This window comes from Sceloporus occidentalis, unplaced genomic scaffold (genome assembly GCF_023333645.1).
Source record: "Sceloporus occidentalis isolate IW3139 unplaced genomic scaffold, rSceOcc1.0.p SCAF_20, whole genome shotgun sequence".
NCBI classification, from domain to species: Eukaryota; Metazoa; Chordata; class Lepidosauria; order Squamata; family Phrynosomatidae; genus Sceloporus; species Sceloporus occidentalis.
The window spans coordinates 9,670,262-10,205,446 of record NW_028317000.1 but is presented as its reverse complement, the minus strand read 5'-3'; the positions used below and the strand labels follow the sequence as shown (position 1 = coordinate 10,205,446).

The following is a 535,185-nucleotide window of genomic DNA, read 5'->3' as shown; positions in this document are numbered from 1 at the left end:
AGCGGTATCAAACTGCATTCTTTTTTTGCAATGTAGATGCAGTCCAGAACTTTCTCCTGACATCGAACATTGTATTACAAACACATCTTACAAATTATCTCAAGTATCTTCATCATTACCTAAAACATAATATGGGAAAGACAGGACTGCTTATTTTCCCTTCAAAACCTTCTTTACAACAGCCATTCTCCATCACTGTTAATAATGTTCCCATTTATCCAGTAAAGGACTTTATTTTTTATTCTTTAGCTTTTGTTCATGTTGAGATTGTAGCAGTCATGCCAATTTATGGTGAACACAAACATTATGCCTGCCAGAATTTTGCCAGTTCTTTGGCATAATTTCCCTTTGCTTCATTGTTTGCATCCTTTGTTACAGTCCTCTAAGTTTTACCCTTGACTTCTCCACGGGTCATATCAAATTCCTTAATTTTGACTCCAAAACCTGCCCTTGTCTTATTTGTTTTTTTGTTTGTTTTTTTATTTATATACCGCTATTCCAAAGATCATAGCGGTGAACAGCAAGTAAGCTAATTTGCCCCCAACAGTCTGGGTACTCATTTTAGCGACCTCGGAAGGATGCAAGCCTGAGTCGAGCTTGGGCCCTTTTTATACATGACACCAACTTATAATCGCGTATATACGATATATGTATTTGTTAGTTTGCTTTATTTTTTGTATTTTTATTTGTCTGTGTTTTGTATTTCATCCAGATAATTTGCTTTCAATTGTATATAGTTTTGTGCTTCCTTCCATCCTTCCTTCTGTATGTGTGTGTACACACATGCACACACACATATATATACACACACTTTAGATTGTAAACCTTTGGCAGGACCCACTCTTTTTGGAAGTTTTACTTGGAAACATTTACATCAATTGCACTATATAAACAATAGTAATATTTCCCCTTATTTGAGCATACCTTTACTATTTACTCCTAAATGACACCTACCTCTTGTGTGTTGTGTATATTTTACCTTTCTTGGTGTAAATAATTTGCAGGGTTTGAGATACAGGTGTATAAACAGTATACACATCTTCAGGGGTTCCATTCTGGACGCCCATGCAGATGCCATAAACAGGAGACCTCAATTCCCATGGTTTGTAATGATGGCATGCTATGTGTACAGCTGCATGCAAACACTGCCATTAGGGACAATGGGGCAGGGCCATCCATAAGTGTTCAAATTGGGATGTATATATTTCCAAATAAATAAGCCTGTGAAGTAGATAAAGCCAGGCTGTGAAAAAGCTCACTCTGTTTCATGGCTCATCATAGACTAGCATCTGGATCTCAGAAGTTCCTATGTAACCTCATAGACCATTTGGTGCAGATGATTACACTGGAAGATCTATCCATGTAGTTTGAGACTAAGATGTTTCAAGATTACTCTTCCTTCCCTACTTCATGATGCTACCCACCCAATTAATATAATATTGGAAACATAGGGCAAGATCTTTTCAGTTACAGCACCTAAAATATGAAATTCCTTATTGGAGGAGGCCCAGTTAGCCCCTTCTAGGTATAAAAAGAATAATATTCTAGGTAGGCTGCTTTGTGACTCAGTACATTTGTTCTGTTACTTTACATTGCAGTTGTTATGCTCTCTGTTATTTATCTGATTTGTTTTAAGCACCTGTTTTAATTTACTGATATTTGTTGTTTTTAAAATCTGATTTCTGTAAATTGCCTTCAGGACCAAAAGGAAGGATATAAATATTTTAACAAGTACACAATTAAAAAAAAAACCCCTCTGGGAAAAGCAAAGGATACTTAAAATGCAATTATTTTGTACCCCTTTTACAAAACAGGCATTACTTTCATGGTTTGAAGAGAGCAAAAGTTTATTAAACTATCTTTATGGTATTATAAATACTTGTAATAGGCATGTCAAGGAGGTGAAAGGAAGAGTAAATGCTGGCAAGCACTTTCTTTGTTTGCATCAGATTATTCATCATTTTCATAATCGGCGGGGTTCTTTCTTTTCAGACGCTCAAATTCTTGGGTTCCCCAGGAATAAACAACATAGGCGATGACAAATGCTTAAAAGGTTAAAAAGAAGAAGAAGAGTTAGCTATTTTAAAAGCAGGAAGAGTTTTGTATGTTCAGTTACTTCCATTAATTCCCTCCTCAAAATCCATGTTTTTCCTATCAGTCCTTTATTAAACCAAGTTATGAGGGCTTAAGAATTGTTCCAATGTCTAAATACTAGAATATTCTTTTGTTGAGTATTCTTACACCAAATATTTATAGTTAAACTGTTTCTTTTAACAAGAGATGTGGAATCTATAGTCACAAGTCCCTGCTTTATAAGATCCCATCATTTATACATATTAGTTTTATTAGAAGAATAGCCTGAAATATTGTAAGTGCTCTGACAGCCATTCTCCTTAAGATCTATTACTAAAAAGCAAAATTACCAGAAATTTCAAAGCCATGAGAAAAATGTCCAATTTTTAAACATTTTCAGAAAAAAAATGAATAATGCAGTGTTAGCACCCTTTTAGAGACTGAAAAATCATTCTGCTTCTTTAGAAGCATAAAATACAGTATATATAATTTGGTTTTCCATAAAGTTATCATACAGATTGTATCAGTTAATTCAGAATATAATGATGAATTTAACATATTTTTGTTATAAATGAAGCTACAAGGTCATGAACAGGAAAGAACATCTGAACAATATATAACCTCTTTGGTTTTGCTAGTTTAAAAAGTAAACCCTGTATATAAAAGAGCCATCAGTTCAGGCCACCACAGACAATAGTGACAGATGATGGGAACTGCAATACAACATTTCGAGGACTTCAAGTTGTCCATCTGAATTTAAAATATCCCACTCTGCTTGAACTAACTTCAAAGGAATTAAAACACACCACATAATGTACAGAAAAATGGAATCATAGAATCAGAGTTGGAAGAGAACCCAAGGGCCATCCAGTCCAACCCCATTGTGCCATGCAGGAAATCACAATCAAAACATCCCTGACAGATGGCCATCCAGCCTCTGTTTGAAGACCTCTAAGGAAGGAGAGTCCACTACACTCCGAGGGAATTTGTTCCACTGTCGAACAGCCCTTACTGTCAAGAAGTTCTTCCTAATGTTTAGGAAGGAATCTCTCCTCCTGTAGTTTGCATCCATTGTTCTGTGTTCTAGTCTTTGGAGCAGCAAAAAACAACCTTATTCCATCCTCAATATGACACCCCTGCAAGTACTTAAACAGGGCTATCATATCACCTCTGAACCATCTCTTCTCCAGGCTAAACATATCCAGCTCCCTAAGGCGGGATACAAACCGCCATATAGTACGTCTTCTATACGTACTAGGGTTAGGAAGGGGCGGTGCTTCCGCACCCCCCTAACCCTAGTACATATAGAATACGTACAACATGGCGGCGCCCCTTCCACATGGGGGCCGCCATGTTTACGTACTGGACGCATAGCGTCCAGACGTGTCGCGGCGCCTATGACGTCGCGAATGCGCCAGCGGCGCCTCGTGACGTCATAAAGGCGCCGCAAAAAGAAGCTCCGAAATGGAGCTTCTTTTTTGCTCCGCGCGGGAGCCGCGCAGTTTGGCTGCTGCGGCTCCCTCGTGGAGCAAATGGCGCCGGCGGGAGACCACCGCAAAGCGGCGGTCTGTATCCCACCTAAGTTTTTCCTCATAGGACACGATTTCCAGACGCTTCACCATTTTAGTCGCCCTCCTTTGGACACGCTCCAATTTGTCAACATCCTTTTTGAACTGTGGTGCCCAGAACTGGACACAGTCTTCCAGGTGAGGCCTGACTAAAGCCGAATAGAGTGGCACTATTATTTCCCTTAATCTCAACACTATACTTCTGTTGATGCAACCTAAAATCGCATTGGCCTTTTTAGCTGCCACATTGCACTGTTGACTCATGTTCAACTTGTGGTCTACTTGGACTCCCAAATCTCTTTCACACGTAGCTTCATTCAGCCAGGTGTCCCCCATCCTATATCTCTGCATTTCATTTTTTCTACTTAAGTGCAGTATCTTACATTTTTCCCTGTTGAGGTTCATTTTGTTAGTTTTCTAGTCTATTAAGGTCATGTGAATTTTGACCTTTTACTCTGGAGTATTAGCTACTCCTCTTAATTTGGTGTCATCTGCAAATTTGATAAGCATGCCAGTATTCTTTCATCCAGGTCATTGATAAAGATGTTGACTAGCACTGGGCTCAGGACAGAACCCTGTGAGACCCCACTGGTCACTTCTCTCCAGGATGAAGAGGAGCCATTGCTGAGCTCCCTTTGGGTTTGGACAGTCAGCCAATTATAAATCTATCTAATTTAAGTATTGTATAAGAAAGTAGAATTGTTGTTATTTTGTTGTGAACAGCAGCTTCTTACAATTGTCTTCTGAATTCATGATGTATTTTTCTCTTGAATATTTCAAGATAAGGAGAGACTGACCTAGCAGCATATAACCAAGTCAGATTCAGCTTTCCCAATAAGTCTTTGACCCAAAACTTAGTCCAAATAGTATGCTGCACAAGAGAGCAAAGTGCAGCTCTCTACCTGTCGTTTGGACTACTACTACTGAAGCTAGGGCTGATGGAAAATGCTCAACATCTGGAAAGTTGCACTTTGTCCATCTCTGTGCTACTATAACTTAAACATAATTATGTAAGTTAAATAACTGCACATTTTTCTCTTTTTTATCAGGACCTCCCTGGTACAGAGAAATAGCCCCGTGGGAAAAATGGGTGTCATGAACGGGGAACTATTTATTTGTTGTGATTTTGTTTCTTAAAGTCTTGAAGAGAGAGGTAGATGTGAGACCATGTGCCAAAATAACTTCACCAGATTAGCATACAGTTCAGGTCCAGGTTATCTGAAGGACTGCATTTTCCCATTCCTAAGGTTGTTAGAATTTCAGAGTAGGTCCTCCTCTTTGTCCCACCACCTTCATTGGTATATCTGATGGGAATGCAGAAAAAGGTCTTGGTGGCTGCTCCCATGCTTTGGATGTCCCTTGCTAGAGAGGCTAAACTGGAATTTCCCAAGGTGTCCTTCTGGTGACAGGTGAAGATTTTCTTATTTTGACAGGCTTTTGGGAAAGGATTTTTAACAATTGTGCTGTACTGTACTGTACTGTACTTATTTATTATTTTTAATGGATACATTACTAATTACAAGTTTAACCGATAGCTTAATTGTTTTATTTTACTGATAAAAGATTTGATCTGATATCATTTTCGTATTAAGCTCCAAGGTTCTGTCGCCTACGGTTGCAAGGAATACTGCGGCAACTCATGAAGTACTTTGAATACTTGGAACACAACTATCATCATCGCCATCTATGCTAATGACTTATTGATAACACAGCCTCAATTGCAGTAAGATTATAATCAGCCAGAGAGAAGCAGCATAGGTGCAACCAGCTCACCTATCAAAAATGGGCAAGAAAGTAATCGATAGCTGCAAGGAATTGATGCTGATTGTCTATCAACCAGTAATCGATATATTAATCACTTTCAGTATTATTTTATTTCAATTATTTTAAATATACAGTGGTCCCTCCACATTGACTGGGGTTAGCAGTTCTGGGCACCACAATTCAAAAAGGACATTGAGAAACTGGAGCGTGTCCAAAGGAGGGTGACTAAAATAGTGAAGGGGCTGGAAACCTTGCCCTATGAGGAGCGCCTTAGGGAGCTGGGGATGTTTAGTCTGGAGAAAAGAAGGTTAAGAGGTGATATGATAGCCCTGTTTAAATATTTGAAGGGATGTCATATTGAGGAGGGAGCAAGCTTGTTTTCTGCTGCTCCAGAGACTAGGACCCGGAGCAATGGATGCAAGCTGCTGGGATTCTACCTCAACATTAGAAGGAACTTCCTGACAGTAAGGGCTGTTCGACAGTGGAACAAACTCCCTCGAAGTGTAGTGGAGTCTCCCTCCTTGGAGGTCTTCAAACGGAGGCTGGATGGCCATCTGTCGGGGATGCTTTGATCTGGATTTCCTGCATGGCAGGGGGTTGGACTGGATGGCCCTTGCAGTCTCTTCCAACTCTATGATTCTATGATTCAGTAAAGAATCCCTGTGAATGTGGAAAAACTGCAAATAAAAAAACCACTATTCTTTTTACCTAGGAGAACACCTCTCTAGGAATCTCCTGGTCCTCCAGTGCAACTCTATGGCCAACATCTGCCACAGGTTGATCATAGAGTCATGCTGGAGGACCTACAAATGCCTAGATAAGTGTTTTCTCGAGGCATGTCTAGGTTCTCCAGCACAACTCCATGGCAAACGTCTGGCAGAGTTGCGCTAGACTAGACGACTTAGAGATTCCTAGAAGAAACATATTTATCAAAACCACAAATAATCAAATTCGCAGAAGTCAAAGCTGCACATAAGGAGGGACAACTGTATATACAATATGTCTTAATTTGCTTCTGTTTTAATTTTTCAGGTATGGAATGCAGCTTGTGGAATTCCTTCCCTTCAGAGTCCCAACTGGCACTGGCTCTGCCTTCATTTCAGTGCCAATTTCTAACATACTTTTAAATTAAAACCTTTGGGGTCGAAATATTTTGCCAGATTTGTACAGGTACTGCTTAACTGATTGTAAATGTGTACGTGAGTAACTGTTATACAGTTTAATATGCTTTCAGATACAAATTATCTTTTACAGTTTTACTATTTTAAATTGTCATGGATTTTAATGTATGCTATCATGAAGTCTTTGGATATAGGGTAGGGAAAAGTGAGTTCACATTGGAAACCCACCTGAGATAATATTATGAAAGGTGGAATATAAATGTCTTATACAGTACTATTAAGCATTTATCTATTGCTATTCATAATATTTATCACAGGGCAGGTTACAAGACAAATAAAACAAATAAGGAATATGTGGAAGAGAGCAGCCTACAAAAAACATGCCTTGTTGTTCTTGTTGTCTGCCCTTCAAGTCGTTTTTGACTTATGGCGACCCTAAGGGTTTTCTTGGCAAGATTTGTTCAGAGGTGATTTGCCATTGCCTTCCCCTGAGATTAAAGACCACATCTACTGATTTAGAGAGATTAAACCTATTCTGCTTTCTTGATCCATCTTCTAGTGCTTCCATTGTGCAGCAAGAGGCTTGTCTTTTATGAACAAACTAAACAAATCGAGACCTCTTACTCTGTACAATGTGATGGCAAATTTGAAGATCACAGCTTCCGCCTTTCTCCCTTGTATATGTTGCTCCAGTTCCTTAAATATATGTGCACACTCATCTTAGGCCTGTTACAGACTGCCCAAATAAAGCTGCTTCGTGTCTCTCTGGAGGTATGCTGTTTAAATGATGCATGGGTCCGAAGAGTCCGGAGGTCACGCCAAAGCCACACACCATTCCTAAGCATCGGAGTGCAGCTTTGGTGCAGCTTCCGGATTCTTAGGATGCATGCATCATTTAAACAGCATACCTCCAAAGAGACCCCAAGCAGCTTTATTTTGGCAGTCTGTAACAGGCCTTAGAGACCTAACCCACCAGTCCTCAAGAGTAACAGCTATGTCTGCTGTCAGCATTATCCTGTCTTGTCATGAGCTTGCACTGAGAAAGTATGATACCGATGTATTGTTTTTTTCTTACTGATATGGTACCAATGGGTGTTTTTTTCATTCTGTATGTAAGTTCTTGTCATTTTGTTATATGACACTTTTTGTAATTGATAAATTTTAATAAAAATAACAGTTTTTAAAAGACAGTTACAGCTTGAAAGAGCAAGCTAGCATTTTTCACTTACGCGGTGCCACACGCAAGACTTGGGAGCTAAACCGCCTCCAAACATTAAGAATCCCCTTTGAGAAGTAGTTGGGGAAAGCCTTTTGTTCGAATGGAGACAAGCTGTAGGTGATCACATGTCTCATCCGTTCCAAGTTCCCAAAATGGATGCCCATCTCGGCAAGTAGTTCTGAAAAAGCGAAAAGGGAATGAGCAAAACAGTGCAATGAGGCATTTAAAAGTGAGATGAATCCTCATAAAAGGCTTGTTATCTGAAGAGCATCTGGAGAACCCTTGCAATTTAGATTAGATTAAGCCTCTTACAGCCTGCTTGAATACCCTAAAGGCATCACATCCCTCTGATCTTGGAAGCTAAGCAGGGTCAGCGCTGGTTATTACTTGAATGGGAGGCCAAAAATGATTATTAGGTGCTGTAAGCTATATTTCAGAGGAAGAAACTTGCAAAACCACCTCTGAGTACAATGGGCCTCTGGTATTTGCTGGGGTTTGGTTCCAGGACCATGGCTGCATCTGCACTGGAGAAATAACCCGGTTTGGCGCCGCTTTAACTTGTCTGGCTCAAGGCTATGGAATTCTGGGAGCTGGAGTATGTTGTGGGGTCCAGGGCTGGCCTACAGCAAACTCCAACTCTCAGAATCCCACAGCCTTGAGCCAGACAAGTTAAAGCGGTGCCAAACTGGGTTATTCCTCCAGTGTGGACGCAGCCTCAGTGTTCGGGAACCCTGGGGATTGTAGTTCGTTGTGGCACTAGACCTCTCTGACAGCTAAGGCTACATGTCTGACAAAGCTACAGTTGCCAGAATTCTCCAGCATTGAGACACAGCAGTTAAAGCGGTCTCAAAGTGGGTTATGTCTGCAGTGCGGAGGCACAGGCCCAGGAGGAGCCCCAAGGCTACTACCCACCCGCCCGGCGGCGTCCTCCAAAAAGGTCAGCGCTCCTCAATCCAAACGCAGCCAAAGGACGCCAGTACTTCCGTTTCTACGTCACTTCCTGTAGAGCGGTTCAAATCGCCACGGAGCTGCTGCCTCAGTTTGAACCCGCCCCTTAATGACGCCACAGTTTAAAGTCTACAGCCGGGCGCTGTGGCGCATGCGCAATAGACACCGGAAGAAAAAAGCGAATGTTCTCATGAACAAACCAAGGTGATCTGTGCGCATGCGCAACAGCCGTCGCGAGCCTGACGCCGACCGCCCTCGCGAAGGCCCGGGTGAGGGCGCCGATGCCCACACTCATCATGGCGGCGTCGGAGTGACGCGCGGCCTTGACGTCAGCCGGCGCCGGAAAAGAAGATGGCGGCGCTCAGGTCCTTGTGGCGATGCAGGGCACCTTCAGGGTCATGGCTGCAGAGGATGGCGCTGGGGGCAGCGCCCAGCAGGTAACGCGGGCCCTCCTCGCCCTGGCAGGGAGCGTGCTCCGGGGGGGTTGTCCTTCCCTGCCTACGCAGATACAGCCCTTGCAGAACCAGAGAGCAATACGACGCTCCGTCAGGCCAGGGGTTACTAACCAGACATGCAGGAACTCCCTATCAAAGCACCCCCGTTGACAGAGGGCCATCCAGCCTCTGCTTAAAGGCCTCCAAAGAAGGAGACTCCACTGCACTCCCAGGGAGCACCTTCCACTGTTGAACAGATGAGCTTACTCTCAGCAAGTTCCCCCGGAACAATTAAATATGTGTATAATAAAACCCTCCCTTGTGTTTAAAGTATCCTCAATCCCTTGCCTAGCCTCCTCATCTGGGAAGGAAGCCTAAAGGGAATCAACATCCTTTATCATTAAGACTAGGCAATGCCACTGCTTTATGCAAACCTTTTAGAGCTTTATGCTCCTTCCAAGACAAATGTCACCAACGGCGGGGATTGTTCTCTTCAAGTTTTTGGGTGTCTCTTAATACTACATTCTCAAAAGTAGAGATGTGATGTGATTTAAAGGGAATAAGAACATCATCATAAACCCTGCAAATAAAGGAGGGCTATAGTTCTCTTTGGCCTGTTACAGACTGCCAAAATAAAGCTGCATCGGGTCTCTTTGGAGGTATGCTGTTTAAATGATGCCTGGGTCCTAAGAGTCTGGAGGTCGTGCCAAAGCCACACTCCATTCCTAAGCACTGGAGTGCAGCTTTGGTGCAGCTTCTGGAGTCTTAGGATGCATGCATCATTTAAACAGCATACCTCCAAAGAGACCCCAAGCAGCTTTATTTTGGCAGTCTGTAACAGGCCAAAGTGAAGTATACCAACGGCTAAATGATACTTCTGGTTATGTTCATCTGAAGCAGGATCCACCCAAGGCTATTCGATTTATTAGCAAAGTTACAATATCCGTTTTGCTGCTTCTATATGAAATTTCCAGGTCCCATTATAAGAAAATGTATACCCAGATATTAAAAACAGTAACATATTCAATAAAATGATCATCTAAATGCCATATATATATATATATATATATATATATATATAATGAATGTGTTCCTTCATCATGAGCTGCTTGCTGGGTCCTCATTCCCTCTTCTTTTCTTCAGAGGAAAGCAGTGGCAGCCTGATGTGGAGTATGTCCAGCAGTATGGAGGTGCTGTCATGTACCCCAGCAAAGACACAGAGAAATGGGTTCCTCCTCCATGGAACGGTGAGTTTCTTACTTGGAGAGATCCTGAAATAGTTACTGTATAAATGGGTTGGATATGGAGGTAGTAATAGTCTGTCAATGTTGTGCTATTACAGTTTGAGAAGTACAGTGATAGGAACCAGGACAGACAGCCATTGTAATGTGGTGGTTAGAGCCCCCTTCTCCAGCCTAGTGCCCTCCATATGTTCTACACTGCAGTTCCCATTGGTCCCACCTATTATCCAATTTTCAGTGACAGTACAAGTTCCAATCTAAAGCATGGAGGGCACTGCATTAAGAAGGGTTGGACAGAATATTGGGCTAGGAAAACCTGAGCACTAGGTAAACTTTGAGTCGACAAGTCTCTTTCTCTCTCATACTAACCTAGGGCCCGAACAGACAGGCCAAAATAAAGCTGCTTCAGGTCACTTTGAAGGTATGCTGTTTAAATGGTGCATGTGTCCTAAGACACATAACCATCCATTATGAAGCCAAGCCCTCCCTCCAGCCCATCTGCCTTGGTCCAGGCCTCAGAGGCAGAGAGTAACTGCTGAACCTCATCCCCTTTCCCTCCACCGCTCCCTTCTCCTTTTGTGTCATGTCTTTTTAGATTGTAAGCCCAAGGGCAGGGAACCATCTAATTAAAAAGATTGTATGTACAGCGCTGTGTAAATTTACAGCGCTTCATAAATAAAGGTTAATAATAATAATAAGAGGCTGGAAGCTGTGCCAAAGTCACACTCCAGTCCTAAGGATTGAAGCACAGCTTTGGTGCAGCTTCTGGCCTTGTAACATGCATATGTCATTTATATAGCATACTTCCAAAGTGACCCGAAGCAACTTTATTTTGGCCTGTCTGTTCAGGCCCCTACTGAACTTGGGTTTATTATTAATTTACCTATATTTGTTGGTTACATTTATATCCTACTGTTTCTCCATTGAGGCTCTCCTCTTCCCTACTTTTTCCTTGTAAGAAACTCGTGAGGTAGGTCAAGATAAGCGAGAGATCCCCTGAGTCCCAGGACAATATTCTAATCACTATATCAGCCTGATTCATCACAGAATATTCTCTTATTCCAAACAAAGGAGGTATTTCTCTCTTTGATTTATAACTGTCAAAGGAGAAAAGAGAATGAGGAAATGGACAATGGACACATATACAGTATAACTGCCCACTTTCTTTGAACTGGGAAAAGTTGCTTTCCTGAACTCCCTGGTCCTGATGGCAGGGGATCCTGAGGGTTTTAATCCAGAGTAATAACTTTCTCAAATTCACCTCTTCCTGCATTCCTTACAAGCAGTTTGACTTACCTGTTCTCTTCTGGACTAAACAGACAAAGATCCTCCATTCGAAAAGCAGGTTTCCAACCTGACTATCAATTTTGGGCCACAGCATCCTGCAGCTCATGGCGTCTTGCGCTTGGTGATGGAGCTGAGCGGGGAGAGTGTGAAGAAATGTGACCCCCACATTGGCTTACTTCATCGGGGCACAGAGAAACTGATAGAGTATAAGACCTACCTCCAGGTAACTCCGTTGGGTGGTTTTCATGAAGTAAAAGAAAAGCCAGTGTGGTGTAATAGTTACAGAGTATTTGACTGAACTTGGGATTTCCAAGTTAAAGCCCCTCACTGAGCCATAACACTCAATCCATGACCCTGGGTCATTCCTTCTCAGTCTGCCCAACCTCATGAAGGTATTGTACAATGAAGAGAAATAGAGTCATGTATGCCACCTTGATCTACCTGGAGGAAAGCCACAACGATGGCTGCCTTCAAGTTGTTTTTGACTTACGGTGACTCTGAGGCAAAATTATCATGGGGTTTCTTTGGCAAGATTTGTTCCGAGGAGATTTGCCTTTGCCTTCCTCTGAGGCTAAGAGAGTGTTACTTGTCCAAGGTCATCCAGTGGGTTTCCATGGCTGAGCAGGAATTCAAATCCTGGCTTCCCGAGCCATAGTCCCATGCTCAAACCAATACACCACACTGATTCTCACAGCCACAGTACAACTGTAAAAAATAAATTGGTGCTTTAAAAAATTACAGTAGTCGATGGATGAGTGCAGTTTGTTTAATCTGCCACAATTTTGTAGCTCTTCTGTAATCTTTTTTTCCCTTTTCCAGAGTGCATATCTATATCATGTTTTGCTTCTAGAAACAGTGTAGTGCTTAGTGTTTAAAAATGGGAGCATTTTCTTTATTTAAAAAAAAATCTCATCAAACGCTATTACCACATGATTCTTGGTCTTGTCTCTATCGGTATTAAACTAATCATTTCTATTTTAGGCTCTACCATATTTTGACCGGCTTGATTATGTCTCTATGATGTGCAATGAACAAGCCTACTCTTTAGCAGTGGAGAAGCTGCTCAACATCCGTCCGCCCCTGAGAGCTCAATGGATCCGAGGTATGCAAACAAACTATCATGGGCCAGTTAGCTTAGGAAGCTGTGATTGAGTCTCCTTCTTTGGAGGACTTTAAACAGAGGCTGGATGGAGATCTCTTGGGGGTGTTTTGGTTGTGAGTTCCTGCATGGCAGGAGCTTGTGATTTCTCCCAACTCTATGATTCTATGAAATCTATGCAACACATGTTGTGAACAATCATCGTACTGATGCATGCAGACTGTTTATTCCACTCTTTAGACAAACAGACAAATAAGACAAGAATGGATAGGTTTTCCTGATGCCCTGCTCCAGAATTATAAGATGTGTCTAGACAAGATGAAATTGATTAATTAACAACAAACCAGTAAGAGACTCAATGTGCTTAGGATGCTGGATTAAGCTTTAGATAAACGATGAAATGCACGGGATGAGCTTGAGCCAGGCATTTTCACTCAAACTGACTTTGGGCAAGTCTTAGGAGGAAAGCTAAAATACAAATGTGACAAATGAATTAATGAAACCCTGGTTTAGCGCTGGTCTATGATCCTGGTTTGTACAAGTTTACTATAATATCACAGAAGCCTGATTCTTAGTGTAAGTGAGTTTGCTTACTCACTCACTCACTAACACCAGGGGTAAAGAGAGTGTGCACTGACATGGTTTGGGGAGATCTTTTTTTTGGGGGGGGGGGCACAATAAAAGACTCTTCTCTCCATTTTCAATTTTCATCATTGATTAAATATGATATATAAGAATAAGCTTCCATTTCCTGTGACATCCTCCCAACAAACTTTTGTTCAGATCACTGACCTGTGTTAGCTTTTCTGTCTTGCATTTTAAGCAGTTTACAGTAATTAATTTCACATCAACTGAATTTCCTCTTAGAATCATGGAATCATAGAGTTGGAAGAGACCACAAGGGCCATCCAGTCCAACCCCATTCTTCCCAATCAAAGCATACACAACAGGTGGCCATCCAGCCTCTGTTTAAAGACCTCCAAGGAAGGAGACTCCACTACACTCTGAGGAAGGAGTGTGTTCCACTGTCGAACAGCACTTACTGTCAGGAAGTTCCTCCTAATGTTGAGCTGGAATCTCTTTTCCAGTAGCTTGCATCCATTGCTCCATTGTGTCCTAGTCTCTGGAGCAGCAGAAAACAAGCTTGCTCCCTCCTCAATGTGACATCCCTTCAATTATTTAAACAGGGCTATCATATCGCCTCTTAACCTTCTCTTCTCCAGGCTAAACATCCCCAGCTCTCTTATGGTATAGTGTTTAAAAGGAAACAAAATGAGGAAAAGAAATAAAATACGAATGCAGTGATAACAAAGGTGCCTTACAGGGATACCCAAAATCTGCTCTTTGAGACATTGTCTCACACTGCCTAATGGTAGGGCCAGCCCTAAGAGGACCCTGTCCTCAATTCAAAGTTAGCAATCTATATGCATCCAGCCAGTGTATGTGAAGTGGTTTTTAAGTGTCTGAAATGCTCTGTGAACAGAAAGCAACAGTATTATGCTGAAATCTTAAGCCACTTAGTGTAGAATGTATTAGCGTATACATCTTATCTCATTCTTCCACACAAAAATGAAAAAATATTGGCACTTTTCCCCATGCTAGTGATGAAGAGAATTTTTGTATGTTTTCTGAAGGGTTTTTCATAGAATCATCGACTCATATAACTGGAAGGGGTCTTATAGGCCATAGAGTCCAGCCCCCAGTGCAGGATCTCCAACTAAAGCATCCCCATAAGGTAGCTTTCCAGCCTCTTTTTGAAGATATCCAGAAAAGGAGACCCCACCACCTCTCCAGGCATTTGGTTTAATTGCCCAAAAGCTCTTACTGTCAAGAAGTTCCCTCTAATGTTTAATCAACCTGATCTTATCTCTGAAGCAGCAGAGAACAGACTACCGGTAGTGTAATTTTTTTTATTAAAAAAAATTGGAGCATTGGATGGGTAGTTTGCATCTTTTGGGTCCATAATGCTGGCCTTTTGTACTTGTTGGATGTATTTGATTTAATTGGGGGGGGGGGGCGGATTCATTTTGTACAGAGTCTTCTTGCACAAACTGAGCAAACTTTCACATGTTATTGCTTGTGTCTGGGACAGAAATTATTGCCAGTTTGTTTGATGGGATACCCCTTTTCTTGACAAGGATAAATTGGCAAACATTCTATGCCTCCCTAAAATGTCCCTTTGATCACTTTTTAGTAGATATGCTTAGTATTGTGTTGTTGAACATGTTTCTGATTCCCAGTCTTCCTTCTCCTTCCTGCAGCATCCCTGGTTTCTGTATTTCTTTAGCTGTCATGATTCCAGGGCCCTAATCCATGCAGTTTCTAGGCCAGCTGGGGCTCAAGGCTACATCAAAATGGAACATGATCACATGTTCACCCAAACATCAGTTTATTGATTACATGGGGACATTGAGCAGTATGCAACAATAAAACCAAAGCAAAGGCTAGGTTAGTTCACGTCTCTTAGCTCAGGGATGGGCAAAGTGCAGTCCATGGGTTGCATGCAGCCACCCAGGGCCTAATTTTGTGGCCTCCAGAACCCTCAAGGATGAAAAAAAGTTTTGTTCCAAAAACATTTTTGCTCTGAAATGCCCAAGAATTAGTTTTCACCATCTTTGGAGCTCCAGACTCAAATGAAACTTTGCAAAATGTTCCCAAAATCTTTTTTCCCCTCTAATGGCCACACAATGCCCTCTAGCAGCCCAGGAAATCCCAAAAACATTCTCCAATGTTCCTTTCAAGGCATTTGGGAGCCAAAAAAACATTGTTTTTACTTTTGTGGAAGCAGGTGAAGGGGGGTGCAGCCCTCCAATGTCTCCTGGAGGGTTAATGTCTTCTACCTCTTCATCTTAGCTGATCAAAGTAGCCCTTCATCTCAGCTGCTGCCCACTATGGCCCCCACAATGAATTAGATTCTTCCCCAACAGGCCAGTTCACTAGACTATAAAGGATGACTGAATTCACCTCACCAAGATGAGACCAAAGAATCTGATGTTTCCTGAGCTTTAAATATTCTTTCTCCCTTGTTCTGGAAAGTGATGGCATTGTAACAGGCCAAACAGGAGAAGATCACCCCATCCTAACTAACAAAGGAACAGTTTCCAAGCATTCTAAGATGGAAACATTCTTATCTATCCCTCAGTATGAGCTGACCTTGCACAGCCTATAAAGAAAGTGAAACAACTAAAAGCTACATTATTATACAATCAGCCCTCCTTATCCACGGATTTAAGCATCCACAGCTTGAAAATACTAAAAAAAAGTATAAATTCCAAATAGCAAACCTTGACTTTGCTATTTTATATAAGAGACATCATTTTACTATGCCGTTGTGTTTAATGGGACTTGAGCATCCATCGATTTTGTCATCCACCGGGGGGGGGGGTGTCCTGGAACCAAACCCCAGTGGATAACAAGGGCCTACTGTATTACTGGCTAAATACCTGCATCCTTAACTAGTAAATGTGTCAAGCAGACGGGGCAAAAGGAGTGGGCAGAGGCTGCTCCCACCCCAATTGCTGCAGGACCGCAGCAACTGCATGCACCTGGTCCCAATCCGGGTTGCCACTGTAGTCTTGGGCGAGACCACCGAAAAGGAACTGAGTTTTTTTCCTGTTTAATAAATAAAATAAATAATAATAAAAGTTTTATTTTTATACCACCCTTCTTGTAATCAGGGCGGTGTACAGCATAATAAACAGATACACAATACAATACAATATGCAATAAGAAAAAATACATTAAAATTTACATTAAAAGTACATTCTGGCCAGCTCGCCATTGCCGTCAGAGGGGGGGAGACTAACTGGAGCTTATATCGGGGAATGCTAACTTGAACAGGAAGGTTTTTAGTTCCTTCCTGAACTGTGCCAGGGAGGTGTTTCTTTTTGGTCCAGTTCTTCTGGGTTGAGATGGGCTCCGTGTGGCTTCCAGCCATGTGCATAGTATAAATGCCATATCCCCCTCAATGCAGCTCTTTCACCCACGTGTTTCAAGCCTATATTATGCATCCCTTAAGCTTAAAAAAAAGGTGTATAGAGTGAATATGAGAGCTAAATATACTTGTCATCAACTCTTTTGGAGATTCTAAACACCTACAGTACTAATCCTTGTCTCTGCCTTCTTGCCAGTTCTCTTTGCTGAAATTACACGCCTCTTGAACCACATCATGGCCATTACTACACATGCCCTGGATATTGGGGCCATGACTCCCTTCTTCTGGATGTTTGAGGAAAGAGAAAAGGTAAGAAAAGAAGTCTGTAAAACTAATGATTCATAAGACACAGGCATAGGAATGATGGACATTGACAGGAGCTCTATCTTGTCTGTCCAGCTCTATAAAATTAGTAGCCCAAGTCCAGATATTATAATCTCAGTCTGATGAAATTATTCCCCAACAAAAAATGAGCACTATCTTTCTCCTTCCTTTTCTCTGAGGCAATCTGGTGCCCACAGATTTTTTGGACTGGAATTTGCATCAGCCCAGCCACCATGGCCAATAGCAAGGGGACATGAAAATTGTAATTCAAACTGTATGGAGGGCCACTGGGTTGCTTTTCCTTTATTGCAATTGTTAAACTATTGTTTCTCTGTCTGCACTCTGATTTCAAATCAGGATCAAACTGTGTTTGAGGTGGTAAAAGTCTAAGAGGCAGCAAAGAAGATTGTATCAGTCTCGATAACTAGATCCCTTTTCTCAGGCCCACCATTAAGATAAGTTAGATCTTTAATGATAGATAGCAGGTACAGGGCCATCTCCATAATGGCCCAATTCTTGTGGTATTCCTGGGACTGTGCTAAAATATTTTCTTTCTCTTCTATCTTTTTCTCCCTACAGATGTTTGAATTCTATGAGCGGGTTTCTGGTGCTCGGATGCATGCTGCTTATGTCCGCCCAGGAGGAGTCCATCAGGTAAGAAGATTGCTATGGAGACTAGACAGGTGATCAGCAAAGTAGAAGGAGATGGGGCATCCTACAATTAGCGGACGAATGGGAAGAGGGAAAGATCTGTACCTGTCACTGCACAGGGAGTATGGGGAAGAGGAAAGTTGGAGTGAGATACATCCATTTTGAAGGTCATCTCCACTGTGGTTATCTGCCTGACCACAGTCAAGTGTGAGGACCTAAAAATGCAATGTGCAGTGTGGGGCAGATTCAGATGGACAAAGGCATTCCTTCAAGTACTCAGCTCCTAAGATTAGTTGGGTTCATGAAATTAAGCACCATTGTTTTGAACTACACTTCAAAATTAATCAAGAAAGGAGATAATCCCTCTTTACCTCTATTCCAGCACTGACAATAGTAGTTCATGCTGACCCATCTTCTGTGTCTACCTACAATTGAGGGAGAAGAGAACAAAGTACAAGACAGAACAGCAGTGTTCAGCAGGCTACCTGTGGGAGGTTAATGTTCAGCTGTAAACCAACCTTCTCACTTTTTTCCTTGACTTTCTTCAATGATTACTCCAAGTCTTTGCTATTTTCTGCTAGTAGTATGCTGTCATCTGCATATCCTGACAATTGATGTTCATTGCTTCAGTTTTCAATCCGATACATTCAGCATACCAGTTAAACAGATAGGGTGATAAAATGTAGCCTTACCTAATCCCCTTGCCCATTGGAAACCATTCATTTCTCCACATTCTGTCCTGAGGGTAGTCTCTTGTCCTGAGTACAGATTATGCATCAGGACAATCAAATGTTGTGACACAAACATTTCTTTTTAAGAGTGAGCCATAGTTTTTCGTTATCTACACAGTAAAAGGCTTTGCTGTAATCTCTACAGCATAAATTAATTATTTTCTGAAATTCTTTGGTGGGCTATATTATATAACATATATTTGCAATATGATCCCAAGTGCCTCTTCCTCTTCTAAAACCATCTTGGATATCTGGCATTTCTTGCTCCATAAGTCTTTATGATAGAATTTTGAGCACCACTTTGTTTGCATAGGAGATTAATGCAATGGTCCTGTGGTTACTATACTCTCTGGTGCACCTTTCTTGGGGACTGGAATATATTTTGAGTGTTTCCAATCTGTGTACCATTTTTTTTGTTTGTTTTCCATATTTGTTGGCAGATTTTAGTTAGAACTAGAGTAAATTCCATCTGACTAGCTTGAACCAGCTCTGTTGGTATGCCATCAGTGGAGATTTATTTCTCCCACATGCCCTGAATTCAACTTTCACTTCACTTTGTAGGTTCATTTTCAAATGGTTCTTCCTTCAATTAATTTTCACCTTTTTTACATAGTTCTTCAGTGTATTGTTTCCATCAGCTTTTTATTTCTATTTCATCATGTAATGCGTTTCCCTGCTGGCTGTAGAGTATCCCCATTCTTGGTTTCAATTTCCTTTTTATTTTTTGGATCTTGTGGAAGAGATCTCTTATTCTTCCTTTTTTGTTGTCATCTTCTATTTTTCTGCATTTATTATTATAGTAGTTCTGTTTGTCCTTGCAGATATGTTGCTGAACATTCAGGGTTCTGGCTCTATTTCTGTCACTTTTTACTTTTGCCTTCTCAAATGTACAAAGGTAGCACCAGTGTAGAAGCGTAAATCATGAATATAAAAGTTAAAGAGAAATGGAACAAGGATATAGCCCTGTGAACCCCTTTTTAAGTGGAAATTTCATTAGTGTGTGATTCATTCCAGTTCAGACTCTTACCATATTTCCTCACTACACTCTTATAGTGCTGCTATTCCACTGTTAGTGTTCTGGCTGCCTCCTGTTGCAGTCTGGGATTTACAGTTGAGTGAGGGGCATTTACAATTATCAGCCAGGGAGCTGTAAGGCCTCATTGAATTACCAACCTCAGAATGCAACAGGAGGCAAACAGGGCAGTAATAGTGGAATAGCAGTACTATAAGAGTGGAGTACAGAAATGTGGTTAATCAAGTGTCTATATATAACACCTTTATAAGAAAAAGAAATTACCAGTCAATATTTGTTTTAGCCAGTTTTGCCCATAACAGATTTCTATTTATAGAGTCATATGCAGGACTTAACTCCAATGAAGGCAGTAACAAGCTGACATTCAGTTGTTGATTTTGAAACCAGAAGGGAGAGGATGAAACAGTTATTTATAATTGAACTGATTCATCTGTCTTTAACTGCTTGAAGAATTTCATCTGTCATTTCTGGGTCATGGAACATGGCAACATGTGATCTCCTTTAATGCCAGCCACAGAAGAGAGGGAAGTAGGATGCAGCAATTGCCACTTCTTGGAAAAGAGAGGAGAAAAGTGTCCCCCTGGCATAGGGAGTGTTCACCAAGCATAGCGAAACGGAAGGAGATTCCCTAAGACTGCAAATTCCCATTTTGGCAACTGAATTCCAACTTAGGGGCCATCTAAGTGAGGCAAGAAGGAAGATTAGAGACTGCCAGCAAGACAGTCCACATTTCTACCTTGCAAGTGTGTTGGGGATCGCAAGCAAATGCTGACCAAGTGGCTCTCTTAAACTAACTTTTAAGTTATATTGGCTAAAGAAGATTTCCTTTTAAAAGTTGAAAAGAAATTTCTTGCAGAGTTACTTCTACTGATGACTAAGTGATAATTCATATAAATGTGTCAAACTCTGCAACTTACTGCAAAGGGAATTAGTGAGAAGGGAGAAACTGAGTTCTGATTGCATTCAGTTTAAATGACTACAAATGATTCCCTCTATTGTTTAATTCAAATGCTGAAACAAACTTATTTTTCTAAAGCCTTAAAGTCTTGAGTAAATAGAAGAAATAAACTGCATATAGAAAATCCCTTGGAGTGTGGTGAAGTCTCCTTCTTTGGAGGTCTTTAATCAGAGGCTGCTTGGAGAGCTCTCAGGGGTGTTTTGATTGTGAGTTCCTGCATGGCAGGGGTCTGGACTGGATGGCCCTTGGGGTTTCTTCCAACTCTATGATTCTATAAAATATAGTACAAGAATTGGGTAAGAAAGAAAAGAATATAAGAATGGAAAGAGTTCATAGTGGGGTCTGTTTCTCTGGACATCTTCAGAAAGAAGATAGAAAGCTACCTGCTTGAGGTGCTGTAGCTGGATTTCTTGCACTGAATAGGAAATTGGACTTGATAGTCTTGGAGGCCCCTTCCAACTCTGTGGTTCTATGAATTAAAATGAAGGGGCCACCTAATCCAGCCTGCTAGAGAGTGGGGGAACCACTGCTTTTCCAAACCCCTGTACTATATTTTCAATTTATTCTCATCTTGCCTTCCTTTTTCTCCAACACTCAGGACATGCCCCTGGGCCTGATGGACGATATCTACGAATTTGTGAAGAATTTCTCCATCCGGATAGATGAGGTGGAAGAGGTGAGGCTCTCTTGACAAACAGGACTGGCTCTCCATGTGTTATGTTTTTGTGTGACTTCTCCAGCAACTGCTAAACAGCTGTATTTTTGGTCGCTTTCTAAGGCTGGAAAGAATATTCATTCTTATTTGCCTCCCAGTCAAAACAGATGTGTTCTGACAATCAAGAAAACCAGTTGGGATGGAAAAGGGACGTGAACATTTCCATAGGAAAGGCTAGATAGACAAAAATCTGGTTTCAAGAATTACTTTTTTCAACTTCTGCAGCAACTTAACTTAGTATATGGATGGTACTCCATGGCATCTCAGCCAAAAAACAACAACAACAAAAACCCCACACTGTTGGAGATGTAAACAAGAAGTAGTTGCATGCCTTCATATGTGGTGGTTGTACCCTGCTACCAATCAATATTGAAGCTCAGTTTTTAAAGAAATCTCTAAAATCATGGATCAGAAAGTAATTTCACTGCCTAGTTTAACACTGTTGTACATTTTCAGGGGAGAAAAGGAGAACTTGCCAAATGAAAAACTAATTTGCTCCCTGTATTTAGCAATTAGTATAGTTACAGCCAGATTTTAGAAAGACTATTAAATTCCTACAATCTTAGGTTCTGATCAGATGGGCCAGAATAGCATGGACTTGTACTATCTTGGCGCAGGTCTCAACCCGGATCTCCCTGGGCTGGAATGCGGACGGGTGGGTGTTTATATGCCTACCCATCCCTCTGGCATGGACTGACTACCGCCACGCACCCCTTACCTCCTTCCGCCATTGCCACTAGTGAGAAGACCTCCGTCACATGTCTGATGTGGAAATGGGGCACCTGGCTGCACCCATGTGGCAAGGTGCCTTGTTTCCACATCAGACACTGAGATGGGTGTCTTCTCACTAGCAGCTTACCACTTACTAGTGGTAAGAAGACTCTGGGGCAGTCTGATCTGCCAGGGTTTGCCACTGAGGAGTTTTATGGCAAACAGCGGGTCATTTTGATCCAGGCTAAGGCCTCTTTGGGATTGGACTTGCTCCACCTCCAGTCTCTCCAATCCCAGCCTGGGGCTAATGGCGCTTGCATCATCCAAACAGGATGATGCAAAGCCAGGGAGAAGATGGGCTTTTTGGCCTGTGTGATTAAATAAACTTTGAGGTATAACACTCATGGAGCAACTAACAGCATGCATCAGAAAATCTAGAAATAATCAAATAGACAATTTTACAAAAGCTGGTATCCTTTTGTTTTTTGTGGGGTTTTCAGGCTATGTGGCCATGTTCTAGAAGAGTTTCTTCCTGATGTTACTAGACTAAACTCTTCTAGAACAGGGCCACATAGCCCAAAAACCCCACAAAAAACTATGGATGCCGGCCATGAAAGCCTTCAACTCCACACTGGTATCCTTTTGTTAGGTGCTGCAGTAATAAATAATAGTCATGTTTACCACTCTCTAGCTATAAATTACAATAATAATAGTCATGGTTGCCACTCTCTAACTATGAATTTCAATCTCTGAAAATATCTGATGTTGGGATGTATCTTGTGGATTTAATGTCGTTAACGGTTCTCTGTGTGCATCTTTGTTTTCCGCATTTAGTTTCTCTCAAAATTGTTTCTGATTTATTTCTCTTACACTGTGGTGTGCCTTGCTTTCTCTTTGTATTTTTGGTGACTTAAATAAAATATTAATACATTCGGGGCAGGGAGGGAACCCATCCTTACTGCTTCCTTTCTGAAGTTCAGCCCACCTTTTGAAGATCAATTATTTATTTACTTTGGGTATTTATACCCAGTGGGCCTTAAAGGCTCTCAGAACAGTTTAGAGGTAGTTAATCTGACAGTTCCCAGACTTACAGTCTAAATAAGATATGACACACAAGGAAAAGGGAAGGGGGGTTATGTGCAGCAGATACTGCCAGTTTTCGCCAGGGCAGTGACCGTTGGGATGGATGGAGGGCCTTTCATCTGCTCCTGAGCATAGACATGACAGAGCTGTTCCTGCCTCATCTTTAACTCCACAGCCAGGGCAGTGGCAGTAGAGATGGAAAGAAGGACTTTCATCTGCTCCTGGGCCTAGGTTTGATGGAATTGTTCCAGCCTCTTCCCTCTGAGGACAGGGCAGTGGCATTTGCGATGGTGATCTGGTGGTGATAAAACTGCTCATTTGGGGCTTTTTTTCCTTTCTCACTCTGTTGCAAGACTAAACTTATGTCTTCTTTTCCCTCTGCAGATGCTCACTAACAATCGAATCTGGAAGAACCGAACTGTCGATATTGGAGTGGTGACCTCAGAGGAAGCCCTCAATTATGGCTTTAGGTAGAAAACTCAACATTCAAAGTGGGCCTCTGGGGTTAAGCTGTGAAACGGCAGGCAGGAATGATGACTTGCCGGAGATGAGTGGGCTCAAAGGAAAAAAGGGTGAAACCAAATACTAATATATATTTACTTTAGATGTTTCTTTCATCAGTTAAGCCTTAGGGATGCATTTCATCTTTTTAAAAATAGAGTATATAGAGCGGGAAACCATCAAATAACAGTGCCACGGTAAAGAGGGTGTAGCCATCCTCTAAGGCAGGGGTGGGCAAAATGTAGCCCCTCCAGTGGGTCAAAGAAAAATTTCCACCCACCCACCCCCCAAAAGCATGCGGTATAAAGGACATTTCCACCACATTCCACCCCCCCCCAGGGAAATTTAGGCCCATGAGAGATCTTTTGTTAAAACAGGAAGTGACTTCTGCTTCCTTCCTGTTATTAAAGAGATTTCTCCCAGGCATAAAATATCCCAGAAAGACCTCAGAACGTGATGGAAATGCCCTCCATGCCTTTTATAAAGCATTTGAGAGCATGTATGTATGTATGTATGTATGTATGTTTTAAGGGAGTGATGTCCTCAAGGCCTCCTTGACATATGCTTGGACTGGATGGCCCTTGTGGTCTCTTCCAACTCTGTGCTTCTATGAATCTATAGAGCATTTGAGAGCATACACGCACGCACGCACGCACATATATTATAAGGGAGTGCTGCTCTCAAGTCCTCCTGGGAGGCTAATGTGGCTCCCTGGTCTTCCACGGTTTCCCACCCTGAAGCCTGAGGTTCTCCACCTTCGTATATAGCAGTGGTTCCCAACCTTTGGGTCGGGACCCCTTTGGGGGTCGAATGACCATTTCATGGGCGTTGCCAGAGACCATTGGAAAACACCTATTTAATTATAGTTGTGAAGTAGCAATGAAAATAATTTCATGGGTTTGGGTCACCACAACATGAGGAATTGTATTAAAGGGTCGCGGCATTAGGAAGGTTGGGAACCACTGGTATATAGATATGGTTTATTATGTTCTGCAAATATGGGCACTTCTTATGTCATATAAATGTGGAGGCATGGCTTTTTTTAAGTTTGATAATTTTTATACTAAATTACTTTCAAATGTCACCTTACCCTGGCCAAGATCCCAGATTTACAGTGAACCTGTTGCTGGCCTTGCCAGGCTAACCAACGTGCCCTGCGGGCATGTAAAGAAAGAGGCTAATGTACATGTGGACAGTTGTGGCCTCTAGCTGTTTTTTAAGCTGCAACACTTTTGATGGGAGTTGATGGGAACTGCTGATGGGAAGTGCAGACTGCAAACATTTAGTACACCAGAATAGCCCCTACCTCTGGCTAAATATGGTTCCCTTGTCAACTTGCAAGCAAAAGCTGGAGAAATTGGGAGCTGACCTGAGCCTTGGTTTTCTCAGTGCAGCTTAAGTACCATCAACTCGAGCTGTGGTTCTGAAACACATGGTTGTACAAACTGATTTGCAGAAAATCACTGGCTATTAGGTGTTTAGACATAACAATGAATAACTTGAACAAGACTCTGGTTGTGTGTTAGTATTTGTATGAGTTCTGAGAAGCTCAGTTCAATGGTTGCATACTCCAGGCTTCAAGATTGTGGGTAAACAACATAGAACTTAAAGGGGGAAACATGATAGAGTGATGGAAGAGAGAATGAGTTTTTTGGGAATACAGTTTAGTTTAATTTTCATTCTGGCCCGCAGTGAGCACTGTAGTTTAGTGCTCTGTGCCATGTCCAGGAGACAATCCATCTGGGAATAATTTATCTAAAACACCTACTGTATCATCTTTTGAGTCAGCGTTGTATAACTGTTAGAGTGCTGGACTGAGACTCAAAAGATCAAGAGTCTCACTGAACCATGAAACTCAGTAGGTGACCTTGAGCCAGTTACTCCCTGTCAGCCTGACCACAATCATGGATGGGGTACTTTTCAGGATATAGTAAGAGGAAAATCATGTACATCTTCTTGAACTCATGAATGGAAATGCAGAATATATGTAACTACACAATAGGCAGAAAATCATTTGAACCTGGCTTTGGGGCAAAAGTTATTCCTTCCTTCACATCATGTCTCTTTCCTTGGCAGTGGAGTAATGCTTCGTGGCTCAGGGATTCACTGGGATCTTCGTAAAACCCAGCCTTACGATGTCTATGATCAGGTGGAATTTGATGTCCCGATTGGGTCACGGGGTGACTGCTACGACAGGTGCGATTCTGATTCAGGGAGGGAAGGGGAATTTACATCCATATATGCTACTCACTCTGAAAATCTGTGTCAGATTTCTTTGTTGTTTGTCATTGTTCATTGCTGTCAAATCAGCCAAATAATGCAACCCTATGAAAGAAAGGCCTCCAAGACACCCTTTCATCAACTGTCCTGTTCAGGTCCTGCACACTTTGATTGAGTCTATCCACTTATAATAGGGTCTTCCTCTGTTCTTACAACCTCCCTCTTTATGGAAGTATTATCTTTAGTCATATTGTCTCATGATATAGCCATAATATCTTTTGTAATTTTGGCTTCTGGGGAGTGTTCAGGGTTCATTTGCTCTAGGACCTATATATTGATCATTTTGGCACTCCATGGTATTTATAGAACTCTCCTCCAATATGACATTTAAAAGAAATAGATTCTTACCATAGTATGAAAATCAGAAATACTATGGTAGATCATTCAAAGTCTCCTCCATCCCTGTGTCCCTCCTCCTTTGGAACGACTATCTGTACTCTCTGTTTCGATGATGATGATGATGATGATGATGATGATGATGATGATGATGATGATGATGATGATGATAGGATTTATTTATATGCTGCCCAATCACTGGGAATCCAGGCTGCTTACAACAGAGGGGATAATAGACGGTTCCCTGCCCTCAGGCTTACAATCTAAAAAGACACGACACAAAAGGAGAAGGGAATGGTGAGGGGGGCAGGGGATCAGGTCCAGCATTCTTCTCTCCCTCTGAGGCCTGGACCATGGCAGATGGACCGGAGGGAGGGCTCTTCTTCTTCAGGCTAGCCCTGGTGGAGCTGGGCCTGCCTGGTCAACTCCCTCACAAGCCAGAAGATGGCAGTTATGAAGGGAGGAGTCTCTTCTTCCAGGCTAGCCCTGATGGAGCTGGGCCTGCCTGGTCAACTCCCTCGCAGGCCAGAGGATGGCAGTTATGTTCTTGCCATTCCAAATGACATCAAGCTTGCTTTATTTTTGAATTGTAACTAGGCAGTAACATTTTCTAGTGACTTAACAAAAACATTAAATTGTACTTTTGAGTTGAATACAGTATTTAATTTTTTTATGCCATCTTTTAATCTTAAGGTGTGATTTTAAATATACAAGTACGGCCTAAAATTCTATGCAATTAACATTAATGTGACACATTAATGTTAATTGCATAGATGTGAAGTCAAAGGCTTTCATGGCCGGCATCTATAGTTTTTTTGTGGGTTTTTCGGGCTATCTGGCCATGTACTAGAAAAGTTAGTTCCTGATGTTTCGCCAGCATCTATGGCTGGCATTTCTGAAGATGGATCTGTGGCTGGCTTCAGTCAGTTCTGTGGCACTCCACATAGCATGCAATGTCATGACGCTTCTCTGGCACTGCATCCATATGACACAGTGCTGAAGGAGCACCACCAAGCCATGGCTATGGTGCCCTGTCCAGGACGCAAAAAAGAGCTGCTTTTTGTGGCTCCATTTTGGGTCCTGGAAAGACTGGATCGGGGCTGCTGTGTGAGGTTGCCATGGCTCCATCCAGCTGAAACGGGCAGCTCCATGATGCCCCTTTGGGGCTGTATGTACAGCCCCTAAATTGGGGTTGTTGTACTTTGGTCACATCGAAGGCATGGTCATTAGAAAAGACATTGAGTAGAAGGAGAGGAAGACCACATGCCGCGTGGTTGGATTCAGCCAGATTGGCCATAGGTCTGAACCTGCAAGACCTGAGCAGAGAAGTGGAGGACGGAGTCCTGGAGATGTCTCATCTGCAGGGTAGCCATGAGTTGAGATCTATTCAAGGGCAGTTAACAACAACACATTAGTTATGTAACAAACTATTTTCAGTAAATACCATTCCAAGTTCTGTACTGTCCTATGATGTGGACTGGGTTTATTTGAAGTTTCCAGGATTCAAGGTACAACTTCTATAGTGTTTGCAAGGGCCCAGAGATTTTTGCTTGGCTTCCTAGTCAGAAAAGCAATTGCGGTCATCACCACTGCTCTCTCTCTTCCCTGGTCTGTGAATGAACATGTGCCAGGTTTTTCTAGAAGATACCTCCTACAAAAACCTAATCATGAGGTAAAGCAAGCACCCCTTCTTTTCTCAATGTATAGCCCTTTATGCATTATTGGCATTCACGCCCTGGACCCCTAAGCAATAGGATCTGTGGTAAGTGTTGGCAAAAATTCAGCTTTTTTGCCCCCAAATAATTCCTGCGGATTTGAAGAGCATTTCTGGGCTGTTTTGGGACAAGATGAGACCCTTTTCCAACAAGAAATGACCAGGAAGTCTATTTCTAGGTTACCTATTAGATAAAAGGCTTCTCCTGGGCCTAAAATGGCCAGAGAGGAAATGGGGAACTCTCTCTTAATGGGCAAATATATAGAAACCTGGCCAACTACATCCTTACAGTCTATCTTAGATTTACGTAGCAAGTTGCATGTGAAATTTTACTCTGTTCCTACCTAGTTCCTACAACCAGCCACATACCTGCCTTTCTCTCAATAGGTACCTGTGTCGCGTTGAAGAGATGCGCCAGTCACTCCGCATCATCTTGCAAGCTCTTAACAAGATGCCTGAGGGGGAGATCAAGGTGGATGATGCCAAGATCTCTCCTCCAAAAAGAGCAGAGATGAAGGTAAAATTGAGCTGCCAGGAGGGCAGCACCCCCAACTGTTGAACTGAGGGATTTTTCAATTAATCAATCAATCTTTATTTACAGTCAATAGGCCCGACAAGCCATGCTATGACGTAAAACTATATAAATAGAAAGATTACATATAACTTAAAATCATATAAAATAGAAAGCTTACATAAAAATATGGGAAGCTTACATAAAATTAAATTATTAAATTGGGTTACAACATTGGAGATTATTTTGAGTAAATACTCAAATTACAGATCTACAGTATGTTGCCATTGGCCTGACCCCTTTTTGATAATTTGATCTCTCTAATTTTTACAGTTAAAGACAACATTTCTGCAACAAACAAGGTAGTAGTCATGCATTTGTAAGTTTGAAGAGAAGACATTGCATCTCACCTTAGTGAACAAGATGCAATATCTTGGAACAGTTAGATTTTTAAGGTTGGAAAGGTGACAGAAAGTTCTTGCATAATAAGTGTTTAGGGCATTGGGTGAGTAAGAGGTAATAGAATTTTCTCTTTTCATCTCCTTTTCCCTTTTCATCTCCACTCTTGTGAGAGGCATAATTTGCCTTCTGTCTAAATTCTATACTAGAGCCATTTCCCCCCTCTTCTTTCCAGACTTCCATGGAAGCCCTTATCCACCACTTCAAGCTGTACACAGAAGGCTATCAGGTACCCCCTGGAGCTACTTACACTGCCATTGAGGCCCCAAAGGTAAGCAGTCTTCAGTTACACAAAGAGCAGTGGCGGCAATGCTGTGAATTCCCCCAGGTGTTGGTGAAATATAGCTTCCAGAATACTTCCCACTTGACCATGTTGTCTAGGTTTCTCGAAGCTAAAGTCCAATAACATCTGTGTACCCAATCTATGAAGCACCAAATTACAGGAAACAAATGGGACTTTAACAAAATGCTGTAGTGTGGAAGCATGCTTTCTTCCAGGATATGCCATTTGACTGTCATCCCTGCATACATCTTTGGCATTCCCAATAAGGCTCTCTGCAGGTTTCCTCCCTAAAGATTTTTTCCCTTAGTCAAGAAAAATAATAAGTCAGAAGGGATGTGACTACACCTGAGATGGGAAGTGGAATAGGAGGGGAAATATAGGAGCGTACACAAGGGACATTTTTTCTCCCTCTTCCACTTCACATTTCAGGTGTAGGCAAATTTATATCAGGAAAACTGCAACCTTTAACAGCGTTAAATTTGATCAAGGACAGAGAGGAGTACTTCTAAGGCCCACAGAACTTTGGCCAGCCCTTCCCTGAAGAGACTTTTCTATAAAGCAGGGATGAGGAACTATTGTCCCTCAGATATTTCTAGTCTACAGCTTCCAGAAATTATAGCAGTAAAGGATTAAGGGAAGTGTGTTCCAAAATAATGTGATGGGTCACAGATTTCTGTATAGCATGTGCATGTCTGCTGCAGATCAAATCCCACAATCCTTGGCAACTGTTGTGGCCAACACTTGTCAGAGTTCAGAAACTGAACCTAACTTGACATTTATACCTGCCAACTCCTCTCCTCCTTAGCTGTTAATTTTGTTCTCTTCTCTGCTTCAGGGAGAGTTTGGTGTATATTTGGTCTCTGACGGAAGCAGCAGGCCCTACCGCTGTAAGATTAAGGCTCCTGGTTTTGCTCATCTGGTAAGATAAAAGAGTATTTCTGGGTTAGATATGTGACCAAGAGAAGGAGGAAGGGGGATGTGGACTTGAGCTTGCCATGGGTCTTGAACTGGTGGCCTGAGGAATAAAGAAGAGAGATGCTGTCTGTATACCACCACCCAGACAAAAGGAGGAAACTGTGAGAAATGTTCAATTACAGTGTCACTGGATTCCAGTTCCCATGATCTCTGACCATTGGCTATGTTAGCTAGGGCTGATGGGAGTTGCAGTCCAACAACTTCTCTAAGGTGACAAGTGGGGTCCATACCTGCTGTCAGGAAACGAGTCATTAGGCCATAATGGGCCAGATGTTAATGAACTCTGACACTTTAAGTTTTCTAACATACCTGTCTCATCAATTTGAGCCAGAGATACGCAGATTCCTACTTTTCAAATGAATTGGCCTTCATCTCCCACCAGCTTCGGGTTACAAGATCTGAGATTATTAAATATGTAACCCTTATGGGAGCAAAGCATGGGAAGGCATACTTCCAGATGACAGGATCCATTTTGTTGTTATTTCTATTATTTTACTAGAACACCAAGGTCCACCAACCAGAGCCAGGTGCGGCATATGAGTCAGCAGCCTCAGGCACAAAATGGTGATTTGGCCCAGAGTCAGTTACCAGCTGCATTCTTTGAACTGTACACTGAGATGATCTGACATTGCAATGCAAAGGGGGGAATAGTTCCCTTTTTTGGTCTACATTTCCCCCAAAGTTTCTAGCCAGCCTGGCCAGTGGGAGTTGTAGTACAAAAAAAATAACATTTCCAAGTTGGTTTACATATTTATTTATTTATGTATTTATTTACATAATTTATACCCCGCTTTTCAGCCAGAAAGTTTCTCAGAGCAGTTTACAGATAGACATTTCCCTGCCCCCAGGCTTACAGTCTAAAAAAGACATGACACAAAAGGAGAAGGGAATGACAGTGGGAAGGAGAATAAGTCCAGCAGTTCTTCTCTCCCTCTGAGGCCTGGACCATGGCAGATGTACTGGAGGGAGGGCTTTTCTTCTTACTTTAAGCCAGGCCTAATGATGCTGGCTGGCCTTTCTCTCCTTCTGAGGCCGGATGATGGTATCTGCATTATTGTAGATCAGGCATCCAACTGCCTAATCTAGAAGCAGGGAGACAGACTGCAGTTCTGAATCCAGGTATGTCTCACGCACAAGTAGGAGTCGACTGAACATGATGAACAGTGATCAGGTTGAAGCTTCAGCATTTCAACTAGCTCTAAGCAAACTACCTAGTCTACTGAGATATGGAGGCCAACTGAAACTTTTATTTTGTTCTGGCCAGATTAACCCTGAGATTCTGGCTCCTCACTGAGAGCCTTAAATAGGCAGTCTTTAAATCTTTATTTATTTATTTATTTATTTATTTATACATACCCTGCCTCTCCAGTGAGATCGAGACGGCTTACAACAATATGAAAAAGCATTAAAATACAATGCCCCATAAACCACCCACCCACCATAACCAATAAAAGGATAGCCTAGCACAGGAACATAGGAAGCTGCTGGGTTTGACCATTAATCGGCTTAGCCCAGTATTGTCAACTGATTGGCCAGCCATGACTCTCCAGGGGCAAAGGCAAGGTTCTTTCCTAGTTCTACTTGGAGATTCCTGATATTCCCTGGTGACTTCCTTCCAACTGGTAAGCATGACTGATCAAATTTAGCTTCAAAAATCTGATGAGATTAGATATATTCAGGGTGGGGAGGGTGGCATACTCTGTTATCATTTTTCATGCATTTGCATGTTCTGTGGTGGAAGGAGGCATGGGACAGGAGAGTGTAAGGAGACTATTTCCTGGGGTAAATCTAGCTTAGATTGCGGTTTCCACAGTCTTTCCCCTTGTTCCTCTCTTGTTCTCTCTGAACGGGTTCCTCCGTGCTAGTCTCCAGCTTTAAGACCTGTATGGAGGGATTGGGCCTGGATTTCACAGCCCTAGCAGCTGATTCTCTTGATCTAATCAATAGTCCTTGTCTGTGTTTGAGGTCTGGTTGCTGCTCAGCCTTAGCGTTCTGGAAAGGTTTGCCTTTGCCCTCGGTGTCACAGGATGACAGTCTATAGCACAGAGCCTGAAGAAGTTTGCATTTTGGGGACTGTACTTTCCAGAATCCCCTGTGCTGAGTGAGGGATTATGGGAGATGCATTTTAAAAAAAGTAAACATTCCCAAGTTCTGACACAGCGTCTCATCTCCAGAACTTCATTGGAAAGAGCACTCCTTGTTTCAGAGCAGCAGCACAGGAAATGTTTACTCATGGGGCGGAGAGAAATTTCCCAGCTTGCCTCAATCCTGTTTTTGTTAGTCATTCTTCCTTTTGGGTTAAGAGAGTACAGTATAGCAAGCCAAAGGGCACCATCATTTGACAGTGTGTTTGGCTGGAGGGATGCTTCCTTTCTTTATCATGTTCCTCTTCTTCTGTTCCTCAATCGTTGATAGTATCTGCCTTTCTGCAAATGCCTTAGGTTTCTGCTATAGTCTGGGTGCAGATCCAGAGAGAGTGGTGGTTGCTCTGTGCCTAAGAAACAAACAGGAATAGAAAACTTGGCCTCATGTTATTATTATTATTATTATTATTATTAAACTTTATTTCTATAGCGCTGTAATTATACACAGCTCTGTACAAAGTCGGTAAAATTAGGAGTAAATAAAAGCCTGTCCAAGGCGTACATTCTAAGATAATAACAATTAAAAGAGAAATAGATAAAATTACCATATAGAAAGGAAAAAAACAGATTAACAACATCAAATATCAAACAAATCACATCACATCAAATATTGTCAGACAGCCAGATAACAATCACAAATTCCCTGAGAACGCTTCCCTAAACAATATGGTTTTCAGCTCAGCTTTAAAGCTGGTTAGGGAAGTGATGAGCCGTGCATGCAGAGGAAGAAGGTTCCAGGAATGAGGGGCAGCTAGAGAGAAGGGACGGATCCGGGACGGGGCAGAGGAGATCCTGGGTTGAGAGAGGAGATTTTGGCTACCAGAGCGGAGAGTGCGAGTAGGGATGTAGGGAGAGAGAAGATCAGTCAAATAAAGAGGGGCCAGCCCATGCAGGGCTTTAAAGGTGAGTAGCAAAAGTTTGTACCTGATGCGGAAAGGAAGAGGGAGCCAGTGAAGGGAAGACAACAGAGGGGAGACATGATCATAACGGCGAGCGAGTGAAATAATGCGTGCAGCTGAATGCTGAACAGAAATTAATGGGTGGAGGTGAGAGAGAGGAAGCCCTGCCAGGAGGAGGTTACAGTAGTCTAATCGTGAGACCACTAGGGCATGGACCAGTGTCTTTGCGGTAGAAGCTGAGAGATATGGACGGATTTTGGCGATATTATAGAGAAAAAATCTACAGACTTTGGCTGTAGTCTGGATCTGAGGGATAAACGACAAAGAGGAGTCAAAGATGAAACCGAGACTGCGGGCTTCCTGGACCGGCTGGATCGAGATGTTATTGACGGAAATAGAAAAGGAATAGTGAAGGGTGGGCTTAGGAGGGAAAACAAGAAGCTCAGTCTTGGACATATTGAGCTTCAAACGCCGATGGTGCATCCAGTGGGAGACAGCTGTTAAACAGGATGACACTTGCTGCTCTAGCTCTGGTGAAAGATTAGGGGTGGAAAGGTACAGCTGGGTATCATCGGCGTAAAGATGGTAGGAGAAACCAAAAGAACTGATAAGTTTGCCAAGGGAGAGTGTGTATAAAGAGAACAGAAGGGGACCCAAAACAGAGCCCTGAGGAACTCCAACAGATAAGGGGACAGAAGACGAGGTCTGACCACCTGAGACCACTGAAAAAGATCGATCTGACAAGTAAGATGTGAACCAATCGAGAACAAGGCCCGAGAAACCAAGGTCAGAGAGTACATCTATTAGGAGACAGTGGTCCACGGTGTCGAAGGCCGCAGACAGATCGAGTAGGACAAGGATAGAATAAAGGCCATTCGCCTTGGCCCGCAAAAGGTCATTTGAGATCTTAGTAAGGGTTGCCGTGGGCGAAAACCAGACTGGAAGGGATCCAGAATGGAGTTGGTTTCAAGAAACTCAAGACAGCGTGAATAGACGACTCGTTCCAACACCTTGGAGAGAAAAGGAAGAAGAGAGATTGGACGATAGCTAGCCAAGGAAGAGGGGTCGAGAGAGGGTTTTTTCAGGATAGGGGAAACTAAGGCATGTTTGAAGACTGAGGGGAAGGAACCCGAAGAGAGAGAGAGATTAAAGATATAGAGGAGGGAGGGTAACAAAGAGGGGGCTATAGAGATTAGAAGACGAGAAGGAAGTGGGTCAAGAGAACAGGTGGTAGGTTTGGATGAGTTCAGCAGCGAAGAGAGTTCTTCCAAAGAAACAGGAGGAAACACAGAGAGTTTATTAGTAGGAGGGGCGAGGAGATTAGTGGTGGGAGCCAAATCAAGAAGAGTTAACTCAGAACGAATGGTAGTGATCTTTGTAATGAAGTAGTTGGCGAAGTCGGAGGGAGAAAATAGTGGAGAGACGGAGGGAGGAGAGGGTTTTAACAGTGTGTTGAAACAGGAGAACAAGCGCTGCGGGCGCCTCTCGTTGGCGCAGATCAATGATTTGAAGTAGTCTTGTTTTGCCATCGACAGGGCGCGTGAAAAGGATAAAAGAACGAACTTAAAATGACTTTATCCATTTTATGGATGGCAAAAGAACTCAACTTGTGTCAATCCAAAAAAAAAAAAAAACCCAAAAAACAAAAACCCTGAATTCTATGAATCCTCTCTTTCAGTTAAGCAGATTCACTTCCTCTGTTTTTGCATTATTCAGTTCGTCTGAAAACACAGAGTGGCAAAGCAACCTCTCTGAGGTTAAATCCTCAGATGATGAATCCTCTTATCCCCTTGAAACTTTATACCAACTTTATTTATCGCCCTTGCATCAGATGATTTCACCAGACATTGCTCACATACTGTATGTGCATTTTCTTTTTATTTAAAGCAAGTTTGTAGAATTTATGAAATGTACCTAAGTCAAGCTTAGATAAAGATAAATTTGGTTTCCAGTATTACTTACCCCCAGCCCTACAGACACATGTGTAATGAGAAATAGTTCTTTAGATGCTGCTGGACAACAACTAAGACTTGGATGTCACTTCTGTAGCACTGGCCTGGTGGCAGCAAGGCTTTTGTGTCCATTTCCCTTCTCGTAGTTGTAAACATAAATAAAAACCATTTTGATAATGTATCCAGGAAAGGATGCTCTAACCACCCCTGATCAGTCCTCCTGCCATTCCATACCAACACTGGACTCTTCCAGACTATTGGAAAAAACTTTGGCAACAGAGACCCTCACTTAGTACCTGTTGATGTGTCTTTTCTCTTGTCTCCAGATCCAAATTGATTTTAGTTCCTATGTAAAGCTGCAGGCATTACAGACATCTTAGCCAAACATCATTCAGCAATCATGACACTTTGGGCAGATTGGTGTGTTGGCATGTAGATCTCTTCAGAATCTTTGCTCACTGCTCTGGATGTTGAGAATATGGGCATGCCTTCTTTTTTTAAAGGCACGATGTTTGGAAAATCTTAATGAAAATGTAAGGAACGACTGTTCCTCCCCTCTAAGCAGTGAGGAAGAGGAATGGTCAAGGAACACAGTACAAAATGCAAGTATACAGTCCCTATTGCGGCTGGTTCTGGGAATTGCCACTGAATGACTGGAGACAACAGAAACTTTGTCTGATGGTTTTAAAAGAAAGAGAGAACTTCAGCAACAAATTCAGCAACTATCTGCAACATTTACTCTGTGCGCTTACCTCCATTATTTATGATTAATATAATTAAAAATTAAAACCATCAGTGATTTTAAAACATTTGTTGTCTTCTTCCACCCCATTTCCTCCCCATTCACTTCTGCAGGCTGGCTTGGATAAGATGTCACAAGGTCACATGCTGGCAGATGTAGTGGCCATCATAGGTAGGTTTGCTTTCTCAATTCCCTTCTGCTGCCTTTTGGAAGCCTTATGTAGCTTACTGTGAGCAAACAGGAGAGTATTGCTCCGGGAGGTAGGTGAGGGGTTTGTTAATAAGCCATGTAACTTTTTACAGAACTTCAGAGTGACTTTTTAATTTTTTAATTTTATTTATTTTTATTTTTGCTACATCTCCCAAATGATATAGCCATTGCACATGCCAGCTCGAGGGGTTTTAGGAGCTGTGTCCTGGAAAAATAACTTTTCTAAGCTCTGCCTTTCCAAACCTGATTCTCTCCGGTTGCACAATGGTAGAATTCCCATCATCCCCAATTAGCATGAAACGCCTGCCATTCCTACATTGCTGATCTTTGAACAGTCCCCAAAGCTGTCTTTGGATCGCACCTGGATGGACATAAGCAGCATGCATCTGACCATACCTGCTGAGGATACTGGGAGTTGTGGTCCAAAAAGATAACTTTGTCAAGCCTTGTTTTATTATCAAGACCAGTGGCAGAGGAGAACTATAACTTTCTATATAGAATTCCTGAATGTTAAAGAAAAGGTCCTCAGTGGCAGTGTCCTCCCGTCTTGGATCCCCTTTGTATTTTTTGAACTTCAGCTCCCATCACTTCCACAGTACAGAAAGTGGTTGGGAATAATGGAGGCTACAATCCAAACTATGTAGAGGGGCCCACACCACCAAAGGCTAGTCTACTTTCAGCAGTGTTACACTTAGCAAACTGAAGTTTCTGTACTTAATTTGAAATGTGGAGAATGGTCCTTAGCTACAAGTTTGTGTTATCACATTTAGTTTAAAGCTTAGTAAGCCAGGCTTCCAGACCGTGCTGGTTGGGGATGAAGAGGACTGGGTAGGAGACTCATATTTAACAATAACAATTTCTGTCTCTCCTTCACTTCCACAGGAACCCAGGATATTGTCTTTGGTGAAGTGGACAGATAAATGTTGAACGCTCTTAGGCTGTGTCAGCTGAACTGAAGTCATGGGTAATACCCAGAGAATATATTTCCTTCTGCTCTGGACACTGGCTCTACCCACTGAAGAATGTAAATTCTGCCATCTTTTCTGAGACTATCTGTCTGTACAGTCCTGTGTGACTCTCCTTGTGGCAAACACAGTGCTTGCTAAAAATTAAAAAAGAATACTCTTGGCAAACCTGTGCAGTGTAAGCAATCTATGTGTGTATGGTTAAGCAAGTGTGTTGCTGTCGGGGCTTACTGTTTTCTTCCCTTCCAGCTTGTATTGGTCTCTTGTGGCTTCCTCTTCCTTTGGTTAGACTGTCATTCTCAAGTTCTCCTCCTCTTTCTCTCTTGGCCCTGGGTCCCCGTTTTAATTTTTCTTTCTCTTGCAGTAAATCTGTCTTTGGGAGCAGCTACTCTTCTTTTCAGTGTGTGTGTGTGTATAAAAATGACACTTTCGCTGCTTGTGACATCTGACTATTTTCTCTGCTGTGTCTGAAAGTCTGTGAGAAATTTGTTGGGGTGGGGGAGAACTGTGTTTCCCATGGATCACATTTGGTCTACCAAACTCAGCATCCTGAGCATCTCATTAGCCCCCAAATGGAAAACCACACTCCCCAAAAGTGTATAACTCTTCATTGTTAAGTCTTATGTTCCCTCTGTCCCACAGAACTTTTGAGGCCCAGAAATAACCTTCCATTCCACACCAAAATGGATCACTTTTGGTTTTGAAAAAATGGGTGGACCTACAGGGGACTAGAAAATGGTATGGGTGCAGCTGCCTAATTTTGTCTTGTTTGATGCAGAATTAAAAATCATACAGTCTCCTGGGGTGCAAAAACTTTCGCTGAGCAGTTTTGCTGACATATATTCTAGATACTCAGCAGGTATTTGCACAGGCTCTTTATCAAAGCCTGGCTTCCCAAAAAAACTGAGGAGCTGAGGCTAGTCTTCATTAGACTAGTGTTCTAATTCCCTACAACACAGCTTCATATGTTCTTGTGTTTAAATCAGCCCTTTATTCAGAACCCTGAGGAGAGACTCTTTATTTTTACTAAAAGGGTTAAAGTAGAAAACGCTGTGTTTCACTTGGAGAATGCCCTATGTTCTCCACTTGGCATCTCCAGGCACAGTTGGTGAAAGGCTCCTGTTTGAAACTCTGGCAAGCCACTCCTCATCTTCACCTCTTTTCTGAGCTCAGGGCTGTACAACTGCCTGTCTGCCAAAGCCAAATACAGCTCCCAAAGGTCTTGATAAAAAAGGTTTGGGAAACCTGTGCTCTTTCAAATGTTCTGATTTCCATCAGCTGTAGCCAGCCTGGTCAGCCTACAGTCGCATTGGCCTTTTTAGCTGCTGCATCACAGTGTTGACTTGTGTTCCTTTTGTTAGTTTTGGCCCAGCTTCCTAATCTATTAAGTTCATTTTGAATTGTGACCCTCTCCTATGGGATATTAGCTACTACTCCTAATTTGGTGTCATCTGAAAATCTGATAAACATGCTCTCTAGCACTGGGCCCAGGACAGAACCCTGAGGGACCCCACTGGTCACTTCTTTCCAGGATGAAAAGGAGTGCTCAACATATGATGGAGCTGTAGTTCATCTGCATCTGGAGAACAGAAGGTTCCCTCATTCTGTCAGATAGCTCCCTACTTCACCCTTTGCTCAGCACTGCTATAATGAAGTCAAGTCTACCTGGAGGAACACAATATGTGGCTATTGGTTTGGTAGCTCCTCTGACAAACTGTGATTTTGTGATGATAGCATAGGCTCACTAGGCTTGGGATGCTTTTACGACGGCTCCCAGAATCCACCAGCCAGAATGACTGTCATGCTAGCTGGTGGATTCTGGGAAATGTACTCCAGCAAAGTAATTTTTTCTAAACTCTGATTCAGACATAACATCAATTAACGCATCTTCACTGCATTTGTGCTTCAGTTGTGATCTCATATGACAGTATTATTTATGCCACCCTTTTTGTTCCACCTCATGCTCTATGATTGGTGTTTTAAAACCTTTTCCATAGAGTCTTGCCTGCATGTTTTTAAAAGTCATCTCATGGCCTAGAAGCATATACCCCAGTTTTAATTTAAAAGTGAAAAATACAGCAACTAGAGGTAATCTTTGAGAACTCCTGGAGACCAGGAGAAGTCCCAGCAGACTAGAGGAGGGCCAATGTTGTCCCCATCTTCAAAAAGGAAAGAAAAGAGGATACCACCAATTATCGCCCAGTTAGTCTGACATCTATATCAGAAAAGATTCTGGGGCAGATCATTAAACAGAGAGTCTGTGAACATTTAGAAGGGAATGCTATTATCACAAACTGTTAGTATGTGTTTCTGAAAAACATGTCATGCCAGACTAATCTGATCTCTCTTTTTGATCAAATTAGCAGCTTGGTAGATACAGCATATCTTGATTTCAGTAAGTCCCCATGAGATTCTTGCAAACAAGCTTGAAATATGGGCTAGACAAAGTAACTGTTACATGGATTTGATTGGTTAACTGGCTGAACCCAAAGGGTGCTCAGCAATGGCACCTCTTCATCTTGGAGATAAGTGACCAGTGGGGTCCCACAGGGCTCTGTCCTGTGTCCAATGCTAGAGAGCATGCTTATCAGATTTTCAGATGACGCCAAATTAGGAGTAGCTAACACCCCAAAGGAGAGGATCAATATTCAAAATTCTTAGGATGCATGCATCATTTAAACAGCATACCTCCAAAGAGACCCCAAGCAGCTTTATTTTGGCAGTCTGTAACAGGCCAGAGTTTCTGGGGGAAGTGCTTTCCAGTTCTAATCCCCCCTGTGCTGCTCAGTTCCCTGAATCAAATGGAAGAAAGGGGAACTTGAAGCTGTGCCGACTGGCTATTGCTGAGTGAGGAGTGTAAGGCCCCAAGTGCAGGAAAGCATGTGCTTTGTGGTTGTGGGCAGTCCTTCTGCCAGATCAAGTACAGCGGAATAGACGCTAAGCTCAAACACTGGACACTACCTTGGGGGGAAGGCATAGGCAGAACAGATTTCGCTCATTTTTCCCCATTTGCATCGCCCAGCCTGGTCCTTTTGGGAAAAGATTCAGAGCTGGACTGGTTGGCACCACCGTAATCTCCAGGATGAAGTGGTCTCTTTGGATAGCTCTGGTTCTCCTAGAGGTTGAAGAAGCAGGTAAAAGACATGGGGTAGGAGTGATGAAAATGTGGGTCTAGAGCAGTGGTTCTCAACCGTCCTAATGTCGCGACCCTTTAATTAATGTTGTGAACTCATGTTCTTCATGTTTTGGTGACCCCCAACCATAAAATTATTTTCATCTTGGTTCCTAAGACCATTGGAAATATTTGTTTTCCCATGGTCTTAGGCAACCCCTGTAAAAGGGTCATTCGACCCCCAAAGGGGTCACGACCCACAGGTTGTGAACCACTGATCTAGAGGCTTTGGGTCCATAAGGATCGCACTGAAGGAAATTTAACACGTCATCTTTCCACGTCCTATTGAAACAGACCTCAATTTATTCCAATCAAGAGTCCATGATCTTCCATAACATGTAGCTATCTATCCCCCCCCCCCCCCTCATTTATATATATTTTTCACAAATCACAGTGAGTTACCTGGCTCTCCTCCATTTTTTCTGTCCAACAACCCAGCGAGGTAGGCAAGAAAGAGAATGAATGGCTCAAGGTCACTCAGGGAACTCCATGGCCGACTGGGCATTTGAACCTGCATCTCCCAGTTTTAATCCAGTTCTCTTGGCGCTGTCACTTTTAACTGGAAGTTGAAGTGAGGAATGCTCCAGATGGTTGCTTTGTAAGACTGTCATTTGGAAAAAAAAACACATGTGGCCAGATGGTCATTTCTTTTTTTAAGATTATACAATAAATAGAACAATAAAAGATGGCACCAAAAAAACCCCCCTACAAACTATTACAACTATAAAAATTGACATTCGATAGCGCCACACATATATAATCCTATACAGACTGAATTGTTTGAAAAACATCAGGCCGTAATGACAAATGGTGGGACGGTGGGTGGCCAGTTCTATAATGTGTGTAAGTTACATTTCATTTTCTCCGATAGCTTCCCCTTTAGCCATCGGTCCCAGACTCTTGAACGGTTGGTTATTTCTAAGGTTATTTTTATTCTAGGATATCACACTGAGACATTGAAAAGCATGAACGTTGCTTTTTGAAAAAGAAGTGCTAGATTCTTTTAACAGTTCTCTCTGCTGTTCTCAAAAATGTACATCCATGGAGGTCAGGTTTAGTATTGTGGAATTTAATCTATCTGAATGTAATAAATTTGTAAAGGAGATATTGATCTGCTTCATAATTCTGTAAATAGCTGGGCTTCTTCGCTTCTTACCTGCGCATGAGATCCTCCGAGGAGACGTGTACAGAACTGCATCGATCGCTTTGTAGTTTGGTGAGACATTGGCACTCCATCTTGGTGGAAAATTCTCAATACCACACAAAACTGTAGATACCAGGTTTCCATAGAATGAAGCAATGGCAGTAAACGTGTAACGAAAGTGCTGTAATTGTGTGAAACCAGCCCTGTTTAATTAGATCTGAATCTGGATCCCAATATTTTTAATCCAATAAACAAACAAACAAATAAAATCTCTACTGTTCAGTTCTGTGTGTGAGGAACGCTGGCCAAATAACTACAGATATGCAACTAATTTTTACCTGTTTCTGACACTAACAAAATACTTTCTCAGGGTTATCAGTGGAATATTTAATGGAAGATTGGAACCCACATATTACCAGCCTAATGGCCAATTTTCTGGTGGAAGCAACAAAATATGGCTTAAGCTTTATAATAATGATCCTGAAGTTTTATTGTAAATGTATTTTGTTGTATGCCTAATAAAGGTGGAATGAATGAATGCATGAACAAAATACTTTTTTCCCCACTTCTGACAAAAACTAAAAAAAAGACAGAATCATCATGGGATAAAGATTTGGGTGGAAGCCCACTTCATCTACACTCCAACTCCCTTTTATAGTAATTTTGGTTGCATTTAAGATATCTCCACTTCCATTTTGTCTTTGCTCTACATTTGTTGCCTCTTTGCAATTTCATTGTTTTTATTTCTGACATTTACACCTCAGCCTAGGACGTATCCGAGTGATATGTGGGGTTTTTAAAAAATACTTTATTTGTTGGTGTTATGTCCCATAATACCATACAACATAGGTAACAAATTAAATATTATCATTATTATACCACAGACTTTTCTGATGGAATTAGTCAAACTAACGCCATCAGAAAACCTCTTTTCAGATCCAGCCACATTCTCTCCCTCCTCCTCTTCCAATGGCTATAACAAAGTAAGTTAGTATGCAGTACCTACAATGTGGAATATTTTATTACTAGTGTCCCTAACTTCATTGAACCCCTTTTCAACTTTGACTTTCTTGATCCAAAAATCCCACTTGTCCCACCAGATTATTTCCTTTATTTGACCATTATATTTTCTTTTCCTGACATTTGCAGTACAATGTGACCAGTTTCCCCCTCAGCTTTGCTTTTCTGTCCCATTGCTATTACAGCATGTGCCGCTCTTTAAAAAGATTTTTTAAATCACACAATCTTTTGTCTTATTCAATCCCAATTTTTTTTTAAATTCAACACTAAATAATTCTCCTTATCAAATTGGAGGTTTCTCCCCACCATTATATTTCTCTCTTGTATGACTTTCCCCCCCAAGTTTTGATAAGAATTTAGGTGGATTATTCTTCTTGATTTCTTTTTTTCTTCTTCTAATGGTGGACAGGATAATAAAAAATTGCTAGGATACTGATGTGTGTAAAAGTATTTGCAGTTCTGTGAAGGCAATGACAATCCTCTCTTTGGAATAAATCTCGCCAAGAAAATCCTAGGACAGGATTGCCATAAATCAGAATCAATCTGAAAGCACCTAAGAAAAAAATAACTTCCTCCTTTAAAAAATAAAGTCTAAATTTCATTTACCATCTGTCCTGATTTAGCAAAGATAAGCCTGTTACAGACTGCGAAAATAAAGCTGCTTTGGGTCTCTTTGGAGGTATGCTATTTAAATGATGCATGGATCCTAAGAGTCCGGAGGTCGCGCCAAAGCCACACTCCATTCCTAAGCACTGGAGGGCAGCTTTGGAGCAGCTTCTGGATTCTTAGGACCCATGCATCATTTAAACAGCATGCCTCCAAAGAGACCCGAAGCAGCTTTATTTTGGCAGTCTGTAATAGGCCACAGTCTGATTAATACTCTTTCATCCCACTTTTTCAGCTGCTTTTTAAATGTTTGTTTTTTCTCCTCCAACTTTCTTCAACTGCATAATTCAAAGTAGAAAAGTAGTTTGCATCCAGTTCATTCAGCAGCAGCAGAGAGAAATCTTTCCCTTCCCAGAAGGCTCAGAGAAAGCAAACTGCTGCAGGCCCTGCTAGAACATGCGTGCTTCTTCTTACATACATAATTTATTATGGTCCATAAACCCAAAGTTTAAACATTCAGTCAAAATATACATGCCATCAGTTTCCCCAAAAATAACATTTCCCACACTACGAGAATCATGGAAGTTGCTCAACTCTGAGGGCCCCTTTCTACACAGAGGGTTCTAATCCTAGCTGCCTCAGAGAGAAATCTGGCATTCAGGGATATATCTTCCAGCAAGAATCTTACATTAAAAATGTCTGATCTTTCTTTCATCTTACTTAATAATTATTAGATTTTGGCTTGTTGAATCTGATTATAAAGACTACAGTGCAATAAAATATGTATCATAGACTCTACATCCAAGTTATTACGTGGGCATTTTCTTTCGGCATAAAGATCTGCCGTGAAGTAGTTCTATGGAATATACATTGCAGCTTGCCTTAGGAGTTTATCACATGGTGGGAAATTAGAACTTTAAATCATACAACTGACATTAAAATGTGATTAAAATGAGTTTAACACAAGAGCCATTCTCCTGTGAAGAACCAGGGAATAACCAGGCAATAAACAACAAAAAGTTATCCATGAGAAAATCTCATGAATGGTTTGCTGTTGTTTCTTGCCTGATTATCCACGGGTTAATGGCACTTTAATCACATTTCAACTTGACGTCATGTGAAAACCATTAGCGCAATTGCGTGGTAATAATAGTTTATTCACAGGATAATATCACTTTGAACATGGATGTCATGTGGAAACCATTAGTGCAATTGTGGGATTATCACGGGTTAATCACCATTTTATACTTCCAATTGTTCCCTGTGTGATAAACATCTTAGAGAAAAACCAGCGATACTTGCCTAGAAACAGGCTCACCGATACTGCATGAGAATATGGCAATATGGGAATGTATGTGCATCATACTGGGGGAACAAGAGACGTAAGAACATGAATGCAATTCACAGAAAGCTATCTCCAGCAGCCTTAGTTTAACAGACTTAGGAGCAATATCTGAGCCCAGATGTGAAAGAAGAGATGAGGAGAGGCTAATAGATGCAGCTTTCTTTGCTGGACATTTGGACCAAGAACTAACATAATTATCTTGTGCCAGATGTTTCTCTTCTCAGATGTTTTGCTTCTCGGCCTTTTGGCTAAAGTTAAGTGTAGTACTTCATAGAATCATAGAATCATAGAGTTGGAAGAGACCCCAAGGGCCATCCAGTCCAACCCCATTCTGTCATTCAGGAAATCTAAATCAAAGCATCCCTGACAGATGGCCATCCAGCCTCTGTTTAAAGACCTCTAAGGAAGGAGACTCCACTACACTCCGAGGAAGGAGTTTGTTCCACTGTCGAACAGCCCTTACTGTCAGGAAGTGCCTCCTAATGTTGAGGTGGAATCTCTTTTCCTGGAGCTTGCATCCATTATTCCAGGTCTTGTTCTCTGGAGCAGCAGAGAACAAGCTTGCTCCTTCCTCAATATGACATGCCTTCAAGTATTTAAACAGGGCTATCATATCACCTCTTAACCTTCTCTTCTCCCGGCTAAACATCCCCAGCTTCCAAGTCGTTCCTCATAGGACATGGTTTCCAGACCCTGGACTATTTTAGTTGCCCTCCTTTGGACACGCTCCAGTTTCTCAGTGTCCTTTTTTAATTGTGCCGCCCAGAACTGGACACAATATTCCAGGTGGGGCCTGACCAAAGCAGAATAGAGTGGCACTATTACTTCTCTTGATCTAGACACTATACTTTTATTGATGCAACCTAAAATTGCATTGGCCTTTTTAGCTGCCGCATTACACTGTTGACTCATGTTCAACTTGTGGTCTACTTGGACTCCTAGATCCCTTTCACACATAGTTTCATTCAGCCAGGTGTCCCCCATCCTATATCTGTGCATTTAATTTTTCCACCCAAAGTGCAGTGCCTTACATTTCTCCCTGTTGAATTTCATTTTGTTAGCTTTGGCACAGCTTTCTTGTCTATTCAGGTCATTTTGAATTTCTTCATTAATAACTTTTGCTATCTTTATGTTGCTGTTGTGTGCTTCCAAGTCAGATTTACGGAAACCCTATGGGGGTTATCTTGCCAAGATTTGTTCAGAGGAGGTTTGCTACTGCCTTCCTCTGAGGCTGAGAGAGTGTCACTTGCCCAAGTTCATCCAGTGGGTTTCATGGCTGAGCAAGAAATCAAATCCTGGCCTCAAAAGTCGTAGCCAACACTCAAAACAATATTGCACCATCCTAACTACACTCTATTGTTGCTTGGCCACACATGTGCATCATTTGCATCAAAGAGCAAAATATCTTGGGTCTGCCCTGGGAACACAGCTAGTGGCCAGATCACAGAAAATGAATAGCCTCTCTGCTTTTTTTGGTCTCGTTTTAGAAAGCGTTTTCGCACTTAGGTCCTATCAGCTGCATCATTTTCGTTCCCTGTGGTTTAGCCGAGCCTTTGCTAATCTGATGATTTTGCAGCAGAGGCAAAGGCGATAAGAGCTATTTTCTGGCCCCGCTCTGTATCCATATCCATATCTGTATCTGTATCTCTAACTCTGGTCTGGAATCAGTTATTTAAAAAAATATTTTGCTATGTTACTATCAGTTCCAAACACAGTCAAACAGCTTAATGTTTGAGAAGAGGCCAAATATAAATTATAGCTAATATATTTTAACTTTGGGGCTACATTTGCACACAAAGGAAGTTGTTCTTTATTCGATAGCAGCAGCCAGACCTTAGTGTTTTTGGGTTGGGTTTTTGTACGACAGCCTCCATAATCTTGCCACTTTTTTCAGAGCTTGGCCAAGTTACTTTACAACATGACAGCCATCAGAAACCACTTCAAGCTTGGGCAGTAAGTACGCTGGCTGGGGGGTTCTGGGACCTGGCTGGGGGATTCTGGGATTCTGGACTTCCCCATAAATGGTTTGTTGCTGGAGCGTTCCTGGATCTGCATGGGTTAAGTGATGGATAAGTGTGACGTCAACTAAAATCTTCATCACAACTTTGGTTATAATATACAGATGGACCAGTGGGAAAATATGTGATAAAGAGGATTGAAATTTACATTATGTTATAATATTAATGAGAATTTTTATAAGATGATGTATCGGTGCTATATGAGACCAGAGGGATTGTCTAGAATGTATAAAGGTGTTTGCCATGTATGCTGGAAATGTGAGCAATGTGAAGGGGACATTTTATCATGTGTGGTGGACATGTGAATTTCTGTTTTAATTGGATACAAATACACATATGCTGACGCGGAAGAGTTTAAAAATTAATATTCTATTAAAACCAAAACTGTTTCTTTAGGCGTTGTTGGATCTAGAGATGGAGAAGATCCATGGAAGATTATTTTAATATATAGCCACAACAGCAAGATTAATATATGAGCAAAGATGGAATAATATTGCAACAATTTAATTCTGTTATAATGCATGACTTTTCTGTTTTTAATTGCGTTATTCTTTTAATGTTGTGAGCTGCTCTGGGTCCCAGTTCTGGGAAAAGAACGGGATATAAATAAATATTAAAACTTGAATATATATAGATTATATATTAGAAGGAACCTCAAGGCCATGTAGTCCAACCCTCCTGCCTTACAGAAATACACAAGTAAAGCTCTTGTGAAAGATACTCATCCCAAGCTCTCTTTAAAGGCCTCCAAAAAAGAGAGCTCCAGCCTCCAAGACAGTCTGTTCTATTGTTGAACACCTCTTAGAGTAAACAAGATGTTCCACTCTTCCCATATGAGCCTGCCCAAGGTTTAAACATTTTCACAGGAAGATTTCTGTCTATCTCACCAATCTCACCACCTTCACAGCTATGTTTGAACAAGGAAGAGCACCTTCTCTATGGCTGCTTCTAGACTTTGCGGCTCCTTCCTAGAAAGTCAGGATGGCTCCTTTGTTTTCTTTTCAGTGGCAGGTTGAGACCTTTCTTTTCCAGTGAGCCTCAAGGACATTGTTAACAAGAAAAGGGCTTTTTATGGTGTTGTACTGTTTTATAGGGGATGTGGTGTGGCTCAGTGATTAAGATGCCAATTCTGACGATTGCATGACTGGAAGGTTGGCAGTTCGAGGCCCAAGTGCCACAGAATGGAGTGAGCTCCTATCACTAGTCCCAGCTTCTGCCAACCCAGCAGTTCGAAAGCATGCAAATGCAAGTAGATAAATAGACTTTGGCAGGAAGGTAACAGCATCCAGTGCAGTCATGCTGGCCATATGACCACTAGAGTAGTCCTCTGACAATGCTGGCTCTTTGGCTTAGTAACAGAGATCACAGAATCATAGGATTGTAGAGTTGGGAAAGACCGCAAGGGCCATCCAGTCCAACCCCATTCTGCCATGCAGGAACTCTCAATCAAAGTATCCCCAAAAGATGGCCATCCAGCCTCTGTTTAAAGACTTCTAAGGCAGGACACTCTGCCATACTCTGAGGAAGGAGTGTGTTCCACTGTCAAACAGCCCTTACTGTCAGGAAGTTCCTCCTAATGTTGAGGTATAATCTCTTTTCCCGAGATGAGCACTTTTACCAAGATGAGCACTTTTCTCGAGATGAGCACTACCTCCTACAGTCAGTCACAACTAGACATTAATATCAAGGGCAAACTTTTACCTTTACCTTTACTGTTTTCAACCTTTGTTTTAAATAATACTTTAAATGGTTTTAATTCTATTGTTAGTTTAATACTCTTTTAAGCTGAATCTTTGTATGTTTTAAACTATAGGATTGTCTGCACAGGCCAAAAAGCCCAAGTTCCCCTAGCTTTGTGTTGTTTACTTCAGACGATGTAGACCAAAACCCCAGGGGCAAAATCAGGCCCGACTCTACCTGTCCAGACACAGCCTTGGGGGATCCGGTCTGACCCCAGGGTAAACCACCTTTAAAGGTTGTTAAGTCGACTATAGGGGCCGGTGCTCATCTCTGTTACTAAGCCAAAAAGCATTGTCAGAGACTACTCTGTGATCCTGGGACCAGCATGACTGCACAGAATGCTGTTTTCCTTCCCACCGGAGTGGTACCTATTTATCTACTTGCATTTGCATGATTTCGAACTGCTAGGTTGGCAGGAGCTGGGGCTAGTGACAGGAGCTCACCCCATCATATGGCATCCAGGCCTCAAACCGCCAACCTGCCGATCTTGTAATCAACAGAGTCAGCGTCTTAACCACTTGAGCCACTGCATCCCGCAAGCCACCTTTACCCCAGGGTAATGTAACCTCTGTTTTTACTCCGAGGCAAATCCATGCTGTTTTGAGCTCCTTACTTTACTGGTTGTCACTTTCACTCATCTCCGTGTCTGATGTGGAAATGGGATACCTGTTTGCATCCACCTGGCCAGGCACCCATATGTGTTCTTCTGTACTTTTCTGCCTTTTTATAATTCACCTCGAGTTTCAGTCTGGAAAAAAGATGGGATATAAATAAAGGATGGATGAAGAAGTCACAAATGATACATCTCCTCCCATTGCAGATGCTTTGCAGGCACCAGAGCTCTGTTACGTCTTGGATGGAATCCTCTTTGTCTACGGTATTGTTCTCACACTCCTGTACTGCAGACTTAAGGTAAGCCTTTATAGATCTGGCATCTCTTTTACACTACATAATCACTGCACTTTGGTCCCACTTTAACGGTACAGTACTGTATTTATTATTACAGCCTATAGACCCATCCATACAAACAAACAACAGACAGAAATTGTACAATATAAATTGACATTCCATAAACACAATGAAAGCCAGAGTGGTGTAATGCTTTGAGTGATGGATTACAACTCTGGAGACCACAGTTTGAATCCCAGCTCAGCCATGTAAAAACCCATTGAGTGACCATGGGTAAATCACATTCTCTCAGCCTTAGATGATGGCAATGGCAAACACCCTCTGAAGAGGGGTTGCCATAGGTTGGAAATGACTCGAAGGCAAACAACAACAACAACACAATAAAATTGACATGCTGAATATAAACTTTTTAGATTAGCTGGCCAATTTTAGGAATTTCTTTCTCTCTAATCTAAATTATCAAAAGCATGAACTTAGAAACCGACGGGGTGACATTAGAACATCTATCCTCTTAGAGCACTCTAACATAAAACCTATCGGATAGCCAGGTACATGGCTTAACAGAAGAGGGATCATCTGTTTGCAACCCTGGTGATTCTATGTTCATGGTACTCTACAAAAATCCCTGCTCCTTTCCTGATTTAAACCATGGAATCATAGGGCTGGAAGAGACCTCAAGGGACAACCAGTCCAACACCCTGCCATGCAGGAATACACAATCAAAGCACCCCCAATAATAATAATATTTATTATTATTATTATTATTATTATTATTATTATTATTATTATTATTATTATTTCTACCCCACCTCTCCAACAAAATCAAGGCGGCTTACATCAATAAAATCCATACAATACAATAAAATAATTTTAAAAATTAAATAAGAAAATAAAATACTGTAACAATAAATGGTCATCCAGCCTCTGTTTGAAAACTACTCAGCCCAAGAAAAAAGTTCTGGAGAATCTTATACCTTCCACATTCCTCCAAAGTGTTAGTTGGTCCCTGTAAAGGTATTTTGTGCCTGTTGGTTTTGGATTTTGAATTTGTTCTCATGAACTAACAAAGCTAACTTTCTTGTGAAGAAACGTTATCTTATAGCTGCTTTTGTTTTTAAAAACATATTTTTTAAAATACAGAAAAGGCCATAAATGATCTCCTTCCCCCAAGCAACATTTTTAGACGAACAAGTAATTGTTGCTAATTGTACTGAATATGTTTTCTACGTTATGCTGAAAAAGAAATCAAGCAATTTCTCCTTGTCGCTTGAAAAAGTAATGCATTACTGGTTGTATTGTCACTGTACCATGTTAACTACAAGTTCTGCTTGAGTTCATGCCCATCCTTATCCCAAAATGCAAATTATTTCTTTATTTTGTTCCATCTTCAGATCCGGTACCGAAAGAAACTGAAATATCTTTCTGCTAACACTCCTGAGGTATGCTATTAGTGAGTTCATGTCACCATCATTATACTGAGGTGGTAGAATTCAAATACATGGCTGTGTTAGTCTGGAAAATCAGTATACAAAGGGATCTTGTTATTCTTGTAGCATTTTCAAGACTAACTGAAAGAAAGATGCTGGGAGCATGAGCTTTCGTAGACTTGAGCCTCCTTCCTCAGATACATGCTTAAGATACATCTCAGATGCATCTCAGGAAGTAGACTTAAATTTACGAAAGCTCATGCTGCCAACATCTATCTTTCAGTTAGTCTCAAAGGTGCTACAAGATCCCTTTGCTATCGTACTATTGATTATATTGTTGTAAAAAGGGTTCAGATGGGAGCACTTGTTTGGGGTGGTATCTATTCTGTTTCCTGAGACAAAAATAGCAAATGGTGCCATCTCCCTTTATAAAAAATTATTGTTACCCAAACTTGGCTGGTGTTATTTTGGCACCTGAAGCAGAAGCCACTTTTCCCCAGAAGCAAAAATACAATAAATAAATTAATTTACTGTTGATAAGGTCAGCCCACAACACTTTATTGCTGCTAGTATTATACCAAGTTATACATATATATTCCTTTTTAACAAAAGTTCTCGCCATATTTCATATCATGTTTTCTTCTACATTTTTAACATCAAGAAACTGAAAATTAAATCTATAAATCCCTCCCTACCACGATCTTCTGTTTATCATTTTGGATTAAATATGATTTACAGCAGTCTTTACTGTACTTCTCTCCATTGAATCTATATTCTCCTTCTACCACCTTCATCTAAAAAACATGTTAAACTCTTGTTATCATTTGTTCTCCATCCGGTACTTTTCCCTTTATTTCTCTCCGCTTTCTCTATGCCACTGCTTCTGCTTATTTATATACCTATATTGTTTTCTGATCTCTAAGATCTCTCCCTTTTTAGAGACTGGTTTGTTTTTAGCATGAATTTTTGTGGCTATGAATCTACTTCTTTGGGCAGGGGACGTAATGGCGGTTTTTCCTCCTTCATTTATGTTACTCCTTGGCTTCTTTCTCCTAACTAAAACTATAACACCATCCCCTTTTCTGTGTTCTTTTTCAGAAAGCAGAAGGAATCTATACAGTGAGTGTCTCTACACTTTTGGAACAGGGTTGGCAGCAGCTCCAAGCATCCCTTGGCATTCAAATACTCTTGTGTCTGATTTGGTTATTCTAGATTTCTGAAATTTCAAAACTACATTGATCTGTTTAATTTTAAAAAATTGCTCAAAGCCAATGCTCAACAGGAGTAAAAAGCTCAGATGGGGAGGAGAATATAAAAGAGGATGCAATTTAACAGGGTGGGACTTCAGGCCTTCAGTATCTATTTTGTGATGGTTGTTTTCTCACCAGCACAACATCTATCGCCTGTAAGGATGTGCAAATTAGTGATTGTAGTTACATGTTATGTGTTGTTATGGATGATGATAGAATGTATATTTTTATATATTTGTTTTAATATGCATTAATAAAAATTACATTAAAAAGATGTGCAAATTAATATTTAAAGTGGATAGGCAGATATTTTTCAAATTAATCTGTTTTAGGACCAGAACAGGGAGCTCATAATACTGCAATACACATCCACTCCAGGAATTTTCTTACCTGTAAGCTTTCTTCAGTCTTTTTACGTTGAACAATTGTTCAACTTAGAATCATAGAATCACAAGAATTTATCACTCTAGCGAGATCCCGCGGGCAAACAGGATTTAAGTGCGATATAATGCGAAGGAAACCCAGAAATGCCCAAAGTTTTTCACACGACGTCGCAGTTAACATGACATAATGCAAAGTTAATCTGCAGTTAAAGTGGAGGAAACCAGCAGCTTTTTAAATTCTGTTGAGTTCCGAATTCGAAAAGCTGCTGCTTCCCTCCACTTTAACTGCGGATTAACTTCACGCTATTGCACTTTGCGTTATTTTCCTGTGACAAACTAACCGAGTTTACAAGTCTTATTTAAATTTGAATGTAGTTTAACTCCTGTTTGCCCATGGAAACTCACTAGTGTGATAAACTCCATAGAGGATTTACTTATCTTCCTCCTTCTTCCTCCTTCAACCTCAGCTCTGCTCTGCAAGCAATCCACCTTCTGACTAGAAGCAAAAAGTAGAGATTAAATATTTCTTATTCTGTTTCTCCCAAGAATGTGAGAAAGAATAATCCCTTCATTTCATCTTGATCTGGGATCAGCCGCTTTAGCTCAGATTTCTGTCTTAATTTCCAAACAATAATTGTTTGTGTGTTTGAAGCACTGAGAAACTGTAATAGGAATTTGTGCTTAATGACATTGGTGGAGCTGATCCTAGGTTTACAGTTTTGGCCCAAAGATCTCAGGGCTGGAGACAATCCTGAACTGGCTACCCTACTTGGCAAGGCTGAGGAATCATCAGACTTGTCCCAAAGCAGTTTTCTAGTGGCCATGCTGGCTACTTCTGCAACTGAAGTAAGTTAGAGACTAAGGGACAAAGTGAGAGGAAGAAGGAAAGAGACTTGGACATTTTAACAGCTGCTGATAAAATGGGATGACAGAGGATTATTTGGGACTGTCTCTGCCAAACTGGGCAAATGGAAAGGTGTGGAGTTAAAGGGGATTATCAGATGTCCTTGTCCTGTCCTTATGGCGCAACCATTGCACTTATCCAGTCAGTGTCCCATCATTGAACTGCAATTGACCATTATTGCGCGAAAGATTTTCATACGACGTTGCGCTTATGCTGTCATTGTCCCATCATTGAAGTGGAATTGTCCTGTCATTTTGTATTAACAGGAGTCTGCGTTAATACAGTTCCACTTCAAGGACAGGAAAATGACAGGATAAGCACAACGTCTATAAAATACTTTCATGCGATTGTGATGAGGACGGGATAAGGACGGGAGAGCGATCCCATCCCTGTCCTGCCTCCGTCTGAAAATTTCCAAAGGCTCTGCAGTTTTAGTTTTATTCTTCTTTTTGTATAAAGTAATTTTATTGTAGAAGATCAATCAAGACAGTATAAATGAATGAAATAAGAACAAACTTGGCAATTCCACCAACAAACTACAACGCAACAAACTGTAGAAGTTGTATTTCAAAGGCCAAATTAAAAGTTAGAAGGAGAAATTAAAGGCCTTCTATTACTGTCTCGGAGTATGATTCTTTTATGAAACCTCTTGTATAACATCCTTCCAGAAACCCAAGGGATGAGCTGGCGGGTTCAGACATAGGCTCTGCAGTTTTCTGTGTCAAAATGTCTGCATAATTCTTCCAGAAGTAGAAAGTTTAGGTAATTATTTTGACCAGAAATGAATAATTATAAATCCCAGTGGCTTGTGACTGGGAGAGTTGCTGCTAACTTCATTCTTGCCTTGACCTTCTGTTGTATTTTTCTTTCCCGCAGGGCCTGGTTGCTTGTGAGTCTGAAACTTACACAACCCTTGAGCTCCCCAAGCTTAATCCGCAAGAGGAGCCTCCGAAACAGGACTCCTTGGTGGGATAGATGAATTCTTTGTGGATGCTTCCTAATACATGCTCCTCTATAATCTCACAACTGCATCTGAGGCTAGAAGTCAGAATATTTTTAAACCCATCCTTTGCTGGTTCTGCAGGGAAGACTCTGCCTAACTGACAGCAGATCAGCTAAGCAGAAATGATGGTGCTTTGGGTCTTGCCCATTGTATTCACGCCCTTTGCTTGCGCATTGCAGCCCCTGGTTTCCAGGGTGGGATGGCTGGGAGACGGGAGGGACAGAAGGAAGGACTCAGACCTGTGTTTATGCCTCTCTTAATACTGTCAGTCATAGTCCATTTTGCTAATTGATTGCATTGTTTTCTGAGTTCTTATTTTTAAATAATGGGTTTGCCCAGTGGCTTCACTAGGGTTTGCGTCACTCGGTGCGGAAACTCATGGTGCCATCCCTCCTCACTGACCTCCTCCCGTCCCACACCATCCAGAATCCTTAGGAATGTTTTTTGTATAGTTGTTACTCATAAATTGCAATTCCTGTCTTATCTCTGAATGTAACGGTAATAGCCGTGACCTAAAACAACTGCCAACATTAAAAACACACCTTCAAATGTATTTACATGTGCGTAGTTTCATGTGGTTAAAGTGAACATTTGGTAAGATGTAATTTTTTAAAAGAAAAATTAAAAATGAAATTTTAAAAATTAAAAATGCAATTTAAAAAACCTGGGGCCTTTCCTTTTTCCTCCCACTGAGTCTCGCCCCGTTCACGCCATCTCTTCAGCATTTTAAAGGGACGCAGGAGAATGCCACGGCCTCTTTCTGCCAAAAGGCAGATGTCTGGGAAGAAGTGGTGTCAACCCACACTTCAGAGGGTCATCTGGTGCAGTCCAACCCCCCTGCAGCCTCTAGTGATGCTTCCCAGGTTTGCCTGAAATGTAAACATAGGCCTGTTACAGACTGCCAAAATAAAGCTGCTTCAGGTCTCTTTGGAGGTATGCTGTTTAAATGATGCATGGCTCCTAAGAGTCCGGAGGTCGCACCAAAGCCACACTCCATTCCTAAGCACTGGAGTGCAGCTTTGGTGCAGCTTCCGGATTCTTAGGATGCATGCATCATTTAAACAGAATACCTCCAAAGAGACCCAAAGCCGCTTTATTTTGGCAGTTTGTAACAGGCCTTACTTCAGTGATTTGCACAATAATAGACAAAATGGATTAGTGTATTAGTATGCTAGTCAGTTATTTTGGGCCATTCTGTGTGGAAACCACTTTTGCTGTACCTGCAAAGATAGCAGCAGAATGGGAGTGCATTGTTTTAATCCATCTCTGCACTTGCGCATCAACAGCATTAGTTCTTCTGTTTGCTCTTTCGCGTTTGAAATATGACAATACAGTTTACTCTAGCCTGTTTGTTCTGCCTCCTGTTTTGTGATTAGTGTTATTTTTAAAAGGGAAACCATAATTGTGCAATTACAGAATTACACAATATCACTATTATGGATTGGAAAGGTGAACACACTAAGCCACTTCCTCAATTTTTTTTCTGTCCCCCTCCATCAACCAACATTTGCCTAATTTTGCTTACTCTTTAAACTTTTGTATAGCTACACTAATTTTTCTCTGAATCCCGTGTTTTCTCTGGGCTTAAACACAAAACTGTGCCTTTGCATTTATTTCTTTTAATATAGTGGTTTTTTGTTATCAGCTGGGGTTTGGTTCCAGGATCCCCCATCGATACCAACATCCATGAAGGTTCAAGTCCCATTAAATACAACAATAAAAATTTATTTTCCCCTGCCTCTCCAATAGGATTGAGTCAGTCATAAAATACAATATAAAACAAATCATACATTATAAAAACACAACCCATTGTCCCCTCCTTCAATGGCATAGCAAAGCGGTGTCCCTTATATAATATAGAAAATGAAGGTTTGCTACTTGGAATTTATACTTTTTTTCCCAGTATTTTCAAACTCTAGATACTTGAATCCATGGATAAAAAATCCATGGATAAGGAGGGTTGATTATAATGCAAAAATCAATGTCAGAGAGTGAATGTAGCAATAGCACCTATAACATCTATACAGTTCCGGACACAAACACACACACACCCTCTCCCCACGTAAAGCAAAAAACGAGTATGTTTGAACCCCATTATATCCAATGGGGCTTGTGCTTGGTGCGTGGATATGCACCCGCCCCGTGACCACGCACACCATTCGCGAGCCCCATTTGATATAATGGGGCTCGTGCTCGCTGTGCAGCTGTGTGCACATTCTGAAAGCCGCCTATAAGGAGCCTGCATATGGTGCGGGCTCACTGTATTTCTATACCACTTCATAATGAACTATGCATTCTCTAAACAGTTTACAATGTGTAAGCCACTGGCCCCCAACAAGCTGGGGATTCATTTTAGTGACCTATGAAAGGATGGAAGGCTGAGTCAACCTTGGGGCCCCGGAATCGAACTCACAACTTTGTGGCTGCAGGACCAGCATTTAACCATTGCATCACTAGGGCTCCTGGTGACATAGGAATGTACAGGGGAATGTACACTGGAACTTTTGGGATTCCTGGTGTCTGAGTCTTCCCTGCTGGAAATCTCTGGGTCATCCTAAAGGGAGGAACAATGACACCACCCCCACACTATGCCCCTCTGCTCCTATTATTGCCATAAAGCTGAATGAGACGCCAGCACCCAAAGTGATCATTAAATCATAGCAGGTCACTAGCACTGTGCAATTGTGGTATAACAGTGTCCCTTGATAAGCTCCAAAGTAAACCAATAATTGGAGGTGTTGGATTAGGGTGGGGAGGCCCAAATTCAAATTCCTGCAGAGTCTTGACATTCATTGGGTTGTCTTGTCCCAGTCACAATTTTTCAGTATGACCAACTTCACCGGACTTTTTGGGAGGACAAAAAAGGGATGCCCTGAGGTTCCCAAACAAGAGTTGGGATATAAATATAGCAAATATACCGCATATACTTGACTATAGGTCCACCTCATGTGTATGTCAAGGTGAGATTTTGGGGCCAAAATTACAAATTCTGAAATGATCTGTAGATAAATCAAAGATAAAACTTAGCGGCAAGCAAAGGATTTAAAGGACGAAGCAAAGGAAAACATAACCCAGAAAATGTGTATTGGGCAAACAGTAGCATGATTGAAGAAAAAGTGGACTGGACAGGGCTCTTATAAAAAGACTTTGCAAAAAGAAGCCTCTTTGTCAGATGCTTTTTAAATTGAGGTACTGTATATGTTCATGTATAAGTTGAAAAATCTGACGGTAGTCAAAAAATTGACCCCAAAATATCTGAGTCAACTTATCCATGGGCAAGTACTGTTCTTTAACTCTTATTAAGTCAGGAACCATCCCCAGGTAAAAGGCAAGAATAGACTCTGTTTTGGAAGCACTGACCTCCCCTCAGTTCTCTCATCCATCCAGATTTTAGGGTGAGCACAAACAGTTATGTCTGCTGGAATTTTGTAAGTGCTTTGGCATTGTTTCCTTTCCTTCATCCTTTCGATCCTTTGCTACATGCTCCTCAATTTATCCACAAGTCATATCAAAATCCATACTTTTGCACCCAAAACCTGCTCTCAACTTTTACATGAGGTCAACTTATAGTCAAGTATGTTATATACAGTATGCCTGCACTTTATTCCATATTATGTCTGGATGGGATATTTAGGTCTAATAAAAAGAATATTAATTGAAAGTTGCAAGGAAGTATCTGTTAGTACTATATGTACAATTTATGCGAAGACCCAAACAAAATAGTGTGCTGGAGGTTGTCTTCTCAGCTACAGACATGGTGAGTTTGTGGTCAAAACAAAAGCTTCCTGGGCCGTGTTTTCTACTGTAGAGGACTGCCCTGGACAGGAAAGTAGCACCACATACGCTGCAGCTCCCTTTACCATTAATTTACGACAGAACATTCACCATAATCAGGTCTGAATGGGTGTGTCTATACATATATATGTATAATTTCCCAGCCTTCAATCATGATAAAGAACATTGACAGGAAGGGCTGCATGTGTTGTGGAGGTGGTGCAAAGGAATGGCTGAATGTGAGTCACTTCCCTTGATTTCACAGCTTAGGTTTATTTTTGCACCATGTCCTTATAACTCACCCTGAAAAGCAGAGATGCTCACCATATAGACAGCCCAGCCCTAGGCCTATATTTCTTTATTTCAATGTGCTTCAATGAGTAGGAAGAGACCTCAAGGGCCATCAGGTCCAACCCCATCCATGAGGGCTTAGACAATCAAAGAACCGCGACCATCCAACCTCGGTTTAAAGATCTCCAAAGGAGGAGACTCCACCACTCTTTGAGGGAGCAATGTGTTCCACTGTCAAACAGCCCTTACTGTCAGGAAGTTCCTCCTAATGTTGAGGTGGAATCTCTTTCCCTGGAGCTTGCATCCATTGTTCCGGATCCTAGTCTCTGGAGCAGCATAAAACAAGCTTGCTCCCTCTTCAATATGACTTCCCTTCAGATATTTAAACAGGGCTATCATATCACCTCTTAACCTTCTCTTCTCCAGGCTAAACATCCCCAGCTCCCTAAAAGCTCCTCCCTCTTTCAACTGTCATCTTGGCCTCAGAGGGAGCGACCAGGCAAACCCGGCTCCATCAGGAAATTTACATTGCGCAGGTCAGTTTTTACTCTTCTACGAACTGATTTCTAATTTTATGCAACACACTTTGAGTTTTTAGTAACCCTATGCCAGCTCCCACCCTATCATTCTATCCACTGGAGTTTGTTTCCAGGACTTCCCATGGTACCAAAATCCATGGGAGCTCCAGTCCTCCCTGGAAGCTCCAGTTTCTTCTCTCCTGGGAAATCTCGACCCCAGTCTTCATCCTGGAACTTCACACACGTTTAGCTATATAGCGAAGGATGTAAGGAGCCCTATTTGCTGTTCTTTCTTCCTCTGGCTGTGTTTGCACTGCAGAATTAAAGCAGTTTGACACTGCTTCAACTGCCATACTTCAATGCTATGGCAGTTTTGGGAGACATTTATCCTTTTTGGTCAGAGACCACTGGTGCCAAAATAAACTACAATTCCAGAGCCGTGGAGGTTAAAGTGGTGTCCAACTGACAATTTTTCAAATTTAATTTAATTTAATTTAATTTAATTAATTAATTTAATTTCAAGCCAATTAAGTCTGGTTTACGGCAATGAGAGAATCCCAGCCTATTTCAGCACAATGCAGCAGTGTATACAGTGCGCATGGAAGCACAATCCCACACCTTAAGCCACCCACAATCTCTAGGCCCCAAGATCAAGGCTGTGTCCACAAGGGCCAAATAACAGGCCCCTTGCCTGTCCTCATGGCGATCAGTCCAGATGACGCAGGGCCCAGAGTCCATGTCCATCTTCTGGGAGCATGGCATGACGTCTTTTTCTGTCTTCTTCTTTTCCCTCTTGGACAGGGCTTTGGCATACAACACTCCCAGGTTCCCCCCTTTTACCGGGATATGAGCAGGGAGGAATATGCACATAGGCTGGTCCGGATCTCCGGAGAATTAGAGGACTTCACAAGGATGGTCCAGGGCAAGGTGAGGAAAGCCCTGGGGCACATGGAAGAAGTCACATATATTATGGAAGGCCTTGAGGATTTTACCACCCAGAAGCGGCGATGCACCAGAGAGGAGCCATTGCAAAGGCCTCCAGTTGAGATGCCATCAGACCCTCCAAGAACGGAGGAGAAGCCACCTGTGATGCAGTTGATCATCTGAAAAGATGCCCAGACGTAAGAGCAGATATCGGAACAGAAGCCAGATTCCCATCAGGGCCAGAAGCGGTGATGCACCAGAGAGGAGCCATTGCGAAGGCCTCGGGTTGAGTTGCCTTCAGATAGGGTTGCCATAAGCCGGCTGGGGGCGGGACAATCCCGGGTTTTGACCACTAGGGGGCGTCCCTGCACGGTTTCCTCCTTGTCCCGGGTGGATGAGGTTGCCTTTGCTGGCCCTTGCAGAGCTGTGCGCAGGGCTAATGAGGAGGACTTCCTCCTCCTGAGGCTGGGTTCTCCAGGCCTCAGCCTGTGAGGGCTGGCAGGGGGCGGGGCTGTTCCAGCCCTAGTCTGCCCCCATTGGCCAGCCAGACTCAGGAGGAGGAGTTCCTGCTCTGTTGGGCTGGGCTGCAGCCAGAGGGGAAAGGAAAGGGCCATTTCCTTTGCCCTTTTTTGGTGCCAGGGAGGAGGAGGAGGAGGAGGAGGATGAAGAGGAAGAGAAGGAGAAGGAGAAGGAGGAAGTACTGTATGTGTTTTTTAAACTGTATTTTAAAGTGCATTTTAAAGCTGTATTTTTAAAGTGCATTTTTAAGGTGTATTTTTAAACTGTATTTTAAAGTGCATTTTAAGCTGTATTTTTTAAACTGTATTTTAAAGTGCATTTTAAAGCTGTATTTTTAAAGTGCATTTTTAAGGTGTATTTTTAAACTGTATTTTTAAAGTGCATTTTAAGCTGTATTTTTTAAACTGTATTTTAAAGTGCATTTTAAAGCTGTATTTTTAAAGTGCATTTTTAAGGTGTATTTTTAAAGTGCATTTTTAAGGTGTATTTTTAAACTGTATTTTTAAAGTGCATTTTTAAGCTGTATTTTTTAAACTGTATTTTTAAAGTGCATTTTAAAGTGCCTTTTCTGTGTATTTTTGATGCTTTTAATGCTAACAATTGTCCCTTGCTTCGACAATGATAGTGTGGTAATGATGTGATTTGAGTCAGCTTCTGAAGTTGAGAGAGTGTCACCTTCCAAAGTGTGGTTTTGGTGTATTTTTTGTGCTTTTAATGCTAACAAGTCTCCCTTGTTGTGACAATGATGGTGATGATGATGATGATGGTGATGGTGATATTGATATCAGCAAGCCTCTCAGGCATGGCCAATGTTAGCTGCTCTGATTTTTACAAACTCATGTGCAGTGAAAAAAAATCAAAGTCCCTTGACTAAGTACACACTTCTGAGAAGTAGAGTTGGTGCAAGAAACCTGAAACGGCAAATCCACTTCTTGTGAAACCACCTTGACATGTTCAATATGCATAGCCATGTTAAACCATGCTAAGTGTTAAACTCAAGGGGTTTGATTATGGAATAAGCCTCTGAACTATGCAAGACGCCATGTTAAGTAAAGCCACGGGAAGTGCCCAAATGGTGCTGTTGTGTGTGTTTTGGAATGGAGGGGGGTGGTTTGGGCAGAAAAGGAAGTCCATTTCTGCCATCTGACTAGGAATAATGCCCAAATGTCCTCCATTTTGATCATGCCTAAGAAACATGCATTTATATTAATATTTTTAAAAAGCATCAATTTTTTCCGCATGTCCTCCATTTTTATAAAATGTGCCCTACATTTGAAAAGGTTGTCCTACATTTGTCCCGGTTTGGAGGTCCTGACTTATGGCAACCCTACCTTCAGACCCCTCAAGAACGGAGGAGATCCCACCTGTGATGCAGTTGATCATCTGAAAAGATGCCCAGACGTAAGAGCAGATGTCGGAACAGAAGCCAGATTCCCATCAGGGCCAGAAGCGGCGATGCACCAGAGAGGAGCCATTGCAAAGGCCTCTGGTTGAGTTGCCATCAGACCCTCCAAGAACGGAGGAGAAGCCACCTGTGATGCAGTTGATCATCTGAAAAGATGCCCAGAATTCGGAGCAGATGTCAGAACAGAAGCCGGATTCCCCTCAGGGCCAGAAGCAGCGATGCACCAGAGAGGAGCCATTGCGAAGGCCTCCGGTTGAGTTGCCGTCAGACCCTCCAAGAACGGAGGAGAAGCCACCTGTGATGCAGTTGATCATCTGAAAAGATGCCCAGACGTAAGAGCAGATGTCGGAACAGAAGCCAGATTCCCATCAGGGCCAGAAGCGGCGATGCACCAGAGAGGAGCCATTGCAAAGGCCTCTGGTTGAGTTGCCATCAGACCCTCCAAGAACGGAGGAGAAGCCACCTGTGATGCAGTTGATCATCTGAAAAGATGTCCAGAAGTCGGAGCAGATGTCGGAACAGAAGCTGGAGTCCCATCAGGGCCGGAAGCGGTGATGCACCAACCGCAAGTGCCAATAAACTCTGCAAAGAGAGATAGACAGTGGCATGTTAGTTTAGAAAGGAAGGCGCTTGAAAAGACCCAAGGATCATCCTTGTCCTACATCCTTCTTCTTTTCCAAAACTATTTAGATATTATCATTTAAATATTATTATTATTAATTATTATTAAAAATTAATTTAGAAAAAGACTGCATCCTTCTTTCCTAAGACTGTTGTCGCCGTGTGCTTTCAAGCCGTTTCCAACTTACGGCATCTCTAAGGCGGTGAACCTATCCCAGGGTTTTCTCTGATCAAATTTCTTCAGAGCCAAGTCACACTCTCTCAGCTTCAAAGGAAGACTGACAGATGCATCTGGGGTTCCCTTGGCAGGATTTCAGAGGAGTTTCCCCACTGCCTTCCCCTGAAGCTGAGAGAGTGTGACTTCTTGCCCAGTGGGTTTAGATGGCCGAACCCTCTCCAGAGTCGCAGCCCAGCACTCCAGCAGCCACTATGCCATTAAGCTGGCTCTCTGCAGCGGGCACAGTGCAGAAGGCACCGGATCCTTGCCTCCCCAGCCCCTATGTCCAGAGCTGAAGGAGTTTTCCCAGCATCCCCCACAGCATGCCAGCTTGCAGGTTCTCCATTTCTGTGGTGCCTTGGCCTCTTTTGAGGTGAGGTGAGGACATCTGGTCACCCTGGCAAGGGAGGCAGTGGCACTCTGCCCATGCCCAGAGGGGTCCCTTTTCTGCTCTGCTCTCTGCCTTTGCAAAAGGGGGTGCAATTCACGCCAATGTCCAGCAGAGGGCAGGACGAGACAAGGCTTTTCCTGGTATGTGCCAATCTATATATATTACTCCGCCTTTTGGGGGCTCAACAGCAAGCCAGATCCTTCTCTGGAACAGGGATCCTCCTAACAACCCAAGCTGTGCTTTGCAGGTAAGCATTTGGCTATGAAGGCTGATGCATGGAACTGGGGGGGCAGGAGGGACCCCCAAAAGGAAGGGGAAAGCAGTGGGGTCTAGTGGCTAGAGCAGAGCCCGGGAGGGGAGGCTTTGTGGGGGGGAGGGTGATTCAAGACCATCTTTGCTTCCCAAAATGCAGATTCTGCTCTAATCTGCACTGCACAATTAATGCAGTTTGCCCCCCCCCCTTTGCTATGGATCCCTGGGATTTGTAGAGCTCTCTGAGAGAGGAGTCTGAGCATCGTCACCAAACTAGAAATCCCAGCATCCCACAGCATGGAGCCATGGCAGTTGCAGCAGTGTCAAGATGCATTTGTTCCTGCAGTGCGAGTCTGTTGCTTGCAAGAGACTGAGAGAGAGGAAATAAAAGGGTTCTCCTCCATTCCCCTCCCAACTCTCTTAGGACCCATCCACGCTGCAGAAACAATCCAGTTTGAGACCGCTTTAACTGCCCTGGTTTAGTGCCACAGAATCCTGGCACCAGAACTCTGTGACAGAGGAGGTTAAAAATTTCTCACAACATTACAGATCCCAGGATCGCATAGCATGGAGTCATGGCACTCAAAGTGGGCTCAAACTGCATTTATTCTGCAGTGTAGATGCAGCCCTAGTCTTACAATGAATTTCCAAAGGTCAGATAGATAGATAGATAGATAGATAGATAGATAGATAGATATGGGAGGGAGGGAGGGAGGGAGATAGATAGATAGATAGATAGATAGATAGATAGATAGATAGATAGATGGATGTAGATTTGCTGCCCAAGGCAAAGGACAAAATGGTACCCAGGCTTCCCATCCAGAAGAGCAACTGGGGATGATGGGATGGCATCCCCCACCATCCCTGGAAGGGGAAAAGAGACTGGTTCAAAGGGGTGGCATTGCCCGCAGGGGCACCCACAAGTCTTCTCTGCCAGCCAGGGTCGGCCACACGAAGACGAAGACTTTGCCCAAAGCAAAGGTCCCTTTCAACAGCTCTGGGTGTGTTTTTGAGTTCTCCAAGGAGAGGAGGCTGTGTGACCAGCTTCCACGATCAGTTCTTTTCTTGGGAGCTGGCATCATTCAGTGTCCTGGTTGTTTGGGAGAGTCCAGAGAGTGCCAAAAAAGTGCCCTCCTAGGGCACACGCCTGCGCTGCTGCAAACTCAGTTTTGCAAGTGTGTTTGTGTTGTATTTTGAGCCCTGAATGCAAATGCGGCCCTGGCAAAACAGAGGCCAAGGATCCAGATGTCTTCTTGGTGCCTCAGACTTCCTCCGTTGCTTCATGGTTAGGACATCCCTGCGGTGCGGTCCTTTCCCTGCCGGCTACAGCTTTGCCTTTAACGAAAAATAAACTATAGTTTCGTTTTGTGCTAAAGTGTCACTTGCGTAGATAAATATACTGTATAGAGGCAGGGAATTTCAGATTAAAGTACCTTGAATTAATAGGGAAGTAAGGGCTTCAGGAAGCCATCCGTTAAAAAGCCAAGGACAGTAAAGTGCAGCAACCCACTGCTTAAAAAGCCAATGTTCGCAATGTACAAGAAGCTTCTAATAAAAGAGCCAACGTCAGCCGCATGCAGGAAACCATAAACTAAAAGGCCAGTGTCCACCAAAGCCCTCCCTCTTCAATCTTGGCTCCATCTCTCAATCGACATCAAGATTTCTATTTCCTGGGGTCCCTTCCCCTCTGACTTCCAGACTTTGGGAGTCTTACATTGTGGTTTTCAAATGCACCTTTTCCCAGCTCTTTGCATGCTCTTCTCCAGCAAGCTGTGGGATGAAATGACACCAAGATCATTGGGAGAACAACTGAGGTGCACATTTGCACACAACTCTTGAACCAAGGATATATATCTCCCGCATCCGGGGAGCAGCCACCAAGAAGGCCTTCCACCACCCATTTCTTCACTCAGAGTGGTCTGCATGGAAGATTGTAGCACCTTGGAGTGGGCATTTCCATCTTCCAGGCCTTTGGTCCAGCCTTCAGAACCGGAGAGCTGGGAGGCTTCGGGGGCCACTCTGGAACCGGCCAAAAGCGAAGCATCACTGTGCGGCTAAAGCAGTGCCATTCCACTTTGACGTCCCTCCGAAAAATGGCCTGCAAGAACCCCAGGCCTTGGCTACGATCTGTGAGGGTACCAACTTAGAATGCCACCGTCCGTCGGGGGTCCATGCGCCCACCAGGAGCACCCAGGGACCCAGTTGCCTTCCTGACCATTTGGTCTCTGGGTCATCGACTTGCTCCTCGCTGGCTGGGTCCTTGCAAGAGTCAGATGAGGTCTTCAGCGATGCGGAAAAGAGCCCCTCGGAGAGAAAGCGGGTCTTGAGGAAGGTAAGATTTGGGGGATTAAGATGGCGAGGAAGGGAATCGGGAGCCATGCCTTCCGGAAATGGGGTGCTTTCTTTGGAAAGGAAATCCTGACATTTACTAGGAGGCTGCCCTGAGATAGTTCAGTGGAATCATTGCACTATAATGATGAAACCTATTGGATGACCCTGGGTGAGTCACACTCTCTCAGCCCCAGAGGAAGGCAAAGGCAAATCTCCTCTGAACAAATTGTGCCAGCGGTAAAGAGATTGTCACAGGCTCTCTCTCAGCTTTGTGCATTGTATACCTGTGGATCTATGGACTGCGAAAGAGTCCCCCACTTGACTCCATTGCTTCATGCCACCATTTTGTAACATCGCCTCTCTTGGTTTTCCTCCTAGACCAAATCCTGGAAGACCTTCTTCACCATGGTGCACTGGTCCCTGAGGAGACGCAGCTCTTGGGTGCAGTTGGCTGGCCACGAAGGTCCGAGTACGAAATATGAAGGGCAGAATGGCGTGGGGCTGTTTCGCTTTTCCCTTAGGCAGAGCAAAATGCTGGGCCTCTGGGAATCAAGTTCAAGACTGCTTTAAAGGGTCTTGCCTCTGAGGATGCGCAGAGTGTAAGCCCCCTCGAATGTATTGGAAAGCGGGGTAGAAATAATAATAATAATAATAATAATAATAATAATAATAATTATTATTATTATTATTATTTCCTTCTTCCTCTCCCTGTTTCCAGACAAGGTTGAACCTTTTTATAAAAAGAAGGGAGTTTGAGATACAGTGAGCAGAATGATAAGGGACCTGTTTCTGTTCTGCATCTAGATTCCTCATGGTGCATTTTCCTTCCTTCCTTCCTTCCTTCCTTCCTTCCTTCCTTCCTTCCTTCCAGGGAATTTCAAACCCAGTGAACGGGGACAAATCCTGAAGCAGAGAGGGAGGCCACATGGCAGATGGAGGATGGACTCTGTTAAGGAGGTCACGATGGGTTTTATGGGGCTGCAGGGATTAAGCAGAGCAGGGGAAGACAGGGTTCTTGGAGATTCTCATCCATAGGGTTGCCGTGAGTCGAGATAGACCCGAGGGCAGTTGACAACAATATATTATATTATAGCAAGGGGTCTTCTTTGGAGAGGTGTGAGGCCTCACCGATTCCCTTTGCCTTTGCAGAGCACCTACCTTTCCCGCCTGGAGAGCATGTGCACAGCCCTGGAGGAGTCCACCTTCTTCAAGACCCACGAGGTGAGAGGAGCCTTGGGAACGCCCTTCCGCTTGCTTCTTTTCCAAAGGGCAGGCAGACATAGGAGAAGCTCCGGTGAGGAAGCTGGGGGCAAGCAGATCCACATTTGAGGTCATCCCATGGAACAGCCCTCCCAACCTATGATATGGTGGCGGAGGTGGTGCGCACCTTCGAGTCCTTTCCGACTTGTGGCGACTCTAAGGCAAGATTGGTTCAGAGGGATCCTGCCATGGCCTTCCCCTGAGGCTGAGAAAGTGTGTCTTGCCCCTGTGCGTTTCTATGGCCGAGCTGGGATTCAAACCCTGGTCTCCAGAATCATAGTCCGACATGCAAACCACTGGATCCAGTTTGATCCCTATTTCATTGCCATGGCTCAATGCTGGGGGATTCTGGGGACTGTAGTTTGGCAAGACATGTAGCTTTCCCACAAACTACAAATCCTAGGAGTTCATGGAATGGAGCCGCTGCAGTTAAAGCAGTAACAAATTGGATTATTTCTGCAGTGCGGATGCAGCCTAGTAACTTTTATCAATGCCTTTGAGGAAAGGAATTCAGACCCACAAAAACTCAAAATAGAAATCAGTCGTTTTGGAGACCCTGGATGCGTCTGCGCTGTAGAAATAATGCAGTTTGGCACTGTTTTAAATGGTGTAGGTCCATCTGTGGCATCCTGAGATTTGTAGTTTTGCAGCCGCCAAGCTATATACTATATTAATTTATTTTATTCCCTGCCAATTTCTGCTGATTTTTGCTGCAAGAGACTCTGAACTTTTCCATTCCTGCCAGGAAATGACGCCCTTCCTTTCTGGTTTCCATTTTGCAAGCTTGCCAAGGACTTCACTGGGGAAGGCACATTTTACAGCAAGGGGGGGCTGGAAACCCACCCACTCCAGGTGATATTGGGCTACAAGTCCCATCATCCCCTGGCTAGGTCTGACGGGAGCTGGAGTCCAGCCATACCTTAAGGCCTGCGAATTACATTGTCCCTATTTTAGGGAGCTTTTAGAGCTTCTGGTTTATCTGGAAATGACTTGGCTTTCTTAAATGAGGAACCATCTCCCAGGAGACATAAATAGAGCCAACTCACTGGAAACCCCAATGTTTTGCAGAAGTACAAACCGCACTGCTGAATATCAACTTGTTGTTGGACTCCAGATCCCATCAGCCACAGCCTTGAATGCTGGGAGATGCAACCCAATAACGCCTGCAGAGCATACATGATTCCTCATTGTCCCCTAGGGTCTTGTTCTACACAAAACAGGATTAACAATTGAATTCAGGGCTTTGGTTTTATATTACAGGAGTGGTTCTTGGACTGCAGGTCCTAGCCTTCCTCAGGCTGGCCAGGGCTGCTGGGAGCTGCAGTCCTATAACATTTGGAAAGGTGCGCATTTCCCCACCAAGTTAAAACGTTTGTGCCCCTTTCCCAGTTTCCCATCTGCGTACTCAGTTTGCACTTTCCATTCTCAATCATGTGCATCATGGCCATGCTACCTAGGGGATGCTGGGAGCTGCAGTTGCTTAAAAAAGAAACATTCCCAGACTCTGCAGCCATTTCCCAACTCTTGGCGCCAGCCATCCTAAACACCTTTCGTGTTTTGATCGCCCAGGTGATCGGCAGTTCCTTGCTTTTCCTCCACGACCGGAAGGGACACACCAGCGTCTGGATGATCGATTTCGGGAAGACGCTACCCACCCCTGGCGGGCTTCACCTCCACCACGACACGGCCTGGAGCCACGGAAACCACGAGGATGGCTACCTCGTCGGCATGCGGCACCTCACCGACACGGTGCAAGCCTCCCTGCGCAAGGCGGAAGAAGGGTGAGAGTCAGAGGTGACCCATTCTTGAGGTTGCTAGCCCTTCGTCCGGGAGGCGAAGTAGGAGGAGATGCCACCAAGGAGACCCTGCAATGCCCAAGGCTGTGCCAACCATGATGACCAGCATTCAGAAGATGGAGAGAGATCTATGGAGACGTGACGCTCCAGGGCTTTGCAAACTCTGTGCGTGTTGATGCCGGTTTGGACCTAGCGTCCATGTCTTGCCATGATGGAGAAGGCAACCGGTAGCCTTTAGGGACCAAGGGAGACCCCAACTGTGTGTCATGTTTTGTCCAAAGACAGCATAGGAAAGTGGATTTAGAGGAACGTTTGGATGTGGTGTGTCTTTTAACCGCTGTGGGATTGTGAAGGGCGAGTTGTGAGTTCAAATGCCGTTCAGCAAGGGTGCATCCCTCTCCGCCGGCCAAACTGACCACTGGTTTCCCTGTTTCGTTCTGGTTTCTCTATAGCAGGGATGGATGAATGCAGGAGGCCAGGGAAAAAGCCTTGGAGGGTCACCTTCTCATTGCAAAAATAAAACATTTTTGCCCCCAAATGCCCATGTGGAGCCCTTTTCTACGTTTTTGCCTGCTTGCAATGGCTGAGGGGAGTCGGACGCCTGCCCTCTGCCCATCCTTAGGGTCATTCAAAGGGACAGGGATGGATGCAAGCATAGCCTTGCTCTTCATCCTTTGGACATGTTGGTTTGCAACAGAGAAGCCGGGCACAAACATGCCCATTCCCAGGCCAAAGAGGCAAGCTCCTCCTTTGCCCGCTACACCCCTTTTATAGCATTGAGCCATGGCAGTTAAAGCGGTATCAAACTGGATTATTTCTGCAGTGTGTATACAGCCTCTGATAGCTTACGAATTGGTCTGAACAGCCAACAAAAGCAAGAAAAGATGTATAGATGGTCTGGCAGCTTTTTGGAAAATAATGCTTAGGTTACATCGTAACATTTTAAGAGGCAATAAGAATACAAGATGCAATATGAAGGTTCCTATGGAATTTTGCTTTTTTGATTATAAGGATGCTGAGAGTGTTTTGAGACAATATTGTAATGAAAATCCTCTGAGGGGGAATAAATACATTGCATTTCACCATGCAGTTTGAATCACTACAATGCTAGAAATGGAGGGCTTAATAAAAATAGAACTGAGGGACAGTTGTTGTACTGTTTTTAATTGTATTGTTTTATACATGTTGTTCACCACCTTGAGTCTTTACGTTGGGAGAAAGGCGAGATATAAGGAAATAACAACAACAACAACAATAATAATAATGGGCCTGAACAGACACCCAAAACAAGCTTGCTCCCTCCTCAATATGACTTCCCTTCAGATATTTAAACAGGGCTATCATATCACCTCATAACCTTCTCTTCTCCAGGCTAAACATCCCCAGCTCCCTAAATCTCTCCTGATAAGGCATGGTTTCCAGGCCCTTCACCATTTTAGTCGCCCTCATTTGGACACACTCCAGTTTCTCAACATCCTTTTTGAATTGTGGGGCCCAGAGCTGGACACAGTATTCCAGGTGGGTCCTGACCAAAGCAGAATAGACTGCCACTATTACTTCCCTTGATCCAGATACTATACTTCTATTGATGCAGCCTAAAATTGCATTGGCCTTGTTAGCTGCCACATCGCACTCTTGACTCATCACTCTGTTGTTCTTGTTCTTCTGTGCCTTCAAGTAATTTCCAATGCATAGTGACCCTAAGGTGAATCTATAATGGGGTTTTCTTGGCAGGTTTCTTCAGAGGGGGTTTGCTATTGCCATCCTCTGAAGCTGAGAGCATGTGACTTGTTCAAAGTCTCCCAGTGGGTTTATGTGGCTGAGCCAGGATTCAAACCTTGGTCTCCAAAGTCCTAATCTAATGCTCAAACCACCATGCCATGCTGTCTCTCTAGCTCCCCTTTTATGCGCAGTCACATCATGTTTGAAATAAACTGTTTCCAAATGTTTTTGGATCAAAAATTGTGCAGTGCTCCCTTAAATTTTTATCGCTTATGGCCAGGCAAGGGAGAGATAAACAGCTGGACATTTACTTATTTGTACTGATAGATCTAAATAAAAAGTATCAGGAGTGAAATTAAAACTTCTTTATTTTTCTTAGCTGTTTTTCCAGATGATGCTAACAATGGTGATGATAGCCTCATGTTTATTGTATGTCCCATGTATCCTGAATTGGAGGAAGCAGAGAATGGGAAGCATAGGGTTGCCATAATTCTCTACCACAAAACTGGTACACAAATATATGGACTGGATTGGGAGGCTTATTGACAACACAAACACAGCCAAACACACACACACACCACATTTTGACATTTAACATTGTTTTATTGCATATTTCAGTTATTGTTGTCAATAGTTTCATTTTTGCTTTGAGGAATCTAGGATCTGCGGCTTCAACTGGACCATCTGGCCAGGGCACTTTTCAGATGTTCCAATTCGGGATTTTCCTCCCAGGTCAGAAGATGACAGATGGAAGGAGGGAGGGGAGGGTTCTTCCTCTTCAGGCCCTTTGGCGTTGGGCCTGTCCTTTCGCTCCCTCCCAGGCCAGAAGAGGACAGTTGGAAGGAGGGAGGGGAAGACTCTTCCTCTTCAGGCCCTTTGGCGTTGGGCCTGTCCTTTCGCTCCCTCCCAGGCCAGAAGAGGACAGATGGAAGGAGGGAGGGGAAGACTCTTCCTCTTCAGGCCCTTTGGCGTTGGGCCTGTCCTTTCGCTCCCTCCCAGGCCAGAAGAGGACAGATGGAAGGAGGGAGGGGAAGACTCTTCCTCTTCAGGTCCGATGGCGTTGGGCCTGTCCTTTCGCTCCCTCCCAGGCCAGAAGATGACAGTTGGAAGGAGGGAGGGGAAGACTCTTCCTCTTCAGGCCCTTTGGCGTTGGGCCTGTCCTTTCGCTCCCTCCCAGGCCAGAAGAGGACAGATGGAAGGAGGGAGGGGAAGACTCTTCCTCTTCAGGTCCGATGGCGTTGGGCCTGTCCTTTTGCTCCCTCCCAGGCCAGAAGAGGACAGATGGAAGGAGGGAGGGGAGGACTCTTCCTCTTCAGGTCCGATAGCGTTGGGCCTGTCCTTTTGCTCCCTCCCAGGCCAGAAGATGACAGTTGGAAGGAGGGAGGGGTGGGCTCTTCCTCTTCAGGCCCTTTGGCGTTGGGCCTGTCCTTTCGCTCCCTCCCAAGCCAGAAGAGGACAGATGGAAGGAGAGAGGGGAAGGCTCTTCCTCTTCAGGCCCGATGGCGTTGGGCCTGTCCTTTCACTCCCTCCCAGGCCAGAAGATGACAGTTGGAAGGAGGGAGGGGAGGGTTCTTCCTCTTCAGGCCCTTTGGCGTTGGGCCTGTCCTTTCGCTCCCTCCCAGGCCAGAAGAGGACAGATGGAAGGAGGGAGGGGAAGACTCTTCCTCTTCAGGTCCGATAGCGTTGGGCCTGTCCTTTTGCTCCCTCCCAGGCCAGAAGATGACAGTTGGAAGGAGGGAGGGGAGGGTTCTTCCTCTTCAGGCCCTTTGGCGTTGGGCCTGTCCTTTCGCTCCCTCCCAGGTCAGAAGATGACAGATGGAAGGAGGGAGGGGAGGGTTCTTCCTCTTCAGGCCCTTTGGCGTTGGGCCTGTCCTTTCGCTCCCTCCCAGGTCAGAAGATGACAGTTGGAAGGAGGGAGGGGAGGGTTCTTCCTCTTCAGGCCCTTTGGCGTTGGGCCTGTCCTTTCGCTCCCTCCCAGGCCAGAAGAGGACAGATGGAAGGAGGGAATGGAAGACTCTTCCTCTTCAGGTCCGATAGCGTTGGGCCTGTCCTTTTGCTCCCTCCCAGGCCAGAAGAGGACAGATGGAAGGAGGGAGGGGAGGACTCTTCCTCTTCAGGTCCGATAGCGTTGGGCCTGTCCTTTTGCTCCCTCCCAGGTCAGAAGATGACAGTTGGAAGGAGGGAGGGGTGGGCTCTTCCTCTTCAGGCCCTTTGGCGTTGGGCCTGTCCTTTCGCTCCCTCCCAGGTCAGAAGATGACAGATGGAAGGAGGGAGGGGAAGACTCTTCCTCTTCAGGCCCGATGGCGTTGGGTCTGTCCTTTCACTCCCTCCCAGGCCAGAAAATGACAGTTGGAAGGAGGGAGGGGAGGGTTCTTCCTCTTCAGGCCCTTTGGCGTTGGGCCTGTCCTTTTGCTCCCTCCCAGGCCAGAAGAGGACAGATGGAAGGAGGGAGGGGAAGACTCTTCCTCTTCAGGTCCGATGGCGTTGGGCCTGTCCTTTCGCTCCCTCCCAGGCCAGAAGATGACAGTTGGAAGGAGGGAGGGGAGGGTTCTTCCTCTTCAGGCCCTTTGGCGTTGGGCCTGTCCTTTCGCTCCCTCCCAGGTCAGAAGATGACAGATGGAAGGAGGGAGGGGAAGACTCTTCCTCTTCAGGCCCGATGGCGTTGGGTCTGTCCTTTCACTCCCTCCCAGGCCAGAAGATGACAGTTGGAAGGAGGGAGGGGAGGGTTCTTCCTCTTCAGGCCCTTTGGCGTTGGGCCTGTCCTTTCGCTCCCTCCCAGGCCAGAAGAGGACAGATGGAAGGAGGGAGGGGAGGGCTCTTCCTCTTCAGGCCCGATGGCGTTGGGCCTGTCCTTTTGCTCCCTCCCAGGCCAGAAGAGGACAGATGGAAGGAGGGAGGGGAGGACTCTTCCTCTTCAGGCCCGATGGCGTTGGGCCTGTCCTTTTGCTCCCTACACACACACACACACACATATATACACGCATATATGCACATGTCCCTCTACATTTGCTGTGGTGAGGGGCACAGGACCCTTGTGAATGTGGGAAAACTGCAAATTACAAAAACACCATGTTTCTACCTGAGAGGACACCTCTCTAGGAATCTCTAGGTCCTCCAGTGCAACTCTATGGTCAACGTCTTCCAGAAATTAACCATAGAAGTGCATCAGAGGAGCTAGAAAGGCCTAGTAGAGTATTCTCTCTCTAGGAAGAACCTCTAGGTCTCTCAATGCAACCTTTAGTTACAGTTGACCATAGAGTTGCGCTGGAGGACCTAGAGGTTCCTAGAGAGACCATTATCAAAGTAGCAGCAAAGATGGAGGGAAGAGTGTATATATAATGAATAAATGTTTGTATCTATGAATCTATCTCTATGTATCTCTGGGAGATAAGGAAGGGCTCCCTCTCCCTTGGGCAGCCTCTCTCTCTTTCTGCCCAGCGACCCAAAGGGGGAAAGAATCCCGGAAACTCCGGATAGAATCGCCGTTCTATACTTTCCTCTCTCTGTGTTTCCTTCTTCCGGAGTTTATTTCCCTCCCCCTCTGACGTCGCCACAGCAACAACCGGAAGTTACGTCTTCGGAAGGCGGAAGTAGCGTCGGGAAGGAGGGAGGGCGAAGCTTCTCGGGGGCGGCTGTGGCGGAGGCCTAAGCGGCTTGAGAGAGCCATGTCAGCGGGCGGCGGCGCCGGGCAGCGCGAACCGGGAGCTTCGGGAGGGTGAGGCGGGAAGGGAAGGGAATGCGGCGGCGGAGGAGCAGCAGCTGCAGCTAGGCATGGGCCTTGAGGCCGAGAAGGGCCTGGAGAGGAAGAGGGCTCTCCTGGGGCCTAGGCCCGCCTGGCCCTGGCCGCCTCCTCTGGGGACTACACTTCCCATCAGCCCCCAGGCGGCCTCAGGGGAGGGGGAGCAGCCAGCCCAGCCCTTTCCATCCGGTGTTCGTCTACAGCAGTGGTTCCCAACCTTTTGGTTCTCCATACGTGTTGGACTTCATTTCCCATAATGCCTTCCTCCTGGATAAACTGGCTGGGGCCTCTGGGAGTTGAAGTCCAAAGCACCTGGAGGACCAAAGGTCGGGAACTATTGGTCTACAGGGTCGGTAGGCAGAGACCTTGTGGCGCCCTGGAGGCTCACTGGAAGAACGAACTCGGCTGCAGCAGCTGTTCCAAGGCATCTGGGGAAGGAGACCTGGGAAATCAGTGCTGTGGGCCTATGTTTGATGTTGCCTTCGAGTCAGTTCTGTGACCCTGTCTATGGCGGGGTGTTCTTGGCAAGGTTTGCCCGGAGGGTGCTTGCCATTGCCTTCCTCTGAGGCTGAGAGAGTGTGACCTGCTCAATGCCTCCCAGTCGGTTTCCATGGGACCTACTAAAACAAATGACTGTACTTGCCCATAGGGCAATGGTGGCAAACCTATGGCACGCGTGCCAGAGGTGGCACTCAGAGCCCTCTCTGTGGGCACGCATGCTGTTGCTCCAGCACAGAGTTTGCCAGAGTTCGTTACTAGAAAGCCAGAGGGACGTGGCACTTTGCAATAAATAAGCGGGGTCTGGGTTGAAGTTTGGGCACTTGGTCTGCAAAAGGTTCTCCATCACTGCCATAGGGAAACCATAGTTGCTTATAGAGAATCATTGGAGAACACTTGTCCATAGGAAACCATTTATGGATTCCTTTGTTGTTGGTGAATGTTTTAGAAACCCAGAAGACGGGGAAAGTATTCTCTTATTATTCCCTATGCACAAGTATCCTATGTATCTCCATGGGCAAGTATGGTTTCCCTATGGGCAAGTACTGTCGTTTGTTTAAGTACGTCCCAGTTTCCACGGCTGAGCGGGATTTGAACCCTGGCCCACAGAGTCCTAGTCCAGCACCCAAAGCATTATACCAGGCTAGCTCTCTCAGCCCTATAGATACCGTAGTCTTTTGTGTTCCCTTTCTTTTTTTGTGAGTGGTGATGTATAGGCCTGTTACAGACTGCCAAAATAAAGCTGCTTGGGGTCTCTTTGGAGGTATGCTCTTTAAATGATGCATGGGTCCTACGAATCTGGAGGTTGCGCCAAAACCACACTCCATTCCTAAGCACCGGAGTGCAGCTTTTGATGCAGCTTCCGGATTCTTAGGATGCATGCATCATTTAAACAGCATACCTCCACAGAGACCCCAATCAGCTTTATTTTGACAGTCTGTAACAGGCCATATTTATCCTTTTCACTCTTGGCCGCCATTTTGCTTTCCAGACTTGACATATTTTAGTTAACGCTGGAGTTGATGCTGTCTGTGGATTGTAGCAGTCCAATTGGAATATCATTTGTTCCTGGTGATTTATTCTCCCCAATGTGTCTTTCGCTTCGCCTTCTGGAATTTAGGATTCATCTTCCTATGAATCTTCTTTCATCCATTTCATCTCGTTTATCTAGCTCTTCCATGTATTTCTTCCACTGTCTTTATAGCTTCTTGGTCATGTAGTATGTTCTTCTAATCATAGAGTATCCCTACCCATTGTTTCTTGCAGTCTTTGCAACAACCCTGTAAGGTAGTATCTGAAATGTACAGGGTTAAGTGACTGTTTGGATAGCTTGTTCTCTGAGCTCAAGTCTTTGGAGATATGTTGAGTTGTGTTTACTTTAGGATGAAGAGAATGCATACTGTTAATGCTCAGAAAGCCTTTGTATTTCAGCCATAGCCATGTTAGGACCATTGCAGATCAAAGCAGATGCTTGTTTTTCCTGGGTGTGTGTGTGTTTAAATTTCCTTTCAGTCTCTTAAAGATGGTTGACCAAACTTTTCTATCACTTGCTCTTCATCCTTTTAAGCCAGGAGTGAGGAACTCAGACCCTCCAGCTGTGTTTTACACTGGAGTTCTCCTAATCTTGTACCATTGGTTATATTAGTTGGGATTGCTGCAGATTGAAAGCAAAAAAACAATTGGAGGGCCACTGGAAGCACCAGTTTTGTATCACTGTTTTAAATGGAGATGTTTGGGGTTAAATTTAGGACCTTTTATCTGTTCTCTACAACTTAGCTGTAGACCTGCCCTCTTAGTCTGTCCCAAGTAAGATAAAATGCCACTGTAAATATGTGCCTTAAAATGTTGCAGAAAATCTACTACATGCTTTGCCACATTTTTGTTGCTTTGATATCAGGTGCTGTGTATGAGCTTACAGCAGATGTGGGCAAAATGTGACCCGCATGCCCTAAAGCAGTGATGGCAAACCTTTTGCAGACCGAGTGCTCAAACTGCAACCCAGACACCACTTATTTATTGCAAAGTGCCACGTCCCTCTGGCTTTCTAGCAATGAACTCTGGCAAACACTGTGCTGGGGCAACATCATGCATGCCCACAGAGAAGGCTCTGAGTGCCACATTTGGCACGCGTGCCATAGGTTCGCCACCACTAAAGTTTCTTTTTATTGAAAAAGGCTCTTTACACACTGACACTTCTGTTTGGGAAAAATAGACTCTTCCTTTGGCATGAAGCACTTCGGGGGGACAGAGGAAGTGGTGAAATTGTCCTATGTTTCTTAGAGATCCAAAGGTCTTACTGAGTATAACTGAACAAAAATGATAGGGGGATGTGCGTGGGCTCCTAGGTCCCCCTGAGGGTTTGCGTGTGTGGCCCCCAGACCTTCTCCATCCAACTATGAGAGTGATGTACAATTCTATAAGTCCTCTGTTTCACTGTAGACTCATCAGCACCCTAAGAAAGGCCGTTGCTTAACTTTTAGCCCCCTGTCTGCCATACATAGTAATTACGTCTGCTGTGCAGGGCTCAGGTTACAAGAATCAGGTGAATAGGATGCACTTCAGAACCCTCAAAATGATGAACAAATGCCATGTTAAGTATTACAGATTCCAAGATCCAGCCGCATTGTAAAACAGTAGGTAATGCTGTGCTCAAGAATATTCCCCATTCAGTTTTTTTAAACTATTAACTAGGCTACTACTTTCTTTTTCTGCACTCGGATCTGCTTGAGGGGACAGTGGTACAGTATATGGTTTGGATTTCCTATGTTTAATATCTGTACTTATAGTAGTAAGAAGCCTGATAGCATGAATGATCCCCTGCCTGAGAACCTAGAGAGTCAGTGCTATTACTAGCTGGAGTTCTGCCTTATATTTCCTCCAAAGAGGCCTGGCTATCATATAAGGTTCTCTCCTCCTTGTTTTGTTGTTAGAATCACCCTGGGAGGAAAGTTAGGCTGGGACAGTGTGAGTGAGTGTGTGATTTGAGATCACCCATTAGGGGAGTTGGAATCTTGATTTCCCTGGGCCTTCCTCACACTGGTTCCCTTCATCATAGCAGGCAATGTTTGCCTTTATCAGAGATGGAGAGGCTTTGCCTTTCCAAATGTTTTGCCTCGACCAAGATGGCTGGGGGATTGTGGAAATTAAAATCCAACAATAATGTGGGACCAAAGATTCCCCATCCTCAGTCACTTTGATTTTTGATAGCAGGAGACTGCTACTTAAGGAGGACATATAGGCCTGTTACAGACTGTCAAAATAAAGCTGCTTGGGGTCTCTTTGGAGGTATGCTGTTTAAATGATGCATGCATCCTAAGAATCCGGAAGCTGCACCAAAGCTGCCCTCCAGTGCTTAGGAATGGAGTGTGGCTTTGGCGTGACCTCCGGACTCTTAGGACCCATGCATCATTTAAAGAGCATACCTCCAAAGAGACCCGAAGCAGCTTTATTTTGGCAGTCCATACTTTACATAAAGATTAGGCAGCTTCTGGTAGCCCTACATGTGTTTCGATGCCAGTCCAAGCTATGATGGCCAACAGTGTAGATGAAGAATGTTGTAATCCTAAACATCTGGAGAGCTCCAGGTTGCCTACACCTGTTTTGCATGCTGAAGATGCTATTATCAGTTCCTCACATCTGTAGCACAGTCAGGTGGGGACTATGATTTTGATGACTTGAAACAGCCCTGCCAACTCAGCGTGGTGCTGCCTTCCACAGCAGAGCAGTCAAAATCCAAGTCCCGAAGATCTTTCAGAAGCATTAGATGATCTACCAGTTGAGACTAGCCGCCTCTTGATATTTCATATCACTGGTTGTACCATCAGGCAGGATGAGGCAGCCAATTTGAGGAGCATCAAGAAGCACCATATTCTTGAGCAATTCATTTTGCTGTGATTGTGTCTTTACTAGGGGTAGGAGCTGCTTTTGCAGGATTTTCTTTTACTTGATGTGCCAAAATAACTTGGCCGGTTTTCAGGGCACCTGGACTCGATTGGTGGTGGTCTGTGCTATTTGCTGTTCTGCCTCCGGTAGCAAAATGCCTTTGGCTGGGGTTGGCACTCAGAGTTAAGTTGAGAGAGGGTGCATGGACTTAATGGATTATGATTGAGTTGTGTTTTTTGCTGAGGCCTATCAATTGGGCTGGGCTCTGAATCTCACTTAAATGATATATTCTGGGTTGCCCAGATGCTGTAACAATTAAAGAGGCAACAAATGTGGAAGTGGCTTGAGCTGTTAAAACGTGGCACCATAACCAGCGCTTAGAAAAGTTACTTTTTGGTCCATCATGCTGTGGAATTTGTAGTGCAGAAAAGTAACTTTCCCAAGCTCTGGTTGTAGCTTTTATTAATTGTCTTACAATTGAGTGATGTAAGCAGCAGTTGCAGTGGGATCTCAAATTCTTTTTCAATTTTTCAGGCGTCGCAGCAAGTGGGATCAGCCTGGGCCATCTCCAGCTCTCTTCCTTCTTCCTGCTACCACCCCTGTAGCTGGCCGCCACGTCCAGGGCAATGGAGACGGCGTATCCGGGATATCGGGATCTGAGGGTTCAGCAGCCCCTCTGGGTGCTCTAGATGCAGCAGCTGCTGTGGCAGCCAAAATAAATGCCATGTTAATGGCCAAAGGGAAACTGAAACCAACAACAAATTCAACCGACAAGGTCAGTGGCCAGCTAGATAAAGGCAGTAGATGAAGTCAAATGAGACTAGATTGCAAGACAAAGGAAAGTTTCAATGGAAGCACCCTGTATATGCTGAGGGATAGACCTAATGCCTAATCCTCAGAGAATATGCATGAGACTTGGAAGATTCAGCACATGGAATGGCCTCTGCCAAATCTCAGAGAGTTCAGAGGTGGTGGTAGTTGCTGAGAGGTACAGAATCAGTAGTTTGTGGGCCTGACAAAATATCTTGAGAGGTGTACTCTCTTTCTGATGTTACATCCATGATGTAACAGAGGGGCTGAAAAGACTCATTGAGCCCACTGACTGTTAGTATCCCTTCCTTTTGATCCACATGGGCACCTGGACTTTCAGAATATTACAGTGGATTATGTGGATCTCGGTAGGAAGCTGAAGGATATGGATAGGGGTTTTTTTTTTGTGTGTGTGTGTCCTTCCAGTGGAAAGGTATGGCCCAGAAAGGGGGACAAAAATAGTGGACATGAATAATTGGCTCTGTGCATTCTGAAAGATCTGATTAGAAGAGCTTTAAACTGAGTTAAGTCAGGGAGGGAGATAGTATTCTTGAAGGCAGGTGTTCATCTGGAAAATAGTCCAAATATTATACAGAGAAGAAATAGCACAGGAACACAACAGTAAGAGCTGCTCAACAGTGAAACACAACAGTGAAACACAATGATAAGAGTCTCCGCCTTTGTTAAATGAACATGAAAAGATTAGTGAAAAAAAGTATTGCTTTTTAAAAAGAAAATGATTGTAGTTATTGGCATTAATAACTCTGAAACTAAAACACTGCAAAAATGTCACAGAATTTTAGCAGGTCAAACAATACCACTCTCTTGAAGTAGTTTTATGAGTTGTGGCTTTTAAGCTACACGAATGAATTCATGTTTCATTACTAATGGGGTGGGGGCAGAAATTGGTTGTACATCTCACAGGAGGCTTATTAAGATCTAACACTACTTATGCAATTAGAGCAAAGGTAGGCATTGAAGCATGCCACAGTCAAATACATTTGGTATGTTTGCATTTTGGTGTAGTATATACAGTGAGCCCTTTTTATCTACTGAGCAAATCATGGCAAGAAAATCCTGTGATAGGTCACCCTTAGGGTCTGCCGTGTATCAGAAATGACTTGAAGGCACAGGACCATAAAGTGGAACAGGACTGGATCCAGAAGGTTCTGGAATGCTGTGAGAAGACTAAGACCACCAGAAAACACATATTTCCGATGGTCTTAGGAACTGAGACACCACTCCAATATGGTTGGATGTCACCGCAACACGAGGAACTGTATTAAAGGGTCACGGCATTAGAAAGGTTGGAAACCACTGTTCTATTGCAATTATTGTTGCGTTTTATATTTTTAACTGTCTGTACACTTGACAGAGAGCTTTGGTTAGTGAACAATTTAAAAATACAATAAAAATAAATATAAAAATGAGATGGGATCGCTATAATTGTCAAAACAAAGTATACACTAATATCAGTCATATTGTGAGGAAAAAAGAATGGGAATGGATTAAACCTTGTCAGTGAATGTCTGCCCATCTCTTTGGGTTCTGGGCTGAACCAATAAAAGAAACTAATTTCCTACTCTTTGCCACCAAAAGGCACAAAAACTTGTTTGTGTGTTCTGAGTTTAGTTGCTAGGATTATAGTGTACTTTCATTCTTCTCTCTAGCTTCAGGCTCCCGGTAAAAGTCCAGCAGCCAGCAAAAGCAAAGATGACCTTGTCGTAGCAGAAGTGGAAATCAATGATGTGCCCCTAACATGTAGAAACCTGTTGACCAGAGGACAAACACAGGATGAGGTCTGACCTGTTTGTATTTCCTAATTCTTTGCATCTCGGAATAACCTCTATGTGACCTTTTTAGTTCACACAAAGCATGGTGTTTGCAGACACCTCAGACCTCTGTTTCTTTACTTTGGCAGCACCTTAGCTTTCCTAACCAATGCAGTTTCTGTCTCATCCCTGTCTGCAGATAAGTAAGCTGAGTGGTGCAGCAGTCTCAACTCGAGGGAGGTACATGACTGCAGAGGAAAAAGCAAAAGTTGGACCGGGGTGTGTATCTCAGTTTTATCACTTCCTTGATCATTCTAGAACAGAACAGTTTTCTGAATATCCTTGTCAAATTATGATGTTTTATTTTTAGCAGATAACAAACTTGTCCTTTTTAAATATAAGATGTTGTCTAATATTGAATCCCCACCATTTCCTTGCCTTTAGGCAGCTGATTTCTAGCTTATTGGGGGCTAGGCTTTATTCCCTGCTGTACTCTTTGAGCTCTTTTAACCTGACATGCTGAACTTTGTGTTTGCATTTTTCAAGTCCTCCCCACTTGAACTGCGGTGCCACGTGAGTGGAACTGATACTTTGGAAAGAGATTAGTATTAGAAATTCAAGTAGTCTTCTTTTGGACTACACCACCCAGTAACCCTTATCTTTGGTCATGTTGGCAGACTTTGATATGGGTTGGTCCTTCATAGAATCATAGAGTTGGAAGAGACCGCAAGGGCCATCCAGTCCAACCTCCTGCCATACAGGAAATCAAAATCAAAGCATTCCCGACAGATGGCCATCTAGCCTCTGCTTAAAGACCTCCAAGGAAGGAGACTCCACTACACTCCAAGGGAGTGTGTTCCACTGTCGAACAGCCCTTACTGTCAGGAAGTTCCTCCTAAAGTTGAGCTGGAATCTCTTTTCCTGGAGCTTGCATCCATTGCTCCAGGTCCTAGTCTCTGGAGCAGCAGAAAACAAGCAAGCTCCCTCCTCAATATGACATCCCTTCAAATATTTAAACAGGGCTATCATATCACCCCTTAACCTTCTCTTCCCCTGGCTAAACATCCCCAGCTCCCTAAGTCGTTCCTTATAGGACATGGTTTCCAGACCCTTCACCATTTTGGTTGCTCTTCTTTGGACACGCTCCAGTTTCTCAGTGTCCTTTTTGAATTGTGGTGCCCAGAACTGGACACAATATTCCAGGTGGGGCCTGACCAGAGCAGAATAGAGTGGCACTATTGCTTCCCTTGATCTATACTTTTATTGATGCAGCCTAAAATCTCATTGGAGAGAAATGCATAAAACTTAATTAAATAGTAAAGTTGATAAAAATAAATTGCAAGATGAAACAGGGTGAATGAGGTAACAAATATAAAAAATTCAATTGGAGTATTTAAATAATCTCGTCGCCATGACAAGTTAACAGCTTTTATAATTGTATTTTAAATGTTTTAATTGGATTATTTGGTGGTTTTGAATATTGTTTTAGCTACTTTGTTTTAATTTATACTGTAATATAAGTATATTGGTTTAATGCCGAATGGGCAGATATTTTGAAGGAAATTCGGACCCTGTTGAAATTATCTAATAATGAATGAGTTATATTTGCTCTTCTACTGTTAAATTTTTATTTTGATTTAGAGATAAGATGTTTTGCTAGAACTTTAAATCACCTTTTTGATTAGAGTTAGTCAATTAGAAAGTGATGTAAGAATTCAAACTCTGTTAATCATGTTTGAATAATTTAGTGTTAAGATGTTCAGTTTAACTGAATCGGATGAGTTGCAGTTCAGTAATTATAAACTCTTTATACAAAGTTATTTTATAACATGAATATCCGCTAAGGATGAGGTCCTTGGAAGTCCTGGTTTTTTTAACAGTTTATTTTTGTCTCTCTTCTGTTTTTGTATCTGCTGTTTGTTTATCTTTTGCTTGTTTTTTATGATATATAATAAAAATTGGAAAAAAGTATATTGGGAGAAAGGTAGTATATAAATTGCATAAATAAATATTTGTCTGTGCCTGAAACAGTGAGAGAGAAAAAGAGAGAGAAGGAGAAGGTGAGATTGGTGGACCTGATGGGAAGATAGTGCTCTTTAAATCTGTTCCTAAATTAGTCAGAGACAGTGCTAATTTTATTAAGTATTGTCCCTGATTAGGAATGTTTGATTTGAATGTGTATTCCCAGAGTAGGTATGTTATCTCAACTGGCAATCTTGGTTTCAAGGTGAAAAAACAAAAGTTATTTGTTTCTTTTAAAACAGAGATCGTCCATTGTACTTGCATGTTCAGGGGCAGACACGAGAACTGGTTGATAGTAAGTAAATTCTGATTTAATACCATTGATGGGAGTGTTATACAAAATATCTTGTTTCAGTTGAATCTATCAGGCGGTCTTACTCTTACAGGCACATGGTGGTTGTGAAATCAAACTGCACCACTGCTGTCTGTTAACTGTTATTTATTATTTGCTTAAGCAGTCTCTTTTGCCATTTGTGAAGATGTAGTAGTTGCATCATCATGGTAAATACTTCCAAAAGTAAGGATCTAATCTAAGGCTGCATCCACACTACAGAACTAATCTGAGTTGACATCATTTTAACTGTCATGACTTAGTGTTAAGGAATTCTGGGGATAGTAGTTTGTTCTCATGCGAAAACAAACTACTATTCTTAACTGAATGAATGAATATTTATTACGGTGCACAGCCAGCACAATTCTTAATTAAAGTGATGTCAACCCAGATTATTTCTGCTGTGTGGGTGCAGCCTGTGTCTAGAATTCTGTGTTTCTATATGCTGTCATTCATATACATGGCGCTTCTCAAAAAATTACAGGATAATTTGCTACCACATGACCTCTTCTATTCAGTTAGGGGTACAAGAACAATGGTACAATGGACCCTTAGTATCTACTGGGGTTTGGTTCCAGGATTCCCCATAGATTCCAAAATCCATGGCTCCTCCACCGCCATTAAATACAGTGGCATAGTAAAATGGTGTCTCTTATGTAAAATAGCAAAATCAAGGCTTGCTTTTTGGAATTTATATCTTTTAGGAATATTTTCAAACCGCAGATTGTTGCATCCGTGGATAAAGAATCCATGGATCTGGAGGGCTGACTGTACAGTTGTACTGTACAGAGTCTTTACTGTACAGTATAATGACTTGTACTGAATCATACCGTTAGTCTAGCAATCATTGACTAGCTTATTTTGATTTTATATTCATCTGCCTTTTAAAAAAAGGGTAATAATTTGCTTTTTAACATTCTGATGAGCCTCTCAAAGAGCCCCCAGGTTTTGAAAAAGTGAGATACAGATGCTCAGCAATAAATTAAAATGTAATCAAATACAATTCATCTGCCTGACATAACCCTGCCTGGTCACAGCCTAGCATTTGCTACTTGAGTTTCCTCTAGCAGGGTTCTGAACCCAGGACAGATGCTATTGGCTTAATTTCCATTGAAACATACAATACCATTTCAAGAAAGAAGGTCTTTCTATTTTGGGCTTAACATATTATAGATTTTCAGAGGCTCATTTGCACATTATGTTGAATAGTGGTTTGTTGCTTAAGCAATTGCATGGTAAACTGGTTTATCTTGCCCGTTTATAGTTTTATTCTTTTCCACCTTTTTGTCAATTCTGGTTTTCAGGATGGGCATCTGTGGAATTAAGGCCTGATTGCCAGTCTGAATGTAACAGTAAACCATGGTTTAAACAAGCCAGACTTTGCAGTGCACCAGGAAACCCTGAGTTCAGATTGTGATTTCCAGCTACTTTGCAAACCATGGTTTTATAGCCAGTTTGTACATTGCAGCAAACTGGACCTCAACAGACCACATGTTATTAGGCATGAACAGAGTTGATATGTGTTCTTCTGTGTGTGCCTGTTTAAATTTTCACAGTGAAAACCTGCATTATCCTCAGTGAATCAGGACTGAGATACACTTGTCCTTTGTTGTGGCAATTGGGTCCCTTCTAATGTGTCTCTTCACAAGTGCTTTTTAATTTTCCCCACAGGAGCTGTAAACCGAATCAAAGAAATAATTACTAATGGTGTTGTAAAAGCTGCTACTGGGTCCAGTCCAACATTTAATGGAGCTACAGTTACTGTTTACCACCAACCTGCTCCCATCGCTCAGCTGCCTCCAGCTGTTGGCCAGAAGCCCCCGTTCCAGTCAGGAGGAGTATGTATTGATGACAAGGGCACTGAGTATAGTCTTAGTCTCAGCTTTATGGTGCTGTACTTGGATTTCTTAATAGCTTTCTGCTTTTATTGCATGGGACATTACACCTGTTGATGATTATGCTTGAATTTTGTGTGTATTGGGTCACTTTGGCCCCATATGTAGAGGACTAAGAAGGCATAATCTGTTGAGCAAGATTCTGCTGATACCATCCTCTTAGAGAAATGGGATGGAGAGAGGGGTCCAGTTTGCAGAAGAGCAAAGACCTCACTGTGCTATCCAACAAAGCTTATGCCAGCCTTCCCCAGTATGGTGTCATAGACTGTAATTGTCATTAGTCCCAGCTTCTATGGCCAATGGTGAGGAATAGTGAAAGTTGTAGAACCAAGGGTTGAGGAAAGCTAGCCTAGACATTGCTGCATTGCAGACTCAACTGGTCTATTCCAGGACTGTAGTTTGTACACTGGAGATGGGGGATCCTGTCTGGCAAAACTCTTTGAATTTTCTCCTTGTCATGCTCCACTTCCTCACTCACCAAGTCCAGCTCTGATTCACTGAAATCTCCCAGTCACAGCCTTTCTTCTTAGTAATACTTGGTCTGCCTCTACTTTGGTGATCAAATTATAAGCATGGGATGAATAGTGCTTCCAACCCATGTAAGTAAACAAATGCAAAACTAGCTGGAGTGAGAAATATAACATTTCTGAGACCTGCAGTTGTTAGCTATATGCCATTTGGGGGTTATAGTTTTTGGATGGTAGTACTGTCTTGAGGGTTGAATTGTAGGGTGGAATCTACATCCATAGAATCATGGAATAATAGTTGGAAGGGGCTTGTGAGCCATCAGATCCAGCCCCCTGCTCAATACAGGATCTCCAGCTAGAGCACCCCCAGCAGGTAACTGTCCAGCCTCTTTCTGAAGATAACCAGAGAAGCAGACTAAGCAATTGGTTCCATTGCTAACTGCTCTCACTGTCAAGATGTTCCTTCTAATGTTCAATCAAAATCTACCCTCCTCTAACTTAAAACCATTAGATTGAGTTGAGTGCTGCACCCTCCTCTTTCTGGCAGCCCTTGAGGTGTTTAAAGAGTATGATCATGTTTACCCCTTTGATCTTTTTTTTCACCAAGCAAGTTCAGTGGGGCTTACTCTTGGGTAAGTGAGAATAGGGTGGGTAAAGTAGAGGCTGCATGCAGGCCCTAGACCCTATTGATGATGATGATGATGATGATGATGATGATGATGATGATGATGATATATTTATGTTTCCCCGCCTCTCCCATTGGATCGAAGCGGGGTTACAGACTAAATAAAAACACAGAGTATTTATATAAAAATTCAATTAAAAGCAGCTAAAACAATTATTATTCTGGCCCCTAAATTCCCCCAACCCTCCCCCCAAAGTTTTTTTTAATTCAGTATGATTTTTTAACTGTTTTTGCCCCAACACCATGCAACCATCTCCCCTGAATGTGTGAAAGCACACAAAAATACCCCACATTGTCCACAAGCAATCATGAACCCCATACTATCAATTCTGCCTTTCTCTGCAGTCCCCAAAATGACAACAAGAAGTGCTGAAGTGTCACTTGCCATTTTGAGGGGGTCCGCAGAGGAAACAGGTATTAGGGTTACTGGGTGGGGGGGTATACCATCTGGGGCATGTGTGTACAGTCTAGTGGGGAATTGGGCCCTGGCCAACACATCATTGGTCTCTCATGGAGTATAGAACTTAGCCTTCACCCCACTCAAGTGGCAGAGTTCAATGAAAGTTTATTTCTTTGGAGCTGGGTATAAATGTGGTATGTAGATATAGCAGAATAGACACATCTAGGAGTGGAGAGGAGGGCAAACCTCTAATCCATTCCTGCATTTTTGGTGATGTAAAAAGCCTGAAAATGCTTGCCTGCATGTATACACAGATGCACTACGTCCAAGACAAGTTGTTTGTTGGCTTGGAACATGCTGTACCTACCTTCAATGTAAAAGAGAAAGTGGAAGGCCCAGGCTGCTCCTACCTGCAGCATATCCAGATTGAGACCGGTGCCAAGGTGTTCCTCCGAGGGAAGGGCTCTGGCTGTATTGAACCTGCCTCTGGTCGAGAAGCTTTTGAGCCTATGTACATTTATATCAGGTAGGGAATTTTCTTGCTTGGGTGACTTGTCTTTAGACATAATGGTTCTATGCCATCCTAAATGTGGAGTTGTGGTGTTAAAGTGATAGCGTATTTCAGATTAAATAAACCAGGTATTCCCAATAAATTTGTCAGCAGGTTTTTATTTTTGTTTTTTTTTTTTAAGGGATATGTTTACAGTACAGGACACTACTGGCTATTTTTTCTGATACACATTTATGTGCCTTTCTTGCTTTGGACTGCTGATAAGAGGGTGGATTACTCTTGTAAGAGATCTGGTACTTGTTGGTTGCAGACAGTTTTGAAATTAGGGTAAGGACACCATGGCCTGTTACAGACTACCAAAATAAAGCTGCTTCGGGTCTCTTTGGAGGTATGCTGTTCAAAGGATGCATGCATCTTAAGAATCCGGAAGCTGCACCAAAGCTGCACTCCAATGCTTAGGAATGGTGTGTGGCTTTGGCGTGACCTCCGGACTCTTAGGACCCATGCATCATTTGAATAGCATACCTCCAAAGAGACCCCAAGCAGCTTTATTTTGGCAGTCTGTAACAGGCCCATGGAATGGACATAAGTATCTCAGGGATACAAACTACTCATCCCAGAATGCTCTCTTTTGGCAATTCCACAAAAATTTGATGCTAGTGGCTTTTTTTTACAGCCATCCCAAACCAGAAGGCCTTGCAGCTGCCAAAAAACTCTGTGAAAACTTATTACAAACTGTAAGTAAAAACACTTATTTTGACTCAGATCACATACAGTTTATTCGATTCTTGTTGGAAAATATTCAGTTCTCCCATTGAGGTTTTACTTTGTCACTTGTTTTGAGAAAATTGGCTTATTTGAAAGTAGAGAAGTTAGATATTCAAAGTAAGCAAATGCATAGAGACAAGCAGTTGCTTAGGCTGGGAGGGACACAGGCCACTATCTGATGCCATTGGTTCAGGAGGAAGCTTTTCTGTGCTGCTCAAGCAGCAGTCAATATAGCATAGCCTCCTGCATTTGTAGTGCAGGAAAGCAACTCAGAGCATTATGGTTTTAATAATGTTTGCTAAACCAGATACATTTAAGCAAGGCCTTTCATTTTCTCATTAGAATAGTATCCCATTCATCCAATAATTGGTATCTGACCCTGCTTGATTTCTTCTAAGGTTCATGCTGAATACTCGCGGTTCGTGAACCAAATAACCACGGCAGTGCCCTTAACAGGTATGTATTAACAGTGTGAACTTCCTCACGGTATTCAGTTTTAGATTTGATGATGTGTATGTGTTGAAGGACAAAAATGATAGATCAAAATCCTCATGAAAGAGGTGGTTTTGAAGAGAATTTGGAGGACATTACATAAGAATTAAGGTAAGAGATTAAAGTAAGCACTGTTTGACACATTATTCCTCCTTTCTTTTTTGTCTGAACAAGGATTTGCACAGCCTGCAACTGTGACGACGGTTCCCCCTCAACCTCCATATTATCCACCCAGTGGCTTCCAGGCAGGCTATCCTGTGGTTCCACCGCCTCAGCAACCGGTACAGCCTCCTTATGGTGTGCCAGGTATTGTGCCTCCTGCTGTACCATTGGCGCCAGGAGTACTGGCTCTCCCAACTGGAGTCCCACCAGTACCCACCCAGTACCCAATTACACAAGTGCAACCACCAGCTAGCACTGGCCAGGTAAGGCAGCAGGTTGCCTAGCTGACAACTAATGAATTCTTTTTGTATATGTGTGTTCCTGCACGACCAGTAGTCTGTTGTTGTGTGAATGGGAGAATTGTGGGTTTAATTATTTCTTCCTTTAAAGTGACTGGGTATATATCTTGGAAACCAGGGTTCAGATCCTGGCTTGACCAGGTAAATCCATTGGGTGACCTTGAGGAAGTAACACACTCTCAGCCTCACAGGATGGCAATAGCTCCCCCCCTCAAGAAACTTCCAAGAAAACCTCTTTATAGATTTTCCTTATGATTGCCATAAGTTGGAAATGACTTGAAGGCACAAAACAACAGCAGTATATATCTTGGTGTCTATTGTAAGAATGTGATGATTTTTGTGATATCCTTAAATTGCTGTGATATAGCATAAAAAGGCATTGCTTAATTCTCTTTGTGCGTAAGTAACTCAAGGATGGGGAATACATGGTCTTGTATGCATTGTACATCTCCCATCATCCCTCCCTATTGGTTATGCTGGCTTTGTAGTTGCAGTCCTGCAATATTTGGTGGGCTAAATAATCTGCTAATCACCAGTGTAATTTACTTGTGGTGGGTGAATGTTTGTCTCTCTGACTGGTATGTCACACTGGGCTGCAAGATGGCTGTGACCTTGCTTGTATGGCTCATGTCTAGCTAGCCTTTACTTGATGGCACCTTTACTCTGATGTTTGCCTCCTGACCCAGTTCTTATGCTTATGCTGTATAGCTTGGATTCATTTATTACTTCATTACTACAGAGCTGTTGAGAAGGGAATCTTCTCTGTTGCTCAAATAATGGGTGGAAAAGAGACCCAATGAAATTCACAAGCCCCATGCTTGGATTGCTTCCTGTACTTGAGGCTGTCACAAAAGGTGTCCTTGTAATTCAAACACTTGAATTCCAGAGGAACATCCAAACACTGAAGGAGAGAGCTTCTCTGGGAAATTAGAATGAATATATGTACAGAGTAAACCAGTAAATGCTGATCCATTAAGGGAAAAGGACCACTGTCTTCACCCCAAATCAAACTGTTGCCAGCTAAACCACTCCTTCATGTTAGCTTCCCACTTACTCTCTTAGTCCTTTCTTTGCACATTTCAACAGGCAATAATTGGTTGATTAACTGAGAAACAGGAGTGGCTGGGAATGGTAGAGAGGTCAATAACAACAACAACAACAACAACAACAACAACAACAACCACCTAAAAGTCAGCTTTAGGGGCAGTCTCAAAAACAGCGTTCGAGCCCCCACATCCCATCCAATATTAAGGGATTGTACAAGTGTGGTCCTGCATGGTAAGCAGAATTGGACAAAATCAGAATTACTTCCCTCCATCTTGAGCTCTCCACCAGTCTTGATAGCCACTGATGTAAGCGTAGCAGAACTGAAATGAACTGCACGACTGAATACCTTCTACAACCTTGGCAGAAAGATTCAGGCAGTGAGGTTTGATGAGAGGGTGCTGGGTTACAGGTAATGGCCCAAACAATGATACACTTGAAAGAGTAGCAGTGGAGGTCTTTCACAAAAAAGAGGATGAGTGCCTCCCTCTCATTCAAACACTTTTCTTCCAGCCCAGTACTTACAGCAGTGATTTGCGAGTTTGTCTTGTACTAATGTGCCTTCAGATATTTCAGCATGCTTTTCTTGTTTTTTTTAACTTCTTCTATGTGCTTTCTAGGCACCGCTCAGCACCCCTCTTCTTCCAGCTGCCCCTGTAAAGACAACCTTGCCAGCCAATACACAGTTGCCAATCCAGCCCCAGCCTGGCCAGAAGAGGCGCTTCACAGAAGAGCTGCCAGATGAGCATGAATCTGGGCTGCTAGGATACCAGGTGACACACAGTCATTTTATTGCCTGTTTCCCAATCTTCTTTCAGTTGCTAGGTGGCTGATGCCATTCGTAAACTTCCACTTCATAGATCGTTGTAGCTGATTTTTCTTACAAAAGTGAGCTTGTATCATGTCAGTTTGGAGATGCGCATAGGGGAGGGAACTCCCTTTCTACTGAAGAAGAGTCTATTTTCACTTCTAATGCTTGGTATAGATGGAATAGTTCCCTTGCAGAGCATTATTTGCTTCATTATGGCATCTGAAGATGAGAAATGTCCCTTATAAATGTGTCCTAGGCCTTTAAAGAAGTTCCCACCCTGCTTTTATTGGATTTTGATAGCCTAGTTGAGAGGTGGAGATGCTTTCTTTCCCTGGGGATTAATCAAAAACCCTCATTCCCAAATGTGGAGCCCCTCCAGAAATTGTGTACAACAACTGGGACTAGTGGGGGTTGCATCAAAACCAGGTGTCCTCAAGTTTCTGGGTTAACAACAGACTTCAGGTGAGGTAGCCTGGTGTGTAGTGAGTTGAGTATTGGATCATGAGTCTAGAGACCAGGGTTCAAATTCTAACTCAGCCATGGAAACCCACTGGATGATTTTGGGCAAGTTACACTCTCTCAGCCTCAGATGGAAGCAAAGGCAACCCCCCCCCCCCCCCTCTGAACAAGTCTTGCCTAGAAAAACTTGTGAGTTTTCTTTCAACCCTATAAGTTGGAAATGACTTGAAGGCACAGAAGCATACTTCACTAATTACCTTTCTAGTAATTGCTTTTAAGGGCAGATTCACAAGATTCCCCCCCCCCCCCAAAAAAAAAAAGATTCTAGATACTAGGTAGTTTGATGATGATGATGATGATGATGATGATGATAATTACTTATACCCCGCTCTTCAGCCAAAAGGCTATCAGAGCGGCTTACAAATTGTTAATTGGACATTTTCCTGCCCTCAGGCTTACAATCTAAAGAGACAAGACACAAAAGGAGAAGGGAATGGCAGTGGGGAAGGTGAAAAGTCCAGCAGATCTTCTCTCCCTCTGAGCCCCGGACCATGGCAAATGGACTGGAGGGAGAGCCCTTCTTCTTACTCTGATTGGGACCGATTAGGGAAGGCGTTGGCCTACCTTTCTCTCCCTCAGAGGCCAGGATGGAGTCAGATGCCTTCTGGGAGGGCTCAGTTCCTTTAGGGAGGCCTGATGGCATTGGGCCTACCTCCTCTTTAAGTTAGGCGTGGATGAAGGATTTCATTGCTAAATTAGAAAATAATGCCATTTAGGCTTCAGTGGGAGGATGACCACATTCCACGTTGTATTCATTGGCAATCAACATTCAGGCCACTACATTTCAGGAACATTATGAGAGATCAGAATTGCTTCCCACACTCTTCTGTCCTCCCCCCCCCCCCCCAAAGAAAGCAGCAGTTAAATCATTTCCAAACTATCTTGAGTTACATAAGCTTATTAATGGCTAAGCCTACTCACAAATGATTTTTTGTCTCCTTCTCACTCTAATCACAGCAACAACCTAGCTATAGGAAACCTAGCTATAGGGTAAAGATCTTAAGATTTTTAATAACATACTTTTCAGAATTCTTTACCTATTTGAGAGAACAAAATGTATGCCATGTGTTTGAAGAATTTTCTTCCTTTTCAAGAAGCCCTCTGTTTATTTCCTTACACTTGCATTCCCACTTTCTTCCATAACGGAACCCAGGACAGCTCAGTGTGTTCTCCTGCTTGACTTCAGCAAAGGTGGCTCTGTAACAGCCTTTTTCAGACTGTGATCTTGTGAGCAAAAAGAACTGTTTTATTTCATTTAAAAGTATTTATAGCCTGCCTTCCACCCAAAACAGATCAATCGGATAGCTGTGCATTGACAGGGAAAAGTGGGGGAAAGTGCAAGATAGAGTAATTGAGCTATTGAATCACAGTACCAGTAAGATTAAAATAAGCATAGTGGAGAAGGAGTGGTCTTCCAGATACTTTGTGTACAAATCCGGAGTCCCTCCCAGCATGGAAAATGGTAAAAGATTGTATTTTAACAACACCAGGCAAGCCAAAGATTCCTTTCTCCCTGAAGTGCAGCAAGACAGTTACTTATCTGCAATCCTGAATTGTCCATCATCGGCTTAAATTCCTTTCTGAACTGGCCCAATTTACACCCTCATTTCTTTGAGATGTTGAGGCTTTGTGATTAAGGAGGGAGCAAGGGAGTTCTTATATTCTGAGCTTTATGGGACCATTTTGTTTTTGCTTCTTTAAATTGCTTTATATTTGTTCTATTTTGAATGGGTAAATCAGCCTTCCAACGAAATTTTAAAAAGTGTTTGGAGTGTCTTCGCATGGGATAGACCATAGTTCAGTAGCAGAACATATCCTCTAAATTAGAACGAAAGGTCCTACGTTCAATACCTATTTCCTTCACTTAAGAAGATCAGGCTTACGCTCCTGGACAGCTGCTGCCAGATAGAACAGAAAGTATAAGGCAAGATGGACAAATACATATTTACCTATTTACCTAACAGGTTCTAGAAAAGTTACTTTTAATTGTAACTTCCAGAATCTCAGAGTTTAACTCTCATAGGTACTGTTAAAAAAGTATATTTTCCAAGTTCTGGACCTCATACATAGGGCAGCTTCTGATATTTCTACATTCATATGCTTAGGTGAGCTATGATGTATGAATAGCATGAGGAGTGAAGTGATCAACTCTGATCATTCATTCAGTTCTGGCCATATGAAATATGAGGGCTCAAAGCAGGGCACAGAAAAAGGAGATAAAAGCAGTTGGTAAGGAATCTTAATGTTCCACACATTAAACTGAAACTCGAATGCAAGGTGGAATGAATGATATGGTGGGGAGAAAAAGCATGAATTACAAAATGAAAAGATGTCAATCTCAGATGTGAATTCACTGGGATTTTCCATAAGAAGCTGTAGATTTTCTTGCCCTTACTCTTCCCATTTGCAGTATGGAGCTAATAGCACTGAAAAATGTTTTAGGGCTTTTGAAAGGCTTTATTATACCACTGTTAGTTTTTACTAGACGGGTTTATCATTGGCATGTAACAGGCCAATGTGTCAATGTTCGCATGCAAATACAGTGCGCCCATGTCATACGCGGACGCACCATACGTGGCTGAAAGCCACTAGGGAGCCCGTGGGAGCAGGCGGGGTGCAAGGGGCGGTGCGTCCCATTAAGAATAATGGGACGTGCGTCCGCCACTGCACCATCCATGAGCTCCATTATTTTCAACGGGGCTCGAGCATACGCCTTTTTTACGTGGGGTTTTTTTCCAGAATGGATCCCCCACGTAAAAAAAGGGCGCATTGTACGGCCTCTTTGTGGACTCAGAAAAAGAAAGCATAATGATGTGTAGTATATAGGACACTTTAAAAAAAAAAGAGGAAGAGAGGTTGGGCTCTCCTGCAAATTTTCATTAAGGAGCTAATAGTTTGTATCATAGTTTTAGATTTGCTAATGCCACTGTGTTTTTCTGCTCATAGCATGGACCCATTCATATGACTAATTTAGGTACAGGCTTCTCCAATCAGACCGAGATGGAAGGAGCAGGTTCGAAACCAGCAGGTTCCTCAGGAAAGGAGAGAGAGAGGGACAGGTAAGTTCTGGATCCTATAGTGTGGTTTATTCTAAACAAAATTAAGCATGGCATGGTAGTGGCGAAGAGAGGTAGAGTAAAATGTTTCTTGCTTTCCTATAATCCTAAAATGCTAGAATAGTATTTCCCAGTTCCCCAGGGCATTGAACTGGGTGGCCCTTGTGATCCCTTCCAACTCTAGGATTCCGTGAACTCAGTACTATCTAAATATGTTGTACTACAACTTCCAATCTCTGTTATGAGTAGTCAGTGATTGGGGGATATGGAGATTGTAGTCCAGCCTCCTGAGAGACTTGGAAGCCAAAGCTTCCCCTCATCTGTTTCTCTGTGAGTAGATATATCTTCTGAGGGATGACTTTGAATGTTCATGGCCCTTGGAGCTTCTGAAATGCCAGTTGGTAACCACCTTCTTCCTTTGCAGGCAGCTGATGCCTCCGCCGGCTTTACCAGTAACCGGAATGAAAACTGAACCTGAAGACAGAAATGGGTCCTTAGGTGGCAACGGTGAGCGTGTACAGATGGGAGATGTGGTTTGTGCTTGCACTGTACCAGCGCTGACCCTGCAAAGTTATGACATGAGCAGCCTCCCCCCCCCCCCCCCCCCGTTCTTCCCAATGTTGTCTTCTGGTGCTAAGTCAAAAGATGCCCCCAGTTCTCTTTCAGTTCTCATGTGCAGTTTCAGTTCCTGTCCTCTTGTGATCCCAGGTTACAGTAGTGAATAGGAAGAACACACACACAGCACTAAAGTGAAGGTACAGTTTGTCTCCTGACATTTGCCTTTTGGGAAACAAAATCTGAGCTGCTGGATAAACAGCCAGACCTCTGAACAGGAGTTCCAAGATGCTCTGTATATTTACTTCTCATTCCCATTATTCACAGTTCTGCAGAGAGAAGCCCTTTTTCTTAAGAGACCAAATACTGCCTTCTGGCTTGTATGTCCTTTCCATGATGACTAGGTTTTTCACTACTGCCTGTCTCTTCCATGAGTTCCTGCCTGAAGACCTTTGATTTTTTAAGGCCATTTAGGAACAATTAACTTTTAAAACATGGCAACTGGTCATGTGCAATGGCAAGGCTTCTTGGTCGAGCAGAAAAGTAGAAGGTACAGGTACAGCCAAAGGGGGTGAGATTTTAAAATCAAGGAGAATCTCACATTAAGGCTGAGAGAGTGGGGAGGACAACAATGACAGAACAACATTTCCTTTTGACTAGGTGAGAATGATCCAAAAGAACAGTGACTCCTGTGTAAAACTGAACTAGGTAGTATTCAGGTTTTAATTCAGTTGTATGTGGCCCTGGCCTTCCAAGCCTTTCCTTTTTATCAAGTCCCCCTTTCTTCCTTCTCCCTGGCACTGTGTCATACGGTTTCCTCCATTATGTGTCCCGGAAGTACAGATATTTTTTTTAATTCATTTTATTGCATTTTTGGCAGGAGGTGTAGTTTATGCAAGCTGGACAATATGTATGCTTACTTGAATTCCCCTCCCTACTTAGCTGTGAAGCTTGCCTTTACTTTTGTCAGAATTAAGCCTGCATTTTGGTGCTTCTCAGACTTCTGAAGAAACCTGTACTTTTAGTTAAGATTTCTTTTAAAAAACCAGAAAACAAAAACCCTAAAACCCATTACCTGTAGTTGGATTTCCCCCCCTTTTTTCATGCATTCTTTAACGGAGAACTTCTTGTAGTCTCTTTTTGCTAACTTTACTTTTTTTTCTTTTTTGTGTCTTTCTTTTTTTCTCTCTTCTCTGTTCTCTTACATGGTTCTGATGGATCACACTTGTGCCGTTGCTGATGCTGTGTGACGTGACCTCCTACCTGGGGTGACTGTTGGCTCTGACCTCGAAATGGTGTCCAACTAACAATATTTTTATAATGTTGAATTAACATATTTGAGGGATTTTTATTTTTTTATCTTTCTCTTCTGGGGTGGGATGTTTTTTCTCTCTCTCTCTCTCTCTTTTTCCTCTTTAGATCACCCAGCTAAGAAGATGAAAACCAGTGAAAAAGGGTTTGGCCTGGTGGCTTATACTGGTGACTCCTCGGATGAAGAGGAAGACCATGGTGGTCATAAAAACGCAGGTAGCTACTCACAGACATGGAGTTTAGGATACCAGTACCCTTCATCACAGCAACGGGCAAAGCAACAGATGCCATTCTGGATGGCTCCTTAGCTGCTTGCAGCCGACACCTCCATCTTTCGTCTCTCTCCAAGCAATAATGCATGTATATTATGAAAACAATCTCTGCAAAATGTGCGCTATCCCTGACATCTTTGCACAAGCTTTTGAGATGCAGTATGCCCTTTCCGTGGCTGGGCTGTTTTTCTTCTTGATTTTTTTTCTTTTTAAACTCATTGTTTCTACAGTGGACTTGTCCATCAAAAACAAGTTTTGGATCACAGGCTTATCAGAACACAGTTGCAGATATCTGTTATTGTGTTACACTTACAGGGAATGTCTTCTCTCCTCCTTTTTCTTCTTCCTCCTCTCCTCTCCTCCCCCTCCACCTTACCATGCACTTGTTTCTTCACTTTAAAAGTGGAGATAGCCAGCTGAGCTTGTGACTTTATCCTGCTGGAGTTCCACTTGTATTTCTGTTTATAACTGGATTTTACTCTTGTGTGTGATGCTTAGATTCTGACTAGGATGGGAGGTTGGGGGGAACCTTTGCTAGCAATCTTATTCTGAGAATCATCACCTACAAAAAATATATATCTTATTTCCGTTAGCCCATCCCGCTTTTAAATTTAAATATTCAGTTTTCATAGCTGCAAATACAGTTGGCTCTGTTTAGAGTTGTTTTTGTATGACAGGTAGATGTTTGATTTTCTTTTTCTCCGTTTCCCTGCAATTTTGTAACTTCAGTTAGGGAACCATGTACAGCTTCCATGTGGGGGATTTGGGAGTAAGTATTCATCCTGAATTGTCCCCTTACTTGGATCTCCACATTTTACATCCTTGTGTACTTGGATCTCTGACTTGTCAGCACACAGCTTTTGCAGTGACAGCAGCGTTACAATCTTTGCCCCATACCCAAATCCAGCTCTGAACAAACTTTGCTTTGTGGCCGTGTTAACTGGAAGAGATGGATTGAGCTTGTAGCTTCAGATGCTGGAGAAGTGATGTCACAGCTGAAGAAATACGTTAAAAACTTTTGTGATTGTTTTATAGTGACTCAAAGCTCTGGCAGGCCCTCTTGAGAGGCTCTAAGGCGACTATTTCTGCACCGTTCAATGTGCAACAGCAGCAGGGAGCACCCAGGATTTATGCTCCTTGTATTAAAACAATAAGTAAAGGTTTGGAATAAATGTCAGATTTTTCCTCCTGCAGAAATGATCTGGCAGGCTTTTCCTAAGCAAGCCCCACTCACTTGTTCTACATGCTTTTCTACATGTAAATAAATTAATCCATCATTTTGTGATATGTGTACAAATATTCTGCTTCCTTCTCTCCTGTTTTTATTTTCAGTTAGCCTCTCAGTGTGAACAAGAGTTACTAGGCAGCGTATAGTTTTAGCTTTGTTAAATGCAGCATTTGGAGGATCTCAGCTTTCTCACATCTGCCTTGAACATTTTGTAGGTGACGTTCACTAGCAGGTACCGTATATTCTCAACTAGAAGTAGACCTCATGTATAAGTCGAGGGCAGGTTTTGGGTTCAAAATTATGGATTTTGATATGACCAGTGGATAAGTCGAAGGTAAAACTTAGGGACATGTAACAAAGGATGTAAAGGATGATGCAAAGGAAAATGATGCCAAAGAACTTAGAAAATTCTGGCAGGCATAACTGTCTGTTCTCTTCCTAAAGGCTGATGGATGAGAGAATAGAGATCTGTGCTGCTTTTTGGTGCTCCCAGGATGGACTAAGCTCTTGCCTTTTACCACTCTATTCAGAGAAAGGGGATGGCTCCTTTCTCTCTCTCTCTCTCTCTCTCTCTCTCTCTCTCTCTCTCTCTATATATATATATATATATATATGAGTTAAAGTACAGTATTTCCATTGACCCATGGAAAAGTTGACCCAGGTTTTTTTTGGATCAATTTTTTGACTAAACTTTCTAGACTTATACACAAGTATATACAGTATGTTGAGCTAGTTTACTAGGTTTTTGTTATATTTTGTATTTTATTAAGTATGTATTTGATTGTCCTGATGTGTAGTCTGTACTCAGGACAAGAGGCCGCAGTCAGAACTAAATATGGAGAAACAGAATGGTTCCCGTTCAGCAAAGGGGTCAGGCAAGGCTGCATACTATCACCGTATTTATTCAACCTATATGCAGGAAATATTGTATGCAGGCTTAGAGACAAGAGGAGTAGAGGAATGAACATAAACCTAAGATATGCAGACAATACTATACTAATAGCAGAAGCCAACAAAGATCTGGAGCAATTATTGAAGAAGGTCAAGGAGGGAACTGCAGTGGACAAGATGGAACTGAGGGCTTAGGCAGGAAGCTGTCTGGTGGGTTGCTGAGGATTCCATGGACAGCCACAAAGACAAAGAAATGGGCCCTTGAAATGGAAGCCAAGATGCTAAAAGTTGAAGTGCTTTGGACGCATCATGAGAAGGCAGGACCCATTGGAAAAAAACAATAATGCTGAGAAAGGTGGAGGGATGCAGAAAGAGAGGAGGGCCAGGTGTTAAATGGATGGACTCTTAAGGAGATCACGGATATGGCTTTGCAAGACAGAGCAGTGGAAGACAGGGGGGTCTTGGAGATGTCTCATCCACAGGGCTGCCATTAGTTGAAATCGATTCAAGGGCGGTTAACAGGAAACAAATCTATTTTATTGGATCATAAATATATTAGATTATTCTTTTTTAAAAAAAGCATTTGAGGCCTTAGATGTGGAAGCCAAGGGGCTCCAGGCGAGAGAAGTGGCAGGAATGCAGGAGGCCATTGCCCCCGACTGGAAGGAAGCCAACTTGGAGACTCTGCTATTTAATAATAGCCATAGAAAACAAGTCAGGCCGGGGAAACTGCCGTTGCCATTTGACTTTAACAAATGTGACTCTCGCTTAAGATGGATGCGATTGTTGGCCTACAAAAGACAATGCGCTCCCACCCACCTACAGGGCCAGTGTGAGGAGAAAGGGACGGGGAGAGCCATGGGCGCCATCTTGAGCTCCTGGGAAGTTGGGTGGCACAAGGAATACGGCTGTGCTGGCAAAATAATCCAGGTGGTTTACAGACTGCCCTTTTTGGGCAGCCTGTTCCCACTCCTTTCCCCACTGGATGGGGGCTTCAGCTGCCACAGCGGCACCCTCTGAGGCCCCGATCCGGTGCTTTCCAGGCTGCGGGGGAACGGAATGGGCGCCGCCATTTTGTCCATACATACTAGGTACATTACTTGGGTTAGGGCGTCCGGAAAAGATGCCCTTTCCTAACCCTAGTATGTACTTTTTGCCCGTCTGGAACGGGCCCCAGTCTGACACCACTTTAACTGCCATGGCTGCATGCCATGGAATCCTGGGCATTGTAGTTGGTTGTTGTGGCGGCAGAGTATCTGCTGGGGTTTGGTTCCAGGAGCACCTCTGGAGAGCAAAACCCATGAGGCTCACATCCCATTAAATACAAGGGCATAGTGCAATGGCGTCCCTTATGGAAAACGGCAAAAACAAGCTTTGCTTTTGGAATCGATACACAATCGGCCCTCCTTTTACACGGACTTTTTATACACGGATTCAGGCATCCGAGGGGGAGGGGCTGGGGGCGTGGCCAGCGTTCATGGCTCCTCCCCTTGAGGCTCCCTCACAATTTTGACCAGCGGCCGCCATTTTGTCAGAGATGGGCGGGAAGGGGAGGAAGCAGCGGCGGCCAAGGGGGAGGGGTGGGGGCGTGGCCAGAGCTCGTGGCTCCTCCCGCTTTAAGGCGGGCTCCGAACTTTGCCGCTCGGCCGCCATTTTGCCGAGGAGGACGAACTGGGGGCGTGACCAGCTCTCGTGGCTCCTCCTCCTTGAGGCGGGCTCCGAACTTTGCCCCGCGGCCGCCATTTTACTGGAAGTGGGCGGGAAGATGAGAAAGGCAGGGGCTGGGGCGGGGCCAGCGGCGATGGCTCCTCCCCCTTGAGGCGGCCTCGGGCCCTTAGGGCTTGGCGGCCATTTTGTCGGAGGTGGGCGGGAAGATGAGGAAGCAGCGGTTGCGAGGAGGAGGAGGAGGAGGAGGAGGGAGAAGGAGAAGGAGAAGGAGAGCGCTGTCGCCGAGGGAGGCGGGAATGGCGTCCTTCAGGGAGGGAGGCCTGTGCTAAAGCCGAGGGCCGAGGCGCGATGGAGGCCAAGGGCCTGAAGGGGCCCGGCGGCGTGGTCTCCGGCGGGACCCCCCTTCCCCCCGGGCAGCCCCGCGAGTACAAGTTGGTCATGCTGGGGGCCGGAGGCGTCGGCAAAAGCGGTACGTCGGCGCTCCCTGCCTCCCTTCCTGGCTCCTCCTCGGGCGGACGGAAACATTTGCACTCCTGAGCCGAAACCATGTCGGTGGCCGCACTGCCTTCTTATCGCGCTGCCGTTCCGCTTCAACGGCCCTGGCTGCCTCCTGTTGCATCCTGGGCTTTGCAGGAGTGCGGCGATGCGGCAGGCCTTTTGAGGAGGGGCTCAGGGAGCCCGGAGAAGAGAGGGCTCAGACGGGACAGGAGAGCCCTGTTCAAGGCTTAAGCTGGAAGGGCCCCCAAGGGCCCTGATCCAGTCCATTCCCATTCTGCCATGCAGGAACTCTCAGTCGGAGCAGCCTCCAAGGAAGGAGACTCCGCCACTCTGAGTCTGAGGCAACATAGCTATGGCCTTTAGGCTGGAGATCAGAGTCCCAATCCCCACTCAGCCATGGAAGGAAGCCTTCTCTCTCAGCCTCAGAGAAGGGCAAAAACCATCTCCCTCTGGACAGATCATGCCAAGGAAACAGCATAATAGACTTGCCTTAGGGCTGCCATGAATCGGAAACACAATAATGATGTGTCTGTTTGTATATGCAACACAGGGAGCACTGAATAAGAGTCCGGAGGCCATGGTTTGGTTCCCGCTCAGGAAAATTACCTTCAGGAGATGAATTAAAGTTATAAGGATGAGAATGGCTGCAGGGAAGGGGTGCACTGAGGGGTAAAGAGTGATAGAAACCTTCAGTTGGTTCAGGGTGCTATGGCTCAGTTGTTGGCTAGCCTTGATTACAAAGAGCATAGGACTTTCTGTTGCCTGTTCACAATTCAAAGGGCTGCTCAATGACCTTGTCCTTTCAAGTAAAACCATTTGCTTAGGAGCCTGTCTAGACTTGGGCATCGGAGGAGGCTGTTCCCTTGGTCCCACTGCCCTGGGAGACTCTGTCAGCTTTCTTCACATAGAATCACAGAGTTGGAAGAGACCCCAAGGGCCCTGATCCAGTCCATCCCCATTCTGCCATGCAGGAAATCCAAATCAAAGCATCCCTGACAGATGTCAGGAAGGTCCTCCTAATGTTGAGCTGGAATCTCTTTTCCTGGAGCTTACATCCATTGCTCCTTGTCCTATTCTCTGGAGCAGCAGAAAACAAGCTTGCTCCCTCCCCAATATGACATCCCTTCAAGTATTTAAACAGGGCTATCATATCACCCCTTAACCTTCTCTTCCCCCGGCTAAACATCCCCAGCTCCCTAAGTCGTTCCTCATAGGACATGGTTTCCAGACCCTTCACCATTTTAGTTGCCCTCCTTTGGACATGCTCCAGTTTCTCAATGTCCTCAATGTCCAGCTTCTGTTTAGAAGCCTCCAAAGAAGGAGAGTCCACTCTTGCTGAAAGGAAGTTCTTCATAATGTTGACCTGGAATCACTTTTCTTGTAGTTTGAATCTATTATTCTTGGTCTTATTCTCTGGAGTAGCAGAAAACAAGCTTGCTCCAGCCTCAATATGACCAGCAGAAAACAAGCATCTCTTTTTTCCCCTTGTTTAAAAGTGGGCAGGTTCTGTTTTATCATGTTTACATTCCATTGAGTATCTGGCAGTTTTTCTAGCCTGAAAAGTGAAGTCACTTTTTTTACCATTCTGAGTGATACAGACACACACTCTCACCAAGCAAATTGCTTAAATAAGGTCTTTGGGTCTATGTTCTACAGAATATCTGTTGGGTTGTATTTTATGTTTGTATGTGCCTTCCAGTCACCTATCAACCTATAGCGACCCCATGAATTCGATAGCTTAGCTTCCACAATCAGTCAGGATCTGTACTTAAATGTCATATGAGCAGGCCAAGATGTTTGACCTGTAATGGTCTGCCCCCCTCCCCTGGGTCAATTTTGAGAAATGGGAGTACAGTATTTGAATTTACACTTTATATTATTGACTGTCTTTCTGGTGCGGAGTCTTCTGCTGCTCCAGACTAGGACCCAGAGCAATGGATGCAAACTGCAGGAAAAGAGATTCCAGCTCAACATTAGGAGGAACTTGCTCACAGTGAGGGCTGTTCGACAGTGGAACAAACTCCCTTGGAGTGTGGTGGAGTCTCCTTCCTTGGAGGTCTTTAAGCAGAGGCTGGATGGCCATCTGTCAGGGATGCTTTGATTTGGATTTCCTGCATGGCAGAATGGGGTTGGACTGGATGGCCCTTGCAGTCTCTTCCAACTCTACGATTCTCTGATTCTGGAGCTTTTCTCTTTATCAGATGCAGCTGTCATCTGGAATTCTCTTGCTGCTGCCATGATGCCTGTTTAGTTTCAGTTCTTGGATGCCGGAGACGTACATTGTTGAAGGAATGGTTTCATTGTCTATTCCTGCATGACATGAGGTTGGACTGAATGGCTTTGTAGTCTCTTCCAACTCTGTGATTCAAAGGAGGAATGCCTCCCATGACTCCTCAGAGGTGACACCTGAAACAGGCATGCTTTTCCCACCTCTTATACTTTATTTATATAGCGCTGTAGACAAATCTTATCTCTTAGACAGGGATTGAGGATCCTGGCCACTTGTCAGATAATCTGGATTCTGTCTTGGGTTACCTCTATCAATTTCTGGTCACCTGAGTGCCCAGCTCATAAGACTGATTAAACCTGACAGTCCAGGTTGAACACTCCACTTGAACATTGCATCTAAGGCATCATCCCTGTCAATACATTACAGGATATGACTATTAGAATGTTACTCTTTCATAGGGACTTATATAAGGACTGGACCTTGATTTCTCTGTATCTCTTTAACAGGCTTGGTAATCGTTACCACATGTAAGAACATTATCCTTCTAAGTCATTGAACATAGTCTTTTATCCATAATTATAGTCTATATTTTAATGTTATACGATCAGGCCTAGAAGAATCTACTTAGCTCAGGCATGGGGAATGTGTGGCCAGCTTGATGTTGTTGGATTGGGTAGCATAGCCAGTTGGCAAGGGGTGATGGGAGTTGCAGTTCATCAGGCCCTGTAGCCCCTGGACTTGTTCTTGGAGATGGGATGCTTGACTTGGGGTTGGGTCCAAGAGTTCTTAGGCTTGTAAGTCATATCATTCAAATGACTTATTTTGCAGCCCATCTGGAGTCTGGTTGATTTTTTAAAAAACCCTTCGTAATGCAGGACAACACATGTAGCTATATTACTTTGCAGTTGAGAGAATGTTCCCCAGGATTTGTTGTTGTTGCTGTCCTTAAGTAAGCCCTGACTGATGAGACATCTCCAACTCCCATATCCTTCACTGTTCTGTTTAAGTCTTGTAGATTCATGCCCGCAACCTCCCTGATTGAGTCTGTCCATCTGGCGGTCTCCCTCTCTTTCTGCTGCCCTCCACCTTTCCTTATGTTATTGTCTTTTTAAATGAATCATGCCTTTTCATGATCTGGCCAAAGTATGACAGCCTTAATTTGATCAACTATGCAAATGGCCTTTGGCTTAAGCATTAATAAACTTATATTATTATTATTATTATTATTATTTGATCAACTTGGCTTCCAGGGAAATTTCTGGCTTTACCTGCTCAAGAACCCACTTGCCTTTTTGGCTGTCCCCTTGCCAATTGGGAACCACTCGGTTTCTCCATATTCTGTTCTAACAGTAGTCTCCTGTCCTATGTACAGATTTCTTATCAGGACTAGCAGATATGGTGGCACTTCCATGTCTTTACACGTCATCCATAGTTTTTCATGTTCTATGCAGTCTAATGCTTTCTATAGTCCTCAAAGAATTCTATATGGAATTCTTTGGTGCATTCCATTAACCATTGTACGTTTGCAATATGGTTCCTAGTGCCTCTTCCTTTCCTGAATCCCACTTGGACCTCTGGGTTTTCTCTCTCTGTATGTGATTGGAGTCTGTGCTGCGGAATTTTGAACATGATTTTGAACGTCTGGGAAATTAATGTGATGGTCTTTTAGCTGCTGCAATCTTTTGTGTCTCCTTTATTTGTGGAAGGGAATGTATACTGATTGTTTCCAATCTGTTGGCCATTGTTTTGTTTTCCATACTTGCTGATACATTTTAGTTAGTCCTGGGTTGATTCTGTCTGTGTGGATTTAATAATTCTGTCTGTGTGGATTTAATAATTCTGTCTGTGTGGATTTAGTAATTTATTTTGAATGTTGTTTTTCCTGTTGATTTATTCTTCCCTATTTTTTTCATTTCAGCTTCTTCCTCATTTTCTAGAATTTGGGCTCTTCACATGGATCCTCATTCCTTGTATCATTAATTTTTTCATCTCATTTATATAACCCTTCTGTGTATTGAATCCAATGTCTTTTAATACTTTGGATGATTTTGGATTCTGTGGAATACAATGGAATGAAACAAGTGGAACTGAAGTATGGAGAGATTAGGATAGGAATGATAAGGTGGGAAAAGAGATGCAGTTTGTAAAATAAGTATGTATAGCACTGGTTGGAATATGGCAGGAACAAAGTGGTGAGGAAAATGGTAGGGAAATAAAAGAGAAGGGGTTGTTTTATGGTGCCATAAAATTGAAATACTGCTACCAAAATACAGAAGCTATATCCTATGTGTGCAAAAGCGTATGATCAGTTGGAGGGCAGACTGTCTTACTTGTCATTGCTTGTATTTTGAAACAGAGCAACAGTCTTAAAGGTAAACTGTTCTGGGCAATAAGACTAATGATTTTAATTGAGCTTAGAAATTAACTGGTAGTGCTACAGTTTCTTGGAAAATCAGGTGGTGCGGTGATCAAATTTCTAAAAAACAAACTGTGGGCAACCAGGCGCCTCTCCAATTTCCCATCAGAGAAGGGGCCGAACATCCTAACTTCGGCTCCTGATAGGCAGAGAAGAAAGACAAAAGACCAGAGGCCTGCATAGTCAGAGCTGACTCAATCCTTCTCAGGCCTGACCCAACCTTCATTCCCAAGGTGAACTAGGTGTTCCATACATCCCAAGACATCGTGCTACCTTCCTTCTGCCTGCGTCCTTCCAAGGACTTGGAAAAGATCTGACACACCCTGGATGTTCGTAGGGCCATCAAGATTTACCTCAAGAGGACTTTGGCCTTCAGGAAGTCAGAAGCCCTCTTCATATCCTTTCGACCAGGTTCAAAGGGGAAAAAAGTGTCAACATCCACACTAGCAAGATGGATAAAACAATGCATTGTCGCATGTTACAGAGCTCTCAACCTTAATCCTCCACAGGGCATCACTGCCCATTCAACTAGGAGTGCTGCAACGTCAGCAGCCCTGACCACTAACGTTCCCCTGGCCGGAATTTGTAGAGCGGCCACTTGGAAGTCACCATCCACATTTGTCAGACATTATAAATTGGATCTCTTCCAATCAGCTGAGGCGACCTTCAACAAATTGTCCCTAACTCGCCCTCCGCGCCAACCGGCCCTCCCTAAAATTCGGTGGCTTTTCTAAATCCCAAAGTCAGGATGCTCGGCCCCTTCTCTAATGGGAAATGGAATGTTAGACTTAGCTGAGATACGTCCCTTTCCATCAGAGAAGGTCCGAGCATCTTCCTCACCTTGTGTTTTTGCCTACTGGGTGGGTGAACTATATTTTTCTCTAGGATGATCATGGCTAGTCATTGACTGAGGTTCCTTGGGGGTGGGGCTAGGTCCCTGGTTTTTTGTCTGTCTTCTCTGCCTATCAGGAGCCGAAGTGGGTGGAGCCACCCAAACTTAGGATGCTCGGACCTTCTCTGATGGAAAGGGATGCATCTCAGGTAAGTCTGATGTTCCATTCCTAAAACAGAGAAAGGGCATAGCAAAGAGGAAGCTTCTTTGGAGATGAAATTGGGGAAAATTCCATTCCATGGATGATGGTATTGGAGGTTGAAAAACAAATGAAAGGTCAAAAATAGCTCTGCCATTGCTTACATTTTTCTAAATACTCCATGTTCAACTGCTTAAATTCTTGGAGAGCTGTTCTTGTATGCATTTAGACCTGTGGTTCTCAACCCTTGGTTGTCTAGATTTGTGGGAGGTTCATCTCTAAGAAGGTCCAGCGATCAGAGATCCTGGTATGGGAGCTGAAGACCAAAACATCTTGAGGGCAAAATCTTGAAAACCACTGCCCCAGAACTTGAGTTTAGGGTTTTGTTTTGTTTAATGCAAGTATTTATAAAAACTTAAGCAATGGCAGAACTGTTTTTGACCTTTCAGTTGTTTTGGAATCTCCACACAATCATTCATGGAGTGGAATTTTCCCGAGTGGCTACATATTGCAAGTTTCTTCCCACCTTCAACTTATGGGAATTAGCCCTTCCTGTTGCATGGCAAGCTGTATTTTCCTACCACTTCACTTCTGCAGTATTTTCATGGTTTCTTATTTGTCCATGTTTCTGTTTTGAAACAAAAAAGCAGTGCTACAAGTAAGCTTTTCAGGGCTTCAGTACCTGTGTTTTTAATTGTGCTCAGAGACGAACTGGGATGTATTACAGCTTCTTTTAAAAATGGTTGAGATAAATTCCAGATGTTTGGTTTAGGGAGATTTCCAGCCTATTATTCCATAGGCAGTCATCCCAGGGGCTCATCCTATATTTCTATGTAGTTTAGAATTCCTCTTCAGTTCTTTTGGGCCATACTAATATACATCTGTCTGCTTTTTAGCTATGACCATGCAGTTCATTAGTCATCGTTTCCCAGAAGACCATGACCCTACGATTGGTGAGTGTCCCTCCCGTTTCCTCCTCCTGCCACTGATGTGCTGGCTGTGCATAATGGTAGTAGGGTAGATAGAAGCCTTAAGTTTTAAAAACCACTGAGAAGCCCCACTGCTACTGAGAGTTTATCTTTCATATCTGTTTTGCAGATCATGTGTTTTAAAACTAAACACAATTGTTGTTGCAGAGCTTGAAACAGTAATGTTTTTGGATTGCAACTCCCTTGATCACGCTCTTTTGAGGGATGCTGGCAGAAACTGGAACTTTTGCAGGCTCATTATTGCTAGTGGTAACTAACATCTGTAGAATTACAGCCTTTCTCCTCCTCCTCCTAATCCTCTCCCATTCATAAGGCACACTATCTTACTCTCTTCACCATAAAAAACAGACAAACAACAACAAAAACCTTGAATGTTTGGTTCCCCAAGATTTTTGTTAGGGGTGGTGATGTGAGTGATTGGAAATCTGGGTCATTGTATCACCCCCCTGAACTTTAATGAGCAATGTGCTGTCTGGGAAAATGACTATCCCTGGTGCTTTCTTACATGACAAAATATGTTATATATTTTCCTGCATTGTTTGCAGCAGGAGTAGGGAAGTGGATTGGATCCAAGAGGTGGATAGTCCCCTAGAACCTAGCTGGAGGGTGTAATTGGGATGGGACTGTGTCCCCTAAACCCTGCCCTCCTTCTGACATCGTTTAACCCTATTTCCTCCCACTTAGCCATTTGTCTTTCTCTGTGCATCAAGGCATGAAGTTCTGCAGAGAAAATGCCACTGCTGATAACGGGGGCCTACCTACCCTGAGTTATTCTGGGTTTTTTATTTCATTATCCAGTTTAAAGGATAATTTCATTTCCAATTTACAGTTTCATTTGTTAAAGTACACTTTGATCCTCAAAGAAATATATTTACTATTGGTGACTGCTGCCCCCCACTCATATTCCCATTTGAAATACATGTGAGGTACAAGCCCAGTTCTATTTCTTTCTGAAGTATGATGGTGAGAGAGAGATGATGGGGAAGTACATAAGATATGAACATTAATACAAGCTGATAATACTTCCAAAAATATATTTTCTTGAAGTTGGCATCTATTAAATACACAGTCATGTATAGATAAAGCATGAAGAGTTTCTGAGTGTTGAAAGATATCTGGGGATGTTTATTTTTCCAACCCCAGAGCATAAGTCCTTTAGGACTCATAAAAGTATAACCATGTTGACCTTCAGTTACTCTCAGCTTTACAAGAATTCTAAATTAAAAGAATATATGGAATTTCAACTGCAAAGATATTTCTATTACAAAATTAATATGTTGAAATACATCTAAATGAAAAAAAGGATAATCTTTGAACACACCCACATTGTATGTCACAAGAAATCACTTCAGAAAGGAAAATGAATAGACAGGGTAAAGAGAAATGAGGATAAGGCAGGATTGGAAGCACATCACAGAAAACAGAAATTTCCCCAGATTGTTAATACCTCAGTTGTCTTATTTAAGTGTTGCTTGTGAGCCATGTGTTGAAGTCCTTAGCTAGTCTCAGTGTTTTTGCATATTATGAAGGTATGTGAATGATTGCACATTGCATATGTAGATGTTAATAAATAGGCTATACTGAATACTGAATTTCTCTTTCTCTAGAGGATGCTTACAAAATGCGAATAAGGATTGATGATGAGCCTGCTAATCTGGATATTTTGGACACAGCTGGCCAAGTATGTACTAACACTTAGAATTTCACGCATTGATTTGTTGTGTTCAGTGCACTTTGGTACATTACCTTGCAGTATTTGTTAAAACAGTCTTCAAGGCCGGTCAGTATAATCTCTCTGTTTCATATGGGCAACTGAGAGAGTGTCTTGCCTTCTAATAAATTCACAGTTTAATTCAATCAAAGGATTTGTCAATACACAGTTTGGCCTATCACATACCTCATGGTTCTATGAGCTGTGAACAGCCACTTTACAATACATTTACCTGCTTAGCCATCCAGACTGTTCAGTAACCCTTATGGTTGTGTATATTGCTTCAAAAACAGGGTTGAGGACAGTGGATTCTAACTAGAAACTCCTTTAGTCATACAAGAGCTGACTCTAATTCCTTCCTCTCCCCATTCCCAGGCAGAATTTACTGCCATGAGAGACCAGTACATGAGGGCAGGTGAAGGATTTATCCTGTGTTACTCCATCACGGACTGGCGAAGCTTCCATGAGGTGCGCGAGTTCAAGCAATTGATTTATCGTGTGCGGCGCACAGATGAAACTCCAGTTGTTCTGGTGGGGAACAAGTCTGATCTAGGCAAACTGAGGCAGGTAAGAAATTCTTTAAAATGCTACGTTGTATGAGAAGGTAGGAGAAAGGAGTAGGATGAGAAGAAATAGAGGTAAGAAGGATAGAGGGGAAGGAATGGGAGGGAAGGAGCAAAGTAAGAAAGGAGAGGTAATGGGAGAAAAGGAATGTAGAATTGAGGTAAAGAAAGGAATTTAGAAGAGAAGGTAATAAGAGAAAGGGTAATAAAAGAAACGGTGAGAAAAGTAGGAGTAGAAGTGAAGAAGAGAAAGATTAAGAAATAAGGAAAATAGATTGGATGGGGGTGGTTGATGCTTAGTAACTATGATAACTATAATATTGACATAGAACATGATTAGATTTAATGTAATTTCTTTAATATAAGAAATTAAGACAAAGAATAATTATAATTACTATGTCTAATATATGTGGTAGGTTTTTTATTATTGATAAGTGTATTGTGTGTGATGAATTTTAAATTTATTCAATAATTTTCCTTTTAAAAATAAAAAAATGTATATATATTTTATATCTGATAGGCAAAGGAAGGGTGCTGCCTTGCTCCTTTTGAAAAGGAAGCAAATACACTTATCACTTCAGTGAAGTTATTTGCATTTACCAGAAAAACAGTGAAGGCTTAAAACAGAAGTAGGCAATCGCCTTGGGCTTGGGGACTGTTTTCCAGCTACACCAAAACTTCCAGCCCTGCAGTTCAGGCACAATTCAAAGGGCTAGTCAGGGTTATAAAGTTCTGTATTGACTGGGTCCAGACTATCTGAAAAACTGTATCTCCCTATATGAGCCTGCCTAAACCTTAAAATCTTTGGGCGAATTCTTTCTGTGGTTCCCCTCTCCATAGGTATAGGGGCCTTTTAACAATGGTGCTGTGTATGTATAATTATATGTATTTTAAACTGTTATGAGTATTTTATTATATGGTCTATTTAATTGGTTTTAAAAGAAATATGCTACATAATATTTTAATTGTATTTTGTGTAATCTTTTACTGTAAGACGCCATTATGGGAGAAAAGAGGGATACATATTTACATACCAAACCCTCCAATTTTTTGATAAAAGCATTGGAATGTGCAGCTTGTTTTGGAGAAAAATTGTGTCCCCTAAAATGACATTGATGGGAATTGTCCCTTAAATTTCAGATAGGAAACTGCTCAGAAAATTAGGTGAAAGATGGATGTTGAAGATGAGCACAGGAACTGAAGTTCGGGTACTATATTCCCAGAGTTCTGAGGCTATATGAATTTCAAGGATTTAAAATTAGATATGCTAATGTAAAAGAAACATCCAGTTCTCTCATTGCTCTAACCAATATGTGCTTTCTTGTGGCAAGGTCTCCAAGGAAGAAGGCTCAGCTTTGGCACAAGAGTTTGGCTGCCCGTTCTTTGAAACCTCAGCTGCTTTTCGCTACTATATCGATGATGTCTTCCATACGCTTGTCCGAGAAATCCGAAGGAAGGAGAAGGAAGCTGTTATAGCACTGGGAAAGAAAGTGAAGCCCCAAACAAGTGTCTGGAAAAGGTTGAAATCTCGGTTTTGGAAGAAGAAGAATTCTGTCACCTGAATAGGTGACATCCTTCAGTTGAACTCCATGTGCACAAGAGAGCCAAAACAGTGCAGAAGTCTTTCAGCCTTGTGTGCTTGTTTCTTCTGCTCACTGTGTTCCTTGAAATATTACCTTGTGTTAAAACGTTGTGAAGGCTATTCCACTGCAGAATATTTTTACCCTGGTGCTGAGAGTTGTTGCATTGCAGTGTGTGTGTTTCAAATTTCATCTCTCTCTCCCCCTCCCTTCCTGGATAAGACTTAACAAAAAGTAATTGACTCAGATGCCTATAAGTGAGTTTTGCAAATCATTACAGAATAGCAAGCCAACTTGCCTGCCCACATTTACTTTGTGCCTCACGTGGTGGTATCACTAGCTGGTCTGATATTTGTTGCTCATACTAGTGCTAAGGATCCTTTTAGCATTTGACTCTTATTTCAATAGAACGGTGTTTCAGAGGATTATAAACTGGGATTTCAGTTGTGAGGAAGCTGCAAAAGAAGACACAGCTGACCAAATCTTTATCCTCGTGTATTTTTCCATATTTTTGTGGGGGCAGGGATGGTGGAATTTAAGCAAAATAGGCAGAATTTTAACCCTCGGGTGATGACACAGTTATGCAACTATATGCCTGTTGCAAAGGTTTCTAGCATCTACAGTTTCTCCTGTTGGTGTATTAATATGCGCCACTATTTTGTTTTGAAACATTCCTTATTCTTTTAGTATCAACAACAAATGTTATTCTTTTAACCTTTAATTTCACCACTCCTGTGTAGTGTTTACAGTTTTCCCCACACTTATTGGGCTGTGACCCAGTTTTGTAACTGAAGCCTACACATGGGAATTGTCTGTTAGGAAATTCCCTTTCTATTGGATGCTGTTACGTGTTAGGGGACAGTTGGATTGCTGTAGGAGTGGTACTGTGAAGTGTAAGAGTGATGGAGTCAAGTGGTTAAAGCGTGGCCAGTGAAGGACACAAGGTCAGTGAGACAAGTTGGTGGTAAATGAAGTATGGATGGATTGTGGTTGGTGACTGATCTCCTGACCCTCACAAGGTAAGGGGAGATTTTGTAGCGTAGGAGCACACCACACCACTCCGACAGAGAAAGCAGGTGCCACAGCCTAACTTGGAGAAGAGAAGGTTAAGGGGTAATATGATAGTCCTGTTTAAATATTTGAAGGGATGTCATATTGAGGATGAAGCAAGCTTGTTTTCTGATGCTCCAGATAACGGGACACAGAGCAATGGATTCAAATTACAGGAAAAGAAATTTTACCTAAACATTAGGTGGAACTTCCTGACAGTAAGAGCTGTTCGACCATGAAACACATTCCATCGGAGTGCACTTAAAAACCTTTGGAGGTTTTTAAACAGAGGTTGGATGGCCATCTGTCAGGAATGCTTTGATGGTGAGTTCCTGCATGGCAGAATGGGGTTGAACTGGATGGCCCTTGAGGTCTCTTCCAACTCTGTGATTCTTACAAAACTACAATTCACAGAATTCCATAGCATTGAGCCATGGCAGCTGTATCAGTCTGGATAATTTCTGTAGTGCAGATGCAGCCCTCATGGATTTCTTGTGGCTTCTCTACCACAAGAGGAGAATGTGCCTCAAAACATTACCATTGTTTGGACACTTAGATACAGTTTTTAAAGTTTTAAATACAGATTTGGTGTTAAAAGTAACCCAATTCAGCTTGAGTTAACTTTGAAAGCCAAGTGTATTCCGGATTTCATAAAGCCATCTGTTGCCTAGAATAACTTTCTTCTATTGGAAACATATTCAGGGCAGTTTCTTGGTCATGCAACAAAATCCACAAAATGGTGGTACCTTTATTGGCTAGCCAAAATGCACAAAATACATCATGCAAGTTTTCAAAGCTTCCCTGGCTTCTTTATCAGGCAAGGATATTAAAAATCATACAGAAGAAAAGTGACAGAGTTACAGGCCTACGTTTTGTCAGAGATGTTACTTCTGTTGTCAGTTAAGATGCTCTGGAGGGATCTGAACATAGGCAGAGGCCCCGTCTTGGCCTTGTGGGGACTGGTATCACAGTGAGGACAAAATGTATAGCAGTTTCATAGGTGTTGGACTCCCCTTCTAGTGGGAATCAGGTCTGGAACCTCTCTTCCTCACTGTGAGTCATGATGCCATTGTGCACTAATTTCTGTAGATCAAAGTTGTGCATTAGAACGAAAAAGAAAGTGAGGTAAGTGTGAAAGCAGCCTGCTGAATGTGTCAGCTCATTGTAGTAGTTCTAAGTTTTCAATGACTTCATAGGCAATTAAGACATGTTCAAAGTTAGCCATATAGTCGATTTTTCTAGCTTCATATTTTTTATTGTTCTTGGATTACCAACTTTCCTAAATATATCTTATTCTCATTACAGAATTCTACTGAAAAGTTGAGAGGGGAGAGAAAATCATGCATTCCATTTATTGAGAAATTTTTTGACTGTATCAGTGTAAGGTGAATTTATATTGGTAAATTTAACTTCATGAATAATGTACCTCTCCATAGGTACTAATTTAGTACAGATTAAAACTGTAATACATTTTACTTAGTGTTGAATCAGTTACTGTTGGAGTGTGGTGAATATTTTTATGACGCTATTTCAGTCATAACCAACATTAGAAGGTGGGTGCACAATTTCAACTGTTGATTTGCTTTAATTTTCCAACTCCCGAGTTTCCCAACTTGAAAAGAGATGCTTCTAAGAGGTGCTTCTAATTGATTCAAAATGTGTAGCTCTCAGGTGAAGTAAAAGGAAAAACAAACAAATGAAGCTAGAAACTTGCCTTTTGGAGAAGAGGCAGGTGTTTGTGCCTTACACTCCTGCATTAACACAAGTCAGTATTGTATTGTGCTAATTGTGAGCTCCTCCTGTCATAGTATGATCACAGTGGAATAATGAGCACTTTTCTTTGGACACAGCTCATGAGTTCTGTGTTGGAACATTTGGATGCAAAAGTTGTTAATTGTTTTTCACACAACTGTTTTTTTTTAAAAATCTCTGTTCCTTTTTAAAAATTATACTTAAGATTGTGAGAAATGTGTTGGTATCTGGGGAAATGTGGCATAGAAGATGTGGAGTATATCCCGTAAAGTTGTGCATCAAGTGGGTTACAAAGGACATATGTTTAAATGTCAACAAATAGATCTTGATAAAGTCTACTGAAAATTAAATATTTTAATTTTAATAAACTTTATTAGAAAAAAATGAGCAGCACAGTGTAATATGTCAAAGATACACAATGACATGATAAAACTGGGCTAATCAGAGAAAAGTCCTGCCATTATAGTCTGGACTTAGAGGATGAAGTTTCATTTGCTTCAGCGATAGTAAGGATCCAGGTGGTGGTCATTCCAAAAGGATATTGCTCCAGAACTTCCACTGTGACAATGAGATACAAAGGAGACCACCAGAGTTGTTTAGATATTCAGTAAATTTCACTCCCTAATCAAAGCTTTTTTTAAAAGTGTTGTTGTAATGCTCAGTCTTTGGCCTGTTACAGACTGCCAAAATAAAGCTGCTTCGGGTCTCTTTGGAGGTATGCTGTTGAAATGATGCATGCATCCTATGAATCCGAAAGCTGCACTCCAGTGCTTAGGAATGGAGTGTGGCTTTGGCACAACCTCCGGACTCTTAGGACCCATGCATCATTTAAATAGCATACCTCCAAAGAGACCCAAAGCAGCTTTATTTTGGCAGTCTGTAACAGGCCTGTAACAGGCCTTTATCTTACTCAATGAACACACTCCATGGATGAGCCAGAAACGTTTTACTGAATATCGGCACAGTAATAAATCCTTTGCAATTATGGACACTACAGCATAAGTTTCACTATTAAAACACCTTGCAAGCACTATCCCTCCCAACCACCTGCATTCCTTTTCCAAGTCTTGGATCTCCTGGTACTTCTCGGTAGCTGTTCACAGCTGCCAACACAGCAGGTCTCTTTTAACATGGCTACAACATGCCTGTATATACTCGACTATAAGTCAACTTCATGTGTAAGTCAAAGGCAAGTTTTATGGCCAAAATTAGGGATTTTGCAATGACCCTTGGACAAGTTGAGGGTAAAACGTAGGAGCATATACTGTAGCAAAGGATCTAAAGGGTGAAGCAAAGTAAAACATTGTCAAAGAACTTACAGAACTCCAGCAGACATTACTGTTTGTGCTTACCCTTAAGGCTGGATGGATGAGAACGTAGAAGGGGGTCAGTGCTTCCAGGACAGATTAAACTCTTGCTTTTCACCTTCTTTTAAATAAGTGTTAAGATACAGTAATTAAATTGACCGTGGTTAAGTCAATTCAGATTTTTGGGTCAAATTTTGACCTAAAATTTCTAGACTTACACATGAATATATACAGTAACTTAAGCAAGGCTAACTTTAATGTGGCAGAACGAGCCTGGAAGGGCGACCCTGACAACTATAGCGTAATAACGTTTCAACGAAAAGTGAACTTCCAAATTCTTTGCATATTTCCAGTTCTGGGAAAATTAGCTAACATCCAGGGGTAGCCATGTTGGCCATATAGCAAATCCAATAACATCCAAAATCCACCAAACAGTGATACCTGTTTTGGGTCAACCAAAATGCACAATATACATGACGGGCCGAACCCAAAGGGTGCTCAACAATGGCTCCTTTTCATCCTGGAGAGAAGTGACCAGTGGGGTGTCCAGTGGGGCTCTGTCCTGGGCCCAGTGCTATTCAACATCTTTATCAATGACCTGGATGACAGAATTGGGAGCATACTTATCAATTTTGCAGATGACACCAAATTAGGAGGAGTAGCTAACACCCCAGAGGACAGGATCAAAATTCAAAATGACCTGAATAGACTAGAAAGCTGGGCTACAGCTAACAAAATGAACTTCAACAGGGAGAAATGTAAGGTACTGCACTTAGGGCAGAAAAATGAAATGCACAGCTGTAGGATGGGGAACACCTGGCTGAATGAAACTGTGCCAAATGAAAATAAATACTGAAACTGGTAATGAAATTTAAAGTGACTCCATCTTTATTTGAACGCTCAGTGTGCATTAAAACAATTTTGACATTACAGATAGCATTACATATTTGTTAGGTTAGCATTACAGTATTATGCAGTTGTACACGGTTCAAGTTAATTTTTTTCTTACTTTTTTGTTTTTGTTTTGACACAGAGTTGTAACTTGTCCAAGTTATTTTGTTCTTAAAATTTTACAATAGACGCCAGGTAAAAGGAAAAATGAAGGATGGGGGAGAGAAAGAAGAAGAAGGAAAAAAAACCAATCCAAAAATGACCCTCTTCTGGGAGATTTCACTGTGAGGCAGCTGTCATGAATGATCATTTTACACACACATACACAGAATCATATGTATGTGGTATTTTCAAAGTTATTTCACCCTCTATATTTACCCATTATTCCAAAGGAGCTGTTTATAGATGCCCAATAAGTCAAGGGTGAGGAACCCGTGGACCTCTAGATGTTGCTGCACTACAACTCCCACCATCCCTGGCAATTAAGGTGGATGGGAACTGGAAGCTGGAAGGCCACCGTTCCCAACTCTAGCAAAAAGCTCAAACCTACTTTTACCCTGAGCAGATTTCCTTGACAACCTCATAGTTTTCTTGTATGTGTGGAAGAAGAGAGAGAGTAAGGATTACTTTGCACTGGAATGTGTGTGTGTGTGTTTTGGTTTGGTTTTAAGTGTATCTTCACAGAACATTTTGACACAACCTGCGCCCTAAACATCCCAAATAGAGTCAGCCTGGCCCAAGACTTTTTGCTGCCTGTGTCAGACAAGATGGGACTCTCTCTTACTTTCCACCCCCTCCCAATAACTGACTACAATACAACCCCTCTATCCGTGGGGTTATGGGGGGTACCCCTGGTAGATACCTGAAACCATGGATAACAGGGAACCCTACTATTTCCAATGAACAACTTCTGTCCCAAGCACACCAGATTCACACTGAAGGACCTATTAATGCCTAGAGAGAACAGTTCCCTCTAGGCATTTCTAGGTCCTCAGGCATGATTCTATGGTACACCTGGAATGGAAGCTGACCATAGAATCACACTGGAGAGCCTAGAAATGCCTAGAGATGACATGTATTTCTCAGACATGGATAAGTGAACCGCATCTGTGGGTGTGGGAGTCTTACTGTATTTGGAAGTTATGGGCGTCTGGACTGCTGCCTGGTTTATTTGGAGGGCAGACCACATGCCACAGCTCTGTGCCACTGCTTACTTATGCTCTGATTTTCACCAATGTTGGCTACCTGAGGAAGCCACTTGAGCAGTAGCTAAGAAGGCAGCCGGGCCCTGGGCTAAGCACCTTCCTACCATGGAAATCCTTTCGTGTTTCTTTTTTGGTGTTATTTACATTATACAGAGCACAAGATGAGGGCCAGACACATGGTTAGTGAATGCTGAAAAACCTTTTAAGTTTTCCTGCATGCTACAGCAATAGCATTTAGATTTCTATACCACTTATCAGTGAACTCATCACTTTCTAAGTGGTTTACCATCTGTAACCCAATTGCCGCCAACAAGCTGGGTACTCATTTGACCGACCTATGAAAGGATGGAAGGCCGAGTTAACCGTGGAGTCCTGGGAACAAACTCACAACCGTGTGGCTGCAGGATCAGCATTTAATCTCTGCACTCCTTTCCCCGTTGCTCTGATCTATGTCACTCTGCTGGCAGCTGCTGCCTGAAGAGGTCTTTAAGAAATGAGATGCTAAAAAGGCAAGGGCAATGAGTTTCTCCCTCCTAACCTGTTTTCTGTTCGTGCACAAAGTGCAAACTTCTGGATCTCTAATTGACACTGTAGTCTTTCTATGTAATGATGGTTTTTATGTTACCTTGAAGCTTGTATAATCTGCTAGCAGGCTTCAAGATCACATAGAGTTCTTCATAAAACAGTCTGGTGGTGCAGCCTAGTAAATGGCTTCAGAGTCATTTTGAAGCTTTTATAGTCTGTTAGCAGTTAAAGTTGCCCAAGTGGGACATTCCAGGTACAAAGTATGTTGTACAGTGAGTACCGTATATGGAGCTGGCATACTCTTATTTGGATGGTGTAAGGGACACAGATCTCTAGTGGGGATTTGTGTACAGACATGATGGCTTAGCTGTGATTCAAACCAGCTTGAGTGGTGTACATCCCAGGCTCCATATGAAAAGGGAGAAGAGAAGGGGAAACAATAGGGTAGTGGGATCCTTTGGAAATTATTTCGTCTGCTGCTCTGACAAATGCAATAAGTGCACACCCCATCCGGTCTGGGTCAGCTGTACCATATAGGCAGACTATGGTGTTATCCACACTGCACAAGTATAGCAGTTACCGTGGGCAAGTCACATGCTCTCAGCCTCAAGGGAAGGCAATGGCCAAGGGCCCAAACAAACAGCTCAAAATAAAGCTGCTTTGGGTCACTTTGGAGGTATGCTGATGCATGCGTCCTAAGAGGCCGGAAGCTGCGTCAAAGCCACACTCCAGTCCTAAGTCCTATAACAGGCAAAGTGACCAGAAGCAGCTTCATTTTGGCCTGTCTGTTCAGGCCCAAACCTCCTCTGAACATATCTTGCCAAGTAAACCCCATGATATAGAGTTAGGGATGCTATAAGTCCAAAACAACTTGAAGGCATGCAACAACAAACCATTTTAACTGCCATACATCTGTCCTGGGACTTTGCAGTGAGAGAATGGGATAGCATTCTTGAGAGTGCTGGGACATTCCCGAACTAGAGAAAGTATCTCTTGCAACTACAAATCCCAGGATTGCACAGGATGGAGCCATGGTAGTTCGCCAGTATCAGGTTGTTTGAACTATGCAATGTGGCTACAACCAGCCTTGCTGTGGCACCATATAAAGTGCATTTCTGCAGCCTCCGAAGAGCCAAAACTAACAGACCTGGCTTCATTCACCACACAGACATGAGAGCAACTGGCTCCAGAAAAGAAAGGGATCTCCTGGTTCAAACCTACATTAAGTCTCCCTTTCTTTTTCTTTATCAATTGCTTTAAACAGACTGCCTCCTTGTGGTTGGAGTACAGAACCTTTCCTAATTCAGGACCAGTAGATGGGGGATGAGTAAAATGAATGGATTACTCCTCCCCAACTCACAGGTAATTGTTTTCAGCCATAGTTTTCATCAATTCCTCTTTTCAGTGAATGCCTTTCCCCAGATATCTCTTTAACCCAGTGCAGATGCAGATAACTATTGCCTATACATCAAGGGAATTAGTTCACTTAAGTCATGAAAATGATAAAAAAGAGATAAAGAGTGGGGAGGACAAACAAGGCATCAGCAATCCAATACCAGAGTTTGTTTCGTGTAAAGAAAAGGGGGGGGGGGGAGTTGGAAGAGAAGCTGAATACGCCAATTGTGGTGTGAATACCAACACAGACAGTTCAGCACAAAACACAATTTTCATAGTGACAGATAAATCATATGAAAAAACGGTACCTCGACATTGGTAAGTTATACTACATTTTTTTTGTTTTTGTTTTTTAAAAATGTCAGTACTTGGCATGCATTAGTGCAGTTACACTGTTTTCATAATATATGCATTTTGTGGTATTATTAAAATTAATGCTTTTTTTTTCCCTTGTAGGATATTTTGTTTTGTTTTTTAGAACTTTAGTGTATGTGCCCTGCAAAAGTTAACGTCACTAGAGAAAACCGATCAGCTGCTTCTTACAGAAACTTTTAGTTCTACAACTAAAACAGAAGAGGAAAGGGAGGGGGGTTAAGAGTCTGTTTGCCGGAGGGCACATGCCAAGCACACCGTGCCCTCAGCTTACCCTGCTAATATTCGCTCAAGCTGTGCCACTTGGCGATTTGCTTCCGTGGGCTCTCACACACTTCCCGCCAGTGTTCCATGCCCCCTGCTGTGACGCTGTGCGACCCCAGGATCAGACGCCCCACCACTTCGTTTTTTGTGGTTCGGTCAAAGTCGATGACCAGGAACTCAATACTGATGTCAGGGAGAAGCTCTGCAGGGATGTCATAAATGAAGGACTCGTTGAAGATGGGATTCAAAGTGCACTTCTTCACATGAGTCTTCTTTTTGGCAATCCGCTTTCTGCCGTAGTAGACGTTCACCTTCACGTAGGGATCTGCTGGAGAAAGGGGACAAGAGCAGGCCAATAATGCTGTCCCATGACAATAGTGTGAGAACCATTCAAGGCAGTTGCCAGCGATACAACTTGCATTGCTCCCATATGCTCCACAACCTCACCTAAGGATTAGGCTATCATAGCACCATAAAGTTGGAAGAGACCCCAAGGGCCATCCAGTTCAACCCTATTCTGCCATGCAGAAACTCACAATCAAAGCATCCCTGACAGATGGCCATCCAGCCACTGTTTAAAGACCTCCAAAGAAAGAGACTCCACTACACTCCAAGGGACTTTGTTCCACTGTCGAACAGTCCTTACTGTCAGGAAATTCCTTCTAATGTTGAGGTGGAATCTCTTTTCCTATAGCTTAATAATAACTAAGAGGAAGAGCCCTCCCTCCGGTCCATCAGCCTCAGTCCAAGCCTCAGAGGGAGAGAAGAACTGCTGGACATGATCCACTTCCCCACCACCATTCCCTTCTCTTTTTGTGTCATGTCTTTATAGACTGTAAGCCTGAGGGAAGGGAACCATCTAATTAAAAATAATAATTGTAAGCCGCTCTGAGAGCCTTTAGGGCTGAAGGGCGGGGTATAAGTACTCTAATAAAAATAATAATATTATAATGATATTTATTTTTAGCCCGCCTCACAAGCCTTTCTGCAGCCCCCAAGCCCTTCAGAGGCCAGAAGTGGTTAAAACATTCCAGAAAAACTCTTCATCCTGCTGGAGGGGGGAATGTGTGAAATATGCTTCCTTGATAATTTCTCCCCCTTAGAAAGTGAAAAACAGACTAAATATATCTCTTCTGTTGCTGATGCAGAGCCTTCTGTTTCTCCAGTCATCTGATAGGAAGGAAGGAGACCTATCCCTAGATGGATGGGGGGCTCTCTCTGCCTGACAGGGCTGGAGAGTAGGAGGAAGGAGTAAAGGAGTAAAGGAGTAAGAGCTTTTTACAGGAGTAGGGGTAGGAATAAGGTGTAATAAAATATATCTGTTAATCTTTATTCCTGTTATTATATTGTACATGCAAACACCATTTCATAGAATCATAGAGTTGGAAGAGACCCCAAGGGCCATCCAGTTCAACCCTATTCTGCCATACAGGAACTCCCAATCAAAGCATCCCCGACAGATGGCCATCCAGCCTCTGTTTAAAGACCTCCAAGGTCTTTAAGCCTGCCAATCTTGCAACCAATAGCGTCAGTGCCTTAACCACTTGAGCCATCGCATCATCTTAAACATCTACCCATTTGAAATATCTCTGTATTTGTTGCCGTCCCTCTCAAATGGTGATATGACATCACATCAGTCACTACTTTCAGAGGGACAACAATGACATTAAGGGTTGGGCATGCTGGGAGGAGGATTTGGGTATGCTGGAGGGAGGATATTTTGAAAGGGGAACTGGCCCCATGCAGCTTCGCATCCTAGCATAAAGGCAACAGCCCCTTCCCATCTGTTACCACTGATTTGCAAGAACTTATATACAATACATGATGGATCTAATCAAATATCATGGACAGTAGGCCTTCATAGAACTCTTCTCTTCTGTTGATTTGTCTAAAGACAAAGTGAGAAACCCTGTTCTTCCATCAAGGTACACATTCCTTAAGGAATAATGGGTTGTATGGTGAAACCATTTCTCTCCCCCTGTTCACACATACACTCACATTTTCTCCATTTTTGCAACCCCCTTTTCTCTCCCACCCCATTCAGGATGTAAAGAATCTTTGCCATTTTTTTCTGTCCTTGTCAACTGCTGCAAGATTTTTGTGCTTTCAGTGAGAGCAAAAAGAACAGCTTCCTCCTATTTCAGTGGATTTTTTTGCAAATTGTATTTTGGTATCAAGCCCTCTGCTTTTTTCCCCAGGGGAAAAAGTAATACACACACACACACACACACACACACACACACACACACACACTGCAGTTTTTCTGCAAAAAAATTCTTTGCACAACCATAATTTCCACAAAAAAGTCTGAAAATAGAAAAATATAATTTAAAAGGTGCAAAATTTGTTGCAGTCTCAGCTAATGGGCAGAGTACTTCTGAATTTCTTTGCTCTCATGTGTGAGGATACTCTAAGCAAAGGTTTACATGCCTAAACCTCATTGCCCCACATTTGCTCTTTCTACCACCAGCTTCTCTCTATTTGCACTCCTTTTTCTTTCTGCCATACTTAACTACCATGTCTCCATTCTGTAGAATCCTGGGATTTGTAGTTTTGGGGAAATTTAGAATTGTCTGCTATAGTGTCTTACCAAACTACAGGTTCTACGATTTCATAGCAATCAGTCATGGCTAGTAAAGCGGTAGCAAAGTACTACAATTGTTTAGTATGAAAAACAGCTGTCTGTCTCTCTGCCACCCAATTTCCTCCCACTCTTTCTCTTTCCCTCTCCCCAAAGCAAACAAGGTGAGTAACCCATAAAATAGGAGTGGCATATTCTACAACTCAGTTTAGAAGGGAGAGTCCCAATTAATCTGTCGTTAATCTGTTATTAATCTGTCATTAATCTGTTGCAATGCCTGTAAAGTGTCATGCAAATTTATGGTGCTATATAAATAAACATTAATAATAATAATAAGTATTCAGTCCTACAGTTGCCCACCCCTGTTGTAAAACAACAGAAGGTGAGGAAGGGAGCCTCTGTACATGGATGCTCCTTTTGGTGATGGGCAGCATCAACTGGAAATGATGCAAATGATTGGGCCCTCTAATGTAAAAGGAAGGTCTGCACAAGGAGAACTTGACTGCAACATCTGGAAGCACAGCGATGAGCTGAAGTAAATAGCTTCTACCTGAGAGGCCAGTGATGTCCATCTTCGGCAGATGTCTTGCCTTCAGCACAACTACAGTCATTCTCTGGGCCACAGGCTGGTATGACAAGGACACTTGCAGCTCCCCTCTGCTGACACATTTCTGCAAAGGGATGACAAGGTCAAATTTCTTCAGCAATAGCAAGCAATAGCATTTACATTTCTATACCACATAACTGTGAACTCAGCACTCTCTAAGCACTTTGCAATCTGTAAGCCAATTGCCTCCAACAAGCTGGGGACTCATTTTATCGACAACGGAAAGATGGAAGGCTGAGTCAACCTTGGAGCCCTGGAATCAAACTCACAACCTTGTGGCTACAGGGCCGGCATTTAACCACCGCACCACCAGGGCTCTTCAGGGCCACAAGTGCAAGACACCTGCACCTTTCTTATATCCTCATTGGATTGTTGTAATGCACTCTACATGGGGCAACCTTTGGAAACTGTTCAGGAAAATGCAATGCTGCTGAATGGTACTGGTTCACAGGGATTATGTAACTCCCCCCTTTGGAAACAGCTTCACTGGGTATCTGTCTGTTTCTGAGCAGAGTTTAAAGTGTTGGTTATGAACTTGGTTTGGGTCCAGACTATCTAAAAGACTGTATATCCCCATACAAGCCAACCTAGATCTTCAGGGGAGGACTTTCTTTCAGGCCCAACACCTTCACAGGCCCTGTTGGTGAAGAGAGAGGCTCAGAAGAGCCAAAGAGCCACATTTGTGGCTTTGACTTTTGTGGCTTTGATTAATTGCAGTTTTGATTAATATGGTCTCTCTAGGAATCTCAAAACCCCTGAGCACAATTATGCTGGAAGTTGACTATAGACTTGTATTGGAGAACCTAGAAGTTCCTTGAGAACACTTCTCTAGGCATTTGTAGGTTCTCTAGTATGATTCTATAATCAACTTCTGGCAGATGTTGACCATAGAGTTGCACTGGAGAACCTGGAGATTCCTAGAGAGGTGTTCTCTTAGGTAAAAAGAATAGTGTTTTTCTATTTGCGTTTTTTCCACTTTCACAGGAGTCCTTCACCCCTAACCCCAGTGAATGTGAAGGGATCACTGTAGTTCATTTCTAATACTGAGAGGAGTGCTGAGAATACCATGGATGGCCAAGAAGAAAAACAAATGAGCTCTAGAGCAGATCAAGCCTGAAATCTCATGGAAAGAAGGATGACTAAATAAGGCTATTGTACTTTGGCCACATCATGAAAAGGCATTAATCACTGGAAAAGACAATGATGCTAAGAAAGGTAGAGGACAGTAGAAAGAGAGGGATACTACATGCCAGACTCAATCATGGAGGCCTTCTACAAGACCTAAGCAGAGCAGTGGTGGACAGGGGGTCTTGGAGATGTCCCATCCACAGGGTCGCCATGAGTCAAAGTCAACTCAAGGGCAGTTAACAACAGACAACAGCAATACTGAGACCAAATTCCTAGGTTCAAAATATGCACAGAAGCACCCTCTTCTTTTAGTGTATGTCTTCTGCACCTGGCACTGGATGAAACTGTTGGATCTAGTAAAAAAACCAAAGAAATGCACAAAAACGTAATTCTGATCATCCCATAGTCTATCCAGGTATGGATGTGAGCTCTGGATAGTTAAGAAGTAGCATAGCAGCAAAATCAACTCATTCGAAATATGGGGCTGGAGAAGAGTGCTAAGGCTTCCATAGACAGCCAAAAAGACCAACAAATGGGTCCTGGAGCAGATCAAGCCAGAAATCTCCCTAGGAGCCAAGATGACAAAACTCAGGTTGTCGTACTTTGGACACATCATGAGAAGCCATGAATCATTGGAAAAAATTACCTAGGAAAGGTAAGAGGGAAGTAGAAAGAGAGGAAGGCTGCATGCAAGATGGATGGACTCTATTAAAGAGATCATTTTGAGGATGAGTTTGCAGGAGTTAAGCAGAACAGGAACGGAGTACAGAGGGTCTTGGAGATGTCTCATCCACTGGGTTGCCATGGCTCCAGATCGACTCAAGGGCAGTGAACAACAACAAAAGTTACAGAGATAAGGCAGTTGAAAATGCCTATTGTACAGGGTGCCTGAAAATGATCATTACAATGTCAGTTATATATAAAATTGAAAGCGTAAAAATAATATTTGGACACCCTGAAAAACTCCTTATTTGGAATGAACAGGTCAGAGCATGGAAACATTTTTTTGGACTGCAGTTCCCAGACTCCCCAGCTGGCATGGTCCCAAGTTTGTTAAAAGGGAATTAATTTGGTGGAAATAAACTTGGAGCATTGCTAAGTGTTACAAAGCCAGTGTTAAGCTGAACAAATAGCAGGCTGGGTTGCCATGGGCATCATGTCCTAGTTTTTTGCACTTTCAGATGGCCTTAGCCTGAGGTAATAATTGTCCAAAGCAATTCCTATCCTAGCAGCTGCCCAGACTCACAAGTGGAAACGGGGTGAAGTGGGTAAACACAAAGTGATCTGTGGCCTGTTTTCTTCCTTATCCTGTCTAGGGATGAGGATTGTGCCGGATTCAGGGCTTGCTGTAGCCATCATCACCTTCCTAGGTGAGATAAGACAGTCTTCACCAACCCAACTCTTTGCAGCTGTTTCTGATTACAACTCCCATTGCCTCAAACATTCATGAGACTGATCACCAACCACTACAATAAGAAAAGTAAGGTGCTGTTGGTTGGGGACTCATGGAGCAAGACCCCTGTGTGTCAGCCTAACAAGATGAATCAGGAGATAACCTCCTAGTATACATATCTAGGATGTCACCAACAACTTGCCAAAACTCATGGAGAACAAAATCAGTATCCCTTTCTCCATATGCATACTAATGACACTGCCAAGACCAGGTTTGAGCAGATCAACTCTAACTATGGAGCTTTGGGCAGAAACCTGAAAGTCTTTGAGGCACAGATGGTATTCTTACCAATTTTACCAGTGAAGAGTAGAGGACTACACAAGGACAGAAAGATATTAAAAGCGAATGCCTATGTAGGTGATGTAAATGGGAGAGATTTGGCATTTGGCACCATAGTCTTCACTTCTTAGACAGAGGACTACTGGCTACAGATGGGCTGCTGGGAATAATGGCCCGGTACAGACTGCCGGAAAGCTGCAGTCTGGGGCTGATTTTAGGGCTTGGGAATGCGGAGTGTCCGCACACTCCCAAGCCATACTGTGCAGTGCTGGCGCTATCATAGCGCAGCCCCATCTACATAGGGCCTACCATAATGATGCAGACACGGCGCAGTGTCCAAAAGTCACCACGCTGTGCATGTGTCATCGGTGGGCACAAGTGCACCAACGGCTTTCAGCGGGTTCTTTTTAGTCCTGACAGAGGCCACGCCATTTGGTTGGTGCAGCTTCCTTGCAGCATAAAAACGGGCGGCTATAGGCTGCCCTTTTGGGGCGGTCTGTCAAGCCCCAATGTCTTTGGTAATAGCATTGTTGTGGGTTTTAAACTAAATCCTTGGAAAGTTGGAAATGATAGTTCAAACTTCAGCCCAAAATCAAGCTCTAAACACAAGGATGCAAATTCTAGAGAAGATGAGGGAGAGAATGGGGTCCATAATAAAATGGACAATAGATTAATAGATGAGAATAAACAAGGCTTCAGATGTTTATACATCAACACACAGAATTTGGAAAATGAATAAGATGAGCTTGAAGTCCTCGTGTAGGAAGATAAATATGACTTTTTAGATATAATGGAGATCTAGTGGGATGATTCCCATGAATGGAATATAATGATGGTTTAAAAAGAACAAGTGAGGCAAAAAAGCAGAAGTAGCAGCATTGTACATCAGACTATTGACTTCTACAGAAATCACTGTGAGAGATCAGAATGGACCAGTTTGGGGAAAATAAATGGTGAAAAAACACCCATAATTGAAGTAAGAGTCTACTACAGGCCACCAAACCAAGAAGAGGTGGCAGACAATGCTTTTCAGAAACAAATCTCAGAAATCTCAATGATCCAAGAATAGGTATTATGGAATATTTCAATTACCCTGGTATCTGCTGGAAGACTAACTCCTTTAAGCATAGGCTGTTGAACAAATTTTTGATGTGCCTTGTAGATAATTTCATTTTAAAAGGCTAAGTAAGGACCAGGTATCCTAGACGTGATCCTAACCAAAATGTAAGAGTTGATCATGGATCAAAACTGAAAAGCATTATTATGCCAAACCCCTATCTCAATTGGCCACTTGTCACACTGGCTGAGATTATGGCAGTTTGCAGTTCATGAAAGTAGCAATCCCAAATGATTATGGGTGGGGATGGTGTGGCCTATAAACCACATGTGCCACTTGAATGCTTTTTCATGGTCCTAGGTGCCCTCAGGACATCTTTGCATCATCCCAGAACCCCCTCTCATTTAAACAATATTTCCACCTGTTTTTTGGCCTCAAAATTTGTTATTAAAAACACTGACAACTGCACCAGATTACAGAGGTTTTGCTCCCCCAGGATCACAATGTTGAGGAAATGGCCCAGATTAACATACTATGCCAATACCTCAATTTTCTTCTGCAGTTCCTCTTAAAATGGCAAAAGAAAGTGATACTGGGTCACTTGCCATTTTGAGAGGTATTGCTGACAGAGGCATTGGAGTAGTAGAGGATCCCTCTCAAAATGTCAATAGGAAATGACCCAACATCACTTCATGTTACCATATTAAGAGGAACTGCAGAAGACAACGGAGATATGTTACCAGGTTTTTATCCCACTCTGAGGTGTTTTAAGCCCTGGGAGGAAAGCTTTCTTCAAATCCAAATGAACCATTTCCCCTACCTGTATATTCCTTTTGATGATTTCCCGGGTTAAATGGACCTTCCCAGTGCTGGGATCCACTCCAGCCAGTGGGACCATCACCTCTCCAATGACATCATCTCGAGAAAAGCGGTCAAAGCTCAGCACAAGGAAATGCAGCACCAGGTCCTGGAGCTGGCTGTAAGGGATCCCATAAAAGGTAAAGGTCTCATCGAACACCGGGTCTAGGGTCTTCCGGAGGACACGTGTCTTCACCCGGTGCCTCTTGTCGGGCAGGATTGTCATCTTGATGTAGGGGTCCGACCCCTGGTTTTGCTCATCCATGACAGGCAGCCCATGGGCTTCCTGGATGGTTACCACCAAGGCTTTCTTTGGGAAGTTGTAGTCCACAGAGAAAGTCAGCATCCCAAGCATGACCTCTTCTTGAGGAGAAGACGGAGAGGGTGTTTTGCTCCCTGACGGTGTCAAGCTTTGACCTGGGCTCAGCTCTTCTCCATAATCAACTTTGATTGGAAGCTGGTTGACGCAGGTAGGCATGTCTAGAGCACTGGATAGTTTGTTAGAGCCCACTAATCCAGCTTCAGCCTCATCCACTGAAAAGTTGCCATTTCCATCTTTTCTGGCATTGCCCATCTTGTCTCGTCGGATTCGTATGATTTTCTTCTTGTTGCTCAGTGTCTCCGGGTAGATGCTGATGCCCTTCAACATGTGGATGAACTTGTAGGGAGGTGTCTTGTGCTTCTTCTCTGCTTGTTGATGGCAGCATGTCCATATAAACACAGTCACAGAGACAGACACCACCAGGACTGTGGCTCCAATGAGGCCTGCCACAATTGGAGAGACATCTGGGAAGGAAAGGAGAAGGTGGAATCAGAAAAGAAAAAGAAAACAGCTGGAAAATAGGGAAAATGTAAAGATAAAACCCATGCTGATCAATAGATAACCTTCCCCTTTAGAGGGAGCTCTTTAGCTCAGTAGGGTTGTTGCATCTGCCTTGCATACAGAAGGTTGAAGATTCAACCTCTTATGTTTCCAGGCAGATCTGTTTAAAAGCAGTGTGAAATCATTGGCGGTCAGTCAGTGCAGGATTTCCTTTTTTCCAATGGGGGGAAAATCAACAAGATGAAGGTGTCCAGAGAGACTTAAAATAGGGTAAACCTGAGCACAGTCCCAACTAACCCTCTACTGTCCCATTTTTCAGCAGCTTTTAAAAAGTCCCAGTTTCTTCTCCCACCCCCCTCCTTTTTCCTCAGCTTACTTCAGTTGCTGCAAAATGAGCTCAAAATTCAGAAATGAGTTCAAAATGCACCCAATTAATTCAATGGAGAGAGGAGAGGTAAATCTTGTCTTTCCCAGCAGACTTAGGCAAAAGCAAACTGCTGCAGCATCTCCTAGTATGGGTGCTCTTTCTCATTACAGTGCACCCTTGTTTTACGCGGGGGAGCCGTTCTGGATCCCCGCCCACGTAAAACAAAAAACGTGTATGTTCGAGCCCTATTACAAGTAACTATTTTAACTGCTCAAACAGTTATGCCTGCTGGGATTTGTAAATTCTTTGGCATCATTTTCATTTTCCTTATCCTTTAGATCCATTGTTACGTGCCGTTAGGTTTTATCCTTGACTTATCCACATAGGGTTGCCATAATTCCCTACCTCAAAACCAAGAAATTGTAGGGCAAAATGTAGGACATTCAAAAAAATGGAGGGCACACCCAATTAAAGGACAAACACATCAATAAATTAAAAAGAAACATTAAGCCCGCACCCAAAGCCCCCATGGAGACCCGCCAGGCCCTAGCCTCCCTGCTGCTCATTCACCATGCCAAAAATGCAGCAAGGGAGGTGGAGGCAGCAGCAGAAGGCTCAGCACCCACCCTAAGCACCTTATTTTCTGCAGCCTCTGCCAAGGACCTGAGCATGATGCTGCCTCCTAGGCCTCCCCGGGACTGGAGGAGGTCCAGGCTCCGAACGCGGCACCGCCTCCAAGGCCTCCCCAGGGCTGGATGCAGCACTGCTGCACTCGAGGCCGAGGCCCAGGCCTTCTCCAGCCCCAGGGAGGCCTAGCAGGCCATGCTGGCTGGGGCTGGAGGAGGCAGTGCAGCATTCAGGGCCTTGGCCCTAGAAGATCCAGTGCAGCTGTCTAGCCTCCCCAGAACTGGAAGAGGCCGAGGCCTCAAGCGGAATCCCAGCCATGCGGGCTGGGGCTGGAGGAGACGAGGCTGCACTCGGGCCTCAGCCTCAGCCCCCTCCAGCCCCAAGGCGGGGAGGACCATCATGGAGGGTGATGGAGGAGGAGGAGCTGGGCCCGGGGGAGGCTTTCTGCCTTGTTCCAGGCACATTTCCTCCAGTAGACTGGACATTTACAAAATGTGACCTGGAGCAAGGCAAAAATCCGAGACTGGAGGGTTAAAAATGCCCATCCAGGATAGGACATTTTTGAACTCTCCAATCTGGGATTGTCCTGCCCAAAATCAGGATATGGCAACCCTATGTCCACGGGTCATATACAAATCCATAAACTGTCCCCAAAACCTGCTCTCGACTTATACAAGAGGTCAACTTATACTCAAGTATGTATGGGAATTGGCACTTCTCCTTATGCAGGACCCATGGCTGCCTATGACATTTAAAAACAAGATACAGTGAAAACTTTAATTATACAAAAGTTAAAAATAATTAAATAACAGTACAATTAAAAACAGGATGGCAGCACTGGGTAGTGGTTTGATCATTGGACTATGACTCTGGTCACCAGGGCTTAAATCCCTGCTCAGGCATGGAAACCCACTGATGATGACCTGGGCAGGTTATAGTCTCTCACCCTCAGAAGGAGGCGAAGGCATAAGAATTTGCTTTAGTTTCAGAGCTCATTTTTGGGAGTACAAATCTCTTAAGAATTTGACATGTGATGTTTGGTGTCCCATATTTTTGGTTGAGCCACTGTAGTGTAGCGGTTTGAGTGTTGGACTAGGATTCTGAAGACCAGGTCTTGAATCCCTGCTTGGCCATGGAAACCCACTGGGTCACACTCAGGCAAGCAAGACATGGCCCTGAACTTGTAAGACCTGAGTTCGGCTGTTGATGACCAGGCCCTTTGGAAGTCTCTCAATCATAGCATCAACATAGATCAAATCCAACCTGATGGCAATTAATGGCATCAGCATAACTAAGATAAAGGAGGGGGGGGGGAGACAGAAAGCCTTGCCAGGTCAACTAGTTGAGATTTACAGTGGTCTCTCCACATTCCTGGGGTTCGGTGAGAAGGATCCCTGTGCATGTGGAAAAATCACAAATAAAAAAACGCTATTCGTTTTATGTAAGAGAACACCTTTTAGGAATTTCCAGGTCCTCCAGTGCAACTCTATGGTCAACTTCTGCCAGCCGTTGATCACAGAATCATGCTTGAGGACCTCCAAATGCCTAGAGAAGTGTTTCCTCTAAGAACCTCTAGGTTCCCCAGCACAACTCTATGGTCAACTTCCAGCAGAATTGCGCTGGAGGACTTAGAGATTCCTAAACAGAATCTATTAATCAAAACCACAAATAATCAAATCTGCAAAAGTCAAAGCCGCAGATGTAGAGGGCCAACTGTACTAGCAGATCCTATCTGTATCCCACCTTTCACGGGATCTTCATCTCACACTGCTTTAAGCCCCAAGATGGGGTCTTTAGCCTCCCCATTCTCAGTGTGATGTTTTGCTGTAAAATCTGCACAGAATTAGACCCACAATGTAGGCATTTGGAGCACTGTCAACTGAATAATTATAAACAACGACTGGCACTGTTCAGTAGCTCGCCTTACAATCGTGTTGTTGGGGATTCATGTTTACCATATTTAACAACAAAATGTGACACCCAAACATTTATAATTCAGCCTGGCCGTGCCTCAGCTGAAGCGTTTCTAAGATGCTGCAAACCAGGGCACTGGTAAATGGCATCTGCAGTGACTCCCAGTTGTAGGCTTGACTCAGAAAAGCTGGTGTGTTGGACTCTGAGTTGTCTCTCCAATTGCCTATTCTTAACACCCCCCATGATCTGGAGAGTGTCCTGATCTGCAGAACCTTGGAAGCCTGTCATAATCAGTAGGATGAAACTGTAGGGTTTGGGTGGTGGTGGGGGGGTATTGTCAGATGTAACTATGCAATGATGGAACACTGTCATTTTACTTATGTCTCAAAGTTCAAAATCTTGGCCAAAATCTTCAAATTTCAAGCACTCACCCATACAGTTTTTGTGTTTTAACTTACAAGAAATGGGTACGTCAAAAACTGCCTGAGCCAATTTAATGTACTGGGGCAGTGGAGGACACAGGCTTTTGGAAAAGTCTCATCCAGAGGGTTGCCATGAGTCGAGATCGACTCAAAGCCAACTTGCGGAAAGCTTTTGCCGAACTGGGATTGAATATGATGGATACAGCATACAGAGACTGAAGATATAGAGGTATTCCTGCAAAAGAACGTACTTGTGTATGTGGTTGTCAAGAGGTAGAGTACCTTGTTCATTACATGTTATTTTGCCCTCTCTATCAAGAACCAAGAGAAAGGTTCATTATACCTATAATGGAAACCAGTCCCAGTCAAAACCCACAGGATATGATTTTTTATCTTCTATTGGACCTGAATAAATATGTAACCTGGAAAGTAGCTTTGTTTGCCTAAAAAAATCAGGAATAAGTATATAACAGGGATAGCCATAAACTGTAAAGGTGATGACTATATTTCACAAAATTTTAATGCATAATGACAATTGTTGCTTGTTTGTTTAGAAATTCTATACCAGATATGAGATACCCGTATTTTGGATATAATTTACATGTATTTTTATAGTGTCATATTGTTATATGTATTGTTATATTGTTGTGCTGTGCAATGACCTTTGGTCAAAAGCAATAAGGTTTTGATTTGATTTTGACTCAAAGCCAGTTAACAACAAAAACACCCTTCTAGGAATCTCTAGGTTCTCCCATGCAATTCTGTGGTTGATAACAGAATCATGCTCAAGGACCTACAAATGTCTAGAGAAGTGTTTTCTCTAGGAATCTCTAGGTCTTCCATTATGACTTCTGGTGGACACTGACCACAGCGTCATGCTGGAGGACCTAGAGATTCCTAGAGAGAACATATCAATCAAATCTGTGAATAAGCAAATCTGCTAATGTGGAAGGTCAACTGTATCTGCCTACAGCTCCCTCATGACTGGGCAGACTGCAACCCCCATCACTCCCAGGCATGCTAACTGGGAATGATGGAGGCGGTAGCACTACACTTCTGGAGGGGTGGTAAGTTGGGAAAGGCTGGCTTGCACCGACAGACAGCCACTGTGACATATCCTCCAGCGCTTCATGGGTGAAAACAGGGAAACCCTTATGTCCATCACCCGTTCCATGAACGCTTCCACTGCTTGACCCAATTCTCCACCTGCCATGTGCTATCTTATAATCTCTTTTCTGCCATAACATAACATTTTACTTAAAACAAGAACAACAACTTAAGAATGCTCTAATAGAATTCTCGATCTCACAGACAAAGGCCCCAGTTGTGTTGCTTCTAGAGCAGGTGCAGCTGAAACACATACAGCCCCATTGACTCTCTAGGCAGGCAGTTAGTTAGCTGGAATCAAAATAGATCTCCCCACTGGTGCCTGCCACAGGATTCCCAAGCAGAGGTTTAATGTCTAGTGAACAAATGTTTCCCTAACAAAGAAAAATAGGGCATTTATTGGGCTTTAATTGGAGGTTTAATACGATTATTAAATCATGAGAGGATATAATTTTATCAGTTTGGCTTGGTTTGGTTCTACCCCATTTCAGCTCATCCACCCTCTCCTTAAGTCCTCTCTCACTCACACGCTGCATCTGCACTGCAGAAATAATGTAGTTTGACATAGCTTTAACTTCCATGGCTCTGCCTTTGGAATCCTGGGATTTGTACTTTGTTGTGGCACCAGCTCTCTGGAAAAAAAGGCTATATATCTCACAAAACTCCAAATTCCACAATTCCATAGCACTGAGCCATAGCAGTGAAAGTGGTGTTAAACTGCATTATTTCTGCAGTGCATGATCAGACCACATGGCACTTGGGAATATGACAATTTTGTTAAATGAGAAGGAGGGAGGGAAAGTAGCTAGGGTTTCTAACCCTCATGGTTATGGGTTAAATATCTGAAGAATGGAGCATGGATAAGTATAGGATTGTAATCCCACAAGCATGTTCACAATAATGGTTTTCAGGAAATTGGAGTCCATAAGTTACTTCTTTGGGAAGTGTGATGGAGAGCAATGTGGGATGGTTTTGCAAGCTGTATGAATTTGGTGGAGAAATTATTGCAAGTCTTTGCCATCTCTGCAGAATTGGGCTGAAATTATACACCTGGAAGAGAATAATAATACTGAAAAAGAAGAATCCAGGTAAGGACTAGATCCTTGCTGGGGCCAGCCCAAAACATTTTGCTGCCTGACATGGACCCCTGAATGAGGTGGGAGCAGCAAAGACAGCTTTTAGAGGATCAGCCTTACACAAAATGATCTGACAATGCTGGGCGGCCAAGACTCCTATGGTTAAACTTCCTCAGGAATTATATTCAGCAGTGGAATGAATGACGAAGTATTAGAAATACTGTGATTATTGTGGAGCCCTTCCAGGAATAACAATGGCTGGCTGCAACCTATTCTGTGCACGCTTACCTGGGACTAAGATAGACTGAATACACAGAGTGATTTTTCTTCATATACATTGTGTTTGTAAGAATCATAGAGTTGGAAGAGACCTCAAGGGCCATCTAGTGCAACCCACTGCCATGCAGGAACACACAATCAAAGCACCCTTGACAGAGTCTTCATAGTTAAGGATATTTCAGTAGCATTGGTGGGAAAACTAATTTGCCCTCCCACTGCAAGTACATGCAAGTAGGCAAAATAGCAACCTGCCTCTCAGTGCTGAACCCTCTTCCGCCTTAAAAAATAATGCCAGTGTCCCTGCTGCCTGGGGTTGAACAGCATGAGGCATGTGCCACCCATCCAAGTCAAGGTACAAAACACACTATGGAAATAATCCAGTTTGAGACCACTTTAACTGCTCTGACTCAGTGCTAGGGAAGTTTGAGAACTGTAGCTTTGTGAGACATTTAGCCTCCTCTGTCAGCGAGCCTGGGTGCTACAATAAACTACAACCCCCAGGATTCCCTAAGACTGATCCAGTTAAAGCGGTGTCAAACTGGATGGTTTCTGCAGTGTGTTCTAGACCACTAGGTGTAAAAGTACAGTAAGAACATATGAAATGACAAATAATTCACTGTCCTGCTGGTGAAAGGTACAGCCAGCCCCTCATTTAGCTGTTCGGTAATAGTGGTTAAGACGCCAATTCTGACAATTGGAAGATTGCAAAGTTGGCAGTTCGAGGCCCAAGTGCTACATGATGGGATGAGCTCCTGTCACTAGTCCTAGCTTCTGCCAACCTAGCAGTTTGAAAGCATGTAAATGCAATAGATAAATAGGTACCACTTTGGTGAGAAGGTAACAGCGTTTGGTGAAGTCATGCTGGTGACATGACCACCAGAGCAGTCCTTGGACAACGCTGGCTCTTCGGCTTAGAAACAGAGATGAGCACCGACATTCATGTCAAAGGACTAGCTTTCCCTTTCCCTTTAATATTTCAGTGCCGGATGGCTGGACACAATAACATCAGCTTTGAAATTCCTCTCCATATTCCCATAATTCTGTTAGTAATCCCCCATCCTCATTTTAAAATCACTCAAAGAACCTTAGAGGATTTATACACAATGTCATTGGGACCATGTGTAGAGACGTCTATCTAATCCTGATTGCTTCTGTTTCAATCCACTTAAAACCATTCTATCATAAACAAATGTAGGGTGGGGGGAAAGATTGTCTCCTTCCATTCCCTTCATGCCCAATACAGGTTTGGGCAAGAAGTAGTCAATCTGCATTCAGGCTGGTAAGACCAGAACCAACTGGTAACATTTCTTCTCGATATAAATCAACAACCAGAATTAAATGATGGGATTTTGTTCCCGCAACTGAACCAGGTGCTGCTGTCACGTCTGCATCTCCGTTTGGCTCGTGGGCAGCATGACAACAACAGCATCTGTCCCAAAGGACTATAAAAGACTGCATTTTGATGATAAAAATAAATAAATTCAGAGACCTTTAATTAATGTAAAAACGCACTGCATCTGTTGACAGGAGCCACGAGCCTCTTGCCATTGTGTGGCAAGCCATCTGTATTGCATTACATTTTTATACAGCAGGATTAAAGCAGGAAATACATTAACATTTTTAGCCGGGTGCTGGGGGCCTATTTTTAAAGCACACCCATGAACTCGCATCCAAGGCCTACAAGTGGAAATCCGACTTTCTTTATGTTTCAGTTTATTTGGGGCAGCAGAAATGGATGGTTGTGTTTGTTTCCCTCCCTGCTTTTATAGTCATGTCCTTGGCAGAAACTTTGCTGCAGCCGGGTGAAAAGGAGCCACCTAGATTGCTACAGGGATGGACTCCTCACTTACACAAATACGGAGGGGAGTGGGTGGCCTGGAATGGGTGACTGCCAACCATAAACCCAAAGACATCACACCATCGAGACTACAAGGCCTCATCATTCTCCCAGAAAAAAGAGCCTAAGGGGACAGCGGCTAAGAAGGTTGGGAGTTCATCTCTGGGTGACTCCTTGCAGGGTGCTACTATAACCCAAAATATTGGGTTAAGATCCACTGTGTTACTCCCTCCATATAGTTGGAGGAGCAGCGAATCTTAGAATCATCGGCGTTTATCCCTCGAAGGCGATCGGGAGTTTATCTAGTGAATATCCTGGAAAAATAGGCATGATTACTTGAAACGGTTTCACCTGACGCCACACAAAACCCGCCATGAAAGTGGTCCCAAAGAAGCATCAACGTGCCACTTTTCACTTTCGGGATTTCAGCGCCCGTGTGTTTCTGATATTGCTTTATTTGCACAACTGCGTGGGATAATCCATCACTCGCCATTTCCGCTTGATTTGCGGGATGCTTTAAATGCACTTTAAGCTCTCTTTCATGCCGAAATTAGTGTGATAAATGCCACAGAATTGGAAGACGCCACAAGGGCCGCCCAGTAAATGCCAAATGCCATTCGAAATATGGATTGCCAGCAGTTCGTCTCTGCTCCGTCTTCTGTCCTCAGGGCTTGGGGTGCTTCTACCACTTCATCCCCACATACTCCGTCTCTGGCTTATCCTTTGCAAGAAGGGGGGGGGGCTCAAACAAAGCCAGTTTTCCCTTCCTCTCTTGGCTCCCCTCCAAGCTGGCTGGGGGCAGGGGCACTGCTTGGCCTGGAATAGACATCACGTCATCCCACCCTCCTCTGAGCCACCCGTCCGCACCTGCTCTCTCTCTCTCTCTATACACACACACACACACATATACATACATACACACCCCACAGGGCAGAAAAAGGGTTTGTGGGGGGGGGGAGATCAGGCCGAAGGACAACACTTCACCCCCAATCCTCTCGGCATCTTTGGAAATGGCTGGCATCTGCCCCCTTGGCATTAGCCCAGCCAGGCCGGCACGCCCGTCATTGCACAAGGCAGGCTGGGGATGGAGGCCCAGGGCATCTCTCCCTTTGCTAGTCTCTTCTCTTACTAGTCAGACATTCGAAAGAAAGCCGGCCTTGCTCTCTGAAGCATTTGGGGCTGTGTTTTAATACTGTTGTACCTTTTTGTCTTTGAGGATATGCATTATTTGTTTTTGCAGTTGGCGTCTTGGCTGCATCCCTTGCCCAATTTGGTACTGTTTATATTCAATGACTTTTAGATTGTACGCCACTGGCACACTATCGGTTGTGTTGGCGACGCCTGTAAAGTACCATGCAAACTGATGCTGCTGCTAGAGAAATAAACATTAATAATAATAATAATAATAATAATAATAATAATAATGGTAGCCCAGGAAGGGAAAGAGGGCCAGGGCCTGAGAACAGGCCCCATCCCCAAGGTGCAAAGGGCAGGGACTTTCTCCCAAGGCCTGAGAAATGTTGTGTATGTTGCGTATTCAGTATTCTTCTCTTGAAAGGAGGCACAAGACTGAGAATGGCGATGCTTCTGGGTGCCAAGCCTGCCAAGGCCCAGGGAGGCAAGGAGACGGAGGGTCCATTTTTGTTTTGAAACGTTGCTCCCTGAGCATCCAGGGCAACTGCAGAACCCAAGCAAAGCAGGGAATCCTGACAGCTGTTTCCTTCCAAGGCTCCTGGCCCAGGACCCAGCTGGGAAAGATGCACCCCTTCCCTTGCTCTGAGCATCCTGATGTGGCAAGGAAAGGCAGAAAGGGCTTGGGGGGCTTAGGGATGTGGGGGGGGGGCCTGCCAAAGCTCCATGCTATGGAATTCTGGGAAGGTTTTTTTGTTGTGGCCCTAGAGGGGGTGCAGAGGGCCCAGACTCACCGAAGCTGCGCTGGATGCTGGCGATCTCGGCCATGGCGCCGTCGGAGGGAGGCCTTCTCCGCGGATGCTGCGCCCGGAGCAAAGGATGCTGCTAATCCGAGAGGATGCAGAGACTGACGCCCGGCCCTGATGATGCAGCGCTCGCCCCGCCCACTTGGAACGCGCCCCGGACAAGCCACGCCCCTGCCAGCGCAGCCACGCCCCTCCCTCCCTGAGTCCAGGCTGGCCCTGATCCAACCCCTTTTGCCATGCAGGAACTCACACTCAAAACACCCCTGACAGATGGCCATCCAGCCTCTGTTTAAAGACCTCCAAAGAAAGAGACTAGAAACTGGAGCAGGTCCACAGGAGAGCCATTAAAATGGTGAAGGGTCTGGAAACCATGCATTATGAGGAATGACTCAGGGAGCTGGGGATGTTTAGCCTAGAGAAGGGAAGGTTAACAGGTGATATGATAGCCCTGTTTAAATACTTGAAGGGTTGTCATATTGAGGAGGGAGCAAGCTTGTTTTCTGCTGCTCCAGAGAATAGTCCCTGAAGCAATGGATGCAAGCTGCAAGAAAAGAGATTCCACCTCAACATTAGGAGGGAATTTTGGCAGTCAGAGTTGTTTAACAGTGGAATATGCTGCCTTGGAGAGTGGTAGGGTCTCCTTTGGAGGTCTTTAAACAGAGGCTGGATGGCCATCTGTTGGGTGGGGGGGGCTTGACTGTGAATTCCTGCATGGCAGAATGGGGTTGGACTGGATGGCCCTTGTGATCTCTTCCAATTTTATGATTCTATTGTGGATGATGTGATCACTCCTGTTACAACATTTCCCAAGTGTATGTGTTAGCAGAATTAGTATCTGGCTTTGCGGCAAGGTCTTGGAACCATCTCCCCATCTGTGCCATTCATCTTCCTGTACCTGTTTGCGATTGGGAGATTGTAGGCAAATAAAGGCCTGCCACCAGGAGCCTTTGTCCATCTGCTGGGGGTGCTTAGATTGTGTGTTCCTGCATGGCAGAGGGTTGGACTGGATGGCCCTTGTGGTCTCTATGGACCCAAACAGCCAGGCCTAAATAAAGCTGCTTGTGGTCACTTTGGAGCTTGGCTCTTTAAATGATGCATGCGTCCTAAGAAGTCAGAGGCTTCGCGCTGCAGTTCTTAGGACTGGAGCATGGCTTTGGCATGGCTTCTGGCCTCTTCGGATGTATGCAGTATTTAAACAGCATATCTCCAAAGTGACCCAAAGCAGCTTTATTTTGGCCTGTCTGTTTGGGCCTCATGATTCAATTATTCAATGACTGTAAGCATTACATTCAGTGGTATATGGGAACTGCAAGTTATGAATAACATTAGTGCAAAAAAGCATGACTAAGGATTCTGTCTGGTGTGAAATGGGAGGAGGAGGTCAATGGGGATGACACCATGAGTTGCTGCACCGGGTGACACCAGCCCTAGGGACACCACTGTCCAGAGGCTCTTGGCCTAGAGATGTGAAGGCCCATAGAAAAATTAGGGGGGGGGACCCAAAAGCGTTTTCGTTCAGGTTTTTCCTCCATTAAGCTAAAATAAAATATTCCATAATTATAGTTTTTTGTGGGTTTTGGGGGCTATGTGGCCATGTTCTGGAAGAGCTTATTCCTAACGTTTCACTAGTAGTTGTGGCTGGAGTCTTCAGAGAATGCCGTCAGGAATAAACTCTTCCAAAAGAGAGCCACAGAGCCTGAAAACCCCACCGAAAAATATGGATTACGGCAGTGAGAACCTTCAACTTCACATTATTGATTTTCCATTTTATGTAAGGGACACCATTTACACTGTTGAACAGCCCTTACTGTCAGGAAGTTCCTCCTGATGCTGAGGTGGAATCTCTTTTCCTGGAGCTTGCATCCATTGCTCTGGGTCCTCTGGCCTCCCATCTGCCCTGCACAAAGGAACCCGGCTCTTTTCCCAGATCTGGGACTCAGAGAGGCTCAGCAATATTAAAAGAACCATATAAATAAAAACATAGAAAAGAGGTGCATTGAAAAGGAATTAAATTATTACAATATTAAAATAGATTGCTATTAATATAAAATAATAATAATAATAATAATAGTTTTATTTACATTTTCCCGCCTCTCCCAGATGGATCAAGGTGGGATTACAATCCGTTAAAATACATACATCAATAATAAAATACATACATCAATAATAAAATACATATAAAATACAGCAATAAAAAAATCAGTTAATCTTAAAACTGCCTCATCATCAAGTGGTAATGCAGTAGATTCGTACTATGGTCTGGAGGTATCTCTTACACAAGGTCAGGTGGGTAAGCTTGCCAGAAGAGATCCGTCTTAAGTGCCCTCTTAAACGACTCCAAGGAAGTAATAAGATGGATCTCTTCTGGGAGATGGTTCCACAGTTTCGGAATAGCTGCCCTGAAGGCTCTCTGGGGAGTCAATATGAGCCTGGTTGACTGATGTTCGAACACATTCTTCCCAGTTATTCTATGTGTGCGGGGCCAGACTGTGTGGGCCGGATTGTCTAGCTCAAGGTCACTCTGGTTTGCTAGGCATACTAACTCAGCGGTATGTCCTACGGTCTTAATTGAGGCTTACTCCCTGGCATACTCTCCCAACATTTCACAGATGATAATGGAAACATGTGGCCAAGCATCATCAGAATGTTGTCAGAATGGCAGAACGAATGTTATTACAGTGGGCGGTCCACATTCGCTGGGATTAGGGGTGAAGGACCTCCGCGAATATGGAAAAACCGCCAATAAAAAAACACTCTCTAGGAATCTCCTGATCCTCCAGTGCAGCTGTATGGTCCATATTTGCCAGAAGTTGATCACAGAGTTAAGCTGGAGGACCTATAAATGCCTAGAGAAGTGTTTTCTCTAGAAACCTCTAGATTCTCCAGCACAACTCTATGGTCAACTTTTCAGACAACAATGTAATGCAGCAGCTAATAAAGCCAATGCGGTTCTAGGCTGCGTCAATAGAAGTCTAGTGTCCAGATCAAAGATAGTAATAGCATCACTCAAGTCTGCTTTGGTCCAGCCTTACCTGGAATACTGTGTCCAGTTCTGGGCACCACCATTCAAATAGGACGTGGACAAACTGGAGGGTGTCTAGAGTAGGGTGATGGAAATGGTAAAAGGTCTGGAAACCATAAAACTTGTAAGTGGAGACTTAGGAAGCTGGGTATGTTTAGCCTGGAGAAGAGAAGGTTAAGAGACAGAAGAAGGGTTCTCCCTTCATTTCATCTGCTGTGGCCCTGTCCTCAGAGGGAAAGAACCACCAGTGGACCTCATCCCCTTCCCCACTGCCATTCTCTTCTCCTTTTGTGTCATGCCTTTTTAGACTGTAACAGGGATGTAGCCAGGATATTGGGAGGGTGTGTGTGTTCGTGTGCGGTGGTGTGCACACACCACGGGCGTGCCCCCACCTTAACAGAAGGGGGGTTCAGACCCCATGGATTCCCCCCCCCCCCCAGCTATGTCCCTGACTGCAAGTCTGAGAGCAGGGAACTAACTCTGAGAGCATTTCTAAAGAGCGGGGTATAAAAACAGTAACAATAATAATGGCTGAGAGCCATTGTGATGCAATGGTTTGGCGGTAGAGTATGACTCTGGCAAGGATGGTTCAATTTCCCAGAGCACAAAAACCCACTAAAGCGTGTTACAGACTGCCAAAATAAAGCTGCTTGGGGTCTCTTTGGAGGTATGCTGTTTAAATGATGCCTGGGTCCTAAGAGTCTGGAGGTCGCACCAAAGCCACACTCCATTCCTAAGCACTGGAGGGCAGCTTTGGTGCAGCTTCTGGCTTCTTAGGGTGCATGCATCATTTAAACAGCATACCTCCAGAGAGACCCAAAGCAGCTTTATTTTGGCAGTCTGTAACAGGCCTAAATGACCCTGGACAAGTCACTCTCTCACAGCTTCAGAGGAAGACAATGGCAAGTCTCCTCTGAAGAAACTTGTTATGAAAACCCTGAGACAGCTTTGCCTTAGGGTCACCATAAGTAAAAAAATGACTTGGAAGTACGCTGTAATAACATACTGAAGATGGTGGAACAAACTTTTTTTCTGAGGCTTTAGAGACTTTGGGCTACAGAGCAATGGATGCAAACTGCAGGAAAAGAGATTCCACCTCAAGATAATGAAGAATTTCCTGACAGTGAGGGCTGTTTGACAATGGAACACACTCCTTCCTCGGAGTCTGGTGGAGTCTCCCTCCTTGGAGGTCTTTAAGCAGAGGCTGGATGCCCATCTGTTGAGGGTGCTTTGATGGAGAGTTCCTGCATGGCAGAATGGGGTTGGACTGGATGGCCCTTAGCGTCTCTTCCAACTCTATGATTCTATGATTCCATAGAGTTGTTTGGGAGGACCTAGATATCACTAGAGAAAACACTTCTCTAACCACTTGTAGGTCCACCAGTGTGATTCAATGGCCGACCTCTGGCAAACATTGGCCATGGCGTTGTCAGCAACTGTGGAGGATGTAGAGATTGAACCTAACCTAAAAAATAGCATTTTTAGAGTGGCACTATGACTTCCCTTGATCTAGACACTATACTTTTATTGATGCAGCCTAAAATCGCATTGGCCTTGTTAGCTGCCGCATCCCACTGTTGGCTCATGTTCAACTTGTGGTCTACATGGACTCCTAGATCCCTTTCACAGCCAGGTGTCCCCCATGATCCTATATCTCTGCATTTCATTTTTCTGCCCTAACTTGTGCCCTACATTTCTCCCTGTTGAAATTCATTTTGTCAGTTCCCAGAAGCCTCTGCCATGTTGACCTACAGCGTGGGATTCTGGGAGCCCAAATCCCTTAAAGAGTACAGTTTGGGCACCACTGCCCTTACGCCCAGCCTTCTTCCCTCTGCGCTCTTCCATCCGGGACTTTCTCGAAGGCGCCCGGAAGCGAGCATCGACGGCCGTCCTGCCCTTAACAAAGATGGCGGGCCTGGCTTCCACCCAGTGCTTTCCCTCACGGCGGGGGCGGTGTCTTAGCGCGGCCTGGGCTGTGATGACTTGAAACATCCTTCCGCCCTGAAAGAGAAAGCCTCTCCGCGTCTGAGTCCTTTGAGAGTGTTCCTCCCTGCCTGGCGCCGCCTTGTTGCCAGGACCAGAAACAAAGATGGCGGCGGAAGACTCAACGCCCCGCCCCCGTCGCCGCGCTTCAACGCTGCCTCGCTCCTCCCCTTTTCCTGCGTCGTCAGTTCCGCTTCCGGGTTGGAAAATGGCGGCGCCCAGGCGCTGTGGTGGGCGCGGAGACGGAGGTAAGTCACTCGGCGGAGAGGCGCTCCGGGTCCTAGTCTCTGGAGCAGCAGAAAACAAGCTTGCTCCAGCTTCAGTGTGACAGCCCCTTCAAATACCTAAAGAGGGCTATCCTATCACCTCTTAGCCTTCTCTTCTCCAGGCTAAATATACCCATCTCCCTCAATCTCTCCTTACAGGGCTTTATGGTTTCCAGACACTTCGCCAATTTGGTTGCCATCCTCTGAGACGCTCCAGTTCCTCAATGTCCTCCTTGAATTGTGGTGCCAAGAACTGGACACAATATTCCAGGTGAGACCTGACCAAAGCAGAATACAGTGGTCCTATTGCTTGCCTTGAGACACTGTGCTTCGATTGATGCAGCCTAAATTGCATTGGCCTTTTTAACTGCCTTGTATCAGAGCTACCTTGGTTGCAGGTGTAGAATTCAAAGGTCAGTCTGTAGAATCAATGCCTAGAGCAGTGGTCTCCAAACTGTGCCCTTTAAGGGATCTTGGACTTCAGCTCCCAGAATCCCAGACTGTTGGCCAACATGGCTGAGGCTTCTGGGAGGTGAAGTCCAAAATCTCTTAAAGGGCACAGTTTGGGAACCTCTCTTGTAGCATCTTTTTGGACTAACCCTGGCTCAATGCTGGGAAGTTCTGGGAACTGTCGTTTTATGAGACATGTAGCCTTCTCTTTCATTGAGCTGTGGTGCCACAATAAACTACAGTTCCCAGGATTCCCCAGCACTGAGCCAGGGCAGTTGGAGCAGAGACAAACTGGATTATTTCTGCAGTGTGTTTTTGACTCCAGTCAGCTTTGTGCCTGAGGACTGGCCTGGATGGCCCTTGTGGTCTCTTCCAACTGTGTAATTCTGTGAACTGAGAGAAAGAAGTTGGCAGTGTGCACTTTTGGAACAAATGCATCTGAGACTTTAGCCTACAAAACCCCACACTGCCAACTTCTTTTTTTCAGTGAGCCCCAAAGCTGCTACAGGATCTTTCTAGATATCGGTTATATGGGATATGGGATGTGGTGGCTTATGGTTAAGACACCAGTTCTGATGATCAGAAGATAGGAATGTTGGCAGTTCAAGGTCCAAGTGCTGCATGATGGGCTAAGCTCCCATCACTAGTCCCAGCTTCTGCCAACCTAGCAGTTCGAAGGCATGCAAAGGCAAGTAGATACATAGGTACCACTTTGGTGAGAAGGTTTCAGTGTTCGGTGCAGTCATACTGGCCACTTGACCGCCAGAGCAGTCCTCGGACAACACTTGCTCATTGGCTTAGTAATGGAGATGAGCACCACTCCCTACAGTCAGACACAACTAGACGTTCATGTCAAGGGACTATCATTGCCTTTACCATGGTTGTCCATTTCATACTTTTGCGGTAAATTATACATTCAGTAGGTACAGGGTGACCAGGCACCCTCATTTCCCAGCACGTGCCCTACATGCCTTCTGTTCAAGAGGAATCCCAAAATGTCCTCCGTTTCCAGCATGACTCACAATGAGCTTATACATTATAAACCGCTTAGGGAGTGATTAGTTCACTGATAGATGTGTACTTATTATTGCTATTGAATTTGTATGCAGATTAGTGTTGTTAGCTTTTATGTTGTAATGCATTTTGTGGTGCCTGCCCCTCCTTTGCAGTTATGACATCTGGTCCCCCTGAATAGGCAACTCTTCTTAAGGCTTGATTCTGAGTCAGCCAGTGTGGTTTTACTGATGTATTTAGTTACATGTTCTTATTCTGAAAATCAACTAGGCTTGGCATAGTGAAAATTGAAGAGATCTCTTGCACCTATAATGGTTTTGAAGAAGTCTGGCAACTCTAATGAGAAATACACAACAACCAGGAAATATGGGAAGAGGCCAATCTGAAAGATGCACATACTGTATGTGAAAGGAGAGTGGACATATTCAGAAATCCTTGCTGCTGTGTAGAGAGTTATTGCATCTTCATCTCACACTTCTTCCAAATTGCTAAGGGTTGTGCATGCAGTTCTTTCCCCTGTCCTGATTTTATTCTCATAACATATCTGTGATGTAGGCTAATCCGGGAAAGATAGTGTCTGGTTTGAGATTACCCAGGGCCAAAACACATTGTAGAAATAATCTAGTTTGAGACTGCTTTAACTACCCTGGCTCAGTGCTAGGGAATTCTATGAACTGTACTTTTGTGAGACATTTAGCCTTCTCTGTTAGAGAGCTCTGGTGCCAAGAAACTACAATTTCCAGGATTCCCACTGAGCCTGGGAAGGTAAAGTGGTCTCAAACTGGATTATTTCTGCAGTGTGTTTTGGACCCCAGTCAACTTTGTGCCTGAGTAGGTCTTTGACGCTGGGTCAGTTTAGGGGCAAAACAGACTTGCAGTAAGCGCCAGGTTGGGGATGGCATTGAATGCAGTGTTTAGACGCCGCATGCTCTGATGCTGTCACCATGCCGCTGGGAAGCCCACGACTGGCCGCATGTGCTGTGACTTCACGCTGTTTCAGCAGTGCGGCGTTTACATGTGCTGAAACGCTGCTGCAAGAGTGCTCTTTTTCCGCCCCCAAAAGAAGTGGCATTTTGCCACTTCTCTTTGGTTCAGAAATACGCTGGATCGGGGCCATGATATGTGGTTGTCGTGGCCCCGATCCAGCACTCAAAGCAGCAGTGTGATGCCGCCCCTTTAGGGCCGTCTGTTTCAGCCCTTACTCACAGTCTGATACAGTAACCACACAGGGCTCATGTTGAATGTATTATAAGCCTATACTGAAGCAGATTTGTCAGCTTTTGTTGTACTACGTAACGACTTGGTTTTGCAGGAACAGTTTTAAACACAGTTAGTCTTTTCTTCTGAAATTTATTGGCTGAAGTGACATAGGCCGAATCCACACTGCAGAAATAATCCAGTTTCACTCCACTTTAACTGCCATGGCTCAATGGTGTGGAATTCTAGGAATTATAGTTTGTTGTGTCACCAGAGTGTTCTGATAGAGAAGGCTAAACATCTCACAGAACTACAATTCTCATAATTCCATAGCATTGAACCATGCCAGTTAAAGGACCTTCTGCATGTAAGGCATGTGCCCTGTCACTGAGTTGTGGACTCTTTTTTCGCAGTAAAGACTTTGGGTCTCATGTTTCTGAATGAAACAGCAGTATTGTCTATATTGGTTGTAGTGTAAATGTGGCCTATCCGATGTGTTCAGACTGCAATTTCCTGAAGCCTTCGCTGCATAAGCAGCAGCGAAGGATGATGGAAGTTGTAGTCCAGAACATCTAGGAGGCTGCATGATTCTACAAGGGCTTTTGCTAACACCTGCAGGGGACATATCTTTCTTAGGTGTTGCTGGTGATGAAGCAGTCAAGATAGTTGTGATTCCATCTGGAGAGATGGCTCAGAAAAACGGGGAAGAAATGGCCGAGGTTTCACTGAAGAATGAGAAGATCTTCACTAAGATGGGGTCAGATCTCTGTCAGCAGAAAACTGAAGGCCATTGTGATGGAAAGGCATCTTCATCACCTCAGCTTTTTGGGGAGAAGAAAGAAGAAAAACTGGACTGTGAAGGTAGCAGTTTATGCAAGCTTGGGTGAAATGATGCAGAAATCATAAACCAAATTTAGACCATTTCTATTACATACTTGTATTTCATCGTTAGACCTCACAATAAGGTGGTAAATCTGAAATCAGTGCTGGTTGGTTTCCTTCCTTCCTTCCTTCCTTCCTTCCTTCCTTCCTGTGATGTGTCTTCGTTGGATGCCAATGGTGTTAGTTTGTTATGTGTGGACAAACCTACATAAACCCTCTCTTTGTTGTTGTTCTTAACTGCTATGAAGCTGACTTCAACTTATGGTCACCCTATGAATGACCGACCTTCGGGTCATGCTATCATCAACAGCCAGTATTATTGTTGTCAATACACTTGCCCTTTCCCTTGTGCTCTACCAGTCCAACAAACCCAGGCTAGCCCAAAGTCTGGAAGGTATTGCTACATTTCTTCACCCTTGTCACTGCTTCTGTGTTCATAGAGGTTAGAGCAGGGGTAGGCAACCTGCGGCCCGCGGGCCGGATGCGGCCCGGCAAGGCCTTGGGACTGGCCCCAGCCCGGTCCTGCCGCCGATTGCCGCCGGAGCCTTTGGCCTCTCACGTGAGGGTGTGGGGCCTTTGGCCTATCAAGAGGAGGCAGGCAAGGGGGGCAATTGTCTATAGAAGCCTCTGAAACATGCATTTATATTAACATTTTTTAAAAAATCAGCCAATTTGTTAGCATGTCCTCCATTTTTTTTAAAAAGTGTCCTCCATTTGAAATTTTGTCCTACATTTGAACCGGTTTATTTATTTATTTAATTTTTTTAAAAAAAAAATTATTTAATTATTCATTTTTTGGCTTCGGCCCCCCAGTTGTCTGAGGGACAGCAACCTGGCCCCCGGCTCAAAAAGGTTGCCTACCCCTGGGTTAGAGGGACAGCAAGGAAGAGGAGCAGTAGACCCTAGAAGGACCAGGAGTTAGCTGTGAGTCCTTCCAGGGTTGTGGTCCTTGACAGGTGCCTGGTGATGCCATTTTGTGGCACCAGCCCCATCTAAAATGAGTACACTAGGCCTACTATAAGTAGAGTTTCCAGTTTTCTCCTATTTCTTTATTCTAGCTGGCAGCCTTTTGCCGAAGCTGGAGGTAGAATGGGAGGTTGGAGATGACTGTCCAAATGTGAAAGCTCCAAAGCCTGTGCAGAGTGTTGAGCTGCTCCAAGAGGTAAAAGAGGAAGCAGAGGAGATGGGACTCTTTATACCATTTGGTGAGTATTGTGTTGCTGCCCCTCCAAAGTGGATCCTGACACTTAAATTTCCTCAGGATCACCTCTTAACATGCTCTATATTGTGAGAAGGAGCATGCAAAAATCTGAAACTTGAGGCATCTGTAACCCTTTTGCATTTTTGTTGGTGTACAGCCAGGAAAGGGTACACTCAGTCCAGATGTGGCCCACAGAGGTTCTCCATCTGGCCCACAAACTTCATCTCATTGATCAGAGGGAAGGTATTTTCAGACTGGGAACTTGTTGTGTGGAAGTGACCTTTAGTCCCAGAGCAGCTTCTAGCAGCCATTTGTTGGTCATTAAGATACAGGCCTAGATGCTATAGTTTGTCCCAGCTGGAGCAGACCCACTGAATCAATGGTAACTTGAGACAATACATTACACTGATTCAAAGAAGCCTGCTCCATTCTCAGTATGACACCTCTTCAGATATTTAAACATGGCTACCATGTCAGCAATTAATCTTCTCTTTGACAGATTAAACATACTCAGCTCCATAAGCTGCTCCTCATAGGGCGTGGTTTCCAGACCTTTCACCATTTTGGTCACTCTTCTTGGGACACACTCCAGCTTGTCTACATTCTTTTTGAATTGTGATTGTCAGAAATGGACACAAGATCCCAAGTCTGACCAAAGCAGAATAGACTGGTATTATGATTTCCCTCGATCTATACTGCTGTTGATGCATCTTAAAATATATTTGCTTTCTTAGCTGTTCCATCTCATTGCTGCCTCATGTTAAGCCTGTGGTCCACTGTGACTCTTAGCATTCTTTGGCATGTCCTGCCATCAAGTCAGGTCTCACCCATCCTATATAATATATAATAAGAGCCCTCCCCTCCCTCCTTCCAACTGTCATCTTCTGGCCTGGGAGGGAGTGATCAGGCAGGCCCAGCTCCATCAGGGCTAGCCTGGAAGAAGAGACTCCTCCCTCCTTAACTGTCATCTTCCGGCCTGAGAGGTAGTGATCAGGCAGATCCAGCTTCATCAGGGCTAGCCTGAAGGAAGAGACTCCTCCCTCCTTAACTGTCATCTTACAGCCTCCTATTCCCCTCCAGCTATGCTCTGACTGTGTAGGGGAGAGGCTTGTGTACCCTAATTAAGTTGTGAGCTATGCTGGCAGTGGTATAATAGCCACTGGCAGGGCCTCTCATGCCAGACTGGTCACAACCGAAGGATCTGGCCAAGAACGCCAAAGGGCAGGATGGGCTCTCTAGCCTTATGGCAACCATCCTAGGAGAAGGAAAACACTAATCCCAAACCCGGGCAGATGGTGTTCGTCTAACTCTGCAAGGTCAACCATCTCAGAGAAGGAAACTCTAATCAAACCTATGACCCGAGGACCTCGCTGCCACTGTCCATGCTTGTCAAGACCTCAGCAGTCGAACCTCTGGTTTAAAGGGTGAGGCCAGTTCTGTGCATGCTGCGCTCCACCAGAAAAATCCATTGCACAGGCTGGAAGGATACATCCAACGTCATCAATGTGCTTGTAGAAAGCACGGATGAATCCTTCCTGAATCTTCGTTTGCAAAGAAAAGCCAAGAAGAAGAAAAAGATTATTATTATATTTCCTTTCATTTTCTGCCTAAGTTTAGTAGCATTTAACTTTTTCTGCCTACATTATAACCTTGCATTTCTTCCTGTTGCAATTCATTCTGTTAGTTCTGGCCCAGAAAGTTCTGGCCCAGATTTCTAATCTGTGAAGTTCAGATTCTGTCCTTTGGGCATATTACTGTATATACCCATGTATAAGTCTTGAAATTTTAGTCAAAAAAATGACCCCAAAAACCTGGGTCGATTTATCCATGGTTCAGTGTAAGTGTTGTACTTTAACTCACACACACACATATGAGCCATCCCTTTTCTCTGAATAGAGTGATAAAAGGCAAGAGCTTAGTCCATCCTGGGAGCACCAAAAAGAAGCATGGATCTCCTCTACTCTCTCATCTATCCAGCCTTAAGATGAACACAAACAATTATGCCTGCCAGAATTTTCTAAGTTCTTTGGCATAATTTTCCTTTGCACCATCCTTTACATCCTTTGTTACATGCACCTAAGCTTTACTTTCAATTTATCCACGGGTCATATCAAAATCCATAATTTTGGCCCCAAAACCTTTCCTCTACTTATGCATGAGGTCAATTTATAGTTGAGTATATACGGTAGTAATCCCTCCTAATTTAAAATCATCTGCAAATTTGATAGTGTGCCATCTATTTCATCATACAAGTCATTGATAAAGATGTTGAATAGCATTGGACCCCAAGACAGAATCCTATGGCACCCCGTTAGTTACTTCTCTCTAGGATGAGGTGGAGCTATTGTTGAGTACCTTTTGAGTTTGTTCAATCAGTCAGTTACAAATTCACCTAACAGTTGCATTCCTTACTGAAATCAAGATATGCTACATTCATAGCATTCCCGCCATCTACCAACTTTGTGACTCTATTTAAAAAAGAGATAAGATTAGTCTGGACTGGTTGGTTTGGAAAAACCCATGCTGGCTTTTCATGGAATTCCTGTCTACGTTCTTACAGAATTGTTTAATTATCTGCTCTAAAGTCTTTTCTGGGATTGATATAAGGATGACTGGGTGATAATTATTTGGGTCCTCTTTTTTTCCTTGAAGATGGGGACGACATTTGCCCTCCTCCAGTCTGCTGCCATCTTTTCTGTTCTCCAGGAATTTTCACAGAGTAGTGACAGTGGTTCTGAGATTACTTCTCCCAGTTCTTTTAATATCTTTGAATGTTATTCATTTGGCCCTGCAGACTTGAATTTGTTTAGGGTAACCAGGTATTCCTGTATTGCCTCTCTACCTAGTGTGTGGTGCATTTCTCCTACTACATCATGTGCTCCATTTTCCTCAGGTTGAGCATTTTCCTTTTCAGAGAAGACCGAGGCAAAGAAAGTGTTGAGTAGTTCTGCCTTTTTTTATGTTCCCTGTTAGCATTTTGCTGTCTTCTCCACACAGCGGCCCTACTATTTCCTTGTGTTTCTTTTTGCCATGAACATAACCAAAAAGCCCTTTTTATTGTTTTTGACCTTTCTGGGAAGTTGCAGCTTGTTTTGTGCTTTAGCTTTTCTGACTTTCTCCCTATTTTGTTATGTTCTTTCATCTGGACCCTTCCTACAAAGAACTCAGCTTCCCTCATCCTTCATTTTATTGGCACACAAGCCTTTAAGGTGGATTCTGCCGAGGGAGTGTGTGACTAGGCTTGGACCACCTCATGAAGATCATAGATATAGTCTTTCAAGGATATTGATAGCCATGATTAAATATTTGAAGGCATAACATGTTGCGGATGAATCAAGCTTATTTTCTACTGCTTCAGCGACTAAGACTCAGAGATTTCACTTCAACATTAAGAAGAACCTCCTGACAGTAAGAGCTGTTTGACAGTGGAATATACTGCCTCAGAGTGTGGTGGAGTCTCTTTTGGAAGTTTTCAAACAGGCTAGATGGCCATCTATTGGGAGTGCTTTGATTATGTCTTACTGTTCGGCAGGGGGTTGGACTGGATGGCCCTTGTGATGTGTTCCAACTCTGTGATTATGTGATTTTATATTGATGCCAGTGTTGTGCGTATATACATGTTTTTTCTGGTTTCCAGAAGAGCGAGAAGAGGGAGGGAAGAAAAAGAAGAGGAAAGCTACAAAGCGAAAAAGGGAAGGAAAAAGCCAGGAGGAAGAAGAAGGAGGGCCCTTGGATTGCAACCTTAAACTAGATGACACATTGGACCGGACTTTGGAAGATGGGGCAAAACAACACAACTTGACAGCTGTCAATGTGCGAAACATACTGCATGTGAGTCCAGGATCTGGGGGAAAGGGAATACAAAATGAAAGGCTACAAAAGATAGCTAGGTGATCATAGCTGTGTAAAGAGGAAAACTGAAATCACTAGCCTCACAAAACCCTGTAGACTAAAGGTTCGCAACCTCTTTGACCCACTGAGCCCTTATTTCTATGGCGGAACTCCTAAGAGGCCTACCATATGTCTTACAAGTTAATAGTGTTTAAGAGTATATATAGGAATTATTCTTATTCTTTAATTTCATTCAATTTTTATTTCTTTAATTTTCCTGGAGTTGCTGTGGAGCACCTGGGAGTGTACGCAGAGCCTTAAAGACTCCTCGGAGCACAGTTGGGAACCCCTGCTCTCGACTGGACCAGGACCAGTCATTGATAGCTTGGAAAGAAACAGGAATTCTGATTTATCAAACCCTCAGAGGTTGTTCACCAGAAGATGATTTCTCCTGTGTAGAAATCTGCCATTTCTACAGCCACTTTGGGATTTATATTAACCTTTGGGATTTATATGTCCAACTCAGTATCTTTGAATTGCCTTTAGAGATTTCTGGATGCTACTGCAGCTGCAGAGCTCTTTCTTTGCTTAAAAATGATGGCAGGTTCAGTCCTTGGCATTCTCTTTTGAAGGAATGAAGTAGCAGGTGGTGGGAAAGAGGCTTCTCTGCTTGAGATCTTGGAGATCTGCAGCAAGCCCTAGTTCCCAATCTGGCACGATAGTCCTAATGACTGGCAGATTCTGGGAGTTGTTGTTCATTGCCTTGCTTGAATTAGGCTAGGTTGTATTCTGCACTTTCAGGAGATCACAGCTGGGGAGGTTGCATATGGCTCCTGCACTTTACTTTTGCAGTCCCTGAAGCTCTCTGCCAGTCCTTTAAAACCTCCCAACTCCATCTTTAAAGAAAAATTGACCGAATTTGGAGACAATTTGCACCAGAAAAACCGCAGAAAGCCTCCCAAAATTGTGGAAGCACTCCCATCCAAACCATCAGAACCTTCCACCACCAAATCTTTGCTTTCATTAGAGTCCCTTTCTAAATAGCAACAGCAAATGACATAACATCATTTCTGTTTGCTTTTCTGGGAAGGCCTCTGAAGAAAAATGGAGGTGCTTTGGTATGTGAGGTGTGTGTATGCACACGTATACGTTTGAATGCATGCATGTATGCATTCCACAGAGGGGTTAGGGAGGAAATATTGTCCCTATGCAATAGCCCATCCCCGTTTTAGATGTTTCCTTATCTTCAAATAAAGGTAGCTTGAAAGCCTTATTTCTGTTTTTGGGCCTCCAGGAAGTGATCACAAATGAGCATGTTGTGGCCATGATGAAAGCCGCCATCAGCGAGACAGAGGACATTCCTATGTTTGTAAGTCTCCCTTTGTCTTTATTTATTGAATTTATACCCTGCCTTCTACCAGGATGGTTTCCAAGGGAGCTATAGGGAAATGGGAAATCAGTTTGCCCCTTGAAGCATGTGGTGCAATTGAGGAGAAGAAGACAAAATTTGCTGTATCAATTTTTCAGTCCATTCTAATGGACTGATGGATAATTTGCGCTATTTTTCTGTCCCTTAGGAGCCCAAAATGACTCGTTCCAAACTGAAGGAAGTGGTGGAAAAAGGAGTGGTGAGTAGGTATATAATTGCCTTGGTTCTGCCAATCTTGGAGACTTTCTTCTTGTTTAAGATATATATTTTTGCAGCAACTGTAAATAAGAAATGCTTTCTTCTAGACTGGGTGGGAGATCTTAGCCTTGGGGCAAGATGGCTTGAAAATATTAAAAAGAAATAAAAAATTCCCAAAAGCAAACCTTGATTTTGCCATCTGTTTTGGTGTTGGACTATGACTCTGGAGACCAGGAATTGATTTCTCACTTGGCCATGAAACCCACTGGGTGACCTTGGGCAAGTCACAGGCTCTCAGTGTTGGAAGAAGGCAATAACAAATGTCCTTAGCACAAATCTAGCCAAGAAAACAGCATCATATGTTTGCCTTAGGCACCATAAATTGGAAATGACTTGAAGGCACACATGATACACTGTTTTACTATGTCATTGTCTTTAATGGATTTGGTATCCATGAGGGATCCTGGAACCAAATCCCAGTGGATACCAAGGCAGGCATTTCACAGACCACCTTCTCCGTGAAAGGTAAGGGCTGATGTGGAAGACAGTGAATTGAGTGCAATAAAAGTGGTGCTTATAAGGCAATTATCAACTTATATTAATCCATTTATAAAGTTAATCCACACATACCATATGGATCAAATAGCCCTTGATAGAAAAACGTTTTCAGTAACAAGGGTGAGGATTCTCTGGCTCTATGGCTGAGCCAAATGTCTCTCTTTCCTTGCTTGGCAATACCCCCTGTCACTAAGGGCACCCTCCCCAAATGATTTATCACAGGGATAGGAGAAGTACACCCTTTGGGCTTCATGCAGTCCACAAGCCCCACTTCTGTGGTCCCTGAACACAAAAATCCCTGGATCTCAAACAGCTGTTTTACAGTTTTACTGTTCTACTATGTTACTTCTTTCCCATGTACCTTAAAAAAATTAAAAAATTAATATGCCATTGGCAGGGATAATTCTTTTATTGTTTTATTCTGTGAAGTACCATGTACATTGATGGTACTATATAAAGAAATGGAGATTTTTTTAAAAAGTAGTAAACCTCACAAAAACTCCTTGCAAATGCAGTGGTTCAATGCTTCTTCCCAGAAGCTCCAGTCCCCATCAGAAATACTTTAAACATGACAAAAGCAACTCGAAATGACATTTGGCCCCTTCTGATACCTCCAGAATGCATGAGTGTGGCATGAGGGGACATGGCCACTGCCTGCCATGTGGTGGCCTACTCCAATCTAAAACAATTTCCATTTTCTGCACCTTTCGTCTTCTTTGATGATCTTACAACTAAGTTGCTTTTTCAGATCTTAAGTTTCACTATTTGATTGGCTGCTTTCCCCTTGCCTGAAGAAAAGATAATTGTATGGCGGATGTATTTTAGGTGTTGTTGTTGCCTTCAAATCGTTTCTGACTTACAGCGAACCTAAGACGAACCTGTCATGGGTTTTCTTGGCAAGATTTATTCAGAGGGGATCATAGAAGCATAGAACCATAGAGCTGGAAGAGACCACAAGGGCCATCCAGTCCAATCCCCTGCCATTCAGGAACTCTCAGTCAAAGCATCCCCGACAGATGGCCATCTAGCCTCTGTTTAAAGAGGCTGTTCCACTGTTGAACAGCCCTTACTGTCAGGAAGTTCCTTCTAATGTTGAGATAGAATCTCTTTTCCTGCAGTTTGCATCCATTGTTCCGTGTCCTGTTCTCTGGAGCAGCAGAAAACAAGCTTGCTCCCTCCTCAATATGACATCCCTTCAAGTATTTAAACAGGGCTATCATATCACCTCTTAACCTTCTCTTCTCCAGACTAAACATCCCCAGCACCGTAAGGCATTCCTCATAGGGCATGGTTTCGTCTTTGTCTTCCTTTGAGACTTAGAGAGTGTGACTTTCCATGGCTGAGTGGGAATTCTGGTCTTCAGAACTGAAATCCAGTGCTCAAACCACTACACCACATGGCTCTCTTAGGTGTATGTCTTAATTTTCTTGTCTTATTTTCTCATCTGTGTTTCATAAGAATAGAAATTTAATAGAGAAAGACAGACCACAAGTACAGTAAATGAAATGAAAAGCAGGACCAGTTATAAAATCCAGGTGCTTTTTTGAAAATGTTTACCGTGAAGATGTTTATATAGTAATGTTGGTTTTCTTTAGGTAATTCCTACCTGGAATATTTCTCCTATCAAGAAGGCCAATGAAATCAAGGTTAGTATCTGGTTAGGTCCTTAGTGGACCTGTCATAGACAAAAACTATGGCCTTCTTCAGCAAACTCCCCCCTGCCATTGGTTGCCCTAGAGAACAATGTGTGTGTTGTTTCTTTTGCCTTGGCTTTTCATGTATAACATACATAAAAATATTTATTTCAGTGTAATAATCCAGAAACAGGCCACTTCTCTTTCTTCTTTTCCTCCTTGTTCATTGTGCTGGTTGGAGATGTTTTTCATGATGTGACAGAAAGATGTTTAAGGTCCAAAACACATTGCAGAAATAAACCGGTTTGAGACTGCTTTAACTGCCCTGACTCAGTGCTAGGGAATGCTAGGAATTGTAGTTTATTGTGGCACCAGAGCTCTCTGACAGAGAAGGCTAAATGTCTCACAAAACTACAGTTCCCACAAGTGCCTAGCATTGGGTCAACAAGCTGTATTGCTATAATAATGTATAATGTAAATGTTATTACCCATTTTACTTACCTACGAAAGAATGGAAGGCTGAGTCATTCTGGTTGTTAGCAATGGAGGTCAGGAGGAGGGTTGAGATATGAGGAACAGGAACTGTCTAGTAGGGCTTTCTTTTGTTCTCAACCCAAAGGGTGCTCAACAATGGCTCCTTTTCATCCTGGAGAGAAGTGACCAGGGGGGTCCCACAGGGCTCTGTCCTGGGGCCAGTGTTATTCAACATCTTTATCAATGACTTGGATGACAGAATTGGGGGCATACTCATCAAATTTGCAGATGACACCAAATTAGGAGGCATAGCTAATACCCCAGAGGACAGGATCAAAATTTAAAACGACCTGAATAGATTAGAAAGCTGGGCCAAAGCTAACAAAATGGAATTCAACAGGGAGAAATGTAAGGTACTGCACTTAGAGCGGAAAAATGAAATGCACAGATATAGGATGGGGGACACCTGGCTGAATGAAAAATACATGTGAAAGGGATCTGGGAGTCCAAGTAGACCACAAGTTGAACATGAGTCAACAGTGTGATGTGGCAGCTAAAAAGGCCAATGCAATTTCAGGCTGCATCAATAAAAGTATAGTGTCTAGATCAAGGGAAGTAATAGTGCCACTCTATTCTGCTCTGGTCAGGCCTCACCTGGAATATTGTGTCCAGTTCTGGGCACCACAATATAAAAAGGATGTGGATAAACTGGAGCATGTTCAAAGAAAAGTGACTAAAATGGTGAAGGGTCTGGAAGCCATGCCCTATGAGGAACGACTTAGGGAGCTGGGGATGTTCAGCCTGGAGAAGAAAAGGCTAAGAGGTGATATGATAGCCCTGTTTAAATATTTGAAGGGGTGTCATATTGAGGAGGGAGCAAGCTTCTTTTCTGCTGCTCCAGAGATTAGGACCCGGAAAAATGGATGCAAGCTACAGCAAAAGAGATTCCATCTCAGCCTTAGGAAGAACTTCCTGACAGTAAGAGCTGTCCAACAGTGGAACAGACTCCCTTGGAGTCTGGTGGAATCTCCCTCTTTGGAGGTCTTTAAACAAAGGCTGGATGGCTATCTGTTGGTGATGCTTTGATTTGGATTTCCTGCATGGCAGGGGATTGGACTGGATGGCCCTTGCGGTCTCTTCCAACTTTATGATTCTAAGTACGACAACATGCACTAGTACACTTATTTGTGTTACAATTCTAGATTGCTGGGATTTTTCTTTAGCTTGTTAGGTTCTGTATTGTAGTCTGTCTGAGTCAGTCTATAATTTCAGCTTCAAGGTGTCTGAGCATAACAATGAGGACGACTTAAGAATGGCTGTGCCCTTTGTGAATTATTAGTAAAATGTATCTATGTATTGATCTAGAGATATTGGTATCCTGTTTTCTTACCAGTAACAATCTAGTATCCCAGTAACAATCACCATCTTTAAAAATGTCATTTCGTGTTCTGTGTTATTTTCTGATGCTGGTTGTTGCCTTCTTGCTCCCTACAGCAGCCCCCTCAGTTTGTGGACATTCCTCTGGAGGAAGATGACTCCTCAGATGAAGAGTACCAGCCAGAGGAGGAGGAAGAGGATGAGACAGCAGAAGAGGTATTTCATCTGGCCATTTATTGCTATGTTAGCTCTGACTGTTATAAAATGCTTGCACCCATAATCCTCCAATCTGGTTGTACTGTGACTGGGTTAGACTACAATTCCCATTACCCCCAACACCAACTTTATTTTTAAAAAATAAAAATGAATGTAACAGTCATTCAAGAATAGCATCCACATTATCTGAAAACATAACAAAGCACACATGCAGAACATCTGCCTGTTAAATTGATAGAACAAATAATAAAAGAAAAATTCCAATGGTACTTGAGCAATGCCATCTATTTATGGTTAAAGTAAATGTCTTCATGTTTTGTGTATTGCTTTATATGGTACATTCTGTTATTGTTGCTGACTGTTTTGAGATCTAAGCCGCTTATATAAATATTTATAAATACTCTAAATCCCCATGATCCTTTCTGATCTTGGAAGCTAAGCAGAGTCAACCCTGCCTAGTACTTGGATGGGAAACTGTCAATGAATATCAGGTGTTGTAAGCTGTATTTCAGGAACTGGCAAAACTACTTCTGACTAGTGAAATTCGTGGGTTTACCATAAGTTGACAGGTGGCTTAAGGCATGTGTACACACACTAAGATAATATATAAAAAGACACAGATTTTAATCAGATTATTACAAGGTAAACTTTTTATAACTTAATTGCCAATGGATTTAGATTTTTTAAAAAGAGTGGTGTCAACCAGCAAAAGCCCAATTTTTAATTAGTTGGCTGGGGCTGTACCACTTTAGATTGAAGGTGAAGGCTCCTCTAATGACCTTGGCATCTGGGGAGGTGACCATATGGACCTTATCTGTCAGTTGCTTTTCAGGTTGGCTTTCTTTAGTATGTACTAAAGGTTATACTGCAGGCATAGGGTACCCAACAGGATGTAGGATATTAGCTGTCCTGCTTCCTTGATTTCTTTATGCATCTCACTCTTCCATAGAGCCTAATGGAGAGTGATGTGGAAAGTACTGCCTCCTCACCTCGTGGAGCCAAGAGGTCTCGAACAAGGCAATCTGCTGACGTGATAGAGACAGATGAGGAAGGCACTACACCATTGGAGGTGAGATGGTTCTCTAAACATATCCTCAGAGCTAAGATGGGGAAGAGAGCTTCTTGTCTCCTCACTGTTGGACTCCCACCTTCCATCAGCTCTAGCACTGGTCTCATGACCAGTGTCAGTAACCTGCATTTGGCAATTCTGGAAATTGAAACAGAATATGTTCTAGAAGTTCCCATCTCTGACCTAGGGAATACCTCCTAATCATGACAGACAGCAAAACAAACATTTAAGTGCATCCTCAGTTTTATGCTGCTATGACAAGGGACTCAATCCTCCCTGTGGCAATACATCTTCTTCAGTCTTCTATGTTCCCTGTAGGCCTATGCTCCATTGAACTGTAAGAGATATGGAAGCAGGAGCATTCTTCCTCTTTATTTTGAAAGCTTCCTGACACTCCAGCCCTTCTCAGACAGCACATACTGGACCTTTAAACCAACTGTTCTTAACCTTTTCTTTACCACTGACCCCCTTTAAATATTTTTTTTTGCTGTAGACCACCAAGACTTGCATTTGAAATTCTGAAGTGCATCAATTTTTATTTAAAGTTGCTAAATATTTAATTAAAGTTGTGAGATGTGCAGTGAAGAACCTTTTTAAAAAAAAAAATCCCCCAAGCTGAGCTGACTAGATCTCATCCAGTTGCTTCCCTTCCTTTTGCTTTTTGGCCACCAAAGATCTCTCTGGTGTATTTCCACTACTGTGTGTGTGTGTGTGTGTGTCAGTAGTAGTGTCAGGTGACATGAAGAGTTGTGACTTAACTTGCTAGGCATGTATATTTGCGTGCATGAGCTGTGGAGAATTCAAGAAAAGTAACTATGCCACTGTATTCTGCTTTGATCAGGCCTCACCTGGAATAATGTGTTCTGTTCTGGGCACCACAATTCAAAAAGGATGTTGACAAACTGGAGCATACCAGAGAAGTGTGACCAAAATAGTGAAGGTTCTGGAAACCATGCGTTATGAGGGGAGACTTAGGGAGCTGAATATGTTTAGCCTGCAGAAGAGACGGTTAAGAGGTGACATGATATCCCTGTTTAAGTATTTAATAAATAATGGATGTGGTGGCTTAATGGTTAAGACGCCAATTCTAACAATTGGAAGATTGCAAAGGTGGCAGTTCGAGGCCCAAGTGCTGCATGATGGGATGAGCTCCTGTCGCTAGTCCCATCTTCTACCGACCTAGCAGTTTGAAAGCATGTAAATGCAAGTAGATAAATAGGTACCACTTTGGTGGGAAGGTAATAGCATTTGGTGCAGTCGTGCTGGCCACATGACCACCGGAGTAGTCCTTGGACAATGCTGGCTCTTTGGCTTAGTAACGGAGATGAGCACCGCCCCCTACAGTCGGCTATCTCTAGACATTCATGTCAAGGGACTACCTTTACCTTTTTAAATTAAATATTTGAAGTGGTGTGATCTTGAGGATGGAACAGGCTTGTTTTCTGTGGCTCCAGAGAATAGGAACCGGAGCAATGGATTCAGACTACAGGAAGAAATATTCCACCTCAGCATTAGGAGGAATTTCCTGACAGTAAGAGCTGTTTGACAATGGAATACACGCCTCTGGAGAGTGGTGGAGTCTCCTTCTTTGGAGGTCTTTAAGCAGAGGCTGGATGGCCATCTGTCAGGGGTGCTTTGATTGTGAGTTCCTGCATGGCAGGGGGTTGGACTGAATGGCCCTTAGTGGCCTCATGAATGATGACGTGGAAAATGAAGGCTGTACTAGTTGCCAGGGCCTGATATGTTCAGTGGGGGGTTCGAAGCGCTATGAGGCAGAAAATTCTCTGGAAAGTGGTCTGACACATGGCTAGTGCTCTCTGAGTTGTATCCAGATTGTGCAAAGTCATGAAGCAAATGGCAGTCCAAGCTCTCCTTTCTGCCCCACTCCTTCTCTTCTTTCTCCTCCTCCTCTCCCCATTCCAGGGCTTTCCAGCCTTCCACCTGAGGCTGATAACATTTATTCAAGCCTTCGTGAACCCCTTGCAAGGACATTGCGGACTCCCAGCGATTGCTGCTCTAAACAAATGTTTAAGATTTATTTAGGATTCATTCTCTATGAATAACTCTTAACTCACAGGGAAACTCAATTGGGAGAAGGGTCGGCTCAGTAGTGGAAAGCTTGTGGTTGGAGCCAATGCACATATAAGTGAAGCTTTTGATACTGATGGATTCTTTTTCCCTCCCTGCCATCTCACCCTCCTTTTTTTTCTCGTTCACTGCCACATAGAATCAGAGCTTGGAAAAGTTATTTTGGTCGACAACATCCAGAATCCTTCAACCAATATGCCCCAGAGCTGAGAGATTCTGTGAACTATAATGACTTATCCAAGCTTTTTGTTAAAACAGATTAAAAGAGTAGAAGTTTAATAAGTTAAGCTGAGGTTTCTCTTCTGTTTATCAGGCTGAGAAAGACACTACACTTCCCTTTCAGCGGCACATTAGTGCTGAAGTCATGCCTATGGGACCTCCCCCACCACCCAAACCCAAGCAAAGCAAGGATAGCACCTTCATGGAGAAACTGCATGCAGTGGATGAGGAGCTGGCATCAAGTCCTGTGTGTATGGATTCCTACCAGGTAAAGGTATCATAGGCTGGGCTGAATGGCATCTTCCATTTAACATTTTCTGCTTGGGGGTCCCCCTCTTAATATTTCATCACAGAAACAAGAAACACAATCCTCAAAGTGTCAAAGACTTTTCTTGTTTTTGCAGTGATATATTAATTTATTATGATATCACCTTTTTATGGCCTATATTCCACTTCAAAGGAGTTACAGGTTATTCTGATATGGAGGGGTGTTGTTAGATGGGTTACTTTTTTAAAAAAAACCATTTTATTAACACATATATGTTAGAGTTCAAAGATATAGCTGTGTTTGTCTGTAGAATCAGTATGTAGAGAGATCTTGTAACACATTTGAAACCAACCAAAAGAAAGAAGTTGGCAGCATGAGCTTTCGTAGATTTCATTCTACTTCCTCAGATACAGTTAGTGGATTAGAAACTAGGGACAGACATATATATGCCATTGGTATGTGAAAATGTCAATTCAAATTCAAAATCCTTTGTGTATGGAAATGAAGTAGCAAGTCCAGTTTTAACAATAGTTGTTAGTGAACAAAGACATTGGGGACTGGTCATTGTGTATGGAAATGAAGTGGCAAGACCAGTTTGGCTTTGAAAACTAGCCTGTAGGTGGGGAGAATAGATGAGTGTAGGATGCCCCCCCCCCAAGGATGGGGTTAGATAAACGTGTGTAGTGAGCCTGAAAGCCATTACCTTTGTTCAATCCATTGCTGAGGGACTGTAGTTTATGGATGAACTACAATTCTACTGTTTCTCTTTCCAGTCTACCTTTGTTCAAGGACCGCTGTTCTGATTTTTGAGATAGAATGCCAGGGAGATTGAAATGTTCTGCCACCGGTTTTTGTGTACCGTATTCCCATTCCTAATCTGATTTATGTCCATTTATCCTCTGGCAGAGGGACTGGCCTGTTTGTCCAATGTAGAGTGCTGATGGGCATTGATGACATAGTATGGAAGATGTTCATTCTCCAATGTGATTTATGCCATACTATGTCATCAGTGCCCATCAGCACTCTACATTGGGCAAACAGGCCAGTTTTTGTTTATTTTATTTAGAATATCTTTATCCAGCTCCTTAATCAAAAAGTCTCCAGGAGTCTTTTATATAATGCTTCTCAAAGACATTCCCTCCTCGCAGGCTTACAATCTAATATTGGCTTAGGCAACTGCTTGTAGTACAGAATATCTAGAGTGTTTCATGTCTGAAAAACCTGAATCCGCATGCAGTTTACTTTCTTTTTCTTTGAATATTGAACTAAGTTTCAAACTTGGTTTTAGTCCCTCACCAGCCACAAAACTCAGTTGATTATTTTGGAAAGCCTATCTCCTGGCGCAGCCCACTTCACAGGGGTGTTGTGAGTACAAAACGAGGAAGTCCTCCAAATGTGTCTCATACATCTACACCATGAAGTAGAGGTGGGATATGACTGTAACAAATACATTGATAGCTGAATGTGAACTGAACGTGTGAATAGCCCTGTATTCCTATACTTACTATGCTAGCCCTATAGTCCTATACTCTTATGCTTCTATACTTCTCCCTTTTGGTCCACCCGTGTGTCTTTATATCCTAAACAGAGTTCATCCATTGGCTCAGTAAAAGAACGGTAAGCCAACACTTTCATAAGTCCCACAATTCAGTTAGCCTCCTGTGTTAAACACTAGTAGTTGGATTCAGGCCATTATATTAGTATCACACTTTTTCTCCAGGCAGTTCGTAATGGCACAGATGGTGCTAGCTCTGCATCTTGTCCTCACTACAGCCCTGTGAGGTAGATCAGGCTGAGAGACAGTGAATGGCTCAAAGTCACCCAGTGAGTTTTATGGCTGAGTGGTGGATTTAAACCTGTTATCTTCCTACCTAATATTAGTTTAACACACAGGCTGGAATACTGTTACTTACTCCCTTCAAGTGCCATGCCTTCAACTACAACTCCCATTACCCCCTGCCATTATGCTTGCTGAGAATGATGGGATTTACATCCAAACTCATCCGAGTGGCAGACAGTTTGGGCGTGCTGTTCTAACTACTATATCACAAAGTGACATAGAGGAGTCTGTTTGAGTACCAAAAGATTAAGGTGTTCTGTTCCCCTCCTCTTACTTCCCAGCCCCTGGAAGACAGCTTGATTGCCTTCCGCACCCGATCAAAGAGGCCCCTGAAGGATGTGCCCCTTGGCCAGTTGGAGGCCGAGCTCCGTGCCCCAGACATCACCCCGGATATGTACGACCCCAACACGGCTGATGACGAAGATTGGAAAAGGTGGCTTAGTGGCCTCATGAATGATGACGTGGAAAATGAAGGCATGTACTAGTTGCCAGGGCCCAGTATGTCTTCAGAACGTAGCCCTTGGGCAAGGGCATTCCCCTTACAACCCTGTTTTTAAGAAGCACAGACTTCTTGTCTCATTGAAGAAATATTTTATGTTCCAGATGAGGCTGATGATGACGATGATCCTGAGTATAACTTCTTGGAGGATCTGGATGAACCAGACACGGAGGACTTCAGGAATGATCGAGCTGTCAGGATCACAAGTACATTCTCTTAAGAATTTTTACTATGGCTGCTTTGTGGCTGCCTTTGTTTACATCCATTTACTATTTTCACTACTAGCAACATAAAGCTGCATTTCTCAAAATTTAAGTCACTGAGGAGATTGGACTTCAGATCCCAGATTCCTCCAAGCCAGCATGACCACTAGTCAGAGATTCTAGGATTTGAAGCCAGAAAGGCCCACAGAAGTCTAGGCACTCATAGAATCAGAGAGTTGGAAGAGACCTCAAAGGCCATCAAACACAACCCCCTGCCATCCAGGAACATATTGTTCATTTATGTATGTATGTATGTATTTTATTTACCACCTTTCTCCCAGGCTAGGACCCAAGGCGGCTTCTAGAATACATTAAAAACGTTCACAAAACGTTCAAGACCTATTAAAAAACCCTACAATCAAAGCACTCCTGACAGATGGCCATCCAGCCACTGACTAAAAACCTCCAAAGAAGGAGACTCCACTACACTCTGAAGCAGTATATTCTACTGTTGAATTGCTCACACTGTCAGAAGTTTCTTCCTAATCTTGAGGTAGAATCTCTTTTGTTGTAGTTTGAACCCATTGCTCCATATTCTAGGTCAAAAACACAGTGCAGAAATAATCCAGTTTGAAACTGCTTTAACTGCCCTAGCTCAGTGCTAGGGAATTCTGGGAAGTGTAATTTTGTGAGACATTTAGACTTCTCTGTCAGAGAGCTCTGGTAATTCCCAAGATTCCCTAGCACTGAGCCAGGGCAGTTAAAGTGAACTCAAACGATTATTTCTGCAGCATGTTTTGGACCCTTGTCTCTGGAGCTGCAGAAAACAAGCTTGCTCCATCTTCAGTGTGATAACCTTTCAGATATTTAAATAGGGTTATCCTCTTAACCTCTCAATCTTTTCTTCTCCAGGCTAAACAATACCCAGCTCCCTAAGTAGGGCATGGTTCCCCTATGGGCCTGGTTTCCAGACCTTTCACCTTTTTGGTTGCCCCCCTCTGGATACACTCATATGCAGAAAAATCACAAGATGATAATAATAATAATAATAATAATAATAATAATAATAAAATTTATTTATATCCCGCCTCTCTACAAAAAGCAATCAGGGCGGTTTACAAAGTTAAAATATACAGTACAAATCCTCAACCCCCCCCCCCCTTTAAAATAAATTAAACAGTGTGGAATTAAAAACATACTTAAAAAAACAATACAGTAACTGTGGTGGAGTTGGAGATCAGCAGTTAGATTTTCCTTCTGATGGCCGGAGAACTATTCAGGAAAGGCCTGCTGGAAGAGATCCGTCTTTATAGCTTTTTTAAAGCTATTTAGGGTGGTAATATGTGCAGGCCATTCCACAATCTGGGAGCAACAGCTGAGAAGGTCCCTGGGAGGTTGTTGACAGCCTAGTTTTACAAGGCTGTAACAGATTTTTCCCTGAGGATCTAAATGTGCAGGGAGGATTATATGGAAGGAGGTGGTCCCGAAGATAGGTTGGACCCAAGCCATTTAGGGCTTTAAAGGTAATAACCAACACCTTGTACTGGGCCCGGAAACTGATGGGCAGCCAGTGGAGTGATCTTAAGATTGATGTTATATGGTCTCTTCTGGATGTACCAGAGACCAATATGGCTGCCATGTTCTGAACTAATTGAAGTTTCCGGACCAAGCAAGAGGGTAGCCCATGTAGAGTGCATTGCAGAAATCAAGGCGTGAGGTTACTAGCACATGTACTATGGTCTCAAGTTCCCTGACTTCCAGGAAAGGGCGCAGCTGGCGTATCAGCTGAAGCTGATAACAGGCACTCCTGACTGTCGCATTCACCTGATTTGCCATGTGAAGCGACGAATCTAGGAGCACCCCCAGACTGCGAACACAGTCCTTTGAGAAGAGTGCAACCTCTTCTAGGACTGGGGCTTGTATCCCGATGCCTTGGTTCAGAGCCGATACCATAAGTACCTCCGTTTTGTCTGGATTCAGCTTCAATTTGTTTTCCCTCATCCAATCCATTACTGCCTTAAGACAGTCATTGAGAGGCGAGACACCATCTGAAGTCACAGCTGAAGACCGAGACATGGAGAAATATATCTGGGTGTCATCAGCGTACTGATAACACCCTGCTCCATGCCTAAAGCAGGGTTAGAATCAGAAAAAAGAGTGAAGATAGGAGGAAGGAACATCAACAATCTTAGATATGCAGATGATACCATATTACTACTGGAAAACATCACAGATTTGGAGCAATTACTAAGGAAGGTCAAAGATGAAATCACAAAGGCAGGCTTAATGTTGAACATAAAGAAAACAAAAATAATGACCATGGAAGAAATACATAAATTCACCCTAGACAATGAAGAAATTGAAATAGTTAAAGAGTTCTCATACCTAGGATCAAACACTGATCAGAATGGTGACTGCAGCCAAGAAATAAGAAGACTAAGAATGGGAAGGACAGCAATGAAAGAAGTAGATAAAATCCTAAAGAGTAAAGAGTGTCCTCTGGACATGTCTTCTTATTTCTTGGCTGCAGTTACCATTCTGATCAGTGTTTAGCCTGGAGAAGAGAAGGTCAATAGATGATATGATAGTCCTGTTTAAATATTTGAAGGGATGTTATATTGAGGAGGGAACAAGCTTGTTTTCTGCTGCTCCAGAGAACAGGACCTGGAACAATGGATGTAAACTGCGGGGGGGGGGGGAGGAATCCACCTAAACATTAGGATTATTATTAGTAAGAGCTGTTCAAAAGTGGAACATACTTCCTCAGAGTGTGGTAGAGTCCCCCTTCTTGAAAGTCTTTAAACAGAGGCTGGATGGCCATCTGTTGGGAATGCTTTGATTGAGAGTTCTTGCATGGCAGTGGTTGGACTGGATGGCCCTTGGGGTCTCTTCCAACTCTATGATCCTATGTCAACATCCTTTTTCAGTTGTGGTGCCCAAAACTGGACGTGGTATTCCAAATGAGGACTGACGAAAGCAAAATAGAATGGCACTATTACGCCCCTCGATCTTGACACTATACTTCTGTTGATGCAGCCTGGAATCGCATTGGCTTTTTTTAGCAGCTGCTTCACATTGATGACTCATGTTTAACTTGTGGTCTACTAGGACTCCTAGATCTCTTTCTGTTGTCAAAATATCCTTTGGCCTCCCCTCTGAGAGTAAGATGGATTAGCCATTGATTTCAGCGGGCTGTGCTTATTCACCAGTAGAAGATGTGGAGTCAGTTTAATAATACAGTTTACAAGCCATCTCACCTAAGTTAACTTTAAACATATTGGCCACTTCATTGTTAACATTACAGTATCAGGGGTACTCCAGAATAACCTGTCCATCCATTTTTGGTAACCGCTGCTGTACTGCATTTAAACCAAGTCTTAAGTATCTAGATATCTAATTTGTTTGTATTTTTAAACAGTCTCCCAAAGCTTGAGGAACATAGTAGTTCTAAAATAACAAGTATTAGTTCTACTACTATTATAATAATCATTTATATCCTGCCTTCTCCCCATGATGAGACACAAGGTGGATTACAAATGATTAAAACCAGTACAGATTAAAATTTTCCAGAAACACCAGTTATATCTATCTGTATATAGAGATACAGATATGGATATAATTTAAAACTGGTTAAACAATCTATACAATTAAAACCATTCATGAAATTAATTAAAATACAATATTCAAAAAATCAACAAAACATCTCAATACCCCATAAAAGCCAAGCAGTCAGTTCCTAAATGCCTGATGAAAGAGGAAAATTTTGACTTGCCAGTGGAAGGAGAGCAAATAATAAGTTATTCTAGCTTCTCTAGCAAGAGAGCCCCAAAATTTGGTAGCAGCCACTGTGAAGGCTTTCTCCTTTGTTCCTCCTAAATGTATCTGAGAAGGTTGAGGGACAGAAAGGTTCCTCTTCAGAAGTTCTTGAAGCTTGAGCAGCTCATATACATAGATACAGTCCTTCTAATAGACTGTAACTGAGCTCTAGAGAGCTTTATAGGTCAAAGTTCTAGCAATTTGAAGTAATTGCTTCATCATCTAGTTTTAAAGTTGTGGACAGGGTCCTACTAGCCATTATCTACTCAGAGGTTGTTGTTTTTTAGTTCTTCAGAGTTATGTATTATTGCACAAGACTGACATTTTATAATATTGTCACTTGGATGTCCCCCAGATTTTAGCCTCTTGCCCTATATGTCCCACTGGAGCCCCAGTTGGTGCTGATGTTGGTCCCATTTTTACAAAAGCCTTTGTGGCCTAATTACTTCATTGTGTATGTGCATATATATGATTTTATATTATTTTAACATCAGTTTTTAAAATAATGCAATGTTTAGCTTTTAAGTTATTTTTGAGAAGAAGTGTAGTGTAGTGGTTTGGACGTTTGCCTAGAAGTCTGGAAGACCAGAGTTTGAAGCCCCACTCATCCAGGGAAACCTTGGACATATTGCATTCTGACAGCTTCAGAGGAATGCATGGGCAAACGCTCTCTGAATAAGCCTTCCCAAGAAAACCCTATGATAATGTTGTTATAAGTTAGACTCATTTATTTGAAATAATATTTATTATAAATGTTCTACATTTTAAACTGTCCTAATTGAGAGAACTTATTTTTTTATTAAAGTTTTAAAATGTGATACATAAAATAACATACCATCCACATTCGTACACATATACACAATGGAGAGGGCTTATGATATGAAGTGGGATAAAAATACTGGAAGGAAGAAAAGAGAAAGAGAAAGAAATGCCAGAAAATAACTGAGCTAAAATGCTCTCAACCAATCTGTTATTTACCAGCTGAATACTTTTGTCCCAGCAGCCAGTGTAATATATTAAGACCAAAAAACAAACAAACAACAAACAAAACAAAAAAACAACCATACAATTTTTCTTTCTCTAACCCTAACCTTCCTGCTCATTCTCAAGACAGTTGAATTTCTGTAGGGTCAGAAAACACCCCAGAACTCAATGCAAGTTGATTAATTCTTCTGGATTAAGGTTAATTCTGTGTTTTTTATATTACATGCCATACCTTTTTCTTCTCTGATTACTTAACAAAAAATAGGGTTATGTTGGTGGTGATTAGAAAGCTCAGTTACAGATGTTTGGTTATCTTTCAGAGAAGGAAGTGAATGAGTTGATGGAGGAGCTGTTTGAAACGGTAAGGCTTTCAGTGATCCTTGCAAAATCTTGCCCCCAAGGCATTTTTTACTTTCCGTGTTGATACAACTATATATTTCTGTTCAGTTTCAGGATGAGATGGGCTTCTCCAATGTGGAGGATGAGGGACCAGAAGATGAGGATAGTGCTGCTGAGGCCCGGCCAAATTTTAACACTCCACAAGTGCTCAGGTAAGATGCTCTGGGTCAGCCTTGGGGCAGCATGTTGCATTATTAGGGGATGTCAGTTTCTGGGTTTTTTATTTGTTTGTTTCTTTTTTTTTTGGCGGGGGGGTTGATCAGAGATCCTACTTACAGGGAAATCTTTCACCATTGCTATTGGGTTGACAAAGGAACACCTGAGGTGTAGCAGTACCTGGGTTGCTGGACTGAAAGCAATGTGATGTAGCTAGCTTGTTGAAGCTAAGGAGGGTTGGGTCTGATCAGTGATTAGATAACAAACTGTCCAAGAACCACTTCCCATGCACAAACTGCCTAGAATTCTATTGAATGAAGGTGGACCTTTGAAAGAGAAGGTAGATGGGTGGGTAGGATACATGGGAAGGTGATGAAGCCATGAGCTTATTAGTCCAGAGAGCGGAGTCTTTCCATAGTCTTGTTTCTTCTTCTTAGCATTGAGTTTCTAATTTCTGCCAAGACTGTTGTGAGTTCAGTTGAGTCTCCTTAAATATGGGGCAGAGTGGCAAAAAGGAATGCCATCTCTGTTTGGGAAAGGAGACAGAGGAATTGCTGGGCCATGGCCATCCTTTCTAGGTTGAGTAATACTGGAAAGTGATGGCGTGAACATGTTTGCCTAGTAACAATCTAAAGCAAAAAAGCTCCTGAAGTGTCAGTGGATGCTGCAGCTCTATGTATGAGAAAGAGGTCCTTATGCTTGAAGCTTCAGAGATGGCTATTATTTTAGGAAATAATCTAGTTCAGTGGTAGAGCAAATGCTTTCCAGACAAAAGATTCTAGCTATAGTAATTTATTCTTCTGCAGTGACCAGGAGTCCATCTGCTGTACCTAGAGTTGTGTGATCTAGTCACAGTGTGACATGATTTATTTACATCCCGTTTGGATTACTGTGATGTGTTTTACATATGGCTGCTATTGAAGAGTGTTCTGAAAGTTCAGTTATTGATAATGCTTTGATTGTGATTTCCTGCATGGAAAGGGGTTGGACTGGAGATCCCTTGTGGTCTCTTCCAACTCTATGATTCTGTGGTTCTATAATTCTATAAAAACATTGAAGCCCATTTGATTTCTGAGGCACTCCACTCAAGACCTCCTTCCAGTATGTACAGCCGTTGATGTTTCAGCAAGCTGGCATCATCACAGATGAACTGAACTGATCCTACAGATAGGAGCAGAACCACTATAATGGAGTGCCTCTTACCTTCATCTGATGGAGCTGATTCAGTAACAAACAATGATCAATGGTATCAACAGCCACATCCAGGAAGACCAATATTGTGGCACTCTCCTGTTTTTTACCTTGAGTAGTTCATCAACCTTAATTCCGCCCCGCACACTCAGAACAATCGGGAAGAACTTGCTAGAAATTCCATCATCTAAATACACTACTACATCCCAGAGGGCCTTCTCAGTAGTGACCCCAAAAATCTGGAACAGTCTTCCCGAGGAACTCCGCCTGATCACCCCTCTAGAAACATTCAAAAAGAGGCTAAAAACTTTCCTCTTCTGTCAAGCCTTCCCCTCTGGAAAATGAACTAGTGTACTTTGATCCCATCAACTTCCTGGCTCACCCTTTTGAATGATTGTTTTAGATTTGTATATTGTATTGTGTTATTGGTCTTATTTATTTATTTATTTATTTATCTATTTATTTATTTATCTATTTATTTATTTATTGAAGCTTTGACTCACACAAACAAACATAAACAATCGTACAAAATTACAGATATACAAATATGCATACATACTAGTCTTCAGCAATACATCAACGTCAGGTTGAGCAACCAATTCCACTACAGTAAAAGTGCTCTTCATATCATTCCTCTACCCTCTTCTTATCTACAATTCCTTCCCTTCTTCCTATTTTAAACTATTCTATTCCTCCTTTCTTTAACTCTAGCATCCTTCTCTCTTGACCCCACTCTTCCTACCCTAATCTCACTGCTAACCTACCACTCTCCTCCCCTAACCTACTCCAAGAACTCCTATCTCCATGTCGCTGACGTCCCTCCCTCACTTGCTCAGATCTTCTTTGACATACTAAAACTTTCTTTCTTCCAACTTTTCACTCAACTTCCCTCCCTCCTCAATACTGGTTGCTTTGTTCCTCTTATGGAATATATGGATGTATTTTAACCTGTTGTACGCCGCTTTGATTGCCTGGCAAAAAGCGGGATAGAAATAAAAATTTTATTATTATTTATTCTTACATTTGACTTTCATTTATCATCTCGTTGTACCTCCACTTGCATTCTTCACACTTATAACAAAACATATTAACTTGTGAAAATTGAGTAATCTAGATACTGCTAATCAAAACTTATTTAGATCCATTCTCTCTCCCTCGATACCAGTTATGTATTTCAGTTAATATTCAGATGTATAGAAATAAATGTTTATGATATTATATCTATTATATCTTTATATCTATTATATGTCCCAGGTCTTCTCCAAATATGACAGTACTTTTTCCCATGTTTGGTCAACCTCATTAGTTGTTTCTCCTCTCAATATAAGGGTTAATTTATCCATCTCCATAGCTTCGTACAAACTCAACAACCATTCTCTCCTATCAGGGATTTCATCTGATTTCCATTTTCTGGGTAATGAAATTCTTGCTAAAGTAATTGCATAATTTAGGATTTTACCATACTTCCTCTCTACATCTTCGTTCATCATATTCAATAAGTACATTTCTGGAAATTTTTGTAATGTAATATCTAGTATATGTCTATTGGGACATGATAAATATTTCTGAATTTCTTTGCAAGACCAAAGAAATCTATTTGATGATGTGTTTGTAACTGGTTTTAAATTTTGTGTACACCGCTTTTGTAAAAGCGGTATAAAAATAAAATTTAATATTATTATTATTATTATTATTATTATTATTAAAAATTAAGGTTGTTTCATTGCTATACCATGGCCTAAAACCAAACTGAAATGGGCTCAGATTATCTATTTCTTCCAAGAACATCTGAAGTGGCCCAGTTACCACCCATTGATGCACCTTGTTCAAAATGGAAATATCAGTGGCAGGGTGGTAGTTCTCACATACCTATGGGTCCAGGGAAATCCTCTTCTGGAGAGGGTGCAGCACAACTTCTTCAAGACAACAGGCATGTATCTCTTCTGACATAGTGACATATTTATCACTGCTGAACCAACCTAGTCAATCCAACTCTGCTAGATTTGAGTAGCCATGATGGGCAAGAGAGTTTAGACTGGCTCTTTCATTGATGTCCATCCAGCAATAGCTGTAGACTTATGTTTTGACAGGCCTTAGGGAACATGCAGTCTTAGAGGAGGGAGCAGAAGGTGAGCAGTGTTTGGATGGGTGGGTGTCATCCTTAACTCTTTGACTGTTGTTTTTTTAAAGATTTGTGTGTGGAATTTTTATTTTTAGTCATGTGCCATGGTTTAAGGGGCAGGGGCTTCTGCTGAGTAATTGACTTGCTTTGAGGTGCAGCCAGTGGTTCTATATAACTGTTGCCTCAGTCTTTTGAGTTCAGTCTCTGAGGTGCACATCTTGAGGCACACAATCATCTCGTAAAAATGGAACACATAAAGTTGGCTGGCAAGGATGGAGAAATGGTGTGGCTTGGAATGAGGCAGCTTCCTGTTTTCCTATCTAAATGTACCCTTTGTTGAAATGCAGAAAGATGGAACTTTTAATACCTTTTAGAGCAGGGACCAGCAACAGCAGTGGATCAAGGGCTAGTTTTGCTGGTAATGATCTCATGGAACTTCAAAAATGCCAAAAAATGGAAATCAATGTGTCTGGAAGTCACTTAGGCGGGATACAGACCGCCCAAAAAGGATGGTCTCCCGCCGCCCCGGTTTGCTGCGCAAGGGAGCCGCAGCAGACAAACTGTGCGGCTCCCTCATGCAGCAAAAAGCGGGTTCTTTCTGCAGTGCAGTTGTGATGCTGCAAGGCGCCAATGGCGCACTTACGGCGTTACAAAGGCGCCGGGACATGTGGACGCTAGGCGTCCGTCATGTCAAAATGGCGGCGCCCATATGTACAGGGCGCCGCCATTTTGACGCCCTCATCACGTGCGAGGGGAGAGTCGTGTATGGAAGCGCTGCCCCTTGCACATAACAACAATGCCCCATAAGGGCCCATCTGTACAGTGCCTTAGTTTTTTTAAAATGGCTATTGTGCAGGGAAGCCTCCAAACTACTTAAAAAGACAGATGCTGTGCCTGTAAACTTCTTTAAGCGGCAAGTCACTATCAGGGAAGGGCAGAAAAAGAGCAGTCCTAGCAGTTTGGAGGAATCATGGGCTACACAGCTCCGGTACTGCACTTTCCTCACTTCTGTTCAGAAGAAATTTAGAGGAAGGATTGCAGGGGCATAGGCTTTGTATCCATAAGGTCCCAGGTTCATCCCTAGATTGTCTGGAGTGACATGGGCCAGCTTTTCTATATTCTATTTACATCAGAGCTTTGTCCAGAACACACATGACATTTAAAAACATAGCCCCACATTGATCTGCGGACCTAACCATACACTAAACTAAATATCCCCACCCCCCCAACATATTCCCCCTATGTAAAAATGTAGCAGTTAACAATAAACAACTAACACAAATTATACTTGTCTTTCCACTTCCAAAACCTAAGAATATTAAGGCTCAATATATATATTTTCTCGGCAATGCTAACTTATTTTTATTTGGCTTCTATTATTATTATTATTATTATTATTATTATTATTATTATTATTTATATAACACTGTAGATTTGCACAGCGCTGTACATACAAACAATAAAATAGATAAGAGTAAACCTGCCCATGATGTACAATCTAAGAAATAATACCATAATACATATAAATAATACATAACAATACAGGAAAGTGTTCAGTAAAACAGGCAACATACTGTATTAAAAATGACAAATAGCAAATAATAGCCACACAATGACCTAAAAAACAAACAAAATTTCTGTAAGTCTCTAGTTCTGCAACAATAATATTTCCTTCTTTATCAGATAAAACAAAAACAATTCCTATTCCTTTAAAATATTATCCAACAATTTTTCTTTAATCAACATTGCTAATTTGTCCATTTCGGCCAGTTCAGAAACTTTAACGGTCCATTCTTCTGTAGGGAAGAAGTCCTTTTCCAGCTCTGAAAATACAACATGCTAATATAATCATATAATGCTTCATTTTATAATTTATACCTTTAAATTTCTGCTTTGATATAACCCCCCCCCCCCCAAAAAAAAAAAAAAATCTCTGGCCTTAACTCAGTTTTATAATTGAATATATTTTGCATTAATTTTTGTATTTGTCTCCAATAACTTTTTGCTTTATCACAGGTCCATCAAGTGTAGTAAAAAGTACCTTCATCTGAACCACATTTCTGACATTTATTATTAAGACCTTTTTACATCTTAAGACAATCTTCTTGGCATCGTACACCAATGGTACATCAAACTATAAACATTTTGTCTCATATTGTAGGATGGAAACTCTTTCAAACCAATTGTCCATATTTTCTCCCAATACCCCACCTCAATGTTGTATCCCACGTTTTCAGTCTATTTAACCATACAATCTTTTACCTGTTTGCATTTTTTCCACATTTTGTTTATTAATAAAATAATTTTTATTCAATGTTGATAAAAACACATATAAACATTATACATATCCAAATTGAAGAAGAAGAAGAAGTAGAAAGGCTAGGAAAAACTAAGAGAGAAAAAAGAGAGAAAGAAAGGAAAGGAAAAAAGGAAAGGAAAAAACCCCCAGGAAAACCCCTCTTTACCCTCCCTGCCCTACTCCCTTTCCCTCCCCCCCCCCCCCACTAGCAGGGAGAAAAGAAAGAGGGGAGAGAAAAGAAAAGAAGGAGGAAAAAAAGTAATAAAATTCCAACAAGTATAGAATGGTTGGAAAGAGTGATGGAATTAGCACAGTCTGATAAATAAACTATTAAGGGGGAAACCTATAGAAGTGTATTTGAAAATATGGAAACCATTAATAGATTTTTAAAACATACAAAAGGAGAAATGTGTGTTAGGGTTCAAGAGCTAGAAAATGAGGTTCTATGTTAGATTTAATTATTATTATTTTTCTTTGACTCTTTTTACTGTGATACAATTAGAATATATGGAATGTAGTAAATATAACATATTTAGATTTAGACTATATACTAATATGTTCTGTATCTATAATATATTTAGACTTTATAAAGATAAACATGGTTAAGAAAGGGGAGTAGGATTATTTAATAAGAATACAGCTGGAGAGTATGTGGGAAGTTTCTTTTTTTCACCCATGTTTTATGAGGTTGTGCCATAGCCCACGTTGGACATAATAGGGCCTGCCTACTTTACAAGGCTACAGTGCTGTGTCTGCTTTGTTTCTTTTCTGGATATCTGGTTTGACTTCAAAAGGAAACTTTGAATGCTTAAAAGCAAGCAAACCCAAGACTGGCTAGATCTGGGAGTAGAAGACCATCCCCTGGATTTGAATGTTGTGGCTCATTTGGAGTAGCATTCACAAGCAGAACAGGCAGCCTCATTGTTTGGGTTAGAGAGTGGAACTGTAGGCCACAGTATAAGCAGCCTCTTATTCTCGCATACAGATTCGAAGAGCCCTTGGCTAACTTGCTGAATGAACAGCACCGGACAGTGAAGGAGCAGCTTGAACAACTGCGCATGAAGAAGTCAGCTGCCAAGGTGCCCCAGGAGTTGGAAAGGTCCAAGTTGCGCAATGAGAAGCCTGTGCAGGCTTTGACATTGGATGCAGGGCAGAGGAAGAGACTCCAGCAACAAATGCAGCAGGTACCTAGGGAACGGCAATGTTTGAGATGTATCCTGTTTCTCATCCCCCCCTTTGCATTCTCCCTTTCTACTCTTTCTCTCAATTTGGCTTTCTCTCAGTCTCATTGACAAAGGTTAACAAACAAATGAAGCACATAGTTAAAAACAGTTTAAAATATATTTAGAATGTAATTGAAAACATACGAGGTAAAAATATCGCACACCACTTTCAAACACTATGTTGCCATGTGATTAAAAAGAGGGAAGAGAGGGCTCTACCCAGACATCCGTAGAAAAGGAGTTCTGTAGTGTGGGAGCAGCCATTAACAAATGGCCACTAATGATCCCGTATCTTCACCAAATGTACCTGTGAAGACAAAGCCCCTCTCAGAAGACCTTCATATTTTGATAGGGAGATGTTGTCTTTTAGATAATCTGGACCCAAGCATTATAGCATTTACAAGCAGGGCTTTAAATAAGAACTGTAAATTCTGCCTAAAAACAGACCAGTTGCCACTGGAGCTGTTTCAATAGGGGATAGTTATGATTCCTGAAATCAGCCCCAGCCAACAGCCTGGCCACACCATTGTAGTCCTGTTGAAGTGTCCAAAGGCAGACCCATGTAGACTGTGTTACAATATTCTGGCTTCTGGGTGCTCAGGAAGGTGAATAAACAGCTTGGGAAAGATTTTTGAATGCTAACCTTTTTTGGATGCTAACTCCCATAATAACACCTAGCACAATGGAGGGCAGCTGCAGGAGTCAGCAATTGGCAGGGAACCATTGACTAGGTTGTATGATAGCTTCCAGCTTAATTGGAAAATATGTCTTGTGACTTTCACTTCCAGGAATCAGATTGTTTTAGGGTTTTTGGAGGGCAAACCCCATATTTTGTGGTGTATTTCGGCTGAATCAGCCAGATTTTTCCTCAAAAATGTTTTGGGAGGAGTGGGATTGTTAGGCTCTTGTGGTACTTTCCAACTCATGTGATTTTGAAGCTGCTTTGTGGGCCATGAAACACAATCTGGGGCACCAGATGTGGCCTGTAGGTAGCATTTTCCTCACTCCCAATTTTGTATAATCCGTAGGCTTTAGAGAAAATTAATTCTTGAAAGACAACAGCTTAATTCTCTCTCTCACCTTACAGCATGTACAGCTCCTGATGCAGATCCACCTTCTTAGCAGTGCCAATCCAAGCCTGCACTCAGAGGCCAACACCACCCGCCTCTTCTTGGTAAGATTGCCCTTCATTGTCTCACTCGGGCCTTTGGTCACAAAAACTGGGACTATCCTTTTGCTTTACAGAGTGGCTGGGAAAATGAGTGTTAGAATGGTGAGTCAGGATGCTATTGAGTATTGCATGGATGGAGGGCATTTGAGGGTTCTGATCCATTCAGTTCCCAGTCTAACTCAGACTTGAGGGTCTGTCAAAATGAAACATATCTGCAGATGCAACAAAACAATTGTTTACATGCAGATATAGCAAAGGCAAAGGAAGTTAGTTCATATCCCTCAGCTGACTGAAGGAGTTCTTTGTGATAGCTGCTGCTCACTGTGGTCCCCATGATGAATGGAATGTTGCACCCCACAGGATGAGACCAAAATGGTGAGGGTAGCCACAGTGGTGAAGGGTCTGGAAACCATGTCCTATGAGGAGCGACTTAGGGAGCTGGATATGTTTAGCCTGGAGAAGAGAAGGTTAAGATGTGATATGATAGCCCTATTTAAATATTTGAAGGGATGTACATTGAGGATGGAGGAAGCTTGTTTCCTGCTGCTCCAGAGACTAGGACACGAAACAGTGGATGCAAGCTACAGAAAAGGAGATTCCACCTGAACACTGGGAGAACATCCTGACAATATAACACAACACAGCTCTGAGGAAAAAAGAGCTCTTTAAACTCAAGCCGTGATTTATTTTATTTATTTACAGTATTTATATCCCACCCTTCTACCCTAAAGACTCTCAGAATGACTTACAATTATTATTTTTAATTAGATGGTTTCCTGCCCTCAGGCTTACAATCTAAAAAAACATGACAGAAAAGGAGAAGGGAATGGTGATGGGAAAATGGATCATATCCAGCAGTTCTTCTCTCCCTCTGAGGCCTGGACCATTTCAGATGGCCTGGAGGGAAGGCTCTGCTTCATAATCTAGGCCAGGCCCGATGGAGCTGGGCCTGCATGTGATAGACATACTCAAGGGCCTGAAGCAGATGGGTGGCAAGGTGTGGCCTCTGGCTGCTCCAGCTGCGATTAGGCTGGGGCTGCGGTAACCACATGGCCTGCTCTCAAAGTGGGCTGCCACTGTGGTCCCAAACGGGCCACTGCCAGGAGCAGATTAAATCCGCTCCTTTTTCTGGCACCTTCAGGCTGCCTTTGGGGGTCTCGAACTGGCTTTGGGGGTGTGCATCATCTGAATGCCATCCCCTTGGAGTGGTCCAAAGTTGCTTATTTTGGCCTGTCTGTTTCAGACCAAGGTTAATTGGGTGGAAGTGGCAGGATCCTTATGTGAGTCTCACCATGTTCTCCTACAGTTTGTTATACAGTGGAAAGAGGAAGCCAAGTATAGTCAGACATGCATTCTAAACTCTAAGAAAGCTGATTTCAGTAAACTTGTGAAAATATTGGTGGTTATCCTGTAGTTAGGAATATGAATATAGAAAGGATTCTTGAGGAATGGGAGGTTGTTAAAAGTGAATAATGAAAGGACAACTTCAAACAGTTCCAGTAAGGAGTAAAAACAAGAAGTGTCTAAAGAAATCAGGATAGATGTCTAAAGATCTTTCAACTGAGCTAAAAAAGGGACATGTACAAGAAACAGAAAAAGGAGAAATCACCAAAGAAGATGTCAAACAAAGGAAATGGTAGGGCTCTGCATGGAGAAGATGGCAAAATGCTAACAGTCTGTGAACACTTAGAAGTAATGCTGTGATTACTAAAAATCAGCATTGGTTTCTCAAAAACAAGTCATGCTAGACTAATCTGATCTCTCTCTCTCTTTTTAAATAGAGTTGCAGGCTTGGTAAATGAAGGGAATGTAGTGTACAATGGACTCTTGTTATACGCTGGGGTTTGGTTCCAAGATCCCCCGTGTATAACAAAATTTGTGGATGCTCAAGTCCCATTAAATATAGCAAAATGGTGTCCCTTATAAAAAATGGAAAATCAAGGTTTGATATTTTAAATTTATACTTTTAAAAAATATTTTCAAACCGTGGATGCTTGAGTCCGTGTATAAAAAATCCGTGTATAAGAAGGGTCGACTGTATCTTGATTTCAGTAAGGCCTTTGAGAAGTTCCCCTGGGATATCCTTGCAAAACAGCTAGGAAAATGTGGGCTTGCCAATACTACTGTTAGGTGAATTTGTAATTGGTTAACTGACCAAACCCAAATGGCTCCTCCTCATCCTGGAGAGAAGTGACTAGTGGGGTGCGACAGGATTCTGTCCTTGTTCATCTGTTCATCAGTGGTATTTTTATTATGTATGTTTTGCAAAGACTTTCAGCCATGAGCTGGTATTGTATTATCATAAAAAACACGAATCCCTCACTGGGAACTCAGCTCACCTGCCTCAGTTTGGTCTAGAGTTGGGAGTTGGGTTGAGAAGCCAAAACTACCTTGTGGCCTGTGAGTATGTACTTTCTCTCTCTCTCTCTTTCTCTCTCTCTTAATCTGTAGACAGAACTGGATACATTTGCTCAGAGCTCCATACTCCTCTCTCAGCCTCTGGGTCACAAATTCCAAACTGCCTTCCAGCCGTGCAACTTGAAGGAAGCCCTGCAGCTTGTTGCAGACTTCCATTCTGACATCAAAATTGAATGGAGTCCCCGCAAAGCCATAAAGAAGAATGGTTGGTAACGTCTGCCTATCTTTGTTTATATATACTTATTTCTTCAGTACATTTCCATCCTGATTTCATAAATCATAACTTTGACTGTCTCTTCTTCCCTTCACACCCAAATGCATTTTTATTTGGGCATTTATGCTTTAACTGTAGATCAGCCTTCTTCAACTCATTTGTCTTCAGAGGTGGTAAACTGCAAGTCCCATCACCCACAGTGCATGGTCAGTGGCTGTGGGCTGAGGATTATTGGAGCTGTCACATCTGGAGGACTCTGGGCTGTAGAACGCTACATTGTCTCTTTTTGGTGTTTGATTTTATTGTGTCAATATTTTTTTCATATTGTCTCTGTTGTATATTGTTAATTTCAACAAGTTGCATCCAGGAGTGACTTTCCATCATCATAAAGAATGTTGCTGCTAAAACAGATTCCCTCCTTGCATTTTTCCATAGGATTATATGGGGGCCCTCTAAATCTGGGGATGAATGGGGGAGTTGTGGTACTAATTACTAGAAAGGAAAATGATGACTAGATGAGGACAGTTAAAGGCCCGCAATTGGTTCTTGGCTCTTCTTACTGCACCAGTTAAGCAGTAGCATAGAAGATGGAGGGTGATGATGATATTATAGCAGACATATGGTCTTTAATAGTGATGGTGATGGGATGGTTCTATATGTAAGTATGAAGGTGGATTAATCATCCCATCATAACTGTATTACAAGGAGCTACTCTATTTTCTGCTGCTCCAGAGACTAGGACCCGGAACAGTGGAAGCAAGCTACAGCAAAAGAGATTCCACCTCAACATTAGCAAGAGTTTCTTGATAGTAAGGGCTGTCCAACAGTGGAACACACTCCCTTGGAGTGTAGTGGAATCTCCCTCCTTGGAGGTCTTTAAACAGAGGCTGGATGGCCATCTGTTGGGGATGCTTTGATTTGGATTTCCTGCATGGCAGGGGGTTGGCCTGGATGGCCCTTGTGGTCTCTTCCAACTCTATTATTGTATGATTCCCAATGTATAATCTGCTAGGGGCCTGAAGAGCCTGTCAAATATAGATTGCTTTGGCTGTGGAGCTATCTCTGTTGCTCAGCCAACCCCCTGAATTTATGTGCAGTTCGGACACATCTCTGCCCATGCCTGGTACATTTACATTACATTTTTTGTTATAAGATGCTTTGTGAAGCCCTTCACTGGGGATAAAAATAAATTATATTTAACAAGTGGCGCAAATGCATATCATCAGCATCATCAAATGAAACTATTATAATTCCAATAATAGCAGTATTAATAATAGTGAACACTTTTTTCTTGAAAGAAACGTGTAAGCCAATTGCCTTGAACAAGCTGTGGACTGATTTCTTGAAAGATTAATATCCCACTCTTCCTACCAAGCCTAAGGCTTGTCAAGTCTAAGCCTAACATAAATTTAATGAGTAGATTAACAAACACACACTAGATTAATAACAGGAAATCTAACAAAGCATGCCTGGAAGACTTAAGGCAGTAATTTTCTTTCACTAATTAGTTCCCAGAGCCAAATTGTCTTGACTTCTGCAAACTTTACCCCTTCAGTTAGGATCATGCTCTTCACTGCTGTGCTCTCCTGCTCCTGTGGCTCTTTCTTGCAGTGAGTGACTTTGCTTGTCTGCCAAAGCAAATTGCATGGATCTTGGCCACGAGGAGAGTCTTCATGTATCCAGAGTTGCTGCCTACCTGCTCCTTAAAAGCAAAAACACCCCGGGACAAGATCGTCTTCACAAAAGGAGAAGACAAGTAGGTGCTCAGGACTGTGCGCACAGAGTCTGGGATGGCTTGGAGAAAAGTAAGGCCTTCTAGGGAGTAGAATACGTCCTATTTCCACTGTGAGTGTTGTCAGTAAAGGATGTGTTAGGCACAACACCAAATTTGAAAATGAGATTCATGTGCTGCTTTCTCTTGCATGTAGTGTACTTCTGGTTTGAGGCAAATCATAGTTTACCAGTTCCTTTCAAGGGAGCAAAGTCTGGTTTGCAGGGCAACTTGGAAATCAGGATTGGAAATCAGGATGAAACCATGGTTTGCAGTCTGACTTTTGATAGTTGAGATTTGCTCAATCTCCAAGGCAGGCCCACATCCAGTGTGAGTTCAGGATGAGCTCTCTCTTTTGGCTCCAGTCCCTGCTGAGCTAGAGAGCTAATGTGGTGGAGTGGTTAGAAGAATGCACTGGGATTTAGGAGATTCAGGTTGAAATTCCAGTTGAGCCTTGAAACTCACTGAATAAAGCTGGGTGTTTTCTTCTATCTTAGTCTCACCTGCTTTGCAGGGTTGTTGTGGGAATAAAGTGGAGACTCATAAAGACCACCTTGAGTTCTTTGGAGGAAAGGCAGACTATAAATGTAACTACTTAACTAAAAAAATGCATAAATGTCAGATGGGTTTTGCTTCTTTTTTGCAGCTTGTTAGCTCTAGGACTGAAGCATTTTGAAGGGACAGAATTCCCAAAGCCTCTAATAAGCAAGTACCTCCTGACAACCAAGACAGCCCACCAGTTGACAGTGCGGATCAAGAATCTCAACATGAACCGAGTTCCTGACAACATCCTCAAAGTAAGTCTGATTTTCCAGTGGCTTCTTTCTAAAGAAGGATACAGATCACCAGAACAATTCCCTGCCTAATTAACTTTTTCAAAAAATTATTTATACTTTTATTTCTTTCCCATGCAAGTGTAATTGTATCAATCATATATGTACATTTTGTAACATTAATCACATGTAAACCTATCATATCAATCATATATAAACATCTCTATACATACAGTTATTAAATTAATAAAGTCTAACGGATGATGATGATGATGATAATAATAATAGTAATTATACGAGCAATACTACCACTACTACTACTAATAGTAATAAGCTAAGTATTGATTTTAGTTGGTTGAATTTAAATACATAAATACTGGTAGGATAACACAAAATTATAATAACCCAACACTTAACAAATAACAAAGCAAGTTCCTAATCCTTTCAAATTGAGGCTAGATAACCATTGTTGTCCCTCTTTTCCTTGATTTTTATATGAATTATCTAACCTTCTGTTGAAGTGTTTAATTAAATGTTTCTATTATAAGTTTCATTTCATATCTTCTACAGAATTATAGTCATAATCTTGAAAGGTTATTTTTAACCCCCCCCTTTATTTTTTCTGCCTACTTCAATCTTAATAAGATGGTTGTGTCTGATATCATATATGGCATAGTGTAGCATAATAGTTTTCTGAAAAGAACTATAATACATCTCCCCACTTAAACCCTCAGCATCACAGTTCTATTGCTGCAGCCCCTCCTATAGACTGCTCAGTGGGTACACACCCATTCAGTTGCTGGTAGAAAGCCAAGGATGGTGATCTATAGAAGGCTAGGGGGTCACTTTAACCCATAGAGCTTGGAGGGGTGCACCCCTCCAGGAAAATAAATTGCCTCAAGCACTGTGTTTTTAGGTCTTCTAGTGCCATTTTGGTAGAGGCCCTTTTTAACAATAGAAAGTGAGCAGAATTCATGTCCTTAATTTGACATGGGACAGTGCAAAAATATCCCCCAATACCCTCTAGTGTAGTGATTCCCAAACTCTGATCCTTCAGGTGTTTTGAACTTCAGTTCCCAGAAACTTCAGGCATCTAGGCCAGTAATGTGAGATTCTGGGAGCTGAAGTCCTAAAACATCTGGAAGGCCAGAGTTTGGAAATCACTGCACTAGATGGTATTGGGGGACAGATTTTTTTTTAATATTGTAGTTTTGTTTTTACCCTTGAGGACCAAGAAAACCAGCCATGGGGCTGGATGCAGACTACAGGTGGCACTTAATCCATCCCTGCTGCTGGGATCCTCCAGTGGTCTCAGAGGAGAATGTAATTGTTCTGCATCTGGACCCAGAGGCATAACCAGACACTTTTCCAATCCTTCCCCCCGCCCTTTCTCTGGCAGCCACTGAATGGCTGTGGGGCCAATGAGACCCTGTGGTCTAGGCTTTGGCTCTTGTGGAGGTTGAAAGAAGTTACGAACCTACATAATGGCCAAAATGAGACATATGCATGCATAACGTGGACATAGGCCTGTATGTGTCATGAATAGAATGCCAGTTCTTCTTATTACACTCTGCAAGCTAACTGCTGTATATATTCATGCATAAGTCTAATATTTTTGTAGAATAGTTGCCCCCCCAAACCTGAGTTGACTTATCCATGGGTCAATGTAAGTCCTATACTTTAACTCATATATGAAAAATGGAACCATTCCCTGATGAAAGGCAAGAGTATAATGTGTCCTGAAAGCACCCCCCATTCACTCACCCATCCACCTTTAGCATGAGCACAAACACTTATGCCTGCTGGAATTTTGTAAGTTCTTTGGCCTTTTGATCCTTTGTTATTTGCCCCCTACATTTACCATCAGCGTATCCATAAGTTATATCAAAATCCTTAATTTTGGCCTCATAATCTGTCCTTGACTTATACATGAGGTTGTCTTGCAGTCAAGTATATACAGTATGTGCACTTCCTGAATAATATAGCCTGGACTACATTTGGGGCAAGCAAGAATGCCTTCACTCAGAAGTACCTGAATTGAGAATAAGGAGACAGAGGTGAGATTCTGGCGCATGTAGATGTGTGCTTAGGACAACCACTAAGCCTGGGAGAGTCAAGCTGCTCTTTCCTCACCTTGATGCTCTTTCCAGTCTCTCTTGAACAGGGCTGAGGATTCTCTGGCCCTCATGAGATCCCAATGTGGCTTCTGAGGGTTCCCAGGTGGCACTCTTCCCTTCCCATGATACTAGCATCTGTTTTCCCCCCATCTTTTCCCCCCTCCTCTAAAAACTGAAGCACTGCTTCTAAGGCTTGGTTAGCAGCAAATGCTTTAAACTTTACTATACTGGCATTTTTGGTCACTCCCCTTTCGTCTTTGTGTCTCCCATTCACACACCTTGGAACTTCCCAGAAACGGAATCTGGACTCATCCTTGCTATAGAATGGTTCAAGAAGTGAGGGAAGTGATTTAGAATGAGTTGCCCATGATTGTTAGTTGCATCCAACTTAATTGCGTAATGGTAGCAATGTTTTTGCTGGGGTTTTTAAAAATTGCAGCTGTATTATTTTGGTTACATTGTATTAATTTTATCAGTAACTTTGGGTTATTGGAAATCAGGACACACATTTTATTGCAGTAAACTCAGTTACAATTATTGATTGATTATGTATTTTATTTTTATGTTTTTTGTCCTGCCTTTCTCCCCAAAAATGAAACTCAGCTATGACACTGAAAGGACCTTAATTAAAAAGAGAAGTCTCACAGCATAGATTGGTGGTCCTGGGGGCCAAATGTTTGCTTCTGGCATCCACTAAAGGCTGTGCCTGGTCTGGAAATGGCCAAAAAGAGCAAAAATGCAAGCACATCAGGGATAATAATGTTTGTTTATAATACCCTTTTAACCAAAAGGCAGAACATCAGACATATATAATCAAGAACAAAACAATATAATACAACACTATAATATATAAAATTATTAAAATTATATACTAATGTACTAAAACCAAAATCTGAATGATCAGATGCTCACTTCCAGGTTTGATTTTAGAATTTCAGGGATATTGGAGAGTCGAGAGGAATCTACAGTCACTCCCCCCATGAAAAAAGAGTCATTCCTGGATGCCTCCAGGAATGGTTGTGGGGGGGGGGGGGCTATTTGAGTGAGAAAAATATCTGGGAAATGTGAAGGGCACCAAGGGGCTGCAGAAATGACGTTGGCCACATGTTGCCCCAGTCTTGCAGTTATCATAGTGAATATCTTTTCTAGAGCAATATTGGACATGTACAGACTGCCTGATTATTTCTTTCTCTTATTTTAAGCTTCTGGAGTAGCCTGAGCATTGACCTAGGTTTGAAGAGCAGAATCTTAATGTAAGAGCTGAGCCAAAAGGCAAAATTACCAGAGGATCTCAGAAACATCCATGACCATGTTCTCTTTGCTTGACTTTCAGTATTATAAGACGACAAAGCAATTGCCTGTCTTCTCCAGGCTCTGTGAGGAGGTCCAGCCTAGTGATTGGAAGCCCCCCATAGAATATGAAGAACATCGCTTGCCCTTCTGGTTGAAGGTATTTTCCATCTTGTAGAAGGAGCTTTAGCTCATCTGGTAGAGTACCTGTAATGTAGATGGCCCCCGTACCTATTTTGCAATGCAGATGGTCCCCAGCACCTCTGAGTAGAGTAATAATAATAATATTTTTTTAAATTTATATCCCGCCTCTGTTTGATGTTGATATGTGAATCTCCCCATATCCTGTCTTTTGCTTCTTTTCCCTCATGTCCAGGCCAGCTTGCCATCCATCCAAGAGGAGCTGGAGAAAATTGCGGGGAAGGTGTCCAGGTGTGCCACCCCAGAATGTGAACCTGTCAAGGCAGGAAGAGAGCCTGCAGAACCAGGGCATGGTGACAAATATCCCCTGAGCATGCCTGAGGGTTTGCAGTTGATCCTCAGGCCTCTGAACAGCCGATTTTGTCGGAAGGCCTGGAGACGCCAACGACCTTCTACTGCCAAGCCCCTACCCGTCCGGCCTGGCCTTTGCTTCCCTCCCACCAGCACCAACAGCTTTTTCAAAATGGCTGCCAAACATCCTCAGCCACAAACCTCGCCCAGCAAAGGGGCCAGCCGTGTTCCACGCTTGATCCAACCTGCACCAGTCATGCAGCCTTTGCCAGGAGTCCAGCACATAAACTTACAGCCTGCCATAGGGAACAGTGCTAGCTTTGAGCTCCGAGGCATGTTTTCCGCTCAGCATCCAGACCCCAGGGCCTGCTTGGCTCCCACTGTGCCCCAGAATTTGATCTCCACTCTGCCAATAGCGTTTCAGCCTAAGATGATACTTCCAACACTCCCAGCATCAAGAATACGGAAACCAGGAGCTCCCAGGGGATGCCAAAAAAAGAAGCTCCCCCGAGCTACCCCCTTGCTCAAGGCTGCCCCTTTGCTCCAGTCAACTCCAGTCATCTTCACTGTCCCGACTGGGGCTGTGAAAGTGGTTGGTATTGCCAACAGTTGTAATATGTTGCAGCCTTTGACTGCAACCCCAACAGGAAGACCGCCCCAACCCATTCCCATCACCACTCTCCTGGTGAACCCTGCCCCTTTCCCATGTCCACTGAGTCAGCCACTGGCAGCCCCTCCTGCTCCTTCTTTGATGGTCTCTTCCAGCTCTTCTGCCCCTCCTGCTTCCATGGTTGTGAGAGCAGCCAGGAGTCCACCTGCAGGTCCCATTCTGGCAGAAGCCAAAACAGAGCTGCAGGAGCTGTCCTCATGCACAGCAGTGTCTGCTGAAAAGGACAGTGGGCTCTGGTCCTCTGATCCCAACCCGAGTGTACAACTAGAAGTCTCCATCCGGGCCTGTGCAGAGAGGACAGAAGAGAGTCCGTCTGAGCTGCCAGCCACACCTTTCTCACCTTTGGCAAATGCAGCAGAGAATGAGAAGGCTGAATTTGAAGAAGAATCCAGTGATGCTCCTCAGGAAGCTACCCCCATTCCAGAGATGCCAAGCTCTTTGGGCCTTCCACCCAAAGAAGAACTGGTACTGGATCTTGGGCAGGAATTGGACATAGAGCCTCCTCTTGAGTGTGCAAATGAGCCAAAGAAAAATCCGAGCAAGCAGAGCTCTTGTGAGAATGGGAAGGGAGGCCTGGGGGCACATGAGCCACTCCTGCAAGGGACAGGAACTGCAAGCAAACAAAGCATGGTATCTCCCAAAGTTACCTGCAATTCCACAGCCAGTGAGTCTGACTTTAGGGGCTCCCAGACAAAGCCAGAAGATGAGTCCAGTGCAGGGGCCTGTGCCATGGGGTTGCCAGTCAGCCAGGAGACAGCAGCCGAGAAAGACGGACCGGAGGAAGAGGAAGAGGAAGACTTTGATGATTACATTCAAGATGAGGAAGATGAGGAAATGTCATCTGCTTCGGAGGAATCGGTGCTTTCCGTGCCAGAGCTTCAGGTAACATTTTATGTGACAGGAAGGCATGAGGAGCAGCTCTGCAGAGAAAAGGATGGTTAGAAAGCTACAAGACAGCTTGAAGCAGGGGCTCTCAACTTTTTAAACTTGTGGAGCCCTTTTTAGAATCAATTTCTCTGACTGAGTCCTTAAGAGGCCTACCCTATGTCATAAGTTAATGGTGTTTAGGAGTAGTTACTTTTTGTTTCTTATCCTTTAATTTTGTTCAATTTTTATTTCTTTTATTTTTCTGGAGCAGCTGCGGAGCACCTGGGAAGTGCACTTGGAGCCCTAAGGGCTCTATGGAGCCCAGGTTGGGAAGCACAGGCTTAAAGTGATTCTGGTTCTTGGTGGGGGGAAAGGGCTGGGGAGGATGCTGTTGAGTTCCTGCCTTGTTCGTGGGCATAAGGGCAAGGTTGTGCATGCCCCAGAAGGTGCCTGTTTTCAGTCCTTTTGGAGGGCCACAGTCTGGCAAATGGAAGTGACATTCCATCACTTTTGGCCACCTTTTTGGGTATTTGGGAGAAGTGATTGCTCTTTCAACAAGGTGGGAGTCCACCTCCCAGCCCGGGAAGCAGCATATTTTATCATGTTTTTGTCCAGGCAAAATTTTTGCTTGGGGGCTTGGGGAGATTTCAGTGGGTGGGTGGGGGGGTCCCAAGGGGTCTTTTGTGGGCCACACAATTCTCACCATTGAATTAGGGCATCTGCTATTTGGGCAAGAGCACTCACTCACGTTTTATTCAACTGTGAGAAACAGGATGGTAGAATGGCTTGGTCAGATGGAGCCAGAATATTTTTTCTGATGCTGTTTTCTTGTGGATTAAAGGAAACAATGGAGAAGCTGACGTGGCTTGCATCTGAGAGGCGCCTGAGCCAAGAGGGGGACTCGGAGGAGGAGAATTCCCAGGAGGAGAACTCTGAGCCAGAGGAAGAGGAGGAGGAGGAGGAGGAAGGGGAAGGGGAGAACCTGGAGAATCTGCAAAAAGAGGATGAAATAACCGATGAAGTAACAGATCCTGGAGACAGCCCTGCATTGTCTCTCACCTTGACATGCTCTGCCCCAGAAGTGGAGCCAAGTAGCACCCCATCAGGTGAGGTTGTTGGAGGCCGGGGAGTAGGTTGTGTCTCCAGAGAGTTGGGAGGCATGATTTCAACTGCCTGCAGTCACATATCTGTTGGGAGTACTTTGATTGAGAGTTCCTGCATGGCAGGGGTTGGACTGGATGGCCCTTGGGGTCTCTTCCAGCTCTACACTTCAGGGGTCTATGATTTCCTTGCTAAATAGGGAATAAAATGCTGTATATACTCAACTATAAGTCGACCTCAGGTATACGCCAAGGGCAGGTTTTGGAACCGAAAGTATGGATTTTGATATGACCCATGGACAGGTCAAGGTTAAAACTTTGGGGCATGTAACACAGCAAAGTTTCCAGGAGAAAAGCAATGGAAAACAATACCAAAGAACTTCCAAAAGTTCAGCAGGCATAATTGTTTGTGTTCCCACTAAAGGCTGGATGAATGAGAGAGTGGGGGGAGGGGGTCAGTGTTTCCAGAACAGATTACGCTCTTGTCTTTTACCAAGGGTTGGTTCCTTTTAAAATAAGAGTTCAAGTACAGTATTTACATTGACCTGTGGATAAGTTGACTCAGGTTTTTGGAGTCAATTTTTTTGCCTAAAATTTCTAGACTTATACTCGTGTATAATTAATAGCCTATTTAGACTGTTCAGACCATCTAGACTATTTATTCCCTGCTCTTCAAGCCACAAAGGTTCTCAGAGCGGCTTACGATTGTTAAATGACAGTTTCCTGCTTTTAGGCTTACAATCTAGAAAGACATGACACAAAAGGAGAAGGGAATGGCAGTGGGTAAAGGGATCATGTCCAGACGGTGCTGCCGCTTCTTTTCTCCCTCTGAGGCCTAGGCCTTGGCAATTGGACTGTAGGGGGTGGCTTTCATCTACCTCTGGGGCTAGGCATGGTGGCAGTTAAGATGAACAGGGAGAACCTTGAAAAGAAGGTGAGAGATGGTACAGTTGTCATTAACAGCAATAAATAAACAGCAAGATCAGCTCCCAGGATCAGTTTCAGGATGCACTTTTATCTGGACTTAAGTAAGCCTTGAAGTAAAAAACAAAGAAATACTAAATTTTTTTACCAGTATAGGTTCTGTCCTTATAAAATCTGAAGGCCGTCATTGGTGTCTTCAGGTTTTATTCTGCTTTTGTCTGTTACTGGAGAGGCAGAGATTTTGCCTGTATGGCCTTTCTGTTTCCTCATCCTGCATGCACAGAATCTTCCTCAGTACTAGTTATGCTGCCTGTGGGATTCTAAGGGTGGTATTCTGTTAGTGGCTCATCTGTGTATAAGTTTGGCTTGTATATGCAGATGGCTCTTTTTGCATGAAGCACAAGAAGGTATTCTTTAACCCTCCACACTCCATCAAAACCTTCCCTGCAACCCGCTGCAGCTTTCAGGACTTGGGAATGGTTGCTGCTCCTGCCTCTTACCAGTGGGGATGGGAAGAAGATGGAAAGCAATTCAGATGAAATTGTAACTGGGTACACTCTGTTTCCGTTCATCCTTTTTTCCTTACCCACTCAAACCCAAGACGAGCTACTTCCATCATCTGAATTTGGGGTCCCCAAGCTGTAAGTCCTTCATCATTTGCTCATGATCATCTGTTGCTGCTTCATCTAAATTGTCCCCTTTCCCATAAGCTGAAGTAGCAGCAGGGGCCCCTTCTGGGTTTGGGGCATATGGTGGGCACACAGAACGATGAGGATGGTGTGCAGTGCCTTTCCAATCCCTGCACTGGAGCATTTGTTGTTGTGTGCCATTTCTTCAAGTCATTTCTTACTTATGGCAACCCTATCACTGGGTTTTCTTGCAGAATTTGTTCAAAGCGGGTTTGTTGTTGCCTTCCTATGAGGCTGAAAGAGTGTGACTTGCCCAAGTCACCCAGTAGGTTTCCATTGCCAAGCAGGGATTTGAACCCAGGTCTCCCAGTGTCCTAATCCAACCAGGACATGGATTCAAGCTAAGGAAAAGAGATTCCACCTCAGGAAGAATTTCCTGACCGTAAGAACTGTTCAACAGTGGAACACACTCCCTTGGAGAATGATGGAGTCTCCTTCTTTTGATGTCTTTAAACAGAAGCTGGATGACCATCTTTTGGGGATGCTTTGATAGTGTGTTCCTGCATGGCAGGGGGTTGGACCTTATGGCCCTTGAAGTCTCTTCCAGCTCTATGATTCTGTGATTTAACACTTCGTCCATTACACCATGTTTTCTCTCTTTAAGTTCAGGACTTACTCTGCCAGTCCAGGTGTCTCCTCATCAGGGTTTTCCTATACAGTGGGCCCTTGCCTTACGCGGGGGATCCATTTCGGACCCCCCCCCCCCCCGGCGTAAGGTGAATTCTGCCTATGCTCAAGCCCTGGTGTGCAGTGGCGCGGGAGCATGTGGGGCGCCATGGGTGCGCGCCTCATTCATTTGAATGGGACGTGCCGCCCCTTGCACCCCACACGCTCCCCGTGGCTTGAGCACGTATGCTCAAGTCAGCGTAAAGTATGCCCGTGTATAACACGGGTGCACTGTACTGAATAAAAATGTTTTTCAGCTATTTTTTATTACTCTGATTGAATTCTTCTAGGCGAAAATGCCAAAGCACCAGGGAAAAGTCGAAATTCTTACCGAGCTCGAGCCAAGCGGGGCCGGACTCGTGCCAGCAAGGACACCTCCAAGCTGCTGCTTCTCTATGATGAAGACATCTTGGAGCGAGACCCTTTGCGGGAACAGAAGGACTTAGCCTTTGCACAGGCTTATCTGAGTAGGGTAAGGAGCCCCTCACCTTTGGCTGGAAGATGTGTTCAACATGGTCTTAAAATTGAACACAGTGTCCTGTTCCTGTACCAGAGAACAGTGGCTAAGTTTTGAGGAGAGAGTGTTTGATTAATGTCAGGCTGGAGGACTTTCTCTACAAGGCCAAGCTGTATCTATAATTGAAGGCTTTTGCCTGTCCACATTTTTTGGACTGGAACTCCCAGAACCCTTTAACATTTAGCATGATGGCTGACAGTCTAGGAGCTGAAGTCCAAAACACCCAGATTGGCCCCACTGACAAGAGTATGTTGCCATTTCTGCAGGTACGTGAAGCATTGCGGAATGTGCCAGGGAAGTATGAAGAGTTTCTCCGCATCATCTATGAGTTTGAGAGTAACGTCCAGAAGCAGACAGCTGTTGACCTCTATGCTGAGCTGCGTAATGTGTTGCAGGAGTGGCCTCAGCTTCTCACGGACTTTGCAGCCTTCCTCTTGCCTGACCAAGCCCTGGAGTGTGGCCTGGTGTGTAGGGTGAAGGGGGGGGGGGCAGATGGAGCTAATTTTTGCAAATATTCAAAGAGTGACTAACTCAGGGTTATTACCCTGAATTGACAAGTTGCATCCAAACTACAGTGCAAAGTTACAGGCCAAGATCCTCTCTCATGGGCAGACAGTGTAAAAGTTTTACACGTGGAACTATTAGATACCTAGCTGGATGAAACTAGGGGAATAGTAATCTCTCTGAGTTCTGTCTGCCTGAGTTTTCTCAACTGCAACAGGTGAGACCTGGAGGGTGGGTGGGTAAGAAGGTGTAGTGGTCTGTCAGCATTCCATCTCCTTCACCAGGTGCCTGTTTCCCAATCTATTGGGTTTGAGGTTGTGGTTTTGACTGTGGGTGGCTGGAACAGAATAGGAATTCTATTGGTGTAGTGCTCATCCTGCTGCTCCATAGTTTTTCTTCCTGAGCTAATGGAGTTCATCTCAGTGGTGATGTTAGTCTCCTGCCTTGTTGTGCTGTAGAACGTCAGTGTGCATGCTGACTGCACTTTGTCAGGACTTCCTAATTGTCCATGATGGCTGTGTTCTGTCCAAAGTATTATCTGATGTCATTCAGGCTGCAGGACATACTATTGACATAGTGATCTGTGTTAGATGGGATGTGAAGAATCTGTTGTTATGGGCAGATGAGTACCTGATGAGGTTTAACCTAATTGGTACTCCAAGCTTCTGCAGGGGTTGCTTCTCTTCCGCTGCCACCTGCTGCCCAGAGAAAGCAGTTGCACTTCACCAGGCATCCCTCTCTCCCTGCACTTGGTAGCAATTGGTCAGTACCAGTGAGAGTGTATGTAAGCAGTAATATTTTTTCATGTTCTCTTTCCTGGGCAGTTTGAGGAACAGCAGGCCTTTGAGAAGAGCCGGAAGTTTCTCCGGCAGCTGGAGATCTGCTTTGCTGAAAACCCTTCTCACCACCAGAAGATCATTAAAGTGCTCCAGAGCTGTGCTGAATGTCTGCCCCAGGAAATAATGGAGGTAAGAAGCCCATCCTGAAGGTTTCTTCATATAGCAAATTGAGATTGTGCCCCTTCAGGCTACAGATTTGGAACACCATGGAAGGATAAAAGCAGAAGAGTTGTGGCATCAATGGTGGATCATATTTGGAATCTTAAAGCATCCGACTAGTTACCTGTAGGAAGCCATAACTGGGTATGAATGAACAAGCACTCTTCCCCATGGCTTCTTGCCCCACAATTGGCATTCAGTGGCATGTCGATATAGCCATTCAATAAACCAGGAGTGAGGATCCAGCTGCTGCCTTCCAAAAGTTGAACTACAATTGCCATCACTTTCTACTAGCATGGCTTCTAGTAAGGAATGGTGGGGTGTGTAATTATGTTGAATTACAACCCCCCCCCTCACCACTCCTTACTAAAAACCATGCTAGCAGGCTTTTTTCTGCTACGGATAGTGACTTCATCATTCTCTGAATGTGGAACCTTACACAGCCACAATGGCACTGTCCACAAGAGACAGAAAAATAGACACCAGGAAACCCCAAAGTTTACAAAAGGACTAAAAAAATCAGCAAGAAAAGGAACCAAAATGCTAAATTCATCATGGCTGAGAGAATTACAACCTAAAAATCTATTTGGTGAATGAGCCGAGGAATGCTCACTTCCCTTCTTCGTTTCCTCCTTCTCTTTCTCTCCTTTCTTCTTGTCTGTCTCTTTCTCTTTCTGTTTCTTGTGTGCCTTCTTTCTCTTTGTCTTTCTTGTGAATCATGGCGGTCCTTGGTCAGCTGAAAACCCAGATGTGGCAGTTGCTGAAAGGGCATGATCACCTGCAGGATGAGTTCTCAGTCTTCTTCGATCACTTGCGCCCTTCGTCCAGCCGCTTGGGAGATTTCGAGGAAATTCACTGGATGGAGGAAAAAGATTATGAGGTGGAGATCTATCCTGGGGGCACTTTTGTGTGGCTTTGGGGAAGTGGGAAATTTGACTCCCTGTATGATGTGGAGTGATATTTTATAAAAGGGGTGGGATTGGGGGATATGGATTGTATATTTTAATGCTGTAAACTGCCCTGATTGCAATGGGCAGAGGGTCAGGATAAAAATATTATTATTATTATTATTATTATTATTATTATTATTATTGTCAATCACTGATCGTTGGCCTATGTTGGCTAGGGTTGATGGGAGTTGGGGTCCAGCAGCATCTGGAGGGCCATGAGTGTGTAGCGATAGAGAGAAAGAAACTCTGACAGTGAAATGGACACTTTTAAGCTGCAGGGCTTCCTCAGTCCACAGGGCAGCTTCACTGCTTAACACAACTCCTTCTCCTAGTTTGATGGATTTGAAGAAGTCTCCTTGCCAGAGGTAGAAGAGGAGGAAGAACCCCCCAAAATCCACACCACCTCAAAAAATAAGAGGAGGAAGGAACTTGGGATCCAGAACACTGACAAGGTGAGAGGAGAATGCTAGGGAGGCCTGTTACTGAGATTCCAAAAGTAGTATTGTGCTTATAGATTCAGGATTCTGAGAATCTTAACTTTTTAATTTAATTTAACAAGGGGTAGCTACAATAGTCTCCCATCCATCCTCCTAACCCACCTTTTCTCAGCTGCAGCTCACCTTCCCTTGCACAAACTGGCCATTTCATGGTGGTGGGGAATGGGGGGAGCAGCAGACAAGTATCCAGTGACAGCCATCCGCAGGGCCCTCTGGAGATCCAGAGATCCCTGCAGATGTTGCCATTGTTCTGTGACCAGCTACAGGAAAAAACAAGATGCTTGTCTGCTGTTCCCCTTCTTTCCTACCAACCAGGAAATGGCTGGGTTTGGGGGAATGCAGCTGAAAAAAAGGTGGGATTTTTTTTGGGGGGGGGGATTTTGGTGATTGTGTAGTCAGTAGTGAATTCCACCCTCTGCAATGGCCAATAAGGTTAGCTGTGATGGCACAACTTCAACTCATGCCACTGTATTTACAAACAGGATGCCAGCCAAATATAGGGCCCAAACAGACAGGCCAAAATAAAGTTGCTTCAGGTCACTTTGGAGGTATGCTATTTAAAGAAAACGCACATCTTAAGAGGCCAGAAGCTGTGCCACAGCTGCACTCCAATCCATAGGACTGGAGCATGGCTTCCAGCCTCTTAGGACACATGCAGCATTTAAACAGTATACCTTCATAGTGACCTGAAGCAGCTTTATTTTCGCCAGTCTGTTCAGGCCCATAGATATGAAAGCATATCTCCAGAGGCCTGGCATCCATCATCTGGTTAAAAACCCCAAAGGAGAGACTACCAGACTCTGAGGCAGCAGATTCCACTGTTGAACAACTCTTGGTGTCAGGAAGTTCTTCCTAATGAGGAATCTCTTTTCCTATAGTTTGAATCAGTAGCTCCAGGTCCTATTCTCTGAGATTCAGGATCTTCAAAGAACCACCATAATGCTGTGTGCATTGATGATATTGGCCTCAATTGGTTTATGAAGCTTGGAATGAGCTGTGTCTGCTCCAGGCAAGCCTTCCTTACTCCTTGTGTCATTAACTCCCTGTTAATGTCAAACTGGAAAAAAAATTCTGACTTATTGTAAGTTAACACATATGATTCTAACTTATTTTCCTGGTTTTTAACTGATATAAAGTCAGAAATCTCCAGTTTTGCTGTTATTTAGTTATACAAGGCACATTGGACTTACCGTAATAAGTAAAAGAGATGTAAAATAACTATGACTTATTGCAACACACATACGACAGAAGAAAAGTCGGTCAATGAAGTCTGGTTTAGGAAGCTTGGAGTAATAATCTGAACAAGGCCATAAATGTATCAAATAGCTAAAGTAGTTGTGGAAAGGTACCCTGCAGTGATCTGACATAGAAGAGAACCAGAAGAAATCAATTCAGGCCTCCAAAGTTTTAAACTTCCTTGTGTTTTTAACTTATTTATTGTCATGTTCTATTTTGATCAAGATTGTATTTTTAACCTGCATTTTTAAAAACCTGCATTTTCAGCACTTGTTTTGGCAATAAACAAATAATTAAATAATTTTTAAAAAATCAGTGTATCCATTAAATAAGTAAATAGTTGACAGATGACTGAGCTCTGTTTCCAAATTTGGGGCTTTGGTTCTAAGCGCAGTCAAAATGCCCTGTCTCAAAGGGCTATTTGCATTTCTGCCTGCAAGTGGGCTGTCTTTCTGTGGTGTGTAGTGGATGGAGCCCATTTTGTTGCCTAGTTTGCTGCAGAGTTCACCTTCTCTGGGTGCTTTCAGGAATCTGAGTGGCCAGACGGGATTAAGGAGTGCTTCTGCTCTTGCCATGAAGGGAGCAGTGACCTCAGGATGAAGCGGAGCAAGCGAAGAACCTGCAGCCATTGCATCAGCAAGGTTGGTACTTAGAAACTGTACAGATGAGTACAAATGGATGCATCTTTCATGAGAAGAGGCTTAAGGAGGTGATAAGCTTTAACAGTTTTTCCCAGCCTCCAAACATGTTGGACAGCAGCCTCCACCATCCCCAGAACTTTAAAGAATGACAATTATTAGAGTAAGTCTCGCTTGCTTTTTAGTGGGTTAGAAACAAAATTCTTTTAGACTGGTAGCTAATGCCGTATGTAGGCGTAAGTTCACCTGACGCCTGCATATTTATTTTCTTAGTTGTTGCAGAAGTTGGCATTCTCTTCATCTCTCTCTACAAAAGGCCAGAGACTTGCCGTTGAGACACTGCAACCCCATCTCCAGCTATTCTGTGGCTGGTAGAGAGCATGGTTAGATTAGAGAAGCATCTGATAGCCTTTAGGGCTGAAGGGCAGGGTATAAGTACTCTAATAAATCTGGCTATATCTCTGAAGCTAGACTCAAAAGGATTATATCATCTGCTGCCTCTAGGGAACCCTATGGGATCTCAAAGGTTGATGCAATAATTCTGCGCATGGCTGTGGAGACATCATCCTTCCCCTGCTCTCCACCACACAGGATGGGAGGGCTATAGCAACTCAGTGTTAAGTTTGGAGGGTGCTGAGTGGCCAACTGTAGCATAGGTCCATACACGAAACTGTTAATGTTACAGTGCCATATAGGATGCCAGTATGTCTTTCATCTTGGCAACAGTCTGAGAGTTGTCACTTCCCTGTTTTCAACTCACCCTACAGCCTTATGAGCTACATTTCTTGTTCCCCTCCCAAAAAACAGAAGTGACCAGAACATAACATCGGGTTCAGAAAAGGTGGTCATAAGTTAAAATGCTGGGGAAATGGTTTGTTAGCTGAGAAGTACTGTATACCACCTTGTGTATTCTGAAAGCACAGTTCTGTTTTTTGTATTTCGTTTTGTTTTGGACACCCCCCCCCCCCCCCAATGAGGAGTTGTGTGCGTTCAGGAATAGCCTTCCCAATGGGACAAGTCACAATTCCCATCTCTGACTTGAATGATCTTCATTGGGATTTTGGGAGCAGGAAACATTGTTTGTGAGGGTTGGGAACTGAAGCTCTTGCAAGCTCTTTTTGAACCCCACTTGGTCTGCAGGCAGCAGATGGCAAGTTCTTCAGGAATAAAGACCACCAGGAGCTTGCAGAAAGCGTTGCTCAACAGGACGCAAGTCCCTGCCATGAAGGAAAGGACCCTGCAGAAGAGGGACCAGAACAGAGAGAAGAAGGGGACCTCCCCCAGAACAGGATGCGGTCAACAGTCAGGAAAGCAGATTTTTCAGGAGCAGGTGTGTTGGGTGCGAAGGGCTGGGAGGGAAAGACATGCCTGTTGAGAAAAACTGTCAGCTTTTGTGTACTCAGGATTCCTAGACAAGCTTGGATTTCAGTTCCTCCTTCAGTAGAGGAGCAGCAAATTGTCAAGAGAGGTACTGCTGCCTTTCACTGTAGGCGTCAGCCATACCAATCCCAGTCCTGTCCAGCCATCAGCAGCAGCACTTGCTTCAGGCTCTCAGTCCTTGGTTTGAAAGCTTTTCCAGAAACTTTCCATGCTGGCAAATTCCAGGTGTACAGAAAACTTTAAAAATCTTGGAGATATATTAAATATTAGGCAGACTGGTGGTTGCCAAACCTTCATCGCATTTAGAGCCCACCAGATGGGTTTGTTGCTAGAAGGAAGGCTTGGCCAACATGGCACTGCTGTCAGCCATGGGCTACTGAGCAGCTCAATGTCACCTTTCAATCCCACTCCCAGGCATATTAAGAGCTGTGGGCAACTCAAGCAAGAAATGTTGGTAAGGCAACCTGTGGCCAGAGATGCAATAAAACCTGTGTTTCATACCTCTCAGCATCACCTCAGTATCAATGAACAGTAAGAAGGATGTGTGAATTGGCCTCACCCTGCTCTCTTTCTCTCCCTTCCCAGGTTCTCGTGTGGAAGGAAAGCCACCCTCTTGCAAAGAAATCTCTTCAGGAGGTACCCTGTCATGCAGCCGGACTGCTGAACCATGCTCTTTACCAGGTTCTCCCACTCCAAAGAAGGCTGGTGATGTGGGCAAACAGTATCCTCCTAATGTTGCTATGTCTCCCGTCCCACAGACACAGAGAGGCTTACTGCTGAAACCACCTCGACCCAAAAATGGCTCTTCCTCCACAGGAGGGGGAAATGAAATCACAGTTGGTCTGAGTAGTGAAGAACTGTCTTCGGGCCTTTGCAAAGAAATGTTGGAGCCTGTGCCATTAGATAAAAAATGGACAGAATCCCTTGCCTCTGAATCCAGCATCCCAGAGGAACCTGTCATTCCCACTCAATCCCAACTCCAGAACACAGAGACGGATAGATGGCCTGCCTCTGTGGAGATCAGATCCAGTGGGAAGGAGATAAGGGGTTCATACTCCAAAGACTCTGGGCTGAAAGCAATGGGAACAATTGAGGGCTTGCAGACTGAAGCAGAAGTATCTGCAGGCTGTAGTCCATGTGTCCTGGCTGCTGGTAAAAAAGGGAAAACTACCCAGGGCTGTTTACAGGAGCTTCTGCCTGCAGCAGGAGGCAGGGAATGCTCCATCTTGTTGCGAGGAGATGATCTGCAGCAGAGAGCAGTTGAAGCCACAGTGTGTGCCAAGAACATCAAAGTCAGCTCCACGGGGGAAAAAGTTGTCCTGTGGACCAGGTAAGTACCCTGCCTTCTTCCAAAGCTTATACGAGAGAATGTAGGTAAACTCCATGGATTTCAGCTTTTTTAGGAGTTGTTTAGTAGAATTCCTTTACCATGTCTGACCTGCATGTCTTTGCTGACAGTAACTTTTAAGCATATATAAAGTGCTTTTCATTGCTGACAGTAACTTTTAAGCATATATAAAGTGCTTTTCATTTAGAGGAAAAGAAAAATAAACAAATAAAAATAAAACCATACTCTCCTGCAGCAGAAAATGTTCACATATGACTGAAAATGGAATGCTAAGGGTGATGGAGGAAGAAAGGTAGGTAGTGGGGTAGGGGCTGTTAAGGGAACGAGGCATCTTGGTATCTGGTCCATTGTGAAAATACATTCAATATTTGGTTATATCAAACTGTAGCTGGAGGTGGGAGTTTTAGAAACAAAAGATTCCATTTGCTGAAGCAGCGTGTGGAATTATGAAGGCAGGAGGCCTCTGCTTGCCTCTTTCACAGTCAGGTTCTTTTCCTTACAGAGAGGCTGACCGGGTCATTCTGACCACCTGCCAAGAGCAAGGAGCCACACCTGACACATTCAATGCCATCTCGCAGCAACTGCACAATAAAACAGCAGAGGAGGCAAGTTTTTGTTGGAAATCAAGTAGAGGGATGGAATCCTTTCCTCGCCATGCAACCTTGCCTCTTGGTATTTGTTCAGCAGCACAGGAGTCACCTTAAAATACACCATAAATCTTTAACATTGGTAGTTATGTACCTCCATTTTACACCAGTGCAAATTTGCACTTACTAAGTTTTTAAAAGCCAATGAAGCTGGCCTGATTTCTTAAAAATCTAGATTGACTGGTAAAGTGAAATTAATTTAGAAGAGACTTCTTTAAAAATCAAACTGTGTGTACTTCACATTAACCACACTTATTGCCCTTTTGGTTAACAATGTTGAATTACAGTGCGCCCGTGTGATATACGGGCGTGCTATACATGGCTTTCAGCATGTGGGGCGCAAGAGGCAGCGCATCCCTGAGCCCCATTCACTTGAATGGGGCTTGAGCATGTACAGTATTTGGTTTATGCGGGGGGGGGGGGGGGGACAGATCCCCTGCGTAAGCCAAAGGCGGACTGTATTTCTGTGTCTTCTTCCGGTTTACTACTGGTGGCATGTTGTCCTACATTAGACTATACAGTATGATCCTTGTATCCACAGGATACAGTAACCCCATGGTACCCACATCTGGGGGGGCACATCTGTCTAGGCATCTGGAGGCCCTCTGGCATGGCTCTATGATGAACTTCTGGAAATATAGCATTCACTTTTAGCCACAGTCCCACAGTGTGGTAACTGTTGGAGTGTATTCCCCTGAAGATACAGGAATCATCCTGTACAGAAAAATGCAGAAGTGAAACTTCTTCCTTTAATATTATTTTGTGGATTTAGAATAAAAGACAAAATTCAAGTTGAGGGAGTGGATTAATTATCTCCTTGTTCTATGTTGCAATCCTAAAAACCAAAACATACCAGTAGCCAGAGTTGGAGAGTTTCTGTCCAAGAAATCTCCATTAGTGTGTTTGGATCTGTAACCGATCCTGCTATTCTTTCAGGTTGCTCACCGGTTCAGGGAGTTAATGACGCTGTTCCACACGGCCTGCGACATCAGCTCAGAGGACGAGGAAGATGGAATGAGCACCAGCAACACTGATCATCTGTCAGATAAAGAGCCAGTCCTTTCTGAAGAGGAGCAGGAGGAACCATGCTTTTAGGCACAAACAATGATAATCTGAGGTTAAGTAAGGAGTGAGAGATTTTTGGATTATGAGACCCTCTTATATCTGCCTCCTTAAATCTTACCGAAGCAACCTTGAGTGACATTCCTCTCCTTACCCCTTAAAAAGATGAAAAGGGATGGGAGTTATGCAGGGTGCATTCACTCAGATAACAGCTGATGTAAATATTTTAACTGTAGGGAAATGAAAAATTGTCTTCAGTGAAATTCAGGATGAATATTTATTGTGCACTTCTATTTTAAGGAATAAAAACCATTCCATTGTGGAAGGTGTGCAGAGCTGCCTTCTTACCTTTGTGCACAGAATGGTTGAGCATTAATTCAGAGTTAAAGATTGAGCATACTGCAAAGCTTCAGTTTAGCAGTTCAGGAGATGGATGTTTAGAGAGTTCATTTTGAAATGCCAGTGGAACTTGTCCTGTGCAAGGCACAAAAGAAGGCAATCAGTCTGTATCATCCTCTGAATCTTCTGTTAAACCACTCTGTTTATAACACTGGGACAGTGTCCTCAGCTCATCCAAGGCCTCCTGGAAGTCATCCATTTCTACTCCTGCAGAAAAAAAGCTTGCCCAGCGCCGGACATCCACTTGATGTAGCTCTTCATATAACTTCCCGAGAGTTCTAAGCAGGATGGCTGACGACTGGAGGGCAGTGAAGACTGGAATGCTTTCAACTCCTGTAGGAGAGAACAAGAAAGTGACAAGTTGCAGTTACAGTAGCGTGTGTCATATATTGGGAATAAGGGATCGCTTTACCCTCCAGATGTTTTGGCTTACAAGTTTTCCTCTCCTGCCCTAGATTTGAAATCTTGCCAGGTGCAGCAAGGTCTGGGAGACATTCAACAGTGTCAGCTTCTGAAATTGTTGAGTATCTTTATGACCTGATTTTGGTAGATTGGCAAACGTCATCTAAAACAACAACTGAGACACTAAAGGTATCCCCGGCACACACTAAGTTTATAATTCACAAGCAATTGGCTACACAGGAGTTGTCAGTCAAGTGTGTCAAAAGGTGTGGATGCAAAATCGAGTGGATATGTGTAAGTTGATTTCAAGCAATCTACTGATAATTTTTTTGGAAAAACTCATAACTGTTGATGAAACATAGTTCTTCGTGGTCTCAGTGCCTCAGACAAATGGGTTTGCACCTGTGCAGCAATTCAGTTTAGAATGTTCTAGACCTGAGTAGTTTCAGGGTAACACCACACATCCTCTCGCTTATTGCCCATAACCTAACCTGCCAAGCTATTGTCCCCTCAATTTTTCCCCATCCACCAGTAGAACAGCTTCTTTTCAGGTGTTCTGCTACTGAGTAGTTCTCTCAGTGTCTTTTTTCCTTCGAATTTTGATTCACCCTTTTTCCTTGTCATATTGAGAGGGAAGTTGAATGGAAAACAACTACTGGGCAGCATCAGTAATTGTGGATGACCCTGGTGGAGGATCAGACACTACAGCAGTGACGCCATAGCTAACTCATGATAGCACTGCACAGGGGGAAGCAAAGGTGAACCTCCTTGTGATAACCTTGCACCAAGAAAACCCCAAGATGAGTGAGCTAAAATGCACACGAATGGCACATTCTGAATCAGATAATTATACTCAGGAAATGAAAAAAGGAGAAACAAGAGAGTAGCATTAATAGTGAGGAAAGACATAACCAATAAACATCACCATATTCCAACTATATGCACCAACCACAGATGAAGAAATTGAGAATGTCTATGACAGAATCTAGGAAGAAATTGACAACACACTAAAACAGGGCTCCTTAGCTAATAATCATTGTTGTTAACTGCCCCCGAGTCGACTTTTGTTGAGACATCACCAAGACTACCTTGTCCTTAACCTCTCTGCTAAGGGCTTGCAGGCCCAGGCCTGACTGAATCTAACCATCTGGTCTTCCTGTTTCTACCGCTTTTCAAGCGGTAGAAACCTTTTTAATGATTCATTTTCCTCTTGTTGTGGCCAAAATACAACAGCCTCAATTCAGTCATCCTGGCTGCCAGGATAATTTGGGCTAGATCTGTTCTAGAATCCATTTGTTTGTCTTCTTGCTTGCTTTCTTCTGGCTGGATTTTTTTATTTCCCTGTGGAGTTGGCCACTCTTTTCAAGGCCGCTTGAAAGCTTCTTCCAAAATGGATTGCTTTTTCTTTCACCAGCATTCTCTTTACTAAACTCTGTTTTGGTGGCCAAACATGCAGGTCTATGGTTTGTTTGTTTTTAATATGCTGGGGGGCACCTGGTGAGGCAGGTTGATCTTCCCTTTTCTTTCTGTTTTGTTGTTGAACCCTGGGTATAAAATGCTATATGAAAACACTGAAATTCTGGACCATGCCAACACCGATCAGGTCAGAATGCACAGAGAAGCCACTGAAATCCACAAACACCTGGACAACTTCAACAGAAAAGAAGAAACCCCAAAAGTAAACAAAGTTTGGCTACCAGTCCTAATCCCATTCTTTCTGAACTCAAACTTTATTGCATTGATTACTGAAGAAAAGCTGCTGAAATCTGGCTCTGAAAGCCCTCCTTTATCATCCTCCAAAATTAATGCTCCTAAAAATGTCCAGCTAGATAGAGAATAAAGATAAAGGAGTGGGTGGGTGAAAGACTAAGCTGCTGCTTTGTCAGAGGGTTTGTTAAGGGAGGTATGTCTGTAGTTGAGTAAGTGATTTGCCAACTCTCCTCCATATACATAAATGCATAAAATTGGACCATCGAGCCTACTACTATGAAGCCTCCCTCAAATCTGTTCCCTGCTATCTTTTTAACTGAAGCTGTTAGGAAGTGGGACTGGGACCTTCTATATTTTAAAGAAACACTCCTGTACTGAAATATACAAATGTGTATGATGCAGGGGGCCTTCTCTAGCCACCTCCTCTGCCTTTTTGCACTGAAATTTAAGTCACAAAATGTGCAAACATTTTCAAATGGTGTTCTACAATAGTTTTGTTATCCTGAACAGCTCCATCAGATCTGAAAGCTCATGGGGAATTGTTTGTGCCAGAAAATACTGATTTTAAAGTTCATCTTAGTCACAAACTGATTACGTTGGCTAATGAAGTCCATGCTTTGGCTCCACCAAAATACGATACTATTATGTGATTCCAGCACTGGCAAGATTATTGACCTCCTGTTTCCCCTATTATGGTACTTCAGATCCAGGCTCTTTACCTGCTGAGGTGTGCGATGGCTTCTCCAAGAGGAATCCTTGCTTGTTCAAGAGAGGGGAGAAGTACTGGGGATATGGAGCCAACAGCTTGCAAGGACTTTGCAGTAAATGTGAAGTGCTGTTAAAGAAAGACAAGTGCCATTACCCTGCTGTCTATTAGCTTTTATCCCACAATTCTGCTGTAGGTTTCACCAACCTGAAGGTTCTGGGAGACACCATGTACAAGTAGCGTGCCAGTACCTCCTGTCCTGTTTCACACATGTGGAGGACAGATTTGGGTTCAGTGCCTGATGGAGGATTGCTGCAAGAGAAACAAGAGAGTTAAATTCAGGTCACGGGGGGAGTGGGGGGGTTCAAGGTAAAAATTCTCCATGCATGATCTCCAAAGACATGCTGGTAACTGCTAGATGAGGAATAAAGTTCCTCTGAAATAATGTTCAGTAATAGAAAAAAACTGAACTACTTGCCCTTCCCATTATCTTGACTTGTGGTGTTGAGCACTCCTAACATTTTGCATTCTTGCCAAATGAACTAAATATTAGTGTCCCCTTTCTATTTTAAAGTGACATCCACATTTCTTAAGAACAAACTTAAAAATCTCAAAAACAGCATTTCAGACAAATCACAAAAGTTGAACATTCCAGTGGTACAATATTAGACATCAAAAGCTCAGGTGAACCTGACAGTTTTGGTAGAAGCAGAAGAAATAGGGATTTTGGGTGGATGGGAGTGCTTTGTAGTTGCAACAAAAGTGCAGAAAGGACCCTTTCTCTTTTGGCAGTGGAAGACAGTCTCCAATAAAATAATCAGGTAGGCCTTTGTGGGAAACATGAGTTTTGAGACAACTGCCTTTTCCCTACTAACTGGGTCAGCTTGTTTACCATGTTTCATATCAATGAGTAGTCTATGTGAGAAAATTTCCTTCAAAAGGATTAACTGTCAGCCCTATTCCCTTACATGCCTTGGTTTCTATGTGCAAAGTTTTAAAAATTGGGGTAGAGAAAACTTTGTTATGGGACCACCCAACACTGAGAATACATTCCAGCAAAAGGACAGATTTGAGACACCACACCTTAAAAGAATGTAGATAACAACTTGCATGAGACTTAACTCCGAACTTTGGAACTGTCCAAATTAATTTTTGCCAGATTTCTGTGAAAATCACATTGCTGTAAAGGGGTGTGTCTGATTCAGCTCAGTTCAGTTGCCCACAAACCAAGAGCTGAGAAAAGGGATGGCCTGTTTTCGGAGCCACCACTGTGCCATTTCCTTGCAGGTAGGAGCTCCATGTAAAGTCTGCCTGGCACACCGCTGCTTCTGCTGAGATCAGAAATGGCTACCTGGACTCCTTGCAGATCATATGTCTGGGTGGCTATTTCTAACCTCAGCACAAGTCACAGCGTGCTGTGCATGCTTTACACAGAGCTCCTGCCCACAAGGAAATGGCAGCTCCAAAAACAGGCCAAACCCCTGTGCTGCTCAGCTTGGGGAAGGGGGAACAGCATGTTTCTTGGCATGTGGACAATTGGATTGGGCCATATCAGACTTGATCCAGCTGTCCACATGCCAAAAGACCCTCAGTCACTCTGAGGTTTGTGGCAAACACCAGGATTTTCCCTGACTTTGCTTAGTTCACATCACAGTTGGGTTAAGGGCAAAAAATCCACAAGATTCTCCCTTGAAACAGCCATACATCATCAGGACTGTCAGTACCAGCTTCAGGGTGAGTATGGCATTTTTGATTGGTATAAACAAGCCCAAGGAAGCAGGAGCAGCATTGAGGGAATCTCTTCATTCTGAGTGGATACCAAATGTGAAGTCAGTTGCATAGTAGTTTCCCAAGCAAGTTGGATGAGCAGCACGCTCCGTCACATGTGCCCACATGTTGCCCAAAACTCTTACCTAACTTGGTATTCCTTGCTGATTCCTCTCAGCACAACCGACTGTGCAAAACAGTGGCTATCTCCTTGCTCTCCATTTGAAGACAGTGGAATCCAGGACATGGTGGGCTGCTGGCTGCACAGAGCATCAGGAAGAGATTGTTCCTGCATCACAGGAAATGGTATGGCAGTCACTGCAGCTGCTACCTGGCAAAGGGAAGAAGGGCAGGAATAAAGGGAACCTTCTGCACATTCCAATCTTACTAAGCTCCCGAAACAGTGAAGGCTGCCAAGAGAAATGAGAGGCAATCAAAGTGACACAGTACCTTTCTCCCCGAAATATTCAGGGCTTCAGCAAGATAAGCCATGGAGATCGGCGAGCCTTGGAGTCGATAGGGAACAGTGAGTGTGTCTAGTGCTGTGGCCAAGATGGCACTTGTGTGATAGTCCAGAGATGCCTGTGAAGTTATAAAGCCAAGACACATTTGTCTCAAGGAGAAGTCTGTTGTCTATGGTGAGATTTTTTGCTTCTGAGCAGATAACATTCTAGAGAGCTGGGCACACTATCTGTCACAGACACATACATCTGGTGCTTGAAATTTTCATACTGAGTGATTTGGATTATTAATTTTGAATGCAAATATTAAGAAGTCACGATAGGAAGTTATGAAGAACTCGTCCAGTTAATATGGGACAAACAAACTCCGTCCCAGAGCCCAAGCTTCTCTTTTGTTCCTTTTAAAAATACATATTCAATATAACAACATGATGTGTAATTTAAACGAAATACATCATAGTGTACAAACAGCTTGCTAATTAATCCTCTTGTTTCTTCACATGATGTACCTCCTTTGCCATCAACAACAAATGTTATATGGTTCTTCTTTTTAGTTCCTAAAACACCACCTCATAGCAGTGCATACAGCACATCGCATTCCACCTGTAGCCCAAGGCATCCACCAGCATGACACTCACATCATAGTGCAGGTATGGCAGCATCACAGGAGGCTCTGGCCTGAGGCCCAGGCTCCTGTTCAGCGACAAGGGGCAGAAGAGTGAACTGTGGTTGGAAAGACTGACAATCCCCAGAACTGTGTTCATGAGCCTATAGAAATTCTTCTGTGGAATCTGTAAGAGGAGAAGAACTATCATGAGGCATTGTCACTATCTACAAATGGATACACTCCATAGTTTCCTAGTTTGTAACACAGTTGATCTAAAGTATAGCAAAATGAGGCTGTAGCTCAGGGATGGGCAATGTGTGGTCCTCCACATGTAATTAAAACTGCAATCCCCATCATCCTAGACAGCATACCCAATAGTGGCAGACACTAGGATTTGCAGTCTAACAAGATCTGGTGGTCCACATACTACCAATCCCTGATTTAGCTGCATAAGAAAGCTGGAGATGGGACATTCTAGAAGTGGCATGAAATGTCTGGCAGCCAAAGAATGTGACAAGTGGCATAACTAAAATTGCTCCCTGGGCTTAGTTAGAATGGCCTGCTAAAACAGAACATCTGTACAAAAAGCAACCTTAAGGTGTAACACTTTAAAACATACTGGAGTGAACACTGACAAACTGGACAACCTGAATGTTCAACCTCAGTGTGTTCAAGCATATCTATACTTTTTTTTGTTCCTCCTGTTGCTTCTTACATTTGTATCTTGTGCATTGTCCAAAAAGCTCAGGCTGGAAAACATGGTCTTCTCCCAAGCTGGTATTCCTCACAACCACCCTGGGACAAGGCTTAGAACAAGAGGTGATCTGAATCCAGGTTTCACCTAATCTTCTTTGTCCTCTGCATTACAGTGTCTCTCACTGAGGTCATCATATTCATCCTCAACTGGGGATGGGACAGAAAAAATCCATAGGAAGCTGTTTCATACTTACAGCAGATTTCAGCACTGGAGTCAGCCCCCATGTCAGAACTCCCTTCCCAGCGTACTCATCCTGAAGCAGCTCGGTAACCTTTGCCCCGACCCCCGAAAACCCACTGTGCAGGTCACACAGAACCTGGAATCCCTGTGTGAAAAGCAGATGAAGATTGCAGTCTGCTGTGGCAGAGTATGGACAATTAGTTCCACCGAGCACTTGCCAATGCAGGGTGACACCTACAAGCTCCTGCTGGTGTGTGTTTGCCATCCAGCTAAACACAACTCTCCTTTTGCGAAAGGGAGAGAGTTTCCCACAAGCCCATGTAGCACCTCTCCTTCTAGCTGGCTCAGAAAAGATGCACAGTGTGGCATATTCCAGACATCTGGAGGTGACCCAGCCCAGATCTTGGAAATTTATTTATTTTATTTAAAGTATTTTTGTATCGCCTCAAGAGCTCCTGAGGTGATGAACAAATAAAAACCAATGAAAGCAAAAAAGATAAAAAACATTTTAAAAATGCATTAAAGACTCCTAAAAGCAGTATAAAAACAAATGTAAGAGATGGGGTTTGCCTAATTTCCTTGGTCGAGAGTTTCACAGAGAAAGCCTGGTTACATGTATCCTAACTTCATGTGGTTGGTACATGTAACAGAGGCCTACCTGTCATTGCTTTTTAGAACAGAACTCCCAGACTGTATGGCCAGTGTTTCTGACTCAGCTGAATGCAGCATGATGGAAAGTTACGCCGTAACACTGAGCTGGGCTCCTGATTTTGTTCTCAATGAGAGAGAAAGTGAAGAATGCTCTAAAGACTCCTTTTTCCAAAAGGGCTTAAGGAGGGCTTGGCAGACTGGTGGAAAGGAGGTTAACAAAGATAATCTGTTCCAACATGGCCAGCACACTTCAGTGTTTCAAGGTGGCTTCAAACACATCTTCTCTTTTGGCACAGATTTCTTCAGCCTACAGCACTTTCCCTGGTCAAGTCATGGAAAAAGCAGGATGAGCTGCTTCCTCAATAGGATATGCTTCCCTACAAGAGGCTGAAGTGGTCAGCCACCCATGCTCTAGACAAGAGGCAACCCAACAGTTCAAACACAAGAACGTGTACACATATGTAGCAGTATACAATCAGGCAGCCTCTATGATCAAATATCAGGATCTGCTATATTCCTGTTTCTCAGTCTCCCAGAACTCACAGAATGACTAACACCCTCTATATAATTTTTCAGCAATGCTCACCTGCAGGTAGTCACATTCTTCCACATAGAAGTGTAGTCTGTCTTCAAGCTCCTCAGTGTATGAAGTATCTTGCAATAGCTTTTCTCCTTGTCCAAAAGCCTCAAGTCGACTCGTATCCCTACAAGGGGCAATGTAATTCTGGAAATTCCTTCTGATACAGGAGAGGCAATATTCCAATAGGCTCTGGAGTCCACATTTCCTCCCCCCCCCCCCCCCCGCACTGTTCATGAAGAAATTATCTTTACCCTTCATGATTGTACTGATGAATAGTTAACAGGCTATGAGGGTGCAGATATGTCCGGAGGAAATCTGACCAAACATGCACTGTGGTCTCCAAATCATGCGTTGGTGAAGCCTCATTTCGCTGTTCACCATCTGGAAACAAAATACAGCCATGAGCCGAGTGGGCAGTTTCATTAATTAATTTCCCTTTGCTTTTCTCCATTGTCAAGTGAACACTCCCTAATTTCCAGCAGAGGTTCCATTAATAGGACACTACCTCTCTGCTCAGGTTCAGTGTGTCCTCTGCTCTAATCCTCTGTAGAAAGAAAGGGGTTATTGTTTCTTCCTTTTACTATCACATCTTTGTAATGGCAGACACAATGAAATGTTGTTCCTGTCTTCTACACAACTCCATCGTAAATTATGCTTGGTTAGTTAATCCATCATTTGTGCCAAAGTCTTCTCAGTGGTGGCATCAAGGCTATGGAACTTGCTACCAGTGAAGATGTAATCCCCCCTCCCACCAAATCATTTAGGCACCAGAAATAAACATATGCGTTAGGAGGAATATAGTGTCTGAGGGGTTCAGAGGAAATGCGCTGTGTAAGGCAATCCATGCTAAAGTAGCAGAACCATAAAGGAAAGTCAAATGGTGGCAAAAGTACTGCTCATGTTAGGTACGCAGGCTTAGATAATAGTGGTATTTTCAACCCTGGCTCTTTCAGTTTCATCTGAATATTTTTTGTCTCTACTCTTAGAATGATTCTTCATAGTAAATTTGAGTTGGGCTGTACATTGTTAGCCACCCTGGGCTCTATGAAGGGCACGGTATTAATTAAATTGGTTAGTTAATTATAATTTGATATAACCTGTGAACGGCTTGAAGGCATTCTTAAAATGCCTTTCACAAACATATTCTCCCCCTACAAAAGAGCCATGCACGCAGAGCACACACATCTTTACCACCAGGAAGGCTCCTAGGAGAAAAGCCACAGCTGGAAGATCTGTTATCCTGAAACAACAGAAAGAGAGGGAGAGAGAGAGAGAGAGTCAGACCTGAGACTTTAACTGTAAGAAGGCAGATAGCTAAACAATGACTAAATTCTTGGCCATGCCCAAAAAAAGACATATACAAGGGTAAGGGAACCTTATCCCTATGCTTATCATTAACAGAATGCCAGCCCTAGTCACATAAATGGAACTGACACTCTGTACATGTATTATGCAACACAACACTCACTAAAGCAGCCAAAAATACTTACAGTGCAATCCCATTCATGTCTATTTATTTAGTTCAATGACATTTACTTCCAGGTAAGTTGTACAGGGTTGCAACCTTATGGTGTCCCCCCTCTAAAGTCAAAATTTATACATGTAAATAGCCTCAAACACATCAAGTTGTGATAAGAATAATAAAAAAGACCTGTTGCTAAACAGTAAGAGTTATGGAATCCAAATACAAGTCCCTGTGTGTATGTACCTTCAAAGTCACCTGTTGACTTATGGCAACACTATGAATTACATAGAGTGTTCTAAGGCAAGGAATACGCAAAGGTAATTTTGCCAGTTTTAAAAGCAAGAGCTTCATCAACAAAGGGCTGCCTACCCTTTTCACTTGAACACTAAGGCCTTCGGGAAGCTGCCTTTCCAATCAAGTCTATCCCACTTCCTTGGCAACCTATCAAGCAAATCAGTCTATGGGCCTGAATAGACAGGCCAAAATAAAGCTGCTTCGGGTCACTTTGGAGGTATGCTGTTTAAATGATGCATGCATACTAAGAGGCCAGAACCTGCACCAAAGCCACACTCCAGTCTTAAGTCCTATAACAGGCAAGCAAAACAGCGGCTGCCTCCAGAAGCTCTTACTAAGCATGTATGAATAGCAAAACAGAAAGAAAAGATATTTCCAACACATTACAAAAACACACAAACAAACCACAGATCTGTAAAAGCAATCCATGGAGACATTTTGGATGAATTCTTCAAGTGGTCTTGAGAGGATTCAAAAAATTTTTTGTTTACGTATGCCAGGCTTACCTGACATGGCTGTTTTATTCCACATGTGCATATTATTTGGGGGGGGGGGGGGGAAATCACTTAAACATGTTGAAACATGTACTTGACTTTTTGTGGTGCAAGGTATTTTCATATTATTTCTGGACAAAACTGGTCACTTTCAACACTTAGCAGAAATTCAGTAGGAACTTCAAACAATGATTTTGCTTTGTATTATCTGACTGCACACAACATCTTGCCAAGGAATACTGCTACGTGGAACTTCGAAGAAAGATCTTTTCTCAGAACCCCCAAGACAGCAGTCTAGGGAAGTCTTAGACGTCTTAGCAAGGTAACTTTTCCAAGCTCTGCCAATCTCTCTTTAAACATATTCCCAGCTGTTGATCTTTTTTGGCTTTTTTAGTAGCATGGATTTGACTGATGTGAACCCTCCCGCATGGTCAACAACGAAAAGCTAAAACTGGAATTAATGTTGCCCACCTCAACCTCTGTGATCGTTTAGCCTTGGTCCAATTAAAACATAATTGCTGACTCAGATGTCTATGGGAAACCTAGATCTAACAGCCTTCTACCACTGACCAGGCTGTGAAGTACAAAACAACTCTGCACTTAACAGTCTAGATCAGTGGTTCCCAACCTGTGGGTCGGGACCCCTTTGGGGGTCAGATGACCCTTTCATGGGGGTTGCCTAAGACCATTGGAAAACACCTATTTAATTACAGTTATGAAGTAGCAATGAAAATAATTTCATGGGTTTGGGTCACCACAACATGAGGAACTGTATTAAAGGGTCGCGGCATCAGGAAGGTTGGGAACCACTGGTCTAGATGAAGAGCACCTCTGACACTACCAAAAATGTCACTCTGCAATGCACATAAGGAAAACACAGGATCCACCCTCAAAAGCAAACACTCTGGACTTATAAACACTTGCTTAAGATTAGGGAAAAATCAGAAGAGTACTAGGGTCTTACCTCTGACCTGCCAAGGCCCTTCAGGAAGGGGTTAACAGGGTATGGGTCTTCTTGGTGTGTTGTCAGGTTCCCCTTCCTGAAAAATTAAGCATTTTACCACATCGTTCTGGACAGAAAACTAGTAAAAAAAATTCCAAGTACTGTTACGCTGTGTATACAACATTACTGTCTCCCACTGCCTTTAAATTCAATGAGCCTAGCATCCCACATCATAAATGTCCAAAAGCATGCACCTAGAATTAAAGTGATTCAGAAAATAACCTGAAGAATCCTTTGTTTTCCTTTGCTCCCCACCTCTTTTTCTTGTGAATTATGCCTTGGAGTTATTTTTAAATCTTTGTCCAATTTTTAAAAATGAGAAACAGGAAAAAATGAAAAAAATAATAATTCCTGTTCATTTTAATACAAATAATTCTTTTTTTCTTGTAGAAATTGTGTTTTCTCCTCAGATGAGGATTCTGCTCTATTCTGCTCTGGTCAGGCCCCACCTGGAATAATATTGTGTCCAGTTCTGGGCACCACAATTCAAAAAGGACATTGAGAAACTGGAGCCATGTGTCCAAAGGAGGGCAACTAAAATGGTGAAAGGTCTGGAAACCATGCCCTATGAGGAGAGACTTAGGGAGCTGGGCATGTTTAGCCTGGAGAAAAGAAGGTTAAGATATTTGAAGGGTTGTCATATTTAGGAGGGAGCAAGCTTGTTTTCTGCTGCTCCAGAGAACAGGACCTGGAGCAATGGATGCAAGCTACAGGAAAAGAGATTCCACCTCAACATTAGGAGGAACGTCCTGAGAGTAAGGGCTGTTCAACAGTGGAACACACTCCCCCAGAGTGTAGTGGAGTCTCCCTCCTTGGAGGTCTTTAAGCAGAGGCTGGATGGCCATCTGTCGGGGATGCTTTGATCTGGATTTCCTGCATGGCAGAATGGGGTTGGACTGGATGGCTCTTGCGGTCTCTTCCAGCTCTATGATTCTATGAGGACTGTATTAAGAGGGCTGATGAAAAGTAGAAGGATGTGCAATGGGGATGTAAAGGCAGAGATAGAAGAACAAATATATTATGAAATAACCATAGAATCATAGAATTGTAGAGTTGGAAGAGAGCGCAAGGGCCATCCAGTCCAACCCCATTCTGCCATGCAGGACATCCATCCCATTACTTGCTTGTTCAGACAAGACGTCTCATCTATGCTCTAAAGACTGCATCCTGGTGGGCATGAAACACAAACTCAGAGCTGTGCTGGTCGCTGTTTTCATCTTGTGAACCTTGCAGAAGTCTTCTCATGCCGTGTGTAAACCAACTGGCTGCTTACATTTCATGAGGATGGAGGGAATACTCACCAGGCCACAGGAGTGTTGGCTTTTGTATCCTGGTACAAGTCTCCCTCCTGCTTGAGATTGCCCAGGCTCCCTGCAGAGAAGCAAAACACACCCATTATTTCGACCAACTGCCTGCAAGTGGAGAAGGAGAAGCAGAGGTGGCAGGGCACCCCAAAGACCACAAAGATCCAGCTATCCCCTTCAGTTTATCCTGTGTCTGAGTAACAAATACATGAAGGGGAAGCAATCTGATGAGCGGCTGCCAGCGCCAGGCGGAGGGGGATCTTGGAGGCGCCTCATCCTGAGCTCGCCGCGAGTCGAGGGCGATTCGAGGACAGTGACCAAGGACAGCAAAGCACAGGGTGCCTAAGAAAGCAAGCCTTGCCCCTGCTTCCCCAAAGCGTGCTTTAGGACCCACCTTTGAGGTCCATGAGGATGAGGCGGGGTGTGTGTGTTTCGTGCCCCTGGGAAGTTCTTCCGGGTCGGAAGAGCACATTCTGGTGGACGGTTTCATCTGGTTTCGCTGCTGCCGGATCCAAGCCCAACAAACCTTCCTGAGAAAGAAGGAGAAGGACATACGGAACAGGTTTCATGTATGCTGGCCATAGACATCATGTTGAGTAAAGTAGATGCTCTGAAAGCGGGAAAGCCAAAGGGGAACGACGGCGGGCGAGGGGCCTCAGGTCAAAGGGGGTGACCCCTGCCCCTTGGGTGACCCCTGCCCCCGTGACGTCACTGCCCCGCCCTTCACCTGCAGGCCCCACCAGTGGGCGCCCACACACCCGGCGTAGGGCCCCAGCTGCAGCGTCACCACTTCGCGTGCCCCCGACATCCCCCCGAAAAGAGAGAGAGGCCGGGACAGCAGCAGCAGCGGCGCCGGCAGTTGGAAACCGGAAAGAGGCTCTGCGCAGGCGCGGACTACGTCGCTCGACTATGACGTCGGCGGAAAAAGCGCAGCAAAGCCCCCACCAAGCCTTGCTCCCATTGGCTCAGGCGGCCGGCCAATCCCGAGCCAGGCTGGGGGCGGCGCTGGCGCGCTTACCTCCTCCTGCAGCCTATCTCCTTCTTCCCTGAGAAAGGGGCGGGGCAGGGGCGGAGTCTTTCCTCCTGATTGGCTGAAGGAAGAGAGGCCCAGAGGGAGGGGCGGAGATTCTCCCGTTCGGCAGAGGCGACGCCATTTAAGGAGCGTCGACGACGGTGCTCTTTGCACAGTCAAGGCGGCCGCTGGGGCTCCCCTTATAGTTCTTCCTCCGTTGCATTCTGGGGTTTGTAGTCCAGTGAGGCCTAAGAGCTCTCTGGCTGAGGCGTCTAAGCGCCCCTCCCTCAACTGCAAATCCCAGAATGCAGCAGGAGGCAGCCAGAGCGCAGTCAAAATGGAACGGCAGCGCTATAAGAGCGGCATTCCCCTTCCCCTCTTCGTTCCCCAGCGCCACTGTCTTTCCAAGCGAGTCCTGCCTTCTCATGATGTGGCCAAAGCACAACGGCCTCAGTTTAGTGGTCCCCAAACTGTGCCCTTTAACAGCTTTTGGACTTCAACTCCCAGAAGCCTCAGCCATGTTGGCCAACAGCCTGGGATTCTGGGAGCTGAAGTCCAAAATCCCCCCAAAGGGCACAGTTTGGGGACCCCTGGTTCAATCAATGCGAAGTCGGAGGGTTTTTCAGGCTCTGAGGCCACATTCTAAGAGAGACGTTCCTCTCTCAGGATGCCAGCCACAGCAGCGCCTGGAGAAACGTCAGGAAGAAGCTCTTCACCTCAGCAGCCAAACGCCAGGCCGCCATGAGAGGCCAAGAGCTGAGGGCAAGGCTTCGGCTTCCCACTGTTTTTGGCTTTAACATCCCATCAGGCACACAGCCACCGCCACCACCATCATCCTCACGAAGGATCATGAGGAAAGTGGCTCTTCGGCCCCCGCAATGCCACTCACATCCTGACCCCAATGAGACACCAAACCAACACAACCATTGCAGAGGTTAAGTTTCCAAAGGACAAACGGTTACAAAGAAGTCGCAGCACAAAAAGCAGAGAGAGAGGAGGACAGAAAGAGGAATGTGGAGCACCTTGAAGGGTGTATGTATCCACACTGCAGAAACAAGACAGTGTGACACCATGACTTGATCCTACATAATCCTGGGATTCGTAGTTAGACGAGGCATGACATCTCTGAATATCTCACCAAACTGCAAATCCCAGGATTTGGCAGAAAACGCTTTGCTTCTGCACTGTGGAAACACTGTAAGACTTAATTGGTTTTTGTTTTAGCACGCATCTTCAGATGCAGTTCAGAGTGATAGTAAAGCCTCTGGTTATAAAGCATTTGGTTTAACTGAAGATGCGAAAAACTCTCAGAAAACTATAGGTGCCAGCTGTGAAAGCCTTCGACGTCACATATTTATACAGTTGTAGGAGAAGTGTAATAGATTCAAAAAGGATCCTGAGTAAAAGTCAAATTCTATGACATCAAAAAGGGATCCTCCCAATTTCATGATTTTCCCAAAGGATGACACCGAAACCACCCTGACATTGGGGACAATCAGCTGTATAGAATGAATCACAGCAATCATATATTTGGCACATTGCGGTCCCATTATGGTACCAAAACATGGATGTGAGACACAGATCCATACAATGTTTATTGTACACAGTGCAACCTCTTCTAAGAATAAAAGCCTCATCTGAGAGAAGTTTGCCATGTCTCTTTACTCATTAGGAAAGAGAGAGGGGTGTTTCTCCAGCTCACAAGCTGCTGACTACAGTCACGAAGGTGGGAAATCTGGTGCCAAACGTTGACGTGTTGCCTCACGCATTGCGCAACATCAAAAGTGTTTTAACAGTCTGGACACTACTCCTGTTCATGCAGCCCAAAGTTGCATTTACCTTTTTGGCGTTGAAGGAAGGGACCTGGCTGGAAGGAAGCTCCGAGGGCCCCAGAGCACCCCCCAGAATGAGTACTTGGGAACACTGCCCTTGGAGCTTCCTTCCAGGCTTTCCTTCCAGCCAAGGGAGACCCAAGCCTTGTGGTTCCTGCTCCCCCGGCATCAGGCCTGGTCGAGTGGCAGTGTTGGAGGTGCTCGCCCAGGCCTGACGGAGCCAGCAGGAACCACAAGGCTTGGGCCTCTCTTGCTGGAAAGAAGGGACCTGGATGGAAGCTCTGAGGGAGGCACTCCGGGGTCTCCATTCCTGGAGGTGCTCTGGGGCCTGGCTGGATGACCTTGCATTCTGTTTCCGCTCCGGACCTGCTGAGGCTCCGCCACTCTGCTGCCTGCCCTCCAGGCTTGTGATAGCAGGGCAAAGAAGAGTTGGGGGAGGAGGAGAGGAAGGCAAGGTAGGCTTTGGGTGCCTGGGGTGGGGAGAAGCCTCTTCTCTGGGCTATGTTCCCTGGGTGGTCTCCTCTTCCTCTCTGCTGCCGCCTCTTCTTCCTCCCTTTTCCTTTTCCCACTCCCACCTCTACTTCCGCATCTTCCTCCTCCTCTCTTTTGCCGTGCTGCTCGTGTTCCTTCCTCCTCTTCTCCTCCCGCCCCCCCCCACAGGCTTGGCATCCGCGTATGCTCAAATCCGCGCATGGCAAGTCCGCGTATAAGGAGGGCCCACTGTATAAGTCTCCAGGACCAGATGAACTACATCCAAGGGTATTAAAAGAACTGGCAAATGTAATATCGGAGCCATTGGCAATAATCTTTGAGAATTCCTGGAGAACAGGAGAAGTCCCAGCAGATTGGAGGAGGGCAAACATTGTCCCCAACTTCAGAAAGGGGGAAAAAGAGGATCCCAACAATTATCGTCCAGTTAGTCTGACATCTGTACCAGGAAAGAGTCTGGAGCAGATCATTAAACAGAAAATCTGTGAACATCTAGATGGCAATTCCATAATCACAAAAAGTATAGTGTCTAGATCAAGGGAAGTCATAGTGCCACTATATTCTGTTTTGGTCAGGCCCCACCTGGAATACTGTGTTCAGTTCTGGGCACCACAATTTAGAAAGGATGTTGAGAAACAGGAGTGTGTCCAAAGGAGGGCGACTAAAATGGCGATGAGTCTTAAAACCATGCCCAATCAATTTAAGAGACAGCTGTGACCCACGTTGGAAACATCTGTTGGATTTCTGGCTCTGGCTTGGCATACTTCAAGTTCTGCTTCAGATTCCTGAGGGGCACAAGTGTAAGGGAGGGACTGCACACAGGCAGGAGGTGAGGAGCATGGAAAGTGATGAATTGATCTCTACAGTGATCACTGTAAAGATTTGAAAGACCTGTATCACCTCATCCAGCCCTTTGAAAGTTTAGGGCAAGGGACATGATTTGCATCTTTATGGGCCCTATTATCTTTTATCCCACTCCCACAACTGTACAAATAACCTGAGGCTTTAATATCACTCTGTACTGCATCTGAAGAAGTGGGGTTTAGATCCATAAAACCAGCTAGTCTTAAAGGTGCTGTAACATTCCTTTTCTCCCCTCCTCTTCATGCTTTTTTATGCTAGAAAAGAACAAAGTTGATTTAAAAGGGTATCTTCATTAAATATTAGCATGTGCTCAAGGAAATTAGATGGATGTAATACTTCAAAGCTGTGTGTTGTAAGCCTGGGTTCACTTGATGTGGGGATACATTTTTTAAAAAATCAATACAAATTCTCAGTTGTACTAGTCTCCTCCCCACTTTAGCATCCCTTTAAATAAATCCAGAGACATTCTACTAAAGCAGACATGTTGTATTTAATTGGAGAAATTCTTTGCATTTTGATATCACAGGTAAATGGAGAGAACTGGATGGGACACAAAGTCACAAGAAAGAGCTGATCTGATCAAACAGTCCAGGGTTCTGTCCAGTGAGGAAACGAAGCTCCATCCGCCCTTCATTGGTGCTGGCTGTTACAGCAGGAAGGTTCAATTTTTTAAGAAGAAGAAAAATACAATGAAAAAGCAGTGTGGCTTATTATGTATATACTGTATTTCTGATTTTGAGGTGGGCTGAAGCCTGACCTCTTTCAGTAAACAATGACTTCTTAGTTATTCTGAACAAGCTATTTAGAACCAGCAAAAAATAACACTTGGTATACTCTTAGATATTTCTATTGAATTCTATTTAGTTCAGTGGTAGTTACAAGTGGATGCAGAATTGTGGGCCATCCAAACTGAATGAGGCACAAGCTTTAAGATTACAGAGGCTTTGCCTTTTTTATCGCTGTACGTCAAAGTCACTGGAAGAGAATTCTTACTGAGAAGTCTTATTGATTTGCATTTCAGTTCTTCTGCCTCCCAGGTAATTTTTATTAGACAAACTGTATTAGGCATGCTACCATCTTCTGCAATACAGTTAAGCAGCTAAAACTGAGAACACTTGGGCCACATCTATTGCTTAAATCCAATCCAAATAGCTCTCTGAAGGGTGAGAGTAGATTAAAATACAGTCCGCCCTCAGTATCCGCAGGGAACCCGTTCCAGACTCTTCTGCAGATACCAAAATCCATGGATGATCAAGTCCTGTTATCCATTAAGGACAACAGGACTTCATCTGTGGCGAGACGGGGGGGGGGGGGGGAGAGCAGGGGGCACTTGGGCAGAAGGATGAAGCAGGAAGGGGCACCAGTGACACAGCAAGTCACATTCTCTAAGTTTCAGAGGAAGGCAAAGAAAAAAAAGTCAAGAAAACCCAGTGATAGGTTCATCCTAGGGCCACCATAAGTCAGAAATGATTTGAAAACAGACAACTTCTTCACATACTGGCTTATCAGTAAGATTAGCCACTTAAAGGCTCACTCAGTGTCTACCTTCATTTCTGAGCAGGAATTTGACCTTTTTTCTCCTCCGAATATATCCTACACTATCATGCAGGAAAAGAGAAGGAACCTCTATATATGTGACAGTGTAAATTTAGCTAGGCACACATTCCAGAACAGAAGTATTGAAGCGATGGCACGATTAAAAGGTAGATTTCTTTTGGAGAAGTAGACCCAGTTCTACTTTCTTACATCTCTTATGCCTAGTAGGCCTACTGAGAGTATAGCAAGTTAAATGCTTAGATTTCCTTCCTCTAGAGAGAGCCAGAGCCTCACCTTTCTCATGTTGAAGCCACTTCTGTTCCAGGTAATACTGATAGGTGCTCTCAAATTCCCGGTCAGTGCAGTTGAGAACCTGGATTGGAACAAAGGGATCCAGGGCATCGAAACCCTCCTAGAGGAGTGGGTTAGAATGGAAAGAATTTTGGTAAATGAACATCATGGTTATGAAAGGTTAATATTTTCTAGTTCACTCAAAAGTACTGTATATGCTCAACTGTAAATCGATCTCATGTATAAGTCGAGGATAGGTTTGGGGGCCAAAACTATGGATTATGGTGTGATCCATGGATAAATTGAGGGTAAAATTTAGGGACATGTAACAAAGGATGTAAAATATGAAGCACAGGAAAACGATGCCAAAGAACTTACAAAATTTCAATGGGGCTTGAGCATACATGCTATTTGCCTTATGCGTGGGGGTGGGTGGGTCTGGAATGGATCCCCATGTAAGACACGGGCGCACTGTATATACAGTAGACTGGGGGCTTCAAGGAGTAGGGGAACTCAGAATAAATGATAATATTAGCCTGGAAGAAGAGACTCCTCCCTCCAGAACTGTCATCTTCCAGCCTATGAGGGAGTTGACCAGGCAGGCCCAGCTCCATCAGGGCTAGCCTGGAAGATGAGACTCCTCCCTCCATAACTGTCATTCTCCAGCCTGTGAGGGAGTTGACCAGGCAGGCCCAGCTCCATCAGGGCTAGCCTGGAAGATGAGACTCCTCCCTCCATAACTGTCATCTTCCAGCCTGTGAGGGAGTTGACCAGGCAGGCCCAGCTCCATCAGGGCTAGACTGAAGAAGAAGAGCCCTCCCTCCAGTCCATCTGCCTTGGTCCAGGCCTCAGAGGGAGAGAAGAATGCTGGACTTGATCCCTTCCCCCTTCACCATTCCCTTCTCCTTTTGTGTCATGTCTTTTTAGATTGTAAGCCTGAGGGTAGTGAACCGTCTATTATCCCCTCTGTTGTAAGCCGCCCGGATTCCCAGTGATTGGGCGGCATATAAATAAATCCTATTATTATTATTATTATTATTATTATTATTATTATTATACATAAAGCGTACTGCAGGTGCCCTTTCACCTAAGGTATAGCAAACAGTTATCACAGAAAACTAATAGGTAGCCAGTGGAGTGATTTTAGTATTGGTGTTATATGATTACTCCTGGGTGTCTTGGTGACAAAACAGGTGCACCTTAACTTCAGACTTACCTTTCCTAGCAATTCATGAGGTAAGAAAGCTTTGCGAGGCTTGAAGACAGCACCTGTTTGACTGAGGGTAGTCACAATGGCTCCTCCAGTCTAAAAATACAAAATATAAATGGCACATCAGAGAGAAAATCCTCCCACTGTCCTCTGCACTATCTTTTCTTGGAATGTATCTTCCCTTTTGTCGTCAGACTTGAAGACAATTGCACAGAGCAGGAGTGAGCCACTTGCAGCTCTCTGGATGATGTTGGACTTTAAATCCCATCATTCCTCACTACTGACTATGCTGGATGGAGCTTTTGGCAGTTGCAATTTGTGAGGACTTCTACTTATCGCATCACTGTAGCACCAAATGTGGGGGCCACAATTTGTCAATACCACCTATGGGGACCTTTTAGATGTCCTTATGGGTCCTCTGTGAGAATTTTTCTTCCTATATTCCCAAAGCTAGCCACTACCACCCTTGAACTGCTGCTGCCACTATATACACTATGTGTATGAACTCAACTGACAACACTATTGGTAACAGCACAGGCACATTAAGTAGTACGACATACAGTTAAAGATTACTTATTTAACACACCTAAGTCCTAATTGACTTTTCTAACTCTTTCTCTGTCTCATTGTAATTCTAGCTGAGCCCAGCTAACCATTTTCACTAGTCCCTACTTTATCTTCCCTGACTAACTGTCCTATACTCCAGCCTTTAACATCCCTTTAGGCATTAAGTGAATCACCAGTTACCCCAGCATTCCATACTCACACCCCTCCTAAGAGGTCACTTACCTTATTACATTTACTATAAATTACATACATAAGCATATTTTAATTTCTTTAATAGACAATATCCTTCAACAAAAGGTCCAGAACATCACACAGTCCCACACCATCTGACAAGCTACACATTTACCCAGCCTTGGGAAAGGTAGGGGGGATAAGGGGATTATGGAATTTTATTATGTATATATTTATGTATTTTATTTATGTACTTTTATTTTTATTGTTGTAACCTGCCTCGATCTTTTGGGAGAGGCAGGATATAAATAAAACTTATTATTATTATTATCTGTAATTTTACTGAATAATCATTGACCTTTAATTAAGATGAATAAAGAAGTCATAAAGAAATACCCACCAGAATGCTTTACTAGGCTGAATATTGGAAATTTCTATTTAGTGATTCTTAGATTTCTCATCATGCCTTGCCACATTTTTAAATGTCAGCCTTAGAAGCAAGGGGGCAGTGTATGAAAAAGAAACTAAACAACAGGGCAAGATGGAAAAAATATAAACTGTAAATTTTAAGATGGAGTCACTTTTATGATAGAATGGAGAAAAGAATACACAGATTTAATTAGGTGAAGACATCACAGGAACTGGACTAAGTGAAATGGGGCTGCTAAAAGAGGGAAGATTTTCTAAGACTTCTTGATAGCAAGAACCATTTGACAACAGAATCATCAGCAGTGCAGGGCTCTCTCCCTCTGAAGATCATAACGGCTGACCAATGCTGGGCAGGTTCCAGCTCTGGATTTACTGTATGGAGGAGAGAGGGTTAGACTAAATGGCCCCTCCAAGTTTATGATACTAAAAACATCCCACTAGTAGCAGTCACTCGCCAGGTCACTATAGACTAAGAGTAGTCTCTCTGAGTAGTCCCAAAGAGCTACTCTTGAAAACTGGATAGCATGACCTTCACCCCAGCTTCAGCAATTGTATGAGCAATTGGCTTTGTTGGGTAAAACCACAGAGCTCCAGACTCCTCACCCAGTCATTGGCCACCATCTTTCTCAGGTTGTGGATCAGCGTCAACTCCTCCACAGCTACCTAAAAACAAAAAGAAAGCACAATCATGCTTTTCCTCTATTCACCCCCAGAAGCTTTGAGAGAAGTTGCTGTACTGAGATCATTATGACTTTTAAAATGAATACATGAGGGACCTTAGTTCAAAGCTTAGAATAAATTTCTCAACTACGTCACTCCAGACTCACCACTAGTCAGTCTGGCTAGGGGGTTCTGGGAGCTTTAATCCCACAAAGATAACTATTCTAAACTCTGCCCCCAATTCAATATTGAGGCAAGGTAGAAGAGATTTGCTTTACAGCAGTCTTAACAACCTGGATCCAAAACACTCTGCAGCAATAATTCAGTTTGAGGCCGCTTTAACTGCCTTTGCTGAATGCTAGGGAATTCTGGGAATGGTGGTTTTGTGAGACATTTAGGCTTCTCTGTCAGAAAGCTCTGGTGTCACAATAAACTACAGTTCCCAGGATTCCCTTGTGCTGAGCCAGGACAGTTAAAACGGTCTCAAATTGGATTATTTCTGCAGTGTGTTTTGGGCCCTGATCCTGTTCAGTGTTGTGGCTGGGTGCTTCAGACATGGCCTTTACCACTACCTATGTACAGTATTCTAGCTTGGGGTCCAATCTGCAACATGTCACAAGAGAATTATAACTTGCCTTACAGGGTTGTTGTGAAGACAACTGTGATAATGAATGTGAAATGTTTTAGAAATTTTGGGAGAAGCCTCACACCAGGATATCTATCAAATTAACACACTATTACTATTACAGGCAGGTTTCAGGCATTTTAAAAATGTTTCCCATTGTGTGCTATCTTATCCCTCCCCATTCCCATCTCCCTGGAGTTGCTTGAGGTTGAACTAGTGACTTTCTGCATAGCAAATTATATTTCATTTTAAAATATATGTACCATGCCTTTCCTCTTGGGTCTTGGAGACATGGACAGAGCAAAAATAATGAGCATAACAATTTTAAAAATCAGTCTATAAATGAGCAGTAATTCTCTCTACTTGAGATACTCAGAATATGTTCTGAAGGCCATGTAATATCATGATGATGGTACCCAGAGAATGATCTGAAGGCAAGTGAGGCTGTTTTACTATTGAAGGAACATAAAATCAAAAGAAACAAACACCCCCCCCCCAAAAAAAAACCCCAAAACAGAGGCACTGTGGGATTTCTGTACATTTCCTTGCAAACAGGCACTGATTCAGAGCTCTTGTTTTTAGCAGAGAAACTACATTGCAACCAACGCCAGAGGAGCTGGCCAATGCTCTCTCCCTACCCCTGAGGGCAATGCATGGAAGAGTGAGCGACCCATACTTTACTCTTGTCCTGTTTCTTCAGTGTTGTCTGTCCCCAAAGGGAATTGACTCCATCCACGGCCACTAGAAGCCTGAAAGACCCTTGGTGGCATTGTTGCTTCAGCTCTTTCAAAACCACCCCTACGACATCGCTGGCATTTTTCACTCGAGTCAAACCCTAAACAGTTTGGAGAAAGGAAAGTGAGAGAGGAGTGCTGGAAGGGAAATCCTGGGGAATGCAGTCCCATCCTATCCAACAATGGTGGTTGAAAACCTAACCATCCACTTGGCCTCCCCTTCAGTAGGTTCTCAACTTGGTAAGCTGCTCTAACTGCACACCCCCAAATTCCATTCCCAACTTAATTTTAGAGATTGTTAGCACTCCCAAAAGACACCTAATCTACTGTACTACATCTCCATCTTATCTAGCAATGGTGGCTCACATGGCCTCTACTGCTCTTCTTGCATACCTCCAATTCTACCTCCAACTTAAATTTACATTTTTTGGATTCCCAATGGATACCTCACCTGCTCTATCACCTCTCCCAGGGGCCTGCCTTCGGTGGTGCTCTCTCGCTTGCTCCATACATACTTCTGTTGTGTTTTGATCTGTAAGAGGCAAAAGATTGAGAACATAAGCAGGGTTCCATTGGGTGAGACCAAAAAAACCCATCTAGTATGGCATCTTGGAAATGGACAGATAGAGGCCTCTGGAGGAAAGTCCTGTCATGTCTCTTCCTCTTCTCCCAGCGGGTATTTGAACCTCCGTGGACAGAGAGAGACTTTGCTCCACTTTCTAGCCTCACCTTCTCTTCTGATGAGCTTCTCATGTCTTTCAAAGTACGTTATTGCTATGCCCTGTTTCTTCCAAAAGGGAGCAACAGTGGCATTGCTATGATAATGTTCATCGTGTCACTGCACTTATGGTGTCACCTGGTATGGTCTGTACCTCCCATGCCTCAAAAGTGATACCTCTGCCATAAGACTGGCATGGGTGAGAGGTTTCTTAGTCACTGCTAAGTCAAAGCTACTTGGTTGCTGCTCCCAGGGTAACTGGATGGCAAAGGGAGCACCGACTGAGATTTGTTGTTTTGTATGTACAGTAGACTTAATATCAAGAAATATACGTTCAAGGGGGTCCTAGAGCTGTCATACAAAAGGAAAGAGGGTGATAGCCTAAAATGTTTTGGGGACCACTGTTAGAAATATAGGGAGTTTATCCATTTAAAGTAAACATACATATACTACATCTCTTCCCATCAATACCTATCCTTTACCAAAGATTAAACATTTAAAAGTTTTGTACGAACAAAAAGATTTTTCTACAAATACCATACACATCAGGCAGGGTTACTGAGATGATGAGGAAGACAACCACATTCATACTACCTTGAGCTTCCTGCAGGAAAAGATGGAATGTAATAAAAGTACCAGTCTGAAGTCTCTCCTCCTTGCCAATGCCTGGCAACAACAGCATTTGCTAACCTCTTTCAAGAAATGCCCATTGGTGGTTTTGAAATTCTTCAGCCAGGCTGAGGCTTCCAGAGGCTGGTCAAGGCGCTCCTTGTTATAAGTAGATGGCAACAGTTCTTTGCAATTCTTTACCCACAAGTGAGCTGCAGTGTAAAAAGAAAGACCAACAGTGCTGTGAAGTTGGAAGGAATCTGATTTTCAGTAAATGATCCTTAAACGGAGTTAGGTTCCATCTAACTAAACTTCAACTGGCTTTAAACATTATTCTCTTGTTGAAGAAATGTATAATTCAAACTTTCCAAAGTAGCAAGACACATTTTTTGCAGGATTGTTGTATTTTGGAAAGGAGACAACTTAAGCTATAAACCAAAAATTCACATATGTTTAGAAAGAAAATGGGACAAAACAATTAAATGAAGACTGTATACACTCAGTGGCCATTGAACACTGAATGTCAAGATGAGGACTTTAAATGGAATTTCCTGAACTACTGCTATCTTTATTACTTATTTTAACAATTATTGTTTGTGTATCCCTTATCCATCATTCTTGGGACCAGAAGTGTTTTGGATTTGGGAGTATTTGCATATATATAATGAGATATCTTGGAAATGGGACCACAAAATTCATTTTTGCCTCCCCCTCCCATTGGCCTCCATCTTTATCTTTTACTCTACCTGCATTCTGCTTGAAATTTTTTTACTTCATTTTAATTTTTATTGTAAACTAATGTGTTTTTAAACTTTTCTTCTTGGTTTAATCTCTTTTTAGTGTTTAATTATGTTTTTACAACAGGGGGAAGAGATAGGGATCTTGGAATTTTTAATGCGTTTCTCTTTTAACTGTATCTTGTTTTACTGCTTGGATCTGCTTGGATTCCTTGAGATTAAGTGGAATAGCAAATTATTATTATTATTATTATTATTATGCTTCATATACACCTTATACACATAGTCTGAAGGTAATTTTACACACAATATTTTATATAATTTTAGTGTATGAAACCAAATTTGCACAGTGAACCATCAGAAAGCAAAGATGACACAATTCCAGCCAACCATGTGGACAATCTGTGGTAGTTTCGGATTTTGGAGTATTTCAGATTTCTGCAAAAGGGCTACTCAACCTGTAATATATAGTATTTTAAACTTGTCAATGAATGTTTTCCCTTATATAGGGTGGGATATAGATATTCTAATATTCTCTTGTCGTTTTCCTTCAAGTCACAGACCCTAAGGTGAACCTATCCCAGGGGTTTCTTTGCAAGTTTGTTCCGGGGGTGGGTGGGTTGCCATCGCCATCCTCTGAGGCTGAGGGACTGTAACTGTATACATTAATTTATACTCTGCCTATGATCCTTAAGAGATACTTTAATCAAAGAACAATAAGAAGTGTGCAAGTGGGATTTAAGAAATCCATATTCTAGTCACCACATTGAGCCGTGAAAACTCACTACGTAATCTTGGGCTAGTCACTCTCCTTCTCATCCTGACCTGCTGTTGTGAGGATACAATACAAAGAATGTCATATATTCCACCTTGAGTTCACTGAGGAAAGTGGGATACAACTGTAATTCATTAATAGAATTGTTGCTGTTGTTGTTGTTATTTGTATCCCACTCTTTTCGCAAAACTAGGGCCCAGATCACAAAGGCAGCTGATTCTAAAAGTCCTTATTTCAGAATATGAAGAAGAAAATGCAGTGGAAATGAGGGCCTGAGGTCAACGTCACTTGTCTGCCTCTGTCCACAGAGCCACCTAAGAGGTCTTTGTCAATGGTAGCTCCCTGACTGTGGAACACCCTCCCCAAGGAAGTTAAGATGACTCAATCTCTTTTGAGCTTCCACTGGGCAGCCAAAACAGTACCTTTCTGCACTTAAATTGCTCTGTTTTAATGGCTTTAAAATTTTTAGAGAGTATTTTAATGCATTCTCAAAAGCATTTTAATTTTGTATTATTTTAATTGCCCCAAGAGCCTTTGTGGGCTGGGAGTTGATATAGAAATACAGAACTATCTTAAATATTTTTTACAAGTGCCAAAGTGATATAATTAAGATAAAGAATTCTGTAGGTCCGTCTATTTCTCAGATGTGTAAATTTAGGGTTTTTTTTTAAATAGAGTGTGAAATGTGTTTTATTTGTAGTATGTAATAAAACAATCAATATAGAAAAAAAGAGAAACATCTTAAATAAAATAAACTGGGGCTAATGGCCATATTAGGAGTGGATGGGAGGCTGTCACCCTAAATACAAGAAATCCACAGCTGCATAGGGGCTTGGTTGTTGAGAATAAATATGAAGCCGTCTGAATTAAAACCAGCTGAACTGCATCTGTATGGCACCTTTCTATTAGTCAACAGGCTTCTTAAGCAGTGAGAAACTTAACACAAGATTAATAAACCTGAAGACAATGGCAACTAAGAAAAGCATGGGAAAATACAAAACACAAATACTATTACTGACTTTGAAAGGGTTTAAGAGCCTCTGGCTCCAAGCCAAAGGATCTATCAGGCCAAGAGAGTATACATCGTTCTTACCATCTGGAATGTGTAGGATTAGCCAGTTTTGCCTTGCACAGTAGTGGATGGCATGACAAAGTGTCATGGTCTTCCCTGTGGTCTTTTCACCATCTTCAAGGAAAAGCTGTTAAGGAAATCATGTCACCTCCCGCACATATCATGTGTAAAACTGGAGAACTTACATGTGTGTGCATATGTGCAGAGACATCATGTCATTCCTGCTGTTTAAACTTGCATAGCTCTAGTAAGTGCTAAAGGGTGCATAGGCGCACTTCAGACCCATAAGTTGTAGGGGATCTTTGAAGACCATCTAGTTCAACTCTTTGCTGAATATAGAATCTGTGTGCAGGATGGAACTGCAGCATTCCAGAAACATGGCTCTCTCGCTGCATCTTAAACTCTTCCCATGAAGCAGAGCCTGTAACCTCAGCAGGCAATTTGTCCCACTATCAAACACAGCTTACCTTTAACAAATTTCTCCTAGTAAAATTTATCCAAAACCTGCTTTCTTACCATTTGTACCCAGGTAGTTCTAGCTCTACCCCTTGAAATGACAAGAGAATATACATAATCCCTCTTTGTACTACCATCATCTGCCCCTAAGCAGAACTTTAAAAATTGACTTTTTGGATTATAACATTCCAAACCTCCCAGCAAATATGGGCAAGCTTGGAGATGTAGGCCAAAACGAAAATTTCCAAGTGTTGCACTGACATATCTGAATTTAAATCCTTGTGTTAATCACTTCTCAGAACAGCCATTTTGGAAATGCTAGACAAAACCCCCTGAAGATCCTTCTTGCTAACTAAGGCAGCCTGAGTTTTCGTTTACATCCCCTGTCCTTCCCAGCTCTCTCTGGTTTAAGCACATTAAAACAATACAATCTTATCTCAAAATCCCACCCTCCCCTAAAATACAATTAAACAGTACATAGTTTAAAACATACCTTAAAATATTAAAGAAATAAACATAATAAACTCAAATCAAACAGTGGCTGTAGCAGAGTTCAGGGGCAAAACAGGTTTGGATTTTTGGTGGCCAGTTATCTATTCAGGAAAAACCTGCTGGAAAAGGTCCGTCTTAACAGCTTTCTTAAAGCTGTTTAAGGTAGTAATGTCTCCTCCGGCAAGCTGTTCCATAATCTGGGAGCAGTTGCCGAAAAGGTCCTCTGGGTGGTTGCAGACAGTCTAATTTTTATACGTTGCAACAAATCGTTCCCAGAGGACCTGAGGGCGCGGGGTGGATTATACGGAAGGAGGCTTACACTTGCCCGTGTAGACTGAGCCTTCTGGGAGATGAAATTGAAAGCTTCTGGAGGGCTAATGTTTCCCTGTCCATATCATAAATGATAGCAGAAGACTTCAAGGTAAAGACAGTAAGGGCTCATTCCCACTTGCAGTTTAAACCGATTCCCGATTCGCCCTTGTGTTGGAAATTGATTCCAAAAGATCCCTCATTCCCACTATAAAGCAGATCTGGTTGTCATCCCCACTAGTTGCGCTGCTTCAAATTGGCTCTGGGTGAGGAGCAAGCCGCAACTTTACTTTTTACTTTTAAAAAAACCCCATTGTCCCCCCTTCATCCTCCTGCCTCGCTCCCTGGCTTCTCCCTCCGTCCCTAGCTTGCTCCTTCTGTTTGCGGCTTGCTCCTTCTGTCAATTGATCGATCAATCAATCAATCAATCAATCAATCAAATAATCTATCAATTTTACTTTTTAAAAAATGCACAGACATAAATATATAAAAGCAGCGCTGGGGGGGGGGGGGGGATGGTGGATCTGCCAAAAACTGAGGAGGGATGGTAAACACCCCTCTGCCATTAGTCCCTCCCCTCCAGAATGAATCAATTCTAATCTGTTGTTCCCACCTACTGGACTCGCTTCAGAATTGATTCTTCTCAAAAGAACCTCTTTCAAACTACTGTCTGGAAAAAACGGGTTTTTTTGCCTTTGCTTCACTTTATCATGACAGGAATCAATCACATTGCGACAGAAACCGATTTCACATGGGAATGAGGGTCATTTACACCGATTGGCAATTTGCTCTATTTCATAGTGGCAATGTGCCCTAAGTGATGCACTTTTACTTAATAGGATACAGATGACGTATCTGATGGCTGGATGAGAAAAGTTGGTGCATTTTAAGTAGCTAATGAGTTCGAGTGCTGGCTCCCGCACCATAAAGCATGTTTCGTTGAAGGTTTTCATCTGTTAGGACAAAGAGATGACAGAGTACCAGATTTTGTAGAGCGAGGATCTAGTCAGTCAAATTTAAAACCTTGGTTTTCATCGTATAAGCATTCTTTCCTCCAGTTCTTATGAACTCTCATTCATGCAAATTTATCAGGTAAAGAAGTAACTTAGTGGGATATGTGTAATTAACTTCAAAAGCATCTAAAATGTAGCAGATTTCAAGCCTAAATTTGGTGGGTGTTTTACTTAACTCAACTTTGGCTATGGAAAAACAACACACATTAACATTACAATACAAGGTCCTCTGGGCAGAAGTTTATGGTATTCTGTACACTGGGGGGGGGGGGGGGGGCACCATAAAATAACAGCAGCAGTTAGGAGGGAGGGAAAATATAGACAGTTCACTGATGCCAGAACTTGGCAAATTATTTCACTCAGCTGCAGTATTGTCTGTCATGATTAGCAGTGAACTTCTATCACAACTTTCCTCAATCTGGTACTCTTAAGATTTGCTTTATTTCCTACCCAACTAGCAAAGGCTCTTACAGTGGTTTACAAATGTAAAACCAGAAAGCAATTACAACCAGGCAAATTAACTAATATTAGAATGTTGAAGATTAGCAATAAAACTCAAATTGAGAGTTCCCAACCCTGAGTCTTTGTTGCTGAACTTCATCTCCTGGAAGCCAACACTCAAGACAAATTGAGAGCTGCAGTCCAACATTTGGGGGACCTCAGGTCAAAAAGCACTGATTTAAACAGGAAAAGAAAAAGATTCAGCCCTTACTGGAACAAGGTCTTAGATTATGATTGAAATATATCTGATGATTATGCCCAGAATAATCTCTCCTAGGAGGGCATTTAATGGAAGGGGGATTATGACTGAGAAGACTCTTCCTTTGGTAACCCTGCATTGCACCACCATGGCTGGCAGCATTATCAGAGAAGACTTTCCAGAAAAGCAGAACTGGGCAAATGGGGATTTGACATTCTGGCTGGGAAAAATGCCAGGGCTGTAGGCTGTTCTATGTCTATGAGGAGAGGATCTTTTCTCTCCACTTGATACCTAATAACCTTTTGGCTGGAGATACCTAAGATTGAACCTGGGACCTCCTGTGTGGAAGGCATATGCTCTGCTACTGAGCTTTTCTGAAGCAAATCTTTAATGATACACATATGACCGTACCATTGGCTCAGTTAGTCCAAAAGTGAATTATTCCATTCTTGACATTAGGAATGCTTTCAATTGCAATTGAATCTGGAACGTCATAACCTCAATTCACAGTATTTAAACCAGGAGTGAGGATATAACTTAAAATATGCTGGCATTTTTTGTTACCACTTTTTTGCCTTTGATCCTGGCCCACCCCTGGAATATAGCTTCCTTCACATTTTGTAGAAATGCAACACTTTATCTTTTAAGCCAGTGGTTCTCAGCTTTTGCTCTACAAAATGTTGTGAGGTTTCATTTCAGAGAAATCACAGCCAATATGGCTAGTGGCAAGAGATTCTGGGAGCTAAAGTCCATAAAATCTGGAGGACCAATGTGCGAAGCCACCCTGCTCTGCAACTCACTCTTCCCTCTCTATTTATGGAGATATTTATGGAAAACAGAGCACCTGCAACTTGAAGCGTGCTGGTAGTCCATGAGGAAAGATCACTTCCACTTCTTGGCGGGGGAGGCTGTAATATTGACCCACATGTTCTTCAGTGTGATTGGCCTGAAGGAAAACAACACACAACGCGTAAACAAATCAATTATCTGCCCGAAGTAACCTATTTAAATTTATATCCAGATTCAATTGCATTTGCTTCTTTTGACCTTTACAGTGCAACCCTCCTCATATTTACTTGGGCATAAACCTCACTGTGTATGGTGTTTATTTGTATATTAGCTATGTTTATCATCTATCTTTCTTGTAATGTGCTCATGATCATCAGATTTCCCCCTCCTGCAACTTTTATCTTCCAGCAATCATAGAAGCATAGAATCATAGGCTTAGTAGGGCTAGAAGTTGGATCTCCCAAGTCCCATTTCCCGTTCCCCATTTTCACCACGCAACACTGGCAGTCAGTGAATGGCGCTTCTGAGCATGAAAAAGCAGGCCTATGACTGCACACCTAAAGCTCTGAATAGCACAAGACCGAATATGCCAAAGCACCTCACTGCTTACAATCCCAACCTGCCGTTTATTTAATCTCCTTTCTAAAGATAACTTGTGCCATTGTAAATGCATTAGCCTTTAATTAGTCTTGGTTGTTTCTACTGCAAAAAAAAACACCCTATGGCCTGTTACAGACTGCCAAAATAAAGCTGCTTCGGGTCTCTTTGGAGGTATGCTGTTTAAATGATGCATGCATCCTAAGAATCCGGAAGCTGCACCAAAGCTGCACTCCAGTGCGTACGAATGGAGTGTGGCTTTGGTGCAACCTCAGGACTCTTAGGACCCATGCATCATTTAAATAGCATACCTCCAAAGAGACCCAAAGCAGTTTTATTTTGGCAGTCTGTAACAGGCCTATGATGGCTACAATGATACTTATATCTTAAATATTGTTTACTTGTCTGTTGGCAGCCAATATGTGACCAGGAAGGCAGGACAAAACTGTAACAGATAATAAATGACCCCATCTGCAAATTTTTCTCTCTCTCCTGTTTTATATTTATCAACTAGGCCCTGCTCCAGGATCCATCCTCTCATAAGGAAACGTCTATTGCAGAGGTCAAGACATTGTGGTCCTGCTACAGACATTTTGGGCTACCATCCCAGCATAGCTAATGGCATGGGATTGCAAGAGAGGTAATCCAAAAACATTTGGGGGCCCAAAGTTCTCCCTCCTTTGCTATATTCCGTAGCAAGAAGACACAGACGCAGCCTTGGATTGCAGCTACATGGGCCTTCCAGCAATAATCCTTCTGCACTTTGGGGGTGAATTCTGAATCTAGAGCGCAGTGGCAGTTGGGGGGGGGGGAGAGGAAAGCGGAGACATTCTTTAGCTTTTCCAGCAGGTTCAGCTTCTGCTGCCTGAAACCAGTTGGGCTTATTATTTGTTGAAGAACGATGTACAGAGGCCAGTTGCCTGGCAACACCAGCAAAGACCTGGGATGGCAGCAGAAGCCATCCCTTTGCCATCTGGGCACTTCTGCTCTGCCACTGGAGATGCTCAGGAGCTCACGTGATGGAAACCATCAGCCTGTTGCTGTTACCATGGAGACCCCAGAAGAATTGGCAGTGAAAAGACTGAACCCTATCCCCCCACCCCCCAAAAAATACAGCAGAGGAGGCAGCAGTAAAAGGGACCTCCCCAGGCGGCTTTATTTGACACATTTCTCCACATTTTCTCATCGCTGCTGCTGCAGCACCTCAAGCCGAAGTGGCTCCAAACTGCAAGAGGGAGGGAGTTCTCCAAACAAAATGGTGCTTTGATCCTCTTTTTGATACTGGGACTGCTCTTGCCTTTTTTCACGGTTGTGCAACCAACTGCATTCATGCTACTTGCTCGATTATATTGAAACATAGGAAGGGGAGAGGTTTTGTGTCACTTTTAAGACTAACGGCCTCAGAGGCAAAACCTGAAACAGACTGGCACAGCTACTTCCAAAATTAAAATGTACAGATATTTTTTTCTTTTAATTTGGACAGTTGTACAGCCGGGCAATTATAATGTCAGATCAGCTACTCCTATCATCAGAGTAACTCGACAGTAAACCATGTTGTCTTATTTAAAATGAAAAGGAACATTTACTTCCTCTAAAGTTAAATCCTAGAATACAGTTGGCCCTCCGCATTTGCAGCTTTGACTTTTGAGGATTTGATTATTTTCAGTTTTGATTAATCTCTAGCACACCTCTTCCAGACGTTGACCATAGTGCTGGGGAACCTAGAAGTTCCTAGAGAAAATACTTCTCTAGGCATGTTTAGGTCTTCCAGCATGATTCTAGGATCAACTTCTGGCAGATGTTGACCACAGGGTTGCACTGGAGGAATTGGAGGCTCCTAGAGAGGTGTTCTCCCAGGTAGAGAGAATAGTGGGGGTTTTTTATTTGTGGTTTTCCACATTCATGGGGGTCTTTCACTCCTAACCTTAGTGCAGGGGTCGGCAACCTCCGGCCCGCGGGCCGGATGCGGCCCGCGGAGGCCTGGCGACCGGCCCCTGCCTCCCCTTGCTGCCGCCGCCGCCGCCGCGGCGGCCGCCCGTCGCAGCGTTTCGCCGCTCTGGGCGCCGCCATTTTGGGCGGCAAAATGGCGGCGAAGTCTCGCGCGACCTCCCTCGAGGTCGCGCGAGACTTCGCGGCCATTTTAGCTGAAAAAATGGCGGCGCCCAGAGCGGCCTCTGGGGCTATGGGCGCCGCCATTTTTTCACCCAAAATGGCGGCGAAATATCGCGCGACCTTGAGGGAGGTCGCGCGAGACTTCGCCGCCATTTTGCCGCCCAAAATGGCGGCGCCCAAAGCGGCGAAAAGCCGCGATGGGCAGCCGCGGCGGCAGCGGCGGCGGGCCTTTGAGAGGCCCGCTGCCGTCCCTGGGGCCCTCCAGGAGGGCTCCGAGGGCGGCAGCGGGCCTCTGGGGGGCCCGCTGCCGTCCCTGGGGCCCTCCAGGAGGGCTCCGAGGGCGGCAGGGGGCCTCTGGGGTACCCTTTTCCGTCCCTGGGGCCCTCCAGGAGGGCTCCGAGGGCGGCAGGGGGCCTGCTGCTGTCCCTGGGGCCCTCCAGGAGGGCTCCGAGGGCGGCAGGGGGCCTCTGGGGGGGCCCTTTGCCGTCCCTGGGGCCCTCCAGGAGGGCTCCGAGGGTGGCAGGGGGCCTGCTGCCGTCCCTGGGGCCCTCCAGGAGGGCTCCGAGGGCGGCAGGGGGCCTCTGGGGGACCCTTTTCCGTCCCTGGGGCCCTCCAGGAGGGCTCCGAGGGCGGCAGGGGGCCTGCTGCTGTCCCTGGGGCCCTCCAGGAGGGCTCCGAGGGCGGCAGGGGGCCTCTGGGGGGCCCTTTGCCGTCCCTGGGGCCCTCCAGGAGGGCTCCGAGGGTGGCAGGGGGCCTGCTGCCGTCCCTGGGGCCCTCCAGGAGGGCTCCGAGGGCGGCAGGGGGCCTCTGGGGGACCCTTTGCAGTCCCTGGGGCCCTCCAGGAGGGCTCCGAGGGCGGCAGGGGGCCTGCTGCCATCCCTGGGGCCCTCCAGGAGGGCTCCGAGGGCGGCAGGGGGCCTCTGGGGGACCCTTTGCCGTCCCTGGGGCCCTCCAGGAGGGCTCCGAGGGCGGCAGGGGGTCTCTGGGGGACCCTTTGCAGTCCCTGGGGCCCTCCAGGAGGGCTCCGAGGGCGGCAGGGGGCCTGCTGCCATCCCTGGAGCCCTCCAGGAGGGCTCCGAGGGCGGCAGGGGGCCTCTGGGGGGCCCTTTGCTGTCCCTGGGGCCCTCCAGGAGGGCTCCGAGGGCGGCAGGGGGTCTCTGGGGGACCCTTTGCAGTCCCTGGGGCCCTCCAGGAGGGCTCCGAGGGCGGCAGGGGGCCTGCTGCCATCCCTGGAGCCCTCCAGGAGGGCTCCGAGGGCGGCAGGGGGCCTCTGGGGGGCCCTTTGCTGTCCCTGGGGCCCTCCAGGAGGGCTCCGAGGGCGGCAGGGGGTCTCTGGGGGACCCTTTGCAGTCCCTGGGGCCCTCCAGGAGGGCTCCGAGGGCGGCAGGGGGCCTGCTGCCATCCCTGGGGCCCTCCAGGAGGGCTCAGAGGGCGGCAGGGGGCCTCTGGGGGGCCTGCTGCCGTCCCTGGGGCCCTCCAGGAGGGCTCCAAGGGCGGCAGGGGGCCTCTGGGGGGCCCTTTGCCATCCCTGGGGCCCTCCAGTAGGGCTCCGAGGGCGGCAGGTCGCCTCTGGGGGGCCCTTTGCCATCCCTGGGGCCCTCCAGGAGGGCTCCGAGGGACGGCAGGGGGCCTCTGGGAGGCCCGGTGCTGTCGCTGGGGCCCTCCAGGGGGCCCTCCAGCGCTGGTGGCCCCCACCAGCTTTTTTGCCGGTCTCTGACGGGGCCTGGGGCCCCGTCAGGGGCCAGCAAAGGTGGGGAGGCCTGGCCCCCGGAGGGTGGAAGCTCCGCCCCCGGTACGCAGCCCCGCCCCGGAGGGTGGAAGCTCCACCCCCGGCACACGGCCCCGCCCCGGAGGGTGGAAGCTCCACCCCCGCACGTGGCCCCGCCCCGGAGGGTTGAAGCTCCACCCCCCGGCTTCGGCCCCCCAGTCGCCTGAGGGACACCAACCCGGCCCCCGGCTCAAAAAGGTTGCCTACCCCTGCCTTAGTGAATGTGGAGGGACCATTGTACGTATATTAGAGTATTGCCTAGTTTCTCAAAAAAGTCCTACTCTGCCACCTCAGGAGACTTGAATGGGGATCATATCCTTACCACAGGTGGTAGAACACACCTAACATGCGATTTTCACTCACACAAGGGTCAGCCAAAGATACTTGCCTGAGGCAAAGGAGAAGAAAGAATTTCCCTTCCACATACAATAGGTGACTGGACTGAGGCTGAATCGTACTTCAGCCTCAGTCCAGTCTCTTGAAAAGAGGTAGGTTCTCTATCTCATCTGAGGACATTAGACTACATGGTATACATAGCGCTGTTCTGTGAGATTCGGCAATGGATTCACAGCACTTATTGCTTGCGCACACCAGGTAATAGTAGGACTGGCCCTTATTCAAGGTGCTATTATTGTTTATTGTGGCCAAAGCCTGGAAAAGCTATGGTTTTAGACTACAGCTTCCTAAATCCTCCAGTCAGTATGACTACTGGCCATGCTGGCCAAGGTTCCTTTAGGCAGGAGATGTTAGGGGTTTAAATCCAAGCGCTCTACTACCGAGCCACAACCCAGGTGTATCATCAAATATATGCTGCTGTCCATTAAGGTAAGATGAAGTTGTCATTCACCAGTTAGCTTTTTTTGTGCAAGATGATGTCAACTATGGCCTGGTACAGACTGCCAGAAAGCAGCAGTTTGGGGCCGATTGTAGGGCTCAGGAGCATAGAGTGTCCATACGCTCCTGAGCCCTACCGTGCACTGAAAGTGCCATCATGGCTTGGCCCTGTCCAATGGAAACCACCATGATGACGCAGGCACGGCACAGCTTCCAATGTCGCTGTGCCATGAGTGCATCACTGGTGTGCACGAGTACACCAATGACACACTAATGGCGCCCCCGCACACGGACTAAAAAGAAACCATTTTAAGCAGGTCCTTTTTAGTCCTGATGGAGGCCGCACCGTTTGGTTGGTGCAGCATCCTTGCAGCATAAAAACGGGTGGCTTCAGGCCGCGCTTTTGGGGCGGTCTGTCGAGCCCCTATGTTTCTATTAAAATATGAGGAAGACATATTAATTTGTTTAAAAATTGGAATTTATGAGGTAGTATGACTCTTAGATTGAATGAGTGTAAAAACCATGATGTTATACTGTATGTATAATATATATAAATAAGTTTTTTCTTGTTTGAGCCAGACTATTTGAGAAACTGTATCTCCCCATACGAACCTGCTTGAGCCCTAAGATCTTCAGGAGAAGACTTTCTCTTGGTCCCACCACTATCCCAGGCTCAATTGCTGAGAATATGAGAGAGAGCTTTCTCAGTGACTGCTTCCACCCTCTGGAACTCCCTTCCATGGGAGGCTGGGCTAGCACCCTCCATGCTGGCCTTTCGATGGCAAGTAAAAATATTCAGGCAGGCATTTTAAAATCATTACAGGGTGGCTTTTATATGGGGAGGTGTTTTAGATTATATGTTTTAACTTTTGTATATTTTTAATCTTAATTTTATACTGTTTCAACTGGGCTATTTTAATAGTGTTTTCATCTTGTGAACCGCCTTGGGTGGGAGAAAGGCAGCATAAAAATGAAATAAATAAATAATAGCCCATGCTGTTTTTAAATGAACCTGAGAACTTTAGCATGCAAAGCTACTGAACTATGTTTCATCAGAATCAACACATGTGAGTTCTTGGTTTGCATGTACCATCCTTACCAGATCAAGGGGACCTCCAAGAAGCACTATAATAATAATAGTAAAATAATAAAATTTTATTTGTATCCCGCCCCTCTGAGAACACTATGTTTGAGACCCTCCACCCCCAATTCTCATCTGGCCCTTCCCAGGAGAAATAAACTACAGGGAAGGATAAGAAAGAGCAGGTAGGATGGGAAAATGAGTAAATGTCATTGGCAAAAGCGTATTGTATGCAATAACTGTGTGCACATTCTCTACTGACAGTAGCAGGCAATCTCCTGTTGACTTCAGCAAGTAGTATATTTTGTATGCAAAGAAGCATTCAAACAAGAAAAGGATAGGGGAACTCCATTCCACAGACTGAATACAATCCCCTGCATTCACTATCTGGCCTGAAAGTCTCTTCATGCAGTCTACACCTTTTTCACTACCACTGTTGTACTTAAGTTTTCACCACTAGTCAGTGATAAGCAGTGGGATCTCCTAGCTTCATTAGTGTAGAGTAGGAAAACCTTCCTGTTAACCTGTTAAAGACAGGAATAAGCATGGTGTAAAGACTTTTTAAACAATAGGGCATTTAAACTTTAAGTACTTCTGGGCAAACCTGCATAGAAATAATTTGTCTAAGGAAATGTCCAAGTCCATAAGAAGTACAGCTGGCCCTCTTTTCCCCTTGCCATGCCCACGGTCCTGTCCTGGCTGAAAACCCTTCCCCACACCTTCCCAAACTGGAATCCCACTCAGGGTCAAAAGAAGTTCCTGCCATCTGTCACAGAACAGATCTAAGATATTTAGGTGCCTAACACAGCAGATTGGACACAGAGAAGCTAGCCAATATGTAGAACAAATGATTGAGAACACACATTTTCTGCAGCGTCTTAAACCACAAATGCAGCAGAGGAGAGAAAGCACCATGGTTTGAGCATTGGACTATAACTCATTCAATTCCCTGCTTGGCCATGGAAACCCACACACTCAGACCCAGAAAATCCTGTGATAGGGTTACTTTAGGGTCACCATGAGTCAGAAATGACTTGAAGGCACAAAACAAAATGCAGCAGTATCAGAAGTCTTCAAGAGACTCTCTGTGAAAAACAAACTGCAGTAGTTCATCCATATCAGGAGGGATGGTGGCAATGCCCCTTCTAGCCTATTATATAAAACTCGCAATTAAACAGCGAGGCGTTACAAACTGCCGCTTTGAGGTGGTCTCCCGGCGCTCCTGTTTGCTCCGTGAGGGAGCCGCCGCAGCCAAACTGCGCGGCTCCCTTGTGGAGCAAAACAGAAGCTCCAAAATGGAGCTTCTTCTGGCGGCGCGCTCATGACGCCGCGAGGCGCCAATGGCGCACTCGCGACGTCATTAGTGCCACGCGACATGCGGACGCACAGCGTCCGCTACATCAAGATGGCGACGGCCGTGTGGAACAGCCGTCGCCATTTGTTACGGACAGAGTCCGTAACAGGAATAGGGGCGTCTGGAAGAGATGCCCCTTTTTTAAACTGGGACGTCCTGAGGACGTCCCAAGTGGCGGTTTCTAACCCGCCAGAGTCACTTAGAAACATGGTCCCGTTACACCTACTTAATCGACAAAAACACTGTCTTATCTGGAGCTCCCCAAATTCTCTTTTTCTCTTGCAATGAGACAGCCATCATATGTGATTATAAACTATACTTCAGTTCAGTGCCACTCTCATGACCCTCATTCAGAAATTTATTTCCCCGGCTGGATTACAAAAACTTACCGGGTCGTTCTCAGTAGTACGGAAGATTGTTCTGGGCTTTTCTGGCAGACTCACAGTATCCTGGTTTACAGCTGCACTTTGCCAGATGCTGCAACTTGCGTGAAGAAATTTATCATGCTCCAGCTAAGGAGAGAAGCAGTATCTTAGTTAACATTTGCTCTCCAGAAAAGGCTATCATTCTGCAATGGTATTCTGCTCTGTACATTGAATGGTGTTGAGGAACCACAAAGATGGCAGTCCCTAATAGGAAAAAGTCAGTTAGTCCTTCAAAAAAGTGTCATAGGAAACCCATGAGGAACAGCTGAAAGCACAAAGTATGTTTACCCTGGAGAAAAGAAGACTAAGGAGTCACAGTGGGGTGCCACAGGCTTCTGTCCTGGGCCCAGTGCTATTCAACATCTTTATCCAGGTACATGTAGGGAGAAATTTCTGAACAGCGAGAGTGGTTCAAAAAGGGAGCAGACTGCCTCAAAGGTTGGTGGACTCTTCTGTGCAAACACTAACACAGACATGGTGAGACTTCCCCTGGAATCCAGAAGCAATCTCTATCTGTTTCTATCGGAGCCTCTGTTCTTCATCATTCATTTGAACTATGGAACAGCTTGTAGGATCTCCTGTTTTATTAGATGTAAAAAGGCAATGGAAATGTATGAATTTGCTCAGTTCGGATACACACCTGTTAACAAATGGGTGTTACGACACACGAGATTCAAAAGGACACTGTGGTACTTTTGAGATGCTTTGCATACTGATTCAGACGGAGTTATGTTTTTGACTGACTGACAGAACGGGGGAGTTGGGGTGGCTCACCTTGGGTCCTTGACCAAGGAGTCTCCTCAGCTGCCTCAGCATCATCCCTGGCAATAGAAACAGCAAAAACGTATTCACAACAGAAGGCCGCTATATATTTTTGGAAAAGTCAACTTCTTAGTCATGAGTTGCCTTGACAAATTACACAGAAAGTCGTTTTGTTTCTATGTTAAGAGTACAGCTTTTAACCTCAAACTCATCATCAGGTAATTTGGTGCAAGAGAAGTACTCAGTAAGGCGATTGATGTGAGTAGATCTCCCCGTCTCCTGTTTTTCCACAGACAGAACCACCTCCTGGCTGAGAAGCAAAGCTCCAAAATGCACTGCAGAAATAATCCAGTTTGAGTCCGCTTTAACTGGCCCAGTGCTAGGGCATCCTGGGAATTGTAGTTCATTGTGGCACCAGAGCTCTCCGGCAGGAAATATATGTAAATGTACCGCTTTAACTGCCTTGGCCCGATGCTAGAGGATTCTGGGAACTGTAGTTTTATGAGACATTGAGTCAAAACTACAGTTCCCAGAATCCCCTAAAGCGGCCTCGCACTGGAGTATCTCTGCAGGGTTCAAAGGTCACTCAGAATTCTGCCAATGCTCTTTAACTGCGAGGCTTCCTTTGGGTTTAAAGGAAAAAGGAGAGCGGGGGAAGCCATGAGAGGAGGCAGAAAAGAGGAGAACGAACAACCTGCGCCTGGGGCCGAAGCAGAAAACGTCGGAATGGCGGCCCGCCTCTCTCCTCCTTTCTCTGGAGGCCCCTTCAGCGCGTTAGGCGCTTTTTCCTCCCCTGGGCGCCGCCATCTTTATGGCTCCTGAGGAAACAGCCCCGCCTTCTTCCATCTACGGAGAGCCCGAAGTGACACGCTTCCTCCGCGCTCGCAAAAGACGGCCGGGGAGACGTAGCTCGCGTTACAGCGCACGCGCTGTTGTGCTGATTGACAGGCGAGAGGAAGGGGGCGGGCGCAAGACGCCATTGGTCGGCCGCGGGACTGATTGGCGAAGGAGAAGGAGGCGGCGAAGGTCGAAGTCAAAGCAAAGGCCGCGCGGGGAGTGAGACGCACGGTGGGCGTGGCCAAGGCGCGCTCCCTGGCGGCGCATGCGCGCTTTGCTCGGCGTCCGCGCGCCTTGGAAGAGGAGCGCCGCCGCTGCTGCTGCTGCTGCTGAGGCTGCCCTCTTTCCCTCCCTCCCTCCCTCCCTCCCTCACGGCGGCCGCCATTTTGGATCCGCGGCCGCTTTCCGCGCGACGCCAGAAGGCAAGGCAAGGCAAGGCAAGGCAAGGCAGCGCGGTGGGAGGATCGGCCCGTCCTCCGCGGCTGAAGGCCCCCGAGGGCGCCTCGGTCCCGCTGCGGCCCCCGAGGCGGCGGCCTGGAGGATGAGGCGGCACGGGACGGGCCTCGCTGCGACACTGAGGTGAGCGAAGGGCCGCCCGTGACAGCTAGGCCGCGGCTGGGCAGAGAGGCCCAGGTCCCTGGCGGAGGACGGGAGCCAAGGAGGGCCTCAAGGCTCCTGACAGCGAAGCAGCCCTGCAGCAGGGAGGGAGGGAGGGAGGGTCTGTGGAGCGCGCCTCTCTCGGGCGTGGAGGGCTTGCGGGCCCCCTGGAGAACAAACCTGGGCAGCTGCTTCGCGAGGGTCCAGAGGCTGCGTCCGCCGTGGGGAAACAATCCGGTTCGACACCGGTTTAACTGAGGAGGTCCAAGACACAGCGTGGAAATAGTCCGGTTTGAGATGGCTTGAACTGCCCTGGCTCAGGGCTAGGGAATCCTGGGAGCTGTCATTCTGTGAGACATTGAGCTCTGGCGCCATCATAAACTACGTTTCCCAGGATCCCCTAGCACTGAGCCCAGGCAGTTCAAGCTGTCTCAAACTGCATTGTTTCTGCAGTGTGTTTTGGACCTGAGATGGCTCAGTGCTGTGGAATTCTGGGGCTTGTAGTGTGTGGTGGCCCCAGAGCGGAGCACCACGCAGTACAAGTCCCAGAATTCCACAGCACTGAGCCATGGCTGTTAGGCTGGTGCCAATCCAGATTGTCCCCGCAGTGTAGACGCAGCCGGTCTCTTGTTCAGCCAGGTTTTGTTGCTGATAGCCACACGCACAAGAGGACTCTGGGTAAGGTTTGGTGTCCAGACACATTGCTACGCTGTATGAAGGGTCTTCATGTTTTAGGGAAGGTGCTGTACTGTGTTGTTGTTATTATTATTATTATTATTATTGTTAAAAACCCACCAAAAAACCTACGAATGCTGGCCATGAAAGCCTTCAACTTTGCATTGGGAATCCTAGTAGTTGCATCCTTGTGGCAGTCGGGCTCTTTGACAGCCTGGCCCACGTTCCATGGCTAGTTGTAGTTGCGATGGATAGCATTGGTCTCCAGAGACAGTACTTTGGCGCGTCTGAGACGGTTCTTTCTATGCGTATGGATGCATGCAAGAGGAAGAATACTTCTTTGGCAACAAGGGGCGCTTTAGAGAGGCTGCGTTTTCTGTGCAGAGTGTGTTCCATTTGTAGGACAGGCAAAGTCTAGCGTATGATGATCTCCTCATATGCACTTGTATGTGTTTTGTTGCGGGTGCAAGTATTGGGAAACTCACACGTTCTCGCTGCCTCCCAGATTTTTTACACATGGCAGAAGATCGGTGCACACGATGGACCACATTAATCCCATATGCTACTTTATTTTTGAGATGGCCATCGGTTCTTACAAGGCAGAAGTGCTTCTTGACCGTTTTGCTTCAAGACAGTTTGCAGAAATTAAAACAAGTACCATTAAGTTAGCGGTATAATTAAGCTATCAACAAAATTAAAACTGGCTAAAATATTACCGTTAAAGAAAAAACAACAGGTTATACAGCACACTATGGAAAACCCTATCCCCATGATCAGTCTGTCCTCAAAGACCTGTCAAAATGAAAAGAAGTCTTATCTGTCATCAGAAGGACAGCAAGGAGGGCATAGAATCATAGAGTAGGAAGAGACCCCAAGGAGGGCCATCCATTCCAACCCCTTTATTCTGCCATGCAGGAACTCACAATCAAAGCATCCCCATTGACAGATGGCCATCCAGACTCTGTTTGAAGACCTCTAAGGAAGGAGACTCCACTACACTTCGAGGGAGTTTGTTCCACTTTCGAACTGCCCTTACTGTCAGGACATTCCTCCTAATGTTGAGTATGGCCTCTCTAGAAAGGAATATCCAGAGCCTAGATACAGCCACCAAGAAGGCCCTCTTCCACCAGATGTACCCCTGAAAGCCTTGGGATGGGGAAAAGGGCCTCCCTGGAATATGTCGATACATGGGTTTCTTGCACGGTATTCATATGACTTGGACTTAAGCCATGTAAGACTTTATACTGTACAGTTGATCACAACTAGTACTTAGAATTGTGCCTGGAAATAGACTGGAAGCCCCTGGAGTTGTTGCAATCTGTTGTATTCTCCCTGTCTCTGCAGCTAGTCTCGTTTAACAGTATGGCAACTACTCTTTGGATGGAGCAACGTTTCCAAACACTCTTTGAGGGCAGCCTCTCGTAGAAAGTGCTGTAGTAATCCAGACAAGATGTAATAAGGCATGTATCAATGTGGTCAAATCTGACAGCTCTAGAATGAGTGCAGCTGGTGTAAAAGCCTTAACTGTGCAAAAGCACTTCTGGTGACCTCTGAAGTCTGAGTGTCCATTTTCAGGGTGGAATCCAGAAGTATGCTCAATCTGTGAACCTTCATCTTCAGGCAGGTTGTAAGCTATCCAGTACAGGCTGAATCCCTATTCCCTGATCTTTCTTATTTAAGTCTCAGTCCATTACTGACGGTATGCGTTGTTTTAGAACCAAGACAGCTTCCATAGATTGAAGTGGAAAGAAAAATAGAATTGGGTGTCATCCTCACACTTATGGCACTAGAACGCAAAACTCTGGTAAACTTTCCTACCAGTTTCATGTATATGTTGAATGAAATGGGGATGGAACTGGATCCTGAGGGACCCAAGAGGCCCATGGCCAAGGGGTTGAACAAAAGTCCCCTCAGCACCGAGTTCAACCCTCTAGAAATGAACAGACACAGTGTAAAACAGTGCCTCCAAGTCTCATCCCAACAAGGTGCCTTAGAAAGCAGCTTACCTAAGAGGTCCAGCTGGACCAACTCAGACACAGTCCGCCTGTCCAGTTTTCAGTGTAGATCATTCACCAAAGCAACCCTTCTCTGTTCCATAACAAGACCTGAAAGAAGATAGAAATTGATCTAGACAGTGGCCTGTTACAGACTGCCAAAATAAAGCTGCTTCGGGTCTCTTTGGAGGTATGCTGTTTAAATGATACATGCATCCTAAGAATCCGGAAGCTGCACCAAAGCTGCACTCCAGTGCTTAGGAATGGAGTGTGGCTTTGGTGCGACCTCCGGACTCTTAGGACCCATGCATCATTTAAATAGCATACCTCCAAAGAGACCCGAAGCAGCTTTATTTTGGCAGTCTGTAACAGGCCAGTGTCTCATCTAGAGACCTCTGCACTGAGAGTTACAGATGAGGGGGTGAAAATCAGATTTGTGGAGGTAGATGTGATGCTTTATTTGATTGCTGTCACAATGTTAGAGTCTCTGATACTCATCTGGATCTGTGTTTTGACAAATGGTTAACTTTCTTGGGCATCAGTCCAGTACAACTTTGGCTTAATCACGTGGTCTTCTTGTTTCTGAAACGCACCAAAACTTGAGTACAGTCAGCCCTTCATATCCACAGGTTCTTTATCTGCAAGTTTAACCATCCATGGCTTGAAAATAGGAAACCTTGATTTTACTATTTTATATTTGTTGTAGTTAACTGCGTTCAAGCTGACCCTGATTTATGTATGGCAGCCCTGTGGATGAGACATCTCCAAGACTCCCTGTCCTCCACTGCTTTGCTCAGTCGTATAACTTCATACCCATGACCTCCCTAATAGAGTATATCATCTAGCAGCTTTCTAGCATGCAGTCTTCCTCTTCTAGTATTTTCCTCCACCTTTCCTAGCATTATTATTGTTCTTTTTTCTAATGAGTCATTCCTTCTCATGAGGTCCAAAGTATGACAGCTTCAGTTGGCTTCCAGGGAGATTTCAGACTTAATCTGTTCAAGGATCCATTTCTGGCTGTCCATGGGATCCTCAGCACTCTTCTCCAGCACTGCATCTCAGATGACTTGATTTCTTCTCATCTGCTTTTTTCACTTTCCAGCTCTCATGTCCATACATGGTTATGGGGAATACAGTGGCTTAGACAATTCTAACTTTGGTGTTCAGTTGCATATCTTTATTCTTTAGAATAGCAATAGCAAGTACATTTCTATACCGCTTATCAAGTGGTTTACAAAGTGTAAACTAATTGTCCCCAACAAGCTTGGGACTCATTTTAGCGATCTCCTCGGAAGGATGCCAGGCTGACTTGACCCTGAGCCCCCTTTGCTGGGATGAAACTTGCAACCTTATGAATTGTGAATGAATGGCTGCAGTACAGGCATTTAAACACTGCACCACCAGGACTCCTGGGTCTTGTCCTGGATCCGGGGCTCCTGGGTCTTGTCTCATCGCAGTCCTTCCCATTCCTAGTCCTCCTGATTTTTTGACTGCATTCACCATTCTGATCAGTGTTTGATCAGAGGTATGGAAACTCTTTTACTGCTTCTATTTCCTCATTGTTTAGGTTGAATGCATGTAGTTCTTCTGTGGTCATTTTTGTTTTCTTTATGTTCCGCATTAAGCCTGCCTTTGCACTATTTTCTTAATAATTGGTCCAAATCTGTGGTGTTTTTGCTAGTAATATGGTATCATCCATGTATCTTAGATAATTGATATTCCTTTCTCCTATTTTTACTCCTCCTTTGTCCAAGTCTAAGCCTGCTCTTATTATATTTTCTGCATACAGGTTGACAGACTGCACCCTTGTCTGATCTCTTTGCCAATTTGGAACCATTCTATTTCTCTGCATTCTGTTCTGACAGTAGCCTCTTACAGATTTCTCATCAGTATTATCAGATGTGGTGGCACTCCCATGTCTTTAAGGAAGAGCATTTCAGTATGCCATTGTATTTAATGGAACTTGAGAATCCACAGATTTTGGGGTGTGTGTGTGTGTGTGTGTGTGTCCTGGTTCAAAACTTCAGCAAGGGCCCGCTGTATGTGTAACTTCATTTTATACTTCCATTTCATCACCTTTCTTTCTCTCATCATTGTGTGCCTCCAAGTCATTTTTGACTTATGGTGACCCTAAGGCGATATCATGGGGTTTTGTTTGCAAGTTTGTTCAGTGAGAGTTTGCCATTGACATCCTGGGAGGCTGAGAGAATGTGACTTGCCCAAGATCGTCCAGTAGGTTTTCATGGTTGAGCTAGGATTCGAACCGGGTGTCCTAGTATCCTAGTCCAGCTCTCAGACCACTATACCACACCGGTCCCCTATCAAATCAGATTACAAACTTGTCTGGACAGGTTGCCTCCTAGTACATTCAGAGATATTGTGCATAGTGTTTGAATGAAAGACAACAAAGACAGTGTTATTCATTCAGTTAATATTTAGTTACATTTATACCCCACTTTTGCTGCTGTGAGTCTAAGGCGACATACATGGATTTCTACCTCCCCTTAAGTCTTACAACATCCCTGTACAGTATGTCACATTGAGAAAAACGATTGGCCCAAGGCCATCCAGTTGAGTATCATAACAAAATGAGTAACAGACCCTGGGTCTCCCAAGTCCCAGTTGAACATCTGAACTGCCACAGCACAGTGGCAGAGTTGTCTGTTGGAGATCAGAGTAAGGTATCCCTGGTTCCCATAGTGATCAACTAGATGCCTTTGTGAAACTCAAAAGCAGGACTTCAATGCAATAGCATACTTGAAGGGGGCTTATTCGGAGGGTATGACAGAGGGCATTTCTGAAGAGCGGGGTATTAATTCAATAAATAAATAACAATCTCCAAAAAAGTTTGGAAATTTTGAAAAACGGTTTGTTCCCGAATGCCCAAAAGTGATATCTGCAGGGTCTAGAGGGCATTTCCATATGTTTGAAGCCCCCCTCAAGGAACAAAGTGAAACTTCACATTTTTAATATATTTATTTATTTTTTATCTTAGAATATCCAGAAATGCTCTTAAAGGCCCAAAGATGTGCCCCCCCCCCCAATAATGTTTTTGGGCAGCAAAAAAGGTGCAGTCTTTCAAGGTCTTCTGGGAGGGCTAATGTGGCCCCCTCGTCTTTCACAGTTACCTACCCTTGCATTGTTGGTATTCAGTACACTTGTCATAACAGAACTTTTTATATTCGTTTCTCACTTTTCCAGTGGCTTGCGTAGAGCAAACTGTCTAGACTCCAGATGGGCCCATATCTTCTTCGATCAGGCTTTTCTTACCTTAGAAGCTTCCAGATGTCTTGAGGTACAGTCTCCTCATCTCCAACTGGAGATGATGGATGGTTCCTGAAATTCATTGTTTTTGGAAAGCTTCCAAGTACCAAGGAGCTCAGCCTGGCACAAATGGATTTGTAACATATTTATCTTTGCAACATTTTGCCGTGGAAAGTTAGACCAAAGCGGATTTGAACCCAACATCTGTCTGCTGCACCACTTATCCATGGCACCGTCTGTTATATTTCCATCCTGTGGAATCCTGGGATTTGAAGTTTTACAAGGTCTTTAGCCTTCTCTGCTAAAGATATCACAAAACTAAAAATCACAGGATTCTGTAGGATGGAGCCATGGCAGTCGAAGTAGTGCTAATCTGTATTATTTCTACAGTGCAGATGAACCCTGAGTAGTATGCTGCTGTCTCATTCCTAAATAGGAAGTTGCTCTACATAGTGGTTCTCTTGCTATTCTGCCTGATGGACAGGGACCCACAAATGTTTGCTTAATTTACTAGTCAGTCAATATTTGTGGTTGTTGCTACAGTTCTGGCATCCATAGCAGGCTTGAGACTGAGAAAGAGTCAGGGTCTTCTTTTATTTATGTGGGGAGTGAAGTACCGTATATACTCAACTATAAGTCGAGAAATTTATGCCCAAATATTGACCCTAAAATCTGGGGTCGAATTATACAAGGGTCAATACAGTTACCATGGTTTGAGATCGACTGGAGGACAGTTAACAACAACATCAAACAGTAATAATGCTCATAAAGCTCCTTTTAAAAGTAGCCCTGATGTCCCGCTCTCCGTGCCTTGGCAGCGCTTGCTGAAAGAGCTGCGAGGCACCATTGTGATTCCCTTCTCAATCCTATCTCCAAACTTTTCTTTCTCCTCTTTGCATTTCCCCATTTTCCCTTCGTTTGCAAACTCATCTCCAAAACTTGCCTCTCCTTTGCATTACCCCATTTTCCCTTCGTTTGCAAACTGATCTCCAAACCTTGCCTCTTCTTTGTATTTCAGACCGCTTGCAATCTGATCTCCAAACCTTTGCTTCTCTTCCTCCTCCTCCTCCTCCTCGCGTTTCCTCTGAAAACCAAGCTTCACTTCCCCCCCTCCACTTCCACTTTGAAGCCAACCTTAAAATCTGTCTCCTAAATTCTGCCCACGGGGCATATCAAAATCCAAGATTTTGATCCTAAAACCTTCCCTCAACTTATACATGAGGTCGACTTGTACACAAGTATATATGGTAGATAAATAACAGTAGGGCACTTGTCCTGTTCCTTGGAAAGAAGTCTTGTGGTTTCTTACTTTGTCAAAAGCTGAAGTAGAAATGAGACTTTGTAAGAGTCAGCACAGTTTTGTGTGTCCATCTTTTCTGTAGCTGAATGCACTCACCCTTTGATTGCTGTACCGCAGACTTTTGGATGCCTGCTTGTCAAATTCTTTGTAACTCGAAAGTATCAGTAATGTTGGCAAGAGATTTTCTGTTTCTTTCTCACTGGGGCCAACATGGGCTTCTGGCTTGTGTTGGTATTTGCACAAGGAATCTAAAAGGACTGACTCCTGAAATTGTCAAAGAAAGTTATTGTAACTCTTACTTTCTGAGGTATGCACTTCATGTATTGGTTGGGTAGCTCTGGCAAAAGTTTCTTTTTTCTTAATTTAGAGTGACTTGCTTGCTAACATGAACAAATCCCTCACTGCTTGTACCATGATTCAGTAAAAGAGTATCAGCCATATGATATTAGGAATTTCCCAGTCTTGACATGAAATGAAGCTTGAGAGAAAAAAAACCTGAATGACAAATATTTCTTGTGTTATATGAATTAATAGTAAATACCTGGGCGCAAAAATTCACTGTTTGATCACTTCTGTCCTGGTGATTATGTTGATATGCTTTCAGTGTAGTTCTGTGAACCTTTGCTTAGAAGCAAATTCCACTAGATTTAATGGGACTTCTCCAGGAGAAATGTGCACAGGAACCTTAACCGGACTGAAATTACTATAATTATGCCAAAAATTCTACAAAAAGTACTGGTCTATGAAAACTTACACTGAGCAACATTGCCATCCATAACTATATATGGCTTCTGGCTCGTCAGTTTGGTAAAGTCTTCAGCCTTCCAGCTTGTAAAAAATGAGCATTCACTCACTTTCCCCCCCTTTCTGTAGACAACCAGTGAATGGCTTTTTAAAAAGCTTAAACTAGTGGTCTTATTTTTCAGAAAATGTGCTTAGGATTGACATCCATAAATATATCCATGTTGTGAATAGAATTAGATGAATTAGATGAAGATATGGCCATCTGACATGTACAACGAAACACTATTTATTTATTTATTTATTTATTGTCCCATTTTGCTTCAAATGGGATTCAGTGCAATTTACAGTATTAATTAAAATAACAGTTAATTAAAGTGCAACGCCCCCATCTTACCTTTACTGGGGCAGAGCGCCAAAAATTGTATTTTTGAGGGAGAAACTCGGGTGCTTCTTTCCTGGGGGACTTAAAATTGTTCACCAGCTCTTAGTAGTTTGAGGTGTTTATTCAGCTCTGCAGGGCTGGGCCAGGCCTCTTGAAATCTGAATCCCAAACTAATGGTAGTAATACAGGTCATGATGACTGGTTAACACATCATACTTATGAATGAGTGTTTAGTTTCTCCAGAATTCTTAATTTAGCCTGAACAAATATTTTGGGGAACTGAAGGGGACACTCAGCAACTCTTCCATTGTTGTAAATATTAGTGGATAAGATGCCAATTCTGAAAATCAGAAGATTGGAAGGTTGGCAGTTCAAGACCTGGATTCCACATGATGGGGTGAGCTCCTGTCACTAGTCTCAGCTTCTGCCAACCTAGCAGTTTGAAAGCATGTAAATGCAAATAGATACATAGGTACCACTTTGGTGGGAAGGTAACTGCATTCTTTTGCCATTCTTTTTCAATTTCCCCATTGATGGACTGCAAGTGCCAGCATTTTAGCCAGCATAGCTAGTAGTAAGGAATGCTTGTTGTTCTAGCTCAACAACATCTGGAAGGCTGCAAAATTATAGAATAGCAATAGCAGCTTCATTTATATATCTCTTCATACCATACTGAGCAGTTTCTAAGCGGTTTACAACTGTAAGCTAATCCCATTAGTTAAACCCATTCCTAATGAAAGAGTTCGGAGCTAGGTAATATGTGAAACATTTCAAGCATTCATATGTATTGTAGAAATGCATTAACAAGCATGTGCTGAAAAAGGTAAGGGGAAGGAATTTGATATTTTTTGGAACTGAAGAAGGAACAGTCACAGTACCCTTAGGGCTCTTACATTATGGTTTGCAGATGTAATTCCATTATCCTGTCATATTGGAAAATGCAAAACTCCTTTTTTAGGCTTGCCCAATGAGAAACAGTGGTCTAGGATAATACCACTAGATGGCATAAACAAGATTTATAAATCAGGGATCAGTCTGGGTGAAGGAAAGAGGGCTGCCCTGCACAATTAAATACCAAGGGTCTATATACCCCCAACACTCTAAAGCAGGATTTCCCAGCCTTTTTGACTCGCAGCGCAGCGCCTTATTTCTATGGCGGACCCCCTGATAAGACTACCCTATGTCTTACAAGTTAATGGTGTTTAGGAGTATATATAAGAATACAGTTGTCCCTCTGGATTCACTGACTTTCACGGTTTTGAATTTCCACAGACGGGAAGCCAGGAGGGACAAAATGGCATGCGTGCCTGCGGGGACACGCACAGGAGCGTGCAGCCATTAAATACAATGAGGCTCCAATATTTGCAGTATTCCCAATTTTCGGGGTGGTGATGGTCCGGAACGGATCACCTGTGAATCAAAAGGGACGACTGTATATTCCAGTGATGGTGAACCTTTTGCAGACCGAGTGCCCAAACTGCAACCCAAACCCCACTTATTTATTGCAAAGTGCCACGTCCCTCTGGCTTTCTAGTAATGAACTCTGGCAAACTCTGTGCTGGAGCAACAGCATGCGTGCCCACAGAGAAGGCTCTGAGTGCCACCTCTGGCACGCGTGCCATAGGTTCGCCACCACTGGTATATTCTTATTTTTTAATATCATTCAATTTTTATTTCTTTCATTTTCATGGAACAGCCGTTGAGCATCTGGGAAGTTTACACAGAGCCCTAAAGGCTCCTTGGAGCACAGGTTGGGAACCCCTGCCCTAAAAGTATCAGATTTTAGAAGCTAAGTAAGGTCAGCTTTGGTCAGTACTTGGATGGGAATATACTAAGAGATATCAGGTACGGCTGTATTTCAGAGAAAGGAGCTGGCAAATGACTTCTGAGTTTTCTTTGCCTTAAAAAACACTATGAAATTCATGGGGTTGTTATAAGTTGACAGATGACTTGAAGACACATAACACACACTATAGCAGCACTTAAAAACATTTTGGTACCACCTTTGACCCCATGGGTACTTTCAAAAAATGTGTTTTAAACAACCAAAATCAAACATTAAAAACACAAAATAAAGTTGATATGGCATCCTGGAGAGCCATGATTTGAGTGTTGCACTATCGTGCTACAGACCAGGGTTTGGATCCCCACTCAGTCATGGAAATCCACTGAGTGACCTTGACCAAGTTATACTCTCTCAGCTTCAGAAGAAAGAAATGGCAAATCCCTTCTGAACAGATATACCAAGAAAACTTTATGATAGCGTCACATTAAGGCTGCCATAAGCTGAAAACTACTTGAAAGCGCAGAACAAAGATAAGAATTTGAAGGCTTTCATGGCCAACATCCATAGGTTTTTGTGGGTTTTTCGGGCTATGTGGCCATGTTCTAGAAGAATTTCTTCCTGACGTTTCGCCAGCATCTGTTGTCTGGAACATGGCCACATAGTCCCAAAAACCCACAAAAAACTATAAAAATAAGAATGTTAGCCTGAGTTCCTTAGTGGAAAATTAGTCTATAAATATGCTTCATGACAAAGAAATATACAGTATCTTACCATGAGGAATATCTCCTGGAATCAACAAGATCTGTAGTAACGGATGAGAAACATAGCATTCTGGACTGAGATAGAGATTATTTTTTGTTTACTACATGCTTGTTATCCTCCTACCTTATTGCCTATGCTGCATAAGAATTGTGTCTAGGTGACATGCTGGGAGGACTGCTAATGGTTGGGTTTTTATGTAGTTAATAAGTGTGATCAGTACAACTTTGTGGGAGAGCTTAAAGGATTTATGCATAATCGTATATTTAGCATTCAGTTCTAGTTCACAACAAAAAAATATATCTAAATCTCTATTGTTGCGCATCTTTTTGTGTTATTCTGACTGCATCTTTTGCATTTCTTCCACAGGAAGAAGATGTTGACTACAAGTTTCATTAAAGACTTACTGATGAACCACATGCCTGCTCTTCTTTAAAAAATAAAATAAAAAATTGCAACAGCACGTACTGTGATGGACTCTCAAAATATTGCTATGTTAGGGTTGGGTTCTGGTTCTGAAGGGTTTTCTGGGAAGAGCCCCTCTGCAGTTGCCACAGGCACAGCGGGAAGCAGGAGAGAGGTGGAACTAGATGGTAGTACTAAGGAAGACGAGGAGGACAAGAGGAATTGTGAGCGGACTAGTGGTGATGAGATTGGCAAAGATGAGAGTCTGACGGATGCCCAGCAGCAATTTTCTGTGAAGGAAACTAATTTTTCTGAGGGGAATTTAAAACTAAAGATAGGCCTCCAAGCTAAGAGAACTAAAAAACCTCCTAAGAACCTGGAAAATTATGTCTGTCGGCCGGCCATAAAAACCACCACAACCAGGAGGTTGCAGAAGGTTGGGAAGATGACTGATGAGAAGAACGACCCTGGCCCTGTGAAGCAAGTGAGTGGAGTTTGTGGTGATTCTTTCCAGTTCCCAAATCATGTCATTGAGAGAGGAGAAAGTGAGGCAAGGATGGGAAGGCGTGCAAGGGATGGGAAGAGAAGTAAAAGGGTTGCATGTCATGGAAACGCAAGTGTCACACTGATTGTTATTCTTTTATAAAACTGCTGCTGAATTTCTGTATTGGCACTTAGGGTTTGCTGTTGTGCTAATCCTTGTGTTTGAGAGCCTGGTTGTTGATGTGAATGAAACTATGGCCTGTTACAGACTGCCAAAATAAAGCTGCTTTGGGTCTCTTTGGAGGTATGCTATTTGAATGATGCATGGGTCCTAAGAGTCTGGAGGTCGCACCAAAGCCACGCTCCATTCCTAAGCACTGGAGTGCAGCTTTGGTGCAGCTTCTGAATTCTTAGGATGCATGCATCATTTAAATAGTGTACCTCCAAAGAGACACGAAGCAGCTTTATTTTGGCGGTCTGTAACAGGCCTATCATTTGGCAAATGGGTTAGCTAATGAGATCAAAAAACAATGTAATTCCTGGAAGTTGGTTCTTTTGTAGCCATAAATACTGGATACATAGGCACAGTTTGCTAGCACAGTTTGCTATCGGTAAAATTTGGTTGCTTGAAGAAGAAAAAATGTCTTAATAGTTTTGAGCCTTATCAGACCCCAGATACACAAGCATCATGGTCAGGAGTTCCCTAAAAGTAAAGATTTTTGGTAATACTTGTAGATCTTGTCACTTTAAAAGAAAAATAGACACTGTTTATCGATATTTGAAGCTAGCAGAGGCTTCCAATGTGTATTTAGAGTTTGAGCCCTTGCAGAATTTGTTTTCCTCCAGGCTCTTCCCCCAAATATATTCCCAGTTTTTTTCCCTTTCTTCTTTCATTTACTTGCACTCATCAGGAGACCAAATCTTTGAAAATCTAGATTTCAGATGCAAAGAAGGGAAAAAAAAGCAATAATAATACTCTAACTTTTTTGCTGCCAATGTGGCTTCCCCAATATAATTATCACTGTATTATTTTTGCATTTACATTCTACCAGTTTCACTCTGTATTTGATTCACTAGAAAAGATAATAATGCTTGATAGATTAGAAGGTAGTAGGAAATCATGAAGACTACATTACAAATGGATAGACTGCATGAAGGAATCCACAGCCTTGAATCTGCATGGCTTGAGCGAGATGGTTGATAATAAAGTGACTTGGAGATCCCATTCATAGGGTTGCCATAGATCAAAGTCAACTTGATGGCAGTCAAGAAAATCCATCCTATCTCAACTCAACTGTTTGTACTGTGCATATATATACAAATCTAGACAATACTCCATGTGTCTCTTGAAGTGATCTGTTGTCCACAAAAAGTTGTACTGCAACAAATTTGTTGGTCTTTTGGTTTGTCTTCCTGTAATAGAATAGCATGGCTTTGGAAACAAAGCAGAAGTAGCTTTGCTCATTTTGCATCGTACTGTATATCCTATGGTCTAAGTTAGCCATTGACATCTATAGTATACATCAAATTGCTTTGCTGTTTTAGTTTCATTTATAGCATTTATATAATGGTTAATATATGTACATAGTATTTCACATATATTTGCTCAATAATTTTTACAAGGTAGACAAGCATAAAAGGTAGACCTTTTATAGTCAGTTTATAATCATGATGAGGAAGTTCAATTTGCAAAGGGTTTTTTTTTTAGGATCCCTAATGTATTTATAAGCTTTTTGTCTCAAGGACCATTGTACTAAATCATAGAATCATAGAGTTGGAAGAGACAACAAAGGCCATCCAGTCCAACCCCTTGCTGTGCAGGAATATCCCTTGCTATGCAGGAATGCCCCATCAAAGCACCCCTGGCAGAAGGCCACCCAGTCTCTGTTTCAAAACCTTCAATGAAGGAGACTCCACTACACTCTGAGGCACTGTATTCCACTATCGAACAGCTGTTATTGTCAGGACTTTCTTCCTAATGTCGAGGTGGGATCTCTTTTCCTGCAGTTTGAATCCATTGCTCCATGTCATAGTCTCAGGAGCAGCAGAAAACAAGCTTGCTGCATCCTCAGTATGACACCCCTCCAAATATTTCAACACGGCTATCAAGTCACCTCTTAAACTTTTCTTCCCCAAGCTCAATATACCCCATATTCTCTTCATAGGGCATGGCTTCCAGACCTTTCACCATTTTGGTCACCCTCTTCTAGCCATGCTCCAGCTTGTCAATATCCCTTTTGAATTGTGGTGCCAAAACTGGATACAGTATTTCAGGTGATGTTTGATCAAAGCATAATAGAATGGTACTATTATTTTTCTTGATCTAGATACTATACTCCTATTGATGCAGCGCAGGATCAAATTGGCTATTTTAGCTGCAGCACCATACTGTTGACATATATTCGGCTTGTAGTCTATTAAGACTCCCAGATCTCTTACTCATGTACTGTTGTCAAGCCAGGGGGGTCACCTATATTTGAGCCTTTCATTTCCCCCCCCCCCCCCGCCTGAATGTAGTACAGTGGGCCCTTCCCTTACGTGGGGATGCGTTCCAGATCCCCCGCGTAAGGGGAAATCCACATATGCTCACACTCCATTGCAAATAATGGGGCGCATGCTTATGGTTTGGAGCAGCAGCATGCACGCCATTGGTGTGCGCACCATTTCTTTAATTGGCACGCGGCTTCCATGTAAGCTGGAAGCGGCGTATAGCTCGCCGCGTATAACGTGAGTGCACTGTACCCTACACTTCTTACTTTTGAAATTCATTTTGTTAGTTTGGCCCAACTCTAATCTGTTAAGGTCATTTTGAATTCTGATCCTGTCTCCAGGGTATTAGTGACCCCTCCTAATTTTGTGTTACCTTTTTAAATAAACAGCTATGGAATCTTTCTTGGTAAAATGTTAGGTTCATAGTGGTATTTTAGTTCATTGTTATTTTCAATAACATTGGAAAAAAATGTTAAATTCAAACTAGTTTGGGAGGAAATTGTATTAATTAGCTTTTTTTGAGGGTACAAAATTAACTGTTAGAATAACTTGTTGATTTATGTTGCTTTTGTCAATGCACTATATTTGATAAAACAACTAAATATCTAAACACAACAATATTGTTACTATTTCAAACAGGTGTTCTTTTCTTTAAAATGGCTGTCAAAACATGCAGAAATCCAAGGTGTTTTCTGTGTGAGTTTTTAAAATTCCACAGCAGGGGAGCCAAATAAAGTCTGCCATGTATTACCAGTTTCTTAGAAGTTTAAAAGCAATTTCAATTTAACTTCTATCCATAAGTTGTGTCTCTGAGGTTTCCCAAGTATGCTGGGCCATTCTTTATTGAAACATCTTTTTTCAGACTGTTTACCAAGGCAGAGTAGTGTATACTCTCAGCCTCAGAGGATGGCAATGGCAACCTCCCTCTGAAGAAACTTGCCAAAGAACCCCCATGATAGGTTTGCCTTAGGGTTGCCATAAGTTGGAAATAACTTGAAGGCACAACAGCGACATACACACAGAAGAGCTACTACTGGTTGTTAGATGGGGTGGGGGAATTGTAGCAGTCCCAGCAAAGCCTCCACATCACACACACATGCACACATTTTCAGGGTGATTTTAGTTTGTTTTCTAGGTGGAAAGCACAAGCATACATGGCAGTGTGCCACCTCTAAACTCCCAGCTACCCAACCCCCCTTTTTTATTCCAAAATAGTATGTTGTAGCATGCATTTGTGGCCTATAATGGGGGTGTGGGGTGACTATTGGCACTTGTCCTTTGTGGAGTTGTGTACCAGTGGTGTAGAGGACTTTGTTCAACCACCATAATAATGTTGGAGTCTCTTTCCTCCCCACCCCACCCCCTCCCCAAAGGATTGATTTGAGCTTTTACCTTTGAGATAGTGCCTTCAGAGTTAAGGAATATTATGAGGAAAGTAAAACTGCATCTTACACTTGTTCTTTTCTTGTGTTGAAGTTTATATTGTGTGCATATTGAGGCAGTACTGTCTTTTCCCTTTATCCTCTAAGGCAAAAATGGAGTATATGTGGCCCTCCAGATGTTGTCAGTCTCTAGCTCCCATCATCTTTCACCATTGATCATACTTACTGGGGTTTGTGGAACTTGAAGTATAGCTACATCTGGCATTTCACATGTTTTTCCATCCCTGTTGTCAGACATCATAGCCATAAATAGCAATGATTGGCATTGCAGTGTTTAACAGACTAAATCGGTTTGATTACAGCTAAAAACTATTTGATTGACTAAAAAAGTTTTCCCTGATTAAAAGTGTGGGTGGCACATGCCATCTCCTTCCCCTTTCTCCTCTTACTGACTCACTCTCATATTGGAAGGAATGTTGTAAGACTCTGTCTGCTATGAGACACATCCATTCCTTAAAAACAATTTATTTTGGTCTGTTGTGTACTTTCCCACACCTTCCTCTCCCACATTGAAAAGTGTATTGGAATTTCTCCAGAGAAAGTGAGAGAAAACCTTAACACCAATGCTATTAGATACTGAAGTAGTTTGTTGGATCTTAGAATCATTAATATCATCACATTGAAGACTATGAATGGTCAATTGTTCACCCCATTAAAACTCAGTCATTGATACATACACTTTTTTCAGTGATTGGTCTATTCACATGATGATTGATTGATTCATTCTAATAATGATGATAGCTAACATGATATCCAAGATTGATGGGATGCTAATTATATTTTTGGGGGGGAATAAATGTTTGTTTGCTTATATACAGCCCTTTATCAAAGCAAGATCCTACTGTAGGTTTGCATTAAAATTTCAACAAAAATATAATAAAAATGAAACATTTATTGGAGCAGCAGAATGAGATATAAAATGCCCAAGAGAATAGAAAAGATTTTGTTTGATGCCTAAAGAGTACCAACGATACAAGCCAGGCAGTCTTTGGAACCCTATGAGCAGAATGCCACACCTAAAAACAGCCCTTAGTCTAGTCATTCAGCCACATCTAATCTCCATAGTTGAAGGGTAGCGGATGAAGAAAAATATACACAAGGCAGGGGCAGGTGAGTACAGTAATGCCATGCAATCTCCTCCTATGCCACATAGGCCACCTGTACTTTTATATAGCATCCCTGTCACGGTCACAGCAACATCCGCATTCAGAACATCTACCACATCTCATTTTTTTCTGTGATAACTCCAGGTGCGCTTTATACTAGGGCTAAAGACACAGAGTGTTAGTCTACAATGTCTCTTGTCTTGTCAACCAAGGTTCCTGTGCTAAACCAGTGGCTGGCAGCTGTAATGAACAGAATGAGGGCGAACAGACTGAAGACTTATCCAGACAAGACAGAGTTGCTCCTGGTCAGTATAAAGACAGATCTATGAATAGGGCTTCAGCCTGTGTTGGATAGGATTATGCTCCCCATGAAGGTGTGCATGGGAATACTTGCTTTGAGCCTGGAAGCCCATGTTTCAGTAGTGACCAGGAGTGCTTTTGCAGTTAAAGCTAGTGCACCAAATGTGCTTGGCCATGGTGGTATATGCCTTGGTTACATCCTGTTTCGGCTATAAAGTGCTTAGAAACTTCAGTTGGCCCAAACAGCTGCCGCCAGGTTGCTAACAATAGCAACTATAGTCATAACCAGTACTTGGAATTGAGTCTGGAAACAGACTAGAAGTTAGTGGACCTTTTGCAGTAAGGGAGTTGTAACTAGCCCCACTTAAATTCAAAATCAGACTAGTCTCACTTAACAATTTAATAATCCATATATAAATACATCCCCATGGCAGGGGGTTGGATTGGATGGCCCTTGTGGTCTCTCCCAGCTCCATTATCCTATAAATTTTACCAGTTAAACAGTCTTAACACTATCTTAGTTTTCAAAGAGATAGCTGTATCAGGGTACCGTGTTTCAGGGTAAGAGGAAGGAATTGTGGGAAGGAATCAAGCAGCACCTTTAAGACTGATTTATTTTAGCATGAGTTTTCATGAATTTCAGTTCACTTCTGATGCGGTGATTGTCATCAGTGCCTGTGATGAGATAGATTGAAATCCACAAAAGCTTATGCTAAAATAAAAATAAGTCTTAAAGGTGTAAGTAGATACCATTTTCCTCTTTCCTTTTCATTCTAAGATTGATAATTTCCCCTCAAAATAAATTGAAAAGTGAGAGAAATGTTGGGCCAGTCTTACAGTGGGGAGATGTGAAAGCTGCACATTCTATGTGTAATAAATGATGTTGTTTACTTATTATTATTTGTCCTAGGGGCACCCTTTGGATTTTTGGCTCAGGACCTGAAGTGAAATTTGCACTTATGCACCTGCCTGGGGCCTCACAGTTTTTTGCCTTCTTTGTCTTTGTAATACTCTCACCTACAGTATTTATTAGGTATTGGTTTGCTACCTTAGGACATCATAATCCAGGAACTGCAGCAGCAGAGCAATTCATTGCTTGAGGCACAAATGGGCAAATGCAGCCACTGGAATATTCCACCTATTTATAGCTGAACAGCTTTGAGACTATTCCAGTCTCTAGGATAATGTGAAGGCACAAAGGTGACAGCCACAAGCTCTGTACTGACAGCTGTAACATGATGCCGTTCAGATAGGGAAACAAGATGGCACTTGCTTCTGTTCTCTCAGAGCTGCCTGTTTCCCCAAGAAACTGCTGAGCACATGTATCGTTCCATTCCTTGCAGTGTTCTTGGCTATGCAGGTGAATGCTACAGAAGGCTCTCTACCAGTTCAGCTGCAGCTTGCTTTGAAAAAATTGCAAGGCCAAAACTATTCTTCCCTGCTTCAGCTTTTACAGCTTCTGAGGAGAGCAGTATTTTTTGGGAATCTCATTTTCCAGAGCTTATGTAAACTAAGGGGGGGGGGGGAGATACAGATAGGCAGAAAGTGGCGGCGAGACATGGATCGTTGCACATTGCGGCACCGATGCACCATGAAAAAGGAGCAGCAAAACGTGGCTCCTTTCTCCGCTACTGCCAAGGTGCCATTAGCGTGCTGGAGCGACGCAGGGACATCCCTTGTGCGCCATGCCATTTGGATGCAAAAGAGATTCCATCTCAACATTAGGAAGAACTTCCTGACAGTAAGGGCTGTCCGACAGTGGAACACACTCCCCCGAAGTGTAGTCAAATCTCCCTCCTTGGAGGTCTTTAAACAGAGGCTGGATGGCCATCTGTCAGGGATACTTTGATTTGGATTTCCTGCATGGCAGGGGGTTGGACTGGATGGCCCTTGGGGTCTCTTCCAACTCTATTATTCTATGATTCTATGAATTGCCTCCAAGTCAACCCTGATGCATGGTGCCCCAAGACCCCCCCTATCCTCTACTGCTCTGCTTAGGTCTTGTAGATTCAGGCCAGTGACCTCCCTGATTGAGTCTATCCATCTGGCATGCAGTCTTCCTCTCTTTCTATTATGATTATGATTATGATTATGTTTTATTTATATAGGGCTGTAGATTTACACAGCGCTGTACATACAAACAATAAAATAGATAAAAGTAAACCTGCCCATGGCGTACAATTACTTTCCTTTACCATTCCTAGTATTATTGCTTTTTCTAGTGAGCCATGCCTTCTCAGAATGTGTCCAAAATACGACAGCCTCAACTGGATTCCAAGGAGATATCAATCTCAATCTATTCTAGGTCCCATTTGTTTGTCTTTTTAGCTCTCTACAGTATCCTTAGCACTCTTCTCCAGCACCACATCTCAGATGAATTGATTTATTTCTGTCTGTTTTCTTTATTTCTTTATTTCTCTCACATCTATACATCGTAATGGGGAATACAATAGCTTGGACAATTTTAATTTTAGTGCTTAGTTGTATATCTTTACACTTTAGCATCTTGTCTAGTTCTTTCATAGCTGTCCTTCCCATTCCTAGTCTCCTTCCTATTTCTTGACTGCAGTCACCATTCTGATCATAGGTATGGGAACTCTTTTACTATTTTAATTTTTTCATTGTCTAGGTGGAATTTATGTATTTCTCTCGTGAGCATCTTTCTTTTGTTCTCTTTCTGTTCAGCATTAAGCCTGTCTTTGCACTTTCATCTATGACCTTCTTTAGTAACTGTTCCAAGTATCTGCTGTTTTCCATTAGTATTATGGTGCCATCCACATATCAACTTAGATTGTTGATGGTCCTTCCTCTTTTCTTCACTTCTCATTCTTCTGTGCCTAACATTATTTTTTTTGCATACAAGTTGAACAAATAGGGAGATAGAATACAGTCTTGCCTGACCTCCTTGCCAATTGGGAACCATTCTGTTTCTCTGAATTCTGTTCTAACAGCAGCCTCTTGCCCTAAGTATCAATTTCTTATCAGGACTATCAGATGTAGTGGCACTCTCATGGCCTTAAGAGCCATCCATAGCTTTTCATGATCTATACAGTCAAGTGTTTTGCTATAGTTTATAAAGGACATGCTGATTTTTTTCCCTGGAATTCCTTAGTACGCTCCATTAGGCGTTGTATGTTTGCAATATGGTCCCTAGTGTCTCTTCCTTTCCTGAACTCCACTTACACCTCTATTTTATACTCTGAAAAATCCTTTTTAAATGAGGAAATAAACCAGAAATCACCTTCCAGTTTTTAAAAAAAGCAACCCTGTCCTTTGAAAACAGTTTTAAAGTTTGAGTGCGACATAACGTCTGAGTATGCATATAGCCTTGCTACTGTGCCCTCTCCCGAACCTTGGTATAATCCCCCCCCCCAGTTTTAGGGAATGTATTTATTTATATGTAAAACAGCTTGTGCAGAAAAAATTGCCATTGGATTGTGAACTTGATCACTAGTAAATGTAAGTGCCAGTTCCCTTCCTTTTCTGCCCCTCCTTCTGCTACCAAGGCTAGCCAGGCGAGTAGTATGTCAGTTTGGTCACTACTGCCTGAAGGTGTCTTGAAATCCTTCAAAAGGGAGTGTTCAACCCTTTCCCCCACCTGCCCTTTTAATTCCAGAAAGGCAGAAAGCAAATGAGGGGAGATAGGTTTTTCTGCATGACCAAATGTCTCTTGAATGTCTTGACTCCACAGTTTGCCAGACAACCACAAATCTTCGTCCTAGTCTTGATGCTGGAGAGATGGTGGGAGCTTGGGAGAGAGCCTGACCACTTGTCAGGTTTCCCACTGGACAGAGTCCCTTACTCTGATGAGCATCATTGTTGAAGCCCACCTCAGTGCCTTGTTTCTAATGTCAGGCATTCAGAGGAATGTTACCTGTGCATGAGGTTCCGTTTAGCTATCATGACAATTAACCATTACTAGAACAATAAATGCATTGTTCACAGTCTTCTCACATTTTGTAATTAGTTGCCATGGTTATAGGTCCTGCAGTAGAAAAGATCCAGGATACAAGAGGGTGATGTTAAGGCCAGGCTGAAGGATCAATCAAGTCTCTTTTTAATGGCTCCTTGTTGAGTTGTCAGCCCTCCGTATCCAGGGATTCTTTATCTATGAGTTCAATCATTCATGGCTTGACAATACTAAATATAAATTTATAAATCCCCAAAAGCAAACCTTGATTTTGCCATTTTATGTAAGGGATTACATTTTCTCATGCCACTGTATTTAAAGACCCATGAATTTTGATATCCATGGAGGGTCCTGGAACCATAATTCAGCTCATCTCAAGGGCCCCCATGGCTGGGGGAACTGGAAGTCAGTCTGACCAAGTAGGCCAGAAGAAGAGAATTGATCTGAAACTGTGGGCCATAACAGATGGCTCTACGCTGTCCCTTTGATTGCTGGATTGGGGCTGTGGCAGTTGCATGTTACGGTCCCGATCTGGTGTTTTTCCAGCCCCAGAAGAAGCCGCAAAATGCCACTCCTTCTTGAGGCAGAAAAAAGTCACCCTTTCTGCCATGGCGGTGGCTTTTCAGCTTTCTGTGTCATGTAAACGCTGCACCACAGAAATGTCGTGACTCTGCCCGCTGTATGGTCAGTGTGGCAGCATGACACTGGCTTGGGGGGGGGGGGTGTTGGGGTGTGCGCCATGTGTACACCACACCCCACACCACCCTGAAGCCAGTGTTTTTTGCCAGTCTGTTTTGGCCCTATGATTCCAAGGTAGCAAACTTGTATCAGAGAAGCAAGATGCAGAAAAAGAAAGGTTTGGATTCCCGAATAGTAATCAAGGAACATGAGCTTAGGGCAACAGAGTCTTAAACAAGAAATCATTTGTTTAGGCTGAAGCACAAGCTTCCTTTAGTGGGGCAAATATTGCAGCTTCAAAGGCAACCTCAAAGCCTAGAGTTTAGGCTTTTCTTTGGAATTAGAGTGCTTATGGCAGAGGAGGCTAGACACTGAAGCCTAACTGCTGAAAATCTTGCCTTCCTTCAGCTGCCGTTAAGGTAATCTTATAGAGAACAGTTGATGGTATTTGTGATGGGTGGGATTAATTTACAAGTGTGATGCAGTGCCATATGGCTTGGAGTGTTTTTCCTCCCTACTAAGATGTACGGATCTTTTTGTATCCCTACAACAAGAGACTAAAATATTCAACTTATGCTTGTGGCCCTACATAAGGCTAGAAGAGGAAAATAAAAGCTCTAGGCTGTGAGGACATAACATATAACACTGCTCTCTCTCTCTCTCTCTCTGTGTGTGTGTGTGTGTGTGTGTGTGTGTGCGCGCGCGCGCCTCCACATCCCCACAACAAGCCATGGAATATGACCAGGGTAATGTTTATCTCTAGAGAGCACTCTGTGCTTTGCTGGGTGTACAAACACTATGCAGTAGCAGAAGCTCAAAGGCATGTGTTTTTTGCCATGTAAGGGAGCCCCAAGTACTCATGGTGGCTATTTTGGGAATGAGAATGGACCTTTCATTTTGACTCTAGTGTTGAAGTAGAGATTGTGGCTGCATGCTGTGCTGCTTATTCTATGCATGTACGCAGTAAAAGCTGAAATCCTGTTCTCCTTGCAAGAAGAATTTACATACTATTGCAGCAGCCCTGGTGAAACTAGACTCAGTGCCAAACTCCACAGAATCCCTCCAGTACCAGCAGCTTTCAGAATAAACAACAAAGTGAGGTCCAGAGGCATCTAATCTGATGTATATGTCACAGCAGGACCTAGAACAACAAATGAGCTTCCTTAGGGTATGAGCAAAACAGTTGGCAAAATGAGAAGGGAAGTTGAAAGGAGATGACTAACAGAGATAGTGTAGCATAGTGCCAAAAAGTGAGCTGTGAGCCCTTTCCTGGGTGGCACTGTACCTCACCCTGGATTTATGGGTCTGCGTAGCAAACCCCGGCTCTCTCAGCCCTGGCTTCCTGTCTTTAAAACAGGCACCAAAATAATGTTTTGTTTTGCCATAGTAAATATTGTATTATATCATGGTGGACAACTGTTCTTTCTTATGTGTTTGGAAGGCAGCTAATTACAATTAAATATTTCATGATTAAAAATATATTTTAATCATAGAATTATGGAAAGGATTACAAACGCCATCTAGTCCAACTTCCTGTTATGCAGGCATACCCAACTAAAGCACCCACCTGAAAGATGCCCATCAAACCTATGTTCAAAGACATCCAAAGATGATTAAGGGGAGACTTTCAAATCAATTGAAAGATGGAGAGAATAGCATACTTGAAAGCACTATTCCAGTGTCAAATAGTTCTCAATAAAAAAGTTTTTCCTGGTGTTTAGGTGGAATTGCTTTTCTTGTAATTGGAATTCATTGGCTTGTGTTCTAGTATCTGCATTAGTGGAAAACAAATTTGCTTCATCTTTTATGTGATATCCCTTAAGATAATTAAAGATAGTTATGTCACTTCTCAGACTTCTCTTCTTGGTCTTCTCTTCAAGCTAAACATGCCCAGCTCCTTAAAATGGTCTTCATAACTCTTGTTTTCCTGGCATTTGATTGCTCTGGTTGCCCTTCTCTGGGTATGTTCCAGCATATTAATATCTTGAACTGTGGTGCCCAGAACTAGACAAAGTATTCTAAGTGAGGTGTGACTAAAGCAGGACAGAGTGGCACTGCGACTTCCCTTAGTCTGTGTTGGGATATAGAGTCACAAGGAAAATGTACAAAGTGGGTTTCAATAGTAACCAGGCATAAAAGGGTTAGTGTGAGCCATAATGATTAGGCATTTAAACAGGAAGTGACATAAAAAACCAACAAGTGCTGTAAAGTCCTGTAGGATGCCACCAGTCTGAACAGCCACTCAGGAGGGTGGCTGGATCCTTTGTGGCACCAGAGGGAGAGGCAAGGCCTAGTAGGCCACACAGAGTCTTTGCTAGAGTAGTGACGAGTGGGTTGTTACTAGTGTGGATGGTGTCGATGTATATATTGTTGTACACAGTGGAACCTCTTCTAAGAATAAAAGCCTCATCTGAGAGAAGTTTACCATGTCTCTTTACTCATTAGGAAAGAGAGAGGGGTGTTTCTCCAGCTCACAAGCTGCTGACTACAGTCACGAAGGTGGGAAATCTGGTGCCAAACGTTGACGTGTTGCCTCATGCATTGCGCAACATCAAAAGTGTTTTAACAGTCTGGACACTACTCCTGTTCATGCAGCCCAAAGTTGCATTTACTTTTTTGGCTACGACATCACACTGTTTGACTCATGTTTAGCTTGCAGCTTACTAAGACCCTTTTTGTGTCTATTACTTTCATACTAGGTACTATGCATGTTGGTGGGGAGAGTGGGGCTTGTCAAAAGCCTTATTAGAATCAAGATATATTGCATCCATAGCACTCCCCTGCTTACCAAGCCTGTAACTTGGGGGGAGGGGGATGAGAAACGATAAATTTGACATACCTTGTTTTTTTAGAAACATATGATGGCACAGAAAGAGGTGGGCAGTCATTATGCTAAAATATGATCGAAACAATATCTCAACAGAATTTACTGGCAATATAAGGAACAGATTTGCGCTATTAAGCACAATAGACTGTGAACCAGAAGAATTATAGTCTGAAGCTAGGAACATAATAACAGAAGAATGCAGACAGACACTTCAGTAGACAAAAAGATAGAGCAGAAACAGTGGGTGAAAGATAAAATGCTTCAAGCAATAAAGGAAAGAAGAGAAGCAAAACAAAAGGGAGATAAGAACAATGGATGCAACTGTACAATGGCTAGTGAGAAAAGATAAAGAAAATTACTATTGAGGAGGGAGCAAGCTTGTTTTCTGCTGCTCCAGAGACTAGAACACGGAACAATGGATGCATGCTGCAGGAAAAGAGATTCCACCTCAACATTAGGAGGAACTTCCTGACAGTAAGGGCTGTTCAACAATGGAACACACTCCCTCAGAGTGTGGTGGAGTCTCCTTCCTTAGAGGTCTTCAAACAGAGGCTGGATGGCCATCTGTCGGGGATGCTTTGATTTAGATTTCCTGCATGGCAGGGGGTTGGACTGGATGACCCTTGTGATCTCTTCCAACTCTACAATTCTATGAGTAACCTGGATGTCCCACAGATGAATAAGGCTCTGTTGGTTGTTAACAGAGGGGAGCTCTGTATCACTTTCCCAATCATGAATATGGCACACCTGTTTTCCACAACCTGAGATCATTTAACAGGGGATGCGATCCTGTATGTTTTTATATCCACTTTAGGTCGAGTATTGGCAATTATAATTAAATTCATGCAAACATTCAAGTACATATTCCACATATCTCAATAATATCTCTAGTTGGGGATGATGGAAATCGTAGCCCAACACATTTGGGGGAAATTGGTTTTATTTTATTCTCACCACAGATCTGCAAGTAAGATAGGATAGGGCCTAATCCTGGATTCCCAATATCCTTTGGGGACATTGTTTTCTCTTTTTATATGCTGTTACTCGCCTTGATCCAACACTGGGAGAGGCAGGTTGTAAATAAATATTATTATTATTATTATTATCATCTCCTGTTGGCAGTGCATGCATGTGGCCATGTCATCAGTGGGGACAGTGGGATATAATGGCAGCATGGCTGCATGCACACGCCAGCAAGGGACAACGGGGCCTGTCTGTAATGGCGGCAAGGCAGCATGCACATGCCACCATTGGGGGAAATGCAGGCTTGTGTCAGCAGATGCTTGAATACGCGGATGGCAAATCCGTGGATACCGAGGGCCAGCTGGATGTGCTGAAAACATTTTTGTTTGCCCAGTATCTTCTTATAACCTAACCTAATTTGGCTTTTATTTCTCTGATTTTTCACTGCTGGATTTCCCCCTTTAGGGAAAAAACAGTCTTGCCATTAAGCTCTTCTTTGAGTAAATAATAGTTAATTTATTCTGTCAGTCATTAACTAATCAGTTCTGTTTATATATATTTAACAGAGAGCTATATGCCTTTTCATAGCTGTTCTTCATTGGCTTGTATTCACCTGTCTGCTCTCCTTTATAGCTGCTAAAAAAACTTCTGGGGCAAACTGTTAAGCTGCAGATACTGTTCATTGTGCATTAATAGTCCAATTATAGTAGTATGCATCTACATGCATGCTTTCTTTGCCCATTTTGAATGATGGCATGTACTAAATAATATGTCTAAGCTCTTTGGCAGAGTGGGGACGTTCCTCTCTGTTTTCTGGAAATCCCCTGGCATGCTTGAGGTGGTGTGAATAAAATATTAATTATTGAAATGTATGAATGAAGGAATTCCTTTGCGGTAGAGATTTACAGTCTTAGTAACATAATATGGGCAGAATAGTAAAGAAATTTGGAAACAGGCAGGGCAGGGCAGCCCCATCTTTTACCAGTGTTGGAAAGTCCCAAGAATTGGAATACAATAGAATACAATAGAATCTTTATTATGATCCTAGGCCAGCACAGCCCAAGAACCTGGTTTCCAGACTTCTCAAACCCTTGGTTATCAGCAGGAAAGCTTTTCTGAGGTGGGTGTGAGTGCAGGCCAAGGCTCCAACCCCCCTCCAATATAGTACCCACTTAACTAGAGCTAGAATTGATTAGTTTTTGGGGTGACAACTCCCAGATTCTCCCAGCAGTTATGTGGCTAAACTAGCTGGGGGTTCTGAGAGTTTTAATCCAAACCTCTAACTTTTCCCCTGCTCTGCACCCAACAATGCTAAGAGTTAATTTCTCTCTCCCCAATCTTTTTTCTTGCTTGGCTTGGCAGTTGACAGTAGCATTTCACATAGAAGGCTCTAATTGGCAGCTCCCATTCTAAACATGTGATGTTACAACATAGTAACTTCAGTCGTTGTTGTGTGTCTTCAAGTCGTTTCCAATTTATGGTGATCCTAAGGGGTTTTCTTGGCAGCTTTCTTCAGAGAGCATTTGCCATTGCTGTCCTCTGAGGCTGAGAGAGAATGACTTGCCCAAAGGCATGGAGTGAGCAAGCCGGGATTTGAACTCTTGTCTCCAGAACTGTAGTCCAATGCTCAAACTACTATACTACTCTGAATGTCAGCATTCACAGTTATTTTATATGACTTGGAGCATGATACTTCTCTGACGTCTGGAAATATGCAGTATTTTCTTTCCAGCTGTGCTTCTTTTTCAAAGATAACTGAGAAACAATGGCTCCATACAGACAGGCCAAAATAAAGCTGTTTCTGGTCACTTTGGAGGTATGCTGTTTTATTGATGCATGCGTACTAAGAGTTCGGAAGTTGCACTAAAGCTGTGCTCCAGTTCTTAGAACTGGATCGTGGCTTTGGCACAGCTTCCGGACTCTTAGTACGCTTGCATCATTTAAACATCATACCTCCAAAGTGACCCGAAGCAGCTATATTTTGGCCTGCCTTTATGGAGCCAATGCTAGGCGTTTTCCCACTTACAATTTTTAAAAAAGTAAAGGTAAAGGTGAAGATTTCCCCTTTCACAAGTTTGCCTAATCATGCCCAACTGTAGGTGGTGGTGCTCATCTCTGTTACTAAGCTGAGGGAGCCAACATTGTCAGAGACGTCTTCATGGTCATGAGGCCAGCATGACTACATGAAATGCTGTTACCTTCCCAGCAAAGTCATGCTTTTGAACTGCTAGGTTGGCTGGGACTAGTGACAGGAGTTTATTCTTCACATGGTGCTTGGGTCTTGAACAGCTGACCTTGTAATCGTCAGAGTCAGTGCTGTAACCGCAAAGGCAGCACATACCTTAAAAGTACTGGGAGTTAATTTGTGCAGATAGAGAGCAAGCTCTTCTGTTCACTGTTAGTGCAGTTCTTTTTCCTCATTCCCTGCCCTCCAGTACTGCTCCTCCTCTTTTTCTCTTGCTTCCTGATTTCCACTCTTGGAGTGCATCATAAGTACAAATGCCATGAAATAAAGAAAGTCTTACGGTTTGTTTGTTTGTTTGTTTTGCCTGTAGATGGGGTTGAGAAAATACCAGATCATTCAAAGTTTGATGCTACCAGTGGCACACACAACTTTAATTCTGGTGTCTTAAAATTAAAAATATTTTCACCTAGCCCTTCCATTGTAAAGCCAACAAAATAAAGAATCATTTTTCTTTGTTGTTCATTGGATGCTTAAGCTTTTTTTTTTTTTTTCCAATTTGTAGGATCCACCAAAGCTGTACAAGAAGAGCGGAGAAGCCTCACCACCAGTTGAAGGCTCCACGGCTGAAGGCAGACAGAGGGAAAGCAGCCTACTTTCAAGAAAACTTTCACCTCTGCATTCTGAAGTGACAGATTATGGAAAGTCAGCACTTTCCACTCCCGTCAATAGTCATGATCCTGACTCAAAAGACAGAGTTCAGATTAATGGAGCACCAACTGTTACAGAAAAATTGGCACAGCTGATTGCAACTTGCCCTCCTTCAAAGTCTTCCAAAACAAAACAAAAAAAGTCAGCCATGGGAATTGCTTCAGGATTTGCTAAAGATTCTGGAAAGAAACTGTCAGTTGTGGGGGCACCATCTGCTTTGGTTATCAAGGATTTCGTAAAGAAACAACCTGGAAGCAGCAGTATGGGTATTGCTTTGGGCAATAAGGAGTTTGCAAAGAAATCGCCAGTGACTAGTAGTGGCATTGGGTTAATCAGCAAGGAATCTGGGGGCAAAAAGCAACCAGGGGTTTGTCCCAATATGGTGGGTCTAACTAACAAGGACTGTGGGAAGAAGCTACCAGTTCTTAGCTCTCTGGTTGGATTGGCCAGCAAGGAGAGTGGAAGAACATTATTAGTGACTGGCATGCCAGCTGGGTTGGTCAACAAGGAGCCTGGAAAAAGGCTGTTGGGAACAAGCAACCCAGTTGGTTTGGTTAATAAGGATCCTGCAAAAAAGCTGCTAAACACTGTTAGACCTCCTCCTCCTGTTAATAAAATGTTTCCAGGATCTGACAGTCCAATTGGATTGTTTAATAAGCATTCTGAGAAGAAACATGCAGGGTCAGATACCCCAATTGGATTGATTAGCAAGGACTCGGGGAAAAAACTGCCAGTATTTAGTACAAGTGGATTAGTTAACAAAGACTCTGGAAAGAAACTTTTGGGGGCTGGTGGGTTGATTAAAGAGCCTGGAAAGAAGCCATTGGGGGTTGGTGTTCCAGCCACATTGACTGCTAAAGACTCTGGGAAGAAATTGGTGGGAACCAGCAGTCTCTGTGGGTTGGCTAATAAAGACTCGGGGGCTCTGAAAGCTGATCCAGCTACCTCTTCCTCGGAGACCTTAAAACGGTGTGGTGCAAACCTCTTGAATCTTGAAAGTCCTGCACCTCACGGCTTTTTGAAGGAGAATCTTGGCAGTAAACAGTTTGAAAAGCATATTGCCAGACCTAGTAGGGAGAGCATCCCAGAAAAGTTGCCAGTTCAGAAAGAAGTCTTAAGTGGAGGCAAAGAAGGGAGCTGCAGTCAACTCGATGGCACTGCTTCCAGTGAAAAAGGCACTTCTGAAACAACTAAACATGACAAACAAGTGCCAGTTTATTGCACTTCCCCTGACTTCAGAACAACAGGAGGTGTTTCTGATATATCTACAGCCAAGTCTCCATTCAGTGCTGTAGGAGAGGGAGGCCTCCCCTCTCCCTCTCCAGCTGCATCTATCACAAGTTTATCCCGTAGCCCTACAGCAACCTTGGCTCAGTTAGCTTCAAGCCCATTGCATTTAAATAACACACCTGATTTCTTAGAAGGAATTTCTGAGCAGATTAGTAAGATCCCATTTGCTTCTGATAGTATATGTTCAGGTCTGAACAGGCTGTCAAATCCTGGCTCACATGCTATCAGCAAAGGGATTGGTAGGGAATTAAACAGTTCTAGTTCTGCACACAGAGATGATCCCAAACCAAACCCAAGCTTAGGCAAAAAGCCTAACCTGGCAACTGACTCAAATGTCCGTGCCACTGTTGCCCCTTCAGTTGTGAGCTTTTCCACCTTATTTAATAGTAAGCCCTTTCTAAAGATTGGGGCCATGACTTCATCAGGGAAAGTATGCCAAGGTATGGAATCCCTGAGCAGCAGCAACAGCAGTGGTAGTGGTCCCCAAACAAAGCCCTTAAAGAAAAGGAAAGGAAGGAAGCCACGCTGGACCAAAGTCATCTCTAGAAGCTCCTGTCAATCTTCCAAAGATCTAGAATTAGGAAGGCCTGAGCTTTTCAATAATATTTCCTGCAGCTCACTGTCAAACAGTAGCATGGACCAGACAAAGTTATTTAAAAGCACAGGCCCTCCTTCCTATGCTGAACATGAGTTTGCCAAACACCATTTGCCGAAGCTGAGCAAAGCCAGTAGCATGCAGTCTGTCACTCTGTTAAACAGTGTTGAAATGGAGCCAACTAAATTTTACAGTGCCCATATGCAGACTTCTGTTGAGTGCATTTCAGATGACCTGTTACCTGAAATGTACAAGTCCAAAAGGGGCAGGTCAAAATCCAAAGAGATGCCCCACTTGGAAGGCCTCCCAAAACAAACTCTGAAGATCCCTGCTTCTAAGGTATTTTCAGTTAATTCAAAGGAAGAGCAAGAACCTCCAGTGTTGCATCCTGAGGTTGAAATTCCCTCTTTTCGGCAGAGCCTCACAGAAGCTTTTCCAAAGAAGAGGGGTCGTCCCAAAAGACAGATGAGGTCAGAGGTCAAAATGCAACCTCCAGTCCTCTCTGTGGCACCTTTTGTCACTGCAGATAGTTCCGACAAGTTGGAGTCTGAAAATGAGCAGCAACAAAGTGGAGATTTCTTTGAAGGGACTAACCCATTAGGAGATTCGGAGGAGCTTGGAAAAACAAATGCCTGCAACATGACTGACCTTGAGGTAGAACAAGACCATAAGGAGACTAAGCGCAACAATGGCCAGCTCATGAAAACGATCATCAGGAAAATCAACAAAATGAAGACATTAAAGCGGAAAAAGCTCTTGAATCAAATCCTCTCATCTACCACAGCAGAACCAAATAAAGGGAAAGTGCAATCAAAACTCCATACAACAGTGTCAACACTTGCTGCCACCTTTGGCTCCAAATTAGGCCAACAGATCAATGTCAGCAAGAAAGGAACAATCTACATAGGAAAGAGGAGAGGAAGGAAGCCAAAAGCTGTCCTGAATGATATCTTGACTGCTAATTCTGCCAGCTTGACTGTGCTTGAAAAGTCTGCCCAACAGGCATCTGGAACCACCATAGGGCAAGCAATTCCCCCATTGCTGTCTTCAGTGGCTAATAACAATAATCCTGAGGTTCTTCCTTCACCAGTTTGTTCTCAGTCTTCGGGGGTAAGTGGGGGACAAAGCCCCATCAGCAGTGACTTGAGCTTTGTAGAGCCTAATTCAGTGCCGTATCTGCACCTCCACTCCAGGCAGGGAAGTGTGGTACAGACTCTAGCAATGCGAAAGGCCTCAAGAGCCAGAAGGAGGCTCTCTCCTCCTACTCTTCTGCCAAACTCCCCATCCCACATAAGTGAGCTGAGTTCATTGAAGGAAGCTACACCATCACCCATCAGTGAGTCCCACAGTGATGAGACCATTCCCAGTGACAGTGGGATTGGGACTGACAACAATAGTACATCTGACAGGGCAGAGAAGTTCTGTGGCCCAAAGAAGCGGCGACACTCCTTTGATCATATCTCTCTTGTGCCTCCTGAGACTGCAACAGTCCTGAGCAGCTTAAAGGAGAAACACAAACACAAGTGTAAGCGCCGGAGCCATGATTATCTGGCCTATGACAAAATGAAGAGGCAAAAGAGGAAGAGGAAGAAGAAATACCCACAGCTGCGGGGCAGACAGGATCCTGATTTCTTGGCAGAACTGGAGGAGTTGATAAATCGCTTGAGTGAGATCCGGATTACTCACCGGAGCCACCATTTTATTCCCCGGGATTTGCTACCCACCATTTTCCGCATCAATTTCAACAGCTTCTACACCCACCCCACCTTTCCTTTGGATCCTTTGCACTACATCCGAAAGCCAGACTTGAAGAAAAAAAGAGGACGGCCTCCCAAAATGCGGGAAGCAATGGCAGAAATGCCTTTCATGCATAGCCTCAGTTTCCCCCTTTCCAGTACTGGATTCTACCCTTCCTATGGTATGCCTTATTCTCCTTCTCCCCTTGCAGCTGCTCCCATTGGTTTGGGCTATTATGGGCGTTACCCACCAACCCTTTATCCTCCCCCACCTTCCCCTTCATTCACAACCCCGTTGCCCCCTCCGTCCTACATGCATACCGGCCATTTGCTCCTTAACCCTGCCAAGTACCACAAAAAGAAGCATAAGCTGCTCCGCCAGGAAGCCTTTCTCACAGCCAGCCGGGCACCTCTCCTCTCTATGAGCACCTACCACCCCAGTGTCCCACCAGAGATGGCTTATGGCTGGATGTTGGAACACAAGCACCGCCACCGCCACAAGCACCGTGAGCACCGCTCCTCAGAGCAACAACAGGTTTCCATAGACAGCTTGGCACCCAGTGGCCCTTCCCGTACTGTCCTGGAGTCCTTGAAACGTTACCGGTTTGGGAAGGAGGGAGTTGGTGAGAGGTACAAACATAAGGAGAAGCACCGGTGTCATATGGCTTGCCCACACCTGTCCCCTTCAAAAGGCCTGCTAGGCAGGGAGGAACAGTGGGTTCGGAGGGAGCCAGCGGAGTCAAACTCCCTTGCTCTGGGATTACAGACACCGTTACAGATAGAGTGCTCAGATGCCTCACCAAGCCTTCCATTGGGCAGGTTCACTCCAAGTTCTGAGCCAGCCAGTAGTGATGAACACACAAACCTTTTTACCAGTGCAATAGGCAACTGCCGGGTTGGTAGCTCTGCTAGTACCAGTGGACGTAAAAAACTGTCTGATGTCACAGGCCTCTTTAGTCCCCAAGAAACTTCACTTGGCCGAACCCTCCGAAAGGAAACATTGCCCCCTGTAGAAAAGACAGTTCCAGTCCTTTCAGGTAAGTGACCTCTCCTGTTTCACACATCCTTAAGTGCTGTATAAATTGTTTCTTTTGTTTACAGAATCAATAGGCCCAAGCACTGACACCTTTTTACAGTAGCAACAGGTTGGAATGAGCACTCTAGTACCAGATTGTGGGCAGCTGTATACAAATCTAGACATAAACTAGGGTGGAGGATTGTCTGGTCATCATAGCTGAGGTGAGATCCTCAGGTAGCAGGTCTGATAGGAATGAGAGATATCTCAATACAGGAAAATGGTCTTTCTCACCAAGTGCTAGTTGTTTAGACTGGCAGCAGGTCAAAGGTCCAAAGGTATTTGGGGAAGTTGTAGTCCTCCATGTGTTGTGCCAAGCCTCTTACCAGTCCTAGCCAGAATAATCAGTCCAGGAATATCTGAAGGGACCACATATTCCTGTGTTCTGACTTAAAGTAGGATTGAAAGCTCCTTTAGTCTGGAGACTGACTTTAGTTTATTTTAAGTTGTTGATTTCAGCGGTGGCAGAGTGATACCAAAATACCAGCATAATATAGCTTGACACAAACAGCAGCTGTGCCTTTAAGTATTTTATAGTGTTAAAAACCTGTACCGCTCATTGGTTGGAGCATGAGTGTTATGGTTTGTTCATTGTTTAAAGTCACCCCGTAATTTAGTTTTTTTTTTCCTGGGCAATATGCAGTTGAACATTTCCCAACAGTTAAAATACAATCAAAATAAAATGCCAGGCCAAAACCTATGCGTAAAGAAAATGGACAGACCTATTAATGATGTTACCATATAAGCTAGATGGAACATGACATACCTCAGACTGAGGCCTAAGTCCAGTTGAGTCTTGAGTAGACCCATCTTGGGTAGATCCATTGAAACAATGGAGCTTGATAAGTCAATGTGTGTGAAAATTCAGTTAATTAATTAAATTGGTCTATTATAGCTGAGACTAAGAATAAGATTCAGTCCAGAGAGTGCTGCTCTGTTCACCACATGGGAAGAGAGTGCCAGATTCTCAGTAAATTAGCCTGGTGGTTCCCAGTCTCACCTCATTTCCATGCTTTAGATGACAGCTCCCAGAAGCCCCAACCGGCATGGCCAGTGCCAGGAATTCTTGAGAGTTGATGCCCAAATTGTCTCAAGGGCCAAAAGTTGATAGCCAGTGAGAGCTTGTTAGGTACGCTATTTGACAAAATAAGAAGCTGCTTAATAAATGGTCAGATGATTGGTTCATTTAATCTAATGAGGAATTCTTGAGACTCTAAATGTTACTAGATGCCAGTCCTTATCAGCCCCTTCCAGCCTGATCAGTAAATGGTAATTCTGCTCCTTCTGGAGGACTATAGGTTCTTCATCCCTAGACTAAACCAGTATTTTCTATTTTGACTGGCATGGCTCTCCAGCCAGGATTTTTTTAAAAGACATTTCTTTTCCAAGATCTGTTGACTACTTCTCATTAACTGGACCTGTTGGGAATTTAACCTAGGGTTCTTCAGTGTACAAAACAGGTCCTTTGCCAAAGGATTATGTACTGTCCACTTGAGCTACTTGTGTAAGGGCCAGTAGTTGCAGTGATGAAGGGATGCTTGAGCATGTGTGCAAAACACATCACTAGGCCACTAGCGGGGATTTTGGCTGGATAGGAGGACGGTCTGATGATGTAGTGAATCTAGTCAAATCAGGACTTTGAAAATCACCAGAAGTTTGATCATCCAGATGCCTAAACATTTGGTGCCAGGCTCCTAGCAATTGGAAAGAATTGTTGCATCCTTTGGATTATCACTCCCTTGTTTTAGTTAAATTGCTTGTTTGGCCCACAAAGTGAAGGTACCTAAAAACAATTCCGTAGGCCTGGCTACTAAGAATACATGCCAGAGGCACAAATCTTTCTGTCTGGGTGGTTTTTTGACCTGTGGTAATAACATTTCTGTAACAGAAAGGAATCCTGTGGCACCTTAAAGACTACCAGATTTATTGAAGCCTAAGCTTTAATGGCTGTAGTCCACAAAAGTTTATGCTGTAATAAATCTTCCTGTCTGAATGCCACAAGGCTCTTTTTTTGTTCTTGTATTCATAGTCACGTGGCTTCTTTCTTTAGCACTTGCCAAATTGCCAGCTATTTTGAAGTATTTTTTTAAAAAAAGTAACAAATATACATCACAGGTTTGGTTTTTTCCTGCAGTTGCACACAACAACAATCAAATATATTCAGATTGCCTTTAAAGCAGGGTTGGCTGCTTTAAAACTTGGTTTTAATCAAATGACTTAAAAAAAACACACCTCATTTAAAAAATATTATTCATATATTTTTTTAAAGTCTAGCTATTATTACTATTTTCCAACCCTCTTACTAGAAAAACAATGATTGTTTGAATTTAAACATTTTAACTTTAGCAGTTTATTGGCAGTTATTCATGGTTAGAACAGTATCATGTCAGATTCTTCTTTTTAATCACTTTTTAATCACTTTACAGTATTTTACAATGCAAGAGATGCCATTCAGAAACAGATTATTTGGCCCAAAACACACTGCAGAAATCACCCAGTTTATGATGTTATTTACACAGCCACCATGGAATCCTTTTGGGGGATTAGGAACAGTTTATCAGTTCAAAAAGATAAAATTTAAAAGCTCCAGCCCTAGCTTCCATTTTTGCAAGACCGTTGCAGCTGAGTGCAACACTCTTAATGGGTTAAATTCGAAAAACAGGAGGAGAAAACAGGCTGTCTTGGTTAGTCCAGTTCTGGGAATTTCCTGAGGAATTCCATTACGATGAGTGAGCTGACTTGGATTTGATGAGAAACAGCCTTAATTAGGAGGAAAACAGAGACGTTTTAGGCTGGAGCCCACCGAGTGCCATCTCTGAATCATTGCGTTTCTGCTAGTGCATTTAATTGGTGAGTCAGATGAAAATGTATCACTTTCAGTAAGTGCGTTTCCCACAATTGGAAACAGCTGTTTTCTTTGTAGAAGCAGCTTTTCGCTCAGCCCTTGGCACATTCTATTTTTGTTGTTGCCACATCTCAGGCATGTCATGCAAAGGGCCCTGAAGGGCTACATTTAAGCTGCAGCAACAGCAGCACATCTGGAGCTATAAGGTAGAAGTCAGTATAAGCTGCCCACCAAAGTGTGTGCTTAGTTCCATCGCAAATGTGCCTTCGTAATGTATGAAGAGACCCATGATTTGATATTTTAGGGTTTTTTACATGAACATGTTCCTTATTTTAATCAGTTATAAAACTGGAATTGATGCAAACAACAGCCGCCCAACTCCACACATGTATCCCCTGCCAAACTTTCAATTTTGAGTTTACAGACCCCACCTTGAAGTATTAGTGCACAGTTTCCTCAGCAGAAAAGGTCACGTTAGCCCCTAAAATATGTGGGGGTTGTTGCTTTGTATAGGATGAAAGTTGGCTTTCTTTTGAGAACCAAACAGCATTTATAGTTTTTTGTGGGTTTTTCGGGCTATGTGGCTATGTGCTAAAAGAGTTTCTTCCTGGCGTTTCACCAGCATCTGTGGCTGGCACCTTCAGAGAAACAGCGTTTAATGGGAGCAACTACTTTCAATCTCAGTGGTGCTGAGATTCACCTTGTTGGTGATCCTTTTTTGTTGCCCTTGGTCAGGAAAAAAATTAAGAGACATGATGGAAGTAAGGGGAAATAAAGCAAAAACTTGGTGTGTAAGGCCATACAGGTTTGGAGCACATACAACAGTGGATATTAAACGATATACCAGGTATGCTTTCATTTGAAGCATTAATAACATAGAAGTATGGAAAAGGATGTGGATAGGGAAATGTAGCAGCAGTGGGAAGATCATCAAAGGCTAGTGTTGGAGGCTGCTGGCATCTGTTTAGAAATGTTGCCTTTCACTTGCTGATCTTTTAGCTAGAATTATTTCCTCTGTTTCAGTGGCCAAAGTCCACTTTGCTATTTCTGATTGCTTATTGTCATTACTGTGTATACACCTCAGAGAATTAGCATAAGTGGGGGAAAAATTAAGGGAGCCAAGTCTAAAGGAAGGGAAGAGAGCCATGTATGTGTATGAGAGAGAGAGAGAGAGAGAGAGAGAGAGAGAGAGAGAGAGAGAGAGTGAGTGAGTATGAATACAGTGTTTGGAAGGTTGGAGACTAGGGTTGAAGCCCAGCTTACTTATGGTAACTCGCTGAGTGACCTTGGGCAGGTCACATACTCTCGGCCTCAGAAGAAGGCAGTGGCAAACTTCCTCTGAATAAGGCTTGCCAAAAAAACCTAAGATTGGGTTTACTGTTTAAGTCAGGCATTGATTTGAAAGCACATAACAACAACAAACATACTGTCATACCTACTTGTTATTCCTTTCAGATCATCACAAAGTTAAGCAGAGACAGGAAATGTGTGATCCTCTAGAAGGCTTGGACAGCAATTCTCATCATCCTTCATTGCTAAGCACACTAGGCCATTTGAGAACTGTGATCCAAGGGCAACATTTTCCCTACCCCTGGCCAAATAATCTGACCTGTGTCCAAAACATACTGAAGAAACAATCCAGTTTGAGATTGCTTTAACTGTCCTGGCTCAGTGCTAGGGAATCCTGGGAACTGTAGTTTATTGTGGCACCAGAGCTCTCTGACAGAGAAGCCTAAATGTCTCACTAAACTACGGTTCCCAGAATTCCCAAGTATTGAGCCAGGGTAGCTAAAGTGGTCTCAAACTGCATTATTTCTGCAGCGTGTTTTGGACCCTGGTCTCAGAACTTGGAAAAGTACATTTTTGGACTACCGCTTTCAAAATCTCCCAGCTAGCAGTGGCACATTTCTTGTCTTGGGACCCCAGAAGGGGTGGATGACATTTCATTCTACCACCATCCCAGATTTTTTTAGAAGAAAACCCAGAGTTATTTATTCATATTTTATTTATTTATTTATTTATTTTATCCCGCCTTTCTCCCAAAATGTGAATAAATGTTAAAGTTATTGCTCTACAATTGCTGTTTGATTTTGGCATGTCCAAACTTTTCCAGTTGTATTTAGATGAACAGACAGGCTTTTCAATATTTATGACTGTTACTACTGTTATTACAGTTTATTCCAGTCAGGATGATTTTAATGTGATTTTTATTGATATAAAAATGGTTGTATTTTTTAAACCAGATAATTACTTTTCATTATATTATATAGAAAAGTTGTATATAAATATATTGAATAAATAAATAATGCAGTTTACAACTGGAAGAGCATATGTAGAGCTTATAGACATGAGACTGTTTAACTTGAGCACTGCATGGTAGTTGTCATAGAGTTTAAAAGCCACCTGCATTTAAATTTTCCACACTGCCTCCAAGGTGGAGCTACATTGCAGTTGTAATTCCACTTCTGTTTGGTCAGTTACTTCTGCTGAGGGCCAAAAAGTGTTAAGACTAAGGCACTTTGCTAAACCTGTTGAGCAGAGAATGGAACGTTAAGTTTCAGAATTAATTCACTGATATTAAACATTAGAATTTGAGAGGTTAATTTATTAACACTAGTACTTGAAATTATTTAGTTGATTAAATTATACAGTAGTTAAATTGTTTATTACCTGAAATATTAGTTCTCACAACAAACCATGGGGCATGGTAGTTGTCAATGACCTTTAGGGTCAATAATAATAATAATAATAATAATAATAATAATAATAATTTGTTTTATTTATACTGTATACCGCTATTCCAAAGATCATAGCAGTGAACAGCAAGTAAGCTAATTAGCAAGTAAGCTAATTTGCCCCCAACAGTCTGGGTACTCATTTTAGCGACCTCGGAAGGATGCAAGCCTGAGTCGAGCTTGGGCCCTTTTGCTGGTCTTGAACTCGCAACCTTGTGGTTTTGAGTGAATGGCTGCAGTACAGGCATTTAACCACTGCGCCACCAGGGCTCTTTAAAAGAGGTCATTTTGTTGCTTCCCCCATCCATTTTTTAAAATGGACTTTAATTGTCATGAGAGCCAGCATAGTGTAGTGGTTTGTGCACTGGACTATAGTCGCCACTTAGCCATGGAAACCCATTCACCTTGGATGAGTCGCATATTCTCAGTTCCAGAAAACCCCATGATACTTAGGATCTCCATAAATTGGAAACAACTTGAAGGAATACAACAATAAATAGTGGCCATAACGAGTGTTTACTGGGAACGATGTGAGTTCAGCACATCAGGTTGGGAAAGACTGTCCTGCATTTTTACATCTTGTCAATGATCATCTTCTTTTCCTTCTACTCCACACCATCATTGCCAATATGTAGTTAACTTAGGCCCCAAACAGACAGGCCAAATGAAATGGCTTCCAGGTGTTTTGGAGACGTGCCGTATATATGACGTACACCTCCAAAGTGTCCAGAAGCCATGCTGAGGCTGTACTCTGGTCCTGTGGACTGGAGTAAAAAGGAGCCGGGGTAATGCAGCTCCTGGAAGTGTTGGTCAGCCCTGCTGAGTGTGGCCTGCTTTCAAAGCAGGTCGTGCAGTTGGCAGGGTTTGGATCTGCTTCGGGCCAGAGCGGACTTGGGCCGCTCCGTTCCACCTGTCTGCTCCATCTACATCTCTTCAAGCAATTTGTCAGATAGTAAAAAGGAGTGATGTTAAAGGATAGTAAAGGATTTTGTGTTTATTTCAGCTAGAGAACACTGATCCACTACAAATGCAGCTGGCTGCAAAGAGCAGTCAGTGAATCAGTGGTAGAGAGTTCTTAATCAGAAATGTTTAACATTTTTCATCTGCATCTCTTAACCTTATACTGTAAGGCAAATTTTTAAAAAGATAATTGGACTCGTTAATTTTGTTGTCTATCTGTATTTCACATGGCATCTGAAATGTTTTGAGCAAGGGTTCAGGTATGAGTTGGCAGCCTAAAACATTTATTCTGACAGACACGGCTAAAACCTCTACATCCTCCTTTCACTACCTTGAGCACCTTAAAAATGAGCTTAATAGCTTCATCCTAACCCCTCAAAGAGCAGGGATTGGTGGAAAGCAGAAGAGGGGAATGGGGATGATGATGATGATTTATTTCTTACCTGCCTCTCACCAAGGCTCAAAGAGTGTGGTACAACATATATTAAAATACGATATACAACAAAACACATGGAGTCATTTAAACACGTGGTTTAAAACCATAAACACGGGATTAAGAAGGAACAAGAAAGGAGGAAATGGGAAGAAGAAGAACACTGGCCTTTCATGTCTAAAGGGTTTGATAGTATGAAAGAAACTTTAGTGCTTGAGGACCACCCACAAAGTAAACAGATCAACTGCATTATATTCCGTTTCTCCATTCCAGTTTAGGACTCACTTTTTCTTCCCCTCTATTCTTCAGTCGCTTTCCAACTGGCAAGGCATATCCTCCTACCTAAAAGATTTATTTCTGCCAGTCCTAATCTGTCTTCTGAGGCCTTCCTGTTTTACTGAATCTGGCAGACGAAGACTCACCTCACACTAATGAATTCTAACAAACAAAAATTAATAGCCCTTTTAAACACAGGATTAACTTCAGTGTTAATCAGGAAATGTGTTAAATTAAGCCACCATAAGAAGGAAGGAATCTAATAAATTAACAGTTTAATGAGTTACTTAGATACTTCCAAATTTTTAAATTACCTTCTAGCATTGGGGTTTTGTTAAGTGCTAGGTAATGTTAGAATCCAAATGAAACTTCATCATTCCTTGCTGGGGGATTCGACAGATTAGCACTAGCGTGCCACAGTTTTGTTGTGATGTTGCTGTTGCCCTTTACTGACATCAGTGAAGGGCAGGTAAAAGGGTATGTTTCTTTCTGACTTGGTTTTTCTCCTTCATCAGGAACGCTTCCAACACAGGACAAACTCTTGCAGAGGCCAACAGAAGGCACAAGCTGCAGTCCTTCCAGAAAGAGATCTTCGTCTGAGAGCACATCTTCTACAGGTAAATATCACTTCTCCTTCTAAAAGTCTGAGTTGCTTTTTTCCCCTACTTATAGATAGTCCAGCAGAGATACCAATCTAGGTCAACCCAATAAAAAATCCACCAAATAGTGATATTTTTATTAGCCAACCAAAATGCACAATATACATGTTGCAAGCTTTGCTAAATGGCCAACATGGCTACCTCTGGATGTAACCTAGGTCAGCCTTTAAGCAGGTTATTGTTCATGGGAGTATACCCACTGATTCCAGGTAGGCCTTTCTAGCTACCAAACACATCCAAAGGCCAACATTCAGAACACAAAGGCATGTGTGCAGGGGAATCAGATTTTCCCCGTTCCATTTTTAAAATGATTTTCATACATTGTACCATTTACACACTTGGCTATACTCAAACCCTTGTTCTATTATATTAAGCTTAATTTGTTTTGAGCAAGACTGCGTTGACAGGCATAGGAGTAACAGTCAGATACTGGTGTACATTTTGTTGCTGCTATAGAATGGCATTTTTATGCCAAATATGTTTGCTTAATTCTGATGCATTTATATTTTGCAGCAAGTGATTTTTTTAATTTGCTTTTTACTTGTGAGTTGTTGTCAGGCACAGAAGAACTGGGAGTTGAAGCTAAAAGTCCTGTTATACAAACAGGTGCTGAAGCCCCCTAAACTTTTATTGACAACTGTCTGCCCCGCCCAGAACTATGCCATACCAAAGAGCAGACAATGGCACCCAGAGCTGGAGGACCCCTTGAGGGATGCCAAACAGAAGGCCTTGGTCCTGAGAAATCAGTACCACACAGTACTGAGAGATCAAATTCATGCAGACAAGGTCCAGCAGTCAGCAGATTAATAATAATAATAATAATAATAATAATAATAATAATAATAATAATAATGTTTATTTATATACCGCTTTTCCAAATTAGATCAAATTTAGATCAAAAATTAGATTGATATCAGTATGCTCAAACTCAACCAGAGTGGACTCAGCCTTGACTTCTGAAGGTGAAGTCCTTGAATTTTCATCTAGGAGGATGCCCACTCTTTGACATTCTCCATCCCCTAAGACAATGGATGTGACACATACGGATCCATTTCCTCATGATCGACCAATAGCCAGGATTCTGTCTCTGCCCCTGAGAAGACACAGAAGTTATTCCTCTTCTCAGTCTCCATCGCTTATTCATCATAGTAAATCTTCTCACAGAGAACATTGAGATATAGACAGAAGGTACTGACACGAGTCATTTGACAGCCAGTACTGATGCTTACTCTGATATCAACTTTGTGGCTCCCTGTGACATTTCATTAACCAAAGTTGTGCTATAACCTGGAATCCTCCACCTACTGCATTTGCTCTCCTGGTCACCTTGGAATCCTGTATGACCAGTTGTCTATAAACAACCTTACTGGTCCAGGAGATCCCCAATTCATCTGTACCCATCCAACCGGCCTCCACATCTTGCACTTGACTGATTGAATTCGAGCATTGCTGACTGCCTTGATGAATGGAGCCATGGCAGACCTCTCCAGCGTGAACACCCTGCTCCTCACTGCCTGACCTCCTCCTGTCCATGTGAGGTTTCTTTCCCTACAGGACAGACCTCTTCCTCCTCTCTGTTGACAACAATCACCTCATCCACACACTTCACAGTGTTCTGGAGATGAGGAGTCTCATGAGGACTGTGATGCATATATCAGCTGTTTCGCTTCTTTTTATGTGTTCAAACACTACTTGACATCCCCAACAGTTGATGTCAGAGCCTTTTCCAAGTGTGTCCTTTTCACGGCTCACACCCTGGACCTCAAGGTCAGACAACAGGAATCAGAACCATTGGATCCGGTTTACAAGAAGATCCAGTCTACGGCTCCAACTCTGGTTTCCATCCTGCTCCTGCTTTCTTTACTGAAGATCTCTTGCAAATCTGGGTGGCTCTGTTATCTATCCTTTCGACGTCAAAGAAGATTGACAACTTGTACCAAGTGATAGATATGAGCTCCTCACGGCTTCTTGAACACCCATAACCCACTTCTGCGGTAATCAAAGCCTCCTAACCCAAGTCGTTTTGAAAGCCTCACTCGACATCATCAGACAAAGAAGGCTGAAAGCTGGACCTTGCAGCCAAAGTTCCATTCCGCCACTGCCCTCAGCCTCTGAATAGCTAATTATTTGGCTTGCACGGTGGCATATCAATAGAACTTGTGGAAATGGGCTTGTCCTCTTTTTGACAAGCTGCCCGATGATGAAAAGTGCCTGGCAAATGCCCTATAATTGGAGGCACACTCTCAAGCAGGGCAGCAGATTAACTTGGCCTGCCATATTGCTGACTGCTCCAACAAAGTAATTTCTGGCTTAGTGGCTCTTGGGACATGCTTGGCTATGATCCTTAGGACTTTCTGCTCAGGCTAGAGCCACCATCCAAGATTTACCTTTGGACAAATCTGGTCTCTTCAACACAGAAACTGACTCGAAACTTGAACATGCTCAAAAGATGAGAGTGACTATGGGAAAGTATGACCTCTCATCATCCCCTCATACCTCTTCAGCTCACAGATATATTTGGCACCATTCCTCCTTGGGTCAGCGAAAAGCTTTCAGACTCACTTATCCTAGAAGATGTTTTCCTTCCCAATCTTCCTCATCTTCTGTTAGAAGACTGACTATGAATTCACACTTCCATGGCTCAAGGGGGCAAGGATGCCCCAAGAAGACATTTTGAATTGTGTGTTCACTCTCTTTCCGATGTCTTATGACCTTTCAGTGACAGATTGGCCCAATTCCAATCTACGTGAGCCTTGATCACTACAGATACCTCGATCCTCAATATCACTGAAAGGGGTTATGCCATAGAGTTCGAGGAGTTCCCCCCATGGGGGTTCTCCATGTAACTCCCCTGTCTGATGTGCTTCTTGAAGAGGTGCACACTACTCCTCAAAGGGGCCATTGAACCCGTCCCCTCATCCAAGTTTCATAGAGCCGCCTTCTCTCAATACTTCATAGTGAGCAAGAAAGATGGTGGTCTTCAACCCATTCTGGACCTCAGAGGTGTCAGTACCTTCAACTCTCACAAAAGATTCAGAATGACATCCCTGCCATTGATAGTTCCACTGCTTCAAACCCACAACTAGTTCGGCACTCTAGACCTCAAGAATGCCTATTCCATTTAGGAATTTGAGATTCCCACCAGTGATTCTTCTCCTTCACAGTCGGGAAAAGGGCATTTTGATTTCAAATATTGCTATTCAGTCTCTCCAAAGCGCCTCACATTTTCATGAAGTGCATGGCCATAGTTGCATTTTGGCTACAATAGTGGTCTTCCCCTAGTAGCAGACTTCCCATGCACACTAACCTATCATATCTTATTCTTTAACTGTATTAAACTCAGTTGACCTCATGTTCAACAAATAGAAGTCTCCTCTTTTGCCCAGCCAAGAACTGAGTTAATTGGAACCGTGATGAATTCAGGATTGGAAAAGGCACATGTGCCTGCAGACTGCTTCCAAAATCTGGTTGATGCTATGCTCTATTTCCACCATTCCAAGTGCCTTCAAGCTCATCGGGTCTTCATGCTTCTGGTCTATCTTGCTTTCATGACAGGGGTTATACTCTTCTACCACCTTTGCATGCATTCTGTACAGTCATGGTTCCTCACCATATTCAACACACTCAGGGTTCGTCTGTCAAAACTATTCCTGATGCCATGGCAATCATTGGCCTGGTGGCTCAACCCTTTTGACGTTCGTGTTATGATCCCCTTCCGCACACCTCCACCGAGGCTCATCGCCATGGACATGTGGGGGGCTGAATCCAAAAGACGAATAGTCAAAGAACACTGGTCCCAGGACATGTCCTCCTTTCACATCAATGCCCTTGAACTTCTGGCAATATAAAAAGCACTCAAGGCATTCAGGATATACTTTGGAGGTTGCTCAATACAAATCCTCATGGACAACATCACAGCCGTGTTTTACATCAGCAAACAAGAAGTCATGATGTCTCACTGCCTCGTTGAATTGACCCTCCAGATCTGGTACTGGTACGCAGGGACGTATCTATCTATGCCCTCCACCTCCAAGATGAGGACAATGTGCTAGCAGATCAATTCAGTTGTTCCCTGGATTACTGGCACGAATGGACCCTCCATCCTGAAGTTCTTCAAGGAACCTTTTGATAATGGGGCATGCCTGTAGATCTTTTCACACCCACCTCAACACTTGCTACTCCTAGTTCTGCTCCAGGACAGCAAGGAAGGGCTCTCTAGGAGACACCTTCCTCTTCCACTGAGGTCGACAACTCCTGTATGCCTTCCCTCTGTTTCCTCTGATCACCAGAGTTCTCGTGAATATAGAACAAGACCAAGCCGGTTTCTTTCTCATGACATCATGGTGGCCGAGACAGCCTTGATTCGCCTCTCTGCTTCACCTGGCAACACGTTCTATCTCCCCCTCCATGCCAGCATACTGACCATTCACAGTGGTCAGGTTTGACACCTGGACCACCAAGCACTCCAGCTCATGGCAAGGAGGATTCTTTCTTAATGAACTTCCCGACTTCAATCCAATGAATCATCCTTGTACCCCACAAGCCTTCCACACAGAAGTCCTACGCCTTCAAATGGAAGAAGTTTCAGACCTTCCTAATGGCTTCAGGGTTGTCCCTCTCGAGGGTTCAAACCCATTACATCCTCAAATTCCTCTTATCCTTTTATGATGTGGACCTCCCCCTCTCCTCAGTGAAATGCTAATTCGCTTCCATCACCTGAGAACTGCAGCGTATGGGACATTCCTCTTGCTTTCAGGACCCAGCCATCAAGGCATTCCTTAAAGGATACCTCCATTTATATCTCCTGGTCTCCAGCCCGATGCCAGCATGGAGCTTCGAATTGGTACTTTTCCAACTCTTGAGGAGACCATTCAAACCCTTGGCCACATACGACCTTAGGCTCCTCTCTTGGAAAACAGTCTTTCTGGTGACAGTTACTTCAGTGCAATGGGCCTTCATGTTGACCCCCCTTTATTTCCAGTTCCATTGAGACAAGGTGGTCCCACGACCAGACATCTCCTCCTTCCCAAAGGTGGTTTCTGCCTTCCAACTAAATCACGTCTTGCCTTTGAGCAACTGCTCTGTTCCCTTGGTGTTCAAAGAGCCCTATGTTGCCAGAATCTCAAATTCAAGGAAAACCACTAGACTTTTTGTGTGCTACTTGAATTGGATGCTGGGCCTACCAGTGTCTTCTCAAAATGGGTGGTCTCGACCATCTGCATGGCATATGAGCTGGCCAAGAAGGAACCCTCTCCTTCTATCTGGGCTCTTTCTACGAGGGCGGTAGCTACCTCTTCAGCCTTCCTTGCTGGTGTACTACTGGACGAAGTTTGCTGTGTGGGTGCGTGGTCCCAGCCTTTGATATTTGTCTCCCATTATAGACTGGATGTTTGCTCCAGAGCAGATACATCCTTTGGGAGAGCAGTTCTCCTGTCCATCTGAAGTGACAGTTCCTACCTCTCCTATGCCAGCAGAACAAGCTACTGCTATTAAAAGTGAAATCATTACTTCAGCTGTCTTTAAATTTATGTATTTAAGTGACTTTCACAAATTCACTGGTGTGACTTTCTTTAAAATATCAGCAGCAAACATATATTTCTTGAATGGTTGCCCCTTAGTTCTAAAATATAGGTGGATGATTGCTTGATGCCCATATCATAGCTAACTCCTCTTCCTCAGCATTGCAAGGTTTGGCCCTGGTACCAGATACAGGTACTGACAATATTTGCAAGAAAATGAGCTGGAGACAGTGCTTGTCCCTTTTAATGCTTGTAATTTGATTCTGTCAGTGTTTAGTTCTGTTTTTCAGAGCTCACTCAGTTCCTTCCAGATTTCAACAGCATCAGCAATAAAACAGCTGGTTTTTTTGTATTTTGTTTAAAGCTTCAGAAAGGATGCTCAGCATATCTTCAACATTTCTCTTAAGCCCAATGTTGAGGATTTTGGCTGTGACACAGTGCCATCTATTTTGTCTCTAGAATTAGAGAGTTGGAAGAGACATCAAGGGGCCATCCATTTGAGTCCCGTGATGCAGGAACTCACAGTCAAAGCACCCCCAACAGATGGCCATCCAGCTGCTGTTTAAAAACACCAAAAGAAGGAAACTACCACACTCCAAAGGAGTCTGTTCCAAACTGTTCTCAATTTTGTTCACAAACTGTCATCAGAATAGGCCAGTTCTTGATACATTGCTCCAAACAGTCCACTACAGAGCTCCATCTAACACAGACACAGATGCACAATTTTGAGAACAGTTAAACCAAGCATCTGTTGTAATATTGTCTAGATAGAAAAATTGCCCAATAATCTTACAGAAACTTCTGAAAGAGCATGACAAGGTGAATTAATTAATGAAATTCATTTACCAAAATTTTAAAACATTGCACGAATATACATTCTCATACTACTTAATTAAAAACTAATCCCAATTTCATTATGAATAACCTCTGGACCATAATAATCTTAAACTGAAAAGTTTAAATAGATTTTTCCTCAAAAAGCATTTAATTTTTAAAAAATCCAATTTAAGCCTGATTTAATTTTTTTAAAAAACATTGATTTTTATGCTCTCTGGGTGGTGTACCCACAAGGAACCCCAGGAAAATTCACTAGCCTCTAAGGAGTGCAGTGATAAATTGGCAGTAGACAACCCTCGAAAAACAGAAGACTTGTTAGAAGCTTAGCCTGATGAGCTAATTGTACCCCCTTATTTTTAAAGTGACAGACCAGGATTCTATTATTCATATTTAAATAACTTCCCAAATACACTATTGTAGATGTTCTTTACTTATGTTTGCCATTGAAAAGTGTCTTGAACTGAAATTGGTCCAAAATGGTGCTATGAAAATTTGGAATGGGGCTGGCATGACAGCTGCAACGTACTATATTGTCTTTATTTCCAGGCCAATTTCAATGTCTCAGCTCTTATTGCTAAGGCTGTAAAGAATCTGGGATCATATTGCCTTACGAATGTCTTTCCTCCATTGAGGCAGATCAGTATCCTGTTTCATCTTCACTTGCTAGTTTTGTTTCAGCAAAAGTATAAAAGACAGGGTCTTTTCAAGCATGGTGATGTCATGAAAGCATGCTCTTACCAGTGAAGCCTAGTAAGTAAAACGTAGGCTTCCTTACATTGCTTCTTTTCTGTTTTTCAGTGGCTGGGGTACCTGCACGAAATACAAGATTAGGGACAACAATGGAAGATCCTGTTGATAATTTGTTGCAGCGCATGGCTCAGCATGAAAGCCAGAGTGGACTGAACAAAACCTTTGAGACTGCCATGGCAAGTGTACCTGCTGCACCCTTGGGGAGTCCCAGTCAGAGCCCCAGCAGGGAAAAGAGCAGTACCCTGTTGATACCTGGCGACTCAGGCAGTGATGGCCTCTCACTTTCAGATCAGTTGTCAATCAGTTACTCCCCACATCACTTCAAGAGGAGCATGGTGGAAGCTATGCAATGCCAGGCAAGGAAAATGTGCAATTATGACAAGATTTTGGCCACTAAGAAAAATCTGGACCATGTGAACAAAATCCTCAAAGCCAAGAAATTACAGAGGCAGGCACGGACTGGCAATAACTTTGTGAAGCGCCGACCTGGCAGGCCTAGGAAATATCCCTTGCCATCGGTAGTTTCATCACATGCTGTTCAAGTGAACCGGTTTGTCAGCCACGAACTTGAGAGTACAGACCAAGGCTGCTTGCTGCACTGTGGTCCTGATACTGTCACAGATGCAATAGAATCAGTGGTTCAGGGAGTTAATGTGAAGGGCTGGAAGAGGAAGAGATGGCTGGAAGAGGAACAGGCCAGGAAAAGGCAAAAACCTTTGCCAGAGGACGAACAGGAGAGCAATAAAAGGTAATTCCCCTTGAATAGTCCTAGCTCAGTGAATTTCAGAATTGATGGGATAAAGACAGTTTCTAGCTCATAAATGTTTAAATAAATACGTAAACGTCCTACCAGTCTGACCACAGTGTATTTTTGTAGTATAATTGTTTTAAATTCCACTTCCCATAATTTCTTACTATTGGCTATGCTGGTAGGGGCTTCAGTAGACTGTAGTCCTAATTCGAATGGCTGGTTTTGACTTACAGAGCCCTATGCAGCTCAGATCCATGTTATTTGAAGGGTCATATTTTTCCCTTACAAACTAACCCATGCTTTGAGATCTTCTTTGAAAACTGTCCCACCGCCTTCACAGAAACATCTGGTGGGAACATGGAAGAGGGCCTTCTCAGTGGCTGCTCCCAATCTCTGGAACTCTTCCCAGAGAAGTTAGACTGGCACCCTTCCTACTATTTTTTGAAGACAAGTAAAGACTTCTATTTCAACAGGCATTTGACTGTATAAGGCCTGTCTCACCTAAACAATATAGTGGATATTGCTAATGGTTGTGCTGGTGTGTATGTGCATGTTTAATGATATATGCTGTGCAAATCTACAGTGCTATATAAATAATAATAATAATATGTTTCAATTTGATTTTGATTTTTTTGTCTCATTCTAACTTTGATATCTTGTGGATTTTTAACAGTGTTTTTAATTTGTTGTAAACTACTTTGAAACCAGAATTGTGGAAAATTGGTATAGAAATAAAAATTATTTAAAAATTAATATGCAGGGCATCCCCACTGTTTTTTCTAATATTTAAACATAAAGGTGGGCTGAAGAAGCTTTGTTGTCTATCCCAGCCTTTTCTCTTTTAATTGACATCATCTCTCTACATTGTCAGTCTGAGGTCTTACAGATCAGAAAGCCTTTTAACTGAAGGTGTTGTTACCTAAACCTGGGACATGATTTATGACTTCTTCTTCATAGTCTCTGCGAAGCAATTTCGGATGCTACTGGAATCATTAGGGAAGACTGTTTGGCGGTAGCTCTGCCCACCCTCTATATAGGCTCTGTGTCTTCCCACCCTTTCTCAGTTCCTTTTGTCCGCCGCGTGAGCAGCACAGGGAACCTCGCTTGGAATTCGCTCTTTCCAACCTCCAGTTAAATTTGTTTTTGTTTATCTTCAGCTCTAAGTATATAGGTTTATGATCAGACTGTTCTTGGTAATATACTCATATTGTCAATTTTTTTTCATAAATGCAGAGTTATATTGATCCAAGAAAAAAGTATATCCCGGTGTTTGATCATATAGTTTAGTCCAGATATCCTCCAAATCAAATTGTTCACATAACTTAAGGAAGGAGCTGGAGAGTTTCCCTTGATTTTTTTTTATTTTCTTAGTAGATTTCCTATCACAGGTAGGTGTTATTGCCCCATTCCAATCCCCTGCCATCAGTATATTTGAGTTTTTTTGTTTAGATATTTCCTTTTCTAAATTTTTATAAAAGACAGGCTTATTACAAATAGGGGTGTAGCCTACTACTATCAAAATTTCCTGCTCTTGTATTTTTACTTTGACACCAACATAGTGTCCTTCCTGATCTTTGAAACATTCCTTAGCAGGAATTTTATTTTGAATGTAAAGGGTAACTCCACCTTTCTTTTTGTCATTATTTGAGCTAAACAGTTGTCCCAGCTTCCAATTCCTTGAGTATTTTACATCCTTTTTCTTTATTTTAGTTTCCTGTAAGCACAAAATATCTTTATTTTAGTTTCCTGTAAGCACAAAATATCAAAACGTTTTCCTCCAAATAATGGAATATACATCTTCTTTTGTGTATAGCATTAAGACCTTTAATATTCCAAGAGCAAATTTTAATATTCATCACAAAAATAATTCAATAACATGCATATAGAGGGGGCAGTAAATGAAATAAAATTACAGAGGTTTTTGAGCACAAAATAAATACTATAATATACTTTCACCTTCTTCAGTACTGTCTCCTTTGTTAGAATTTTTATCAAATTCTATTTCGGCCTTCCCCAGATCTTCTTCATTCTGTCTATTTTATCATCATCTTCCTTATTCGCCTTGACTTCTTTTTGTCTAGCTTGAGATCTTGTCTCCATATTGTCTCTTCTCTCTCTTTCTTGTCTTCAAAGTTTTTTGCAGAAATTTTCAGCCTTTTCTTTTGAATTAATTTTGTATCTTCTTTGTCTATAGGCAAATGAGACTCCTTCCAGCCTGTCCCATGCGTAGTTTATATTATGCTGGGATAACAGTTCTATTAGAGTGTTATATTCCTTCCGTCTTTTTAATATAGCCATCCAGATGTCCTTGAAAATACTGATTGTCTTTTCTTCAATTATGAATTTATCTGTGTAGCTTTTCTGTAATATTTCTTCACGTACTTTTGTTCTTGTTAGGCGGATCACGATGTCTCTAGGAAGTTCTCGTTCTTTGGCTAATAAAGAATTTACTCAAAAGATCTTGTCAATATCGTAATTCAGCTTCAGTTATTCCAATAAAGTTAGCCAAATATGGAACTACAGTTTGGTAGAGATTTTCCTGTGTTGATTCTGGCACTCCCCAAAGCTTCAAACATCTCTCACGATATCTCAATTCTTGTATCAAAGATGCATTTTCTTCCAACCTCTGTCTGTCTGATAAACATTTTACATTTTCTTCTAAACTTGTTGTTTTAGTTTTAAGTACATCAACATCTTTTTTCAAAGTGGTGATTTCATTTGAAATTGAAAGGGGTTTTTTTTCAATTTTTTCCAATCATCTGTTGAGGTTTTCACTGGTTTCCTTTCTATTATCTTGTAGCTCCTGTCGAATTTCTGTTTTGAAATTCCGCATTTCCTCAACTAGCATTTGAATTGGGTCTATCTGTTTGCTAGCCATATCTGAGGAGCCTCTTCTGACCTGTATCAATGTTTGTGGTTTAAATTGTTGTGGCTTCTGATATGCTCTCATATTTCTACACAGGATACCACCTTATTTCACAATAATATGTTCTGGAAGACCATTATAAATGAACAAAAACAATCTAACCTGTGTAGTTACAAAATTAGCCTAGTACAGTGGTGCCTCGGGTTACGAAAGTAATTCGTTCCGCGGCCGCTTTCGTAACCCGAAAGGCTTCGTAAGCCGAAAAACCCATAGGCGCTAATGGGGAAAAGCCGCGATTCCGTGCGAAAAAGCCGAAAAAAGCACCAAAAGTTTTTTCGTAACCCGAAAAAACATTCGTAACCCGGAACAATAATTCCCTATGGGATTTTTTCGTATCCCGAAAATTTCGTAACCTGGGTATTTCGTATCCCGAGGTACCACTGTACGTTACTTTTATCACACTATTGTAAAGGAAACAGTATGATACAAACTGTAATATAGATTGATCAAGTGAGAGTAAAGGGTATTTAAATACTATTATTGTTTAAGCTTAAATTTTCCCTAGAGACCTTAAAGATGGCACTCTATATTAAGTTAAAGTAAAAGTTTAGAACTGTGTATTTTAAATACACTTCCTTTCACTCCTGTTCTGTTCACAATTAATTACCTCTTCTTCTGTCCCGTTTTAAGGTATTGTTAATGATTAATACCTCATTAGCAAGCTTTAAACTAATATATACACCTTGAAAATATAAACAAATTCTAATGCTGCTAATGAAATAAAATATCACACAGTCCTCGCATCTCTCCTTCAAGTAGAATAGACTATCCCATACAGATCTGCAGACAAAAGCAGGATGTGCAGTTTCAAGATACAAGGCATGTGAAACAATATATCACTTTAATCAACAGACTATTAATTGCCTTAATTGTTTTTTTAGCAAAGTCAAAATATATTTGTTCTTTGAGTTCTCTTGTCAGCCTTGAAATGATAGATTATTTCCTTCCAATCTCAGTCTACTAAAAAGGAGTTAAGACATTTCAACTCCTCCAAGTGATTCCAGCTGCATTAGCTTCTGCAAAAGGAGGGGGAAGAGAGGGAATAATCCAAAAGAAAGTAAACGATTAAAGCAAGGAACAGCTGTGCTTAATTATAGTCTCGAAGTAGCAAGTCAGGGCTAATCACTTAACTTTACTTTCTCATTAGTCTTTGTTCAATAATATCCAATAACAAGATGTTAATTAGTCTGAGGAGGGAACGAAAATCCAAAAGCTGGCTCCTTTGTTTCCCCTTGTGCAATTCCCTCTTCACACACGACTGCAGAAAATAATGCAAGTTACTACAATTCATAATCGTCTATTAACAGTTACTTCATATCTCTCCACCAAAGACAACTCTCTCTCCCAGTTGGGAAGGAAAAAAATCGAAGGACAATTATCACTAGTTCGAATTTAATTGTGTTAGCTTAATTTGCTTCCTTTTCCTATTAGCAGCTGTCCTCAATTCATTTGGTTCTTAATGAGGATATTCCCAATATAAAATGTCCAACAAATGTCTAGATGTCCAAAAATGTCCAAGTCTCCAGCATTAACTGACCACAAAAATAGCATTGAGCATCGAAGAAACAGTAGTCTGTTAATAAAGTCCATCGCATCAATAAAGAGAAACAGAGAGAAAGGGCGAACCTCCCTGTCCTCTTTCATGCTTTGATATATAATCCCAGTATAAAGTGTTGATAAATGTCCAATTCTCAAGCAATTAGTATTCATGAAAGTAGCAGTAATATTAGTCATTCCAGGAAAAAATAGTCAGTTTGTAAGGTCTGTTGCTCAAAAGAGGAACCTCCCTGCCTACTTCCAAAGTTTTTCAAAGTAAGGGGCACTTGTTAACTCTGTTTTGTGGTTCGTTTTAAGTCTGGCGAGGTCTTTCCCCAAAAGCTGCACTTACTTTATTTCTTCTCATGGAGTTAACACAAAAGGCTGAATATCACACAATATGAGTGTTTTTCCCTGTCAACAAACACTCCTTCTGGATATTATAGTCATGAAGCGGCTAGGGCCATTTTCCAACGGACCTTCCAAGGCAGCCAAGATCAGCCTGAATGCTCTTTGGTCCCGTGTCGCCTCGCACACTGAGCTGAGCTGGGTACCTCCTTCGAGCACAATTTCTAGCCCCCTTCTCCAAGGCCTATTAGCGGCAGAAAAAAAGGTTACTCGCCTGTTGTGGCTGAGTCTCGGAGCAGGAGCTCCTCTGTTACGTGTCCAAATGCTGCCTCCCACGACCAGAAGTCATTCCTACAGTGTTCTTCAAGAGATGTGTCACCTGTGATAAAGACTGCCCAGATAGACAGCCATTCTGAGTGCCTCCTTTGCTTGGGAGAGGCCCATTGATGGATAGGTGCTTCCATTGTAGCTTTCCCCCAGCAAACTGGTGGACCAGGACTTCATGTCTCAAAGCCTTTCTTTGGGAGTTGGTTATCAATATTGCTGACCTTGCTGCCCAAACAGGCCTCTTTTTATAGTCTCTGCAGGGCTTCTCTCTCATGCTTCAGTACCATTAGCTTCATCTTCCAGAGTACTGATGGATCATGCTTATACTGATAAAACTCCCTCCTCCCATCCGGGAACTTTGGTACCATCAACGTTGGATTTGACCAGGCCCTTCATGAGTCCTTTGGTGCCACATGAATCCAAGCAGGCTCCATCTGATGTCCCTAAGAAAATGATTCGAAGGCTTTCATGGCTGGCATCTATAGTTTTTGTGAGTTTTTCGGGCTATGTGGCCATGTTCCAGAAAAGTTTCTTCCTGACGTTTCACCAGCATCTGTGGCTGGCATCTTCAGAGAATGCTTTGCCTGGAAAAATTGGGTGTATATATATTGTGTGAGCCTGGGAATGCAGGAGTGATTTGCATGTGTATTGCCAGCCATCAGCACAGAACAATATGTCCTTGACATCATTGCCCATGGTTATGCTGTCAAGTTCCATATTTTTCAATTGTCTGGTGTTTATTATGTCATGCACCCATCCCAAACTTTTCTAGAATGGCATCATCAAGATGGTATATCCATCCCATCTTCATCTATTTTTTCTGTCAAGGTACTTTATGGTCCTGAAGAAAGATGGAGGATTGTGCCCCATCCTGGACCTCAGAGATGTCAACTCCTGTATTACTGAAGATGGTAATTCTAATTGCTGTTGTCCCTCTGATGCATTGTGGGGATTGGTTTGCTATCACTAATCTCTAGGATATGTTTCCATATTTTGATCTTTCTTGCTTATCATTGTTTCCTTTGTTTCATGTTTCAAAACCTTTTCATTTCTGTGTTCTCCCTTTCAGCCTCTTGGCCATGCCATGGGTTTTCTCCAAATACATGGCAGTCTTTCTCTTTCTGCAGGGAGTGTCCATCTTCTTTTACATAGACAATTGACTCTTGGTCTCCTGGTCTCCTTGGTCACCAGACATTATTGCAATTCCCACATTATTATGTCTCTGTTCCATGATCTTGGTCTCTTGATGAACCCGAAGAATGTGCAGTTGCAGCTGACCCAGTAGATTCAATACATCGGGGCCATGTTGGACTTTCATTTGAACAAAACTTACCTTCCTCTCAACAGAATATATTGGATCGTGGAGGCCATCCTTTCTGTATTCCATGCCCAGACCATATGGGCAGAGGTTAGTTCCTCTAGGGTTGATGGCTTCAACTAAAGGAACAACCATCTTTTCCTGACTTTGAATTGGACCTCTCAAGGCCTGATTTCTCTCTGTTTTTGTTCCAGAATTGAATGAACCTCCCCTGACTGTTTGCTGCCTTTGTGGTTTGCAGTTCCTACTATACTGGATACTCGTAGATGCTCAGTTCTCTGTTCGAAAACCCATGAGAATTGTAAGGACTGATTCTTCCACCCACAGCTGAGAAGCCCCCATGGAAACATGCCCCATCAAAAGTTATTGGTCTCCTCAGGGGAAAAAATAATCATAATCAGTTTTCTTTAACTACTTGTGTTGTTCAAAGCCTTCAGAGCTTTCAAGTTTCTCCTCATCAGACACCATATTTGGGTCACAACAGAAACACAATGGTGGCCTTTTATTTGAACAAGCAGGGAGGCACCTACTCTTGGACTCTACTCATTATCACCATCAAGTTCGCTTTACATGTCACTTAGAAAGTTGGCTTTAAATAGAAGTCCCTTACCTTCTGTGTTGATCAGACAGAGCATTTCAGGAAATTTCCTAGACTCTTTGTCTTCTATGGTTGTCAAGCTTCCTTGCAGCACAGGCTATATTAGCCTACCAGACGGCCACAAAGCCAGAGCCTTCCTCTATCTGTTCTAATTCCATAAGTGTTGTTTCCACTTCATCTGCATTCTTGGCCAGTGTGCCCATTCAGACAACCTGTAGAGCAGCTATTTGGGCTCAGCCACTCACCTTTATTTAAAGGTGAGACTTGATGATTGGGCTAGAGACTAGCTTGTCTGTGCTTCTTGCCAGTACAGTATAGTTAACTTCCATCCAGGTTTCTCTAGTTTGCCAGTCTCACATATATGTGAGTCACAGAGACCATGAAAAAGAAAAGCAGGGGTGTTTTTTTTACCTGTAACTTGTCTTTAAGTGATCATCTGCAAACTCACACATTCCCCCCATTTCCACTCTTACAATGCTTGACTTCCTTGGTTGCTGGTGGGCATGGAAATGAGCAGATTTGAGTGGGAACTGTACTGAGCACGTGTGGTACAGAGTGGGGGCAAGTCTTCACCCTAAGAGATCTAGCTCTAGAAGTTTCTGAAACTGGTCTGCACAGGCAGAGAGGATCTTATATATGTAAATTCACAGGTGACCACTTGAAGAACCACAGTTCTTGTAAGCAGCTTGCTTTTCGCTTCCAGTTTTGGGGAAAGACTACACACTAAAGCAAGGATCTGCTTCTGGATGTTTCTAGAAAGAGCAATGTTCCTTTTGGGAGCAAAGTACAAAATTACTGTATTTGGTCTAAGAAGTGAACAGTGCGATGCGGCAGCTAAAAAGACCAATGCAATTTTAGGCTGCATCAATAGAAGTATAGTGTCTAGATCAAGGGAAGTAATAGTGCCACAGTACTCTGCTTTGGTCAGGCCTCACTTGGAATATTGTGTCCAGTTCTGGGCACACAATTCAAAAAGGACATTGAGAAACTGGAACGTGTCCAAAGGAGGGCGACTAAAATGGTGAAGGGTCTGGAAACCATGCCCTATGAGGAGCAACCTAGGGAGCTGGGGATGTTTAGCCTGGAGAAAAGATTAAGAGGTGATATGATAGCCCTGTTTAAATATTTGAAGGGGTGTCACATTGAGGAGGGAACAAGCTTGTTTTCTGTTGCTCCAGAGAACAGGACCAGGAACAGTGGATCCAAGCTGCAGGAAGAGAGATTCCACCTCAACATTAGGAGGAACTTCCTGACAGTAAGGGCTGTTTGGCAGTGGAACAAACTCCCTCGGAGTGTAGTGGAGTCTCCTTCTTTGGAGGTCTTTAAGCAGAGGCTGGATGGCCATCTGTCGAGGATGCTTTGATTTGGATTTCCTGCATGGCAGGGGGTTGGACTGGATGGCCCTTGCGGTCTCTTCCAACTCTACGATTCTATGATTCTATGATTCTAAATTCTGAGAGTTGAAAAAACAGACAAGAGGTAATGTATTGCCCATCCCTGATCTAATCTAGAGAGCCAACCTGGTATAGTGGTTTATGAAGATCAGGGTTCGAATCCCTGAACAACCATGGAAACCCATTGGGTGACCTTCGGCAATTCACGCTTTTTCAGTTTCAGAGGATGGCAAAGGCAAGCCTCCTCTAAACAAATCTTGCCAAGAAAATCCCATGATAAATTTGTCCTAAGGTTGCCACAAGTTGGAAATGACCAAAAAGCACAGGAGAAGGAAAACAATCTAGTATCAAAATGCATGTTCTTCCATTGAGCCTTGAATCCTCCCTAAATAGCCTTCTGATTCCATTTGTGTAGTCTAATTTGCATTTTGACAGCATTTTCCCAACCCAGACAATTGAAGTCCTTTTAAGTGGTGATACCAAGGACTGACCCTAAGGCTTTCTGAATGCAGAGCAGTGAGCCCTCCTTGCGTATTTTTTCCTGTCACTCTTAATGAACTAGCTGCATACATGCTTATTTTTCCTGTTTTTCTCCTTCCTGCCTTTCTCCTTCCAGCTTGTCTGAAGTGGCAACAGAGACTCCCATTCCCGAGGAAGTGATAGTGAAACCACGTGAGTTGGAGAGCCTTGAGCAGCCACTGACTTCTCTTGTCCAGCGGGAAAAGAAAGCTCCACGACCCCCCAAAAAGAAGTACCAGAAGGCAGGGTTATACTCCGATGTGTACAAAACCACTGAGTAAGTTGCACTACTAATGTGTTTGTTAGGTCTGTCTGTTACACCTCTGAATTAGGACTTGAAAACATGAAACTGATATGCAGACATCACACACTTTTTCAGGAAACCCTGGTTTGAAAGAGTGCTTTAACACTCTTGGCTATGTTGCTGATTCATCAGCCTTGGAGATGGTCACAGTTCTGTATGTGAGAATTTTAAACTCTTTTCAATTATATTGGAATTTTTAAACTTTTTTTTTTAGCAATAGCAGATATTTTCTAGCTCCCACTGTGTCTCACACCATTTAGATTTAGGAAGTTAAGATGTGAAAAAGAAATTATCTAGATCAGGGTTGAACAATTTCTAGTGGTCTGGAAGGTTGTTTGTTGGGGGGGGGGAGGTTTAACCCAATGAACCTACTACGAGAAATACATCAGTCAATTAGAATAGGGGTTCCCAACCTTTGGTCCTCCAGATTATTTAGATTTCAGTTCCCAGAAATCTTAAGTAACTGGCCAATGACGAGGTGAACTGGGAATTAAAGTCCAAAATATTTGGAAGATTGAGAACCACCGATGCAGTAGGGGAAATTTAGCACAGAATTGGTACAGAAGTAGTCTAGGAATACTTGGCAACTCAACTCTCCAGGGCCAGATGGACATCATTGAAGGGTATTAAAAGACCTGGCAGAAGTAATCTCTGAACCACTGGCAATAATAGAGAATTCCTAGTGAACAGGAGAGGTCCCATCAGACTGAAGGAGAAGAAACGTCTCTTCATTGAACAGGGGAAAAAAGAGGACCCAAATAATTACTGCTCAGTCAGCCTGACATCAATACCAGGAAAGATTCTAGAGCAGATTATAAAACTGCTGTAATCACTAAAAGTCAACATGGGATTCTCAAAAACAAGTCAGGTTAGACTGATTTTATCTCTTTTTTTTAATAGAGCTACAAGATTGTTAGATAAAGGGAATGCTATGGATGTAGCTTATCTTCATTTCAATAAGGCCTATGACAAACTTCCCCATGATATTCTTGCAGGAAAAAAGCTAGTAAAATGTGGGCTAGGCAATGTAATTGTTAGGTGGATTTGTAAATTGTTGACAGCCTGAACTCTCAAAGGGTGCTCACCAATGGCTCCCCTTCATGCTGGGGAGGAGTGTCTACCGGGGAGCTGGGCCTGGTGCTACTCAACATCTTTATCAATGACTGATGATGAAATAGAGGGCATGCTTATCAGATTTATAGATGGTACCACATTAGGAATGTAGCTAATATCCCAGAGAACAGAATTATAACTCAAAATTACTTTAACAGATTAGAGTGCTGAATCAAAACTTACCAAATTGAATTTCAACAGGGGGAAATGTAGGATACTACACCAGGGCAGAAAATAAATAAATAAAAGGATTGAATATAGAATGGACAACATCTGGCTTGACAACAGCACATGCAAAGGGGATATGGGAGTCCTAGTAGATCACAAGTTGAACATACATACAATCTTTCCTGCACACTCCGATCCTCCAGGAAAAAACTCTTACAATCTAAAAAGACCAGATTGGTGGTGACCTCCCGGAGGTCCTTCTCTGTCACCGCTCCAAAAACTTGGAATGACCTGCCGGAAGTGATTCGCCAATTATCCTCACTCGAGGCTTTTAAAAAGGCAACAAAAACCTTTCTCTTCCAGCAGGCCTTCCCCGATTGATAATGTCCAGAACCAATTAAATCCCTCTCTTTTTATTATTATTTTTATTTGTGGTTTGTTTTTTAATTTTGATGTATTGTTATATACTTTTAACTATCTTTTACTGTTTAATTTTATAGTTGGGAGGGAGGGTTGGGTTGTGGTCTTGTGAGGTTTGTTGTTTTTATTATTGTATATTGTATTAATTTTGCTGTTAACCGCCTCGATCCTCAAAGTGGAAGAGGCAGAATATAAATTATTATTATTATTATTATTATTATTATTATTATTATTATTATGAGACAGCAGTGTGATGCAGCAGCTAACGAAGCCAATATGATTCTAGGCTGCATCAATAAGAGTGTAGTATCTAGATTGAGGGAAGTAATAGTACCACTCTATTCTGCTTTGGTCAGAACTCACCTAGAACACTGCTCATTTCTGGTTACCACAATTCAAGAAAGATGTAGACAAACTGGAACATGTCTAGAGGAGGGTGTCCAAAATGGTGAAAGGTCTGGAACCAATGTCTTATGAGGAGCGGCTTAGGGAGTTGGGTATGTTTAACTCGGGTAAGAGATAGTTAAGGGATAACATGATACCCATGTTTACATTTCTGAAGGGATTGAGGCTGGAGCAAGCTTGTTTTCTTCTGCTTCAGAGACTAGAACATGGAGCAATAGACTCAGAACTACAAGAAAAGAGATTCCACCTAAACATTAGGAAGAATTCCTGATAGTAAGAGATGTTCAGCAGTGGAATACTCTGCTTCGGAGAATGCTGGAGTCTTCTTCTTTGGAAGTTTTGAAGCAGACTGGATGGGCATCCATTGGAAGTGCTTTGATTGTGTATTCCTGCATGGCAGGGAGTTGGATTGGGTGGCCCTTGTAGTCTTTTCCAACTTTATGGTTCTGTGATTCAAAGTATATGTTTTAGGCATAACATAAGTTGATTACATTCACAGTGAAATGGAGGACCTTTATTGATTTAACCTGATAATTAAACTTATTTTACATTACGGCACTGAAAAAACTTATCGGAGCACAAATCAAAAGTCAAAGATTTCAATGTTTCCTTCCCACCCTTTTCCCCTTTTTGATCTTAGAGCAATAAACCATTATCTGAATTTTAGAAAAGCCTGTCTTTTTTCCACACATTCATAGTAAGTGAATTTAGGAAACAAAAATACCCCCGTTTGTTAATATTTAGGAGAAACACTTTAGCAGTGAACCTAGCACTACTCAATATTTGTGTCTTCCCTAGGACCCCATCACTCTACTGCTGTTTAACTCCTTTTCTGTGTCCCTTTGTTTCTTCACTGATCTCCGTGATTTCCTTTCATTTCTCAGCAGTTACTCTCTGAAAGACAAAAGAGAAATAAGAAATTCCAAGACAAAAGTGGTACAAATATGTTGGAAATTCTTCTTCTTTGTTATATGGAAACAGAAATAAACCTTGAGGAGCATGATTAAGGCATACCTTTAAATGTTGCTCCTCACAAATGGTTGTGGCAAGAATTGCTCTTTCCCAGCAGGTTTTCCCCCTTCTTGGCTGTAAGGGTTATTATGTTTTATACCCATCCCAGTGTACACATTGTTTAACCCAACCATGAATGGTGTTACCCCCTTCACCTCTTGTTTGGTGTCTGGAATATCAACAGTAATGGCAGCAACACTTAAGAGAAAATAAATAAGACAGTTAACTTTTCTATTTGAATGCATTTATTCCTCACTGTCGTAGACAGTAATGAGCATCTAGTCATGTTCTAACATAAACACAGGTTTCTATATCCATCTGCATTAAAAAAAACCCTGATACTTAACATTATAATAATTAGGTACACACAGACATGATTACTTAACTGGTTCTATGTATTTTTAATTTCTATTTGGACAGAGTGTGTGAGCTTATTTCAAATAACTAATACTGTGCTGAAGTTCTCCTTTACCCCCCCCCCCCCACCTTTTCTACTTGTTGTTTGCAACCTCCTACTAGATAGTAGAAAACACCACCACTAAAGGTGGGAAAGGGCAACATAGCTAACAAACATATAAATTTCCCTCAAAATTTGTATTAGATTTAACTGGGAAGAGACTCGGCCCTCCACATTTGCATCTTTGACTTTTGCGGATTTGATTAATATCTGCTCTCTAGGAATCTCTAGGTCCTCCAGATAAATTCTGCTGGAAGTTGACCATAGAGTTGCAGTGAAGGACCTAACGATTCCTAGAGAAAACACTTCTCTAGGCATTTGTAGGTCCTGCAGCATGACTCTGTGGTCAAATTTTGGCAGATGATGACCACAGAGTTCTATTGGAGGACCCAGAAATTCCTAGAGGGGTTAAAAAAAGTACTATTTATTTATTTGTGGGGTTTTTTCACTTTCACAGGGTCCTATGCCCCCAACCCCTTCAAATGTGGAGGGATAAGTCCATATGTTCTGGTTTAAATTGTTTTTTATGGGGAAAATGTGATTGACATCATGCATGGGAGTTCTTAGCTCTGATTTGGAGCCCCATTCATTTATTTGTTACAATGGCATGCTCCCCTCTAGTGGTGGTACAATTCAGGTTAATCTAAAGAACCATTGAAAGTACTGTACATCAGAAGAGGTCAGCTATTTTTGCTAACATGGGTTGCCACACACTGCAAATTAATCACGAGGGATGAAGGGCCACTCCTGCTTTAGAGATTTTAATGAAGTTGATGAAATCCTCAGACAGATTTTGAGAATGTATCAGATTGAAGTTGGTAAACAAGAGTTTATCATAGAATCACATAGTTGGAAAAGACCACAATGCAATATTATATTTAAAAACTGATATCCAAAAATGTGAAGAATTCTGGGGAAGTTTGTTTTATAGATTATAAATATAAAGGTATGGGGATGGTTTTGTCATTTTTTACCTGCTTTCTTTTGTAACTCAGCTTGAAGTGTACAAGGTTCTAGGCCTAAAAGGCCTTGTAGACTCCTCCACAGAGGCCACAAGCTCTTCATTTCTGCCCAGTTCCAAAGCTTGACTTATTCTCATTAACTGTGTTAATTCATTTGTGATGCTGCCTCTGTTTTGAGCTAGTACTTTGACTTTTACAAACAGCAGTGTTTCTCAAACTGGACTCTTCTCTTACATAATCTTTGACAGGCATATGCTAGTCCTTAAGGTAGGTCCATACTATTTATCCTAGTCTGCCACTCTTGCTCCTACCATGCTGAGCAAGTAAAAATAAACTCAAATTTATCAATAGTCATTCCTGGTTTTCTTTTAAAAAGAAAATGTAAGCTTTAGCGAAAGAAAGAAGTTGACAGCATGAGCTTCCATAGACATCAGTCTACTTCATCAGAAGCTCATGCTGCCAACTTCTTTCTTTCAGTTAGTCTCAAAGGTCTCTCTAGATACTGATTCTACAGACTAATACGGCTATATCTTTGAATTATAAGCTTTAGTGCTTTTCATTGGGACCACAGTATACAGGAAGGGGAAGTTTAGCCTGTTTGTCCCTGGCCATGTTCATAATGCAAAAGAACAGCTGCCATATGTCTATGGGCATTTGCCTGGTATTACAGTTGTGGGTGTATGTATGTGCCCTCAAGTTGCCTGTTGATTTATGGAAATCCCATGAATTTCATAGTTTTTTCTTAGGCAAAGAATACTCAGAGGTGATCTTGCCAGTTCCTTCCTCTGAAATATAGCCTACAGTACCTGGTGTTCATTTGCAGTGTCCCATCCAAGTACTGACCAGGGCTGACCATGCCTAGCTTGCAAGATCAGATGTGATCTGGTACTCTTAGGGTAGATAGGTCCTCCATTGCAGCTCTAGGGGAAGGATTAAACTTAGCCTCCTTCCATGCTGAGGTCCCAGTGAGCCCCCTTCCACTGTTAAAAAAAAACCCTAGGCATATTATACAATTAAAGATAATATCTAATTGGACCCTTACCTAAAGCAACCAAGAGAGTTCAGAAACTAAAAGATTCAAAGCAGGCATATTTTGGTTCTCACGGGCCATGCTCCCAATTGTGGGGCTACACCAGCTCTGGCCACATTCTCTGCCTCATGACTTGGCAATGGGGATGGAGGTCTCAACAACACAGTGCAAGGACTTGTGTTCATTCTGCTGCCCTTCTGTTGCTTTCATTCCCAGCCCGAAAAGCCGATTGATCCAGTTAAAGAAAGAGAAGCTGGAATACAGTCCTGGAGAGCATGAGTACGGCTTGTTCCCAGCACCTATTCATGTGGGTGAGTGAGTCTTCTGAGAACATTGCATGCTGCGAAGGGCCACCACACCTTTCATGGTAAAAAGGAGCGAAAGACCCCAAGAACTGCCTTAGGGCTCCTTGTGGGTGCTGGGGTTCTCTTGCCCAGAGGAAGTAAATGGTTGTTAGTGGGAGGGAAGATTGAGAACCTGGGTTCTGGACAGTAGAGAGCCACACAGTGGAAGTGCTAAGGGCTATGCCTGGCACTTTCCCCATGCCCAGTTTGGTTTGAGGAAAAATGTCTAATTGCCAATACTGGGCATAGTTGGGCCATTCTGATTCATATTTACTCCCCCTTGCCTGATTTAGCATTGTACAAGCCTTTTCTAAAACCAGGTCATATTTTGAGCACAAAACAGCTAAGAGGGAGCAAACATTGGATCAGAATGGTCGGTCGTGCCTCCTAGAGACTTTTGGCCACTTGGCTGGCGGGTATGGAAATCCTCCAGAGGCCACAGAAATGGCTTTGGGCCATCTGTGGCCAGGACTCCCCCAAGAAGCTTGAGAGCTTTGCCTTTTACTGCTGTAAGAGAAGGACATGGCCATGAGGTGTCCTTTCTGTAATGGTGATAGCACTGGAAACAGTGTGCCATTTCTAAATAGAGACAGTGTGTGAGATTGCATCATAATGAAACCGATCTTTTGACTAGCTTGCTACTTTTATGTTTTATTCAAAGCAATGCAAGCCTGTCTTAGTCTTTAAATGATGTCCAACAGTTACTGATTGTGCCAATTAGGAAGAAGGTGAAGCCAGAACCCAAAATGCAAGTAGCTAAGGACGTGGCATTTTAGTATATAAACTGAGGGGCAGGAGAGACATCTTCACCTACGAATTTGCCTTTCCTAGCCTGTACAAAAATGAGATGGAATAGGTCCTTCTCTGTGGCTACTGCCAGGCTGTGGAACTCCCTTTCCGATTGTTATTCTGTAAGGCAGGTGAAGACATTTGTTTTTGGGCAGGCTTTTGGCAGTTCACTGGCTGCTGAAAAATTCTCTCAGCAGGGTGATGGGTAGATTATCTACTGAACTTATTTCTGTGCTTCTAATTGCTTTTTATTCTATAGTATTATTATCTTTTGATTAATTGTGTTTTAATATTACGGTTTTTATGCTTTTATCCATACCTTTTAAAATTAATCAAGGTTTTGAGGGATGTCCTGGGGGGTGATAGGCTGGAGGTTCCCCACTCCTAACATAGACAGTGCTTTATTGCGGGGGGGGGGGGGGCATTTAGTCTGCATGATCTTTATAGTTTCATCAGGTGCCTCCAGGTTCAAGTATTATTAGAAGGTAATAGGGGGGAAAGCTCACATCATTATCAAAACGTGATTGTGATTTTTATATCTATTGCCTCCCCACCACACTTGAGCCCTGACTTTCCATAGCAGAATAGCCGTGTTCATTTATGGGAGTGAAAAAACAGAAGGAAATTGTGGTCTCGGACCTCTTGATTACGTGTTGAGGGCTTTAAGGAGAAGATTTATTTTAGGTCCCCCTATGACAGGCAACTTGAAGGTGCTTAGGAACCAGCTTAAGAATCACTAATTCCAGTGGTATGTTGAGAAATCTTGTAACACCTTTGAGACTAACAGTTAGTGTTAGTCTCAAAGGTGCCAAAGGATCTCTCTTCATACTGATTCTACAGACTAACACAGCTATATCTTTGAATAAATCCAGTGGTGTTAGGGAACAGGAATTGAGCCTTGCATATTGGACTGTGCTTGCTACCCTTTCCCTTTGCCAGGTCCTGACCTGTAGTTGATTTGTGCCAGAAGACCCAAACAAACACATACTATAAAGATAAGGTAGCTTTAATGACTGCCTGGCAAAACGGCAGAGCACCCTCACCACCTTGAATCCCATTAGAGGGATTATTTCTCGACCAAGTTTAAGACTAACTCGTCTGGTTGCTTTTATTAAGGACGAGGAGAAGCAGGAGAGAGTGTTTCTGGGCTGGCTGCCAGGCCCTTGAAAGAGCCTTTTGTTTTAACCAGTGAGGTCATAGAAATGAAAACAGATTCCCAGCAGAATTTGCTGCTTCCTGGAGCTTGCCAAGCATAACTTGAGGCTTTGAAAAATGAGAACAAACTTTAAGAGCAAGTAGTAAAGACAACATGACAGCTGCTCTGTCCCCCTCCCCCCAACATAACTGAATGACACCAAGGCCAGGTATTCTACCTATCACTCTTTTATCTTCATTCATTTCTGTTGTCTACCTTCTCATGGCATCACAATAGAGAGAACAACCTCTTGGACGCAACTAATTATTTGTGAGTGTATACCTTCAAATTGCCTGTTGATTTATGCTGACCCTGTAGAGGTAGTTTTGCCAGTTCCTTTCTCTGAAATGTAGCCTACAACACCTGGTATTCATTGGTGGTCACTCATCCAAGTACTATCAGAGCTGACCCAGGTTCCAAGATTAGACAGGATCTGGTGCCTTTAGGGTATTTAGGCATGAATCTTAGAGCTTATCTAAGCCTTCTTACCAAAAAGCTGCAACTTTTTGCAGTCAAAATTACTCTTCACTGGAAAATGCTCAAGATAATGCTTTGGTGAGCCTTCCAGTGAATATATTCAGAATCCCGATCTACATATCCTTGAAAGTGGGACTTGGCAGGCTGCTGATCTTGACAGGCGGCCAAACCTTGGAATCAAAGATCTCCTGGGAAGAGCTTAGGAGCACAGGACAACACTGATGCAGTTTTAAGTGCCCTCTTCAGGGACTGCACAAAATTGAATAAGGGCATGTAGGCAGTATGAAACCTATGCTTGTTGACGGGGCTTGTTATGAATAACTAGGTATCAGGCCTTCTTCCTTGCTGGTCAACTTTTCTTGGTATCACCAGGTTTCATTTCAAGGGCACAGTTCTAGTCATCACCCTCAGGAGGGTTCACCTAGGGAGCAAATCCTCCAGTAGACTGCCAGTGGCCCAGCACTGACATCAGTGTGGCTTAAGTGTTCTAGGAAAACTCTGGATATTGCCAGACTTAGAAGTGTTTTGGGCACCTGAGTTTGATAGTCTAGCTCCCCTTGTAGACTCTGCAAACAGTCATGGTTGGGCCTTAGGAAGAAAAACAACCCTGTGGAAATGCATGATGCTTTTGTTTAACACACATAATTCTTTAACACAAAGGATCATGTGCATTAAACACACATAAATACACCTTTTTTAAATTATGAATTATAAGCCCTAGAATCCTCCAACCAGCATGGATGCTTTCCATGCTGACAGGCAACATCTGGCAGTTCTGATTCTCGCCATCCCATGCTGTAATCTCTTTCAACCCTATTAGCCATCATGAATATGAAAGATTCAAAGACAGTATATCCTTAAATATTAGGTACCAAGGACCAAAACATAATAGCTATTTCTCTTGCATCTTATGTCTGTGTTTTCTAGAGGTATCTGATAGGCCTCTGTGGGGAGCAGGTAGTGTGTTGGAATAAATGAATCTGTGGTTTGAGCTCCTCTTAGCTTTTTTCAACAAGATCCCAAATCCACAAAACAGGGATACCTTTATTGGACCAACTAAAATGGGAGCCTTGGTGGTTAAATGCCAGCCCTGCAGCCACAAGGCTGAGTTCAATCCTAGTACTCCAAGGTTGACTCAGCCTTTCATCTCAGCCTTTTGTAGGTCAGCAAAATGACTGCCCAGTTTGTTGGGTGCAATTGGATTACACTCACAGAGTGCTGAGTTCACTGATAAGCGGTTTAGAAATATAAATGCTGATGCTGTTGCTCAAATGCACAAAATACCTCATTGCAAGCTTTCAAAACTTCACTGGCCTCTTCATCAGGAAAAGATGTTCAAAATAATACAAGAGAAGAAAAATGGTGGTGATAGAATCACAGACCTACATTTTGTCTTCTCTTGTCAGTGAAGATGGTCTGGAGGGATGTCAATATACGCAGAGGCCACCCTCCTTCTTTGAAATGGAGGAACTGGGGACAGTGGGGAGTAAAACACAGGCAATACAATTTCAAATCCGTTAGCAGCAGCAAAATAATCTCCATTGAGGTTTTTGTCCTGCTTGTGTTGTAGGGATCTCCATGCATTGATTGTGCACTGTGTTTCTTAATAATATGTGGAGAGAACTCTTGGAGTTTTTGCCTCAGCCATCCAGGTTGTGTGTGTGTGTGAGAGAGAGAGAGGGAGGGAGGGAGGGAGGGAGGGAGGGGGAGAGAGACGGGGGAGAGAGGGAGGGGAGGAGTGGGAAGGGAAGGAGAGGGAGGGAGCATGTGAAAGAGAGAGGGAGAATATATTACTTCAATATGTCTTTGTTTTTCTACTCTCTTTCAGGAAAATACCTACGCCAGAAGCGAATTGACTTCCAGTTGCCGTATGACATTCTCTGGCAGTGGAAACATAATCAGGTGGGGGATCTTTTTTCCCCCCCATAAGAATATCACAAGGTGCCAAGGTTGCTTTCCAGATAACCTAGGAAGAATTGAATGTCTTTTGCTATGGCTGCACTGATACTAGCTTTGCATCACGGCGTCTTCTGCTGGTGGCAGCATCGGCGGAAGGAAGGGTTGTTTTGTTTTCTAAAAATCATAATCCTTGAATATATATTTGTTGCAGATAGATTCCATTACTTCTCTGCTTCCCCCCCCCCCAAAAAAAAAATGTCCTCTGGTGTAAAAGAGCAGAGGTTTGCCTCCCAAAGCATCCTCCCCAAATCCTGCTGGCGACTCTTATTCTGATAGTGCTTGACTTCTGCAGGGAGCTTGTTTTTTCGACACGCCTCTGGAGAATTCAGATGTTCTGCCAACAGCACTGAAAAATTTCAGACCTTTATTTTTCTTGGACTCAGTCCCAAATAGAGTGGAGGTTTTCATTATTTTTTTTCTGTATGTGTATGTGTATATATTTCCATTTAGAAGCTGAGGTTCGCAGATGAAGAGGAATGTATTGAACAGTCCTTCCTGCCCTCTCTCTACAGAGCTTTCATTTGTCCGTTAAAAATAGGGTGGTTTCCTTCTTCCTTCTCTTCTGAACAGAAAGTTTATAGCAGATATTTTGCAGCTGGGTTTGCCTAGCAGGGTGCAAATTCAGTTCTTGCTCTGCATGAGAAAGCAACCCCTGCCTTTTAAAAATGTGTATTTTAAGGAGAAACACACACACACACACACCCTTAACCTTTCTCAAATCCAGCTGGGTCCTGTCATTTGTACCTGTTTCTGGCTACTGCCTTGGCCCCTTTTATACTTTAGAGAGGTCATGGCCAGTAGTCGAGCATGGGATTTGCATGCAGACTATCCAGTGCTCTGTCTTCCAGCATCTTCATTTGAAACAGCTTTTCTCAACCAGATGCCCTCCATATGTCATAGATTACAGCCTTATCCACCTCAGTGGATATCTGCCCCTTTTGCAGCCTTAAAGAATTTGGGTTAGCAGGGCTGGAAAGACCTCCCTGCTTAAGAGTCCCTACAGATGTGTTTTCAGCTTGTACTGGTTCTCAAAACTTTGGTCTTCCCAGATGTTTTTGACTTCAGCATGGCAAGGAATTTTAGGAGTTGAAGTACAACATACGGATGTTGAGAAATAGTGGGTTAGAGAAGACCATATGGTATTAAATAAACCAGTGGCTTGACTCATAAGGTAGCTTGATAAGCAACAAAAAGCTGAGCATGGATCAGTGCTTTGAATGCAAAAGCTTCCACTCAGCATTACCAATGTTGTCTCTACATAAACTACATGACTAGGAATTCGTCTTTGCAAGCTACTACCAGGCAATGTAGATACTCTATCCAATGATCATATTAATTATTATACTGTTTCATATAGAATCATAGAGCTGGAAGAGACCAACTCTCATAGAGTTGGAAGAGACCATCCAGTCCAACCCCCTACCATGCAGGAAATCTCAATCAAAGCATCCCCGACAGATGGCCATCAAGCCTCTGCTTAAAGACTGCTAAGGAAGGAGACTCCACTACACTCCAAGGGAGTTTGTTCCACTGTCGAACAGCCCTTAGTGTCAGGTAGTTCCTCCTAATGTTGAGATGGAATCTCATCCTATAGCTTGAATCCATTGCTCTGGGCCCAAGGCTGTGGAGCAGCAGAAAACAAGTTAGCTCCCTCCTCAATATGACATCCCTTCAAGTATTTAAATAAGGCTGTCATATCACCCCTTAACCTTCTCTTCTCCAGGCTAAACATCCCCAGCTCCCTAAGTCATTCCTCATAGGGAATGCTTTCCAGACCCTTCACCATTTTAGTTGTTCTCCTTTGAACACGCTTCAGTTTCTCAACATTCTTTTAAAATTGTGGTGCCCAGAACTGGACACAATATTCCAGGTGGGGCCTGACCAGAGCAGAATATAGTGGCACTATTACTACTCTTGATCTAGACACTATACTTCTGTTGATGCAGCCTAAAATCGCATTGGCCTTATTAGCTTCCGCATTGCACTGTTGACTCATGTTCAACTTGTGGTCTACTTGGACTCCTAGATCCCATTCATACATAGTCTCATTCAGCCAGCTGTCACCCATCCTATATCTGTGCATTTCATTTTCCCACCCTAAGTGCAGTACCTTACATTTCTCTGTGTTGAAATTCATTTTGTTAGCTTTGGCCCAGTTTTCTAATATATTACGGTAATTTTGAATTTTCATCCTGTTCTCTGGGGTATTACCTGCTCCTCGTAATTTGGTGTCATCTGCAAATTTGATAAGTATACCCCCAATTCTGTCATCCAAGTTCTGATAAAGATGTTGAATAGCCCTGGCCCCAGGACAGAACCCTGTGGGACCCCACTGGTCACTTCTCTCCAGGATGAAAAGGAGCCATTGTTGAGCACCTTTTGGGTTTCGCCAGTAAACCGGTTACAAATCCATAGCCCACATTTCACTAGCTTGTTTGCAAGAACGTCATGGGGAACCCTGTCAAAAACCTTACTGAAATCAAGATATTCTCTATATATTCTATATTCACAGCATTCCCTTCATCTACCAAGCTGGTAATTTTATCAAAAAAAGTCTGGCATGACTTGTTTCTCTGAAACCCATGTTGACTTTTTGTGATTATGGCACTGCTTTTTAGATGTTCACAGACTCTCTGTTTAATGATCTGCTCTAGAATCTTTCCTGGTATTGATGTCAGACTAACTGGACAATTAGGATCTCTTTTCTTCCCCTTTTTGAAGATGGGGACAACATTTGCCAGTCCTCTACTGGGACTTCTCCTGTTCTCCAGGAGCTCTCAAAGATTATAGCCAATGGCTCCGATATTACATTTGCCAGTTCTTTTAACACCCTTGGATGTAGTTCATCTGGTCCTGGAGACTTATATTCATTTATATTAACAAGGTATTCCTGTATTAGCTCTTTGCTTATTCTGTGCTTAAATTCCCCTATTCTGTCCTGTGCTCCATTTCCCTCAGGTGGAGCACCCTTTTCCTTTTCTGAGAAGACTGAGGCAAAGAAGATGTTGAGTAATTCTGCCTTTTCTCTGTCTTCTGTTAGCATTTTGCCATCTTCTCCACACAGTGGCTCTACCATTTCCTTTTTCTTCCTTTTGTTGTGGACATATCCAAAAAAGCTCTTTTTATTGTTCTTAAGCTCTCTAGCAAGCCTGAGTTCATTCTGCGCTTTAGCTTTTCTGACTTTCCCTCTACACAAGCTAACTATTTGTTTGAATTCCTCTTTGGTGATTTCCCCATTTTTCCATTTGTTATACATGTTCCATTTAAAACTTAGCTCAATTGAAAGTTCCTTAGTCATCCATCCTGGTTTCTTGAGACATCTCCCATTTTTCTTCCTCATTGGAAGTGTTTGTGCCTTCAGTATCTCCCTTTTGAGAAACTCCCATCCGTCTTGAACTCCCTTCTCTTTTAGTATTCCTGACCATGGGATCACCCCCACTATTTCTCTAAGTTGACTAAAATCAGCTTACCTAAAGTCTAGAATGTGCATCTGACTATGCTTGGCTTCTCCTTTCCGTTGTATAACGAACTCCAGGAGAACATGATCACTCCCAACGAAGGATCTCACCACTTGCACCCCATTAACTAGGTCATCCCTGTTGGTTAGGATCAGATCCAAAATAGCTGATCCCCTTTTTGCCTCTTCCACCTTTTGGACAATGAAATGTTCTTCGAGGCAAGTGAGGAATTTGCTAGACCATGAGGATTTGGCTGAGTTTGACTTCCAGCAAATATCAGGATAGTTGAAGTCACCCATCACTACTATATCTCTCCTTTCTGAGTGTGTGGTCATCTGTTCTAGAAAGACAGCATCCAATTCCTCAGTCTGACTTGAAGGTCTGTAATAGACTCCCACAATAATATCCCTATTGTTTCCCTCCCCTTTAATTTTTATCCAGATGCTCTCCACCTGGCTTCCAGTTTTGATGTCCTGGATCAGGGGTAGGCAACCTGCGGCCCGTGGGCCAGATGCAGCCCAGCGAGGCCTTGGGACCGGCCCCAGCCTGGTCCTGCCGCCGATTGCCGCTGGGGCCTTTGGCGTCTCGTGCGAGGGGCACGGTGGGGCAATTGTCTATAGAAGCCTCAGAAACATGCATTTATCTTAACTTTTTTTAAAAATCAGCAAATTTTTTCGTGTGTCCTCCATTTTTCATTTTAAAAGTGCCCTCCATTTGAAAATTTTGTCCTACGTTTGTCCCGGTTTATTTATTTATTTAATTTTAAAAAAAATTATTGAATTATTTATTGTTTGGCTTCGGCCCCCCAGTTGTCTGAGGGACAGCAACCCGGCCCCCGGCTCAGAAGGGTTGCCTACCCCTGTCCTGGATCTTTTCACTGGTGTAAATGTTCCTGACATATAATGGTTTCCTCCTCCTTTCCTGTTTGGCCTATTTCTCTTGAAAAGATTATACCCCTCTATTTCTACATTCCAATCATGAGAATCATCCCACCAGGTTTCAGTGATGCCTATTATATCATATTTGCTTTGTTGTACTAGGAGTTAAAGTTCATCTTGCTTATTCCCCATGCTCTGTGCAAGTTTTTTTGGTTCGCACTATTGGGTCCTTGCACTGTTTGTCTTGTTCCCTCTATGACAGTTTGACTATTTTCTCCATCCCTTTTGCCTTCCAGAATACTGTCTCCCTCCCCCACATAACTCAGTTTAAACCCCTCCTGATCAAATTTTTGAGACTATTGGCAAAAACGTTTTTGCCAACTGGCATGAGATGCAACCCATTCCTTGCCAGAAGTCCCTCCTCATCGAACCTCAGACCAGTCCTCCAGCTGCTGTACTTTCTCTTCTAAGAGGGCCACCAACTTGCACTTAGTGCAGGTGAAGTTCCCCACATCTGTAGGCAAGAATACATGCATCCCACAAGTGTTGCAGGTGACTGTAGCAGGTTTCTCAGTGTCCATACTGAAAAGTCTTAAGGAGGCACTGAACAAGACTGTGGGCTTCCCTTGTTAAACACCAGTGTAAAGAAACCTTGTGGGCCTGGCCTTTGTCCCTAAACTCTGTTAGCGAGCTCAGTCAACTGGGACTCTAGTTATGTACAGCGCTCCTGGCTACTAGCTCCTTCCAGAGGCAAGTCTCTGACTCACTTCCTCTGAGCAAGTCCCGACAAGCCCTTTAAGGGAGTAGTGAACAGAAAAGTGTAAAATTGAAGGAGATGTCCTCCAGCACTATGCCCAGGTGACCTTCTCTGTACTCCAAACCCTCCTTGACTATAAAAAATAAAAATGAATATGAAAAGAAAAATTTGCGTGCTATTAGACGTGCGTCTACCAGCAGTTATAGAGAATGAGGCTTCTAGCTCCTCCTCCTCCTCCCAGTGACCAAAAGAAATACCTCCCACTTTAAAATTTTAAGCTCTTACCCAAGCAAAGTGGACACAGAAAAACCAGCCTTCCCTTTTTTTGCACAGAATATGATGAAACACATATCAGTCATCTGCACTACTTCACAGTTACTGTCCCCAGAATGTTGGACAGTGCAGAGTTGATACATGTTTAGTCTAGACTCTCAACCTGACATGCAAGTAGGCAACATGTGATCCTACAGATACAGTGGGGCTGCTGATCCCAGATGTCTTCACCATTCACTGTGCTGGCTAGGGCTGATGGTAGATGTGGTCCAGCAGCACCTAGAGAATCACAGGTTGCTCACTGCTGATCTGAAAGGATCTCTGGAGCTTTGAGCTGCTCCAGTCTAGGTATTTTAAGGAGACTTCCCTTGTTAACCCTTCCTAAGTCCAGCTGTAAAGAAGACATTATCATCACACAATTTCAGTCACCCACTGACTAGAATACAGCAGTTGTAATACTGACCTACCTTTTGGGGCTGTTGTAAGGCAGTAATAGATATGCAACCCTTTGGAAGACTAGAAAGCTCTGTGTTATAGTTAAGAACCTATTTTTCATATTCCACAAGTTTGCCGTTCCCTATATAGAGAACAATTTGTATTACCATCACATAACAATTTGTTATTCCCAATCCACCACTTTCTGTACTGTAGTTCTTCTGTACTGTACTTCTTAATTTATCTCCTCCATTTTTATAGTAATTATAGAATGTTATGCTGATACTCTGTAATTGCTTTCCTCATTTCAAATTTCTGATACGTTTCAAGAAAAAAAAAAAAGTTCTAATGTGAACAGTAGCAAGGGGGAGGCTTGGTATAGTCAGAGACCACCTGATGTCCCAGCATGGATGACACAAGGCTGAGAAAGCATGTTTGTTCCCTCATATAGGGTACTACTGAGAGCCAGGTGTATGGCCAGGATTAACAAAAGCACTAATATGCAAAGGAGCCCTTTGCTAGTATAAAGTAGACTGGTACTGAACAGTTAGTATCATAGAAACACAGGAATTTCATACAAGTGAATGAAAAAAACTGGTGAAGGAGAAATTGAATAATTCCATTATTGCTCTTCAAATCTCTTCCTCCACATCCAGCAGCACAGGCTGGCAAGAGGGTTTGGATTGTTCCATTCTGTTTCCACAAATGTCCTAAGTAAAAAGCACCATTCCATGCTGGCAACACAGGAAAGGGTTTCCCTCTTCATCTGCTAGTATGGAAACATGGGTGGCTAGCCTCTAAGCAGGCTAATAGGAGTGACTGATTGATGATAAGCTTTTCTAGGCTTTTTCCCCCCAAGCTGACTTACTTTATATGAGAAAGATCGATCGCCACACCCAAATTGACAGAAGCACTTTCATTTGTGCAAAATATCTTCTTACAGGCCATTGAAGTATATATGCTGCAGTCTGTATCTTTTTCCATTACAGGTCTCATGCTCTTAACACACACACACTCAATATGTGTAAGAGATGTCTTTTACCATTGTTTGCACATAGGTTCACAATATAGTACTAAGACATTATCTGCTTCCACTTGTAATTCATTGGATCTAATCCAACACACCTATGTTTAGTTTTTTGTGGGTTTTTTGGGCTATGTGGCCATGCTCTTCATCTCTAAAGATGCCAGCCACAGATGCTGGTGAAACGTCAGGAATAAACTCTTCTAGAACATGGCCACATAGCCTGAAAAACCCACAAAAAACTATGGATGCTGGCCATAAAAGCCTTCGACTTCACATCTATGTTTCTTTGTTTGACTCTTTTTAAGTGTACAAATTGTCCTATATCTTAATCTTTTGGGGAGAAACGAACTCTTCCCTTGTGGAAGGAAAATCTCAAACAGCTTTCTTTCTGCACTATGGCTGTCATGCTACAATATAATAAAAATTCTTTATTCTTTTTCTTTTCAGTTATATAAAAAACCAGATGTCCCGCTCTATAAAAAAATCCGTTCTAGTAAGTAACCATGTGTTTATTTAGTCCTGGTTTTATGGATCTCTCAGTCTTTGGAATCTGCCAGCCATCTATCTTCACTTGATTGCACTTTCTTTTCTCCCTTTGACAGTTGCCCCATTCTTTGGGTGTCTTCCTTTGCCTTTTCTATAGGCTGAGATGGTGGGGAGGGAGGAGCTTTTAAATCCTCTTGGAATAATCTTGGAGCAAACTGGAGGATTTTGATTGATAAGGGAAATATATTTTCTCCCTTGTTTCCATTTGCAGATGTTTATGTGGATGTGAAACCTCTTTCTGGTTATGAGGCTACCACTTGTAACTGTAAGAAACCAGAGGAGAACAACAAAAAAGGCTGCTTGGATGACTGTTTGAACAGGTAAAACATAGAACTGCCACATCAGATTGTTTAATCAACCAGATTAATTGATTTAAGAAAACTTGATTAAGTAAGCATATTTGATGGAACCCTGCATGGTTGCTACAGTAGATTTTTGAAGCAAAAATAACTGAAAAACCTAAAAAGCAGGAGCTAGCTAAGTCGTACTAAGATTTAAAGAACTTTTAAGGCCTTTTTAAAGCCTTTAAAATGTCGTTCCCCCTTCCCTTTCATGGGGGAGGAGGGATAAATCTCATTTTAAGTTGGTTTTTGCTGCAGGTCATGTAGGGATCACCTTAAATGTAAGCTTCTTCAGAAGAAACTATTGCTTTGATATAAAAATTTAATTAATTGCTTTTGAAAAACATTGTTGATAGCTTTGTTTGTTTGTTTAAATTGAGTAACACTATAACAACAGTATCTAGTGAAGTACGAAGGAATTGGACTCAGCTAAACCTGTGTGTCCTACTCTAGACTGTTTAAATACCAGTTGTACAGATTATTTGGTAATCCAAATTTGGTTACTCAGAGTCAAGAAAAACTGAAAATTCTGCAGACTTGCATAAATGTGCTATTTTTACTTCACTCACATTCCTTTCATTTGTCACAATGGAAAATGCTTTTGCAGTGGAAGGTCCTGCCTCTTCTGGTGTTTGGAAATCAGTGGTTTACATCTTTAAAGCATCTTCAAATTAAAGTAGAGACTCATTGTACTGAACATTTAAACCTACATAGAAACTGGTTGCATCCCTAATATTGTTGTCACCCACTGTGGGTGCTGGGGAGCCACCAGGTGCCCCATTCCCCACAAGGACAGCGGAGGGGGTAGGCAAGTGAGCCACTGAGGAAGATGGGAACGGTACTTGCACACTTGCTCCTCTTTCTCTGTTGCTGTGGCTGGCTCAGGCAAGCCAATGAAAGAATCAGGAAAGGCAGGAGGAGCGCACTCATGTTTTCTTCTCTTTCCCTGGTGCCTTGGCCAGCTGAAGCAAGCCAGCCAGCCAAAGCACCGAGGAATGTGAGAATGGCGCTTGTGCACCCACTCTCTCGCTCGCTCCTCTTCCTGATAGTAAGGGCTGTTCGACGGTGGAACAAACTCCCTTGGAGTGTAGTGGTGTCTCCTTCCTTAGAGGTCTTTAAACAGAGGCTGGATGGCCCTCTGTCGGGGATACTTTGATTGAGAGTTCCTGCATGGCAGAATGGCGTTGGACTGGATGGCCCTTGCGGTCTCTTCCAACTCTAAGATTCTAAGATTCTCTTTTCCCAGTGCCTTGTCCAAATCAGTTATCCAAAGCACCGAGGAAGGTGGGAAGGATGTGTGTGTGTGTACAGTCTCCCCTGCCCCATTGCCTTGTCTCACTGGGGCCAGAGGACCATGCTAGTGGAGAAGGAGGGAAGAGTCTGTGCTTGTCCCTCTTTCACTGCTGGCTTGGCTCCCTCGAGAGCCACAGCAGCAGAGAAGTGGCGGGGCCCACACCCCACTCTCTACAGTGAGAGAAGAGACCAGCTGGCTGGCACCTCTCCTCTGTGGTGTTACCCAGTGCTGTCCGCACTGCCTACACACCCTACGTGATGTCACTGGACATTGCCATACTTAGCTATGAAGTTTACAGGCTCATTGGGCCAATCATTGTCTCCCAGTCTACCCCTAGTGTTCATGTAGGCATACTGGTGGGAAATCTCTATGTATCCACCATTGAGCTTAGATAGAACAAATAAATAAACAAACAAATCATATGGATGCTTCCAAACAATATGCTGCTAACATTATCAATAAGCTTAATTGCATCTTTTCCTCAAAAAAAAATTGTGGAGGAAAAAACGGGCTTGAAAAAGTATTGAGAAACCACAGGAGGGATTATAAGGAGAAGACAGGAATTATTGGTATCAGTTGTAAAATTCTGTGAATGAGGCAGGATGATTGCATGACAGAAGCCTCATGTAGGTTTCACTGGGATGGCAATCTTATATTAAAGGAGCATTGCTAAATTTCTTTCTGTTCCATACCTCTGTATTCAGGATGATCTTTGCTGAGTGCTCTCCCAATACCTGCCCCTGTGGTGAGCAGTGTTGCAATCAGCGGATTCAGAGACACGAGTGGGTGCAGTGTTTGGAGCGCTTTCGGGCTGAAGAGAAAGGCTGGGGCATCCGTACTAAAGAGTCCCTAAAAGCAGGACAGTTCATCATAGAGTACCTAGGAGAAGTTGTCAGTGAACAGGAGTTCAGGTAAGAGATTGGTGGAACTTGGAGAGCTGGGGGCAGAGAAGCACCCAAGCAATATTTTTGAGACAATGTTATGCTTGGTTTTGCTAGAAGGAAATGATTTACTAACCACATACAGCCCATAGATCCTCTCTCCATTGCTTTCCAGAAATCGAATGATTGAGCAGTACCACAACCACAGCGATCACTATTGCCTGAACCTTGACAGTGGGATGGTGATTGACAGCTATCGCATGGGCAATGAGGCTCGCTTCATCAATCACAGCTGCAATCCAAACTGTGAGATGCAGAAATGGTAAGAACTTCCACATGAGTTATTGTGTGAGTCTATGAGAGCAGCATAAATCAAATAAAAATATTTTTTGAAATCTCATTTTTGAAATTTTATGGCATAATCTTGAGTCCAGATGCAGACACTTCTGGAATCTCATGACATAATCTTCCAGATGCACGCACTGTTCCTAGATAGAATTTTAGAGTTGGGAGGGCCATCAAATCCAACCCCCTGCCATGCAGGGATATACAACTAAAACACTCCTAAAAGGTTATAAAGGCTATCTAACCTCTGTTTAAAGAATGAGAGTCCAACACCCTTCAAGAAAAAAGTTCTTAATGTTTAAGAGGAATCTCTTGTAATTGTAATCTATTGGTTCATTTCTAGTCTTTGAAGCAGCAGAAAGTAACCTTGCTCCATAATCTACAATGACATCCATTCACATATATAGATAGCTATACCTCTTTTCCAAGCTAAACATACCCAACTCATTTATAAAGATGTTAAGCTAAACTGGGTCCAGGACAGAACAGTAGGGCACCCCACTAGTCACTTCTCTCCAGGATGAAGAGCAACCATTGGTGAGCACTCTGAGTTTGCTGTGTCCAATTACAGATTCATTTAATGGTAGCACTGTTCTTAGAACTACAGTTTTTCCTAAGTGGTTTTGGACTGATTGTTTAATGATCTGTTCTAGAATTTTTCCTAATGTTGAGGTCAGAATGCCTGGTCAGTAGTTCCTTGAGTTCTCTTTTTTGCCTGTTTAGGCGTTTTTAATCATTTTCTTAAACATATAAACATGCATCTAAACAAGACAAAACACATAAACCACATAATACACAAAACATAATTACATACAAACATAAAAAAGTACTTCCATTTAACTAAACGCTGAACTGAACTATACTAAAACACCACAGAAAATTTTAAAAGTTGACTTCTTGCTTGCTTGTCTATGGTATTAAATGTATGATTAAATTATAATCAAATTAATTTAAAAACATTGTCTACATTTCTAACAAAAAAGCCCCTAATTTTTAAAATCGTTATGTGTCATCTTCTCACTTCTTTCACATGGGAATTTCAAAAGAGAGTCTCGCTCTTTAAAAGTTGTCTGTTGGCTTTTCTTTGATTAAAATAGATCATTTGTCCATTTCAGCAAATTCAAATGACTTCACAATCCAATAGCAATAGCAAGTACATTTCTATTCCACTTATCAGTGAACTAAGCACTCCCTAAGTGGTTTACAATCTGTAAGCTAATTGCCCCCAACAAACTGGGTACTCATTTTAGTGACGTACAGAAGGATGCAAGGCTGAGTGAACCTTGGAGCCACTATGATAAAACTCAAAATCTCACAGCCTTGTGGCTGCAGTACAGGCATTTAACTACTATGCCACCAGGGCTCCCTAATCCAGTCTTCAGTTGAACGGATCTCTGCTTTTTCCCACCTCTGAACAAATAGCAGTCTTGCCTGCTGTAATTATATATTGTAAAATGTTTTCATGCTGTTGCTTTATCTGGTTTTCCATCAATCACAGTAAGAAAAGTTCTGGCTTAAGTCCTGTTTTTGTCATGAGAATTTACTCAGTCACCTCATGAATCTGCCTCCAATTTTTTTTGCTTTGTCACAAGTCCACACAATATGGTATAAGGTTCCTTCTTTTGACTCACACTTCCAAATCACATTTCTGACCCCCTTGTATAATTTAGATAATCTATTTGAACTCAAATAGCATTTTGTACATATAAAAATTCTCTTTTAAATCATAGCACAAAATAAATGTCAACCCTTTATTGACACAGATAGGTTATTCTGCACCTGCACAGAGCACTGTTCAGAACATAATAGAATTTAACAGAAGCCTTTTGGCGGTAGCCCAATCCACTTACAGAAGGGGATTCCCATTAAAACGCTAGTTCTTTTTGGTCTGCTGCTGCATCATCATCATGAAGAACTTTATCTTTGTTGGTCATTGCTTTAGATTTTGCTTAGCTTTGGCATTTTGGTAGCATTGGAAGAGACTACAAGGTCCATCCAGTCCAACCTCCTGTTGTGCAGAACCCACAATCAAAGCACCCCCAACAGATGACCATCTAGCCTCTGTTTAAAAACCTGTGTTTGTGTTTGTTTTAAGGTGACTGAATTAATTTCCAGACTCTCCTGATGACTGCCTAGTTCTTCTTTGCTTCCCCCAGTACTGTTTTGGTGTCAGATAGTATTCTGTGACCTCAGGAGAGTGTAGTATGGAGGGGAGGTGGTTCATCAGGTCCATTTCTAACCATTGTAACTCATGAAAAGATGATTCTGGATCAAATCAAAGGGTGCTATAATTCACTGTTCTTTTTCCACCAGTGGCCAATTGCATGCCAAGCTGACAAACAGTTGTGAACTAAACCATAATTGCAGCTTCTGTGCTGATGCCCCAAATAAAAATGTAGGTTTCAGCCTGTTACACTTCCTGTATGTAAGCCCATGGTAGTATTGACACTGCCATCATGCCATGCTACCCTTCCCAATGTTACTAGTGCTCCTTTGTCCCTTTCTGTCCACAGGTCTGTCAATGGGGTCTACAGGATTGGGCTGTATGCACTGAAGGATATGCCTGCTGGCACTGAGCTTACTTACGACTACAACTTCCACTCCTTCAATGTGGAGAAGCAGGTAAGGATTGTGGCCCCAGGTCTGGTGGAATCATGGGAAGAGTTCTGTGTTTTGAATTCTCAGGTCTAGGTCATCCTTACTTTCAGGAGCTGGTTATATTTTCCATGTTCATGTGGAACTATTGGGTAAGTTATTGGATGGAATTAAATTTCAGAGGGGAAAAAGTCAAAACTAGTCCTTATGCATTATGGAAAAACTATAGTAATTGCTCACTGATGACAGAATTTTATGTGACAACTTGAAATCAGCATAGAGTAGCCACCACTCTTGTACCCCTCCCCTTAACTCTTTTCCAGAGAAAATGTTTTAAGCTCAGGTTTTAACTTTGTCGAATCACTAGTTGAAATGAATTCTACTAATATAAGGCAGCCTGCAGGGGCACCTTTTTGCATATCCTTATTTTGTTTTCATTTCACCTCCTTTAATTGTTGGCATCCCACTTTTCCTTCTATAAAGAAGCCTGGAGCAGCTGCTAACAACAAATAACAATATCAAAACAGACACAAAATTGTATGTGTGTTTGGGAGGGATGGCCTAACAATGAAAATGCTATCATAACCTCTGAATTAAATGTTAATTCATTATCCAAAGGAGAGAAATACATACAGTATTCAAAACTATTAAATTAATACATTCTTTCTGTAAAAATATTTCATTAATTGACAAAGATATAATAAAATATATTTCATGTTTGAATTAAAATATATTCTCTCTAGTAGCACATTGCAAAATATTGGGCACACAAAACAGACAGATGAACTCTAGAACCAGCAGGAGGCCAAAAAGAAGTGGAGGGAGGATCAAATTTATCACATAACACTCTAATCAAGCATGTGCCTCTTAATACATGGATGGAGAATTTTAGACCCTGTGGCTTAATCCAACTCTCTGGGCTTCTCCAGAAGGCAACACAACATCCCTTCCCCATGACACCATTGTTTTTCAGCTTTTGTACATTTGTTTTGTTTTGTTTTACAGTGCTCCCTTGCCTTACACAGGGGAGCCGTTCCGCCGCCCCCCCCCCCCCCCCCCCCGGCACATAAGGCCAATACTGTGTATGCTTGAGCCCCATAGAAAATAATGGGGCTTGTACATGCAGTGTGACGTGGTGTGCACACCGTGGTGCGCGCGCCATTGCCGGTTCCATCGCACGGCTTTAAGCATAAGCTGAAAGCTGGATATAGCGCACCCACATACACCCACATATGACTTGGGGGTACTGTATTTTGCTATCCTAAAAAGTTGAAAGTCCTCTTATAGTTACTGGCAATGAGAGCTTTGAGATGTTGGTTCCATGCTTTTGCTTTTTCCCCCCCCACTTCAAATTTGGCCCCTGATAACTCTGGCATTTTCTTTCTTTTTTCCTTCCTTCCTTCCTTCCTTCCTTCCTTCCTTCCTTCCTTCCTTCCTTCATGACCCACCTTTCTCCTGGGATAGGACCCAAGGAAGCTTATGTTGAATTCAGCCCTCAAGCTGAAAGAGAGTCACTGTTGCCTTAATATGCAGGGGAAATTGCATATCCATCTTGTTGGCATAAGCAAGGGAGTTTGTTAAGGGTTTGCAGAAAATAGCATGTTTAAAGATGAGCACAGTTATCTTTTGTCTTCCCAGCAACTCTGCAAATGTGGATTTGACAAGTGCAGGGGGATCATTGGAGGCAAGAGCCAGCGAGTGAATGGCCTTCCAAGCAAAAGCAGTCAGCTGGTGACTGCACAGAGAAGACCAAGCCGGTCCAAAGAGAAGAGGAAATCAAAGCACAAGCTGAAGAAGCGGGTGAGTGAGTACCAGGAGGCCTCTTGCCTCATTCTATATTTACAGTTTCATTTTAGTTTACTTCAGGTCATGGTTCAGACACATATTTTGCAAATATTGTAGAAAGTCCAGGTTCAGTTTGGCATTTCCTTTTAAAATAGGTTTTAGGAGGCAAGGCTGGAAAATAATTTTGTTTGAAACCTTAGATAATTTACTCTCCAAGAAAGTAGACAGACTAGATGGTTCTTCATTCTTAACCTTTTCTTTACCAGGAACCCTTTAAATATATTTTGTTTCCATGAATCATTAACAATTACACCATCTATTAATCTATCAGTGATACCTTTATTGGCTAACCAAAATGCACAATACACTTGTTGCAAGCTTTCGAAACTCCATGGGCTTCTTCATCAGGCAAGATGTTACAAACCAAATAAGAGGGGGGGGAAACCAATTGGAGATGTTAGATGCCTGCATGTTGTTTCAGTCTTTAGTAAAGATGGTATGCTGGGGAAGATATCATTTACAGGCAGGCTCCTCCTCCTTCTGGCCATGCAGCAATAGGGAGATTTTCAAAGTCCAGGAAATTTAAAGTCCATTTGCATCTCAACAGGGAGCCCTCTTTTGCAATCCAATATGTCTCCATTCCAATAAGGACACAGGCCTCTGCCTAATAAGGATTGAAACAATATGCAGGCATCTAACTAATATCTCCAATTGTTTTCCCCCCCTCCTGAGTGATTTGTAGCAGCTGTGCCACAACAGACAAGAGCCAAGGCAAAGGCTGGTGTGACTGGGCCTGTGTGTTGCTGTTCAATCCACTCTGAGGATTAAACTCTTGCTCCCCAGAAGTGACAACCATGAATCACTGTGCGAAAAGGGACTTGTGCAGATGGAAGTCAATAACTTTGCTCCTGGATGTGGTGATCATGAAGCACTATCCAAAAGGGGACTTGTTCACATGGAAGTTAATAACTTTGCTCCTCTTGCAACCACTTCTAGCTCTAAGAGTCTATGATTCTGTTATACCTCTCAAATGTTTTTGATGGAATCAGAAATGAACTGGGAAGTAGAAAAGAGACAGAGAGGGGACGGTTTGAGGTCCAGCAGAAGCAGTCTCAGAATGAGGCAGAGGCACTGTGGTGCCAAGGCAGGTAAGGGAAATAAGGGGCTATTGGCAGGAAAGGAGACAGGGAAGAAGAGTAGGATAAAGAGGATGCAGGCCTTGGTAGAGAACTATGTTGTGTTAAATATTCCAGTTAACTCTAAATAGTTTTTGTGGGGTTTTTTTGGCTATATGGCCGTGTTCTGGAAGATTATATTCCTTACGTTTCTGTGGCTGGCATGGAAGTGAGTGGAGTATATATACCCTGGTGGCTCAGTGGTTAAATGCCTGTACTGCAGCCACTCACTCACAAACCATAAGGTTGTGAGTTCAATACCAGCAAAGGGCTCAAGCTTGACTCAAGCTTGCATCCTTCCGAGGTGGTTAAAATGAGTACCCAGATTGTTGGGGCAATTAGCTTACACTTTGTAAACCACTTAGGGAGTGCTTAAATGCACTGATAAGTAGTATAAAAATGTACTAGTTATTGCTACTGTGTGACCCTTGAGAGAAAGTGATGTACTGTACATATTAATCTGTGTTGGTCTGTTTTTGAATGGCAAGGCCTCAAGGTATCCATTTAATTAGTGACCCATTGTCTGCTGGGAAACCCCCTGACCCTGGCTGGTTTTCATTTGCACTTGCTGGGTCTTGATTTTGGTGTTTTTCAGTACCGTAGTGTCCTTTGTTGAACAGGGAGGCTCAAACCTGGACACATACTAATTAGCCTTGATGGGGTTCACCAAAGTCCCCATAATAGACACTATGGCACTCATCTGGAAAATTTTTCCAGAAGACATCATAGCTGGTTTGAACATTACCTCACCACAAGTTACAGTGGATTTTATGAGAGATGAGGTAGCCACGGGAAGCCCCATGATAGCAAACTTTTACATGGAACACGTTGAAAAGCAAGCTCTGGAAACAACACCAAAAAAGCCCACAACGTGGTTCCGATATGTGGATGACACTTTCACCATTTGGAGCCACCGAGAAGAAGATCTGACTGTGTTTCTGAACCATCTGAATTATAATTATAATTAAAGGAAGGAACATTGACATTCTTGGATGTCTTGATCATTTGCAAACCGAACCAACATTTGGGCCACACAGTACACAGAAAACCTACACACAGAGACAGATAGCTACACAAGAACTCCAACCATAAAAGAACTCCACAATAAAAAAACACTGGTAGGCCAGGCAAAAAGGATCTGTGAACCCCACTTCCTGGAAGATGAATTAAAGCACCTAGACTGGGCTCTACAGGCTAATGGTTACTGAAGCTCAGACATCAGAAAGGCTGCCAGACCCAGAAAAACCCATAGACGTGAAGACAAACAACTACCCAAAGGGAAGGTATTTTTACCATACATCAAAGAAGTCACAGACAGAATAGGGAAACTGGTGAGGAAACACAACCTCCAAACAATCTACAAGCTGACCAAGAAAATCCAGCAAATGCTGCGCCAAGAGAAGGACAATAGAGACCTCCTCATGGCCGCAGGAGTTTACTGCATACCTTGCAGCTACAGGCAAGTCTACATAGGGACCACCAAACCCACTGTTCAAACACGAATGAAAAAACGCAAGAGACACTGCAGACTGGATCAGCCAGAAAAATTAGCAGTATCAAAATGCATTATAAACCATCCTAGGCATAAAATGCCATTGGAAAGCACTGAAGTACTGGACCATGCCAACAACTGTATCAGAATGCACAGGGAAGCCATTGAAATCAATAAACACCTAGACAACTTCAACAGGAAAGAAGAAAGCCTTAAATTAAACAAAGTTTGGCAACCAATCCTGAAAAACACCAAAATGAATATCCAGCAAATGCAAATGAAAACCACCCAAGGTGAGGGGGATTTCCCAGCAAATAATGGATCATTAATTAAATAGACATCCTGAGGCTTTGGCATTCAACAACAGACCAACACAAAGATTAACATAAATCACTTCCTCTCAACCCAGGGTCACATAGTGTATATATATATATACCCCACTTACTCTCATGCCATCATTCTCTGAAGATGCCAGCCACAGATGCTGGCAAAATATCAGTAATAAATTATTCAGGACCACAGCCACATAGCCCCAAAACTCCACAAAAACTATATGAAGGCCTTTAAATAGGCTAATGTTAGTTGACATCAGTGCTGAGGAGGGGTGCCAGACTTGCTTGCTTGTTCGCTTGCTCTTTTTTTTCCCCTCCCTCCTTTTCCCATCTCATTCTTCTCCCCTCTTGATGAAGAAGGCAAAAAAGGGGGTTGAAGCAACTGTCCATTGAAAAGTAGTGGAGAGAGAGGAGAGAAGAGCAATGGCTGGCTGGCTGTCAGCTCCACTGTTGCTCTGTTGATCAACCTCTCACCTCCCTATAGCAGAGTGGCAACATGACAAGGCCTGGGCCCTGCCTGTCATGGACTGCCATTCAGCTGTGGGGAGGAGGTGGGCTGAGCAGGCTTTCACACTTTCACAGAGCCCCTGTAAGGAAAGATCAGCCCCCTGGAAGGTCCCAGGACCACAGGTTAAGAACACTTGATCAGAGTAGGGAGGGCCAACTCCATGGGAGGCGGGGAGCACATTGTTGGTTTATTTTTTGTAATTATTAAAAGGAATTATTTTAAAATTTAATTTAATTCATTACAAATACATAACTATATTATTTGTATTATTTAATTATTACAAACAAAATTATTTTCCTACTAAAAATATTAACTTAATTAATTTTAGTTTCAACTTCATTGATACTCTTGATTTAATTGCTGGATTTAATTTATTTTAAAAATTAGTTTAAAAAATTTAAAAGAGCAGGTACTCTGTGGTTCTTGGTTTATTGGTGAACTGATAGTCCAACTGAAGAGAACAAGAGCTGCCTGTCCAGAAAGTGATTTATTCACTCAAGTTACCAACCTAGCAGCACTCCTCTATCTGACCATTTTTTCAGTTGAATTTTTTTATGAGACTAGGGCCCTTTCTATATGAATAAAGGACATACAAGAGACTGCAGCAACTATAGGACCATAGCATTAATTTGCCAAAATTATGCTCAAAATTCTGTAGCATAGATTGAAATCATATATGGACAGAGAAATCCCAGAGCTACAAGTGGGGTTCCAACTCTACAATTCTATGATTCTATGTCTCACAAAACTAGTGTCTAGAATCCTCTAGCATTGAGTCAGGGCAATTAAAAGTGGCCTCAAAATGGATTATTTCTGCAGTGTGTCTTGGACCCAAGATACGCAGACACCACCATACTAGTAGTGGAAAACGTCACTGATTTAGAACAACTACTAAGGAAGTTCAAGGAGGAAAGTGCAAGGGGAGGTCTATTGCTGATTTTATAAAGAAAAGAAAATAATGACAGTGAAGGAACTGGAAAAATTCAGCCTAGACAATAAAATCGAAATGAAGATTTCCTGTACTTCAGGTCAAACATTGACAACAATAGAGATTGCAGTCAAGAAATCAGAAGAAGGATTTCAAAGAACAGCCATTAAAGAACTAGACAAGATATAAAGTGTAAAGATATACAACTAATCACTAAAGTTAGAATCATTCAAGCCATCGTATTCCCCATCACCATGTACAGATGCGAGAGCTGGACAGTTAAGAAAGCCAGTAAGAAGAACATTAATTCATTTGAGATGTGGTGCAGAAAAGAATACTTAGGATACCGTGGATTGCCGAAAAGGCAAACAAATAGGTTTTAGAACAGATCAAACCTGAACTCTCCCTGCAAATTAAAATGACAAAACTGAGGCTGTTGTACGTTGGTCACATCATGAGAAGGCATGAATCACTAGGAAAGACAACAATGCTATGGAAGGTAAAGGACAGCAGAAAGAGGAAAACCATATGCTAGATAGATAGACTTAGTCTGAGATTATAGGCATGAATTTGCAGGACCTGAGCAGAGCAGCTGAGGACAGAGGATCTTGGAGATGTCTCATTCACAAGGTTGCCATGAGTTTAGACCAACTCAAGGTCAGCTAGCAAACAACAAATGGCCCTTTTCCCTATCTCATGAAGCATATCCATTATTGTAGAGAGATTTATTTTAGAAAGAAGCTCTTCATGCTGGTCCTCCCAGCAATGTTGCTTACAATCTAAGTTGTAGTCCCCAGTAACAGTAGGCTAAGAGTTCCTTGAAATTTGATGAAAGTGGATAGGATGAAATGCAGTGAATATAGGATCTCCATCCATTAGTGGTTTTGACTGAGAGGAAAAATTGTGGACAGATTTGCTTTGCTTACCATCCACTCCCAATGAAAAAAAAAGTAGATTCAGGGCTTTGATTCAGGTTGTCCAGATTTAGCATTCTTACCATGGTGCGGATCAGCTAACTTTGTTTGCCTGGATTCACTTCTGAAAAGAATTTATTTTTATGTTACAGAAGGGTCATGCCCCTGAGGAGCCCAGCGAAAGCTCAAGTACCCCAACTCGGTTGACTCCACAGCTGCAAATGAAGCCTATGTCTAACAGGGAAAGGTAGGGCAAGAGCAACTGCTTCTTTCCTCTTCTCTCTTTCCAGCAGTTCAGTGTCAAGGGATGAATAGGCTTAAACTAGTGCTTCCTCAGAAGTATATTTTGGCTCGGTTTACAATCATATATCAGCCAGTGATTAAGGGATATTAATAATGACTTACCACAGTGCTATAATAATTTGTAGTTGGTCAGACATCCAAAATGAGAAACCTATGTTTGTGCTACTTATGGTTTAGCATAATGCCTCAACATACTAACCTTAGTTATGACTATCTCTCTATCCCAAGTACCAGAGAAACAGGGATAAATGAACAGATGGAAAAGGAAAACAGATAAGCATTTCATATCATGGTTTGTTTCAAAAGTCTAAATCCATTTTTTGTGTTCTTGAAGCACGGGCAGTAGAAATTGTGATTTGCAACGGGACCTAAACTGAGCCATTATGGGAGCCCTTACTTTTAAATATACTCCAGAACCGATCTGAGTGCTCCCTGCTCAGTTCCCCTGTGTGCAGTCCTCCTTCGAGTCCTAGAGAAAAACACACTGCTGTGATCTGGTGAAACGATGGAATATAAATAACTTACAACAGTAACTCAGAAGATGGAAAATACAGCAAAATAATTTTAAAAAGCATTGCAGTGATATCTTTATTAGGTCAACCAAAAGGCACAAAAATACATTATACAAGCTTTTGAACCTCACAGGCTTCTTTGTCAGGCATGAATGTTAAAAGTCATTTGACACAGAGCTGCATCTTTCTTGAGAGGTTAAAAGCTGAGTTTAAGATGGTGATGGAAGGAGATTTGATGCAGGTAAAGGTCAATCCCTTTACTGATGAAATGTTTAGAAGTGTCATCTGCTTGCTTCTGAGGAAATAATGGCTTATATCAGCTTCTTGCTTTTCTTCTCAAAGGAATTTTGTGCTAAAACACCATGTTTTCCTGGTGCGCAATTGGGAGAAGATCCGAGAAAAGCAAGAAGAAGTTAACCATGTCAGTGACAATCTTCACTCTGCTTCATTATACACACGCTGGAATGGGATGTGCCGGGATGATGGCAACATAAAATCTGGTGAGGACTCTACCCCATTGCAGTTCATATAATGTTTTCATTCCTCCTGTTGTCAGCAGTCCTGCTCAAGTCCTGAAAACTCAGGAATGCCACTTACTTGATGGAGTCAACCCACCTATAATGTTGTCTTCCTCTTTGTTTACTGCCTTCCACTTAGCAAGCATTACCTTCTCTTCTAATGAGTTGTGTTCTCATGTGATCACCAAAGTATGATAGCTTCAGTTTGATCATTTTGGCTTATAGAAAGAGAGTTCAGGTTTGATTTGTTTATTTCTCCAAGGAGGAAAGGCTGGTCTTCTTTGTCCTTGTGCTTGGGTGAGATCTAAACTTTTAAACTTTGGTCTACTGCTGACAGAGGAGCTAGAAGCCTAATTCTACAGAGGCTGGGAGGTGCACAAATTTTTAATTTTTCTTGTATAGTCAAGGAGGTTTTGGAGAAGAGAGGAGAAGCTGACCTGAGAACATTGTTGGAGGGGTTCTCCTTTAATTTTCCACATTTTCTTTTCCCTTTTTTCCTTAAGGGGCTTGTGAGAATTTTGCTCAGAGGAAGTGAGTCAGAGACTTGCCTCTGGAAGGAGCTAGTAGCCAGGAGTGCTATACATAACTAGAGTCCCAGTTGATTGAGTTCTTTAACAGAGTTTGGGGACAAAGGCCAGGCCCACAGGGGTTCTTTACACTGTTGTTTAGCAGGAGAATATCACAGTCTTGTTCAGTGCCTCCTTAAGACTTTTCAGTATGGACACTGAAGGCCCTGCTGCAGTCACCTGCAACACTTGTGGGATGTCTTCTTGCCTAGAGATGTGGGGAACTTCACCTGCACTAAGTGCAAGTTGGTGGACCTCTTAGAAGTGAAAGTACAGCAGCTGGAGGCCCAGGTAGCTACACTTCAGCATCATAGGGAGCAAGAGGTTTTCCTGACTAGAACAGACCAGATGGTTCTGGACGGGAAACACACAGAGGAGGTTGCTGAGGAGGAGGAGGTCACTTCACATACTACAGAAGTAGATGGTTGGAGGAAAGTCACACATAACAGTAGGGAAACCAGGGAACGTTCTGTGAGTTTGCAGCTACAGAATCAATTTGAACCTCTCTCTGTTATCAGAGATGATGAGGAAGAACAGCATGGACAGACTTCAGGGACAGAGCAGAGGATCCTGGGAGTACCACCAAAGGGAACAGCTGGTACTAAGCCTCAGAGGAGGCATGTGGTCGTGGTGGGGGACTCCTTGCAGAGAGGTACTGAACCAGTGGTTTGTAGGCCTGAAAAGATGTCTAGGGAAGTGTGCTGTTTCCCTGGGGCAAAGATCCGTGATGTAACAGAGAGGCTGACAAGAAAATAGTGGATGTAAACAACTGGCTCCGTAGATGATGCCGCCAAGAACAGTTTGGATTCTTGGATCATGGACTGAGGTTCCATAAGGAAGGACTTCTGGCAAGGGATGGGTTGCATCTCACGCCAGTTGGCAAAAGCGCAGAATGAACTCAGGCTTGCTAGAGAGGTTAAGAACAATAAAAAGAGCTTTTTTGGATATGTCCACAGCAAAAGGAAGAAAAAGGAAATGGTAAGGCCACTCTGCGTGGAGAAGATGGCAAAATGCTAACAGAAGACAGAGAAAAGGCAGAATTACTCAACACCTTCTTTGCCTCAGTCTTCTCAGAAAAGGAAAAGGGTGCTCAACCTGAGGATAATGGAGCAGAGGACAGAATGGGGGAATTTCAGCACAGAATAAGTAAAGAGATAGTACAAGAATACCTGGTTAATCTAAATGAATATAAGTCTACAGGACCAGATGAACTATATCCAAGAGTATTAAAAGAACTGGCAAATGTAATATCGGAGCCATTGGCAATAATCTTTGAGAACTTGTAGAGAACAGGAGAAATCCCAGTAGACTGGAGGAGAGCAAACGTTGTCCCCATCTTCAAAAAGGGGGGAAAAAGAGGATCCCAACAATTATCGTCCAGTTAGTCTGACATCTATACCAGGAAAGATTCTAGAGCAGATCAATAGAAGTATAGTGTCTAGATCAAGGGAAGTAATAGTGCCACTATATTCTGCTCCGGTCAGACCCCACCTGGAATATTGCATCCAGTTCTGGACACCACAATTTAAAAAGGATATGGAGAAACTGGAGCGTGTCCAAAGGAGAGTGACTGAAATGGTGAAGGGTCTGGAACCATGCCCTATGAGGAATGCTGGGGATGTTCAGCCTGGTGAAGAGAAGATTAAGACGTGATATGATAGCCCTGCTTAAATATTTGAAGGGATGTCATATTGAGAAGGGAGCAAGCTTGTTTTCTGCTGCTCCAGAGACTAGGACCCCGAACAATGGATGAAAGCTACAGCAAAAGAGATTCCACCTCAACATTAGGAAGAACTTCTTGACAATAAGAGCTGTCCGACAGTGGAACAAACTCCCTTGGAGTGTAGTGGAGGCTCCTTCCTTGGAGGTCTTTAAGCAGAGGCTGGATGGCCATCTGTAGGAGATGCTTTGATTTGGATTTCCTGTATGGCAGGGGGTTGGACTGGATGGCTCTTTCGGTCTCTTCCAACTCTATTATTCTATGATTTTATGATGTAGGACCCATTTATTGGTACCCATAGGACTCTGCTCTGTTACCACATTTCAAAAGCCTATGGCTAAAGCAAGAGTGAGCAACTGTAGAAGACCCTCCAGGAGACTACCCACCACTCTCACTCCGCACACAAAAATAGTATTATGTTGCCCACAAATGCCCCCAAGGGGGCATTCTCATCACATTTTCAGGCCTTCTGGAATATTTTTGACGTAAAAAATTCTGAAAATTTGCCCACACATTTGCTTTACTCCTAGGAAGTCCAGGGGTGATCCAAACATAGCGGAAATGCTCTCTACACCCTCTAGAAGTCATTTTGGGGCATTTTGAAGCAACAAAATGGGGGACTCTGAGGATACAAAAATGGCCCTGAGGCCACATGTGGCTCACAAGGCTGAACTTGAGCTAGAACTTGGTTCAAGAGTCAAACACTTTGATTTATAGAATCCTGAACCCACAAATTGATTTCAGACACCATGGGCTTTAATTGAAGAGGAATCTCTTCCTTCTCTTTCAGATGTCTTCATGACACAGTTCTCTGCCCTGCAGACATCTCGCTCGGTGCGAACACGGCGGTTGGCTGCAGCTGAAGAGAACATCGAAGTAGCACGTGCAGCACGCCTTGCACAGATCTTCAAGGAAATCTGCGATGGCATCATCTCATACAAAGGTAATGGCGGCCAGGGACCAATGTTCGTTAGTCTGACATCAGTACCAGGAAAGATTCAGGAGCGGATCATTAAACAGAGAGTCTGTGAACATCTAGAAAGCAATGCCATAATCACAAAAAGTCAACACGGGTTTCAGAGAAACAAGTCATGCCAGACAAACCTTAACTCTTTCTTTGATAAAATTACCAGCTTGGTAGATGAAGGGAATGTTGTAGATATAGTATGTCTTGATTTCAATAAGGCCTTTGACAAGGTTTCCCATGACATTCTTGCAAACAAGCTTGTAAAATGTAGGCTAGACAAGGTAACTGTTACATGGATTTGTAAATGGTCGACTGGATGAACCCAAAAGGTGGTCAACCATGGCTCCTTTTCATCCTGGAGAGAAGTGACCAGTGGGTTCCCACAGGGCTCTGACCTGGGCCCAGTGCTATTCAACATCTTTATCAATGACTTGGATGACAGAATTGGGGGCATACATATAAACTTGCAGACGACACCAAACTAGCAGGAGTAGCTAACACCCCAGAGGACAGGATCAAAATTCAAACTGACCTGAATAGATGAGAAAGCTGGGCCAAAGCTAAAAAAATGGAATTCAACACGGAGAAATGTAAGGTACTGCACTTAGGACAGAAAAGTAACATGCACATATATAGGATGAGGGACACCTGGTTGAACGAGACTACATGTGAAAGGGATCTGGGAGTCCAAATCGACCACAAGTTGAACATGAGTCAACAGTGCAAAGCAGCAACTAAAAAGGCCAATGCAATTTTAGGCTGCATCAATAAAGGTATAGTGTCTAGATCAAGAGAAGTAATAGTGCCACTGTATTCTGCTTTGGTCAGGCCCCACCTGGAATATTGTGTCCAGTTCTGGGCACCACAATTCAAAAAGGACATTGTGAAACTGGAGCGTGTCCAAAGGAGGGTGACTAAAATGGTGAAAGGTCTGGAAACCATGTCCTATGAGGAACGACTTAGGGAGCTGGGGATGTGTAGCCTGGAGAAGAGAAGGATAAGAGGTGATATGATAGCCCTATTTAAATATTTGAAGAGTTGTCATATTGAGGAGGAAACAAGCTTGTTTTCTGCTGCTCCAGAGAACAGGACCTGGAACAATGGATGTAAGCTACAGGAAAAAAGATTCCACCTCAAAGTTAGGAGGAACTTCCTGTCAGTAAGGGCTGTTTGACAGTGGAACACACTCCCTCGGAGAGTGGTGGAGTCTCCTTCTTTGGAGGTCTTTAAGCAGAGGCTGGATGGCCATCTGTCGGAGATGCTTTGATTTGGATTTCCTGCATGGCAGGGAGTTGGACTGGATGGCCCTTGTGGTCTCTTCCAACTCTATGATTCTATGAAATCCCACTAGAATATGGACTACTATTCTTACCCTGAGTGTTGGCTGTGCTGGTGGCACTGATGTAGTCCAGCAACATCTGGAGAGAGCTGGGTTGGAGAATGTTGGGCCAAATTTATATATTTATTTTCTCTGTACAATTCAATCCCCTCTCCCCAAGAAAACGGCAGCTTTTGGCAGCCTCCGTCAGCATGGCCAGTGGTCTTGAATTATGGGATTGTAAATCAAAACCATCTGTAGAGCTATAGGTGCATTTCAAACATAATGTAAACAATTCTGTTGACGTTTCTGCATTTCTATGCTTCCATTACAGATTCTTCCAGGCAGGCACTTGCAGCTCCTTTGCTGAATCTTCCCCCAAAGAAGAAGTAAGTTCTTGCACTGACAGTAAGGGCTGTTCGACAATGAAACACACTCCTTCCTTGGAGGTCTTTAAACAGAGGCTGGATGGCCATCTGTCGGGGATGCTTTGATTGAGATTTCCTGCATGGCAGGGGGTTGGACTGGATGGCCCTTGTGGTCTCTTCCAACTCTACAATTGTATGATTCTATGATTTTCTTGAAAGAAGTAGGAGGGTCTGTGATTCAAATAAAACCAGTATTTGTTTTGAAATAGGGGCTGACACTAATGTTCTATGTTTTCTCCTGTGTCTGTTTTAGGAATGCAGATTACTATGAGAAGATCTCTGATCCCCTTGACCTCACCACCATCGAGAAGCAGATCCTGACAGGCTGTTACAAAACAGTGGAAGCTTTTGATGGCGACATGCTGAAGGTTTTCCGTAATGCTGAAGTGAGTTTGCCCCTGAGCTAGGTGGGGGCCATTTGGCTCTAGAAGATGCTCCTTGCATCTTGTTTGTGTTGTTTTTGTTTTTGACCCTGGTGTGGATGAAAAACAGTCAGAATGATTTTCTTTGAAGTAGGATGCCCCTTTGTTTTCAGAAATGACTGTGGTTTTTGGTGTTTGTTTTGTTTTTGTACTCAGAAATATTATGGCAGGAAATCTCCAATTGGACGGGATGTCTGTCGGTTGCGGAAAGCATACTACAATGCTCGCCATGAAGCAGCTGCCCAGATAGATGAGATTGTGGGAGAGACTGCTAGCGAGGCAGATAGCAGTGAGACATCTATGTGTGAGAAGGAAACTGGTCATGAGAAGGATGAGGATGTGATCCGCTGCATCTGTGGCTTGTTCAAAGATGAAGGGCTCATGATCCAATGTGATAAGTGCATGGTAAGGGTAGTGTGGTACCTCTTTAATCATCTGTGTCCTCAGGAAATGGGCTGTATTCTTGGTACAGATAAAAAAAACTTATGACCATCTGCTTCCTTGTACATCTCTGCTTTCAGTCAAAGACCAAAACAGTGTCAGGATGGCCTGCTCTGTTAATCAAGCTTGGAGGGCTATAGGAACCCATCTCACCTATTAGAGCAGGCCTTCTCTTTGAAATACGTCAGCCTGTTAACTTGACATTCCAAAGATTGAACCTAGGATTTCAAACGCACATATTGTTTATGCTGAGCTGTACTTTCTCCTGAAAGAAGATGCTGCTGGTCCATTTAGGGTTCATTTCAAGAAAAAAAGCTCTAGGTTCAACCACTGAATTGTCACCCCCTCCAGTAAGAGTTATTCCCTGGTCAGTCAACTTTCTCAGTGCACCAAGCTAGAGTACATCTAAATTGTAGTAAATCCAAAGCATACAGTGTTTTCTGAGCTAGACCATTGGTGTTTTTCCTTCTTGCCTACCTGCAGATACAAACACTGAAAATCCAATGGGCTGGAGGTGGATTGGGGTGGGAGGGCTTGCTTATTTAATGAAAGGTTTATTTATTTTTTCTGATCTATTCATTTTATCCTGCAGGTTTGGCAGCACTGTGACTGCATGGGAGTGAACTCAGATGTTGAACACTATTTGTGTGAGCAATGTGAATCTCGCACAGTGGATAGGGTAAGTCACCTTCAGTGACTTAGACTTTCAAGCTGACTCATCAATGGCATGCCCACTTCTTGGTTTTGCCTGTACAAATCTAAAGTAGTGACAAGCAAACTTCAGGTTTACGGGGTATATACATTGCTTGTTTGTTTTGTTAGAAGCTTATGGCCCCTCAGTCAGATTCATGTGCCAGATAAGTGGCTCAGATGAATGGTCAGACAATAAGAATTAAATTACGGCGGGTTATAAACCGCCACTTGGGACGTCCGCAGGACGTCCCATTTTAAAAAAGGGGCGTCTCTTCTAGACGCCCCTGGCTCTAGTACGGACTCTGTCCGTACAATATGGCGCCGGCCGTTCCACACAGCCGGCGCCATCTTTATGTATCGGACGCTGTGCGTCCAAATGTGTTGTGGCGTCTGTGACGTCGCGAATGCGCCCCTGGTGCCTCGCGACGTCACAGAGGCGCTGCAAGAAGAAGCTCCATTTTGGAGCTTCTTTTGCAGTCCGCGCGGGAGCCGCGTGATGTGGGTGCTATGGCTCCCGCGCGGACCAAGCGGCGGCGGCGGCAGACCGCCTCAAAGCGGCGGTTTATAACCCGCCTACGTCTCTGAGGATATACTCAGTCTAGGAAATTATTATTAGTACCAGAACTAAGTTCACAAGTCTTCTCCCCATGTAATCTATTTCCAGCCAGTCACCTCCCACCCACCTGGTCTTATCCTGCAACCTCATTTAGGGAGGCAAAGAACCAGAAATTGTTCTTAATCGTATGCGTGTCACCTAAAGACTAGCCAGTAGATTCTGCTGGCACTTCATCTAGAGGCTAAAACCACAGGGCTGTTTTCAGTGATTCCTACCCTTGAGAATTTATAGTCCTGTCACCACTTGAATTTTCAGTGCCCTCACAAAACTCCAGTTCAACATGTCAACAGGACAGGAGAAAGGCACCTTTAATTTGACAAGATAAGTAACAAAAGAGAGCCAGGATGAGCCTTGAACGCCTCAACTTGCTTTACAAGTTATTTTCCTTCTAACATGTCACTGTGATCTAATTTAAATTACTTCAGGGATAATTTGAAGGGCTGGATGTAGAGATCTTTAACTCCATTTTATCTCCATGGGCTTGCAGAGGGTTCCAGAAATCTGAGGTGCATTGCAGTTCTTTTGCTCATTTTCTCCTCTTTTGTTAGGAGGTGCCTATGATCCCTCGACCTCATTATGCCCAACCTGGCTGTGTTTACTTCATCTGTCTGTTACGGGATGATCTCTTGCTACGCCAAGGTAGGTGCCTTTCCTCTTTGAGACTCAAACTTGGAGGTCTGTTACCCATCAGTCCAGTTTGTCGAAGTAAACACTTGAGCTTGCCTCATCCACTGTATTTCAAAATGCAGGTAAACAAGAAGCTTTGGGCAAGCAATGTGTTGTACCTCACAGCAGAGGTAAAAACGTTCTTGCTTATGAGTATGAAAGACCTGATCAGGAATATTTTAAACTGAGTTATGTGGGGAAAGAAACTGTACTCTTGAGGGCAGGTATTCATCAAGTGCTGGAGATAAAAGCCTGACAGTTATACAAAGAACAAGGCAAATAGCACAAGAATCCAGAAGTGGGAGGGAAAAAACTTTTAACAGGCAGATAGAGGTATGGCCCACAGTCTTAGATGTCTCTATACCAATGCATAGAATATGGGAAATAAACAAGATATACTTGAACTCTTAGCACAGCAAAGCAAATATGATATAATAAACATCACTGGAAGCTGGTGGGATGATTCTCACAATTGGAATGTACTAATAGAAGGTATAGCCTATTTCATAGAAATAGACCAAACAAGAAGGGAAGTGGAGTAGCATTAAAGATGTATACACCAGTGAAATAGATCCATGACTTAAATCCTAGAAGCCCAAGTTGAAAGCATCTGTGTCAAAATTAAGAGAGAGAATAAAAACAGGGATGTCATGTTTGGGGTCTATTACAGACCTCCAAGACAAACTGAGGATTAGATGATGCCTTCCTAGAACAGATGACCACACATTCAGTCGGAAGATACAGTAATAATGGGGCATTTCAACTATCCTGATATTTGTTGGAAGTCAAACTCTCACAGATTTAATGTCCAACAAATTCTTTGCCTGCCTTGCAGAAAATTCCATTGTACGGAATGTGGAAGAAGCAAATAAGCAGCCAGCTATTTTAGATCTGATCCAGTTAATGAGATGGAAGTGGCAGGCTCCTTAGATGGAAGTGGCAGGCTCCTTAGGTGGGAGTGCCTATGTTCTCATGGACTTTGTTATTCAGCAGAAAGGGGGAACCTAGGCATGGTCAGACACGCATTCAAAACTTTAACAAAGCTGATTTTCAGTAAACTTAGGGAACTACTGACATTGATGTCATGGTAAAGAATACTAATAGAGAAAGGGGTTCAGGAAGGATGGGAGTTTCTTAAAAGTGAATTATTAAAGGCACAATTTCAAACAGTTGCAATGAGGAGGAAAAATGGGAAGTGTTTAAAGAAACCAGGATGGATGTCAAAAGAACTTTCAGCTGAGCTATAACTCAAAATGAACATGTGCAAGAAATAGAAAAGAGAAAAGGGTAGAAATCACCAAAGAAGAGATTAGGCAAATAGCCAGTCCATGTAGGGAGAAAGTCAACAGTGTGATGCGGCAGCTAAAAAGGCGAATTCTGCCTTGGTCAGGCCTCACCTGGAATATTGTGTCTAGTTCTGGGCACCACAATTCAAAAAGTATTTTGAGAAATTGGAGCGTGTTCAAAGGAGAGCAACTAAAATGGTGAAGGGTCTGAAAACCATGCCTTATGAGGAGAGGTTTAGGGAGCTGGGGATGTTTAGCCTGGAGAAGAGAAGGTTAAGAGCTGTTATGCCTGTTTAAATATTTGAAGGGATGTCATATTGAGGAGGGAGCAAGCTTGTTTTCTGCTGCTCCAGAGAACAGGACTTGGAACAATGGATGCAAGCTACAGGAAAAGAGATTCCAGCTCAACATTAGGAGGAACTTCCTGACAGTAAAGGCTATTCAGTGGTGGAACACTTCCTCGGAATGTAGTGGAGTCTCTTTCCTTGGAGGTCTTTAAACAGAGGCTGGATGGCCATCTGTCGGGAATGCTTTGATTGAGAGTTCCTGCGTGGCAGGGGGTCAGACTGGATGGCCCTTGGGGTCTCTTCCAACTCTATGATTCTATGATTCCCTCAGTGTGTAATGGAGTCTCCGTCTTTGGAGGTTTTTAAACAGAGGCTGGATGGCCTTCTGTTGGGGATACTTTGATTGAGAGTTGCTGCATAGCAGGGGGCTGAACTGGATGGCCCTTGTGGTCTCTTCCAACTCTATGATTCTATGATTAAATTCTCACTGTTCTCTTCTCTGACACACTGGCTTTCCAGAGCCATCTTCAGCTCTGCTACCAGAAATATAGTGTTAAGTCAGGTAATCTTAAAGGAATGGGATTGGACAAGTTACATGGAGAAGTTTGTCACCTTCTTTGCGTGCAAGTGAAACTCTGCAGTGCGAAGTTCTTCATTTCAGGGTTCTTCCCATTCCATTCTCTGTCCCCTCAATTTTCATTCCTGTCTTTCTCCTCCAGCCTGAAGCAAACAGCATTCCAGTGAGTGCTCAGTCTTTGCTGATATGTTTCCCTTCCATTTGTTGTTGTTGTTATTGGTTTGGTTTGGTTTTTTGCTGGTGTTGAAGTGTGCCTGATCCGACTATGCTGAACTAATCCCACTACACGGAAGTTTTTGGGTTTATCCATTGACTTTTACAGGCAGCTCTCAGTCCCTGAAGAATTGTAAAGTTAATTTATCTGTGACTTATCAAATCAATGCTTTGGTTCTTTCTCCACTTTCTATATTTATGTAGATTTTCTCTTCCCAACCACTTCTCTCCATTTCCCCCCTCTCCATACCAAGTTTTTTAGCCCCTGTCTTTTAATATTCTATATGCCATGGCAATTTGAAGAGGGTCTCTTTGCTGATACCTTCACTGTTTGGTGTGAGAGCAAGAAGAGGAAGTATTGCCTTTCTGCCCTTCTTGTGTGCTTCTAGTTCATCACTATAGGAAACAAAATGTTGAATAGCTAGGCCCTATACTAATTGAATCAAATGGAGACTTTTTATGGAAGATGCTAGGGACTGAACTTGGCATGTTTTCTATGCAACATATGTGCAAAATCAGTAGCAGAACTTTATTGTATGTGTCCAGAGGTCTTCGTGTTGTACAAAACTAATAAAAGAACAAGCTCAGCTTGTTCAACATAACTACAAAAACAGAACTTAGCACATCCTTAGAATCCCATTACAGTGATTCCATTTTAGCAAATAAAATTATATAATTACATACCATTTAAAGTGTGATTGCAGTTTTCTAGCAAGCGTTTCAAAGACTTGTACCCTATAGGTAATAAAATAGAGTTAGAATAATGTGGTAATCTAAATATTGCAATGGAATATGTCATAGAAATCCTGTCCTTAGATTGGGTTGTATTGGGCAAGTAATAGATTATCACTTGGATACATCAAGTGTGCCAGATATCAAGATACCTCCTTTTGAAATGGCAACTGAGTTTCTCCTCTCTTTTCATATGTGAGGATTTTGCAAGTCTGCCCTCCTAAGGTGCAGTGAGGCAGTTCTTATACATTTTTCTGTCAACAGGTGACTGTGTGTACCTGATGAGAGACAGCCGAAGGACTTCAGATGGCCACCCCGTCCGACAGTCATATCGCCTGCTGTCTCACATCAACCGAGACAGGCTTGATATTTTCCGCATTGAAAAGCTCTGGAAGAATGAAAAGTAAGTATCAGTCCCCTTTTACCTAGCACAGAACTGCCATTTGCAGAGATTACCTGAGAATCTCCAGGCTCTGTTGAAGTCTCAGGACAGAGGTTTTAGAAGGCTGGTGATGGAGAGTTTTCTCTGTCCGCTTCCTTCCATTGACAAGAGCAGCAAGTGGCTGCTGCTACTGTGAACCCATAAGATTTTTTCCTCAACTCTTGATGAATAAGCTGAAATGGTTGGCTAGTATTATTATCCCTTACAGCAGGGATCAGCAGCTAATTCCCAACACTCTATATAGGATCCATTTGGTTCACTTCTAGAAAGATTGGCCTGATCTCTCTCCCAACAACCATCTGAGTAGTGATTGAACAAATGGAAGGGAGTGGCACAATAAGTGGAGAAAGGGCATGGCCCCACACTTCTCCACTGTTCTCTTGAGGCCCACAACAAATAATGCCCAAGGAAAGGTCACTTCAATAGGGTGCACATACAAAAGAGCCAACTTTCTTTCCAATGCAGATTACCATGCAAAGATTACCATACAATGGGTTGAGTCAGAACAAATAATTTAAAAATAGTTGAATTTTTAAAAAATAAGAGATTTAAAAGAAGCAAATATCATAATTTAATACTAAGGTAGCCAGTTTGATTCCTTCTTGATGTTTTGGAGAATAGTTCCCATAACCATTCACTATGCTGGCTGGGATTATAGTCCAAAATGTCTGAAAGATACCACATTGGCTGCCCCTCCTTTAAAGTGATTCCAGTGGAGGAAGAAAATTCAACTAAGCTCTGACTCTGAAGACCAGTAGTTATTACTCACAGGGTATCATTTCTGTCACAGGATCACTGCCCACACTACTTTGAGGAAAGGCTATGTATGGATTTTTGCTTGTTTCTTCAGTCTGGCAAAGTTTAACAGTATGCTTCAGTATGGTGTTTCCTGGAGAACCCAAGTGGGAAAATGTCATTTTAATCATGTTTTATTTCTGGACTTTCCAGAGGTAATAACAGAATGCTCAATTTCAGAGGCCCCTGATCTAGCACAGCTTTTGTGCTTGTGAATTTCAACTTCCATCACACATATGTTTAGCTAGTGAACTTATATGAAAAGATAGTAGTCGCCGTTGACCCATATTATGCTTTTGACAGAGAAAGTAGGGAAAACCCTTGTTCTTACTGAGATCTCTCTATGCGGCTTGCATTACTTATTTCTCCTCTATACAAAGATAAATAAAAAGTTGGTGTGTCAGCATCATTGTGCTTATCACTGTTAACATTGTGAAAAGGAATATACATCTGCTTTGTGCATCTGCTAGATATTAAAAAGAAAATAAGAAAAAAGTGGGTGAGGGGTAGACAAAGTGCTGTTGGACAGGCTTCCATCAGCGCTAGGCAACATAGTCAATAGTGAGGACTGAAATTAGAAGTTTCAGTCCAGCAACATCTGTAGGATGCACTTTGGTCACTGCTGGTTTAGGATTATAGCACAACCATGTAGGAAATATAACCTCTCTTCTTACTTTCCCTCAGGGGAGAAAGATTTGCCTTTGGACATCACTATTTCCGTCCACATGAAACACACCATTCCCCCTCTCGTAAATTCTACCACAATGAGCTCTTCCGAGTGCCGCTGTACGAGATCATCCCCTTGGAGGCTGTAGTGGGAACCTGTTGTGTGCTGGATCTCTACACCTATTGCAAAGGCAAGGCAACGTTGCTAGGTGCCAAACCACCTTGCTTTTCTCAGTCACGTCTTCTTGAAGAGAGATCATTTCTCATCTGTATGTTCCACTGAAAGGATGAAAGAATAAAAGGCACTTACTGTACATGTAGTTTGGAAACTATGTGTTTGTTAGTTCTGGTCACCTCATTCCAGACTGTAGAGCTGCAAAAGGCTACAATCTAAATAAATGAGAAATGTTGGTGCACATTTGATCCTGGCATGGAGGAAAGGCTAAAGTTTTCAGGGCTTTCAGCAATGGGAAACAAATCATATAAATGGTTTTTGCTTCCATAAGACTTCAGGGATTGTCCAGAGTATTAGATGGATAGTTGATTCCAGACAGACTAAAGAACACTTTTGTTTCTACACACAGTGTAATTAACAAGGAATTCACCACCAAAAAAATCAGGCCATAACCACAAGGGATGGTGTCTCAGATGGCTTTAAAAGAGGATTGGACACGATCAAGGATACAGATAGGACTAGATTACCTTTTAAATTTCATCCAACAGGGTGAATTTTTGTATATTTCTTGGTGTCTGCATGATTCTGTGACCAGAACTAGCAACGTGTGTCTTGTGCAATTATAAGCAGCAGAGATCCATTTGGCCCGTTAAAGGCTATCACATTTTATTTGGCATAAGCTTTTGTGAACTGCAGTCCACTTCAGCTGAAGAATTAGACCAGTCTGCAAAAGTTTGTGCTAAATAAAATGGACTGCCATTTAAGTTGCCACAAAACTCTTCATTGTTCTTTGTAAAATAAACTTATCATGGCTACTTCCATGTAGATGATTATCCATCTGGTGCCATCTGTGCTTAGAGGGAGAGATGCAGGCCCAGCCTAAATTAAGAAGCAGAAGAGAAGAACTGCAAGCCCTGATCCCCTTCCCCACTACCATTCCTTTCTCCTTTTCTGAAGTGTCTTTTTAGATTGTAAGCCTGAGGGCAGGGAACCGTCTAATTAAAAATAATAATAATTGTAAGCCACTCTGAGAGCCTTTAGGCGGGGTATAAATACCATAAATAATAATAATTAATATACTGAAGGAATGTTACTCTACTACATCTCTGTTCCAGGTACTATTGGATCAATCAGTTACTTACAAAGCAGATGCACAGTGTAATTGCTTGTCCTCAGAGGTGGCACAGCCAGAGGAATAACTTGTTGAACGCCAGATGACTGGGTCCACTGAGGAGCCACAGACTTCTATCCTTCTATACAGTGGTGGTAGTGGTGGGAATAACAGTATTGCAGCAAAAACATATCTTTCTACACCTTAAAGTATACCTGCGTTTTTGGATATAAGAGTGAAGTTTAAGTTGATTTTTCTTTTTAAAGTGCTTTAGTGTAGTGGGAATGCTTTGGACAGGAGGCTCCAGTAGCCCTTCTTTTTAAAACCAGGCCACATTCACTCTTCTAATAATCTCTCTTGATATTTTTCCCCACAGGAAGGCCAAAGGGTGTAAAAGAACAGGATGTGTACATCTGTGATTACCGCCTTGACAAATCAGCCCACCTCTTCTACAAGATCCACCGAAACCGCTTTCCAGTGTGCACCAAGTCCTATGCCTTTGACCACTTTCCCAAAAGGCTGACGCCAAAAAGAGACTTCTCAGTAAGCCCAGCCTGTCATCAATACTCTGCATTCTGCAGTAGAATAGCCATGGGGATAATAGGTTTCAGAAGAATGACTAGCTTACTACTTTGTTACTTTTTTAAAAATGGTGATCATAAATTATGTTCTTTCATATAGATATGAATATATAAGGGTTTATGATTCTGTGATTCTGCTAAAGGTTTAAAGTAATACAAATAGTTCATAGAATAAATATGGATATTTCTCTCAGTGCACTTCTCCATTTAAGTTCTCACCCTTGCATGAAATTGCTGTTTCCCAAAGAAATTTAGATTTGGCTTTTCTGCTGTTCAGCCTTTACAGATTGTAATATTGAATTGATAACGGCTGGCTGTACAATTTGTAACAAAGGAGGACACTGGAATTTAAAAAGAAAGGAGAAGTCTAGGTTTCTAGTCTTTAGAGTTGCTGCTGGGGGGGGGGGGTTGGAATGAAAATGTTGTTACATCTTATAATTAATATATCCCTTAAAGAGGGAATTTTTCCATCCAAATTAAAACAAGCAATAGTCAAACCACTATTAAAAAAACCCTCTTTAGATCCCCTGATCAGAAATAACTACAGACCGGTCTCCCTGTTACCATTCTTGGGCAAGGTTATCGAGAGGGCAGTCTCCCTTCAACTCCAAGCTGTTCTGGATGAAATCGATTATCTGGACCCATTTCAAACCTGCTTCAGGGCGGGATACAGTGTTGAGACAGCCATGGTCGCCTTAATCGATGACCTCCTTCTGGGTATCGACAGGGGAAGTGTGACCTTGTTGATGCTCTTGGACATCTCAGCAGCTTTCAATACCATCGACCATGGTATCCTTCTGGAACGCCTGAGGGAGTTAGGTGTCGGGGGCACTGTGCTTCAGTGGTTCTGTTCCTACCTCACACGCAGATTCCAGATGGTGATGCTGGGGGACTCATGCTCTTCCAAAAGAGAGCTGACATCTGGCGTCCCTCAGGGCGCCATCTTGTCCCCCATGCTGTTTAACATTTACATGAAACCGCTGGGAGAGATCATCCGAAGACATGGGGTGTGGTGTTATCAGTACGCTGATGACACCCAAATTTATTTCTCTATGTCTCTAACTGCTGCAGTGACTAAGGATGGCCTCTCTCCTCTGAATGCCTGCCTTGAGTCGGTAATGGGCTGGATGAGGGAAAACAAACTCGGGCTGAATCCAGAGAAAACGGAGGTACTCACGATAGGTTCCCCAAGTCCAGGCATGGAGATTTGTCAACCAGTCCTGGACGGGGTCACACTTCCCCTAAAGGACAAAGTGTGCAGTCTGGGGGTTCTTCTGGATCCATCACTACAATTATCATCTCAAGTAGATGCGATGGCCAGAAGTGCCTGGTACCAACTTCGGTTGATACGCCAACTGTGTCCCTACCTGGACCGAAAGGACCTTGAAGCAGTGGCACATGCACTGGTAATCTCTCGTTTAGACTTCTGTAATGCGCTCTACATGGGGCTACCTTTGTATCAAGTTCGTAAACTTCAGTTAGTACAAAATGCAGCAACCAGACTGGTCACCGGCACACCTAGGACTGACCATATAACACCAATCTTAAGATCTCTACACTGGCTGCCGATTAGTTTCCGGGCGCAGTACAAAGTGTTGATCATTACCTTTAAAGCCCTATATGGCTTGGGCCCAAGTTACTTGAAGGAATGCCTCTCCCGACTGCCCGAAGACTAGATTAAGATCTACTTCCCATAGGGCATTCACTGTGATGGCTCCCAAATTGTGGAATGGCTTGCCGGAGGAGATCCGTCTCATTACCACCTTAGATGCCTTTAAGAAGGCAATCAAGATGGATCTCTTCCGGCAAGCCTATCCCCCAGACCTGCTTTAACAGCTTAAGATGATATTCCACTCTGAACTTGATGAGGAATCAGATTTTGATATTGCACATGTACAAGTATTTTAATGTGTTTTTAAATTTTGCTTTGTATAATGAGAATGTATTTTAACTATGTGTATCTTTATATATGTGCTGTTCTCCCATCTCGATCCGTAGGGAGAGGCGGGATATATAAATAAAAATTATTATTATTATTAGGTATGGGAAAGATCTCAGTTTCAAAATTCTGGTCAAAATTATCCATTTTGTGCCTCCTAGAACTTGTGAAACAAACCAAATCTTACCTCGGAAATCTGCAGATATGTGAGACTTGGAGTATTTTTTAAATTATAAAATATCTATAAAATCATAGTTTAAAAATGCAAATAGCTAAAAATTTAGTTAGTGGGAGGAAAGTATACAAAATGTATACAAAAATATACATTAAATAAATACATGTTCACATTCTGAAAAATGTGTATTAATTTCCACTTTCGAAGGGAAAGAAAAGGTCTTATAGCCTGGTAAGAACAAAGCATAGGACAAGAATACAACAGTATATGTGTGGCAAGGCTCTGAGCCAAGCTTGTACTCATGGAAAAACTGAGTTGTATTTTCCTGCCAGCAAGAGAAACAGACTTGAAGTGCACAAAAGCATTTTTTTCCTGTTCTAATCTAGTCATGCTTCATATTATTTGGCCTTCCTAATCACAAGATAGGTGTGTCGTAAATTACCTTGAGGCATGATATGTATTTTGCAGACTCCACATGCATGGTAGCAGGCCTTGCCATAACTGTTGCCTTCTGCCCCACAAATCTGAGTGTGGCATGACAGAAGATTATAGTCCTTAACCACCAGGCCATGAATTCCCTTGTCCACATTCAGCCAACTGCTTTTTCCCAGCTGTGCCATTTATAGCCTTTTGTCAGGCTGAGAAACCCAGACAGTGGAGCTTTCATTCAGACATAATTCAGCAATGTCCACACTGCCTGCCAGTGAGTTTCCAAGTTGTTAGGAAAGACGTTTTGTCAGCCCTGTCAGAAGATGCCAGGATTTGATCCTAGGACTTTTTGCATGCAATAGCAGGCACTCTTGCCACTGAGCTATGACTTCTCTGCAGGGCTTTCACTGTACTGTTCTTTCTCTTTTGCAGCCTCATTATGTTCCAGACAATTACAAAAGAAATGGAGGCAGGTGAGTCTCTTTGCTGCTCTGTATTCTTTTGGGACAAATGTTTTGTGAGAGAGAATTTAACTTTTAAAAGAACTGGACATATTTATAAAGTTTCCATGCCTCATGTAACTCTTGCAGCATACTAAGTAAAAGAACTTTCAGTGTTTGATTGCTGAATCACCAAAGAGAGAAAGCAAAGCTGATCGGGTAATGTAACTTTTCCCAGCATGGTGCTGTTCAACTGTTTTATGCTTCAACCCCCATGATTTCTTCCCAGTATGGCCATTACTTATGAATTTAAGGGAATGTAATTCAAAATGTCTGGCAGATACCAGTTTGGAGAAGGCTGAACCGTGGCAACTCTCCTCCTCAGCTCAGTTCCCTGAGCCACTTGAATTAATTGTGTAAGTGTAAGTAAGTGTCTTGTTGCAAATACAGTCAGAAACAACAACAAAAAACCTAAGCAAATGTTGTTGAGCTTTTTATGAATATGCTTTTTGTATCGTGCCTTGTTGGTTAAACAACAAAGCTGAATAAAATTGGGTTTAGGCCCATCTCCCCAAGTATATGACCGCCTACTACCCCCCAGTTTAAATTAAGGTGCCATAACTCTCCTCCCTCTTTTGTCCAAACTCACTCCACTGAACAGTGACAATTCAAATGTCCTCCTGGGATATCAGGATTTTTTACAAGAGACAGTAAGGAACTCGGTGAAGGAAACGAGATGCTCAGATCATAGAATTGTAGAGTTGGAAGAGACCACAAGGGCCAGCCAGTCCAACCCCATTCTACCATGCAGGAACTCTCAATCAAAGCATCCCCAACAGATGGCCATCCAGCCTCTGTTTAAAGACCTCCAAGGAAGAAGACTCCACCACACTGCGTGGGAGTGTTTTCCATTGTCGAACAGCCCTCACTGTCAGGAAGTTCCTCCTAATGTTGAGGTGGAATCTCTTTTCCTGTAGCTTGCATCCATTGTTCTGCTCCCTCCCTCTTGCTCCCTCCTCAGTATGACATCTCTTCAAATATTTAAACAGGGCTGTAATATCACCTCTTAACTGTCTCTTCTCCATGCTAGACATCCCCAGCTCCCTAAGTTGTTCCTCATAGGGCATAGTTTCCAGACCCTTCATCATTTTAGTTGCTCTCCTTTGAACACGCTCCAATTTCTCAAAATCCTTTTTGAATTGTGGTGCCCAGAACTGGACACAGTATTTCAGGTGCAGAGAGCACTTAATGTGAGGGGTTGAGTGAGAGGTAGGGTATTCCATTGAAATCTCAGTCGCTCCCCAACTGCATCAACAGCAACAATAACAACAACAACCCTTACAAACATTTGGTCACAAGGTTGGTCACAAAGGAAGCACCTTCAGTGATAGAGTTTGAAGGGATCCCATAGGCCATCAAATCCAGCCTGTGCTCAATGCAGTAAATTCAGCTAGCACATCATCAGCAAGTAATTGTCCTGTCTCTTTCTGAAGAAATCCAGGGACCCCGCCACTTTTCTAGGTAATTGGTTCCATTGACAACCTGCACTTTGTCATGAAGTTCCGTCTGGCATTCAGTTGAAATCTACTCTCTTGTAACTTAAAACCATTAGACTGGACCCTACTTTCTGTAGAAGCAAAGAGCAAACCTTCACTCTCCCCTCTATGACAGCCCATTTGAATATTTAAAAAGTGCAATCTTGTCACTTTTCATTCGTCTCTTCACCAGGCTAATATGCCCAACTCCAAAATATTATTTGCCATCACACTGCTGCCTTATGTCCAACTTATGATCATCAATAATCCCATGGTCCTTTTCAAATGTACTGTTGCTAAGCCAAGTATCCCCATCCTGTAAGTGTGCATTTGGTTTTTGTACCCTAAATGTAGAATATTGTTTCTGTTTGATTTCATTTGACTAATTTCGCTGTTCTCCTATATGTGTGAGTCACAGAGACCACAAAGAAGAACAGGCTGCCTATCTGTAATTGTTGTTCTTTGAGTGGTCATCTGTAAACTCACACAACCTGCCCTCTTCATGCCATCCCTTTTTCCAGATCTCTCAATGGTAGACTTGGAACTGGATTTTGGTGGGAACCCACAGGTTATATGTGTGTGGGCGAAGGGGCAGGGTTACCACCAAAACACAGTTCTAGAAACTTCCAGAGATCTCCATGCAGGCACAGAATGACCCATATGTGTAAGTTCACAGATGACCACTCAGTGAACTACAGTTATAGTTAGGCAACCTGTTCTTTGTTCCAGTTTATTAATTTATTGAGAGTTTTACTGTGGTTGCCATTCTCTTCCTCAGCTTCTCTTCTAGAATTAATATCTTAAATAAATAAATAAAATAATAATAAATAAAAATTTTATTTATATACCGCCCTTCCCATGATCAGGGCGGTGAACAACAAATCAAGATAATACAATATAACAATTACATATCACATCAATATAACAATTCAAACATTACAATAACCATACAATTGTTAAAACCGATATTAAAACCCCTAAAGCCAGCTGCCCTTGCTGTGGGGGGGGGGGGGGGGGAGACTAGCTGGAACTTACATTGGGGAATGCTGTTTGAAACAGGAAGGTTTTCAATTCCTTCCTGAATTGGTCCAGGGAGGTGGCCGAGCGGAGCTCTATGGGCAGCATGTTCCAGAGGGTCGGGGCGATGATGGAATATGACCTCCTCGTTGTGGAGGTTAGTCTAGCCCCTGGAACCCTCAGTAGTTGCTGCCCAGATGTTCTGAGGGTGCGGGGCGGAATGTATGGGGAGAGGCGGTCCTCAAGGTATCCTGGGCCCAAGCCATGTAGGGCTTTATAGGTTATAACCAACACCTTGTATTGCGCTCGGAAGCGAATGGGCAGCCAATGCAGATCTTTAAGCACAGGTGTAATATGGCTGGTCCTGGGAGTGCCAGTGACCAGTCTGGCTGCCATGTTCTGTACCATTTGCAGCTTCCGAGTATGGTACAAGGGTTGCCCCATGTAGAGTGCATTGCAGAAATCCAATTGAGAGGTTACCAGAGCATGTACTACCGTTTCAAGGTCCCTCTGGGCCAGGTATGGACGCAGCTGGCGAATGAGCCGAAGCTGATAACAGGTGCTCTTGACCGTCGCATTCACCTGAGCTGTAAGGTGAAGCGACGAATCAAGAAGCACCCCCAGACTGCGTACAGAGTCCTTCACAGGAAGCGTGATCCCGTTCAGGACAGGTGGAACCACCGCCATTCCTGGACCAGGGGAACCTATCACAAGTACCTCCGTTTTCTCTGGATTCAGACTGAGTCGGTTTTCCCTCATCCAGCCCATTACCGACTCCAGACAGGCCACGAGAGGAGAGACGCCATCCTCAGTCACTGCATCTTTGTGTTTAGAATTTGCCTTTGGACTGATGGTTGAACTATCCTCTCCCACCCCCAGGGTTTAGTTTAGAGCCCTTTTGATCAGACTTGCTATGCTATTGTCAAGGATATTTCCCCCGGTCTTTGTAAGAAGCAGCCCATCGACGATAGATGGTGATGCACACAATGACTCTCCTGACCATATATGGCGGCTGTCATCTATTCCAGATCATCTTGGAAGTCTGACCGTTCCAAGTCTCAGAACAAAGACCTAAGCCAGGAGGAAGACCCACTTCCCCTCATGGAGGACATGATAGCAAGGCAAGAGCCAGCCTCTAGTGAGCAGTTGCCCAGTGTGGAAGATCCAGAGAAGGAAGCACTTCCCCAGGAAAATGGTGAAATGGATAACAAGGTGGAAGAAAGCAGTCCCATCCCCATGCGGCCTTGCACCCCAGAAGAACGTCGGCACATGCAGCGTGAAAGACTCAACCAAATCCTCCTCACCCTTCTAGAGAAAATCCCAGGGAAAAATGGTAAGAGTGAAACCACTCCCCCCCCCCCCCCGAGCAAATTTAAAGTGCTCACTGCACGTGTGGCTTCTATCATTTTTCTTTTTAACAGTACTTTGTCCAGGTGGTGCAAAAAGGTGTAGAATTACCCAAATTTTGCCAGAATAAGATAGATGTATCATGTTTTAAAAGAGCTTTTCCACAACATTTTAAAATTATGAATCATTCTGCAGTCACTTTTTTATGAGTACATTTCCACATGGTGAAATTGAGAGCATAGCATTTGGAATTTCAAATCTCCCTTTTTAAAACACAGTGCTTTCTCTCTTCTTCACTCTGCATAGAGAAGTAGCACATCAGAAAGAAGGAGGGCAAACCCACTCCTTGTTGTGCTCTTTTTTGGTGTATGGAGAAGTTTGTAATGACTGAGGATTCAGAAGCATGACCTTGAAATAGCATACTAAATACAGCCTAGGAAAAACTATAGGATATAGAGTCCCAACATAGACTGTGAAGCTTTAGGATAAAAACATAGGAGTTTATTTGAATTTTACCACAATGGGGGCCCATTTAATCTCTTCCTAGAATTTTGGTGACCAGTAGAGATGGGACACATTCTCCCTTATTCATTGCTTCATATAAAGTCACATTAACAGGCTTAGAATCATAGAATCGTAGAGTTGGAAGAGACCACAAGGGCCGTCCTTCTGCTGGGTTATGTATCGGTTACTGCTTCTGTATTTGAGCAATACAGAGTTTAAAGTATTCATAGTTATATTCATCGTTACTTTCTTTGGTTCATATTAGCCCTTCTGTGACCTAGTATGGACCTTAAAACCTGCCCACAAAAAGCTCACCCATGCTCTCTGTTCCTCCCTCCCCACCCCCAAAATCCAGAAGAAATTTCTAGTCACTCCTCATTTAGAAAAAGGGCCTCTCCTGGGCCAGAAATAGGTCGGTGGAGATGGGACAAAAAGCCTTGTGAAATTGCCATGCTTCTAAGGGTCCCGTTATTAAAAGCTGGGCTTTGTTTAGCTTTTTTAAAGAAAGGAATGAATTGGTAGCTCTTCCAAGTCCAGTCAATGACGTCTTCAGTCTTTTGTGACTCAGCCTAGCATTTACCATTTGTGGACCTACCTTAGAGCCCTTGAAGCCCCCCACCCAACTGGTGGCTGTTCATGCCTGGAAGAGAGCCATAGCCAGACATGAAGCAGTTCTGTCAGCTGCTGAGGTTCAGTGGGGTTCCCCAGAGGGTTTAGTGGCTAAAATAATCATTTTGCATGTGGCTAGGACCCTCCTCCTTCCAGGCACAAATGTCCATGGTGAGCTTTAGTGGCTTGATGGGCAGGGGCTTTTGGTCACTGTGGAAGGAAAAGAGAATGCCAAATGCTACAGTGACCAAAAAATAGATTTACAGGGGTGTAACTGTTAGTGGCATATGCATAGGATTCTAGCATATGTGTGCCACCCATGGACCTGGGGAAGTTATTCACTTCAATTGAACAATACTGAGCTAGATGTACTGTTGCTCTGATTATGTATGAAGCAACCTCATACTTACAAGAGCTGCCACTCACTATGTTTGCTCTGGAGGGCTTTCCTAAAGTCTGTAATGAATTTGTATGTTTCTCTCTCATACAGCCATCGATGTCACCTACCTGTTAGAGGAAGGTTCGGGACGGAAGCTGCGGCGACGCACTCTGGCTCTTCCAGAGAGCAGCTTCAGGAAGTGACATGCTCCACCCCACTGGAGAGAGGCTCTACTTGGAGTTCTGTGAATGAGACTGTGGGCTGGATGGGCAAGGCTTTCACCCGCCTTCCTGTGTCTCACAGTGTGTTGGGGGGTGGGAGGGCAGGCAAGAGGGGTAGAAGGAAACGGACAAAAATGGTTCTGTAGCACTTAGACAATGCGATTGGGCAGGCAGGCAGCCCCACTCAGCAGTGCTCTTATGATGTGTGTGGTGTTGGGTGTGCCTTGTTGTCGATGTTAAGGTACTAAGGAAAACCTTGTGGTTTTTTTGTCCAAGACAGTCAAATTTTAATTTTATTTATTTCTCCCTGCCACTGCCACTCCTGCTCCTGCTGCAATGTCCCTGGTCAGAGAAAGGAAAAAGGGCAGGAAGGAACTGTACAGTGGGATGTGGGGAGGTAAGCTGGTTCAGAACTGTTTTCCTTCCATAGGAGTCCTCTTCCCCATACCTGTCACTTCTGCCACAATGGTGTACAGCTCAAGCTGGTGGGATTGGAGGCACGGGGGAAGTGTCTTAACTCCAAGGGGCTCGTGGCATGAATGTGCAAGGCCTTCAGTTTGCTCAGGACATGGTGGAGAAAGAGCGATGCATTGAGCACAGAAGGCACATGGAACAATTTTGTGGTTCTGTTGGCATGGAAGCCCCAGCCAAAGCCCTCAACTCTGAAGCACTTGGTTACACGTCCTGCAACTTAAGGTGGGCAGGGAGGATGAATTTTTTAAACGCATTTTTTTTGCTGCAGATAAATTTTATAAAGCAAATTATCCAGTCCTAATGCCACCCAATTGGGTTGTCTTTTTTGTTTTTGTTTTTTCCCTTTGGTGTTTTATTTTGTAGTAAGCTGTTTTTGTGTGTCCGGTGTATCGTGAAAATTTAAAAAGACAAAAAACTGTCAAAACAGCAAACACACACACACACACAAAAAATAACTTTTCACTACATGAACCGTCAAGCAGTATTTCTGAGCGAGTATTTGTTGTGAAATTGTAGACTATTATTCATGGATAACACTACTCTTGTGTTCTATTTTTTTTTTTAAGAAAAGGAAAAAAAACTGTACAGCTTAAAAGCATCCGTCTCTTAAAGAGACAGTGTATTTTATGCTCCTGCCTCTCTCTGCCCTTAAATTGGAGGGGATAAAAAAAAAATAAAGTGTTAACTCATTGACTGCAGGGAAGGGACAGTTTCCTTGCTTAACACAATAACGGTTTCCAACCATCATGATGGCTGATATCCAGTGCGGCACCAGACTATGTAAACATACCATGTACCCTGGTGGTTTACAGGCCATGCACTGGCACAGGGAGCCGGCAGTTCGGCATACACTGGCCCTTTAATGTGGCTTTGCTCTCTGTCTCTCTTTGGTGTTCATAAGCATATTATGGTCCTGTTTAGGTGTCCTTATAAAAGAATCCCATTTCTAAATGTGCCAAGTTGTATATATATCGAAACCTTTCTTTTGCTGCGTGATTGTAAAGCAATATGGTAGCTCTCTCCGTGTTCCTTCCCAAAGGACCAAGCTTGTCCCAACTGTACATTCTTGTTAACTATATTACTCTTAGTTTACTCTTAGTTTGGAACAACAACAAAAAAAGGCTCCATTCCATTCAAATTTTTTTCTGATGATTTAAGAAGTTAAGAAGGGGTTGGTAAAGAGAAGGGATGGGTGGGGGGAGCCCTTTGAGGAAAAAATATTTTATTAAAAAAAGACAAATAAGAAAATAGTTTGGAATATTTTCTTACTGTAGAAAAGTCTTGTACAGGAGAACCCTGAGTATAAAATACTCGTTGTGTGTTGTAGGAAAAATGGGGGAGGAAAAAAACTGCATGTCAGAAAAATCTTTTCAGTAAGTCACTCCATTTAGTTCAAACGGGGAATTGTCTCAAAATGGTGTTAAACACTAAAAAGAGAGAAAATCCAGATAAGTCCTTTTTAAAGAAAATGACGACGACGACGACGACGATGATGAAGAAAAGCTTGCCGAGAAGTGAGACACTAGCTCTACCATTTTATCTTTCTTTTGTTGAAAGACTAAAAACGATGTTTTTTAGACAATCAAATTCTAGGTAAGTGTGAAAGAGTTTGTGTTGGGGTTTTTTTTTTAAGTTTTTGGTTTTGTTTTCTTACTGGTGTAGAAAATTACTGACTTTTTAAAAAAACACAAAAAACCAGGGGGTTGGGGAGGGGTTGTTTTGTATTAACCGAGGAGGCTGGCGATGTTTCACCCGATTGCTGATGGAAGCCCAGGAAAAGAAGAAAAAAAGCACTATGTTTGTTGCAAATATAGATACGAACTCTTTTTAGTCTGCATGGGGATAGGCCGTGTGGTTGCTGAGAAGAAATGCTGCTAATATATTTCCTTTTTACAAGAGCATATCTAAATAGACCATTGTTTTGATGTTAATCTTTGTAAATTATGTATTACCAATTTTAACATTGGATGTAATTGCATAAAAGGCCTGCATCTCAAATACTAAGAGATTCTAGTATTAAATGGGAAGAAAACATGTTTCCTATCCAGTGGCTTTGGGGGTTTTCTTGTCTGTTTCTTTACTTCTTTCTTTTTCTCTTGCTTTCTATCTCTTTCTCTCCCACACAAGATGTCCCCTCTTTCTGACAAATGCCTGTCCCAGTTATATTGTAGTTTTTAATGGTTTGTGTCTTGTTAAAATGTCATTAGTATGATGAGGATAGTGAGGGCTCTGGAGAACACATCCTGGGAGGAATAAAAGGCTGATTATGTATTGTTTAAAGGGAGGGATGAAGTTAAAGAGAAACTGAACGGCTGTCTTCAAATATCATGAGGGCTGTATTGCTCAAGAGGACAGAAGTAAGGACTCACGGGTGGAAATTGTACTGATGCAGGGTTTGGCATAAGCAAAACTTCAGAGTTTTTAAAGAACTTATAGAGCTTTTCAGCAATGCAAGAGATGGGCTTCGATGGTGAGCCTTTATTGGAGGTTTTTAAGCAAAGGTTGGGTATGTGAAGTCGAAGGCTTTCATGGTCAGCATCCATAGTTTTTTGTGGCTGGCGAAACGTCAGGAGGAAATTCTTATAGAACATGGCCAAATAGCCCGCAAAACCCACAAATAACTAGAGGTTGGGTAGCTGTCACAGACCCAGAAATTTAACCCCATGTTGTAGATACTACTATAAAACCATTAAAATACACGAGTACGTTTTTAAAAAATATATACAAATTAAAAAGCAATGATTTAAAATTGACTGGGTAGGCCAGCCGGAAGAGATGTGTCTTTAATGTTGTTTTAAATACTGTCAGCATTTTCAGTTGTTGTATCTCTTCTGGCAGGTCATTTCACAGTCTGAAGACAATTCTAGGAAGAGGTGCAGTTGGCATATCAGCTGAAGCTGATAGTAGGCACTCTTGACCTTTGCATCTATCTGAGCTGTCATTTTGAGGGACAGATCCAGGAGCACTCCCAAACTGCCAACACAGTCTTTCAGGGGGAGTATGACCCCATCCAGAACTGGTGGACATACCTCCAGCACCAGATATGACCTCTGTCTTGTATGGATTCAGTTTCAGTTTGTTTTTCCTTCAACTCATTACTTCTTCCAAGCATTCAGAGGAGATACATTATCCTTAACTGAAGCTGTTTTTGAAGGTGTGGAGAAGTATATTTGGGTGTCATTGGCATATTGATATTATCCCACTCCATGCCTCTGGGTGATCTCTCCCAGTGGTTTCAAGTTGAATAGCCTTGGGGATAGGATGGCCCCTTGGGGTACACAATATAACAGCTCCTTTTTTGAGGACCACCATCTGGAACCTGCCTGAGAGATAGGACTGGTACAATCCCTGCAACACAGTGCCTCTGATTCCTCACCCCCATCTGACTTCCAGAAGGATGGTATTGAACACCACTGAGAGATCTAAGAGCATCAGCAGGGACATATTCCCCTCTCAATGCGCAAGCAAATATCATCCACTACGGCGACCATAGCAGTCCCAACTCTTCCTGCTCTGAAGCCGGTTTGAAATGGATCGAGGAAGTGAGCAGTCAGTAGTAAGCCCAGTGTCCCTCTAATTTTGCACAGAGAATAGTCACAATCGGGATTCTTAATCAGTGTGAACCGTGTCTGTGCAAAATGCAAAGAGTATTTGGGAGTAACAAGTCATGGGGGAAGCTAAAATAGATCCAGTACATAGCATTGCTTGTGTAAACATCAGTGCTCCATCCCTTTATTATTTTTATTATTCAAAATGTCTAGTCTTTCCTTGAAGAACACTACTTTTCCTCCAAAATATGTATATGATCAGTTCAGCAGAAGCATACTCTTCATAGTCATGATAGTGCTACAATTTAAGGCCAATTGGCAAAGAGGCTTTCTATGTTTTAACATATCAGGATTGTAAAGCATGGAAGTCGCGTCAGGATGGGAAAAAAAACATAAGTTATATGCTGGGGTTTGGTTCCAAGATCCCCCGTGGATAACAAAATCCATGGATGCTTAAGTCCCATTAAATATAATGACATAGCAAAATGGTGTCCCTTATAAAAATGGGAAATCAAGGTTTGATATTTGAAATTTATACTTTCTTGGAACATTTTCAAACCATGGATGCTTGAAACTGTGTATAAAACATCCGTGTATAAGAAGGGCCGACTGTATACATCTTGGTCTTGCAGGCATCCCTTTAGGCAGCTTAGTCTTGAGTCCAAGTTAACTAGTTGTCCCACTTGATGTGACACAGGAGAATTCTTGGTGTTCATGCCCTGCTTTTTTCAACCTAAAGAGGCCCATATCAGAACTTCATTAAATATGAACCCTGAAATTTGGAATCCACACCAAATCTGTACCAAAGCTTCTTTGTGGTCTCTATGAATCACACACATTGATTTTACTGTGCCTGAGCAGAGCACACTCAGAACCTTCTAGAATAGCTAGGCAAGATTTTTGGCCATTCCTGCTTATTTACCTCAGCCCCATTTCATCCTCCGCATGGGCAGCATATAGGAATCTTTGCTAAGCAATCTTTTAGTTTTGACTAACGGCTTGATCTTCAGCTATACTTATGGCTTGTCCTCGGCTTTACCTTGGTTTTCATCAGCTTTTCATTTTGTCTGGTAATCTGACCTTGACTGTTTATCAACTATTCTCATGCCTTGCTCTGTTCTAGAGCTTGTTGACCCTTGGGTTGACTCGGTGCTCTCAGTCAGTGTACTTTGCATTGTTCTGTATCCCATTACATGGCCATCTAGCTTCTGTTTAAAGACCTCCAAGGAAGGAGACTCCACTACACTCCGAGGGAGTTTGTTCCACTGTCAGACAGTACTGTCAGGAAGTTCTTCCTAATGTTGAGGTGGAATCTCTTATCCTGGAACTTGCATCCATTGTTCCGGGTCAAGCAGGATTTCACTGCGCTGTCACTACATCTTTTACTTTGGGAAACTGAACTTGAGAGTAGCTACTTTCAAACACAGACCTAATAAGTGGGACTTTTTTCAAAACATGGGGGTATATCTAGTTCACATTATGGGTGTATATTGAGATAACACTTCTCTCATTTTCTGTTGTAAGGGTATACTTTAGTTTTTATTCTGGGCGTGGTGGTCTAAAAAATGGTCAGAGATGTAGAAATATACATATGGTGCAGATAGTGACATAAGCACTGCATTCTCCCCTAGCATTAACTTCTGAACTAACCACAAGTGCAGGTGTGCTGCAGTACAAGTGTGTGTACAATATTGGCTGACTCTCTCTATACTGGAATGCATATACTTGGTGCCAGTGCCTCAGCCGAAGCTGCATTCGTAGCCACATAAATTGATGGAGGCTTCAATGACACAACACTCCTGAGAAGCTATGCATCAAATGTTTTTAGACTGCTCATTTTCACCTTTTTCCCTAAGATCGGATTCACATGGCTCTCTAGGGATATACCTATGGATGAGAATGATATAATATGTGAATGCCATCCAGTTTGTCTCCAAACTTATAATTTGAGACCTTCACATTTATTCATTTTTTGCTGGATGCAGCCTATCCACTGTCATTACAGAACTCCTTACACCAGATGTTACATGCAGCCAGTACTGCTAGTCTTCCATGTTTTTAAGGCTAAATGCAGAATCATAGAAGAATGGAGTTGGAAGAGACCTCAAGGGCCATGAAGCCCAACGCCCAAAACATCCTAACATTCCTAAACATTAGGAAGAAAAGATGAGAATTGTTTATTATTTTTGCGTGGGGGTATGCTTCCCACTATCAGTTTTTATGGTATGCTAGACTATATGAAGCCAGAGCATATTATGTCTTCTTCTTCCTGTCTCACAGTGGCTTACTCAACACTTTGGAAAGCTATGTTTTGGGCTACATCCTTCACAATCACACAGCCAGCATGCCTAATACTTTTTGGTAACTTTCCCAGAGCCACATTTTACCCATCTTTGGCTGAAGGTATCTCACTGGGTTGTTAGGAGCACAAAAGTGGGGTGGGGAGGGAAATCTATGCTTCCCTAAACTACTTGAACGAGGGGGGAAAGCTATCACCCTCAAACAGTAATGTCAGTGCATGGATACCAGTAGCTTTGTAGGCAAAATAGAGCTGTGAGAAACCAACTGTGTGAGCATGCTTTAGTAAATGCCACAGTTTGCAGCAGAGCAGAGGTGAGAATCAATTTCTGGGTTATATTTTTACAACGTTTTATTTCACTCCATTCCTGCCATCTTCCTAGAGAGCAAGGAGTGCTGTCATTAGAGGGTGGCAGCCTCCAGGAATAGCCATTCCAGATGGGTCCCACTCACTGTTGTACCATCACCAGCCCAGAGAATGTGCAATAGCAGTGAGACAGAAACAGAAAGGAAGGAAGGGGCAAGCCTTGTCTCTGTTGCCCCAGAGGGGAAGGCCAGGTCTAATGGTTTTAAGTAGTAGTAGCAGTAGTAGCAGCAGCAATAGCAAGTACATTTTGATACCACTTATCAGTCAACAAACACTCCCTAAGCGTTTTACAATCTGCAAACTCCCAACAAGAAGCTGGGTACTCATTTTACTGACCTACAGAAAGATGGAGGGCTGAGTGGACCCTGGAGCGCTGCCTGGGATCCAAATCACAACCTTGTGGCTGTGAACAGCTGCAGTGCAAGCATTTAACCAGTGCACCATCAGGGTTCTTTAGAGTTATGGTCTAAAAATTTTGATGTTGACTGAACATTACAATGATCTTCTTGACAGCAACAGCGATTTGGCAATAGAACCAATTGCAAAGAGATGGTGGGATTCCCTTCTGTGGACCTGTTGGAGATGCTCTAGTTGGAGATACTGCATTGAGTTGGAGGTTGGACTTGATTGCCCTTCAAATTCTATGCTATATATACACACAATATATATATATATACGTTATAATACATACATGAGAGAGAACAATCTTTTGGCATGAAGATAACACAATCTTAGAGAGCAGCGAATACAATGGGAGAGAACACTCTCAAGGGGAAAGGGTGGGTGGGCTAAGACATTCAAGCACCTCCAGAGTGGGGCGAGCAGTTTGAAAGAAGGAAAGTGTGAGGTAACAAGGGAGCCTGCTCTGGCAGACTTTGTGCCCTTCTGTAGGAAACAGAGGCTGCCCAATTTGCAGACAACTATTTGTGACCTTATGACAGGTGTGCTGTTGAGAATGGTAGACCACAGGTGTGCACATTCTTTTTCTTAGTGTTCACATCATATCCAATGTGTGTTGGGGGAAGTTACATTTTGCATCCCTTTTCCAGTAGTTTTTGAGCTCCACATGGTCCATTGCCCTGTTTCACAGGATGAGAGAAGTGTAGCCTACAGGGACTAGGCCTCTGCGATCACCATGGCAGCACTGGAGCCAATCTTCATCCACTGTATCTAAGACCTGCAAGATGTCCCCTTTACGGAAGCTCAGCTCATTGTCCCCACATCCCACATGGTTGCAGAGTGCGCGGACAGCCCTGTGGAGAGAGACAGACACCCAAACATGTTCAATGAACTCAGGGAACAGGGAGGGCAGGGCAGGCAGCGTGCACAAGACACAAGGTCCAAGAAACCTGACTGAGACTTTAAAGCCTGTTTTTTGAACAGGTAGTAAGCTTAGGTGTGGCCTGTACTATTGTAGACTTCTTTGAAAGCTCTGATTTCACCTTTAGACTACAGCTCCCAGAATTTACCAGTCAGTGTGATCAGTGCCCACGCTGGCAGGGAGATCCTGGAAGCTGTAGTGCAAACTTTGAATTAGCATATGGACTTCTGTGGAGAAAAACAGGTTGATCAAACCCTTATAGCTAGGCAACCAGCATTATCAGGGCAAGAGAATCTAGCACAGCCTTCTCCCCAGTGGTATAGTGGAGCCTGGGTTTATAGGGCTGGAGCACTGGCAGTTTTTGAATAGCATGGATGTTATCTGACTCCCACATTCTCCCCCATATTTGAGCTTATCTCAAAGTAGCTAGGAAGGAGGGATGGATTTTCTTTGTGACAATGTATTACTGTGAACTAGCATACCCTCCAACATTTCCCAGACAGAGACTGGCACATATGTGGCCAAGATGGTAATATAGTAACGAGGAAGAGCACACAAGCTAGGAATGACTATAGCAGTTTGCTTTTCCACAGGGCATGATGCCACCTCCTCCTCTCCCCCTACTGAGGTACCAGACGCCAAACTGGCCATTGTAAATTCCTATTTAAATATTACAACTGCCTTCATCCTAATATTAACCAAAGCTTTATTTCCTGCCCCTGTCCCTCCTTTCTCACATTCAGGCTGTGAGTGTTGCTGCTAATGCAGCCAAATTGGCACAATCCTCACACAAGAGAGAAGTTTAGCAGGTAGATCTCAACATTTATAGAAATACCTGCCCCCTCCAAAATCCTTTAGAAATGTCCCTTTCCCTCCCACCCCAAAAAGTAACCCAGCAGTCATAGAAAGCTGTATGACTTTGGAGAAGTGGAGGCAGAAAATAGGATCTTCATTGAATGGATTATCTTGGAAAAGAGTGTGCCTGGCTGCCTGGAATACTGAACAGGAGTGCTGCCCACTGTAACATTACAGGTGGCTGCTAGTATCTGGGCATGGTAGGACACAGGACTGGCTTACCTGTAAGCCTGCTGTGGGTCTGGAGAGGCGTCTTCCCAAGATTCCTTCTGGCTGCTCTTCTCTGCTGGCACAGTCTTCATCACCAGAGCCAAGACATTCATGGTGGGGGGCAGCCAGCTGGAGGGGCGCCTATTAGGAGTGCAGGAAACAGGAAAATGGGCAACTCAAAAGAGTTAGGACTTTTAAATACTAGCTATTTTGGAAATCTTTGGGTTCAGTAGTCAAAGTCTGGTTACAGTCCAAAGCAGACTGGATTCTGGGCCTCAAAGACCTGGGTTCAAATTCTGCTCTTGGGGACTATGCACTATGTTTTCAGAAGAATGGGTATTCAAATGTTGAACCAATGAACAGAAGTTGCTCAAAACAGTCTGTATCTGGCACACCAATTGCCATCAGAGAATAGGAACTTGAAGGTCCATTCCAATCCTCTGCCTAATGCAGGCTTCTACAAAAGTAAGTTGGGGACCAGAAGTAACATGAGCACCAAATTCTGTTTCAGATAAAATTTGGTGTTGCTGCCTCCTAGTAGTGGGCAGGGCCAAAGGCAAACAGGTGAGACCCCAAATTACAGCACAGTTTACTTTAAATCTCCTACTAAACGAACCTTGGGAGTCTTTCCACTTTTTACATTGGTCAGTATCTTTGATCAAGGGCTCTCCAGAGTTTATTTAATTAACTAAAGCAAGGAAGACTACAACCTGATGTGAACATTCAACTCTCCAACAGTATTTGGCATTAGCTGGTTTATTAACCAGCTTTTGCCTAGCTCAACCTATTTTATGCAACTCATGGGTGGTTCCCCTCCACTTACCTGGATTTTGTCAGATTTGAATCCGACTCATTGGAGACTCCTGGGTAATTTGCTCCAAACAGCCATCCTAACCACTTCCCCTTCCCTCTTCCAGGAGTATCCATGGCATCAGAATTGGCTTCCTGGGCATCAGCCAAAGAGGATTCCCTGGATTTGGGTGCAATTATTTCTGGCTTTTTGGCAGTTTTGCCTTTAGGTGAGTTCCCCACTTCAGCAGTTGATGCCTGTGGCACGGAGCCATTTTCATCAAGACTTGGAGTTTGCAGGCCCGTGTTGTAGCTTGTTGTAGCTTCTGTCATGCCAATACAGGCTTCTTTGATGGCTTCCCCCACAATGATCCGTAGCTTGGTCCACTGCATGTAAGGGAAACCCTCTTGCTTTGAGATGGAAGAAGAGGTGGAGTTGGCATAAATGCCTGAGGCCAAATTGAGTTGTTCCCACCTGCTGTGTTGCTTTTCTTCCATCTCCTGCTGGATTGTTTGGGGACACAACTCTGGCTTGGGAAGAGCCTCATTGCCTAGCAGTGTGTGAGTAAGTCGATCCCCCCATTGCAACAGTCTCTGGTGTAGAGGCACCCCTGCTTGGGACTCATGGATGGGACTGGACTGGGCCAAAGGACCTTCTGCCAGCTCAGGAGGAGGAACAGGGTGTCTAAGTAAATCTGGCTGTCTGAGCCCACTGGAATTGGTGGGCTGCTCTGTTGGTGTGCCTGCATGCCGCGCCACTGGCTGGACATTGAGGGGCAGGTGATGGTGCTCAAAGAGAAGGTCCAGCTGGAACGTAAGCATGGATAGTGGTTGAAGCAGGAGTAATAGCTCTTCTGCCCAGAAGCGGCAAACCCCTTGGCTAAGCACCAGGAAGGCAGTGGGCAAATAAAGTGCTAAGATCAGCTCTGTGGGTGGAAGGAAACACAATTGGATCAGAAACACACAGAAAGAAATTGATGGATTTCATGATTTAACAGGGGTTACTGGAGGGGGGGAGTTCAGAATGTGGCAACAAGGTGCAGAACTGTTCATTTCAAGGAAGAACTAAAAACATGATGTTTCAGCATGAAGCATGCAAAGATAAGCTTGTAGATAATGCCAACCTTCTCAAAGAGTTAAGTGTCTTGTGAATTTTCACAGCTCCTGAGCTTTCCTTCAACTCCATAATTAGCAAAGCTAGCATAAATTAGGCAAAACAACAAAAAATATAACCCAAGCAAGCCCAGTAAAATGTAAAATTGAAAACAAGTTGTTCAAATCTATGTAACTTAAACAGTGTACATAATGCTTCTCTCTTTCATGCAAATAATTTTTTTCCTTTAAAATGTCATGAGCAGAGGCTACCAATAGAATTGTAGACCTTTGATCAGCCAGCCCAGTACTGTCCAACTTTGACTTGGACTGGCCCTCAAGAGCAAAAGAAAAGAAAAGAAAAAGAAAAAGAAAAAGAATGGTATTTCCCATCACCTGCTATCTGAACATTTCAAACTAGAAATGCCAGGGACTGAACCCAAGACCTTCAGCCTGGTAAACATGCAGCATGACCCCTGAGCTGTACTCTCCCTTGTGCCCAAGGCACAGCTTTTTTAGTGCAGGTGCTCTGAAACTTCTAAGCAGAACTGCTTCTAGGAGGCAGCCATGGATCCCTGCCCAGGAAAGAGTGTCCCAAACGTACCTGAGTTCCGCTGCAAGTGGGCAAACCACTGTTCAAGCTGCTTCATGCTGAGGAGGACAGAATGAAACAGAAGGCTTTAGCCCCTTGGCTCTGGAGATGCCCCCTTTCAGACTCTGCCTGTCTTCAGCCTGGGATGTTTAACAATTAGCCAGGGAACTTTTTCTCTGTCAAGGGGCCACCATTTGTCTTAATTTGGTGGGGGCCTGGAGCCAGTTATGAACATGACAAAAGCCCAAAGTGAGGTAGCCATAGCCTTTTCTTTCCCCCACCTGGCTCACCCCGTTTCTCTCTCTCTCTTCTTTTTCTGCCAGCCCAGCCACATTTATTTCTTTTCCTGGCACTGGTTGGACTAGATAGCCCCGTGAATCTATGGAGACTTTTTTTGTCCCGAGGAGACCCAGATCTCTGAACTGATCTGGATTGGTATTCCCACTACGTTTTCCATTCCCAAATCTCTCTGTGGCATTTTAACCCTGTTGCCATTCAGACTTGCCATCAAAGTGATTTAAGGTGGAGGCATCTCAATGACTGGGAACAATGCAGGGAGATCCGAATTGATTCGGTAGTGTACTCACACTACCGAAGATGCAGATTGTTGTGGCTCTTAAAAAAAGATGTGGGGGCAAAACCTGGTTAAGTGGGTTTTCCGGTAACACCCCCCCCCCACCCCCCAAACTGCACCAAGTACAGTCAGGGCAAATGAGAATGCCACAAAAATAACCTGGTTTCACACCAGCTTATTTTTGTAGTGTGAATGGGGCCTATGATGCCCTTTTCTGACCTAGCCTTTTTATTTCTCTTTCCTGCTGACCCATCCATCCCCTTTTCTCCCTTTCCGCACCCTTCTTCCATTCTCTTTCTCATTCTCTCTCAGCCATGGATATAGCTTGGCAGGGAAGGGGGCACTGCCACCTGACAAGAATTCCAAATGAAACTTTTCTTCAGACCCCACATTGCTAGCATTGCAGGAACTTAAAACTACAGTTGGTTATTGAAAAATGCAGTTTAGGCATCCAAGGCAAAGGAGTGGGCAAGATTACCAAGGAAATGCAAACAACAGAAAGCAGAAGAGCTATAGGTTTTTATGATTTTCAATGCCTCACTTTCTGAAAGGCTAGAAATCTAGGGACTTAAGGGAAATTTTCATGTATTATTTATATATTTTATTTATATGCTGCCTTTTCTCCCAAACTGGACCCAAGGCAGCTCACAAAAGCTTAAAAACAACAATAAAACAGTACAATTTTAAAACACAATTAAACATCCCATTAATATAACAAGTAAAAGATGTAAAATCCTTAAAAATATTAATTAAAAATATAAAACCAGTAAAAACATACCCAAGCCCCAAGAACAAGCCTACCTGGACACAATTACGTATTAATTCATTGAGGGCAGACTTGTTATTTGTGGAGCAATTCCTACATTTTGCCACATACACATGTGCTAGCTACACTCCTTCTCTCCCCTTTTCTCCCTATGCCTTGGGATGCTGGTTGGGAAGCAATCATTCTTTTCCGAGCTCTGAACTGAGAGCTTGCGGAGAGCCTTTGAAATTCCCTTTGGCCCATGAAGGGCCCACTCATTTTAAACAGAACTCCTTCTCTTGCCCTGGTCTTCCACCCCTCACCATTACTCACTTCAGGAGGCCCAGGATAAAAGCATGGAAGCGCTTCTGGTTACTGCGGAGAGGTGCCAGCCGAGACACCCGCCAATACAGTGCATTCAGGGAATGGGAATGGGGGCCTGGGGAGAGAAGGACAGGAAGAAAGAAAAATATCAGTGGGCACCCCCTTATGAGCTGAAGTACACACTTCAGCTCATAAACAGAAAACAAAAGGTATGAGAGTTTTTTCTGACCTTTGGAAACCTCTAACCAAAAAGACCATGAAATCCAAAAAGGAAGAAAACATGAGCCAGAACTTGGTTGAGTATCTCCTGTGCCATTAATTTTCTCCAAGTGCTTTCTAGCAAATCCTAAACCTGTCATGAGGAGGACTCAGCAATGGCCTGCAGAGTTTGTTGAAAAGTGGGATATGTCTCAATTTGTGTTAGACGTCACCTACCAATATAGGAAGCTTAGCTGCCAGGGCCATATATCTTAAAGCAATCATTCCCAACCTTTGACCTTCCATATGTTTTGCATTTCAACTCCCTGAAGCCCTGGCAATGTGGTTCATGGTCAGGGGTTCTGGGATTTGATTTCCAAAACATCTAGAACAGTGGTTCCCAACCTTCCTAATGCCGTGAACCTTTAATACAGTTCCTCATGTTGTGGTGACCCCCAACCATAAAATTATTTTCATTGCTACATGCAAATATGTTTTTTCCAATGGTCTTAGGCAACCCCTGTGAAAGGGTCATTCGACCCACAAAGGCGTCCCGACCCACAGGTTGGGAATCACTGATCTAGAGGGACAAAGGTTGAGAGAAACATTATCTTAAAATAAGCATTACACTAGGACTCAGCTTAACCAGTCTTCTCAAACTGGGTCCCATCATCCCCATCAAGGAAACCACGTTGGAGAAAGTTGATTTAACCAATAAAGCTAACAGGGGATCAATCCATCTCACTTGTTTCCTATTTGATCTTCCTGCTTTTTTAGTTTGTAGGCTTTTCTGTAAAATAATCGGCAAAGCCACTTCTGAGAAAAACCTCATGAAATTCAGCTTTCAGAGACTACAGTTCATTTGATCAGATGCATGGAGTACTGCTTCAGTGGGCATGATGTAACTTACGCACACATTTAGATAACTGGGGGATTTAAATCAATGGAGTGAGAAGGAATAAAAGGCAAAAATAACAAACATGATCATTAAGAAACAGTATCTGGACCTAACACTGGCATTCTTATACAGCGTGCCCGTGTTATAGACTGGCACGTCACAAGCGGCTTACAGCATATGCTGGAAGCCACGCCGGAAAAACTCCTCTTGCGCCCCGGAAGAAGTAATGGGGCGCGCTTCATGCACAAGCCCCATTACTTCTAATAGGGCTTGAGCATACGCATTTTTCTCTTACTCAGGGGGAAGGGGTTCCGGAACAGACCCTCCCCCCTTATTCAAGTTTTTTTGGGGGGTGGGGGAAGCTGAACTCCTTGAGGAATTATTTTTCTTCTTTTCATGCTAAAACAAAAGCTCAGGATATATAGGAGCCCATGAGTTTCACTACATTGGAGTACAGTATGAATTTTGTCTCCTCCCTAAGCCTCCAAATTTAAAACTTCAAACATTTGGAAACAGTAACATCCAAACAATGATACCTTTATTGGACCAAACAAAATGCACAAGAGCTTTCAAAGCTCTACTGGCTTCTTCATCAGGCAAGGTGTTAAAAACCAGAAGCCAGTGGAGCTTTGAAAGCTTGCAACATGCACATTGTGCATTCTGGTTGTCCCAATGAAGGTATCATTGTTTGGATGTTATTGGATTTGCTATATGGCCAACACGGCTACTCCTGGATGTTATTTAGAAACAGTGTTTAGGCATCTCAAGAAAAAGGACCAGTGAAGGGATCTATAGAATGTAAACACAATGTAAATGATTTTCGATATCTCACTCTCTACAATGCTAGAAATCTGGTGAAATAAAGGAAAATTTAATGGGGGACAGAATTCTTCCTTGGGGGGCAATGCCCTCATTTTGCCTCCCCCTTTAACTATACACCTGTAACTCCCTGTTGTTTTTAATTTAATTGTCAGTTAAAATTTTAATTTAACTGACAATCAGTTTTGTACTAATATTTCAATAATGCCTTTAGCAAAGTCTAGAAGGGCAGGGCGGATAAAGAAACAATCTACCACCCATGGGCCTGGCACATTTACAGGAGATCTCTTAGTGCGTTTGCTGAAATGGACTATATTCCACAAAAGTATATGCTACCGTATGTTGAGGTGTTATTAAGACAGCTTTTCTCCAAGCTGGGCTCCTCCAGACGGTATGAAATTGTACAGTAACTCCTATCCATTGGCTAAGCAAACTGGGGCTAATGGGAATTAAAATCTAAAACCTCGGAGGATACCAGATTGGGGATTGGGTTTCAAAAAGTAATGTTTTTTGTGGGTTTTCTGGGATATGTGGTCATGTTCTAGAAGAGTTTATTCCTGATGTTTCGCTGGCATCTTTAGCCCAGAAAACCAAGCTAAGAAAGTCTTTGACTTCACATTAAAAAGTAATGATTTCAAATGGACATATCCCGCTTGTTTTAGAACTTGAAGTTTATTCAATCTGCAAAGTGTGTTGCTTATTTTTAGGGTGGTTTTGTGTGTGTGTGTGGATTTTTTTTTTTTTGGTGCAGAATAGATACTGTTTCACCAAAGATTTATATGATCTGAAGATGAACCAGAGTATATCTGTTGCATGACCAAAACAGAATGCTGCACCATCCCTGTCTCCCCACTCCATGGCCTGCTTCCTGCTGCTCCATCTCCACCTACCAGGCTTGGCAGAGGCTTCCACTATGCTCCATGGAGAACTGGGCCTTTGACCTGTGATTACATCCTTCTGAAAGGGCTTGAGGCCATCACCAACCAGGGCCCAGAGCGCCGGGCAGAGGGTGCCCAGGACTAAGTAACCCACATCTGGGCTAAGCCGGCTGTCTCCCAGCTGTGCCTGCACAGGAGGGAAACAGCATTGTTCACTAGCAGTCAGGAAAAAGAGCAAACAACCACCCTTTCCCTTTGTTAATTGTTAATTAGTGTTTCTAATTAGCTTTTCCTCCCACCCGCAACTGCAGCAGAAGAAGCAGTGCAGTGGCTCCCTCCTTCCTTGGCCACAGGCCAGGCAGCTTCACATCAGAGCACTGTATCATCAGAGCAAACGGCTACAGAGAGACATGGGTTCTGAGTACATGCCATGAGCAGAGTGGGAAATGTTACTGTTAAAGATCACTTAGGACACTATCACATGGGGAAAATCAGGGGATTAAAAAGGCATTTCCCCAGGAAAGTTGTGCGATCACAGCGAAGATGTTCAGACAGCGTCGCGATCAAACAAGACTCATTCCGGGAAGAACCAGGAATCCTCCAGCAACAAACCATTCACAGGATTTCCCTGTAAATGGTTTGTGCTGGACCATTCCTGGCTCTTCCCGGGATAAGTCGTGATGAGTGTGAAAATCTTCGCTGCGATTGTGTCACTTTCCTGGGAAAATGCCTTTTTAATCCCCTGATCTTCCTCCGTGTGATAGTCTCCTTAGAGCTATAATTCCTGGGGTGTATCAAAAAGTAGGGGATTGTCATTATAGTTGCCACTTTTGTTTTAATTCTCCCATTTCTCAAAAGTAAAGAAATATTTCACCTTAAAAATAAAGCCATTGTATTTTCATTTGAATTAATTTTATACCACAGGGTTTTTCTTCTGTGGTACAACAGGCCCTCAGTATCCATGTGTGTACAGATAGCAAAAGACACAGATGATTGAATTCTTATTGGTAATTAATTAATTATTAATAAGGGCTGCAGTAGAGGCAATAGCAAGCCCCATCCAGACACTCCTCAGGCTCCCCCATCTCCGGGGAATGCACCAGCTGCCCACTTCTACCTTGTATCTCTTTGCAGTTTCACATGTCTGCAGCATCTCCAGCCTCACAAATACCGTACCGTACATACTACATTACTCGTGCTGTGTGAAGTATTGTGTGTTGTGTACAGTACTCTAGTTTGAATCTGCGTTAGTTGCATCTGTGGATCTTGAGCCCACAGATACGGCTGGCTCATTGCAGGAACCACATTGCCCTCTTGTCTACCTCAGAATTGATTCAGTGCCCACAATGCCACACTATGAAACACAGCATGATCCAGCACTGGAACATGTGTCCCTCCTCTGCCCCATTAAACAAAACCACATCCTGGAGCCTAATAACTAAAATTATAGTTACACTGCCAAAGAAAAAGTTACCCCCCCCCCTTATTAGAATATTAATGTCATGTAGTTATACCTTTATTACTAGGGGCCAAAACACACTGCAGAAATATTCTAGTTCGAGACCACTTTAACTGCCCTGGTTCAGTGCTAAGGAATCCTGGGAGCTGTAGGTGCCAGAGTGGTCTGACAGAGATGTCTAAATGTCTCACAAAACTACAGTTCCCAGAAGTCCCTAGCATGGAGCCAGGGCAATTAAACAGGTCTCAAACTGGATTTTTTTCTGTAGTGTGTTTTGGCCCATTGTAAAGGATCCATTTGCAAGTAACTAATTATTTATAACCACCATATATACTCATCTATAAGTCTAAAAATTCATTCCAAAAAATTGACCCCCCCCCCCCCCCCCAATCCTAGGTCTACTTATGTATGGATCAGTATGGTAATGTGCTGGCAGCTCTTTCAGATTTCTCCATGCAGTTTCTTTCTGTCCTAAGCCAAGCAGACAGTCTTTGGTGACTGATTGATTGCTGTTTGTTTAACAGTCCCTCTCCAAAGTGAAGGCTGAAACACTGAAGCCTTGTATTGATTGCTGCTTCCCACTTGCCACTCGCATACACACGTTGAAGCTGCCCCAAAGTTTTACAGCTGACCTATCTATGGGGTCATGTCAAAGTTCTTAATTCTGGCCCCCAAACTTGCCCTTGGCTTACACATGAGGTCGACTTATAGTTGAGTATATACGGTAGTTATTTTCACATTTTGGCCTTGGCTAAAGATGAGGTTAAAGGTCTCCTAGTTGGGCTGGAGCTGTTACAATACCCTTTTCCAAGGGCTGGGAAACAGAATTTAGAAAAGTTACTTTTGTATATTATAACTCCCAGAGTTCCTTAGCCAACGTAGCCATTAGCCATGCTGACTGGGGAATTATAGTAGTATAAAAAGGTAAAGTTTTCAGGCTTTCTTGGGGAAATACTCTTTTATATCATTTGGTCCTATCATGGCATAATTGTTACAGAGTGGTGCAGTGGTTAAATGCCAGTATTGCAGCTACAAAGTTATGAGTTTGGGCTCCAAGGTCCACTCAGCCTTCCATTCTTTTGTACATCAGTTAAATGCGTACCCAGCATGCTGGGGCAATTGGCTTACTGTACATCTTTTAAACTGCTTAGGGAATGCTAGTTCACTGATAAGCGGTATAGAAATGAATTTGCTATTGCTATTGGATTAAACCCAGGGAGACCCAAGTTCAGGTTCTCACTCCATAGGGTCAGTTACACTCTGCCAAAACTATTTTGCCAATTCCTGTGAGGATAAAATGGGAATGTATTAGATCTGTGCAAACAGGCTGTGCTGAAGTCCTTGGGAGAGGGTAGGAGGACATTTATGTAAAGTAACAAACACACAAACAGACCACTGTGACGAACAAACCTTCTGAACGAGGTTTCTAGCTGTGCTGAAATGGGCCACAATCTTGTCCACCGACGCACTGACAGCCACAAGCAAAGCTAGGAAGGAAGCAGAGATGAGAGAGTTTGGGCATTCAGGCCCTTAAAGGTTCACCATCACTGACTTAGAGTTTGGAAAGGTATTTTTTGGTGGATGAGTTCTGGGAGTTGTAGGCCCCCTCTTCCTAAATAGGGTTATATAATAAGCAATAGTTGTCGTTTATTCTGCACAAACATTAAAGCAATGGTTCTGAAACTGGTGCAAGACTTGGAGGCTCTGATCCCTCCTCCTCTTCCCTAAATTTTTTTCACGTGTAAAAATTTACACATGTGTTCTAATAAAAATACACACACTAAATAAAATGATATTTTTATTCATATTGTGTGTGTGTGTGGGTGGGGTGACATTTGCAAGTAAAAGTTAGTAGATCACAAGGGTTAAAGGTTTGAGTACCATTGCATTAAAAGCCCAGGAGCCTTCTTCAGTTTTCACTCTGACTCCTCTGTTTCCAAACTCTGCTTCATCATATGTGGCCTCATGATCCCAGAGGTAATTTTCACCCACTCCGTCTGTCTTGTAACATCTGCCGAAAGTACCATTTAGTCTAGAGTGGGGAGGATTTTGCCCCCCAGGAATTACTGGACATCTGCTCTCAGGAGCACAGGCTAGGTAAAGGATCATGGGAGTTGTAGTCCCCAAAATCTGGTAAACTAAAGATTCTCCAGCTCCAATCTAGACTTCACCGGCAACTTGTGGAAGATATTTGCTTTCCTTTCTCACTTGTCCCTGATACTTAGATAGGTGGACTATGGCTGAACAGAGCAATTCCATTTAGCTACAAGAGTTACTAGTCCTTGGTAGAAACTGAAACTCTTCTTAAAAGCCACCAAAGCTGGTGCAAAAAGAAGCTCCGAAAAGAGGCTTCTTTTTGCACCAGAGAAGGGGTGCCATAACTGCCGTGATGCCCCTTGTGCACCGTATTGTTTGGGTGCTGCACACAGCGGACATCATTATGGTGCACCCCATGTAATCGGGGGCACGCCAAAATGGTGCCCACGGCGCGTGGTAAGGTTTGGAAGCGTGTGAACGCTCTGCCCTACCACAGCCCTAGCTCAGGCCCAGGCAAGTGCCAGTCTGTCCAGGCCCTCAGTCTGATAGAATCATATTGGGTCTCCCGTTGTTGACACCAGCCTGGGCCAGGAGGTGTGTATCACTGTGATAGACACATTATGTCAGTGAAGATCTTTTCAAGACAAATACTTTACCTTTCTTTTGCTCTTGAAGCTGTGCAGATGGTCGGTCAGTGCCTGTCCTCCACAGATGGTTGGTACTTGGGATTCCACCAAAGGACCAGGAATGTCGGACTGGAAAACGTGCAAGCAGGGGGGGATAGAAGTTGATTTTTGTGAGTCTGTTTGTTTGTTTTGCTCACTACTTTGCCTTTTATATTATCTCTCACACACAATGATTTTATCTGGAGGTCTTGGGGCAGAAGCAACAACATAACCCACAATTTCTAACTGAATTTCAATTCAGTTTTTATGGGTGGGTTTCTGCAATCAGATTTATTTAAAAAAGAAAGCCTGAGCCACTCAGCAAGTGAGCACAGAATACAAGCCCTTCTTGTTGGTGGCTGCAAAGGTCACTCCCATTGTAGACTTGTCAAGTTCCATTTTAGATGCTTTATGAAATGTGTTGAAAACTTCCCTCACACCACACAGAAGTAGCTTTTAAAAGAATAATCTTCCTGATATCTGATGTTCTTTTGTAGTTTCATTATTGCAATTTTACAAACTGACTTCTATAATAGAAGAGGCTTTCCCTCCTGTGCATGTATTTGAAGGCCTTTAAAACAGCAGTTACTTCATGTAGATTTTATAAGCACTTGTATTTTTCATAATTTTCAATAATACTTTTTTAAAAAATGCAATCTAGTTAATCAGTAGCACATTTCTAAGTGTATTTCAGCCCTGCATATCTAAACCCTTTGTTTCTCTCATGCCCAAGGCTTTCTTTGGCTTTTGTTTGGCTAAGAATTCTATCTTGAGAATCAGAGAGAGAGAGGAAAGAATATCTCCTGCCATTTAATTATATCATGTCTCTCATAACTTTGGAGACAAATGTGAAAGCATTGCCAGTGTCTGTGAAAAACTAAGGAAGGTGAGCAAGGCTCTGGTCATTTCCATCAGCAGGAGGCAGGATTGCAGTAGTCCCTCCGTAATTTCCTAATTCCTTAATTAATTAATTCTTGGTCTAAGCATTCTGATTGTTTACTTTGGCCAGATGGTAGAGCGTGGCCATTCATACAGACAAACAACCACAATCGCTTGTTCTCAAAATGGCTACTTATGCTGCATCATCCTAACATAAGCACTGGCAAATTGAGGCACTCCAGTGTTGCCAGGCTGATCAGTTCTAGCTAGCATAGCCAATGGTGAGAAAGACAAAAAGATTGAGGGTCACATATCTCCCCTGCCTGACTTGGCAGAAGAGTGGAATGCACTCATCACACCTGATGCGAAGCGGCAGAACAGACCACTCCCTATAACCCAGTTAGGCACAGCCAGAACATCAAAACATGCAGGGGCGCAACAGACAACTTCTCTCTCTCTCTCTCTCTCTCTCATCTCTGTGGACCATGCTGGCTGAGGATGATGAGAACTGAAGTCCAACCAATCTTGAGGATACTGTGCTGGGGAAAGCTAATATAAATTCTGGCCCACAGTATGACAGAGGGAGGGAGATGGAACATGGGGGGAAATGAGGGGGGTGGCTTACGTTGCTCGGGAACTCCTGGCTCCTTGGCTCCCATACTGTCCCTGGACACTCTCCCAGGCCCCACTCCAGCCTGGCTGTCAAGGGGGGCCCGGGCTCTGAACGGCTGCTCAGGTACCTGGCGGGGTGGAAAAGCTAAAGTGGGGTAGGTTCTGCTGCGGGGGAAGAGTGGGGAGAAGAGCACGGCCAGGTCAGGGCTCTCTAGGAAAGGCAGGGCACTTCTGGCAGGAGGGGAGTAGGCCCCGACAGGGGAGAGGCGGATTGGGAGTAGCTCCTCAGGTGAGAGGGTGCCAAAAATCTGCCCTTGCCGGTTGGCCAGGAGGCAGATTTCTTCACAGGACAAGGTCTTGATCTTGGGGCAAAAGGCCTGGCCTGAAAGCTGCGGGGAGGCCAGCTCCACACTCTCCAAACTGGGGGAGACAGATGAAGAGTGCCGGGAATCCACAGCCTGGCCATCCACTGAGAAATGAACCAGAAGAGGCTGGAAGGGCAGGTGCTGTGGCCCGGAAGAGTGCTTAACTGTTATGCAGTGGGGCCAGAAGAATGCAAAAGGGGAGGGAGCCATACCAGAGCAAAGGGAACAGGCAGCGAAGGGGATGGAGGGCATGGAAGGAAGGAAAGAACGAAGGAAGGGACAAGGTATTGGAGGAGCAGAGGGAAGAGACATGTGCAAGGGTCACAGAGAGAGGCAACAGCCCAGTCATAGGGACATGATAGCAGGAAAGGTGCCCGGGCGGTGGAGTAGCAAGAACAAGGAGAAGATTTGGGGTCAGGGACAAGGAGGAAAGAGAGGGAGGAGAGAATATGAAAAAATAATGTTAATTCCAGATGTCACAGCAGACAGTAAAACAAAAGTACAAACGTATACAGAATGAGCATGAGACATGCCAAACTACTTTGTCCCCCAAGGCTCCCAACTCTTCTCTACCAGCACCCTCTGGCCTGTTTGAAAGCTGCCTGACAGAACTCCCAATATCCTAAGCCAAACTGTGTCCCTCAGTATGTTTTTGGACTCAAACAACCATCAGCTTAGTCAGCACGGCCAATGGTCAGAAATGATGCTGCTGTTTATGTTTAAATCCTGCCCTTCCTTGACTTCTGGTTACAACAGAGGAGTGGCTGGTCATTCAGAGAATTGCTCGCCTCGATACCACCAGTCCAACCACACTGCCCCATAACAAAAACTAGTTACAGGGCTTTCCTGCCTGAGGAAGTTGTGGGAGTCGTTTGGGGCTCATCAGAACTCTCAAACCCATCTACAAGTCCACACTGGAGGGAGCAGAGAGTGAGAACACATAGGTGGGGATGGGAAGATTCAGATCAAGCCACAGAGCAACCAACACTGTGGTTCAGCAGACTTTTTGGCAATTGCTTCGCCTGTAACCTTTTAAGAGAAAACAATAGAAGTATGACTCTTGGAATATTACCTAAATGAAAGGTTGGTGTTCAAAGATATCCTTCAGAAGGAATAAAACTGCATCAGACAACTGAGCTTTCAGAACGCCATGGGTTGTTTTGGGAATGTTTGCAGAACTTGTTGTGTTTGTGCAACTTTAGTGAAGACTGGAGAGAGAATATATTGTTTACACATTGCGAGAACCTTTATATAGTTTTCCAGTTTTGAACAGAGACTGCACTATTATCATCTCCCAGACTTTTTTTGTCCCTTTTGACAGTTTTTGATTTTCAGCTCAGACAGAGAAAGCTCTGTTTGCATCTTGAATTGGTTTGCTTGGGAAGCTGGCTAATTGAAAGAAGTGAAGTGTCTGCAGTTTGAAAGGAGCAAACTCAAAACTTAAACTAAAATATCTGGCTGAAGGGTTAAACACGGACTTTCAAACTTGACCAAACAAAACCAAAGAGAAGACAGACGAAAGCTATGATCGATTGAAGGTGAGAAGGAAATCAATGAGGAAAGGACAGATTGAAAGTGAGAAGGAAAGTTAGAAGACAGACCGAAATAAGATTCTACATTGTCTCACTTTATCATTATTAAATCTGACATCGGAGAAAGCTGAAAGTGAGAAAAAGATAAAATGAGGGAAAAGATGAGCCATTTTTTCCTGCCCATCTGTTCCGGGCCAATAAGAACATTTTCTTTGTAAAAGATTAAAATAGATAATTATAATTGACTAGAAACATTTGATCATAATTGATTAGAACTGGTTACTTGATTAGAACTGATTAAAGTTTAATTTTAGATATATTTTTTAAATTCCTTATTAAATTATAGTTTATTTACAGTTTAAGATATTACATTCAAGGTTCCCAACTGACATGGAACACAAGTTAAAGCTACCGGTTCAATTGGGAATACATTTGGAACTTCAGTAACTGGGAACTTAAAACAGAGGATGAATTGAGGAAGTACACATAAGAAATATATACAAATACACTTAAGAAAAGTAACAATAGTATTTATAATTACAATAAGTAACAATAATTAATTACATTTCATTTATTCTAATTAATATTACATTGTAATAATTGCATGAAATGGCAACGGGAACTATCCCCAAGACTTCTCCTTCTTTGGAGGTCTTTAAACAGAGGCTGGATGGCCATCTGTCAGAGATGCTTTGATTGTGAGTTCCTGCATGGCAGAATGGGATTGGATTGGAAACACCAAAGCTGTTGATGACTAGCAGGTCTCTCAGTCATAGGGCCGCCAAGTCAACTTGACAGAAGTTAACAAGAGCCATATGTTTCTTGCAGGTTGTGCTTTCCGCACTCCAGCCTGTTGCATTAGAATTGCCATTATATTTTTTTCCTCTGAGGTTCCTCATCTTTAAGAGCTACAAAGCAGGCAGGTAAAACAAAATGCTCCTCTCTAAGGCGTTTATCACACAAGGTTTATCCCGTGCAGAAATGGGACTTAAAACGGGAAAATCCCACAAAAGTGGGGTTGTTTTCACACTATGTAGCGCATTAACGCGCACAAAAAGTGGACAAATCCCACAAAAGCAGAACAGTTTCCACATAACGTTGGGGGCATTCAACATTATTAATCCAGCATTAACCCAAACAGAAAGTGGACAAAATTGGCTGCTTTTTACTTTCGGGGTTATTTTCGCGTTAATGCTCAATGTCCCGATGTGTCTGAAAACAATCCCGCTTTTGCAGGATTTTGGGAGGATTTAAATTCTGTTTTTGTATGGGATTTAGACACTTAGGTCCTGTGCAGACCGGCCTTAAAGCCCGATTTGGGGGCAGAGTCGGGGCGTAGCATCACGGCGCTCCTGTGGTGCTGCATCTGCACAACTCAGCACCAAAGAGTGCCGTAAAGCCATGGTGCTGCAGCTATTGCACCCGTTTCAGGGTGCAAAAAGGAGTAGCTTTTTGCAGCTCATTTTCATGCCCTGGAAAGTACGGTTGCCACAGCCCTTATCTGGCAGTAAAAGGGGCGGCTGGAAGCCACCCCTTTTGGGCTGTGTGCAGAGCCCCTTAGCTTCCTGTGTGATAAACCCCTAAGCTAGGAACAGTATACCTACTGAATATGACTGTTCCAAATGCCAAGGAAGGGACATGGATTTTGTATTGATTCGGCTTTGGGAAATTTACAAAAAACTTATAAATTTCAAGAATGAACAAACTTTAAATTTCAAACAACTGAATACAAAAGAAAGTAAAAACCAACAAATGTCCCATTCCTGATTTTTACCTGCAAAACGGCACTGGAAGACTTAAGGACAGATGCGGGGGACTGAAAAGAATGAGAAGGGGTCCCTAAATGCAATGCCAACAGCACAGCTGACTTACTATGTTTGGAAGAAGTGGAATAATATACATTACCATCTTAGAGGCAGGGTGGAAGAGAGGTAACTGGAAGACTTTTAAATCCAGAATCTAAAATTACCTAACTCTACTCCAGCCTTGATGAATGTTGCCAAAATTACATTACCTTTTTTTAAAAACCCGGTTGCTCCCTTTTCCAAGTTCAAAAAAGACAGCCATCTGTAATTCTACCCACACTCCGGCTGTGTTATTTTTAAAAAAGTGAAAGAAAAGGTACATAAAGATCTAATCTGTGTGCAGATAAAAAGTTGGTGCTCAGAAAAGCAAAAGAGAAAGTTATTTCCCTCTTCCTGCTTCCTCCCTTAAAGAATGGCACTGGGGGGGGCATTGGGGAAGAAAGACAGGGCAGGAACTTTTCCAGTTCTGATTGGCAGCCAGAACAACCAGTTAGAGCAAGGCAAAAGCCAGTTTTTCCCCTTTACAGGTAGTGTGCAATTAAATAGGGGGGTGAGTGAAGGACTGGAGCGAGGGGGGATAGTTTTCAGACTTCCATTAACCCACACAAATAGCTTTCACAGCAGACAAGAAAGGGCCCATCCATACAGTACAATTATAGTGCTATGATTCAACTTTAGCTGCCATGGTTCCATGTAACCCTGGGGTTTGTAGTTGGGGGATGGAGCACTAGAGGTGGGATCATAGTGCTATAATCCTGTAGTGTGATCCATAGGTTTTTAAAATGAATCCAATGTCTGAGCTGAGACAAAAGCAGGCTTAATGCATACTTATTGCACAAGCAGCCCTCCCTTTTTCAAATCACCAACTTGGAAGAATGAATAAAAGCATATAGGTGAATCTTTTTGCTTGGCCAATGCACTACGGAGTTTATCATACAGGGTATATCCCATGCAGAATTGGGATTTAAAATGGGAAAATCCCACAAAAATGGGATTGTTTTCACACGATGTCAGGTGCACTAAGCATTAATCCAGCACTAAACTGCACAGAAAATTCCCGAAAGTTAAAAAACGGCCAATTTTATCCACATTCAGTATGGGTTATTTTCATGTTAATGCTCAATGCCCCTGATGAGTCTGAAAATGATCCTGCTTTTGTGGGATTTTTCCAGGACTTAAATTCCATTTCTTCATGGGATTTAGGCATTAGCATCCCATATAATAAACTGCTATGACTCCCACGTCTCCGTACGGATGGACCACAACTCCCATATTCCACCAAGCAGCATGGCTCCAGTCCACTGACCATGCTGGCTATGGGGTTCTTGGCGTTGTCATTAAAAAAAAGTCGCTTTGCCATACTTCAATGACTACTGATGGTTAAAAACAATCAGGGGAAAATGCTGGGTTCCAGCAAAAGAGGACCCAACTTACTTGCACACTGTGGCCTGTTACAGACTGCCAAAATAAAGCTGCTTCAGGTCTCTTTGGAGGCATGCTATTTAAATGATGCATGGGTCCGAAGAGTCCGGAGGTCGCGCCAAAGCCACACTCCGTTCCTAAGCACTGGAGGGCAGCTTTGGTGCAGCTTCCGGATTCTTAGGACCCATGCATCATTTAAACAGCATACCTCCAAAGAGACCCCAAGCAGCTTTATTTTGGCAGTCTGTAACAGGCCCAAGAGTTTATAGGAATAAACAGTGCCTACAGAGAACTTAAAGGATGGCCATTTTAGAAGGGGGAAAAAAGATCAGCAAATATACTTTAATAGTGACTAGTAGCCAAACAAGCAAACAACATTTCCTTCAGCATGGCTCAGTGTGATTGGGCTTTAACCATTAGTTTTAAAGGGTCTGTTTTAATTCTGAATCCCAACCTTCTCTCATAGATAATGTACATGGAAAAGAGGCATTCTTCCTCTTCATTTTATGTTCACAACAACCCTATGAAATGGTTTAGGAATGAGAAGAGACTGGCTCCACATCACCCACTGGGTTTCCACAGCTGAGTAGACATTCAAACCTAGGACTTTCCAAGTCAAACCTGGCATTCTCTCTGCAATTACATCTGGTTCAGGAGATGGACCCAGCAGGAACAACGGGAGCAGCAAAAGAGCACATGCAAAAAGTAGCAGCACAACATGGGATGAGATGAGATGCGATGCTGGGACAGAGACAGAGCAGGGTAAGAGCAACATTATCATGTGGTCAAGGTGGAAAAAGTTATTATTGAGGAAGAACATGCAAGCAAGGAGAGGCAGAAGCAGATTGCTTTTGCCTGAGTCTCCTGGGAAGGGCAGGATTCTGCCCCTCCATCTCCTCTCCCCACTGCCAATTGAGTACAAGCTACTTTAGCATTTTGAACTTAGTTTTCAGCAACTGAAGTAAGCTGAGAATAGTGGGAGGAGGAGAGAGACATTTTGAAAGCATCTAAAAAGTGGGATGGCAGAGAATTAAGGCATGGTTTCCAGACCCTTCACCATTTTGGTCACCTTCCTCTGGACATGCTTATTGAATTGAGGTGCCAGAACTGGATGCAGTATTTCACATGCGGCCTGACCAAATCAGAATACACTCACGTTATTACTTCCCTCGATCTAGACATGATACATCTATTGATGCAGCCTAGAATTGGCTTTTTTAGTGCATCACACTGTTGACTCATGTTCAACTTGTTGTCTACTAGGACTCTTAGATCCCTTTCACATGTACTATTGTCAAGCCAGGTGTTCCCCATCCTATATCTGTGCATTTCATTTTTTCACCCTAAGTGTAGTACTTTACATTTCTCCATGTTCAAATTAGTTTTGGCCCAGCTTTCCAGTCTGTTCACATCATTTTGAAATTTGATCTTGCCCTCTGGGGTATTAGCTACTCTTCCTAATTTGTTGCCATCTGCAAATTTGATAAGCATGCCTCTATTCCTTCATAAAGTCATCCATAAAGATGTTGAATAATACTGGGCCCAAGACAGAACCCTGCAGTACTGTACTTCACTTTTCACTTCCTTCCAGGTTGAAGAAGAGTCGCTGCTAAGCACCCTTTTCGTTCGACCAGCCAACCAATTACAAATCCACCTAACAGTTGTATTGTATAGCCCACATTTTACTAGCTTGTTTGGAACAATATCATTAATTTATTTTAATTTATAAATTGCCTAGGATCCTAACTTGGGGGGGGGGGAGGCAGGGTATGAATAACAAGAACACCCATGGTCCTGCCTCTTGGAGCCATAAACCTGCTGCTGTGATTATTTAACCTACTAAACATTCTGATTCCATCCAGGAAGAACAGAAAGAAGAGAGCATTCCATCTTGCAAGGTTTCCAACTTACTAAAGAAGTACATGGTCTGATCTTGTTTTCTCTGTCTTTCATAATAGCTCAAACTATAGCAGGAGTGGGGGAAACCATGGGATTTCCTGATGTGTTAGCAAACAAGTCCCAGCAACCCTACCCAGCAAGAACAATGGGAAAGAGTTGCGGGAACTGTAGTCTTGAAAACACTGTTATCACTAGCATGCTCATCTGCAGAAATCAAACAGACAAAAAGAGTCCTGGCACAGAGGCAAATGTCACTTGTCTGCTGATGTCTGCAAACTGACCACTGCCAAAAAGGCAATGGAGCAAGTTTTGGGTCAGGAATTTCCCAGCAGACAATGAGCACAAATCAAGCAGACCCTAATCCTCTTTTGCAGACCCTCCCACCCTGAGGCCTGCCATTAGCAACAGAACAATCCACATGCAAATCACTCCTGCCTTCCCAAGGTCACACACACACATACATACCCCCACTCTCTTTCAGGTTAGCATTCTCTGAAGATGCCAGCCACAGATGCTGGCGAAACATCAGGAAGAAACTCTTCTAGAACATGGCCACATAGCCCGAAAAACCCACAATGGCAGAGTGGAAGAGGAGATGTACCTAACTCAATTGTATACAACTCACTGGGAAAAACATTCCCTGTAAGATTAAGGTGCTAACTCATCTTGTATTACAAAAGTCTGCAGTGGATAAGGGGGGAAAGGCCATATGGATTTTCCAGTCTGAGGGTGGTGATGGCCTGGCCCTGGCAGAAAGGCTCACTAAGGATTGGGGACATTTTTTAAAAACACAGAGTGTTGTCTAACATCAGGAAGCACTGGGTGACCATCAAGGTTGAACTTTTGGGCAAACTTTGAGGGCCCCACTCAGCAGAATGAGTGAGGAGGGGGATGACAAAACAGAGCAGTGTATTATGAAGCAAAGTGAAACACACTGCAACCCAAAATGGGAGGGGGGGTCCCCCAACACCAGGAACTGCACCATTGGGGCCTACAGCCTGGGAAAGTTCCTTTGTATAGTCCACTGACTTTTGTGTAAAAGTTCCTTTTGTGTAGCTTTGTTTTAATTTACTATATGCCACCTTGCACTCTGTGCTGGGGGGAAAGTGATTGAAGAAGGAACTTTTCCAAATTGTTTCAACTACCTTCTTGCCTCACTTGCAACCTCCTTTCAGGTACCAAGCCCACCCCTCACAGCCAAGGCTGAGCTTCATTGCTGGGTTAGAGGGGAAGTATCTGAGTCTTACCCTCCATAAAACACCTGTCTCCTTTCTCCTCTTTCCCTGGCATCCAGGGGTCCCTCTGTTCATTTGGCATATCCTCCAGACTTCTTTCAGACGCCTTATTTTCTGCCTCTCCATCCTCACCGTCTTCAAAGCCCCCCTCCATTATGGGCTGCAAACCAGGGCAGCACATCTTCTTCCGGGGTGGGATTTCCTTTGGGCCTCGGAAATGCCCCTTCAGGGGTTGTTCCAGATCACTCTCCTGTGTAGGGGCACTGCCCTCTCCCATCGCCTTGCCAGGTTCCACCTGCTGAAGCAGTTGGGTTCCCACCTGTGGAGGTAGGTGACCCTTCTGCTTCTGGTAGCGCAGCTCTTTGAATGTGGTTACCCCTTTCTGCCCTTTCTGGAGGCAGTTGGCAAGGTTTGCTGGCTCTAGGAGTGCTGCTGGGGGGCTGGCTGTCTCCTGGCTGAGGACACTGCCCCATGTGAGCTCATGACAAGGGGGAAGTTCAGTGTCAGGGGAAAAAACAATCAGCCAATCACTTTGGTCCTTCCTGGTCTGCAGTGGGGGTGGCATGGCTGCAACCTTCTTCCGTTTCTGTGCCAGCTCATGGAAGGAGGTGATGTTTTTGGTGTCCTTGCTGTGCAGGCCATCTTGGTGGACAGATAGCTTTGACGATATCTCTAAAAGGACCACTTCTGAGTTTGGCTTCCCTGGTTCACATCGCCTCAGTCCCTGAAGCTTTCGCTTCGTTCTAGGAGGCACGGGAGGAGGAACACCCCGAAAACAAGGCCTAGGTGGACCAGCCTGGTTCAAGTTGATGTCCACTTGCCCTGGTGAGAGACTCTCAGGCTTGGGCTCCTGAGGCAGGAGAGCATTGCAGTTCGAATCCAGTTCTGGGACAATGTGGCGGACTGGCACTTCTGGGGGTGCCCTGCAGGGGCGAACTGGGGGTGGTACAAGTGGCGAAGGACTACTGGAGCCAGGGATAGGCAACTCAACTGGGGTTTGTGAGCAGGGAAAAGGAATGTCAGACGTGGACTCCAGTGAGCTGCTGCTGCCGAGGCTATCAGGACTATCCCACACATGGGATGCAGAGTGCTTATCCATTTGGATATTGAGATTCAAACTCCTCTCTTCTGGGTTGGTCATGGGGGGTACAATATGAGCATCTTCCAGGGGGACAATGTTAGGTTGGTTCTCAGGACTCTGGGCCTCTTCTGCAGGGAACTCTTTGCAGCATACGGAGATAGGTGAGTCATCCAGGCTGAGATCTGAGCAGCTGCTAATGGACGAGGAGCCTGGATCTGAAGGGGAACCAACCTTGACCTCCTCTTCCTCTTCCTCCTCCTCCTGCTTAAAATCTGGACAGTCGGGCAAGGTTTCCAGGGTCTGGAGGTCCTGTTTGACATCTGAATGCAGGGGGTGGCCATCGCAACACTGGCACATTAATAACGGATTGTTGGAATTGGCATCCAGTTCAGAGACACTTCTGCCATTATTTTCTCTGCAATCCTGGCAACCTGCCCTCTTTTTTGGTGGGATCAAGACATTGGTCACTTCTTGAAGTTCCGGGTGGCGAGACAAGTGTAACCCCAGGGAGATGTGCTGCAAATGGACGTGGTTCAGATTGCAGATCAGGCCTTTCTTTGGAGACTGCATGGCTCCAGGACACAAGGGGACAAACAGAGCACCCACACGATTTGTTGGGCCCACACAGATCTCAGCAGCCAGATTGCCTTAGAATGATCCGCTCCCTGCAAAAGGCAAAATCAGCTCCTGAGTGTAGGGAAAAATCCAGGATAGGAAAGGGTAAAATAACAAGAGTATATCATCACAGAAGGAAGAACAGTGCTGTAAGTTGTTACCTTTTACTGCATTGTTCTTTACTACATATTTTGAAGAATGTGCTGCAGTGTTGCCATACATTTTTAGTGCACTGCATTGATGTTTTACATTTATACCGTGCTGTTTTCTACTGCATGTTTGCTGAACTGCATTGCCCTGCATGGGTACTGTACATTTTGCTGTGCTGCACTGCTATTACACATATTTTGTTAGTAACTGCATATTTACTATATGCAATTGTTATTGCATTTGTAAGAGCATTGTTCTTACTCTACATTGTTACTACATCTTTCACAATACACAGTCAATCATGATGACTGAGGAGGAGGATGTGATGTTTCTCAGACAGACACTGGTAGTCCCAGTGAAGATATACATTATACGCGTGACTGGGTGTTTTTATTTTACATGGGTCTTTTTTTGTTTTAAAACTTAATAAAAAGATTTTGGAAAACAGGGAGAAAAGGTTATTTCTCTAGTCCTTTTAATGAGAGAAATTTGAGGGGAAACACATAGGCACTAGTCTAACCAACTGTTCCCAGTTTCCAGGGTTCTGGCCAGTGAGCAGGAAAGGACTGCAATGATTAATAAGAAATCAGGCCCTTTTTACCTGTCACCCAAAAGGAGCCCATAAGGACATCTTGAAGGGGAAAAAATCCTCCCTGTTGTCTTTCCCCAAAATCTGGCATCTAGACACCATGTTACCTGCTGTTACCTGCCTTGATCCTCAAAAGGGAGAGGTGGGATACAAATAAATAAATAAATAAATAAATAGGTTTTCTATTGCCACCATGGGAGAGAGAACATGATAGGCCAATCCAATCCTGCTGGATCTGTAAGAATGTGCCATACAATTTAGTGTGCATATGTGTTTCTTGAACAGCATCCAGAAGATCACAATCAAAACAGAACATTTAGCTATCATGTCCCCCAGCTCTTGACAAGCGGCGTCTGTAGCAAATGTTACAGCACAGAATATGCGTTGTTCAGTGTTCCAGCCAGACAGGCCTCCCAGCTGGTTTTCCACACACACACACACCACACATCATTGTGTAGTAGTTACTAAGCACATTCTGTCCCCATTGATCTCTTTTTGGGTCCCCACTTTCTTAGAGGATATTCCCTCCTTCTGTTAAGGAATGTTTTGGAGGGTGGCTGGAGCTGCTATACATTCGCTCCCAAATTAGGCTGGTGCTGTTTGGGCTGCATCAGAAACAGAAGAAATTATAGGCTTTCTTCCATCATTAATGCATCCTTATACAAGCCATATAACCTTTGCTTTTTAGAATTTATATATTTTAAAAATATTTTCAAGCTGTGAATGCTTGAATCTGTGGATAAAATATCCATGGATATAGAGGGCTGACTGTAGATTTCCTCTCTCTCTTTGCTGGCAAGCAAAGGCCTTTATCTTTACCCAGGCCTTGGACAACTGACTGTCTTGTTGCAGATCTTGCCATTGGGATGTGTTATGGAGCTTTTGGGTGGTTTTCTGGCCCAGATCCGGCTCATTTCTGATGTGACTGCACTTCCAACAATGCGGTTTCATGTTGTAAAGTGAATGTATTATCAGACACCATTGATTTCTATGGGAGCGCCTTGTGAGACGCTTCAGCAGTGTTTCCGAAGTGACCCCTCATTTTGGTAAAACTGTTAAAAAAGGGACTTCACAGAATTCGGTTCCAAGCTCAATTCGATTGCACTTCGAATTGGTCTGGTGTGGAAAAGCACTCCGATGCCACCCCCCTTGGCCCCTGCGTCCTGCTCCGTCATTTCCTTCCTCCTCCTTCATGCCATCTCGCCCCCTCTGCCACCCTGCAACTTATCTCATCATTCTCATCATCCCCTGCCTTCCCCTGCCTCCCAATCCTGGTCCCAGCGACCTATCCCACCATCCCCTGACTGCCCCTGCCTCCTGATCCTGGCCCCAGCCACCTATCCCATCATCCTCTGACTGCCCCTGCCTTCCGATCCTGGCCCCAGCGACCTATCCCATCATCCCGACTGCCCCTGCCTCCCGATCCTGGCCCCAGCCACCTATCCCATCATTCTCTGAATGCCCCTGCCTCCCGATCCTGGCCCCAGGGACCTATCCCATCATCCTCTGACTGCCCCTGCCTCCCAATCCTGGCCTCAGCGACCTATCCCATCATCCTCTGATTGCCCCTGAATCCCTATCCTGGCCCCAGTGACCTATCCCATCTTCCCCTGACTGCTCCTGCATCTGGATGAAGGATGACAGCTAAGGAGGGGGCAAGGAAGGAGGACAGCGTCCAGAGCCCCATTGAGCATGTGCAAAGGTGCCGATTAGAATCGCTGAACCCTCCAAGTATGCTCTGGTGTGGTAATACAATGTGCACTCACTCTGCTTTGCTTGAATCCACATCACGTGACTTGCTTGGAATCAAACTGACTTCGCTTCCCCCTCACTTCGGAAAGGCCACAGAAAGGCAACCAGGTGTGGAAAAACATCACGTTTTAACCTTAATTCGCATTGCTAGGAGTGACTCTGAATCTGGTGTGAAAAAACATCACGCTTTGTATTGCTAGAACAGGAGTGACTGCGGATCTGAGCTGCAAACCGCCCCACGTGTGATAAGGTCCAGGCACATCTCCCGATTTTACCTCCAAAACCCACTTTAAAATCCACACTATGATCACTGGCTGGAGGGAGTGAACGTCCTTCAGCATTCCACTTGCTAGAACTGTAGACCTCTATCCTGTGGTGCAAGTGGCTGGATTTTCAGGTGAGTTTCTGGGCATTTATGATTGTGGCAAAAATATCATAATCATAAATGTGAACAGGAAACAGTTAGGTGTAATTTGTGACAGGATTTAAAAGCCTCAGATTTTGTTCCTGTTCTTTCCTATTTTATAACAGGATTCACTGTTTTAACTCTGAAGCTTTCACTCTATCTACAGTTTTAACTGTATTTTGTTTTAACTCAGATTTGTGAGTCACCTTTGGTTCCATATCAGAAGAAAAGTGGAATAATACATACATACATACATACATACATACATACATACATACATACAGTAGACCTTGGGTATCCGCTGAGGTTTGGTTCCAGGACCTATCATGGGTAGCAATGTCTGTGGATACCCAAGTCTCATTAAATACAATGGCACAGTAAAATGGTATGAGCCACCATGCTGAAGTAGTTTGAGCATTAGGCTAGGACTATGGAGACCAGAGTTTGAATCCTGGCTCAGCCAGAGAAACCCATTGGGTGACTTTGAGCAAGTCACACTCTCTCAGCCTCAGAGGATGGCAATGGTAAACCCCCTCTGAAGACACTTGCCAAGAAAAACCCATCTTAGGGTCACCATATGTCAGAAATGACTTGGAGGCACACAACAACAGCAGTAAAATGGTGTCCCTTAAATAAAGTGACAACATCAAGGCTTGCTTCGGGGATTTTTCAACCATATTTTCAAGCCAGGGATGGTTGAATGTACAGAGCAGTCAATAGCCCTAACTTGCACTTGGCAAAGCAGTTAGAGATGAGACAGACTGAGCCCTTCCGCTTGCAGCACAACAGATGGTAAAAGGATGGGGTCTTGCTTTCTCCCTTTCCCCCATCATTACTGCTGGTATTGTTATATTCATTTATATCCTGCCTTTCTCCCAATAATGGGACTCAAGGCAGCTAATAAGATATTTAAAAATAATACATTATAAACTATTCAAAAATCATATACCTTGAATGCTTTTAAGACGGAACTTTTCCGGTGGGCCTTCTCACCAGAGCCAACATGAGCAACATTTCCATCCCTCTCCCTATTCCCAACTATACAAGGTATGAATCCAGTCTCTGGTTCAGCTACCGTATTTGCCTTGTATTGCATTATATTATATTGTACTGTTGGATTATGAGGGCTGATTTTATGAGAATTTTAATGCTGGAAGTTTTATATCCTCTGTATGTATTTTATCTGTTGTGATCCCTCATCAATCCGTAGGGAGAGGCGGAAAATAGAAATAATAAATTATTATTATTAAAAACGTAAATAAAATTATAATTATAAAGGTTATTTAACATGCAATTAAACAATGTATAAAGTTAAAACATTAAATATTAAAAACATTAAAATTCATTAAAAGACTATGGCCTGTTACAGACTGCCAAAATAAAGCTGCTTGGGGTCTCTTTGGAGGTATGCTGTTTAAATGATGCATGCATCCTAAGAATCCGGAAGCTGCACCAAAGCTGCCCTCCAGTGCTTAGGAATGGAGCATGGCTTTGGCACAACCTCCGGACTCTTAGGACCCATGCATCATTTAAACAGCATACCTCCACAGAGACCCAAAGCAGCTTTATTTTGGCAGTCTGTAACAGGCCTATACAGACAATAAAACAGCACAGCACGTCATGAAAAGTCCGCCCCATTCAGTTTCTAAAAGCCTGGTAACACAGGGTTTTTTTTTTTTCCTGTTGCCAATGTAAGGAGAGCAAGGAGGGAGCCATCCTGGCCTCCCTAGGAATGGAGTTCAAAAGACTGGGAGCAGCCACCAAGAACCCCCGCTCCCATGTCCCCCCCAAATCAGCCTCTGGTTTCTGTGTGCCTCCATGTCACCAGAGGTGACCTCATGAATTTCACAGTGTTTTCTTAGGCAAGGAAGACTCAGAGGTGGTTTTACCAGTTCATTTCTCTGAAATCTAGTCCACAGCACTTGGTATCCCACATTGACAGTATCCCATCCAAGTCGTAATCAGGGCTGACCCTGCTTAGCTTCCAAAATGAGATGGATCTGGTGCTTTTAGGATATTTAGGCCCGACATCATTTAACCATCCATAAATCAGAATAAGGAACTAAGTTCTTCAGTGGAACAGAGCCATTACATAGGGAACAGGTTTCCTTTTGTCTTTTCTTCCCCCTTTCCCATCCCATAACACCCAGATGCTCAGTACAGGCCTTCCAGCGCAGAAGCCGCAAGAAGGAAAATGCCAGAGATTTATATCCAGAGGTCTCCTCTAGCTGCAGCTCTGATGGAGGGCTTGCATTTCAGCAGATGAGCAAGGGGCCATAAAATTATACTCCCGCTCCCTTGTTTTTAGTTGCTGTTTGCTTTCTGTTTTGAATAAAGGAAGGAATGTCCTTGCTCTGACCTATCTAGCACCTCTTTTGCCATCCCAGAACTGTGGGGCTCCTGGGCTCTGCAACTACTTGCCTGCACTCTGCATGGGCCCATCCAAGGGGTTGAAAGAGATTGTGGGGCCAAATCCTGGCACATTTTGGCTCTGGTGTGATCTCTTTTCAGAAGGAGAAGATAATTTTGGATTTGTTTTGTTTAGGAAAATCCTGTCCCCAAGTGAGAGTGATCTACAGGGCGGGGTGGGGTGGGGCATAAAAGCCCAGCTTTTGGCCTACTGGGGATGGGGCCAGCACCATAGGGCTATTTTTGACCCGCCAGTGCTGAAAGGACACCCCTCTTCCCATTCCCTTCGGGGTCCCTCTCCAACGTGACCCTTTTCTGAGGGGAAGAACAGACTAGATGGAGACCCTAGTCTAGTCTAGTCCAGTGGCATCACTGGACTAGACTAGGGCTGGTGTCATCCAGTGTGGTAACTCATGGTGTCACTCCCCCACTGACCTCCTCCCATACCACACCATACAGAATCCTTAGGAAGGTTTATAAATCATAATTCCCATCCACAATCTGCCCGCGCCATATGCGGGGGATCCATTCCAGACCCCACACACACAAAGCAAATTCAGCGTATGCTCAAGCCCCATAGCGATGAACGATGCAGGACATTATGTCTTCCCATCCATGTGACCTCAAGTCCGCATATGGGAAGCCCACAGATGGCATGGGCAGACTGTGAGCCCTGGTGGCGCAGTGGTTAAATGCCTGTGCTGCAGCCACACTCAAAACCATAAGGTTGCAAGTTCAATACCAGAGAAAGGGCTCAAGCTCGACTCAGGCTTGCATCCTTCTGAGGAGACAGCTAAAATGAGTACCCAGCTTGTTGGGGGCAATTAGCTTCCACTTTGTAAACCGCTTAGGGAGTGCTTCAGTGCACTGATAAGCGGCATAGAAATGCACTTGCTATTGCTCTAGCAAAATTACACTTTATACCTTTAATGACATCATACACACAAAATAAATGTGTTTACATGTACATAGTTTCATGTGATTAATGTGAACACTTGGTTAAATTTTTTAAAAAACTTTTTAAAATTCTAATTTTTAATAAATTTAAAATTAAAATTTGAAATTTTAATGAAAAACAACAACAAATCTGGAGCCTCTCCTTTCTCCTCCCACTGAGCCTGCCTCCCCTCCCGCATCTCTTCAGTATCTTAATGGGACACAGGTGACACCGGAGCCAGACTCTGCCCATGGGCAGCTGTTGGAGGCAGTGGCATCACTATGTGGGTACGGGTGCAGACCGCACCAGGTGACACCCTAAAGGGGGATGACACCACTGTTCCTCAAGCACCTACCGCTTGGCAGAAATGGCCTGTGGCATTTTTGACCCGCCAGTGCTGAAAGTGCTGGCCTGTACTGCAGCCATTCACTCAAAACTACAAGGTTGCGAGTTCAAGACCAGCAAAAGGGCCCAAGCTTGACTCAGGCTTGCATCCTTCCGAGGAGGGAGCTAAAATGAGTACCCAGACTGTTGGGGGCATATTAGCATACTTGCTAATTAGCTTACTTGCTGTTCACCGCTATGATCTTTGGAATAGCGGTATATAAATAAAACAAATTATTATTATTATTATTATTATTATTATTATTATTATCTGCTTCTCTTTAAAGGGTGGGGGTGAGGTGAAGCTCAGTGGGAGGTGAAAGGAGACCCCCAAAACAATTAAGATTCAGATTTCAAAAAAAAAATTAATTTAAATTTTTTTCTTCTTTCTAAATTTTCTTTTAAGACTTCCCATTTTGACGCAATCTTCACGACGCATACGTAAATCCATTGAGCTTGTGCATATGATCCTATCATTTGAAGGTATAGTTTAAAGTGCTTTAGGTCACAACTATGAGGTGTAAGGCAATGGTGACTGGCGAGTAGTAACACGAGGGCAAAAAACCCTGAGGAAGGATTCTATCTGGTGTCAAGGAGGGGGTCTATGGGGGGGGGGGCATGAGTTACTGCACCCCCCAAGGCAGGCCCCTGGCTTCTAGCATCTTCCCAAGACACCTGGGGGCCCTGCTCTGACCTTCCCCTGCTGTCCATCCCTCCCTCCAGCCCAGCCCTTCTGCAGGCAGGGAGCCAAAGCACTGCGGAGGCTGAGGGAGGGGAAAGGGGGGAGGGAGGGGGGAGGGAGGGGAAGGGGGGAAGGGAAAGGAGGGGAGGGGGGAAGGGAGGGGGGAAGGGAAAGGAGGGGAGAGAGGGAGAGGGAAGGGGGGAAGGGAAAGGAGGGAGGGGGAGGGAGGGAGAGAGGGAAGGGTGAGGGAGGGAGGGAGGGAGGGAGAGAGAGGGAAGGGTGAGGGAGGTAGGGAGGGAGGGAGAGAGAGGGAAGGGTGAGGGAGGGAGGGAGGGAGGGAGGGAGGGAGAGAGAAGGAAGGGTGACGGAGGGAGGGAGGGAGGGAGGGAGAGGGAAGGGTGAGGGAGGGAGGGAGGGAGGGAGAGAGAGGGAAGGGTGACGGAGGGAGGGAGGGAGGGAGGGAGAGAGGGAGGGAGAGGGAAGGGTGAGGGAGGGACGGGGGAGGGGGGAGGGAGGGGGTCAGGAACTGGGGTCCCTCTCCTGGGTCCCACCAAGAGGAAAAGAGGAAGGAAGGAAGGCAGGAAGGAAGGGGGCTCAGAGAGGAGCCCCAAACTGTGGTAAACGGGGGGGGGGGCTGGGTGCAAAAGGAAGCCTGCTTCTCAGCGCTTGTAAAACGGGGGGGGGGGAATAAAGAGGCAGAGCAGGGGAGGAAAGCAGAGCCATTGATGGGGGGATTAGTAGGGGCCCCCTGCCCCCCCCCAGAGCCCCCTTCGGAGCCAGACTCACCTGCCTCCTCTTGGCCTGGCTCTCTCTCTCTCTCTCTCTGATCTCAGCCCAGAGGATGCGCAGCCGGAGGACCAAGGCGGGGAGGAGGAGGAGGAGCCAGCCGGAGCCCTGGCCCTGGACGCTGCGGAGCTGCAGCAAGGGCCCTCCCCTCCAGGCCAGCCAGCCTGGGCCCAGGTGAGTCTGGGCTCGGGCCAGGCCTCCTCCAGCCCACATCGGGGGGGGGGGGGGGGCTCTCAAGGCCATGTCACACATGAAAACAAACATCCATCAGTGATGCCTTTCTTGGCCAACCAAAAGGCACAATGCACTTGTTGCAAGCTTTCTAAGCTCCATGGGCTTCTTCTTCTTCATCAGGCAAGATATTACAAACCAAATAAGAGGGGGGGAAACCAACCATTGGAGATGTTAGTCAGATGCCTGCATGTTGTTTCACTCCTAAGTAAAGATGTTATAAAAGAGATCCTCCCCACCCAAAAGGTGCTCAACAATGGCTCCTTTTCTTCATCCTGGAGAGAAGTGACCAGGGGGGTCCCACAGGGTTCTGTCCTGGGCCCAGGGCTATTCAGCATCTTGATCAATGACTTGGAGGACAGAATTGGGGTCATGCATATAAAACTTGCAGATGACACCAAACTAGGAGGAGTAGCTAATACCCCAAAGGACAGGATCAACATTCAAACTGACCTGAATAGACTAGAAAGCTGGACCAAAGCTAACAAAATGAAATTCAACACGGAGAAATGTAAGATACTGCACTTAGGGCAGAAAAATGAAATGCACAGATATAGGATGGGGGACACCTGGCTGAATGATACTACATGCGAAAGGGATCTGGGAGTCCAGGTAGACCACAAGTTGAACATGAGTCAACAGTGTCATGGAGCAGCTAAAAAAGCCAATGTGATTCTGGGCTGTGCCAATAGAAGTATAGTGTCTAGATCAAGGGAAGTCATAGTGCCACTCTATTCTGCTCCAGTCAGGCCCCACCTGGAATATTGCATCCAGTTCTGGGCACCACAATTTAAAAAAGATGTTGAGAAACTGGAGTGTGTCCAAAGAAGGGTGACTGAAATGATGAAAGATCTGGAAGCCATGCCTTATTAGGAGAAACTTAAGGAGCTGGGTATGTTTAGCCTGGAGAAGAGAAGCCTTGTTTAAATATTTGAAGAGATGTCATATTGTGCAGGGATCTGACTTGTTTTCTGCTGCTCCAGAGAACAGGACCCAGAATAATGGATGACAGCTACAGGAAAAGAGATTCCACCTAAACGTTAGGAAGAATGTCCTGACAGTAAGGGCTGTTCCACAGTGGAGCAAACTCCCTCTGAGTTTAGTGGAGTCTCCTTCCTTAGAGGTCTTTAAACAGAGGCTGGATGGCCATCTGTCAGGGATGCTTTGACTGAGAGTTCCTGCATGGCAGAATGGGGTTGGACTGGGTGGCCCTTCTTGTGGTCTCTTCCAACTCTATGATTCTAAGGAAGCTTTGGTGGGTCAGAATTTAGAAGATCTGAGTAGAAAAAGTGATGACTCTTAGAAGGCTCTCGTTTATTTATTTTTTGTATGTGCTTTTATTACTTTTTTTAAAAAAAATACACTAGAACGACTGAAATTAAGAAAAGAAAGTAAGAGAAGCAGTGGAGTAACTAAGGCTGGTGTCATCTGGTGTGGTAAGTCATGGCGTCACCTTGCCTCACTGACCTCCCATTTCACACCATACAGTATCCTTACTAATGCTTTTTGCACTAACGTTACTCATTAATCGTAATTCCCATATACCACTGAGTGTAATGCTAACAGTTGTGACATAAACAACTAGGAAAATTAAATGTATACCCAGGGACGCAGCTAGGATTTTAGGAAGGGGGGGTCCAGACTAAGTGCCACCATTATAATGGGGCTTGAGTGCGGCAGCGCAGCAGCACACACCATTCATTTTTCTAATGAAAGGGGGGTCCAGACCCCAAGAACCCCCCCCCCTTGGCTACGTCCCTGGTATACCTCAAAATCACATTATCATGCACACAACCTAAATGTATTTACATATAGTGAAGGTTTAGTTAAACTGTGATGTGTTCGAAATTTTAAAATGTCCAAAAAAAAATTAAAATTTCATTTAAAATCCTGAAATTTGAAATGTTAATTTAAAAAAAATTCTGAAGCCTCTCCTTTTTCTTTTCGTACAGCTTCACCCCACTCCCACAATCTCTTAAAGCGTTTGAAAGGGAAGGAGATGAATGCCACAGACTGTTTCTGCTAAAAGGTAGGTGTTTGAGGAACAGTGCTGTGACACTCGCCCTGAGGATGTCACCTGGTGCAGTCCGCACACCCCACACACCCCAGAGATGCCACTGAAGAGAAGGGAAAAAGAAGAAGAAAAAGGTGACTTTTAGTCTTCCTTTCAAAGATTATACAGGTTGAGTCTCCTTTATCTGAAATTCTGAAATGCTATATGTCCATTTGCAAGGCTGCAGAGGGACATGGGCTGGAGACAGACATGAATGCATGTCCAAGAGCTCCGCTGGTGTAGGGTTGCCATAACTGTCAACCTCCAAACCGGGACAAATGTAAAAAAAATGTAGGACAAATGTAGGACAAAATTTAGACCCAAATGTAGGATATATTTTTAGAATGGAGGTCACACAGACAACTAAAAAAATTAATAATTTAAAAAAGCATTAATATAAACACATGTTTATTAGACATGCTCAAAATGGAGGACATTTTGGCATTATTCCTAGACAGATGGCAGAAATGCACTTCCCTTTCTGGCCAAACATCCCCCCCTTCCAAAACACACATGACAGCACATTTGGGCATTGAACATGCCTCAGAAGCTGACTGATATCAAGATCACCATCATCATCATCACCACTATCATTGTCAAAACAAGGCAGGCTTGTTAGCATTAAAAGCACCAAAAATACAACAAAAATAAAAACTTGTTGCCAGAGGCCTCTGGCCACTCACCACCACCTCCTCCTCCTCCTCTTTCTTCTCCTTCTCCTTCTCCTCTTTGGCACCATGTGGGCCCTTTCCCCTCCCTCTCACCCAGAGTCCTCCTCCTCCTCTGCCTCCTCCTCCTCCAAGGCTCCACCTCCTCCATGAGGCTGGCCAATGGCAGAGTGGGGCTGGAAACAGCCAGCCTCAAGGGGACGAGTGTTTTTCTTAGACGCGCGCATGTGCGCGCACATAAGCAGGCACTGCCGCCGACCCCGGCCCGGGCAATTGCTGCGGGCTGCGCGAGCCACAGAAGAGGAGGAGGAGGCGGGTGGCGCGGCCGCACGGAGGAGGTGGAGGGTGGTGCAGCTGCGTGGAGGAGGGCAGCACGGCCACGCGGAAATGGAGGAGGAGTGTGGTGCGGCCGCGCCCAGGAAGCAGCGGTGGAGGAGGGAGGAGGAGGAAATGGGTGGCGCGGCCGGCTGTGTGCATTAGCGGCTGCGGCAATGGCTCCCTGAGTGGGCTCGGCCTAGAGGCCGGGCCCAAACCCGGGATTTGGCATGAACCGGGACGGGACCACCAAAACCAGTACAGTCCCGGGCGCAGCCGGGATATGGCATCCCTACGCTGGTGCCTTAAAGGTGGAAGATGGTGGCTGAAGGGCTGCCTGGAGTACAGTAATCAGGTCATTTACATATAATAAAATAGTGCAGTATTTGTGGTCTGGAGAGACATGAGATTTCAAAAACCTGCTTTTTAAAAAATGCATGAAAAAACAGAGTGAACTTTGGGGGGAAAAACATGGAAAACTACAAACAAATTTACACCTTGCCAAAATTCTAAAGACAACTTTATTAAAATGGTGTACCGATGGTACCTGTCTCCCACTAAATTGAATTCAGTTTATAAAACAGGAAATGCCCGCTGTTGGAAATGTGGCAAGCCTTTGGTGAAGGTGTCAAGAAGCTCAAGAACATTGGGAAGGTGTCCACATCTTGATGATGGAATGCTTTGTTATTTTTGCTTTATATGATTTGTGTTCTAGAAGACAAAATTGGGGAAAAAAGTATTTTGCTTTATATGGTAATCATGGCAAGAATCCTATATGCTAAATATTGGAAATTAAAACAGATCCCACCATCAGAAGAATGGCTTATAAAATTAAGAGCTGCCATGAATATGGATAGCCTGACTGCAGCAGTGAGCGAGAATTTAAATACAAATATAGAGGATGTCTGGATCTGCCTTAAGATTTATGGAGAAAAAATAGGGATAAATTTGACATGTTAAAAATTTTAGACATAAATATTGATATCTTTTGTTTTCTCTTTTTTATCTTGAACCGAGAGGGGTTGAATTATGGTGAAATGTATCTTTCTTTTCTTTTAACTTAAGACAAAATAAAAACAAGAATGCAATGTATATTCCTTTACGTTTTATAGTTTATAAAAACTACTTTGTAACATTGTTTACTTTATAGTAGAGAAAGAATTGAGTAAAACTAATAGCCTTTTGTAGTAAGAAAAGGGGTAACCTTTGCTTTATTTTAAAATGTGAAACAAACTGATCAGGAAGTTTATTGATAGATGCTGGATATAATAACTAAGCAAAACTCTAGTCTGTTGTAAGAATAAGATGAACAATATGCAGAAAAGGAATGGTTTTGGATGTGTTAGCGTGATCAATGTTTTGTATGACTGATAATTGTAATGTTTGTTTTGTGTATGTCTAATGTTTTTATAACAGAGTGAACTTTCCAATGGGAGAAGTGGAGGCAGAAGCAAGGGAAGGAGGTAGGAGGCAGCCTGGGAGGAGGCAATCGACATCAGAAACAGGTGAGCAACAGGACCCAAGAAGAGCGGCATCAGAATCAGCAGCAGCAGTCTGCACATCGATAGGCTGCCCAAATCATAGAATCAGAGTTGGAAGAGACCACAAGAGCCATCCAGTTCAACCTCATTCTGCCATGCAGGAACTCCCAATCAAAGCATCCCCGACAGATGGCCATCCAGCCTGTTTAAATACCTCCAAGGAAGGAGACTCCACTACACACTGAGGGAATGTGTTCCACTGTCGAACAGCCCTTACCGTCAGGAGGTTCCTCCTAATGTTGAACTGGAATCTCTTTTCCTGCAGTTTGCATCCACTGGAGCAGCTGAAAACAAGCTTACTCCCTCCCCAATCTGATCTAAGTGTCTTTCTCCAGCTGTGTTCCTCTGCAGCCAACAAATACTAGAATCATAGAGTTCAAAGAGACCACAAGGGCCATCCAGTCCAACCCCATTCTGCCATGCAGGAACTCGCAATCAAAGCAGCCCCAGGTGCCTGTCCAGTCTCTGTTTAAAGACCTCCACAGAAGGAGATTCCACTACACTCCAAGGCAGTGTGTTCCACAGCCAAACACCTCTGTCAGGAAGTTCCTCCTAATATTTAAGTGGAATCTCTTTCCTTGTAGCTTGTATCCATTGTTCTGGGTCCTATTCTCTGGAGCAGCAGAAAACAAGCTTGCTCCATCCTCACCAATACTGCACTATTTCACTTTATAGGAACCTGATTTTGGAATAGCTTCTAGCTGCGCCTTCTGCCTTGTGATCAGAGCAACAAGTGGATGGCTGGAGGGATCCCTGGAGATTTTCTGTAACCAGTCTTTAACTACTTCCAAGTTCTCAAAAACAAAACAAAACATTATACTGTACATAATCAAAAATCCTCAATATCTTTATACCTTTGTCCGTTGAAATCTTTGCTAAATTGCTTTTCTTATCAAACCTTTTGCTTTTAAATCCATCTGTTATCAGTAGGATGGCCTTTACCAAGTCCTTGAAAGAAGATCTTTATTCAGCTGATAATTAAACATAAGTGGTTTGCAAATTTGTATGTGTGCCTACAAGATATTTCCAATTTATGGCGACCCTAAGGGCAACCTATTATGGGATTTCCTTGGTAAGATTTGTTCAGAGAAAGTTTGATATTGCCTACCTTTGAGGCTGAAAGCATGTGACTTGTGACCAAGGTCACTCAATGGGTTTCATGGCCGAGTGGAAACCATACCCTGGTCTCCAGAGTCATGGTCCAGCATTCAAACCACTACGTTACGCTGACAAGAAGTTAGTGTCCTTTTAAAGGAACACTTCTGAGCTGGGCCTCACACTTGCTTCAGACCTCAGCAACGTTGACCTTCTCTGGACACAGTCCATTTTGTTAATGTGCTTGAATTGTAGTGCCCAGAACTGGACACAAGATTCCAGTGAGGCCTGACCAAAGCAGAATAGATTGGTACTGTTACTTTCCTGTATTGTTATTGATGCAGCCTAGAACTGCATTGGCTTTCTTAGCTGCTGCATCAAGTTGCTGACACATCCCTTTTGAATGTACCGTCATCAAGGAGGCGTTCCCCATCCTATATCTGTGCATTTCTTTTCTACTGCCCAGGTATAGGATCCCTATTACAATTCGTTTTGTTAGTTTGGCCCAGCTTTCTAATCTATTAAGGTCATTTTGAATTATGATCCTGTACTCGGAGGCGTTAGCTACTCCTCCTAATTTGGTGTTATCTGTATAAGCATGTCCTCTATTCCATCTTCCAAGTTACTGTTAAAGATGTTGACTAGCACTGGGCCCAAATCAGAATCCTATGGTACCCCAGTAGTCACTTCTCTCCGGAATGAGAAGGAGCCATTGCTGAGCACCCTATGGGTTCATTCAATCAACTAAATCAGTTTTCTTGGTGTAGAATTGGATGCACTGCCCATAAGTACAGTCCAATTGTCCCGTAACTGCACTAGAAGCACAGACTGCTGCTGTGCCTTTTCACAGGAGGTTGGTTGACTGCAACACATTTAGCCCATGTTGCCCTTGACTGTCCCACTTCTCCCTGGCACCTTGGAGAAGAAAAAGAAGGCCTAATTCCCCTCCTAGTACTTTCTACTATTGTGTAATACCCATCACCACATAGAGAAACTGGTTTTAAAATAATTTATTGCTACCACCTTCTCTCCTGCCAGGTACATTCAGTTGTGATACCAGACAGACACATAAGAAAGACATATGCCACGGTTTTACCGCAAGACACTATTCCAGAGCAAAAGAGAAGGGCTTCTCAATGACCCCTCACACACACATTCCCACAAAGGGGGAAACTGAAACCTATGAAAGATGGTGAAGAATTCTCTCAGTTGGGTGTGCGCATTTTCTCCTGAACCGAGAAATACATGTGTGGTGGGTGCGAGGTGGGTTGGTATTATCGCATTGTTCTGCGGAGGTCTACTACTTCGTCCTCCTGCTTCAAACAAAATGTCACCCATTCCATGTGCTCTTTGGGGTAGGTTTCATGGTTGCAGGGAAGAATTCGAGGGAAGGGAGGGAGAAAGGTGAACAAGTTATAGCAGAACATTAAATACCATAGACCAAAGCAAAAACGCCACAGAAACCTGATGGAAATCCTCATGGGGAATATCTTTGGACACATTTAGACACTGATCATTTTTAATCCATTATTTTTTTTAAAAAAAACTGGTTTAAATCGTGGTTGTGGTTTCACCTTAGACACTCCTAGGACTTGTAACATTTCAAGTAAGTACAAGGAGAATCTCTTGGTTACTTGTCATCAGTACACTACTTTCATCCTACCTTGGAAAGTTATAGAAATGAAACAGATTTAAACAGTTGACTTTAAACATCCATTGTGTAAATACGTTTTTATACATTTTAAGAAACAACCCACACCTCTACAAATTATCCAGAAAGCAACCTGAGAGCAATAGCTATATTCCAAGAATATAGCCTCCACCACCCCCTTTCTGCATGGTAAAAATCTCTCAGCAGTTCCACTAACAGACAACTATAGTCCTTCCAGAAAACAAAACCACACAGATAACTCCTGGCCGGCTCCCTTTATAATGGCCAGCCTGTCATTTCTGCCTCTTGTAGATCAACTGGGCTAGGCCAAGGAAGATTTGGCTAGGCAGGCGGATAGCATGCTGAGCAATAAGGCCCAACAAACGCTGGTAGCTGGTTTCCTCGTATTGCTGGTAGACAGCTTTCAAGTCCAACGCCTCATAGAGTTGCTTCACACGTACAACTTTGTCTGGATCGTTTTGTCCATAATTCTCCTAGGAAGGCAAGAGAATTTGGAAACTAGTATTAGACCAAGCTGAGACATATAAATCACAATTCCTTTCTCTTCTCCCTTTCGTTCAAAATGTTTCTGAACATAACAGTTTACTCCTGCGGATGTGGAAATAACATTTAGCCTTAAGACTTTGTGAATAGAATGAATGTTATTTCTACATCCACAGGAATAAATTGTTATGTTCAGACATATTTTGACTTAATAAGACTTAAGTCATATTCCATGAAATAATCATGGAAAAGTTACCATTTGGACTTCAGTTACCAGAATTCTCCAGTGAAAATATTGTCAGCACTCGTAAAAGTTGAGGACCGTAGTCCAAAAACATAACTTCTCTCAATCCTTACAAAACAACCCAATTTCACAGTTTCTCTACAATCCTGCCAATGAGATATTTTAATCCCATAAAAATGATTATTCCTGTTTTAATAGGCAATTAAAATATTTAATGCAATTATTGTCTTCTGTAGTTTTCCCTTCCCTGCCTTCAGGTAATTCAGTCTTGAAAAACAATTTTAGGCATCTTAAAGTGTTTTTTCTAATTAAACTGTTAATTTTCATTCTTGATTAATTTTTGTATATCCTGTCAGTGTTTATTACAACTTGTGCCAGGGTGTTGCCAAACTTTAAAATCCCATTTTGGCACATGATGAAGAGTAAGTAACTATGGCCTGTTACAGACTGCCAAAATAAAGCTGCTTGGGGTCTCTTTGGAGGTATGCTCTTTAAATGATGCATGGGTCCTAAGAGTCCGGAGGTCGCGCCAAAGCCACACTCCATTCCTAAGCACTGGAGTGCAGCTTTGGTGCAGCTTCCGGATTCTTAGGGTGCATGCATCATTTAAACAGCATGCCTCCAAAGAGACCCAAAGCAGCTTTATTTTGGCAGTCTGTAACAGGCCTAAGTTCCTTCTTGAAATATAAGCAAAGGTACAAACACAGATACTGCACCAATGTCCAATCCCAGGACTGATTTGACTACCTTCTACCTACAGGGACAGAGCAAGGTAAGAGGACAGATTTGACTACCTTCTACCTACAGGGATAGAGCAGGGTAAAGAGATCTCAGTAAATTCAAGTAGCAAATGAATCATAAATGAGGGAGGAGGGGAAAAGAGAAGGAGAAGAGCTCCTGAACCCCAGGGCTTGGAGGAAAAGGGCTACAGAACATTAGCAATTTTAATACAGTATAATAGCCACTACCACAAAACGATCCTATACCTGCCTTACGCAGAATTAACTAAGAAGTCCTCCACCAGTTTTGCTTCCTCCAGCCTTTCCTGAGCCTGGGGCTTCTTTGGATATATTGGACTATAACTCTCATCAGCCCCTCCAGCCAGCATGGTGGGATGATGTGACTTATTAACAAAGCAGAAAGACAGCACTTTGGAGAAAGGCTGGCCTACTTTGAATTACACCAGTTCCATGGGATCTTGCTATGGATTGGTATCAAAGATCCTTTTCAATGGAGATTCTTGAGACAGGACCTTGTGTATCATGGGTGGGGAACTTCAGGGACTGCAGCTGAATCTGGCCCTCTGGATTTCCTCAAGTGTTCACGTCTCCTTCCCCATGACACCATAATTCAGCAGTTTCCCAGTGTCTCTCTCCCTACCCCAATATATGTAATTGTTTGGGATTAAATTTTTAAAGAGTGTTTTTAGTTTGTTCTTAAAAGGTTTATTCTATGTATTGCTTTAAATGTTTTTATCCAGTGTGTTTCACCTTGTGGGCCCTGGCAGGCTAAGAGGTATATATTAGATGTCTTAAATAAAATACAGTGGGCTGTTCCCTTACGCAGAGGATCCATTCCGGACCCCCCCACATATATGGGAAAAAATACATATGCTCAAGCCCCATTAGAAGTAATGGGGCTCATGCCCATAGTGTGGCGTGGGGCCCGCACCCCATTACTTCTTTCAGGCTTCTTCCGGCACGGGCTTCCAGCATATGCTGGAAGCTGCGTAAGGCACGCCGCGTATAACGCGGGCACACTGTAAATAAATAATTCACTTAAAGCTTCATTTCTGGTAATAGGAACTTTAAAGTAGATTATTCTAAGATGAGCTAACCTTTAGCTCTCCTCATCACTGGAATGCAACTTGCCTCTAATTTTCTCTGAAATTGAATTCCACCCTTGGGCTGAAAGTGATTCTTCCCCATTCTTCTAATTTCAAATAGCCTTTATATATTCCAAACAGACTAAGATAAAGTTCAGGTGAGAGCTGGATGGGAGGCTGCCATAATAATAATAATAATAATAATAATAATAATAATAATAATAATAATAATAATAATAATGATGTATTTATATTTCCTGCCTCTCCAAAGATCGAGGAGAGATTACAACAGTCTGCCATGACTGACAGAGCAGGTTTCTACCTAAGGTATGTAATGTGGGAAGACCAACTCTAGGTGTCAATTTTACACCTCTAGGATCTACCTAAATTTACAGCACTTTATAAATAAAGGTTGATAATAATAATACCACAGGATGTACCAGCTCTAAAAATGATCCAAATGAAAAAAATGAATTAGATGTGATTGGAAGCTGTGTCATAAAAACCCCTTTAAGGCATTTGGAAAAGGGACAAGAAGGTATAGAGAGGCTGTGCTTTGTTTCAGTTCAAAATCACTGCTGCTGGGGGATTCCAGAAGTGGAACCTGACATATTTTGACCACATTAGGGGGATTTCAGATGGCCAGAGGCTACAAAAACAGCCTTGGGCAGAGCCATGTGTCACATCTGATGGTAATGTGACTCGCAACATATACTGTTGTGTCATTTTATGGCTGCCTTCCCAAGCTACAATTTTGCCCCAGTTGTGGTTGGTGGATATTAATCTTGTGAGCACAACATTGGCCCACCCTATGGCTTGCTCAAGACACACATGCCTTCCCTCCTCCCCACATTCTCAGAAGATAGCTCTGCTTCTCCCCTCCCACCAACCTCCATTTTACCTCTAGAACACGCCGCTGTTCTGCTGAGACTCGTTTCAAGCACTGCACCACCAGCCAACTGCACTTGTTGTCCTCAATGTCAGTTCCAATCTTTCCCGTCACAGCAGGGTCACCAAAGCAGTCAAGGAAATCATCCTGCAAGAAGGTGGGCATCATAAGTGGGTGATGACTGTTGGCCTCACGAGACAGATGCTGGAGACAACAGTTCCTTCTTAGCCACTCTAGCCTCCCCATTCTCCTTTTTGAGAACAGAGTTGTCTGTACGCAAGTGTCCAGCAACCTGTTGTGTAACCCTCAACTTCCTGTTACATTCAGGTGTGGTCAAGACTGATGGATAGTTTATTCATATATATCAATGGAATGACAACCCAAATAAATGTGTGTGTGTGTGTGTGTGTGTGTGTGTGTGTGTGTGTGTGTGTGTGTACATACACATACACATACACACACACACAGAGAAAGAGAGAGAAAGAATCATAGGATCAGATCACAGAGCTGGAATAGACTGCAAGGGCCATCCAGTCCAACCCCCTGCCATGCAGGAACTCTCAGTCAAAGCATAACCGACAGATGGCCATCCAACCTCTGCTTAAAGACCTCCAAGGAGGTAGACTCCACTACACTCCGAGGGAGTGTGTTCCACTGTCGAAAAGCCCTTACTGTCAGGAAATTCTTCCTAATGTTGAGGTGGAATCTCTTTTCCTGTAGCTTGCATCCATTGCTCCGGGTCCTATTCTCTGGAGCAGCAGAAAACAAGTTAGCTCCCTCCTTAATATGACATCCCTTCAAGTATTTAATCAGGGCTATCCTATCACCTCTTAACCTTCTCTTCTCCAGGCTAAACATCCCCAGCTCCTTAAGACGTTCCTCATATGGCATGGTTTCCAGACCTTTCACCATTTTAATCGCTCCAGTTTTTCAACATCCTTTTTAAATTGTGGTGCCCAGAATTGGACGCAATAGTCTAGGTGGGGCCTGACCAGAGCAGAATAGAGTGGCACTATTACTTCCCTTGATCTAGACACTATATGTTTATTGATGCAGTCTAAAATCGCATTGGCCTTGTTAGCTGCCGCATCGCACTGTTGACTCATGTTCAACCTATGGTCTTCTTGGACTCCAAGATCCCTTTCACATGTATAAATCTCATTCAGCCAGGTGTCCCCCATCCTATATCTGTGCATTTCATTTTTCCGCCCTAAGTGCAGTACCTTACATTTCTCCCTGTTGAAGTTCATTTTGTTAGCTGTGGCCCAACTTTCTAGTTTATTCAGGTCATTTTGAATTTTTGATCCTGTCCTTTGGGGTGTTAGCTACTCCTCCTAATTTGGTGTCATCTGCAAATTTGATAAGTATGCTCCCAATGCTGTCATCCAAGTCATTGATAAAGATTTTGAACAGCACTGGCCCCAGGGCAGAGCCCTGTGGGATCCCACTGGTCACTTCCCTCCAGGAAGAAAAGGAGCCATTTTTGATCACCCTTTAGGTTTGGCCAGTCAACCAATTACTAATCCATGTAACAGTTACATTGTCTAGCCCACATTTCTCTAGCTTGTTTGCAAGAACGTCATGGGGAACCCTGTCAAAAGCCTTACTGAAATCAAGATATACTATATCCACAGCATTCCCTTCATCTAACAAGCTGGTAATTTTATCAAAAAAAGAAATTAGATTTGTCTGGCATGACTTCTTTCTCTGAAACCCATGTTGACTTTTTGTGGTTATGGCATTGCTTTCTAGATGATCACAGACTCTCTGTTTAATGATCTGTTCTAGAATCTTTCCCGGTACAGATGTCAGACTAACTGGATGATAATTGTTGGGATCATCTTTTTTCCCCCTTTTGAAGATGGGGATAATATATATATTGGATTAAAATAAAACAAAAGAAATAAATACAAAGTGTGTGTGCCTCACCTAGATAAGAGATGGAGAAAACAAAGAAGATATAGAATAGAATTTAAGAATAATTCATCGTTGAAATAATAAGTTAGAATAAAGGTTATATATTGTGAAGAAAGTAAATGTAAAATAAGTTTAAGAAAGAAAGTAAGATGTTGTACAGATAGTAAATAAAGTAATTATTAGTTTTTTGTGTGTGTTTTTGGGCTATGTGGCCGTGTTCAATCTTCCAGCTACAGATGCTGGTGAAACATCAGGAATAAACTCTTATAGAACATGGCCACATAGCCCAAAAAACACACAAAAAACTATGTCGGCCCCCCACCCCCCCAAAAAAAAAAACTGTAGGGAAAAGGCAAGGTGGCTGAGATGAACTAAAGAAAAAGGAAAATAAGATTACCACTAAGCATGGTTAGAGGCAGAGTTGGGAAGCTGCTTTTCTGTAATACAGTTGCCAGAATCCCTCTCAAACATAGCTTTTTCCAAACTCCAATATAGGTTACGTACGTGTTGTGCATTTTCTAAGAAACCTGTTCTAATAAACCTTTACCCTCATTATGCAAGTTTCACTGAAGGGAACAGGAGGAAGGCAGAGAAGAATAAGGAAGGCTGTTGGGCAAAAGATAGGTTATTAGCTTATCTCCCCTGTTTTAAAGGACACAAGCTGGAACCAGCCATGTGTCCCTTTAGAGAAGTAACATAAGCACCATTAATTTGTTCACTGTGGATAAGGGGCTCTATCAGTCTTCAGAGGAACCACCTGGTGTGGAATATGGGATGCTTGAAAATGCCAGTTTATTTTAAACAGCAAAGACTCTAGTCCTCATGGGGTTAATCTTTAAAAGGATATAGAAAATCTGGGGGGGAAAAGAAGGCCGAGAGAGCAAAGCGAACAGTAGTCCAGGATAGCTTGTCCTCTGAACCCTGATAGCTAGGATTCAAACCTACCACATGTCTTACTCCTTGGCAAACACCCCCCCTCCCCAAATAGCAACATAAGGAAGAAGGAGACGATGTACCTGAATTTGAAAAAATTCACCCATCTCCAGTAAGATAGTCTTGGCATGAGAATGCTCTTCTTCACTATCAATGCCTGCCTAGAGGAGGAAAAGCAGAGCGCAAAAAGTTATGGCTGGCACTCTTCTGATAGGAAAACAGCTCTGAGGACCCTGGCCAAGATCTGCAAATTCACAAGGGGAAAAGATAAAGCCATGCCACCCTGGTACTTTAAAGGACTGGCTCCTCCCAAAAGACTGTACGCCTACATCTGTGATGGCCTTCTTCAGTATTTCCTGAACTGGAAGCAGGAAGGGCAGGGATATGAAGAACATGGCTATCTTGGTGGTGACACAACAGGTTACAGAAACTGTTTCCCAGGGGAGGATAATCATTTCCCCTTTCCCAGTGGTGTGGTGATGTAACTTTAGACTCAGGTTTTATGGCTTATGAGAAGGGCATGTATACTCTTCCTTAGATCAGGGTAAGATATATCCTGCAGGGTGCATGTAACCCCAAGGGACAACTTTTGGCCCAAGACCCTTGCGCAAGGTCAAAACCTCTTTTTCTACATGCCTACTAGGGGGCGTGGAGGCATTTTCCCCACACTGGGAGGTGGCTGCATCATTTTAGGGTCAGGAAAGGCCTGTTAAAAATGAAACAAACTATAACAGAAACAGACTCTTCTAGTCACATCTTGTTATGAAAAAGGGCATCTGCTGGGCCTAAAATGGTCTTAATACACAGTGAACATACCCCACACAGTCCTAATGGGTGTTGGGGGCAAAAATCAATTTTTCTGGTGGTGTACTCCCTCTGAGTTCTCTTAAGGAACTAATGTGCCCCTCTAGCCCCCCACAGTTGACCACTCCTGCCTCAGATAGTAATATTCATGGCTTCACTCATTTCAAAATGAAGCTGGCCTGTATTTAGGGAACCTCATGGCTCACCCTCTTTAGTTGACAGTGCACTGCCTCAGGGTCCTACTATTATATACCATGACAACTCCCTATCAATTTTCAGCAGTTGAGTAAGGCCTGTTTCATCCCAGCTGGCATTTCATGCTATGGTTTAATCTGTTGATATTAGTTTTTTAAAACGCATTGTTGATGATAATCCTGCTACTATTGCTGTTTTGGCAGGGTGTGTGTATAAGCTGCTTATAAAAACATGCTACTGCAAGATTCAACAGCTATCTCAACCAACTAGATAAAAATAAAATAGATAAAAATATACAGTAAAGCCGTGAATCAAACTCTTAAAACTCACTCACTACTGTCTTCACAACAAACAAAAGGCTACCCAGCCCCTGCAATGTCCAATCTTCCACCCAGCCCAAATGGCACACTGAGCCCTTACTCACCATGTACATAGCAGCTGCCACTGGGAGGTAGAAGGAATAGAATGCTGTCTTGTATTTTACAATTGCCTTGTACCTGTCAACGAAGGTATCCAAATCAGCAACAACATGGCTTCAATTTGATCTAGGTATCTTCCAGATCTATGATTCTGTTTTTGAATGCCACACTGTTTCCTTTTCAAATTCCCACCACACTCTAGTTTGACATTTTCAGTAGTGGAGTCTCCTTCTTTGGAGATTTTTAAACAGAGGCTGGATGGCCATCTGTCGGGGGTGCTTTGATTGTGATTTCCTGCATGGCAGAATGGGGTTGGACTGGATGGCCCTTGGGTCTCTTCCAACTCTACAATTAATGGCTCTCTCCATTTGGATTTTTAAAATGTGTTTGCTGGAATTTTAATGCGTATCTTATTGTGTTAAAGGTGGGAAGGAATTCACTAATTATGAGGCAGATGCTCTCTGTTGATGTTGTGTACCTTCAAGTCGTTTCTGACTTACAGTGATTCTAAGGCCATGGGGTTTTCTGGAAAGCTGTTTCAGAGGGGCTTTGCAACTGTCATCCTCTGAGACTGAGTGTGACTTGCCCAACATCTCCCACTGGATTTCCTTGGCTGAGATGGGATTCAAAACCTGGTCTCCAGAGTTGTAGTCCAGTACTCAAATCATTATGCCATGCTGACTCCACACTATGATATTTTTAAAGTTTCACCAAGATCTTGATGAAAAATTTCCTCAAGCAAAAGAATATGCAGCTAAATGTGTTTTGCATGTTAATGTCTTCTTCTTCATTATAAGATGTTTTGTTGTTCTTTTCAACAAAAGAATACAAAATCTTCACAGCTTCCTTAGAATCATAGAGTTGGAAGAGACCACAAGGGCCATCCAGTCCAACCCCCTGCCATGCAGGAAATCACAATCAAAGCATCCCCGACAGATGGCCATCCAGCCTCTGCTTAAAGACCTCCAAGGAAGGAGACTCCATTACACTCCAAGGGTGTGTATTCCACTGTCGAACAGCCCTTACTGTCAGGATGTTCCTCCTAATGTTGAGGTGGAATCTCTTTTCCTGTAGCTTGCATCCATTGTTCTGGGTCCTGTTCTCTGGAGCAGCAGAAAACAAGCTTGCTCCCTACTCAATGTGACATCCCTTCAAATATTTAAACAGGGCTATCACTTCTCACCTCTCTTCGGTGAAGCGTTTCAGATCTACTGGTGGTGCAGAAATAAGGTCAAGAGCTTGCCCTAGTTCTGTCTGATAAGTTGTCTAGGGAGCAAAGAGACAAGAGGTAGTGAAATGGAAGACATATTGGTAGAAATTCAAAAAGGGAGAGGATAAGGAAAAAAATATTAGTACCAATCAAAGACATGCTATCCACCAGATCTATTCCAACCCCATCCTAACAATATTAATCCCAAACAAGATAATAAGAGGTTGATTTTTAAGAAGGACAGGTTGCTTACCTGTAACTGTAGTTCTTTGAGTGGTCATCTGTGAATCCACACAAATGGGTTATTCTGTGCCTGCGCAGCATTTCTGGATCCTACTGGAATTGCTAGGGAAGACTTTTTGGTGGTAGCTCTGTCCACCCTCTATATAGGCAGGAGGTTTTCCTGCCCTTTCTCGGTTCCAAAATTGGTTCGCCATAAGAGCATACAAGGAAAAGAGAAGGCAGAGCTACTGCCAAAAAATCTTCCCTAGCGATTCCAGTAAGATCCGGAAATGCTGCGCAGGCGCAGAATAACCCATTTGTGTGCTTCGCAGAGACCATGAAGAAGAAGTGCAGATTTTTTGGCTTACTTGTTCATTAGTCTGGCACTTAAACCAGTACTAGCCTACACACAATTAATCTAAATATATGGTAATTTAAATGAGGCATACTAGAAAAAGAAACGGTTGAAATGAATTGGATTTTATGCCCAACCCAGTGGATTAAATTCCACAATCAGGGATATAAAAGGAGAGGGGGATATGCAATTCCCATTCAAAACCCCAAGTTTCTTGCCCTGCTGGACTAGCTTCTAAAAGCAGTGAGATACAATGTTGTTTCTTCAAAAAAAAAAAAACCCCTATAGTTTAGAATCCTGGTATTATAATAATAATTAAGTCCTACTGAACCCACCTGGAGGAACAGCTCCAATAGGTTCAGATAATATGGCTGACTGCGGCAATATCTTCTCAGCAGCCGGTAGATGCTTGCTTCCAGCAAAAAAGAGTCATTCACAGCATCCAATCCAATTCCTTCCTGAGGGGATGAGGGGGGGAAAAGAGAGAAAAGGTAAAATAAGGAACTACAGCAGAGCTAAGTTAAGGTACATGTCACCCTGATAGAAGGCTATCATTGTGAAATTTTACTACTAATAATAATGATGTTGTTGTGCATCTTCAAGTCGTTTTATACTTATGGTGATCCTTAGGTGAATCTATAATGGGGTTTTCTTGGCAAAATTTGTTCAGAGGAGGTTTGGCATTATTTTACCCTGAAGCTTGAGAGTATGTGACTTGCCCAAGGTCACCCAGTGGGTTTCATGGCAGAGCTGGGAATTGATCCCTGATTTCCAGAGTCATAGTTCAACACTCAAACCACTACACCACACTGTCTTATCCAATAATAATAGTGCCTCCAATTATGTACGGCATGTTTCCTTTCAGCATAATCAGGCTCCCAAAGATGGGTCATTGCGCATTATGCTTCAACTGTCTTTCTGCAGTCATCAGAAAAGATAATACCCACCTCAGATGACTTTTAGGGGTAGACAAATTAACAGAGGAGAAGGGTATCAATGAATATATATTTTCTCTAGGATCAGAGGACATATGTTTTTGTTTATCAGTAGATGGGGTACAGACTGGCAGACCACTGCTATGTTCATGTCCACCTTGCAGGCTTCTCCACTGAGAAATCTGGCTGAGATGAGAACATAATGATGGCCTGATCCAGCAAGGTCTGATGGTCTGATTCAACAAGGTCTGATCCAGCAAGGCTCTTCTTATAAACTCAGTGGTCCCATTGCATTCAACATACAGTACCTTACATCTAAGTAAAGACATATGCAGTCGGCAATACTGAGAAAAATATTCATTGGTCCTAAGTTTTCCATTGATGTATCACTGCATTTCCATTCAAAGTTGCTTGCAAGCACTCTAATTCCTCAGGTTTTAGTTTCACCTGCCAAGTACAGCCTTCCCCATCCTGGTACCTTCCAGATGTCTCAGACTATAGTGTCAGCTGAGATTGATTGGAGTTTTAGTTTAAGACACTAGGTCAGGCAGGGCTGCGAGTCTAGGATTTACATATGAATGCTGAATAGCTGCATCTCATAGATTTTAAGAAGCATCTCCCACAAACCAGTCTTCTTGCATCCATAAAATCTGACAGACTGGGTTTTTTTATATGCATATCAACTTTGGTGCAGTCTTATCTGATGGGGCAAGAGGCAGAGTCTTTCTTGTGGTTGTACCTAAATTGGGGAATTATTTCCCCTTAGAAACAGCTTGGTTAGCCAACTGTTGTTTAGCTATATACAAAATATCTTCATGTTTGTGAAGTTGAAGGCTTTCATGGCCGGCATCCATAGTTTTTTGTGGGTTTTTCAGGCTATGTGGCCATGTTCTAGAAGAGTTTCTTCCTGACGTTTCGCCAGCATCTGTGTCTGGCATCTTCAGAGAATGCTAACCTGGAAGAGAGTGGGTATGTGGGTATGTGTGTATGTACACACACACACACACACACACACACACACACACACACTGTGTGACCCTGGGTGAGGAGGAGTGATTCCCATGTTAATCTGTGTATTGTCAATACACAGATTAACATGGGAATCACTCCTCCTCACCCAGGGTCACACAGTATATATATACCCACTCTCGTCCAAGTTAGCATTCTCTGAAGATGCCAGACACAGATGCTGCCGAAACGTCATACAATCATAGAGTTGGAAGAGACCGCAAGGGCCATCCAGTCCAACCCCATTCTGCCATGCAGGAAATCCAAATCAAAGCATCCCCGACAGATGGCCATCCAGCCTCTGTTTAAAGACCTCCAAGGAGGGAGACTCCACTACACTCTGAGGAAGGAGTGTGTTCCACTATCGAACAGCCCTTACTGTCAGGAGTTTCCTCCTAATGTTGAGGTGGAATCTCTTTTCCTGCAGCTTGCATCCAATGCTCCGGGTCCTAGTCTCTGGAGCAGCAGAAAACAAGCTTGCTCCCTCCTCAATAATAAACTCTTCTAGAACATGGCCACATAGCCCGAAAAACCCACAAAAACTATTTTCATGTTTGTTTTACTGAGTTGATTTTAATCTGTGACATCTAACCAGAAAAACGTGTGATATCAAGTCTTGAGACTTCACTATACTAACTACTGGTACCTTTTTATACCAGCAGGGGCGTCCCCGTCGTGTAACTGAGTGGTCCATGATGTCATCAGCTACCAAGAAAAAGGCTTGAAGCTGCAATGAAACCAGACACCATCATCAAACATTTAGCAAGTAAAATAAGCAAAAAAGAAGTCTCTGCCCTCAACAAGCTTATTTCAAAAGAAAAGAGAAGGAAAAGGCAAAAAAGGATGGATATATGCAAGCAAAAAGACATATAGTTTGGTTATATATTAATTTGGTACAAGTACAAAAAAAGAGAGAAAAATATATTGAAATATTACTATTATTTATTATTTGTATGTATGAAACCAAGCTTACATACAAGGCTTTCCTTAAAGTGTCACAGTATAACCTGCCATCCCAAAACTTTAACAATTTAGCAACACATACAAAAGAAAACAAGTAAAATGGGGGAAAAAATAAAGAGGTAACATAGGAAGATATGGCATTGTTTCTGTTGTATAATACCTGGCTGAGTTTTTAAATTAATCACTAGACTGAATCTGCAAAAAAATATTTTAAAAAGTAAACTGTTCTAAAGAAACAACACACATGCATACAAAACATGCAATTCCTATTTAGAAGAGGCATTCCTACATGAAAACAAAGAGATAATTCCTCTTAACATGGAGCTTATTCTTTATAGCTACAAGTACTTAAGAATATATAAAGGTATCTATGGCCTGTTACAGACTGCCAAAATAAAGCTGCTTCGGGTCTCTTTGGAGGTATGCTATTTAAATGATGCATGGGTCCTAAGAGTCTGGAGGTTGCGCCAAAGCCACACTCCATTCCTAAGCACTGGAGTTCAGCTTTGGTGAAGCTTCCAGATTCTTCGGATGCATGCATCATTTAAACAGCATGCCTCCAAAGAGACCCGAAGCAGCTTTATTTTGGCAGTCTGTAACAGGCCATTAAGAACTTTGGGGGGGGGGGGGGCTCTCCTCCAGGACTACCGAGGGAGCCTTTAAGCAGACCACAATAAAAGCTCCACACTACTTTAAAACAAAAAAAGAAGCGAAAGTTCATAAAGGTAGTTCGCTGGTTCATAAGGCTCTCTCACTATACTGTAGCCTGAGGCTGAGCCTAGAGTATGTTGATGTTCATATTGCATTTGCAATATGTTGCCTAAGAGTTGCTGTGACTGTTTCATATTGCAGAGACACCTCCCTCTTTTTCTGTAAAAGAAAAGAAAAGCCCATATAGATGAGCTTTGATAACAAGGGCTGGTTTCAACCTGACTGAAAGTCACCTTGTATATTTGGGTGGGTGGGTGGGTGGACCAGTAGGACAGATTAGTTTCAGCCAGAATTGAAAAACAGTGAGCTAAAGCCTGCATTCAGTTATTTAGTTTCAGCCAGAATTGAAAAACAGTGAGCTAAAGCCTGCATTCAGTTATCTGAAGTTCCACCTGGAGCTGCAGAGGAACATTTGGGAGGCAATGAGGGGCTGTACTTGAAGGGCAGCCCTCGCAAATGTTGATTAAATTGCTTCAAAGGACATGCTGGATTCCATACAGAAGCCAAGGCAGATCTTTAGCCTCAAGAAGCTGTATTGCAACTGGTACACAGAAACCTCTCCTGCTATGAATAAAAAATGTATAATATGGCAGATGCTGGTTTTGGACATCAAGTCTGTGTGGACAACATAAAGCAGGGCAGGAAGGATTATTTTCTATAGGCAGATGAAAGTGCCTTTCAGAATCTGCTGTATTGTTCATTCACCCTTAGTGAGCTCAGACTAAACCCCAAATTTCTAGGGAATCTTGGTTGACGAATCCTAACCTACACAATCAAAACTTCTGCTAGAATCTATAAATCAGAGGCTGATTTTTTCCTGAATTTTTCCCCTAACAGTTAATGTTATCTTAATTAACTCTGATAGAATATAATCACAGCTTGGAGTCTTCCTTGATTATTAATCATGTCACTTGTGACCTACAGGGATTCACATGTGTTTCTGTATATATATATATTTTATGAAAGAGACCTATTAGTCAATCATGTATTTTGCTGTGTGTGAGGGAGTATTCTTGTCATAGATGGGTGGTGGCTAGTAACTTGCAGGATTTTCATTGCAGAATATTTTTTTTAATGGCTATCCCAACCCTTTGACAGTCCAGGCCTCTCCCTGTGATAACAGAGAGCACAAGACAACAGATACACACTGTATGAATTTTCTGGGCCCATTTCACAGTTTATCTTCCTAGAGTTGTTAGACACTGTCTCCAATACAGATACATGGAAAGTTCCGATTATATGTAGCCTAGTCCCCAGTGGCCTCTTCCACCACTGTCACACCCTGGAGGAAAATACTCACTAATTCAATGCACCAGCCAACAACCATAGCATGTTGAAAGCTCTTCTGATCCTGTTGATCTGGCCCAGCCAGCTCCCGGAAAGCAGATACCACAGTAAGTCCCCGGTTGTATTTTCCACCAATGGCATTGTATTCAACTACCTGCAGGAGAAATGGGCACGGAAATATTTGCTATGACACTGACCATTACTGGCTGACATTCTGTTAGTGAGATATGTAGGCATAAATTTCCCATTCACTTGCATATGTCCTTTCACCTTTTTGTTGCTGTTGTTGCTGCAGGGGTCAGCATGCCTTCATCTCTTCGCAGTGGTCAAAGACTCCCATCAACATACTGAAGAGCCTCAGAAACTCAATGCACAGCCATTTCATGTTTTTTTGGCAAGCAGGTAGGATTGGGAAAGTGTCTAGCTATGTCCCTGCAGCCAGCTATGAAATGATTACATTAGTGCTGAGATCTGCTAGGGTCTTCCAAGGGTCTCACGTGCTGCTGTAATAATTTCATACTTGCCTATGAGAATGTTGCAAGATGCTTTTGCAGTCCTGCCCACTCCCCATTTACTACCAACATAATGTAGGGTGGAAATTGTGTGGCTCTCCAAATGGGCTGTATCGATATTGCTTGATTTCTGCTGCTCTAGAGAACAGGACCCCGGAAGAATGGATACAAGTATAGCATCTAGATCAAGGGAAGTAATAGCGCCACTCTATTCTGCTTTGGTCAGGCCCCACCTGGAATCCTGTGTCCAGTTCTGGGCACCACAATTCAAAAAGATGTTGAGAAATTGGAGCGTGTCCAAAGGAGGGCAACTACAATAGTGAAGGGTCTGGAAACCATGCCTTACGAGGAACGCCTTAGGGAGCTGGGGATGTTTAGCCTAGAAAAGAGAGGGTTAAGAGGTGATATGACAGCCATGTTTAAATATTTGAAGGGATGTCATATTGAGGAGGAAGCAAGCTTGATTTCTGCTGCTCTAGAGAACAGGACCCCGGAAGAATGGATACAAGCTACAGGAAAAATGGTTTCCACCTCAACATTAGGAGGAACTTTCTGACAGTAAGGGCTGTTTGACAGTGGAACAGACTCCCTCAGAGAATGATGGATCTCCTTCCCTGGAGGTCTTTAAACAGAGAATGGACGGCCATATGTCGGATATGCTTTGATTGATAATTCCTGTATGGCAGAGGATTGGACTGGATAACCCTTGCGGTCTCTTCCAACTCTATGATTCTATGTTATTGGGTTGCAACTCCTAATAACTCCCAGCATGTCTCACTGTTGGCTACACTGGCTAAGATTTCAAGGAGTTGCAATCAAGCATGTACAACTCCAGTTGCACATTCAAGATGATACAGGAGTCTACCTAGTCCTCTCCATGCCACAAGACCATCAGCTGGGGTCATTCCCTGGGTTCCCATGGTGGCTCCAAGGAACAGAGCATGCTTGGCAGTGTCCCTGGTATGGAATTTATTCCTAACAACCCTGTCCCTAGCTGTGCCCTTTGACCAGGAATGCTAACTATACAGCCTTCCAGATGTTCAAATGCAACTCCCATAGGTCTTAACTAGCACAGCCAATATTGAGGACAATGGCAGTTGCAATCCAACAACATCTGAAGGCCAGAAGTTACTTACTGCTAAATCAGTCAGAAGAAAACTCTGGAAACAACTCATCCCCACTCTTGGCGGCCTGTTTAAGAAAACTCCTTCCATCAGTGCCTCACCTCTTTCAACCTGGCAACAGCATCAGCCACATCCTCCTGGTGGAGCTCATCTTCTGTCAGATCCTTCACAATCTTGGGGAAAAATGCAACAAACTGCTCCCTGTCTGCAGCTCCCATGATCTGTTTTCCATTGTCACTCATCCTGCCAACTGGAACGCAGAGAAACACAGCGGGGTGGAAAATTTTAGTTTGTATAGAAACAGCATAAGAAAGGATAGTGTTGCTAGTAATTAAGCCTTCTTGATCTTTTATAACGGGAGTAACCAATGAACAAAATTGGGGAAACAAATGGTGGTATCATGGGGCAGAGCAGCAGAACAAGAGAAAAGCCTTTCCAAATGTAACAACCACATAGCCAAGAAAATCAACAATGTGAGAATATATAAAATATGTGTTCATCAATACAGGATAAAAGAATATTTTTACACAATCAGCATAAATCCCAATCTAGTTTCCATACATTAGAACAGCTGAACATGTTACAGGAACTCAAGCAAAGCACTCCAGACCAGTTCTCCAAGTATGCTTGAGCCATATTACTAAGGGAGACATACAGACATGTTATCAACCTGAAATCAGCTACACACAAACTGTTGCAGATGAGATGCATTGTGCAAGCCAGAATTAACATACAAACGTTTCATCTAATCTAAAACAGATTGGTGTGTATTACCACAAATAGAGACGCTTTATATAAGCCAAGGCATTTGTTCTCCCACCTGTGAAGGAGTGGCTAATGTTTTTATCTGTGGGCCATTGATGAAGACAGAGTGTGTTGAAATGTGTTTCGCTTGCACAAAGCACCTGCAGTAATTCATGACAAAGTATTTCACACTTACGAAAGTTGTATATCTCCTTTACATATCTCTTTATCTGCTTCAGTTTATGGAAATTTGGTTAGGTTTCATATACACTTATTTTAACCCTTTCTGGATACAACTTTAATCTTTTATTTCATTTTATTGATTCTTGTATTGATAAAACATTTGCTGTCCCTTTCATGACTTTTTACATTTTGTTTGGCTGTCATGCTGAAGGGGACAAGGCCCTTTGCGAAAGCCCAGAGGGCCACATTCAACCCTCCACCAAAGCCCTGATTCAGCCTCAGGGCCTGAGGTTGCCAACCCCGACCTCCAATGCGTACTAATATCAATAGTGCTCTATCTTACTAAACTCATCCTCTTTCTGAAGAATAATTCGATCAGGAGTAAAGCAATGGGATGGGAATTACGATTTACAAGTAACATGAGTGCAAAAAGGATTCTGTCTGGTGTGAAATGGAGGGAACAGGTCAATGGGGGGTGACACCGTGGGTTACTGCACCGGGTGACACCAGCCCCAGGGGCGCCACTGCCCCCCACCCTTCCTGTCCAACCTTGCAAGGGTCTCTGCCTGTGGAAACGGCGTTGGCAAGTAGCAACAGCAGCTTCATTTATATACTGCTTCATACCACACTAAGCAGTCTCTAAGCGAATGGTTCCCAATTGGCAATGGAGTCGGACAAGACTGCCTCCTCTCACCCTATCTCCACTCCACTCCTATCTCCACTCCAATCTTCACTCCACTCCTATCTCCACTCCTATCTCCACTCCACTCCTATCTCCACTCCTATCTCCACTCCAATCTTCACTCCACTCCTATCTCCACTCCGCCTCCGTCTGAATCTAACCCTGCTCTCCTTATTACATTTTCTTCATACAGTACGATGAAAGGAGGCATCCTTGCCTGACCCATTTGCCAACTGGGAACCATTCTGTGTTTCCACATTCTGTTCCACAACTTGTGTGCAGAATATATTGTACAAAAGCAGGATTGGACACAGAAAGAGGAGGAGGAAGGAGGGAATATCAACAATCTAAGACAGTGATGGTGAACCTTTTGGAGGCCGAGTGCCCAAACTGCAACCCAAAATGCACTTATTTATAGCAAAGTGCCCTGTCCCTCTGGCTTTCTAGTAAGAAACTCTGGCAAACTCTGTCCTGGGACAATGGCACATGTCACCACAGGGAGGGCTCTGAGTGCCACCTCTGACACGCGTGCCATAGGTTTGCTATGACTGATCTAAGATAAGCAGATGACACCAGCTGAAAACATCACAGGCTTGGAAGGACTACTAAGGTCAGGGAAGAAACAAAAACAATGACCGCAGAAGATTTACACAGATTCAACCTAGATAGTGAGGAAAAGCATTTTCATACCTGGACTTTGATCAGAGCAGGGACTGCAGTCAAGGAATCAGAAGAAGACAACGAATGGGGAGGGCAGCTATGAGAGGACTAGAAAAGATGCTCAAATGTAAAGACATGCAACTAACTGAGCATCTGCTTCCTGTGAAAGGCTTTAAGGCTAGAGATGGTGGGAGTTTAAGGGGGGAGCTCAGTGGCAGGAGAAAGGAGTGGCCCCGGGATGTTTAGCCTGGAGAATAGAGAAGAGAAGGTTGAGAGGTGATAGGATAGCCCTATTTGAAGGGAAGTCACATTGAGGAGGGAGCAAGCTTGTTTTCTGCTGCTCCAGAGACTAGGACTCAATGGAGCAATGGATGCAAGCTGCAGGGAAAGAACCTCCAGACAGTAAGGGCTGTTTGACAGTGGAACACTTTCCTCCCTCAGAAAATGATGGAGTCTCCTTCCTTGGAGGTCTTTAAACAGAGGCTGGATGGCCATCTGTCAATGGGGATGCTTTGATGGAGAGTTCCTGCATGGCAGAATGAGGTTGGACTAGCCTAGCTGAGCCCCTGAAGGCAGTGGTCCCCAAACGGTGCCCTTTAAGGCCTTTTGGACTTCAGCTCCCAGAATCCCAGGCTATTGGCCAACATGGCTGAGGCTTCTGGGAGCTGGAGTCCAACCACCTCTTAAAGGGCACCGGCGTTTGGGGACCGCTGCCTTCAGAGCTCCCTCCCCACCGCTGCCACTCACCGTCCGCCTCACGCCACCAGCAGCCCCGGCTCCTCTCCGACTACAAGGCTGCCCAGCAGCCCATCTCCCTGAGTATAAAAACTCCCATTGCCGCGAAGTGCATTCCGGGATTGGTAGTCCTCGCTCTGTCAGCGCTCCAGCGAAGCCAAGGCAGGTCTTTCTCGCTCACGGACTACAACTCCCAGAGGACACAGCGAGGAGGCGCGCGGTCAGAAAGGGCCCACCGCAGCGCCACTGCGCGGATTGGCCCGCTCCATCGTATGAGGGCGAACCATGCAAGAGTAGCCAATCAGAGGAAGGAGAAAGGTGGGCTTCGATTCACGAGGGCTGCTGATTGGCTGGCGGCGGGAAAGGGGCGGGGTTGGAAAAGGGCCTTTAAGCAAAAGTGTTAAAGCTCTGGTTGTCAGCCTTTGGCTCTCTAATGTTTTGGACTTCAACTCCCAGAAGCCTCAGCCGGCCTCTCTACATGATCAGGGATTCTGGGAGCTGTAGTCCAAAATGCCTTTGTGGTTTAATGGTTGCTTTTTACTTTGGAATTACAGTACTTTGCTATGAAATGTTATGAAACTTGCCTTTAGAGGGCAGTCTGTTTACTGGGGCTGCGTCCACACTGGAAAAATAGCCCAGTTTGGCACCGCTTTAAGTCTTTTCTGGCTCAAGGTTATGGAATTCTGGGAGTTGGAGTTTGAATTGGTTTCTCAAGCTGCCTTGGTGCACATTTGTGACACAAGGATAATCCTTTCTGCCCTGTTTAATGGAGCATTTCTGGGCAGATCTCACTAAAGAGAGAGGCGAATGGTGCTGTACATGTGCTCACTTGATAATGTGCGCTTGTGTGGGTAGTTAAAGCAGTTGCGCATGCAGATCAGTTAGCATTTCCTCATCACAAGATCTGATTCCATGATTAATTAGCTTTACGGTTGCCAAAGATCTCTTTGCAATTACTGTGGTTGCAAGCTCTATTATTGTATCTTAAGGATTCTTCTCGTTATTGAAAAACAGTATCATTATTACTGTGTCTTAACTGTCCTTTAAAACTGTTTTAAATTAATGTTTATATATGATTGTTCATTTCATTTTTTAAAAAAACTTTTCTATTGTCTCATGTTTTAACTTGTGAACTGATTTGGATCTCATATTAAGGAGAGATATACATTAGATAAATACATACGCATTCAGGCACACACACAACAATGAATGAAGCAAAGATGGAGATTGTAATCTCAGAGCCATTGGCAATCATCTTTGAGAACTCCTCAAGAACAGAATTCCCAGGAGATTGGAGGAGGGCAAACGTCCCCATCTTCAAAAAGGGGAAGAAAAAGGATCCCAACAATCATCGTCCAGTTAGCCTGACATCAATCCCAGGACAGATTCTGGAGCAGATCATTAAAAAGAGCGTCTGTGAACATCTAGAAGGCAATGCCATAATCACAAAAGTACAGATGGTGCGTCAAAGCCATGTGATCCAGTCCTAAGGACTGGAGCTTCTGGACTCTGGACTCTTAGTATGCATGCATCATTTAAGCAGCATGCCTCCAAAGTGACCCGAAGCAGCATTATTTTGGCCTTTCTGTATGGGGCCTGTGATTCTATGATAGGAACATATTTCAAGATGACCTTGATAGATTGGACAGCTGGACCAAAATTAACAAAATGAATTTCAACAGGGATAAATGTAAAGTATGAGAACATACTTCTAGGAAGGAAAAATTAGCTGTAAAAATATAGCATGGATGGCAGCAGGTGTGAAAGCTATACGTATAAAAAGATCTGGAGGTCTTAGTAGACCACAAGCTAAATATACGTCAACAGCCCCCCCCCCCAAAAAAAAAAAAAGCGCCAGTGCCATTCTGAGTTGTATAAACTGTCACTTCAGATTGACACCTCTATCAGCTTCGGTTGATATGCCAGCTGCACCCCTACCTAGAAACGGTTGTGCATGCGCTGGCAACCTCTCGTCTTGATTTCTGTAACGCACTCTACATGGGGCAACCCTTGTGCCACGTTTAGAAGCTTCAAATGGTGCAAAACATGGCAGCCAGATTGATTGCAGGAAAATCTAGGTTCGAGCGAATTACACCTATACTAAAATCTTTACATTGGCTGCCTATTAGCTTCCGGCCACAGTACAAGGTGTTGATTATTTCCTATAACGCCCTACATGGCTTGGGGAGAGAGGCCTGGCCAGAAAGACTAAGAGCCCTCCTTCCGACCACCATCTTGAGGGGGAGAGAGGCCTGTTATGTTTTATTTTGACTTTGTATTGTACTTCCTGTTATACACCGCTTTGATCTAATTTGGAAAAGCGGTATATAAATAAACATTATTATTATTATTATTATTATTATTATTATTATTATTATTATTATTATTCGAAGCTTCCATGGAGACTTTCAAAAAGGCAATAAAAACCATCCTCTTCCGTTGGGCTTTTCCAAACTGGCCTCTGCCCAGAATAGAACTAATTTGTTCATCTTATCAAGATCCTTCAGTATCGCCACTTTTGTGAACTGTTTTAATTGTTGTTCTGTAGTTATATAGTTTTTATTGTTGTCATTTAATATCCAAGGGAGGGAGGGTTGAAGGGGAAGGGGTTGGGGTATTTTTTTTTCTAGCTATTATCTTCTGTAATTGTATTATCTTGCTGTTACGCGCCTCGATTCTCAAAAGGGAGAGGTGGGATACAAATAAATATTTATCATCATCATCATCATCATCATCATCATCATCATCATCATCAAAGAGTTTAATGTACAGATCAAGGAAAGTAGCAGTAGCACTTTATTCTACTTTGGTCAGACCTCATCTCTCTTCTGTTCTGGGCACCACATTTCAAGAAGGACATTCAGAGAGGAAATGGGTCTGGAAACCAAGGCCTGTTACAGACTGCCAAAATAAAGCTGCTTCAGGTCTCTTTGGAGGTATGCTATTTAAATGATGCATGCATCCTAAGAATCCAGAAGCTGCAGCAAAGCTGCCCTCCAGTGCTTAGGAATGGAGTGTGGCTTTGGCACAACCTCCGGACTCTTAGGACCCATGCATCATTTAAACAGCATACCTCCAAAGAGACCCCAAGCAGCTTTATTTTGGCAGTCTGGAACAGGCCAAGTCTTATTATGAAAGTCTTGGGAGGTTAGGGTTAATTGGAGAAGAGAACACAGAGAAGGGACATGACAGATATCTCTAAAAATCTGAAGGGGCATCTAAAAATCTTAAGGGACGTCATGTAGAAGATGGAGTGAGCTTGTTTTGTGCTACTCCAGGAAATAGATCAGGAAATAGATCAATGGATTCAATTACAAGAAAAGATTTCACCTAAATATTACAAAGGACTTTTATACTCTAAGCTAAGAGCTGGTTGTCAGTACAATAAATTGCCTCAGAGAGCGGTGGGTTCTCCGTTTCTGTGGATGTTTAAATGGTCTGATGGACATCTTCCAGGAGTACTGTAATTGTGTATTCCTGCATTAGATGGCACTTGTGGTTCCTTCCATTTCTTCCTTCTTCCCACCTTTCGCTGCCCATTCTGCCATCCTTTTCCTTTTTAGGATGGAATGGCTGCTTGTTTCTGATTAGTTTTTAAAAACCAAGTGTGTGTCTGTGTGTGCACTCATGCACACACTTGCGCGCACACACACACACACACAAAGTCCTTCCCTCTGCTGATTGCCAATCTGTTCCAGATCCACCATGATCCCTTAATCCCATCTAAACCTTCTTTAATAAATTCCAGAAGTGCAGCTATTAATCCTTCTTTGCAACCAACGAAGGCCTTCTAGCATTCAGCTGGGGCTAATGGCAGCTCTGGGCTCTTGTGCGAAGGCCGAGGGTTAGGGGAGGCTGAATGGTGGGGTTGTAACTAATGTTGTAATGGGATCAGGGCTCACAGAGGTGAAGCACACGGGCTTTTTGACTGGTGGGGATGATATTGTCATGAAGGAATGCCTTTTCCTAAAGGCAACTGATGAGGTCTGCAAGAGGGGCCCTCCTTTGCATCCCACTATTGCAAGGATATGGGAGAATTATAGAATCGTAGAGCTGGAAGAGACCACAAGGACCATCCAGTCCAGCCCCCTTCTTCTGCCATGCAGGAAATCACAATCAAAACATCAGATCATCCTCTTGGTTGTGGCACCCTGATTGTAGAATGCCCTCCCCTTGGATGTCCAGCTGGCACCAATGCTTTTCTTTTGGCGCCAAGCCATAATGTGGGTTTTTATTAAAGGGACTAATTTACTTCTATGTTACATGTACATGGCTTTAAATTGTTGTAGCTTTTAAAGTTGTTTTAACTGTTGTCTTGTTTAATATGTTTTTTATTTTATCAATTATTTATAGTTTTAAATTGGAATTGTTTTACATTGGCGGGTTACAAAAAATATGTATTGAGTACGTATTAGGGTTAGGAAGGGGCGGTGCTTCCGCACCCCCCAACCCTAATACGTATTCAATATGTACAATATGGCGGCGGCCTTTCCACACGGCCGCCGCCATATTGATGTAACGGACGCTCTGCGTCTGCACGTGGCGCAAAGGAAGTGACGCCGCGAGTGCATCCTTTGGCACTTGCGGCGCCTCTTCTGGGGCCCGAGAGGGAGCACTATTTCCGCGCTCCTTCTCTGCAGCATCCGGGAGTCGTGCCATTTAAAGATAGATCTGAAATTACAACAAATTGAGAAAGAAGAAACAGAATTTAGCAAACTGATAAGACAAAATACAGATCACCTAATTTCTAAACTTTACAAAAATGATTCTTAAATATGTGATGGAAGAAGAAACTAGAAAACAATAGGGCCCAAGATGTGAAAAAACCAATAATGTTAGATCAATGGGGAGGGGGGGAAATAGGAAAATAAGATTGAAGTACTCATTGAATTATGATATAAAAGAAAATTATGACAAACTACAATACATATGGTTATCTCTCACCAGAGAAATTATCCAAAATCTATTGGATAATTATTCAAAATCTATTGAATCCAAAATTCAAATAAAGAATGTTGGCATTTTGCATCAAAATTTAGAACATTTTACCAAGCTAAAAAATTCAGGAAAATGATCAACGTAGAACTGGAAAAGATATTAGAGGTGAAAATAAAGATTGAACCAACTTTCTATTTGCTAAATATAATAGAGGACAATGAATTGGGGGGAAAAAAATGGGAAACTTTTGTTTTACACGATTGTGTCCGCCAGGATGATTTTTGCGAAGAAATGGAAAAGTAAAGAAATCCCAACCTTAAATGAATGGAAAGAGAAAATCTATGACAGGATGACTGCTGACAAGCTCACATATTTGCTCAGAGATCAAAGTAACAAAAGATTTGTAGAGGAGTGGAATCCACTAGAGAAAGATCTTCATGTGAAATGGATGGAATGATAGTCACAGTATCTGGGCCACCCTTGGTTACAAGTCAAACGTATGCACTCTCAACACATGTGCTTTCTTCATAGACCCCTGGATCTCTTTCTTGTGCCTATATCAATCTAGGCCAACAATGTCAATATTCTGTACCAACCAAACTGGTTGTTGTTGTTGTTGTTTTTTTGTGGGAGGGAGAGATCTATACTCCATCATCTTCAGATATCTGGTCTAAGACTGAACTTGGAAGAGCTGGATTTGGAAGAAGCCAAAAATTTGCTCCAGGCAATGAGAACTAAAAGTGGGTGTTTTGCTTAGGGACAGCTTGGGAGCCAGACTTGGCAACCATTTTGTCCAAATATACCCCATCCATTTCCTCCCCTCTTCCCCACTCCCAGCCTCATAATCAGATCCCCTCTTAATCCAGTTTAATCAAATTAAATAGAAACCTGTTAATCACAGCTGATCCCTGCATAAATAAAGAATCAGCCACATAGCCTCCTGGGACCTAACCAGTCTGTGAGGTTTTGTATCCAGACTGATAGCAAAAACCACAGCTTCTCCATGCAAAGAACAACAGCCTTATATTGTATGTACTTTCGCAAATTTCAGAGTCAAATTTTGTGAACTTGGTCAAACATAAATACCTCCCACAGTGGTGATATTAAAAGCAAACACTCTGTAGCACATCTATTTAGCAAAATGTCACTCATGTCATGCCGTGAATCTGTTCATAGCTCAGTGGTACTACTACTACTACTAAGCAGTGATATACTACTCCCTCCAGAAACATATGTGGAATAAGTCACAGGTGATGTAGTTCAATCTCCGTTAGCAGGTCTCCAAGGAGAGTCCAGGAATGCAAGTAGTTTGATCTGTATCAGCAAACGGTACTGAGTTTTCATCATGGAACAGGTCTTTTGTAAAGCTAAATGGTAAGACCCTCTGAGACCAGACAACCTCAAAGTATTTGGCATAACAGAGAGATCTCACAACCGCAGCCGGGATCCTGTTAGTGACACATGCAGGTGTATGCTATGCACGTGGGTATTTTTGTATGTGTGTGTGTGGACAATATGCTCCAATTGTATCCAGGTTATGATGGAGGTATGAATGCTGTGTTAATCTTTGGTACCAACCAAGCTTGAAAACAAGGTGGAGAAAGGGGCCAGTTTGGCCGCACATTCATTCAAGGGAAATTGGGTCTCTGTCCACTCAGTTCATTGACTGACCTTGGTTTAATCTCTTAATGCTAAAAATCCAAACCTCAATCAGAGAAGATCACCGCCACTGTTTCCTTCCTGATTAAAAAGAGAAGGCAAACAATACAGATTAAAAATAATCCAGTCAAAAGAAAGCATTTGCCTGTTTGGCCAAGAAAAGGCAATATGGCAGTGAGAAAGGGGCTTTGCATTCTCAAAGGGGTATGATTTTTGTTTTGGCTTTTTCTTTATTTGAGGTTTGATTGCCTCTCCCTTAATTCTGTATCTTCATCATTCCACGGTTTTGCTTGCCCTGCTGTTGTGTGCTTCCAACATTCAGCTGAATTTCCATATTTAATCCTGGAATCGGGGCAGGATCCATCTCCAACCAAAATATATGTCAGGATGTGCAACCAGCAACCCCAGGACCAGACATGGCCCACAGCATAATTTTCAAAGATTGCTGAGATTAGTTCAGACATCTGGCACAAGCTACCTGTCCCTCCTCCAGCATCCAATTAATAATAATAATAATAATAATAATAAGTTTTGTTTGTATTTCCTGCCTCTCCCTGCGGATTGAGGCGGGATTACAGCAAAGAATAAAAACCACAATACAATAGGGCTCTGTCCTGGGGCCAGTGTTATTCCACATCTTTATCAATGACCTGGATGACAAAATTGGGGGCATACTTATCAAATTTAGAGATGACACCAAATTAGGAGAAATAGCTAATACTCCAGAGGGCAGGATCAACATTCAAAATGACCTGAATAGACTAGAAAGCTGGGCCAAAGCTAACAAAATGAAATTCAACACGGAGAAATGTAAGGTACTGCACTTAGGGAAGAAAAATAAAATGCACAGATATAGGATAGGAGACACCTGGCTGAATGAAACTACGTGTGAAAGGGATCTAGGAGTCCAAGTGGACCACAACTTGAACATGAGTCAACAGTGTGATGTGGCAGCTAAAAAGGCCAATGCAATTTTAGGCTGCATCAATAAAAGTATAGTGTCTAGATCAAGAGAAGTAATAGTGCCACTGTATTCTGCTTTGGTCCGGCCCCACTTGGAATATTGTGTCCAGTTCTGGGCACCACAATTCAAAAAGAACATCGAGAAACTGGAGCATGTCCAAAGGAGGGCGACAAAAATGGTGAAGGGTCTGGAAACCATGTCCAATGAGGAATGACTTAGAGCTGGGATGTTTAGCCTGGAGAAGAGAAGGTTAAGAGGTGATATGATACCCCTGTTTAAATATCTGGAAGGGATGTCATATTGAGGAGGGAGATGACTTGTTTTCTGCTGCTCCAGAGACTAGAAGACAGAACAATGGATGCAAGCTGCAGGAAAAGAGATTCCACCTCAACATTAGGAGGAACTTCCTGACAGTAAAGGCTGTCTGACAGTGGAAGACACTCCTTCCTCGGAGTGTAGTGGAGTCTCCTTCTTTAGAGGTCTTCAAGCAGAGGCTGGATGGCTATCTGTCAGGGATGATTTGATTGAGATGTCCTGCATGGCAGAATGGGGTTGGACTGAATGGCCCTTGTGCTCTCTTCCAACTCTACAATTCTATGATTCTACTGCTTCAAACTGAGATTGCAAGGTAAAAAAAATATTTGGCTGCTATATCTCCTGTCATACCTTTTTCCTCTGAACCCTGCCAAAGCCCTATAATTAGATAGGTGTCTTCCAAGCTGTAGTACAGTTGGCTCTCTGTATCAACAGATTTATTATCCATGGATTTAACCACCCACATTTTGAAAATATGTATTTTTTAAAGAAATTCCCAAAAGCAAACCTTGATTTTGCCATTTTGTATAAGGGACATCATTTTACTATACCACTGAATTTAATGGGACTTGAGCAACCATTTATAATAATAATCCATGGATTTTGGTATCCATGGGGGGGGGGATGTTCCTGGAACCAAACCCAATGGATACCGGGGCCCACTGTGGAATACCACTTTGGACTAAGTTTTCAGCCACTTTTCTTCTTCTTCTTTTTAAAGGGAGCTTTTGGAGGGAGAAATACCATTTTGCTTTGCAGTGATTTGGGCAGTTTTTGGTGATTTAATATTGATCCAAGAAAAAAACACACAACAATTAATGTTGGGGTCTGGGGATGACTTGGGCATGTAGCCTCTTGCTTTAGAGTACAGTCCACTGGCAATATGGTTCTTTCTCAACCTGGCTGCTCTTGATCCACAGCTATTCCTTCTTGGCTTGCTGTCTTTGCTGCCCCGGTCAACCCTGTTGTCAAATGCATGGCCACTGCATACACAACGCAAGGGAACAATATCACAGATGTACAGACACAGCTCTGAGTCTCTCTTTATTACTGAAATCTGTTAGGTACAATGACCAAAATAAAATGGAATCATTTTTTAAAAAAAGGAAAAAAAAAACAGCTTTAAAATTTCCTTGTGATATGAAATCTACATGTTCCATACACTGAGCAACGCTGAGTGCAAAGGTGATGGGTCATGGTCTTTGGTGACTAGATTGCACACGTGTGCATGTGCGCGCACACATTCACTCTCACACAATAAAAACATGCACACGTACAATCCTACTCATATAAACCACCATCCTGGCTGTCCCCTCTCCCACAGGTGCTAACATCACTACAATTAGACCCATAATCTCTTGATATATGCAGGTGCAGGTCCCTTATACACCGGCACAGATGGAGGGAAGGAGACCCCACCGTGGGTGCTATGTGGGATGGTAAAATGACACTTGTGTGTATCATTTTAACAAGGCAGGATGCCACAGTTGCCTGGACAAGAAAACATTGGTTTTGGCAGTGAGGTTAGCAACCGCATGAGAAATAGATCCCAGCGGTTAAACAGGCATGCCATCTACACAGGGCCCACAAAGCAAAAAGCCAGAGTTTGGAAAAGTTACTTTTTAGAAGTGACAACTCCCAGAATGCTCCAACCAGCCTGACCATGCTGGCTCTGGATTCTGAGGCTGGATCCTGTGCTAAAGTTGTGTAGCTGGAGCCTCTGCACGCATGTAGGGTTACGCACAGATTTTGTTACACAAACCTTGTCTTAAATGGAAGCTGAAGATAACCAAGTGTTTATCTGAAAACGGCATGGCAGTGTAAATTCAACTGCACTTCCATGACTTTGAACTGAATGCTCCACAAAAATATCCAATTGCTTTTGCAGGGCACCTATACACATGCATAACATACCAACATAATTCCAGCCTAGCAGTCCCAAAAAGTAATGTTTCCAACCTCTGACAAAAGAAACATCTTTCCTCTGCATGTCTATGGGAGCGGCAGCTATAGGAGGCTCTACCTGACTGGAGTGTAAACAAGATGTTTTGGAATGTTTTGAACCTACGTGACGATGATCGAACAAAGTGCTCCTGCCAGAGGAGCTATGAGGGTCAAGGGAAAAGCATCAAGGCATGAAGGCAGTCCTGGCACATCCCTCTGCAGCACGTCTCATAGTGATGTCTTGCCAGGTCAGTCTAAACTATCAGAGGTCTACTTAATCTGAAAGACATCCTGCAAGAACCAAACAAGCAAGCAAAACAACAAATATCTACTACTTCTCTACCCATCTCTATTTTGGGGGTGAGGGAGAGATTAGCAGCAATCTAGAGGAAGGGGGAGTTTGCCGATCGGAGCAGAAATTCCTTCTTTCTTTTCCTTTCCCCTTTCTGGGGATGATGGACAAATCAGAACAGATGCCTCCTCCCGCCTCCAGTTGTCGCCTGCACCAAGCTCTGGTAGTAGAAAGAAAAGCATTGTACCGAGAAATGGCAGAACTATTGGGAGGGAAAGATCAGAGAAAGGAGAAATCTAGAAAGGCTCTGGGCAACTAATCTGCCCTAAATCATTAATATGTCTAGGACAGAAAGCAACACCTTGACACATAAAATTTGGTCACTTGGCAGAGCCACACAGTGCACACTGCAAACTAGCTGGTTCCTGGAGAGGTTGAGCAGAACCTTGGAGCTCCCATAAGAAAGGGAAGACGGGGTGCTGGCTTTTCTGGATAGAAGGCTGCCCCGGACCCAAAAGACACCCTCCACCAGCACTGGCATTGTTTAGGCACAAGTAGGGGAGTGGACAGAGGGAACTCTGCTACCCTGTTATGACCCTTCCTGGCTGATGATGGGCATTTCTGATAGGTACCCACCGTGGGAGTGAGGTGGCTGAGTCCAGATTTATTTCTCTTTCAGTGATATGCCACTCATATAGAAAGGAGGGTGGAAGTCTAACACTTCCCAATGAATACACTCTCTGTAAGATGTGCAGAACATAATAAAGAGAACCTGCAAAACAAAACTGGCATACAAACCTATTTTGCAAACCTAAATGGTTACTCTTTTGCGATTTGGGTTATAGGAAGGATCCAGGAAGGACTTCCTCTGAATATAGAGACAAACAGAACCAGGAGAACATATCCAATATTTTTCATATACATTTTGCTTCCTCATTCCAGGGATAACTGCCACCTTTATCAATGCTCATCTATAACTGTACAATTCTCACAAACCTACATTGAAGACGGAGGACACTGTGCACTCATCTGCTGCTCTTTCTGGCACATTGTACAAAGTAATCTTTTAAATGTGGTAAGAAGTTACTAATGTGGATTTAAGTGGCCTTAACTGCAATGCAGGTCCAAAGAATGCAGGCACAAAATTGTTAACTGATGATAAAGTGGGCCTTAACATACTTTAACCACACTTCTGTACTTACAAATCACAATGATGTTTAAAATTCAAACCACCTTCTTTATGTGGAAAGTAGGAATGGCAGAGGCAAAGGCAAGTTAAAAATCCTCTTCCTAAAACAATGCAATCAAATGAGCATTTTTAGGAGAAACATTCATACTCACATCCCCTCCTTTGCCATTAGAAGTGGCTTAGTCCAGGAGAGACTACTCTGTAGTGGAGACTACAAAGTATTGGATGTGAGAATTGGCTGTTTGGTATTTGTCAATAAATTTAATTGGTGAGATCAGCCTTCCCCAATATGGTCCCCTTTGGAAATGTGGGGACTATGACTCCCATCATTCTTAGACAAATTTCAGTGGTGGCATTTAAAATGGATAGGGCACTGTCAAACTTTGGCCCCTAGGTGCCACAGTCAGCATTGGGCGGTTGACAGGGGCCACATCCAACCTATGGAGCATGTTTCATATTTCTGATCTAAGGTGAAACTTTAACAGAGTTGCTTTCCCTTTAAAACTATGGCTTTTTCCCCAGAATCAAATGTATGCAGAGTTCATTGATCCATCATTTCAATGAACAAATTTAAATGAGAGTTAAAAAAAATTGTGGGGCACAACTCCAGTAAATGGACCCAGGCAGCAGCAGTAGATTTTATCTCTGTTAATGTGAAGTAGAAGTATATGTGATTCCTGGGTTTTCAGTTAGCTAGGGCTCAAGTCAACATTTCAATCCCTGGGGGAGTCTGCACACTGGCCTTTCTAGGTAGACAATTGTGTACCTTCAAGTAAGGGGGCTACCTGAGACACGATTGGGGAGAAGCCACAGTCTACCATCTGATGGTATATATATTGGGGGGGGGGTACTCCCAATGTCCCAAACCCATCAAAGAAGCTGAACAAATGGCAGTAGTAGCAAGATCAGGTTTGGCTGACCAACCCAAGGTCTCTGGGTTAGACAGAACAATGGATTTGGGAGAACTGGGAGACAGGGCAAACCAATGCTCATTCGTTCTTCCATGGAACCAGGGTTTCTACTGTTACATTCACACAAGACATCTGTAGATGTATATTGCACAAATTTCGGGACAGAGACAGGGAGAAATATCTTTAGATATTCCTAAAGGGAAGGGGATGGAGGGGGGCACTTGTCAAGGGGTGTTTTCAAAGTCATTTGCCCAGAGCTATAGATTGTGGTGCACTTATTGTATGTGAACATAAGCTCCTTTGATTATGCCGAGGGCTGTTAGGCCTGTTTTTCAGCTAGGTCTTCCATGTTTAAAACACAAGCTGTTCTGACGGAGAGGGGCTCTAGAACAGCTCTATTTTCTAGGTTCCTTTGTCAAAACCTACCCTCTTGCCCTTCATGGTGCCCTTCCACCACAAGCAGTAAGCCCCTAAGACAGGTCCTGAGGACCTCAGACATAGCTGTGAGGCAAAACCCATTAGCCACCCTCAAAAGACGGCTTAGCAGGAATGTGCAGTTGTACTACCTCTGAAGGAGTAGAGATGTGTTTCCCCCCACAGGAGGGCAGGTTCATCACTTAAGACTGACTGAGGGGCTGTCAGCCTAGCTCTCCTCCAACCTTGGACACAGATAGAATTTAGCTCAGCTTTTGGAGAATGCCTTGCTGCAGTTGGAATGACTGGGAAGCAAGGCGCTTTTGTGCTTTCTGTGAGGCTTCCCCCCCACCCTCCACTCAGATATGGCCAGGCCTGCCCCACTCCCTTCTGGGCCTGATAGCTTGCCAGTGGTGGTGTATGCTCCATGTGTGTATCCTCCCCATCCAACACATTTCTGGTTGAGCCCTCAAGGCCTGCTTTTCCTATAGGCTGGCTTTTCTCCTTCCTGCATCAGGAGCTACAGCTGTAGCTTACTGTGGTCCTCACATGTTGGATGTGAACTTAGGTTTCCCAATGTCCACATCAGGGCTGAATGCCACAGAACCCTTGCGTGAAGGGACAGAGGGATGTCGGGGTGTTGAAGCAGGGGACTGTGGGGTACTGGCTCCACTCACTGAGCGGCTGGAACCTGAAGGCACCTGCTGGGGTGGAGCAGGCTGCCCCATAGGGTCAGTGGTAGGTTTGGCTAAGAGACCTGGGACTGAAGGAGAGGAACGATGTGTAAGATTCCCAGCAGACTTCCTGGCTGACTTGGAAGAGCCTATGTCCACCTGCTGAGTGAGTCGATTAGGCAAGGAGGGCTGGGAGGCCGAAAGTGCGCGTACATCCTGGGTGAGGCAGCCCACTGAAAGGCCTTGCGTGCTCCGGTGCTTCACCAACTGTTGAGGCTGCAAGAACAAGGAGATGTGCGATCCAGTGGCTCGGGAGAGGCTGTAATGGAGAGTTTGCCCAGGTGGTATGGACAAAGGGCTGGTGGCTGGCTGTTGTAGGAGTGAGGTGGAGACTGAAGTGCCACGGGACTTGGAGAGTTGAGGTTGGCCTGCTCCTGTGATAGGTTCTCCCCTTTGGATTGGTCGAGGAATGGCCGATCCCAAAGGGCCTCCCCTGGACCCAACACCTTCGAAAAGTGATGAAGACTGGACCATGGGGGAGGAAGGGGACCCGGCCACTGGCGTCTGAAAATGGGACTGAGTCCCTGAGGCAGGAGAGCTGACTGAGGAAGGCCGGGAACCACCCAGACTGGGCTGGGAGCGCCGTGGGTGGCGTGGAATGAGGACAGAATCAGGTGAGAGAGGGCTGGAGACAGAGGAAGAGGGCAGGAAGATGTGAGCTGCGATGCTCTGCTGGTGCGTCAAGGCAATGGCCACATTGGTGGTGGCTGCAGCTGTCTGCAGCGGGGCATGGACTAGTGGTTCCCAGATCACCGGCTTGCAACTGAGTTCTCGCCCAGCCATCACCGACTGGAGGTCCTGGATGTTGTGGGCTGTGTCCTGGTCATGTTTGACAATCTGCTGGATTATTTCGTTGTTTATGGTGCTGGAGCTGTGTTCTGAGCGCTTGCGCAGCAGGATTGAGTTCTTTTTACCTGGGGGAAGGGGAAAATGACAATGAAAAAGAGGACATCCACAAAGAAGAGTGGAAGACGCCTATGGTATTGCAAAGAAACACAGAGCTGGTTAAAAGCAACCAGTTCAAAATAATTACTTATTTCAGCAGCAGCAGTAGTAGTAACTGATTTCTTTCCCCAGCAATTAAGTCTGGGGTGAAGAAAATGTGGCTGTATGTGGCTCTGCCTATGTGTCTGTGGCTCTTGAACCCTTTCCTTCACCTGTACCCCAAAGCCCACAAAGTACTATTCATTTTTTAGGTCTATTTCATCTGAAAATTGTCCCAACAGCTCCCCCCAAATTTGTGAGAAAAATCTCCCACATCTCCAAGCCCACCCTGACTCTCCTTCTTCAACCATGACCTGAACAAAATGACCAGAACTAATACAACATCACTGGCTCCTGGTTCCTATGCAGCTGCCTACCCATGAACTAAAGAATTACATATGAAGTATTACATTACAAAGGTTGAGTGACACAGTACAAGAAGGTTATTGACAAGCTGAAATGTGTCCTGAGGAGTATAACATATATGGTCAAAGGTCAGGAAACTACTGAGCCCTATAAGGAACAATTTAGGGAGCTGGGGATGTTTAGCTTAGAGAAGACTGGAAGGTGACATGATAGTTATCTATAAACATCTGAAGGGTCAGATAGAAGAGGGAGACAGTTTATTTTCTGCTCTACAGAGATGAAACACAAACTGATGTATTTAAATTACAAGAAATGAAAAGAGATTCCACCTGAATGTTTAGAAGAATGTCTTTACTGTAAAGGCTGTTCAACAGTAGAATAGACTGCCTCAGAAGGTGGTGGACTCTCCTTCTTTGGAGGTCTTTAAACGGATAAACATCTCTCAAATGCTTCAGTTGTGTGTTCCTGCAAGGCAGAAAGTTGAACTAGACAGCCCTTGAGGTCCCTTCCAATTCTATGATTCTATGAGGAGTAACTTCACTCCTACACTATAGCAGTTTTGATTATTTTTATAGTTCTGGGGTATGGCCTCAGTAAATGGCAGAGGGGGGAATACCACCAGGTTCTCCTGCTGGCTCTTGTTCTGTCATGAGTGGTAAGACAACAATGAGGTGGGAGGACAGTATGTTTTGTAACCCAGTGGTTAATAGCATTCAGTTTTTAAAAGTAATTTAAAAGGAACTAACTTGACTTACTTTGCACAAATAATACAGAGTTGCTATTTAAAATTACAATGATAAAGGTAACTAAGTAAATTGATAAAAACTGTAACTAATTACTTTGTAAGAACAACTTTCTAAGTTCTGCACCGAACCATAGATAACCTCATACTGAATGAATGCTGGCTCACTCAGCATTGTCTATACCAGCGTCTCCCAATCCAGCACCCTTCTGACATATGGAACTACAGTCCTCATAATTCCTCATCTAAAACAGCTGTGATGGCTGGGGGCAATGTGGGTTGTACCTAGAAGGAAGATTGGTCTATATTAACTGGCTACAATTTTCTGTAGTTACAGGAAAAAAAGCTGGACCTGCACACAAAGTAGCTGCTCCATCTCTGGGATCTGGCTCTGATGAGACCCAAAATGGCAATATATTTTAGCATAAAGCTCTTACTGCCAGACACTAAGCCTTAGGAGAGGCAGCTCAGCCTTTTAAAATAAGAAAAGAACCATTCAGTAACCAGGAAACTATTATACAATGGTTTCATGGGAAAGAGGGTGAAGCCCTATACCCCAGAGCTGGATTTAGAACTTAAGAGGCCTGAGACTGTCTTGCTCTCAGTGGCTAAAACTGAAGCTTTTACTTTTGTTTTGCTGACACACATATGTGCTGGAAGACAACTACAATGATACTCAGATACTTATAAGAGCCAAGCGAGCAGTAGGAGTAATATGGGCCTCACATTAGCCAGTGATGCTAACTAATCACTTGCTACTGTAATATGAACTCTATGGTTTTGCTTGGGTAGGTACCGGTAACTACATTGGGTCAATTTTCCAGTCCTGACCTTCTCCTATGGACTGGCTCCCCACAATTGTGCACCTAAATACTTCTGTTCTCATCCATGTTCTTCCCAAATGATGGCCAGAAGTGACATCATGTCACTTCCAGTTGACATTTGGAGAAGGACATGGGTGAAAAGAGAGTCATTTAGGGATGGAGTTCTATAGGGTTCTAAAGGAAGACTTTGGCGGGAGGGTTGTTACATATTGAGGGGCTTTGGAGCCACAAAATTGCAGTCTGGAGGCTGCATGAATCCCATATTTTCTCCAGCCCTACTTTACTCAGTGAATTGGTGTGCCACTTGATGTCACATTCCCTTGATGTCATGTTCCCTTGATGCCACACTGCCTTAATACCCTACTTCTTCCTTGCTCATAAGTGGGCTCTGGCTCCACTCCTCACCTATGCGGTCAAGGCGGTCCATAGCTACAGTTTCAAAGGCCCGACGCATCATGGGATACTCTTCCAAGACTTCATTGAAGTTGTCCACTGAAAGCGAATAGAGGCGACAGTAGGTATCAGCACGTACACTGGCAGTTCGCCGACCACGAGTGAGGAGGCAGATCTCTACAGGGGCAAATGGGGAGAAAAACATCAGGACCAATCTCTTGGCACATTCTCACATGCAGGGCAAGGCTGGGAGAAAAGTCTCTGGAAAATACAATCACCCAAAAGCTACTTCTTGTTTTACATACCTTTTGAGTCATTGCTGAGTTTTGGTGGCCCTAACTGTAGTGCCACCATAGCATAATGGTTTGAGTGTTGAACTACAAATTTGGAGACTAGGGTTCAATTCCCAACTTGGCCGTGAAACCCACTGGCTGACCTTGGGCAATTCACATGCTCTCAGCCTCCAGGGAAGGCAACAGCAAGCCTTCTCCAAACAAACTTTGCCAAGAAACCCCATGATAGGGTCTCCTTAGGGTCACCATATGTCAGAAATGACTTGAAGGTACACAACAACAACTGCCTATCATGGGATTGCCCTTGCCTTCCTTTGAGACAAAGAATGACTTGCCCAATGTTACCCAGTGTCAGAACTAGTGGTAACTCTCCACAGACTGTCAATTAGGCCTCTGAGAATTAGCAGAAAGCTTTACTGAGAAGCCAGAAAAGTCCACCTAGTAAGGCATCTTTAGAAAGAATTGAAAACCCAGCACACATACATCAAATAAAAGCAGGTGAAAGCCTCACCTTCACCCCTCAAAATTGGCAAGCAAAACACACCCAGCTCAAAACAATTACTTCTTCAGATGTTTTCCTTTTTTCCCACCTGAATTTGAGCCTTGTTGTGCTAACCACTGACCTTCAAATGCTTGGCAAGGTGGCAAAAGGAAAAAAATCCTCCCCCACATTCCTTTACCAGGCATTCACCAGGCCCAATTAATACAAAGACCTGTCTCCAACTTAACATATTTTTAAACATATGAAATATCACACATTTTAATAGGCATTTATTAACCATACTTAGCCCATGTAACATGCTAAAATATCTGTTGTAATTTCTGTATTAATTCCATCATTAATCTAATTTATAAGGGGTAGCAAATGGGAACAGCAAGGACCAGTGGTGTCACTAGCAGGTACAGACCACACTGGGTGTCACCACAAAGGTGAGCAAGAAAGGGTGTCACCCAATGGGGGTTATACCTTTCTTGCTCGCATTTGTAGTGTCATCCAGTGTGGTCTCTAGTGACACCACTGGTCCTTGCTGTCCCCATTTGCTGCTCCTTATAAATTAGATTAGTGTGGCTGCTGGGCAAGCGAGAAAGGGTGTTGTATCCCTTTCTTGCTTGCTCACCAGCCAGTTCTTTCCATTTGGGCTTTGGTGTGGGTGCAGCTATGTCAGAGCCCAAACAGACCTCTGGGGGCTTGCGCGCAATGATGACATCTGCGTAGTGCAGTGCAGTGCTGTTTCAGCACTGTGTCGTGCAGATATCATCATCGTGTGCCCCGTATGAATGGGCGTATGCAATGATGGCAGACAGGGTGTGCGGTAGGGTTGCTAAGGCTCAGCCCCCAGGCACCCCTAGTTTGGGCCCAGGCCGGCACAAAGCGCCTGTCTGTCGAGCCCCTTTGTTTTACTACTCTTGAACCTGTTTTGGTGAGGTAGCCCTGATCAGGACCTGATCTGTTACAGGGGGCTGTAACAGAAAAGGTTAGGGTTTCTCCAAGTTGGCTAATAACTCCATCATATCAGTGTGTTTGTGTATGTATGTATGATCACATTTCGGCTACATAAGAAACAGCTTTTACAAACTGAACATTGAAAATACAGGGTGTATTTGTTATATGTAAGGATCAAGCAAGGATCTAAACACTCTTCAGATTTAAAGAACATTTTGATCTTGTGTTGGTGCAGGGGTGTCATTAGGGTTGAGTGGAGATATGGACCACACCTGGTGAGACCACTGCCCCCCAAATATTTGCCTTTTGGCAGAAATGAACTGTGGTGTTTGCCTGAATCCCTTTAAAACTCTGGAGCTCAGCAGAAGAGAACGCGTGAGTGGGGCTGAGAAAGGAGAGGCCTCAAGTGTTGTTGTTTTTTTAATTACTCTTTTAAATTTTTCTTTAAAAACATCACATCTTACCAAATTTTAACTTTGACCACATGGAACTATGTAAATATAAATACATTTAGGCTGTGCATATGACATTGTAATTTAAAGGTATACTTTTAATTTTGCTAGTTGTTTATGTCCCAACAATTGCTATTACATTCAGTGATATACGGAAATTATGATTTACACGTAACATTAGTACAGAATTATTTTATTAAAGATTCTGTATGGTGTGGTATGGGAGGAGGTCAATTGGGGGGATGACACCATGAGTCACCATACCAGGTAACACCAATCCTAGTGACGTCAGGTATTGGTGGATTCTGAGTTTCATAAAGACCTTTGAAATGTATAAAACCACAGTGAAATCCTGCAACACCACCAATTTGTCCCCTCTCACACAGAATTGGTGCTAAATTTTGTTTCTGTTCTAAAAACCTACCTCCAAAGTAGGAGCCATCCGAGAGCTTCATTTCCTTGGAGCCACGAGTCAGGATACTGACCACACCATGTTGGATGAAGAACATCTTCTTCCCCACAGTGCCCTCTCGGATGATAAAGTCCCCTGGCTGGAAGACTTCAAAGCGCAGCTTGGTCAACATGGCCGTCACAAAGTTGGGGTCAGCATTGGCAAAAAGTGGCATATTGGCCACTAAATTGCGGCAATTGAAGTTGATGATCTCCTATGATAGGGATGCAAAGGGCAGGGAAGGAAACCAGAAACCTTCAGCCAAGTAGTTGACATGAGCAGATGCTGTCTCTCTCTGTATGAAACACACAGAGAGAAACAGAAGGTTTATACGCCATAAGTTTCTGTACTTATAAGCATGCACTGACTGACTTGTATGCTAGTGGGAAGATGAAGTCCCCTATACTTCAGAGGTTTTAAGTTTAGTACAAGGTTGGGCCACATATAGCCCTCTTGCCACATGTGTGGCCCCACCTTTTTTTCAGCCCCTGGACCCCACCAATCATTGTGGCTCACTTCAAAGCAAAGAGAAACATGCTTTTAGAAATCTCTGGAAGTTATTATTCTCCTCTAAAGCAATGTGCTTGTCTATGACCATAATGAAGATGAACTGAACTGAATTGAACTCCTGTAAAGCAAAGTTCAGGGCTTTACTTAAGTGCAGGGGTAAGAATCATGCTGTCTTCCAGATGTAGCTGGACTGCAGCTCTCAGTATGTTTCCCAGGCTAAGGATGATGGGAAGAAGGGCAAATCTCAGGGCCTCTGGAACCCTGGACAATAAAAAAGCAAACCATACACTACAAAATGAACTGTGGTATGTCAACAGCCCTGAGACTGGATATAATGTCTGTTACTATAAATTTAGGGAAGGGATTCCCAGTCATGAATCTTGTCTTGGGGGGTCCAGTGCTGGCTCTCACTAGCCATATATTCTTCTACCCCAGCAACATCTGGAGGTCCACATTAGTCCCACCCCCTGCCTTTCCCAAGGGACTGAGCTTTATAATTCGATATAACTTCCTGGTCATTTACAGCCAACAGTGGGTCTCTTGTGACCCCTCCAAAACTGACTGCAAAACCTGCCAAAGTTGCCCACTTTAGTTCTGGAGTCCCTGAGGAAGAAGGTGAACTCTGAATGATGTCATATTCAGATTTTCAATGCACCATCTTCCAGAAGTAAAGCACACTAACAGGCTGCAATCCTGTATAGTGTAGTCGTTCTGCATTCAGACCTATAGGCTGAGCCTTATAATTCCCACCCCCAGATTTATTGTATAGCGTCTGAAGTCCACGAGATATTTCAGTGCTGTTGTAATTATTTTGCATCTGGCCACATGTATGTGTGTCTGTGTATGTAACTAGTAGGATGCCAGTTGCAGATGGTGATTAGATTACTATATCTTGTAGTAACCATAAAGTGATCTTATTGATCATGGGGTTTTCTTGGCACAATTTGTTCAGAGGAGATTTGGCATTACTCTCTTAGCTTTAGAAGTATGACTTGTCCAAGGTTTATGTCCAAGCAGAGATTCAAACCCTTTTCTCAGAGTCCTAATCTATGATTCAAATCACACTGGCTCTATTTGCCACTACTATTTGTCTGTTCAGTTGGTTTTTGCCAGTGTGCGTGTGTATATGCATGAGCCTTCAAGTCTCCTGTTGACTTTTGGTGAGCCCTATACATTTAATAAAATTTTCTCAAGAGGTGGTTTTATCAGTTCCTTCCTTTGAAATACTGCCTACAGAACCTGGCATTTAGTGGTGGTCTCCCATCCAAGTACTAAACCTGACCCTTCTTAGTTTCCAAGATCCAACAGGATCTGGTGCCTTTATAGTATAGTTGTCAGCTGCCTTTGAGTTGCCTTCAACTCATGGGAATCCCGTGAAATGAGACTCTCCAAACCCCCCCCCCCCCCAATCTTCTATCTTTCTGCTCAGTTCCTGTAGGTTCAGGCCCATAGTCTCCCTGATTGAGTCTATCCATTTGGCATGCAGTCTTTCTCTCTTTCTACTGCCCTCTATCTTCCCCAGCATCACTGACTTTTCTATTGAGTCGTGCCTTCTCATTATGTGCCCAAGGTATGACAGCCTCAGTTTAGTCATCTTGGCTCAGAGGGAGAGTTCAGGCTTGATTTGTTCTAGGATCCATTTGTTTGTCTTTTTGGCCATCCAGTTAGTACCCATACCCAAATACCCAACAGCACCACACAGAATATATTTTGCATGTGCTTCTGGATTCTTCTTTCTCTATTACTTCAAAGAGCCCAGGGTTTAGCTTTTGCTCAAACTCCACACGCATATTATCTATGTTTCCTCCACCCTTCCGCCTGAAGAGATGGAGCCCTCCCCAGACTTATACCTCTTTGAGGGGTTCACTCAACTCCCCCAGGATGTTCTCCTCATCAAACATCTTCCCCTGGTACCGGTGTTCATAGTACTCATGGATCCGTTGGCGTGTGTCTCCTGGTAATTTGTGGAAGGACATGTATTGTTCCACTTGCTTGTACTAGAAAGGGAGATAAGAGGCAGCATTTAGTGGCATGGGGTTGGCCAGACAACAACTCTTCTTTTCATCCAGTGCTTGGGTGGGTCTCTGCTACTGTTTTAGCTTATCTCTGCCTCCTTCCTATCTTCTCTTTTCTACAAACGTGTGTAAGGAGCTATAAGAACAAGTCTGTAGCCACATAAGAGACCTGTGATCTAAGGCGGAGGTGGGCAAAATGTAGCCTGTACACCACACATAGCCCCCAGGAATATTGTTTTTCTAAAAACATTTTGGAGGGGAAAATCCCCCAAATGTCTTCTAAGGGAAATGAGAGGCCACATTTTGCCATTTTAGGCCCAAGAGAGGCCTTTATTTAAAACAAGAAACAAAGAAGTGACCCTTGGGTCTCTTCCTGTTGGTACCTTTCCTAGGTCTAAAATAGACGTGAGAAACCAAAATGTGATGAAATGTCCCCAAATCTTTTAGAGGAAGATTAGGGGCAAATATTAGATTCCCCCCCCCCCATGTGTTTGCCCCCTTCAGGTCACCTGGAGACTGATGCAGCACCCTAGTCTCTGGCAGTTGCCCACTCCATTTTAGAATCTGGTGGCTAACTGTGGCCCATACAGACGGGCCAAAATAAAGCTGCTTCGGGTCACTTTGGAGGTATGCTGTTTAAATGACACATATCTTAAGAGACCAGAAGCTGCGGCAAAGCCAAGTGTGGCTTTGGCACCGCGTCTGGACTCTTAGGACGCATACATCATTTAAACAGTATACCTCCAAAGTGACCCAAAGCAGCTTTATTTTGGCCTGTCTATATGGGGCCAGTGACGGGGGACAATTTTTGCTGCCATTCCACGTCCATCCATGTTATGACATTATATTTTTTACCAAAATTGTGACCTGGAAGCAACCAGAAATCACTTCTGGTTTGTGGTCCTCTTTCCAGCTAATTTCTAGCCATTTCATACCCTCCAACAGTCTTGATTTGGAAGGGATAGTCCCAATTCATCTGCCGCTGTCCCACTTTTTAAGCTGTTTTTAAAATGTCCCAATTACCTCTCCTCCCACTTTCCCTCTTCATCCTCAGCTTGCTTCAGGTGCTGCAAGCAGAGTTCAAAGTGCAAAAGTAATTTGCACTTCATTAACTCAGTAGACAGAGAGATGGCTTTGGTTTTTTTTAAAATTGGTATTTGTTGCTATAAGTCACCTGTGGAGATCGAGGTCTTAGAAAACAAGGTATTAAAGGAATTAAATTAGATTAAATTACACACTTTATTCCAATGTAATACCCTCACAAACAGTGGCTCATAATAAAGTTAAATTATTACTGTGCTAGAACTTTTAAAAACCAATTTTAAAAGTCCAGAAAAAGTCATCTGCCCCAAACTAAAATTCCCAGGAATTTTTTAATTATTGGTATGTGACCTAACTGCACTGTACAAATACTCCATTGTTGGAAAAGGTGAGATGGTGGTGGCCTCTGGTCCAGCATGGCAATTCCTACATTCTTATATGCATAAAAACTGACTGCTGCAGAAGATCTATCAAGAGATCAGCTTGTCCTGTCAAAGCACAGCACTTTGGAAAATGCTAGCTCTTCTGCATTGAGAACAGATGAACCCTGTGGCTCCTCTCTCACCTTCTCCTGGTACTGTCGTCGAGAGGAGTCCAGTGACTGAATAAGTGCAGTGGCGTGGCCGATGAACATGGCGTAACAGGTGGCACCCACAATCATACTCAGCATTGTCAGCCAAACATCAGTCATGCCTTCAGGTGCCTGCTGACCATACCCAATGCATAGCATATGGCTCATGGCCTTGAACAAGGCATGGGAGTACTGTTTTCCCCAAGAGTCATTCTATAGGGAAGAGAAAAAAGTTAGCTTCAGAAAGACAAGTCATGTGGACATGCTGTCCATACATTCGCTTAAGCTAAAATTGGCATGTGTCACCTAAGATGGCTAGAAGTTATCTTCACATGACTAAGTGGGAAAACTTTTGAAATGTAAAATAGTTTATTTTCCTTCTTTTAGGCCATATATATCATGCGTTCGAGTGGCACTCTTGTCATAATCCCTCTGGGCTAGCAACATCTGTAAACTTATTTTTAAAAGCAAATTCAGTAGGGGGAAGCATTATCTGGTCAGAATAACCTTCCATCAATTTTATTGGATGACCATGAATTCTAGTATTATAAGAGATGGAGAAAAATGTTGGACTGGATGGCCCCTGTGGTCTCTTCCAACTCTATTATTCTATTATTTCCTCCATCTGTACATAATTTGATAAGCCAGAGCTTGAAAGAGTTACTTTTTGGAGTGCAACTCCCAGAATCCCCCATTAACACAGTGCTAACTGGAGGAATTCTAGGAGATGTCATCCAAAAATAGTAACTTTACAAAGATCTGTTACTGCAATCTTAAAGTATGTTTACTTCTGATTCAGTCCATCTACTACTCAGTGCAAGAATTTTGCAGCTACATTTTCTCTGACACACAGCTGTCCTGCTACTATACTTCCAGCAAAGGAGAGCCTACCTCCTAAGTGGGCAATTCCACTGCTCAACTGTGTTAGAAAGATGTGTCCTCCCAATGCTCAGCTGGAATATGCTTCACTGCAATTCCCCACAACTGCTGCTAGTCAGTCAGTCAGTCAGTCAGTCAGTCAGTCAGTCAGTCAGTAAATCAATCAATCAATCAATCAATCAATCAATCAATCAATCAATCTTTATTTACAGCCAACAGACCTGGCAAGACATGTTATAACTTAAAATCATATAAAATAGAAAGATTACATTTTTTTATTTATTATGGTATTTATACCCTACCCTTCAGCCTTAAAGGCTATCATTTATAACTTATATAACTTAAACCTGTATAAAATAAAAAGGTTTCATAAAAATACAGGAAGTTTACATAAAATTAAATTTATCAAATTGGGTAACAACACTGGAGATTCAAAGGTATAGCCATGTTAGTCTGTAGAATCAGTATGTAGAGAGATCTTGTAGCACCTTTGAGACTAACCGAAGAAAAGACGTTGGCAGCATGAGCTTTTGTAGACTACAGTCTTCTTCATCTGAGGAAACAGATTGTAGTCTATGAAATGCATCTGAGGAAGCAGACCGTAGGCTACAAAAGCACATGCTGCCAACTTCTTTCTTTGTTAGTTTCAAAGGTGCTACAAGATCTCTCTACATACTAACACTGGAGATTATTTTTGGTTATTTTGGCGCATTACAACGCGCCGAAGGGGCGTGCTGGGTTAGGAAGGGGCGTAGTAGGGTTGAGAAGGGGCGTCACTTCCGGATGCCCTTCAACCCTAGTACGGACCGAGTCCGTACAAAATGACAGTGCCCGTCTACACGGGGGCTGCCATTTTGATGTCGCGGACGCATAGCGTCCGGATGTCACACGGCAGAAGTGATGCTGTGAGTGCGCGACTAGTGCCTCACGGCACCACTTCCAGGGCGCAAAAAGAAGCGCCTATTTCGGTGCTTCTTTTCGGCTGCGGTTCCCGGACGCAGCAGGCGGCGTCGGCAGAGCGCCTTTCTTGGGCGCTCTGTAACGCACCATAATTATAGATCTAGGATATGTTGCCATTAGTCTGACCGCTTTTTGATAATTGGATTTCTTTAACGTTAACAGCTAAAGACAAGAACTTTGGAACATATGGCCCACTGGGAGCCCCCAGGATATTCCAAGGGGGAGACAGGTGAAAAATCGCATAAATGGGGGCCACAGCACAAAACTAGGGGGCCACAGAGGGAAGTGAGAAGTGATGAAAATGGAGAAGTGACCGAGAAAAGAAAACAGTTAAGAAAACAGAAAACGGAGAAGTGAAGAAAACGGAGAAGTAGAGTGAATAGAGAAGTGACTGTGCTTCCTAGTGGATGGATCGCCAGGTGCATTCTGTGGCAACATCACTTCTGCTTCTTTCTCCCTCCCACTCCTGCACTCCACTGCTGTCCACGTCTCGCTTCTCTGCAGCAGTGTTAGTGTACGAGATGCTATTTTTTCATGTAAGTATTACTGCGAAAGGAGGTATGTTGCTGCATGCAAGATTTCGCATGTAATCCTCAGGTATTTTTAGCCATTGTGTTTGCCATTCCTTTCAGGGTTGCTGTGTTCAGTTGATCTATTGGGATTGGACATAATGTTTCAAATATTCTAATGCTGTTTTATTCCTGAGAAGTGATCTTATTATTTTGTAGTTGCAAACATATGTTAAATTAGTTTGCATCTGTATCGAATTTGATTTTTTAAATTTTTTAGATAACTCATGGCTATCTTCACAAAAAAAAAATGTTGACAATACTCAGATGAGTATTTTGGCTACAGATTTATTCCATCACCACAAGACTGCACGGTACCTATGTGCTTGATATATATGACTACACTTTCAAATGAGTATATGTCCATGTAAGTTTCAGACGCATTTGGAAAAGTCTCATAAAGAAGGATAAACCCCTGGTATATTTTCTAGCATTGAGAGATAAATTTTAAACTAGACCTACATTGACAAAAATGTTTGTTCAGAAATCAGTTTTACATGACAAAGGTTTAATCATATTTTATGAGATATCCAAACTGATAGCCAAGGAAGGAAAACCCTACACTATAGGGCAGTGATGGCGAACCTATGGCACGCGTGCCAGAGGTGGCACTCAGAGCCCTCTCTGTGGGCACACATGCTGTTGCCCTAGCACAGAGTTTGCCAGAGTTTCTTACTAGAACGCCAGAGGGACGTGGCACTTTGCAATAAATAAGTGGGGTCCGGATTGCAGTTTGGGCACTCGGTCTGTAAAAGGTTTACTATCACTGCTATAGGGGAATCCTTGATTTTGACAGCAACGTTATTATTTCAACTGTCATGAACCAACATGCTTGTGAAATTATCGAATCCATCCCTTTGAGCAATTCATCAGTGTCGAGGTGTATTGGCAAAATGGCAGAAAATGTTGAAAGTCATCTAGACTCACAATTAAAAGTTCAGAATTTTTATTTGCTTTGCAAATTGATTAATCATGTTCCCAGGTAACACAACAATACTGATGGCTTATGTTAGATATTTGAACAATGACAACTTTAAAAAAGAAATGCTTATTTGCTCGAAAGCTAACAACAGATGCTAACGATGAAACAATTTTTGAAGAAGAGATACCTTCAGTGAGAAAGATATCCTTTTCGAGAACACTCTGGGCTGTGCTGTAGATGGTGTTGCTTCTATGACAGGTAGATATAGAGGATTTATTGCATATTTAAAAGGTTTTGTGCCAGAAGTATTTACTGTGTAACTCGCCAACAACACTTGGTTTCAAAAATACTAGCAGGGTGTTTGCATGACTCTCTACAGATTGTAATAAAAGCAGTAAATCACATTAAATCAAATGCATTCAAGACTGCTTGTTTCAACAGCTTTATGAGGACAATAACGAAGACTTCACACAGTTATTATTACATACAGAAGTCCGTTGGCTGTCCAAAGGTAATTGCCTTTGTTATTTGGTTGCTGTCAGAACCATACATGCCTGGATTCTGTCAGAGTTCTGATAATGTTCAATAGATGGGTAATTGTTTTGTGGTTGTTTTCTCCCCCCCCCCCCCCAATAATGAACTATTTAATATGCATGCTTGAATGGGGCTGACAGATAGGCTAATAGTGGCTGAGACTTATGGGTAAGCAGATAGGTTAGTTGGCATAGGGGGGATGGGATATGTGCAGCTGGCTAGGATAGTTTTGGGAACGAAAGGTTTTGGAATGTGTGAGATGTGGGCTGCGTCGAGTTGGCGTCTGGTAGTAACAGAAAGGGGGTGGATGGTGGAAATGCCTACAGTGGGATCTATAGCTTGCCGAGCTATGTCTCTCACCAAGCTACAAATCCCAGGATTCCATAAGAAGGTGTTGTGACCATTAAAGTGGTACCAAACTGCCATAACTATATGGTATAGATACAGCCTACAGGGTTTGCCTTGCTATGAGGCTCAGTGAGGCTGCCTCAGGCACCTTGGGAAGGAACATCACTGACTGTGTACTTATAAAACTAGTTTGCTGCCTTGTAGTGTAGTGGAGAAAACTATCTCTTTGCCAGTGCTGAAGTAAAATTTATTACCATTCCAATAACCTTTTGTACATAGAATGGAGCGGACATTATGGCCTCATTCCCACTTACAAATAAATCACTTTGCAATCCGAATCGATGGATCGGTTCGGCAGTGGAGCGTGGTTCACACTACATTTGCCCCGATCGCATTTTCTTGCTGTAAAACAAAATAAAATAACCCACTTGTGGTTCACATTGATGAATGAATCGATTCAATTTAAACCGTTTCCTGCTGGAGTCTCTCAAAATAACCCAGTTAAAGTTCACATTGGCAAATAAATTGATTCAATTTGAAGTGTTTTCAGTGGGATTTTTTTTCTGTCCATCACTGCAATCACATTTATGTACTTCCGGCGCTGGGCCAAGAGAGAGAGGGAGGGTCGAAGGGTGGGCAGACACAAGTTGTTAATTTCCGCTTCCCCACCTGGCAACCCCTTATGATGTCATACTACATCAATTCTGATTCCCATCATGTTCGATCCGCATTTGTTTCACACTTGCATAGAATCAATTTATCCAAAAAGATGCGGAAAGAATCAGCATCAAAAAGACGCAGGTTAAATGGGTCTAGAGTGCATGCCTCCCCTCTCCAAATTGCTTCAGCAATTCGGTTCAAGTGTGAACCAGGGTCATTTAAACAACTTCAAACTGATTTGCAAACCGGTTTAAAATGTAGTGGGAATGAGGCCTATCTTATGGTTTCTCTCAGGTCTGTTGCTTCATCTCAAAATGTCTTGGGCTGGCACTCCTTCAGGGACTCTGTTTCCTTCAGAATTATTACAGCCCCAGTCTTCCATTGGTGGAAGACAGCAGGACACTTACCACCATGTGGTTGATGGAGACCCAACAGTCCTCGGGGAAGTCCTGCAACATGGGGACTAGGAATTGCAAACACCCATCCCAGTGGCACAGTAGAAGCATCATCCCGATGAGGTTGAAGATCCGTACCACAGCACTGGCCAGGTCATAAGTCATGTGGAAAATCTGGACCAATGGGATGAAAAATGAGGTGGTTAGGGGGGGTAAATGGCAACTGGGATGAGACACACAAATATCCTCCATGACTCCTTGTAGTTGTTGTTAAAATTGATGTTACCAATTAATAGTCTTCCAAGTTAATAGCTTTCCAAACTAACAGTCATGCCTCCTGACTCTGATGTTTCAGTGTGCATAAGCTTTGTTTAATGCATGAAATTATTAAAAATGTTGTGTGTAAAATTACCTCCAAGCTATGTGTATATGCGTGAAAGGGATCTAGGATTTCTAGAAGACCACAAGTTGAACATGAGTCAACAGTATGATGCAGCAGCTAAAAAGGCCAATGCAATTCTAGGCTACATCAATAGAGGTATAGTGTATAGATCGAGGGATGTAATAGTACCACTCTGTTCTGCTTTGGTCAGGCCTCACCTGGAATACTGTGCCCAATTCTGGGCACCACAATTCAAAAAGGATGTTGACAGGCTAGAGCATGTCCAAAGGAGGGCGACTAAAATGGTGAAGGGTCTGGAAACCATGCTTTATGAGGAGAGACTTAGTGAGCTGGGTAGGTTTAGCCTGGAGAAGAGAAGGTTAAGATGTGATATGATAGTCCTGTTTAAATATTTGAAGGGCTGTCATACTGAGGCTGGAGCAAGCTTGTTTTCTGCTACTCCAGAGAATAGGACCAGGAACAATGGATGCAAGCTACAGGAAAAGAGATTCCACCTCAACATGAAGAGGAACTTTCTGACAGTAAGGGCTGTCCGACAGTGGAACAAACTCCCTTGGAAAGTGGTGGAGTCTCCCTCCTTGGAGGTCTTTAAGCGGAGGCTGGATGGCTATCTGTTGGGGATGCTTTGATTATGATTTCCTGCATGGCAGGGAGTTGGACTGGATGGCCCTTGCGGTCTATTCCAACTCTATGATTCTATCATTCTGTGGAGAGCCAGTGTGGTGTTGTTGTTTGAGTATTGGACTATGTCTCTGGGGACCAGAGTTTGATTCCCATTCGGCCTTGAAAACCCACTGGATGACCTTGGCAAGAAAAGAGCAGGATAGGGTTGATGTAAGTCAGAAACAACTTGAAGGCACATAACAATACATTATATACGTAGGTATAGGTGTATATGTGTAGGTATAGATGTTCATGAAAAATAAATGAATTTAATGTTTAGACTTTGATCCCTTTTCCAAGATATCTTATTATGTATATGCAAATGTTCTAAAATCCAAAAAAGTCTGAAATCCTAAACATTTCTGGTTCCAAACATTTGGGATGAGGCAATATTCAACCTGCACTTTTATAGCTACAGGATCTGGCTTCACAAAATGGATGAGCAGAATTTGGAAGTGTACTTCATTTGGACCATAAGTCCCAGAATGCCCAGTAGCTATTCTAGCAGCAGGGAATCTTACAACTGAAAAAGTAACTCTCCTAGGTTTTGTGGAGGAGGAATGGCATATGGTTCAAGTACTAACTCATGTGTTCGAGTACTGACTCATGTATAGGTGTTGAGGTAATGACAAAGTGAGTGGGAAGAGAGTGTGCTTTGTACCATAGGCCAATAGTTTGTAATCTTTAGATTTTCTAAAAAAATTATTAAAATAGTTACTTCTGAAAATAGGGAAAACAAATAGTTACTTTTAAAATTTTATAACTCTTGTAGCTGCCTTGGAGTCTTGGAAACTTGGGCCCTATACAGACAGGCTAAAATAAAGCTGCTTCAGGTCACTTTGGAGGTATGGTGTTTCAATAATGCGTGCGTCCTAAGAGTCTGGAAGCTGCACCAAAGCCGCACTCCAGTCCTTAGGACTGGAGCGTGGCTTTGGTGCGGCTTCTGGACTCTTAGGACGCATGTATCATTGAAACAGCATATTTGCAAAGTGACTCGAAGCAGCTTTATTTTGGCCTGTCTGTATCAGGCCTTGGTAACTAATTACTTTGAAATAGCTTTTTTAAAAAAGGTAACTTTCCAAGATCTGTCTGGCTCTAGAACTTGTATATTGTAAGTCTTGACCCACCTCCTCCCACTGGTGGATGTAACGGATGAGACGGGAGAGTCGAAGGAGGCGTAACAGGCTGAGGATCTTTGTGAATCGGACAATACGTAGTGCCCGTGCCGTTTTATAGACATCAGAATCTACCTGAGTCTCCAGGTCTACAATCAGGAAGATATAGTCAACAGGGATGGAGGAAACAAAGTCAACCAGGAACCAGCTCTTAAGGTACTTCATCTTGATGGTGTGTGGATCCAAGATGATTTCAGTGTTGTCTTCAACCACAATACCTGTACGGAAATTCAGTACCAAGTCAGCCAGGAAGAAGGTGTCAGAGAGGACATTGAAGACAATCCAGGGTGGTGTGTTCTCATCCTTGAAAAAGGTGATGCCTACTGGTAAGATGATCAAATTTCCCACCATAAGCAGCAACATGATCAAGTCCCAGTAGAACCTGTAAAAAAGCAAGGGGGAATGTGAAAACCGGAGAGGGTGAAAAACAGATAATATACCTTTTATTTTTTTGCAAAGGGGCCCTGTCAAATAGAAAAAAGACATCTGTTTGTTACAGCAGATGACATTCTTCAATGCATTACCATGCTTTTTTCCCTGAGGATTCCATTTGTAAGTCTGATTTCTGAGGCATATATCTGAGAAAAAGCCATTGTGGGAGGAAAAACAGGTAGAAAATGCACATTGTCCTTAATGTTTACTTTGAAATCAGCTTCCTTTTGCACAGGTTCCTTCCCAAGCAGGAAGAAATTTGTGAATTTTGGTCAACTATTTAAAAATCATCTGGAAAAATATCTCCCCCCATTTGCACCAGTTACATTCAGTAGGCAAAATTAGTCCCAGAAAGGAGAGAACCATGCAGTATCTGCCTGTCATACAGGTGTCAAATATGAGGAGCCTGAAGAAATGGCATACCAGAATTTATGTTGAGGATTCAGTCAAAATGTATTGTCTAATTCACTGTATCTACTCTAGAGGTAGCACTATAGCAGCAGTCGGAAACCTACTCCCTCTGTGTGTTCTGCTTTACAAATCCTACAAGCCCTAACCAGTGTCACCAATGGTGAGGAGTGATGGGAGATATAGATGAAAACATTTGGAAAGGACCAAATGGCATACACTTTCCTTTTGGAGTTTCATTTCCTTTGACTAAAACAGAGTATGGCCCTGAGCAGATGGGCCAGGAAAGCATGAACTGAGCCTGTGTTATTCTGGCCTGGGGGCTCATTTATGTCAGTCCCTGGGCCAACGAAGGGACAGACAGGTGTTTACCCTTGGGACCTGCTAGCAGCATGCATTCCATACCTTTCTGCACTGTCATGCACTAAGGAGTGATGGCGCAGAAAGGTAAAGAGTGTGTGGGAGCCATTTAAACAGCCAGGGTTTGCTAGGGAATTTCCAGGAAACTTTGTGGCAAACCAGGGGTCAAAACTGACTTGTGTTAAGAGCTGTTTATCCTAGGATCAGGCCAGATCCACTGGATTTGTGTCCAGCATGCCAGGATATACCCTGATCCTGGCCCCAGGGTTTTGGCCTGCATGGTCCAAACAAGACGAAACAAGGTCAGGGGAAACACAAGCTTTTTGGCCCATGCAGGCAGCCCCTGTGCTTTTGTAGTATTTGTTTGATTTGTTCATTTATTCAAGAATGCATATTATAGCCAATCCTGATGTGACAACGTTTATTATAGATGTATATTTTATGAGACCTTTAAATGGGTTCTCTAGGCTGCATCTAGACTGCAGAAATAATGCAGTTTGACACCATGGTTACTGACAGGGCTCATTGCTATGAAATTCTGGGATCTGTAGACCTCTGGTGGCACAACAAACTACAAATCCCAGAATGCCATAGTATTAAACCATGGTAGTATGGGATTAATAATTTTTTGTTAATTTTGACATATAGGTTAACAAAGTTACTAAACAAAACAAATCAAAGATCTATCTACACATACAGTTACATATTACATTTAAAAATGACTCGCCACTTTCTATCCTTTGGTTTGTTTTATCCATTTATTATATTTCCACTTAATATATATTTCAGATTACAATATATCTCTATTCCTAAATTAATAAAAATTTTACTTATAATTTGAAACCTGTTAATGTTGCCATTCTTCTTTTTTCTTCTTGACAATTGTTTTTTTTATTAATTTTTATTATTAAAAATATACAAGTCTGCCTTGTGTTCTTTTTTTGTTTTTAAATTAATTTTCATTATTAAAAATATACAAGTCTGCCTTGGTTTTTTATTATTAATTTTTATTATTAAAAATATACAAGTCTGCCTGGGGGGGGGGGATAGTTAAACCTACTGGCCCCCCACATCAGCTAGTTTAAGAAGCTCTGCTCTTAGGCACTGTGCAATTATTTTAGAACAAAACAACAATACAATAAAATATAAGCAGTGACCTAAAAATGCAGCAATTCACGAACAACCTGATAAAGATACAGATGCAAACAAAAAGCCAGCATGATGAGGTATAATATATAATCAAACATGTAAACCAATCCCAACAAAATAGGGTAAAAAAAATCCCATCGAGCTAAAATAACCCCATATGCACATGAGGAGACAACCTGGAGTCCTGTGGCTGAGATCCTACACCAAGGATGCATAGAGTAAGAGGTCATCTAGACTGGCCAAATGTATTGGGAGATCATAGTTTTTACTCCTGTAATTACCACTTCTGTTTCCAAGATCCAGAGGATGCATTGGTAATTGCAGGAGGTTTCAAGATTTCTCCCCTCCTTCCCTGATTTTTATTTGTTTCTACCAAGTGCCTGCACCCCAAGAGCAGAGGATAGAGGGAAAGAGGGTGGGGAAATAATGCCTCCCCCACCCGCCCTTCCTTGTTTTGCAAAACTCTTCTGTGCAGAAGGAGAGGAGAGAGGTGGAGGTGGGAGAATTAGATTGTTCGGTTTAAGGTGCCAGAAGAGTCTCTTTGGATGGCTGTATGGGGTGATTTTGTTCATCTCAATAATTAATAAAACCATACATTTTAATTTTTTTAAAGAGCGCGCAGATGTGGAAATGGGAAGCAACAGTCTGAAGTGACATTAAATACATCTGGTTGAATAGGTCCTCCTTGCCAGTCTGGACGAGCCCTTAATCTCTGCATGCAGAGTTATGCATTCATTATGCAATACCACCCTTCTCTTGAACTGCAACATGGTGCAGCTTGAACCAAGGCACTTAAAATGAAACTGAATGTACCATCCCATGTGCATGCACACCCATGCGCACTGCACACCCCTTATGCATGCGCACCCATGCACCATGTGCAATGCAACCCCTGGACCATGTGCACCCATGCACAATGGCGCCACATGCGCAACTCTACTTCTGGAACCTGGAGCTGAATGACGTTCTTCCACATCAGACAAAAACGTCCATCCGCTTCGGTAGGGGAACTTACGCCTAGATACCAACAGGATTCCGGCCATTATTTAGTCTGGAGAAGAGATGGTTAAGAGGTCCTGTGAAAGCCACCTTGAGATATTCACCTTATACCTATTGGAATTATTTTTAAAAATTGCTCCAGAAGGTAGGACCTGGACTGACAGATTCAAAAAATAAGAAAGGAGATTTTGACCATATGCTAGGAATTGCCTCCCAACTTGATAAGATGTGTGATAAGAGACTACCTTGAAAGGAGTCTGTTATTCTTTCTTAGAAGGTTCTCAAGTAGAAACTGAATGGCCCACTTACCCAGGAGGCAAGGGAAATGAATTTCGTATATCAACAAGGGGTTGAACTACATCATCTTTTAGGTTCTTCTCAACTCTGTGATTCTGTTCTGTCATTCTAAAACCCACAAAGGTTATAATAAAACTTGTAGAATTCAGAGTCATGCAGCCTGTTGACACTGCACAATTACAACACTGTGATCAAGCTTGAACTGTGATGGTAACATCCTAGGGAATCCTGGAATTTGGTGACGCTAGTGCCTCACCAAACTACAAACCCAGAATTGCATAAGATGCAGCTATGGCAATTAAAATGGCACCACACTGCTATAACTGTGTAATGAGAGGCTGGTACTTACCATAAAGATACATTCTTATATGGTAGGAGAGGAGGAAGACAGGAGACGTGCATAATTCCTCTGTGCCATCGAAAAGATGTGCAAGGGCTTTTCTTTAATAGTCTCTGGCCCAAAACAGACGAGCCAAATAAAGTGACTTTCAGCCACTTTGGGGATTTGGCATTTAGAAGACACATGCTCCCAAAGCAGCCAGAAGCCACACCGAGGAGCCAGCCCTTTTAGGAGTGCATTTAATCCCCTCCTGCTGGCTGCTGGTGTGGAACCACGGTGGCACCCTACTTTGGAAGCAGGCCGTGTGGTTTCCACAGTCCTGACCCAATCGGGGCTGGAATGGCCAGGGACCCCTCTTTCTAGGTCATCTGCTTTGGCACTATGTGAATGAATACAGTTTTTTAAATCAGACACATAAATTACAGTATGACATTTTTGAGCCACTCCAGAAAGGAAGTTAAACAAACAGGGTGCCACCATTGAAAGTGTTCTATTTCTGGTAATCAGCCCTCCTCACTGCAAATCATTTGGGGGGGGGGGGGAGGGATTTAAAACTGCAACTCATAGAATCCACTACCTAGCATTGGTTATGTTGACTAGAGATTTTGAAAACTGCTCTGCAAGACACCTCTTTTATGCTTTGCTTCCAATTCTTGGCGCACTCAGACAAGGGCATCAGCACATATATAGCTGATTGGCAGTTTGACACATGGGAAATTCTAATTGTACAAACATGAGTGCCTATCCAGTCTTGTGGGGTTGTTGTGACCATGATTTGAGATTTTATTTTGGTCACTACCAAACTTTGATCTCAAATGACATCCAAACACAAAGTGTAGTTTAAAACCATGGCTGAGGTATGGGTGATATTTTTAGAAATCAGTTTTATTTCTAGCATTTAAAAATTGGCTTTAGTGCATTATTTGTCCCACATTTTACTCATTTCAGAAATGTTTTATGATTTTGTTTTGATCCATTGCAATATGGCCCCAACCCAGTGCCAGGTGATGGACTGCAACTACTACCATCCCCAGTCAGCATAGTTGATGGAAATTGTAATTCTAAATCCCAAGGGTATGAGTTTGGTGAAGGCTGGTTAGTCACCGGAGAGACAATCTCACTCTGCTCATGCTCACAGGCATCCCTGACTTCACTTGTGCTATGTATGTTTCCAACAGTGTTCTCTAGGATGGAACACTATAGGCCTAAAGTGATAAGCGCTCCCAGTGCTTTGGTCGGGGTTGCCTCTAATGTTTACGCTTTCTTTTTTTATAACATTAATTGTTGTCTCCTGGAATCACATGGATTGGACATTATTATTTTTTAAAACAGATGATGGCCTGTTACAGACTGCCAAAATAAAACTGCTTCGGGTCTCTTTGGAGGTATGCTGTTTAAATGATGCATGCATCCTAAGAATTCGGAAGCTGCACCAAAGCTGCACTCCAGTGCTTAGGAATGTAGTGTGGCTTTGGCGCGACCTCCGGACTCTTAGGACCCATGCATCATTTAAATAGCATACCTCCAAAGAGACCCGAAGCAGCTTTATTTTGGCAGTCTGTAACAGGCCAATAATCCAAGAAACAGGATTATCCTACACTTCAAGGGGTGGGGGAACCACTCCGCAGGTTACAAAACTAAGGGAAAGTCTGCCATTCCCACCATAATTTATCAAGGAGAACTTTCACTGTGAATTACATCTCCCTCCATCTGCTGGTTGCTTGTTTGTTCTGGGGTGAGGTGGGGCTCAATGAATTAATGCAAAGCTGTGTGTTTATTGACTCAAGATCATTATGTGATCAATCGTATTTACGCGATTTATGTATTTATGTGATTAATTGTATTTTACGTTTGAACCTAAAGAGAAGGTCAAAAGCCAGGGCGGGATAACATGCCATCTGTCAGGGATCAATGTTCAAGCCCTAAAGAAAAAGAAAAGTCAGATGCATACAGAGCCAGAGGAGCAAAGGATTCTGAGTCAGGCCAAGCAATTAGGCTTCATTTTCTGTTACGGTGGAGAAAATGATCTCTCAACCCTTTTCTGAGCAGGAAGTAATTTACTGAGGGCCATCTTCCAACAGCGGAAGGGGCCAAAAGTGGGAAGAAGGGGCTGGTTGCAGTAGTGGGCAAGGATTGGGGGAGGTTTTGGGTGGGACCTGTGTCAGAAGTCAGAAATGCTAGAACAGGTTGTGGTTAGGGCCAGTACCAAAAGTGGGTAGGACCAGAGCTGCCCCACACTCTTTCTCACCACCCTTACATAGAGACACACGTCATTCTTGAGAATGTTTCTTTATGCCCTACACTGATTTAGACCAAGAGCAGTGTGTGGAGTGGTTAGAGCGTGAACTGCTTAGGGAGTGCTTAAGTGCACTGATAAGCAGTATAGAAATGTACCTGCTATTGTTTGCTAAGGAAGAAATTGCTGGGGATCACAAGCAGGAGAATGCTATTTGCTCTGTGTTCTAAGAGCTTCCAGTAGGCATCTCCTTGACCACTGTAGGAACGAGAATCGTGTGCGCTGAAGATGCCTTTGGTATGAGCCAGCACAACAGTCCTGTGAGGCAGGTTAGGCTGAATGAAAATGGCTGCTCCTGACTGGAACCTTGAACCTGGATCTCTCTGCTCTAAAATCCAACACTGAAACCACTACTCCATGCTAGTTCTCCATATTCACAATGCTGTCCAAATATATCTTTTCCTATCTGAAGTTGAGGGAGGTAACAGTACCACTTTACTTTATTCTGCTTTGGTCAGGCCTCATCCATAATACTGCATCCAGTTCTGGACACAACAGTTCAAAAAGGATGTCAACAAGTTTGTGCTTGTCCAGAGGAGGGCAACCAAAATGGTGCAAGCTCTGAAAACCATAAAACCCTCTCAGAAGAGACTTAAGGAGCTGGGTATGTTTCGCCTGGAGAAGAGAAGGTTAATAAATGATATGATAATCCTGTTTATGTATGGTTGCCTCTCTTAAGTCGCGGACCTGAGATCTGCAACCTTGAATATCTATGGAGAGGCAACCTCCGCTATTTTCAATGGCATGTGCGCCTGCAGGCACACCCCATTCAAGGCTATGGGGCTTGACTATGTGCGAGCCTCTGTTTTCGTGGGGGGTGGAGGTCCAGAACGGATCCTCCACAAAAACTGAGGGCCAACTGTATTTGAAGGGATGTCACATTGAGGCTGGAGCATGTTTGTTTTCTGCTGCTCCAGAGAATAGGACACAGAGCAATGGATTCAAACTACAGGAAAAGAGAGTCCACCTAAGAACTTCCTGGCAGAAAGAGCTGAGCAACAGTGGAAGATGCTGCCTCAAAGTGTAGTGGAGTCTCCTTCTTTGGAGGTTTTTAAACAGAGGCTGGATGGCCATCTCTTGGGGATGGTTTGATTGTGTGTTCCTGCATGGCAGAATGGGGTTGGACTGGATGGCCTTTGAGGTCTCTTCCAGCTCTATGACTCTTATGATTCTAAGGCCCAGTACACACGGGCAGGAAGTGGTGTGGTGCCGCCAATTCTAGGTTTCTGGAGCATGCAGCAACACACGTTCCGGAACCCTAGAACATGCCGCTGCTGCCACTATGCCGGCTTCCTCTCCATACGGGGGCTACCATGACTACATACGCGATGTATAGCATCTGCACGTCACACACAGAAAGCGGCGTCATAGGGCTTTATCACACTAGCGGACACATACTGCTTTATCACACTATTGAGTTTAAACACATATTGCTTTATCACACTAGCGAACAAACAGGATTTAAATGAGAGTTAAACTAGAGAAAACCAGGAAATGCCTGAAGTTTATCACACAACTTTTCCTGGTTTTCTCTAGTTTAACTCTCATTTAAATCCCATTTGCCTGCTAGTGTGATAAAGCAGACAGAGTTGGAAGGGACCTCATGAAACCCATGATGACCCTGCGGATGAGACATCTCCAAGACCCCCTGTCCTCCACTGCTCTGCTTAGTTCCTGCAATTTCATACTCATGACCTCTATTAGAGAGGTCTATCCATCTAGCCTGCAGCCTTCCTCTCTTTCTACTTCCCTTCACCTTTGTTAACATTATTGGTTTTTTCCCCAATGAATAATGCCTTCTCACAATGTGTCCAAAGTACAACAGCCTCAGTTTTGTCATCTTGGCTTCTATAGAGATTTCGGGCTAAATCTGCTCTATTTGTTTGTCATTTTAGCTGTCCACAGAATCCTCAGCACTCTTCTCTAGCACCACATCTCAAATGCATTGATTTTCTTCCTGTCTTCTTTCTTAATTGTCCAGTTCTCACATCCATACATGTTAAAAGAGAATACAATGGGTTTTATGATTCTAACCTTTGTGCTCAATTGTATATCTTTGCATTTTAGGTCTTTTCTAGTACTTTCATAGCCGCTCTCCGCATTCTTAATCTTCTAATTTCCTGGCTGCAATGGCTGTTGCTATCAATGTTTGATCTCAGGTTTGAAAACTCTTACTGAATATAGTGGAACTATTATATCCCTTGGAAACTATACTGCTATTAACGTACCGTAGGTTAAAACAACATTTGCCTTCTTTGCTACGGCATCAGATTGCTGGCTCAATTTAATCCCAAGGTCCTTTTTGCATGTAGTACTGTTGAACCATGTCCATGTGTATATTGTGGAGCCACAGAGAGGAATTTGGGCTCCCACTCAGAGTCTGGAATAGTTACCTTTTTTACACTATAGATTCTAAAAACTCCCAAAGTTCAAGGTGTCAAGTTGGAATATTGGACTAATAATAATAAAAAATGTTATCGTTGTTATTATTATTTGTTTTATGGTATACAATGAAATGTTAGTGAGTAGAATTCAGGACCACCCATTATTCACATTCTATCAAGGAATCCAGAAATCAGTGACATGTTCTTGGGAAACGTGCCTTGTATGAGTGCCATTGGAATCTGTGCAAAGTATAAAATTTACCATCTGCAAAGAACTTGTGGGACCATAACTATAAAAAATTGTTTAAAATGTCAAGTAAAAACCTTATAGAACTTTTAAGAATCAAAGCGATAAACAATTAAAACGGAGACAGCTGTGGCTGAGAAATAGAATGCTTGGATTACAGATAATGGCCATACTTGAGGACAGCAGAACTAAAGACAAAGAGAGAGAATAGGTGAAGATGATGATTATCACCATTATTTAATGGGGATAGAACAAGCATCAGCAATGCCCTCCTGGAGATGGGTCCACAGGAGCTACAGGAAACGAGATTCCAGCTCAACATTAGGAGGAACTTCCTGACAGTAAGGGCTGTTTGACAGTGGAATACACTCCCTCGGACTGTAGTGGAATCTCCTTCCTTGGAGGTCTTTAAGCTGAGGCTTGATGGCCATCTGTCGAGGATGCTTTGATTGAGAGTTCCTGCATGGCAGGGGGTTGGACTGGATGGCCCTTCTGGTCTCTTCCAACTCTACAATTCTATGATTCTATGAAAAGTAATAGTGCCACTGTATTCTGCTTTGGTGTGGCCCCACCTGGAATATTGTGTCCAGTTCCTGGCACCACAATTCAAAAAGGACATTGAGAAACTGGAACGTGTCCAAAGGAGGGGCGACTACAATTATGGTTTGGAAACCATGCCTTGTGAGGAACGATTTAGGGAGCTGGGGATGTTTAGCCTGGAGAAGAGAACGTTAAGAGATGATATGATAGCCCTGCTTAAATATGTGAAGGGATGTCATATTGAGGAGGGAGCGAGATTGTTTTCTGCTGCTCCAGAGAACAGGATCCAGAGCAATGGATGCAAGCTCCAGGAAAAGAGATTCGACCTCAACATTAGGAAGAACTTCCTGACAGTAAGGGCTGTTCGACAGTGGAACAAACTCCCTCGGAGAGTGGTGGAGTCTCCTTCCTTAGAAGTCTTTAAACAGAGGCTGGATGGCCATCTGTCAGGGATGCTTTGATCTGGATTTCCTGCATGGCAGGGAGTTGGACTGGATGGCCCTTGTGGTCTCTTCCAACTCTATGATTCTATGAACTTACAGACTCAGATTATGCAAACATCTAGGGTTGTCTGATGTCAATTTTTTATGCAATTTTTTTTCATTCTATGACAGCAGGAACACAAAACAAGGAGTAGAGGTTGGATTTAGTTGGCCACAGTCATGACATTCTGGGTACTTGGATATCTGGAATCTCCACTTGCTTTCTTAAAAGCAGACTTCTAGCCCTCATGTTTGTAAAATGCAGTCATGTGTAGAAAGCGTGATACAAAGGACTAAAGCCTTATCCAGCAATAGCATGTAACAGTCTTACTCAATTTAGTGTCCTCCAGATATTCTAGAGTACAATTTCCATCAGCCCCACCTAGCAGGACAATTGGCAGGGATGATGAGAATTGTAGTCCAAAACACATAGAGGCAGCAATTAAGGCTGTGACTAAATGCAGACTTCAACTTCAAGTCATTTTATCTCTCTTTCTCTCCTACTCCTGAAAACCGGAGAACTTGCTCATAATTCTGTGACATTTTCTGGTTATAATATGGGTTCTGTCTGATAGGAATTGAGCATTTAAGGAATTTGCTATGTATAGGAAGTTCCTCTGGTTAAAACGGCTTCTGAACAACATGCCCTATTACAGTATACATAGATAGACCCATTTGTCAACTTCTCTTTCTCTTAGTTTCTCAACTTCAGTTTGGTTATTCCAGAATTTGTAATCATAGAAATGTGTATGCTTTTATCTCCTTAACACTTTTCTCCTATAGCATGCCTTTTGTAGGCATTTCCCATAAATACACACATTCTTCCTAGAATGCTTTTGTATGTTATTTTCAGGAACATTTTTTTTTTACTTTGGCTAAACCTCATCTGGAATACTCTTTCCAGTTCTGGGCACCACAATTCAAAAAAGATGTTGATAAGCTGGAGCATGTCCAGAGGAAGGCAACCAAAACGGTGAGAGGTCTGGAAACCATGAAGCCCTATGATGAGAGACTTAGGGAGCTGGGAATGTTAAGCCTGGAGAAGAGGTTAGGGAGCAACATGATAGTTCTGTTTAAATATATAAAGACATGTCATATCGAAGATGGAGCAAATCTGTTTTCTTCAGCTCCAGGGAATAGGACCAGAGCAATGGATGCAAACTACAGGAAAGCAGATTCTACCTATACACTGGGAAGAACTTTCTGACAGTAAGGGCTGTTTGACAGTGCAACACACTCCCTTGGGGTGCTTAGACTGTGTATTCCTAGATGGCAAGGTGTTGGACTTGATGGCCCTTGAGGTCTCTCACAACTCTATGATTCCGTACTCTATGATTTTATGTGTGTGAGTTGTCGCTAACATATGCTTGTAGCTCATTTTTATGTTTAAATATTTGAAGGGATGTCATATTGAAGAGGGAGCAAGCTTGTTTTCTGCTGCTCCAGAGACTAGGACCCGGAGCAATGGATGCAAGCTGCAGGAAAAGAGATTCCACCTCAACATTAGGAGGAAACTCCTGACAGTTAGGGCTGTTTGAAAGTGGAATACACACCCTTGGAGTGTAATAGAGTCTCCTTCCTTGGAGGTATTTAAGCAGAGGCTGGATGGCCATCTGTCGGGGATGCTTTGATTTGGATTTCCTGCATGGCAGGGGGTTGGACTGGATGGCCCTAGTGGTCTCTTCCAAGTCTACGATTCTATGATTCTATGATTTTTGTTGTCTGGCTTCAAGTTGTTTCTGAGAGTGATGGCAACTCCAAGGTGAACCTATAATGGGTTGTGTTGGGGTTTTGTTTGGAGGGCATTTGGCATTACCATTTTTGAGGCTGAGAGAGTGTGATTTGCCCAAGGTCACCCAGTGGGCTTTACATAGATGAGTTAGGATTCAATCCCTGGTCTGCAGTTATAATCCAATGCTCAAACCACTACACCACACTGTGCTCTCATACACAAATTGAGTTCCCCATCCACACTGAGATGCAAGCAACACATATTGTTTAGAAATGGCTGTGAAAACCTTCAGCTATTTGAGATACAGAGAGGAGCAATAAACCCATGAGAAAATGCACATGTCTCCAGATTTGTTATGCCAACACAAGATGGCCATTCATTCTGTTGCAAAATCTGGCTCTTGGGCAGAAAGGGGAGTAAGTCTTCCCAATCCGCTGCTACCTAATCCTTTTGGAATGGAAAATCCTGAGGACTGAACTTGTGACTTTTGCCACGCAAAACAGGTACACTGCCACGGACTGATGCTGCCATCCCACAGTAGACTTTGATTGAATGCTCTTCTTTGCAGCAACAAAGGATGACCATGCTCCAGCCAGGTTAGGTAGCAGCCTCTCCAGAATCCTGTTTATTACATTCAGGATCTTTACACACAGCTGTGTTTTTTTCCTAATAACTTTGAAGCCTATAGAAGAAATTGGGACTTTTTGTGATTTAGATACTTGGAAAATGTCGTATTACTGTGTTGCTATGTAATATAGAGATTCTTTCCATAAAAGGAAAGGCTCAAAGGAGGGGAATGAATGAAGAGGAAAAGTCAGAAAATGACCAGAGAGCCTAAATGAAGGAGAGCCACATTGGGGGGGGGGGGGGGGAATCAGTGTGCTTAAACATAAAAAAAGAGACCGTAAATTTCTAATGATTTTAAATGATGTTAAATGTGCACAAAACATTCTGAGCCAAAAAACCCATGCCAAATTCTGCTGATATAACAACTAGGAAAGGAACAAGTGTGAGGTGCATAGTTTGAAAATAGGCGAGTTTCATGACTGTCAAAGCCTTTCTTCCTCAAGTGCAGCCACAGCATGTCTTTGTAAATTCTATCTGTTACAGACTGCCAAAATGAAGCTGCTTTGGGTCTCTTTGGAGGTATGCTCTTTAAATGACGCATGGGTCCTAAGAGTCTGGAGGTCACGCCAAAGCCACACTCCATTCCTAAGCACTGGAGGGCAGCTTTGGTGCAGCTTCCGGATTCTTAGGATGCATGCATCATTTAAACAGCATACATCCAAAGAGACCCCAAGCAGCTTTACTTTGGCAGTCTGGAACAGGCCTAGGCATCGTCTGGAACTACCTGTTCACTGAGGGGAGGGTTTCACACAGGCAGATGGGAATGATTGGACTGCAACTCCCAGCATTCCTCACCTATGCTGACTAAAGCTCGCTATACCTGGAGAGGCTGGGGATCAGACCTTGGGGAAAGTGCATGCTTCCACAAGCATGCTGCTTTTTTCTGAGACGCACCAGCCCCCCTTTCTAAAAACCTTGGCCCTTGAGAGAGGTATGAACGGTGTGACTCTCACTGTTCCTTGGCAACAACGCCGATTGTCGTCTGATGGGAGTTGTCATCTGATCCATCCAAAGAGTGTAGAAGTGGGGAAGTCTGGCCTCAATAGAACAGAGAGGCAGCAAAAGGCACTGACTGTGGGCCCTGGAGATTTTTCTGCCACCTGAAAGAACAGGTGTCTATGGGAGTACATGCACGATCCCAATTCTTCCTCTCTGGATGTGTAGGGATGAAAGCCACTGACCCAGGCATGGCTTGCTTTGAGGACTCCAGGTCCATTGTGCTGCTTTCTAGAGGCATTGAGACCATTTGGAACTAGAATTTCTGGGGGTTTTGTGCCCTCTCTCGCTCTTTTGATCATGATAACTATGGATGCATTTTAGGAATCTGTTCACAAGTGATGTTGTTTTTGGGTGCCTCTAGGCAAGGTTTGTTTTTGAGAGGGGTTTGCCATTGCCATCTCCTGAGGCTGAGAGAGTGTGACTGGCCCTGGGTCACCCAGTGGGTTCCCATGGCTGAGCAGGGAATCAAACCCTGATCTCCAGTCACAGAGTCATTGATTCGTAGAGTTGGAAGAGACCTCAAAGGCCATCCAGTCCAACCCCTTTATTCTGCCATGCAGGAACTCTCACTCAAAGCATCCCTGACAGATGGCCATCCGGCCTCTGCTTGAGGACCTCCAAGGAAGGAGACTCCACTTGTGTAGCCCTTAGGAGCTTCCTCCTAATGTTGAGGTGGGGTCTCTTTTCCTGCAGCTTGCATCCCTTGCTCCATTGGGTCCTATTCTCTGGAGCAGCAGAAATAAAGCTCTCTCCCTCCCTCCCTGCTCAGGATGCCATCCCTCCAGGCATCTGAGCCGTCGTGTCTGGGGCCCTGGGTGCCGGGTACCTGAAGTCGCTGTAGGGGTGGATGATCCAGGTCCCGGCGGACTTGACGCGCTGCTGCTCGATCTCGACGGCCTTGTGGCTGCCGAACATGCGGAGCGAGAACTTGTTGATGGCCGGCTGCAGCATGGCGCCCAGCTGCCTCTGCACGAAGCCCGCCCCGGAGGAGGAGGAGGCCCCGGGCCCCGAGGGACCGGCCACGGCGGCGGCGGCGGAGGCCAGGTCGGCGGCCACGATCTGCTCGGCCACCGAGGAGGCCAGCCCCGGAGCAGCAGCCGCAGCCGCAGCAGGCGCCGGGGGCGGAGGGCCTTGGCGGGGCTCTCCGGCGGAGGAGGAGGAGGAGGCCTCCTCCATGGCGGGACTCGGGCCCCTTCCTTCCCTTCAGGCGCCCTGCCTTCCCCGGCCCTCCGCCTCCGCCTCCGCCTCCTGCTGCTGCTGCTTCTGCCGCCGCCGGGGCAGCATCCCTCTCTGGCTGCCGCCGGAGCCCTCGCCGGGAGCCCCGCCGGCAGAGAGCCACCAGCAGCGCCGCCCTCCGCCTCCGGAAGGGAGGGGAAGGCAAGGGGCCAGGCCTGGCCTCTCGGAGGCTCGGCGGGCGGCTCAAGGGTCCCCGGCGGCGACGGAGCCCAGCTCCCAGAGCCCCTCCTTCGGCCAGCGGGGCCGAGGCTTCTGGGAGACGGAGTCCGGCTTCTTTTCTGGGGCCTCCGTCCCTGGCTTCCGCTCCTCCACCGAGGAAGCAGCAGCCCAAGCCCAAGCCCAGGAAGGCTCTCTTTCAGGGAGTCCCAAAAGGGCTGCGAGGCTGCCTTTGGATTCTGTCCCTCTGGAGATAGATAGACTGCCCCTGGGCAGGGAAGCTCGCTCGGGGCTCCCGGGGCCCCTCTCTCGGCCTCCCTCGCCCTCAGGGCCCAGGAGGGAAGGAAGGAAGGAAGGAAGGAGAGCACTCTTCTCCAGCACCACATCCCCCATCAGCCAATGTTCTTTTTAGGCACTGTCTTCACTGTCCAGCTCTCTCCTCCCTCCATATTTGCCGCTTTGATATTTGTGGATTTCATTATTCGCAGATTGGATTGATATGTCCTCTCTAGGAATCTCTAGGTCCTCCTCCAGCGCAACTCTGTGGTCAACTTGTACTAAAAGTTGCACTCAAAGACCTAGAGATTATGCCTAGAGAGGTCACTCCACTCGGCCTTTGTAGCTCTTCCAGCGGAACTCTATGGTGAGTGTCTGTCAGACGTTGACCACAGAGTTGCCCTGGAGGACCCAGAGATTCCTAGAGAGGCCTCCTCTCAGGTAAAAACGTGGTGTTTTGGTTATTTGCGGTTTTTCCATGTTGACGGAGGTCTTGTGCCCCTAACCCTAGCAAATATGGAGGGATAAGTGTATAGAGATGGGGCCATGACCATGGCTTGGATGGTTCTAAATGTAGTGCTTAATTGTACATCTTTCCTCTTTCCGGTTATTAGACTCTACACTAGAAAAGGCAAATGTTAATGGTCACTCAACCCTCATGGATAGTCCTTCTAATAATGAGATCATCCGGAGACATGGGGTGGGTGTTATCAGTACATTGATGACACCCAAATCTGCTTCTCTATGTCTCCGACTGCTTCAGTGACCAAGGATGGCATCACCCCTCCGAATGACTGTTTGAGATCAGTAATGGATTAGATGAGAAAATAGACTTAAACTGAATCCAAATAAAAGGGAGGTACTGGCTATAGGCAATCCTAATCCGGGAATGGTGATAAGCTCTCCAGTTCTGGACGGGGTCACACTTCCCCCAAAGGACTGTGTTCATAGCTTGAGGGTACTCCTGGACTTGTCGCTTCAGCTGTCATCTCAGGTGGATGCGACGGCCAGGAGTTCCTGTTATCAGCTTCGGCTGATACGCCAGCTACGCCCCTCCCTGGAACGGGAAAACCTAGAAGCGGTTGTACATTCACTGGTAACCTCTCGTCTCGATTTCTGCCATGCGCTCTACATGGGGCAACCCTCATGCCATGTTCGGAAGCTGCAACTGGTCCAAAATATGGCAGCCAGATTGGTTACAGGGACTTCTAAATTTGATTCTATCACACCTATCTTAAAATCCCTACACTGGTTCCCCATTTGCTTCCAGGCACAGTATAAGGTGTTGGTTATTACCTATCAAGCCCTAAATGGCTTGGGTCCAACATACCTGAGGGAATGCCTCCCCCCATATAATCCTTCCCACACTTTCAGGTCCTCTGGGATGAATCTATTGCAGTCAGAGAGAACTAGACTAGTAACCACTTCCCAGAGGACGTTTTCCGTTGCCGCTCCAAAAATCTGGAACGATTTACCGGACGAGATCCGCCAAATAACATCTTTAGGTGCCTTCAAGAAGGCAAGCCTTTCCGAATTGACTTCCAATTTTTCCACTGACCTAATTGCTCCCATTGGATTGAATGATCTTGATTGATTTTATTGGCCATCAGTTGGGAATTGTTTTATTGTTTTATAGGGTGGGAGGGAGTTTGGGAACTTGAAATGTAATATATCTTTTAACTATTGTTAGGACTATTGGGTCCTAAGAGTCCGGAGGTCGCGCCAAAGCCACACTCCATTCCTAAGCACCAGAGTGCAGCTTTGGTGCAGCTTCCGGATTCTTAGGGTGCATGCATCATTTAAACAGCATTCCTCCACAGAGACCCCAAGCACTTTAATTTGGCAGTCGGTAACAGGCCTGAGTCCCCCCTACAATCCAGGGCCCCCTTCTAAACCTTCTGACCAACTCAGGCACTGCCACCATCCACCCCTCCTTCCTTTAGTGCCAGGCACTGATGCAGCCCATTATTTTGGCAGTCTGTAACAGGCCCAAGATGACCGAACTGAGGCTGTCCTGCTTTGGCCACATCATGAGAAGGAAGGACTGACTCCCTGGAAAAGACAATCATGCTGGGAAAGGGAAGTAGGGAGGGAGGGAGGGAGGCCACATGCAGAGGGAGCATGGACTCTGTTAAGGAGGTCACTCTGAGTTTTATGGGTTGTGGAGGGCCTTCTTGGAGGGTCGCCAGCCCTTGAGAGCAACTCAAAGGCAGTCAACAACAACAACAAATAAAGGCATTCCTTGGACCACTTTCTTTTGCAGGAGAAGCACACCCGGAAGTTCCCTCGGGGAGGGGCTCTACCCAAGCCGTATCTCTGCAGTCCCTTGTGAGGTCATCACGCACCCTTCCGCGCCTGTACGTCCGTGACGCCCGCCCAGTGCGTGAGCGTCGGCGGCGCATGCGCATTGCGTCTGGCCCGTCCCTTCCGTCAGAGGCGCTGCCCGCTCCGTCCGTGGGCTGCAGGAGGGGAGAAGGACGACCGGGAGGAGAACGAACGAACGGCGGCGGGCGGAAGGCAGGCAGGTCGGCCGGCCGCCGCCGTCGCCGCCAAGACGGACTTCCTGTGGGACAAGCGGACGGGGCTGGCGGCCAAGAGGGTGCGGGAGTGCGCATGCGCAGCGGAGGGAGGGGGGGGTCGAAGGAGGCAACAGCAATTGGAAGCACTGTCTGCAAAGGGCACTTCTTTATGCAATGAGCCTGGCTGGCTTTCATTTAATGGCTGGAGCTGGTATAGCCCTGTCTTTAGGCCCAGTTAAAGTAGACCTATTGATTCACTGGGGGTTACTATGGATGTGTGCGTTTACTATTTGACACGTCTATTCAAGCCACCTCCTTGTTTTTGCAGGCTCCTGTTGTGTGCAGAGTAGGCAGGAGGAAGAGTGGCTTGAGTTTTCAGTGCTCTTATTATTGCTGATGTTACAACAGGTTTTTAATAGGAGCACTATGGCAGGTTTTCTTTCATTAGCTTTTATGGGGGTTTGGGGGGGCAGCAAGGACTCTAGCACTGTTAATAGTGCAATCCTAATAAATGCAGTGCGTTTGGCAGGGAAGATGTGTGGCCCTGTTTGGGTGAGGTGTCTGGTGCACACTTTTCCATGGATGTAAATGAGGGTATTGTTATATGGTTGCCATAGATCGGCGTCATCTTGAAGGCATCTAACAAATTATCAATGGCCCCATACAGACTGCCAAAATAAAGCTGCTTCAGGTCTCTTTGGAGGTATGCTGTTTAAATGATGCATGGGTCCTAAGAATCCGGAAGCTGCACCAAAAGCTGCCCTCCAGTGCTTAGGAATGGAGTGTGGCTTTGGTTATACCTCCGGACTCTTAGGACCCATGCATCATTTAAACAGCATACCTCCAAAGAGACCTGAAGCAGCTTTATTTTGGCAGTCTGTAACAGGCCAATGATAGGCGCTCTGGGAGACCAGGGTTTGAATCCTTGCTCAGCCATGGAAACTCACTCAGGGTGGCTTTGGGGAAGTCACACTCTCAACCTCAGAGGAGGGCAATGCCAAACCCCCTCCAGACAGACCTTGCCAAGAAAATCCACTGATAGGATCACCTCACAGTACCCATAAGTGAGAAACGGTTTAGGGTACACATCAGTAACAATAATTAAACCTATTTAGGTTTGCTTTAGGGTCACTGCCCCTGGTTAGTACTTGGGTGGGAAGCTGCCAACAGATCCCTGTGTGCCGTAAGCTATATTTCAGAGGAAAGAATTGGCAAAACTACCTCTGAGAGTTCCTTGCCTAATAAAACCCTATTAAATGAATGGGGTCACCGTAAGTCAAAGGCGCATACAAACACAAGCATAGAGTTGCCATAAATTGGAAGTTATTTGGAAATGCACAGCAACAACAACAAACCTTGGTCTCTCTCACACCATTATTGTAGGAGAGATGGGTATCCAGGGCAATACCTCCGCTTCAGTGGTGCGTTGTTATACATTTTAGCTGTAATATCTGCAGTAAGGTTGTTGCTAACATCCAACTATTAGTGCCTAAGGAGAAAGACAATTGCTACAACAACCAATGCGGGGAAATAGAAGCCGCCAATAGAAAAGGATGAACAAGAGACGTCTTCCACAAAAAGCAGGAATTCAAAGAGATATTCAAACCAAGGATTGGGGGTGCTGAATGATCAGAAGAGGAACATAATACACAACCACAATGACATTTTAAAAATGATGGAAACAGTACACAGAGGAGCTATACAAAGCATGCAAAAGGATGAACAACACACGGGAAGCCCTTTTAGGGCTGAAAGCCGGGGTATAAATACCAACCCAAACATTTGGAAAATGAAGTGAAAACCAATTTGAAAGCAATTAGAAAGAACAAATCGGTGACATTGCAGTATAACAACAATCCACAGATGCAGAATCAAGTTTAGATATAACTCAAATCTGCCAACAAATATGGAAAACAAAGCAGTGGTGCACAGACTGGAAGTGATTAATATACATATCTATATCCATAGAAAAGAAGACACAAAAATTGTAGCAATTACAGGACCATACATTCATTTCCCATGCAAGCAAAATCATGCACAAAATGCTGCAGGAAAGTCTTGTCCCAGAAGTGCAAGTTGGTTTCAGGAAATGAAGAGGCAGTCGGGATCATGTTACATGGATGGATCATGGAGCACACCAGGGAACGCCAAAAGAAAATCTGATGTGCTTTATTGACTACAGGAAAGGCGTTCACGGCACTGATGATGAAAAATTGTGGCTTGTACCAAGAGGAGGACAAGAGGCTAGACTACGAAGAAAGAAAATGATTCTCAACCAGTGAAGGAGTCAGGCAAGGCTGCATAGTGTCACTCTATGCAGAAAACATACGCAGAGCCATCTTGGACTCAGGAGGAGGAGTGAAAATAGTTATGGGAACTGACAGGTATGAGAAGAGTGAAGATAGGTATGGGAAGGAACATTAACAACCTAAGACACAATACTACTAGAAACAAACAAAGGTTTAGCATAATTAAGAGGGTAACAAAGGTTGGACTAATGCTCAACATTGGAAAAAAGAAAAATGATTGCAGAAGAGAATTTATCATAGACAACTAGAAAATTGAAACAGTGGAAAGAGTTCAAATATTGATCAGAGTCAAAAAAATCAGAAGAATCAGTCAAAAAATCAGAAGGGCATCTGTGAAAGACATGGATAAGATTATAAAGTGTAAAGATACAACTCTGAACACGAAAATGAGGATAATCCAAGCCACTGTATTCCCCATCACCATGTATGGATGTAAGAGCTGAATGGGAAAAAAAGCCGATAGGAAGAAAATAATCTCATTTGAGATGTGATGCTGGAGGAAAGTACTGAGAATACCGTGGATGACCAAGAAGACAACAAATGGGTTCTAGAGCAGATCAGGTTGAAACTCTCTGGAAGCCAAGGTGACAAAATTGGGGCTGTTGTACTTTGGTTACATCATGCAGAAAAAATCATCATTAAAAAAGACAATGATGATAGGAAATGTGGAAAGCAATAGAAAGAGAGGAACACCACATGGCAGATGGTTAGACTCAGTCAGGGAAGACACGGGCCTGAACCTGCAGAGAAGCTGAGAACAGGGGGACTTGATGATATCTCATCCACAGAGTCCCCATAAGTCGACATTAGCTCAAGGACAGTTAACAGCAACATGTTTGGTGTGTGATGTGCACCATGTTATGCAACATATGTTTGCAGTGTGTTTCCTAGGGCTTCTTCCTTTTCTGAAGCCATCTTGGACAACTAGCATTTCTCACTCCGCATATGATAATAGCCCATCAGCTACAACAGCTGCCCTCCCCCCAAAAAAAACTTGTTTGGGGCTACTATTTTGAGTAGCATTGTTATAGATAACATGATATGACAGATGCTTAGGGTCATTGCTGTGCTCCATACTCCGGATAAATTCATAATTTAAAAAGTAAAATAAAATAGCCTTGTAGTAACATCTAAGGCTGTTAAAAACTGTGGTTTGTTTTAGCAGTCCTTACAATTAATGATGGCTGTCATGGCCTGTTTGGGTTTTGAAAGTATGTGCATATCGTATTTTCCTTGGTGTGGAATATCTTAGAAGACACTCTTATTAACTCCCCCACCCCATAGCTAAAATGACATTTACAACTGAAAATGTGATCTTTCCCATGAATAGTTAGCTGACATTTGGTGTCTTCAGGCTCAGCCTTTCAGATGGTATCCTTACATTCATCTCCTTGTTTGCAGATGCCTCATTCCAGAAGGTTCCGCTCTTCAGAACACAGCAGCCGGGGCAGCTACCACGACCACTACAGAAACCGCAAGCACAAACGGAGGCGGAGCCGGTCACCATCAAGCAGCAGTGAGCGGCGGCATCGCAGAGAAGATAGCTACCATGTCCGATCCCGGAGGTGAGTCGGTGAAGGGGCTTTTGGAAAGCAAAACCAGAATGTTAGCAAAGGTATGACTGTGGCAGCAGAAGTGGGAACTGCCCTTTTTGTAGGTGAGTGAAGTTTGAGGAGGCCCTTTGGCCTGGGATAAGCAGACACCGCATCCCATCAGCCCCACCCAGCATGCCTAGAGAACAAGAATAACAAGAATAATGGGGGTTGTGGCCAAAACATATAGTAACCATCAGCTTTACTACCCCTAATTTTTGGGAGGAATACCAGAGTTTGCTGAGGGAATACTAAATAGAAGACATGAAGAACCTGGTCATCCAGGTAATTGACCTACAGGTCTCAGCAGCTGGATATTCAGTAGCAGGGCTTAGGGTAGCTGAAGTCTAGCAGTATCTGGAAGGCCTGTGGGGAAACTGAGCTATCACAAATCACCAACGCTTGTACCTGTACAATATATTTGTGCCTTAATTTGTGTGTGTGTGTGGGGGGGAATTGTGTAATGATGCAAAGGAAAACAGACTTGTGTATAGATTTATTTTTTTCCTGATGAATTCCAGGTTTGTATACAAACTTGGGTTGGCTACAAATCCTGGAATCCCTGATCACTGACCATGCTGGTTTAAGGCTTCTGAGAGCTGAGGTCTAGCAACATAGGGCCCAAACAGACAGGCCAAAATAAAGCTGCTACGGGTCACTTTGGAAGTATGCTGTTTAAATGACACACACATCTTAAGAAGCCAGAAGCTATGCCAAAGCTGCACTCCAGTCCTTAGGACTGGAACATGGCTTTGGAACTGCTTGCAGCCTCTTAGGATGCATGTATCATTTAAACAGCATACCTCCAAAGTGACCCAGAGCAGTTTTATTTTGGCCTGTCTGTTTAGGCCCATAATAAGGAATCCTGTGGCACTTTAATTTGATATGAAGTTGCTTGAAGCCATCCTGTCAGGTGTGCAATAGTATATCCTCAGTTGGCTGTGGATATATATTTCATGGTCCAGACGAAGGCTGTGATTGGAAGGACCACTAGTCCATGAAATACAAAAGAAACAGTGTGAACAGAAACACAAAAACATTGCAGGCTGTACCCTTTACATTTATTGGGCCTTGGAATTCAAAAGAATTGAAAGACTTCACCCATAGATTACAGGGTCAAGTAGCACAGCCTACAGTTGAACTAGCTCTATGCCTTTATATTCACTTTTGGATCTGACTGCATTTTCTCTCTGTTCCCTGGGCTTCTCCCAGTTATGATGACCATTCGTCTGATCGACGAGCCTACGACCGGAGACATTGTGATGGATATCGACGAGATCCCTATTATGAGGCTGAGTACCACCACTCTTACGAGTACCAACGTTCCCGTGATGACAGCTACCGTAGCTGCAAGAGCAGTCGGCGAAAGCACCATCGGAGACGCCGTCATAGCCGTTCCTTCAGCCACTCCTCATCGGTGAGTACTTCCTGTCTCCTCCACTCTCATTGCATAGGTTGCCGCTGTCAAACCTGTAAAGGTCATTTGATATTGACATGGGGAAATAGAACTGTACTCTCAGTGTTTGGAGGATCACTAATGTATCCTGCAGGCCAGTTTCTGTTTCACTGATATTCATGCTGCTTTTGAGTTAGGCAGTCGTAGAAATCTCTTTTTGATAGATGGTTCCAGATTAAACCAGCCCTTTCTGAGTGGCTGTGGGGTGCTTAGAACATAAGAAGCTTGCTGGATGGGACCAGAGGCCTGTCTATTTCAACATCCTGTTTCTCCCAGGGGCCAACACTGGGAAGCACACAAATCTGGCATATGCCTTAATTCTGGAAATTTCTGCTAGTTAGCGATAGCAATAGCAAGTACATTTCTATACCACTTATCAGTGCACTGAAGCACTCCCTAAGCGGTTTACAAAGTGTAAACTAATTGCCCCCAACAAGCTGGGTACTCATTTTAGCCACCTTGGAAGGATGCAAGCCTGAGTCGAGCTTGAGCCCTTATGCTGGTATTGAATTCACAAGCTTATGGTTTGTGAGTGAGTGGCTGCAGTACAGGCATTTAACCACTGTGCCACCAGGGCTCTTTCTGCCATAAGCCCTGAATTTGGAAAAATGACTTCCGGTTGGAGATTCTGAGTCTATGTTGTGCTGAGTTTCCTAACCTTTGATTATCCCCTTTGCAAAAACCACCTAAACTGCTGTTGGAGGCTTAGGCAAAATAGTGCCAAGGTGATCATGACCTGGGGAATTTTAAAAGTTCTCTGAAAAGACAAGCTAATGTTGTGATTTTGTGACAAAAATTCAGAGGGTGTTTTCTTCTGAAGTTAACACCTGCATATATGGACAAATTACTTCACTGTATCCCAGCCACACCATCCCTTGCTGTGTCTCTCCTTAGTTTGTTCCTAGATGTCTTGTCTTCATCTCTGTTTTTGATGCAAGGAGTAAGTGCTTTTACTGGGTTTCCTGCTGGCTTCAGTATAAATGTGAACAGCATAGGCCTGGCCTTGCTTGGGAACCTAAAGGCATGTGGAATAAAGAACCATACTGTCAGATTACCTGCCCAGCTAGTCCAGTATTGTCTGTATCAGTTGGCAGTGGCTCTCTTAAGGTAAAGCTAGGGGATCTTTGACCATCTAGATGTTTTGTACTTCAACTTTCAAAAGCTCCAGGCAGTATGGCCAATGCCAAGGAATATTGGGAGTTGTAGTGCAAAGAGGAACAAAGGTTCCCCACCACTGCCCAAAGACTTCCATGACCATAATGATTGAAGGCCCTGTCCTATACAAAGTCAGACTGTTGGTCCATTTTGTTCAGTATTGTCTTTGCCCTCCTTCCCCCAGTCTGGTGCTCTCCACATCCATTTGACCACAGTTTGGCCATGGCCAAAACGTTTGGGCATGATGAGAGTTCAAATCCAAAACACCTGCAGTGCATCAGTGTTGGAGAAGATTTGCTCCAACCATGTCAGCACCTCCAGAAATTTGAGTGGGGATTTTCTTGCCAGTGCTTGAATTTGGAACCTTCTGCTATATGCTGTTTTACACACAGCCCACTATCATATACAGTTGCCATTTATTTGAGCAAGTAACTAGTCTGTATTACCCAACAGTTATTGTGGTTTTGCAGTAGAATGAGAAATGTGTGTGTGTGTCTAAATACCCTAAAGGCATCAGATCCTGTGTGATCTTAGATGCTAAGTAGGGTCAGCCCTGGTTAGCAATTGGCTGGGGGACTGCTAATGCATACCAGATGCTGTTGGCCATATTTTACAGGAAGGAACTGGCAAAGTCACTTCTGAGTATTCCTTGGCAAAGCCACCTCTGAGTATTCCTTGTCTGCCCTATGGAATTCATGTGGTCACCATAAGTCAATGTGTGTATGAAACTAGTGTATCTCATTGTAACAGTGAGGTGCTAAACAGTTGGGTCTTTGGAGTTTTTAAGCTCTTGGTCTGTAGAAGTTATATGAAGAATGGCAGCACTGTACACAGTTTAGCCATTTGCACAAATATGTCATTTTTGTGAGGTAGAAGGGTGCACAACGAACAGTTTGGCTAACCAGCCGAGCCACTATATGTTCTGGTTACTTGTTACTTATTCTTGAACTTCCTAACATATTCAGGGGCCTAGATGGAAGAGGGTATTTTGACCATACATTTCATTTCCTGGCATCTGTAGAAAACATAACTGTGTAAATATGCTGTTAGATTTGGACATCTGGTCCAATAAGCTGCTCAAAATCTAGTTGTCCATCTAGCCAAGCACTGCCTATTTTGACTAGCAACACTCCCTGGGGAATCAGACACAGTGAAGCCTGTCTTTTCTCTCATTTTTTATCTTTTCTTCTGTAACCATAAATGAAACTTTCAGCAGTGCAGAGCAAGTGCTCCAACAATGAGCTATGATCCCTTTCTACCCCTTCTTTTCGCACTGGAAATAGAACATGAGTACCATGCCTTATGTTGCTGAGACTGGCACTGTAGACAAGGCATTCCTCATACCTCTAAATACTATCCTCTTTCAGATAATAGTGGATATGCATTGTTTTTTGCTTTCTTCTTCCTCTGCTACCACTTTTTACTAAGGTGGTGACTGCACTGCGGAGTGAAGCAGTAACTGAGGCAGCAGCTGCTTGCTGTCTTTTCCCCATATGCTTCTAGGCTTAGAATGCCCAGGAGGATTCTGGAAGAATGGCAAGGGCAAGTAGGCAGCTACAGCATTTCCTTGGCTCCAGTGTTTACCTGCCACATGCAGAGGGTCAGGTTGAGAGTGCGGTGAATATTTCATGTGGGCCTCCCTTTTCTCTGGTTTTTGAGCACAGTCTCTGTGCTCTTGCAGCATTTGGATCCTAGGATACAAGAGTTCATTCTTCCTCTCTGCCTGGTTCTTTTTGGTGTTGGCTTGGGGTGGTCTGTTTGCAAAACATTTTCTCTCATTATCTTTTCTTCCTCCATGGATATATATATATTTATTTGCTTATTTTTCTTTTTTTTTATACATACGTGTATACATATTTATATATATAAAAGAAATCCTGAGCTAGTCTGTGTTATCTTGACGTTTTTCTCCCTTGCAATATCCCTTATCGTTTTTATACATATATATGCGCCTCTGTGCCGTATGAATTGGCCTGGGAATCGTCCCTCCTTCCTCCAAATCTACCACGGGCCTACCATTTCCATGGGTGACGCTTGGCTGGCTGGCTTGGCCCTCCGCTGGTGTGAAAACGCCCCGATTGGCCGGGTGAATGAATGAATGAAAAATGAAACGAAAACCCTCCCCACACTCCACCTGTGTCTGCACTTGGGGGGCCCCTCGCAGCAGAGTCAACAAAGCGGCAGGAGAGCCAAGAGCGTGGAAGACGACGACGAAGGCCACCTCATCTATCGCATCGGCGACTGGCTCCAAGAAAGATGTACAGCCAAATCGTAACATAATCTAGTCTCTAGTTAAGCTCCCCTCGCAGTCACAGAGTTGTTCTTTTAGCTTTACCTGCTGTTCTTTTCTTATTTTTTTCTTTTGCAGTGTTTGTTTTTCTAAAGAAAAAAAGCCAGTCCCCTTTTTCCACCTTTTCTTAAAAATGCTACTTTCCCCCAATTCCCCCTTCTTCCATTTTCTTTCCTTATTGTTAACCACTTATGCCAGTATGTTAGGGATTTTCTTAGCTTGCTCAGAGGCCAGCTCCTTGAGCTGGCAAAGAGTTTTTGTGGTGATATGTTGTTATATGGATCATATATATTCTTCATTATCTCACACCCTCCTGTTTCTTTCCCCCACCTTCTCTCTCTCTCTCTTTCTCTCTCTCTCCCCCCCCTTAGATGAGATCATTAGCACCCTTGGAGAGGGTACTTTTGGCCGGGTCGTACAGTGTGTGGATCACCGCAGGTAAGAGGATCAGTGGAGGGAGGAAGCAGGTCTTGTTGCTAGGAATTTTTAAATCAGGAGCTATATTATTCCATTGAAGTTAGTGGTCATTCTGCCTGGGAGTAGTAGTCTAAGAATGTAATTTTTCCAAGCTCTGGAAGCAGCCACAACAAACGGAATCCTATAGCATTCCAGTTTTTTGGGAGTACAACTCCCATTACCTTTGAACATTGGATAAGGATCAATATTGCTGCCTGGGGCCATTGGGAGTTGGAATCCAATAACATTTGGAGGCCCTAATTGCTAAATAAGAGGGAGGTAAGGACTGGGACTTAACTCTTTGAGGTTTTTACCTCCAGCAAGAGTAAAACCTTTTCCTTTGGACTATAATTGGATAGTGAATTGAATTTTACCTGTACAGCACCTAAAAGGTTTCTGGATGTAGCAGTACAAAAACATCTTGAGAAATTCAATGTTCTCTGCCTAAGAAAGGAGCCTAGGGCTTCACAAAAACCAGAGACAGTCTGGAACTCAAGAGGAGTTACTTTACTACTGCTAATGAGGTTTAAATTTAACTGTCCTTTCTCTTAGTCCCCACATGGCCAAGTGGAGAATGACTACTGTCTGTGTTATATCCTGCTAAACCAAGTAAACAGAGACAACTTCTGATACAAAACATAGGCCTATGACTCTAGCACCATCATTTTTTCCCTTCTGTATGATTTTTTTTAAAAAAATATTTTGCCTGATGAAGAAGCCAGTGGAGTCGTGAAAGCTTGCATGATATGTTTTGTGCATTTTGGTTAGTCCATAAAAGTATCACTCTTTTTGGATTTAGGATTTTGTTTTATTTTGCTATATGGCCAACACTGCTACCCCTGAATATGTTCCTTAATTGCTGATAAGTTCTTTTCAGTGTAATCAATCATTGTGGGTTAAAGCACCTTTCCTGTGAAAAGAGGATTGGCATCCATATATCTATGCCTAGATTGCCTTAAGTCTGATATGGCTGCTCTTTGCGTGGTGGACTGCAACAGATGCACAAAGTATTAATCATCAGTTGGTGCATGGATATCCACATAGATATAGATATGTAGACAACATGGCTAGGGGAAAAAAAATCTTGGTAAACCTGAAAGCAGTAAAAAAAGGAGTTTCCAATACTTGAGTTTGCAAGACCTGAGCAGGGATGTTAAGAATAGAGTCGACAAAGCAGATTGATAAATAAGTTACAACATGCAATAACTAGAATCTAGTATTTCTCTATAAAGCTGAAATGTGTGCAAGAGAAGCAGCACATTAGGGAAGTGATTTAGAAAGACCAGTATAGTGTGTCTTTTCCCCCATCCTTCCAACAACTTAATTCTGAAATCACTTCTTCCTTCCACCTCACTCCCCAGGGGCAACACACGTGTGGCTTTAAAAATAATCAAGAATGTGGAAAAGTATAAAGAGGCAGCTCGTTTGGAGATCAATGTGCTTGAGAAGATTAATGAGAAAGATCCAGAAAACAAAAAGTGAGTGATTCTGTGAATCTGGGTGCAGAAAGAAAGGGAGGTTGAATGTGTACATGGTCCTCAAGCACAGGTACTTTCCACAAATTCCCTGTCAAGGAAGAGAGCTCTGCGAGTGCTTGGCTGGGAGCTTCTAGAAATTATGATCCAAGACATCTAACATGTCTAGGCTGTTTTTAACATGTAGGGTTGGTGAGTTCCATTGGACACAAGGACCTGTCACAAGTTTGCTTCTTGCAATACTACCTGGTGGAAATGATTTCTGTTTCTTGCTGATCTAGTAGATTAATGAAAGCAGCCCTGGAGACCTTAGCTTCAGGATAATATAAAAATGTCTATGAATAATATAATTTAGTACCTCTTATTTCTTCCTATTTTACATGGGCTAAGAGAAAGCTCAAGAAGCTTGCAGTCAGTAATCTCAACACAGATGATAAGTTGATGTAAAAAATATGAGCTATACATTTCGTCAGTTACAGAAAGCTACATATAAAGTGTAAAAGGTGAGGAGTAAATTTATTCGGTATTCTCCAGGTTTTGGAAAACTGGGCCTAAGTTGAAATAGGTGTCCTTTAGTCTTTCTTTCAGAATGATGTAGGTGTGAATACCTAGATACAGGTACACACAAATGCACACATTTTAAAATATGTTGGGCTACTTTTACAGTTGATGGGCATTTTCTTGTTTCAGAAATGCTCAGACATCAGTGCCTTTCATTGTCCCTTCCTTTGTGTATGGGACTGTGCTTTCTGAGTGCGGCAATGCGGCTGTGATTTCTCCATCCCTATCACCCAAAACCCAGGTTCTTCCCATGTCTTTCTCATCTGGGCCAGACCAAGGCTTTTGAAATTTGGATCCCATCAGATTTGCACTTAGAAAAAGCCGCCTTGGTCATTGCTGTGGAGAAAGTAGGGTGTGCTGCAGATGTGGACCAGGCCAAGATCCTATATAGCCAAGCATAGCATAAAGGTTCCTCATGCAGCAATCTTCTATGGTTGTCCTGTCACCACCCCTTGACTCATTGTTACTGTGTGATCGCCTTCCCCATCCACATGGCCATTCTGTTGCTAGTGGAGAGGAGAAGGGAGGCATCAGAGAAATTCCTAGCTGTGTTCCCATAGTCAGATGCAGACTGTGAATGTCTGCTGAGACCACTAATGTCTTCCAGAGGTCTTAGCAGATTATGTCATTGGTGAGTGCCTAGGTATGCAGACATAGCCAAATGCTTGTCTGATCCTCTTTGCTGTCCACTAGCAATGGAATGGTTTGTAGGGAGCAGGGGCAGTCAGTCCTGGAAACAGCTTTGGTTGTTGTAGAAGTAGGAAGAGAATACCAAGCTCTGTAATCACCAAAAAAAACCACATACACAAGTGTAAGGTGGACTCAACACTTCTGCATGTCACTCACAGAATACTGGCTGTATTATGCAGCAGTGCCTCCTTGACTTCACTGATCAGGAGGATTGGGGGAAAAGGAGAGTTTTAACCCAGGACTTTCCATGTGAGTCTGATTACATTTGTCCCTTGAAAGGTTTTAAATACCATCTTGATATTACTTTCTATTGAGCTTCTTTTCATGAACCAGAACCCATGTGGGTACTTGTTAGTGCATGCTCAGAACATCTCCCCATTTCTCTGCTGCTAACATCTCTCCCTGAATTGCTTCAGTATTCAGAATTATTTAGTGCATTCTCACTGCTTTCTTATCTTTCTTTTCCCTTTCTTTCTCTTCCAGCCTATGTGTGCAGATGTATGACTGGTTTGACTACCATGGTCACATGTGCATTTCCTTTGAGCTTCTGGGGCTCAGCACTTTTGACTTCCTGAAGGACAACAACTACCTGCCTTATCCCCTCCACCAGATCAGGCATATGTCCTACCAAGTGTGCCAGGCTGTGAAATGTGAGTATCAGGAGTGGGCACAGGGTGGGTGGATGAGTAAGGGAATAATCAGGGCAATACGGGTGTATAAATAGTAAATGGTGGGTTAAAAAGAAGTATGGTCTTTTAAATAATGTTTGTAGACTTGTATTCAAGTCTTATTTCCTTACCTGATCTCACCTGGTAGACTACTACCTGTTGAGACTGTTTCCCTTGGGAAGGGGATAAAAGCTGCGTGCCTGCTGGGGGGAATTGCTTGGGGGGGATGAGGGTAAGGGTCAATCCTTTTGGTTGGTAAGGGAGGTGTGCATTGGATTGATAGTAATTTTTAACCAACAACCAGCCAGCCAGCAATAGAAATATGTGTCACATGGAGGGTATGGGAGGGAAGCAGCCACCACGACAGTAAAGGATAGGGAGAGATATGGTATAGAAAGTCAGCCTTATTGTCCTGGTAGAGTTACAGTGGTCTATTGGGATTCCATCTCCCTTACCAGGTGTCCTGTCCCACAGTTTGCTGAGTATGAGTGTGTGTTTTTGAAGATGGGTGGCTGGGACAGAATAGGGATTCTGTTGGTGTACCACCCCCCTGCTGCTCAACACTCTTCCTTCCTGAGCTGATTGAGTTGGTCTCAGCAGTGGTGTTGGAGTCCCCTCAGCTGGTACTGGGGGACTTCAGCATCCATGCAGAGACTGCTCTGTTGGGAGCAGCTGAGACTTCATGTCCACCATGACAACCATGGGGCTGTGCCAAGTAATATCTGGTGTTACCCATGCTACAGAACACACTCTAGACCTGGTTATCTGTTCTAGACAGAATGATAGTGATCTGGGTGTGGAGAAATCCAGACAAGACAGAAGTGCTCCTGGACAGTCGTAAGGCAGATCAGGAAATAGGGACTTTGCCTCAGGATGTTCTCCTGGACTCAACTCTGAGCCAGGATGCTCAGGTTTCAGCAGTGGCCAGGAGTGCATTTGCACAGTTGAAACTAGTTGCACCAGCAGCACCCATTCCTTGAGACATCAGATCTGGCAGTGGTGACACATGCCTTGATTGCATCCCCTTTGGACTACTGCAATGTGCTCTTTGTGGGGCTGCTTTGGAAACTGTATGGAAACAGCAGGTTCAACACACTGCAGCCAGAATGCTGGCCAGTTACAGGGAGCATATAACTGTCTTGTTGAAACAGCTTCACTAGCTACCAGTTTATTTCAGGGCACAATTCAAAGTGACCTCTAAAACCCTATATGGCTTAGGTCCAGACTATTTGCGAAACCACATCTTCTCAAACGAACTTGGCGTATGATCTTCAGGAGGTTTTCTCTCAGTCCTGCCACCATCACAGGCTCACCTCGTGATAACACAACAGAGAGGGGGAGGGACATCTTTCTCAGTGGTTCTCCCACCTTCTGGAACTGTCTACTGTGGGAGGCTAGGCTGGCTCCTTCCCTGCTTTCACTGGCAAGCAAAAACATTTTTATTCAGGCAGGCTTTTTAATCATGACAAGCTGGTTTTTATACGGAGTGTGTGTTTTAATTATGGTTTTCATTGTTTACGTTTTAATGTTAATTTTATGCTGTTCTAACTAGATTATTTTAATTGTTTTTAAACATTTATTGTAAAGTTTTAAAAATATTTTTATCTTGTGAGCCATGCTGTATCTTTTTCTGGGAGAAAGGCGGCATAAAAATGAAATAAATAAATATAAAATAAAATAATTTCTAAAATGAAATAATCTTCTTCTTCTATGCCTTCCCCACACCCTACAGTTCTACATGAAAACAAGCTCACTCATACAGATCTCAAACCTGAAAACATCCTCTTTGTCAATTCGGATTATGAAATGACTTACAATCTGGAAAAGGTGAGCCTATGGTTTGGGAAATCAGTTTTACATTGTCCTAAAGAAGGCCACAGCTGAGGTGGCTGACATTGCCTCAGCATCACATAGAAATAAGCACAATCCTGAGAGCAACTATGTCTATCCTGTGTGATACCAGGTATAAGATGGATAGAGTGAGAGCTAAGCAGGGACAACTAATTTTTTTTCTTTTTTGTACCCTTAACTGCTGTTTCCCCATCTTTCCCCCCTCCCCTTCTTCACAAGAAGAGAGATGAGCGAAGTGTAAAGAACACAGCTGTCCGAGTAGTCGATTTTGGAAGTGCCACCTTCGACCATGAGCATCATAGCACCATTGTCTCTACGCGGCATTATCGGGCACCAGAGGTCATTCTAGGTCAGCATGAAGGGGCTGTCTGGTTCTGGATGGGATGGGCTTGGTTACATAACTCGGGCTTGGATGCTGCCAATGCAGCATGCCTATAGGGGGGATGCATGTATGTGCACGCACACACACACACAGACACACACACATAGTGATACAAAATTTGGAATGGAGTGGGGTGCCATGGCTTGGATAGCTGCTGAGTTTACAGGTCAATGAGGTCACGTCCTCTTTCATTTTTTCAGAGCTAGGTTGGGCCCAGCCATGTGATGTCTGGAGCATTGGCTGCATCATCTTTGAGTACTACATGGGTTTCACATTGTTTCAGGTGAGTGTACCAAAAGTGAGGCGGATTCATGTCATACTGGGATGGGTAACCTGCAACCCTCTAGCTGTTTTGGGAGTTGGGCTTCCATCAGCTGCACGCACCATGGCCAGTGGTTACGGATAATGGGAATAGCAGCCCCCAAAACCTATAAGCCTCTATGCCTCATCTAGATTGTCATGGCAGTGTCTGGGAGGGATTGGACATGTTTGCTTGTATTGTTGTTACTGCCCTCGAGTCAACCTAAACTCATGGTGACCCTATGGATGAGACATCTCCAAGACTACCTTTCCTCCACTGCTCTGCTTAAGTACTGTAGATTCAAACTATTTCTACTGCCTTGTAACTTTCCTAGCATGATTGTCATTTGTAATGAGTGATCACTCCTCATGATGTGGCCAAAGTATGACAGCCTTAATTTAATCTTGGCTTCCGGGGAATGTTCAGGCTTCATCTGTTCATTTATTTGTCATTTTGGCTGTCCATGGTATCCTTAGCACTTCCTCAGTACCACATCTCAGAAGAATAGCTTTTCTTCTTATCCACTTTCTTCACTGTCCAGATCTCATATTGGTACATGGTGATGAATACAATGGATTGGACCATTCTAACTTTAGTGCTTAGTTGTATAACTTTACTCTTAGAATCTTGTCTAATTTTTCCATGGCTACCTGCCCATTCCTAGTCTTCTTCTGATTTCTTGACTGTAGTCTCCTTTCTGATCTATGTTTGATCCAAGGTATGGGAAGTCTTTAACTATTTTGATTTCTTCAGTGTCTAGACTGAATTTGTGTAGCATCTCTATGGTCATTATTTTTGTTTTTATATTCAGCAGTGAGCCTGCTTTTGCTCTTTCTTCCTTGACCTTATTTATTAAAAGTTCCAAGTCCATGATGTAATATTATGCCATCTGCATATCTTAGATTGTTGATGTTCCTTCCTCACATCTTTACTCCTCCTCCTTCTGAGTCTAAACCTGCTCTTTTCCTGATATTTTCTGCATACAAGCTGAACAAGTAGGGTGACAATATGCAGCCTTGCCTGAACCCCTTGCCAATCTCTGTGACACAGGAGCTGTCTGATTAAATTTGAGGCTGTGGGTGGCAGGGTCATAGCAAAATTCTAGAAGAGATTCAGTCACAAAAGGGACAAGAGCAGACAAACTAGTCTAGACAGTGAAGGCTGAGAAGAAGTGGCAGAAGTCAGACAACACGGCAAAGCAGGGGAAGTGGGGTGGAGGCCACATATGACCTCCAGAGCCCAGTTTTGTAACCCAAAGCCCATGGTTTTGGATGCAGTTTTTGCCTAAAAACTGGAAATGCATGTCAGCAACAGAACTCCTTCCATACTTTCTTATTTGACTCCAGTACAGCCACAGGAGGAGATGAGTTGGGTGCCATCAGGGGTGCTGTTAGGGCGGGGGGTGATTTGGTCCCTGATTCCAAGCAGTTGCTCATCTCTGGTCCAAAGGAATGAGGTGGGGTATAAAAGCAGGAAAAAGAACAAAGAAAGAAGGCTAAACATTTCATCCTTATTTGAAAGAACCAGAGAGGTCTTTCGCAGCTACAGACAGTCTAGCAGGGGCCTTTATGTCCATGGGAGTTTCCTTCAGATGACACGGATGATCACAAACTTATGAGAAAGATGAACCCCTGTTGTTAGACAGGCCTCAATAATCCTTAATCATGGAGCAGTCTATCTGGAGCTGATAGGAGATAGAATCCAGGAATATCTGGAAGGCCACAGTTCCATATCTCTGGGCTAAGACATGGGTGGTCCAATGGCCTGTTTGTGCCAGGCTCCATAGTATGGCTGCTGGTTGCAGAATTCTTGCAAAGGATGCTTGGACTTGGTTGAACCTTCATCTGATCATTCCTGATGTTTTTGAACTAAATCATTGACTCGATATCACTGAATCGACACAAGTTGTGCCTTAACTGAAAGAATCTCGGCATGGAACTCTTGTTCTGAAAACTTAAAACATAACAGTGGATCACATTGGAGTTTAGGAATATATATATATTTAGCAAAAAATTGTGTGACATTGAAGGCAGCTCTTCTCTGAGCTAAGCCGTTCCCAATTTGCTCTTCCCACTCTTCAAACAAACTTTATGTCCTGGATGTAGTTGATGGCTTCTGTGCTTCATTCTTCTTTATCCCTCTCAAATGTATTCTTTTAGACCCATGATAACCGAGAACATCTGGCAATGATGGAGCGGATTCTAGGTCCTATCCCATCACGTATGACTCGGAAGACCAGGTGAGTGGCATTCATTGCTTTTTGGGGTGGGTTGAGAAAAGATAGGAAAGATTAAGGGGAGCTCGAAGTGTTTAGAACATCAAATAGGCAGCCTGCCTTTGGAGCTGGAAGGAAAAGAACTGTGGCATAACATGGAATCATAGATGTATTGTAGGTGAAATTATGAGACTTTTAAATATGTCTTACATGACTTTTTTAAAAACCCTACTCTCTTCAAGACACTCAGGCTGTATATTTGGTTCTCTCAAAATGCACTTTTTCCTCACAGCATCCCTGTGAGATAGGTTGGGGGTGAGAGAATGGGCATTGACCTAGGGGCCTTAACTGAAGTCAGAACACTTTCTATTTTGGCTGGCAATAAGCCCTTCCCTCAGAGGTGACACATACATTGCACAGCTGTTAAGCAAGCTTTGTAGCTGAAGAAGGACATGAAGCTACATTTCCCATAGTCAACACTACATTGAATGCAGTAGATTTAAATGATGGTGATACTGACTTTATGTTTTGATGTACATTTAAAAAAGAATATTACAATATGATCCCTGTATCCATTGTCTTGGTTCCCAGGGTTTCACTTACCTGTGATCTCAAAAAATACTGCCTCCCCTACCTGCTCATCTGCTGCCCCCAGAGGGGAGGGTAGCACAAGGGAAGATTCACATGTTGGGGCTCACACTGTTTCCCTCAAGCATCAAGGCCCGCCACACAGCAAAAGCTCAGGAGCCCAGCCTGCCAGCCAAGATCTTTCCTTCTTTCTCATGTCAGGCTGCTAGCTCCCACAGTCACTGTACCAGAGGCTCTGCGGATGAAGGCGAGGGCAGCGGGAGACCAGACAATGAAGTCCTGAAAGCAGTTCCATCTGTGGGTGCTAAGTCTGACAGAAAGCCTGGCTACATGAAAGCATGCACCTCTCTTGACTGAGGAAGGAGATGGAAGCTATGGAAGGTTGGAGTCCTTCCTCACCTCTTCTTCCAGACTGGTGGCTCCTAGAGAGTTGTCCTACCAGGCTCCATCTCCTTTTTGGCCAAAAGGGCCACACAGCTCCATACAGCTGGTCTTCCTGCTAGATTTGTTACCTGGGGAGGGGACTGCTTTCAGGAGTTTAATGGAGGTAGCCTGGTCCCCAGCTACCCTCACTTTCATCCATGGAGCCTCTGGCACAGTGATTGTATGGGAACTGGCAGCTTTATATGAGGAAGAAAGCCAGGAAAAAGCAAGGAAGGACCCTGGCCAGTAGTGACAGCCATGGCTCTGAGGCCCTGGGTGTTCACTATGTGCTTATCACCTTCCAGTTGGCCCTGGTACTTGAAGGGAACAAGCAGCATCCCAGCATGTGACTCTTCCCTTCAGCTAATCTCCCTTTGTTGCGGGAGGGGAATATTTTGACTATATTTTCACACACTTCATACAGTATTATCAAAATATAGCATTCACAACTATTTTCAATTTCATGTATCTGAGGAAAGTCCAAGAACATATCCCTGCAAGTATGGGGTTCATACGGTACTTTAAAGGTCTATGGCAGAGTCCTGGCTTGGGGTGATAGGCAGAATATAAACTTAATAAATAAACTGTATGTATCAAGGCAATAAGTTATTTTCATCTTTTAATTTATCTGTTTGTCTCCTATTGCTTCTGTACTTTTCCAAAAAGTTATGCCACAGTGGCTTTTTGTGTATCTGACCTTCCTTAGCATGTTTCATTTCTCCTCAGGAAGCAGAAATACTTCTACCATGGCCGCCTAGACTGGGATGAGAACACCTCTGCTGGGCGCTATGTACGGGAGAACTGCAAGCCACTGCGGGTAAGATAGTGCCTAGCTTGTGTTGCTGCTTTGTGTGGTAATAGAGTAATTTTATCAGAAAAAGAGATCAGATTTGTTTGATATGACTTGTTCCTCTGAAACCCATGTTGACTTATTTGCCAGTCCTTATTTCCTACTAACATTCCGTTTTAGCTCTGTAATCCTGGAGCTCAGGGCTTCTGACCCAGCCAAGAGTTTCTTTTTCCTTGGTTCAGATTCACCCTTTCTCCCTTGCTCCCAGCCAAATCCGTCATAGGCTGGAAGATGTAAGTTATGGAGGGAGGAGTCTCTTTCTTCAGGCTAGCCCTGGTTGAGCTGGGCCAGCCTATTCACTTCCTCCCAGGCTGAAGGATGACCATTATGGAGGGAGGAGCCTCTATCTTCAGGCTAGCCCTGGTGGAGCTGGGCCAGCCTATTCACTCCCTCCCAGGCCGAAGGATGACCATTATGGAGGGAGGAGCCTCTATCTTCAGGCTAGCCCTTGATGGAGCTGGGCCAGCCTATTCCAGCCTAAAACTTACTAAAGGGGCACAGAAATCTTCATCTTCTGGTGCCAGGCCTGACTCCTGTTTAGAATACAGTATCACACTACAGTGTTATGGTGGTATTATTCCACTTTAACTACTATGACTGCCTCCTGTGGAATCCTGGGATTTGCAGCTTATGTAGAGGCATTTAGAATTATCAGACGGGACTCTTAGGCCTCACTAAACAACAAAGCCCAGAACCTCTCATTCAAATTCAAGTGCATTCCATCAGAGCGATAGGTGCTTCCTCTGCCTTCCTGAGTGGCATACCACTGGGTGTTGTATGCAGGACTGCCATGTAGTCACAACCATTGACTTTCATATCACACTACAGACTGGATGCTCTATCCAGAACTGATGCAGTCTTTGAGGGACAGTTTTATTTTCACGTTTGAAAGTTACTATCACAGAGCAAGGGCCGAGTTGCTTCATATTCAATAAAGGTTTTAGTTGAACTGTCACATATCTTATGGTTCTGGCATGACACTGCTCTTCCTTAACTGAATATCTTGCTAGTCTCCCAGTTGCCTGAGTCATAGGTTACATACCTGTAACTGTAGTTCTTCGAGTGGCCATCTGCAAAGTCACACAAGCCTGTCCTTCCTTCCCTCCTGGTGTGTCCTGTATTCTTGGTCCTATGGACACTGCTGTGCAATGTCTTTAAGAACTGAGGTAAATGAGCAGGAATAGTTAGAGATAGAGGTGAGGGTGTGTGGAGCTACCACCAAAAAGCATATATTCCAGAAAGTTCTGATGGCACACTGCGCAAGGACAGGATAGCCCACTTGGGTGAACTCACAGATGACCACTTGAAGAACTACAGTCTCTCCTGTCCTGAGGATTGAAGTTTTGGCCTTTGGCCTGCAAAGCAGGATTTATGGATTGCCAAGTCCTTTTAAAATGGAGGGTGTTCCCAAGGTGTCTGGCAAAGAAGGATCTTTCGAAGTTTTCCTTATAGGTTTTTTTTAAATGTGTTAATGTTTTTAGAAAGTTATTTTTTAATGTTGAAGTAGTGTAATAGAAGCTTGGCCTAGAATATTTTGTTATCTTTCTTTGACTTGCCTAGCACCTTTTTCCCATACCAGGACTCATCAACTCACAACTAAATCAGTAAGGTACAAATAACTGAAAATCTTTGTCCTTTCCCTTCTCTTTGCAGAGGTACTTGGTATCTGAAGCAGATGAACACCACCAGCTGTTTGACCTCATTGAGGGGATGTTGGAGTACGAGCCAGCCAAGCGGCTGACATTGGCTGAGGCCTTGAAGCATTCATTCTTTGACTCCCTCAAGTCACAACAGCCTGGCCCCAAACCGTGGGATGCTAGCCGGGACATCAGCCGGTGACTGGTGTGGCCCCTGGCCTCACATTCCAAGCCTTCCCCTCCCATTGCTCCGCACACTTGGCCCCTGTGGAGGCTTGTGCGGTGTGTGTTCATGCATTTTGGTGCTTTTAAAATGAAATTACAGAGGAAATTCTGAGTCAAGCCCCTTTCCCACACTCCTGGTTTCCTTTTTTAATCATGTAAAGCTTGTTAATATGTGAGATAGTGTATATACAAAACACAGAAAATCTCTTGGCAACCCTCCCTGCCAACCAAGCCATGTAAATAAATGGAGTTTCTTTGGGTTCATGCCTTCCTCTTTTTCTCTCTTCATTTCTCTTGCAGATGTTTCCATTCCCATCCCTGCCCTGTTGCATCCGTTTTCCCCAATCCTGCCCCATATAAGTTATAAGGCTGGTGGGATCCCCTTTGGGAATTATTTTTGGATAAAAACCATAGCCTATTTCAATGCCAGAGTTTTATATGAATTTTGTACAGTTTGTGTAAAATAAAATATCATGTGAAGTAACAGCAAGGGTCTGTCTGTTGAGCTGCTCTTTTTGTCTGTCTTTCTCCACAAATGGGAAACCAGTTAGAACCTGTAGCCTTCATGGTCTTCTGCCTCAAAGAGTTTTCAGTCTACATTTTTCAGTAGTGTTGGGGACAATAGTGGGGAAGGGAATTAATGATGACTATAACCAAATGCAGCTATATGTACTTGGGTTTTTATTTTCTTCAGTTGGTGACAAAAGCTAAGGACTAAGCCAGAAACTATTGTGTGCTATGATTATAAATTATAAGTGAGAAGTACATCCATAAGTGGATAAGAGATTGTCTGTTGCAATCTGGTGTTCTGACCTCTGGTGAAATTGGGTTGCTGGGTTGATTTTAGTGGATTGTTGGGCACAGTCCTGATGCTGAAATTCAGGAAGATGCTTTCTGTCATTGGAGGTTGCTCACTGTGCTTCTGTATGATTTGCTCTTCTGGGCTTCCCTTGTGATCAGGAGGCCTGCTGGGTTGAAAGAAGGAAAACTCAGAGCAGTGATTCCTCTGAAAATACAAGGCAGGTGATTTTACTGTTTGTGTATTAGGAGTCACCCAATTCCAGATATCAAATAGGGGAAAGTGCTCATTCATTTTTACACTGTGGGGTTTAAAAATGTCTCCACCTTTTTCTCAATTTTCAGTAGCAGGGCTCCCGAAAGTGCTATCTTTATTTACAGAGTGCTAACCATAAATCACCAAAGCTACTATACAGATCAAACGAATACCAACTCCTACTCAAACCCACAAGCAATTACTGGAAGCCCTTGAGTTTATATACACTCCAGACCATGCGCTCTCCCAAACCCAGCCACTTCCTGTCCCACACTGTAAAGTGTCCTCCTGTCCATGTTTCATCATCCAGGCTTTGCTGCACGTAGGCAAGCAGAGTGACCTTGTGCCTATGAGCAGCTATGGCTAATAAGCCTTGTCCTGGTAGTGGATGCTCATGGTCAGACACACACACATCAAAGCATTTCTCAGTTTGCTGGCTTTAACCCTTAACAAAAGGGAATATGGAGTACAATGAAGTCAATAATGTAATTAAATCCCACATATTGAATGTTAGGTATTAATTGTAAACAGTGTATTGATTCTAAACTCAGTCAAGCCCTGCCGGGGGGGGGGGGTTGGAAATGGGGTATATGCAACATTATTTGCATATATGTTAAAATAATTTAATAAAGACTTATTTTTTTAAAAAAAAAAAGTCCTCCAATACAACTCTGTGGTCAACATAGGCAGTATAAAATTATACTGGAGGACCTATATATGCCTTGAGAAGTGTTCTCTCTAGGAATCACTAGGTCTTCCAGCATGATTTCTTCAGAATGTCAACCATAGAAACACACTGGAGGACCTCGAGGTTCCTCTGTGAATCTGAATAACCAAATCTGCAAAAATCAAAGTTGTAAATGTGGAGGGCTGACTATATATCCAATGTCAGTTTAATCAAATAATTCAATATCTTCTTCTGAGTGGTATTAGCCTCATTTATATTCCACTTAAGACATTTGTAATCCATAGTTAAAACAAGAGGGTAGAAGAGTCCACATCTGCAGCATCTGGTAGATCAAACTCCTCTTCATCATCCAACTGATTTAGTCTTTGCTCTTGATCTTCTGTGTCATCTTCCTTCTACATTTCCTCCTGTTCTTGTTTGTACTTTCCCATAAATTACCTTGCCTTTGCTTCTTAAATAGAAAGCTAATTCCTTCCATTTTCCGCATCTAAATGAAATCCTTTCCTATTTCAACTTATCAGACAAAAATCCATAATCCTACTGTGTAACGTTCTAGCAGGAATTTATTTGAAAACTATGGAGCCGCTCATTTTTGCTGCTGAGGGAGCCCACAGCAACCAAACTGCGTTCATGGCGGCGCCACCGCATGCTAGGTCTCGAGAGCATGTGGTCGCTGCGCACTCTGAAACCCTAATTTTGGCCCGAGGACGGCACTTTCCACCCGTCTGTACGGGGCCTATAACATCTTTCCCATCAATGTTCAATCTAATCTGGAAGCGCTGTTGCTGGATGTGGCCTCTCATCTGTCTCCTAAGGAAGTTAACCATCTGTGCAAGTTTTTTATTGTAATTGTTGAGTTCACTCTAATCACAACATCCATTTCTTGCTTCTCTTTCTCTCAAAAACGTGCCAAAACATTGAACATTTTCCCACTAATATCTTCGTTAGGATTCTCCAGAATTGATCTACGTCTCAAACAAAATTCCCTTTTTCTCAACTTCAATAAAGTGAAATACAGTGCACCCTTCTTTTACGCAGGGGATCCGTTCTGGACCCCCCCCCCCGTGTAAAAGAAATAGTGCCATATGCTTGAGCCCCATTACAAGAAATGGGGCTTGTGCTTGCGGTGGCGCGTGCGCACCACAGGCGCATGTGCCATTGTTCCTTCTGGCGCACAGCACCACTTCTTCCGGCACTGCTTTCAGCATATGCGGGTGAATTATACGTGGGCACATTATATGCTGCTGTAGTTAAAATCTTTCTCACCACCTTAAAATTTTCAGTTTTAAAGTCTAAAATCTGAACTTTTCATTTATTCCAATCGAATCCTTGATCTCCTTTACCTCCCTCTTTCATGTTTTGCTTGATTTTAATATTTCTTGTGTTATATCCTGATGCATCTGTGTCATATTCTGTCACACCCATCTCGTCTCTTCCAAAACGTTTTGGGACATGTCTGCTTTTTTTGACGGTGAATATAAGATGGGCTTCTTGTTTCAGTGGCTTTCGTTGTCTTGAATCTAGTTGTCATATTGACATCTTAGAGAGAACGAGGGGGGGGGGGGGAATTTCCCCCTACAATTTTTCATTTTGATCTCTAGATGGCTGTATAGAGCTACAAAAGAATCAGAAAAAGTCTTCTCTCTGCATTTCTTTCTTTTGAGCATCAGATGAGTCTAAAGCCCTAAATTAACTCAGGACCCGTTCCCACTGTGACCTGGCAGAGACAGCAGCGCAGCCTGACTTGCAAGGGTCCACTCACTGCTGCCCCCAGGCCCCTTGCAGCTAGTCCTGCCAGGCAAAGGAGAGCCGCTGCACGAGACGCCGCCCAAGTGCTGCTGCCTGGCTCGCTCTCATCTAGAGAGCAAATACAGTTATTCCTCCATATTTGCGGCTTTGATATTTGCGGATTTGATTATTCACGGATTTCATTAATATGTTCTCTCTAGGACTGTCTATGTCCTCCAGTGCAACTCTGTGGTCAACTTAAACTAAAAGTTGCACTGAAAGACCATTTGTAGCTACTCCAGTGCCATTCTATGGTCAGTGTATGTTGGACATTGACCACAGAGTTGCACTGGAGGACCTATAGATTCCTAGAGAGGTGTCCTCTCAGGTAAAAACAGTGTTTTTGTTATTTGCGGTTTTTCCATATTCACGGGGGTCTTGTTCCCCTAACCCTAGCGAATATGGAGGGACAACTGGACATGCTTCTCTGCCACACTCAGAATGGAGAACATTTTGGACTCCCTCCTGGTTTGAAATGGAGGGCCTGCCTTGAGAAAGGCAAGGAGGATGCCTGGGGAGGGGGAGCAAGGCGGGAGGCAGAAGGGCTCCTGAGGCGCAAGGAAGGACCTCATCGCATACACTCTTCAGGTGCTGGAGCTGACAATAGTTGCAAATGAAACTCCCTTTTTTAAAAAATGAGCTTTGATACAAGAGGAGCTACAAGATCCTGAAATTTATGGAACCTATTTAGTTTTGCCATTTTATTAGGAGTAAGCAAACAAAACAAAAAAACAATACAAATAGAAGAAACCACTAATATTAGCAAAACCAACAGAACTATTTTGTTTCCTCTGTAGTTTCCCATAGTGTCAGAGAATGAATGAATGAATGAATGAATGAATAAATAAACAAAACTACAAAAAGGATATCAGGCCAGATATTGTAATAATCAGATAAACTGTCTTTTATACAATCTGGCTGTTACATAGTTTGCAAAAATAACTTTGAGGGAGTGAACTTATGAGCATCTTGTCTTAGCGCATTTTATTCATCATTTTATAATAAAATTTTCCAAATATCCTTTTTCCTCCAATGTTTCTGGAAAACAAAGGCCCTCTCCAGACGGGCCCTTTGCGGCGTGTCCACGATGTGCTAGGGTTGCCTCGGGGCGGCGTGTGCACATGCCCCACAACCCTAGCACGTTGTGGGTGCACCACCGTTACGCAGTGCCTTACGCACGGCACGTGTAACCGTTACGTTGCAGCTGCGACGTATATGCACTGTCTTTGGTGCTTTGCAGCACAGCAAAAAGGAGCCACTTTTTTGAGCTCCTTTTCTGCTGTGCAGCTGCACCACACAATTTGTATGCTGCAGCGCAGCTGCACAGCAGAGAGAGGTGCCAAGGAGGCACCTCTTCTGGGCGGTCTGTACCCCGCCAAAGCCTGCATCTGCACTGTAGAAATACGTAATCCTGTTCAATGCCACTTTAACTGCTATGGTTCAATACTATGAAATTCTGGGAATTGTAGTTTTGTGAAACATTTAGCCTTCTCTGTGAAGGAACACTGGTGCCACAACAAACTACAATCCCCAGAATTCCATAGCATTGAGCCATGGCAGTTAATATGGTGTCAAACTGGATTATTTCTGCAGTGCAGATACAGCCAAAGGAAGGAAACTGAAAAAAAACTGGGGTTTCTCCTCTGATGTTCATATCTCTAGATAAATTTTAGTTAAGCAACTCCACACTGTAGTGTCCCTTTTGGCAGTCCTTTGGATGTATAATGGGTATTTCTGAGAGACTAAAATGTCCACATGTTGTGCTCAGAAAGGCTTACATGTGCAAGTTTTCTAGCACATCTTCATAATTTTGTGAAGCTAAGAAAGGCAGCACTGTGGGTGAGTGGGAAGGAAGTCAGTGGGAAAGAATACTATAAGTTGTGACTGAAAAACATCTGGAGGGCCACACCATTCCTATCTCTGCAAAAGGATATTTCAGTATTTCTGCAAAAAAAAAAAATTAATTCCATCTTATTAAGAAGGATGTAGATGACAGAATAGAAGGGCAAGCTTTTCTGTTACAACTGTCAGGACTAAGAACTTGCTTTGATAAAAATTAAACTGATTTGCAAGCTTCTGAATTCTACCGGTGTTAGCTCTCTTTCATGGGGAAAGCAGAACATCCACAGTTGTGTGACTGAGCACCCAGATGCAACCAGCCTAAGAGTCCTGTTGTCCCACACACTGCCCTGCTGTCTCACCTGCACATCTTTTTCTGTAAGAAGCTTAAGACTCAAACCTAAGTACCACCTGCCATGGTTTATCCTTGGCCTCTTTGCAATCTGTTTACAGTCATCTAAACCCTGTCTAAGCCCCTCTGAAGTGCTACTCTGATCGATCTCTTTAGACAGCAAAATCCTTGAGTCAGTATATTGTGTGACCTATCTTGGGAGTAGGAGGTATTTTTCAAGACCAGAGAATAACTGCATAGGTTCTGCTGTTGGTCTCCATCTCCATCTTGCCACTGGTCTAGATGCATGCGCTGCGGTGTAGCAGAACACAGTCTGAAGTACTGGGATTTTTCAAACACCAGGGACAATACCATCCTTTGCCATAACCCCAGAGGTTCCCAGTTCCTTCTGAGTCCTGTGGCAATCCTCACTGTGGGTGCATACAAAATAGGTTGTTCCAACAGTACTATACTGTTAGGAGCTGATATCATGCAAAGTATTTTGGGGGGTAGCTAGATAATTAAGGCCCATTACCAAGTTTTATCAAAGATCCGCTCCTGGAGGAAATAGGAAATGACTAGATATTGGGTGGCCACATATCCTTGTACTTTTGTAAAGCACATGCTGATCTCACAAAAGACATAAGGCTTCTGCGCACTTGTGCTTCATGCAGGAATTTCCAAAGAACACCACCCTGTCCTTTCTAGATCAAGGTCTTTGACTGTGTAGGTCATGAAAAATTATGGATCTCTCTCTAAAAGAAATGGTTCATTCTGATTCATAACCTATACTCTGTAAGAACAGAACCTATGTACTGTAAAAACAAAAGGTGGATGAAGAGAGGATCAAAATTCAAAATGAGCTTAATAGATTAGAAAGCTGTGGCCAGAACTAACAAAACGGATTATAACATTGAGAAATGTAATGTACTGCACTTAGGGCAGAAAAATGAAACACTGAACCCTCTGGGACTTGCTTCTGAGTAGACATGCCTAGGTTTACACTGTAGAAGTCTCTCCCTTTAATTTCCCAGTCCAAATTTTTATACAAAACTCCCATCTCTCTCTCTCTCTCTCTCTCTCTGTGTGTGTGTGTGTGTGTGTGTGTGTGTGTAATATTAAACAAGGAGGAGGAGATAGCCAAATACTCTGCAGTCATTCCTGAAACGATTGCTTAGAAATCTGTGCAGAAGACATTTAGCCATCTGTCACTGCCGGAAATGATTTGACTGCCAGGTGAGTGACAGGTTGTGTATTTGTATCAATGTGTCAGAAACCTGTGAAGATAATCATTTGCAGCCACTAATGGCTCCCTGCCTATCCTTGCTACTGGTTTCTAGCCAGTACTTGCTTTCCTTGCTTTTGGAATAAATTCTGAGGACAAGGAACTTGCTGTTTTCAAAGGCTTTTGCTCTGAGAGTGGATACCTTGGATACCTTAAGATTGGAGTTGGTTTTTTTTGTCTCAGATGAGCAGCATGTGCCACTTTTTCTCACGGTGGACACATGTCCTCCTTTGCTCAAGGTGCCATCTGCCCAGCTGTCACCCAGTTGGATCAGGCGTCACCTAGTGTCACCCTGAGAATCTCTGTTGGCCCTGATCTCAGTTTAAAGAACTTGAGCTGGCTAAGAACGTTAATAATCCTCCCAGGACTTTCAAAGGGAGCAGACTGGCCACGTAGACCCAGGTAAAAGGCTGAAACCAGGAGGTTCCTACACAGGTGAGTTTGCCGGAAGGGTAACATTTCAAGTGAGAAAGGAGTAGCAATGCGCTCTGGTAATTTCTGGTTTCTTGGGCAGAAAGTTAAGTTTTGATTCTGTTTGGTCTATATTCTAAATATTGGTGCGAGATCCTTCTGGAATAGCAATAGGCAGAAAGGAGAGGTTAAATTTGGGATGACTACTGAGAAGGCACTGCTGGTATTCTTTCCAAGACTGGTATTATCTTTCATGGCATTTCATCATATCACAAAGACCAGGGACGTAGCTAGGATTTTAGGAAGGGGGGGGGGTCCAGACTAAGTGCCACCATTATAATGGGGCTTGGGTGCGGTGGCGCAGCAACACACATCATTCATTTTTCTAATGGAAGGGGGGGTCCAGACCCCAAGACCCCCCCCCCTTGGCTACGTCCCTGCAAAGACTTTCCTGTTCCACTTTGCCACTTGAGTTTGGTATAAAGTTGCATTTACATTATCAGGTTTTTTCCCTTTTGTAAGTATATATTCAAAATTTCAGTGCTCAGAAATTGGGCTTTTTGGATTACAACTCTCAGAGAATCCCCCACTAACTGCCATTGCATTCTTGGAGTTGTAGTTTTAAAAGCAGCATCTGTGTTTTGTATAATGATATTGCGTCTTATTGCTTTTAAGAGACTTTAGCCCAGTTGAGTGGTCTGTAAGCATCAGAAGGGTAGGATTTGTTTATTAAATGAAGAGATGGACAAAACTAGGATGGTAGCCACTAGATCTTTCTATTTTTAATTGCATGACCTCTTTCTCTTAGCTCTCCCTACTGCCTTATGCATTTCCTTTACTTTCCTAGGGATGCTGCCTATCCACCTCCAGGCTCAGATGAAAATTGGACAGCACCGTGCAATACTGCTTTGAGCTACTGTGGGAAACCAGGGTTTCAATCCCTGCTCAGCTATAGAAACTCATTGTGGGATCCGGGTAAGTCACTTCTTCAGCCTCAGAGGAAGGCAGTGGCAAATCTCCTCCGAATAAATATTGCCAGGTAAACCGTAGGATAAAGTTGCCATATGTTGGAGTCATAGCACAGAGCTATAACAACAAATAGGTGTGTTAACAAATCTCACAGAAGCAAAAACTGCTTCCCCGGGGTTACTCTCCATTTTGTTTAATTTCTATGGCATTTGACATCAGGTTTTAAAATAGCAGTGAGTAGAAATTATGATATACCGAGATGTTGATAATCAGGAAGTACCTATTAACAAGTTTATATTCTTCCGAAAGACCAAATGAAAGTAATTTCAGTTAACTTAGCCACATGTTTTTTTTCTGTAAAATTAATATATTGTCCACATTCATAAATTATATTACGAATTATATTTCTGTCTTTATGGGATATTTTTTAATGTCATGTTTATCTGTATAAAACAAAAAGCCTTCCGACCATCAAATAGTGGGCATACCTTAAAATAAGACACACCTAACTTCCAAACATTTTCTTTTGACGCAAATGGTGTTGTTCGCTACTCCAGTAAAAAAGGCAGGGCAATGGGAGTTCTAGTCCCCTTTCTTTCCCCCTTGCGCTGTTTAGAATAAACCTTTATGGGGCGGTGGCTATAAGCCTAAATAAAAAATACCCCAACTCATAGAGGGTAGATGGATTTAGTCGTGATAAATAAATCAACCTACTTTTGAAGAATATTCCGATGCATTTTAGAGGGATTTTATTGTTATTATTTTGACAAAACGAAAGAATGTTTAATGGCGTTCTGTTACTAATTCCAAATGTTTAAAGAAAAAGAGGGAGAGAAGGAATGAAAATAATGCAAGGGCAGCAAATGGCACAATTAGTTACTTTTTTAAAAACTATAAGGAGTAATTATAACTTACAGTTTAAACAGTATAACTAGCAGTGAGTATTAAACACTTTAAAGCAGTGATTCTCAAACTAGTAGCCGCAAGACTGGTAATTGTAGCTTGAATACCTAGGCAGGAAAATGGCAGCAATGGCAGTTCTTTGGGGTTCCCCCTCAAAGGAGCATTGAAAGGAAATGGGCTTCTATGGATTTGAATAAAACATTCATATATGTTTGTCGTTTTTTCTGGGTTAAAAGGCACATTATCACATTAAAGTTAATGGCCATAGTTGTCATAGTTGCTGTTTTCTTACCTTTGCCTTTTCATTTTCTTGGCTGGTCACCTCCTTTGTACATCACACAGCCATGATTTACTGTAGTTGCCCTTCATTCATCCAGCCTTTTAGGGCGAACATAAACAGTTATTCCTGCTAAATTTTTGTAAGTTCTTTGGTATAATTTCCTTTTGCTTCATCCTTGACAACCTTTGTCACACGCCTCTAACTTTTACCCTTGGCTTATTCATGGGTCGTATCAAAATGTTTAATTTTGGCTCCAAAACATGGCCTCAACTTATACATAAAGCCGACTTATAGTCAAATAGATATGGCAATTGCTGCACTCCCATATCCGATCGCCTAAGAAGCACTGCTTTAAATAACTGACTACAAGCTCTGGGCTCGATAGACGTTTGGTCTGATCTGGAATCAGTTCTTCTTGTTAGCCATGACAGTTAAGAACTTCCTAGTTCAAGAGCTGTCTGCCTCAGAATACTCAATGCCAGGGACAAAAGAAACCAAAAGGAAAGATATTCCCTTCTTTTCTTTTCAATGGGCATCTGGGATGTTTGCCATGAGAAATCAGAACGAGTGGCATCACTACCAATGGTGACACCAGGTGCGGAGGGCCTGTCTCACTGCCTCCCACTAACTCACTTGCCTGCGGTCCCTCCTTGGCTGTCTAGTAAGTGGCCACCAGGCCAGGCTCCGGAAGGGTGGCAGGGCCTCACCTTCCCATCCGTTGCATCACCCTGACTGGGCGATGAGGCAGCGGGAGGGGAGAGAAGGGGTGCCTTCGCCCTTTGTGCATCTCCATCCACAAGCTTCTTCCCCAGGGAGAAAGCCCAGTGATGGAGCGGTCAGGAAGGGTGCAGATTTGCCCCTTGTGCCCTGAAAGGGGAGGACAGCCCAACTGGGTGTCACCTGATGCAGTCTGCACTCTCTGTACCTCCCCAGTGTGACACCACTGACTTGGACACAGATAAGGAAGGTCTTAAGTCTAATCTAGGAAGGGAATTCATACCCTTTTCACTCGTTTTCTTATTACTGAAGTGGGCATTTTGTACAATTTATCAACAGCTGTGTGTTCCAGCCTTCTTCTGAAATGGAATCTGTCGTGAAATCAGCATTCGGAGCCCCAGCCAAACAACTGATGTGTTGTATCTCAGCAGACTTCCCTAAGGAGAAAGATCCTGGTACTCCAAGATATTTTAGCCGGGATCGAAAGCCCCAGATGTCTCAGAAGCAGCAGTAAGAGTCCCTTTGTGGATTATTATTATTATTATTATTATTTGGGACTGTAATGACTGGCCCTCCAGTCATTTCTTGGGTGCGGCGGTGCAGCAGCACACACCATTCATTTTTCTAATGGAAGGGGGGGGGGCCCGGACCCCAAGAACCTCCCCCTTGGCTACATCCCTGTTATCATTACTACTACTACTACTACTACTACTATTACTACTATTTTAGCCAGAGGATCATAAAACTTTAGTCTGGGGTGGGCAAAGCACTTCTTTCTAGATGTAGCTGGACCGTAAGTCCCAGCAGTTCTAACCACCATAGACTGTGATAAGTGATGCTGGGTGTCTGTGATGCAGCAGACAAAGAAGCCAAAGCAATCCTGGGTTGCATCAACAGGCATATTGCATCCAGATAAAGGGAAGTAGTAGTTCCATTCTAATCTGCTCTGGTCAGGCTTCACATGAAATATTCTGCCCACTTCTGGGCACCAAAGTTCAATGACATTGACATGCAAGAATGCATCCAGAGAAGGGCAACCAAGATAGTCAAACGTCAGGAAACCAAGCCTTATGATGAAGAACTTAGTGAAGAAAAGAGAAGACAGAGAAGTGACATGATAGCTATCTTTAAATATCTGAGGAGAAGCCAGGTAGAAGATGGAGTGACTGTTTTCTGCTGCTCCGGAAACAAGAACCAATGGATTCAAATGACAAGACACGACACTCCATCTAAGTCTGTTACAGGCCAATGTCTTCCATCCTCACTGGGGTTCTGAAAGGCAGTCAAAGCTGTGTTATTTCATCGGGGCCTCAGCTCTGAAAATGGTTTTCAGTCTGTAATTTAATAATGTTTTGTTTGGCTATTGTGATTTCATTTTAAATAGTGGTGGGGAAAGCAACTTATAAATTATCTATACAATATCTAGGCATAAAGATATGAGAGTGATTAATCAACAAAAGTATTTAAATGTTGCAGCAAAGCATTTTAGCCTCCACCTTGTTAAGCTGCTCAGACTAAAAGTGAACTATATCTAGGTGGCCATTAAATTAATTGTATTCTTCTGAGATCCAGAATAGACTTATCCAAAATGCTGTTAGTGTGTATTTATGTATTTGTTTGTTATTGTTTCATTTTTATGCTGCTTTTCTCCCCAAAAGGAAACCAAGGCCGCTCACAAGATAAAAACACTTTAAAAACAATTAAAATTACCTAGTTAAAACAGTATAAAATAATTCTCTACACACACCCGCAGCATGTGTGAATGACTCTGCTCCTAGACTATTATGAAGTAGTCCAGTTTCCTGTTGCTGATGTAATGTATATGTATTCCATATACTGATGTGATATATTTCATTTTTTAATTTTAATTGTGTTTACTGCAACCAACTTGCAGGTTTATACAAGTGTTAGAAATGTGACCGTGTCAGTCTACTAAAGCAAGCGTCAGTGAGACAATTTGGGGGAGGGGGGGATCCTGGATTTTGTCCTGTTACCATTGTGATAAACACACTGCTGATGCCTAACACAGACCCCACTTGCTTGCTTAGCTAACTGAAAACCTTCAGTAGATGAAATCTCATAATCATCTTATTTCCAAGATAATGTTCTTGCCTCCTCCTCTTCCTCGCAGGAACAAGCGGGAAGCAGCCTTTGTGCAACGGAAGGCCGAACGTGCTTCCATGAGGGCTCATCTCCGGGAGAAATATCATCTGCCAAAGGTGGGGCATCCCTTCTCCCCAATGAACTTACTCTGACAGAATATAAATGTTAGATTATCTAATTTGTCTTTCCTCTGTGTATCCCTGTTTTCAGTGATCAGGCTACAATTGGCAAGGCCTTTTCAGTGGCAGCATCCCAACTCTGGTATCCCATGCCATAGGCAAATTTAATTGCTGACCATTCTTGTTGCCTTTTGGCACCGGAAGAAACTTGTCCTTTGACTTTGTTCAGCTTCTACCCGAAGTTGGAAAAGCTACTTTTCTGGCCCCTTTCGCCCTTAGCAAGGGAATTTCTAGAAGCTTTTTCTAGTTCTGAGTTTCATTCTTGTTCAGACTGGAATGAAATTATCAAATAATTCAGTAAATAAGGAAAGTGCCCAGTAAAGAAAGGGTGAATCTTCATCGTATTACTAACTCTCCAAAAGTTTCAGGGTCTTAATTTTATGTTTGAAGTCTCCTGGGGGAAATATAAGACAGCAGCATGAAGGATTCAAGGCAGAAGGGAGGTGTTTTTTGGCTCATCTTTGCAACTTTTCTTATTCTCTCCATCCAGGGACGTAGCCAAGGGGGGGGGGTTCTTGGGGTCCGGACCCCCCCATTAGAAAAATGAATGGTGCGTGCTGCTGTGCCACCGCGCCCAAGCCCCATTATAATGGTGGCACTTAGTCTGGACCCCCCCCTTCCTAAAATCCTGGCTATGTCCCTGCTCCATCCCTTTGTTCTTCAAACTCTGTCTCTAAACTAGTAACTCCACCCTCTCTGCTATCAGGCTCCTCCCTGTATTTCACAGGCTCCTCCTATTAAAAGATCAGAATCTGGGTGGGAGTGAGCAACTGGACTGCAATGTCCATGATTACTAAAGTTAGGAGTTTATCACACTGGGGCTAATTTCAGCATTAAAAAGAGATAAAAGTGCATTTAAAGCATCCCACAAATAAAGCAAAAATTGTGCCAATGGTCATCACATGCAATTGCACAAATAAAGGATATCAGAAATGCATTGTTGCTGAAATCCCAAAAGTAAAAAGATGCACATTAATGCTTCTTTGTGAACACTTTAATGGCAGGTTTTGTGGAACATCGTGTGTAATCGATTCACGTAATTACATGATTTTTCCAGGATATTCACTGGAGAAACTCCTGATCTCCTTTGTGTGATAAACTCCTAAGTCTAAATATATTAGTGATAACAGGGGATGTAGTCCAAGAGGCCCAGAGCTCTGGAAAGTAGTCACCACACTGTTTGGGGAGCCCAGGATATTCAAGAAAGGTGCAAGGTTACAGTGAGGCAGCTCAGACTCTACAGAATTCCTGATGAAACTAAATTAAACTATCTTTCCCCCCAAAATTCCTACCCACTGCCTCCTGTTTCCCCCCACCCCAGAACCGGACAGATAAGAAGCAATTGGAAATGGCCGGGGGTAAGACAAAACTCCCCCAAGACCTCCTGGTTATTGTGAAGCCTAAGGCCTCTTCGGAGTCTGGCTCCATCTTCTCTGCCTGGCGTGCTCTGGATTTCAGTTCCTTGAGGATCACTGCAGAAAGCGCAGTGGAGTCTCTCAAGCAGCCTGTGCAGTGTCCTGTGATGTGAATGATCCCTCTCCTCACCTCCATTTATGAACTTCTCTCCAGCGTACCTCGCTGCAATGACAGTAGGAGAAAGTACAATGCTTCAGTGAGGTGTAGCCTCTCCAAACACTGGCTGAACACTTGGAAGTCCTCCAGGCAGTCTTGGTTCCAAAACATTACATCTGTTGGGGAAATGTAGATGTTGGTGACTCCTGCATACCTTTGCCAAAGGCTGCAGTCTTCTCTCAGAATAGCTACAGAAGCCATTTTGGGTTCCAATTTTGGGAGAAAAGTGGGAGACAAATTAATATAATAAACAAACAAATGAATGAATGAATGAATGAATGGAAGGATGGGTACTCTAGAAATAAGCTGCACAGTCACCATCTTGATGTTCTCTTAGCATCACTTGGAACCTGATTTGTGCTGCAATGTCCCACACCTTTTGTTAGAACTTTCATGAACTAGACACTGCTCTTTGAATGCTGCCACATCTAAAACTCAGTGCCCTGGTAACGGAGCCTTTGTGGAAGTCTTAAAACCTTCAGCATTTCACAGATGAAAACTGGACACGTGTGGCTAAGCAACATGAGTGTGCTCAAGATGGCAAAGGTTATTAGTAAGGAAGAGCACGTGAGCTTGGAAAGACTACAGCAGTTTGCTTTTGCCTGGTTCTACAACAAAGAGCAAGGTTCTGCCTTTTCTCCACTGCTGAGCGCAAACTACTTTTGCGCTTTGAACTCAGTTTGCAGCAGGTGAAATAAACAACAGACAAACAGGGAAAGGGAGAGGTCTAGAGAAAAACTAGGACATTTTAAAAGCAGGTGAAAATGTGGGATGAGACTGTCCCTCCTAAATCAGTATGGCTGCATTGTATATAAGGTTTTCTATGCATGAGGCTCCATTTACCTGGCAAATCTGGTAATGGACTGAGGCACAGCCATGCTTGAAACTCTGGAAAGCTCATCGACCTACTACCCAGAGTTGGTCTGAGCTCTTTATGACCCACTATGCTGTTGTCTTTGGGGTGACACTACTTTAAAGTAGTTTTAAAGGGAGGTATAAACTACAAGTTCATGAGGAATGAGATTCAGTCTCTTGTATCAATAAAGCATTCTAGCTCTTTTATCCTTGTTGTATTTTATTTTAAATCACCATCCAGGCAGAGCTTGGAAATGTTCCCTTTTATGAACTACAACTCCTACAATCCCCCACTCAGTATGATTATCATATTGGCTAGAGGACTATTGGAAGCTGTGATCCCGATAATTACTAACACGCCACACAAAAATGAATACATGTTGGAAAAAGTGACTCACTATATTAAATGTATTACACAGCATGTCTAGGTTTTGCCCGTTGTAATATTTTAAAAGTACAGCATGGCATTATTTTTATTGGAGCCAATTAATTTTATGCTAAAGTACGCCCTTGGTATCCGTTAGGGTTTGGTTCTAGGACCCCCGTGGATAATGAAATCCATGGATGCTCAAGTCCCATTAAATACAATGGTATAGTAAAAATGGTGTCATTTATATAAAATGGCAAAAGCAAGGCTTGCTTTGGGGAATTTATATGTTATAAAAATATTTGCAAGCTTGAATCTGTGGATAAAAAAATCCATGAATATGAAGGGCTGACTGTATTTTAATTTGTGAAGTCAAAAGGCTTTCATGGCTGGCATCCATAGTCTTTTTGAGGGTTTTTTGGGGGGGCTCTGTGGCCATGTTCTAGATGAGTTTATTCCTGACGTTTCACCAGCATCTGTGGCTGGTATCTTCAGAGAATGCAGGCATGGAAGTGAGTGGTGTGTGTGTGTGTGATGCTTCCCAGGTAGGTGAACTGTTGAACGGACTTAAGCACAGATGTGCCTATAGTGATGTGGGGATGGTAGTGTTCTTCCTGAGGCGCCGGCTGGTGGAGAACTTCCGTTTTCTTCAGGCTGACTTCCAGCCCAAAGCGTTCTGCAGCTGTAGCAAAGCAGGATGTTAGGCGCTGCAAAGCTGCTTCCATATGGGCAACGAGGGCAGCATCGTCAGCAAAAAGCAGCTCACGGACCAGATAGTTTAGAGTCATAGTGCGAGGCCTCAGGCGGCTTAAGTTAAACAGGCTACCATCAGTACGGTAGCGTATGTAAATGCCGTCTTCTTCTTTGAGATCTCCCATAGCCCTTTGGAGCATCATGCTGAAGAAGATTGTAAATAGAGTTGGAGCGAGAACACAACTTTGTTTCACACCATTAGTTATTAGAAAGGGCTCTGAGAGAGCGTTGCCATATCTGACTTGACCTTGCTGGCCTCCATGTAGCAAGATAATCATTTAAAGGAATTTAGGGGGACATCCTAGTCATTCCAGGATCTGCCACAGACCTTTTCTACTCACAGTGTCGAAGGCTTTGGTGAGGTCGACAAATATTACTTTGGCCTGTTACAGACTGCCAAATAAAGCTGCTTGGGGTCTCTTTGGAGGTATGCTGTTTAAATGATGCCTGGGTCCTAAGAGTCTGGAGGTCGCGCCAAAGCCACACTCCATTCCTAAGCACCGGAGTGCAGCTTTGGTGCAGCTTCTGGATTCTTAGGGTGCATGCATCATTTAAACAGCATTCCTCCAAAGAGACCCCAAGCAGCTTTATTTTGGCAGTCTGTAACAGGCCATAGTCCTTGCTTGCTAATTAGCTTACTTGCTGTTCACTGCCATGATCTTTGGAATAGTGGTATATAAATAAAACATATTATTATTATTATTATTATTATTATTATTATTTATTCTGCTCTCTACATTTTGGCTACCAGTCCTGAAAAACACCAAAATAGGACCTAGCAAATGCAACTGAAAACCAGCCAGGGTCAGGGATTTACTAGCAGACAATGGATCCCTAATTAAACAGACACAAATCTTCTTTGCATATTCTCCCACCCCTAGGCCTTGCCATTCAACAACAGAACAATACAATCACCCCTCCTCACCCAGGGTCACACCATGTGCATTTGTGTGTGTGTGTGTGTGTGTGTATACACAACTTTTTTCCATGCTAGCTTTCTCTGAAGATACCAGCCACAGATGCTGGCGAAACATCAGGAACAAACTCTTCTTGAACACAGCCACAGAGCCCGAAACCCCACAACAACTATGTACTATTTTAACTGTACTTGTGTCATTCTATGGAAGCCCGGGATTTGTACTATTGTGAGATACTTAGAACTCTTTGCCAGAAGGCTGCAATACTGTAGTTCATGGGAGCACACTATGCGCCTCTCAGGAATCCACAGGATGGAGCCACAGCAGTTAAACTGGAACCGAAGTGTTATAATTGTGCAGTGTGGATCTAACTGAGACAGATTCACACAAGGCAACTAGCCTTGAAGTGTATCTCATTCAAAACCAGAGAGTCCCAGCTATCAAGAGGCTATATATTTTGTCCTTAACGCCTACAGACCGAGCGACCGGACGTCCTCCTTTTCCAGGACATGTCCTACATTTCGGCCTTCTGTCCAGAAGGAACCGCGAAAGGTCCTCCACTTTGAGAATGACTACGAAGCCAATTGAGAAACACAACGTATGTTTGCTGTTGTCTTTTGGGAAACGTCTGCTTGCAAATAAGGTTCAGACCAGACCCTTCCAAAGTTCTTTCTTCTCAGGAGCAGCAGAAGGCAGGATTCGCACCCAGAGCTCTGGGCCTGTTTCTTTCTTGGGAGGGAATGCAAATGTTGGGGTTTAAATGTTAATGTTCCCCCCCTTAATTTCAGCACAAAGGACCAATGAAAGGGATGAGTTAAGGATTTGGGTTGCTTGTGAAAAGCCATTGTTAAGCCTATGTTTTGCTCAGAGCTTCGTAAGTATATTCCAAAGCAACACAGCTCTTATGTTCTTCAGAAAACGAAGGCTGAGTATATACACAGTCATGGAAATGGCCACGTCCCTCCGGAGACTACAATCCCCGACATGCACCGCGCTCCCCCACAGACGCCCTTCCGCTGCTGCTGCTGCGGCCAAGAAGGAACGTTCCATTGATTCCCGTCAGCCCCGCCCTCCCTCCCGGTCACGCGCACGGGAGGCCACGCCCCTCCTCTGGTGACGCGCCTGGCCAGGCAGCCAATGGGGGCTGAGAATCTCAGCAGCAGCAGCAGCAGCAGCTGCAGCACTCTCGGCCCAGGAAGGCAAGGCGAGCGACAGCGGCCATGGCCCTCAGCGGCGAGGGAAACCCCTTCGAGGGGGACCCCGCGAACCCCTTCCAGGTGCGGCGAGGGAGCGGGAGGGCTCCCGCCTCGAAAGCGGGGCCAGGGAAGAAGCAGCGGCGTCCCTCGGCCTCGCTCGGGAAGGCGTCCCTCAGGCCGCGTCCGCACTGCTGCTTTGTCTGCCGGGGCTCCTGTGGGACGCTGGGAGTTGTAGTTTTCCGAGACATCGGGCCTTGCTCTAGTTTGCCACGGCGAACTACAAGCCCCAGGAGCCCAAGCGGGCTGTGCCTGCAGAGCAGGGCGTCTCTTGGTTTTGCTGCTAGAAGCCAAATGTCCCGGAGTTCTGCATTTCTCTTACGTCAGCGGCTCAAGGAACAGCGCAGGCAGCGTTTAGGCATTGACCAGTTTGTTGTTGCAGTTGTTGTTGTTGTTTTCGTTGTCGTTATGTGTTGCAAGTCCATAATAACTCTTGCATACATAGCATTCTGTCTGGTGCTGCAGCATCTTCTCTCAAGGAGTCGTCTGCTTTCAAGCCCTGCGGAGACTAAAGGTCCAAAACATCGCAGAAATAACCCAGTTTCAGACCGCTTTAACTGCCCTGGCTCAATGCTAGGGAATTCTGGGAAGTGTAGTTTTCTGAGACGTTGTGGCTCTGGAGCCACAGCAAACTACAGTTCCCAGGGTTCCCTAGCACTGAGCCAAGGCAGTCAAAGCGGTCTCAAACTGGACTATTTCTGCAGTGTGTTTTGGACCTTAGTTATATTATGCAACCCTAGATCATTCTTCTGCTCCTCTCACTGCCTTAAATAGTAGTAACTGAGAGTAACTGAGGTATAACTGCAACAGGGGAGGAAACTGGGTCCTTGTCTTTGGCCCTATACAGACAGGCCAAAATAAAGCTGCTTCAGGTCACTTTGGAGGTATGGTGTTTCAATAATGCGTGCGTCCTAAGAGTCTGGAAGCTGCACCAAAGCCGCACTCCAGTCCTTAGGACTGGAGCATGGCTTTGGTGCGGCTTCTGGACTCTTAGGAGGCATGTATCATTGAAACAGCATACCTCCAAAGTGACTTGAAGCAGCTTCATTTTGGCAGACTGTAACAGGCCTTTGTTTCTTTAGTTGGGTCTGCCTCCCCATGTTCATGGCTTGTAGTTGCCACAATCTATCTAGTGAGAGATTAGAGGATGTTGCATGGAAATAAATGCCTGGAGGGTGACAGTTCTTTACCCTGCTTTGCGGACTCTGTGCTGCTTCCTCCATGGATTTGCTAGGTTGGGTGGAGGAATATCTGTGCCTTTCGCCCCTGGAGCTGTGCTCAGACCAGTGTTTGGAGAACTGGGCTCATGGTTGTTTACTCCTCTCCTGCTTAGCCTTGGCCTAATATTTGGCCTGGCCCTGAGTGGCTAGTTAAGCTTTCCAAAAGCTAAATATGTAAATATCTGTGTGTGCTTTTTTTCTTCTGTGGTTTACCCATGAGGTTTACAGCTCCAGCTGTTTCTCTCCAAACCAAGGCAAGCCATTTTTTGGTTTCCTGGTATGTTTCTAAAAAAGGAAACAAAAAAGGAATATTGCGTTCCTATTGATACAGCCTAGAATCATGTTGGCATTATGAGCTGCTACATCACACCGTTGGCTCCTGGATTGTTTTCACATCTCTCTCTCTCTCTCTCTCTCTGGCTTTTCTTCGCGAACAAAGATTCAGGAAGGACCCATCCCATGCTTTCTACAAGCGCGTTGGTGACTAAAAAGGCCAATCTGGGACAAACAGGTCCGATTGCAGAAAGCACAGCAGAATGTCTCCTTGGGTGATGTTTCCGGGTTGTGGTTCTTTCTGCGTTGTTGTTTCTCTTTGAGACTCGTTTGGTGTGAGCTTTCAAAAAAGGCTGCAGCATCATGGATAATGCGTCTCCATGCCTCCCGATGCAAGGCCAGGGCAGACCATTGTTGGTGATCGATTTGGCCAAGCCTGAGATGTTGTTTCAGGGAGTCCTTGTACCTCTTCTTTGGAGCACCCCTCTGTGTATGCTCAGGAATTCTCTCTATTGTTACTTTGCATAATATCTGAAGTAAGCCTTCACATTTAAAAACATTTTCTGAATCCATAGAGGGAGAGCAGGGACCTATGAAGAGTCTGAGGGTTATGTTGTCTAAGACTGTGCATGCTGGTTGAGAGTGGATCTCAGGCTGAATTCTGTTTCTTATCACCTCCCTCAACTTGGAGATTCAACCTGGGACCATGTGTGTCCAGAGGGGTTGGCCTGCCATTGAGCTGTGTCCATTTCAAAATTAAAGTAGGATTCTAGTCTGCTTGGTTCTGAAGAAAGGGTGGATTTATTTTGGAAGCTGCTTTTAAACCAGGTCAGGCTATTTGTCAATTTAACTCATTACTTGTTTGCGCTACATTGTCTTTTCCAGTTTGGCCTAGAGATATTGAAGATTCTGGAATCTTCTGCATTCAAAGCAGGTGCCCTGTCACTAGCTATGAACTTTTTCCTTCCTCAAAAAGATATTTCCCTTCTTTCCAGGAGTGGGATTGTCTTGGAACGGCTTTCAGGAAGCATATGGCTGGCCAGGATGAGAAATGGACTGCTAGAACTGATGGAGGATTTTGCTCACATCCAGCAAAGCAGGCCCTGTGTTTCTGCTGAAGTGTCTGCATGTGAGGGATAAACCTCTTGGAGGAGAGTCTTAGAAATATGGACTTTATTATGGCAACTTTCACTTTTCCTATAACTTTTAACAAAACAAAAAAGAAGGAATGACTTAGCTCTTTCTGGCTTCCTGTGAAAGGTAACCAAGAATGAGAGTGCTTGAACTTCTTGCTTCCAAAATCTCACTTCCTCTTTCCTTTAGGACCCTGCGATCATCCAACACAGGCCGACCTCAGAGTATGCCACTCTGGATGTCTACAATCCTTTTGACAAAGCAGGGGTAAGTGTGTCACTCTGTCCAAAGTACCAGAAATGGTCTGTGGATGTGGGTGAGGGAGAGAGAAATTACTTTGTAAAAAAATACTGAATTTTAAAATGTTGACTCAAACTACAGTAACAATAAACCTCTCTACGGCCCTCTCCAGATGGGCCTTTTAGCACGTAAGGAATACGTGCTAGGGTTGCCTCAGGGCGTTGCTTACAGACGTCCCGCAACCCTAGCATGTATTCCATACATCAAAATGGCGGTGCCCTGTACACATGCCCTGTACACATGCCCTGTACCATTTTGATGTGACTGCTGCGCCGCATCCAAACGGCATGGCGTAGGCGTGATGTGCTTGCGCCGCTGCAGGACGCTTGTGGCGCCCTTTCAGCGGCGCCGGAAGGAGCTCCGAAATGGAGCTCCTTTCTGGGGAGTGCCTCATTCCTGCAGCCACCAAATGGCTGTGGGAACAAAGCTGGGTGGAAAGAGGCCAAGTGGCCCCTTCTCTCCCGGCAGCGGCTCTCTGAGGTGTCCTGGGGCATGAAGCCCTAAGGACACTCCTTTCCAGGCCGGGGGGAAGCAGCATTTTGCCGCTTCCCTGAGGCCTGGAAAAGCGGCAGATCAGGGCCTCCTGGGCTGCCACTGTGGCTGCTCCGGCCCCCATTCGGCAGGGATTGCGACACCTGCAGGCCGCCCCAAAGGGGCGGTCTGTATCCCTCCTACAACTGCCTGGGATCTAGAAAACATCACATACAAAGAGGAAGAGATGGGGAGGGAGGATGAAAAAGCAAGCTCAAAGGATTCATTTTTTATACTCGTCATTGATGAAATGGCCATTGATGCATGACAGTTAAAGGAGGGTCCAAGGCAGCTGGTATTTCAATAGAGGTGGCGTTTGCTAGCCTTGGTGTCATAGCCCTTTCCCTTGTGTTCTTAGGGGAGGCTAGCTTTGTTTTGAGTGGGACTTGCCTGTTTTCACTGGGTCTTGGATCACACATAGGCTGCTTTTTCAATGACATCAGTTTTCCCTCATCTTCAAAATCCAGGCCTGTCTGGTGTGATGGCAAAGTATGCAGCTATTGGTATATGGTTCTTTTCAGCGGGGCCTACTCAGTGCTTTTTTGAATTGCCCAAACTGTTCCTTCAACAAGCAGGCTTTTCAGATTTTCTCTTCTCTCTCCCTTATAGCAGCCTCCCCCTCCATATGAACCCCCAGCCTCAGTGCTGGCAGCCCCTTCAGTGCCACCAGCACCTGCCTTGCAGCCAGCCAAGAAATCAAGCCCTACGGAGCCCAGGAATTATGGCTCTTATGGTACTCAGGTAATGGGAAAGTGCATGGATATAAGAACACCAGGATTTTGGGGGGTGGGGGGTGGGGGAGGAATAGGATTTCTCAGAATCACCATTTCCTTGATAACCAAACCTAAACTTAGGTGTTTTTCAAGTTGCAGAATTGAACCTTTTTGTTAAACAAAAAGCTGTTCTTTTGTGGCTGGTATGAAACAGTCAAAGTATCCATCTTTTGATGTCTGCATATAATGGGTTTCTGTTCCTGGCAGGGATGAGCAATGAAACTGGTACTCTTCTCTCCCGTGATTTTGCTTCAGAGATGGGAGGTGACTGTATTGCACGACTGTCTTGGGGGCTAGAAGCTTGATTTTTTAAAACACACACACACAATTCATGCTGATGTGATCAGGATGGTTACAGGTTACAACCCTTCAGTTTTTTAAATCTGGCCCTACTTTCATTTTCTACTTTTTGAAGCTTTTAATTCCCATAATCCCTTACCACCGACCATGCTGGTTGGAACTGATGAGAGCTATGTGCCCAAACATTTCAAAGTCCAAATTTTCCCCCTGGTCTCCACTGAAGCTTCTGTGCTTTATTGCAGAATAATAATTTTCTCATTTTCCCTTCAGCACTATAGTATCTCTTCTAACAATGAACTGAGCTTCTTTTATAACAAGTGTGCAGTTCCCTCACAGGGATGTGGATACATTTCTAGTTCTATCTTTGAATGCTTTAGTTCAACTATACTATATCTGTACATTTCATTTTTTGTGTCTAAGTGTACACTAGTGCCATACATTGTTGCATTGAAGTGCACTGCGTGGTTACGTACCTTGAACTTTTAGAAAGTGGTGCTTGTGAGAAACACTCTGACCAGTACTTCTTTGAGAGCCCACAAAACAAAGGGCAAACAAGTGATAGATTGTACCCTCCAGTTCTTTCTGTCTTCCTCTCCCACCAGGAGTCAACAGCAGCAGCCACAGCTGAACTCTTGAAGCGCCAGGAAGAACTGAATCGCAAAGCTGAGGAGCTGGACCGAAGGGAGCGAGAATTACAGAATGCCGCCTTGGGTGGTGGAGCAGGTACAGCAGGAGTGACCAGATTTGTAGCTTCCAGAGTCTATTTTGTGGTCCTCCAGGCCCTTGAACCTCAAAACATTTTCAAAATTGGGACAGGGAGGAGAGTACCCTGAGTATGAAGCTGCTATGCTAAGCCCTTGAGTGGCAAATAAATGTCAGGCTACCCCCTTACACTTACAGATCACAAATAATTGCCAAGTAGAAGTAATTTCCAGTTTTGGCCACTCCTTGGCTGATTTTTTTTTACCGGGGGGAGGGGGGTCCTCAACAGGGGGTGCTGGGACAGAAATTGGTTCTGCTGTCTTCCACGGTTGTCCATCTCTGTAGAGCTTTTCTGAAAATGAGAACCTGCTATTCCTTCTCTGGAATCCCAACCCCAAAAAGACCATCACAAATTCATGAACTGTGTGTTTGTATGTATAATCAGCATCAGATGGAATGGAATGGAATGAACAATAAACTACAATATAAATAATATATCCACCGAAAGTAAACATGAACATGAAAGTGAGCATGAATACAAAAATACAGAAGCAAATGAAATGTCAAAAATTACTACATTAACATACAGGGGGCAATGCCAGAAATAATGCCATAAATTCTACAGGAAAATCAAAATTGAATACATGTGAGGACAAAAGAATTTGGCTCAGAATAAGTGACATTTCTAATTGTTTGTAAACTTGGAAGCTCTAATACAGTGATGGTGAACCTTTTAGAGGCTGAGTGCCCAAACTGCAACCCGAAACCCACTTCTTTATTGCAAAGTGCCATGTCCCTCTGGCTTTCTAGTAACAAACTCTGTGCTGGGGTGACGGCACATGTGCCCACAGAGAGGGCTCTGAGTGCCACCTCTGGCACATGTGCCATAGGTTCACCATCACTGGTCTAATCTGTTGCTGCTTATACCAGACAATCCCAAATTGAAGGCACAACATTTTAGTTGCTGTAACCGAGCAATTGGTAGCAATGAATCTGTGACTTCCTGTGGAGAAATCTTTAATTACTTCCAGACAGCCGCTCCTTGGACTTATGTAGTCATTTCATAAAGGATCTTCTTCAATAAGAAATTTCCCAATGTTTTTGTGCCCATTTCAACAGCTATGAAAAAAATAAACATGAAAGATACAGCCCATACAGATAAAGCGTGTTCTAATAACAACCAAAAATATTTAATCTTTTTACAAATGCAACTTATTGCAAGAGTTTTGTTCAAAGATAACATCTTCCAGTGTGGGCCATGTTCTTAGGAGGGGAAAGCAGCATATGCTAGCTGTAATACTAAGCTGATACACAGTTCCATGAAAATTATGAAGTGGTAAAGTAATGCAACTCTTAAATCTGTTCCTACAAAGGCTGTGCAGTTGGATTTTGCAATATTATTAGGAAATAACTTACTACTTGTCCAGTGGTACAACATAAATACTCTCTCTGGATGCATCTCCTTACTGACATCTTTTCTCCATCCTTCTCCACTTTGGGCTTACAGCCAGACCAAACAATTGGCCTCCTCTGCCTTCCTTCTGTCCTGTGAAGCCATGTTTCTATCAGGATATCCCGGTTGAGATTCCTGTGGAGTCCCAGAAAACAGTCACTACCATGTACTACCTCTGGATGGGTAAGTAAGTCCTTGAACAGAAGGACTGTAGCTGAGAAGAGTGCCCATACTTTGTGTTCAGAAGGTTCCAGGTTCAATCCTTATGCCCTAGGAAAGGACCATGGCTTGATATCTTAGAGAACCCTTGCCATCAGTGTAGACAGCCCTGTAGTGATTTGGGTCTTATTCATACTGCACAGTTGTGTGCCTTATGGCGACCCTTAAGTGAACCCATCACAGAGTTTCCTTGGCAAGTTTCTTCAGAAGGGCTTGCCATTGCTTTGAGGCTGAGAGAGTGTGACTTGCCCAGGGTCACCAGTGAGTTATCCCATTTTAACTATCATGGCTACATCCTATCAAATCCTAGGGTTTGTAGTTTGGGGAAACCCTAAATCTCTCTGTCTGAGAATTCTAAACACTAATAATTTTTAAAGGCTTGCCTAACCCACATTGTCTCTGTATTTGTGTTGCAGCCAGCATTGTGACCCTCTTCTTCAACTTCCTGGCGTCACTGGCCTGGTTCTGTGTGGACTCATCAGGTGGCTCAGGCTTTGGCCTTTCCATCCTGTGGACCTTGATCTTCACCCCCTGCTCTTTCCTGTGCTGGTATCGGCCGATGTACAAAGCCTTCAAGTACGGCAGCCCAAACAGCATTGGTGCTGTAAACCAGTCACTAAAAAACTTTCATGGATGACAGGAGTTGTAGGGATTTGTAGGAGTGTTAAATTTGAGGAAGACCATAGAAGAGTTGGATGTTTCAGCAGCTTTTCCCCAATTTTCTGTCCACATCATATGGGTGCATTGAGCTACTGCAAGAAGTTCCCTTGTTGTATATGGGATTGTTGCGTCTGCTCAGATGCTAGTCCTAACTAGACTTGAACCACTGAATCAATGCAATGCATCACTGTTAATTTAGCATTTAACACCTGATTCAGTGATTGTTCTGTGGGGACAAGTGCTGTAGTTACATTTAGGCCTAATCCAGGGACAGGACAAGTGGCTCTCTAAGACTGTTTTTCAACCCTCAACCTGATGCCTAGATTCTTGCTCCCAGAAATGTGAATTGCTTCTCCTGAAGCCTCAAGAAGCAATAAGGATGCCAGGGTGAAAACTGGAGAGGGCTCCTGAACCTTTAATACTTGTGCTTGTTACCTGGTTGTGTGAGAAGCCCACTTCTAGACACTTTTAGTTCTGTTTAGGGATTTTGTTATGTGCTTTACAGACCGCCCAAAAGGGCGGTCTGAAAAGCACCCTCATTTGCTGCGCGGAGGAGCCTCAGCAGCCAAACTGCGCAACTCCTCCGAGCAGCAAAAAGAAGCCTCAAAAAGTGGCTTCTTTTTGCGGTGCGGTAATGAAGGCGCAAGGCGCCAATGGCGCACTTGCGGCGTCATTACTGCACCGCGCGGACACTAAGCTTCCGCTACGTCAAGATGGCAGCGCCTATGTATAATGGGCGACACCATTTTGTATGCACTCAGCACGTACTAGGGTTAGGGGCATCCAGAAAGGACGCCCCTTCCTAACCCTAGTATGTGCCGAGCATGTACTAGGGTGCCCGTGTGGAATGGGCCCTAGTTTCCATTTTTAGTGTTCCATGTAGTCTGCAGAAAATTCTGAGGCAGAAAAAAATGGCTTCTGGATCCAGTACTGCTGCAGACCCACCCCTACCATAACAGCCTTGTGGTTGTTACCAGCACTAGAACATCTCATAATCCTCTAGGAACAGTCAGGTGGGCAAAGCTCATGGCTCAAATGACACTAAATGGCTGCTTACTCTCTTCTTCTTTTTCAGGAGCGACAGCTCTTTCAACTTCTTTGTCTTCTTCTTCATATTCTTTGCACAGGATGTGGTTTATGTTCTTCAGGCCATTGGCATTCCAGGTTGGGGGTTCAGGTAGGGAAATCCCTGTATTTCTGTATTGTTTGTTTTAGCTGGATGTTCCTCACAGGAGAAGCAGCTGAGTGAGCAGAAATGAGAGGAGCTGTGAATTGCATTAGATGCAGGCTGGATTTTTGCATGTTCTGCAGTTTCCCACAAGTATCTTCCAAGCAGTTTTACTAGAGTGGAAACATTTTTAAACAGAGATAGGGAGGAAGTTGGGGGGGGGTAGCCCATCATCTGAATGTGGCCCTAAGGGTCCCAAAAGATAGCCCTTGGGGAAAAAACTGAAGTCTTTCTGATGGCCAGACCTCATTTCCTTTCAAGCAATTTTCACGCCTGCAAAATGGAGCAGTACTCCACCCTCTGGCCTCCCCCCACAAAAATTGGTTGAAATTGTTGCATTGGACATGGCTCAGGAGGGGTGAGATAGGATAAGAGGGAAAATTGGCCTGTGCTCACCTGTTTTAGCAATACAAAATGTTTCATTATGCAAGTACAGAAGACTGTTCTGCCAAAACATTATTACACTTTATTTTGCTTCCTATAAAATTTGTGGCTCCTGTTTTCAGTTTCCCCTATTTCTTCTACCTCAGCCAAGGCTGAGATATTGGCACCAAGTCTGCAGTTCTCATTTTAATCTAGAGTACATTCATAATTGTGTTTGTGCAAAATTAAGGGTATTTTAAAATTATGAATGTCATAAATATGGTTCAATTCATAAACCATAGTTCAATTTTATCTGCTAACAAAAAATTGCTGAAATAGTAAAATTAGTAAATTTTGGTTTTGATAAGAAAATAAGTATTGCAATATTCTGTTCTCTTCCCTGCAAGCCAAATTCCCTATGGCTTCATCATTCTCAGATTTTTTAAAATGTCTACATCCGAGATTTTACCCAGCGTCTTTATTGGGACCATTTTTAATGTCTTATTAATTCACAGATGGGCAACTCGGGGAGGGAGCAATTTCCCCCCAGATGATCCTATGGTCTGCATTCCTCCACAAGCGAGTCCAAATATCTCTGGAGTTTTTCTCAAAATGGCAATAAAAGTGATGTTGCATTACTTTCTCTTGCCATTCTGAAAGGGACGACAGAAGAGAAAGGAGAGAGATTGGGGGGTAATATGGGGCTCTGGGGTGCATGTTGGGATGGGGTGGTCATATTCCCACATGTTTTCAAGTACTCATCTTTCTGCATGGCCTGATTCAAAATTTGTCTGAAAAACACACCAGTTTTTAAGAAAACAAAATTGGGGGTTGGCGGACTAGTGTGGGGCTTCAGGAGCTACAGAAGTGGGTTTCAGGAGTTACCCCTAAAACCACCCCTATTGTATGGCCATCTGCTCCAGAAATTGGTCTGTAAGTGAAATCTGCTTATCCTCTGTTTAAACTCAGATTACATGGCATTTACTGAATGCATTGCAAGCAGGGTGGATTTCATTTAAATCAATTTAATTTAAATTATGATTTAAATCACTACTCAGAAAGACTCGATTTAATGATGGGATTCCCCCCTCCAAATGGGCATGTTTTCTTGTTATAAGCATACACAAAACATGCAAGCAGTACACTGTTACCTCACAGGTATGCCTTGTTGGCAACCCCAAATGATGTAGTTTGGGTAAATGTGTCTAGCTCAGGGGTGACCATCTAGGGGCCACAGTAGCTCTTCAAGAGGCCTTGCAGGGCCACATCTACTCCTACAAAAATAATAATACTAATCAATTTTTTCTTGACCCAAACCAACCTCTTGTCAGAACTAGTTGAACTCTTCCCCAAGACTCAGCAAATAAGGCTTGTGGAGATTATCACCAGGCTCTTTATTTATGCAGTCATAAGGGAATAGAAGTGTCTAGTAAGGCATCTTTGGATACAACTAACGAACAAGGACACATACATCAAACGAAGGCATTTGAAAGGTTTTAGTTCTACCTCCCCTAATTGGTGGGCTTCTACATTTTACAGTTCTCAAAACAATTAGTTTTCCTTCTGCTGTTTTGCCTTCTTTCCCAGAGAGCTTCATCTAGTTGTTTCAATGGTCACAGCAACTGATAACCCAGGCCTTCAAAAAGCCTTTAGCAACAGCAGAGGAAAAACACTCCCACACATTCTTTCACCAGACATTCAGCGATTTCGATTAATACAAGCCTTCTCTCTGAAGCTGTCTCAGACTATGCAGTTAACATATTTAAAATATATAAAAGCATCAACATTTTGCTATCTACATCACTATTAATTTCACACCTTATCTGACTTGTTTGTGAAACCCATATAACTAATTCTGTAATTTCCCCCAAAATGTCACAACCCAGTTCTACATACCATACCAATTAGTAGGAACAATGCATCACATCATAAATCTGTACTATGTATATTATGACAATTCCAGGCATACACAGGTCAGCCAAGCTAGCACAGCTCTATAAACAGCATCAAACTATCAGGTTTTGATCAAATGTGTATCAGTTAGCACTTCTCTTATGTCACATACATCTCAGTTAACACACCTGATGTAAACCCTCAATTCTTGTCATCCCACAGAACGTTTATATACAGCAAATCTCCACATGATATAAAGCAGGATTCCTCCAGCATAATATAATGGCAGGGATAGCCCAGTCTGACACCTCTGTGGTACACAGGGACATGTTTTGGGGCTTTCTTGAACCTCTAGCGGGCATCCTGGGACTTTTTTTTGTTTTGCAGAATTTCATTTTGAGCCCTGGGCAGGCCAGGAGGGCTCCAAATATGTGGAAATGCCCTCTACATCCACAGAGATCATTAGGGCATTTGGGAGCAAAAACCTTTTTTTGCAACAATAACAACAAAAAGAGGAGAAAAGAAAAATTGTGACCCATTAGGGGGGCACATGCAGCCTGTGGACTGTACTTGCCCCCCCATGGCCTAATGTCTGTCTTCAAGCCATTTTGTAGAAAATACATACATTTCTCGTTTGTTCTGTATTAAGATTAGAGCTATCCTAGACATCATCAAGAGACAGCAGGACTAGTATGAGTCATTGGTATAGAATAAAATTTTATTGGTGATTGTAGTGATAATAATAAAAAAAATAAAATGTTTATTTGTATACCGCTTTTCCTGGGATCAAAGCGGTTAACAGCATTAAAAGACAGTTTAAAATTACAGCAAAGATTAAAAAAAAGTTACACAATTCACAAATAAAACACAGCCAAAACACATGTCAGCTCAACAGTGCTGAAAAAAAAAAAAGGGGGGGGGGAGTATTCAGAAGATAGGAGTCGGGTAGGCCTGCTCAAAAAGATATGTCTTCAACCCCTTCTTGAATTGGATAAGGGAGGTGGCCGAGCGGAGCTCGACGGGCAGCGAGTTCCAGAGGTTGTGGGCCGAGGTGGTAAAGGCCCTCCTAGTGGTGATAACCAGCCTAGCTTCTCGAACTCATAACAATTGCTGCCCAGATGATCTGAGTGTGCGGGGCGGATTGTGTGGAGAGAGGGGGTCCTTTAAGTACCCTGGGCCCAAGCCATTTAGGGCTTTATAGGTAATAACCAACACCTTGTATTGCGCCCAGAAGTGAATAGGCAGCCAGTGAAGGTCTTTTAAGACAGGTGTTATATGACTGGCCCTGGATGTACCAGTGACCAGTCTAGCTGCCATATTCTGCACTAATTGCAACTTCCGGGTATGGTACAAGGGTTGCCCCATGTAGAGCGCGTTGCAGAAATCCAAACGAGAGGTTACCAGAGCATGTACTACAGTTTCAAGGTCCCTCCAGCCCAGGTAGGGACGCAGCTGACGTATCAGCCGAAGCTGATAGCAGGTGCTCCTGACCGTCGCATCCACCTGATGCAAATTAAATAATTATAATCAATTAAATTGGAATTTTGCTAACAAAAAGGGAGTGCCCAAAATTTCAACTCATAGAATCATAGAGTTAGGAGAGACCACAAGGGCTCTCCAGTCCAACCCCCTGCCATGCACGCACAATCAAGGTACCCCCCAACAGATGGTCATCCAGCCTCTGCTTAAAGACTTGCAAAGAAGGAGACTCCACTACCCTTTGAGGGAGTGTGTTCCAATGTCAAACAGCTCTTATTGTCAGGAGGTTCTTCCTAATGTTGAGGTGGAATCTCTTTTCATAGAATCATAGAGTTGGAAGAGACTGCAAGGACCATCCAGTCCAAACCCCTATAGGAAATCTAAATCAAAGCATCCCCGACAGATGGCCATCCAGCCTCTGCTTAAAGACCTCTAAGGAAGGAGACTCCATTACACTCCGAGGAAGGAGTGTGTTCCATTGTCGAACAGCCCTTAGTGTCAGGAAGTTCTTCCTAATGTTGAGGTGGAATCTCTTTTCCTGGAGCTTGCATCCATTGCTCCGGGTCCTAGTCTCTGGAGCAGCAGAAAACAAGCTTGCTCCCTCCTCAATATGACATCCCTTCAAATATTTAAACAGGGCTATCATATCACCTCTTAACCTTCTCTTCTCCAGACTAAACATCTCCAGCTCTCTAAGTCAATCCTCATAGGGCATGGTTTCCAGGCCCTTCACCATTTTAATCGCCCTCCTTTGGACACACCCCAGTTTCTCAACATCCTTTTGAAATTGTGGTGCCCAGAACTGGACACAATATTGCAAATATTGAGGCCTGACCAAAGCAGAATTGAGTGGCACTATTACTTCCCTTGTTCCAGACACTATACTTCTGTTGATGCAGCCTAGAATCACATTGGCCTTTTTAGCTGCCACATCGCACTGCTGACTCATGTTCAATTTGTGGTCTACCAGGACTCCTAGAGCCTTTCATACGTAGTTTCGTTCAGTTAGGTGTCCTCCATCCTTTATCTATGCATTTCACTTTTTCTGCCTAAGTGCAGTACCTTACATTTCTCCCTGTTGAAATTCACTAGAACAATAGACACTACGGCACACACAAGCAACCCTCCACTAGGCCAAAACAAAACAGCCTTACCCCGACTGACCCTCACCTTTTGACTGAACAAACTCTTCCCAAAGACTCTTGGATTGGAGTTTTAGTTGCTGATAGCTTCTCCCCCAGCAGGTCAGTGGCTCAGCAGATACCCCACCCTTTCAGACCATTTGCTCAGGGAGAGCCCAGGGCCACAAGCCTCTGAAAGGGGGAAAAAACAGTGAAACATGTTGTCATGTTTTGTTTTACAATGTATTAATAAAATTTTATTTTTTAAAAAAAGTCAAGGAGAACCTCTGAAACAGAGCTCACCTTTTTCTCTCTGCTCTTAGTCTTCCTTGACTACAGTCCGCCCTGCCTTATGCGGGGGATCCTTTCCAGGAAAACCCCCCCACGTAAGGGAAATTTTGCGTATGTTCAAGCCCAATTTAAATGAATTGGGCTTGTGCACATGGCGGCGTATGTATGCCACAGACAGGCATACCATTATCCCTTCCGGGGTTCACTCACCCTTCTTCCGGAGCAGCTTTCAACGTATGCTGAAAGCCACGTAAGGCGTGCCCCCATATAACGCAGGCACACTGTATTAGTAAACTGACTCTGGCAGCAATTATGTGGAGAAAGGCTGTTAGCTCCACCCCCAGTGACTCACAGAAAGCCCACCCCCTCAAGAACAAACACACTCCCTCAAGTTTGAAAAGCACACCCAGTCAAAGATCTCCTCCCAGACACAGCTCTCCAACACAAAGATTTGTATCAGTTGGAATGTCAGCACCGTACAGACGGCACACGCAATGATGACGTAGCAGCTGTGCCGCGTCCAAACAGCACGGTGCAGCTGTGATGTCACTGTGCCGTCTCTGGTGCTTTGTGTTGTTGCAGCGCTGCCACAAAAAGGAGCCGCTTCCCGGTGCTCCTTTTTTGCTTTGCAGCAGCACTGCATGATTTCATTGCTACAGCGCTGCTGCGGAGCAAGGAGAGGTGCCGGAGAGGCGCCTCTTTTTGGCACTCTGTACCGCGCCATTGACATATACTGCTCCAAAGAGTTCACTACAGAGTTCCATCTAACATCCGGTGAGAGTGTTAGCTTGGTTCCACCCATTCTTTTCAGAGCTGGTGCTGCAAAATGATTGTTGCCAAATTATTTAGCAATTTCAACAACATTAGTCTTTATTTCTGGGACACTGAAGCCTTTGGCTAGGAAATGCAGCAAATGAGCATTGCAGTCATATGTTACTAGTTTCATATGCCCGTTTTAAAAAAGATGATTTTAAAAAAATTAATTTTTTAATTTTTTTTGAAATTTTCTTTAAAAACGTAACTTTCCCCCAAAAAATTTCACTTTAACCACTTGAAACTATGTACAGTCGGCCCTTCTTATACACGGATTTCTTATACATAGATTCAAACAGCCACGGTTTGAAAATGTTCAAAAAAAGTATAAATTTCAAATATCAAACCTTGATTTTCCATTTTTTTATCAGGGACCCCATTTTGCTATGTAAATACATCTAGGCTATATGTATGTTAATGTAATTAAAAGTATAATTTTAATTTTGCTAGTTACATTCAGTCATATATGGGGATTGTGATTTAGGAGTAATGTGTATGGTGTCTTATGGGAGAAGGTCAGTGGGAAAGGGGATGACACCATGAGTTACCACACCATTGACACCAACCCTAGCGATGCCACTAATCAGCATCAGTAAAATACTTCATATGAGATGTCTCTGAAATCAGCTTTTGAAAATGCAAATTTTCAAATTAATATTCTGGAAAAAATAATGTAGCGTAGACAACAACTTGTCTAATTAACTTGTCTGTGTCTATTTTGTTGTTGTTACTGTATGCTAAGTAACTGAACTATAATGATGCTAGTAACACTAACCTTTTATGTCCCCTGCATGTGGTGGGTTTTACCTTGATACTGGAGATCAGTCACTAAAATCCGTGTAGAATCATAGCGTTGGAAGGGACCACAAGGGCCATGTAGTCCAACCCCCTGCTATGCACAACTAAAACAGTCCTGAAAGATGCCCATCCAACCTCTGTTTAAAGACCTACAAAGATGAAGAGTTCGCCACCTTCCAAGGCCGTCAATTCCACTGTTGAACAGCTCTTACAATAAAAACATTCTTCCTAATGTTTAGGTAAAATTTCTTTTCTTGCAATTGGTATCTATTGGGCTGAGTTCTAGTCTTTGGAGCAACAGAAAACAAACTTGCTCCATCTTCTACAGGACATCCCTTTAGATCAGTGGTCCCCAAACATTTTCAGGCTACCACCCCCTTTCCTATTGGGTGACAACCCTAGAACCCACCATGCCTATTTCTTGGTATTAGGTCCACTGTTCTACTGGGGGCAGGGAGAGAAGAGAGAAAGTATCCTAAGCAAGTATCCTAAGTATCCTAAGGACTGGAGTGCAGCTTTGTTGCAGCTTCCAGACTCTTAGGACGCATGCATCATTGAAACACCATACCTCCAAAGTGACTCGAAGCAGCTTTATTTTGGCCTTTCTGTATAGGGCCTAAGAGAGACTCCTACTCTAGGAATCATATTCAGGGGTTGCTGTCCTAGCCAGCCTATAGAGCAAAGCACAATAACATCCAAAAACAACAATACCTTTATTGGCCAAGCAGAATGCACACAATAGATGAACTGTGGCTTCTTCATTGGGCAAAGATGTTACAAATCAAACAAGAGAAAGTTATCACTGTTTTGTGGATTTTGGATGTTATTGTTCGCAGTGTGGCCAACACAGCTACTCCTGGATGTGCTTTCTAGATTACAGGATCCTCCATTTTAGATATAACAGGGGAATCCTAAACAAGAGGGAACAAAGGGCTGAGACTTTTAGAGGTCTTTACCTCCAGCAAAATCAAGTGTGTTTGTTTGTGTGTTTAAAAATGGGACTGCATTTGATGTGTTTTAAGCAGCATTTAAAAGTTTTTTCAGATGCAACAATACAGAGACTTCTTGAGAAATTCAGTGTTCTCTGCCAAAGGAGAGGGCGGGTATTTTCACACAGGAGAGAAAAAGAAAGGTTTCGCATTGTGTTGCTAATGGACTTATTTACTAATTTTATTTCCTGGACTTCACTGTTTGTCTTCCAGAGCCCATATGCCCCCCTTCTTTTCAAAAACAAAGGACATACAATACTTAACCATTTACATTTAACAAAAAATAAACAAACAAGACATACTTATTTACATATGATACATATGATACTAGATTTCAATATCCTTCTATTTCATCTTCCTCTACAGTTGGATATTCCAGCTTGTTGTAAATTAATTGTTTATTCCTAATCTCTTATCTAATATATACAAAGTTCACATGGTTGTATTAACTTTTATAGTGTATCTCGAAATAAAAGGTATTATTTTAATAATTTATCCTTATCTTCCTATATCTTGAGACAATTCCATTCCTTTTCTAAATTTTCTTTTGGTTTCCCTTTCAGAAAAGCAGATAATATGTCCATGTTTCTGGCTTCATATAATTTAACCAGCCGTTCTTCAATGGGCAGAACAGTTGGCTCTTTCCAGTATTGTGCAAAGAAAATCTTTGCACACGTAACCATATATAAAATAATTCTATAAAGTTTTGCAATTTTTAGATTATAAGTCATATTCAATAAAAATTTCGGATCAAAAGGTATATTTATACAAAGAATATTTTGTGCCTCTTCCTGAATCCTTTTCCAATATTCTTTGGCTTTAGTGCACCACCACCATACATGAAAACAATTTGCCTCAGGTTTACCACACTTCCAGCATTTGATGTTACCTATTTTATATATCTGATTAATTAATTGTGGTGTTAGGTACCACTTATACATCATTTGGAGATAATTTTCCTTATAATTTTGGCAAAATGTAAATTTATTTGTTTCTTTCCAAGATTTTTCCCATTCATCTATTGTAATGGTATTTTGGATATCTTGAGCCCATCTCACCATACTATGTTTGATGGTTTCGTTTTCTAGGTCTCTTTCTTTTAGTAATTTATAATATTTAGATATACGTTTCCCTTGTTTATCCATTAAGATTTTATCAATTTCGTTATTTGTTATGGTCAACCCAGGAGTTTTACTATCTTCAATAAAACGGCTCTTTAATTGGTTATACAAAAACCAATCTTTCACATTCCCTTTTCTTTTGATTTCTTCCATTGTCTTCATGGTATATTTTCCATCAATTTTTTTAGCTATTACGTCTCCATATCTCAACCATTGTATATCTTTATTTTTTGTTCTACTATAAAAAGCTTCCTGTAATGATACCCAAGGGGGGATATTTCTATAAAATTGATCTTTCACTTTGTACCATACTTTCAATAATGCCCTTCTTATAATATGTTGGTTGAAAGTGCTGTTACCATTAGGTTTTACATACCACAAATATGCGTGGATATCAAGATTCAAATTAAAGCCTTCTATTTTCAACAACATATCATTGCTTAATTTGAACCATTCCTCTAACCATTTAAGACAGGCGGCATAATAATATAATTTAAAGTTTGGCAAATTACATCCCCCTTTTAGTTTCCCATCAGTTAATAATTTCCATCTTATTCTTGTTCTTTTACCCTGCCATAAAAATCTAGTCATGTCTCTTTGCCAAATAGCAAAATATTTATCATTAGACACAATCGGTATATTAGAGAACAGATACATCATCGTAGGTAGGACATTCATTTTGTCCTAAGAAGGACAAGTTATATTTAGACCATTTTTCTAAATCATTTTTTATTACTGACCACATTTTAGTATAATTATTTTGAAACCGTTCATTATTTCTTTTAGTAAAACAAATTCCCAAGTATTTAATTTTGGTCTCTATACAAAATTCTGATAAGCTCTTTTTCCTCTTTCTTTAGAAGATTTTTAGTAAGTAACATTGTTTTTTCAGAGTTAATTTTGAATCCTGCTAGCAATCCGAATTCATTGATAGTTCGAATTAACAATTCAACAATTCAGTGCTTTTTTTTGGGTCGTCCAAAAAGATGATTATATCGTCCGCGAAAATTTTTAACTTGTATTCTGTTTCTTTAACTTTGACCTCTCCGATTCCCTCCTCCCCCCCTTATTTGGTTACTCAAAACTTCTATTACTAAAATAAACAATAATGGGGACAGGGGACATCCTTGTCTTGTACCCCTTCTATTCTCAAAACCCTATGATTTCGGGACTCACATTTTTTAGCAACAATAGCAACCCTACTTTGCAATCCCCATCCCCACAATTCCCTGCCACCCCCTCAGCATCCCACTGCTGCTCTCCCCCCCTCAGTTCACCCTGGAGCTTTCCAATGCCCCCGGGTGAGGCTACCACTCTCTTTGGGGGCCATTGCTTTAGATATTTAAAGATGGCTATCATATCACCTATTGATTTTTTCTTCTTCAAACTAAACACACCCAGCACTCTAAACTGTTCCTCATAAGGCTTGGTTTTCAGACGTTTGACCATCTTGGTTGCCCTTCTCTAGACATAGTCCAGCTTACTGATTTTTTCTTGAATTGTGGTTTTCAGAATGAACACAGTATTCCAGGTGAGGTCTGATCAAAGCAGAACAGAGGGCTTGTCTACATGGGTGATTTATCCCAAATTCCATCTGGACTTGCTGCATCCCTGTTTACATGATGTAGGGCCAAAAACCCAAATTGAGTCTCGATTGTCCTCTTCATGCCTGCTTCCTTCCTTTATTAATTATTATTATTAACGTGTGTTTAAATAACTCACCTTTTTCTGTGGGTTTTCAATTCTCTTCACAGCAACAACAGCAGCTACCTTCACTTGCAACCCCATGCAAGCCACTTGGTGCTCCTGCTGCGAGTGTGAGTCACTTTAAAGTCAGAATGAGGCACCCAGCATTGATACACCCAGAATAAGGGATGAGCATCTCATTCTGACTTCAGCAGTGGTGCCAGGTGACAAATGGGGACCATATGGGAAGGCAGTTGGACATCGTTCAGTGTGAGAACTGAAAACCTGCAGCTAAACAGAGCGGGTAGGGAGAAAATCTGGGGTCAGAATACTTCAGAGGGCACCCCAGAGTATTTGGGCAAGTGAGGACTGTGCCAGAGTGGTGCTATTACTTTCCACAGTCTGGATGCCATACTTATGTTGATATGGCCTAGAATGGCATTGGCTTTGTAGGTTGCATCAACAGGAACATTGTGTCCAGATTCATTCATTTATAGTGGGCCCTTGGTATCCACTGGGATTTGTTTCCAGGACTTCCCATGGGTATGATAATCCATGGATGCTGAAGTCCCATTACAGTCAATGCTGTAGTAATGATGTCTGTTATATAAAATGACAAAAATCAAGGTTTGCCTTTAGGATTTTTTTAAAAATATATGTATTTTCAAACTATGGATGGTTGAATTTGTGGATACAGAAGGCCTACTGTATTGTTTTTAACCAGGTGTGAAAAATAATAGAATTCCCTCAGTGATTTTGGGAATCTTAGCATTCATCTGGGATGAATTTAAGGGTACTTTGTTTTTCAAATATATATCAACTGCTTTGTCTGTCAGGGTATATGCAGAAGTAGAATGTAAATCTGATGTAAATTTACTATTCCTTTATAAAACTCTTCTTTTGGCTTGAGTTGTGCATGGACTCCATTTAGAGTTGCTGGCAAACATTCAATTAATATGTTGTGGACTCTGAAGAGTGTACTGTTTTCTTCTTTTCCTACCTCTTGTAGTGGTTGGATCGCGAGCCTCACAGCACTGAAGCAGAACACTGGTGTAGCCATCCTCATGATGCTGGTTGCAACCCTCTTTACAGCTGTGGCTGGACTGGGCATTATCATGCTGAAGCGAGTAAGTGCAGAAGCCACAGGCTAGCTCTCTTCCAGGCTTTAACCCTATTCTTCATTCCCCTCATTGTCTCACTTCATAAAAGCCACCAAAAGATCCCTTATGGATGAATGTTGGCATCTTCTTCTTTTCCAGTTTATATTTTTATTAAATATTTCATATATTACAAATGGGAAAAATCATTAAAAAATTCCAAATTCCAAAAGAGATAGGTTAACATGTCAGTGAAGAAATACAGAAAAAACATAGCCCCATGCACAGGAATGGCAGCTACCAGAAGTGGAATAGAAGTATTCAGAGGAAGATGAGGCCAGTGCTGGTTGGGGTTGGGATCCAAGGGACCCCTGGGAAAAATAGTGCCAGAGGAGAGTGGTGCATGACAGTCTGTGTCTCATTTTTTATTTAGTGTTTATAAATATGGATTAGTAGAAACCAAAAGGACAAAACTGGGGCTATCATACATTGGAGGTAGATAGACTCTGTCATGAAATCCAAAGCTTCCCTGAACTGGACATCCCATTGTGGAGAAAGGCAGCGTATAAATCTTGGAAATCAATAAATAAATTGGTGACTGGGACGCTTAAAGGTCTTTCATTCATAGGATCACCATAAATAGAGGCTGACTTGGCAAATAAAAACAACAATAATTTATACACCCATGTGAAAAGAGATGAGATGAATAATTAACAACTACATGACAAAGTTTATTCTATTATTTTCAGGCCCTGTAATGAGCCAATGTGGTGGATTATTACTCTGGAGATCAATATTCAGTTGCCTGCTCAGCCATGAAAACTCACTGGTTGACCTTAAGCAAGTCACACACTCTCAGTCCCAGAAAATCCCATAATAGAATCATATTAAGGTTGCCATAGGTCAGAAACAATAACAAAGAAGAGTATGCTGGGGGGCAACAGAGTGTTGGATTGTTTCTTCATTTTTCCAGTTTTCCACCTAAACTGTTTCTGTAGCACAACATACATACAAACACACACACACACACGTTGCTCCCTCAGCACCTCTTTTAGGTGTAGCATTGTGGAAGTGGAGGAACACAAAAATAAAGTCTGCACAATGTGCCATTTCAGGGTCCCCAAAAATACTGACTTTAGAAGTCTTCCATTCCCTGTTTTTAAAAGATGGAGACTATTCTGTGCTATCACCTACAGTGGATTTCCCACACCTTCACTCTGCTGTACAGTGCTGCATGAGGAAGGAATGGGACCGAATATTTGCTTCCTTTGGTACTTCTGAGTATACCAAAACGATGTTGGCAATTTTGACTGATTTTTAAATTGGGGGGGGGGGGGATAAGGGAAACTGCCACATTTGGCAGTAATTTTGGAAATGTTGGGCTAGTTTGAGGCAAAACAACCTGTCCCCTAATCACACTGTCTAGTTTTAAAGAAACATTTTGGAAAGATTAAGAGGTTTTCCAGGCCACAAGATCAGGTACATTTTCCCCACTCCTAGCCTAACGACACCATTCTCTCTCTTTCCCTGCCTCAGATCCACTCTCTGTACCGTCGCACAGGTGCCAGCTTCCAAAAGGCTCAGGAAGAGTTTGCTGCTGGGGTTTTCTCCAACCAAGCAGTGCGCACAGCAGCTGCCAATGCAGCTGCAGGGGCAGCGACCAGCACTTTCAGAGCCTCATAAACCAGGGCTTGTGAATGGGAAGCCGCACCCTGCTTTTCATCTGGCCCATTCCATGGAGACAGCTTCAACTGAACAAAGAAGAACCAAGTTACGCTTCTGTTCTCTAATCAGAAGTCCTTCTTGTGTGCTGATTATAGAAGGCTGTGCTCCCTCTGCCCTGTTTGACTTAACAGTGCCACCACCGCCCGCCACCTCACCCTGGTTAAGCATGGGATTTGGCACTGCTGTCTGATTCTAACCCGCCATCTCTTCCTGTGAAAGCTTTTGTATCCTTACCCCAAAATAAAAGGGGCAGGAGATGGGAGGCTGTTTTTGACTTCCCCTCATCCCAATGCACGAAAGAAGCTGCAGAGAATGGAGGCCCCTCTTGTACACCTCGCTGAGATTGACTTTTCCTTTGCTGTGGCCTCTTCACACTCATATTCCGTTTTCCCCTCTTTGGCAGGGACTTTGTCATCCTTCCCTTCTGTGTTTCTTGCGTTGTCCAGCTTTGTTGAAGATCCCTCAACCTCTTAACATTATCTGATGGGTGGAAAAATCAGACAGCTTTTTTTTTGCAGGGAGGGGTTGGCACCATTTTGTCAGGCTTTTTCTGCCAGTTGTGGTCAACAGAGGGCAATATTGGTTCATGTAGCCAAAGGCTTTATAGGTAGTAAAGAACAGGAGGAAATATGTTATTTTAGGGTGGTTTGTCATGACCTTGTTTACAACACCAGATCCATTTCTTTTAGATGCTCTGGGCTATTTTTGTTACTGCTTCTGGCCAGCTGTGCAGCTTCCATTATTTTTCTCCCAAAACCTTTGAGGGCAGGTAGGAGGTCTTTCAGCCTCTTGTATGCCCACTCTGCCCATAACATCCTATTTTGACTACTGTGTGGCACATTTTCCATTGTTAGGGTGGCTGGTGACCATGATTCCTGCTCCTCTTCCTTCTCCCATTAGTGGAGGATATGTTCTCCTCCCCATCTCTTGCACCCATGTGTTTTTCTAAAATCAGCTTTTCCACCAGTATCACTATAATTATCCGTTGCTTTTATATCCCACTTTTTCTTCAGGGCGCTGTAGTTCTTTTCCATATTTTCATCCTCACAAGAACCCTGCCAGGTAGACTAGACAAAGTGGCTACCGAAAATTTTTTGAGCTTCATAGCCATATATGGATTTGAATTTGGGTTGCCAGGGTGCTTTGGACAGGCACAGTGGTGTGGTGGTAATTTTTGAAGACCAGGCCATCATCAAGATGTTTCTTGGGCACACACCCCAAGGGAGAGTCCAAAAGTACAAGCAGCTATGCTGATCCATAGCGACCTAACAGTTCTCACCTCTACAGAGTGTGTCTTCAGCAAAGCGAAGGTCTGATGATTGCTCCTTCAAGACCAAGCCACCCCAAAATCCTCTGGAGTACAGCAGTGCTCATTCACAACCATATTGTTGTTCGGAAGATAAGTTCAGAAGCAACAGGGAACTTTGCAGGATGCATGGCTGATGAAATGATTATTCATCTTAATGAAAAAAATGAATCCTGACAGCTTTGACCCAACTCCCTTACAATATTTTCTCTGTATGTTCTTCCTGTTCTGCATCTACCCTTAAATCTGAGATGGCTTTCCCTCTGTATTTGTAATTTGGTACATATATCCACCCACTCATAGCTAATGTTGCTTTTGCCTCCTTGGACGCTATGAAAGATTTCAACGTTCACATTACACATTACAGAGCTGTATTCCACTTCAACTGCCATGGCAATATCGTATGGAATCCTGTGGTTTGTAGTTTGAGGAGGCACTAGAGCTCTCGCTGAGAATTTGAAATACTCTTTCCTAAACTGCAAATTCCAGGATTCTGTAGGTTGTTATGGCACTTACAGTGGGATCATGAGCACTATAACTGCGTAGTCTGAAAGGGCCCTGATTTCTGTTTCACACCTGCATTTTGCATCTTTGCCTATGCTACAGGTTTTACTAGTTCCAGATTTCACGTTAGCTCCATTTTTGCTCAATTCTGGCCCCATACAGACTGCCAAAATAAAGCAGCTTCAGGTCACTTTGGAGGTACGCTGTTAACTGATGCAAGTGTCCTAGGAGTTCGAAAGCTGCTCCAAAGCTGTGCTCCAGTTCTTAGGACTGGATCGTGGCTTTGGCATGGCTTCTGGACTCTTAGGACGCATGCATCATTTAAACAGCATGCATCCAAAGTGACCCGAAGCAGCTTTATTTTGGCCTGTCTTTATGGGGCCTCTGTTGCTCATTCTGTTTGTTTCATTACTGAAGACCATCTGACTGCCTCACCCCTCCTTTTGCTTCTGTGTGTCTCTGGAGTTACTGGATCTGTACATGCATCAAATGTCCTGACTCACTGGAGGTTCTTCCTTTACTCCCCCAGTAGAACGTGTTAAACTTTTATGTCCTTTTGTTGGGGGATCTCTACCCTTTCACCTTATTTGTTTTGCTGTGCCAAATGCAAGATGACTTGTGGAAACTTTATTTATGGAATAAATTACATTTTAACTCACTGGTCTTATCAACTGACATACCGCTCACTAACTGCTCTTTGAAGGCAGACAGAATTTAATGTTTGAAACAGGAATGTGGGTTGAGCAGTGATTAAAGTTGCACTCTTTTCTGAAATTCTAGTTGTATTCCTGGGCTGTAATAAACACTTAACTGAGAAAGCTTAACTGAGAAGACTAGAGAAAGCTACACTGAAGGTTGTGAGACTAGAGGGCTCTGTGTCTTGACAGGGCCATCTTGTCATTTGTTAAAGCAAGGCACTAGGTTTAAATAGCAGATGTTGAGAAGTGGCAGCAGCTTATTGCAGCAGAGTTGTTATAGCATCAGTTTGGTTGGTTTTTGAAGAACCAGGAGCGTCTGCCATCTTGGTTTTTTTGTTATTGCTACTGTTGCCTCAAGCAGCAAAATGTATGTATCAGATGTTGCTGGACTTCAGTTCCCAAAAACCCCATTGTAAGAAGGGACTTGTAGTTCAAATAAACATTTTGAGGCCCAAGCAAATTTCAGCCCTGGTTTAGGTAAAGCCTTTACACTGACAGCTGTCTTAACTTTCACACAGTGTCAAATGAATTTGGATCCTTCCTACCACATTTCATGGAGAACTTAGAGGCTTCCCATGAGTGAGCAATGTGATACAGCAGCTAAGAAAGCCAATGTAATTCCAAGCTGCACCAAAGAGTATAGTGTCTAGATCATGGGAAGTGATAGTACTGCTTTATTCTGGTTTGTTCAGACCTCACCTGGAATAATGTGTCCCATTCTGGGCACCACAATTCAAGAAGGATGTGGACAAGCTGGAGCATGTCCAGAGGAGAGCAACTAAAATGGTGAAAAATCTGGAAACCATGCGTGTGAGGAGCGGCTTAAGGAGAAGGCTGAAAGGTAATATGAGAGCCACGTTTAAATATCTGGAAAGATGGAGCAAACGTATTGTTGCTGCTCCAGAGACTAGGACACCGAGCAATGGGTTCAAGCTACAGGAAAAGTGATTCCACCTCAACATTAGGAAGAATTTCCTGGCAGTCAGATCTATTGAACAGTGGAATACGCTGCCTCAGAGAGCA

The 535,185-nt window shown here is 43.3% G+C and overlaps 16 protein-coding genes, 1 long non-coding RNA gene, 1 other non-coding gene and 1 pseudogene across 34 annotated transcripts; 12 read left to right on the top strand and 7 right to left on the bottom strand.

Moving 5' to 3' along the window:
• Window positions 1-1,829: 1,829 nt before the first annotated feature.
• Window positions 1,830-8,742, bottom strand: UQCRQ (ubiquinol-cytochrome c reductase complex III subunit VII). The gene is made up of 3 exons (XM_089483172.1): window positions 8,658-8,742; window positions 7,756-7,923; window positions 1,830-2,045 (listed from the first exon to the last, which is right to left on the bottom strand). Exons 2-3 carry the CDS (start codon window positions 7,907-7,909, stop codon window positions 1,951-1,953), a joined length of 249 nt encoding a protein of 82 aa, XP_089339298.1. The 5' UTR covers window positions 7,910-7,923; window positions 8,658-8,742; the 3' UTR covers window positions 1,830-1,950.
• A 198-nt stretch (window positions 8,743-8,940) lies between these two features.
• NDUFS2 (NADH:ubiquinone oxidoreductase core subunit S2) lies at window positions 8,941-38,300 on the top strand. Its single transcript, XM_089483644.1, has 14 exons — window positions 8,941-9,130; window positions 10,271-10,374; window positions 11,688-11,878; window positions 12,637-12,757; window positions 16,885-16,997; window positions 17,592-17,666; window positions 20,984-21,061; window positions 23,279-23,364; window positions 25,472-25,591; window positions 28,113-28,242; window positions 28,871-28,966; window positions 29,814-29,897; window positions 35,804-35,861; window positions 36,783-38,300. Exons 1-14 carry the CDS (start codon window positions 9,045-9,047, stop codon window positions 36,818-36,820), a joined length of 1,380 nt encoding a protein of 459 aa, XP_089339770.1. The 5' UTR covers window positions 8,941-9,044; the 3' UTR covers window positions 36,821-38,300.
• A 49-nt stretch (window positions 38,301-38,349) lies between these two features.
• Window positions 38,350-54,663, top strand: FCER1G (Fc epsilon receptor Ig). Its single transcript, XM_089483645.1, has 5 exons — window positions 38,350-39,999; window positions 48,731-48,822; window positions 50,211-50,258; window positions 51,345-51,365; window positions 53,660-54,663. Exons 1-5 carry the CDS (start codon window positions 39,948-39,950, stop codon window positions 53,756-53,758), a joined length of 312 nt encoding a protein of 103 aa, XP_089339771.1. The 5' UTR covers window positions 38,350-39,947; the 3' UTR covers window positions 53,759-54,663.
• Window positions 54,664-59,480: 4,817 nt separating this feature from the next.
• LOC149301941 (uncharacterized) lies at window positions 59,481-68,164 on the top strand (annotated as a pseudogene). The gene is made up of 5 exons (XR_016272163.1): window positions 59,481-59,490; window positions 64,513-65,030; window positions 65,408-65,492; window positions 66,179-66,250; window positions 67,859-68,164. The product of XR_016272163.1 is annotated as an uncharacterized LOC149301941 (transcript).
• A 5,212-nt stretch (window positions 68,165-73,376) lies between these two features.
• On the top strand, window positions 73,377-97,393 carry KHDC4 (KH domain containing 4, pre-mRNA splicing factor). 3 transcript variants are annotated; one of them, XM_089483796.1, is made up of 14 exons: window positions 73,380-73,522; window positions 78,461-78,701; window positions 80,407-80,535; window positions 80,708-80,787; window positions 82,773-82,825; window positions 84,533-84,699; window positions 86,623-86,834; window positions 87,496-87,556; window positions 87,986-88,043; window positions 88,254-88,504; window positions 90,205-90,357; window positions 93,861-93,973; window positions 94,395-94,477; window positions 95,945-97,393. In XM_089483796.1, the coding sequence occupies exons 1-14, from the start codon at window positions 73,473-73,475 to the stop codon at window positions 96,142-96,144; spliced, it is 1,851 nt and encodes a 616-aa protein (XP_089339922.1). In that variant the 5' UTR covers window positions 73,380-73,472; the 3' UTR covers window positions 96,145-97,393. The 3 variants fall into 3 exon arrangements, with proteins under 3 accessions (XP_089339921.1, XP_089339923.1, XP_089339922.1); XM_089483795.1 differs by having other exon boundaries at window positions 73,377-73,522; window positions 94,395-96,039; XM_089483797.1 differs by lacking the exon at window positions 95,945-97,393 and having other exon boundaries at window positions 73,378-73,522; window positions 93,889-93,973; window positions 94,395-94,479.
• LOC149301940 (small Cajal body-specific RNA 4) lies at window positions 84,860-84,987 on the top strand. The gene has a single exon (XR_016272192.1).
• A 2,707-nt stretch (window positions 97,394-100,100) lies between the features above and the next one.
• Window positions 100,101-115,898, top strand: LOC149301938 (GTP-binding protein Rit1-like). Of its 3 annotated transcripts, XM_089483169.1 has the most exons (6): window positions 100,101-100,364; window positions 106,967-107,023; window positions 108,667-108,740; window positions 109,146-109,337; window positions 110,665-110,899; window positions 113,269-115,898. In XM_089483169.1, exons 1-5 carry the CDS (start codon window positions 100,244-100,246, stop codon window positions 110,893-110,895), a joined length of 675 nt encoding a protein of 224 aa, XP_089339295.1. In that variant the 5' UTR covers window positions 100,101-100,243; the 3' UTR covers window positions 110,896-110,899; window positions 113,269-115,898. The 3 variants fall into 3 exon arrangements, with proteins under 3 accessions (XP_089339295.1, XP_089339294.1, XP_089339296.1); XM_089483168.1 differs by having other exon boundaries at window positions 110,665-115,898; XM_089483170.1 differs by lacking the exon at window positions 106,967-107,023 and having other exon boundaries at window positions 110,665-115,898.
• Window positions 115,888-138,127, bottom strand: LOC149301937 (synaptotagmin-11). 3 transcript variants are annotated; one of them, XM_089483165.1, is made up of 4 exons: window positions 138,015-138,127; window positions 127,600-128,423; window positions 122,803-122,926; window positions 115,888-119,999 (listed from the first exon to the last, which is right to left on the bottom strand). In XM_089483165.1, exons 1-4 carry the CDS (start codon window positions 138,046-138,048, stop codon window positions 119,689-119,691), a joined length of 1,293 nt encoding a protein of 430 aa, XP_089339291.1. In that variant the 5' UTR covers window positions 138,049-138,127; the 3' UTR covers window positions 115,888-119,688. The 3 variants fall into 3 exon arrangements, with proteins under 3 accessions (XP_089339291.1, XP_089339290.1, XP_089339292.1); XM_089483164.1 differs by having other exon boundaries at window positions 115,888-120,002; window positions 122,806-122,926; XM_089483166.1 differs by having other exon boundaries at window positions 122,806-122,926.
• Window positions 138,128-143,214: 5,087 nt separating this feature from the next.
• On the top strand, window positions 143,215-203,859 carry GON4L (gon-4 like). 2 transcript variants are annotated; one of them, XM_089483089.1, is made up of 33 exons: window positions 143,215-143,279; window positions 143,457-143,568; window positions 146,595-146,819; window positions 147,899-148,045; window positions 151,679-151,872; window positions 153,167-153,241; window positions 153,450-153,500; window positions 155,653-155,703; window positions 157,660-157,758; window positions 158,708-158,827; window positions 161,229-161,402; window positions 163,524-163,716; window positions 163,846-163,947; window positions 169,065-169,105; window positions 169,192-169,295; window positions 175,897-176,095; window positions 177,222-177,308; window positions 179,757-179,928; window positions 181,549-181,693; window positions 182,355-182,505; window positions 185,932-186,048; window positions 186,265-187,932; window positions 188,759-189,023; window positions 191,587-191,768; window positions 192,080-192,277; window positions 193,142-193,285; window positions 194,052-194,195; window positions 194,598-194,717; window positions 196,526-196,639; window positions 197,777-197,966; window positions 198,602-199,346; window positions 199,867-199,969; window positions 200,948-203,859. In XM_089483089.1, exons 3-33 carry the CDS (start codon window positions 146,645-146,647, stop codon window positions 201,104-201,106), a joined length of 6,429 nt encoding a protein of 2,142 aa, XP_089339215.1. In that variant the 5' UTR covers window positions 143,215-143,279; window positions 143,457-143,568; window positions 146,595-146,644; the 3' UTR covers window positions 201,107-203,859. The 2 variants fall into 2 exon arrangements, with proteins under 2 accessions (XP_089339215.1, XP_089339214.1); XM_089483088.1 differs by lacking the exon at window positions 143,457-143,568 and having other exon boundaries at window positions 143,238-143,279.
• On the bottom strand, window positions 201,332-214,709 carry MSTO1 (misato mitochondrial distribution and morphology regulator 1). Its single transcript, XM_089483090.1, has 14 exons — window positions 214,581-214,709; window positions 214,248-214,383; window positions 213,851-213,920; window positions 212,511-212,586; window positions 210,485-210,533; window positions 209,545-209,674; window positions 209,300-209,417; window positions 208,076-208,207; window positions 207,157-207,309; window positions 206,508-206,639; window positions 206,204-206,388; window positions 204,498-204,602; window positions 204,304-204,419; window positions 201,332-201,805 (listed from the first exon to the last, which is right to left on the bottom strand). Exons 1-14 carry the CDS (start codon window positions 214,659-214,661, stop codon window positions 201,573-201,575), a joined length of 1,716 nt encoding a protein of 571 aa, XP_089339216.1. The 5' UTR covers window positions 214,662-214,709; the 3' UTR covers window positions 201,332-201,572.
• Window positions 214,710-218,521: 3,812 nt separating this feature from the next.
• On the bottom strand, window positions 218,522-241,882 carry LOC149301934 (small ribosomal subunit protein mS29-like). The gene is made up of 13 exons (XM_089483176.1): window positions 241,571-241,882; window positions 240,889-240,935; window positions 240,079-240,201; window positions 231,999-232,100; window positions 230,286-230,394; window positions 228,206-228,298; window positions 225,682-225,812; window positions 224,725-224,805; window positions 224,216-224,374; window positions 222,858-222,917; window positions 221,094-221,183; window positions 219,881-219,998; window positions 218,522-218,693 (listed from the first exon to the last, which is right to left on the bottom strand). Exons 2-13 carry the CDS (start codon window positions 240,931-240,933, stop codon window positions 218,608-218,610), a joined length of 1,197 nt encoding a protein of 398 aa, XP_089339302.1. The 5' UTR covers window positions 240,934-240,935; window positions 241,571-241,882; the 3' UTR covers window positions 218,522-218,607.
• A 187-nt stretch (window positions 241,883-242,069) lies between these two features.
• On the top strand, window positions 242,070-356,538 carry ASH1L (ASH1 like histone lysine methyltransferase). Its single transcript, XM_089483263.1, has 28 exons — window positions 242,070-242,292; window positions 253,584-254,103; window positions 270,566-275,369; window positions 283,172-283,273; window positions 290,470-291,169; window positions 300,236-300,415; window positions 306,225-306,319; window positions 310,642-310,715; window positions 318,048-318,093; window positions 318,358-318,466; window positions 320,486-320,692; window positions 320,838-320,984; window positions 323,521-323,629; window positions 325,241-325,402; window positions 330,889-330,983; window positions 331,894-332,051; window positions 335,146-335,298; window positions 336,975-337,029; window positions 337,322-337,454; window positions 337,647-337,895; window positions 338,524-338,610; window positions 339,789-339,879; window positions 343,266-343,404; window positions 344,923-345,095; window positions 346,567-346,733; window positions 349,747-349,787; window positions 353,335-353,639; window positions 355,257-356,538. Exons 2-28 carry the CDS (start codon window positions 253,687-253,689, stop codon window positions 355,346-355,348), a joined length of 9,090 nt encoding a protein of 3,029 aa, XP_089339389.1. The 5' UTR covers window positions 242,070-242,292; window positions 253,584-253,686; the 3' UTR covers window positions 355,349-356,538.
• Window positions 356,539-360,898: 4,360 nt separating this feature from the next.
• On the bottom strand, window positions 360,899-395,136 carry LOC149301932 (AP-4 complex accessory subunit RUSC1-like). Of its 3 annotated transcripts, none has more exons than XM_089482993.1 (11): window positions 395,050-395,136; window positions 385,271-387,004; window positions 377,014-377,529; window positions 375,501-375,599; window positions 374,218-374,294; window positions 371,361-371,535; window positions 368,565-368,670; window positions 366,925-366,971; window positions 365,263-366,154; window positions 364,452-364,580; window positions 360,899-363,306 (listed from the first exon to the last, which is right to left on the bottom strand). In XM_089482993.1, exons 2-11 carry the CDS (start codon window positions 386,907-386,909, stop codon window positions 363,138-363,140), a joined length of 3,849 nt encoding a protein of 1,282 aa, XP_089339119.1. In that variant the 5' UTR covers window positions 386,910-387,004; window positions 395,050-395,136; the 3' UTR covers window positions 360,899-363,137. The 3 variants fall into 3 exon arrangements, with proteins under 3 accessions (XP_089339119.1, XP_089339117.1, XP_089339120.1); XM_089482991.1 differs by having other exon boundaries at window positions 385,271-387,026; window positions 395,050-395,122; XM_089482994.1 differs by lacking the exon at window positions 377,014-377,529 and having other exon boundaries at window positions 385,271-387,026; window positions 395,050-395,121.
• Window positions 395,137-396,645: 1,509 nt separating this feature from the next.
• On the top strand, window positions 396,646-400,846 carry LOC149301931 (uncharacterized). Its single transcript, XR_016272160.1, has 3 exons — window positions 396,646-396,716; window positions 397,233-397,309; window positions 399,733-400,846. It is a non-coding gene; the product is annotated as an uncharacterized LOC149301931 (long non-coding RNA).
• A 1,101-nt stretch (window positions 400,847-401,947) lies between these two features.
• On the bottom strand, window positions 401,948-421,817 carry LOC149301930 (farnesyl pyrophosphate synthase-like). 4 transcript variants are annotated; one of them, XM_089483292.1, is made up of 11 exons: window positions 421,677-421,817; window positions 420,960-421,037; window positions 418,762-418,910; window positions 417,038-417,178; window positions 414,710-414,790; window positions 412,456-412,578; window positions 411,517-411,599; window positions 410,339-410,411; window positions 408,999-409,076; window positions 406,078-406,269; window positions 401,948-403,097 (listed from the first exon to the last, which is right to left on the bottom strand). In XM_089483292.1, the coding sequence occupies exons 3-11, from the start codon at window positions 418,900-418,902 to the stop codon at window positions 402,897-402,899; spliced, it is 1,113 nt and encodes a 370-aa protein (XP_089339418.1). In that variant the 5' UTR covers window positions 418,903-418,910; window positions 420,960-421,037; window positions 421,677-421,817; the 3' UTR covers window positions 401,948-402,896. The 4 variants fall into 4 exon arrangements, with proteins under 4 accessions (XP_089339418.1, XP_089339416.1, XP_089339419.1 ...); XM_089483290.1 differs by lacking the exon at window positions 420,960-421,037; XM_089483293.1 differs by lacking the exon at window positions 420,960-421,037 and having other exon boundaries at window positions 406,078-406,212; window positions 421,677-421,814.
• Window positions 421,818-430,559: 8,742 nt separating this feature from the next.
• On the bottom strand, window positions 430,560-466,891 carry LOC149301929 (potassium/sodium hyperpolarization-activated cyclic nucleotide-gated channel 3-like). 2 transcript variants are annotated; one of them, XM_089482924.1, is made up of 10 exons: window positions 466,737-466,752; window positions 456,613-456,626; window positions 455,983-456,018; window positions 452,571-453,000; window positions 450,390-450,551; window positions 445,105-445,323; window positions 443,334-443,480; window positions 440,947-441,187; window positions 438,346-438,510; window positions 430,560-435,938 (listed from the first exon to the last, which is right to left on the bottom strand). In XM_089482924.1, exons 4-10 carry the CDS (start codon window positions 452,979-452,981, stop codon window positions 434,836-434,838), a joined length of 2,448 nt encoding a protein of 815 aa, XP_089339050.1. In that variant the 5' UTR covers window positions 452,982-453,000; window positions 455,983-456,018; window positions 456,613-456,626; window positions 466,737-466,752; the 3' UTR covers window positions 430,560-434,835. The 2 variants fall into 2 exon arrangements, with proteins under 2 accessions (XP_089339050.1, XP_089339051.1); XM_089482925.1 differs by lacking the exons at window positions 455,983-456,018; window positions 456,613-456,626 and having other exon boundaries at window positions 466,737-466,891.
• A 3,070-nt stretch (window positions 466,892-469,961) lies between these two features.
• On the top strand, window positions 469,962-491,707 carry LOC149301928 (dual specificity protein kinase CLK2-like). Of its 3 annotated transcripts, none has more exons than XM_089483002.1 (13): window positions 469,962-470,177; window positions 473,808-473,971; window positions 475,211-475,415; window positions 478,774-478,867; window positions 479,271-479,337; window positions 480,717-480,833; window positions 482,565-482,731; window positions 484,482-484,576; window positions 484,820-484,949; window positions 485,183-485,265; window positions 487,443-487,522; window positions 489,236-489,326; window positions 491,013-491,707. In XM_089483002.1, exons 2-13 carry the CDS (start codon window positions 473,808-473,810, stop codon window positions 491,196-491,198), a joined length of 1,479 nt encoding a protein of 492 aa, XP_089339128.1. In that variant the 5' UTR covers window positions 469,962-470,177; the 3' UTR covers window positions 491,199-491,707. The 3 variants fall into 3 exon arrangements, with proteins under 3 accessions (XP_089339128.1, XP_089339130.1, XP_089339131.1); XM_089483004.1 differs by having other exon boundaries at window positions 469,963-470,177; window positions 478,777-478,867; XM_089483005.1 differs by having other exon boundaries at window positions 469,964-470,177; window positions 484,823-484,949.
• A 6,861-nt stretch (window positions 491,708-498,568) lies between these two features.
• On the top strand, window positions 498,569-506,408 carry LOC149301927 (complexin-3-like). The gene is made up of 5 exons (XM_089483561.1): window positions 498,569-498,641; window positions 499,465-499,592; window positions 501,826-501,996; window positions 503,618-503,705; window positions 505,090-506,408. The coding sequence occupies exons 3-5, from the start codon at window positions 501,851-501,853 to the stop codon at window positions 505,294-505,296; spliced, it is 441 nt and encodes a 146-aa protein (XP_089339687.1). The 5' UTR covers window positions 498,569-498,641; window positions 499,465-499,592; window positions 501,826-501,850; the 3' UTR covers window positions 505,297-506,408.
• A 2,975-nt stretch (window positions 506,409-509,383) lies between these two features.
• Window positions 509,384-534,122, top strand: SCAMP3 (secretory carrier membrane protein 3). The gene is made up of 9 exons (XM_089483006.1): window positions 509,384-509,509; window positions 512,302-512,379; window positions 513,553-513,684; window positions 514,619-514,739; window positions 516,226-516,354; window positions 516,807-516,966; window positions 518,126-518,227; window positions 529,842-529,959; window positions 531,466-534,122. Exons 1-9 carry the CDS (start codon window positions 509,453-509,455, stop codon window positions 531,610-531,612), a joined length of 1,044 nt encoding a protein of 347 aa, XP_089339132.1. The 5' UTR covers window positions 509,384-509,452; the 3' UTR covers window positions 531,613-534,122.
• Window positions 534,123-535,185: the final 1,063 nt, after the last annotated feature.

What these genes read in the sequence shown, in the direction of transcription:
- LOC149301938 (XM_089483169.1), top strand. Translation starts at nt 100,244, where the DNA reads ATGGAGGCCAAGGGCCTGAAGGGGCCCGGCGGCGTGGTCTCCGGCGGG. An exon ending in CGGAGGCGTCGGCAAAAGCG is followed by an intron (nt 100,365 to 106,966) that starts GTACGTCGGCGC and finishes TCTGCTTTTTAG; the next exon opens with CTATGACCATGCAGTTCATT. An exon ending in AGACCATGACCCTACGATTG is followed by an intron (nt 107,024 to 108,666) that starts GTGAGTGTCCCT and finishes CTCTTTCTCTAG; the next exon opens with AGGATGCTTACAAAATGCGA.
- LOC149301932 (XM_089482993.1), bottom strand. Translation starts at nt 386,909, where the DNA reads ATGCAGTCTCCAAAGAAAGGCCTGATCTGCAATCTGAACCACGTCCAT. An exon ending in CTAGAAACCTCGTTCAGAAG is followed by an intron (nt 371,536 to 374,217) that starts GTTTGTTCGTCA and finishes CCTCCTGTGCAG; the next exon opens with GCACAGCTGGGAGACAGCCG. An exon ending in GACCCACAGCAGGCTTACAG is followed by an intron (nt 363,307 to 364,451) that starts GTAAGCCAGTCC and finishes CTCTCTCCACAG; the next exon opens with GGCTGTCCGCGCACTCTGCA.
- SCAMP3 (XM_089483006.1), top strand. Translation starts at nt 509,453, where the DNA reads ATGGCCCTCAGCGGCGAGGGAAACCCCTTCGAGGGGGACCCCGCGAAC. An exon ending in CATGTACTACCTCTGGATGG is followed by an intron (nt 516,355 to 516,806) that starts GTAAGTAAGTCC and finishes TTTGTGTTGCAG; the next exon opens with CCAGCATTGTGACCCTCTTC. An exon ending in CCGATGTACAAAGCCTTCAA is followed by an intron (nt 516,967 to 518,125) that starts GTACGGCAGCCC and finishes CTTCTTTTTCAG; the next exon opens with GAGCGACAGCTCTTTCAACT.
- KHDC4 (XM_089483795.1), top strand. Translation starts at nt 73,473, where the DNA reads ATGTCAGCGGGCGGCGGCGCCGGGCAGCGCGAACCGGGAGCTTCGGGA. An exon ending in CAACAAATTCAACCGACAAG is followed by an intron (nt 78,702 to 80,406) that starts GTCAGTGGCCAG and finishes TCTTCTCTCTAG; the next exon opens with CTTCAGGCTCCCGGTAAAAG. An exon ending in CCTATGTACATTTATATCAG is followed by an intron (nt 86,835 to 87,495) that starts GTAGGGAATTTT and finishes TTTTTTTTACAG; the next exon opens with CCATCCCAAACCAGAAGGCC.
- FCER1G (XM_089483645.1), top strand. Translation starts at nt 39,948, where the DNA reads ATGAAGTGGTCTCTTTGGATAGCTCTGGTTCTCCTAGAGGTTGAAGAA. An exon ending in CCTAGAGGTTGAAGAAGCAG is followed by an intron (nt 40,000 to 48,730) that starts GTAAAAGACATG and finishes CTCCCATTGCAG; the next exon opens with ATGCTTTGCAGGCACCAGAG. An exon ending in AAGCAGAAGGAATCTATACA is followed by an intron (nt 51,366 to 53,659) that starts GTGAGTGTCTCT and finishes TCTTTCCCGCAG; the next exon opens with GGCCTGGTTGCTTGTGAGTC.
- LOC149301930 (XM_089483292.1), bottom strand. Translation starts at nt 418,902, where the DNA reads ATGAGTGACAATGGAAAACAGATCATGGGAGCTGCAGACAGGGAGCAG. An exon ending in GTGAATTTTTTCAAATTCAG is followed by an intron (nt 406,270 to 408,998) that starts GTACATCGTCTC and finishes TGTTGTCTCCAG; the next exon opens with CATCTGTCTCGTGAGGCCAA. An exon ending in AACAGCGGCGTGTTCTAGAG is followed by an intron (nt 403,098 to 406,077) that starts GTAAAATGGAGG and finishes TTGCCTTCCTAG; the next exon opens with GAGAATTATGGACAAAACGA.
- UQCRQ (XM_089483172.1), bottom strand. Translation starts at nt 7,909, where the DNA reads ATGGGCATCCATTTTGGGAACTTGGAACGGATGAGACATGTGATCACC. An exon ending in AGTCTTGCGTGTGGCACCGC is followed by an intron (nt 2,046 to 7,755) that starts GTAAGTGAAAAA and finishes TAACCTTTTAAG; the next exon opens with CATTTGTCATCGCCTATGTT.
- LOC149301929 (XM_089482925.1), bottom strand. Translation starts at nt 466,861, where the DNA reads ATGCTGCAGCCGGCCATCAACAAGTTCTCGCTCCGCATGTTCGGCAGC. An exon ending in TCTCCATCAACCACATGGTG is followed by an intron (nt 445,324 to 450,389) that starts GTAAGTGTCCTG and finishes TCTTCCCTATAG; the next exon opens with AATGACTCTTGGGGAAAACA. An exon ending in GACGACAGTACCAGGAGAAG is followed by an intron (nt 443,481 to 445,104) that starts GTGAGAGAGGAG and finishes CTCCCTTTCTAG; the next exon opens with TACAAGCAAGTGGAACAATA.
- LOC149301934 (XM_089483176.1), bottom strand. Translation starts at nt 240,933, where the DNA reads ATGATGCTGAGGCAGCTGAGGAGACTCCTTGGTCAAGGACCCAAG. An exon ending in AGAAACAGGACAAGAGTAAA is followed by an intron (nt 222,918 to 224,215) that starts GTATGGGTCGCT and finishes TTTTGTTTTTAG; the next exon opens with GTAGCTGTGGAGGAGTTGAC. An exon ending in GTGGCTTCAACATGAGAAAG is followed by an intron (nt 218,694 to 219,880) that starts GTGAGGCTCTGG and finishes CTGCTGTAACAG; the next exon opens with CCAGCACCAATGAAGGGCGG.
- LOC149301927 (XM_089483561.1), top strand. Translation starts at nt 501,851, where the DNA reads ATGGAATCTGTCGTGAAATCAGCATTCGGAGCCCCAGCCAAACAACTG. An exon ending in CAGATGTCTCAGAAGCAGCA is followed by an intron (nt 501,997 to 503,617) that starts GTAAGAGTCCCT and finishes TCTTCCTCGCAG; the next exon opens with GAACAAGCGGGAAGCAGCCT. An exon ending in AGAAATATCATCTGCCAAAG is followed by an intron (nt 503,706 to 505,089) that starts GTGGGGCATCCC and finishes CCCCCACCCCAG; the next exon opens with AACCGGACAGATAAGAAGCA.
- LOC149301928 (XM_089483002.1), top strand. Translation starts at nt 473,808, where the DNA reads ATGCCTCATTCCAGAAGGTTCCGCTCTTCAGAACACAGCAGCCGGGGC. An exon ending in AGTGTGCCAGGCTGTGAAAT is followed by an intron (nt 482,732 to 484,481) that starts GTGAGTATCAGG and finishes CACACCCTACAG; the next exon opens with TTCTACATGAAAACAAGCTC. An exon ending in TGGGTTTCACATTGTTTCAG is followed by an intron (nt 485,266 to 487,442) that starts GTGAGTGTACCA and finishes GTATTCTTTTAG; the next exon opens with ACCCATGATAACCGAGAACA.
- GON4L (XM_089483088.1), top strand. Translation starts at nt 143,240, where the DNA reads ATGGCGGCGCCCAGGCGCTGTGGTGGGCGCGGAGACGGAG. An exon ending in AGAAGGCCAATGAAATCAAG is followed by an intron (nt 155,704 to 157,659) that starts GTTAGTATCTGG and finishes TGCTCCCTACAG; the next exon opens with CAGCCCCCTCAGTTTGTGGA. An exon ending in TTCACAAAAGGAGAAGACAA is followed by an intron (nt 181,694 to 182,354) that starts GTAGGTGCTCAG and finishes TCTTTTTTGCAG; the next exon opens with CTTGTTAGCTCTAGGACTGA.
- NDUFS2 (XM_089483644.1), top strand. Translation starts at nt 9,045, where the DNA reads ATGGCGGCGCTCAGGTCCTTGTGGCGATGCAGGGCACCTTCAGGGTCA. An exon ending in GGTTCCTCCTCCATGGAACG is followed by an intron (nt 10,375 to 11,687) that starts GTGAGTTTCTTA and finishes TGGACTAAACAG; the next exon opens with ACAAAGATCCTCCATTCGAA. An exon ending in CTGCCATTGAGGCCCCAAAG is followed by an intron (nt 28,967 to 29,813) that starts GTAAGCAGTCTT and finishes TCTCTGCTTCAG; the next exon opens with GGAGAGTTTGGTGTATATTT.
- ASH1L (XM_089483263.1), top strand. Translation starts at nt 253,687, where the DNA reads ATGGACTCTCAAAATATTGCTATGTTAGGGTTGGGTTCTGGTTCTGAA. An exon ending in CTATAAAAAAATCCGTTCTA is followed by an intron (nt 318,094 to 318,357) that starts GTAAGTAACCAT and finishes TTCCATTTGCAG; the next exon opens with ATGTTTATGTGGATGTGAAA. An exon ending in GTCAGTGAACAGGAGTTCAG is followed by an intron (nt 320,693 to 320,837) that starts GTAAGAGATTGG and finishes ATTGCTTTCCAG; the next exon opens with AAATCGAATGATTGAGCAGT.
- LOC149301937 (XM_089483165.1), bottom strand. Translation starts at nt 138,048, where the DNA reads ATGGCCGAGATCGCCAGCATCCAGCGCAGCTTCG. An exon ending in TCATCAAAAGGAATATACAG is followed by an intron (nt 122,927 to 127,599) that starts GTAGGGGAAATG and finishes ATCCCTTTGCAG; the next exon opens with AAATGTGTCAGCAGAGGGGA. An exon ending in CATCACTGGCCTCTCAGGTA is followed by an intron (nt 120,000 to 122,802) that starts GAAGCTATTTAC and finishes TTTCTCCAGCAG; the next exon opens with ATCCCTACGTGAAGGTGAAC.
- MSTO1 (XM_089483090.1), bottom strand. Translation starts at nt 214,661, where the DNA reads ATGTCGGGGGCACGCGAAGTGGTGACGCTGCAGCTGGGGCCCTACGCC. An exon ending in CTCCAGTGCTGAAATCTGCT is followed by an intron (nt 207,310 to 208,075) that starts GTAAGTATGAAA and finishes CTCCTCTTACAG; the next exon opens with ATTCCACAGAAGAATTTCTA. An exon ending in TGCCATACCTGCACTATGAT is followed by an intron (nt 206,640 to 207,156) that starts GTGAGTGTCATG and finishes ATAACTTCACAG; the next exon opens with GCATCTCTGGACTATCACAC.